The sequence below is a fragment of the Mauremys mutica genome, chromosome 11 (assembly GCF_020497125.1).
Source record: "Mauremys mutica isolate MM-2020 ecotype Southern chromosome 11, ASM2049712v1, whole genome shotgun sequence".
NCBI lineage: Eukaryota > Metazoa > Chordata > Testudines > Geoemydidae > Mauremys > Mauremys mutica.
In genome coordinates this window covers 13,163,089-13,739,804 of record NC_059082.1, presented here as the reverse complement: position 1 = coordinate 13,739,804, position 576,716 = coordinate 13,163,089, and the positions used below count along the sequence as shown (strand labels likewise).

Below are 576,716 nucleotides of genomic sequence, written 5' to 3'. Positions count from 1 at the left end.
CATCCAATAGAGCTGCATATCAGGAGGGTCCATCCTCAAATCTTGGCCTTAGCACTATGAAAGTGGGTGGGTGCAGTATTAGAAACCTAAATGAGGGGTGATAGGTCTCCCCCATCTCTCTCTCTCTCTCACACACACACACACACACACACAGAGCAAGTCTGTCTCTTTGATGGGCGACTCCATTACATGGTTAAATCCAGATGGCAGACACAACTGGAAATAAGGGTGGGATAAGTTTTGGTCTCTCATTTTTTAGCCATTTGGACTGTCTCTGGCCTCTACCCTCAGTAGCAGGTGTTTTAGCACAGCACAGAAAAATGGGCATAACACCTGACATTTTGCACAACCAACCTCTTGTGCCAGCTGAATCGTGTATATCCCCAAGGAATTCATCCCAACCGCTTAACCCACAGCTGGTCACAAGGCTGCCATTTCCTTTGCATGTCATTAAGTCCTCAAATGATGTCTGTAAATGTATTTCCACTCAGGCAGGATTAGCTATTCACATGGTCGCCACATATCCTCCCAGACTAAGCCCCTCATGCGTGAAATGCATCGTCTTCCCCTTTAGGGGGTTTACTGCCTCAGTGACCTTTATATTCTACAAAGAGGCATTTTAATCTCCCACACTACTGCTCTGCTAAGTGGTTTCTCATTTGACTGGCACCACTGAATGGTCTTTCCGTGTTGATGGGCTCTATTAAGACATTGGGAATTGGATTGAAATGCTCTCCCCTTAGCTCTTCCTCACTTTATTGTTATTTTCACTAACGATGCTCTAAGTTCAGCATGGGTTTGCTACACCATTTGAAGAGTCTAGGGACTGCCATATGGGAGGAAACTTGGAAACACAAACCCTCATTAATACAAAAGGTAATTTCCTTATGGAGAATAGGTGACTCCAGGTGATCAGAGTCTTTGCTCACCCATTGATTAATCTGTTCTTCCATCCTCAAGCTGAATCTCTGGCTGCACTCTTCTAAATCTGGTGGGAAATCTACCAAGTCCCAGAAGCCTCTCCATCCTCATTAAGGCTTTAGGTTCCATGTGAAACTGCTGCTGCAGGCAAAAGCAAATGGATAGCTAACAGGCAGAATCCACCCAGGCAATATAGTTAGTTCACTAGTTCAACTGGTAAAATCTACCATGGACACAGTTAAAACCAAGATGTTCCATGCACCATGATATTTACCTTTACCATGGTATATTTGGTATTCTCTATGCTGAGCATGGGAAAAGTGGCTGTACATGTAACTACTGCAGGTGGTAAATGTCCAGGTTTATTCAGCACCCCCGGCAGCCATGGAGATAGCCTATAAATCATGCAAGTTCTGGTTTGGTTCTTGGTATGGTTTTCCATGTGTATGTTGCAAACAGATATTACAGTTGTGAATGACTTATTTTTGATGAAAAGAATGAGAAAACAAGAAAGAACACACGTCATATCCCCATGATAGCACAGTTTGTGAGAGTTCTCTTGTAATTTATGCTGAACTGAATATAAAATGGCTATCTGTGTCTGCATATCACAAAAGAAGGCTGAGGGGAGATGTGATTGCTCTCTAGAAATATCAGAGGGATAAATACCAGGGAGGGAGAGGAGTTATTTAAGCTCAGTACCAATGTGGGCACAAGAACAAATGGATATAAACTGGCCATCAGGAAGTTTAGACTTGAAATTAGACAAAGGTTTCTAACCATCAGAGGAGTGAAGTTCTGGAACAGCCTTCCAAGGGGAGCAGTGGGGGCAAAAGACATATCTGGCTGCACGACTAAGCTTGATGCATTTAGGGAGGTGATGGTATGATGGGATAGCCTAATTCTGGCAATTAACTGATCTTTGACTATTAGCAGTAAATATGCCCAATGGCCTGTGATGGGATGTTAGATGGGGGTGGGATCTGAGTTACTACAGAGAATTCTTTCCTGGGTGCTGGCTGGTGAGTCTTGCCCACATGCTCAGGGTTTAGCTGATCACCATATTTGGGGTCGAGAAGGAATTTTCCTCCAGGGCAGATTGGCAGAGACCCTGGGGGGGTTTCACCTTCCTCTGCAGCATGGAGCACGGGTCACTTGCTGGAGGATTCTCTGCACCTTGAAGTCTTTAAACCATGATTTGAGGACTTCAATAGCTCCGACATAGGTTAGGGGTTTGATCCAGGAGTGGATGGGTGAGATTCTGTGGCCTGCGTTGTGCAGGAGGTCAGAGTAGACAATCATATTGGTCTCTTCTGACCTTAAAGTCGATGATTCTATGAAGTGTCTAACAGGATCACTGGGAAAGGGGGAAACTGCTGTTGAGACTTGCATGTCTGCCGTGTATCTGCATCCCCAGTCATTAACTTTTCAAGGAGTGTGGGTTTGAGTCACACCTGGGTTAGTTTGTTTTCTACAGACTTACCTGAGGGGGGAGGAACCCAGCAGCAGCAAGTCTGTGCAGAGCCATTGCGGCAGTACCAATAGGAGTCAGAGCATCCCCAGGCAATGCCCACTGGCAACGCTCCTAGGGAACCCCAGCCAGATTTTACAGCAGCTCTGGCTGAACCAACATGCAAGAGGATGCTAGCGCACACATTGCCCACCTTCCCTACAGGGATGCATCCCGCCCTAGAGCACACTGGCACGCCAGCTATCACATGGGGATGCAGCTTGCCTGCCTCTTCACCAGGACAAAGGTTGTACAGGGCCCTCTTTCCATCCAGACATTGAGCGTTGTGCAGGAGGTCAGAGTAGACAATCATATTGGTCCCTTCTGATCTTAAAGTCTATGACTCTATGAGAATCCTTAGCGACTCATAGGTGCAGTACACTGGAAACAGATCCATAACAGTAACATAGCTATACAACTGGTCTGATTACCTTACATGTGCAGACGGGAGAACTGGGCTGGAATATCAAGGATATTTCCTGACCATGAAACCTCCTCCAGAACTTGACATGAACCTTTTCTACTGTTCTGCTCTGTTTCTTTACCAGCACTGCTTGGCCCTGGATGGGTTTAGAAGCACTGAAATGCAAGGAGAAGGGCAGTCTACATGGTATATCCAGACCACTCAGAAGTACTAGAAATCTCATAGGAAACCCTTGGATTATGAGACCGCCAGCCTAACAGATTCACATTGATAAAATGCATGTTGGTTAGTAAGACCACTGTGACTCTGCTGTTAACTTGTTCCTCCCTCTTCCCCACAGTTGCCTGCCCACTCATCTGTTGCATCTTGTATAAATCCCATATTATGGCGCAAAGGCTGTCTTTGCCTTGGTTGTCTGAGTATGAAAGAAGATGGTCCCTCTTTGGGGTCCTCAAGCACAACAGAAAACAATACTACTATTACTATGACTAATTACTAGTCACCCAATTCTGCGAGTGCTTCTCTGCACCTGCAGGTTGAACCTTTTGAGGTCCATGAATCACCAGTTCAAATCACCAGCTCTGGAGTTGGCCACCGAGACTGTTATTGCTTCAGGAAGAAGGAAGTCTAATGACCAGGCAGCTGCCTGCAGATGATGTACTTAGACACTTGCTGACAGAGCACATGTGTAGGCGAAAGCCTGTTGGAGCCAGACATCTCCAGCTACAGGAACAAGACAAGACACTGACAAATAACTGGAGGGACTGAAAGCAAGAAGTTTTCAGAGCAGTGAGGTGGGAGCCATACAAACCTAGTCAGATTGGCACAGCCCTCGTTATAATCTATGCCAGTAATACTTAGACCTCAGTGGTTCAGAAGCCCAGTTAGCCCAATCAACATGACCCAACAGAGCCACAGTAGTGGGAATTCATTGTTTCATTTACTATAGTATTATATATCCCTATTTAAACAGTATGACAGGGGAAATATTTAGTTTATATATTATTCTCACAACCAAATGACTGACCCTAGTATTATTACTTTATCAGCCACAATTGATTAGTAACATAGTAAGAGCATCTAGATGGATTAATAATTAATTCACACAGTGTGTTAATATCATGTGCTGCAGAGAGCTGCAGGAGACCCATTAAAGAGCCACTTGCAGCTCCCGAGCCTCAGTCTGAGTATCACTGATCTATGCAATCCTTTAAGAAAGGCTTCTTTGCTGATGGGCACAGATCCAGAAAGCACCAGAGCGGGATCCATTTGCGAGGCTGACTTAGACCTTGGTGAGCCAATGGGACCCCCTTTCCATTTGCTGGAGTGTGTCCTTTAAATTTTGAAGCTCCAGCTACTCCCTTTAACTTCCCCAGCCTCTGAAATCCTTTACAATCCCAGCCCCTGAAATACCCAAAGCTTGTCTGGGCCCTGCACGTGGTCAGTTCTAATTACGAGTCTCTCTGGCCATAAGATGAAACCTATGGGACCTACTGGTGTGCATAATAACTGACTTCTGTTCATCTTCTTGCTGTCTGAATGCAGAAGCTACAGCTGGCTGCACAGAAGCAACCTGTAGCACAGTTAATAAGTAAAAGGATCAGTGCTTCTCACGTCTACAGATTTCAAATGCACCTGTCGGATGAGATTTAGCTCATTATTTCATGAACCAGCAATGGTGAATATATATGATGATACTAAGAAATAATAATAATAATATCACCATGATAATGAAAGGGGAAATGATCAAAAATGTCGGCATTATCAAAAAAAATTATGTCTTTTAACAACGAATTGTAACTAATTAGACTTTGAATAGGAAATCAAATGAAAGTGCATGAAGGCTCAATTTTCCATACAGCTGACAATCTGACCTTTTTAGGAGTGGGGAAAAAATATTTTTAATTAACATGACTAATCATTTTCCATCATTTCAAGATAATTGGCTTTGTTGAAAAACAAGCTGTTCTGGGGGGGACGCCGAGAGAAAGACAGTGGCAGCTCCATCGGCGTGTTTAACCTCTTAAAAGCTGGGGGAGTTGCTGGCTGGAAATGAAATGTCAGTTCCTTTTGTTGTATGTGGAAGAGATTTTGTGAGGAGCTGTGGATGTAGTTTTCTTTCCTCCCTTTCCAAATGGCTCAGGGAATTTCCCATGTAGGAAAAACTTTGGCTGCCTGTTAGACCTCCTTTCATTTTGCAACAGGTATCTCTAAAAAAAACAATATTGAGGAGATACCCACCTACCTGGTGAGCAACCAACAAAGACCATTTAGTGACCCTGGCTCCAAGATCTAATCCTGAAGTCCTTACTCAGTCACATCTTTCAGTCAAGCTAAATGGGAGTTTTGCTTGAGAAAGGACAGCCGGATTTGCCCCCAACTAAAGAGGAGGCAGTTGAATCTGTCCAGACAAAGAATGTTGTGGAGATTATTTCACTGCATTTGCTAGTCTAAGATGTGGGGAGCCCAAGAAGACAAGTCCCAAACTATGAGATATAGCTCCCCCCTTCTAGTAAATGGCAATGAGACTGATCTGCTGCAGGCTTTCCCTGGTAGCAGAATGTGGGCCCAACCCAGCCCCCATTCACGTCGAGGGAGATACTCCTGTTGATGTCACTGGGTATTGGACTGAATTCTAAAACAACACTGATTTTATGGCTCATTACAATGATTTGTAACACACCCTACTGCCTCCATAGTCCTACGACTGCCGAGGTGGTACCACTTCAAATGCTCTCCTACAGCATGTGTGAAACCTTATGCTTAACAATCTGTCCCACCTCGTATTTAGCATGGACACTCAGGTTACCTTATCTTTCCCAGACCTGAGAAGTGCTTTGTGGAGCTCCCAAGCTTGTCCCTCCCACCAGTAGGAGTTGGTCCAATAAAAGATCTTACCTCACCGACCTTGTCCCTCTAAAACAACAAGCAGTTTTCTAAAATGGTTCCATTTTAGCACGTGCAAAAATCACGGCTACGTGAGTTCAAGTTTGCTTTTACAACCTGCTATAAACATAAACGCAAACGTGGGCCTAAATCTTGCAAGTGACGCCACACCTGGACTCCATTTTACCCAGGCAGGGAATTGCTGACTTCACTAGGGCTCTATGTTAGGGTAGGGGTCTGACTGCGCAGTCTCCAGCAGGATAAGAGCGATGGCTCAGCCTTCAGGCTACAGGAGGGTGGCCAGCGCAGCTCCCAGTGTCACAAAGTCTAATGGATTTGACACAATTGATGCGGTTTGTTTGCTCATTGCATTTTAGTCAGCATGGACAGGAAAACCAGAGTGGTCTGGGGATTCACGAAATAGTATTTGGGTTCTCAGCATTACAGAGAATATTTAAATCCACCACATCCTCTAAAAAGAAAGAAAACATTTGAAAAAGCCTTTTCTATGTAAGAATGACACTCACAGCACCGGCAATTCCATCTACAGCTAAACCCTACCAACCAAACCCAACAATCAATCAACCGAGCAGATTTTTTACCCCAAAAGGTAGAAGCACCACAGACCTTGTGAAGACCACTAGAAACTATGCTGCTGCCTTTGATTTTACGTGGAAAGTGCCCATATACTGCAATGATGGGCGAGAGAACACCGCCCCCCCCCCCAGATGCATAGAAAAATAAGAATAAAACCTGTTTTACTGACTCACTTCAAAGCCAGGCAGTCATTTCTACTTCCAAAACAGATCCAAACTAAGTTGCACTAACGGCTAAAAGATGTGTTGTGGAGTGCTGAATTTTTGGAATTAACGAGGGAGCAATCAAACACAATTTAAAAAAAAATTAAAGATACTGCATTACAGAACACACTTTGTTCATTTAGTCAAGCAGGTGTCGTTCATTTTCAATTGCTTATGGCACCGTTTAGTAGCTTCATGGAAGTACTGTAGCGTATTGTGTTAAAAGTAATGGAGTTTGAGTAATGTGAGATCTAAGTACAGCACTCTGTTATTAAAGCTTTGTTGAGAAACGGGGAGGGAAACCAGGGTGTGTTTTTGTACGAAGACAATAGAGCCTGCAGGTAAAGCAAAGGGAGAATTATCAAGGTTCTTATTGTATAAGGTTTTATAAATTCCTGACTCCCACTCTATATAGGCCACCTTCCCTCTTCTCAACAAAACCAACATTCCAGGCCTAACTGAACCTGATGGTGTCCTTTTAACTTTGAATTCTCTGGCTTTCTTCAGCTGCTCATCATTTAAATATAGTTATTTTTTGGCATTTCATTTCCTGCAATCCCCCCCTCCTCTTTGCATTTTTATAGGTAGTTATAAACATGAATAACAACACTCGCAGTGTGAAAGGCACAATATAAAATCCAATTGCATTTGATTTCTCTTTTATTCTAACTTTAAGCCTCAGATTTATCCATGTCTCACACCATTGGACCTGTCACCTGAATTAACTAGAGACGCTTAAACTGATTGCTGCAAGGAGATAGAAGCAAGAACGTAACACAGCATTTTAAAATAAAATTTCCTAATAAGTGTTGAATCTCATTTAAATTTTATTTCCCACACACATGAGATGTGGAATAAGTCCATTGCTTAGAAGAGGGGGAGAAAAATTACCTTAATTTTGAATGATCTGTTTTGAAAATCCTGCTGAAGAGAGAAAAATATGTTGGTAAAGTACACATTAAATTCAGCTTCTTGTAGTATACGGGAGCCATTGGGAGACTGAAAATATTGTAACATGCTGGCCAATGTGTATGTGTCACTGATGACACCTACTGGGTGGAATCAGAATTGTCTAATTGCGTGTCATAGTCCCTCTCTTGCTAATAACTAGAGGAGGTTCTTCTTCAGCTCAAGGGGTGAGGCCTGTGCTTCTGGAGCAGAAGGATCTGAGTTCTACACCTAGTCTTGCTGTGAAGCTCTGAATGGCCCCAACGTGCAGCACAATAACTGCCAGCACATTCCCGGTGGTCATGGATTCATTTCAGTATGTGCAGGGTGGCTGCCTGTGTTCAGACTGACATTTGGCATATTTGTACCCTGAGCATTTTTACCATCTCCATCCCTGAATGGAATGTGGCTCATTGTGAAATCTGCTCAAGAGGTAAGAAATCTCCAACAGGGAGTGACCCTGCATGTAGTGAAATGGAACAAGTGCCAGGTTGGTTTTCAGAACAGCTGCGTTAATCACTAGCAATGCTTTGCATTTTGTTAGCACCTTTTATCCGAGCCACTAAATGAGCTTTGCAAAGATGAATGAACCAGGCCCTACAACGACTGGCAGCAATCTGTGGCTGGCACGTGTTGCTATACCACTCTGTCCTCCCATCTGTAAAATGGGGATAATAATACCTCTCTACCACCCAGTAAGTGTTAATAAATTAAGCACTTTGAGATCCTTTAATGAAAGGCTTCACAACATCGGTAAGTGCACAACACGATCATTAAAAGACATGGCACAGTAAGCACTGGGGATCAGATTATACCCGCATGGCACAGCAAGCGAGAAATCTGATCGACAGCTTGTATTACCATCGCATTGCATGGGGGGAAAAAGCTCCCCTTAAATAGATGCTTGATAAAAGAACAGAGGCAGGCAATGGATAGATTTGCTCTGTTAAGGAGGTATCCAGAGTATTTGCATTTTATAATTGTTTCTGCAAAGGATGGTGTGAGCTGAATCACAGCACAGCCCTTGTGCTCTCTCTTTTCTTCCTGTGTAGAGTGGCAGAATGTTAAATAGCTTCATTTCCATCAGGCTAAGGGTGGCAGTGTGATCTCCAATCACTCCTCTAGGGAGAATACCAAATCAAGTATCATCCCATCTCTACCCCCACCAGCAATCTCAGGACAGAAGCACCCCAGCATGCTTCTACACTTGGTGGTTATTTCTCAGAGGGAACAGGGTGGTGTATTGGAATTACAGCCAAGCTCCTCTTCTCCCCACAAAGAAAACAGAACAAAAATGATAGAACGTTGCTCCCAATTATTAATCCCACTGTGATTCTAAATGTCGTGCTATTACTGTACGCACAAAGATACTTGAAGGTTTTCTGATTTCAATTAAGATTATTATCTCCTCTGAGAGATGGTTTTTAGGAAATCTCTGTAGCTGATCTGTTCTGAAACGACATCAGCCAGTGGTAAATAGGCCTATTTGTATTATGGCTGCATTCCCCATTGGACTCCCCTCACTATCTACCAGCTTTGTCCCTCTGGGCCTGTGAGGGCTAGCGACAGAGAAGAGCACTGTAAAAAGCACCCCCACCCCTCCCCCCGAACTACATAGGAACAGCATCTCTCACAGGGACCAGACAGTCTGTGCAGATATGGCCGATCAATGGAATCTACCCCTCACTGGTCAGCCTTGCTATATGTGAGGGATAGCTCAGTGGTTTGAGCATTGGCCTGCTAAACCCAGGGTTATGAGTTCAATCCTTGAGGAGGCCACTTAGGGAGCTGGGGCAAAAATTGGTCCCGCTAGTGAAAGCAGGGGGCTGGACTCAATGACCTTTCAAGGTCCCTTCCAGTTCTAGGAGATTGGTATATCTCCAATTATTTATTGAATTATTAAATCCTTCCACTCACCACAAATGAGACTCAACCCTGGGTATAGCTTTATCCAGCAGTGACATGGAGACGCATGGCCATGGAGCCGGAGCTGAGTTAACCTGCCTCAGCTGAAAGTTGAGGGATGATTCTTGCTAGATTTCTGATCTAGCCTTTGGCACAACCGGAGAAGAAGCTGTGCCTATCCCACCAAGAATCTATCCCATGAACCTAGCGCATGCTGCACAAAGACCCTGGGTGTTTGGTGAGAAATGGATGGCTGCCTATCCAGAGAGAGGCATGGCCAATGCTCACTGTCATGCACCTCACTGCTGAGTCTTGATTTAGAGAATTCCCACCTCTTTAGCCAAACCAGTGAGTGTCCATGGGTGTACGTAGTATGGGAGACAGGCAAGGCCACCTGACCTTCATAGTTAGGGGTCAGATCAGATCTTTACACACCCACATTTCCTGGAAACAGTTGTATGGCTTCCTAGCATACCTGGAATAAACTGATCCCCAAAAAAGGACTCACAAAATTGCTCCATTTGAAGACACCAATTGGATAAAATGATGCCATTCCAAATAATGGGACCTCAAGCCATGACGTCAAAGCATAAGGTCGGACTTTCTTATCCTTGCAAATCTTGGATATTCCGAAGCCATCCATGTGCAGGGAGCCAACTATGAATGATATATCTGGCAAATGTAGGCTTAGTTCTCTTTCACATTTAATTTACTGTATCTTTTAAAGTAGCCATGGGGATGGTATTAAAGGTTTGGGGTTAGTAAATATAATCTGTAAAATTCTGACTATAAAGCAAATTTGTTAAACATGGAAATACGTGACTAAATCAAATCACATCCCAAATCTGAGCACATAGCAAACCTGAGGATAATTATAAGTTGCTGTGGGAGTTCATGCAAGTGATATTGCACTCCAAACAGTAGAGTGCGCAGCTGGAATTGCAGCCAAAGGGTCTGGTGAGATCATTAAGCACAAACCTAGAGTCACCAGAACCACCCCTACATCAACTGGAATTACAGCCCTAATTTATATGTACTCTGCTGGGCATGTTACTTAGCATGATACACTCCAGACCAATAGTGACTGAGAGCTGTGACCATCTGACAGCTGATAGGTGATAGGACCATGTGAATGGTCCGATAGTCTCACTGTAGTTCCTAGCATACAGGTTTCCCTGTTGTAAAACCACCGAAACAACCAGCCCCCTTTCCAGCAGTCCCTGCATGGAGGCCAAGAACTGAGTAGATTATGGAGACTGAACCTCTTGTATCCATAGGTGGACCTTGCAGAGCAAGGGAGATGCAGATTATCAGATGGATGTTTGCACCAAGATTCTATTTGCCCAGTGTCTCTATGCAGTCAGTCTGCAGCAGCCTCCAGGTTTGGCCAGCTGGCATCTTTCACCAGCACTGAATTCAATTATTTAAGCTTGTTTTAAATCTCAATGTAATAGGTTACAAGGCTTATGCAAACATAACCCCACCAGACTCCCACTCTGATTCACCTTTCCCTCTACTTCTGCATGTCAGCTCCCCTTTCTCCCATCTGCACCTTTGCCTTCCTCCTGGTTTCCCACCTACACAGTATGAATAATACAACCACTCATTTCCAAGAGGCTTTTTATTCATTTTGTCTCAAATGCCACTTTCTCATCAACAAGGATGAAGACACTTCTTCTTTCCAAGCCTATCGCTGGCTGCCATTTGTTATGAATGTTTTACTGAGCTTACCAGATGCATATTAAGCCTGATGCAGTCTTTCTAAATCTCAGGAACATTTAATAAACGGAGAATTAGTCTGGCTAAGTCATACCGGAGATGAATTCCTTACATTGATACAATCTCCAATGAGCACTTCACTTCATTTAATAAATGTATTTATTAAATACATAAAAGATTTGTAAATGGAGCTCTTGTCTTTCTGAACCATATTAGATTCAGCCTTATTTAACATTTATTTTCTTGAGATGAGACAATATTTGTTAGATCTCAAACACGTCATTGCATAAATCTGCCTGTCGTTTATTCAGTCTGACTCCAAATATTAAATTTCAACATTTGCTAGACCTGGGGCTCCTTGTTTAATCTACAAAGATCTCTAACAAGTGTGAAGGAAGGTTTACTAATTCAAAAATAACTATTATTGTCTCTCCGGTGGGTTTGTAAAAATCTACATAATATTTAATAAATCTGGCCTAGGATTTGCTGAAATCTATTTAACCTCTATTAAAAGCGAACAGGAATTTGTTAAAGAGCCTTGTCGGATTCATGTAAACTTTGAAAGAATATCTGACGCTAGAAAAATCCTATTAAACTGTCATGTGTGTTTTCTGTATTTCATTTTCCATCATTGCTGATTACTAATGTCTTTGTGCATAAATAGGAGGTTTCTCCTCTGTGCAGTGCCCCCTCCTCCTGCCCTGCTCACTCAGTACTCACATAATTTAGATGCTGGCAAATAAAAATTCACTACTAGAGTGGATGGCAATTTATTCCTACGTTTTAGATCACGTCTCATTGTTTCTGAACCCTTCACCAGGGTGAACTATTTATCTCTATCAATGTTATCGATCTCATTCCAAAAGGGACACTTACCAAGAGAAAAAATCATACATTACCTAAAGGGAAATAATCCTTACCCGTGTTGCTAGCTGCACACCATACCTGATTAAAACAGAAAGAATTGTAAACATCATATTCACTTATGTTATTTGTTTATTTTTGCCTCTGCCTGTTTGCTATGTGTGGAATCTCTATAGCATCAAGGGTATGGAACCACAGACGCTTAGTGAAACTAATCTAGTTAGTTTAACTTTGTACTTCTATTCAGTTTCACTTTCTGATTCTCCCCCAGTCACCCAATGGTGCTAATACTTGGGTTCCCAGCACCGGAGGGGAATCTTTAACATTGTCAAACACAAATCAAGCACACTTAGGAAGGACTGGACATTTGTATGAATGAGAAAATTCAGAGTAATAATAATAATATTTTTCAAAAAAACCCACAAGAGTTTTGGAAGAGATATAACCCTGATGCTTCACGGCACAAACCAACCCGTTACAAGTGGGGTTAGGAAGAGACTTTCCTTAGAAGCAGGTTATCCCATTAATACTTACAGCAGGATTTCTTGCATTTTTTTTCTGAAGCAATTGGTATTGGCCACTTTCAGACAGGATACTAGAATAGATGGACAGTCTGGTAATTCTACATACGAGTGCTGTAGCTGAATTTTTAAACAATCAGGACAACATTTGTATTTGTATTAGGTCTTATAAAACTCTTCCTAAAAATAAATAAATTGTGGAGGCTAAAAGTTCTCTAGAAGACTAGTATCAGAGGGGTAGCCGTGTTAATCTGGATCTGTAAAAAGTGACAAAGAGTCCTGTGGCACCTTATAGACTAACAGACGTATTGGAGCATAAGCTTTCGTGGGTGAATACCCACTTCATCAGACACAGTGGGTGCTGTGACATCAGACACCCACGAAAGCTTATGCTCCAGTACGTCTGTTAGTCTATAAGGTGCCAAGGGACTCTTTGTCCCTCTAGAAGACTGTGTCCCTTTAAGTTTTGAAAAACATTTTGGTTGCTCTTCTCCAATGAGACTAAAATCAAATCTTTGCTTCAGACTGGTCTGACCTTGGCCTAGTTAGTGAAGGACAACTGAGAATGTGTTAGGCTCTTGCCACTGGAGATGTAAGTTCGAATCCTGCTTAGGGCAAAAGTGGACATGAGTTTAATGGTCTCGCTCTAGTCCCCATTTGTCAACATCACACAATTTGTCCAGATTGACACTCTCTGCATAGGAGATGTCAGCAGTGCAATAGCAGGGAGTGCTGTTGCTCCGGATTGAGGTGCATGGGTGAGGGCTCATCAGCCGAATAGCAGGTGGCATTGCAGATCAGGGTTGAAGGAGCAGAGTGGTATGGAAGCCCAGGATTGCAATAGCCAGAAAGAGCAACAGTTCAGGATGGAGTTGCATTGGCAGAGCTGTGAGTGAGGTATCTTGAACAGCCTCTGTCTTTACTATCCCAGGTTCGAGGCAGTGCGCGCAGACTCTCACACTCACCAATATCCAGTAATAAAACATAGTGGTACTATACTATTTAACTGGGAGCTTCTCAGATACTACAGTAAGTGGTATGAGATAGATAGCGAAGATAATGTAGTAGGTTAGCACATGGTAGCTAATTGGTAGCTGTTCTGATTGCACTGAGACATAAAGGAATTGATTTATTACAGGGTTTCAAAGAAAGATTTTGCTTTCCAGCTGAGCTGCCATGCAGAGCCCGATGTGTTAAGCATTTGAGGCCTTTAATATCAAGTAAAATACATAAGTACCTATTATATTTTAGGATTTGCAGTTAAATCAGAATAGTGTCCCCGTGATTTGGGGGTTGAGATGTTCTAGGGAAATATTTATTTCTAGTGATTGTGGAGTTAACTTTTAGCAATTGCTGTCACAGATAGCACAAGCTTTGTGTATTTTGAGGTATTTTATAGTCTATTTTTCTAGAAACACAGCCCCAGTTGTTCCCCTAGTTGGCATTCTCAGTAGACAACCCATGAGGAGGAAATGCACCTGTCACTGCTAGAGATGGTCCCCTCAGGACAGGACCTAGGAACATTGGCAGACAGCTGTATGGGGAGGCTAGCACTGGCGTTATGTGCTGCATCTGTTCTGTGGGTACATCAGGACATCATTCTCCAGAGCCATCAATCCCACACCTTTCTGCTCCACTGAATTCACAGGCAAATGTGCTAGGAGACCTTCCTCACCTGTAGGCTCCCCACGGGGGTCTGATGTTTGCCTCCTGTGTCAGATCCATGGCAGTAAGTGTGAGATAGGTGATGAAAGGCGCAATAGAGCAACATTGACTGATCTGACCTGCTGCACAGAGTCCCAGAGATCAAACGTAACATGAGCGACTGACTTCTCCTGAAGCAGAGGTTGGTTAGTGCTTGAGAACGTTCCTCATTCCGTCCATCCCCTATCAATAAATTGTTACTAATTCATTTTCCAGACCTCTGGAAGCAGTTTTTCCAGGCCCATACAGTCTATTCAGAGAGTGACAAATAGGTAACGTCGAGGAAACCTGGAAGTATCACACCATTCTTATCACAGTTAATCTTCCAAGCCAGTTAATCATACAGTCCTTCCAGTTATTAAGGTCCTTTTTAATTTAGAGCGAGAGTGTGTAGTAATTAGCCTTAACCCGGTCATTGACTTGAGGGGAATATACACTCCAAGTACTTACATCCGTCTTGTACATTTCCAGAAGGGAGAGCCTTTAGCTTCATATCTCCTCTCTCATCTTCAGCTCGCAGTAGAATCAAGTAAGGTTAATACTAACCAGGCTTTCCAAGAGGGGCTTTTGCACCAAATCGAGTATGAAAATAAGAGGTTTACTCACTTCAGGTGCGATTCCCCTCTCATAATATTGGCGCAACTGCATTGATTCCTGGTTTAAATCACTGTGAGAGGAGATTCAGCCCACTAAGTATACATGGCTGCTATTTTTCCAGTCGTCCCTTTATGATCAGTGCAGTGCTATGTCTGTGTTTTTAGTAGAAGGTTTTCTCCCTCCCAGCTTCTGCTTGACCCTGCAGAGAAGTTCTAATCATTTGTCACAACCTGCTGCCATGGAAACAAATGTGATCTCATAGTTTATGCACTGCAGCTTCTAGTGAGCTTTTGTGCACTAAACCATAAGGGGTCATAGGCGGTTAGTGAGGGTGAGAGGTGACAAACACACAGGAGATGAGTGGATTTACACTAGGAGCGCATATGTTACAAGGGACATACCTGCCCAAACTCCACACATGCAATTTTCACCTACATTTGTACATACAGCTTCTGCAGCTACAGGACAAATCAGCTGATTGCACACAAACCTGGCCAGTTGGACGGTGAGCTAGCTGTTTCTCTACACAATCACACAATTTGCACATGCACTCCCACACAGGAGTGCTGGAACAATTTGTATAGTGGGGGTGCTGAGAGCCATTGAACCAAACTAAACAATCTATATCAGGGGTTCTGAAACTGGGGGGCAGGACCCTTCAGGGGGTTGTGAGATTATTCCATGGGGGGGTCGTGAGCTGTCAGCTTCCACTCCAAACCCCGCTTTGCCGCCAGCATTTATAATGGTGTTAAATATATTAAAAAGTGTTTTTAATTTATAAGGGGGTGTGGGTCGCACTCAGAGGCTTACTATGTGAAAGGGGTCACCAGTACAAAAATTTGAGAACCACTGATATATAAGATGGAAACCACTTCAAGCCAGGGGCTGCGGCCACACCTCCAGCACTCCTGGTTGCTGCACCTGTGTAAACAGTAAAGGTCAACATTATATACAGGTTTGCGTAACAACAGCCACTTGGTCCAGTGTGCTTACCCAACAGGGCCGGCTCCAGACCCCAGCGCGCCAAGCGCACGCTTGGGGCAGCGTCCCACGGGAGGGCGGCAGGCAGCTCTGGTGGACCTCCCGCAGGCATGCCTGTGGAGGGTCTGCTTGTCCCACGGCTTCGGTGGAGCATCCGCAGGCGTGCCTGCGGGAGGTCCACCATAGCCGCGGGACCAGCGGACCCTCCGCAGGCACGTCTGCAGGAGGTCCACCGGAGCCGCGGGACCGGCGACCGCCAGAGCGCCCCCCGCGGCGCGCCGCCCTGCTTGGGGTGGCGCAAATCCTAGAGCCGCCCCTGTTACCCAAGCCTCAGATATAGATGCCTGCTCAGTTTTAACTCTGTAAATGCTCTCATTTGCTTTTCATGCTGAAACGTCTACCTGGGAAGCTTGTCTTTTGGAACCTTTGTTTGTTTTGTTTGCAAAATCAGCTCTTTTAGAAACATTACAGGGAACATTATCTCACTTTGCCCCTAGGGAGTTTTGTAAAAGACAAAGGAGATGCAGCCTGGATCCTTCCTCTGACTGGATTTCCCAGTCCTGGGTGATGGTGTGTTACTACCACTCCCTCCCACCCCCTTTTCCAGTCTTCTGCCAAGTATTTGTCTGCTGTGTCAATTTTTTTCCCCATGGAAAAATGCCTGTTTAATCTTAGCAAATGCTTTTTCCACTTCAGTAGCCTCAGAATTTTCCCTAGAGAGCTGTAAGCCCTTTAAATATATTTAGGTTGCCAGGTTTCTTATGTTTTCTCTCCAGGAAACCAATTTTGTGTCTAAGCTCTTGTGAAAGGGCCAGCCTCATCATTTCTTGCACTTTGAAACCATTGAACCACACCTGCCTTCTCCTCCCTCCTGAGTCCCCTTAGGGTGTTAACACTCATTCGTAGGGTAACGTAGAGCCTAGGCCTGAGTTAAGCGTCTTATCCTCTCCAGATCTTTCATCCTGCATCCATCATGGACTGTGATAGTGTTTTATGCCGACTGTTCCCATGTGTATTGCTTTACATCAAGCTGGAGAGTCTGAACAGGGTAAATGTGTCCATAGCTGTATGCCCTTCTCCGATTCAGAAGCTCCTTGCTGTAACACTGACTGAATTTAGAAATTCTGAAAGAAAAAGGAATGCTTGGGGTTGGCTACTTGCATATTACCCAGAATTATCTTCCAGTTAAGAGCTATCTCATTTCGTTTCAGTATTGTCTGAGCTTGATCTGATGAAGAGATAGTGGCTCTCACCAGGTTTGTGGGGCCAGCCCTGATTCAATTACAACTAGAAACTGATTCCAACTTGTAAATATGTAGACAAGATTGTGTGCAGTGTTTGTTATAGAATCAGCAACTAAGTTACATAATACACAGTCTTTGGGATGGATGCAGGTCTCTCCTTCAGATGTTGGCAAGTTTATAAGCAACACAAAAGATCTTTTTGTGGTGATCTGCAGAGGTAAAAAGTTTACATTGAGAAATAGCTGGATGTTTGGGGAGTTTGCAATGGACTAGACTGTTTATCTACCGAGTTCAGAGAACAGCAATGTTCACTTTATAAAAATGGTGTTTTGTATAAGCCAACAACTCCTGGAACATGTAACTCCCTGGTTCCTAAGTTTATGAATTTGTGGGGTCAATAAGATGTGAGTATTATTTGGCTGGGCTAGTGTTTAGTGTGTTTATACCTTAAATGTTTATATAACACCTTTTATGCCAGGATCCCAAAGTTCTTTTTGAACATTATTACATAAGTCTCTCAAGGTCCTTATTACCTCAAGACAACCCATAGTAGAGCTGGTGAGGTTGAGACACAGAAAGATTTAGTGAGCAAGGATTGGAGCTGGGAATGGAACACAGGAATCCTGGCTCCCAGTCATGTGTTCTAACTACTGGAGCACACTTAAATCTGGAAAAGGGACACAGAACCCCATTGTACCTAGACTGCCTGCCACTTCTACCAAGACCATGTATCAAGCAGACACAAATTGTATTTCATTACAGCTGATCAAAATATGGAACTTCTACCCCGTGGGAAATTCCGAGATTTCAAAATCTGGTTTCATCCCAAATCAGGATGAAAAGTCAAAATTGCAGAATTTTAAATGGACAAAAAAAAAGATTACATTTTGACTTTATTGAAACATTTTGATTATACTATATTATCCAAAATATATACAAAACATAAGAGCTGGTAACAACCCAGATATCTCTTGGCAAAGTAATGCAGCAAAGCACACAATTTCCAGTAAGTTCTTGGAATGTATTGGGGACAATATTTTTGTTTCAGAAAGTAGAGAAAGTAACCATGGGAACAGCCATTTTTTACTTTATATTGACCAACAGGGAGGAATTGGTTGTGAATCTGAAGGGGGCAGGTAATTTGGGTGAAAATGATCATGAAATGATAGATTTCAAGATTCTAAGGAAAGAGTTAAAGAATCAGAATGAGGACAAGGGACTCAAAAATTCAGACTTTAGCAATATCAGAGAACTGGTAGGTAAGTTCCCATGGGAAGAAAATCTAAGGGAAAAAGGAGTTCCAGAGACCTAGCAGTTTCTTAAGAAGACTATTAAAGGCTCAACTGCAAACTACTCTGATGTGAAAGAAAGATAGGAAGAAGAGTAAGAGACCAATAGGGCTCCATCAGGAGCTCTTTAATGCCCTGAAAATCAAAAAAGAAATCTACAAAAAGTGGAAACATGGACAAATTGCTAAGGAGGAGTACAAAAGAATAACACAAGTATGCAGGCACAAAATCAGAAAGGCTCAGGTACGAAATGAGTTACAGCCAGGAAGGGACATAACAGAAAATAAAATGAGGTTCTTTAAATACATTAGGAGCAAGAGAAAGGTGAAGAAAAGTGTAGGTACTCCACTTAGCAGGGAAAGAGAGCCAATAACTGATGACATCAAGAAGACCGAGGTGTTTAATGCCTATTTTGCTTCAGTCTTCATTATAAAGGTGCATGGTGACCAGATACTCAACACAAATAATATTAACAACAATGGGGAAGGAAGACAAGCCAAAATAGAGGAAGAACTGGTTAAAGAATATTTAGATAAATTAAATGTATTCAAGTCATTAGGACCTGATGAAATGCATCCTAGGGAATTTAAGGAAACAGCTGAAGCAATCTCAGGACCTCAGTTATCTTTGAGAACTTTCAGAGGACATATGAAGTCCCAGAAGACTGGGAAAAGGTAAACATAATACCTATCTTTAAAAGGGGAAACAAAGAGGACTCAGGGAATTATGGACCAATCAGTATAACTTTGATACCAAAAGATACTGGAACAAATTATTAAACAATCAACTTGTAAGCACCTAGAGGATTATTGGATTAGAAGGAATGGATTTGTCAAGAAAAGAAATATGTTTGTCTGGAATGAATTCCTTCTTTGACAGGATCAATGGCTTAGTGGACTGAAAGGAAGCAGTAGATATAATATATCTTGATTTTAGTAAAGGTTTGTGATGCAGTCCCCCATGACACTCTCATAAGCAGACTAGGGACATGTGGTCTTGGTGAAATTACTATAAAGTGGATACACAACAGGTTGAAAGACCGTATGTATACAGTAGTTACCAATGGTTCGCTTTGAAACAGGGAAGGCATATCTAATGGAGCCCTGCAGGGGTCATTCCTGGGTCCAGTACTGTTCAATATTTTTGTTAATGCCTTGGATAATATAGTAGAGAGCAGGCTTACAAAATTAGTGGATGACACACAACCTATGAGTGGTTGCAAACACTTTGGAGGGCAGGAAGAGAAACTAAAACTTGACAAATTAGAGAATTGGTCTGAAGTCAACAAGATGAAATTCAATAAAGACAAGTGCAAAAGACTATACCTAGGAAGGAAAAATTAAATGCACAACAAAATGGGGAATAACTGGCTAGGTGGTAGTACTGCTGAAAAGTATCTGAGGGTTATAGTGGGTCACACATTGAACAGGATCCAAAAATGTGATGCAGTTGTGAAAAAGGCTAATATTATTATGGGGTTTATTAACAGGAGTGGTGTATGAGAGACACAAGAGGTAATTGTCCTGCTATACTCAGCACTGGTGAGGGCCTCACCTGGAGTACTGTGTTCAGGTCATGGTGCTACACTTTAGGGAATATGTGGATAAATTGGAGAGAGTCCAGGGAAGAGCAACACAAATGATAAAAAGTTTAGAAAACTTGACCTGTTACAAAAGGTTAAAAAACTGGGCATGTTTAGTTTTGAGAAAAGAAGACTGAGGAGGGAACCTGATAACAGTCTTCACATTTGTTAAGGGCTGCTATAAAGAGGATGGTGACCAATTGTTCTCCATGTCCACAGATGGTAGGACAAGTAGTAATGGACTTAATCTGCAGCAAGAGCGATCTAGGTTAGATATTAGGAAAAATGTTCCTAATTACCTCAACCTATAAGTATAGTTAAGTTCTGGAATGAGCTTCCAAGGGAGGATGTGGAATCCCCATCACTGAAAATGTTAAGAACAGGTTGGCCAAACACCTGCCAGGGATTGTGTAGGGGAGAGATTGGGAACCTTTGACATGCAGACCATCAGGAAAATCCGCTGGCAGGCCGGGATGGTTTGTTTACCTGCAGCGTCCGCAGGTTCGGCTGATCGCAGCTCCCACTGGCCGTGGTTCGCTGCTCCAGGCCAATGAGGGCTTCGGGAAGTGGCGGCCAGCACATCCCTCGGTCCACGCCACTTCCCGCAGCCCTCATTGGCCTGGAGCAGCAAACCGCAGCCAGTGGGAGCCGCGATTGGCCGAACCTGCAGATGCTGCAGGTAAACAAACCATTCCGGTCTGCCAGCAGATTTCCCTGATGGGCCACGTGCCAAAGGTTGCCGATCCCTGGTCTAGGGGGATTACTTGGTCCTACCTCAACACAGGGGGCTGGACTTGATGACCTCTTGAGGTCCCTTCCAGCCTTACATTTCTATGATTCTATGATACTATATTAAGGATATTGTATTATGTTACATAAAAGTTGAAACAATAACTGACTCCTTTGGGTCTGACATTGATCTGGAGCTGATGAGTGACTTTCTTGACACGAAAAGGATGATACCCTTCTCAGAACCCTTGACGCATCAGAAGGGAGTTCCTAAGGGAGCCATCTAGCCATCCAGCCTCATAAATCCTGCCAGGCAGTTTTCAGTTCATTCTCTGTAGGGCTGCTGTGCGACAACTCATGTAACTATAGTAGAAAAATAATAATAATAATCATGTTTTAACCATTGATTTGTACCCAAATTAGCTTTGTTTCCCCATGTTGTGTAAACTGCTATCATAGCATTAGCACTTCTGTGACAACAATGGCCAGACTATGTTAAAGCCTTGTGCTGGGTCCTCTGCTCTCCAGTGAGTTTTAAGCCTTTTATTACTTTTATCTTGAGGAAGGGACACTGAGGCAGGGAGTGAAAGCTCCTACTGAGAATTCATTGGGTTGCTACAGTGCTCAGTTCCTCCCGCTCTCACCCACTGAATTCATTCCCATGCCGTACACCCACCCAAGGCACAACAGTGTTGTGAGTCCCAGTGTAGACAGCCCATCAGCTGCTGCAGCCATTTTGAACACTGTATTAATTAGACTGGGGTGGAATTTTCAAACGTGTCTAAGTGACTTAGGTGCCTATATCCCATTGACTTTGAATGAGGCGCCTAAGTGCCTGAAAGTGCCATTTTTAAAAATAGGATTTTGGCTCCCAAGTTGCTCACATGCTTTTGAAAATTGTATCCCTGATCTCAGCTGGGCCTTTAATCTTTTCCAGTGTGCCCGACAGAAGCAAACAGTTGTCTCATTTTAGGCTATTATTATTCAATGTCACAAATACTTTAAAAAATAACAATAATTCCATGGGGTCTGTATGGAAATCAAGAGGAATTTTGTACTTGAATTCTCAATCCACTGTCCAGTTACCCTGACACCCTGTCCAAAGGGCCTCAGCCCCTGCACTTTAAAATGCTTATTAAAAACAAAAGAGAAAAATACAGGTGTAATTATAGCAAGAGTCCGGTTATTGGGAAACACGCAGCAAAACACAAAAATGATCAGCTTCCATGAAATCTCAATGGTGGCTGTGTAATTTAAACAGGATTCTTAAGCTTGGCAGCATCATTCTCCGTTTCTCGCTCCACTCCTGTTATTTCAGACCACAAGAAGGCCACTAGTGTTCTGCTGCCAGCCCCAATCGGCTTTGGTCAGATTTAAGAGAGAGTGGCTGTTAGAAATGAAGATTAACACTCCAGAGACAGGTGAGATTATCTTGCTGAAGGTTATTGTAGTTCGCATAAAATCAAATATAAATCTATATACACACACACTAGTATCCAGCAGATCTATAGCACAAGGGATGAATAGAAAGCGAGGGGAATTATTTAATCACAAAGACTTCTCCTATGAGTCTAAAAGTGAAGCGGTGTTCTACACAAATGGAGATGCTTAGGACAGTCATAGGAAAGGATTCGCTATTGCAGATCTTAAACTTACGAAGAAAAAGGCGTATGTATGTGTCTGTGTGAGAGAGAGGGGGCAGACATAGACACGTCTGTGAGTGTGTGAGTGCGCAGTTTTGTGTTGAATAGAACAACAAAACAGCAAAAATCCCCCAAACTGTCATCAGCTAGCAAAAACCAAAATGATTTATGATTGTATCTAATTTTATGGACGTGGGTCCAAATATTCCCATATTTGGGGTGTTTGAAATCCAGATCCAGTTTCTGTGTCCTTAACTCGTCTCTCTCTTGGGAACAGGGATATCATTTTCTGTTTTGAATATTCAAATGAATTGACTCACGCTTGGGCAGTACTTTGAGATCCTTTGATGTAAGGCACAGCATGTGTACTAAACATCAATAGTATTTTACTGGCAGTAAAGTACCACATACTTCTACATTACTAGCTAGATACCTAAGTATTAATAATCACTGCAGAGGAGCTGGAGTTGTCCAGATCTCAACTTCCTCAAAGGATGGGCAAGTTCAGATCTAGGGTTTTGATTGGCCCACTGTTGAGATGGGGTAGCGCTGAAGCTTATGTCTAAACAGCTCCAAAGCTCCAGCCCAGGATTTGGGTTAGTATCTACCTGCACAAAACTAAATTTACCTGTGTCATTCCAATTGGCTCAGTAATCTCTAATGTTATAATCACACGACCCTTCCCTGAACTGCTCCATTATTGCATGGAATCAAACGGCAGTGTCAAGGGAGCTGTAGAGAACAGAGAATACATGTCTTTTTTTCTCTAAAAGCAACACACTCCCTGTGTCTGAATTAAATGGGAAAAAGTGGTTCTCTCATCAAATCTGTTGCTGGCCTTCAAATATCTAAAATCCACATGATACAGCAAATCGGTGACTTAGGCTCTGCATGTGTTTCACGTTCCAGAGTTCTGGAAACAATGCACACCACTGTAGTTTTGCTCTCATGGTTACCGTATCTGCACATGCCTGATTAGGATTATACAATAGCTCACAGTTAACCAGGCAATATTGTGTGTGCAATAAGTAGCCAGTCACTTCTTTCTGTACCAGCCTCAGCAAAACATCAGCTGATTGTATTATTCTAATTTGGGTTGCCAGGAGCCATTGCTTTGCGCCTACCTTTGATTAGATGAAAGGCTGCATTAAACTGTGCTAATCTCCTGTGGAGAGAATAACCTTCCTGCCCATCTAAAAGGGGAGGTGTGGGAGCGCTAGAGTGGCTGAGAGATCCGATAGGGTGGACTAACTTGGAGGGTCTGGTTGCTGTGGGCTGGGAGAACCTGCACCCAGTGTAATGTCAGGGGGCACTGAGCAGCTGGGTGGGAGGGATCTTGTTTTCTTATATCCCTATGCTATCTTTCTTTAAAGTGTAGCTCTTAAACACATCGGAGTAGCCACTGCTCTGGGATGGCATTAGGAACAACCAAGTCCTTGAAATGGCCACTATACACATCACTTGAATTCACTTGATTCCAATGAAGCCCTTTTCCCTGGGTACCTCACAGCTCCCCTCCCCTCCTGCTCATTCCCCCTTCCCCACTGCTCCCCAAGGGGTGTGTGCAGCTATGTCAGCACAAGGCTGTTTTCTGTGTATCACACTTTAAACGTGAAGTGAGCCCACAGATGTCACAGTGGTGGGCCCGGTGTAAAACAGAGGCAGGCAGAGAACAGTGTGTCTGGAGAAGCCGCCCCTCTGAGACATTTCAAATGGCTGCTAGCAATACAGAATGGGACACCCTGTGCTCTCTGATGGGAACTTTATATTGGCTTGTTGTTCTCCTGAAATAAAAGTCAGGAAGAACCTGTTTGTGATTTGTGAATAGAACATCCTGATTCTCAGTCTGGCGCGGGCGCAGAGGGGCTAATTCACACCGCTGAGCACACTGCACATTCCCCTGCACCTTTCTTCATCAGTCTAGGAAACGGCTTGCACACAAGTTGAGGACTGACCACTCCAGTTCATTTTTCAGGGCCACTGACACCGATTTTTTCTTTAGTAACAACTTCAGGCAATTAGAAACCATTGTAAAATTCTTTAGTTCATAATAAGCTCCCAGAATATTAGCTTAAATATAATCTTTCTGTTCAAAACCAATAAAAGCTTTGGGCTAGCTGTTTCAGACCCACAGCAACAAGAAAATTATGTAAAGTCTTTAAGCCACAAACCCTGGTTTAAGCAGCACAATAGATAATTTGAGACTAGGGCTCAGAACCTTGCATGGTGGAGCCCATAGTCTCGGGAACATTTCTGCCATTGAATGAAGATTTGTCCCATGAATAATTATGAATTGTCTCAGATAATCATTTGAGTCATGGTACATTGATCTCATCTGTGTGAAACAAAGACATCCCTCGTCTTCTTCCCTCTGTCATATATTCTGTTAAAATACCTTGGTAGTGAATGGTGAATAATTCAGATGTGTTTATTACAACCTCTGAGAGAGAATTAGTGATAACAGAGGTGGAAATACAATAGCACTCATTTTTACCTGGCATCTAGCTTACATGGTATCACACACTACATCACAGGAACAGTCATAATGACCTAAGGACCTGACTTTCAGAGGTGCTCCCATAGGAATCTGAAGGTGAAGAGCACCTCTGATAATCAACTATATTGGAAAGACAGATTTTGGGATAGATGGGCTTCAGTTAGACCATCGCTTGATTCTTCTAGTCTTGCCCCCTGTATCAGGGACCACCTGGGCACTGGCAAAGGAGAAAGTTTTAGAAAAAGTCCAGAACTGGATTTTGGTTTGGATAAGTGTGCTATTAATAACAGAGATTGGGTTGTGTTGGGCTCACCTAGTGAAACACAGACCTTCCCCCAAAGAGATCACAGTCTAAATAGGACAGACAGACAGACAGTGGGTAGGAAAAAGGACAATGATCTCAGTTTTATAGATGGGCAACTGGGGCAGAGACAGATGAAGGCCCAGATTTTTAAAGGTGTTCCTGCACTCAGACACCTATCGAATGCACTCAGAACCCCAAAGTGGTACACTCATGGCCACTGCACTTGAGAGGAGGAGATGTAGAGTGCTGGTGGTTGAGGACTCCCTTCTGAGGAGAATGGAAGCATCCGTCTGCTGACTGACATGTGTCCCGGAAGGTTGTCTGCCTGAAGCCCACGTTCTAGACATTACAGAACAGTTGCAGAGGCCCATCCATACCTCTGATCAGTCCCCATGCTTCTCATCCACATGGGCACTAATGATACTGTCAGGTCTGACTTTGAGCAGATCAGCAGTGACTACAAGGCTCTGGGAGCTAGGGCAAAAGGGGAACAGTTCATGTTCTCATCCATCCTCTCAACTGAGGGTAAAGGCCCAGGCAGGGACATGTGCATCCTGGAGATGAATGCATGGCTGTGCAGATGGTGTCGATGGGAGGGCTTCGTTTTCCTTGACCTTGGGATGCTGTTCTGGGGAGAAGGTCTGCTGGGAAGAGATGGGGTACACCCGACCAAGAAAAGAAAGAGTATCTTTGCACACCAATTCACCAACCTGGTGAGGAGGGCTTTAAACTCGGTTCATAAGGGGCAGATGACAAAATCCCACAGGTAAGTGTAAAACAAGGTGACCTTAACAGAGGGTTAGATGTTGAGTGGGACATGGAAAATTATAATAGGGTCATAGGAAACAAGAAGGAAATCAGTGGGGGCATCTGCTCAACATCTTAGATGTCTATACACTAATGCAAGAAATATGGGGAATAAACAGGAAGAACAGGAAGTATTAGTAAATAAGCTAAACTACAACTTATTTGGCATCACAGAGACTTGGCGGGATAAGTCTCATGATTGGAAAATTGCTATAGAAGGATATTGTTTGTTCCAGCAGGATAAAAGGGGAAGAGGAATTGTAATATATATCAAGAATACATACACTTCTTCTGAAGTGCAGAAGGAGGTGGAAGACAACCAGAAGAGCATCTGGGGAAAGATAAAAGGGGTAAAAATAGGACCAATATCCTGGTAGGGATCTTCTATATACCGCCAAATCAGGAAGAGGAGATGGATGAGGCATTTCTAGAACAAATAACAGAAAGAGCCAAACCACAATACCAGGTAATAATGGGGGTCTTTAACTACCCAGATATCTTTTGGAAAAGTAAGATGGCAAAGCACAAAATTTCCAGTAAGTTCTTGGAATGTATTGGGGACAACCTTTTGGTTTCAGAAGTGGAAGAAACAATCAGGGGACAGCCAGTTTAGACTTGATTCTCATCAAGAAGGAGGAGGGGGTGAATCTGAAGGTGGAAGGCAATTTGGGTGAAATTGGTCACGAAATGATAGATTTCATGATTCTGAGGAAAGGAAGGAGCTAGAGCAGAAGAATAAAGACAATGGACTTAAAAAAAAAGCAGATTTTAACATTCTGAAAGAACTGATAGGTAGAGTCCTATGGGAAGAAAATCTAAGGGAAAAAGGAGTTCAGGAGAGCTGGCAGTTTCCCAAGAAGACAGTATTAAATGCACAACTTAAAATTCTTCTGATGTGAAAGAAAAATATGAAGAACAGTAAGGCACCAATCAGGCTCCACCAGGAGCTCTTTAATGCCCTGGAAATCAAAAAGAAATCGACCAAAAGTGGAGACATGGACAAATTGCTAAGGAGGAGTACAAAAGAATAGCATAAGCATGTAGGGACAAAATCGGAAAGGCTAAGGCACAACATGAGTTAACCTAGAAAGAGACATGAAAGGCAATAAAAAAGGGTTCTATAAATACATTAGGAGCAAGAGAAAGATGAAGGAAAGTGTAGGTACTCTGCATAGCGGGGAAGGAGAGCTAATAACTGATAACATCAAGAAGGCTGAGGTATTTAATGCCTATTTTGCGTCAGTCTTCACTAAAAAGGTTAATGGTGACCAGATACTCAATGCAAGTAATATTAACAAGCAGGGGGAAGGAACACAGGCCAAAATAGGGGAAGAACAGGTTGAAGAATATTTAGATAAGTTAAATGTATTCAAATTGGCAGGGGCTGGTGAAATTCATCCTTGAGAGCTTAAGGAACCAGCTGAAGAAATTTCAGAACTGTTAGCAATTATCTTTGAGAACTTCTGGAGTACAGGTGAGGACCCAGAAAACTGGTGAAGAGAAAGTATAGTGCCTATCTTTAAAAAGGGGAACAAAGAGGTCTCAGGGAATTATAGACCAGTCAGCCTAACTTCAATGCCTTGAAAGAAACTGGAAGATATAACAATCAATTTGTAAGTACCATATGGATAATAGGGTCATAAGGAATATCAAGCATGGATTTGTTAAGGACAAATCATGCCAAACCAACCTAATTTCCTTCTTTGGCAGGGGTACTGGTTTAGTGGGTAGGGGGAAAGCAGTAGATGTGATATATCTTGATTTTAGTAAAGGTTTTTGTCATAGTTCCTACATGACATTCTCATAAGCAAACCAGGGACATGTCATCTAGACTCAACCACTTAAAAGCTCTTAATACTGTATTTGGATGCCAAATATTGGTAGAGATAAGCAGAGAAGGCTGTAAATGAAACACATAGCAGCAGCTCTGGCTGTACTTTCTTGAAGTGGAAAGAGGAAGGTCCTTATTTTAGCAACGTGGAAACCACACATGTTTCAGGATCTTGAGTGGGCTCAGTTAACCATCCAGAAGTTCAGATCTGTATCCAAAATTCTGATTGTTTCATCCCCTTAGGTTTGCAAAATTTGGGCTGGAAATCACATGGAAACAGACCGATTCTAAAGGTCTAGGCTGGAATATCATGGAAATAGTCTTTTGCTTGTTATTTTGGCAATTAGACTCCTGGTCCAGGAAGCGCAGACGGAGCAGCAAAAATGAATAATAGTTCAATAAAATAGTGATCCAAACTTTTCTGAACGAGAATGAGATTTGCTTCCAAGTTGAGTTAAAAGCTTGGAGAAAAGCTGGAGAAAAGCTTGAGGGGGTCTCATATTTTATCCCATCCTTAACTGTTACCTCTCAGACTGGCAAAGAGGGAAATGGAGTCTGAGTTGGGAATATAGTATGGAAACAAAAAGACTGTTACTAACAGAAGCAAAGAGACTCTAAACTATCTGCATTGTGTCTCCAAAGTATCAACCTGATGTCAAAAGCACCAGGCCCCTCATTCTTAGCTCACAATGGTTTTGCATTGCTGCAGTTCCATGACTTCAGTGGAGTTACTCCTGATTTGCACCTGAGTGAGAGTCCAGTCAGGATCAAGACCTGTAACTATTTCTGAAAGGATACATTGGGCTTGATCACCAGCGCCACACAGTGTTGTGTATTTGGTTGTCATGGGTTTTGTTACTATGGCAACTGAGTTAGACTATTAAGGGATAGCTCAGCCGGCTTCAACCGGCTGAGTGAGCTCTCTGTATATCTGTAAATAAAATGGAGGTTTTGGTTAGCTGCCTGCTCTCTGGCCTCAAGTGATTGCTTCCTACACCGGCTGCCCCAAGGATATAACACTGGCGACGAGGATGGGATCCTGGTGCTGCTCCAGTAACAGAAGGAAGTAGAAGTTAAGGTAAAGAACAAACAAACAAAAAAAGCTGCTTGTTTGCACTGACTGTGAAAGTGAAACTAAAAATCATGGCTACTCTGACCAGGCCCCTGGAGCCTTTTGATGAGAATACAGAGCAGTGGCATGTGTATACTGAGCGTTTTGAGCTTTTTGGTATTGCAAATGACATTACAGAAGCGAAGAAGGTGCCAATATTCTTAACTGTTGTAGGGGCTAAAACCTACTCTCTGCTACGCAGCTTACTACACCCTGTTAAGCCTGAGACTAAATCTTACAGTGACATTGTGGAAATCCTGGGGTCTCATTTCTCCCCAAAACCACTGGTAATTGCTGAAAGATATAGGTTCCACAAAAGAGACCAAAAGGAAGATGAAACAGTTGTACAATTTGTAGCCATTTTAAAAAAGCTAGCAGAACACTGTGAATTTAAAGAGATGTTAAATGATGCCCTGCGTGGCCTCTGCAGTGAAGCTATACGGAAGTGCCTACTGACAGAGGCTCAGTTTACATTACAGAAGGCTGTTGATATTGCTGTCTCCATGGAACTGGCTACAAGGGAGGCACAATACATCGGTGTATCCCCAAGGGTGCAAAAAGTGTCACAAGAACTGACCCACAAAAAGGTGCAGAGTCAAGAATGTTACCGCTGTGGTAAGCTGGGTCACCAGGCATCAGAATGCTGGTGTAAGGACCTGGTGTGTCGACACTGTGGCAAAAAGGGACACATTGAGTATGCCTGTAAACAAAAGAAAAAGAGGCCTGTGGTCTGGCCAACAAAAAGAGGAACCTTGCATACCCTAGAGCAGACCCAGGATGATCAAGGTGACACCTCCTCACAAGAGGAAGTGCCACTGCATGTTTTGTCTTTGGCAGCGGGCTCACATGAATACTGGGTAACCCCCTTATTGGAGGGCAAACCTATACGCATGGAACTAGACACCGGTGCAGCTGTCTCGCTGGTCTCAGAGACTGTGTATAAAGAAAAGCTACAGCATCTTCCGCTTAAGGCAACAAAAACTGTTCTGAAGACGTATACAGGTGAAGCTGTGCCCATGTTGGGCACTATTGATGTTAAGGTGGAGCTCAATGGACAGGCGGCTAAATTGCCACTGTTTGTGGTGAGAAGTGACTACCCAGCCTTAATGGGTAGGTCTTGGCTTGGGAAGATTCAGCTGAACTGGGCAGAAGTGCACCGGATGACTAAAGAAGAAACCAGTCTAACCCCTATACTAAGGAAACATGCTGCTGTTTTTGGAGATGATTTGGGAAGTATGAAGGGAATCACTGTGACATTGAACATTAAACCTGGCAGTCCACCAAAATATCTGAAAGCCCGAACTGTGCCATATGCCATCAGGCCAAAAGTTGAAGCAGACCTGGAGCGCCTGGTCACCAATGGAGTCTTAATACCAGTTACCCATAGCTCATGGGCCACTCCTATCGTTCCAATCGTGAAGAAAGATGGCTCTCTCCGGATTTGCGGTGATTTTAAAGTCACTGTCAACCCAGTGTTGTGTGCAGAGCAATACCCGCTTCCCCACATCGATGACCTCTTCGCAGGCCTGGCTGGGGGACAAAAGTTCAGTAAGATTGATCTGAGTCAAGCATATTTACAGATGCACATCGATGAAAAGTCCCAAGAGCTGTTGACTATTGTGACTCATAAGGGGCTTTATCGATACTGTCGCCTACCCTTCGGAATCACATCGGCTCCCGCCCTGTTCCAGAGGGCTATGGACCAGATCTTGTGTGGCTTGTCAGGAGTTCAGTGCTATCTGGATGATATCCTGGTCACTGGAAGAAATGAAGAGGATCACTTAAAGAATTTAGAGGCTACCCTACAAAGACTGGAAGAGTATGGCCTACGAGTTCGCAAAGACAAGTGTGAATTCTTCAAGCCCTCTGTTGAATATTTGGGACACATCATCGATTCTGCAGGTCTTCATAAGGCCCCTGCAAAAGTTAAAGCTATTGTGGAGGCTCCCCCATCTCGAAATGTAAGCCAGCTGCGCTCATTTCTAGGACTACTGAACTATTATGGAAAGTTCATCTCACAGTTAGCCACACTGCTAAAACCACTTCATGAGCTCCTTGGGCAGAACAAGGCCTGGAAGTGGACTGAAGCCTGTGATGTTGCATTTAACAAAGCTAAGGATGCATTGTTAAATTCTGAAGTTCTAACGCACTTTGATCCATCCTTACCCCTGCAATTGGCCTGCGATGCTTCCCCTTATGGAGTGGGAGCGGTCGTGTCACACATTATGCCTTCGGGAGAAGAAAGACCTATTGCTTTTGCTTCACGCACTCTAAGCAAAGCAGAAACTAACTACGCCCAAATCGAACGTGAGGCATTAGGAATTGTTTTTGGAATTAGGAAGTTTCATCAGTACCTGTTTGGGCGAAAGTTTACTCTTCTTACAGACCATCGACCTCTGACATCAATTTTTGGACCCTACACAGGCATTCCCCCATTAGCTGCTAGTCGTATGCAACGTTGGGCATTGATACTTTCTGCACACACACATGAAATCAAATATCGGAAATCCACTCTGCACGGCAATGCAGATGGCCTCTCAAGGTTGCCTTTACCGGTCAAACATCAAGATAGTGCCCAAAAGGAAATCTTCTACTTTGAACAGGTAGAGAATACACCCATCACTGCTACTCAGATAAAGAAGGCAACCCGCGTTGACCCAGTATTATCCCAAGTTATGGACCTGGTGATGCATGGAAAATCTCGACAAACCTCTCCGGTCTCACCCGACCTTGTTCCCTACATGTCCAGGCGGACGGAGTTATCGGTCCAATCTGGTTGTTTGTTGTGGGGGAGGCGTGTCATTATTCCACCACCCCTGAGATCACAGATGTTAGAACAGCTACATTCCGGTCACTGTGGAATAGTGTGCATGAAGGAAATAGCACGAAGCTATTTTTGGTGGCCTAGATTGGACAGTGCTATTGAAGAGAAGGCAAAAGCTTGTATGTCATGTCAGGGTGTAAGAAATGCACCCCAGTGGGCACCCCTACACCCATGGGACTGGCCTGAAAACCCGTGGCAACGTATTCACGTTGACTTTGCTGGCCCCCTTGAAGGGAGCATGTTCTTGGTGGCAGTAGATGCCCATTCTAAATGGCCAGTAGTCTCTATAATGCAGTCCACTACTGCAGAGAGTACTATCCAAAAACTACGAGGACTCTTTAGTCGTTTTGGTCTGCCAGAACAACTTGTGAGTGACAACGGACCGCAGTTCGTCTCTCAGGAGTTTCAAAATTTTATGAAGGCAAATGGGATACACCACATCACGTCAGCACCATATCATCCGTCCACCAACGGATTAGCTGAAAGATTTGTGCAGACAATGAAAAACGCTTTGAAATCAGCAAAGGGACAACACTCCATTCAAAAGCGTCTGGATACCTTCTTACTTTCCTATAGAAACACACCTCATGCTACGACCCAGGCTTCCCCAGCCTTTCTAATGATGGGACGACAGCTGCGCACTTGCTTTGATCTGCTGAAACCTTCTGAACCCAGACAAACTGTGCAACGTCAGCAGCAATATCAAGTCATCAGACGGGCACCCAGAGCAAAAGACCGAACCTTTAGCCCAGGACAGCCAGTTTTGGCTCGGAATTATACTTCCAGAGCTAAATGGGTCCCGGCCACAGTCATCACTCAAACAGGACCTGTTTCCTATACAGTCCAGACTGCAGAGAATCTTACCTGGCGGCGACATGTAGATCAGCTGTTGCCATGTCATGCCAGTCTTCAGGACCCATCTGCAGTTGAGGGGTCTGACTTCACCCCTCCTGGTGAGACACCGAATCATGAGTCACCTGTTCCTGACTGTTCTCCTCCATTACTGCCGGCAGCTGAGATACCCCTTTGCCCTGCACGAGCTGATACCACCTCCTCACCTATTCGTGCTGCGGACCTTGAGCCCCTAGTACTTTCGGGTGCAACAACACCAGAAGTTCGCCGTAATCCACCTAGAGACAGAAGGCCTCCTCATCGGCTGGATCTTTAGTTAGGGCGAACCCACAGGTATGGGGCAAAATAATCCCCAGGGTTTAGCCGGGAATGGAGGCAGTCTACCCTCCTTCTCTAGTTTAGTGTGTGTTTTATTTAGGGGATGTTCTTATTAGGGGGGGAGGAATATGTTGTGTATTTGGTTGTCATGGGTTTTGTTACTATGGCAACTGAGTTAGACTATTAAGGGATCGCTCAGCCGGTTTCAACCGGCTGAGTGAGCTCTCTGTATATCTGTAAATAAAATGGAGGTTTTGGTTAGCTGCCTGCTCTCTGGCCTCAAGTGATTGCTTCCTACACCGGCTGCCCCAAGGATATAACACACAGCTCTTGGGGCACCGATGAACTTGCAGAGCCCTGCAGGTGTGCGCTGATGTGATGGAACAAGGTGTGATCTAATGCTAGTCCATGCAGCAGGAGATGTGCCTTGTGGAAAGAGGGTGCATACTTCACAGAGGAGCACATGGCTCCACAGCAGTGCAGGGAGTGGGATTCTGTCTTGGGTCTCCTCTCCAGAGGGCTGAGGTGAGGACTCCATGGGCTGGTCAGCCCTCAGGCATGCCCCTTCTCCAGCAAGGCTGCCTGTGTTTGGGGCAATATTGTTCATAGTGCAGCTGCTGGGTCTCTGCAGGACCCTGATCGTATGGAAAGCCCCCATGCTTGCAGTAGGCAGAAGGGAATTTTTTGGAGAGGAGGTTTTCACATGCGCTCATTGCCTCCTGGATCATGCGTTCACAAAGGAGTGAGATCATGCCTCAGCCCCATCCATTACCATGTCCCTTCTGCTCCCCACACACTCTGCAGAGCTCAGTGTGTACGGACCACATCCACTATGTGGTGGCTATGTATGTATAGCTCAAAATACTGGGCACAGCTGGGAACTTGCACCGGCAGAGATGCTGTTCAGTGCTCAGTGCTTTGCAGATCTCAACCCTCTATGCTACGGGTAGGCTCAAGCCCATATTGGGTGGAATCCCAAGCCCACTGAAGTCAACAGCAAAACTCCCAGTGGTTTCAGTGAGGCCAGGATTTCACTCATTGAGTTCTCTAGTCAATCAGCACCTTGCAGACGTTTTCTCGGAACCTGGCAAAATCAGTCCCAATGTGAAAAATGTCTCTTTGTTTTGGTCAAAGGATGATATCCTGATGTGCTGACTGCTGAAGCAGAATCAGGAGCATGGGTTCTTATAGGCAGCATATTGTCCAGAGGCTGAAAAAGAAGAGCTGCAAAAAAAAAAAAAGGCACCGAATGCTCTCTGCCCTTTACTCAATTTTATTTCATTTGTCTTAGATACCTGTTAATTAGGATAAAACCATCTAACAAGGTTCATAAGAGCAAACTGGAAAAGCATTAATGAATTCAGCATTAGTAACAGGTTTCCAAGCAACAGAACATTTTGGCTGAGTATTAACACTAGTTGCAAGGAGGTAAAAAAAAAAATCAGTCACAGGAACAACCTCAATGCCAGTGAACTAAGACTATGCCCCTTCTGGATAGAGTTGCTTTTGACAACGTCTCAAGCGTGAGATACGTTGAATAAGGTTAGGGGAGATTTTTTGTTGATTGTTTGATCTCCAATCATTTTGGAGTGAACACTCGCTATATTTTATTACTACTACAATTAATTATTAGGAATATGTGTAATACAGCTTCTGACAAGATCAGGGGCCTTGCAAGAAAACGACCCAGGTCCTATTGTGCTGAACACTGCACACATTCTCAGGGGCATACAGTCCCTGCCCCTGGAGAGCTCACAGTGTCAATTAAGATACAGTTTGGGAGCACAGCAAACCTACAGGGAAAATAGAAGGGTAAGAGGCTGAGATTATTAGGGAGGTCGAGAGTAACAATAAAAAGGATTGCGAGGTCATTGAGCTAGCTAGTGCATAACTTGATGGGTCTCAATGATTCCAAAGGCATAGCTATAGCTATAGATGAGATATAGATATTATAGAGGTACTGGTCATTGTTGGGATACGTGAAATGAGCATTTTTCTCTTGTTGGATCACTTGGGCATCAGTGCCTAAAAGGCTGCACGTGGCACTGCTGTCTGGGATCCACTGGCAGTCAGGAACTCAGGGGGAACCATTAAAGCATAGAGGCATTGTGACTCATGCCCTGGACTTCCTCCACATTGCACCAATCTCACTAACTCCGCCCTCACAACAAACAAATCAACTGCAAGAGATGGGACTGATTCATCATCGCGCATTGACTACACTGGTGATGCAAAGCACCTGCAACTACAGCTCGAAGGGCCAGTGCTCTCTGGCTGCTTTTGTGTGCCGGCGAATCTGCCCTTAAAAGTTAATCTTTCAAAAAATTATTTAAGGCTGATACCACCTATCTTGCAATCCTTAAAAATATTGCATGAAAGCGCTTTCTTTGGTTTTCTTCTCTAGTGTTCGTGTTATGAAATTTTTATAATTAAAAACAAAACACACACAAAGGAAACAAACCAAACCCCCCCACCACCACCCTAGGGAAATTCCTAAAGAAAACATTGTTTTAAAATGGAATTAAGGTTGAGAGTATGTATCAGTAATTTAAGGGCAAAAAAAAAATCACAAGGATGTTGCAATTATCCCCAAACCAAGCATTACAAACACAGGAAATTCAGGTTATGTATACTTAAAAGAAATCCTAACATACTAGGATAAGAAATATACAGTTGAGGAACCCAAATAACCTTAACTCTGCTCTATGGTGATGGCATGAGGGGAAAAATGTGGAAAAAATCTAATGTGTATTTACAAATCAGTTTAATGTAATGGGGAACCACAAATACTAAAATGCTTTGATCGTAACCTTATGGTTATTGCATATAGAGGGCAGCACTCAGGTTGCTTGGGTGCCTTGACTGTGTATTTCTTACCTTAACACATTTGGAGTTCCAGCCCTGGGACTAGAGATATTTGCCCAGTGCTGGTGGGAGACAGGATTAGAGTGGGATTTGGGTTTTGTTTATTCTGCTCCGATTTCTCCCCTTCTCTTTTTTGTTCCCTTGACCCCAGTGAACCTATCCATCTCCTGTTGTACCTCAACTCCCTTGATACTGACAATGGTGGGAAGACGCTGCATATCTTCAAAGAGTCGGCCTGCACCTCTTCCTCTGTCAATGCAAACATCAGCACTGTCTGCTCTGCTGGATATATGGCCAGAGTGGGACCTAGGATCAGGTGCATTAGACAGAATCAAGAAGATTACTGGCACTCAGATGGGTGAAGTAAAAGCCTGCGCGGGGCAGGGAAAGCAGCCATCCTGTCCGAAGCACATGTTATGGAGGCATGATAGGATTCATCATGTATCAAGCACTGCTTCCCTGGGGGGTGGGTGACTGGGCAAGAAAATGGCAGATGAAATTCAGTGTTGATAAATGCAAAGTAATGCACACTGGAAAAACAATCTCAGCTACACATACAAAACAATGGGGTCTAAATTAGCTGCTAGCACTCAAGAAAGAGATCTTGGAGGCATTGTGTTTAGCTCCCTGAAAAGAACTACTCAATGTGCAGTAACAGCCAAAAAAGTGAACAGAATGTTAGCAACTCTTAGGAAAGCGATAGAAAAGAGAGAAAATATCATAATGCCACCATACAAATCCATGGTACGCCCACACCTTGAATGCTGCCTGCAGTTCTGTTTGCCCCAGCTCAAAAAAGATACATTAGAACTAGAAAAAGTACAGGGAAGGGCAAAAAAGATTATTAGAGTATAGAACAGCTTCCATATGAGGTGAGATTTAAAAGAGATGACTAAGGGGATATGATAAAAGTCCATAAAATCGAATAGTGTAGAGCAAGTGAATAAGGAAATGTTATTTACTCCTTCACATAACACAAGAACCAGGGGGTCACCCAATGAAATTAATAGGCATCAGGTTTAAAACAAACAAAATAAAGTTACTTCTTTGCACAACATAGTAATCCTGTGGAACTCGTTGCCAGGGGATGTTGTGAAGGCCAAAAGTATAACTGGGTTAAAAAAAGAAATAGAAAAAGTTCATGGAGGATCGGTCCATCAATAGCTATTAGCCAAGATGGTCAGGGATGCAACCCCATGCTCGGCTGGCCCTAAACCTCTGACTATTAGAAGCTGGGACAGGATGACTGTGGACAAATTGCTAAACAAATTTTCCTGTTCTGTTCATTCCCTCGGAAGCATCCAGCACCAACCCCTGTCAGAAGACAAGATACTGGGCTAGATCGACCATTGGTCTGACCCAATATGGCCATTCTTATGTTACTTGTCCCCCATGTGGATCTAACTCTCCAGTCACGACAACAACCACACTTGCACCTAAACCTTCCCTCTAACAGGCTCCAAGAGAACAAGCAGCATGGCACCTGAACTGTGTTCACTATTGGCATCAATCGTCCCCTCATCAAATGTACTCTGTGTACCAATCAAGGGAAACAAGCATTGCCTGGATCCGGTTGGCAGGGCTATAATTCTCAACCTTGTGCCCACACTCTGTTGCATATTAGATTAGGCCATCATATCAGAGAGGAAGCACCTTCTGCATTGTTTGCAAACAGCAAGAGTATTAACAGTGGTGGAGAATAACAATGGTAACTAGGCAAGTGTGAGGGCCTGGGGATTCAACTGGTAAACAGCTTTCTCTGGGGTGCAGTAAAGGAAACAGAGGGACCCAGAAATTTACAGGCCTCTGCATGTAACAGTAGATGAGGCAGATCTTCCTTACAAAGTTTGATGAGACAAATTATACTTAGCCTGAAAGCTCTTTGGGACAGAGACTGTCTGTACAGCACCTAGCATAATGGGGTCCGGGTCTATGACTAGGGCTCCTAGCTGCTACCACAATACAAATAATGAATAATAATAATGGTTGACCCTTGGTGGGTGTGGTAGAAGGGGTGGCTGAGAGAGAGGCTGCAGAGATCAAATTCACATGGACATTTTGTGAATGGGTTTTGTTCACATGAGTGTTTCAGAGCACCCATATTCACATAGGAACTAGAGGATTCATGTGTGAACAAGAGGGTGGGTTATTTGGTATTTATCCTTCAAATGTTTCAGACTCCCAGCCAGGGAGCAGAAATATGACCCTGTGACTTTGATGACCCATCACAAATAATGAAGAATGAGTGGTCAAAGTGAATCATGCACAACCAACCAGCAGGCTGGGATTTATTCCCATAAACTGTATCCTTAGTAATTACCAATGGAAATGAAGTTACAGAAATTAAAAAGCTACCCAGGAATTATTCATGAACAGAAAAAGGGACAAATTCATAGCTGCTATTGTTCACACGGAATAATTCCACCAGCTCTACTAAGAGCCCAAGAGTTCAGGGCTGAGGTTGAGCCCCAGACTTTGTGTTTGATTTCGCAGGAGAAGGATGGGAGGTGCGGTGCTTTCCTCTTGCATTATGTATGCATTATACTCTCCGTTCACACGACTAGGTGGAAATGAGTAACTCCTCTGCAGATGTCTCCTTTTTTAATAGGATTAATTAATATTTCTGCCTGTGTTGAGCAGCTTATAGGAATTAAAAAATACAAGATTGTGGGCCTCAGACGTGGATTATGACTGCAAACACGGAAAAGAAAAAAGGCCTGGTGCTACTTTAACACTGACAACAAAAGTCACCCTTAGATGAATTAGCGATAAACTCCTGGGGAAGACTCCAGCTCCATATGGTGATATTTAATATCAGTCACATAGAGTCAGCCAAATCAACCCAACATCCTGCTGTATCTATGGGACCCAAGGTTCCCTATTTAGCATTCCTCCATGATGTCCATGAAACATTACAATTGTCTCTCCCGATATAAATAAATAACCCCAGTGTGCCAAATAGGGGGTGGGGACGATAAATTCTTAAGCAGCACCGGTCACAGGAGCACTACAGCAACTGAGCTGTGGCTGTGATTTAGTGCTACTAATGAGCCTAGACAGAAAGAGCCTTCTAGAGGCACAGATCAGTAGCCTCGGTCCCAGCTGACAAAAAACATGTGTTCCAAGAGGCTGCAGGAGTTTGCAGAGTCCCAGTGTCTCTGGCTCACTCATTCCTACATTAACAGTTTGTGCTCAAAGAACAACTCCGAGGAGGGATGTGCCCTTCCTCCAAACAAAGGATGGCAACTTAGCTTCAAAGTTAGGGTCTAGATCCAGAGCTGATGGGCACTAGCATTCAAGGTGTTTGGATCTGAGGGTTTTGGCTTCAGGCTGATCTCTCCTCAACTGAGGGAGGTCATTTTCTGGGAGCTGCCCTATCCTGGAGATCTGAATTTGAATCCTCCCTGTGCTATCCAATGTCACTTAGAGCATGAACCAGGCTCTTCCATCTCTGGTTATCATGCTGTTTGCTGGAATAGGTACCTAGTTGTGTTTCTATAATGTACATTTTTTACGAGGATCAGTTGTTGGCCTATCCCTTAACCCCCAACCTGGAGGATACATGGGATGCTTTTGGTCTGGTCTCCACTCTTTGATCAGTCTGGCTTGGTCAGCTATGCCAGGAGTTAAAACTCCCATGGTGTAGCTCTGGGTCCTTGGACACACAAACCATCCCACACATCAAAGTGAAGTCTCCAGGGGAGGTTCCCAGATAGATGAGCCTTTAAAGCAGTGATACTAGCGACCTCAGTGGTTCAAGAGCCAAATTAGCGATCAACGTGACCCAACAGAGCCACAGTAGTGTGAATTCATTGTTTCATTTACTAGGGTACTATATAGTCATATTTAAACAGTGTGATAGGGGAAATATTTAGTTTATATATTATTCTCAAAGCAAAATGACCGACCAAGTATTATTATTTTATCAACTACAATTGGTTAATAACAGAGTAAAAGCATCCTGATTAATTAATAACTTAGATTGGTTACTAATTAAATCACACAGTGTTTTAAAATCATGTGTTGCAAAGAGCTGCAGGAGACATGTCAAAGAGCCATTTGTGGCTCATGAGACTCATTCTGAGTATCACTGCTTTAAAGCCCGTCTATGACAAGTTGAGAGAACCTTGCCCCACTCCCCGTTTCAGAAAAGGCAGTAGGTACCACTTAGAGTGTTCCCATTTGATATTCCTCCCTGATGTTCACAGCCTAAAATAACCACCGCTGGGTGAACATCCTTGTCTTTGGAGAAGCAGCTGAAAGCCTAGAACAGTGATGGCCAGGGTAGGCTCTCAGGCATCCTGTCCCAATCAGAACTGGCTGGAATGATCTCACTGATTGATGGAGTTCCCCCCATCCCATCTCCAGTTATTGCTAAACCATCCTGGCCAGAGACGATTTACCCCCTCAGGCTCATAAAAATCCTTCCAATGGATTTATGGCCGCTGGAATGAACTGGATGAATCAATCATTTTCAGAAACGTTGCCCTGGGAAAGGCTATCCAGGTTCTCATACAAGCTCCTCCCCACCACCTCCCCCACTGCAAAATACTCAAGTGGAACCTGGTGTTATGCTATCAGCGTAGTGCTCAGGAACAAAATAGAAACACTGCCAAAGGAGCATATTTCATCTGCATTTGTTTGCCAAAGAGCGTTGCCTCCCTCCCCTAAATGTGGTTCTGATGGGAAAGCAAAGGAATACAAGCCCCTGCTCCTCTCTGTATGCATATGCAACCTGGTACATGAGGTTTATGGCAGGCTCCTGAAGGACATTTTTGTGGAAGCCCATTGCTAAAATACTGGCAGAACCTCTGATCTGAACTCTCCAAATCTCTTGAGTCTGCAACATTGGCAGAGTAATTCACAAGGACAGACTTTTCTGTGAGATTTTCAGCCCCAGCCTTGATCCCAGCTAGACTAGAAACCCATGGGAACAGCTTGTCTTGTGATCTTAAATTATTTATGCCTCAGAATGGTTGGAACCAAGCAGTGCAGAGGCAGCACTGCCCCACAAGAAAGCTTGATTCTTTTTCAGTCTCCAGTCTGGGACAAAGGTTCCAGTCAGTTTCTGTTTTATTGCCCCTATGTGCAGATGCACATACACACAAATACACACATGCACAACACACACTCACAATATTCATAACAGCAGCTTTACTTTGCCTTGCCTAAGTCAACTTCTCCTTCAGCTTAATACTACAACAAAGTCGATCAAAGTTTGTCGTCATGGCATTGATTGAGCTGTAGCAGTGTAACATCCTGAGCAGTGTGTATGTATCACCAGTGCCCTCTACTGGGTGGGGAATGTCCGACCCTTTCAACTCTATGTGGGTGACCTTCTGATGTCTGGAATCCCACAGAGCTACAAGCATTATTACTGCTACAGGTAACAGAGATTCCCAGTTAGTTCAAGGCACTGGGGCCTGTAGTTTCAGACATAACTTTGTAAGGGAGTGTGATGTTAGTAGCCAGTCATCAATTGGTTACAATAGGGCCATCAATTGGTTACAACATGGCTGTATCAAATGATAAACTAATAAAGCACTGAAAGGGAGGAGCAAGCATACAAAGGAACAGTTAGGGAAAGTGGCCAGGGAAAACTATGGAAACCTTGTGACGAAAGTCAGATAAATACATAATTGTTTCAGCAGAGGAACTACTAAAGTGCAGTCTTACTGAAAGGTAAAGGATAAAACATACACTAGGCTAAATACTGGAGTCCTCACTCAAACGCAACTTCCATTAATTGTGGCGGGGGAGGAGGGAGGGAGGAGGGAAGTTTCCAGAGTCAATAATAATGTAAATAATAAACTGCAGAGAAGAGAGGACACTTCCTGAGTTTTCATTTGCAGAGTTTCCTTAGAATTTGTCCATGAGCACAAAATGCTTTGCTGCCTCCCACCCACTCCCTGGAGTTGCAGAGCTAAGTATTCTTTTTGTCATTCATTATTAATATTATTATTCCCTTAAGCCATGGATCTTGGGGAGACCAGCAGAGGGAGTGGTCGAATTCCAGGCCCCAAAGGCTCCTGGACAGAACAGTTTCTGCAAGAGCCTGACTTCTAGGTTTTCCCTTACTGGACTGTTCCCAGAAACCCCACCTCCAAAGGAGAGTTACACAACTCAGAGTGCAAGTCAAATAAATTGTCACTCTCTCTGTATCAGCGTCTGCTAGATTCCCCTATAGGCGTTAGGGTGGTGGGAGAATCTGAAAGAAACAGCCAACTCCCTCTGTCTTTCTTCTCCCCTTCTTCCCACGCTGCAGAACCGGAAACTCATTTGTCCAACAGAGAGAGGGATTCAGCAACAGAGGAGTATGCAACGAAGATACATCCCCTTCTTCTGTACCCCTCTTGCCAGGCCTGGCTCCATGAGCTCAGGACCCCCTACGCTCAAGTTACCCGCATGAAGGACTTCAGGATCTGACTCCTAATGAGTGTAATTATGGCATGAAAGGAGAAGTGAAATGCAGTTCGTCTGGCAGATGCATCCACAGAGGCCATGATCACTGGAAGCAGTGAGCTGCACTAGTTCTGCTTTGTAGAGCCTTGAACAATGAAGCACAACATTTCCCAGTAAACACTTCATGTTTTTATTATCTGCCCTGGGCTGAGACCTTAGTCTTCACTCCCAGCGGCGGTAACACATCAAGGGAAGCCATCAAGTTGTTGCTTGTGTCTCCCTTCTGCTTCCCCCAGCACATGCTAATTGCTAACTCTCAGTAGAGTCCATATGAATGCTTTTTACTTAAGGGGAATAAAACAAACCAACCTCCCAAAGTTTTATAACAATGTTTTATCCATGTTAGCTTCAGAAATGCAAGGCTGTATATATGAAAGTTGCTTCCAATCTATGCACAAACCATTAAAAGAAAACTTTCCTGACCCCCGTCCTGGGTAGTAACTGCTCACAGCCACAATTAGCAGGGACCTTTGGCTGCCTCCATATCATTGTGTGTTTTGTTTCATTTTATGAAAAGGAATAAAAAATAAAAAATTCATCACTGATAATTTAGGAGGGAAACATACCAAATAGATGGAGCAAAAGCAGGATGAGGGCAGAGAGGGCGGTTGGTACTGTTGTCTTAAAATTGCAAGGAAGAACAAAGTTGACAAAGTACATACTTTTTTCCCGCCTCTAATCCTGGTTGATGAATAATAACTGGCATGAAATAATCAATCAGAAACATGGCCCAAACATATCCAACAAAGGAGCCTTGGTAAATCGACAGTGCCTACACAGGGCCTTTTCCAAAACCCATTGAAATTAAGTGGAGTCTTTCCTTTGTCTGCTTCGGATCAAGCCCATGCATTCCAGCTTTGGGGTTAAATGCACAATGAATACGTGTATCATTAAATCTGCTGCTTATGAGCATGCACATCAAATGCCAGGAAATTAAATGAAAGTTGAAATCCAGAAGCCGCTGATCTTTAATTTTGATATCTGTTTTTTGACAGCACCCATCACAAGCAAAGCTAATATCCCCCTTTAGTCATTAAGAATAGAAGCACTGGGCCAAAGCCTTGACTCCAACATTTCCAAACCTGAGTGACTAAAATTAGGCTCATCAATCTGGGTTTAGGCACCTAAAATAAAAGTAGCCTGATTTTCACAGGTCCCGAGGACCCACCAATCCTATTCCTTCCCTGGCCCACCTAAACTCGCCTCCTCCCCTGTGTGGACGGCTTTGTGGCATCTGGAGAAGAGGGAGATGTTGCCTTAGAAGAGGCTGCACAGAAGGAAGGGGAGCACATCGGTCGGCAGATCTGAGGTGGTGGGGTGAATCTAGGCTATTCACAGGTCTTGTGAATTGTTATCATTGAGTATCAGAGGGCTAGCCGTGTTAGTCTGGATCTGTAAAAGCAGCAAAGAATCCTGTGGCACCTTATAGACTAACAGACGTTTTAGAGCATGAGCTTTCGTGGGTGAATCCCCACTTTGTCGGATGCAAGTAGTGGAAGTTTCCAGGGGCAGGTATATATATGCAGGCAAGAAGCAAGCTAGAAATAACGAGGTTAGTTCAATCGGGGAGGATGAGGCCCTGTTCTAGCAGTTGAGGTGTGAAAACCAAGGGAGGAGAAACTGGTTCTGTAGTTGGCAAGCCATTCACAGTCTTTGTTTAATCCTGAGCTGATGGTGTCAAATTTGCAGATGAACTGAAGCTCAGTAGTTTCTCTCTGAAGTCTGGTCCTGAAGTTTTTTTTATACAAAACCTGTAGGAGAACACTTAAGCCTCCCTGGCCACACAATAGCAGATCTTAAGGTGGCCATCCTGCAGCAAAAAAACTTCAGGACCAGACTTCAGAGAGAAACTATTGAGCTTCAGTTCATCTGCAAATTTGACACCATCAGCTCAGGATTAAACAAAGACTGTGAATGGCTTGCCAACTACAAAACCAGTTTCTCCTCCCTTGATATTCACCCCTCAACTGCTAGAACAGGGCCTCATCCTCCCTGATTGATCTAACCTCGTTATCTCTAGCCTGCTTCTTTCTTGCATATATATACCTGCCCCTGGAAACTTCCACTACTTGCATCCGACGAAGTGGGTATTCACCCACGAAAGCTCATGCTCTAAAACGTCTGTTAGTCTATAAGGTGCCACAGGATTCTTTGCTGTTATTATTGAGATTGGCACAGGAGGAAGAAGTTCAGCCAAGAGTAAGGTAGCGGCATCAGCGAGATGAGCCAAGTCTGTCTAGCAAGCTCTTTGGAGGCTTAGCTTCCATTACAATCTGTCCCATCAAAAGGCAAAGAGCAGGTGAATAGAATGATGCCAAGGCTTTAGCCAACCTTGGCATGCTCTGGGAAGGCACTAAGCACCTCCTGCAGATTGCCAAGTACCACTGAGGGCCACTGAGATCCCTGAGTGTTGAAAGCACTTAGCACCCTGCAGGATCAGGCCCAGGTTTCTTCTCCAAGTCAACTCCATCACCACCTGCAAACTCATCAAAGCCTTCCCCCATTTCCTGGCTCCATGCCAGTGAAACCCAGAAGTACCTGCTGCACCTTAGTAAACCACTGTCCAGGAACCTGGTAAGGATCCAGCAACAGCTGGCTGGAGAAATGCCTTGTGTAAACCACATTTGCATTTCTAGTCTAATTCCATTTCAACTCTGCTATCGGTTTGCTTATCGGAGATGAGAGGCAACTCGGGTGTCCAGCTAGCAAGTGTGAAAAATTGAGATGGCGGTCGGGGGTAAAAGGCACCTATATAAGAAAAAGCCCCAAATATCTGGACTGTCCCTATAAAAGAGGGACGTCTGGTCACCCTAGAGCAGTGGTTCTCAACCTTTCCAGACTACTGTACCCCTTTCAGGAGTCTGATTTGTCTTGTGTACCCCAAGTTTCACCTCACTTAAAAACCACTTGTTTACAAATATCAGACATAAAAATACAAAAAAGTGTCATAGCCACTGTTACTGGCAAATGGCTGCCTTTCTCATTTGTCTATATGAAATTTCACTTTGTACTGATTTCGCTAATTCTTTTTCTGTAGCCTGTTGTAAAACTAGGCAAATATCTAGATGAGCTGAGGTACCCCCTGGGAGACCTCTGAGTACTCCCAGGGGTATGTGTACCCCTGGTTGAGAACCACTGGCCTAAAGGCAGTGGAGCAGCTTCTTCGAACCATTGTGCTCTCATGTGAAATTCCATTTGGCTCCAACCCCCAAATCTGCCACCAGCTCTCTCTCTCTCTCTCTCTCTCTGGTTCTTCCCCCACAGCCCCTCCTTCTCCATGTCCCTTTGTCTCACATCTTCATTAGCACTACAAAACAGCTCCTGGAAGTGTTTTTCCTTTTTATTAAGATGAGATCTAAACAACAGCAGCAGCAGCAAGCGACAACAAAACGTTTTTAATCTGGTGACGTTTTTAACTGTCCCTTCACGAAGGATTTAAGCTGAAGCTCAGTCCCTTTGGGATAAACTACAGCAGAACCACAAGGGAAGTAAGGAGATGCCTAGCGCAGACAGCAAGACTTGAGGACTGGGAGAAGGTGTCTTGTTTTAGGAGTGTACATTAAATCAAAGGGAAACAGCTTTGAATCCCCTACACTGTAGACGATGCAGTGGGCTCACCCTTAGCAGAGGGGCAGGGAGACCTATGTTGCTTTTCAGTGATTCTTCTGCATTTGATACCCATAGTGGTGCTGATGGGCTCCAAGTAGGTCACTCCACACCTCTTCGGTAAGAGGGAGCTTTTGAGGGTGATGATTGGAAATAAGGACTCTCCATTTAGAAACAGGATCATACTCAACAGCAGGAAGAGAGGCAGGGGATCCTGGAGGACCCAGAGGAACTCACCAAACCGGGGCAATTCACCTATCACTGCCCCGTTTTGGATCAGCCAATTAATGACACTAGGGTGGAGAGGGAAACTTGGCTCTTCATTCATGTACTTATAAAATAAATCCATCTATTTCAAAGTACCCATGGAAATGTATGTATCTGGTTGTATCCCTCTTTGGCTTGGCACGTCATTTGCTTTCTAGACTCTCAGCTCTTTGGGGCAAGGATCAGGTCGTTGTATTTGAGTGCCCAGCGCCTAGCGCTATGGGATCCGGATGCTGATTGGAGCTGCTGGATGACACTGTAGTATAAATATTAAATAACAGAACTTGTGGGATCATGGGATGTATGCGCAGCACATACCTTCTGTCTGCACCTTACCCCGCTGCCGGCCCTTCTTGTATGCTTGCTCCATTAGTGTTTTCTTGTAGTCCTGCCCAGGGTCTTCATTGTATCCACCTGTTGTCTCTCATCTTATGCCTGGAGTATCAGCTTTGGGGGGCCGAGACTCTCTCTATAATCTGTCTTTATGCAGCATCTAGCACTGTGGGGTCCTGGTCTGCAGCTGGGGTTCCCTCGGTGCTCCCGCATAACAAATAAATAGCAATACTAATAATGAAAACACATATCTATAATATAGGCAACGTACAGGACTCCTCCTGATGTCTATGCTCTCCAGAGATCAGGTTCTTGTCAGTCTCTGAAACAAGAGGAAATCATTATTTCTCCTAATACTATGAAAGAAAAGGGGCGGGGGTTAGGGGGGCCATGCCCCCATCACTTTTTACTGGCTGTAAGGGTGAGAGATGCAGGAGAGGAGGTGGAGAGGAGCGAGTGGGGGGCAGGGTCTTGAAGGGAAGAGGTGGCATGGCGGGGGGGGTTGGGGGCAGGGCAGTGTGAGAGCAGAGGCTCGGGAAGAAAGGGTGGCAGGAGGGCAGGGCCTTGGTGGAATGGGTGGGGCAAGGGCAGAGGCTTGGGGGCAATGGGCAGCATGGGGGATGGGGATTTGGGGGGAAGCAGGAGTGGGGGGGCAGGCCACAGTTCAAACACCGGTGGCCCCCCATTTTTTAGAGAGCTTCCGCTGCTCCTGATTGAGCCTGGCACCCCACTGAAGGCTGGAAACTGGGCTAGCTGGTTCATTGGTCCATTCTGGACAGCAGGAGGCCGGACAAGATGCTAGGTGGTAGATAATGTTTTCACTTCTCTGGCGTTTGCAGTCCTGGACAGTGACTAGCTGTGTAGTGAAGGATCTCCTGGCTGAGTTAACTGCACCTCAACGACTGTCTCTATTTTCTTCTGTTGTGACAGGCTGTCCTCTGCCTGAAAGAGCTGAACAGAGCGGTTGGTTGGTGGGCGGTGAAGCAGCGAGGCTGGAGTCCTTGTTCAGCTTCTTAATTAACAAGCGTTATCTTAATCACAACCCACTGAAAAATTGCCCATTCTGGTAGGGGAGGAGGTGAGATACTGGCTGAAGCAGACCAGTCGGCTGCTCTGAAGCAGGCCTGAGACAGGATACCATACCAGATGGCTTACTGGTGTGTTCTTACAGGCACAAAAATAAACCCTCAGTTGTTACAGGCCTCTCCACCGCTGAGCAGACTTGGTAGCACTCAGCTTTTATTTTCTGATAATTCAGGTGGATAATATCAATGTTTATTTTTAAGCTTTTTTCAATTTACAATTTCACAGCTGTGCAAAATTATGGGTTGTAAGATTTTTTGTCCATTTTTATCAATTTACATTTTCACAATTGCAGGAAATTATGATGGAGTGAGACAAAAGGGGGTGGGAGGAACAATTATTTAACGCCAGTAGACTTTGAGATTCATGAAGTTAAAGCTTTATACCTGTTAAAACAAAAATCGTCAACATCCGATGTCAAAATATACAAAATAAATATCCTTAAAGTAAACTCTAAGAAGTTCTCAAGCAGCATTTTTTTTAACTTTTCCTGTCTGTACATTTTGATAATTATTGATGGAAATATTTTTGGTTAGTTTGTGTGTGTATGGTGAAATCAATGTTAATCGACATTTACCAGTTAAAATCTACTTCTTCCAAGTCTAGCTATGAGTGAACTCCTGGGAGATGGGAGAGTTCAGTAGGACTGTTTATTGGCAACTAGTCCTGGCTGCTGACATCTTTAAAGTTCCTTCTGCATAAGCCACGTTCCAGGAATTTCCCCGAACAAACAGCACAAAACAGACGCACTTTGAAGTGCATCACCGAAGAGCTTCAAATGCTGCCACCAGGGATTGGCTTTGTGTTGGACCTACAAAACCAATCAGCAGAAAGGCTAATCAATGAGTAACATTAACCATTTGAGGGAGGGAGAAAACAACAACAACAACAAAATCCAGCCTACGATTCTGTTAAAAAGAACCAGTAAGATTTACCCCTCCATGTTACACTAGATGAAAAATTCACTCTGAATTGAAGTATAGATTTTGCAGATAAGTCTGTTTCTGAGAGTCTGACATTTAGAGTCTGTTATGTGCCCAGCTAAGTTTACTGCAGCTAGGAGTGATGTTCTGGAGCTAAGGCCCAGATTTGCTTCCTGTATTTTCCTGTTGATCAGTTCATTAAAGAGCCCTGTACAGTACTGGACCATGTGTTCTTCCTAGCTAGCATAGGTTTTTTTGTTTTTCTTTTTTTTAAATCAGGCACCAGTCATTGCAGTACCTCAGTGCCACAGGACACCTGTGTAGTGTCAGAATCACACAGCAGGTGCAACATACATCATTGCAAATTTGCTACTTCAGGTTGCCATAGCAAATGTATATGTCTCACTGCTGCAGGCTGTAGTCATATGGTGTACTAAATCCTCACAACTTCTCACCCCGAGTGAGTACAAAACACCTGCCTCAACCTGTCAGTTCAAAGGGAACACTGTATCATAGAAACTAGAGATGGAAAAGACGTATTAAGCCATCCGGTCTATCTGCCTGTCAAACAAAGTATTTAGGCCTCAGATTTTACCCTTTTTATATAGATAGATAGATAGATAGATAGATAGATAGATAGATAGATAGATTTAATTTTTAAATTAATTTTAGTGCTGGTGAAAGACACCAGACTGACAGCCCTGAACAGCAAAGTTCCGGACAGTTATTATTAACTATATCACAGTAGTTCTTAGAGGTGCAAGCTGAGAATGAAAACCCCACCCCTTGCACTGTGCAAACACATAGTAAGAGAAAGAACCTTCTCTAAGGAGCTTGCAATCTAAACAGGCAAGAGACACAATGTGTGAGAAAGGCAGGGTTATTATTTCTATTTTACAGATGGGTAACTGAAGCACAGAGAGAGGAAGTTTTCAAATGGAATTTGATAATTTTACGAATGGGATTATATGATGGGGTTGCCTGTGATAGCAGAGGGTTGGACTCAATGACTCAGGATGTCTCTTCCAGTCCTACAGCCAATGGTCCTATGAAATGACTTATTCAGGCTCACACAGCTGGCCAGTACAAAAGCTAGGAATAAAACCCAGGTCTCCTGGCTCCCAGTTGAGTGTTCTTTTCACTAGATTGCATTTCCTCCCAGTCGTAGCAGCTGTTCAGTGCTATTCCCATCACCAACTCCACAGAGCTGCACATGAGGACAAGCCATGGTGAAGAAAGCACAGACCTGCAGAACATGTGTCAGTTACTGTTCTACCTTTCACTTGTCAAGTCTCATCTAGATGATGAGATAATATGATTAGGTGAGTTGGGAATTATCAAGATTTATTCACCATCCATATTTTCATATCAGAGCCAGAGCCAGAGAGCGTTGGCAATCAGCGAAACGCATGTAGAGTGGCGGATTCAATTCCCTGGGCCCCATTTTTAATTCTCAAATTGAAAAATCTGATCCTTCCTTTCCCTATTCTTTCAAAATGCTTCCCATAGTACGGTTTCTCTCTTGCTCCACACTTCACTGTGGAATGACCATCCAATACCCCTTCAACACAGATGATGATAAGCCTGGTTCTTACCTCTCACTGTTATTTGGGATCCCTGTTTGTCTTCTGGAAGAAGGAGCTTGGTTAGTGATTGCAGGCCTGAATATTTGCTCAGTTACACCAGTTTTACCTGGGTCTAACTCCAGTGACTTCATGGAAGCTATTCCTATTTGAAACCAGTGTAAAGGCTTCTCCAGAGTAGGAAATCAGCACTGGTATAACCGCATCATTGTATTATTATTATTTAGCATTTATATTGTGGTAGCTTAGCAGCCAATCAGGTTAGGTCCCTAGGCCCTTTGTACTTGGCAAACACAATAAATGACAGTTGTGACGCCAGAGCAAACTCCTAATGTAGACACACTGCATCGGTGCAGCTTGCCAGGTAATTTATTGGGTAACACCTACTGGGGCAAGCTCCAGCTTACATCAGGCAGTGCCTCCATGCTGTGGTTTGTAGCTACATGGGAACAAAAAATCCTCAGTCCAGATCAGGGCTGCCCAGAGGGCGGTGGGAGGGGGCAAGTGGGGCAATTTGCCCCGGGCCCCGCAGAGGCCCCCACGAGAATATAGTATTCCATAATATTGCAACTTTTTTAATGGAAGGAGCCCCCGAAATTGCTTTGCCCCAGGCCCCCTGAATCCTCTGGGCGGCCGTGGTACAGACTGGGCCGAAGTGAGATCTGAATCTGGCCATAGGCAAATGCAGCAGCCTGTTTGTTCTCAGCTCCACACCTATGCATCCAGTTTTCCGTGTATCCATTTTTAGATTGTAAGATCTTTGGGAGAGGTACTGTCTCAAAAGTATCTGTGTATGGCGCACATACAGGCTGAGACATTAAAATCTGTTTTGCTGCAGACTTTGTTTTAGCCAGAAAACCAAAAGCAGCTTCCACTCATTTCAGAAGTGCCATGGATATTTGTCTTCTCTTTCTCTCTGTCCTGGCTACTTATGGGATGCCAATCACTGTCATAGGTCGTACCTTTTATCTGGACAATCCCCTGGAGATAAGTAGAGACATTATGTCAACATCTCATCCTAGGGTGTGAGCTGTCCCTGAAAAGGACTAGGAATTTCTGCCAGGGTGCCCCATTTTACGCCCCGTTTTTTGACTGGATGCTGCTTTCCCATTGCCTCTCCAGTGTTTCAGTTATATTCTAATGTCCCCAACCTCTCTGCTGACCTGACACATTGAGACTGTCCTAAATCCCCTCTAATCCAGGCTCTAGTCCAGGCTCTGAATAATCTAAACCCCACATTCTCAGCCTCTGATTGCACAAGGAAAATAAAAAGAAGATTTCCACTCAGACTCTACCACAGCTTCCGTTGGGGTGGGGTGGGAGGAAACTCGTCACAGCATTCATTATAAAGCACTTTCAAGTGCCCCCAAATCAGCTCTGACTATTTATCACCGCACACATGGACGCAGTATATTTAAAACAGGTTTTGCTGTCCCTAATTGCTGGTCCCCAGTGCTGTGAGCACTGCCTATCATGCTGCCCAGTATTGCCTCTTTGTTTCCTCCTACTCCTCTGTCTGTCTGTATCCACCTGCTGATTCTTTTCTTTGGTTACATCTTCACTACACGCCAGGGAGCAGGGTAGCCACAGTAGCACAGGTACTGGCAATGGAGGCACAGCTGAGCCATGCCAATACATATCCACCGGTTCCAGGTGGATTTGGCCTTGGCACAGCTCAGCCGTTCCTCCTCTACCATGGCTACACTGTTGTATATACTTGTGCTCCCTCAATGAGAGCTAGTGTGAGTATATATACACAAGCAGGGGACTCATACCCCTAGCTCATAGTGCAGACATAAGCTCGATCGTTTGATTGTAAGCTCTTTGCAACAGGGACTGTCTTTTTGTTCTGTGTTTGTAAACCACCTAGTGCAATGGGTGCTGGCCTACGATTAGGATTCCTAGCCACTACTGGAGCAATACATTAATTAATAAATACATTTCCATATCTCCATTCAATAACTGAGGCTCACGAACCTCTCCACAAGCACTGCCATTGTAATGGTCCTTCCCAGCATGGCTCCATTGGATAGTGTAAAGTAGGACTGGATGAATCAACTTCCTGGAAAGTATTGGGCATTCAACAGCTTCAGTGTCATCATGAGGTATGTTTTATATTACAAAAGCCACACGTTCCCCCATTCATTTAAAAAATGGAATCAGTGGGAGTTTCTTATACCCCATGGGAAGGTGGGAAGTGGGGGGAATACAGCCAGATGGCTAGATTTCTCTCTCTCGCTCTCATTCTCTGTCTCTCTCTCTCTCACACACACCAGTCCTAGAAGCATTTAACCACGACCAGCTGAAGTGATGCTGAACCCAACTTGTCCCTTTCTACACTGGCTGCAAAATCACAGTCAGCATCATGTGAGCGAACTCAGTCCTTAAAGATCACGTGCACATACGATAAGATATCCCAGTGAAGACAAGTTCCAAGAGTCCATCTGAGCATACACAGCCTGCAGTGTGCTCTCATCAGCAGGTTCGAGCTGATGCCGATCTGGTGCAAAGACTCAACCTACCAACGAAAAGAAAACCCCAACCATAGAATCATAGAATATCAGGGTTGGAAGGGACCTCAGGAGGTCATCTAGTCCAACCCCCTGCTCAAAGCAGGACCAAACCCAACTAAATCATCCCAGCCAGGGCTTTGTCAAGCCTGACCTTAAAAACCTCTAAGGAAGGAGATTCCACCACCTCCCTAGGTAACCCATTCCAGTTCTTCACCACCCTACAAACCCTGGACAGTGGGACAACTTCATAAACTGTTTCCAGTGAGTTCCGATTGGACATTAAAAATATACCACAGAGGAGTGAGGTGGGGTGGGGGCTATAGGGAATGGGAGGGAGGATTTGGCTACCTGCTCCATCATGGCAATCAATTTCCACCATAATAATAAAAACAAAAAGAAGTGATACCATGGCAAGGGAGTCTCATTCCCTTGCTGAAGAGGGGGCTGCTGCTCATGCTGCTGCTTTGCTGTGTAAACCATTTCATCCCAGCCAAGTGTTTACCGCTTGCATCTAGAGGGGGAAAGGTCAGGTAGTGGTGATTGGATTTGAAGCAGCGAAGCACATACATGGGCTGATTAATACAATCACAGGCACTCAGTATCCTTTCCCCTCAGTCCCCACCCTTCTTTTCACCCATCTGGAGAAGAGCAGAGCACACATGACCCAAGTTTCCACCAGAGCAAATTTCTGTCCTAAGGAGAGATTTATTTTGTCGTTTAATCCTCACATAGGAAGGAAAATAATCTCTGAAGTCGGGACAGAGGCAGGTGTTACCGGCGGTGGAGATATCCGGAGAGCACAAGGAGTCAGATTATGGGGAGGTTGCAGCACAAGTGCAGGCACAGAAAGAGAACGTATCCCATGCAGAAAGAGTCATTGGAGAAGCCGGAGTCAGAGAAACAACTATTAACAGAGTGAAAGGAGATTTATCTGGGGGAGACTAATTTGCATGGGGCCATTGGGAAAAGGTCAGTCTCCAACCAGCTACATAGGGGTTCAGACACCATGGTGATGAGTGAGGTACAAGAACATTAAGACTGAGTGAATAATGTATTTAATAAATTTAGCCTCTTTTCCTGTTCACAGACTATCCCCAGACAGAACACATTCACAGGGAAAGGCAGCTGGTGGTCCAGTGACGAAATGCAGTGGGACTCCGGAGGCCTCTATTCTATTCCTGAGATGGAAGAAAAAAAATTGCAAAATCCTCTGTTTGTTTTTGCTTTTCGACCTGTTTGTTTTAGTTATGATTGAGCTGATAAATTCCATGGCATTGTTTCTGTTGCCAGATTGGGCTGATAAATCGCACGGTATTATTTGTGTTGCCTGATTGGGCTGATAAAGCAAATGAGGTTGTTTCTGATCCCTGACTGCAAGCACGTCTAGCACAGTGTCACAGATCCACAGGTCCAGCGCTTTGGAACAGTCCCTAAGAGGACCCCCTCAGTGTAACAGACCCCCTTAGTGTCTCACTCGTTCACTAGGGTAAGCCACTCAGCTTCACCGCCTCCTTACAGCGAACCTCAGAGCATTCAGCACCCTTGCTTCACACTGTGAGCTCCCATCAAGAGGTCCACCTGAGTTGGATGCCTGAGACTTGTACACCCAAAGGGAGCAGTGCACCCCCACCTTCAGCATCCGCTGTCACGCTCAGCCAGCATTGTAAAAGCAGCAGGGTTTATTAGCTGTCTGGAACACAGTGTGGAAAGTCCTTGGTTAGCATAGAGAGCAGAAAGTTACAGGATGATCCATCTTGGTCAGCCCAGAGCCTTCTGGCCCCTTTTTTGTTCAGGAAAGTCTCCAGATACCAGCAACCCACGCTTAACAACCCCCCACCTGGCCCCTTCCTCAATCCTTTGTTCTTGGGCAAACACAGCAAGCTTCCTGCAGAGGAGTGTGCCATCCGTGGTTGTTAGTTGCTAGGTACCAAATGTCCAGGCAACTGGAGCAGCCATTGTCTTCTTGGACGCTTCATGGACCCCAGACAGCTTTGCATCAGTCACACCAGTATCTCTGAGTCTATGTAAAGAGTAAACTACCTTTTCCCACCACCTAGTTAACCATGCAGCACATAGGAGAAACTGAGGCACACACAGTATTCATACAAAACATTACAGAAAATCCCCACTCCGTCACACGCAGAGTCCAAATGTAAAATCTGGTTTCCACAAACAATCACTCAGGTGACTCTGAAATTAGCTCTCCAGGATCTTTCCGGCCAATAAAGCCCAGCCCCTCAAATGTTTGTGGAACGTGAAAACGCAAAAGGGGAGTGAAGGTAATTTGTTGAAAATTAGAATAAATATTGACAGGGGAGAAAATGCACTATGTGCATAGCTCTAATATCCATTTACTAATTTCTTGATTAAAATGAAATTGGAAACATTCTCAGCAGGTCCTTCATCTCTTGCGCATTTAATGGCAGGGATGCCGTTACACAGCAAATTATAACATTTGCTGCAGGAAATTTGATGTGTTTAAAGCCGTTTGCACAGTGAGTGCAGCTCATTCATGTTCCACTTGGCCAGACCTAACTTCCTGTGCCCAGCAGATGCAATGTGTTAAGGGGGCCCAAATATCTTCTTCCTCGCTATAGCGCCTCTAAAATGTAGATACAGGAAGTCACTGACTGAACTATAGTCATCATTGAGGTGCAATGCCCTAGCCATTCTGCAGCATCCTTGCTATACAAGTAGTGTCCTAACAAGGGCCAGAGAGGAAATGAAAAACTGAAATGATCGGGAGCCGCGGCCCCTGCAACTCCAGAGAGTGAGCGATGCCAACACAAGCGAAACAGATGGACGTGCCGACCAAAACTGCGCAGAGCCTGATTGTTTGAGATGAGCGGTTGGTCGTAACTCGGCTATGGCCAAGGTTATAGGCTTCAGACGGAAATCCTGCCTACAGCTGGGTGGGAAATGGTTTTCCCATGCTGTGAAAATTTTCAAGATTTCAGAATTTTTTTCCCTTTCTGCATCAGGATGAAACTTGGACTTTTTGAATTTTGTTGGCAATAAATCAGGAGAGAGAGAGAGACCATGAAACCTATTGCTAAAACAGGCCTCTGTACCAGGTGTCTGGAAGGTAGCTAATGTAATGCTGATTTTTAAAAAGGGCTCCAGAGGCGATCCTGGCAATTACAGGCTGCTGAGTCTAGCTTCAGTACCCGACAAATTGATAGAAACAATAGTAAAGAACAGAATTATCAGACACATAGATAAACACAATTTGTTGGGGAAGATTCAATACAGCTTTTGTAAAGGGAAGTCATGCCTCACCAATCTATTAAATTCTTTGAGGGAGTCAACAAGTATGCGGAAAAGGTGATCCAGTCGAAATAGTGTAATTGGATTTTGACGAGGTCCCTCACCAAAGGCTGTTAAGGACATTAAACAGTCATTGGATAAGAGGGAAGGTCCTCCTAGGGATCAGTAACTGGTTAAAAGATAGGAAACAAAGGGTAGGAATAAATGGTCAGTTTTCACACTAGAAAGAACAAAACAGCAGGATCCCCTAAGGCAGTGTTTCCCAAACTTGGGACACCGCTTGTGTAGGGAAAGCCCCTGGCGAGCCAGGCCGGTTTGTGTACCTGCTGTGTCCACAGGTTCGGCCGATCGCGGCTCCCACTGGCTGCAGTTCGCTGATCTAGGCCAATGGGAGCTGCGGGAAGCAGCGGCCAGCACATCCCTTGGCCTGCACTGCTTCCCACAGCTCCCATTGCCCTGGAGCAGCAAACCGCGGCTAGTGGGAGCCGCGATCGGCCGAACCTGTGGACATGGCATGTAAACAAACCGGCCCGGCCCGGCCTGCCAGGGGCTTTCCCTACACAAGCGGCGTCCCAGGTTTGGGAAACACTGCCCCAAGGATCTATAGTGGGACCTGTACTGTTCAATATGTTCATTAATGATCTGGAAAAGGGAGTGAACAGTGAAGTGGCATCGCATACAGATAATACAAAATTATTCTAAGATAGTTTAGTCCAAAGCTGACTGCAAAAAGTAACAGGAGGATCTCACAAAATTGAGTGACTGGGCAATAAAATGACAAATGAAATTCACCATTGGTAAGTGCAAAGTAATGCACACTGTAAAAAATAATCCCAACTACACATATATTATGATGGTTTCAAAATTAGCTGTTACCACTCAAGAAAGAGATTTTGGAATTATCCTGAATAGTTCTCTGAATACTGCTGTGCATTGAGGTAAAGTTGTCAAAAAGGCTAAGAGGATGTTAGAAACTATTAGGAAAGGGATAGAAAATAATACAGAAAATATCATAATGCCACCTATAAAACCATGGTGCACCCACACCTTCAGTGTGGTGTCTAGTTCTGGTTGCCCCATCTCCAAAAAGGTATAGTGGAAAAAGTTCAAAGAAGGGTAACAAAGATGATCAAGGGTATGGAATGGCTTCCATATGAGGAGAGATTAAAAAGATTAGGGCTGTCCATCTTAGAAAAGAGACAATTAAGCAGGGATATTATCGATGCCTATAAAATCATGAATAGCATGGAAAAAGTGAATAATGAAGTGTTATTTACCCTTTCCCATGATACAAAAACCAGTAATAAAAAGAGGAAGCACTTTTTCACACAACTAACATGTGGACCAGAGTCTAAACCAGCATGGCAGCTCTTATGCGAAAAAAAAGAGACTGAACCCAGACGGCCTGGTTGTTGGGAACTCATGTGGGAATTAGAACACCTAGTTCAACTCATTGCTTTGATCAGGGATTTGAACCTAAGCCTTCCATAGTCTAGGTGAGGGAACTCAACCATCAGGCTGTAGTCTAGTCTACTCAGCTGCCTTCTCTTGCTCTTGTTATGACCAGAAATTCCATCCGGCACCTGAGAAACCTTCCCAATGAAAGTTCAGTTGAAACCAACCCTTTCCAATGAAAAGTATTGAAGTTAATGGCAAAACTCCCATTGACTTCACAGGGGTCAGAATATCACTGCAGGTATTATAGGCCTGATGTTGTGAAGTGCTATCCTTCCCCTGGGAGGTGCTGAGCACCCTCTCTGTCCCCACCGAAGTTAATAGCAGTTGAGGGCGCTCACAGATTTGGGTCCTTAATGAAGAACTGATAATATTTTTTTATTATTCGGACAGCATTTTTCCTTTTTTTTTTCCTCTGTTCCTAGTCAATTGAAATAAGCTCCTGATCATGAAGTCAAGAGTCTCTTCTCAGTTCACTTTATAAATCTGTTTCAGTTAGTAAATAGTATTTAAAAAAAAAAAAGCCTTGACCTCAGCTTTAAAACACTGGCTGGGTCAATTGTCTAAGGACCAGATGGAACTCAGCTTCCAGACCCAGCTCAGATTTAATCACGCCCTGAGTTCCACACATGGTTGATCTCGCTTCTTTCTTTCTTTCCTTGCCTTCCCTCTTCACATAGCTCCCACTTATACAAAACAGGTTTGCGTAAAGCAATAAGTATTCTCTGTAAAAGGGGAAGCATTTGGCCGCATAAACATTCAGCAAGAGAGGGTCAGATTCTCAGCGGGCATAAATCATCATAGCTCCTTCGAAGTCACTGAATCACCAACAAACCTTAGGTTTCCCTTGGAGAGCTCCTACTGAAATACTGGCTGAGTTCAGCCGTGCTTAGCTTAGGAGATCTGATATCACAGGGGTTGGCTGCAGCATCCTTCAGTGTCCCCACGCCTTTCCTTTCACAGAAAGCCATATCCCATGAACCACCTCCCTAAGATGTGGGGGAGGGAGGAAAGAGGAGTAAACATCATTCAAGGTAGGTATCACCTGTTGCTATGACTACTACTAAGCTCCTGATTGGCTGGTGTTCTTTGCTACTGGCAACAATTAAAAAAATAACTTCTCATATTTACATATTTTATTGTTCTGGGTATTAACATGAAATCAGATCATTGCATAGGTAACCAGCCAGGAAAGTGAGCGGCTGCACATGGCAACAGCCAATAAAAAAAGAGATGTAAAATACACTCCTTTGGCAGGAGCCCACACCCCCCAGGCTGGCAACTCCACTGAGCCAAATGCAGAGAACTGAAGGAGGAGTTCAGTAGCAGGCCGTCTTCTCCCGCAGGAGCAGAGGCAGCTGCTGAACCCTGCGCCAACATGGCTGGGAACCACAAACCACATTATCAAAGAAGAAATATATATGAAGCAGAACAGAAGTTTGGGCCCCTTCCCACCTACTTGCTGGCTGATGTGGAGCTGCAGTGAAACATTAGAAATTGGGGAAGCTGGCAGGCGATGCTAGAGAAAGCAAGAGTGTGCATGGGATTTTAAATCTTCTGTGGTCCTGCTCCCATACAATTCAATGGTAAAACTCCCACTGATTTCAATGGAGCCCCTACTGCATGGCTGTGGGGAGCCACAGAATCTGTGTACTCTGCGCCTACTTGAATATTTTTATGCAAAAAATGTCACCCTCTGACCCCTAAATTTTCCCAGGCAAAATAACCCTGACTCACTTACAAATAAGTCTGAAATTATTCTCCAGTAACCGAGTCACTTGTAGCAACATTATTGCTGTGTTTGGGTCTATTGCTGTAGAATACTGTAGTGTTTCTTTGAACAGGGGGTATGTTCAACTGGAGAGGTGGTTGCACTATAATTATGACTGTTGCTGGGGCTGGGACACACCAAACAGCTAAGGAACCAATAGTGTGCCAGGTGTACAGCAGCTTGGAGGCAAGTGTTGAGGCTGCTTCAGATGCTAGTCTCTCTGCACTAGCCCTGGTGGGTCCTCATAACGGCGTAGACATTGGGCTAAATGAGGGGCTATTTTGCTAGGGGAAGGCTTTAAATACCCCAGGTCCAGTGTCTTAAACAGCTGTAATTCACTATTAAACAACTGGTCCAATTTGGGCCCCTGGGAGGCAGTCCGCTAGAAGTTAGGGTTCCTCAGGCCATGTGCCTAGGGTGCCTCTCCATTCCAGTCTCAGCTAGGTTTCCAAGTTGGGATCAGATACTGGTGTGTCTCATTGAGCCTCTCTGCACGGACACCTTATTCCATCTCTGTTGCTTCCCCACAAACCCTGCCCTGACCTGAATCTGGCTGCAGTGCCTGACGGTCACACCTGGTTCCACATGTGGTTTACCGGCCCCTGCTGCAGCTTTGGCTGGTGCGCTCCTCTGCATTCAGCTTCCCTGCTGCTTCGCTTGCCATGTGGCTGCCTCCTACCCAAGTGCAAGGTTACTTCCTGGGTCAGCGTCTTTCCTTAGAGTTCTGCCCCCTCCTTCTACTGTCTAGGGGAAGGGGTTGTGCCTGCATGTCACCCCTGGAGGAGGGGAGGGGTTGATGAGAATGGTAGCTTCCTGCTTAGCAAAGTCATCACAGTTATGTAAGAAGAAAAATCCCCCTAGGAGGAAAACCTGGTCCCCGATATTTAAGGCTAAGGATCAGATCCTGAACCCTGAATTTAGTGAGTTACCTCCTGGTGAATGGATCCTATGGGAGCCAGGACCAAGGCAAGAGCAAACATGCAATTTCCATCAACACAGCAAACTGGTATCATCCAGTCAGTGGCTCAGATATGGAGAGAAAAAGGTTTGACAGACAACAGCTCATCACATGCTTTTGTTTATGTTTCAACATTGAGTCAATTGCGTCCTTTCATTACGGCCCTTGGATGATTCAATTCCTGGATCAAGATATGCAAGAGGACAGAGCAAATTAGTATTTCCTGAGCTTAGATGAAGTGAGCTGGTGGAGGTTGTAGGTGAAGGGGTCATAATGTTTGGTCTTGGATAATGGGAGCAGAAATAATACTGATACTTAGTACATGCATCAGACTTTATCTCTAAGTCTCCTTTTGCACTTAGCAGTTCTTCTCCCTACTTTCTGGCAATCAAGTGAGAGACAGCAAGGATCGGAAGTGGCCATGAAGACTCAACTCCATTCTCAGCTCAAGAAGTGGGGATCCCGGCTAGCTGAAATGGTGTCTGCTGTCTGTGCTGCACCTGTACTGTGATGTATAGAGAGAATTTCACATCATTCTGATACCTTTCACCTGCATTAAATCCACAAAGAAAATGAAACGAGGAAGGTTCTTGTTTCCAAAGGAGCCCTTTAACTTAACCAGTTGTGGAGTCCATCCTTTGGACCATGGACATAGATGATGGAATGATGGATTGTTGGGTAAAGCCTGGCTGACATCAGAGAAATGACACCCCTGAGCTGAAAGAGCTACTCTCCCATGTCCTGGAACACAGGCCAGGCTCTGAGATGGAATAACATCCAAATCTGCCAGGTTGGCCTTAGCTTTAGCCGATCAGAGCTGAGAAGCAACCCAGTGGAACACTTATGCCTTGTAAGTAAAGTTTTGGGAGCAAAAGTTGATGGAGGGAAGCTGCTTGCTCAACTTGATGCAGAGCTGGGAGGTGAAAGCTGACTCAGAAGAGCATGTGAAACTGTCAGCCTGGCGCAAACACTTTCTGCTGATTGTGTCACACTCAGTTTCCTAAGTAGGAAGCTCGGGAGCTGGGCCCTATTTGCATGAATTTCACATCCCTCTCTTTGGCTGAGAACACACTCTGCTGCTCGATGGACAGCTCCTTTCTGACTCACTGCTCTAATTATATTTTACAGCTGGAATCTGGTACTTATGTCAAAGCTGATGGGTAAAAGTCTACTGAAAAGCAGCAGCTTTTTGTAGTTTTTCCCTTCATTCACTTCCATGGCTTTCCCCACGTTTTCTCCACTCCCACCTCCAGTTCAATTTTCCAGGTATTAGTAACTCTGGAGAGAGAGGTTCAGAAACTCTGTGCTGCCTCCTTTTGACTAAGGGCCATCCTCTGAATGTATTCATTTATTCTGCATTTCCAGTAGAGAGAGGAACGAGTGTGGAACTGGGGTAGTTTGTGGCTTGTCTAATTCAGTGGCATCTGCCACACACACGAGGTGGAGGCGTTTTTCCTCGTAGGCTGGTAACCACAGTGAAGCTGGTCCCTCAGCACAGAACAGAGGGGGAGGGTGTCAGGAAGCTGGTTATAGCTCCTTGGTTCTGAAGACCAGCCTTCGCCCTACACTACTGAGAGCTGTGACTGGGCTGCTCTTCATTGCATCACTGATGCAGGGTCTTTAATGCACCCTACATCAGTGGAGGAGAGCTTCGGGCACACCCTCTCCCCTCCGACATGCTCCCTCCGATACCTTACTTGCACCCTGTGTCAATGGGGATGGGGCAGGGATGCAGACCTGTATCCAGCCCAGTTACACCCAGGGGAATTGGCTACCGGGAATTTGTGGCCAAATTATGCTCAGATGGGTTGTAGCTCTCTCGAACCCCTGGCCCAATCATTCTCAGCACCAGAGCCGTGCCATACAAACAGCCTCTCAACCATCCCTGGGAGGGAGTGGTGAGCATCTCCCCCTTCTCCAGATCAGGAGGCACAGAGAGGTGAAGTGACTTGCCCAAAGCAGTGAGTGTCACAGCAGAGTTAGAGCTCAGGAATGGCTGGGCTGCCAGTCTCATCCGCATGCCACTCTCCCTCCCTCCTATGGCTTTGTTCAGCTCACTTGGTAGTGGATCTGTTCCTGGGGCCAGGTGACTCCCTGGCCATTCCCAGGTGTAAACTGCAACAGAATTTCAGCTGATACTTACAACCGGACAGATATAAGTGGGGGTGACAAGGGGGAGGGAAACTGATGCTGCAGCTGCAGGATCACAGCTTGGCTAACAGAAGGACATGATCTCTCATCTAACTGCACTAAATGACAAATTGTGTGCAGACGAGGCTGCCCCCTGGGGAGACCACAAAAGTGACTGTTTCTTATTTCCTGGAGACTGCTGACTGAAAAAGGAAGGGGGACAGGGTACATTCGAGATGCTGCTCAGGTGCTTTACAGGACTGTACAAGTAGCTATTTTCTCCATTTCCACATGAACATTTGATATAACATTATTCTTAGTCCTTAGCAAAATTAAAAGGAAAAAGGAAAGACTCAGGAGGTTGTTTGAGAGGCAAATGCAGTTTCTTTTCGCTGGTTCATTTTGGCTACTCAGGGGGATTTAAAGGTGGCTTTTATATCACTATGACATTTCCATTTTTTTAATTAAACAATTCAGCCAATTCAATACAAATTTGCTAAATATTTAGTTTGACTCAGATCTACATTTTTCAGTGAAAAACAGTTTCATTTGATAAATTTCACCCAGCTCAACTGACCAAGGCTGGATCTGAATTAATGACACAAAAGTTGGACAAATCTGTACCTCTTCATCATCTCACCATTTTCTTCTTGTTGTGCATTTGAGATAACACCATTCCTGCGGCTACTGCTAACTTCTGTTTCAGAAGTTCTCCAAAGGGAACAGATGCTGAGAAATGTAGAATTTGTCCTCTTGGTATTTTGAAAGTCGTTCATTAAATTAGATGCACATTTTCCAATTTTCTTCATTCTTTATTTCCAGGAAGTAATGCATTTTAGGTAATATGTCTTGTTAATAATGATGTCTTTAATTATTCTTATTAATATCAAAGGTGTTTTTATTTATATGGTTTTGTTATTTGCCTATTAAACTATCAGTAAAAAAAATACATAACTCCCTGAGTCAAATTAGGCCTGTACACATGCAGGCATACACCCATTTTGTACAAGGGTATGAGATTTTGGCAAAATTTTAGATATCCTGGGATATTCAGTGCCTTGAAGAAAAGGAACAAAATCTTGATAACCTCCATTATTAATGTGGAGTTTGCATATGGAGAAAGGTACCTATCCACTTTGAAGACAGAATGAGGTATAGGGAAGGCATAAAATCAGAAATTGTTTTTAGCAGATCATAAACTGTTCTCCTAAATATACTTAAGAGTCCAAGTGCTGACTCTTTGGTCCACTTTATACTCCAATGCATGTGGACGTAAGAAAGATCCTAGTTCATCTTCCAGGATTGAACATGGCGAAAACAGCCTGTGAAAATTTTGGTGAATTTTGACAATGAATTTCAGTTCAGTCTATTTGCACCTAGTTTGCAGTCACGCTTTGCGAGCATAGTATTAGTCTGGATGGTGCCAGAGATGCCAAGCGGCTACAGGGAGGGATTGATTGGAGCTTCTCCTGAAAAGGAACTGAATTAGATTGTTAGAACCCATCCTAAAATGCCTGAGATAGTCCCAGCATTCAGAGTGAGAAGCCAGAGGACAATGTTGGAATAAAATCTAAGAGTGAGTGGTTAGGATGTACATATTGTGTTGATGGGAAATAAATTGAAGGTACAACCATGGCCTAATCCACTATGGTGTTGGTTGATCCTCTTAGCCATTTTAATTGCCTTTCCCATCAGCCTAGGTGACTCTCATACAGTTATCAACATGGCTCTGTGTGACAGTCAAAAACAGGGCTACTAAAGCTCCAGCCCCAAGAGGTACTGAGCATCCACTCCCTCAATGAAAAAAGGCCCAGATTGTAATGCCAGTTTTTCCATTGCCCATTCTCTCATATATAAAATCAACCTTTTTTCCCCGACAGAAAGCATGCTGAGCTGACTGACTGTAAATCACAAAGAATACGACCACCTCTTCCATTCACAATGATGGGGAACAGCATCACTGGCTTAGATTGGCAAGAAATAAATCTTCCTTTGTTAGTGGAACTCACATTTTCCTCTCAGACCATCAATGTCTTTTTATTTACTGTTCTTAACGCAATGTTCCAGACGGGGTATTCTTTGCTTATTCTCTTCAGTCAGTAAATTCCTTCCCTCTGAGTTGAGCATGCCTCTCTAATGGAAGATCTGAAGTTATCTTCCTGGAAAGATCCAGAGGTTACAATATTTCATGAGTGTTTCTTTCTGTGCAGGGCATAGCCAAGAAGATTTTAAGTAACTTTAAGCTGATGGGTTGAGGCACTAGACATTTTCACCTGCCCTTGTCACCCTGGAGGGTGTTACCTGGCATAAGTCAGAGCTGTCCTATCTAGTGTGGATAGCCAAATAACATAAGGAATAAAATTCCCTATATGCTGCCCCTAGCTAAGCATAATGGCTATACTTACTCAGTATATTAATTAAGCCTCAAGCATATCTTTGTGAGATATTAATACCCATTTTGCAGATAAACAACAGAGAGATTAAGTAATTTGCCCAAGGCAATGGGGTAACAAATATACCCCCTACTCTAAAGTCCAAAACAACATGGGCTTATAATTCCACAGTCTGGCACCTTTCACTAGCTCCCTCCAAAAAAGAACAAAGAATAAATTGCACCTAGTGGAATTTTGGAGCTTCCTTTTGATTGTCTGCCCTGGCGTAAGCATGGTCAGTGAGTAGTAAAGGCCAGGGCAGGCTAAGCCTCCCCTGACCCAGGCCATAGCCCCGCCCATGTTGCCTTAGGATGCCCCGCCCTCTCTCCCCCTCGGCTCAGCTCCAGCTGGTGGACAGGATCTCAGGCCCGCCGGCAGCCAGGGGCAGCACTCGGACCTGGCGCTTGGGCAGGGGCGGTGGCTTGGCCGGGGCGTGTGACTGAGGTGGGCAGGCTGGAGTGTCTCCGGCCATGGGGAGGGAGAGTCTTGGGGCTCCTCCAATCACCGGGGGGGGGGCGGGCGGCAGGGCACTTGGGGCTCCGCCATGCAGGGGGTGGGGCCTTGGGCAGAGCAGAAGGGGGTTTCCGAGGGGGCTAGCCTCCCGGATGGGGGGTTCATCCAATGCCCATGGGTGTAAGGGTATCTGCTGGGGAGGTGTTGATAAATGTAAGAAATGAATGAGCTGGCAGAGTTGCTCCTAAATTACAGAACTGTGGCCTTGCTGAGCTGATTTATTGATTAAAACACTTGCTTTGTGGAAAGACTTTTTTTCATGATGCACCATCTCATTTTCAAAATAATAACAAAGCAAGGCCCCAGGGACAGGGGAGAAAATTAGAACCATTCACACATTCAAAAGTGCATCAAAATAATCACTGTTGTTTTCAAGAAGCATAGAAACACACCGAGCTATAACAGCGGCAGCACCACCAGCCAATCGACAAGCCCTCGGACATTCTAGGTTCTGCAAGAGGAAAGTGGCGAAATCAACACAAGTCACACCCTGGCAATCAATATTTCATTATCAAGCTGTTATTGTTTGAATGAGTTTCCACTTCAGATTCTTAGCAGCAGACAGTAAATCTTGCAGATGCGCAGGGCCTCTTGGATGAGAAAGCAATTTTTTGCCCCTCATCTTTCTCAGATTTGGGCTACTAGGGAAGCCTACTCCTTCCCAAGTCCTTAGGCCATACAGCATGTTACAAATCCACTTTCAATTACATCACGCTATTCCATGCTGGGAGAGTCAGAAGGATCCCGTTAATGTTTATGAGCACACGAAACACAGCAGGCTCCCCTTAAAAGGACAGGCAGGGTGCAGCTGTGACAGCTTCCGCTGTGGAAGCATTGGGCATGGCGGGCGCATGTGACTCAGGATGACAGCTCATTTTGCTTTTACACTGAGACTGGTGAGATTAGAGACGTTATCATGGAGAACCAAGCTGTGAGGTAATCACACATGGAGTAGGAGAAAAGTACAACTGACTAATGTGCGGCATACACACGAGGCCTGAAAAGCATCCAAGATGCACACAGTGTGACCCCACATCCCATTCATGAATCTCACAATATATGAATCAGTGTTGCTTAGTGGCTAGATTACCAGGCTTCTAGTCTCTGCTCAGTCACTGGTATGTTAAGTGAGCTTGGACAAGTCACGTCATTGCTCTGTGCCTCAGTTTTACCATCTGTAAAATGGGAATAATGACACTAATCTCCTTTGTAAAGCACTTTGACAGCTATTGATGAAAAGTGCTTTATTGTTATACACACTAGAAGGTGATCAAAGAAGTCACCTTGCTGTGTGCGGTTGGGTCATTTACTCTTCAAATTGCCTTAGATTTATTTTCTAAGCAAAGCTAGTTAATGCAGAGATACTAAAGTATATTCAACTATCCAATTTAAGGCTGCATGGATGGAAAGGGTTTCTTTTGGCAGAAACTGTAAGGGAAAGTGTACATAATGTGGTCGTACTTTATTAATAGTCCTCAAATATTATAAACAGTCATCTAGGGCTATATTTTAAGGATTGCATTCTAGACAAAGTATGGAGCTTGGAGTTTGACCCAGTTTCCTCCACCCCAGGATTTTAACAGATACTTCTCCACCCCACCCCACCTCCGTGGCTTCCTTGACTTTAAGATGGTTGAATAAACCATCACCCCAGGGACAGGCTCCCCTTCGAGCACACTCCCGAGTGAACTGTATGTCTGGAATGGCAAATGCATAGGATATGAATTGATCAGCCAGCCAGAGCCCAGCTGAGACATGAGCTGGGTGGTGAAGACTTCTTAAAGGGAAGGGAGCATGGGGTGACTGGGAAAAGGGGGACGGCGGGGACTGATTAAAAGAACGTTGGGTCTTGAATGTCTCTGACATTTGGATTAGTCAGGGTCCCTAGTCACTTTTCAGAGCAACAACTGTGGGGATTTACATGCCCAGACAGCTTAAAATCCTGGATGGAAAAAAACAGTTTTCCAGTTATAAAAACAAAAACGTCCTCTGATTTGCAATGTATCCCTATTTTTTATGAGTATTTTTTACTGAATGCATTTTGAAGCTCAGAACCAGGCGAGGATGTAGCCAACTCCCTGTACACCTTTGCTGTTGAACCTTATTTAAGACACCACCACCGACTGCACACTGTCTAGTTGGAAAGATGATTTAAGTGAGCTGGAATAGTTTTGTGAGCCAAGCAAAAAGCAGCCTCGGCTTTTGCAGGAGGAAAGCTCACTGCGCACACATTTCCGTCTTTGTGCCCGTTATTTATTCCCTTTGTCTTTCGACATCCAACAATCAAAGGAATTAAAAGGATTAAAAAGCATACACGCAAAAAGCGATGACTTAATACCTCAAAGCAGGTGTTATGCCAGGCGGAATGGGAGCCAAGGAAAGTGAATGCTTCAAATTAAAGCTGCAAAGCGAACATGTGGAGCAGTAACATGACAAGTGGATTGCTGGAAAAACAATAGCAATTTGGGATAAAAGCAAAACAAAATGCCCAAGTCAATTCCTTATAGACAACCCATTCTGAACCACTGCATGTTCCAGGGACATTTCACCAACGCGTGGCCTCTCACTGCGATACAGTGGCCCTTCTCTCTCGAGTCAGCGTTAAACCAATGGCCCAATATGGTGCTGGGGACACTGTGCTGCAGGGCTTGGCTTTGGGGAATTAGTTTAGTAGGCTGAACTCCTCTTGCTCCGGCGGTGCAGAATCCAATGCCCATCTCAGGACAATGCTGTGCTGCGGGAGGTATTGGGATCCTCTCCCCCAAGTCTTGGGGTCAATGAAAGATCCCATGGCTCTTTTTGCACAAATTGGGTGTGCCAGCACTAGCGTCCTAGTGACGTGATTAGTAAACAGCCATGATGTATTTCTTAGAGCGACTTGTGAGTTTTCGAAAAGATCACAAGTGGTCCAGTCAGAAATGCCCATTAGGGCTTGGGATGAGATGAGTTTATGCATCCAAGGATCGCATTAGCCCTTTTGGCCACAGTCTCACACTGGGAGCTCATGTTCAGACGATTATCCACTGATATCAGATGACAGGCATCTCATTAACAAGGCCACCCCTTTTTAATTATTGGTACAACAGTAGCTTTCATCCAGTCTTCTGGAACTTCTCCAGTGTGCCAAGATTTATTGAAAATCAACATTAGTGATCTCATCAGCCAGCTCTTTTAAAACTCTTGGATGCAAGTTATCAGGACCTGCTGACATTGGTGCTGGACTAGCCGATGCTCACATTGGTGCTGGAACTAGAGTGCTGGGGGAGTTGCCAGACCCCCTGGCTTGAAGTAGTAATAACAACCCAAATACACGGTGTCCGCCTTCAGCACCCCCACTATAAAAAGTGTTCCAGCACCGCTGCCTGCTGATATAAAAATATGTTACTTTAGTAGCTGCTGTTCACCATCTTCCCAAGATACCAGTGGAATGGAAAGAGTGTCATCATCATTATATTTTTTTCCCAAATACATGTTCAATTAATATTTCTGCCCTTTCTGCATTATTATGTTGCTGCTCGGAGGTGACATTGTGGTACTATCCAGCAGACCAAATTTTCAGGCTGCTATTGGAAAACCAGTGTCCATGCTCCTTCCTACCATGTAGTAAAGCCTGGCCCTTCAGAACTGCCCAGCAGCTCTGCTGTGGGTATCCCACCTGGAAGTCAAAGTTTAGCCAGCGAACTTTGGGACCTAGTGTTGGAAAGCCTAATGGTTCTCTGAACGAGATCATTCCTGCCCTCGCTGTGATCCAGTCATTGTCCAAAGAAAGAAAACACAGGGAGATGCAATCCAATTGCAATCCCTTAATTGCCAGTCTAATGAGTCTAGATTATGGCAGGCAGGAAGAGGCCAGCGTAATTATAACCCTCTAAACACCCTGTGGGGAGGTGCATGCTATGTATTCTTATTTAAATGGCCACAGGCGATTCCAGCTCACCTCTCTCAAAAGGGTTTCTATGCGCCTGTCCGGAAAAGGGAACAGGGCAATTTATTCATACCTTTTCCTCCTGCTGCAGCAACTAGAGTCCCCAAATAGAACAAATGAATGGATATGGCACAGAGCTCAAGGCCATATTCTTGCTGCCTAGCTGCACGCTGGCATGGAATGAATGGGAAAGAGGTTGAATAGCATTGCAGCAGTGGGCTTTTCAAGGAAAGCTTGCTGCTACTTCGCCTTCTCATCAGCAGCCTTCGACTCGTGGAGGATCATTGCCGTGAACATCCCTGAGCTGTGGCCCTCATAACACAGCTAATGTGACACGCTTTTACAGCCTGAGCAGTGCTAAGGTAACTGCCCTTCTAGGAAAGCAAGTTCAGCGGGAGGGCAGGTTGCTTGTTACCTATGAGCTATACTCCCTTGGTGGGTGTTAACATTCCCATGTTCAGGGAAATGTGCTCTGTTTCCGCTCTCTCGCTCTCTCTCCCCCCCCTTGCACATTAGCTGACAAAATTGCTTAGAGGACTCCCCTTGAACTAAGTTGCTTTGACAGATAAATAATAAAACGTTAACAATTTATTCAGCTCGGCACCAAATTAGAAGAGAAATGTCAGCCACTAAGTATTGGCTGCTTAGGCCTTAAAGTACTGTAAAAGCACCACCACCCAAACCTAATAAAGAGGCAGGAGGAAAAGGGGAAGGAAAATAGAAGGAAAGACGGCTGAAATCTGATCTAACAGAGCAGTGGTTCTCAAATGGGGGCCACCGCTTGTGTAGGGAAAGCCCCTGGCGGGCCGGGCCGGTTTGTTTACCTGCCGAGTCTGCAGTTTTGGCCTTGGTACGTGCACAGGAAACCATGCCCACACACTCAATGCTTATGACACAGGTGTTTGAACTCGCAATGACTTTAGTTTCTGTCAACCTCTATTTCAGTGGTTCTCAAAATGGGCTGTCGCTTGTTTAGGGAAAGCCTCTGGCACGTCGGGCTGGTTTGTTTACCTGCCGCGTCCGCAGGTTTGGTTGATCGCGGCTCCCACTGGCCGTGATTCACCGCTCCAGGCCAATGGGGGCTGCGGGAAGCGGCAGCCAGCAAATCCCTTGTCCCGCGCTGCTTCCAGTAGCTCCCATTGGCCTGGAGCAGCGAACCGCAGCCAGTGGGAGCCGCGATCACACGGACCTGCAGATGCAGCAGGTAAACAAACCAGCCCGACGTGCCAGAGGCTTTCCCTAAACAAGCGACAGCCCATTTTGAGAACCACTGAAATAGAGGTTGACAGAAACTAAAGTCATTGCGAGTTCAAACACCTGTGTCATAAGCATTGAGTGTGTGGGCATGGTTTCCTGTGCACGTACCAAGTTTCTGCGAAGGCACCTCGTTCCAGGGGTCAGTACTTCTGGAGTCAACACTCCAAATTTAATATTACCTTGTGCATTACTTTCCAGTGCAATTTTAATCTGCTTCAGGTTACTAATCATCTGGAAGGCAGAAACCTGCAATGGAGTGGTGACATCCTTCATCTTCTGATACACAGCTAATACAGCTGTTACTGAAGTAGCTCAGGAACTGAGAACCTCCCTTTATATCGTCGCCCCCTTCCATCCGGCTATGTTGGGAGGCACTGCACATGTCCCCACACAAAACCCAAGAGGGAGCAGCTGGGGATAGAAATGGAAGGTGCGTGAGTCAGTGTGGGGATGCGTATTTCAGATCCTTCTTGTCAGTGTACAGAGATAGGAATGATCCTCACCAGACAGGCAGCAGGGTGGACCTTTTGCTCGAGTCTTTATTTTCCTCCTGCTGCTGTTGCTATACCTTCTTACAAGACTTGTATCTTGTGCAACATAGGGTAAGTTTCATCAGATTCCAAGCACAGAGTGCCTGGAACTCTTAAAGATTAAAAATGTAGCAAACTATAAATATTTGAAATCCCCTGTAGCTGGCATATGTACTGTCTTTAAGCAGACCTTTTTGATCTGGTATCTGTTTTCCCTGTAATAGCAACGTGTTTCTTACAAGATTTTCTGTAGCAGCAGAAAACTCCATGTAGCTATGACGTGGCTCAAAGGTTTCTCATGAGTCCTGCTGCCTATTGAGCTGATAGGAAGCAGTGGTATGGCACCTCCCGGCCCCAGATGTGTCCCGTTCCATTTTTACACTTGTTTTGATGCCATCTGAGCACGTCTGTCTGGTGGGGTGGGACTAATTGTGAGCCGTGGGGTCATGTTTTGCGTCTGGGTCTAAATAAGAACTGGCCTGTAAGTGGGCAGTTCTTATTTGGTGATCACTTAGTGCTGTACAAATACGTACAATAAAAGGGAGAACATGGTCCCTACTCCACAGCTCACAATCTGTGGGACAGATTCTTCCATGCTTATCCACACCACCAGATTCTCTCTCTTGTTGAAGGCTACCTAACTCCACAACTGGTCCCACCGAAGGAAGTACATGCGCAAGGGCAGGAAATTATGGCCCGTTGAGTAATATTTTAATCCACGAGCTATTCCTTTGCTTGCAAAGGGACTCCTGAGATACTGCTCAGTGGAAATAAGGGGGGGCAGCATCTGACCCTAGATTGGATGGTCACTATAATGCTGATGCAATATACTCCGGAAGAGCAGGGACTGGAGGATCCATCTCGGTCTTGGGTTTTGTTTGAATGATTGCTGAATGGCATGGGTGAGTTACAGATGTCTCAGATTGTCGCAGATGGATTGGCAGTCACTCAAGCTGTCCCATGGTACTGGGAGTACTGCTTGTTGTCTTTCCGTATCCTGCATGCTTTCTCTAGAATCACTTCTCAGTTGGGCCTAGGGGCTAAAGTGGAGCATCCAATTAGCTGGCAATCCGATCCTTCAAGGGGCGCAAAACAGGAAAGGGCCATAAACACCATCAGGAGACATTCCCTCTTGAATTTGAGTGAATGTTGTTTGGGGGAAAGAAACATTTCTCCTATGCACTGATCTTAGGGAAAAAACAAACAGAGCTTTGTGGTGAATTAACAACATATTTATAAGCACAAGAGCAAAGCATGGCCAATCAAGAAATAGTTAAGATTAGGGCTGGTTAAAATTTTGTCATCTACAAATTTTCTCAGGGAAATATATATATTAAAAAATATTTAGTTTTCAATTAAAATATTTGGGTTTTCATAAAAAAAATAGTTTTTTTTGGTTTTGACAATTGAAAACTGAAACTTTTCTCAGGGAAAACCAATCATTTCCTGCCCAGCACTAGTTGGTTGGTGCCACAGCCTGTGAAAGTGGGTAGAATTTTGTTTTGTTAGTAAACTCAAAGTTTCAAGGGGAGCAAACAACAAAACGTGTGAATATCATCAGATGAAATCCTCTTTTGATTCTGAGTGTTGTTTGGGGGGAAAAAACATTTCTTTTATTCACTGTTCTGTAGGAAGTAAACAAACAGAGCTTTGTGGTTAATTAATTAATAAAATACTTATCACCGGATTCATTCAGTTGCCCCCCGGTGATTGTAACTCACATTACCACAGAGCAGATCCACCTGGGATGATCTCCAACCATGGCCTTTTATTGGAAACTAAACCCAGGACCTCTTACACTAAAACATGAACGACTATATCTTGAGCTAAAGGACAGGGACCTTAGCTACCAATTGAACCTCTTGTGTGGATCAGCCACAGTAGAGGAGGACAGAGACTTACAGGGTGGTAATATGGGACATGATCAAAGGCTGGGTGTCTTTCCCCCTCCTTTCCACTATATTTAACAAGATATATGTCAATGTCATCACTGTTACCTGGAAATAGGATAGAGCAGGCCCTTTGGGTCTCTTCTGATCAACTTCTTTACCTCCGTAGCTTTCGGGAAGAACATTCCCCACACTGCCCTTGCCAATGTGCCTGAGCCCTTGTTCAGAGAAGGGCCCTGCCAAGGCAGAGGTCAGGAAGCTCATTTGCTTGGCTGGAATGATCAGTGCTGAGGATGTTTATGATGCAGAGAACTCCTGCGTATTAAGAGCGGCACCAAAGACATCATCTGATTTCACATAGGTCACCAACCAGCTATCAGATGGGTACTGGCTGTGGGTCTCCCTCACTAATGAGCTGGGCCACACTGGCCCCACTTGGTGTAGAGAGAAACGGCTTTGTTATTCCATCTTCCAATGCTCTCCCAGACCATCAAATTCTCTCCTCACCTAAAAGACTCCAGTACTCAAACACTTCTTACTGGAAGCTACTGAGAAGAGACTATCTTAATACATAGCTACCTTGCCCTTTATAGCCCACAGTGATCTTATTCAGGGCCGGTGCAACCATTTAGGTGACCTAGGCTGTCGCCTAGGGCGCTGGGATTTGGGGGGCGCCATTTTCTTCGGCAGCAACCACGGCGGCTGGATCTTTGGCCGCCCCGGTCACCGCCAGCATTTAGGCGGAGGGAGCTGGGGCAGGGGAGAACGGGGAGGGCCGCCTGCAGCAAGTAAGGGGGGGTGGCACGCAGGGGAACTCCCCGCCCCACCTCACCCCTGCCCCGCCTCCTCCCCGAGCACGGCATGGCTGCTTCACTTCTCCTGCCTCCCAGGCTTGCGGTGCCTAAGCTGATTGGTGCCACAAGCCTGGGAGGCGGGAGAAGTGAAGCAGCCACAGTGTGCTCGGGGAGGAGGTGGGACAGGGGTGAGCTGCTTCACTTCTCCTGCCTCCCAGGCTTGCGGCGCCAATCAGCTTAGGCGCCGCAAGCCTGGGAGGCAGGAGAAGTGAAGCAGCTACGGCGTGCTCGGGGTGGAGGCGGAGCAGGGGTGAGCTGGGGCAGAGGGGGTGCCTCAGGGCGGAGGGTGGGGAGCTGCTGCGGTTAGGGGGGAGGGCGCAAGGTGGAAGTTTCACCTAGGGCGCGAAACATCCTTGCACTGGCCCTGATCTTATTCTATGGATAAACAGAGAACTCTCATCTCCAGGGATGAAAACCTGGTACCTTTTCACCAGTATGAAATTCCCTTCCTTTTGTATTTGTTTTAAAAGCACAGGTATCTTTAAAAGGTGATACAAAGGTATCTTTAAAAATATCTATTGGCCAGATTGGAAATGTTGTAACCTTCTAATAGTCTTGTAATCAAGAACCAATTTAGGCTCAGAGCTTGTTTGCCGTTGCAAACCCCTATTTGATGAGTGTGTTCAGCTGTCAAGGTACTTCAGGAGGTTGAGTGTTGCTAACTGTTTCTTTGGCCTTTTGAAGTACTGCAAATTGGAGCGGTATCTGAGCACATCACATCACACAGAGGCAGTTAATTGGGAGTCTGGCTTCTAGCTAATGGGCCAACATGACTGGCTGAGTAACATGTCACTCGCCCAAGACATTTGTCCCCTCCCACCAGTCTGTTCAGATTTCCAAGATAGCAACTGGAGTGAAGTGGGTCTCTGGGCAAAACATACACTATGAACTTTCCACAGATTTATTATGTGTCCAGTAGAATGTATTGCTCCTAGATTTATTGTATTATAAAGCTGGCCAACACTGATGATGTCCTGTTACTCTATATGTTGATGACAGTCATCAGGAGCTGCATTGCCAGATGTACTGGCAAGAAACCAATCATCCAATTTAGCATCCCAACACTGTGTGTTGTGCACTGCAGTGCAGTGGATAGATATTGCTGAGTAATAGCATGATGTTCCATTGTAATGTAATCAACCTACTGCTATGTCCCTGGTGACCGGAAGCTGCTTAAATCAAGACATCGAAATTCAATATTGTGGTTCATAACTATGAAACTTATTGATCCTGTCTGACCTGAGTCCTCAACCCAGCAAAGCATTTAAGCATGTGCATAACTTTAAGCACCCAAAGAGCCCCTTGAACACATGAAGCACAGTCCAGAGCTGAGCTGATAATTCATAACAAATAATTTATTTAATATATTTTCCCCCTTTGTGGAATCCCATGAACAGATCACAATTTTCTTGACTATATTTGTTGTTAGAAATGATTTTATGAAATTGTTAATGGATTCCATTTACTTTTTGGCTCACTGTTGAGCTGCTGTGGCTTAACTGTGATTAGTCACATAAGTCACATGGCATTGTTCGTGTTTCCTGATTTGCTCAAGTTACCAGCATCTCTTTTAACTGACTGGTGCAAATACTCTCAGAAAATAAATTGAATATATGCACTCCACAGGTATTCAGGCCTGTAAGCATAACATTCATCTTCTGTGAACACACTCATGATAGCCAAACTTGACTGCACAATCATTCACGGAAAGCAAAGACAAAGGCAAATGGATATGGCTGAGGTGAATTTGTTTAAAAATTAAAATTTATAGTCACAGAAAAATATTTGCAGTGTTTACACACCTGTAGTCTGTGCTGTATAAATGTACTTTTCCATGAAAGTATGGGGGCGAGAAAGGAGCTACCTGCCTCTGAGATGTGTAGATGATTGTTTGTCCTGTGATAGTGAAATCTCTTTTGTAAGGCTAACCTCTGAAGGGAGCTGATGAGAATAGAGTGAGGAGTGAAGGCTGGGAATTTGTGCCAAATGAAATGAGAGAAAAGTGAGACCATCAATTGAGAGGTGACTTCAGTGCACAGGAGTGTTACTGTAGATTCAGGGCACATTTCATATTGCAACAAAGGCAGTTGGCTACCTGACCGCCATTAAAGCCATGGAGGCTCATGAAGTAAGACCTCATGCAAGGCTTTGAAAAAACTGTCTCCCAGTTTCAAGCTGCCATAAACCTTGGAGAACAAATGTAGTCAACAGTCCAGCCTGGCAAAGGGAGATTTGAAGATCAAGGCACTAACATGCAAACACCTGCCCTGTCACCCTTTCCCTTATATTCCTTAGGCCTGTAGGATGATGTTTGGGTCATAGCAAGAGCTGACTGACAATTTTCCAATGGACTAGCTGTTCCTCGGCACAGGGGAATCTTGATTAGCAGTAGAGGGGTTATTTTACCGCTATACTTGGCACTGGTGTGACCGCTGCTGGAATCCTGTGGCCTGTTCTGATGTCCACAGTTCAAGAAGGATGTTGATAAATTGAAGAAGGTTCAGAGAAGAGCCATAAGAATGATTAAAGGATTAGATAGCATGCCTTATAGTGACAGACTAATTATTTATCTTAACAAAGAGAAGGTTAAGGGCTGACTTTAATACAGCCTATAAGTACTTACATGGGGAACAAATATTTGATAATGGGCTCTTAAATCTGCAGAGAAAGATATAACCTAATCCAAAGCCTGGAAGCTGAAGCTAGACAAATGTATACTGGAAATAAGGTGTATATTTTTAACAGTGAGAACAATTAAACCTTGGAACAGTTTACAATGGGTCATTGTGGAATCTCCATCACTGGCCGTTTTTAAGCTAAGACTGGATGCTTTTCTACAGGATCTGTTCTAGGAATTATTTTGGGGAAGCTCTGTGATCTGTGTTATATAGAAGGTCAGGCTAGGTGATGACAATGGTCCCTTCTGGCCTTGGAATCTATGAGTTCAGTCCTGTAAAGTGCTGAGTGTTCTGGCCCTAATCCAGCAAAGCACTTACAGTATGTGCTTCAATTCATCCATATTCAGGAAAGTACTTAAACATGTGCTTAGCTTTAAGCACCTGCGGATGTCCCACTGATTTCAGTGTGCTAAATGGAGATGCTTTCCTGAATCAGGAGCCTTATGCGTATACCTAACATTAAGCAAACTTTGAAATCAATGGACGCGCTTACATGCTTAAAATTAGTCACATGCTTAAGCACTTTGCTCAACTGGGGCCTTGGGCACATATTTACCTTAAAGGATGTGAGGAATCCTATTGACTCAGGTACTTAAAGGTCAGCAACTTTTACAACAAGAAGACAGATCTCTTATAGCCCTAGGGATGCACCAACCAATTCAAGCAGAATAACCGCTTGTTCCCATAAGAGAGACAAGGTGGGTGAGGTAATATGTTTTATTGGACTAACTTCTGTTGGTGAATGGTACAAACTTGCAAGCTCCTTGGAGCTCCTCTTCCGGTGTGGGGAAAGAAGCAGAGAGTCTGAGCTAAATAAAAAAAAAAGCTCAGACCCTGCTTCCTTACCCAGACCTGAAGCAGAGCTCTGTGTAGCTTGAAAGCTTGTACCATTCACCAACAGAAGCTGGTCTAATAAAACGTATTACCTCACCCACCTTGTGTCTCTTTTGGTAGCCAGGGGTCATTCTGCTTGAATTGGTGGGTGCATTCCTAGGGCTTTGAGAGATCTGTCTTGTTGTAAGCGTTGCTCACCTTTAAACACCTGAGTCAATAGGATCTGTTCCAGGAATGATTTTGGGGAAGCACCCACCTTGTCTCTGGGGCCAACGTGGCTACACTGCAAACACTTTACCATGTTAGTCTGGACAGTGCATGCAAAACCCAGGGGGGAGAAAAAGTGAAATAAAATACAATAAAAATAGAAACACATTAGCGTATTTTCATGAGACACATCTACATTTGAAAGGAAATGGGCCCTGTTCGAGTGGAACATGGAACTATACTTTGGCTTCTAGATATTGTGTATAATGGTGGATTTAGAACAACGTTATACATTTCAAGATGGTAATTTGAATGGAAACAGATGGCAACGCACAGGTTCCTGTATCTTACTAGTCATGTTCTGCCCTGTGTGTGTGTATGTGTGTGTGTGTGTATTTTGACACATTTCATGAGGGTATTTTAAATATTTTAAAGTCTTATGAAATAGATGATATCTAAACTATACATCAGGGATCAGCAACCTTTGGCCCACGGCCTGCCAGGTAAAGCCCCTGGCGGGCTGGGATGGTTTGTTTACCTGCAGCATCCGCAGGTTTGGCCAATCGCAGCTCCCATTGGCTGCGGTTTGCCGTGCCAGGCCAATGGGGGCTGCGGGAAGCGGCGCGGGCTTTCCCTGGCGGACTGCGTGCCAAAGGTTGCCAATCCCTGCTGTACAACATAGCACTGTATTTTAAACATTCACCCACATGGTAGGACCAAAAATAATAGTCTCACCATATTTCTGAAAATTGTTTAAAAAATCTTTGCCATTTATTTTTAGATGATTGGCTGGTTCTGCTGAAGAAATTTGATGTAGTGTTAAATATAATTTTTCCTTTAATGTCCTATTCATTTTTTTCCAAAATGAAACATTATATCAGTGGGTGAAAATTATATGTTTTTTTTCTTTCTAGAAGACCACCCTTTGAGAACTGCACTATAAATTCACTAGCCTGGAAGAGAGACGATAGAAAGGTTACCCATCTATCTTGCTATTTATCTGCAGCTATACTGGTATCATCTGCCTGTAGGAAAAAAAAGCCCCCTGGAGAGTACGCTAGGCTTATCATAACTGGCAGCAGGTGAAATATCAGATTGGGAAGTGATAAATAATAAATGAGCCTATCTTTTTAAATCTGATGTAGGGAAATGTTAAATGTTAATAGAAATAATGGAGAGCCTGCCTCCTGCATTTCCCCACTGGTGAACTTCAGTCAGCCTACCTCAGATAGCTTTAGCTCTGCCTCCTTCCTGACAGCAGGTTTCTGAGGGCATCAGCATTTTTGGGGGGGCTTTCCTAGGGACAGGCACAGTCTCCTACTAAATGGGGTCATTTGCTTGGGTCTGATAAATGCAACTGAGGAATGCTAAGTAACACCTCAGAAATCAGCTCATAAGAACATAAGAACGGCCATACTGCGTTAGGCCAATGGTCCATGTAACCCAGGATCTTGTCTTCCAACAGTGGCCAGTCCTAGATGCTTCAGAGGGAATGAACAGAACAGATCCTGTGCTTTGAGGAACATCAGGTGCAAGTTCTTCTGTCAATTTTTTCCCTGAGCAGTGCTTTATGCCAGGGCTTGTTGGTGCATTCAGCCTGCTGGCAGATTTCTGAAAGGCCAGGGTCTTGCTCCTATGAAATCAACACCTTCCCCATCGTTACTTAGGCAAATGACTAGCATTTGAAAGCAAGGGGCCATGGGCATGATTCATTCCATAGATATTCCCGTGGGAGAGGGATTTGGGTGCTACTGAAGAGACCAGTTAGGTCAAAGGAACATTTAATAAGATATAGAATTATTCCTAGTCATTGGGTCAAAGCCTAGGTAGGCAGTGACTGAAAGTTGTTACAATCTGCTGTCTATTTTGTGGCCCCCGTGACATAAATGAGCAGATCCCAGTCCAGTCCATGTTGGACAAGCCTCCACATCACACAAAAAGAAAACAACCCCTATGTAATTTAGAATTGAATTGGCACCTTTACTGGCAGTCTCAGTGGAGAAAATGAAGACTGAAGGCCCGATTCCAATGCCTCCTTTTCCTGCATTGAGTCCAGGAACAGAGGGGAAACACAAAGGTGGCTTTAGGCCTTCCATGTTCTGACATGTCAGGGGTCAGGTGTGCTCCAAATAGGGTGACTGGTGATAACTCCAGCCACGCTCCTCTCCCTTCCCCAACATTTCCCCCAGCAGGCCTCATGTTCTGGGGGCAGTGAGGAAGGGCAATGTAGAACATTGCAGCAGTTCATTGCCACCCAGGGAAACTTACACCAGAGGGTTCCCTACCATCTGGGTCCATCCCCCCTCTACACTGCTGCAGTGTCATAAGAGGCCAGGAAGTCCTGTCACAGAATATGCACATGGGGCATGCATCACCTTCTTGTTCCAGATCTGAGTAGAAGCAGATGGATACTTGCTGCCTGTGCTGTATCTGCTGTGAGAATTTACAGACATCTTCAGGCTTCAGGGCTGTCATGCTGGTCCCAGATTTCACCAGCATTGGATTCATTTTGACAAGTGGTCAGACAGGAAGAACATGAACCCAAGGTCTAAGGTCTTTACATAGGTATCCAGTAGCAGCAGCTCCCTGACTGAGGAAGGGGATGCAAAAGAGGTGTGTCGTAGGCTACTTGTATTACCAAAATATAACAGATGCCTTATTTACTGCTGTCATTGGGAAATGCAGTCTGACGTAATCTCTGAAGATACGTTCGTATTCCAGGCAGCAAACTACCACTTACAGGATGAAATTGTTTGCTGTTTAAACACTGCCAGTCAAGGACATTAATTGCTCTGGGTTAAATTAAACTAAATGGCACAGCAGTAGGATTCAAGGCCCAGAGGGGGGGGAAAAGGGGACGGAACAATCTTATCTCATAAATAATGAGTTCTGAAAAGAACCCTTACCGGGACAGATTAATCTGCAAAGAGCCAAGTTCAAGTCCTAGGAGTGTCCCAGTCAGCCCTGGGTAAAGCACACAACACACTGACATTTGCACAAGGAAACGTTTCAGGGAGTTCAAGCTTCCATCAAGGCATTTAATCCAAAGAGCCTATAGAATGCAAGTGGCATAGCCGAGCAAGTCTGCCTTGCTAATGCCAGATGGGGTTAAGGTGACCCAGAGAGAAGTGCAAGGAGAAAAGGAGGTGTCTTTCCCCCACTTTCAAAATCAAATGACAGTAACAGAGGATGGCACATGGAGGTGGGGGAGAGATCACAGCATTGTTCAGCATGACATATTTTGTGCCAGTTCTCTGGAAATCTCTCTCTCTCTCTTCCCCCGCCCATGCTGCATTATGTATTAACTTGCCCTGGGCCTCTGGTGCCATCTTCAAGAGCTTGTGCTCCGGCAGGGTCACGTACACTGAGTCTCTCTCATAGTCCATGTGAAGAGATATTTATTTATTCACACTTGTAAGAATATAAGCGGGCGCCGATCCCAGACTCTGGGTTCCCTTGAGATGTCTTTAAAAACACAAATCGAAACAGAATGACAGCACTAGCAGCAGACTCTGCTATCGACCTCCAGTATTAGCATTTGAGCCCTACAGCTGTTGAATTAAAGAACATCCCACCTATGCCCAGTAATGCCCCCCCGCCCAGCATCAATCTCCTCCCCAAAAAGCTCCAGGAAAAACATGACTTAACATCAGATTGGTGCTAGTTTGGATCAAGGCAGGAAGCGAGTTCTAAACCAAGAGGCCCTCTGTCTTTCCAGCGTCAGTAGAAAACTCAATATCACCCTGAAATCGACAAACAGTCCATCCACTTGGGACTCCATCTCCTGCAGCGACCACTGATGCATGTGTCCAAGGAAGACATAACTCTCCCTTAATGGCCCTGATTGTGCCACTCCATGTGGGAAGGGAATTCTTCATCCCCAGCTGGTGATCTGCTGATGAACTAAGTGTGAGGAGGAGCCATGGTCCTTCTAATTTCATCCTAGCACGTGTAAGAATGGATGCTATTATTTATGTACAGCATCCGTCAAATTCTCCCCTTGGTTACATGAAGACAGCTCACAGTGATTTCAGTGGGAGTTATGTGCATGCATGCAAAGGTTCCAAGTGTTTAATGCTTCTTTTTTTTCCAGAGTTCCTAAGCTTTGTTGCAATATCACCCTGCAGCATTGAGTACCCCGGACTAATTATATGTTGAGTAAAGAGAAGTACTAAAAGGTTGTACATATAAGGCATGATTCTCCTCCCTTTTAGATCAGCTTTACACTGGTGTAACACTATTGATTCTAATTTACCCTGGTGTAAGTGAATGAAAAATCAGGACCTCGTTGCTATAATTATTGTTGCCAATGAATGCAGCATGTACCATTTCCAGCACTTACCATGTTCCATGCTGGCCTGATGAAAACAACAGTGGCCTGTCAGTGATACATAATGTATCTCCTGCCAGTGCATTTTTAGAGCCCCTGTACCAGGGCTTGGGCCTTGAATGTTGGGGTGTTGGTCTTTAAAGTCTAGGGATTCAAGTCATCTTCTGATAATAAAGCACCTATAGCAGTTCCTAAATTATACGTTAAATAAATGCTAGTGATTATTAGTAGTGTATTTCTCGAGGTTGAACCACCGGGTACCTGCTAGCTATCCTATTCCAAACTCTGTAAACCTCAGTAGTGATGTTCTTAATAATTATTTGGCATTCATTTGTCATGCAATAATTATCCTATTAAATCTAAATTAAATCCTCCACTCAGGCACTTCATTGAAAGTGTGAACATAACAATTAAAAGAAAGAAAAGAAGATATAATTTCTTTCAAAGTTTCTTGTCATAAGAACAGATATTTTGTGGCTGGCAGCAGCAGCAGAAAGAAAGAAAGAAAATATTGAATGGGGGGGTTGCACTTCCCTCCCCCCCCAAATCTGAACCAAAATACCTATGTAAACAATAAAAATCAGTCACCTCCAGTATTTATATAGCCCCCATCATCACAGTATCTTAATAACGCACATTCTTTAGTGTATTATCCTCACAACACACCTGTAAGGTAGGGCAGTGCTGTTACCCCCATTTTACAGATGAGGAACTGAGGCACAGAGACAGTAAGTGACTCGCCCAAAGTCACACAAGAAGTCTGTGGCAGAGCAGGGAATTACATGTCCTAGGCAGAGGCGATGCGTGGGGGGAGGCATGCGGAGCCAAGGGCCCTCCCAGCAGCTGGCCTGGGTGGGGAGCAGACGGTGTGGGACCAGAGACAGTGCTCACACTGGCCGGCCACTGGGATGCTGCTCTGTGCAGCGCAGGAGCTGTTTGCGAGAGAGCCTGGTGAGTTCAAAGGGCCCCTGTAAATGAAATGCTCATATTCATGCCATTGCATAAATGTTCCCACACCTCCAGCTATTGGATGGTTTTCTTACTCTCTCACTCATGTTGATGTGATGTCGCTTTGTACATCCTCCCTCTGAGCCTACACAGAGGAAAAGAGTGTTAGCAAAATCAAACCAAAGCAAGGTGCATCTCGGAAGGATCAACAACATACAAGGGTGAGGCATCAGAGCATTGTTGTATTTGCATTGCTGCACAGTAAGGTAGATTCCATGGCATCGTAGCTATCAGACATTTACAGATATGGAGTCACTATCCCAGGCCATTTGCATCAAGAGGCATGAAGAAAGGGTTGTTTTGAGTGAGGTATACAGAGAGCTAGTTACTTTCTGACAAACTACCAAGAGAAGGAATGGATTCTCCATCTCTTGAGATCTTCAGATCAAGACTGCAGGCCTTTCTGGAAGATACCATTTAGTCAAACACAAGTTATTGGGCACAACACAGGAGTAACTGCATGAAATGCTATGTCCTGTGTTATCCAGCAGGTCACACTACATTATCCAATGGTCCGTTCGGGCCATAAAGCCTATGAATCATTCTTGGTAGGAGGTAAGGCTGTTAAAGTATCCGTCTGGCCCCCATTAATGGAGTATCTAATCACCTCATGTTCTCACAAAACAACCCCGAAGGGTGTAGGGAAGTGCTCTGATCCCTAATGTTACAGAGAGGAAACTGAGGCACAGAAAGATTAAGTAACTTGCCCAAAGTCACACAGGAAGCCTGTAGCAGCATGGGGAATTGAAACTGAATCTCCTGAGTCCCAGGCCAGCACCCTAAATCAGTGGAGCATCCTTTCTCTTTGAACTGTCCACCTGTGGACCAAAGCCTGATCCGGCAATCAGCTCCACATAGGCAGGATCCTGAGCCCACGTGACTTCATTGGCACTCAAAGTGGGCAAAAAGGTCTGCCAGCAGGGATCAGATTGCACTTTAAAGGCAGGAAGCAAACCACACTATGCAGAAGACAGATACCACTGAGGAAGGGAAATCTGAGAGAAGGGGCGAGGTATTGTAAGTGAGGCTTTCAGACCCAGCGAGAGCAGTAACGAACATGATCTCCGCAAAGCCCATTTGTAATATTCAAACACGGATTAAACTGGGAAGGCAACTCACACATTCAAAGACGTCTGCCAATAATAGACTGAGCGAAGCAGTGCAAACAAGGTCTGCTCAGGCAATCATAAGCGAATGTAATTCAAAGCAGATGAAATGAGATTTCCTGTTCATCGTGAATGGCACCCACACCCACACACAGTATATTTAGTAATGTTTTCTTTTAAGGGAATTTAGTGCCAGTGGAAGGTGCTGGATTGACAGCTCCGGGAGCTGCAGACTTCAGTTTCCATCCACAGCACAGGCAGCAGCAATCGAAATGCCCCCTTTTCCCCACTGTTGTGAGCGACGATGCCCATACAGGGGAAACTTCCCCTCAGCTCCCCCACACAGCCGTCTCCAGGGCAGAATGCAGATTTCCCAGCACCTTTCACACTACAAAGCGGGTTCGGACAGGATGCGAAGAACAGGGACATTGAAGTTGCCACTGCCATGCAGCCTGCCCAGCCTGGGGGCATGCTATTTCCAGCAGTGGACTTTACCAGAGGAAGAGGCAATAATCCGTGTAATGGACAATTGTGAAATAACCTGCCCAGAGGGGAAGTTCCTTCCTAACTTCTATCAGTAACAGCTTGGTTTATACCCTGAAGCATGAGGGTGTATAGAGAAGCCTTCAACCTGTGCTGGGTTGCAGTGACTCCTAGGGGTCAATACGCATGTGTAGATTTCTGCAGTATGCTGCATTCTGACCCTACCGCTCCAACCCCTGAACACGCTCTGCGCTAGGGTGGCCTGGATCCAGCCATACCACAGTGATGAAGTTGCGGCTTCTCTACACCAGGGCAGACCTCAGCTGCCCACCTACGGCAACTGTACGAGAGCATCACAAAAGGCCGTTAGCAGGGCTGAGGACCTGGTCCTCAGACCTATCTTTTAGGAAGATCATTACTGATAGGGGGTTCGGATTCATTTCTGCGTCTGCCTATTCAGAGCTTGTCCCATTAATCCCCTTTCTTGAGCAGCACCACAGGGTGTGCTGCTAATGGCTTGCAGGTTGCTTTTTGGCTGGTGTGAAATCTATTTAATAATTAGCTATCTAAATTAGTCCTGTTTGCACTGTAATTTTTTCTCCCCCTAAATGGCTTAATGTAGCTAGTTTTTTGTAATCATTTCTTGTCTAATTTCGCGTTATCACCACTGGAATCAAACTGATAACATTTATCTCACCTTTTTCTCCAGTTTTCCCTTATGTTTGTTGTCCCTGTTTACGTACGCTGCATTGATCACATGAGCCTTTCTAACTGTGTTACTCCGTGTGGACTTATGAATATATGGAGTGTTGTTCAATTTTCTCTTTTTTACATTTGTTACTGACTGTGACGGTTACTGACTGTAGGATTCTTCTTGGGAAGCTCAGGGACGAACAATTGTTTTATATCTTTCCTAATAACACCAACATTACTGCCTAGCTCAGTTATTTCCCAAGACCCCGGAGATCTTTTATAGCATCCTACACTGTCACTGCTGTGCTGTTAAAGCCTCACGAATGCAACAATGAATTAATAACACAGTTATACACCATAAACTATTCCCCGCTCAAATGTAACAGTAATGCTCAGCCAACACCGCCAGCCGGTGCCAGGCAATGACTTGGATGGCATCTTCTCGTGCCTCTTGCTCAGCCTGGTGTGAAGACACTTGCCAGCCTGTTTTATAAATGGAAAACAGGGGCTTAAAGTGAAGTCAGAGGCAGGCTAAGCCTCTCATTGCCCTGTTACAGCTTTTTCTTGCCATTGATACTTTGTCAGCCCATAACAAAACTTTAGTGTGCAGGCTGCTTGTAAAAATGCATATTAAATATATATATAGTTATAGATATTTATCTGTTTGACTATAGCTCCTAGAGGACCCTAGCTGAGAGAAGCTCCCCACCACACTGGTACATACACGGAACAACAGACAGTCCTTGCTCCAAAGCGTTCACAGACTAAATGGATGAAGGCAGACAAAGGATCAGAGAACGGGAATACTGTTATACCCCTGAAGAACTGTGGCAGACTAATAACTTGCCCAAGGTCACACAAGAAATCTGTGGCAAATCCTGGAATCAAACCCAGATCTTCTGAGTCCTATCCTGGAACCTGAAGCTTCTAGCTGTCTCAGCCTCAATGCTGCCCATTGCTTATTTCTGGCAGGGTGCTAAGGGAGGGTCAGCAGAGAGTTTTAATGTTAGGCAGTGGAATCAGAGTAGATACTCTGCAATGGCCTGAATTTCCCAGTCAGGGAGGGCTGTATGTTTGAACTGAACCTCTTGGAGATTGACCAGATGTGGCACAGAGTGGTGATTCAGGAACATTGGTTCCGTTTCTCTCTCATTGATATAGGGTGACCAGATATCCCAATTTCATAGGGACAGGTCCTGATTTTTGGATCTGTTTCTTATATATGCTCTTATTACCCCCACCCCCTGTCTTGATTTTTCATACTTGCTATCTGGTCACCTAGGCAGTACTGTCCTACTGAGCAGTCGAATATCAGAACAAATCCACGAGATTCACCTCCAAGGATGTCGGATGCCCCAGTCTCACCGATGATGCCCCTGTCTTGGGAGCTGCATTGCATAACATTATGTACTGAAAAAAGAGCAGAGAGTCACCTAGTGATGTGAATGACCGACAGCACTTCCCTGTTTGCCAGTTGTGGGAATGGAGCAGTGCTGCTAAAACTCAGCCAAGTCACTGCCCCTGTGTCACCAACAAATCTCCCTCGGGGCGCCCTCCTTGGTTTTGTCCAGATCTATGACCCTGCATGACCCAGCCTGCTTTAAGCCTTGGGCAAAATCAATAGCCAACAGCTGCAAAGCAAAGTGCAGGAACCAAGCCTAATATGTCCAACTAAGTTAGAGGGAATTTGGTTTTAAATTGCAGCTTGTTGACCTGATGAGCTGTAATAGCTCAGAAAGCTCTGGATCAGCTTGGCGCACACAAACATGCACGTAGCCACAGACAGTGTCATGATTTACTGACCTTCGGCACAGAACGCGTCATCTTCAGATTTACAGACTTTCAGAATTGCAGCGCCTGTTAACACGTCCTGGAGGAGCTGCTGAAATGTGCTTAGGGAGCTCAGATAAGCCTCTTGCAATGGGTAAGTGGGGAGTTTTCAGCATCAGTGTTAATGGCCCTGATCATGCCTAGGGGGTTGAGGCTCACGAATAATGGCTGAAATACATGCATAACGCCGCTGATTGTTCCTATTTATCAGAGGCACCTACAGAACAGCTTCATGTATTTAAGGTACATGCGTAGCCATTCCTATTGTGGCCATGGGGCAGAGGCTTATGCTAGACTATTGCACTGAATTCTGCGTTAGGTTATGCTTGGAAACAGACTGGTGCAGAGTGTGGCAGATTGGCTGTTAAGCAGTGCTCCTTGAGCCACTCGCGTGGGTTTCCAGGTGGAGGTTTAGGTGCTTGTTTTAACATGTAAAGCCCAAAGTGGCCTGGGACCTGACTACTTGAGAGATGCCTCCTTCCTCCACCCCCTACCGGCCTAGCTGAAATTAGAAGAGGCATTCAAGCAGGAACCCTAGTGATATAAGAGCTAGCAAGGCGTTCCCCACACAGGCCCCTTTGCCCAGCCTGTTGAATGACAGCACTCACTGCAAAGCCCATGTGTTCTCTCAGGCTTTAGAGTTGTGGGGGAAGGGTTGTGGCGGGGAGGTACTTTAACTGTTATTTCGCTGTGAGTGTGCATATGTGAGTTGTGGAGGTTGGCAGGAATATGCTACTGGGTTTGTATCATGCACATTCCTCGTAAAGGCACCCGAGCGTGGGATGGAGACCCTTAAACATTGTTTATTCGCCAAAATAAACCTCAGCTCCCATCACGTTCATGGGCTTCTCTCCAGCCATCACAGATCTTACCACGCCAACATAGAGGCTCATAAGTAACAGCTCCAGCCATGACCGTGGGGCCAAAACTCATGTAAAATGGTTCTGCTTTACCCGCAGCTCATGCATAATGGCTTTGATGGTGCCTGCAAGACTCAGGCTCTGGCACGTAGTGGAGCCGATTCTTCCCGCCCGTCAGTCTGCAGTGTGCTCCGATGAGGGCTCGAAATAACCTACCACACACAGCTTTGAGCAGCCTCTTGTTCCTAAATGAACTTGGCTCTTCCTCGCCATTCCCTAATTACTGAAGGCTCTGGTCCACATGGCAGGACTAATGGCCTGTAACACTGCAGGTTCAGAAACAAAGCCATCTTGAGCGAGAGGCGTGCAAAAATGCATTGGAAACCTCTAATGGCCAAAGCAATTTGTAAAAATCATTGCTCCCGTATGGAGAGCTCTGTGTGCCAAGATTTAGCTCGGGAGCACAACTTTTCTTGAGTGGGGGGAGTGTCCACAGAACAAGAGCTTTGCTAATAAAGCTTGGACTCGACAGGGCTGCTCTGCTCTTTTATTATTTTGTAATAATAATATCTAACAAGTTAGGGATGGGGAGACAATAGCCCTTTATGAGGTGTGTAGGGCAGTGGACTAGCTGGATCTGGCGTTGAATAGATCGTGTGATAGAGGAAAGTGACTAATTCCCAGACAATGCATCCACTGTGCAATTGTCGTTTTCACCCTGTCTCTCTCTGACCTTGTTTATCGGGCAGTGAGCGTAAGAATTTAACTGCATCTTTTTCTCATCGACTTGGAAGACACGTGGAGGGGGGTTGCTTTTTTGTTTTCTTTTTAAAAACCCCATGGAGACTTCAAGACAATTTACTGCAGTTGTTCTGAACTGACAGCTGAGGAAGTTTTGATTATGGCTCTTTAATAATTGGATATCGCTGTGGAAAAGTACCGTGTTTACCTTTCCTTTACTTGTGGCTAGCTGTTCCCAGTCATGGAATGCTTCTCTCTCTTTCTGTCTCATTTTGCCTGTAAACGTGAAGGTCATCTCAAGGTCAGATTCAGATGGAGACGATGAGAACAGATGTGACCTTGACAGCCTTGGTTTAGCAGATGGTTTCTGGATAAATTGGATTATATACTTTAATTTGTCACCTCTAGAGTATCTCTGTCCTATTTGCCAGATCGCTTTGGTGCAGCTTCTGCTCCAACTTGGTCAGACATCACACCTGGCTCTCTCACTTTACTCCCTTTGCCGACTTCATAAAAGAAAAGTTATTGAGATTCAATGGGCCTTTTCAGTGATTGGTGTGTTTTTTTTTAACTGTTTATGGAAATGTTTTGGTAACAGATTATATATTTGTTGCTCAGCAGTTTCATGAAGAAGGGCTATGATAATATAGATGGAAAAGCTACCAAGCTTCATTATCACTTCTGTCAGTCCCACCACAGCCTTTGCTGGCACTTTTTACAAGCAAAATTTTCAGTGGTCCTCAGCAGATGCAGATGTCCCCATATCTTCTAGCTCAGGGGGTTCTCAACTAGGGATCACGAGCTGTCAGCCACCACCCCAAACCCCATTTTGCCTCCAACCTTTATAATGGTGTTAAATAGGTAAATAACCTACCACACACAGCTTTAAATTAAATCTTTTAATTTAAAAGGGGAATCGCACATAGAGGCTTGCTATGTGAAAGGGGTTCCTATTAGAAAAGTTTAAGAACCACTCCTTCCAGAACACCTTCTGGGATCCACAACTGCTAGCTTTCTGCCTCCACCTACTTTCCCCCATTGTACACTAACAGTTGAGGACTGTATGCTCACCTTTGTGGAATTCATTGGCTTTACTAGAGCATCAGCAGTCTAGGAAGAAAGGCAATAATGTAGCAAAAATTAACTAGGAATGGGAGAACCACTTTGGGTAAAATTTTATGGGCATCTTTTTCCACAAGAACCTTCAATCACCTTAAATGCAAACCAGCTAGAAGTAGTACAAAAGTTCAGCTACTTAGGTTCTACAGTGACCACGAACCTCTCACTGGATGAAGAACTAAACGTTCACCTTTAAAAGGCTGCCACCACCTTTAGCAGGCTAATTAAAAGAGCCTGGAACAACTCAATGCTTATCATCAAGACCAAAATGCTAGTGTACTGAGCTTGCACCCTCAGCACTTTCATGGATGGTGGGGAAACATGGACAACTGATGCTCATCAGGAGAAAAGGGTAAAATAAAAACAAACCTAAGGATTTTCTCCTGAATTTCTGAGGCCAGATTATGCCACGCATTCATATTTATGGATGGACCATTAAACCATCTAATCTGGCCTCCTTTACAACACAGGCTATAGACCTTCATCCAGTTACTCATGTATTTAACCCAATGACTTGTGTTTGCTCAAGTGCATCTTCCAGAAAGACATCCAGTCTTGACCTAAAGACTTGAAGAGATGGATAATCCACCAGTTCCCTTGGTAATTTGTCCTAGTAGTTAATCACCCTCACGGATAAAAATGGATGGCTTAAATTGGGTAGTATTGCACTCTGAGTAGTCCCACTGAAATCCAAGAGGCTCCTTATTCAGTGTGGTACGACTCAATATGGGTAAGGGTTGCAGTGTCTGGTCACAAAACATTTGTGTAACTGTTTGGGGAAAAATCATTTTTGCTTAGCTCGCCATTTTTTGTTTTGGCTGGAACTAGATACGGAAAAACCTCAAGAAAGGCTGTTTTCATGCTATTCCTGACTTGGCTAGAACTAGGGAAGTGTCATAAATACTGCTCAGAAGCCTGTTCTGATGAATTTTCCAGCCTGCATTGTAGACTAAAATGTGGAGAAGCTTCCAAATAAGAATCCAAAACTTTTATCTGAACCAAACCACACTTCTGAATCCCATTAAGTTTTTATGAATCATCATTATTTAAATAATAATAGGCACCATAGAGAATTTTCCATTGTCAGAGTTTATAAACATTAGGGAAAGATCATTCTGGTCAGACCAATGGAGTTACATTGGGGGTGAATTTAGTCCATTAACTAATTATCCTTCAAGTGTGGCTGAAGCAAGAAAATATTACTACCCATGATCCCCTGGTAGTCCCATTATCAACATTAATTCTAAGAATGTGAAGCATTTGTATCTAAAGTCCTGATCCTGTAGTGGGATGTGCTGGCGAAGACCCTGCTGCCCATACTGAGTGCCTCTGAAGTCAATGGAATTCATCACAGGCTATTAGGTCCATTAGTGGCTATTAGCCAGGATGGGCGGGGATGGTGTCCCTAGCCTCTGTTTGCCAAAAGCTGGGAATGGGCGACAGGGGATGGATCACTTGGTGATTACCTGTTCTGTTCATTCCCTCTGGGGCACCTGGCACTGGCCACTGTCGGAAGACAGGACACTGGGCTAGATGGACCTTTGGTCTGACCCAGTATGGCCGTTCTTATGTTCTTATTGTAGGCCTGGATTATTGTGCCAAAGACTTGTAATGAGTCCAGAACCATTACATCCCATTGGGCCCACTCAATTGAAAGTCCTCATGAAATTTAATTTTAGCTGGCAAAGAGAGACAGTATGTTTGTACATATTGTAACTGGGGTGTATTCAATCTGATCCCCTGGCCATAGAAGCACATCCTCCCGTGCCTAAGAAACTAAAACATGTATCCAACAGCACGCAGTACATATCAAAACAAAAAATGTTCTGAGACACAGAAGAACAAAACAAACCTAAAGCCAATACACTCAGATTTCCTGCCCTCCAGCCAACCCCAGTCTCAGTGCTCTGTAAGCTATTTATCCAAACTTCACTTAAGCATGGGAAAGGCAGTTCATGTTTCCCTTATTCTGCCCACCCTCCTGACACTGTGCTCCACCCTTGACCTGGAGTGTCCCCTTGTACAGGTGAAAGAGAATAACTGAGTCCAATTGGTTCCGTTTTGGATGGAGTTGGTAAGAGAGTTCACCAAGTTACGGAGTGATACTCCCAACTCATTTCACATGGGTCTCCAAATAGCTATCTGATGGCCAATGCTCGTTTGCCACAACCAAAGAAATTCAGTAACAAATAATACTGGCAGTATTTAAACTCCAAACGCACATAACGTGGGAACACCACATATTTTATTCATTAGCATTGCAAATACGGAAAGCGCTGCTTTCCCCGTGATGAATCTGACTCGATATATTTTGAATACGGAAGACTGTATTCCGAATGTTGTGTCATACATACAAGTACCCACCATATTTTTAAATAGCTCAGAAAATGGCCAATTTTGGAATATTTTAAGAGTTGATTTTTGTTATTTTGCCACATGTACACAGATGTTTGATTCATTTCACAAGAATAATACATTCTCCGTATTTGTGTGTTGTACTAGCTAGATTAATGCTCTAGGTAAAAGACCTAAGGATGAGAGATTCATGGCAAAGTCCCTGGAGGGCGTTGTACTTAAGACTGGATGATTTTGTCTAATATTTTTCAGGCCTATCCAATGTCACCACTGGTTGCAAGTTGTCTCAGATAGTGCTATTATTTGGTTTATTCTTGCTGGAAACTGTTCCTCTTTAGTGGACTGAAAAACAAAATAATGAGCTTGTTTTTTTATTTCATGAGAGGACCTGTTCATTTACGTTCACTTACTGTTAAGATTTCATGGACCTTACAACTTGCACAGGTCTCCGGGGCCTATACTAGTCAATTATTAAGGCTGGCACCAAATCATGATTCTATCCCATAGTTCGTTGGTTATGATTATCAGTTCACAATGTTAGATCATTCCCTGGTTTAAGAGAATAAATGTATTTTATTCATGTCTTGTCTGAATTCAAGCTTCTCCCCTGTAGACTCCCATCCTACAGAACACAGACAGGTCGTCTTGTCTAGTGGACAAGCAGTGCTTAATTTGTGTCAAGAATTGCCACGACTCTCTAGGCTTGGCAGTTCATAGCCTTGGCACCTCTGGGCTTGCTGCACCAGTTAAGAACGTAATAGAATTGCTGGAGCCCCAGCATCTCTTTCATTACAAATTAAGCACTGTGGACAGGGCACTGGCTTGGGAGTCAGGATGCCTGGGTTCTATTTCCAATCCCATCACTGAACTGCTGTACGAGCAAGCTTGGGCAAGTCATTTCACTTTTTCTGTGCATCTGTTGTGTGATACCCCCAGATAAGACTAGTGGAACCCTCCTTCCCCACCAAACAATGAGATAAAAACCTCACATCTGCTGATAAATAGGAACATTTTGCTCTTGATCAACAAACACACAAAAAAATCTGGAAAACCTGAGTTTTTGAAGCCAGAAAACACACAAGTCAAAGCTGATGCAGTATGAGTCATGAGTGAGCTGCCTGTCTCCCTGAAAGTAATTTAGTGCTGTTAGGGTCTTAGGGCACTGCATTAGGGGGTGACTCCAATGATCACAGAAGCCAATGGAAAGACCCCCATTGACTTCAATAAGTAATGGACCAGGACCAGGGCAAATTGTGCAACTGCTTTTTTTCTGCAGTGGCCATGGGTACCACATCCTTGCTTTGCTTTGGCAATGTAAGATAGGAGTAGGAAGATTTCTGGCTAAGATCAGCTCAGCACAGACATTCCCTTTTGGTTCATCAGGTAGACATACAGCCTACAGATCACAAGGCTCCCAGTGTGAGTCTCAACCTTGCTGATGTGCAGGACACAGACACAAGTCCAAACACGAGATGGGTGACACCATCGTTTGGTAAATATACTCACAGCATCTGGCTCCCAGGTGCCAGACACAAGAGACAAACATAACCCAGGACTGGAACTGACTGGCTGCATGAATTCTACAGCTGGAGAAGAGCAAATGCCACTAGCTCAACCAAAGCAGCAAATAGAAGGGAAATAAAAGAAAACCACATTAAAGAAACTTTAAAGAGTAACATAAGAAAAATGCTTTTTCTCTGCTTGTGTAAGAAATAAATATTGCCACTTACAATGAAAAACAAGTTTCCCATTTACACTTTCCATGGATCCTTTTTTGTCAAGGTACAGTAGGAATGAAACATGGGAGCTGACGTGCTATCTTGTTGAATGCAACTATGGGTTTCCCATCGAGGGCTCTCTTGCCATCCCATTAATGGATTTCCCTTTTGCAGTTTCCTCTGTGGACGGCAACAGCCTGCTCTCTTGGCTATTTCAGAATCCAGTCAAACAAAATAACGTCTTTGCTAGAAACAAAACACATCTATCAACTAACAAACAAACAAAACGGAGGGAGGTTTCAGCTGGAGGAAAACAAATCAAGTGCAGAAGTGACAGTTGGAATCCTGCTTTCTATCGTTTGCACAATGCTGATAAGATACTGAAATACAGGATTTGTTCTGGCTTAGAGGAAGTAAAAGGTTTTATGCTAAAAGAAGAATTAGGAAAATGGATTTGCCAGAACATGAAAAATCCTTTCTTTAAGGAGCAAATATTTACCAGTTAGCCATTATGTTTCCCTGGCAAAGTGGTAGCGCTGGACGTACTAAAACCAAAACCTATTAATTTCATTCTTAGTCACGTTCAATTTCTTCAACCAGTGGCAATAAAAATGAGCAGCTGAATAGTCAGAGCTCCATGGAGATGCGGGGAAGGAAAGGAAAGACTCAAGCTCTGGAGAATGAAACCAAAAAATCCTTTGTGAATGAAAAACAGGGGCATTTATTTCAAGAGGAAAATGAATTCAAATGTGGGCGGAAGGTAAATTTATCCTAGACTGTTTTCTTGGGCTAAAGTCTGATTTCAGTGGCAATTTTTCTGAGGAAGATCTGAATAAGCACCTCAAAATTTGGAAACTGGATTATAAAGTCCTTGAGTGAAGGGTCTATGTGCCAGGTTACAGTCCCATCCATTCCAGTGTAAATTGAAAGTAACTGCACTGAAGACATTGCCTACATATATTGCTATAAGTATGCCTCATATATGTGTTGAACATTGTATGCATTTTCAGTATTATGAAATGGTCAAGTTTTTACAGTATGCAAAATATATATTTAAACATTGAAAACAGATTTTGTACATATAAAAGCTACATTATAAATCTGTGGGGCTTGAGTCACCACTGTGTTACTTCAGTGTAACTCCCTTCAAATCATTGGAGTCATGCAAGAATAAAACTGGATCAATGAAGTCCAGTATTGGGTGCTATGTTTCTTCTATATTGGTGGAGACGTGTGTACTGGGGACAGTTTCCCATTTGGTGATTCTAAAAACATGCCCAGGTAAGTAGATGGGATTTTTTTTTCAGAACACCGCAGTGGAAAACAAAACCATTATTTATTATTTGTATTATTATGAATCCAACCTTCTCTCTTAGAGGAGTGTAACAATCTTCACGGAGCACCCAAGCAATGGTGTATGGCTGCAGCTACCATGCAGAGAGCTAACTGATGCTTCTGAACATCAGTCATTTGAAGGGATGCTCTGTGGATTCTCTCTAGGTCCTAGCAGGAGCCTTGGGGATGGTGCATTTGAGGGGCTGGGAAGAACTATTTCCCTGGCTTCGTCCCAGGGAGCATTTCTTGCCTAGTGCTTTTATCTCACAAACATAATGTGCATATTTAAAATTAAATGGTTTTACTTGATAATTATTTAATAAAATAGGGATGGAGTAAGCTAATAATGGCTTGAGAAGTAACGTTTAATTTCCAAGTGTGTCCTTGGAGATGCTTCATGGAGGCAAGCCATGGCAATTACTTGCAAATTCAATGTCAGACACATTTAACTAATCCAGGATCCAGGAAAACAACGTGCATTAGCGCTAGGAAGACTGTAGGTAGTAACAATCGGATAATGAACATCACAGCGGTGAATCGACAGGCAAAAATTTGCCCAGTGCATTATGGGTCTTTTAAAAAAAGCTTTCAAACCAGTGTTTTGGGGATCACTCTTTAACTCCTGACCATTGCTGGATGTTTGATAGGGATTAGCACATGCTGGTGTGGGTATGTTGTAACATGCCATTGAGTTGCAGTGGAAGAAGAATCATTGAGCAAAGTTCAACATTCAGCATGAGCTGGGAGCAGTATTACTCTTCTTATACTTGGACTGAATGGGCCTTGGGGCAGGGACTGTCTTTTTGGTTTCTGTTTGTACAGCACCTAGCACAATGGGGTCTTGGTCCATTATTAGGATTCCTCAGTGCTATCACAGTGCAAGTAATAATACTTATACTGCACCAGCCCTGTTCAGTTTAAACTTCTATACAGATTTGTCTAACTAGAAATTAATATTGTTTACACTGGGCTCTTGTCGGTGTTTTATAAACAGATAAGAACATAAGAGTAGCTGTACTGGATCAGCCCAATGGTCCATCAAGCCCAGTACCCTGTCTTCCGATGGTGGCTGGGGCCAGATGCTTCAGAGAAAGTGAACAGAACAGGGCAATTTACGGAGTGATTCCCATTGTCCAGTCCCAGCTCCTGATAGTCAGAGGTTTAGTGACCCCTCCCAGAGCACGGGGCTGCGTCCTTGACCATCTTGGCTAATAGGCATTGATGGATCTATCCTCCATGAACTTAGCTAATTCTTTTTTGAACCCAGTTCTACTTCTGGCCTTTACAACATCCTCTGGCAATGAGCTCCGCAGGTTGACCGTGCATTGTGTGAAGACGTACTTCCTGCCTATTCGTTTCACGGGCTGACCCCTGGTTCGTGTATTATGTGAAGGGGCAATAACACTTCCTTATTCACTTTCTGCACCCTATTCTTAATTCCATAGACCTCTATCATATCTCCCCCATATGTCCCCTCGGAAGCATCTCCGAGGACACTCTTGGAAATTAAACATTACTTCTCAAGCCATTCTTAGCTTACTCCATCCCTATTTTATTACATAAATTATCAAGTAAAAACATTCTTTCCAAGCTGAACAGCCCTATTCTTTTTAGCTGCTCCTTGCATGAAAGCTGTTCCATTTTTTTGTTGCCCTTCATTGTACTTTTTCAAATTCTAATATATCTTTTTTGTATAGGGGCAACCAGAACTGCATGCAGTATTCCAGGTGTGGGTGTGCATTAGATTTATATAGTGGCATTATGATATTTTCTCTCTTATCTATCCCTTTCTTAATGGATCCTAACATTGTTAGCTTTTTTGACCTCTGTTGTACATTGATCAGATGTACTATATGGAGGGGAATATCTATGACGACTCCAAAATCTCTTTCTTGAGTGGTAACAGCTAATTTAGACGTCATCATTTTGAATGTATAGTTGGGATTATGTTTTTCAGTGTGCATTACTTTGCATTTATCAACACTGAATGTCATCTGCCATTTTGTTGCCAGTCATCCAGTTTTGTGAGATTCATTGTAACTCTTCGTAGTCTGCTTTAGACTTAACTATCTTCAGTTATTTTGTATTGTTTGCCACCTCACTGCCCTTTTTCCAGATCATTTTTGAATATGTTGAACAGGACTGGTTCCAGTACGGATCCTGGGGGGACCCTGCTATTTACCTCTCTCCACTGTGAAAACTGACCATTTATTCCTACCCTTTGTTTTCTATCTTTCAACCAGTTACTGATCCATCAAAGGACCGTCCCTCTTACTCCTTGACTCCTTACTTTGTATAAAAGCGTTTGGCGAGGGACCTTGTCAAAGGTTTTCTGAAAGTCCAAGTACACTATATTCACTGGATCACCCTTGTCCACATATCTGCTGACACCCTCAAAGAATTCTAAGACTTCAAAGATAGATAACTAGATCCAGCCATGAAAAGAGAATATACACTGGCCTGCTTGTCTGGAAAATTTCTACAGAACATTAATACTTCCACAGAACTAGGAACAGAGTGTACCATATTTACACGTGCTGGGAGTCCTGGAGTATTCCTAATGAAATAACTGTGATGTCTTTACACAGTGAGAGTCAGAATGGCAGAGTCTGGCCCTTACTGATGCTCAGCTAATGCGAGTACTGTATATGTGTCTCTATATTATGGCAGTACATTCGGGAGCAGGGGAATGGGAGTCCCCAACACACAATTTTCTTTATTGGTATTTATCTAATGCAAGGGCCAAGAAAGCCGATTGGAACTTCTCCCATCCCTCGCCTTGCCATGCAGGAAGAATTTAGTCAAATTATGCCCCGTTCCAGAACACAATTACTCTAGGTCCCTCCTCCTTTGTCCCTTTGGTTTGCCTCATTTTCTTCCTCTGTAGTGCAAAGGATGCATTACAACGTTTATGATCTGTAGCCTAACTAGTCACCCTAGTCTCAACCCCACTGGCACCCAAATACCAAATCTAAAATGCAACACCCCCTCTCTTCTGACAGCTATAATCCCCCTCCCGACACTACGCCAGTCCTACAGCATGAATCTTTCCCTTGCCCTATTTTTCCTGGATAGAGTTTTTCATTTGCTGAGAGCTTCTATGATATTAGTCAATTCATCTCCGCCCCTCAAAAGAGTGCAGTACAGCAGGAACCCGCAGTGGTGGGCACCTTGGAAATCGGATACATAGATTCTCTAACTCACAAGGAAGTTGTGAGGCTTAATCAGTTAATGTTTGTGAAACTCCTAGATGTCCTGGAGTGAAAGCAGCTAGAGAAATGCAGAGGATTATTGTTATATTCCAACGCATGAATAGGGAGAAGAAGGGAGGGTGGAGTAGTGAGGTCAAACAGCATGGTAGGCCTCAGAGATTCAGCTGCTTTAATCCACAGTTTTCCAGAACTGCACCGCCGCAATTGGCACTTGCAGAACTGAGACTTCATTCATTCCTCCGAGATCTTCCCCCCCACCACCCTTTTTTTAAATGATCTGAATAGAGCTGGAGATTTCTATAGAGCTCAGGTAATTAGTGGTGGAGGACTCTGATTATCTCTTTATACCACTCCTTGCCGTTTGACACAATTCCGCATAATAAGCCTCCTCTCGAACAATCCCAGGTCTGAGTCAGTATCTCCTCAGAGGCTGATTTATGATGTGGGGAGGAGAGCTCCAGCATTCCATCATCTGCAGACACAAGGTCCCTTTTCTTCTTCACCTCTCATTAATGCTTATCTGAGAGTGGAGGAATAATATATTGAATTAAAAGAGGAAATCCCTGTCCCTTATCACTCCTTGCCGGTAGGAACTATGGGATGGCCAAGTGCTCCTCTTCCCATTCTAATTTCCTTTTCTCTGCTTGTCTTGTTTGAATGAAAGGGAGATGAATGGTCAACAAGAAAACAAGCCCATGGATGCTAGATTGAATATTCAACTGCATTTGATTGTAATAAAACCCTATGAGTGAGGATGTTAAATAAAATTAAACAATTCCACCTCAACAGAAGGGGGAAGAAAAGACAAATTAAAAAAAACCCCAGCAACAACAAAAAAAGACTGATCAATTAAATGATGAGCATTTCATCGTGTTCACTTTTCCACATATAAATTGGTACCCAAAGAGATCATTGAGCGGAAGATGGGGGAGAAATAACCAACATAGTCAGAACGCCGAGGCTGGCAGTAGCAAAAGACCTTGGGGAACACAAGACTCTAATTAGAGAAGTCGGCCATGCGTTTCGTTATCTCTCCCTTACAATGAATGGAAATGAGCGAAGGGGTTGCAGGAACACCTTGGGATCCGGGGAAATCTGATTAGACCATATACAAATCATTTAAGCTCAGAAGAAGGTTAGCTGATAAGGGGCTGGGTTCAGAGGGAAAGGCATAATAGAACAAACCAGGATCAGAAATGACAGCTGAAGAGAGGTGGGGGGAAAAAGGCTGCAGTGCTGCTAAGCTGCTAGTATACAAGGTGTTTGGGTGTTTCTCCCCACCATTCTCAGAGCAAGTCTTCAGGACATGTTGGTAAACGTGCAAAAGCCCTTTTATCCATTAGTTCTTACAACATTGCTACCACCAGCACAGCTGCACCCTAGCAGGCAGAGCCTGCGGTACACACATTCATTTTTCTAGTATAGACAATGCCTTAGTGTCTATCACTTCTGAAAATGAATGTTCTGAGGACTTGAAGGGTGAAAGAAACTGCAAGGCACCGGAGAAAAATTCTCTCTCTTTTTTTAATATCCAGTGTGTGTTTCTGTAGTGCACTGTTCAGGATAGGTTACGTGTCCCCTTCTGTGCCTGATTCTCCAGGTGTACTACAGCTGATACTTATAGAATGTAATCCTTCAGCTCAAACAATAAAGGCTTTTGCTCTTAGCTGTGAAGGTCCCAGGTTCAATCCCCCTGGGTGACCAAGATAATAGTCATTACAATTCCACCTTCTGAATGCCTACTTGTCTTGTGATTCAGTCCACTAAAAGGCAGTTGCTGCAATGATAGGTCTGTGTTTTCTTGGGGGAAGATGGGAAAGAAGGATTCAAAACCAGATGCAAAACTACAAGTTCATATTTTGTGAGAACTCACAGGTGGTTTTTGAATTTTCAAAGTTGATCCAAGGTGGAACTGCACTGTGAAATTCCAGGCATGTCATATGTTTGCCCTAGAGAAAAAAATTGCCATTTTGCAGAGAAATAAGCATGGTCATTGCAAAAATGGTTAAAATGGCTTAAAATGCCACACATTTTAAAGAATTTGTAGAACTTGCTATGGATGGATAGAAAGACTCCACATTTTAATTAGTTTTTGCAAACATTTAAATATTTATTTCTATAGTTATATCAAACCATATAGAGAGAGTCCAAATTTGGTTCTAGCAGCCTTGACACTGTCGCTTTAATAATAAGAAGCAGTCCCTTGGTTGGTCACTAGGTGGTGTGTGACTATATATTGGAGGGGAACATTAAACTAACTCTCAACTCTCAGGGAGAGCAGTACAGAAGTTTGCTCTAGTTAGAGGAGGAGCAGTGAGAGTTCCCTCAGTTCCATCCCTTTCTATTATTCTCACCCCATGTAGTGTCCAAGGTATCAGCTAAATACCACCGCTGAGTTCTGCACAAGACAAGGAAAGTTCACATCATCTCCAGCCCATTCCACTGAGATGTAGACTAAAGAATTTCCTGGTTGGGGAGACTTCAGGGCAATGGGTCCATCAGGGATCCTAGAAAGGTCCCCTCAGTATGCACTGCTTACACAGCCCTGGAGGTAGCAGAGACAACCTAGGACCAAAGGGGAAAAGCATGGCTGGCTGCTTTCTCATTGATCCTTTGGTATCATCTGTTCCAGGGTTTAAAGACAGTAAATTTCAGGACTGAGAGACTCAGCTCAATGAAGAGTCAGAGTTGTAACCCGCTGCCTCTCCCTCACACCCCAGATCCCCCTCGCTTGCTTGCACGGTCATTCACACCCCCTCTTCAGGCTGTCACAAACCACTAGAACAGCATCGCTCAGATGTAAAACCCTCAGCCTGAGAGGGAGACAAGCAGAGAGAGATACTGAATGAGAGGCAAAACCTTATGGCACTTGGATAAGAGGAATCTGTTTCGCTAAGGGGGTGACCTGTACAAGCGCACAGAAAGAGACCAAACATTAGTGGCTGTTTTTCCTTTATCAGCTTTTTTTTGGGGGCGGGGGGGGGAGGGGAAGGCTGTGTGAGGAGGAGACACAGGGTTGTAGTGATGCCTTGATGGTGCCCAGCTACAGCCTGCACTTAGACCCCTATGGTACCACCACCCACCCACATGTTCCCTTCAGTTTGTAGCCAGATGCTTTTCAGGAAGTTTCCCTCCCCTAGTTAGCGTGTGCGCCTTAAATACACAGAATGAGAAGCAAATTAAGCAAATTGGAGAGAATTCAAAGAAGATCAAGGAGAAATGAATTATAGGCGCTGGAGGGACTGACTCATGAGGAAACATTAAAAGGACTAAATATGTCTAGCTTGGCAGAGAGATGACTAAGGGAATAATGATAAATGTCTATGAATATTTGAAGGGCATACGCGCCAAGGAGGCAGAGGGACTGTGCAGAGAGTTGTACCAGGTGGTGGAACTAGGAGCAATGGGATGGAGTCAAGAAAGGAAAACAAAAACTAAGCAGAATAGCAGGGAAAAAAAATCCCCTCCGCCCATGAAATGATTAAGCTCTGTCTCCCAGTGGAAGAGGTAGACAACCCACCATACAGGACATTTAGAGCAAGTTTGACCCAACACTCAGCCACGTACAGCACAGTAGGCTTTGGCCAGGGGAGGCAGGAGACTAGATTGAGCATAGATGGGTAATGGGAGCTCTACAAATGCCAGAGACAGATTAGAGCGAGAGAGTTTGAGACAGGAATTGAAGGAGATTGTTGCATCCAATTGAGACTGAAGGGAGAATTTGGCTCAGGAGAGTTTATTTACCTCGATTTTGGCCAGGATAACAGAGGTAATACCCCTGCTCTTGGTAGGGCCAGGTGATTCCTAATATCCAGCAGTGCTTTGAGTTTCCCCTTGCATTTGAAAGGTGTTTTGGGGGAAGGTGCCCTCACTAACAGATTGAGGTCTCCATTATGTACAGCCCAAAGGTCAATAGCGAAGGGAGATACCACCACCACTGGCACAGGAAATTTAATGTGACGGTCACAGGGAGGATGGAAGAGAGAAGTCTATTAAACTCCCGATATAACATCCAACCTAAAGCACATCAGTGCTGCTTTAAACATCATGTAAAAGTCAGAGTTATGGCATGCAGGAAAGCCCCATGGATCCTGTCAATTAATGGATGGATGGCATCTCCTAGCCCTCCCGTTCCCCACCTCCCAAGAAGGGGACTCATTATAGTGGACCCAATTCATCCTTGCCCTATGGCCTCTTTGGACTAGATAAACTGGCACAAAGGGACCACAAGACAGGATTAAGGCCTCCTATGGGCACTTCCTACACTATAGCATTTAAACGCAGCTCTAAAGCCAGCTATTGCCTTCTGCAATGCTCCCCAGGAGGACAAGCCCCTAAATAAAATGCGCTGTTAAATACAGTTCTGCACAGCAATAACATTCCTGAGCCAGCTTGAGCTTCCACATGGGGCCACTGCTTAATAAACAGATTGTTAACTTCTGGTAACAAGTAATTTCTCAAAGATCCTTGGTTAATGCTCTACCCCCACCCCTCCCCCAATGCAGCAGCTGGGTGGCTTTTCCATTTACAAACTAGCATGAGATAATCCACTGAGGCAAGTTTAGGGAAAGGAGTAGGTAACAGAGACCTCTCCTCTGCACTCATCCCACCAATGCACTTCTCAGACTCATCAACAGCACAGCAAGGAGCAGGAGACTCCTGAGGAGCTAGTCAACTGCTCCTCCCCTTCCCACACTGAGCAATAAACAACAATGACACACCCAGAACGGAATAGAAGCATTGGGTGAAATACAAGGAGCATTCACTAGTGTTTAATGGCTCATCAGCTACCATAGACTAGCACTCAGCTGGGAGACCTTCAAGAAAAAACCCCCAGGGACTGCTGGCAGTGGTGGTATGAATTCAGTAGGTGGGGCTCTTTCCTCTGAATCAGTACAGAACCCAGTGTTCCCATATGGTGTGAGGGGATACAATGCTGCTAGAACTATTGTCATTGACTAGATGTTTAACTCTAGCCTCCTAGCTCAAATCCACTGCGGATAATCTGATTTCTTTTACTACCTAAATTTCACCCAATAGCTTCAGCTGGGAAAGTGATTCATCACATACCAGCTTAACAGTGGTGCTAGAGCAAGACAGCTGCCCCATTCCACCCCAGAGTGGGCTGCATTTCAGTCACAGGGAAGTAACCCATCTTCAGTGCAAACAGCCTAAAGAGGTGGGGGATCCTGCTGTGTAGATCTGAGTTAGCATGATTCCCACTCTCCTCGTGGAAGCACTTGATGGAATGCATTATAAGTATTTGGAACTCAAACTAGAATGCTCTGGCTGCATAGGAGCAGTAAGCCTGTTTGAGGAAGCTGGCGAGGGGGGGGGATGCAGTATGCAGATTAGCTGGTGAGGAAGCAATGATTTCTAAGAGACAGCAGAGACATTTGCTTTTCTAACATCATACTTTGCATTCCTAATTCATTTCTATTGTCCTGCTACTCTCCACCAAAGCTTTGACAGGTCTCAGAGCCCAGTGCTAACTCTGTTACAAACTATTCATCTAAATTCAATTTTATCATGATATAGCTACCTGCCTTCCCTGTTTCTTGCCCCCTCAGAGCACTGACTCTACCAACAGCTCCTTGCTGTAAAACCTCCCCCATTCTAGCCTCTGCTCTTCACTTTTTATCTCTCCTTTGGGATACCCGCCCCTCTTGGGAGCCAATCAAATTGACACATCAATCAGACAGATTGACAGCAGCTTCAACCCATCTTCAATCAGGGCTGCAACAGCTGCCTCCTGCAATGCACCCTCAGTGCTACAGCCAAAGCTACCTGGACAAACCTTTTTAAAAACCTTGCTCTGGTAAAATGCTATGAGAAGAGGATTTAAAGGCAAATCTGTGTAGGGAGCATGTACCAGTGGCAGTGAGGTGCCCTTATCAAGGGGTCTTACTAAAGGCTCCAGTTGATTTGCTTATGTCACAAAAACACTACACAGTTAACCCCATTTAATTGGCACCCTGCTCAGGAAAGCCCCAAACAAATGGAAAAGCAGGGTAGGCAGCCATAACTCAAGTGCATGGGCAGAGCTAAGGTGGGATGGGGGTACGAAGACACCCTGCCAGTCCTAAGTGAGGTGCATTAGCACAGCTGGGTGTGGAGTACAAGGAGATGCTGTACATTAGGTTCAAGGTGCACTGGCAGAGTTGTGTGAGGAGCCAATGTTCCCAGTTCTTCCCTACAGTCTGCTACTTGAAGCCACTCTAATAGCACAAAATAGCTAAGCATTCAGTTTAACCAGCTTTCCAGGATTCCCCGGGAACCCTTGTAATCTTCATCAGGATTTCTAACTATTCTTTTCCCCCCAGTGCCGTGTAGTTGCCCTTTAAGCTTTCAAGCACATTTTTCTTCTGGACTGTGTACCTGTTCTTCCCCTCTCTCCTGCTAATTTTGTGGATTTGATCCAGCCCCCCAGATCCCAACAGCCCTGAGGTTTGGGTTGTTAAAAATCTGGATATGAATTTTTCAGCTTGATCTCGTCTCTAGTACTAGTGGTGCCCAGCGTTTGCAGGAGGTGACCCTGCTAGCACAAGGCCCATTCTATGTCCCCATGGCAACCAGAGCTTCATGTGCATCACAGTCTGGTTCCTGAAAGACAAGGTTATGGGCGGGACTGCCATTCCCAAAGAAACATCCAGGAGGCAGAGCGGCATGGAGGGTAGGAAGAGAGCTGGGGTGTCATTGATACAGGACACACTGTAGTGTTGCTGGTGACATCACACAGCAAGCGATTGCTTTTCAGTGAGGGGTGAACAGGCCTAGAGTGCGATGCTCTGGGTCAGATCGTATACTTGGTTGGATTAAAAATATGGCCCAGTCAGTTGTGAGTTCAAGTCTTCCCGCAGCGGTGTAAGAATCACATGCAGGGTTAGTAATTTCTGGTTGCATTTAGGGTCATCTGACGCACAAGACCCTGCAACTCCTTTTGTTCGTTGGATGTGTGCAGTCTAGCCACACATTTTATTATTATTTGTATAGTGGTTGTACCTAGGAGCTCCCATCATGTACCTGGACCCCATTGTGTTAGCCGCTGTAAAGACAGAGCAAAAAGATGGTCACTGCCCCAGTCTCCTCCTGTAGTTTATTCTCATTTTGATAAGTGAGCTACCCAAACCAAGGCAGATCGAGAGAGCCCTTGAAATGGAACAACAGCCCTGTTGGGCTTAGCTTCACCATATTCCATCACCAGGCCTTCTTGTCCCCTGCCATTCTCCATAGGGGTCATAGCCACAGATGCCAGTGGAAGAGGATGGACTGTAGTCATTCTATGTCCAAAAGTCCTTGTCACCTACTACTAGACTGGGGACTGCAGACACACAATTAGAGTATCCCTGTGGAGGGGCCCAGACTTGGCCTGACCCCACACTGCATATGGGCTCAGTTCCTGTACTGGGCTCCTCAGCCTTCAGCTCTAGAGACCAGGATGTTACCAGCTGAACTGGGCTCTATCTCACCATTAGGGGGAGTGAGACAGCAGTCTAGATGGGAGCAGTTAGTTAGCCAAGGTGCTGTAATTTAAACTCCTCAAACATTATATTGCAAGGCCAGTTGAAATATACAAGATGAAAAACCTGAGGGATATTAGCATCACCATAAGTGTTTTGCATTTTGGGATATTCCAGTCCCTTCCCGAGTGGCTTTTATCTGCCAAAGGAGATTTTCCTCTTGTTCTGTGCTGATTTACAAGAGAATTTAATGATACCAAATCTCCTAAGACAGGGGTGGCCAACCTGAGCCTGAGAAGGAGCCAGAATTTACCAATGTACATTACCAAAAAGACACAGTAATACGTCAGCAGCCCCCCATCAGTTCCCCACCCACTCCCAGCACCTCCCGCCCACTGGCAGCCCCACCGATCAGCGCCTCCCCTCCCTCCCCACACCTCCCGATCAGCTGTTTCGTGGTGTGCAGGAGGCTCTGGGGGGAAGGGTGAGGAGCAAGGGCACAACAGGCTCAGAGGAAGGGGTGGAGTGGGGGCAGGATCTGTGGCAGAGCCAGGGGTTGAGCAGTGAGCACCCCCCAGCACATTGGAAAGTTGGCACCTGTAGCTCCAGCACTGGAGTTGGTGCCTATACAAGGAGCCGCATATTAACTTCTGAAGAGCTGCATGTGGCTCCAGAGCCACAGGTTGTCCACCCCTGTCCTAAGCGCTGTAATTTGCTGGAGAGCGCACGGGTTGGGCTTGTGGTGTATTGGACACTGGAACGTTGAGATCACTTATTTCAGCTGTGCCACGGACCTTCTGCATAATGCTGTTTTCCCACCCTGGAAAGGGGCAATGAGCTTCCCTCAGAGAAGAATATTTTTCTCCCAAACATCATTTTAACGCTCCTATTCCTGGGGCTGGAACACCCTGGTTCCATTTTTCACACTAAAGGAAACTCGGAGACTAATTGGGAGAACTGTTTGTAAAGAGACTGAAATGAATCCTCCAGCCTTAGATCTTCTAGTGTTTCAAGCAAGAGGTGCCCAAGGTTGCCTAGAGATGTGTCATGGCTTTTGGGAGGCATTCCCAGTTAGGAAAGGGTGGTAGGGATGAATGGAAGCCATGTCCGCACATACATCAGAAATAACTAGAGATGAGGACTGGAAAAAGTACATCTTCTCAATGAGGACCATTAACCACCCACGTTGGAGTGAGCTATAAAGACTCTGGCTAACGGAGAGGTCAACCATCTCATGGCACATGGGGCTATGACACCTTTTGTGAAAAGCCTAGTATAAGAATGGCAGTGTGGTCCGGTGGACGAGGTCCTGGGCTGTCAGTCAGGAGCGCTTGGGTCTCATCCTAGCTCTGCTGTTGATTTGTTGTATGAACTTGCTCAAGTCACTCAACTATTTTAGGCCTCTGCTTCTTATTTTGTGGATAACAATGCTCACCTGCCTTTGCAAAGCTTTTTGAGCTTAACAGATGAAACTCTTTAGCCACGTGTTTGGTGCAGATAACAGTGCACTGCACAAAGAATGGATAGTAATACTCCTTATCTCATTGATAGGCTTATCCAGCACAGCAATCAGCTATGCAGTTTCGTGCTGGAGGAAGTACCTGAGCTCCCTTTAAGAGCCTCCATTTTGCCCCAGCTGCTATTGGATTAATATAGGCTGGAAGAGGAAAATTAACTTCAAGCCTTTGCAAAGATTGAATTGTAGAGAGCTACACAGAATGTGGTTAAGTGAAACAGGGAATCCCATTAACCTACAGAGACCTGGATTGAGTTCACCACTGAAATGGGTTTGGATGGCCTTAGACACTACTGTATGTTTGTTCATATCACCAAATCTCTGTGCCTCGCTCTCTGGCTGTGAGTTGTGTAGCAGTGTGGAATTCTCTCCACCTGTGGGTTGGCAAGGTGGAGGACTGGGACAGCTAGTAAGAGGGACTCTGTGCCTGCTTGCTTTCAAGGCTGGATCCCCATTCAGAGGTCACCAGGATGCCTGGTGTGTGCCAGGCAGGTTTTGCATGCACATGGAAATTAACAAATTTTGCTTGTAGCTGGAAAGGGCAGATAATTGGGAGGGGGAATTGGAAAAAAGCAGACGAGTCAAAAGGAAAGACATGAAAGACCCATAGCCTGCAGCCCTCATTAACAACAACAAAAAGATGATGTCCTTACATTTTAATCAAAGGCAATTATTTTATGAAATGGTATTATCATTCGAGAGCACATGAGTAGGCCCTATTATGGACTCTTCTGCACTGAGATGTCACCCCAGCTTGCTAAGAGACAAAAGTTACATTTTTTTAGGTCTTGTTGGCTTCCTCCTGCCTGTGTAATGCAAGAAAGACACACTGAGAGAGAAGGCGCACCTGGAGTAATGTTACTGGGGATCAGTAGGAAGACACGGGATTCGGCCATACAGCTGCAACCCAAATCCCAATCTCTGCCGGGCCCAGGCAGTGCATCACATTGCCTCTACGTGTCCAGCCTGCAGCATGTTAATTTTGGCCAATCATCCAGAAGTAGGGGGCACCAGATGAATAATCAATCAGCAGTGAGGAGTAGTCATGAGAGGGGCATTGAGCTAGCACTGGGAGGTGGGATGAGTCAAGGGGGCAGTCAGCAAGTGCTTGGGATGTGTGTGTGAGGTGCAGTGAAGCCAGACGGGGTGTGGGGGAGGTGAAAGTTGCAATCAGGCAGCCACTGTTATGAAGGGAAGCGGGAAGGGCAGTATGGCTGTTCATCTGGGAGGAATGGGTGGTCCATCGTTGGCCAGTTTAAATGGATCTTCCCATTCATATCAGGGCCAAGGGCTGGCTGTGTAGTTTTGGGCCCTCTGTGGCTCCATGAAAGGTGTATTATAGTCTGGGAAGCATTCCTGCCTCTAATCTCCTCCCTCACCTCCTTCCTTCCACCGAGAGTGCTGACACTGAGTTCTCAAACACCGTCCCTGCAGGAATGCCATATGCCCACTAGCTATCAGGGGATAGAAGGGGATGGATTGTGACTCCCTCACCCTAAGACCCAGAAGAAGGTTGATTGACTGGGAGGCCAGCCTGACAGTCTCCCTGGCAGTTCGTCTTTGTGGACTGTGTTTCTCTTTGAGGACGGGGCGGCTCCTGTAAAGCAAAGAGACATGGAGAAAAGGGGACAGAAAAGAGGAGAAGGGAGGAACGTGGCCCAGTTGTGCCCTGTCTCAATCTGGTGTAAATCAGGAGTAAGTCCAGTGAGATATGTGGCATGAAAGCAGCATAAAACCTGACTGAGCAAGAGCAGAATGGGGCCCCGCATGTCACACAGTAAAGAAACCCCCCTCAGGAAATGCTGTTTAATTGTTTAAATTAGTGTAAAGAGACAGAGATGGTGAAAGGAGGGAAAAGAGTTTACAAAGGCAAAGTCTCAATTAAAAAATAAAGGAACAATATGAGAATTATTAATGAAACATATTGGCTTGTTTACATAAAAGGAAGAACAAAGAGGGAATGTATTTATTTGTAGACGTAAGAGGGAATTTTATACAGATTTTTCAGGGTAGTTCCACATCCAGTGACTCAGCAACATTTACATCACAGCTTCGTGTACACTCAAATGGGGTGCTGGAAACAGGCAGGATCCAGGATTGACCTCTGCACCTCCCATGGCCCAGGTGTAGGACACACAGTGTGAGAAAGACTCCAAGTGAAAGATACGAAAGCATTTTTCATGCAGGAATCTTCAGGTACCGTGAGAGTCCTTTCTTTAGTGCAAATGTGACTGCCACCATTTTGGCCGACACACTTGGGACTAAACTGGGACACTTCAGAGCTAAAAGAAATGTTGCAGCTTCAGATGCCTTCTCAAGGGGCAGTTCCAGACACATATCCTCAGTGGATTGGACAGCACTCGGAGTCCCTGTAACATGTACTAACTGGGTGGGTGGGGGTGTTTCACAAATAACTTTTTCTATGACCTCAGCCACCTGAGTCTGCAATTGTGAGGGGACAAATTTTCAGCAATGAAAGTGAAGGGACACCACATTTGTGTAGAACAGAAGTAACTTTGGGAGCAAATGGAGAGACAGTTTTCAAAACAAGGAACGCTTGAGAGGTATGATCCAGGAAACGGCTATCAAAGCAGTCATATCCAATTCCTTCTATCTTAGTTCCTGTGATTTAGGACTTACACAGCTTATGGCTACCAGACAACTTCAAGGCTCTGGTAGAAAACACTGGAGAGTAGTGGTAGTGCAGTTCCCTTGAGCCCACTCCCAGGAGACGGGTGGCTTTGGTGTTGCAGAAGAGCACACCATGTAAATGGCTGGGCTTTGGTATGAAAGTCAAGTTTGCCTACGTTAGTAACTGCAACACTAATCAATGTGATTTTCTTTGCACACAGGCCTTTCCCTGGGTGCTTCACCTCATGTTTCTTGTTCACAGAATCTATTTCTGCAGAACTCCCTATAGCAGATGGTATTAGACATGGTCCCCCTAAGCTTTACTAAAGCTACAAGCTAATGATGATGCTTCTTTAGCTCAAGGTTCATGCTTTTAGCATGGAAGTTCCTGGGTTCAAACACCACTTTTGGCCTGGTCATTGCCAGGACTACAGACTGCCATCTCTCCATCACAAGAAGAAGTTTTCCTGGCATTGCATAACATGTTCTCTGGTCTCCCAAACCCAGGGTTGCTTATTGCCCAGAGAGCTTACTTATGATCTCTTGATGCTGAAGTCCCCAGACTCTAGTGACTCCCTTGGCCTGAGGTGCCCGTTGCACTTTGTTTGTGCACAGAATGAGATTACGTTCTAGTGATGTTATTGTCCTCTAGGAGGAGGCCTAGAAAATAATCTGGCAAAACGTATCAGTCTAACAGGAATGTAGTTGTACTCTCCCATGCGTCTGTTGGTCCATGTATTCCTAGCATCTCACCTCCAGCAGTGACAAGACTTGATACTTCAGAAGAAGGCAGATAGGAAACTGCAGGGCTGCACATGACAGTACATTCCTTCCTGGCCCCTGGTGTTTATTTGAACAGCACCTTTGAGCCATTTAAGGTTTGCCCATTGCCAGCTAATTTTGAATAGGAGTCAGTGACCTTCAGGATATGAATAGCTCCAGAGTGTCTTTGTACTTAGGGGAAGCGGGTGGGTGACACATCACCATTTATGAGCTGCAGCTATTCTCCTATTCATCACAAAGGACTTGGTCGGCCAGAATCGACGACAATTACTGAGATGTGTGCTGTGTCGCTTGTAACTGGGCCAGACAGGAGCGAGTTTCCTGGTGTGACACTGTCTCTTTCTCACTGTCTTTAGATCCTCAGCCTTTGACAGCCTTCCCTTGAATGGCATGGTGTTGCTAGGCAACATTTATAGTGCCCCTCAAGTGGGCTACTGGTTACTGCCCCATGACAACTGAGACTTTGAAGACAAATGTTTGTCAGGAGGAACAAAATAACTTTCTATCTGTTTCCCCGCCTTCTCCCCTCCTATTTGATGAGGTGAAAGATGAATCATTCTAAATGTCATGGGTCAAATTCTGCTCTCAGTGACTCTGGAGTAAAGCTGGTTGAAATCAGCCTTTGGAGGGTAAGTTCCTTGCTAGATGCCTGGGATTGGATCCTCTACATCTGGAGTGTGACTGCAGGATCTAGCTAATTTTCTTTAGTCATGCGCATTAGAGGAAGTAACTAGAGCTGGTTGAATCATGAATAAAATTTACTGGCACATAGTTTGTTCAGCCATAGACGCGAACAAATGTGTTGAATCCATTATTCTCAAATATGTTTCAACCAACTCTGGAAATAATGCTGCTAAAGCCCCTTGCGCTGAATTGAGAACCCTAATATTTAAATTCTTATTTAATTCCATCTCTTCCTCTTGTTGTTATGTTCGGCAGCGTGCTGCTGCTGCTGCTGCAGCAGCTCGTGTGCCAGAGATACAAGGTTACAAGGCTTAGACGGTTCAAAATGTTCTCTCCGCATCAGTAAAGCCAGGAAGTACAAAGCGGCTCTAGCAACTGAGAGCAGGCAGGCCAGCTGGCATCGTGGCTTCGGTGCACTCTCACCTCTTAGAGGCTGCTGGCTTAAAACCTAGCTCCAGCTTCCAGTGGAAATGCATTTGGTGATCTCATCCTAGTCCCAGGAGGGATATTTGTCCACCTCCCAAAAATCACCAGTCAATTTAATATGTTTGGCAGGCTGTGCTCTGGAGAGGTACAAGACTGGAATAGCAGACAGTGATGTTACAGGTCAGGACTGAGGTCTATTGGGAAATGCATGGATGTGAAGCCTGGACTGGAAATAACAGGATCCATGATAGATCAGGACTGAGATGCATTAACATAGCTTCATGGAGGTCCAGGACTGGAATAGCAGAGAGCACCGTGGGTCAGGATTGAGGTACATTTGTAGAGCTCCAAATGCGGCCAGCTGAAAATTTTCTGTCAAAACGTGTTTTTTTGACAGAAAAGCGGGAGTTTGGAAAGCAAAAGGTTTTGCAGATAGTGTCTGATTTCCTAAAACAACGTTTGATTTTTTTATTGAAAAACCAAAAAAATCCCACATTGAATATGTTTGGCTGAAATCCAATAACTGTGGAGCTTTGAGTAGTTTTTTCCCACCTACCCCCAAATTGGGTTTTTGGTTTCTCAGCAAAAAGTCAAACATTTCTGCCCAACCTACCCTCATTTTCCATCCAACTTTAGTTGTCCAGGTGCTCAGCACAGCTGGCCACAATGTTCTGGGCTGCTGCTCTCTGCCAGCCAACTCGACTTCCTCCTCTTCAGATGAATTTTTGCACCTTTTTCCATGCAGTCCATTATTCATTCATTCCCTTGTGAAAACTCACTTTTTCCATAAAGCCTTTCAAAAATAAACAGCCAGAAAGATAATCCCTTAAAAACATTAACCAAACTGCAGCACAATCACATGTAACCCTCTCCCTGTGGTAGAGACCAAGCTGTGGTTGGAGCATGAATCAGGCCTAGCAATTAAAGCAGATGCTGGGAAGTGGATCCAATCCTAGGGCCACAACTGGAGTCAGGAGCCAGGAGTCAGAGCCAGAACAAGGAAGTGATAGCCAGGCAATAGGTGAGAAACAAGTAGTCATACCAAGGGTCAGATCCAGAGTCTGGGTGAGGAAACTGGAGCCAGGAGCAAGTTGTAGTAGCAAGGACTGAGGAGGAACAAGCTTGAGGAACAAGGCACAAACGGGACTAGGACCAGGGCTGGTGCAGGAGAGGAGCAGCAGGAACAGAGGAGATCACAGCTGCACGCAGGAATGCACTGAGCAGCTAGAAGGATGGTGCTGCTGGGCAAACAGCCAGGAGCTGCCCTTCCTGACTAATCAGGTGATGCAGGCATTCAAGTAGCCTGCTGCAGGCCAGCACAGCAGACTGGCTCCGCTGCACGCCCCGATCACTGAGCACTAGGTGAGTATGCTCCGCGCTGTACAGAATATGGAGGAGACATGGGCCCTGCCCGATGAGGATTTTTCTCTAAGCCAGCCAGCACAGTAGAGATCCACAAAGTACTGCACGCCTAGAGAGTGGCTTTATCACACCATGCTGGTGGGGGGGGTTCTTAAATACTTACAAACCATGGTTCTGTCTGTAAGCTTCAGGGCTGACGTGTGCTACGAGCTGGAATCTGAAGGAGGAGTTGGTGGATACATAGCACAGGATGAGCCTGAGGGAGTTCCAGGGTAGCACGGAATGAAGCACAGTGATGAACGTAAGAGGATGCAAAGGGAGAGGCAAGGTGTAAGTTGGGGAGGGGGAGGGAGGAGAACAGGTGGAGATGGGGGTGGAGCAAGGTATGCAGAGAGCCTTGTAGGGGAGGATGAAGTGCTTAAACTTGGAGTCAAAGGGGAGAGAGAGTGAACAGGAGAATCTGAATTAGGTAACCGTGATCAGAGCAAAAAGCCTAATATTTGTCTGAGCTGCACTGGTGGTAGATGCACATTGTAAGCTCCTTGGGGCAAGGACCGTATCTTACTCTTTGTACGTACAATGATGAGCACATTGTCAGCCCACGTAATCATCAATAATATTCCTTGCCCATATCCTCCATGGATCTCAAATCCCTTCATAAACATTAATGATTTAAGCCCCACAATGTTTCCCCCCATGAGGAAGGTAATATTATCTCCATTTTACAGATGGGGGAATTGAGACACAGAGAGGGTAAGTGACTTGTCCAAGGCCACATAGAAAATCTGGGGCAAAGTAAGGAATGGAACCTAGGCATCCTGAATTGCAGTCCTCTAGCTGACTCACTAGACCACACATGGATAATCATGCAACTAAGTCTTTTGTTAGGGTGTACAAGATCAGAGTGGTGACAGTTCTGGCTGCCAATGAATGCACTACGGGCCAGACCTCGGTGCCCAGAGCTCGGTTAGCCAATGGGAGCAATAGTTTACTCTGACAAATCACTGGCACCTGGAATTAGTGGTTGGGCAAAAGGTACAATGCATGAGGGCTATTTCCTACTAGATTTTTCCCCTCACTGCCATTGGATGGGCTGTTGCCAGCTGATTCACCAGCTAATGAAGTTCATGGTGCCAACGTATTGACACAGATGTCATAATAGAGATGACTGACTCTTTCTTTCTTTCTTTCTTTCTTTCTTTCTTTCTTTCTATAAAACAGCAAAACAAAACAAAGCCCCGTAGCCCCGAACTACTGCATCAACAATAATATGTTGTGGATCTTCCAGAACCCGGCTCAGAATGTGAGTCTCTAGAAGGGAAAACGAAGCCCTGAGATGATACAGGTTTAACCATCACAAAGCATTCACACCATACAACATTGACCACACAATGCAGCATGGCCACTGACTCCACTGCCTTTTATGCAGGAGGGAGGACAGTAGCAGATTCGTTCTACAGCAAGGTGGGTTGTCTCTTGCTAGTGTTAATCCTGATACAAGTCTAGGGGACAAAGAGGCTGTGCAAACAGCAGTCCTCCAGTTCCCTTCTCTGCTGCTCTCCTCGTCCCCGCTCCAGATCTCCCCCTCTCCTTCCATTGCTCTCCCTTCTCTTCAGTTGCCTCACTGTCCCCTCCTTTTACCCAATCTTCCCCCTCCTTCCTCTATTCTGACGCCTTTCCCCCTGGCATTACCCTTCCTTTAACCCCTCACGTCCCTCCCTTCTTCATTTCCCCCTCTATTATTCATGCAATATTTCTAACACTCCAAACCTTGCATCTCCTCTCCTGCTGCAGACCTCGTCTACCCATCTGCGTCTCAGCTCTGTTGGAACCTGTTTGTCTGGCAGATCACCGCCAAAGCCAGGAGTCTGAACATCAGGGGTCTGATTCTGCTCTCACTCAAAGCAGCTTTAAACTTCCATTGGCTTGAGTGGTGCAGGATTGGGCCTCAAGAGAGGCCTAGCTGATAGATATCAGCCTGGGAGGGAGATTTTAAAAATTACTCTTTGCTATTTCAAACAACCAAACCCTCATGGCCACTGAACACTGTCAACATGTGCTGTTAAACTGACGACTGACTCATATCTACCGGTATTTAAAAGCAACAGCCATGCTACTTCACAAGCACCAGTATTTTACCCTTTTCTAGCACCTTTCGTCCAAGGATCTCAAAGCATTCGAGGCTCGCAACACAAAATAATTTGCACCCCTGTGCAGTGCTATTATTATCCCCATTTTACAGATGAGGAACTGAGGCACAGAGAGCTTCAGTCAGTTGCCCAAGGGAGTGGGACCTGCACCTCCCAAGTCCCAAGCTAGCACCCTAACCAGGGGCCAGCTGGCCTCTCTCTGAGTCAGAGGGGGGAAGGGCCTTGCTCAAGGACAGAGAGAACAGGAAATAGAGCCCAGAATCTCTGTGTCTGTGTCCTGTGCCCTGTGCCAGCTATGAGAAGGCAGTGGGGGCCAGGAACGGCTGTCTTCTCTCTCTCGCTGCTCAGCTCCTTGCCCGCTCGCTTCATAAATAACACACTGTCATTTTTTTCTTATTATAATTGTTATTTTCCAGAGTGCTTTAAAAGCAGGGGCCGAAGCAGCCCGAAAGCCCAATAACAAACTGCAGATAAAACGTATTAGATTTGATTTCCTCCTTTAGCTCGCTGACTTGATTCTTTTTGTTTTGATTGTTTCATTATTTATTTTTAGCCCTGACTTCAGAGGTGCTTTTTATTTAAATTTAATTTTATTTTATTTTAATTCCCCAGGCTCTGGCAGGGCGTCAGCAGGATCATTGCAGAAGTGCAAAATTCATTGTGGAGAAAGGGGAGGCTGGAGGAAACAGAGGGTTCAGTATGAGAGCTGCTCCACGCTGCATCTTTTGACTGCTTCATGTTGGGGCACGGGGGGCCGTTGAAAGTGGCTGCGAGACAAAGAAAGTCAGTAGAAGATGTTAATACACTCTTGGCAGGGGCACAAAAGAACATATTAATGGGGCTATCTGCTCGCTTCCAGTTCTCCCTCTCTTCTGGCTGTTATGGAAATATTTGGCTTGCATCTCTCTCTATCTGACAGCTTTGCTGACTCTTAAGGAATGAAAACCTCGGGGGGCTGGGAGACTTTCCACTCCTCCCTTTCTTTTCTGGTTGCTTTAAAATTCTTGGGAATAGCCAGCCACCGTGAGACAAGGCCCTTCCGACGGCGCTCCCTGTGCTAGAGTGAGGTGACGCGACTCAGCACGGCGGACAACGGTCCCATTCACTGGAGAAATACCACAGCAGAATCACAAGTGCGCGAGAATAAACAAGGCTGGAGTTAATCTAAAGTTGTTTTACACTCTGTTTTATTAAAGTCAATGCATTTCCGTTCCTCTGTGTGGAGCCTAGTAGCGCTTAATTACCATGACTCAGGGAGAATGTTAATAACAGGGAGTGCGCTGGCTGAGCTGCAATGGAGGGCCTCTCCTGACCTCTAGAGGCTGGCTATGGGAAGGAGTGACAGCTTCCTGTGAAAGTCAAAAGCTGGAGCTGTACACGAGGGGGGAAAGGAGCAGAAAGGGCCGTGTTTTTTTGTGGGAGGCTTTCAGGAGCCATTCCCTGCTGATTAGTCATGGGACCGACTTGCCATGCCTTCTGACATCACTTCCTGCCAACAAAACGCCACCCGCTCTTGTGGTGCTTTATTCTCATCTCGTTTCCTGCTCATCATCTGCCACCGATGTCTAACCACGTACTGACAATTCCTCGGTTGCTCGGTACTCGGGAAGGAGTTGGAAAGAAGCCACAGCCCAGCTTTCATTTTTGTGGCCACAATGTTCCAGGGGCAACTGATATACTTGAGACAACTCGCTGTCAGCTTTGCTGGTGCACTCCGATAGTCAGACATTTAAGTGACATCAAATGCACTGGCAAAACTGCCTCCCCTACTATGGGCCTCTGCATAATGCTGAGCACAGAATGAGGCTACTTTAGGGGAGCTGGAACAATTTTTACAATAGGGATGCTGAGAGCCATTGAACTCAACTGTAAACCCTGTATATAACAGAAACCACTTCAAGCCAGGGGGTGCTGCAGCACCCCCCACACTCCTAGTTCCAGCACCTCTGGGCTGCTTCTAGCTATCTGGCCCTATACCTATGTGGGGGACCATATTCTGCCTCATTTTACCTCTGGGCAAGTCCACTGAAGTCAATGGCATGGGTACAGAATGTATGAGTGTAACTGAGGGCAGAATTTAGCTCACAAGAGATGAATTCATCCTTGGTGTAACTCAACTGATTTTAATAGAGTTGTTTCAGGAATGAATCTGGCCCATAGTGTTTACTTCACAAAATTAACAGTGTCAGATTATCAAGAATGCTGAAAATGTTGTGATGCAGAAGGTTCTCTCCCTTACATTGGAAACCCACACAACTGACAAGTCCTGATGCTTCAGTACATTGCAATGTGCGGTGGTATGTATTCTGCGCTGCAGAAAGAGTGTGTGTATGTGGTGTGTGTCCATGATGAAGTATAAGCTGATAGTATGTGCGTAGGGGTGTGTGTGTTGTGTTGGGGGCTGTACTGTGGCATGTTTGCACTGTATTGTGGAGTTGTGCTGTAGCTTTTCTGAACATCCTGTGGCATGGGTTGTACTGTGTGTTTGTACTGAAGTGCGTGCATGGCACGCTGTGCATGCTACAAAGTGCATGCTTTGTCGTGCATATGAACATTGGATTTTGAGGTTAACTGTACTCATATCTTTCTTATTAATAAGCTCTGAAGCAATGTTATACATCCTATTATAATGTGAACACGTGTTTCACTTCCTTTGTGTCCATTCTTGTGAGCCATCCTTTTATCAAAAATCAGTATTATGTGCAACAAGCCGCATGCTGAAGCAAGCAGAACAGGACATCTGTATAGTGATAGCAGACATCATACCTAATGAATTAGCTCTGTCTAAGAAGCTCATCTTCTGAGGACCCAGGCAGCCTGTTTTATGAGCTGCATTAGAAGGAGAGATTGAGACTTGCAGAGCTGTTGTGTGCTGGCTGTAACTTTAGAAACCCGGATGCTGGAACCCCAGCAGATTAGGAAGGAGCTGTGTTTCTGACTGCAATCCAAACAGTCAACTCCCATAAGGTCCAGGTCCAGGTCACATGGCAGAAAGTCATCCAGCAACATATTGTAAAATCGCCTCAGCACACACAGGGAAGTTTCTTTGCAGGCAACATATTGAATATTGAATATGGTTCCAGGTGGTACTTTTAGCCATACAAAAAAAAAATCACTGGCAACACAGGATGCATTGGTAGTTACTCTTCTACATACCATGTGACCATTTGGAATTTCACAGAAGACAGCAGGGATGGGACTCAGAGCCTCTTGGACCAGCACAGGCTTGTGCCCTTTGAACTTAAGGAGAATCTCCATCAGCAGTGTACAGCCTGTGACACACATTTGAGCCACTGGAGGGAGCAATGCAGATGAACAACAGTCAGTTCATCACAGTGCTTAGCTACCTCCCAAAGGGTGTTGTGAGGCTTAATTCATGAAGGGCTGTTAAAGCTTGGAAATCTTTGAATGAAAGATGCTGGAGAAGTGCTAAATATTCTTCTTATCCTTGGACAGTTTTATAAGTGGTTAATTTTCCTGCATTACATTTTTATAAAGGGGGAAGATTCCATTAGCAAAGTCTGAGACTCTTCAGCATCTATATACCTGCCCTTGGAAATTTCCACTACATGCATCGGACGAAGTGGGTATTCACCCACGAAAGCTCATGCTCCAAAACGTCTGTTAGTCTATAAGGTGCCACAGGACTCTTTGCTGCTTTTACAGATCCAGACTAACATGGCTACCCCTCTGATACATAGCATCTATGTGGCTGCCACTGACTGAAGATGCCTGACAATTAGTTATAATAAATAATATAATAATTAATAATAATTAATTAATAATAAATCCCACCTTGTATTCTGTACCTTACACTTTGCAGCGTTTACTGCGCTGACTGTGACCTGAGAAACATTAGAGAGAGCAGGAGCTGCACATTCGTTGCCTGTGGTACTCTTGTACTGTTACCGATTTTTCCTTTTTTTATTATTACTTTATTATATATTAAATGTTTCCGTGACACAGGAAGAAATGGCAATTCTTGTCTCTGCAAAGCCTGGGGCGCAGAGGTGAACAGTGAATTCTAATGCATAGCAAAGAGTTAGGATCACAGAGTCAGGGCCACATTGTGCTTTTCCTAAGTTCTTCTATAATAAATGAGGAATCTCTACAAAATAAGCCTCTGCCTTTGCAGGCAATACTAGGAGAACTGAGCTATTTCCTGTTCCTGGGGCTGAAAGAGACCATGTTGAGCCAGAGATGGAACTCAGCAACACACAAGGTCTGTCTCCAGCCCATCTATCTGTGGTCTTATTATCATTTCCTCGCCAATTAGCCATCAGGCAGAATCCCCTGGCCTTCTTGAGGACTCCAAATTGGTTAGGCATCTGCATAAGGCCTACAAAGACACACAGAGCGAGCACAACTGATCACAAATATTAGAACAATTTATTTTGCCAGAATTCATTTTTAATGGAATTTTTTGTTTGTTTTTCATGAAATGGTTACACGTGTTTTCTGTTTCCTGATGACCATATATTTTTTGTTATCACTAGCCATCTGATTAAAAAACCTGAATTTAAAAAAAACACATTTTAAAAAAAAAATGAGTTAGGTTCGAACCCTTCAAAATGAAAACGATTCCTTTTTTTTTTTTTTTTTTTTTAGGAAACCATCTTTTCATTTTCTGATCCGCTCTAACAGTGAGTCTGACTGTAATCTCCCTGGGACATGAACCGTCTTTGTGTGGTATGTTTGTACAGCACCTAGCGCAAAGTAATCCTGGTCAACCACCAGGGCTCCTTGGCATTACCATAATACAGTGGTTCTCAAACTAGGGCTGCCGCTTGTGTAGGGAAAGCCCTTGGCTGGCCGGGTTGATTTGTTTACCTGCTGGGTCCACAGCTTCAGCCGTTCCAGGCCAATGGGGGCTGCGGGAAGCAGAGCGGGACAAGGGACGTGTTTTACTTCCTTTGTGTCCATTCTTGTGAGCCATCCTTTTATCAAAAATCAAAATTCAGATACATGCAGCAAAAACTTGGAGCAATAAAATGAAACAAATATCTCAACTCTGGCCAAAAATCTTCAGAAAAAGATCTTTTTCTGAGATTTTTCTAAGTCACGACAGTAAGGGAAGGAATTGGGGTGAAGGATTCTTCTCCCATACCTTAGGCACTCAAAAGACCAACCATCATGACAATCTGCATGAAGCTACAGATAACTAAATTAGAGAAAGTGATTGCACTGGTGACAATGTATAAGAATGCCCTAAATCTTCACATTGCACCATCTGGACAAGTGACTGCTCACCCCTCCCTCTCTCTCTATATATATTTTCCATAAACATAAAGTCAGTTTTCCATGCAGAACTGGAGCAACACATCTGGGAACAAAGCTGAAGCCGGCAAACGGGTAAAGAGGAGCAGTGACCCATTTGCTTATTGCTTGGTAAGTCAAAGCTCTGTTCATGCAGGGCTGCTTTCAAACTCAGCAAACACGCCGAGTGACGTTGATGGTAGCGGGAGAGCTTTGCTCTTGGTTGTTTGGTGGCTGGAAATGTAAAACCCTCCAAGAACGCTGGAGCTGCATGTCTGTCCCTCGCCGGCCCCCTCCTCTTCCACCTCTCCTTCTGCCCTCAGGGAGATTTCCCGGATCTCTTCGTCTAGCTCAGAGAAGTCCCCTTCCTGGTCAGAGCAGCTGTCAGTATTGTAATCGACATCTTCCCCACAAGGAGGTTCGTCGTCAATCTCCAAGCTGTTGGTGCTGCTGCTCCTGCCAAGGAATCATGAAAGAGACAGAATGTCAACAAAGTGAGGTGGTATTGGCTAGCGGTTAGAGCATGAGGGTAGGAGTCAGGACTCCTGCGTTCTATTCCTGGCTTTGCCAGTGTGGCATCAGGCAAGCCATATCACTTCTTTGTTCTGTTCTCCCATCTGTAAAATGAAGAGAATGATATTTACGTACCTCTTGGGACAGACACATTATTGTTATTATTGTTTATACTGCACCGTAGGCATGCCCAGTGCTTTGCAGACAGACAACATAGTGCCTGTCTTGAGGAGCTTACAAGGTTAAGTAAACCTTCTTAAGGCATGGGGGAGAAGAGACGGTATCCGGTTACAAAGAGGTTGTTGGTTTAACCATCATCCCCATCCTGTTTGTTCCATATTTCGTGTGAGACCTAATAATCCATGTGGGTTCAAGTGCTGTGACATCCTTGTATGATGCTCTGTGTAAAGATGAGTGTTATGTGGAAGAGGAGGAGTAAGCAGAAAGTAGAGGCTCCAGGGACATTGACCACAGCTATGCCAAGAACAAGGAGGGTTGCAGCACCTGAAGCTCTGTCATTTCAAAAGGGCCAGATCTTTTTTTGCAACCAGTCTTTGTGAGGCAGGGCCAAATTCAGAGGTGAGTCTAAGGGAATCCACAGACAGTCTAAGCTGGTGTCACTTACATCTTCTTCTGGCTCTCTGAAAGTATGCGTCACACCAACTGAGGCTCCCTCAAGATCCCCATAGGCTCACTTAGCAATTTGCATTCAAGAATGGTCACAACTGTTCTATGCGTACACTTGAATTCACAAAGCTCATTTCATATGTTCTGTATTTAAAATATCTGAATGAAATATTTCTGAATGAATTGTAACCACTAGACAGATGGCTGGGGGGAGAGAAAGCCTTTCCCATTGAATTCAATCTGGCCTTAGTTCTGGAAAGGGGGCCGGCTGGCTTGTGGGGGCTAGAAAACAGGATACAGTCCTTCATCTCTAGGTCAGCAGTTTCAAGCCAGCACAGGTCAGGAGACTGGATGAATCAAGGGAACTGGGACACAGTCATTTACTTCTAGGTCATTGGTTTTGATCTGACTCAGGGTAGGAGAGTGGATTGCTTTGGGGGATTGGGAAAGGAATAACAATCTTCCACACTAGGTCAGTGCTTCTAATCTATCCCAGGTTGGGAGCAATGAATGACTTGGCAGATGGACAATACACAGCTTTAATGTGTGCTCTGCTCATTTGCATGTCAGTTACCACAATACTTTCCCAGCTCTCAGCCGTCTCATCAGTTCCGGCATCTGAGGTTTTAGAACATGCTGAAGGTTTAGGGGGTTGCTGTTGGGTGTATGGATCTCTTTTCTCACTGCTCTGCACTCCAGAAAAATGTATGATTTTCCTCAATTTGAGCCTCCAGATCTTAATCGTGTATGGGCTGCTTTGCAAACAGAAACAAACACTATCTAGCAGTGCCCACTCCTTCCCTGCTGATCTTTGACTTCGCTCACTTCAGGGTTGTACTGTATAGGGATTCTCCACATGCTTAATAGGTCTGTGTAGCCTAAAAATAACTAATTGAAAAACTATGCACTTCTATAGTTTCTGGCTTTCCTTCAACCTTCCCTGAAATCTGGGTCAGAAGGAGCTCAAAAATGAAAGTGTGCATGTGATGTGGAAAAAACCCCACAACAATTGTTACACACGACTTAAAAATCATCTCAGCTTTCTGTGCAGAGGACGGCCAGAGGACTTTGATTTTTTTTTTGAAGTACACAGGAACGGCACAAATTACCCAGTCTACCATGACAGTATTCAAAAAAGAGTAAAACTCCGGGGAAATCAGACCCTTTCATTTTTAAACTATGCTGCTGCTTCTTTGTGATTGTCAAAATAAAGAAATAAAGAAATTTTTAAAAAGAAAAGAAAAAAAGACTCTGAATATTATTTATCCAGTTTCAATAAGCTTCTTGGATACACTGGAATTCAGTCACTTATGATGTAGTGATGGGACTTAGCTGCCCCCACACTGACTCAACCACCTGTGTTCTAGAGAAGAGACCCAGACTCACCTGCAGTACCTGTATATCCTCCCTCTGCGACCTATTTCTCCGTAACCTTATTATGTGTATGCACTTTTTCAGTTGATAAAAGCCCCCGTCAATATAGGCTATGGGAACTGTACAACTATCTGTATACACAACGTGCAGAGTAATACTAACAGTGAAGATCACTGCCCCAATGCGAAACCCCAGACCTTGCCATAATCACCCCCAAACCGGCAAAGGCCCGAGGAAAGAGACAGCCCTTACAACATGTTCTCATAGTCAACAGACCCAGGCTCTGGTGAACCAAAATAAAAGCAAGATCCACAGTCGATGACCTACCAATGATAATGCCTTGACAACAGCACTAGGTGTTCACATCTGGCGACTTAGCAATGGCAGCAGCAAGACAGGCCTGTTCCAAAGTCCATTTAAATCAATGGAAAGGTTCTCATAGACTGCCGCATGCTTTATCAGTCCCTATATGAGTAGCCAGGCAGTCTATCACATCAAACCAATGCACCCAAGGCCTTAGAGAAGTATGCCAATGATTTGATTTGCTCCCAGGAACAAATGTAAAATGCAGCTTTGGGATAATTGGTATAATATGCTCCTTGCAGCCCAAGCAATCGAGTGGGGCAGGCTTCTGAATTCTGCACCAGCTACTGCTTCTGAGTGGTGTTCCATGCTGTTATGTGTAGGTCCTTCCCAGTCACTCAGGTACGTGAAGGTACTGCCAGTTGCACAGATCAGCTGAGAATGAGTGCATAAGGGCATGGCGACTTGTTAGAAAGGAAATGGAGCTTGGACCAAATTCTCAATCAATTACATGAGTACTGATTTGGAGTAATTTTTCTCAGATTAGTGCAGTTGCTTCAGGTTGGTAACCAAATAGCAGTGCCTAAGGATAACTGCAGGTTCTGGGTACTTCAGAATGTACATCTTCCTGCTTTTGTTTCCTGGGAATTTTAGCGTAGGTGAAAGGAGACAAACTGACAGCCCCGGAGACTGAATTTCCCCTTCTCTAGCCACAGAGTAACTACAGCAAAGACAGCAGCAGTGATAGCTTCCCTACACTTCCATCACTGATATGTTCCAACCTAGACTTGGATAGTCCATCTCCGAGGGTCTGAGAAGTGTTCTGTCTCTGTGGGTCATTCAGTCCTTGGCTTCTTTGCTGGCCAATAAACAACTAGCACTACCTCTGGTAATAGCTATGGTGATTTGTGCACATGTTCACAAGGAAATGGACTGTTACCACCAGCTCAATTCACTAACAAATAGCAGTTAGATGGTACCAATATCTTATCACTACCCACACAAGCGATAATCACACCTGTGACATAGGAGCTGAAAAGCTCTTTGTCGCATTGCCAGCTACTGGAACTCCTTGCCGAGGAGGTTGTGAAGGCTAGGACTACAACAGGGTTTAAAAGAGAACTGGATAAATTCATGGAGGTTAAGTCCATTAATGGCTATTAGCCAGGATGGGTAAGGAATGGTGTCCCTAGCCTCTGATTGTCAGAGGGTGGAGATGGATGGCAGGAGAGAGATCACTTGATCATTACCTGTTAAATTCACTCCTTCTGGGGCACCTGGCATTGGCCACTGTCGGTAGACAGGATACTGGACTGGATGGACCTTTGGTCTGACCCAGTACAACCATTCTTATGTTTTAATGTCCCCAAACCAGCCAATTCCCCTCACATCTCTCTGCTATGCAGAATTTTCCATCCAAATAATTCACCATCTATGATAGGTGTCTTAGACCATAAACAAAGCAATACAAATGGATCAGTTCAAACAAGCAGAATAGAGGTTCTTCGAAAAGATGGCAACATGTAGCCTGCTGGGGAGAAGGTTACAATCCCACTAACGAAGGGGCCAAAATGATTAGGATGTGCCTGCTCTCCATATCACACAGCCCTGTTCCCTCAGGAGAGAGTGCAAATCGTGAGACATGGTAATGAACAACCCTGGCGGCATGTATATTAGTGCACAGAGAACTGGGTTTTTTTCCTATCCCATTTTTTTTAAGGGCTGGAAAAAGCAAGAGATGAGAGACAAATTCACCAAAGAATAATGATATTGTGTTATGGAAGGTAAACAGAAGGGAAAGCCGATGACATTACATTAGGGAACTCGAAGGCAAATATAGTTTATTAATAGCACTGAATGCTGACATGGTACAGAGGAAGCAAGGGGGTGATACAGCTACAGAGGGCGAGCCACCAGCTATTACAATGAAAACACATGCACGTGTTAGCTGGCCTACTAATTTAAAACCTATAGCCCCGTCACCTCATCTACTGCAGCCTACAGGAGCCTCAACAGCAATTTGCAACTTTATGATGTGATAAATAGAATTTCTTTGTTTTGATTTTTAATTTGCATATTTATTGAGATATGGCTTGATCTTAATTAGCTCTGCTTTTGTGTGCGTGTGTATTTGTTTATTTTCTGTGAAAAGGGAGCTTTGTGTTGCGTGAAAGAATTCTGCACGTTCAGTGATTTAACGCGGAGGGGGTGAAGGCCATCGCTTCCCTTCAAGTCAACATTCTCTGGCTTTTCGATTTTACTCTGGATTGTTTCTTTCAGTTGCCTCCCACCCTTCATTTTCAGCTGCCGCCCTCGTTACATCGCAGCTGGGCACCAAACCTCAGAAGTCAGTTGTCCTGCCAAATCCCACAAAAGAAAATATGACTTCTCATTCTTGTTGATGAAATACAGCCACACATTGTACAAGGAAGTGACAGCTGATCTATGCTCTGCAAACAATTACTCTTTACTTGCATGTATACATGCAGGCAGAAGGGGAAAAGAGAGCTCCCCAGGGCATTTCTAGGGATGTTGCAGTCACATTTTACTTTCCTGGCAGGTCACCCAGTCATCCATATTTTAACTGACTGGATCAAAAGCAAAACATGTTTTATTGTCTACTGCTGGAGAGAACTGGCTCCTTGCAGATGTCCCTTTTACTCATTTGGTGATTTTCATTTAGGTTTGCTCCCTGACATTGAGTTTGACAGGACTTTCAGAGGAATTACTCTAGTGAGTCAAAAGTAGCCTTTTTTCCTCCCAGTCAGTCACCTATGGCCTGACTAGTGGAGCAAATGGAAGTTTTTCTACTACCTTCAAAGAAGCAGGAGTTGGACCATGATGGCTAACCACCATGACCAAGAATGGAGACTAGGAGGAGGAGTAGGGTCCATTACTGATGATGATTACATTAATAGTTCCCCGTGGGGAAGTGCCAACAAACAAATAAATCTTTGCACGTCTCAAGATGCATGCAATAGCCTCTCCGTGATCATACTGCCTTTGCCCTCATCCTCCCGTATTCCCCCAAGCCTTCCCTCTGTTGTCATTTGTTCCAGTCCTGACCTACACTGCAAGCTCCTCATGGCAGGGACAAGGCCATTGTCTGCTCTGTAAGGAGCCAGGCACATCCATGACACAATATATGTCATACATACATTTAACCTAAATCTAATATAATTATTCTTCAGACTTGAGTGTGGCCATCCAAGAGCAGACTTCGGCTCTTAACATTTTCATGAAGTTTCTGTTAGGGTGTAAGTGGACACACTTGCATCCAACAGTGTCTTTAATTAAAAGACATACACTCCTGAAAGAAATACAATGCCAGAATTAGACCTTGATAGTTACTGAATCAACTCTACCCTTTGGGGCTTGACTAACAGTCTCTTATCTTCAGCCTCAGCAATTGAGTTCATTTTTAAGACCACCCCATTCCTTCCCTTTAATTTCCCTGGTTCCCCACGGATCTAGGTCAGGCTGATCCATCCATATGTCCAAGGAGGACTGTTTAAATCCTCACATCACTGAATGAGAGCGTCAGCTGGACAGCGATACAAGCTGTCTCCAGCATAGAGACCCATCTGGTTAGCCTGCTTTATTGCCATGGTGTAGATGACAATGATAGAACTCTGCCGGTTCCCATTGGATCTCCATTCCAGTGGGACACTTGTCCAGGACTTTTTACATCTTACAACACCTACTTAAAATGCTGAGCTGAGCCCTGGGCAAGCCAGGTGCCCTGGCTTTCTGCCCACTGCAGCCCATCCTGTGATAAGCACACTGTGGCCTGGGAACATAATTCCGAGCTGCCTCAAGATTCTATTTGCTGTGGCTGAGCAATGCGTGGGCTCTTTCAGAGCACAGATTTTCTGCTGCATAAAGCCAAAGGAAAGGTGCAATTCATCGTTAGGACTTGTACTAATTAGTTTTTCAGGAGTTCCCATGGTAATTGCAGCCTATAATGTTTGTAATTGATTTGGCAAGATTAAAAATGGATGCTTGGTGCACCGGTTAGATCAGTGTGGAGCATGTGAGGCTTCATCGTTTGGAGGGGAGGGGAGACTGTTCAGACTGGGGACACTATCAATACAGGGACAGCATGCAGACTCCTGGCCTACACTGTCCCCTAATGTTAATTAAGGCTCGGGAAGCATTTTATTATTACCTGTAAACACTTGCGATAGTCTTCCAAAAATGGGCCGTTTCCATCCTTCTCATGAGTGGGTACTTAGCCGGTCGCTGTCATTGGCGCAGCAGGAAAGTAGTGTCTGCAAATCTCATTACATCCCTGTTGGGATGTTAAATAGCCTTGAAAGTCAAAATGGTGATGAGAATGAAGATGAATCGGGATGAAAATTCAAACCGGGAATGAGAGAGACAGGCCAGACCAAAATCAGTTGACAAAGAAGATAATAGGTCTACTGATGAGTGAGGCAGGAAATATTAAAGGGTGAGAAAAAAGACTTGGGGGGATGACTATTTTAAAATTCTATATAATATTAAATAAAGTCCTCCCCCCCGCGCAAAGGTATATATACATTCAGGCTGCCATTCCAACTCAGAGGTTCCGGTGACTTGAGCAATACTCTTGTGTATTACGATGCCATTAGAAGCCCCTTGCAGTGGGATTACAGCTACATTCTGGACAGGAAGGGAAATAGACCAGGATATTGGGAGTGGTTTAAGAATAATGAATTTATTATTTTGCTAATGTATTTATGACACTACTTGATGACCCAGGAAGGTCACAGTGGGATTGCAACACCCACCTAAATCATTAAAGAAAAGCAAATGTTCAAATCGACATAAAATTCTCCCTTCTCACTCCCTGAGTACAGATCATTCAGATTTGGAAGCAATGGAGGGGAGAGGGAAGTGAGTTGTTAAGGGAATAATGGATAGTCCCTTCCAAGGTTCAGAGGACAGGTGCCTGACAATTCTGGTGTTTCTCCAAGCCACTGGGTCTGCAAATATAGAAATGAAGTCTCCCAATGATAGCTTTTTCCATGAGTTTTTCCAGGACTTTCTGTTTCTGATCAGCTGGATATTGCACCAGAGAAGCCTTAATTATGACCTTTCAGTGCTTCCAGTTCCTGCCCTGGCTAGACCCAGGAAGTTCAGGCGCAGCAGCAAAAATGTGAAAGAAAAAAAAAGTTAAGTGAATTTTTATGAATATAAAGAAATAGTTCAGAGTCAGAAGTCTGGAGCTTTGTTGATGTTGTTTGGCAGGGAGAGGGTTGAAGGTGTGTGTAGTTTTCCCACCCTTTCCTATCCTATTAACCTATCCTAGTTGTAACCCAATATGTTGCCATACCCATGGTCTTAAAGCTTTGAACAGGGAGATGGGTGGGAGGTGCCCAGTGTGCAGATCTCTTTACAAAGGGGAATGGCCCATTAGTGCTTTGAAGGGGAGATTCTCCTCCCTATACACATTTCCAGGAGAAATGATAAACACTAAAAGAATGAATTGCAGCAGCAAGGCGACTCCCAGCACGGCGATGGTTAACTGATATGTGTGTGCAGGAGGGAAGCTCTCTGGTCTCTAAATCACCAGCTTGCCACCAAGGTTACAGCAACTCTTCTCTGAAGGGCAGGTTTGGGGAGGAGGGAGAGAAGAATTATTCATTCACATGAAGGCCACTGGCTTGATGTTAACCAACCTTCCCTGCATGCCAAAGCTCTCCACCCTGTTCTAGGCTGATCGGACAGACCAATAAATCCACATGTATCATTCTCCACCTCTGAGACAATCCTTAAACTGGGTGGACAGAAAAGCCAAAGGCTCTGGGTTCAATCTTATGCGTGACTGTTAATTTCTTTCTCATGGAAAACAAATCTATATGTCAATGTTGTGCTAACACTGAATCTTTAACATCACTCTCTTAGCTCGAGGCCAGCAAGCATTAATAAAACAAACCGACTTGAACAGATGCAAGTCAGCCGCTGAACAAAGAGCCAAGAGGCTTGGGGCTGATCCCCACCGCTAACTCATTTTCTTTCTTTTTTTCTTCTCCGTACTCCCTCTTTTTTTTTTTTTTTTTTTTACTCCGATTACATTTCAGCACAAACACCTGAAAGACTACATCAGAGTATTTATGGGAATCGTGTTTCTCATCGTAGTGATGTGAACTTATGCTTTGCTCTGACATCACTCTTTGATATCCTCTTCCCGCTTCAGGACAGCTGGGTTGGGCGAGTTAGCTTTGAAACACAGAGGACCTGATGGCAAACTTTTGTCAGTCTGGCAACGTGCACTCGAGTGATAGCAACAGCACCACCATCAGTATGGCAGCTGAAAGGCGAACTGGAGTTCTGATTCCAGCCTGGATCTCAGTTGCCAGGATGCAACAGAGTTTGTCTCTTTCAGATGACATTGTGCTAAATCTAGATATTTAAGTTAATGGAGCTATGCCAGTTTACACCAGCTGAGGAGCTGGCCCAGTGTGCAGAATGAGAGGCCTAAACCATTTGAATGCCCAAACTCTGCTGGGGAGGTACCAACAAAAGCTTAATTTACCCATTCTGCTGCCACTGGGCCAGATTTTGAATAGTCCCTTAACTCCATGATTAGCCCTAGTGAAGTCCATATCATCAGACTCTGGCTCATCATGAACTTGTAAAAATCATCACTAAAGAAAGCATCTGGGGGATGGAGGGCAGACAAGGGGGATGTGACAGCCTGGCTTCAGCCAATCAGAAATGTACAGTGCCGTGATTTTACCCTCAGATGTTGTGCTTTCTGAGGCTGTGCTTCTGGAGTCAATGCCATTTCCAATTTGTATGGACTGAACTGCTTGCAAAAACATGAGCCGTCAACTACCCATCTGAGTTGAACGTATTTATTAAAAAATATTGGAAACCATTAAGGCATTGAATAATGCTAGGGCTTTGGAAAATACGCTTTGGAGCTTGTATCAGCTACTTTGTTACAATGTCTAGTATCAGAACAGATTCTGTTAAAAAATGATGATTATGTTCTTGATATCACCTAGTAATCATCCCGACTGGTACAGTAAGATAATTAGATTTCTCATAATTGCTGCTGGGTGCTTTTAGAAATTGAATCACTGGCAGAGTGTGTGAGGGGGAAATAAAGGAAGGTTAAGGATTTTGGCTTTGATGCTACTCTTCCCTGCTTTCTAGAATAAAGAATGAAAGTCATTCAGGTTGTTCTAGGCTAGAGAGCCTCAGCTGGTGCAAATCCATGTGGCTTCATTGTCATCGCGCTCACTGAGGATTTGGCACCATAGATTTAATTTCAAAATTCCACACACTGAACCCATAGATCTCTGAGTGGCTTAAAGGCTTTTGGGGTTTTGAAAGCTACGAGATTTAGGGCGGCCAAGACATTTGGGCTATGTCTACACTGCGGATGTTTGTCTCCAAAAGTTAGGCCACTTTAATTAAAGAGTTTTAATTAAACCGCTGCTGCATGTCCACATTCTGCTCCTTGTGTCGACAGAGTGCATCCACACTAGCAGCTCTTGCATTGACACAGAGAGCAGTGCACTGTGAGTAGCTATCCCACTGTGCCACTGGCTGCAGGATGCTTTGGGAAGGGTTTGTAATGCCTCATGGGACAGGTACAGTGTCAAGAGATGCAGGTTTCTCAATCTCATCATCCTATTAGATTGGCAGCTCCTTTTCAACTGCCCTGTGTGGGGGAAGGGGGGAGAGTGTGTGACAGGGAGTGTGTGTGTGTGTGGTGGGGAGACAGAGACAGTGTGTGTATTGGGGGAGAGTGAGTGTGTCGGCATGCTGTCTCTAAGCTCAGACAGCCACCAAAAGCAACCAGTCCTGAGGCCGGGGGAGGGGAGACACCCCCAACATCGGCCCCCACCTCCCTCCTTGACAGCACAGCGGTCTCGCTCACACAAACCCAGGCTCCTGCCGGCCTGCCTCTGTGTTCATAGTGTGGGAGAGAGCGAGAGCACTCTGTTCCCAGGGCAGAGCAGCATGCTGAGCTGTCAGAACCTCAGGGAGCCTTAAAAGGGGAGGGGTGCATGCCTGCAGGGCAGCCAAGTTCAAAACAATGAGCAGAGCAGTCACAGCGGGCATTGTGGGATACTGGGGGAGGCCAATTCTGGCAATATAACGAATAGACGTGTCTACAGTGATGCTTTGTCGTTTTAACTTTGCCACAAAAAGCGTAACGCTTCTCATCGAGGTGGTTTTGTTTAGAGGCCAAAAGTGGCATTGCAGTGTGTACACCTCCACTGTTTTGCCACCAAAAGCTGCCCTTTGCCAACAGAAGTGTGCAGTGTAGACAAGGCCTGATGGACTGAGTTTTAGAAACTGCATCTCTATTTTGTGCCCCAAGTTTTGCAGAAGCGAATAACTTCACATGCAAATATGTGCGGGTGAAACTGATGCCATGCAGATGTCTCACTACCTGATTGCACTAGCAACTAAGGCAAATGACTAAATTACATCCATTGTACCTACAAATATTTGCACTACAAATACTTGAATTGCAGGTGCAGAACAAATGGGAGGCTGCTTTGAGGCCCCTTTCAAAATCAGCTCCTTAAAGTGAGAAAAGCAGCTCTATGGATACTGATTTCTCTTTGTGAGAGAGTCTTTTCTGTGATAACCATATTTCCTCTTAAAAAGGCCTTATGTTGCCTCGGAGTTCTCAGGATGAATCCACAACAAAGCTGATAGAAATGTTGTCCCAGAAGAAATTCTATTTTATTCTGTTCTATATAGGTTCTTATACTGTGCTCATAATTGTAGTGTCTGAGCACCACCCAACAACGTATGAAACAACATGACTAATATCTAACATGTTTTGTTCTCTCATCCTCTCCCATGGGTAAGAAGTATGTACAATGGAGTGATGTGTGTGTATATATATATATATACACATACACATATATGTATATATGTGTTTGTATATATAATGAAAGTGTCTATATAATGAACACAGAATCAGAGGAACGTGCCTTGCACTGGGAGCAGAGGTGGTCAGATTTGTGATAGAAACACATGAGGTCTCTGCAATCAGAGACAACTTTAGAATTAAGGATGCAAATATTTAATTTTCAAGGATGCAAATATTTTTAATTAAAAAATGGGATCAGGCTGAAACTTCTGCCCAAGACTTGACCCTAAATATTCTCTCAAGATGTCAACCAAATCTAAACCAAACAAAACCAGAACCTTCGCTCATAATCTCAATGGATCGCAAAAGTGATTCAACCTGATTTTTTTTTTGCCCAAAATTTGAACCAAACCAAAAAAGTTGCTTAACCTTATTTTTGTGTACAGTTTTTTTGCATGCCTCTACACTTAAGCTTCTCCATACTGTTTGATGTTTGCCTGTCATTGATCACAATGGGTGAAAATCATCCCTGTGTAGAAGATTAGCACATGGGTAGAGTTCAACCTACATCCTACTTTAGTTTTCCAATTAAGCTTAAGTGGAATTTACATAGTGCATAGCTCCTCTGTACAGAGGTGAATGTCTCCCATTAGGAAGAGGAAAGAGAAAAGCAAACTATGTTGCTGCATCTGTGGAGATGGCACTACATCATAAAGAAATCAATGGCAAATGGTAAAGCATCCACTGGAGATGGCATTGCTATTTATTAATAATCTGTACATTAGAACTCCTAATTCTTGCATTTGCTGCTACTGTGAATTAAAAAATTACATTTCTCCTTTCTGGCTTTAGAGATTGTTTTTTCAGATTTTCTGTATTTACTGTGAAGTACATTACGGCTTTTTTTGAGTAGATATAATTTCTTATCATTGTTTAAAAAATATTTTCCTTGGATTATATACAGAATTGAAATTCTGCATTCCTGGGAATAAGTTTCCAGCATGTGGGAGAGAATTTTAGTGTCCATCAGTTCCTAACAGAGACAATTACTGAAAAAAAAAGGGGTAATTTCAATGTATATTTTACAAACACTATTCTTGAATTTTCACTTTATTGGGGTTTTATCAGTCATAACTTAAAATCCCAATTACATTATGCCATTAACTCTTGCTATAAAAATGGCTTACTAAACACTTACTAAAAATGCTAGCAGAATGTTAGCACAATCACAAATGAAAGGAAATTCTGAGTTAATGCAGCGGCAACACAAACTGACAGAGAACTTGAGAAGTATTCATTTAATCAAAATGGCCTATGTACTTGGATAGATGGAACTAATTAGAGCACAGCTTGTGTAGTAGTGAAACAATCATTCCATGGAGAACCACCCTGGGCGTATAATGTCACCTTCTGATTTAGAGACATGGGTGCTGAAAGGTCTGTTCTTGCTAAGGAAGTACTGAGGTGGAAAGGGGTGTCTATTTATGCATCAAGGAAAAAGGTTAGTCTTGTACTAAATTGGCATTCAAGAAAAGGTGGTTCAGTTCCTGGCTGTAGCCCAGTCAGCTGAGGTTCTCTGTTTGGGCCTCAGTTATCCATTACCATGGGAATGATACTTATTTTCTTCTACCCTTATACTGGCTTGTCTTTTTACATTGTAAATTCTTTGGGGCAGTGACAGGCTCTTCCTAGGTGTGTATACAGCGCATGGCACAATGGGACCTCAATCTAGGAAGGGGCGTCTAGGTACTACCATAAGGATAAGAATAATGTATATATAGTCACAAATGGGATTGAAGACAAGAATGGAGTGAGGCATAGGCCCTAAAGGCCCATCTCTAGGGCTCCAGCTCCAAGAGTCATGTGATTACACTTTCCTTTTTATTAAAAAAAAAATTATAGCTCTCATAATTGCGCGGAAAACCTTGAAAATGTGACCAAGCACAACCAATGCAGTGTCATCTGCCGAGTTTGCAGACAGTCTGACACAACAGCTTTGAGGGGGTGATCTGCCCCATGCATCTTGAAGAGGTGGTAACCCCAAGACCCACTGTTCTGGAGAACCTTGCCAAGACCACCCCAACAGAGGTGAGTGTGTGTGGCCCCTGCATGCTGCCACCTCTGCCTTTCTGGGGAAAAACAATTTTTGATGTCAATCTTGCTGCTCCTTATGAGAGGGTGCCCATTCCTGGTGGGTTAAGAAGGCCCCCAGACCTCCTTATGCCATGGGGGAGGAAAGGGGAGCTGCCACTACCACTCCACATAGATTGCAGGGCTGTGGTATGGGAGTCGAGCTGGGGGCAGGAAGGCTGTGCCATAGTGTGCCTAAAACCCTGGATTGCCTCAATCTGGCCTGACTGAGGACAAAATCTCCCACCAGCAAAGGAAGATTTTAGTACAGAAATTAGGAAATGTCCAGCTCCATTAGGGAAACTGGTGAATTTTCATGAGTTCACCAGAGACAGGAATGTAGGATCGGAGCCTGAGAAGTGATGGGCACCCAGGAGTTCAACTGGTATAAACAGTAGGGAGAGGGGCTCAGCCTCCCCCAGGCGGTATTTCAAAGGGAAATCCTGTAATCCTCAACAGTGATGAAAACATCTGGCTGCAGTAAAGTGAGGGGGAGAATATTCAGCCATGGAAAACCCCTTCAGTTTTGACGAACAATTTGAGATGGCCCAAGAGTGTAACGTGTTGCTCTGTAAATGTCCCATGGTATCAAAGCTAGAAATCCATTTAGGTGTTAGAAAGAGTTAGGAGTTGTGCATTCCAGTGCCACTGGAACCCAAATATCTCCTTGTTTGGAGAAACCTGAATTTCTTGGCATTTGCTTTTATGTTTATGTTTTCCTAGGTCTTCATTTCTTTCCTTTGCTTCAGGGAGCCTTTTATGGCACCCAAATAAAGTGACATCTGCTCTTCTCTTGGTGGTTTCCGTCATCAGGGAGCTGAAACACTAGGAGGGGAGCAGATCGTGAATTATTCTGGACCACAAATTGTTCCCCTAGGCATTGGCAAGCCCCAGGAAAATCATAAATACAAACACAAATAGTTGGAATGCAAATATAAATGCTAGAACTTATGCACACGCTTACAGAAGAGATATCTTTTGGGTAGATTATACCCATTCCTCGCAATCAGTACAAAGAAGAGCTGCGGCACTCCAGGCACTGGGATGGAGCCCAGGGTCTGTTTCTTTTCAGTATAAAATCATTGGTATGTGGTTTTCTCTTGGGATTCTTTTTGTTGTGTCAGTTCTGTCTTGGTGCCACATGCGCTAGCATCACCTGCAGCTGTAGCATGAAGCCTCTGGAAAGCTATGGCTGTTGCTGAGGGAGAAGGTCAGTTCTGGGTTTGTTCTGGTAGCGGTGGGGAACAGCAATACAGATTTGGAGCAGCAGAATCAGAGTGCATTTGGTTTGCCAAGCCTGTGCCGGACTTTCCCCTTTTCTGCATGGCCAACCTGCAGATAAACTATGTCAGATTTAGTGATACGTGATACAGGCAGTTCAGTATCACGGAGAAAAGCATCTCTGAGGCAAGATGGATAATCAGCTTAGCTCCAAAAGCAGCCTGTCAAGAAACACTGCCAAGGTGATTTCTAAAATCTATATTTCAGATGTTACCTTAAGCCTTAAACTTTGTTTGAAAACTTCATACATCTCTCCAGCAGCAGGCAAGCAAAATCCACTAAGATCAGCTCAGACCAGATATCAGTCTAGATGAAAAAAGTAACACACTTAATATATATGAAGTGTTGTACACACAGAAGGGACAGGAAGGATGATGTTTTATCCTGCAAGAAATCAAAGATGTTATTTCTGGGCAGTGTTATCAGGACTCTTATAGCCCATTACCTCTCACCAGCAAATGCCTTCTGAATCCCCCAAAGGACTTGCATATATAATAAAATAATAATAATCTATTTACTGTACAGAGAGCCCTTGCAGCCTGAAGGATTCCAAAGCGTTTTACAACCTGTGGGACAGATCCTGAGCTGGTATCAAATTGGCAATGCTCTACTGAAGTTAATAGAGCCACATTGATTTACACCAGTTGAGGATCCACCCACCAATGAATCTGCAGCCACCTCTACGGTAAGATGCAGCAGCTTTTTAAAAGTCGTTGCAACAGGTCATGCCATTTTAGGACAGGAAGGGAAGATTTCCATATCCAAATGAAACTGCACAGGCAAATTTAAGGGAGGCAGAATGTAATTACCTGAGTTGGAATTTGGCAAGGACACGTGCTAACACCCTTATTCTGAACTCTGAGGATATCCCTTGATTGGACAATGAGTGAGGAGTGTTGCTGCATCATCATCATCAGCAGCAGCACCATATCTATGGTGTCTTTCATGCCAGGATCTCTAGCAGTTTATAGATATTGGGTTTGATTCACTGCCTGGATTCCACTCATGGAAACTGCCTGGAGAGGGGTAACAGTGATGCAAAGCATCTTGCTTTGCTGGTAATCTGGAACTGGAGCTGCTTTACTGGTCAGTACAGAGAAAGATCACAGATGGCTGGGGAGCCGGCCAGGGCACATGACAGAAACTGGTTCAATGCATCGCTCAGGCAGCCCTTCTATGGAGCCTCACTCATGCCCTTAGGAATGGCTCTCAAAGAAGAGGACAGCAGTGGTACTGCTGCCTACCCTCCCATGGTGTGTGTACACATGCCTGAACTTCCCATGTAACTGTCTCCCTCCCACTAGTCCAGAGAATCAAGCCCATTAATTAAGTATCCCAACACCGCTGCAACATACAGGAGTATTATCCCCATTTCACACATGGAAGGTGAATCCACTAAGGCATAGAGAAGCCAAAAGACTTTTCTAAGGGCACATGACATGGCAGAACTGGAGCCAGGAGCACAGAACCCAAACCTACTGATTCCAGCCATCTGCTCGAAACACTAGGGAGCACTGCCTCCTTCCATTCCCTGAGATCCTCAGGGAGACAAGCAAGGAAGAGGAAAAAATACTTCTTGAGTAAAATGAAAGTTTTCCAAGCGGCCTCTTCCCTCACAATTTCCAAGCTCCGCTTCCCTCAGAAGTCTGGGTTGCCCTTCTCCCATGCTGTTCCCCATAGTCAGGAAACAGATAACGTTTCACTTCATACAACTGAGGCTCTTCTGTGATGGGGCCTGCTCTTTAAACTCAAACCTATCCATTTCCTCTGCTAGAGACTATGACTTTTGATATCTTCACTGTACGGGAAATGGTCCACTGATAACAAGCCCTTATTATTACAAGTTGCAACCGTGTAGATAAAAAGTTGCTGCTTAAACCCTCCCCCGCCACCAAGCCCATCTCACCTAACCTGACAGAATTTTATCACTTTCCCTGCATGTGGTGCCCAATCATCCTTGGGAGACTTCATGCCTCCTGAAAGGGACGCAATTGGCACCTACCATGCAAAGCACTTGATTCTCTCACCACCACATTAAGCATCATTACTGGAAAGAGACTGAAGAGTTCAATGCTAATTTCACATTTAATTTGGTGTTTAAAGCCATATATATATAAAATCTCTCTTTCTCCCCACAAACAGGTACTGGGCCCTAAAGGCAATATTGGTAGTGAGCGAAGAGAATAGTGTGTACAGTTGTTTCTATGAGACTTTACAGTGACACAGGTGGAATGATTTATAAAACATACAGTTAATATACTGCCTGTTACAGGAAGAGGGGAAATTGAACTGCTCGTGGTTAGAGACTGCTTTGAAGAAGTAATTATGCCGAGGGTGGTTGCTGTAGGAGATACACTGAGGTTAATTCACTTCTCCTTTCATCTCTGGAGACCTGAGTTCCAAGCCTGTTCGGGTCACAAATGGAATGAATTGAGTAGCCCATCTCTGCATCTGCCAAAGGACTTCGGTGCATGTTACAGACTCTGTGGTTCAGAATGATTGGCAGGCTCTGCTCAGGAAGGGGTGCAGGACTGTCACAGAGCAAACCCATCAGGGGCCTTAGAAGGAATGTCCCCCTCGCCCAAGCAATAAGTGCACACACTACACAGAGCACAATGTCCCTGCGACCAGCTCCCCTGAAATGAGGGTGTGTAGCCAGTGAAGGGAGGAGTTCTGAGGTGCACAGGTGACAGCAATGCTGCCAAAGCAGCTGGTGGAAATGTTACTGCGGAAAAAAGGTAACCAGTGCATGAAGCCTACGACAGTCAGCAGGGATACCGAAGAGCTGAACAATAACCATGGAGAGGAGCCCATGACAGTGAATGCCACAGTCCAGCAAACAGGAACAAGCTGGCAACATGGTAAAGCTGAAGAAATGCCAGAAAAGTGATAAGTACAAGCATGGTGTCAGTGAACAGAAGATGCCCTGGCCTCCAGCAGCACTATGAGATAGGTCGGAACATCAGCCCAGGCACTCAGGTGGAACATACTCAGAACAGTCCCAAGTCAATTTGGGCAGTATGCACAAAGCATATATGTGCACATTCCAGAAACAGGGGGACAAAGCACTCATGGAACTGTGAACACAACTTGGCCTGGTGTGTTTTAAAGAAGAACTAAAAGGCTTTGTGCACCCAAGACCTGAGTTCAATATTCAGCATTTCTCCTGCTGCCGTTGATAGTCACTAATGAACAAAATTGAAAACTAATGAACCCTTCCACTGCCAGGTGCTAGTGAAGTCATAGCAGGAGCCGGGGGTAGAGGACTTCTAAATAATTCAGAACCAGGCAGATAGCATTGGATGAAGTGACTTGGGAATGTTTCACTGGCATTCACCTCCTCACCCTATTTTAAGTTCAGACTTTGCCTGTTTTCTGTTTCTAACTTAGGGATCTTAAAATTCAATTTTCAGTTAACTTTTCCAGTTTTGCTTCAATTCCCAATGAACCTGGAGATAATTTACTTTGTAATAGAGTGGCTCTGACGTCCCTTACGTACTGTTAAAGTTGTGCATGCAGGCTCCTTATGACAAGTTTTCTGCCAGCCTTCATGTTTGTAGCTCCCTGCTATGCCACCAATGATGCATCCATCAGGACTAAAGCACTTTGAACCAGCAATAACTTGATGATTTTGCTGCAGTTACTAACATCTCTTAAATGTTTAACTGCATGATCTGATGAAGCCTATTGGCTGCTTCATTACTTTTATTTTGGATGAGGCACTGTGCAGTTTCTTAGAAGTGTGCGTCAAATATTCATAACTGGCAGGCTATCTGAAATATCTATCACTAGTATTTATTCATAGGGTTTATTTATCAGCAGTATCTATCTCTATTTACCAAGCCACAGTATTATCTGTTGCCTTATCCATCTTTCCACAGTCTATCTAACAGAATCTTTCTCTCTGTAACATCTATCCACTGTATTTGTCTGTTCAAAGTACCTTTCTATGTATACTCACAGTATCTATCTCTTTAATTCTGTCTATATATCCACTCTGTGTAATGGACTACAGCCCTCTACAGCACTTTACTATATCTCTCCATAGCATCTGACTATCCCTGCAGTCTCTCGGTCACACAGCACAATTGCTTAGCCAGGGATTTTGGATCCGAGCCTTTCCATTGCGTTTTAGCCATGTCTTGTTCCACAGTCACCAATTAATTTGTCTGTCTTGCTGGGAAGGGTAGCTACGAGAAAGGAACTCTGTGAGGGCACAAGTACTCAGGGTTAAAGTCTATTTCTAAAGCTTGAATGTCTCCTGCTGCACGTCCTGTTGAAAGGGACGGTGAGTGTACATACACTAATTGATGGAGTTAACTGCACCAAGGGGAAAAGCTGATATAGGATGGTGAATTCTTGTTTTCAAGCAGAGAAAAAAGAAGATGCAGTAGTAACTACAGTCTCTCTCTCTTATCCCTCCTTGTCTCTCTTTACTTTTTCCTCACTCCTCCTTTCCTCTCTTTCCCTACTTCCATCCCAATCCCTCCTTTTCCTGTCTAGCTCTTCCTCCCTCCATCTGTGTCTGCCCCTCTCCTTCTTCCACACACTGAATTCTCAAGATGACAAGTTAAGGTGCATCCTTATTAAAAATTCACTGCCAAATAAATATTAGAAGGAGGGGGAGAGGGGAATCCATTTAGCAACCCATGATTTACTGTGATCAGACACTGCATGAGTACACCACCACCATATGGAGTTAAACAGGTGGCCCACTTCACACCCTTATGAAGGGCTCAATGACTTTCAGCCCTTAAAGAGCCTCTGATTGGGTGAAAAAGTCCCCCGCTGGCGCTAGACTTAATAGTCTGATTGACATGGGCATGGACTTTCAGGGTTAGGGAGGAAGGGCAAGGAAAACTACCATTAATTTTGTTTTCCTCTCTACCTCTTCTCATCCAGATGAGTCATGACGAGAACTGCACAAGAGAGGCACAGGTCACCTGGAACTGATCAGAGAGCCTGTTAAAAATGTCACAAGTGTCTGGAGGAAAGAAAAAAACTACAACAAAGAAGAGCGGGGGGAAAATTCTCCCCTCCCCCACCTCTCCCTGAGTTTGGATCGTTAAGCACAGACCCCTGCAGCAGAGCTTCGTAACACTCCGTAATTTGCAGTCATGAAGTGCCAGCCTGGCTAGATGGCAGCGTAAAACATTTATAAATCAATCCTTAATGAACAGCCTCAGAGGTTTATGATCACATTTAACTGTTTAGAGCTGCTGGAGCTCATGGACGAAAGTATGAGATGGAGACGGTGAGAGAATTCAGGCTAAATAGTGTTGTTACAGAAGGGCTAAATGCCACTTTACCTGAGGGAGAACTCAAGATTGTTCCCTACAGTGTATTCTCCACTCTTGTGTTCAGTCTAGCTTAAGCAATGGGGTTTCCACCACCTCACCTGAGAGTAGGGTGACCAGATGTCCCGATTTTATAGAGACAGTCCCGATATTTGGGGCTTTGTCTTATATAGGCACCTATTACCCCCCACCCCCTGTCCTGATTTTCACACTTGCTGTCTGGGCACCCTACCTGACAGATGATTCCATAACATCTCAGAGATAGGAGATCGCTCGTGATATTCAACCGAAATCTTCCTGTGCTCCATCCCACTCCACCTTTCCTAGATGTATACCCCTCAACTGCCCCTTTAACAATCCCCATCCTTCTTTGGTGCTTGCATCCTTCACATACTTTGAGACAGTTATCATGCCACCCCACTCACCGGCGCTATCGCTTAGCCCAGTGATTCTCAAACTGGGGCCGCCGCTTGTTCAGGGAAAGTCCCTGGTGGGCCAGGCCGGTTTGTTTACCCTCTGCACCCGCAGGTCTGGCCAATTGCAGCTCCCACTGGCCGCGGTTCACCACTCCAGGCCAATGTGGGCTGCGGGAAGCGGTGTGGGCCGAGGGATGTGCTGGCTGCCCTTCCTGCAGCCCCCATTGGCCTGGAGCAGCAAACCGCAGCCAGTGGGAGCCGCGATCGGCCAAACCTGCAGACGTGGCAGGTAAACAAACCAGCCCGGCCCGCCAGGGGCTTTCCCTGCACAAGCGGCATCCCTTGTTTGAGAACCACTGGCTTAGCCAGCCTGTTCATATTTACTTTTTAAAATCTTTTCTCATAGTTCAATCCTCTTGCATCCTCAATCACTCTACTCTGAATTTCCACCCATTTGATGGCACCATTCATGACCACAGCCGAATGCAAATTAGCCCCAGGTGTGACCTGACCATTGTCATACAGAAAAAGAGCTCAGTTCTCACTGCTTGAACATAAGATGCCTTGGCATGTGCAACTCCAGTTCAGTCTTATGTTTGTGCAGTATCTAGCACAATGGGACCCTAACCCTCCTCAGACTGCTCTGTAGGCTTGGGAAAGTGGTCCAGGCGACATAGCATTTAGTCTAGGAGCCAAGAACTCTTCCTGTGTTCTAATCCCAGCACTGCTATGTGACTGTGGGCAAATCTCTGTTTCTCCTCCCCTCCTTTGTTTGTCTTCTCTATTTAGACTGGAAACTCTGCTACACCTCTCTGTGGCCCACTTTTCTCATCTCTAAAATGGGAACAATTGTACTTGCTCACCTGTTTTACAAGGGTGGTTTTGAGGATGGATTACTTAGGGCCAGATTGTGACCGGTCCTTACAGAGGAGTGGAGGACGCTCACTCCTGCACACCTCATACAGGAGCAACTCACAGCTGCAGTCTCTATGCTCAGGAGTGTGCAGAGACTGGATTCTCTATGCATCCTCAGGCCTTCGCATTGCCTCAGACTTGGTGAGCAGAGGATGCATGGTCTGCCTCAGCACCTGAGCAGGAAAATACTAATGCCCTCTAATAACAGGAATGCTGCAGCTTGTAATGGTGGCTATTGTCTCCCAAGGAAGCCAAGTGAGCAAGCCGCTGCCATGCCAAGGTCAGAGCAATAGCCATGAAAAGAAGATGATGCTGGAAAATGGTAAATGATGGGGGCTGCGGTCAGCTGTTCAAGAGGTTTCACCCACACAACTCCTCTCTGTGTTCATCTAGATCACAGAGTGAAGACAAAGCGAGCACTGATTGGAACAGGATGTGGAATCTCTCCAAAGGTAGATCATAAGGCACAATCCATCTCTTATGACTGGGCCTATATAATTTACTCATTGTGAGTGGCTGGGTTATGAGGTCTGCCATCAGTGATGAATTATATTTCTGATAAGTCATTCAAAGCTAATGAGGATCCATTATCATTAGCTGCTAAGGAAGAGTAACAGCTCATCAGGAGAGTGTGGGGGTTTCACAATTTCCAAGGAGAGAATTCTGGGCCAGCAGCCACCATGCTATTGAATCTTCTGCTTCCTTCAGGGGTTGGTGTTTAATTTGCTGGGGCAAGCTGAGGAGGAAAATGAGAAAGGGAATGTAAAAAGGAGGCAGAGAAGGAAGCGAAAGAAAAGGTAGTAACCATGTCTGATAAGGCTGTGATTAAATCAAGGTCTCACTCTAATTACACTGCATTTAAATAAACTTAGCCTAGTAAGTAATTGTAATTAAGCCACAATTAAACATGTATTTATATCACCATTTCCTTCCCTGCACAGCTGTCTGTATCTACCTCCTGTTGTTGCTGTCTACCTGCCAAAGCCTGAATCTGGCACATGGGACTCCGTGTTTTCTTGGGCTTCTCGGATGGGGGAAGGGTGGAGAAATGGGGGAGACTCCACAGGTCATCCTGATGTGATGAGATGAGGGGCTTTATGGTTCCAAGGTGGGGAAGGCTGTGACCTTTTCCTGAGTGCTGAATTGGTTGCAGGGAGATGTGGAGACATGAAGGAAGTAAAATGGACATCTCTCCTCTTCTCATAGGAGCCTGAAAACAGATTTGATGTTTTTTTTCCCTTTTCACATTTTGGCCAATATTAAAAGTGATACTAAAAAACAAATGAGCATGCAGGAGAGTGTTGCCTCGTGGCTAGAGAACGTGACTGAGAGTCAGGAGTCCTGGGTTCTATTCCTGGCTCTGCCTCCTTTTTAAGGAGGATCATTAGATTTTGATGTGCCTCAGTTTCCCCCATGGGGTTAATAATATTTACCGCCTTTACAAATGTGCTGTAAAGCATATTGAGCTCCTCAGCTGACAGGCATTAGAATAGGGCAGATGGTTTGGAAGAGACGTTAGAATTTACTTATTGAAGTCTGAAGCTAGGTTCCCATTATGAACCTGAAGGCAGTACAGGAAGGGAATGGAAAGCAGGGAAACATTGGACTGGAACAGGGGGCAGAAACTGCTGAAAGCAGAAGGTGAGCACAAATCCCAGCGAATAGCACGTGGGATAGTGAGCGTTAATGCAACTTCAGTGCCCTGCAGCCTCCCTCCCCAACAGCGATGATGGAAAATGTCTCCACTTGTACCTCTCCCATATCAGAGCTCTAATTAAGGGCTCAGAGAAATATCACCATCACCCTCATCTGTTTTGTGTTCAGCTGTCGAAAGGACACCATGCATCTCCCTGACAGCTAGTCATTACAGCCTCATATGAGCACCTCACCTTCCACCAGGAGTATTGAGCGGTCTGTTAAATACCCACACTGAGCCCCAGACTGCACATTTCTTACATCCAGGGGAGGGGAGCTGCGGAGTGTTACAGACCAGGTGACCTTGCTGCTGGGCAATTTCCCCAAGGCAAACCCCTGGGGTGGAGGAGAAGGGGACTGATGGGCTGTCTGGATCACTTTGAATTGTTACCATTTAGATCAATTTAGATGAGAGATCAGGAGAGGTTGGGGGAGTTTACCGGTATCCAAATATTGGAAAAAGAGTAAATAAAATTAAATATTTCCTTTCTGGCAGCAAGTCTATTGCATGGGGTTCCATACAGTAATATCTGCCTGTGTCTCAAAATGCACCACACAACACAGTGTGATTGTATGGCACTGCTCAAAGTGCCCCCAAGCCAATGGCTCATCAGGCTGATGCAGTTAAGGCATGTTCAGTTTCATAGCCACTAGTCCATAAGACGGTGATGTGGCCAGCATCATGTCCAGCTACCTTTACCAAAGGGACCAGGAATCCATTTTGCAGCCAGGTGAACTAGCAGTGGTCGTTCAGTGTGAGATCTTAGGAGATTTGAACCAACACCCTTCTAGATAACAGTCAAGCACGTCAACCACTCAGAATACTGCACCCTATAGTGTGCAACTCTTGAAGAAGCCCAATAATTGGCATAGCAGGGCATGCTGCAGGTCACAGTAGAGGCGCTTTGGTAGAGCTGCATGGGCAGCCCAGGACTGGAATAGTGGAGCATGCTGCAGGTAAGGACTGAGGTTCTTGGGCAGAGTAATGTGGGGGGTCAGGACTGGGTTACATTTACAAGGTTGCATGTATGAGTGTGTAGGGTTGACAGGACTGGAATAGAAGGGATGTGTTAGGTCAAGGTCAAGCTAAAAGCTCTATGGGAGACCTGTGTGTGTGTGTGATGGATCTTGCACATGACCTTCTAGATTTATACCAGCTGATTCACTGCTGAATTTTCAACAAGTCCAGTACATTTATCCTGATCTAACAGGACTTCAATCCTTCCTAATTCTCTTCTATTTATATCATACTAGAGGTCATAAGGGATTCAGGGTCCATCATTCCTTATTATAACTGTAATTGTATAGTGCGGTAAATATATATGGTGCTTTCCAACAGACCGAACACAGAAGAAAATCCCTGCTCATACTGCAAGACACAGAAAGGCCTGTGTAAATACAGGACAATGCAATATAAACAAAAGCACTTTTTGTTATAACAGCATCCGGAAGTGGCTATTAAAGCTCGCCGGGCCCCTCTGATCTGACCGTTACAGATCACAGTTTCTGCAAAGAGCAAATATTCACTCCCTCTCCCGCCCTCCCTCACACATTTTCTATTTTCCTCATGAATAACTTGTCTCAGCTAGGGCTCTACAACAGGTATTAGCGGACGAGAACAATACAGGCATCTTAAGCTTGGTTTTGTGATATGATAGTAGTCGATCTGATCTTGTGTGATTTGCCATGTCAGAGAATATAGATCCCATGTCTGCGGCTCTCAATTTCCTTCCAATCTTCCCTTTACCATACAAACCTCAGTTCCACCTCCAGAAATAGGAGACAAGAGCAATACAACTGGAGTGGCACTTATCAGAGGGAGAACTGGACGTTCTTCCCTACAACTTCTTGCTTCAGAATAACTGATTATTTCATTCACATGGGGAAGTTCAGCAATATGGTTTGCCCAACATCAATCAGTCACGATCCCCATCTTTACCTCACCCCAAATCCTTACCACATAAATCTAGGAAGAAAAAAGCTGAAGTCCACCTCACGGGGTCTTTACGGAGTCCCTGGCTTCCCTCACAAGGTTCTGTTGCTTAAGAGCTTTTTACTTAGGAGCCACAGAAAGAAAATCCATTTAGTGTAAGGCACCCAAATTGCAGCCCCAGGGCCAGTTGCTGCCCACTGAGAGCCAGACCACCTGTGACCACCTTTCACTTTGTCAAATGTTTGACATGGAGGTGCAGCTAGCGGAGGCTAATGATTCTGACATGTCAATGTCCAAGCCTGTTCTTTCTCTCTAAATGGCCCTGGGAATGCCTTGGGCATTTTGCTTGCACTGTTCGTGAATGCAGGTCTGCAAGTAATTTTGTTCAGCTATTAACGCAGATATAAGAATACAAGCAATTATTAGCCCTATGTGCATGCATCTTTTATTCCTAAACTGTAAATACATTTATTGACAAATCAGAGGTGGTCTCCAAATTCCTTGCAAGCTGCCAAGGGTGAACCTCGTTTGTTGCAAAACTTGTACACCCAGTGGTGCAAGTAGATTTTAACTCTTAACGGCATGGTACCAACCCTGCCTCTCCCCCGCCACCCCCCCCGGCACAAAAAATGTTCCGTGACTAGAGCCCTGCGCAGATACAAATTTATACCTGCGGATTCGGATATCTGTGGATAGAAATCACAGGGCTCTCCCGGGAACTGCAGCAGCAAAAGGAGCAGAACGTGGGGCCATCGCTCCCAGGAGCCAGCGCCCCACACCGGCAGCTCCCCCGGCGCGTCCGTACCGCCCCCAGCCCTGTCCTCCGGTCGGGCTGTATAGACCCCAGACAGGAGACACAGCTGCGTGGAAGAGCTGGGGGCGGGGTTGGGGGTGGCACAGCTGCATTGGAAAAGCTGCCAGTGTGGGGCGCTGGCTCCTGGGAGCAGCGGCCCCATATTCTGCTTCTTTCACCATTGCGGTTCCTAGGAGAGCCGTGCGGTTCAGCGGATACCAATTTCTATCCTCTGATATCCATGCATTCGTGCAGGGCTCTACAATTCATTCTTGAAAATGTGTCTTTCTGGTACGGCAGACCAACAATAAATGTCTTAATGGTACGGAGTACCTGACCATACCAGCTTACTTGCCACACTGTGGACACCCCAACCTACTACATACTCAGGGCCAGATTTCCAGGAGTGTGTGTGCCTTCAGTTGCTCAACTTAGTTGTGTAATTGTGTGCAAACTCACAGTAACTGCCTGTGCAAACAGCCAGTTCGACCCCTGACTGCTCACTGGGCTCATAATTGATGCAACTGGGCATGAACTCACAGGAGCTGCACCCACAATTGTGCAAACACACACTTATTAAAACCGGGCCATTCATTAATGAATACTCATACTTGCTTTGACTTTTGTTGGCTTTTGAGTCAAAACGAGCCATCAGAGAGACTGAAAACATGAATGCACAGCCCCCTTATGTTTATACTGCACCATCCTTGAATGAAAGTGTTCCAGTAAAGGGGGTTACTCACTTCCCCACCAGTCTCCCTTTGAAGTCCAATCACTTTTTTCTGCTATGGCAATTCTCATGCTCCTAGTGCTTGACCCTGTGGCACCGAGTCAAGGGGAGTTTTTTCAATTACTTGATTGGGAGAAGGACCAGGGGCCTAGACACTGTCCAGGAGGTGAGCCCCAGATATGCTCTCAGAATGCCAGGAGCAGAAGGACCTGCTGTGCATGTGAAGATGGAGGCAAAGAGGTATGAGATATGATCCTTCATCCAGGATGCAGATGAGTTCTCTGAGCAGGAAATCAAATGGAAAAAAGTTGCCTGATGCATCACATGTCATCTTTGCTGTCACTCAGATGCTTTAATTACCCTTAAATCAAGAGCAATAGCTTCCCTGGCCCTGGAATACGTGCTGTCTGTCTCCTTATACACATAATAAGGCCTACAGGGATTTCAAAGACTTTAGCCTTGCGTGTCTCATTGCTCTGATCCTTAGGTTTCTTTTTGCATAAATTAGCTGAAAATCATAGAAAGGCACAACCTTATTTTCATAAATCCCCATTCTGCTTTACCAAGCCCCTTCTGAGTCAATGAATGCCCAAGACTGCTATTTGGATTACTTTGCACAGAGTATATTTGTGTCCTGCTGCTTCTGTAGGTGATGCAACTTGTTATGTTGTTTGTGCTCCAGTCATATATAGCTACAGCAGCAGCCGCAACCTTGCCATATTTAGAATTTACATATAATGACTTGTATAGATGGGAGAACTGGTTTGGGAAAAAGTAAAATAAGCACCAATCTCAGCCCAAATTTCAAATCTAAATTAACTCCTCCTAGTGGGTTTTATGGTTTGAAAAAAATTGTGTGAGCCTTCCCACTTCTTTCCCATCTCCAACCCCACTTCAGGTACTTAAAGTAGCTTCCTTTTGCTGCTTGTCATTCAGGATGAATGTATATGCCATGATGTATCATGTCACTGCAATGAAATATCTGCATTTCAGTGACACAATGTGTTATTTAAATGACACCTCCCAATAGGATGTTGCAGGATGTGACGGGGTGCATTAGCCCCACACTGGTATTCAGGGGTTAACCCTTCTCTCTTAGCCGAGGAGGCCGCACACCCTTGGCTTTGCTGGGCATGCTCCAGCTGGAAGTAGGATATAAAAGCCAGCAGAGCAGCTCAGTCTGGGATGACTGCCAGTGGGGAAGGAGGTGTGTCACCAGGTCGGGAGCCTTGCAAGACTGAAGGGGGAGTCCACGGCACCACGACCACCACTGCCCCCACTATCACTAACGAACTCCTGCAGATCTTCACCAGAGTGGGAGTACTAACAGACCAAAGGACCAATGGAACATCCAAATTGATGGCGGAGCTGTGCTGCCTGCTAAATATCCACGCCCTCCAGACTTCAGTCTACCACCCCCAAAGGGGTGGGTTAGTGGAGTGATTTAACAGGACTCTGAAGCTGATGCTGAGAAAGTTTATGGAGGACGATCCCTGGCACTGGGACAAGTTGCTCCTCACGCTCCTCTTCGCTGTGCAAGAGGTTCCACAGGCCTCCACCGGGTTTTCCCCATTCTAACTCCTCTATGGGAGGCAGCCCAGGGGAATCCTAGACCGCCTAAGAGATACATGGGAAGAACAGGAAAGCCAGGTCAGGGGGTCTGTAAAGTACATACTATGGTTGCGAAAAGAGCTCCAAGAGCTGGGTACCATAGCACAGGAGAACCTGTTACAGGCCCAATGCGCTCAAGAGAACAAGTACAACAGGGGAATGAAGATAAGGGTCTTCGAGCCTGGAGACTAGGTCCTGGTGTTATTACCCTCCTCAGAGTCTAAGCTTCAGGCCAAGTGGCAGGGCCCCTTTGAGGTGAGCAGATGGGTTGGACCTGTCAACTATGAGATACGGATGCCAGAGTGTTGAAGAGATGCATGGGTCTACCATGTGAACCTCCTCAAGGCCTGGAAGGAACATGAGAGCCTGATGACCTATTTGGACTGGAGAAAGACTCAGATAAGCTTTGGCACTTGTCTGAATGGAACCAATGGAGGTTCCCCCATCTCTAATAGCATCAACATTCTGATTGGCCTACCACAGCGGTTATTAAAGCAGCCTTTCTTTGCTGAAGAATTGGGTTTGAACCTAGGTTAGCTCCCTAAGGAAAGTGGTCATGGTAGTCTTGAACCAGTCCCAAACAGATGTCTGTCCCCATCACAAAACCAGCGGTGTGACTTATCAGTCCCCGCTTAAGAGTGAGTCTGGAATGGACAGTGGAAAGGGCGGAAGGCCAAACTGAAGTATGCTGACAGAGTTGTGTGTATGGGCCCCAGACTGGAACAGCAAGCGGTATGTGGCATAAGGATGGAGGTGCATTAGCAGAGCCATGTGGAGAAGCTTATACATCTTCTGTGCACACACTAGTGCCTACCTCTACCTAGTAATACTATTCACCTCCCAGTTTGAGTTATAAATTAACACTCAAATTAATAAAAATAAACCACTGTCTGTCTAAGTGTTGAGAGCGGGCTAGGATGATTGACCTCACGTCTTTATCATGATAGGAGTGGTGCATAATTTCTTTAAAGCTTTGTCTTCTTGGAGCACTGATCCCCACCTCTCCAAGTGAGGGAAGGGGTGTGGGTGTGTGTACAACTTTTTCAGACTTTGGTGCCTAATGTTAGACAACTAAATTCCTGTTTGGCTTGACTCTCCCAGCACTCATAAACTCCACTGAAATCAGTAAGAGCAGCGGGAGCTCAGCACCTCTGAAACTCATGTCACTGATAAGTAGGTGTCTGAGTAAGGATTTTGGTGCCTAACTTCAGGCTCCCACCTTTGCATATTGTGGCTGTCTATTTTTTGTACAGGCTCATGCAGTAAGTACTGTATCTGTTCTCTGTCCTTGCTGTGTGTCTTAGAAGCCTCCTGTTCTCCAGCTATGATTCATTTCTGAGTAATTTCATGAAAGGCAAACAGCAGGTTTTCAGTTTCACACACTTGTCAGATATCGAAGGGCACTTCATCATTTGGAGGTGATTTTCTCCCCACTTGTTCCAGTCCCCTCCTTCCTCCCCTCTCACGCAAAACCATTGCCCCAGCGTTCTGACCCCTCAGTGCTTGCAAATCATTTTAAGTGGGGGAGAGCCAAGCCTTGGCTTTGTGCTTGATGCATTTTGTTTAAGTTGCTCGTGCTGTTCCAACATCTGTCATATCCTCCACAGCAGTGCAATCAAACTGTCAGGGTTGAGTGAAGTTTTGCTGATCCAATCTGCTCCTTCTGCGATTCTTGTCAAAAGCATCATGATAGGAAGGATACAGCTGTATGCACTTTAAACAACAGATCTTGTTTTTGCACGTTAGGGGAGCTGTTATTGTTTGTTTCTTTTAAGCTTGCAAAGAGTGCACTTTTCTCACAAAAAGTGCTCAAATATGGTTGCAATCACAAGCAACACTGCACTTTCCTGACTCTCCTGCTCTCCAAAGGCTTCTCGGTTTTACAGTTGATCTTCCCTTGTTAAGCCAAAACACGTAAATATTTCTCAATCTTACTTGTGTCTGTAATTCCACCACATATCTTTGAAGCACCCACGAGGAAGTAATTTCCTGGATCCTGCATTATCACTAATGAGGCAATTAAGACAAAGGGTAGAGGTGGGGGTGTCTTGTTTTAATAAGCTCCCTTTAGGGTACTGCACCGAAAATTGCCAGATGAATGCTAGTCACTGTTAACGATACCAAGAGAAGCACTATTGATACTAATATTACTAATCACTTCCCCTAAAAGGAGGTGATTGGCAGTCATCAGTTAAAAGGTAAGTACCTTTCATGTCACCTTACATCTTAATAACTGAAAAACTCAAGAAAAAAAAGGATTCCATTTATGCTCTGTTAATACATGGCATGTATTTTTAATCCTTTTGCCAGAATGATGCACGTTCTCTCTCCTAACTGAAGCCTTAAACTCTGACTGTGTAATGAAACCTTAGGATTTCTTCATTTAATAGAAGGAATCTGAACCCGAGGTGAATAGCGCAGCTGTGCCCAACTTCTGTGTTGGCCCTGTAGCCTATGGCTCCCCCATCAAGGCAGAAAGCCTTCTAATTACAGCAAAGTGCCAATGAAAATGGACCCTAGCATGCTACTGTGCCCCTTTTCTCTGATAGTTATATCGGCCAATGATTCCTGCAGAGACAGAAAAGCAAGGTCAGAAAGGATTTTTTTAAATGAATCAAAGCCTAAAATAATAGAATTGGATACCTAAAGGGCTATAGTGCATTTGCTTCTTCAATAATCTCCATCCCCAGCCTGCATGAAAACACGTTCCTACCAACTTTCTATGATCTGACATCACTGTTCTCCAAAGCATCCAAGCTGGTTGATGGGGTGTTTCCCCTGGGGACAAAGAAAAACACCTCAAGTGCACCTAGAGGGGAACTCCTGGCTATGTCTAGACCTATCGAAAAGGAGAAGATTGTCGTTAAAATTTCCAAATTGAATGAGTTTTAAAAAATTAATATTTTAAAACAACAGCGTTAAAAGTAATTGTTTCATTTACTGAGTCTCTGGAGCTTTAGTTCATGGTTCTGAGATTCCCAAGCCATGAGTGATGACTAAGGCTAAGATTTTGTCATGGATATTTTTAGTAAAAGTCATGGACAGGTCATGGGCAGGTCACGGACACCCATGGATTGGAGCTGCAGCAGGTTCCCCTGCTGCCCGTGGGGGCCTGGGAGTTGTGGGGATCCCCCTGTCGCTCGTGCTGGCTCAAAGCTCAGGGGCCACCCTGCCTCAGGTGGCAGGGGTACCCCACAGCTCCCTGCCCCTGTGGGAGGTGGTAAGACTCTGCAGCTCCCAGCAGTTGAGGGCTGAAATCGTGGAGGTCTTTGGAAGTCACAGAATCCATAACTTCCATGACAAAATCGTATCCTTAGTGATGACATCATTATGACAAAGTAACGTGAGAAATGCAATTCCCTGTCTGATTCACATGCTTGTACTGTACCTGACTGTTACAAGAGAAACAGAGAACCCTGAATCTAGGTCTTGGCAGGTAAAAGAGATTTTCAACTCACATTTAGAATAGCTAACACCGCAAAACAGACCTTTGGTGCTGACCTCTGGTCTAAGCCCTTTGCGAAAGAGAGTTGTGGGGTTTGCTTGAAGTGCCCTGGTGATTATGTGTGGAACTAGGATAGACCCTGAATGCTGTTTTCTCTTTCCCCTTCCTTTAGCTTACACCATACCTGCTCTGTAGCCCTTGCTTTGGCTATTAAAGCTCACAAAGCACCTCATTAGAATGACCACAATCCCTGTGCCACTGAAACAAAAGGAAGGGACAATCACGGTGGACAAGCACATTTCTAAACAGCTGTTTTAAATGACCAGAACACCCAATCCAAAGCACCAAGGGAAAAAAGCAATGGGGACTTCTCAAAGGGAAACTTGGGTGGTCCGTGAAGTGTGGAGGCAGTAGACTACTTGAACCAGGGAATGCTGCCGCAACTATTGCTGTTATACTTCCTCATGCTGCGCTAACATCTGGATCTGACTTCACTTGATACTGAAACTGGTTTTAGATCATTTCTGTGTGCTACAATAGGGTCCAGTTGGGGAGTTTTGGTAGATTTATAGGGTATTAAGTGTCAAGTAACTTGAATTATTTTCTGAGAGTTTATGTCCTTGGGGAACTTTGCCGTCTGCACATCTCTGAGTGAAAGTACTGTTGCTTTGCAGCTCTGTGCATGTGAAATGACACACATGAAGTAAAAGGTGACTTAGACCAAAAGCTGAGCATGGGATTCCTGTTGGTCACTGGGAAACAGTCTGCTAATACAAAGGACACCCACTGGTCTAGCATCAGTGAAAAAGTAGCTAAAGGAGAAGAGACAAATGGCAGCTCTGTGGGGTGACCATCCTCAGAAGAACGGCAGTGTTTATCTGAACACTGCTCAAAGTGCTGGATTCCCAGTTGGTATCTCAAGTTGAACTTTCAGCAGTGCCTATATCTTGCATTTCAAAGGAAAAGAAATTGGGAGAGAGTAATGGAAAACAGGAGCTTTTGGGTGCTGGGGGCTGGGAAATGAGAACTTTTTTTTAAGACCGGAAAAAAAGAAAATTAGATCTGAGTTGGCCAATTAGCCCAAAATTTCCCCATTCTCAAGACAAGATCTTTTCATAGGAATGCCTTGAGGGGAAGCCAATTCAATTAGTTTCCACAGCATAACTGTCAAGACCCAAAACTAGGTGGAATAATGAACTGATTAAAACCTGTAATTGCAATTCAATGGAGGAAACCATTAATCATGGAGATGGCAGCGTTCCCTGGTTTCCAGATTGTGCTGAGATGAGTTGCCAATGAAGGGACTGGTAGGAATACAAGGTTAATGTGAACTGGAGGAGTGAAGACATAACATGGTTAGAAAAATATGAGTATCCATGACTGGGCTCGGTTAGGAGGGAAATGCTCTCCAGACAATAAAATTGTGAAGCGAAATATACAGGAGTATTTTTCTTTCTTATTTTTTTATTCCTTTAATTTTCAGCAAACTGCATGTGTCTCCACAGAAAAACTGACAAGCTGAGTACAATCAAAGATACCTTGGAACCTACCCCAACCAAACCTACCCAAACCAAACTCTAATCACTTCTCTCTTTTCTCTCTTTTGATATATTGTATGTTTTGTTTTAGAGTTGGTCAAAATGCGGAATTTCTATCCTGTGAGAAATCCTGACAACTCAGCATTTCCTTTTACCATGAATGGGAATGAAGTTGAAATTTCAAAATTTCCTGCCAAAGGAAATTTCCAAAAACCGTTACACTGGAAACATGGAAACAATCTTATCAAAACATTTTGTTTCAACTTTAGTTTCAACTTTATCATTTTAAATATTATATTATAAATATACTACCTTATGTCAAAATGAAACATTTTGATAATTTCCTGTTAAAAATTTTGACAAAATCGATGCATTCCTGCAAAATGATTTGATTTTGTCAAATCGGCATTTTCCAACAGAAAACGGTTCTGTCGGAACATTTTTGACCATTCTAGTTGTTTTCTCTTCATCTCTTTTCCCTTTCCCCCACCTAACCTGTCTTCTGCAAGCTCTTCTAATCTCATCTTCACAGTGGCAACCAAAGGCAACCAATTTGGCTGTGATGTTTTCATAAGGTTTAACGTACTGCAGGATGCAGATAGCCAGCTTGCCAACTAATGGTTCCTACTGAGTCCATCAGTGCTCATACCTCTGGCTGATGTGGGCAGCTCACTGACTTCTCAGCTGCTAGGATGCTCACTATAATGAGGAAAGTTAACCCTTAATGGGGACTAGTAACCGGGAAACTCCAAACATTCCATTTGAACAAGTAACTATTTTCAACCAAAGTTTATCCAAGTCTTTGGAGACAGTTCCACCTTTCACCCAGATCTCACACAATGGACCTTCCTCTCTTCATTTCCCAGCTCTCTCCCCTTTCTGCAGTCCTTTCAACATGAATCTCTTATGTCTGAAGTCCATGAGGCCCAGAAGGTCTGTCAACCCTCTCTGCTTCTTGTTTCAAATTTCCTGTCACTCTAGGTTTCCCAGCGTGATCTGCAGGCTTCTTATGACATGAGCTCTCTGGCTGGTCAGATAGCAAAAGGTAGGGGCTAGTTCTTATTCAGAATGAATCTGCCTGCCTCTAGAAACTTTCTATAGTTTTGGTATTGTCCATTTCAAAACCTAATGTGCTAACACATGGGTGATATAATTTACAACTCTACCAACTGGGGGGATGCTCTTCCAAAAAGCAGGCAGGGCTCAAAGCACATGTGGCTGGCCAGTGAAAAGAAACAAAATGTGTCCTACCAAATAAGAGGGAATGTGACGAAATGAGGGGGAGTGAGGCAAAACTTCTTTCAGGGTAGAGAATGTTTGTCTTGGGGGCTCTGAAAAAAGAAGGCTTAATTAACGGTAACATCCTCAAAGTCGTGCATGGAAAAGACCTATGAAATCACAAGAGCGCTCCTTCAGGGCACTGTTCTCTACATTATGGTCTCCAGGCTTTACCCAGCGTAGTCTTCAATGTGTCAAGTGATTGGGCTTCCAGAGACACTAACTAATCAAGGTAGTTTATACAAAACCATTAAAATGGAGTGAGTGTTGACAGCCTTCGGGAGGAAGAGGAAAGGGACAACTGCTGATCTGGTGTTCTGTGGGATCAATCTTAAGGATTGTTCTTCTTGTGGGACCCTTTAAAGGGAAAATGGAATGGCGAGAGGAAAAACACAGCATTTTCTTTAAGCTGCTGGCTATTTTCAAATTCACTGTCCCATCCAAAACATATGATCCTGATAAAAAGATGGGCCCCCACCCTCTACTCCCCATTTAAGATATAAGAGCTGTATGCTCTCTCCACGTCTCTCTGGATGCAGCAGAACAAAAAACCAGCTTGTTACTGGAGGAGTGGAGCAGGTGCTTTTTTTGCAGAACCTACATGCTTTTGACCTCATTTTAGACATATTGAACAGCACTGCTAAGTCTCTCACTTTAAGATGGAATGAGTGCAGCACTGAATTAATGTGGCATTTTAATGGGTTTGCTTTTTACATCTGTAGCCTGGCTTCAGTTTCAAAATTTTGTTCTTTATATGTTTGTATGTATTTATTTTTAACACTAATGAGTTGGGGACAGGCTTCCCAGCAAAATAATCTCCATCAAGAAAGATGAGACCTGATTTAAAAAGCAAGAGTTGTCGGATGTGGGAGCAAGCACCATGATAGCTGGGAACCGTGGATACCTGCCTAGCTCAGAGACAGTCCAGAATGATGGAGCATTCCATAGAATTGAAGTTAGTGGAAAGGATCCTTTGTCACTGGGAAGTTGTAAAATAGAGATATGCATGCATTAGAGTCTGTTGATATTGTGGATGCCATCAGTGCTCCTTGCGGGGCAAAGTAATGCATCAAGAATCTGGACACAATGCTGAGGCTGGCCATATTCCCCGGTGAACTAGGGTGAGAATGGAGACACAGGCTCACTCCCTTCAGTCTGGAATTACCCAGCCAAGTTCTTTCACTGAATGGCATAGCCTTTTCCTCCAGTCAGCTTTGAAGGAGCACCTTTTTTAAGTGCTACATGGATTCTGAGCTCTGTTATTCCCATTAACTGAAACAGGAGACTCTAAAAAAAACCCAAAACAACCTACTGCAATTCTTCTGAATGGTCATCTTGACTCTTCCTATTCGGCGTGTGAAGGGGGTAGGGTGCAGGGTCCAGGTTGGTGAAAACTTGTGTGGAAGCCAGGATACTGTTGTGACAGTTGGGGGAGCATATCTTCGGCATTGATGGGTGAAACCGTCACCAGCAGTGACTCAGATCTCTAGCGTTCTCAGACCTTTTAACATCCTGGAGTGTTCCTCACATCCCTATTTCTGGGTCCTGAAGGACCAACCATTTTGGGAGAGCCTTTTTGGAGTGTTTGGCATTACTGTCGCTGTCTATGGGCCTTTTCTGAGTCTTTGAGCTTTGTGGTTGCTTTCTAAGAGCCTTTTTGGAGTCTTTGATATTTGCTGTTGCTTTCTCAGTGACCTCACAAGTCTGCTTAAAATCCCTAACATCTCTTTGTGTCTCCAGGAGATCACAGTGGGATACGTTTACACTTCCTTTCACTTTTGTTTTCAAGACGTTGGCCATATTTGTTGATTTATGCCCAGGAGTCAGCAACCTTTCAGAAGTGCTGTGCCGAGTCTTCATTTATTCACTCTAATTTAAGGTTTCGCGTGCCAGCAATACATTTTAATGTTTGTAGACGGTCTCTTTCTATAAGTCTATAATATATAACTAAACTATTGTTGTATGTAAAGTAAATAAGGTTTTTAAAATGTTTAAGAAGCTTCATTTAAAATTAAATTAAAATGCAGAGCCCCCTAGACCGGTGGCCAGGACCCGGGCAGTGTGAGTGCCGCTGAAAATCAGCTTGTGTGCCGCCTTAGGCACTCATGCCATAGGTTGCCTACCCCTGATTTATGCTTTGCTTTGCAGGACTGAATCCCTGCTTAAGGTGACCCCAATTGCCTCCTTGGACCTGACTGTTACTCCTCTGAGGTCCCACTCTAATGCCTGCTTGGCTCCTGCAAAATATCACTCTATGAACTGCTCCTGTTGGAACGTTTTGATGAGTTCTGCCTACAACACGTCAAATACTGTTTAGAAATCACACAGACTGGGCATGATCTTGAAGAGTGGCAGCAGCAATTGTTTCAAAGTTCTTAAGAGTTTTAAAGCTCAATGTGTCAGCCTCTCCAACTGTGTTTCCTATATCTTTAAAGACAACCAAATACCAAAACTTCTCTGAAATCAGGACCAAGGGGGACCATAGAGCTCAAGAAATTGGTATTACTACTTGGTACTTTTTACTTCTAGGTCACTAGAAGAAACCAGGCCAGGTCATTAGTGATCAAATGCCATTTCCATCTCTTGGTTCTTTGGCAGCCTATGGAAAATGAGTAGTTGATCTCCATCAAAGCCAAACTTTTAAAGAAAGGATGCCTTGAGACAGGCTCCGAAATCAGTATTTAGACATCTAAAGAAGCAGCCTAATTTCCAAAAGTGCTGAGCACCATGAAGACCTCCCTGAAGCCAATGGGAACTGCAGGTGCTCACCACCTTTGAAAGTTGTCACTTCCGTTCAGGTGCCTAAAAATGGACTTAGGAGCCTGACTCTATGCACTCAGGTTTGAAATTTTTGTCCCTAGTACCCAATGCACAAATATCCACAGGGAAAACGTGTTCACCCCACAACTTGCCTTAAATTTGATACTCTTGTTAGCAACTACTACCCAACTGCTATAATTGTTAAGAACCTATTTCAAACTATTTTACTTAAATTTATCCTTCCTTCACTTCAGGCCATTGATGTTTGTCCTACCAAATTCAGAAATTGTAAGTATTTCCTTTCCTTTATTCACATGGTTCTCTGGAAGGTGCTTATAGACTTTGATCACATCCCTATTGAGACCTCTCTTATCTAGACTACATAAATTTAGCTCCCTCAGTTTCTCCTCATACTATTTCTCTTGTCCCTCTGGGGCACTGCTTTATATATGTTTTTTTCTATTTTTTCTAAATCTCTCAGAAACTGTGGAGGACCAGACCTCCACACGATTACCATGTGTTGCAAAGCAAAACTCAGTAGCTCACAACTCCCCTGTTTTGGTTAGCTTGACAAACTATAAGCCAAATCCTCAACTGGCGTAAGATGGAGTGGCTCCACTGAACTCAATGCAGCTACACTGATATACATCAGCTGTATATAGACTCTCACAATTTCATCATATACTTTACCGAGAGCCAAAGGGAATCTGTGAAGAATCATAAATTCTGGGTTAAAAATGGGGGAAGGTTACCTGCTTGTGAGTACCCTCTGGGATAAAAGAAATACATTGAAACATAACGGAGACAGGAGGTTTGAGCATCTGTCTGCACATCATAATGCTGTATAACTGGATTATGGTGTTTGTGTCAATACGCAACATCATCAGGAACTGATGCAAACCTAACAAACAGCGATGCTGAGTCACTCATGTAGAAACGATTATGCCACATATGGCTACTTTGCTGGCAAGCTGTGGGACAGATCCAGGAAAACAGAGACTGCTTCTTGGATCTGGTGACAGCCCCCATTAAATGTCACCAAGATTTTATCTGGCTGTATGCAGGAGAATGGGTCAAGGTCTCAGGCAATGATCATGGATCAGGGATGATAGGGTTGACCTGGCCCCACTGAACACCGTCCAAATGCTTTCATTCTTAGGCACATTTAGTTCTCCTCATAAAAGGAGTCAGCAAATTTAAATCCCTTGCTATCATGTAAAATGTTTTCAGGATTTATTTCTACAGGGTAGAGAGCTGTTTAATCTCCAAAGAAGATAAAGTTTAATTCTTTCCTAAGTTTAATAACATCCATAAGCTGTTGGCAGGTTTTTGGAGTTATGCATCTTTAGCATAAACTGACAAGATTTGGACTCTCATCAGCCGTGACTGCAAATCATGGGGCCCTACAGGTTTTTCATCATTCCAGATTTATTTCCAGCATCCTTGGGGGTCTCCTGAAAATGTACCCAGAGAATACCTTGAAGATTCACAGTATTTGGGACACCGATTAAATGACTCATTGGATGTTATTGTATGTCTCATGCCCCTAGGGAATATCTAACTCTTTTCAGTATCCAAGGGTCCCTTTAGGATTTCGCTTTGGTTTTAGGGTGGTCCTGATGACTTTTGGTATTTCAGGGTGCTTTGAAGATTCCCACCATCCCAAGGAGGTGAGGTTTTCTTGTGGATTATACAACGAAACAAAAGCAAACACAATCTTAAACTGTGTTAAGAAGAGAACAGAGAATAATTCTGACATTTTTGTAAATCTATGGTGCAGCCTCAATTTGACTATATGTGTTCAGGTTTAATCATCTCAATTCAAAAAAGGCAGAGTAGAAAGAGAAGAGGTCCACTGACGAGCAACACAAAATGATTAGTGATATCGAGCTGGAGTGGAGGCAATCCATAAGAGAGAAAATTAAAAGGTCTAGGGCTATTTAGAGTGGAAAGAGGAAGAAGAAGATGTAATATGACAGAGGTCTATAGATAAGGCTAGTTGGTTGCTCCTACGTTTTTCACGCTTTCCTACAATACAAGACCAAGAGGGCACTTGGAAATAAAAGCTAACAAATTTTAAAGATATTAAAGATAATACTTTTTAATCACATCATTAGCCTGTCGAACTCTGGAATGATATTACTTACACAAACACCTTAGTAAGAGTCCAAAAAGGCTTAGACCCTTATGTGACTAAGAACAGCATTTCTGGTTACTCTAGCTAGGATAAAAAAATAACAGGGCTATCAAGCCTCATGCTTCGGGGCATAAGTTGTTCACTGTGATCAACAGCAGGCAAAGCACAGCAAGATGCTAAAGAAACAGTTCTGCCAATACAAGCTTCAGCATACCACCATTCCATAGTGCTTTTAGATACTTGTCTTGGGTTCTTGCACATCTCCCATTGCCATAGTTTCTGAACACCGAGCAATCTGTAACATATTTATCTTCACAACATCCCTGGGAAGCAGAGAAGTGTTACTATCCCCAATTAACAGATGGGGAACTGAGAAATTGAGTGACTTGCCCAGGCTCACCCAAGAAGCCTGTAGCAAAGCGAGGAACTTAACGCTGCTCTCCTGAGTCCCAAGTTACCATCCTACCACTGTACCACACATCCTCTCAGCTCTTCCTTGGAAGGAAACTACTAGAGGTGAGAAAGTAGTTCCATCCTCATGACCCAGTCAAACCTTGGCCCCTCTGCTGAGACTGTCCAGGTGGTAAGTGTGAAGGTGGTTGTTTTGTGAAGCAGACACATGTCTACCAGAAACTGGGCTGAGATCATCAACTTATTTTATATCATCTAAGGAACAGTCATCAGCTGGAAAACAGCTTTTGGTGACTACCAACTTGGGACCTGATCCTGCAGCCAACAGCTCAGAGGTGGGCTTCTGGGTCCATGCAGAGCCCTGTTGGTCAGTGGAGCTCTGTGCTAGCACAGCAATCCACTCACATACTATCCATAGCAGAATCCAAGCCTTGAGCCATATTCAGATTGGCAGAGTAGGAGGTCAGAGGCGCTCTCATCTCATTACAATTCTCTGAGCCATCTAATGCCTTGACTCATGTATATATTTTTAAATATATGCATCACTTTGTGCAGTTGGTGAGCATTTACTTACACAAGTAGTCCCTCTGACTCCAGTGGAACTATTCCCATGAGTTGCACAATCTGGCAGTCTTTTAAAATAACAAATGTACACAAGTTATAAATTTCCCCATTTGAATATGAGTCACACATATCATTTTCACAGGGTCCTGCCTATGCTGTACTTTCTGTGTCTTTTCTTTTTTATATTAGTACTGACTCAATGGATATTTAACTAACAGGGGGATTTATCAGTCCATCTCTGATGATAAGGAAACCACAGCACTCCTTTAATGTTCTCGTTTCTTCACTTCTTTTTTTTTTTAAGAGCAGTTTTAGCCCCAGATGGAAACTTAAAAGCTCCATCATGATCTTTCCTGGAGAAAAGAGTCCACTTTGAAGCCATGATATGGTGAATGCCCAGGTCATTTTGAGAATAAAACATAAAGAGACACTAAACATGAAAGTTTTATTTCCTTCTCCAATGATAAGCATATACTGAGGAAGGTTGAGTTGTTTGGTTTTGGTTTTTTTTGCTGCTCCCTTGTGGACCAAATATCTTTTAAAATGTTCACTGTTGCTGATCTTCAAGCAGTATCTTGTTTACCTTGAACTCTGAAAAGTTGCCTGCTCTAACCTATTGCTGCAACAAGACTCATTTGCTATCTCTACAAAGGAAAGAGCTATTTTTTTAATCAAATCCATTCCTTCCTTTTTGTCTTTCTTTCATCACTGCTTTTTTGCTTTAAAATTGATTTCTAATATTAAAAAAAAAAGAGTGGGTTATAAATTATCCAGGACAACACTATTCCCAAGTCATTTTACCACCGTTGGACTAACAAATGAATCCTCTTTCAGTCCGACACAACACAATTGCTAACTGAACTTAATCTTCAACCGTGTCCTTTTTTCAACATTGCATACGGCCAACTTTTCTAACTTGGTTAGTGGTGGGTGAGCAGATGGCCTAAAGGAGCTGCATCCCATACACAAGGGAAGTATTTCTCCAGAAATCCAAGGAACATGGGGTTGGGGTGGGGGTGGGAGAGGTGGAGGGGGAGGGGCGGAAGTCCAACAAAGGTTAGTGTTAGACATTCTCATTGCTGTGACAGTCACCCTGGAGCCCATACATAGTATCATTAAATAACTGCAACCCATACTCATTGGGGACCCCATTCTTAAATAAATCTTTCCTGAACCCCCTCTTCTGGCCTTCAAACAATCACCCCAAACTCTCCAAGCTCATCAGAAGCAAGTTCCCTACAGACCAGGACACAGCAACTCAAAGAGGCACCAGACCTTGCCAGAACAACAGATCAAAACCTGCAGACATATCACCGCTGCTAAAATCATCAACACCCCCCATAACACACCTTTCAATATCCCTGGGTCCTACACATGCTTATCACAACATGTGGTGTACCTTATCCGATGCACTAAATGCCCAATAACAACAATGTGGGTGAAATCAGACAATCACTACACTCTCAAATTAACTCACACTGGAAAACGATAAAAGACAAAAACACCACATCAGCTGTAGGTGAACGCTTTTCACAAAGCCATAACTCTATATCTGACCTATCCGTTCTCATCCTCAAAGGAAACCTTCACAACACTTTCAAAAGACGAACCTGGGAGCTTAATTCATAACTTTGTAGACACTAAAAGTTATGGACTTAATAGACACACTGGATATATGGTTTATGACAATAATCTATAATCCACTAACCTCCCCACCCCCATCCTGCAGCTGTTTTCCCTCTTCCTTTCCTCCCTATGTTTGGAGGGTGCTAATGGGTCACTTCCCTGGAGGTCTGTTAATGGGTCACTTCACCTTGAATGACCCCTTGAAATATGTGTTAACTACTTGTGCTAAACAATCTGTTCCACCTTGTATTTAGTTGTGTTAGGCTATGTCTACAATATCACTTATGTCAGTATAACTTATGTTGCTCAAGGGAGTGAATAAACCACCCCCCTGAGTGACATAAGCTATACTGATATAAGCACCGGTGTGGGCAGCACTGCACTGCTGCTCATTGGGGGTGGATTATGTTATATCCTTGGGGGCAGCCGGTTTAGGATGAAATCACTTGAGGCCAGACAGCAGACAGCTAACAAAACCACCATTTTATTTACAGACTCAGAGAACTCACCCAGCCGGCTGAAGCTGGCTGAGCTATCCCCTAATAATCTAACTCAGTTACCATAGGAACCAAAAACCATGACAACCAAATACACAACAGATTAATTATGTCGATGGGAGAGCTCTCTCCCGTTGACATAGAGTGGCTACACTAGAGATCTTACAGTGGTGCAGCTACATCGGTACAGCTGTGTTGCGGTAAGCTCCCTAGTGTAGACGTAGCCTTAGTTAGTCTCCCAGACCCGAACAAGAGCTCTGTGTAAGCTCGAAAGCTTGTCTCTCTCACCAACAGAAGTTGGTTCAGTAAAAGATATGACCTCACCCGCCTTGTCTCTCTAATATGCTGGGACCGACATGGCTACACCGCCACTGCATACAGTTATGACATTGTCACTCCTGCTTGGGAAAGGAATAACACAAATGCCATACTCATCAGGACAGCCAAGAGTCATGCGTGTTCCGCTTCACTTTTCAACCTGCATTATAATAAGATTATTTCCTCTGAAGATCACATTTTGAAAAAAGTAATCTGGTATTTTAAGAACTTTTTATCTAGATACAGTGCCAGTGAGCAAGCGTATCATAGGAGGCTAATTACATGGGTAGTTCTCTCCTTTATACGAGAACTTTATCCTTTAGATCTAAACAGCGGACACGCTTTCTATAGTGTCGCTCATCTGGATATATCAAAGTGCTTCACGGACACTCATTATAAGTAATTACTAGCTGGCACATGTGAATTATTCACGGATTAGTATAAGTGGAGCTTCCACTTCTTCCCCTACTTTGTTTCTCTTCTCTCTCTCCCCCTTTTCTTCTTCTTCTCCTTCTACTTGTCCCTCTTTTTCTTCCTGTCCTTTGGGAGTTAAGTGCCCACGGGCTTTTGAAAATCCCACTAGGAGCCTATCTGCATCTTTAAGCACCTATTTTTTTAAGTCTGACCCTAAATTCAGAGGCAAATCTAAAGCAGACTAAGATGATGGAAATTACATGTTCTTCCAGTCTTCTCAGTGTGCAAGTTACAGTAACATAGGTATCTTTAGACTCTCTAGAACAAATTTAGTGGTGATGTTTAAGTGGGTGTATGTTATACATCAGTAAGTGTGTATGAGTCTAACCGAATATAAACTGCACACTACTTATGTGCCGACAGGGCCAGGAGACGAAGTAAATTACAGCATCTTAGACTCCATTAAATTCACTTATGAATTTGGCTGAATGGTCAAAATCAGCCCTGCTTTAAATGGGATAAGTAGTCAATGGAGTGCCAATGCATAAAGCTGATTGAAACCTTCCCAAGATGTCATGAACACTCTGAAATAATCTTCATTCCATTAGTTTTAGAATTGGAACATTTTGGGGTTTTTTTTTGAAAATTTCTGCAGAATTTAGTATTGTATTTTTCATGTTTTCATTTAATTGCTTTAAGAATGAATCATTTTTGAAAAGAAAGTGGTTTGATTTGGATATAAAAAATGCTAATGTTAAAAAAGGAAGGAATGATGACCAACAATGCAAAGAACAAAAGGGAGGTGTGGCAACTAAACGTATGAACAAAAGAAGAAAAGCCCAATGACCAAACCCAGAAGTATGAAGAAAGGTCTAGCAGCTGGCTATGACACAAACACAAAAGGGAAATGTTCAATAACCAAACAGAAAAAAGAGGAGTGTTCTGGAGACCAACCGCAGAAAAAGGAGAAAGAAATCAGAAGTGCAATGACAAAATATATACACACACAAAAGGGAAAAAAAGAATAGATGTTCAGTAATGGAATATGCAAACAGAGAGAAAAATTATGTCCACAAACATAAACTGAACAAAAAAAAGGGCCAAAAGTGAACAAAGAAAAAGGTAAATTTTCCATGTAAATTCTCCATAGAAAATTTAAAAAACCAACACATTTTGAGAACAAAACAATTTTTTTTAGTTTGATGAAAATGTTCATTAAAAAAACAATTCCAACACACAGTTTTCTCATTTAAAAGATTTCAGCCAGCTCTAGTTATGCATCCCAATCCCAAAGGACAAAAAAATAATATATTTGTATTTGAAATGAGAACATCTTCATCTGGATCACAGGCTAACAGCAACAGAGGGGCCCATCAGCACTATAGTATAGCAACAGGAAAAGACTAGTAGGATAACATTCCAGCAGGCCTCTAATATTAGGCTAGTAGCCACTCAGTAATGATACCCAACTGAGCATTTTGGGTACTGTTTTACAGGCGCTGCATTGTTTAATATACATGAATTATCATGGGACCTTCTAAAGAATGTAATGTGTCCCATTCCACACTAGAGAGGTGGTGGCATGGGGGGACGGATGGAATTTCATTGAGAGATCCAGGGAAGGGACTTTCCCTAGTGTCTGCTAGGCTCCACAGAGCTCACTCCGTAGGGTATTTCTGTCATTTCCCATCACCTACTCTTAGGCCCTTTTCAAAGTAGAGATGCGAGGTTTGCCCCTGTGACCTTCTAACCAGATATGGGCAAAACAGAAGGTACTTGAAAGAGGCTCCTCAGTCTAGCCTTGATTTTGCAGAACTAAATTAAGAGTGGCTCGCATGTAAGTGTCATTTAACTCAAACCCCTGAGTGCATGGTGTTCAGACAAATGGTCCTGGCCTACCTCTATGTCTGAGCTAGAGACAAGAGTCCTAGTAACTGAGCCATAGATATCAATAGAACCATAACATGAAGAGACTAAAGCCAGATGGTGGGCCAAGTGAGTCCCACAGGCCCAGATATCCTCCAGACACCACTATCTTTTTAACCAAAAGGAAATGAAGAACATATATGCAAGATTCTCACACACAGGATGCCTCACCTGTAGGGACAGCAAAAGGTGTCCCCACACCCATCATTCTTCTGCTTTCTGCAATATTCACACTGGCCCAAAGTTAGGTTTCATCAATCATGCTCTCCCTCCTCAAGGAACCTACAATGCAAAATTCTGGCATTGCACTAGGACACCTGCTCCTGAGAAGTGGTAGAAAGCCCGAAGACATGGCACCATTAGAAAGAAATGGAAGCAGGTCTCTTTGTTCTGGCCTGTTGCAGCTGTGATTAGAGGGAAGTATCACTCTGTAATCAGAGCCATTAAGACCAAATGGAAGGATCAATAGGGAGCTATCAGCAATTAGCACCATTGTTATTGCCTGGCATATTTTTTATTTATTGAAGTGGGCAAGTCAAGATGCCTGAGGGATAAGAGGCCCCCAGTACATAAAGACATACAGAGGAAGAGAGAGGAGAGATGGTACTGGTGTTCATTTTGGAAATTACCTTTTTTCCCCGCATTGGATTCTAACCGCTTGGAGGCATATGGCCCTGTGTGCATTATACATCCCAAGATCATTACAAACACATCTGATTTACGGCAGGGGCCAGGTGGTACAGCAGGCTACTGTGCTAGCCTTTCACCTGTGGAGTCATGAATCAGGGCACAAGTAGAATAAGTTTGCTGGGTTTAGTTATACTGCCTAGTGGAAATTTATTTTTATACGACTAGAGCTAGTTACATTTTGGGGGGTGTTAACTACTCAAAAACTGCACTTTCAGTTGGACCAAAACTGTTTGTGAATTCAGGTCAAATTCAGAAAACTGCCCCTCCCCCCCCCAAAAAAAAGAAAAGAAAAGGGAAGAGTGGATTATTTCTGAAAAAAAGTCAAAATGTTTTGTTTGGACATTTTCTAAATGAAACTTTCTGAATTTTCATTTCAAAATTACATTTTGTTTCAAAATTTAACTAGATCTATTTTTTTTTAAAACAAAAAAGGGTCATAACACCCCAAAACTAAACACTTTTCTTTGTGTTTTTTTTTCATTTTGGTGGAAAAAAAGAAAACACTGTCATTGCAGGTTAACCCAAAACAAAACATTTTTAGGATTTTTTGGTTTGGCCACGCAACCAAACCACCAATTATTTCCCCAGCCCTCTCTAAGGCCCAGATTTGCCCACATTGGCCAAGCTGACACTCTCCAATCAGAGGTGCCTCTGAGGGGGGAATAGCGGACATTCTTGCAGGCCAGGATGAAGTTGCATTGGCAGAGCTGTTATAGGGGCAATATCCTGGAAAAACAGGGCTAGATCAAGGCCTGAGATACCTTTGCAGAGCTCTGTGAAATGGCTGGGATGAGAGTAGCTGCAAATATGCAGGCAGGAGTGAGGTGAGAAAAGAGCAGTTTGGGAGCCCAGAACTGGAATAGGAAGTTGCAGTGCAGAGCTGCGTGATGGAAACTTGCTCAGCTCTGACTGGCAACCTTCCCCTTCAGGAGCAACAGAAAAAAATCATGAAATACACCCAAACATTTCCATAGGAAAACCAATACACCTTATAATAAGCACTTATTTTCAAAATGCTGTTTTAACTATAAGACCTAACCCAGATGCTTTGAGTCCACTGGCATTCTCTGTTTCCTTGAGGCAAGATTGCTTGAAGTTTTGGAATGCATTAGTGTTCATCTGAAATTTGGCGAAGACTCTACGGGGCGGGAGATGGGATGGAATTTAAAAAGGGCTTGTATCAGTAGTTTCCACCAGGGCCTAGTGTTTTCTCTCACATACACACTCCCTCTCTTCTTCTGCAACCCTCTCTCTGTCTGTCCCTTACCTCCCAATACCTCTTTCTTCCATGTCACTTGCACATCAAGCGCAGGTCCAGTATGTAACTTTCTCCCTGAAGGGCAGTGATGTCTAGTGTGCTACGACTTACATGCTGCTGCACTAGTTCAATCACCAGAGGAAGCACTGGGCACAACCCATGTTTCAGATGTCATTGCCTGCATGTCTGCTACTTAACCCATCCAAAGAGGCTAGGCTTCACTGCCCTATGACTGAATTAACTCATGGTCAGGCAAGCACAGTATGAGGCTACTCAGTCCAGATACTGGGATCAGAAGGGCTCATTTAGGAATTGATGCTTTTGTTAGCAAAACACATAACCTTTGAGTTCTTGGGGAAATTTCAGCTCTTTCTCCTTAGCCAATAAAGGGCTTAGTGTGTACTGGCTTATAGGAATTGCAGCAGGACCCTTCATGTCAACCTCAGCTAAGTCAGATACCTTCTCCCCCTCCTCCCTTGTTTACATCCAACCACTGGAAGTCAATGATCATTGACAATGTGACATGGAGATCTACAGACATAGCAAGTCTAATATCAGCTGAACTGACAGTACTGGATCCTGGGCATCATCACAGGAGATGCAAAAGTTCCATCTGTCAATAGTTGTGCCCTTCCACTGACCTTTGGAAGACCAACCATGACTTCAGGAGCAGAAGAAATTAATCCTCGGGGTGCGGAGTTGCCAAATCCTTTAGTCTCTCAGTCTTCTTTTCTGGCAGGCTGTTTGCTACATGTGGCCAACTAATTAGAAACCTTTTAGATGTGTTTATGTAGCAAACAGCTAAAGCTTAAGGAATTAGCAGGCAGGTTTTTTTCTGATAGAAACAGAGATCTCACTTCTTCTTCAATACCTGAAGGGCCACATACTGGACATTTCTCACCAGTTGCACAGTTGCCTTTTCCAGTTTTGTTTGCAAAAGGCTCTTGACATTTCTGCTATTGCTGGGGAAAACATTTGGAATGTCACATTTTTCTACTGTGAGCATCCAACTACATCCATGGCTTTCTCCTAGGGAACCACATCTGTAGCAGAGGTCTGACAACCTCCAAAATGTGTATCTGCAGCAAACTTCTGATCATCTCAGAGGGCCAGGGACTCAGTGTGATAGGGAAGGCTGAAGCGAGTCGCATTCCAGCAATCCTGGGCTGGTAGAATAGGAATTAGGAGCTCACTCTAGCTGACTGAAGTTAGAGAAACTCTCTGTCCAGAATCTGGCCAACCCCAGGATCAAGGAATACAGAAAGGACTTTTAGAGCGACCATTTCTTCCCTCTATCCTTATCTGCACTGGGCATGATATTGGCACAGCTGAGAAACACGTGCATGTCTGACGTCCTTAGAGAACGCTCACTTCATTAGCCTCTGAGTCTGAGACAGCTGACAATTGCCAATTACTAGCAAATGTGGACACTGGTCTGCTTAAAACCAGCCAGCGACCCATCAAATCATTTTTCATAGGCCAGCAAAATGCCCTCTAATAACTGTTACCCGGGGTTCTTTCAACCCAAAGCTCTTGGTAACTTTTCTCTGTGCGAGGAGGTGTCAGGAAATAAATCAGGGGATGCACGGCCGTCCGACCGATAGATGGCTGGCACAAACAGGGCAACACAAGAGTGCTTTCACTTCAAGCTAAACTTTACTTAGTCTCAAGCACTTACACATGACCACAACAAGTTAGTAAAACACTCCCAACTCTTGATAATTACCAAAGCTGAGTGTGGTTTTGAGTGACACAGCGGCAGCCCGTCTGCCGCTGGGGAACACAAGGTGCATCCGGAGGGAGACGCCAGTCCTGCAATGAGTCCCCAAACAAGTCCCCTTATTTATACATTAGTAATAGAATGACATGTCCCTTAAAGAAACCTTGTTAAGTAAGCAGTTTCAAGCAAGAGGTTCCTTCTGATTATTGATTAACTAGGTGTGGGTTTTTCCAGAACTTGCAGCCTTGAGACCTCAATAGACATTCCTGGGGCATATCCTACTCTTTTAAAATGCATGTATCAGCAACTTCAACCCAGTTCTTATCAGGAAGGACGCGGGGTCAAGCTGCCCTTTCGGTGGCACCCTAAACCCCCCTCCCCTCCTGCCTTGGTCAAGCTGAGACTTGCTTTTAACAGCTTGCTGACTAGGCTGTCTTTAACAATAAGCCATAGTGGTTTCAGGCACTTTACTGGTTTGCCAAAGTCTCCCCGTACATAATGGTACATTAGAACCTCAGAGTTACGAACACCAGAGTTATGAACTGACCAGTCCAACCACACACCTCATTTGGAACCAGAAGTACACAATCAAACAGCAGCAGAGACAACAAAAATACAGTACAGTACTTGTGTTAAACATAAGCTACTCCAGTAAAAGGAAAGCAGGATTTTTCTTCTGCATAGAAAAGTTCCAAAGCTGTATTTCGTTAACGTTCAGATATAAACTTTTGCAAGGAAAACCATAACGTTTTGTTCAGAGTTACGAACTTTTCAGAGTTACGAACAACCTCCATTTCCAAGATGTTTGTAACTCTAAGGTTCTACTGCATTTGGTTACTGTGAAACTGGGCTGAAGCTGAAATGGTGACCTAGAGAAGAAAGATCTCAATTCCCATTCCCAATGCTCTGCACCATCCTGTGTCCCATAATTGATCCTGCAAGGTGCTGAGCACCCTCACTCCCCCATTGACTTCCAAGGATGAGGCACTGGAAGAGCCAGCAGGAACAATCTGAACACGGATTTGGCAATGGGAGAAAATGCAGAGCGAGAGAAAACTCCAAGAAACCTGCTGGAAACAAAATGAAAACAACAAACCACACTCCAGCTCCGTCTATGCAGTTGGTGATATTAATAAACCATGTCATCTTCTCATTCTCTCAAATTACAGTGTCACCCAGACACTTGGATGCAATAACAGCCTCTTTATGTGATATATATTAGGGTTAAAAATAATCCTTAATGGCAAGATCCATGCCTGAGTGCCCTCTCCCAAAATATGCCATGCCTGAAACATTGGCACAAAGTGATGAAAACCTGGCTCAGCCCTTCAGTGTACTGTACTTGAAAAGGCTGCCACTATTGGTTAAATGGGCCATACAGTTTGTTGGTTGGATCCTTAGCTTAAAAGAGGCAAAATACCCCTGAGTTTCAGAATGGCTTGTTTCTTCATTAGAGGCCATTAAACCTGTCACTGTAGTTGTAGCAATATGAGGCCTGTAACTAATGCCTCCACCGGGCCCACAGGAGCCACAGCGAAGATCTGTGCTTTAGCGTTACTACCCCTGCTGCCAGAGGAGCGATTATCTTGTCATTCAAGCACTTCCTTCTCTGAGGAGGAGATAGAGAGGCAGTTAAGTTATCCAGAGACTGCCTAAAATACATATTTTTGAAAGGGAACTGCGAGGTGATGGATTATGGGAAACTGCCAAAACAGGCACCACCGCCATTAAAGCTGACTGGGGCCTGATTGCAGTTTTGCATAGAATAGGGGCACTTTTGAAGAGGTGTAATTTAAAGGCTCATTGCTTGCTTCCTACCTGGCATTGTGAGAGCAGGAAAAAATGCTGGAGTCTAGTCTATTTGCAATCAGCTGTTTGTGTTCTACTACAGAATAGTCTACAAAACCTCATAAAATACGAGGTAATGAAAACGCTTGGCTTATTCTGAATTGCTTTAAAGTGATCAGCCAGTGACTGGAAAACTAGAGACAGAATTGATGGAATAGTCTCTGATATTTGCTTTATGTAACTCCCTCTCAAGTTGGAAGCCTGCATTTTGTTCCACTCACATTTCCTGGGAGAATTATTGGCTTTCTTAGGCATTTCCCTGTCACTTATTCTCCATCTTGGGTTGCTACTGCTGGCATGTTCATGCCTTGCAATGCAGGATCCCAATAAACGAAAGTCTGGATTAAGAGGACAAAGATCACTTTCTTCCAGCATGAGTTACAAGCTTCAACAAACCGCTTTCATTTCCATAATGCCTCTTGTTTCTGGCCCAGCTCTATTTCTTAGCAGCAAACTCACTCAGACACTGCAACTAGGACTGGCAGAGCATGGAGTTTGTCTTCTTAACCTTGACCTTGGTTTTATTCAGATCCAGAGGGAGGGCTGAATAGCTGATTTTGACTTCATGAGTTTTCACATGCGAAGGCCAGCTGGAAACCCGACTTTATTTTAACAAATCATTTTGTGGTAAGAATGGAAAATGTTCTTTGCCCTTGAAAATGCAAACTCCTACCAGTTTTGTTGATAAGAATATTTTTCTGCGCAGCTCTGGTTAATGGGACGCACAACTTTTATCTTGACATCTGAGCCAACTTCCCCATATCATTGCCAGAGAACATCCCTTTGACTCTACCTCCTTTCTTTATACTACAGCAGGTACTGGCAACCTTTGGTACACAACCCGCCAGAGAAAGCCTCTGGCAGGCCGGGACGGTTTGTTTACCTGCAGCATCCACAGGTTCAGCTGATCGCGGCTCCCACTGGCTGCGGTTCGCTGCTTCAGGCCAATGGGGGCTGCTGGAAGTGGCGCAGGCTGAGGGATGTGCTGGCTGCCACTTCCCGCAGCCCCCATCGGCCTGGGACGGCAAACCGCAGCCAGTGGGAGCTGCGATTGCAGGGCCGTCCCTAGTTATTCTGGGGCCCTATGCAGCCCCTTCCCCACGGGGGGGGCAGGCCTCCATGCAGGGGGGGGCAGGGCTGGCTAGGAGGACAGGGGGGAACCATCCCCTAGCACTCACCAGCAGCGCGGCTGAGGCCAGGCTGCTGCACTCCCGCCACCAGTGAGTGCTGGCCCAGTCCTGCTGCACTCCTTAGGGGAGCGGGGGTGGGGGTGGGATGGAGCAGGGGCGGGAAGAGGTGGGGAAGGGGCAGGGCTGGGGCAGAGCAGGGGCAAGAAGAGGCGGGGAAGAAGCGGGGTGGGGTGGAGCAGGGATGGGGGGGCCTGGGAAAGAGGCAGAGCAGGGGCTGGAGCAGCACCCCAAATTTCCTGGTGCCCTGCGCAGCTGCGTACTTTGCGTATGGGTAAGGACGGCCCTGTGCAATCGGCCGAACCTGTGGACGCTGCAGGTAAACAAACCGGCCCAGGCCACCAGCGGCTTTCCCTGGCGGGCCGCATGCCAAAGGTTGCCGATCCCTGTACTACAGGGATCAACTATGTCACTAGGTTCCATCGGTTTTACTCAGCTCCTTTCATCCTACCTTTGTTTATGTCCTTGTTTCATCGATCCTTGTATGAGTCCTTCTTTCACTGCTATTGTGCACGTCAAGCGGAAAGCTATACACCTTAGATAACGACCCTTGGCCCCACACACACAGACATCAGTGTCCTCAGCAGGGTAAAGCATGGCACCCTTCAGCACCTAAATCACCATCTTCTACCATTTCAGATAAAAATGAAAATCTTATAGCAGGCTGTTAGAGTCACTGGGAGCAGCCCTTAGAAAGAGCCATTGCCATAAGACAAGGTATTTCACTTGCCTGTGCACAGTGGTTCTTCTGCCATGGAAACTGTGTATATAAAGTCAGGTGAGTCCAAAACCAAACCCCCGGAACTGACCACTCCTAAATTTTGGGAATGTTTGGAATCCACTTTTAGATACTGTCTGAGTATCCCACAACCCTGAGGAAACTCCTAAGATCCTGTCCCAGTATGCACTGGGCTCAGTACAAAGCCTCAGATGGATTCTCTAGGGAGGGCTACTCTTTTCTGACCAGGAGTCTGGGGGGGATGCCACCAGAGCTTTATATGCTTGCACCATAAAGAGCGTACCAGGCCTGGCATCAGTCTGAGCACAGAGGTCTAGATTGCGTGGGCCACAGAGTCTGAATTCCCCTCCTCTAACACCTAGAGGTGGCCCCTCCAAGTCGATATTGAGAGGCCATGGCATGGGGCACAGTGGGGGAGCTTGTCCTGTCACTGTTCTTGCTGTACCTATCTCGTGAATATAAAGAGGCTTTCAGTTTCCAGGCCTGTCAATCTGATACCTCCTGCCAGCATGAAATTCGCAATCAATCATACAGGAAAGGGGCAAAAAAGGCATTTTTTATTCTTTTTCTCTGAGCTCTGGACCTTTCGAACGTTGCAGGAGGTGACTGGCTTCCACGTAGAAAGAGATACAGAATACATGTATTTTAAGGGAGAAATGAAGAAAAAAAATCTAAAAATACAGCATGGCTGGAATCACAGGAGTCCCACAGAGGCAGAATAGAACATGCATCTAAGGAGATCACTTGAAGGAGAAGGGGTGGGAGAATAAAAGTAATTTTATATGGAGGAAAATCTTTCTTCCCTTAAAACAATCTGAAAGGCCAGGAACTATAGAGAAAACCAGGCAATTTCACAGCCATTCCTGTGGGAGATAGCTGTTTTCCAGAGTCTCCTAATTAATTATACATACTATTGAAGAGATGTAACACAGCTTCAAATAATAATAATAATAAAAAAGACAGAGAAGGAGAGGGAAGACAAAATGGTTTTGTTAATCCAAGTTAGAGCTAATTTCAATTTAATCAGAAGCTGACAGGCAAATGGTATGCTCTGGCACTTGTCACAGTTAGCAGATATGTCCCCACTGTCTTTAACTGATAAAACATTTCACTGCTGACCTTCAGGGTGAGGAGAACATTTCTTTAGACACCACCTAAGCGCAGTTTCAACAGATCCCAGTCCTTATCCATGGCCATTGCCCCTTAAGCCTAAACAAATGGGGCTCGTGTGTCTAAATCCCCTTACACACCCATATCTTTTTTTACAAGGGGAATATTGAGCCTTCAAACTCTGCAAAGACCAACTCCCAGCTGATACCAGCTCAGGCTCACCTGAGGCAAAGGGTGGCTTTTGACTCACCTTGTAGGGATGCTTATGGGCCAGATTCTTAGTTGGTGAAAACAGTGTTAGCTCCATTTAAGTCACACTGTTTTAGACCAATTGAGGCTTTCACCTTCACCCACACACCATAAGATTCCTGGTTCGAGGCTCAGGGTAATGTTGGATTCATAAAAAAGCAAGTCCAGCCCTTGGATGTTTAATTCTGCCACTTGTTTAGGTCTGGCCTGCAGCTAGAATTTATTTATTGTGTTTATTGGATTTCTCCAATATGTTGCAAAAGCAAAAATAAAATTAAACAGCAGATTTTCCCAACAACCAAGAGAACTAAGCTTCCTCACACAGAGCTCACCCCATGAAACCCCTCTCACACATAGATGCCCTTTGCCCAGAAGGTCAATATACCAAGGCTATTTCAGACCATAGTTGGGAACTTTTTCCATAGCCGAGGACCCCTCTGAAGAATGTCTTCCACAGGATCTCTCTCTATTAAATGAACAGGAATCCAGCACAAAAGCCTCTGGTAATCATCATACTAATAGCAGTGTGGCATGAGGAGAGATGCTGTCTCTCCAGCAGGAAGGTCTCAAACCACAGGTCAAAATCAATGCCTTAAACACACTAAGAGGGAGCCAATGCAGCTCACGGAGCACACTGCCAAATACATGGATGGCCACATTCTGTACCAACTTGAGTTTCTGGATTGACTTCATTCGTAGCCCCACTGAAAGTGCATTGCTGCAATCTAGTCTGGATCATTGCAGCGAGGTCTGCATCCTAAAGTCATGCTCAAAATCTCCTGGAGCGCACGCCTGGACACTGCTGCTATATGATCATTGCACAGCAGCCAAGGATCCAACTACCCTGTCAACAGGGCCATCCCTAGACATTTTGGGGCCCTACGCACCTCCTCCGCGAGGCGGGGGGGAGGGGGCGTTCCTGGGCCTCTGCGGGGGGAGGGAGGAAGGCGCCTAGCTCAGGGGGGCAGGTGGAGTGGGGGCGGGGCTGGGGTGGGAAGAGGCGGGTCTTGGGCGGAGCAGGGGCAGGGGCTTTGGGGAAGAGGAAGAACGGGTCAGGAGCAGCTTTCCTGGCTCACTCAGCCGGCCGGTGGATCGGGCTGGCCGCTGGAGCAGCATGCAGCTGCGTAGAGCACCAGGAGATTTGGGGCAATTTGGTGCCCCAAAGTTCCTGTGCCCTATGCAGCTGCATAGTTTGTGTATGGGTAAGGACGGCCCTGCCTGTCAGATAGTGCAGCTGAGTTTTAAGTAGCAGATAAACACCCTCAATCAAAGAGGGAGATGCCAGCTCACTATATCGTTTAATGGTTGCTTCCACTATCACTTGCCTGCATCAGCTCATTCTTATCTCGTCCCAATCTGCCTTTAGGAGCAATCTGGGGGCAGGTTGTCTCATAACTGCCAACTACAGTTTCTTGCACACTTTTATCTTCATTCCTTTCTCTTTTGCTCACTCAGTGATTGTGAGTGTATTGCCGTTAAAGTCTATAGGATGGACTGTGTCTACCTGGTGTGCCAGTTGTGTCACATCACACCCACTCAGATGTACAAGGGCTTGCCTGGAAAACATCTAACAAGGGTTATTCCTCTTTCTGCCAACGCTCCTGCTGAGTGAATTACTGGCTTTAATTTTATCAATGGGAGCACAGTGTGTTCCCCACAGTTCCCCATCAGTCCAAGCTCTAACATGCACTGCAGGACATTTCTGTTGAGTCATACTGTACATGGCATGGTATATTTTTCACTAAAGGAAGACAAAGAAAATAAGTACATTGCATTATATCTAAACAGCAATGTTGTCCTGTCTCGTTTCCTCCAGCAAATCAATATGCCTGTCACTTACAGGGCTGGTTAGAAGCATAAAAGGATTGTATGGAACAAGAGGGAAGAATGAATCTACAGCCACAAAGAAGGAATCCAAGATGCCTTGGTGACTGAGATGAAAGGCTTTGGAGGTTAATGGAGGAGAGGACAAAAGTCAGTCTCAAGGTGGGGAATCTCAGGGCTCCATTACGGAGACAAGGGTCAATCTTTACAAAGACTGAAAAAGCAACTGGTAACAGGAATCAAACAAGGACTATAGGAGAGAGAGCGAAGAGAAGCCCAAGGAACGGGTCCTATTCCACATAAGAACGGCCATACTGGGTCAGATCAAAGATCTATCTAGCCCAGTATCCTGTCTTCCGACAGTGGCGAATGCCAGGTGCCCCAGAGGGAATGAACAGAACAGGTAATCATCAAGTGATCCATCTCCTGTCACCCGTTCCCAGCTTCTGGAACAATTCTAAGGTGTGTGATCACTGTGGATTCCTGCAACGTGCTCTACAACTGCAAAACTGGGGGGATGGAGCAATCAGGATCCATCCCTGCTGTGCACATGCAGAAGAGCTATTTTTGTTTCTGCTTTGAGAACTGGGCTTTTCATGCCGAGAACAAAAACAAAAACAACAAAGAATATAAGACATATTTGATCTTTAAAAATTCTAATTCCTTTTAGAAATGACCTCAGTGGAACACAGACTTGTTCAGTTGGCAGAGGCCATTTCCTGCTTTCGCCCACTGCAATTTGATGGAATATACAGTGGGGCATATAGTCCTATTCAGGAATTAGAGTGTAAACTCTGCTGCCACTAACTCAGTCAGGATGTGCTCATTAGTCCCTCCTCCTGCATCAAGGCAGGAATTCTAGTGGAGTATCTACTCCCTCCAATTGCATTAGGGTGGGAGCTCTAAGGAGGTACATCGGTCCTTATTGTTGCTGGCAGTAACAGCCTTAAGAAAGTTTAAGAAAAAGCCTAGTGTAGATAGAGCTTGTGGGGTTCCTTTGTGTAGTAGCCTGAGAAATTGCAAGGTTGATTTTTTTCTTTTTCCCTGGCCGCCACTGGGTTTCACTGTCTGCGAGTCAGAAACATTGTCTGCTGTGTCCGTAAGCAGATTTCCTTCATGCCTTGCCAATCCCACCATTCAGAGACTTACACCTGTCTTAGTTTGCACATGATGCTGAGGACAGGTCAGTTAGAGCAGGAAAGTTTTCTGTGGGTATGTCTACACTACCCTCCGGATCGGCAGGCAGCGATCGATCCAGTGGGGATCGATTTATCGCATCTAGTCTAGATGCGATAAATCTACCCCCGAGAGCTCTCCATCGACTCCTGTACTCCAGCGCCATGAGAGGCACAGGCGGAGTTGACGGGAGAGTGACAGCAGTCGACTCACCACGGTGAAGACACCACAGTAAGTTGATCTAAGTACGTCGACTTCAGCTACGTTATTCACATAGCTGAAGTTGCGCATCTTAGATCGACCTCACCCCACCCACCCCCAGTGTAGACCGGGGCTCTGTGTCTAGATGGAAAATGTGGGGCAGGCTATTGTTGCAAAACTGAAATATCAACGTAAAGAACATCCTGCACATTGACGGGCCAAACACAAATACAACTGGGCTTCTCTCAGCCAAAATCAAGGTATAAGGCCTGGGTGGTTTCCACCCAGGAGAAAGTGAAGTCTGAAAAACAACCCACCCCCACCATTGCCTACAGCACTTCCCTCTTATAATGTGTGTTGGAGGAGCAGGGGAATTCACTAACTCCCCACAGCTGACCCAGCACTATATATTCACAGCAGGCTCCTTCCTCACTCCAGATCGAGAGGGTTTAACCCCTGCTTTACTGAACAAGGGCCCCAGACCCTGTCATACTGCTCCACTGAATCCCAATTTGGGCTTACACCCTTAAAACCTACTTTACACACACCGGCTTTTCACCTTCATTTCTGAAGCTGCACCATGGTTCCCTCATGGCTTAGAACAGGGATCAGCAACCTTTGACATGCAGCCCGCCAGGGTAAGTCCCCTGGTGGGCCGGGCCAGTTTGTTTACCTGCTGCGTCCGCAGGATCAGCCGATCATGGCTCCCACTGGCCGCGGTTCGCTGCTCCAGGCCAATGGGGGCTGCGGGAAGTGGCGCGGACCGAGGGATGTGCCGGCTGCCACTTCCCACAGTCCCCATTGGGCTGGAGTGGTGAATTGCGGCCAGTGGGAGCCGTGATCGGCCGAACCTGCGGACGCGGCAGGTAAACAAACCGGCCGGGCCTGCCACAGGCTTTCCCTGGTGAGCCATGTGCCAAAGGTTGCCGATCCCTGGCTTAGAACATGTCAGAAGGGTTTGTTGCTTTTGCTGCCAATGCATGCAAGCATTACCTCTTGCCCCCATGGGCTGGCTGATTCCCTGACAGCTGGGTCATGAGTCTCATCTCCTCAATGCACACAGCTAATGCTCCATACCTGATGAAGAGCTCAGTTATTGCAGTATTGCCTTTCAAATACTGGCCTATCTAATAGTGACTGTGTGATGTGGAGACTGGACTGAGTCCACGAGCCATTCTTCCACACTACTCTCTGCCTGGGCTGACTCAGTTACCCCATCCTCATGGGGCAAAGGGGCTTGGGGATGAGGGGGAGAGAAAGGCCCTCCTCAGAATATCCATGGTGCTGGGGGCCTCTTCAGCTCACACACAATGATCCCACTGGGAGCCCAGTCCCCAGCACAGTAGTATATAGGCGGCAGGCCAGGGGTGTCATGAGGGAAGGAGAGACTGAGCTAAGGATGGGAGGGATCATGGCCAAAATACACTGCCCTGTAGCTACCCTCTGCTTCCTAGAGGGCATGAGAAGCAGAGGATAAGTTAGAGCAGCGCTGAGGCTATTCTAATGCTAGAGGCTAGGTAGGGCCCTAGCTGCCCCAGAATTCAGGGAAGGCAAAGATGGTGTAAAGCCACTTTAAAAAAAAATAAAAAAATAATTGGAGATATACCAATCTCCTAGAACTGGAAGGGACCTTGAAAGGTCATTGAATCCAGCCCCCTGCCTTCACTAGCAAGACCAAGTACTGATTTTTGCCCCAGATCCTTAAGTGGCCTCCTCAAGGATTGAACTCACAACCCTGGGTTTAGCAGGCCAATGCTCAAACCACTGAGCTATCCCTCCCCCCTCTCCACTGAGCACAAAGGCGAAGTTATGAATTGGGCCCCCTGTGACCAAGAAGCTGTCAGGACTGGGAACAGCTCGTCTAGCAGCAGCTGATAAAAGCTGGGTGCGTGCACTCAGCATATCCCCTCGTTTTATGTTCCTTTTTCAGTTCACTGAAGCAAAAAAGCATCAGGGACATGCGATGCAGGCGCATTTTGATCATTCTGTTCCATATTTCTCTCATTGTCTGACAAGCGAGACACTGCTTCTTAAAATGGATTTTCTATTTTTCAGCCCCGCTCCCCGTTTCACACTGGGTTTTGCAAATACCACACTGTAAGTAGTTAATGTATTGTCAAGTTCTAGCAAATGCTCTGATAAAAGAGTCTCCGAATTCTATAGAAGAAAAGAAGGAAAAAGAGAAGCAGTAACTTGTACACAGTTGTCAAACTATGCCCTCAAAGTGCCTAACTTCCTCCTGAGGAATAACTAGACTCCGTTAAGAAGACACTTGAATCTGTGACTTTCAGCAGGAAAGTGATGCTGCTAAGGTGTGTCTTAGGCATGGAATCTTAGGCTCTGATCCTGTCAGATAAGAGAAGAAGGGCTGAGCCTGGTCAGTGCTGAGATAGGAGACTGCCAAGGAAAACTTGTAGAGGTACAAGAAGTGGGATTAGTGACATGCCTCCTGCTGAATAAGGACTGAGCCAGTCCTTTGGCATCATGGAATGAGGATTGAATAATCCTTTTGAATTATGGAGTGAGGACTGAACCAATCCTGTAGCACAGGGTGGATCAGACATAAAACTGATAAAGATTCAGATTAAAGATTTCAAAGTTATGTTTCCAAGGGGTAGATATGTTTACCAGGTCCCCTGTCAAAATTCCAACTTGAGTAATTATATCCTGCGTAGCAGAATTCCCACTGCATTTCAACTGAATCAGTTTATACCTCACTGCTTCTCATTAGAAGTTGGTCCGTCGTGTTGCTGAGCACTGTTAGGCAGCTGATGTGTTCTAGCCAGAGGTGGCTGCACTGATCTTCGGTGATGGACACAATGATTAATTTTATATATATGGAGTAAAGAATGTAAAGATGTTGTGGTTATAAAGGCTTAATCCACAGGAGTTAGAGGTGGGTGCAATACTTACAAGCTGCAAAGCCACAAGTGAATTAGGCAGATAATCGTACACGAATACTGGTAAAAAGTTTTATACTATATCACACTGTTAATTGAGTCTGTAGATACCACAGATGCTACAGAAAAAAATAAAGAAGTTACAGTTTTATTAACTGTACTGGAACTCATTTTTGTATTTTTCCTGTTTTGCCACTAAAGCTATGTTAGAATGGCAGCTATGGGAAGCGGCTCAGAGACTTGGACTGTAACTTGGACATAGCCATAACAGAGAGAGATTGGTGTGCAAAGGGCAGGTGAAGTGGTTAAAGGTGCATGGAAATTCATCACATGGCCCTGCAAGTTATCACATGGACATCACCTCATATACGTATACACCAGAGGTAGGCAACCTATGGCACACGTGCCAAAGGCGGCACGTGAGCTGATTTTCAGTGGCACTCACACTGCCCAGGTCCTGGCCACCAGTCCAGGGGGCTCTGCATTTTAATTTAATTTTAAATGAAGCTTTTTAAACATTTTAAAAATCTTATTTACTTCACATACAACAGTAGTTTAGTTATATATTACAGTCTTATAGAAAGAGACCTTCTAAAAACGTTAAAATTTATTACTGGCACGCAAAACCTTAAATTAGAGTGAATAAATGAAGACTTGGCACCCTACTTCTGAAAGGTTGCCGACCCCTGGTATACACACACAGTATAAAACTGTGTATGAGTGTGTATCAAAGTAGTTATCCATTTCTATTTCTATATATACACACATCTATACATAGTCTTTTAAAGTGATATTAGTGCCCTGAGATGAAATCCTGATCCCACTCAAATAAACGGCAATGCTCCCATTGACTTCATCGGGGCCAGGATTTCACCCCTGAAGTCTGAACTATTTTTCTTCAGTTCCAGGTAAAGTACAGGCAGCGCAAGTGGACGTTTTAATGCGACCTCTGCAAAGAAGTCTCAACCCTTCTTGGGGACTATCGCTCTAGGAATGAGAGAGGAGTTTCGTCACCATGGCACATTCAGTCATGGGTCTCCCTGTAAAAAAGTCTTACAACAACAATAGTCCACACCTGTTAGTTACCTGCAAATCTCTCTGAAAATAACAAAAAGGGTATTTTATGCCATTTCTATTTGTATTCATTTTTAACTAGACTTCATTTAAATCCCTTTCAGCCAGAAAAAGGTTGCAAAATACAGTTTGATACATAAAGGTGATAGAGTTATGGAGCTCTATGCTGCAAATACATTACTACAGTTTTTCCCAAACTTGGGACGCCGCTTGTGTAGGGAAAGCCCCTGGCGGGCTGGGCCGGTTTGTTTACCTGCCGCGTCCAGAGATCCAGCCAATCGCAACTCCCACTGGCCGTGGTTCGCCGCTCCAGGCCAATGGGAGCTGCTTTAAGTGGCGGCCAGTATGTCCCTCGGCCCACGCCACTTCCCGCAGCTTCCATTGGCCTGGAGCAGTGAACCGTGGCCAGTGGGAGCCGCGATCGGCCAAATCTGCAGACGCGTCAGGTAAACAAACTGGCCCAGCCCGATGGGGGCTTTCCCTAAACAAGTGGCATCCCAAGTTTGGCAAACACTGCATTAGTAACTTAAAAGGATTCACACATGTAAATATTGCAGGATTGGACCTATCATGGCTACTTCAGATACAGTGAGACAAGAATTCTGCTTTCAAATTCACAGATACAATTCCATTAATTTCAATGGGAGTTGCACCCAAGTAACTGAGAGCAGAATTCAGCCCATAGCCCTGACTCCACAGCAAAGAAATGGGGAAAATAAAAGTCCATGTAAAATAAACAAACTATATGTTTGCATGAATCATTTTATTAAAAACCTACACATGAATACAATCAATCAGCTCAATGTAAAGGCCAGACCATCCTTATCTCAATCAACCATGCGCACAATGAATTTTACAGTGTGCACATATACTTCAAATCAGTAACTATTGCAAGAAAAATAAAGGAAGACTTTTGGACGTTTTTGAGGTGTAAGCCCCCTTTTTCTGCCACAAGATGAGACTGCCAACAAGGGAGTGGAGTCAGTTAGTAGAGGTGGTAGCAACTGTGGTGAGAGGTTTTGTGATGCGGACACCAGTGTATGGACTGGATTGACACATAACAGCTCCATACACATGGCTCACCCATCAGCAATGAGATGCTGAATATTATCAGTAAATTCCCACCCAGGATGGATCAGAAGAAGTGACCTTTAACATGAAAACCTCAAATCAATCTCTGCTCCCTTTTGCAGAGATCAGATAGCAACGGCAGATTGTGCAAACAGCCATTACATTTACAAAACAAGATACAAAGGCATTGGGCTATTATTAAATCATGTGTATTTTTTTATTTGTCAGAGGGGAGAGAGATGGCTTCCCAGGCTATTGTCACTTCTCTCCCCACTAGGTACATTTCTATTCCAAAGAGAGAGCGAGTGAGAAAAAGCAGCAGATGCATCGTTCAGCCTCGTGTTTCCATAACGTCCACTGATATTTCACCCCATCTGTGGTTTTTTCGCTGCATTTAGAAAGTCATTGAAAAATGTTAATGGTCTGGTGGCAAAGCAGCGTTTGGGAATGACGAATGAGCTGGCGGCGGATCGAGGGTGTGCAGCTAATGATTTCCTACAAGTGCTGATTAAATATCGTCCTCACTTGCCACCTAATTCTCTCCATTGCTGATTTATGGGGAAAACCACTACGCAAGGTGCCTGCCGTTGTATTAGTCAGTAACAATTTAGCAGAGCAAGAGGCTTTTTCAGAGCTTCTAATTTTCTTCTTATGAAGAAAAAGAGTGAAAAAATATTAAATTGTCTTTGTTTAAATAATAATAATAAAAATAAAAGTAACTGGGAATAAGTCAAAATAGCCTAATACAAATACAAAGGACGGGGAGGGAACTAATCTCATCACTCAGGATCCTGTTTATGATAGGATCATTACTTCATAGAAATCATTATCCTTTTCCAGGCACAGGAGAAGATGAGCACAAGTTCCTATAAGTGGAAACCGTCTTGTGCTATTTCAGTAGGTTTAAAAATAGCCCAACACCTCATTTTTTCTAATGCCGTGGCGCCTGCCACTAGCCTCTTTCCAGTAAAAGTTACAGGTTTCGAGACAGCTCTTGAAAAATTAGGACAAAAGGGGTCTGGGAGATTTTGGCTTTTTGTTTTTTTTAATGAGTTTTACAAAGTCAGGCCCCAATTCTGCAAAGAGAAATGTGTGACTAGAACCCTGCACCTGTGCAGAGCCCCGCAGAAGTCAGCACTGGGCTCCATACATGAGCGGGAGTTCAGCAGTACAATTCCTTGTGAGGGGTCTGACCTTGAAGATGTGCAATTGTCCTGTTGTTGATTTCAGTGAGGCCAGGAATTGGCATCTGAATACTAGTCAGTTTCCAGCACTGCATTACTAGATTAGCCAACAAAGTTGGGGCAGAAACTGTCTTTTTGCCAGTGTTTGTACAGTTCCTCGTGCAATGTTGTCCTGGTCCAGGACTAAGCTTCCTAGGTGCTATGGTAATACACATAATAATAGTTACTAACATCAACAGCACAGCAGAGGAAGGTTAAATTGGGCTGTGCCTTACTTAATTTGACAATAGGAAGAGCATGGCTTGTAACTGCACAGTGATTTTTATTCTGAAACAATAATCAATGATTGGCACTCAACCATTGCATGACTGGGACTCTCCAAACGCATGATAAGACTGCAGACAAAATTGTGGTTTATGTAAAAGTCAATTTAGTGCTAGCAACAGCCCTGGAGAGTGAAGCTCTCAGTTTATCCACATAGTAGGAACAGCATGGAAGGCAGCTGGGAAACTTGCTCCAACCAACGAAACTAATGTGCCTCAACTTGACCCCCTAGGAATATATCTAAGGCTGGGTAGGCAGTTTGGTCACTCTGCCTTTTCTGTCTTTTGTTTTCTGAGCTGAGACTGCTAACAAGAAGGCATATCATTACAGCTGCTTAACATATGGTAAGTTCTTGTTCATGAACCAGTTGGGGGGAAAACATCCCAAAAATATGGGATGAAAATGCTCCAAAATTCTGATTTTTGAATGAGCAAGTAAGGAAACCAAAATTTTTCTGGTTTTCAGTTTTTTGGTATTTTTTTCTCCTTTTCACTCTGCTTTTTCACTCCCCTTTTTGGTGGCAAAATGGGGAAAAAAATAGCAAAAAGGGGAAGGGATAGAGAGGGAAAACCAAACATTTCAGTTTTAAAGTTTTCAGAATTGATAAAAAAATCTAAATATTAAAAAAAATCTGTGAAAATATTCTTTTTTTTAAAAAAAAAAGGACATTTTTTATAAAAAACGTTTGAACTCGTGATAGTCTTGCTATCCATATAACTGTCTTCTAGATACTAATGATGGCTGCTTATAGAACTAGATTGAGAAAGAGTGGGAGAAAGACCACCAAATAGCCATTAGATGGGAGCAATTCCAGTCATGTATCCAAGCCGGGGTGGATTCAAACAGTTATAAAGATGCATATTTAATTACCAGGCTTGTGACCTATCCATTTTCACAAAAAAAATCAGTTTAAAAGAACAGTTCCTTACCCTGCAGTAACTAGGGCTCTTTGAGATGTTGTAGTCAGAGTGAATCCCATTGTAGGTGTGGCCTGTACTGTACCTCATGAGCGTGAGCTCAGAATCTTGTCTGAACAGCAATGGCTATTGGGCCTGCGCATGTGTCTCTTCGTGGTGCTGTGTGAGGGCATACAGGGTGGAGCACCCACAACTTTCCCTCAGTTCCCTTGCAGTTCAAAGCCTGTGTTGGCTAAGAACTCCAAAAGCAGCAAAGGAGGGCAGCTCATGGGATCCACGCTGATTGGAATATCTTGAACAACTGTTACAATAAGGCAAATAACCATTCTTCCCTCTTCAAGCATGTGTCAGGGTGGATCCCGCTGTAGGTGACTGGCAAGCAATAGCCTCTCAGGATGGTGAGACTGAGGGTATGTCTTCACTACCCGCCGTATCGGGGGGTAGCAATCGATTTCTCGGGGATCGATATATTGCGTCTCATCTAGACGCGATATATCGATCCCCGAACGCGCTCATGTCGACTCCGTAACTCCACCAACCCGAACGGCGGTAGCGGAGTCGACATGGGGAGCCGCGGACATCGATCCCGCGCCGTGAGGACAGTAGGTAATTCGATATAAGATACTTCGACTTCAGCTACGTTATTCACGTAGCTGAAGTTGCGTATCTTATATCGATTTTCCTCCATAGTGTAGACCTGCCCTGAGGAGTATCGGGTGCATCAGCTGAATAGAAATTGGAATACTTGGCATCTGATCTAGCAGCTAAGTCCAGGGCATAGTGCTGGACTAATGAGAAATGGTTGTTCCATGTAGCTACCTTGTAGATTTCAATTATTGGCACATTTGAGAAGCAGGCCGAGGCTTAGACTCTGGTGGAGTGAGCCTTGATAATCAGTGAGAAAGTTACACCAGCCAGCTGGTAAAACAATGCAATACATTATGTTATCCATTTAGATAGTCTTTATGATGAAATAGTCTGACCTTTTGAGTAATCAGCTATAGCTATGAATAGACAGGGTGACAGTTTGAAATATTTAGTCCTGTCATTGTAATACCAAAGTGCACTTGATACATCTAGAGCACAAAGCTGCTTCTTCCCTTGTGTAGAATGTGGTTTTGGGAAGAACACAGGTAAATTAGTAGATGGGTTTAAGTGGATCTCCAAAACCATCCTGGGGATGAACCTCGAATGAAGTGTCAGTACCATGCTGTCCTCATGGAACAATGTGACGGGGGTTCAGTCATGAGATCTTGAAGCTCACTCCCTCTTCTGGTGGAGGTGTAGCCATCAGAAAAACCTTCTTACGGATCAGATGGTGGATAGAGCTTTTGGTACTACGCCAACATAAATAATAAATAACAATAGCGATGGGCCAGATCTTCAATTGGTGTAAATTGGTATAACTTCATTGACTTCCACATACTATGCTGATTTACACTGACTGAGGATCTGGCTCGATAATTCTACATGATTCAGCTCTGATTTAGAGCTAGAATTGCAGCTTTGGTAAGAGCTGTCGGAGACGACCAGTGACAAAACCAAGGGCAGAATTTCTCTGATTTCCCACCTGAGATATAGTAAATGTTTCTATTTTAATTTTAAACTGGCAGAAAAAAAAACGGGCCCAGCCTTTCTCTCCAGTAACAGCAGCCAAAAAGCATTAGATCATTTCTCCCCAGCATTATTTTTTCCTTCTTCTTCCCCGTTTTTTTAATCCTTCCATGTAACAGATACCAACATCAGAGTTCATCTTTCTGCAGAAATATTTTCCTGTCTGCTCTTTCTTCCCCAGACAGATATTCTGATGATGCAATTTCCCAGGCCATCACTTTGGAACAAAAAGATTTTGATAAATCTCAAATTGCAAAGTTGTCCATCCCCCTCATTCTCTCTGGCTCGTGCATTTGGAATGTACTACAGAGAAATGAAATCCAAAGAGGTGAGGGGAGACAGAGACAGAGTGTGATTTGAACAATGAAAAGGGCAGAGCTGGATTTCTCTAGAGCTCAGAAATTCATGTTGACCAAAAGGTCACTATGGCATTCGAGGAAAATAAAAGTTTTAAGAGGAAGGCAACAAAGGAACCACTTTGCCCAGGGATACTAACACTATTAGAAGACATTCAACTGAACACACATATTGAAATAAAAGGTGCCGATATGTTTTATATTAGAAGAATCAGTGACATTCAGTGGGTGCAGTTAACTCAAGGAATGGATGTTTATATTTATAGTAATGCGTCTCATTCTGTATTGACATAGCATCCATACCAATGAGGCCCTGATCCTAATTGGGGACCACTATGCACAATAATAAATAAAATAGTAATAATAATAATGATGATCATAATAAATAATAAAGTGGATGTTTGAGCAACTGCAAATAATGTATATTTATGTGGCTCAATTAGCAGTTCTCCCGCTCTGCATCAGGAGACTGTGTACAAGATTAATGCCAGGATGCCAGGACTTAGCTTCACAGTACAGCACTATGGGTCTAATCCTGCTGCCTCTGAAATCAACAGCATAGTTCAAGCTGACTTCAGTGAAGGCAGGGTTGTGCCATCAGGAAATAGTGCTTCACTGTTAATGTTTCCTTGGGCTACATTAGGGAGCCTCTTTTGCCCCATTGCTGTGAATGTGAAATTCAAGATCTGCCATCCATGCTGAAAAGGGGTGTAGACAATCCTAGAGTCCTGGAAAAACTCTGTTAATAAAACAGGTTTCGATGTTCAGGAGGAGTGACACAAGCGCCCCCAACTGAATAATTTAAAAGTGGATGGGACAAATCACCGGAGAGCAATCCTGCATCAACAGGGACTATGGATAGGGTAGCCTAAGAGGTCTTGAGTCTTGCCCATTTATGAGTTATGATTGTCAAAGCCAATGTGTAAATTGTAGCTGAGTGCATAAAGGTTCCCATGTTTGCTTAGATAGCCGAGATATCCCTTGTATCTATTTCATTACCATGTGAAGTGCCTTGAGATCTCGTGGCACAGCATATCAGGGCCCAGACAGCTGGGAAGTGACAAATGAACACTAGTTTATACTTACAACTAGTGTCTTATTAGAACACATTTCAAATATATGTCTGTTTTGCTTCATCACTCCAGCATGCGGCACACAGACTGTCAACACTGGTTCAAACCAGATTGCTAAGTTGTAAAACTGAAAACCTGGAGTGGTAGAGAATACAAACATTAATTGAGCTGAAATCAAGACTCTATGTAAACCATGGACTAGATTTATAATCACAGTAACTGCTTCACTACGTCTGAGCATTTACGACACTGCATACATTCTAGTAGGTCCAATAAGAAATATTGAGCTACTACTTTACTAACACCTGTGATTCCATCTCAGTAAGCAGAAGATGCATTCAAATAGTCAGTATTGCCTAGGTTTGGAGTCCTAGGGTAAACTGAAAAATGGTCTTAGAATATTTTGGCCCACTAAATCCTTCCTCAGCCAACATTTCCATGAGGTACTGCAATTACACTGATTATTACACCCCGGCTTTTCCATGACAAGTACTCAGTAATTCTACCATACTCACAGGTAACTGTCGATCATGTATTTACATGAATCACCAGCAGGGTATTAATTAAAGGTAATTATTGCAACTGGAAATTTTCTAAAGAATGAGACAGTCTGGGGCATTGCTGGTCAGGTCTGAGGGGCATTGACAGGTGTGTAGGGAGCCCAGGACTGGAACAGTGGAGGTGCTGCAAGTCAGTAGTGGGGTGCGCGGACAGCTCTCCAGCAAAAGATCCCAACATACCGCCTTACACTCTGCCTTAGTCCAGCCTTTCTGTTCTAGGAAAGATGGATACTACACATTCAAATGTTACATATATACCCATCTATGTTTATACACTATATGGATGTAACTGAAACAGATTTTTCTTCTCCCAAAACACTGAGTGGCCCATCTTTCCTGCTTTATTAAAATCCAGAGCAGCTAGGCTTTGATCGTGTGGCTTTTGAGAAAGGAGCTGCTTAAAGTTTCAGATCAGCTTTGTACAGTGCCAAGTGAGCTTACAATGATGAAGCTGAGCTCAGATGGACAGCACCCTCTGCTGCTCATTCATGGGAGAGGACAGACCGTTCAGTGACAGTGTGCTCAACACTTGGGTATGTTCTGGCGTAGGTATGCAGGGCTTTAGCCATGCCACCCGCACAAGGTTCAGACACTGTACCAATGTGTGGTCTGAACCCACAGCTGCCCATGTTGTAACAGACTTGGGAATTGTGTATGTGTAAGAGAGAAGGGGTTGGGAGTGGGGAGTCACTGAAAATCCTCATTTGTTTCAAGAAAGAGGGAAACTAGTTGGATAACGAGGCATTTTTTCCTTCGGTAATTCAGGTGCAAACCGTGTGTCTTTCCCTACATGGGTACCTGGAATCCTCTTCTTCAGCAGCCATTAGCACACCCTGTGCCTAACATTGCCTAAGGCGTAACTGCCTGGAGGGGTTATAAATGGAGCCTTCCAGCTCTAGGTAACTAGTTATAATCCAGCCCAGGTTGATGGTGACTGCGAATAATTAACAGTAATGCACAGAGCACTTTGCAACACTTTGCAGATATGACCTAATTAGTTCTCCTAGCACCCCGTGGGGTGGGTCAGTAATTATTATTCCCATTTTACAAACAGGGGAACCAATACAAAGAGAGGCAAAGGATCAACTTTCTCAAACTTAGGCACCTGGAGACAAATGCAAGAATTGTGGTTCCCGCTCATTGGAACTGGGGACAGCTCAGCCCCAAAACCCATTCTGTTTTTAAATTATTGCCATTTGGTGGCTTCAGAGCCATTCCACACATAAAAAACTAGCATCACACTGATCAGCACCCTTGTTGGCCATCTCAAAGGAGAAGCCTAGAATTCAGTGGACATCAGAGAATCAATTCTCATATAACCTGCAGAATTGACCTCTCCAGATCATGTTTGGAAGGGGAAAGGCAGCATGGGAAAGCGTGGGAGGTGGGGCTTCCCTGTAATGCCCCCTTCAGGGACAAGTGTGGTACTGTAGGTGCTCCCATCCATGTACTTCTCTTAGTTCTCTGTATTGTCAGTGCTCAGAAAAAAACAAAAATAAGGCCTAGGATGGACTGCTAAAGACAAAGTAATCTAACCCTGAAATTAATGGAAAGAGATACAAACATTTCTGGAATAGTATTGATGATGATGAGGAGGAGGAGGAGCAGGATGCAGTAGAATCCAGCTGCCCAAATAAGGACTGGAACCTCATTGTGCTAGGTGCTGTACAAACACTCCCTTGAAGTCTAACAATCTAAGACTAAAAAACACCAAGGCTTACTTGAACCTCTGTTGGGGGGATATGTGCAAGGGAAGTCCAGCACTGATTGAGAGTGATGCAGTTACACGCTGGGACTGGCAACTACTTGTATTGTGACCTCATTCTCTCTCCTACACTAAGCAAGTTTGGACTGGATGAGGAGCCTTCAGCAAAGAACAAGATATTGCCAGGAAGTAGTGTTGGTGACTAGCAGAAGGTGCTCTTCCCTGTGCACCCGATCTCACTCAATACCCCAGCCTGGGGCTGTCTCAGACATAATGTAAAATCAAGGTCTTGATGATCCTCAGCCCTTTTTCCAAGAAGAAGATTTGTTAAATTTGGCAGACTGGCTTAATTCCAGTTAAGATGATTACATTTTGCCTACATACAACCCCACTGCAGTTCCAACTGGGGTTATTCTTCCTTTCTCCTGTTAATAAAACTTGATGTTGTTATTGCTGATGTAGAATGGTGGCTGGATTCCACCCCGGAATCGTTGCATTTCAGCAGGGAATGCACAATCCCTTAGAATGCCATGAGTAAAGCCCTGTGGGATTCTCTGTAATAAAAGGAGCTATATAAATCTCAAGTTATTGCTATTATTACGTTCTCCTGCATTATCCATAAACTAAATGGCTAGGTAAGTTGATTTTCAGGCTGCTTTTCATTATTTGCTGAACAAAGCTACCTGAAAGTTCCTGACTATTACTTATATAAAATTTAATTTGGTGTCTAATAGACCCCAGCATCTAAAGCAGGCAGTACTCTATAATCAACATAAAGAGACTTGTATTTACTAGGTAGTGATTGGGGACTCTCATGGACATTGTGGTTTGCTGAACCTCTCAGATTATTTATTCTGGTTTTGTAAAGTTCCTATAACTCACTTTAATTCACCAACCTTTTCTTCCTCTGTAATTTAAACTCACATGCCCAGGTCCTGTCCCCGTCTCCAGCTGCTTTGTATTCCAGGGGGAAATCCACTAAGAGCATCAGGCCATTGTAGCAACTATTTGATGGCCCCTTTGGAACGCTCATATGGAGGGGGCACATTGCAGAGAAAGGGTGTGTGCACCCAGGCTATAGCTATGCCTCTCCAATCCTTGGCCATTGGTAGCTGACACAAAGTTAGGTAGCTCTGAGGCCACTCTAGTTTACACCAGGAGCCAGCCTGACCCATTCCTCCCTGTATATTTTCCACTGGACTTGCTTCTCAATCCCACCTCTTTGTTCCTTTTCTCAAAGCCTGGGATGTGAACCCCCCTAAAAAAAAACAAGTCAAACTTTGGAACCTCAGGTGTTTGAGTGTTTCTAGTGATGAGCAATACTTTAGGAGAGATGCTAAGAGAGCAACAGTTCAGTTTCCTGAAGGCTGTAGTACTTTGGTCTAATTCCAGTTGCTGAGCTTGCTGTGAGGGTGGCTGGGTTATGTTGGTGGCCAGTGATATACTGCAGGTCAGATTAGACGATCTGGTGATCCCTTCTAGCTTAAAAATGCTATGGCTCTATAACACCAGGAAAGATCAGATCTCCACTGTTTCTAACCCTGCCATGGCCAAGTCTATGGCAGAAACATATGACAGGGCCACTGCATACAGATGCTCGAGCCAGATCAATGGGAGTTTCCCAGTGTGGGATCAGATTACCAGGGAGTCAACACTTGGCTTCTGCCAGACCGTGGGTAGTCATCCTTTCCCAGCTGTGCCAGGCCTGGCCTACATGCTCTTTCTCTACAATTTGACTTAAGGAAAGCACAATCAGCATTGTCATGGGGGCAGGGGTTCTATCTGGCTCCTGGTGAAAAAGGGGTTAATCTCTACATGGCTTCTGCTCCCCATGCAGAGATGATCAGGGGAAAGGCTAGAAGAATTACTGCTGCAGAGACAGTTTACTTTCGGAAGGTTGGGATCCCCACTCTAGGGTCACGGGACCTTGTTGAACCCCAAGCTGGAGAGTTTTCCTGTTTACCTTCTGGCCATTCACTGTACATGTGTCTAACCCCTCAGGGAAAGACCTTGCTGACTTCATCTAGCCTTTTCCACTGAGTCATTCCACCATCTTGTAATCCCCCACAAGGTTTCTGAGCACATCCTGGAAGTTGGCAGAGCTGTGTGAATAACCTAGAAAGAACCCTGCCAATCCTCCCTATGTGCTCACATACCCTGGCGAAGGGTACCGCAGGACAGCATAGACAGACAGACAGGCAAATGGCAGCCCTTTCGTAGGAACCTATTTAAATGACTCAGGTTATGTTACACTTGGAGCTGGGTGTGTGATTCCCAGCTCAAGAAGACATACTCCTGCTTGCTTTGATCGAGCTAACATGCTAAGAATAGAGCGTAGCCACAGCAGCATGGACAATGGGAGGGGCTAGCCACCCCAAGTACATACCCATCTGAGATCCTACGCACATACTCATGGTGGCTACCCCTTCCACTGTTCATACCACCATGGCTACATTCAACTTGATCAGAGCTAACACAGGTACATCTTCTTGAGCTGTGAATCACACCGTCTGCTCCAAGTGTAGACATATCCCTAGTGTTGGAACAGGTTTGTTATACCCTGGCGTTGTAGGCGCTTATAGCCTTTGTCACTAACTCTGACCATGAAAGAAACACACTAGCCCATGCTCACTCTGCAATGGGCCATTCTAGAGTTCAATTACAGACTTAGGTCAGGTATTTATCTATTTATTGACTGAATAGCTAGTGATCCAGCCCATGCAAGCTCACTAATTAATTTTCATAATTAGCTGCTACCTCTTTAAAGTTTGCTTTACCTTTACAGCTATATATCTCCCTGAACAGTACACAGGCGCTGACTGTAGCAAGCTTTCGGGGTAAAAGGAGCAGTTTAAAAGCCTTATCTGGACTAACCAGCTGGAAACATAGACACTATCGGAAACTGTAAACCTTCCCCTTAATGGGACACTAAATTATGTGTTACTTCAACCCTTTTTGTCATGGAGGTGACCGTAAACTTTTGTATTACACAACACTGGAAACATTCACCTTTTCGCTCCATGGGCCTTGGATCACTGTACAGTTGAGTAATTAGAAGACAGTAGTCCCCTGCCTCAGCCCTGGGCCAGCTGATATCCAGTTGGTTAGAGGATTTCAGCTCTTTGTACCAGGAAGCTCCCCATATCTGAATGGGAGAAGCTTGAGTCCTTAAGCAGCAGGAGATTCTGAGCCAAAAGTGGAAGGTTGCCACAGTGTGCAGGGAGCCACTTACCAATATCTTTGAGGGATACATACTAAATGCTATGTAGGTGTTACAGTGGCAGGGGACTCCACAGAGATGCAAGTACATAAGGGGCCTTCGGGGTGTAAACAGAGCCAGGTGGATGGAGAACAGAATGCACAATATTAACCACCTCTGTTTGGGGTTTCCTAGCGTGAACCTGAAAAGTCTGAGCAATGAGTGAAGCGGCACCAAAACTGACTCAATAATTAAAGTGATATGGAAGTTGAGGAGATCATTATCTATCTCTCTATCCTTCCTACATAAGCAGTGGTGATATCCATGTAATAAGTCTCAGAGACATTGCATTTATTATGCACCTCTGGCCCTCCTCACCTGTAGTCTGCCCACTAATCCATCTCTGCCAAGACTAGTTCCAACGTTCCAAACCCATGGAGCTTCAAACTGTTGTCACTTTCTGTTAAAATCATCAACCTGCCACAGATATGTCTCCTTTTTTAATCCTACATGTAAAATATTCCTATTGAAATGACCGTAGTTAAGTCCAGAATGGGTAAGTCAATTATCTCAACCCGTTGAGGGAGGCTACTCCTGCCCTACAGAGTCTGTCAACATAGCTATGCTAGCAGAGCTCCCTAGTGTAGATCCAGGGTACACTGACAGAAGGAAGAGTTCTGCCCGTATAGAAGTGGTTCTCAAACTTTGGTATTGGTGACCCCTTTCACATAGCAAGTCTCTGAGTGCGACCCCCCTTATAAATTAAAACACGTTTTAATATATTTAACACCATTATAAATGCTGGAGGAAAAGCGGGGTGTGGGGTAGAGGCTGACAGCTCGCGACTCCCTGTAATAACCTCGGGGCCCCCTGAGAGGTCCCGACCTCCAGTTTGAGAACCCTTGCCGTATAGGAGCACCACCTCCCCAGATGGCATTAGTGATGCTGACAGAAGCCCTCTTCTTTTGGCATAGCTGTTTCTACACTGGGGGGGTTTGTCAGCCAAGCTATGTCACTAGGGTGTGAGGGTTTTTTTTACAGCCCAGACAGATAGCAATGCTGGTATTTTAAATGTAGACTAGCCCCTAGAAATAGGAGCTTTATATCACTGGAAAAGGGAGAGTCCCAGATGTCCACCGTGACAGGCTGCACTTGTTTCTAGCCCTGGAAGGGCTCAAGAATGGAGACTTTAAAGCTATGACACTCATATAGAAAAGCTATTTTGGGGAATCTTTAAAGGGTTTATTAATTGTAATTTTCTCTATCTCACTATCCTGTACAAGTTGGACCCTTGGTGACCAAACCACCTGTGTTTGCATTTAACATGATGGTCAGTTTTACTGGCGCCTGTGAGAGTTGACTTTAATAACTCTCCCAGGCCTTTGCCACATATGACAAAGCAGCCATCATAAAAGCAAAAGTCCCTGACACTTCAGCTATTTGAGCTATTACTTCAAGCAATGTAGGGTCTATAACACTAAGAGGAGGAAGTTCTGATTCTATCCCGGGTGCCATATACATATTGGTCACTTCATTACCCCCGACTCTGAAGCAATGAATCCCATCCCCTTCTCCAAAATAAGCCCAGCAGTGTAGGTACAGTCCCAGACCACGGAGACACTGCACTGAGCCTGGTCCACACTGGGGCCAGGTGTAGTGCTGCCTTTCTGCTCTTCTGGCTCAGCCTTGGTGAGTAAATGCTGCATCGAAGTGGTAGGAACATCACCCCGACAGGTCTCATGTCAGGCCTAGCAATCTGGTAGGGCCAGGACTTGAAGCAAAACTCTGTGTATACCCATGGAGTGGTGAGATTTATCCCTTGTTCCGGGAAGTCAAGCAGATCAAGTGGGGTTAAATGGCATCATTTCAGCCCTCACTGCTTCTCACCCCAGCTCTATTTTGTTGTGGTTTTTTCCCCCTATCTCTAACACTGGTGTGTTTTTCCTTTTAGCCTGTTGATCTACCTAAGAGGCTGTTTTGCAAGGGAGTTTTAATCTAATTAGAAGCCAAGGTACAATAGCTTCATTTCAGAAAAAGATCAGCATCAATAGGATCAGAGTGTGAGCAAAATGCACAGCTGGAGAAGTGCTCGATTAAGCAGAAGAGTTCTGGGCAACATGAATGCAGGCGGAATCTCTGCCTTTGCTTCTGTTTTCATGCTTTTGTTATTCTTCCTTTAAAAGTGCTATCTCCCTTTGCGTCCAGTGGCGAAGAATGGCACAGAGGAGAGAAAAAGGCCTTGTGCCTTATTTTTATTATTCTTTAATAAAAACACTAGATGATGGAAACCATAAAGCTTGAGCAAAGCTGATGCCAACAAGATGCATCTAGTGTTTGCGGCTTCCCTAGTGAAAGATGTATTCAGTGGCTCTTAACAATTTCTTCTCCTCATGCTTTTCCTGGGGGAAAAAAAAGCCTTTTCGATGTTTCTTTCTCTTTTTATTTCCTTGCTTGAAGGAGAGGACTGAAAAAGCCAAAATGGATAGTAGGCCTAAGAGAATGAATCCTTCAGGTGTGTCTGCTTTAGTTCGTGCACCAGCCCTTCATCTTTAAAGATGTGTAGAAAGTGCCACATGCATCCTTCAGACCCTTATCAAGGACATATTGAACTCAACAAGGGGGGAGGGATAGCTCAGTGGTGTGAGCATTGGCCTGTTTAAACCCAAGGTTGTGAGTTCAATCCTTGAGGGGGCCATTTAGGGAACTGGGGCAAAAATCTGTCTGGGGATTGGTCCTGCCTTGAATAGGGGGTTGGACTAGATGACCTCCTGAGGTCCCTTCCAACCCTGATATTCTATGATTCTCACTTGCCTTCACTGGGAGATGGGCCAAACCCTACATGCTGGTTTAAACACAAACTTGTGTCCTTAACTGAATCAGTTTCCTAAAACCTCTTTCATGATTTCAGTGCAGGTTTGTGTGTGAGCACTCTCCTTTTGAACTAAAAGAGGCTGAAGTCAACTCACTAAGATGGGTAACAAACCAACTTTAGCTAAATTGACTTTAGCCACTTTTATTCAGAACTAAGAGTGGCCATACACAGACTTGTGCTGAAATGACTAAATGAGAGAGACAAGGTGGGTGAGGTAATATCTTGTATTGGACCAACTTCCGTACCTCAAGACAGTTTAATGGATGGGTGATGGAATACCTAGAGACAGTTTAATGGATTGGTGGTGGTTGTTGAAGTTGTTGTGGGTTTTACCTCACTCCTTTCATCTCTCTTTTTGCAAGTTTGTGTGCAGACATTCTTATACAGGCCTATCTGGGTCCGAAGTCTGACTAGATGGATCCTTCTGGCCTTAAAAAAATCTATGAATCTATGTACATGAGTTCCAGTGGTTCCATTTTGAAAACTCATAAATGTGAGTATTGTGTTCTTCCCACTTTTGTAAGGCCGTTGGTCCCAGGCTACCAGCTTACAGAAAGTGTCCAACTTCACTGGTATCTCCCTTGCAACTCCCACCTCATAAAATGCCCCTCGCTATAACAAGAATAACTAAGGACAAATAATTTGTTCTGCAAGTTTTGCCTCCTTTCTTGTTGGTGAACAATCCATGAATAGATTGTGTGTCTCTCCAATGGTTTTGTTATGCACTAGTAGGGCACAGTGTATGTTTCTGTTTCTTTCCCAGAGGAGTTTAATTTTCAGAACTGAGAATACGTGTGATTACAAGTTCTGCATTTGCTTTCCAGGAATATTCTGGAATCTGCGCTTCCAGTTCCCTGTTACTCTGAAATTCCCTATGTGAAAATGAATTTCAGAGGCAATTTTTCTTTTTTATGATTAAATTCTCCTCCAGCTAGAATCTTGGTGGAAAGTCAGCACAAAAGGAATAAGATCACGATCAAAGCAAATTTGTGAAAGTTCTAACTCATATTTGCAGGAAATGTTTTGCACTGTTTGCCTAGATCTAGTCATGATAGTCACAAAAAGAGTGTATCCGACATCAAGCAGGCAATGCCAATTATGGGGATTTAAGAAAAGGAAAGGCAGTGGTATATTCTGTAGCCTGTTTCCATTATGCCAAAAGTTATGGCGCATATAACACATAAGATTGGAAGAACTAATTAACACCACTGAATTTTGGTGCAACTATCAGAAATAAAAACTCAGGAGTGATTCTGTTACACAAGCAAAATCATTACTCTTCAAGAACTGACAGGGAAACACTGTGCACAGATGCTATTGTTTTATATTGGTGATAATATAGGAGGCAGAAAATAGCCAGTTTGGTAGCAAGACATGGTGCTGGATTTAGAGGTGAAAAAAATATCTTTTGACTTTTAAAGTGAGCAAATTGGATCAGGGCATTATTGACAAAGATTGAAAATGACACCAGGCAAGGTAATCTTTACTGTCACTTTTCTGAACTATAACTGTATTTTAATGGTAGGGGTAAAAGTCAAGCAGAATTCAATGTAATAACCAGGACTCTATAAAGATCAGCAGTGTTCTGGCAGTGTCTTGGGTTTATCTGAGTGAGCCAGGTAATATTTTCTACTCTCTTTTCCAACCTAATCTCCTCTTTGATATGTATTACTGAACACGCATTGGAAGAGCTTGGAGTCCCATGATATGGAGAGAGTGGAGGGAAAAGAACAACCAAGTGCCATAGCAGCATCAGAGAGTCTGCATGAAAAAAAAGGCCATCGACGTGGGATAAAGAAGGCAACAGAACACTGAGACAAACATTCTGGAGCTTCAGAATCAAATTCTCAGGGAACCTCCAAAAAAAGAAATCAGCCGCAGAGCTTGTGAGCAGCTGTTTGGGTGTTCAGAGAATTCGTTTGCACATGCAACAGCACATGTCTGTAAGCAAAATCAGGCTTGCATGTGAATGCAGATTCTTGAACACATGATTATTTAGTCTGAGCACAATGGTGGACTTACTGTTTCTTATTACCATTGCCTTTTTTCTTTACTCTTAAATGTGTGAGAAACAGACAGAGTGTGAAAAACTGATGTATAAGTTATGTCCATCGCCCAGAGTCCTGATGTGCAGAACCCCCTGTGCTTCCAGCCTTGGGCTGACACACACACGAAATGAACACACTTCAGTGTGAACTTGGAGCCTGATTGCGACTCTAATCCTGAGTCCACAAACAACTCGGCCAATGAACTTCACGCCTTACCTGCATTACCTCCTTGCTTTTCCAATCCTACTCCAGTTCTGCTGATGCACCTCATTTTCAAATTCTGCGTCCCCCCACCCCACCCCTGCCCCATGCTATTCCAGTCCTGGGCTCCCATACAGTTCTGCCACTGTTATGTAAAATATACAGTGATGGGAACCATAAAGGTACAGCTATGAATACTAGAGGTACAGCAGTCATGTGAAATGAAACAAGTCATTTTCCCAGAGCATTTGAAGTACCTTCCGATTTAAGAACAGTAATTCCAAACCTCACATTACACTTGATACCCAGTTTGAACCCAAAGTAAATGGGTAAAGCTTAGTCAAATTATTGTGAAGGCACAAGGAGTGATGGCAGGGAGAGAATAAGAAACTCACGACAAAGCTTTTCTTTCTTTTTTTCTTTCTTTCTTTTTCTTCCTTCCTTCCTTCCTTGAAACTGTTGCCCACAGTCTCTTTCCTACTGTTATTCTTTGCTTTGGCAACACATTGACCGTACAAATGTGTCTGCTGCTTTCCTGGAGAATAAGATCCCAGGAAAATTACTCGTCTTTCTTTCCAGTTATCTTTTCCTGCCTCTTAACATTCAGCTAACAGGCTGCATCTCAGAAATAATTATTATTCTCCAGATTGAAGTCAGGACTTCAGAGCATGTTTCATGCCAAAAAAAGAAGAAGAAGAAGAAGAAGAAGATAGAAAACATGATTAGAGACAAATATGCTGAAAAATAAAATATGAAAGGATTGAAATCTCCTTGTTCGGAACTGCAGTCTTTTATCCTATGTTTCTGAGGTCTGATCCAAAGATCACTGAAGTCAATAGCGACAAAGGATCCTGTGGCACCTTATAGACTAACAGACGTATTGGAGTATAAGCTTTCGTGAGTGAATACCCACTTCGTCAGGTGGCCAGCACATCCCTAGGCCAGCACTGCTTCCCGCAGCCCCCATTGGCCTGGGATGGCGAACCGCGGCCAGTGGGAGCTGCGATCGGCTGAACCTGTGGACGCTGCAGGTAAACAAATCATTCCAGCCCGCCAGTGGCTTTCCCTGGCGGGCCTGTGCCAAAGGTTGCCGATCCCTGCAATAGAGCTTTGTATTCAACGAGCTTTGGATCAGACCCCGATGAAGTTATCTTCCTAGTCTTCACATGGGTGTAGATATGATTCAACAGGTGACTTTTCCACCTCCTCATTCAGATACTTAACAATTGGTGTTTCGAGGTGGTTGGAATTCCTATTATTTCTCATTTGTATTACAGTCGCATGTACCCTGTACATACACATAATAAAGAGCCACTCCCTGCCCCAAAGACCTTACAATGAAAGAAACAACACAAATGGTAGAATAAAGTATATAGTTTTATCCCCATTTTAATGGGGAACCAAGACACAGCGATTTAGGGCTTGAGTCTTATTCAGAAAGAAGGAAAACTGATACTCTGGGGGACAATTGAGAGACCTGTACATTCCTCTCAGCCAGTCCTCTGTGCCCTTCCTAAGGTGCTCACCCCACCCTTTGGGAAACACTCCTAGTGTTTGAGCAAGTTAGGGTCAAGAACGAGGACAGGATAATGTCCAGCTCTGACTGACAATATCGCAACACTCCCAAAGTTCCCTCGACTGAAACACAAACTAATATTATTGTTAATGACTGATATATAAATATCATTACTAGTGAACAGCAAATAATTCATTAGACAACATTTTCCTGTTTTCCTGTTTGCCAATTCCCAGGGAGCCAGTTTTGTAATTCTCAGATATGGATAGTTCACATATCATCAAGATTCAAACTCTGAAACTGGGGCTGTGTTGGCTAATTATACGTCATGTGATGGTTTCCATGCCTTGACTATTTTTCCCATATAACTAAACGCTGTCCCATTTCCTCTCTAGCATACTATTTCTTTGGCCTAACTGGGTCAAATACTCAAGGTGCTGAGGATCTGGAGCTTCCATTGTCGTTAATGAGAATTGCAGGTGCTCCACACCTTTCAAGATCTGACCACCATTAAGCTGCTATATGATGGAAGGGTGCTATATAAAATAGGGGTGGCCCAAACTGTTAGGTATAGAAGACCTGATCCTGTCAGATGCTGAACTCCATAGGACACATTAGCTTTGATGAGAATTGAGACATTCAAAAACATGCTGAGCTGCTCAGCCCTGGGCTTGAAGTTTCACTCCAGGGTGCTGCACTACAGTGTCCTCTACTGTATAAACATGTCTGTGGTACTCAGCAAGTACTTCTCTTTGTGCTGCAGAACATCACATGAACAGTTTTGGTCCAGGCTACAGGACTCAGAAGTAAAATGCATGTAAATACTGTTATGGCACACTCCGGTATTTCCCTCCCCTCCATTTCTCCTCTTTTGTTGCCAGGTTGCTGCTTATACCTTCTGCCTATCTCCCTCTGCTATTTCCCAAGCCCAAATAAGATTGGTTGTTATTTTTCATTGATGTCTGTATTGCCATATAAAACTGCACATTGTGCTTTCTACCCTATAGGATGCTCATTTTTTTTAGCAAGCTATAAATCAGAATGAGCGGGAAGTGACAGCGATTAGAGGAGAGACAGATCCTACAATGACCAGCTACTGATTGCAATCTTCAGCTAATAAACACTGCTGACAATAATAAGAACAAACCCCCACACACTTATATGCACTCAGACACACATTCACAAAAAGCCCTCACCCCCCAACAATAAAATGTAATAGATTAATGTGGGTGTTTGAAGAGCCCTTTGAACAACTACTGGTACAACAGTCATGAGAATGTCCTTCAACATCAGGCCCAACTGGCTAGCAGTACAGAAGCTTGGGAATGGGATAGCAGGGGTGTTGCAGGTCAGGACTGAGTTGGTTTACAAGAGTCGTGTGTGTGTGTGTGTTGTGTGTGCTCCAGTCCACAGCAACAGGGGATACCACAGATCAGGGAGAGGGGTGAATTGGCAGGGCTGGACAAGGGCTCAGGACTGAAACAACAGCTGCTGCAAGACAGGATTGAAGTATAATAGAACCATGTAGGGTTTTAGGACAGGGATAGCATGGGGTCCTTGTCAGTGCCAGCGTGCACTGGCTGATCTGGGATTTGGGGGGGGGGGGGAACCTTGAATAAAACCTGCCCATGCTGCCTGCTATGCTATGGGTCCCTACTTTTCACAAACACACTCCCCCGCACAAAATGCTCATAAAAGATTGAACGGAAAGGAATTAGGGACAAGCTTTCATTGATGAGCTGTTAGAGAGAGATCGATTAATGACTGTCTGTGCACAATGCATCAGCAACAACCGGCATTGGCAGGGCTGCTATCAGTGAATATTAGTTAAGAACAGTACAGATGCAAGAGACCACCTTTAGCAGAGCTGATTAGTGAATGACAATGGGCCGGGAGAAGCGAGTTTCCCTACAGCAGGCTGAGCTGGGTTCTGGCTGAGCCTGAGAGCCCTTTCCCTCATTGCTCCCACTTAATCTCCCTCTCTCTAAATCCCTCACCAGTCTTTGTTTCCCTTCAGCCACTTGTAAGGCCTCTTTGTTGTGACTGAAAGAAGGAAACAGCGGATGTGTTAACTCACTTTATTAAGAGCCAATGGAAGGAGCTGTTCTTCTGCCTGCACAATTTATATGGTCTACGCTCTCAAAGGTCCTGATCCAAAGTCCACTGAAATCAATGGGAGTCTTTCCACTGACTTGCATCAGGCTCATAGGGCATGCAGAGTTGCTAGTCACACTCTTGTGAGGACTTTATAGCTCATTGAACTAGACGGGCACAAACTCTGGAGTGGACCTTAGAGTTCATGGAACCAGAGTTCCCACCTTTCCCGGCCATTCTATACGTTCCGGTAGGATTGTTAAAAAGTGTTATTAAACCGTGTCTGGACAGAAAAGGTTAGACTCAAAGAATGAAGGGGAGAGGAGATTACAGCCATAGACTATGTCTTCACTGCCAAAAAAGGTGTGCTTTGATAGCAAGACAGCTATCTCGCTGTAAAATCACAGTGGAGACAAGGGGCTGTCGTTTTTACCTCAAGGAGATCGCAGATCAGGGGCATGGTGTTGATTTTGACTAACTACACTGAGATAAAAACCACCTGTGTCTGGTTTTCATCGAGACAGCTAACTCAAGTTAGCCATGTTGCTGTAAAAACAATGAAGGCTTACTGGCATAGCGAGTGAGGGGATATGCTGTCTGTATGCAGGAGGACAGGTAGATGTAGTGTAGCTACTTCATATCTCCTAGAAATGGTATTGTTGCCACTGAGAGATTGCTTCTCGTATATTACAGCTCCCATGCTGTTTTGTTAAAACCATCAAAGGCCACCCTGCATAGCATCTGACATGCGAGAGAATACTTTCAATTCTTTGGTTCTTGCCTCTTGCAACATAGGAAAACACCCTTTCTGCATTAGCCTTCCACCCACAGGCAAGAGTGTAACAGGGTTGGTGCAACCCAATAATTCGAAAGTCAGAGGTTGAGAGTCTCACTAATCAGCCTGACGATTTTGGAGGGCAGTAGGTATTTACTGAAGATGAAAGATGCCCATTGGAACACTTGACTTCACTCAAACAACCTTGAAATTTGAATACCCAGACAGTCCTAAGTGGTGAATATGGAGCTCAAAATGTTTCTGAGTGTGGTTTGATTGCATTCATGCTGGGAAATATTGAAAAGCGAGGGCAGGAAAAGGGTACCTCTGAGAGCAGGGGGCCTTTCGCTGAAGGATTTGCTCTTGTTTCCACTGGTACTTACCTTTGGCTTATTAGTCCATTAAAAATGTATTATAAAATACATTCCCCTCCAGATTCATCACCAGCTCTATTGTGTTGCAGTGTGTTAGTTTGCTATAGTTCACACCCTGCTACACAGGATCACTTTACACTCGAAACATGGTGACACCGATCAGCAACAGAGTCTGCGTAGCACTGCTACAGCACATTCAATGCCAGGATCCTGCACAAGTGAGATCTTTAATTTTGTTCTACGCTCCCATCACCATAACATCTGGGTAAATAACAAAGATGGAGGGATTTATCTTCCACACCACAAGTGCTGCATAACAGCACTGAAGCACGAGGTAAAACATGATCAGGGCAGGGAGTGCATAAGAATCTAATCCCGCTTTACTGCATGGCTGCCAAAATATTCCTGCCTGCTAGCTGGAGTGAGGCTCAAGAGGGAAGAATGTAGCTAAGTGTCTCATTAGCATGATGAGGCTCACACTTAAACCTACATCTCCTCAGAAACACACTCTGACTTGCCTGCGCCCTCACCTATTTCTTACCTTATAGGAATGAGGGAGCATGGAGGGAGCCTGACAAATACAACCTGGAGGACAATATGCTTTGCCTTATTTTTATCTGCATTAGCTTCCACTCCCCCTTGCAAAGGACAAAACAACCTTACACACCCTGCTGCTCCCCACACCAGGATTCGCAAGATCAAGGCTTCAAACACAGTGGAAAGAGCCCCCATCCTTGAGTTAGCCCCACCAATCCTGGCTTGGTGATGCAAATGGGGAAGGAACCACTTTTGTTGTCAGGTACGTAGTGGTAGACATTGCTAGCTGTGGTGCCAATTCTACCAGCCTTTTTGGCATATCACTACTGCCAGATAAATCCAGGACTGGAGAGAAACCCACTGGAGTTGGGGAACAGAACTGCGTGCCCCCAGAGCAGCCCATACCAATCCTGACTTCAGCAGTTATCTCGGTGGAAACTCTCTTTCTGAACTTTGGCAAGAGCCTAATTAATGAGTTAATTCCCTGTTAATCTATTCTCTTCTTTGTGTCTGTTTCATGATTAATTTAGTTCCAGTGAATTTCCTTTACTGACTGCAGAGTAGAAACACATTTCCTATCCTATTAATCTCCACTTTTGACCCACCTGCTGGGAGCTAAATGGAGGCGAATTCATCCATGCATTCTGTTCCAAAGCCATTACAGCACACAGGGCATTTCTATGGGAGAGAAGTGGGCTTGAGGAGGTTTCCCATGAATACTTGCACTCCCAGGCTTCACTTGTAGAATCACAAACTTCTTCTAAAGACACTGCAAATAGCATCTCAAGCAGAAGAGATGACTGCAATACTAGGACCTTCCACTGGAGTTTAGCTATCATATCTCCCTGTCCATTTAAAGACAGTATGTGTCATGGTAAATGCACAAAGAATAATTGAGCTCTGAATTATACATCCTAAAAGAGGCTTACAGGATGATATAGACTCTGGTGTTGTAGTGACCTCAGCTGGATTAAAAATGTGTCAAGCCTTCCAAAGGGATATATCTCTACAAGCAGATTCATTTGTCAACCAGTCACTTGTGTATGCAGGCCATGATAATGACAGTTCTCTCTCCTGTACACATGGCCAGCCTCTTTCTGCCATCTCCCAAAATCTTTTAGGTTAAAAAAAAAAGATAGCAACTCCACCCCAGTGCCTGGAGAGCTGGGAAAAGGAAAGAAGGGTAACAGCACTCACATTCAAGGTCGCTTGCCCACTGGAAAGGACATTGAAACAGGCTATCCAAGAGATGTGGGAGTTCCCTAACAAGTTCACTCTTCCAAATTCAAATGATATTTTCTGGCCAACCAACGAACCAAGTTCTGATTGTGGGAGTAGGGAGAATCTCCCTTTGATCCCAGGCTTTCCACCCCCTTCTAAGACACAGATGAACTAGCCTACTTGAGAGAGGGTTTTTGAAGGTCAGAGGAGGATCTTCCTTAGCAAAGTGCACTATGGAGTCTTTCAAAAGAAGTACATGAGCAAGTACACACTGTCTCCTTTCCTACTCCATGAACCTGGAATTGACACGGATTAATTCACTTTATCATATCGTGCGCTGTAGAGATGCGAGCGGTGGTTTCGCTAGATGTCCCTGGACACAAGCTGCATGAATGTCACTTGGCATAATCTCCTCTTACTGTTTCAATGGAATACAATAGTCTCCACTTGCTGTCCCAAATTCTTGTGTAATGCTGTCCTGTGCTGCTATGTTCCTCCACAGAAAAGACTGCACTTCAGCAATGCGTGAAATGATTCATATCCATCTATGTGTGGGCGCACGTGTATATACACACACACACATAAATCCTGAGAGGTTCTGAGCATCTGCTGTGAACTCCCAACTCCATTTAAGGCTCCCCTTGAAGTCAGTGGCAAAACTCCCATTGAGATCAATAGGACAAATCCAGGCCCGTTGACTTCTGCAGGGAACTCCAGATGCTGCTCTAGATTTAGCTAATCCTTTGCAGAGTTTGGATCTGCTATTCTGTGAAGTGCTGAGTACCTCTTATGAGCACTTTCATCTCCTATGGCTCTTTGAAACACTTTGGAATCCTTTGGGCTCTATGTAAATATTCTCAGGACTTATCCTTCATTCTAGAATTAGTTTGGGGGGATGCTGCCTGCTTCTGCAAATATAGGATCTGGTCTTAGGTGGTATAAACTCCTGTAATTCCAATTAAATCAATGGACCTATGCCAATTTACATTAGCGGGGGATCTGGCCCATTGTTCTGAAGCCAGCAGGACAGCATAGTGCTGTTGCAAACTGGGTAGGGGTGCCTGTCAGTGACAAAGAGGTAAGATTAAAGCTGTGTCCTGACATCTGAGGTGATATCCTTTCCATGAAGCAGGCCCAGGTCTTCGGCTTTCACCAGAGTGTTGGGTCTTTATGGCTCCCTTAAATGCTTCCAGAATCATTTTCCTTAACTTCATTTGGGGGGTAGAAAAATGACCTTGACTCACATCAGAATGACTCCATTCTCCCTCCCGCCTTCCACCACATTTAAAAACAAAAAGAAACTTGGTCTTGTTTCCCCCTCCCTCCCACCTTTCTGGTGAAAGTGACTCTCCCTCTGCCTTGAAAAATGCTGGAATAGAAACCTTGTTGCAGAAAAAGTCATCGTGCGCTTTTCAAGGCAAAAAAAAAAAATCAAACAGCACTGTGAGTAGTGGTATGCAAATGAGGAAGAAGGTGGCAGTAAGGCTGACATCTTCTTAACAATGCTAAACTGTTAATAAGCACCTGGAATAAATTTTGGGAATGAGCACAAGGCTGCAGCCTTATAATTCTGGATCCTGATATTGGCTAGGCTGTTCTTTTCCTCTGGGCTTGACATTTGCTAATGTTTCGATTGTCTAAAGGCTGCAATCTGTGTCGGTAACTTTCTATGGTATGCACCACTTGGGACAGCTTACGATTGGGAAAGACTCTATCTTGTCTAGGATTCCTCCCCAGGTCCAGGCATCCCAACACCCCTACCACAGGGAAATAATAAAAAAAAAACAGAAACAAAATCTGTCAGGGATTTCTATGTGACATCCAAGTTAGAATAGGGATGCCAGTGATTAGCATCGCAGGCCCTGCAGCTGATGGCACAGTGTGGCAAGGGCATTTTTAATGAGAGATCAAGGACACTGCTTGCTGTTTGTGTGGTGACTTGTTTAAACAGTGTTAACAGCCGTCTTCTTAGCACCCAACCCAGCATCTCATGAGGGAGACAGGAAAGAGAGGCCGGCACAACAAGGCACTGGAGATTTCTATGCAAACAGGTACCCTGCTTTCATGGCTAGTCCCTTCATACCTACAGGGGAAAACATCCCTGAAGGTTCAATAAGCATCTTTTTCTACTGTTTTTTCCCACTTGCTGGCTGTTCAAGGATATGTTGTATGTGTATGGAGGTGCCTGAAATGAGAAGTGGGAAAAGTGATGCTTTGAAGTTGGAAGATCCTCTGAAGGATCCTGGCTCATTATCCCCTGCCAAATGAATTCTTGCTCACATGCCATGGCATTCAGCTTCTGAAAAGTTTTTGGAGCTAGTGAAAGCTGTGCGATTGCAGAGTCTGCAGAACCTTGATGCCAGTGAGGATCACCTCTTCATCGGTCAAGACCATGGACACGGCTGAAACTGGCAAAGAGAATTAGGATCTATAGACAGACAGATGCTGAAGAGAACATTCTCAGCTTTGCTGGCTCTTCCAATGCTGAGTCAGGCATGACTAGACTTTCCCAGTACAGCCAGTAAACAGCCTGACAGAAACATGGGTTGCAGGTTCAGCTTTCAATCCCCACTCTCCAGGGCCCTGCATCTGCTGCAATACAAGGTCTGATCCTGCACAAGGAGGTACAGAGTAAGTGCCAGGTGAAAGTAAGAGATGAACAGGAGCCCGGTTCTGTGCCTTCTCATCACTCTTCCCAGAAGTGGCAGTGAAGCCTACACCAGGAGCACTCAGCTAAATACCTAAGCCCATTTTTTCAGACATCTCCATTTGGCACCCACACTCCCTATTTTTAACCCTATGATCTTGAGAACAAGGAAGCAGGCAGGTAGGGGTTGTGAGACTCACTCCTGTCCAGTGTGCAGGCTAACTTACTTGTGCCTATGCACAGCTGCCGCTCACACTTGTGATGGAGCATCACAACATTTGCTCTCCGCTGTGCACTGCACAATAGCTGAAAGGTTCAAGGCCTTACCCACTAAGTGGTTCTTTTTATTGACAATGGCAGTGGCCATAGCTCTACTGGAGGTAGTGGCAGCATTGACTGCAGACTGGAGAGCGGTCCTGGCTATCAGTTTGCCTTCATCTATCAGAGCTTGAAAATGAGGTCTGTCCTGTGGCAGAAAGCTGTCAGTAAAGACCGCAAACTTGGCATAGATCAGGAAATCATATATAGCCATTAGCGCCTGGTAATTGGCTATCCTGAACTGGAGGCTGGAATGTGAGAAGACCTTTCTCCCCAACAGATCCAGGTGCTTTCCCTTGTTATCAGCAGGAGCAGACTGGGGATGTTACTGTTTAGCCATTTCAGAAGCAGCATGGATGGTAAGAAATAAAAATTCTGCTCCTTTGGCTGGCATGTAATAATGCTTCTCTGCCCCTTTGGTGGTAGGAGCGCAGGTGGCAGGGGGGCACCAAACTGTCCTAGCTGGCTCCAGCATAGCCTCATTAATGGGGAGAGCTACTCTGATGGGACTGGATGTGTGGCGGATGTCCAAGAGTTTGTGGTGGGAGTCCTGGATCTCCTTTAGAGGAATCTGAAGCTTTCCAGCAACTCTACGGAGAAAGTCCTGGGACTGTCTGAAGTCATCCAGGGAGAGAGGCAGTAGGGGAGGGGAGAAGGAGATGTAATAGTCCCCGCTTTGTCCGGGGATGACAATGGCAGGCTTGCTGGTTCCAATGGAACCCCTGGATCTGCAGCAAAATGCTCCTCCTCCTCCTCTTCCGGATCCGGGGGCAGATCTGAGTGTCCTCTTACAGAGGAGGAATGGGATGACTCCCTGGAAGAGCGGATGAACTCTGCAGGAGGGTACTGGTCCCACATCTGCCAATATGGCCAGTAGGAGGGGTCGGTAGGTGTTTGTGGGGGCTCCCATGGCATGGGGTACCAGTGGCTCTGGGTTAGATGAAGCGGAGATTGGTCCCAAACCGGTGCTGGTCTTCTGAGTGGTGGAGGACACATAGGATAGGGAAAGAAAGGTTCAATAGGTGGCTCAGAATCTCCAAATGAAGAGAAGGCTGACTCCAGTTCCAGTGGCGGCACCATCAGTGCCATTGGAGGGGAGACGTATTCTGCATATGCAATGGGTGACAAACTCCTTCCAATGGTTGATTCCCTCAGAGGTGATATCATCCCCCTGGAAATGGAGGGCCCCAATGGAGGAAGGGAGAATGAAAATGTCCTGTGGGGCAGCGATGGAATCAGATATCCCCAGTGTGAGAGGGGTTCTGTTAGTTGGAGCCACCAGAGCCAACAAGGAAGATGGTATCTGGAGTTGACAGTGATTGGACTTTGTTGGTGCCAATGGATCCTGCAGTTTGGAAGGAGCTGAGGATGACAGTACCAATGGAACATGGTCCAATACTGATGGAGCCCAATGCTTATGGTCTTTCTTGTCGTGACTCTGGGATTTAGGACATACTAAGTCCCCATGGGGCTGAACTGATGGCTTTGTTCAGATCTGAATCTGACTTCTTTGAAGTGGATTTGGAGGAAGACTTAATATCATGCTTATAAGACTGCTTTCTGGCTTCCCAACAAGACCCCACCGTGGGGTCTGAGGGGTTAGATTCTCCCGTACCAGAGTCGGCCATCACAGCAGGAGGTGGCCTCTTTGCTGAATCAGGCTGACATATGGGGAGAGGTGAATGTGTCCCGATTGGAGCCTCATGGCTTTCTCCCTGAGGTATTTGCAGATACAAAGTTCCCACCCTTCTCAGATACAGCTTGGGAACAATCAGCCCATATACTACACCTTGCCACTGCTTCCCCAAAGCAGTGCAGGCAGTGCTGGTGGTCATCACAGACCGAGAAGGACCATGGGCACAGAGTTTGAAGCCAGGAGTCCTGGGCATAGTCCGGTACCCAAATGGGACATGGGGGGGATGTCCCCTGAGACTAATCTAAAACTAAAAGAGCTAAAAAACACTAAACTGTAAAACTATTAACACTATTAAGACTGTTAAAATAGTTAAACTATTTACAAACTAGATAATTCTTCTTTTGTAGAATGAAGCTGAAGCTGTGGAAACTGGAGGTTCCAACCTGGACCATGCTGTGGTGAGAAGGAACTGGAGAGATGGTTGGTCCACCCCACCCTTTATCACCTCAGTTGGAGGCATAAGGTGAACCAGAGCACATGCATGGACCAACGGACACTACTTTCAAATTTGCCAGCTCCAGATGCATGGTGTGCATGCACAACCAACAGTGGAATGTGACAGGGACCATCACTCGAAAAAGAATATCCACAGTTTCATTATTAAGATTATTTTGAAAGTTTATAAACCCTCATGTTTCTGGGTATTAACAAATCACTGACTAACAGAGGATAAGAAGAAATTTCCCACAGGAGCAGGTAATTCTACAGCTGTCCACTATGGCAATTTCTTGTACCTTCCTGTGCGGCCTCTGGTACTGATCACTGTCAGAGATAAGGACTCTACACCAGATGAACCACTGCACTGATTTGCTATGGCAATCCCCATTCTTATGATTCACTTATTCACAGCTGAAAAATAATAATCAAGTGTGAGAATGAGAAATAAGATTAAATGCTAGGGAAGGCCTGACAAGATAAATCCAGACGCCAATGCTTTACACAAATTGTTGAGTGCCCCCTGCAGTTAAACAGAGGACAAAGCAACACAGTGTAATTTTAAATAAGGTTTACTCACACTTGGACCTGAAATGGTCTTCTGTCTTTTAAAGAGATGTGGATACTTTACTGAGGATGTTATAGTACTGCCTCTTTAGAGAAAATCCCAAACCCATATAAGACACCACAGTGATGGGTGTAATATAAACATTTGTTAGATAGGCTGGACAGATGAAACAGACAGATAAGACAGACAAATAGATACAGAAGCAATGCTCAGTATTCTCCCCTCATTCCTTATGACTCAGGATATTGGCCTGCAAGCAGAATCTGTCTTTTCCTGGCATTCAACTGCTTCTATTGCTTATTCCTCCTCTGAAGCCCATAGCCCCACACTGTGACTCACACCAAGGCAGGGATTTAAGGCAGTAACACTCTGTTAACACTTAAGGGGAAGCTGTTATGGTCTAATAGGTGTATAATGTGCATTAGATAAAGCCACTGATTATGCATGTTAAAAATGGTTTAAGCACATATTTGAAAGGCTGACCATAAAACAGCCATCTGTTGCTTTAAGATTTCAATTTAGCCTTCCAGGAATTAAGTTTTTATCAGTGTAAATTCAAGAGCTCTAAGTGGAATGAATGGAATCAGGAATGGAGGATGCAGCTGTGTAGCAGTGAATTCTCATTGCAGTAGGATGGATATCGAGGCTTGTGCATCCCCCAGTAGCCGTAATGGGAAAGGGCTGCCTCCTTCTTTCCTGCACTGTCCTGACAATGGGCTCACACTCTGACTTGTTCGTTTTTTCAGCACCCATGTGCCGGACAGTTCTGCACTCTCACTAATAAGTGGGTCTATCACCAAAGGGGAGGAGGGGTCCTATGCAAAAAGGATTGGGTGATGGGGGATGTTAGAGCATAAAACAAAGTGTTTTCTCATCTAGTAAGTAAGGCCAGGTATCATTTCACTCTTCAATGTCCTGCAGTCCTGATTGGCAGTCACCACTACTATTCCAGTTTCAGGTCCTTCCACAGACTTCTGCCAATGCACCTCAGCCTGCATCATCCTCTACCATGTGACTCTTAGCCCCACCCTCCACCACACACAGCTGTGCCGACACACCTCAGTCGTGTCCTGCAGCACTGCCATTCTAGTCCAGGGTCCCTCCCACACAGCTCTGCCAATGCACTTTGATGCTGATGCTCTCGGACCTCCCTGGACTAGAGAGCCACATTCATGATGGATTGTTCAGTACTACAGATTGGCTTGGGCCACAAAGTGAAGCTCCTCATCTGAATCTAGAGCCAAGCTTTACACAGGCTCCAACTACTTGGATCTACAGTTTTGATTTGAGCCCATTTCTACTGGGATGCAGAGAAATAAAAACTAGAACACAAGACTAACATGCTCATTTCACTTGTGCCTTTCCATCCCTGCTGTGCTATCTCCACTCCAGCCCAACTCTTTGTGCCAATGTTAAATTTAAACCAATTTATCCTAATAAATCCAGAGGACCATAAGTATTTCCAGTGGGTGTGTGAGCCAGCTTACATGTGTACATCTGTGTGCGCTCATATGCGTGTGTATGCATGTGCCGGGCAATGAACAACCTGCTCATATTTCTTCCCTGTCTCAGGCTCTCTCTCTCTAGCACGTCTCTCCCTTAACAATCTCTAGAGTGGCAGCAAGAGTCAGGGTCTGTGTGTGAGTCAGAGTCACAATACACTGAGCAGTTGGCGCCTCTGACAGAATATACAATACAGCCGAGATGTCAGCAGAGGTGGCTTCGGAGTGCTTTAAAATGCTGTTTCAATGCCAGCTTTCAACTCCAAATATGAAACATTGTTCACCCACTCCCTTTCCTTCCAGGCAATAACCTCCTTTAGATGCAACTCACCAGCTTAAATTATGAATCTCTCTTTCTTTCTCCTTCCTTTGATCACCTACTCTCTCATTTGCCCTGCTAGGCTCTCTTGATTCCCCCTTCTTGCCCCCCACTAATTACCCATGTAGCAGTAGTCTATTGTCACCAAGGCACCAGTGGCTTAGTCATCCTCACATTTGCATGCCAGGCACCACCCCAAAAGGGGCTGCAGTGAGCTGATCCCCCTGAAAGCAGGCTTACGGTCTACCTGTGAGTATCATAACAGCAGAGCTCTTTGGTGCACCCTTAAGCTTGTCGTCTGCATAACTTGCATAGATTGCATCCTTTTGGTCCCGGGAAAGATCGGGCCCCGGGATACTGTCTTCACAGGACACTAGGAAGTATTTTCATGGATGAAGTGTAGGGCTAGAAGGAGCCGACACTCCCATGGGCCTTGATTATTATCAGGGTAAGTGTATGCACTGCTGCTGCTGCTGCTGCTGCACAGGAAGAGAGTGGGAGGATCTGATGCCACTGACAGACTGGGGAGAGATTATGAGCCACATGGCCTGGCACTTTGGCTTTATGCATTCTTTGGATTCTTCTCTGTTTGCTGCCTAGGGCTGGCTCATCTGACATTGGGCTCATGGCCTGAGCCCTGGTGCTGGCAATCCTGCATGCTGAAATGTCTCAAATCCAGATCAGAATGTTGTGCCTTGGTCCCATCTCTAGTGTTCCATGTTTACCTCTTGAGCCCACAGAGGACTGGGGAATACTCGGACTCTTAACCAATCTAATTTTCTCTTACATGATTGTCTTTCCTGGAGACTCCATTGAGACTTAAGGATAAATTAAAGGTCACCCTGTATGACAACGACAATAAACAGAACCACTTACTAGGGGGTATGGAGGATAAGTTCTCGGATTTCACAGAAATGTGCTTTCTTCTGAGGGGATGGGAGTGTGTTTCCTCTCAGAACTTTCCTGTCTAGACACCCCCTCACCGCAGCGTTTCTTCTGCTCACAGGGGAACTATTCCAATACACGCCAGTGTGACGACTCTGCCAATCCCCTAACTACTACATGCCTCTGGGGTCCATCTTGGAATCCAGGCACCTCCACTTTCAACTGCACCCCATGCAAACTAATGTGCACCAAGACCTTGTGGTCTGTTGCTGGTTGTTAGCCATGCTGCTCACCATGTCCAATCAGCCAGAATATGCCAACCTTGCAAAACCCAGGAGGATTTCCCTCTCCTTTCCACGCATCCACTGTTCACCATTACACCTTCCCCTGAGTAACAGCTGAAAAGAAAGGGCACAGACGATCACAAGCATAGTACTGATAAAGTGGTGTCCTGACTCCTACAACACTGCAAGGGTATAATAGTCCATCTAGTCTGCGATGTCAATTCTTGCTGCACCAGAAAACACCAATGGTCAAAATAAACTGGTCTCATGCCTCCTGCTCCGCCAGCAATGGTAGACAGATAGACCACCTAGTCCTTTACCCTGCTTCCTTCCACAACAGAAGAGAAAAATGGTATGTTTGGTCTGAAATACCACCGCCTGCTGCACTGGAATACACCAATGGCCCATTTAGCTCGTTATGCCTCATCATTCCGCATTGGAAAAGACCACCCATTCTGTTCCATCTAAAGTGCTATCCTAGCTTAGGAAGGATGCTTCAGAAGATAGCGTATATCCCCCATAATGCACTTCACTGGGTAATACTCCTTCACGAGAGAGACATCGTCCTGACTCCTGTAGCAATCATCTTTTATTTATCTGCCTAAGTACTTATATGGTCGCTAAGGGTGTGATATCTCATCTGATGCCCTAAAGCACGAGGGTCCAGAGCTTTAGTCATTGTTACACTAGTTAGTGCAGACACAGATACAAGTGATAGATATGAAAATGTCTAATAACAGATAAGATCCTACCAATATGCCTCACAGCAGGCCCACCGCAGAAAAGGTGATGTGGAGCCCATATGTCTGCTGGAAATATCTGAGTTCATTATCTGTAGCCCAGTCAAGTCTGTACACATGGGTAATTTGAACAACCTCATCAAGAGACATCAGCAAGCAATGCTTCCGTGTGAGTTTGATGTTCCCAGCTTTGATTTCTTCCATTTCCTTCCTTTTTGTTGTTAGATGTTATTTGATAAATTAACCACCTCTCAGGCAGGTGTGTAGGGTCTGAACACTCCCTGGCACGTCTGGGGCTGCTGTTTGATAACGATCACTGAGAGCACACAGCTCGCAGGTTATTTCCTAATCTAAAAAATCAATAGGATTATATGAAAATGAGCAAGGGGAGGAAGACAGGGATAATGTTAATGAAAAGCTGCTGTATTACAATGGCCCACCAGTGGAAGCCTACGTGAAGTATGCTGGAATATCAAATGTATTAATTACAGGCAGTGCTGCTTGGCTGACCTTCCAAAGAAGTCAATGGCCCCGGACTCTTGTAATACAAAAAAAAGTATGTTGCCATTTACAGGGTGATCGGGGGAAGGGATGGCAGGAAAGAGGTGCAGCTTCTCATTTCAAATTGCATTGCCATACAATAACCCAGGGTGTAAGCTTGCTCCCCTGGATGCCAGGAACCGGCAGTGTGGCAGATCAAGCGTCTTCAGATCCAATAGGTAAGGCCCTACCAAATTCACAGTCCATTTTGGCCAATTTCACAGTCGTGAGATTTTAAAAATCGTAAATTTCATGATTTCAGCTATTTAAATCTGAAATTTCACGGGGCTGTAATTGTAGGGGTCCTGACCCAAAAAGGAGTCGAAAGGTTATTGTCGGGGTGGGGGGGAGGGGGTTGCGGTACTGCTACCCTTACTTCTGCACTGCTGCCGGCGGCTGTGCTGCCTTCAGAGCTGGGCAGCTGGAGAGTGCCAGCTACTGGCCGGGAGCCCAGCTCTGAAGGCAGAGCCACTGCCAGTATCAGTGCAGAAGTGAGGACGGCATGGCCTGGTATTGCCACCCTTCTAGGCTGCTGCCTGCAGAGCTGGGCCCTCAGTCAGCTGCCGCCACTCTCCGGCCATCCAGCTCTGAAGGCAGCAGTGCAGAAGTAAGAGTGGCATGGTATGGTATTGCCACCCTTACTTCCGCACTGCTGCTGGCGGGGCGCTGCCTTCAGAGCTGGGTGCCCGGCTAACTGCTGCCACTCTCCAGCTGCCCAGATCTGAAGGCTGTGCATAAGTAAGGGAGGCAATACCCATTTGGGTCAGGACCCCCAATTTGAGAAACACTTGTCTCCCCTGTGAAATCTGTATAGTATAGGGTAAAAGCACACAAAGGACCAGATTTCACAGTTCATGACGCGTTTTTCATGGCTGTGAATTTGGTAGGGCCCTACCCATAAGGCAAGAGTGTATTACTCTCCTGTTGGGGAGGCAAGTCAATGGAGAGTGATACATGGCCCTAAGGGGCAGGGGGCCTTTCCTGTGCTTCCAGCCATAGCTGGCCAGCGTAGTGAGGGACCAGCTCAGAGCACATATTCAGATCAACTCACATGGCAAAGATACTGTGCCAGTATATTTAAATAAGAAACTGCTCTTCACAACAAATTCTGCACCAGCTACATGGCACAGCATTTCACGCTGAATTTAATTAAAGCTACTGGCAATTGTATAGCACTCATCGACCCAACATCTGAGCAATGAAGGGAAACGTCTCTGTTTACAGAGATGTTCAGAGGATGGGAGGGGTCTGAATGCATTTAGCCACAGTGGAATTTGTCCAAAAAAGCAGAGTCAAGAAACTAGTCTCATGAAAAGTGCAATAGTGTCTTTCATGCCACTGAATGGTCAGGACCTTAGCTGTATGTCTCAGTCAAAAGATGGCACCTCCACCAGCAGCCCCTATCATCATGCTGATGCACTGGTTCAGGACAGGTCAAAGGACAGAGCTCTACCTACTAAATCACAAATAGCTTACCACAGCGCCCTGGAGGGTGGGGAGATGCAGAGGCAGGTGTTTGTTCTCCCAGCATAACTTGGCCCACCCTTGGCTAGGATGTGGGAGCTGAGAAAATCACAGCTGGAAGTGGACCAGGGGCAGGTGCCGTTATTAAGCTTTCTGTTTGCCATTAACAGCAGAAATAGGAGTGTTTGCCCTTCGGGGTGGGAGTTACAGCTGTTCCCTGGCAGAAAGGTAAGAGACAATGGAGGAACATGAGATGAATCATGGCTGACTCATCAAAAAGGCTCAGTGACACTGCAAATGCCAGCCTCAGCATAGTAGAGGTGTCTCACAAAAATAACTCAGCATGCCTGCTGTACATACAAACTTGCAAACATGAGCTGGAGGGAGGAGGGGAAGGGAAGGGAGACCAGCCCCATCCATCCAGAGTGGAGGGAAGGTGAAGGTGGAAAATTGTAACGGGTTTCTTTTCCTCTCCTGAACTTGCTGCCCATAGTCACAATTCCCATCCTCTTTTTGGCCATGACAAATGTAAAGCTACTCGGAGAGTGTTGACTAAAACCTAATCGCTTTTACGGCAAATGAGGCATGAAACCTATTGTCAAAAAAACATGATGTCCGAAACATGTGTCGGCACTTCATCTTCCCAGCTGGGAGCTCCTGAAGCTCTGAGCTAACTACAGGGCACAGGGAGAGTCTGGAAAGGCACAGAGCTGCTACGTGGTTTTGTGCCACGCAAGGTGGGAATCATTGTGTTGGGGGTAATCATTGGCTACCCTAACAGGGCAACTATCCAGCTGATTTGTGCTCCTGATGGCAGAGGTGCGAGGGATGGGGGGGGAGGATTCAGTACCATGTATTTACAAGGCACTTGCTTTGTATTAATTCTGCCATTACATGGGACTTACCCTTATCTACTCTGCTACTGCATATGAATTACTCCACTGAATCTCCCAAAGCTCAAGCTTTAGGGCATAAGCTGATCACACATACACAGCGCCAAATCTCAAGGCTCTTACTCAATTTTTCCTTAGTCCTTAATCAGGTATAACACACAGGGACTTCAGTTGAAGGTTTTTCTGAGGAAGGACTGAGTAAAGCCTGAGTAAAGAACCCTGGAGTTAGTATGGAAAGCTCACAGGGTAAACACTACCCCATTACACAGTGCAATATCTTCTACAGATGGCCCATGTAATACACCAAACTATTGACTAGGGCCCAGGGAGAGGCAACCTTTGGCACGCAGCCCATCAGGGAAAGCCCCTGGCAGGCTGGGACGGTTTGTTTACCTGCAGTGTCTGCAGGTTCAGCCAACTGCAGCTCCCACTGGCCACGATTCACTGTTCCAGGCCAATGGGGGCTGCGTGAAGCGGCGGCCAGTACATCCCTCGGCCCATGCTGCTTCCCACAGCCCCCATTGGCCTGGAATGGCAACCCAGGGCCAGTGGGAGCTGCCATCAGCTGAACCTGCAGACGCTGCAGGTAAGCAAACCGTCCCAGCCTGCCAGGGGCTTTCCCTGACAGGCCGCGTGCCAAAGGTTGCTGATCCCTGGATGAGGCCAAGCATAGCTTCTTTCCACCTTTTTCTGAAGCACCACTCATTGGCTACCAAGAAGGCACTACATTGGATGCAAAGGACCACCGGCCTAATCTGGTGCAACAAATCCCACATTCATATGGCAACCTTCCATCAGAAAACTTGGTTACTGGACTGCTATGGTTTGTTCCAATTTACTGACCACTGATTCTGACAGAGCTGGATCAAGTGCACAAAAACAGTCTATTCCCTCCCAGTCATCCCCTTCCCAGCAGTGGGGAAAGAAAGAAACCACTCAGAGAAGGGGAGGATTACAAGACATGTATAGATATAAGCCCTGACAGGTGGAAATGTTTGCTGTCGGGGGCTGACATGCCAAGTCAATGCCAAGCACACCAGACACCCAGGGCAAAGGCAAACATGTGCAGGAGACAAACTGCAGGGATTTAAAAAATAAAAGAAATGGACAGAGACATCTGTGAGAACTAGAAGATCTGACTCCACTAACTGGGACCTACAAGAGTTTCACATGAGTCATTTAGTTAATTAAGTCTGGGATTGAACTATACCCAGTGCTGGATTAATTTCTCGTTTCATGGTTTGCCCTGTCATCCTGAGTACAGTGGTGATGAATGCTTTAGGCATGTGTATACAGGAGACAGACTAGATTAAGTTAGACAGACAGACAGACACATAGATAGATAGATTTCATGTATGTACCTCTTTGATGTGCCACTTCTGAGGGAACAGAACCCAAACTCAGTTGTGTCTAACTCCTTTGGTACCAGTAGTCTCACCTGACCTTCATTACCCCAGAGCTACACTAAAGTCAAAGGAATCACACCAGTAACTCTGATGAAAGTTGGTGCAAGTGCAACCAGAGGCGAGCCCAGAATAAATAAGGGGCTTTGTACTGGAACATAAAATGTAACAGTCTGGTAATGGAATTAGTTTGTAACTCACCAGTTGCTAACGAGTCTGTGCTGAGTGCTGTCATAATGGCTCTATGCTCCTTTCCAGCTCTTTGCAACAAATTCAGCAGACACAGCCCCTGAATAATCCATCCTGGGTTTTATGCAAGACCCAGAGCTAAAACACAACAGTTTGGAATTGCTTAGCTACTCCACACAGACCATCAGAAAAGCAAGGGCTATTAAATGAAGGCTGCTAATCCTTTTCCTTAACCCTGAGTCTTAGTCCAGTGTTTCTAGTGACACAGATGTAACCCCTGGGTCACTGAATGGCCAGTCATATCAGTTACAGGTATAGCCCTATACATGTGAGTGTGCATTCAGGTGTGCATGGATGAATATATGCAAATTTAGGACTTGATGGAGGAACCATCCCTCATGCATGTGAATAAGTGCCCACCATTGTGAGTACGGGTTGTTGCACAATCAGGTGTTTATTTCTCATTTGGGGTGTATTTATCTCCTTATAGAGGGTGTAATAGTGTGTAGTTCTCACATATCCTCTTTTGACATGTCACAAAATTGGGTAGACTCATTTTGAATTTTTATCTAGTTCAGTGTTTCCCAAACTTGGGATGCTGCTTGTCTAGGGAAAGCCCCTGGTGGGCCAGGCCAGTTTGTTTACCTGCTGTGTCCGCAGGTCCGGCCGATCGCGGCTCCCACTGGCCGCGGTTCGCTGCTCCAGGCCAAAGGGAGCTGCTGGAAGAGGCAGCCAGTATGTCCCTCGGCCTGCACCGCTTCCAGCAGCTCCCATTGGCCTGGAGCAGTGAATCACGGCCAGTGGGAGCTGCGATCGGCCGAACCTGTGGATGCGGCAGGTAAACAAACCGGCCCAGCCCAGTTTGGGAAACACTGGTCCAGTTCTAGTGAAAATAAAAGGCCAGGAATAAAACCCTTGTCTTTAAAAACATGAAGGTAAAAAAAAATTGTCAAGGAACAAATTTGGAACAAAAATCTTCATTCAGCTCAGGGGACAATTTCATCTTATTGGCAGCAAAAAGTTGTGTGTCAAAGAAAATGAGTTGTTTTCACCAAGGTTTGAATCCATCGGTTCCCAAAGATGCTTGAAAATTCTCCAGTGTCACAGGTGCAAACTGTTTCAACAGAAATCACCAGGCAGTGCTGTTACACATATGTTTACAAGTTCTTTTGTTAGTGTGGAAGCAGCGCACAGTTTTTGGAGACATGCTGTGTTGTTGTTCCTTTTGTGATGTAGTTTCCTTTTGGGAAAGCTGTCACAAATAGCCGGAGAGTTTGCTGCCTGCTTTGCTCTTGCTACCTCCAGTCATTTCTTGGGACAGAGTTGCTTCCTGGGAATTGGGCTCTGGTGTTGGTCCTGAGATTTCTGGAAGAGGGGTTTGGCTAGGTTCCATTTGTAACTGCGCCTGCTCCAGGATTGGTGTATATAGAATAAATAAAAGAAGCTGCACTCAAACAATACCCGGACTCTACCTGGCTGATTTCTCCTCCAATGGGAAACCAATCTGCAAGGCCTCAAAATCTACTACCACTTGGCAAAAGGGGCAAAAATACTTTGGGTAGTTTCACTCCACCTTACTTATACTCTCAGTAGCAGAGAGTATAACAGACCGCAGAATATAACACACCTTTGTTGTAATCAAAAAACAATGACAGCATAGGTATTAAACCACCAAAACTTTACTCTCTTGCAAGCCCAAAAGCATACATATACACTAGCAAATTTCATAGCTGCAATTTTCTGTTAGTGCAACTGCACTGTTAATAGCAACACTGAAAACACTAGTTGAGGTAGGACTCCCATGTTCTTACCACTGTCATCTAACCCTGCACTGCGTAAGACTGGAGTACAGGAGCAGTTAAAAACCTGCACCCTGTCTTCACTGCAGCTTCCCCCATTGTTACTACTACTACTGAAGCTGCTCTGGTGGGAAATCATTCCTGAATACTTTGCTAGTGTATATCAGACCTAGGAAGAGCTATTTTCCTGTCTGTAGACAATGTGCATTCTGCACACTGCATTTTTACACTCCTTCCAGTAGAGTTCCTACTCATATTCTGGAGTGCATGAGGCAGGTCTCTCAACTAAAGTCACATCAACTCTGCAGTTGAATTTTGATGTGCTGAACTGAAATCACTACATTGCAAAACCATTTCCATTTGATCATTTATAAAGAACTTTATATGTTATCAAACTTCCTGTTTCATGTGTTCCTGCTCCACATTCCCACAACAAGCGCTTCCAGTAGCATATCACTGGGTGGAATTCAAAATTCAGTGACTTACCTGATTTGCAAACACATGTTTAGCAAACAATTCCAGTTGTTCTGCCCACCCAAGCCCAAAGATAGTTCCTGTGAGTACTTGCAGGTGTCACTCTGCCTAACACTCTCAGCCAGTGACATTACATCACTAGATGATGGTGACAAACTAATTAATGCCAGGCAAATTTCAAAGGGACTGCTGGTTCCACTTGGGTAGACACCTAACAGTTCATGTCCTTATCCTACATGGATTTAGATTTCTGTGTTATGGGAATCTTGCAAGATCAGTTGAAATTTTTAGTATAACTTATTTTAAACTCACGGACTCATAGACTTTAAGGCCAGGAGGGGCCATCATGATCATCTAGTCCGACCCCAACTGCACATGGCTAAAAAAGAAACAACTGTGTGTGAATAAGTATGCTTCCTATTATTTTGGTACACCCAGTTCCATTCTCATCCAAGACTGTAAAGGGCTGAGGTGAATGAACATCACAATAAAACCAAGCAAATAAAATAACAGAATTTTAAATCTTTTCATCTCAAAAAGATTCCACTTAATTGTAGGCAAAAAGGCCAGGATCAGTTCTGGCCGAACCAGTTCCACCTGACCTACTGGCTTTATTTCATTGCCCAGCTTCAGTAGGTGTTTGGATTTTTTTCCTCCCCGTTTGAGAAGTTATTGTATCTCAAAGGCTTATGCAGCTCCAGTTCCAAAGTCAGGGTTTGATTAATGCCTGGAATCTGTCTGTCTGGCCAGGCTTGAGCGGTTCTCTCTAATGACACGCTGATTGCTTGTCGGAGGGCTGTTCGCGGCACAGTCAGTGTTTGGGATACATAGTAATTGCTTCATGTTCACATGTACAAGTGAGCATGACTAATCCAAAGGAGCATCTCTATTTTTTAGACTTTTTCATTCCTCCCTCCATAAACATTAAAAATGATGAACAAGGTTGTAAATACGGTCTCCAGCATGGAGAACAGGTGGTACTAATGGCAGTTAAGTATCCCTGAAGGGAAAGACTGGAAATCCACTATAAATTACTGGGGTATTTCTGCTACACAACTTGCCTTTTTCACTGGTGAGAGCGAAAGAATCTGTTGACGAAAGACCCGTAGGGGTAGCGTTGACTCGTATCAGTCACTGGGTTTTCTTTTTCCATCACTTTTTGAAAAACATTAGTTTGATCCATGCACATGTCACTGGCAAGTGAGAATGGTGATGCTGCATAGAAATCTCCCTATCTCCTCAGACACCTGAGTTTATGTTCTTTGTACTCTGACATACATCCACGTCAAACTCTCCTCTCACTTACACTGAAGCAACCCCGCTGACATCGAGTGCAATGGAATTGCACCCAAGATAGTCAGAGCAGAATTTAGCACTTTAAGAAGAGAAGCTTCTCCAGAATAATCAGTAGGGTCAAGGTTTCACTGTGTGGGTCACAACCCACAAGCTAACTCTCTAAGAGTGTCCAATTCTTTGAGGTGCGGAGTTGTGAGCTTTTTGCCCCTTCCAGAATCAAGCCTAGAATTTCTAATGCTGGCTGACATGCTCCTTTCTGAATTTGCAGTATACTCAGTCCCTTCCCTGCAGCTCGCAGAGAATTATTTCCTTGTGGGAGACTCTTCAGGGAGCCTTTTATTGGTGATGGAAACAGATTCTGATGGGGAGAGTGTCCCTTCCTCGAACAGCTAGGAAGAGGATTTGTGAGACCCACCCCAGACAGAGAATCCTTCGGGGCGATGCCACTACGATGAATGGAACAGAAGGGAAAGTGAGTGGAAAGTCTGAGAGGACCATCTCCTTCTCTACCTGATTTACCCAGTCGGAAGGGTGCAGGTCAGGGCAGCACTGCTAACCTCACGGACTGCTGCCTCCACCATGGGTTTCTTTAGGAATTAGTTGTCTCCTCATTAATAATGAGCATCTCAGCCTGTGGCTGAGGCTGGTGCTGTAAATGTGGAACTAAGACTATTCCCAGCCAACACCCCTCCTGAGGAGGACTCTCTAGTAATGCTCTCACTCTGACCTTTGTGCCCAACGCTCTGCAATCTCCTCCTCCGGATCCAGCAGGGCTGCTGCCTGAGCCATCAGCTTCTTGCTGCAGGGCAAGGACTTGAGCTGCAGGATGAGCAGTCCCAGGCAGAACTTGGCTCCCATTTCCTCCAGCTCTCGCGTTCCAACCTGCAGGCCCTGTCGGTAAAAAACAGAAGCCTAGAGTGATGAGTCTGGAATCACTCAGCTCAGGGTAGAAGAGTCACCATCTCATATAGGCTACCGCTCTCTGGAGTATTCCTCCGGGTAGGAAAGTCTAGAGGCAGGACAATGAAAGGAACCAGACAACACTCCAAAATGTTGAACCCACGTGCTCACTCCATTGGTGAAAGATTGCAAACACCTATTTTTACTTTGCACTTGCTCCATATACATTTTTTTGTGTGCAGCAAGATTTACAGTCATTAACAGGGTCTCCTGTAGTGGGGAAACTAAGGCAGAAAGTTCAAAGGACTTGTCTAAGGCTGCAGAGTGAGTCACTGTAAGACAAGTATCAGACTTCATGTGTTCCTGGCTCCACGCCCAGCCCTGCACTCAAAACATTAGACCACACTTCCTCTCTGTTAAAGCAAGAGTTGTCTCCTTGAGCCATGGGAAGGCAAATGGGCTGTGCCACTGTAAGCTGTCAGCAGTGGCAGAGATAAAAAGGAAGGAGGGGGAAAAGATCTTTAACAAGTTATGAATAGTTTACAAAAATCAATAACAAAGTAATTACAAAATAACAAACACCTCTGAGGAGCTTCCCCTTCTACTAAACACTGGTGTCTCCCTGGCAGAGGCAGGCTGAGGTTGCAAACTGTGGAGCTGGATTTTCAACACCCCAAAATTCAGGGGAGTCCTGCCTGTTATGAAATATGGGGATGTGGTTCCTGGTTTGGATTGCAAACCTCTGCAAAGTCTGGGAGGCTCTGGATCTGATTTGGTAAGCAGTGCAGATCAGGGTTTGAGTTAGACCCATCTCTAATCTGGTACCTTGTCAAGTCTCTCTGACTTTGAACAAGGTGGAACGGCTCCTCTTGCGCAACCCTAGCTGATGGTCCAGTATCAAAGGAGTCCTGGTCAAGCTTGCATATAGAGGCCAATTCACAAAGGTTTTCCATGGTACATCTCTGATGCTTAGTAAGGCACATGCTGAAGTACCTGGCTGAGTCAGGGCCTAAATAGGGTCTCATGGATTCAAAGACTTTAAGGCCCGAAAGGCCCATCATGATTATTTAGTCTGACCTCCTGCATATTTTAGGTCACGGAACCTCACCCACTCACTCCTGTAATAGGCCCATAATCTCTGGCTGAATTACTGAAGTTCTCAAATTTTGACTTCAAGATTTCAAGTTACAGAGAATACACCATTTATTTTAGTTCAAACCAGCAAGAGACCTGTACCCAATGCTGCAGAGGAAAAGGAACCCCCACCCGCCCAGGTCTGTCAATCTGATCTGGGGGAAAATTCCTTCCCCACCCCAAATAAAGCAGTCAGTTAGATGCTGAGCAGGTGGGCGAGACCCGCCAGCCAGACACCTGGGAAAGAATTCTCTGTAGTAACTCAGACTCGTGGCCAGCACATGCCTCAGCCTGCGCTGCTTCCCACAGCCCCCATTGGCCTGGGATGGCGAACCGCAGGCAGTGGGACCTGCGATCGGCCAAACCTGCGCATGCAGCAGGTAAACAAACTGGCCCAGCCCACTAGGGGCTTTCCCTGAAGGGCCACGTGTCAAAGGTCGCCGATCCCTGCCATGTGCCATTGTCGGCAATGTCATCATACCATCCCTCCATAAATTTATCAAGCTCAGTCTTAAAACAAGTTAGACTTTTTTGTCTCCACTACTCCCCTGGGAAAGCCAATGATCCAGCTCGAACTAGAATTGACTCATATTAACCCTTAACTGAACCATTCAGATGACTCTCCCCTTCCCCACGTCTTGTATTTTTTATTTTAAAAGGCATCTTTGTGCTTACAGCTCTCAGGGAGGCTGTCACGAGTGTCCCAATCCAACCAGAAGCAGAAAAGGCCAGAAGCCTCACAAGAAAGCCAGTTCCGGTGACATTTCCATTGCAGCTTTATGGGTCTAAATGGACTGTAATGCTTGAATACGGTATGCAAACTTTTAGGTCCTGATCCCAGAAGAAACCAAATGCTGAACCATTTCTAGATATTTTGTTTGTTTGTTTCCCTCAAAAAATGTGCAACAACTAAAATGAAACAAATCAGGGGCCTGATTCTCCTGCTGCATGTAATTCTTAATGAAACCAATGGGAGTTCCATGTATGCTGTGTAAGGGCTGGACAGAATGAAGCCCAGATATACAAGAGTGAGAAAGTGTCTGTAAACTCCCCCTCAACTTTGGCATTTATTGACTCCACCCGGGGAGGGGGAGCAGAATCAATCACTGAACATTTGCTGTTTCTGCCAGTATCAATCCTAGGGGTCTCCTTAGCACAAAACCTCTCTGTAGCCCCCCCACCTCTGATATGAGCTACCAAAGATCGTTTCCTTAGTAACGGTCAAAAGCCCCCACTTACATTCCCGAGAACAGCTGTGTGCATGGTGTGAGCTCCTTTCCAATACGGCCTTTATTTCTGGGCTTGGATGTTTACTACGTATTATTACTGAACGTCTTAGGGGTAACAAAGCCACGAAAGTTCCATTAATCCATTAGAGGAGGCAGAGCTCTGATCTCATGGGCTTTCTCCCTGTATAGACTCTGTCAGATTTGTAAAGCACTTCAGGGCCCTGGGGGACTGAGCAGCCCTCAGTAAGTGCGAGCTGTGATTATTTCTGAGCTAAGAGTGCCTGCTAGATGGAAGTAAGGAGAGATTTCTCACATAAACTACTGCACTTCTTGCAAACACTTCTGCCAAGTTTGTCAGGCCCACAAGGCCAGTCAGGACTATGAGAAAACCACCACTTATGGTTTGGCAGGTACAGTATGTGCAAAGGTCACTTGGGATTAAAGCTGCCCTGGCAAATGCAGCTTTTCATGGTAAAAACATTGAAATTCTTGCTCCTTCCTTCTGAGACAAAACTACAAATTTGCAATTATTATCATCGTCAATAATAAAATAAAATAATACAGCACTCAAAAATACACCAGGCACAAGAGACAAAGAAAAAGAAGAAATACCTGCCCGACTGAAATAAAGCGGTAATGTAACATGCAAAGACAAAGCAGCCTGTGCACTGAGAGTCTGATAAGCTGGGTTCCACTCCCCATTCTCCCAGTAACCTGCTATAAAACCTTGGGCAAATCTCTTAGACAGTAAACTCTTCAGGGTAGGGACTAAATGTGTAGGTATAATGAGCTATGGCAGGAATTGGCAACCTTTGGCATGCAGCTCATGAGGGAAATCCGCTGGCAGGTCAGGACGGTTTGTTTACCTGCAGCATCCGCAGGTTTAGCCGATCACAGCTCCCACTGGCCATGGTTCGCCATTCCAGGCCAATGGGAGCTGCAGGAAGGGCAGCCAGCACATTCCTCAGCCCGCGCCGCTTCCCGCAGCCCCCATTGGCCTGGAACCGTGATCCATGGCCAGTGGGAGCTGCAATCGGCCAAACCTGAGGACGCTGCAGGTAAACAAATCATCCAGGCCCACCGGTGGAGTTCCCTGACAGGCCGCGTGCCAAAGGTTGCCGATCCCTGCAATAGAGCTTTGCATTCAATGGCAATACAAATCATTTATAATAGTAAGAAACCAGAGAGATAAGGCACAGGAAACAAAGGTTATAAACACAAGGCAGTGATAGTGCTTGGTGCCTCTGAACAAGTTTTTAAATGTATTATTTATTTTATTCTAAAATAATTTTTGACAGTTTTTTATTATGTCCAAGTAAAAAGGACGGAGGTGCCTGGCTCAAGCAGAGAGAGCAGAAGCAGAAATCTGACATTTATACAGTGACAAGGGCTTCTCTCAGGTGCAGAATACACAGAGAACATCTTGAGGCTTCCTCTGGGGTGTATCACAAGGCCCTGCTTCCAAGATCAAGGCAACACACTAAATACTTATCAATCCCAGAGATGCCAAGCAGCGACTGTGCTAAAGCTCTGCCTGTGGCTTTATGATTCCCCAGAGTTTTATTCAGGATATGAAGAGGCCTTAAGAAACTATGAGCGGAGAAATAATAATAATAAAACTGTAATATACCTGAGAAACATCAGGCGGTAATTGCTCATGCACTGAAGTTAGCTGCCGTACCATAGTCCCATATTGCTTTGATATCAGACAGCTCAGGAGTAACAGCTGGAAATCTCAGCTAGAGGATTACTTGTTAACACACTTTATTCACTTCAAACACAGAGAGACTTTTATTTTTTAACTCAGCTAGATCACATAATTCTCTCTCTCACTCTCCCCTCCCTCCCCTTCCAACCCCACCCACTGCTGAAAGGGTGTGCCATGACTACAGTAGGAAGTAGAGGTGTTGACAGAACTGAGATATAAAACTAATGTCCTTGATGGCTCCTGCCAGCAGTGCCAGGAACTGCTGAGGTAGATCTCTGCATCCATACACATACCTGGTGTATGAAATGCAGAAGGCAGAGGAAGAATGCAAAAGAAGTGCCTGGGTCTGGTAAGTGGCTGGTAGGAGACACTGGCCATACTGCACTGAAATGCACTGGCTGAGGACCCAGTGACAGAATGTGGTCTGGTTACCACAGCATTACAGGTTAGTGAACTAGGCAACCATGTCTCGCTGCATTTTTGTTCAAGGTGTCCTTCAGGCTGGGTCTTCCAAGACCTTACCTTTCTAGTACACAGCACTGAGCCTCCTCAGACTTCCTAGGTTCACATGGTCCTTTGTCAGCATGCTGCCTTCTGCAGATACCCTGTTATGGGATGACAGGGGAGCTGTCTCTTGGCCATTGTGGGGCAGAGGGGAGCTGCACATGTTTTGCCAACCACAGACACTTGTGATTCCTTGACTCTCTCTTCCAAATTCTCATATCATTGTAGAAAGCTGCACTGAGGCCCCACCTGAGATTCAATTTTAAGCTTTTGGGCCACTTTTCTTATATAAGAACACACAACATCTAGAAATCTATGCAGTTGACCAGAGGTAGAGTAGATCTTAGCTATCACGAGAGGCTGAAAAGCTTAGTCATGTTTCTATGGACCAGTTCAGCCCCTGCTGAAACTGTGAGCTGGGGTGTCAGTTAATGCTTGAAGTCAGGGTGGGCCTTCTGAGGCAGACGTGTCCAGTAGGAACTGGACTGGGAGCCAGCAACACGTACTGTCTCACAATCAGAGGGGAATTTGGGGCAGGAGGACAGTAAGTACTTGAGCCACAATCTGGCCAGGACACGACTATGATAACTGGTATCTCCAAACCAGAGCTGGTCGAGTAATTCATGGTAAATAATGCTTGTTAATATTCAGCATTGCTGTATCCACAGATAAATGTTTCCGTCATTAGACAAACTGCCCTCACAATGCTTCGCAGGATTAATGATATAGCTACGGTGCTGGAGGCAAAAAGGCAGCATTAAACACTCCCATAGCTGCAAGCAACATGGCTTCGCCATGTTCACCTGACGACACAGAGGATTGCAGGACCTTGTGATTTAAACTGGAGATGACTTAGCATAGGAAAACTAAAGGTGCAGCAAAATTAAAAGCCAAAAGACATGCATACCCATAGGTAGACTAGAGAGTTTAGGGAAAATGACTGCTCCCTGAGTTGAAAAAAGGGACCTTTGGTGGGCAATAATGCCTGAAGATGTTCTCTCCTACTATCTGCCACTTCTTCAACCCTTGGGGCAACAGCTTTCAGTCACCTGAAAACTCACCTGCAGTCAATATATATACACACACACACACACACACACAGAGTATTCTCTGCATCTCAATGGCTTTACACATGCACAGTGGTTATGCCCTGAGGCTGGGTATAAATAAATTGACAGTCTGGTTTCCCACTAATTCCATCAGTGAGTTCTCAGTCAGAATACTAATAGAAACCATCTGAAGGCTGCAGTGGATAAGCTAGAGAGCTGAATGAAACATTCAGTGTCTGATGTCTCCTGCCTTAATGTTAGCCTGGACTATGCCTGAACATTGCTGTCTCTCCACACACACACATAGCCCCAGCCCAAATGAAAACACACAGGCACACACCTGTAGAAACCTGGTGCTTATAGACTGGGTGGTAGTGAGGAGAAAGCTAAGTTTTCTCATGTGCCACAGTCCCTGAAATAGCTACAATAGTGTATTTAATAGCAGGGACATCATGCAAAATGGAAGAAATTACAGACAAAGCAATGAGTTTGGGCCAAAAGACTTCAAGGATAAATATGTAGATTAAGTGAGCAGGAAGGGGCAATGACGCAGGGAAAAGGTGTGCAAGAGAGGATCAAAGTAATTTCTAGAATGAAAGATGAGAGGAGGATGGGGGGGCAGACAGAAGAGAGGAGGATGGGAGATATGGAAAAGAGGACTGGAGGCTGCTGGGGCCAGTGGTGGTCAATACAGAAGAATGGAAGCAAGGAGAAAACTCATGAAACCTATCTGACTAGCCTGTTGTTATAGGAGTTTGCCATTGTTATCTTGGACATTGGCCACAAAGTGAAGTAACATCACTGCCTGTTTCTCTAGGATTGAACCTTATGGTCGTTACTCAGGCAAAGTTCCTACAAAGTCAATGGGAGTACTGCCTGTGTCACGGCTGAGCAAGGACATCAGGATTTGGCCAGTAGCTATTGTGACAGGGATGGCTACAAGAGAATGGTCGAAGGTAGATACATTAGCTCCAGGCTAAGTAGGTCCCTTTTCCTTGGGTAAGATAACAGGGACTATTCCAGAACACTCAGGAACTTTCTAGAACTAATTAAGCCAGGCAGGTTAATTAGGGCACCTATAGCCAATTGGTAAGTTACTAGAATTAATTAAGGCTAATCAGGACACCTGGTATAAAAAGGCTCTCACTCCAGTTAGTGAAATGTGCGTAAGGATCTGGGAGTGAGAGGATGAGCTGCTGGAGGACTGAGTAGTACAAGCATTATCAGACACCAGGAGAAAGGTCCTGCGGTGAGGACAAAGTAGGTGTTGGGAGGAGGCCATGGGGAAGTAGCCCAGGGAGTTGTAGCTGTTGTACAACTGTACCAGGAGGCACTCTAGACAGCTGCAGACCATACGGCCCTGGGCTGGAACCCGGGGTAGAGGGCGAGCTCGGGTTCCCCTCAAAACCTCCCAACTCCTGATCCAACACAGGAAGATCTCGGAGGCTAGCAAAATCCACCAATAAGCGCAGGACCCACCAAGGTAGAGGGGGAACTTTGTCACACTACATAAAGAGACAGAGACAGAGACAGACATGAAGGGCATTGGGGGGTGATTTTGTTCGGAGTCATTTTTCTGTGATGAAATGAATGCTTCCCTAGTTAAACACACATGTACTTTACAGCCAGGATTGCTCAGGAAGTGGAGAGAGGAAGGCAAACAAGGAGGGACAACCCCTTCCCCTTGGATCCACCTGGGGAGTTGTCTTCTAAATCTGTTCAGCGGCACGCTGGGAATTCAGTAGGGGACGATATTTTAGCCAAACATTAAGCAAGTTGAATTTTGAATTCTCCAGACTTACTGGGGAAAATGCTAAACTAAGATTGCCTGGCATCACTTCCTCCTCCACTCCTCTACACCCACTGGCTATTTGCCCCGTTTTCTCATCCCCACAATCTCTCCACAGCAGACTTGCTCCCGGAGCCCTCCATGCTCCTCTCCAACCTTCCCGCCTTCCCCAAATTTTCCTCTCCTTATTCTCCTTTCTCTCCTCCTCCCTCAATATCCTTCATCTTTCCTTCCTTCACCTACTCCCAGGTAGCACCCTGCCCTCACTGCCCTGATACATGAGAACCAACTAGTGAACAACACAGAACCAATATTACCTTCTCCAACTGTAAATGACCATGTTGCTTCGATGGTTCACTCTCTCTTCCTCTGTCTGTTTCTTGTCCTTAGGCTGTAAACTCTTCAGGACAGGGATGTAGGTCCTGATTCACCATCGCCCTACATCTTGTGCCATCATTTGCATCTCCTTGCAATGGGTATAAAATGCTACTACTCTGAGCCAGTAGCATTATACACCCACTTGTCACTACTGTAAATGACTGCACCTGGTGCAGGGCAATGGAAAGCCAGGCTCTACAAGGGCCCTTCTTGATAAGGGCCAGGAAGAAGTAGGTTTCTATATGAGGAAGATTCCCAAAATGTAGATCTTTTCAAATGCTCACTAAGGAGAGGAAAGACAGAGAAGAATAGAGAGGAGGAAATACTCCCCTTGGAGGGAACAGTCTTTAGAGTTGAGATGGTACCACTCCCTGGGAGCTCTCACCTTCCAGCAGAGGTAAGCAATGCATTGGTTCGCTTTTCCATTCATTTAAATACCACGTATCATGCCAATGAACTGTTTTTAGGATGTGTGTTTTGGTCGATCAACTGCTTTGGATGGCACCTGTACTAACACTAACATATTATGTTAGTGTTAGTCCACACACACCCTGAACAGTCCTTCACCCCGTCTCACTTTGTCTCTCCCGTAAGCAGCTGCTCTGTTTCCTAAGTAGTGGAGCGGATTGAATGGGTGCTATGCCAGGCCAAAACTGAGTACTCTGTAGGAGTTTGCATTGTTTCAATCTGACAGTGCCTGAAGCGGCATCAAGCTCCTATTTGATTCTGATTGCCATAGACATTTCCAGCAGAAGGAAGTTTCCTCTGTACACGTTGGCTGGTTAACTTTGTGGTACTATTTGCACAGAGCAGTCTGTTTCTCCGTATGCTCAGAAAGAGGGGAGGTGAAGCGACAGTGCTTCTACCCTTTGTAGTGAGACTTGGAGGGAAAGTCTTCAAAAATTAATGTGAACAAATAGTTGGACATTTCCAGTGTGTTCTTAAAGAAAAAACCCTGCCAAATCAGGACCCCTGTGCTTCTCAGGTTCATATACGTCGGCCTATCTAGTTCAGGGGTCGGCAACCTCTGGCATGCGGCTCGCCAGGGTAAGCACCTGTTTGAGCCAGGTTTGTTTATCTGCCGCGTCGGCAGGTTCGGCCGATTGCGGCTTCCACTGGCCACAGTTCGCCATCTCAGGCCAATAAACAAACTGGCCTGGCCCACCAAGGTGCTTACCCTGGCGAGCCACGTGCCAGAGGTTGCTGACGCCTGATCTAGTTACTTCTGCAGACCCCGTCACTGTAGTCAGTGAACGCCTCACAAACACTAATGAATTTATCCTTATGCTGAGGCAGAGAAGAATTCTTATTTTACAGATGAGAACTGAGACGCAGCAAGGGAAGTCTATGACAGAGCCTGGCACTGAATTCAGGTCTCCTACATTCCAGCCCAGTGCCTTATCCAAAAGACCATCCTTCCTCCCCATGGATCCCATATAAGTACTAGGCAAACTAGTATTACCCCTGCATGTGGAGACTGGGAAATTCATAGGTATTCATATGGGCCCCATTACAATATTATCTGAGCACTTCATACAATCTTTAATGTATTTATCTTCAAAGCACCCCGGTGCGGTAGGACAGGACTATTATCCATGTGTCAATAACTTTAGCGTACATCAGAATAACCAGACCAATAGTCCATGTAGTCCAATCTCCTGTCTAGAGCTTCTGAGGAAGATGTAAAATGTACCTAACTCCACAATATTACACCATGGGAGTGAAATATCTTCTTGACCCCAGATGGGGATCACTATATACCTTGAAACATAAGGTCCTTGTAATTTTATTCCAGCTAATGTAAGTGCAGATGCTACTTTTATTCATAAATCTCTAATCCTTTTTGTTAATCTTAATAAACTAGTTGTCTTTATAATGCCATCCACTGCTGGGTTCCACAGGTTAATTATTCCATGGAGTGCCCTCTTATCCTTGTATTATATTATAAGGTAAAGCATAGCACCTGCAAGGCCTTCTACATGCCACTTAATCTCATTGCAATAACAGTCCACAATACCTTTCAGCACAGGGTCTCAAAGGACTTTACAAACAGTAACTGGTGATGTCTCACAACCCTCCTCTCAGGTGTTTACTATTATCCTCATTTTATAGGTCAGGTATATGAGACATGGAGAAGGAAAGCTGCTTGCCCAAGGTTACACAGCAAGTAAGGTGCTCCTGGGAATAAAACCCAAGAGTCATGACTCCTGTTCTAAACCCTAGAACTACACCAGAGGGTTGTAAAAGTTATTATTCTACTAACCCAGGGACTGAGGGGAGGACTTGTGCCACCCCTATCTGTGGCCTGCAGGAGCTGGTTCACGCTCTGGCACAAGCCAGGGAGGCTCATGAATGCCGTAAGCTGCATTCATGCTACCATAGCCCCTCGGCAGTGAGGAATCAGCATGGTACAGGTCCATCCCAGGACACACACTTCCTCCTACTTGCTCCGGCCTGGCAACAGTCTGCCTCCAGCTTCCCTCAGCACCTCCCTTGTCCCCGGTGCTTCTGCAGAGATGGGACAGAACAAGTGGAATTGGCTCAGCACTGGGTGGGGGTGTTCTGTGTCAGGGAATTCTGGGGAGCCCCCCTGTGCCAACTACACTAGTGCAAAGCATGCAGAGCACAGTGACAAATCCCCCCAGGCAGGGCTCAGGGTTACTTCCACACACTGTAAAGCCCTTTTCCATATTGTCCTTTACTCTTTCCCTTTTCAAGCTACACAGTCCTAATTTTCCTAATCTCTCCTCATACGGAAGCTCCTTCCGGGCCACTAAACATTTTCATTTGCCTTCGTTGGACCTTCTTTAGCTCTGCTTTGTCTTTTTCCAGATGAACTAATCCAGTCCAAACCTAGTATTCTAGGAGAGGCAGTAACATTAATGTCCATAACGGCATTATAATATTTGCTGTGTTATTCCTATCCCTCTCTTCATATAGTCTGGTATCTAATTCACTTTTTTTTATTGCTGCTGCTGCTACACACTGAGCAGACATCTTCATCTAGCTTTCTAGGTGACGGCTACTTATTTTTCCTCAGTGATTACAACTAATTCAAAACCCATCCACATGTCCGGGTGCTTTAAATTGGCCCTTCTAATGTGCCTTTGTCTACATTTCATCAGCCATCATATTATTCAATTTCATCATTTCTTTAGGGCCTTACAATCTTCCCCACTACTTTATAATTCAGTAGCAGCAGCAGCAGCAAATTTTGCTACCTCATTCTCCTCTCCATCATCTGGGTCATTAATAAGTATATTGACCAGCACCAGTCCTAGCACTAATACTTGGGGTCACCTCACTTTTAACCTCTTACCATGCTAAGAATTGCCCATTTATTCCTACTTTTTATTCCTCTCTTTTAACTAGGTTGGAATACATGAAAGTTCCTTTACCTCTCACCTCAGGGTTTCCAAATTTCCTTAATAGTCTTTTGCAAGGGGCTATATCAAAAGCCTTATGAAAGTCTAATTACATTTCAGTCACCACTTCTCTTTCAGCCACTGAGTTCCTTGCCGCTTTCAAGGAATCAAAATTCACCTCACAGACTATTGCCTTGTCCCTATGTTATTATACTCACCTGAAACTCTGTCTTCAATGGTTTTCTCAGCCCCTGAAGTAAGTCTATAAATGCCAAGAATCACACTTAGCACCTTGTTAAACAAGGTTATGATACTGACTGCCACCTAGTCCTCTGGCTGTTTGTAATGATAAATTGCATATTTTTGTTAGTAGCTCTGCTCCTTTGTTCATTAGTTCCCTCAGAATTCCTAGAGGAATGTCATCTGGTCCTGATCGTTAACAGTGATGGCTTGAGTGTAAAATAACATATGCAGGCAGCACACAAACCTTTGCTCCTGCCATATAATTTTGCCAGTGCGACCTAATTCACAGCACTCCCTGCTATTCCAGCCCTGCTTCCCTACCAGCTCTGCCAACTTACTTGAGTCCTGAGCTGTTTCTTCAGATGTAACTGAATTTTAGCCCTCAACATCCCATGCCATTCCAGTCTGCCACCTGCTCTGCCATAGCATCTCAACCCTGACACATAAATTCCCTTTCTATTCCAATCCTGCACCCTCTCCCTGGAGCTATACCAGTATAAAATCAGTTTGGACCTGCACATGTTTCCCATAGTCCATTCCTGAGCCTCCAATATATTCTGCTAATGTACCTCAATCCAGAGTTCCCCATCCTGCTGGCAGCTACTGGCAATCATGCCAAACTCTGTGATGATTTTGAAAAGTGCACAAGCACTCAGAGAAGATTAGACTGAGACCTTCTCAACACAATTTCACAAATTAATTTAAAATACAATCTGAACACAGTTCTCCAAGTGTGTGGAGCTACCTAAAGCTCTAACTCTCAGCCACTGATTACGTCCTTCATTACTTTAAACGTTCACGCATCACAAGTCTATCTCCTACCCTGATGCAATACCCAAAGAGCCACCTCGTCCTTTCCTCCTGAATTATGTATGACTGCTCAGCCTGCAACACAAACACTAATATTGCTTGGTCTTCTTCAATTTACACTATCAAAGCTAACTTCCCCATCTATTGCTCACAACAGACTAAGGTTCAGTATCAAGAAGCTACTATGACTGCAATCTATTGTACTAGTGCATCTGAAACAACAAAGGACACATTCATTTTCCACGCAAAAGGCAGGTGGCAAAACCAAAATCATCAACACCCCAGCTCAGAACAGAAAGAAAAGAGACCTATAGCAGAATGGGCTTCTCCCAATCTTTCTAGAAGCTGGATGGAATCACAAGCAAGGAGTGTGTGGTGTTGTCTTCTCACAGGTTTCGGAATTGTTGTGCAGACTCCCATTCATCCCTCTTGCTGCTTGTCATGTTTAACAGAAAAACAAGAATAACAGTGGAGATCTTTTTTCCCTTTCAACTTCTTCCTCATGCCAAGTACAACTGCGCTTGCAATCTAGAGCATGGTTTGGAAGGGCTCTCACGCTGGATGAAAATTCACTTCTGTAGAAGGTAATTCATACCAAAAGCATCCTACAGACCACCTGATGGAGAGCGGTCCATACAGTGACCAGATTATAGGGAGAAATTTTTGAAGATGGTGATAACTGGGAGACTCAAGAAGTGGGTGTGACGGTGCACCCCATAAGGCTTTATGAAGATATGCTTATTAATGTATATATGACATAACTGGAATACGTGTTATGCTGCATATGCCATGTAACCTATCTCTGCAAAGGTTACGATCTACTGAATCTATTCATCCTATTTATATGCATGTGTCATTTCTGTATTTGAAGTTATGAATATTGGCTGTGTACTGGCTTGATTTCTAAGTAGTGTTAGTAAGGCATTTGGTCAGCTTCTTGAGAAAGGAATGTGCAAATTAAGTGCCCAATCAAGAAACACTTAAAGGACAATGAATCTTGGAAAGCTTCAATCCACATAAGAAGTCTATCTGAGGACTTTCAGGGTAACATGTAAACAATGGCTGCTGCCTGTAAAAACTCAGTCATGCATGGACATGTGACTTGCCCATGTGACTCCAAAACTCCATCTTGGAGCTGGACTTTGCATAGGAAAGAGGAGGGGGTCTCCATCTACAAGAGAAAGTCTATTTAAACCCCTGGGAAACCCCTCTATTTTGTTTTCAGCTGGCTCAAGAGATAGCCCCTCCACCCCCAAGGATACCTGAGAGAAACTGGAACAAAGGACAGTAACTACAGGGGGTGTTAGTGATTGCTGGACCCAGACAAGACGGAGACAAGTCTGTAAAAGGAAGCTTACTGGAACACCACTGAGGGTGAGATTTTGTCTGTATTCAGTTTTCTTACTGTATTAGACTCAGACTTGTGTGTTTTATTTTATTTTGCTTGGTAATTCACTTTGTTCTGTCTGTTACTACTTGGAACCACTTAAATCCTACTTTCTGTATTTAATAAAAATCACTTTTTACTTATTAATTAACCCAGAGTATGTATGAATACGTGGAGGTGGGGGGGCAAACAGCTGTGCATATCCAGGAGCGGCGCCAGGGTTTCTGGCACCCTAGGCAGAATTTGGGGGGTGGCATTTTGTGCGCTCCCCATGGGGCGCACGGGAGCTTCCGGTTCCGCTCCCGTCGCACCGCCGAAGAAGGACCCTCCGCCGAAATGCCGCAGGCGACAACAGCAGTCATTGAGCTGCTCAATTGTCTGCCGCTGTTTTCCGCGGCACATCAGCAGAAGGTCCTTCTTCAGCGGCGCGACAGGAGCGGAACCGGAAGCTCCCATGAGCCCCATGGGGACCGCACAAAATGCCGCCCCCGAATCCTGGTGCCCTAGGCAACCGCCTAGGGTCGCCTAATGGAAGCGCTGGCCTTGTGCATATCTCTCTATCAGTGTTATAGAGGGCAAACAATTTATGAGTTTACTCTGTATAAGCTTTATACAAGGTAAAATTGATTTATTTGGGGTTTGGACCTCATTGGGAGTTGGGCACCTGAGTGTTAAAGACAGGAACACTTCTTAAATTGCTTTCAGTTAAGTCTGCAGCTTTGAGGCATGTGGTTCAGACCTTGGGTATGTGTTGGAGCAGACTGGCGTGTCTGGCTCAGCAAGACAGGGTGCTGGAGTCCCAAGCTGGCAGGGAAAGCAGAGGCAGAAGTAGTCTTGGCACATCAGTTGGCAGTCCCAAGGGGATTTCTGTGATCCAACCCATCACAGTGGGATTCTGACCATTTCACTGGGGGGCTTAGGTAGAAGGCATACTTCTAGATGGGAGATGGGATTAGTAGAGTCAAGGAGCCAGGGCTGCAGATGAGAAGAATGGAGCTGAATAGAATCTGCTGCTCTCTAGGGTTTATGAAATGGAATTTTGTAGCTCTTGGGGCCGAATTCACCACTGCCCTGCACCTCGTGTGATGCAAAGTGGGTACAAAATGCTGCTGTTCTGACCCCTCAGCCTTTAACAACCACACATCCCTCCCTTTGCTCTGGTGTAAATGGCTAGACAATGTGCCAGGCCACAGTAACCCAGACCCCAGGCATCAAAACCCAGTGAATTGAGAGAGGCGGGGACAGGTATGTGTACCTGGTAGCATGGGCTGCCTTCTGAGAGTCCTAAACATCTCTCCCCTGCCCCCCCCCCGCCCCCCGTGCAACAACAGAGCTAATTTTGACTTCATTAGGAGTCTTGTTACATGCTACAGAGCTGAAATTGCTGACCTACTTTGGGTTAGTGGTGCACCAGCACTGAGGCCCCCCTACTACCAACTAAAATCAAGACTCAAGAACCAATCTGGGACTGCACTGACCAAGGTCAGAAACTGTGGGTGGGGTGACTGTTGGGTTGCTGGACTTAAGACCCCGAGGGGAAAAGGACACTGCAAAACTTACTTGGGAGTGGGTCTTTTGCTCATAGTTTGTGTTATGAATCCTGTTTGTGGTATTTCCCCAACATAATGCCTCATTGTTTCCCTCCTTTATTGAAAGGCTTTTGCTACACTCAACTCTGTGCTTGCGAGAGGGGAAGTACTGCCTCTTAGAGGCGCCCAGTGGGGTGGTATGTAATTGTCCCAGGTCACTGGGTGGGGGCTTAAGCCGGTTTTGCATTGCGTTATTGAAACGGAACCCCTAAAACCCGGCCCTTCTTGCTGCCAACTCTGATGGGCAGAAGGGTTACATAAGGAACAGACCAAGGAACAGGAAAAGATGGAGCAACAGGTGAGAAAGAAACATGCCTTGCAACAATAAACCACAAGCCAATGTGTCTTTGAAGACCGACTGACTATTCCTAATAAACTAGGTAAAACAAATGGAAGTAGAGCCATCGCTGACTCCAGATGACACACTTCCTGGATTTCATATCCAGTGCAATTACTATACTATCAAGGACATTTGCATGAACACAAGCTACTTCTTCCTTAGAAGTCCATTTCAACCTGCTGCTTATTCTTTTCCCCTAGAGCTCTAATCCTCTGTTAGTGACATCGCAATCATTCCCACAGCAATTGAGTGTTATGTCTTGCAAAGAGGATTACTGTTTCAGGTTGGGAAGCTGAAGGGACTCAGGAGGAACAAAGGACCAGCTTTTGTGCAAATGTCTTTGGTAACAGAAAACAAGGAGAGAGAGAAATGCAGAACTACATGACATATGATCAGATCTCCTGCTTCCAAGAGGCATCAGATGCTCTTTAAGTTCATAACAACTGATGTTTCCCAGAGAGATTTACAGCGGAGTGTTGGGAAAACTAGCAACAGGTGGTGCCCCCCACCCTGTTTTTTCTTCTTTGACAAACTAGCAACATTTTCAAAATGAAATATCACAGACAAATAAAAAAGCTCCTCATGCATAACTCCATCCTTCTGGCACAGGATTCAATGAGGGGGAACACCACTGAAAAGAGTTGCACATGTTTCTGAATGTCAAACAACTGGTTTCAACCTTCGCCTGTGGCGGCGGCTCTGAAATCCATAGAACAAAGAGTTAAAAAAAAAAGAGACCTTTGTTTTGCCTCTTTTTCTCCCTCCAAGAACATAATTCAGCATGCTCTCCACAGAAAAATTTGCATGGGATTACCCACAATACACTGCATTATGGTAATACACTTCAACCCCTCATGCATATTAGACTGACAGTGTTAAAAATCTGTCAAAGGAAAAATAAATGATACAGCAAAATGATGATGTAAGACAAGACGATAAACATTCAGCACTTTTGTAATCTGCCAAAATGCACTCTGAAATTGGTCTGGGGAAAGAGAACAAGGGGAGTGTGAGCTCGGAAGAGCTTAAGGGAATGTTCCCAACTCAAGCAGAAAACAATTCCTGACTGATGTGCAGACACAATCACATGAAGACTGAAAACACAACAAAGCAGAACCAAAAGCTGGAGAGGAAACAAGGTAAGTTTTTCCCCCTTTTCTTTGATTTCCTACTGTGCAGTGACCTAGAGGGAATCTATCTGCTCACTTTTCCATGGATGGATCACCAGGCTTCAACACACACAAATTCACTCACCTCCTTCTCTCACCCTGGTGGATTTAGACACGATCTCTGGAGCACTAGAATCCAGCCCCATTCTTCAGAAGACGCCATCCAGTATCTGGGAGCATGAAACATGGGGTTCCAAGGACCCATCAGCCTCAGAGTAGGTGAAGCAGCTCACATAACAGGTCTTTCTCTTTGCCTTAATCATAGGTTGGTGCTCATCTCCCCCAGCCTAAGAGCAGGCATAGGGAGCATGAAGACAGTAGCATTTTCAAGCCATTTGGCCTTGCACCTTTCCATATAGGAAGCCACAGGAAAGTGCTACCAAGATACACCTACCAATGATCAAGGGTGTGGGCAGCAGTAAAAGAGTCCATCTAGAGGGGCATATTTAGGGAAACAGGTGAAAATGGGATGATTCCTGGCCCCGTCTGATTTAACCCATCCCTGCTCTCTCGCACACACGCACTCTCTCTCTTTCTAACACCTGTTTGCTTTTCAGTTTGCAAGACAAAAACAAAATAAAGGGAGGCGGATTCCACCCTTTAAAAAGTTGGCCTATGGGATAGGGAGTTCAGGTCCTGCAGCATTGAAAGCACCATGGGACATAAAGGATCATTTCCTCGATAGGGTAAATCTACTCTACAAACAAATGGAAAACTCCCAGCCCCCAAACCAACTCATATCACTATTGATTTCCATGCAGCCAAAACACCAGGCGCATCTTCTGAAATACCTAACCAAGAGAGGAGCCTGCTCTTGGTGTCAGATGATGGGTTTCTTAGCTGGCTATTGGAGGACAAGAGCTGGGCTCTTTTCTGGAAGGACCTGACATAAACAAGGGCAAGGATAGAAAGCAAGGGACACTTCCCATATGCATGGTGCCGGCTCAGGAGGAGGGATGCAGAGGAGAGTGGTGCTTTCTTCACAGCTCTTCTCCTCTTTTTCTCTCTGTGCCCAGTCACTGAACAATGAATGAAACAAGGAATCGGGGCAGATTATATTTGCTGAGGCGGAGCTGGAAAGCTTAGTGTTGTAATTAATCAGGACAACCCCATCAGCCAGCTCTTGACCTTTATTCCTATCCTAATAACAGCACCTTCCCCTGCGTCTTTCATCCCACAACATACCATCTTTTACAAACACCTTAGAGGAAGCACACAACTAGCTCCTGGGAGGCAGGGGAGCATTACTGCAAATGAGGTCACACAAAGGGGGAGTGACCAAGGTAAGGTCAGTAGGAGAGCTGGGAATAGGACCCTGGAGTCCTTTCTTTGTCAACCACCCCACTAATACTATTGGAAGTTGTAGCATTAGGGGCCGTTCCTCTGGAGTGCTGGGGTGCTTTTCTTATCTCATAGGAGTCGCCGGAAGTAACAGCTGAGTTTCAAGAAAAATTCAAGGGGTACCTTATAAAAAAAAAGGAGGCTATACTATTGTAATAATCCCAAGGCTCTCTCCAGCGAGACCCAGAACTGTCTTCTCTAGAACTCCCCCCTCCCCCTCAGCAACACCACTATGAGACTCAGTCAGAGAAAACGACAGGCAGCTTAGGAGAGCAAGATTGCTTCTAGCCCCAAAGCTGCCACCCTCCCTCTCCCTTTGTGCCTACCCTGAGACCTCCTCCCACACAGAACTACATTCCATCCCCACTCCCCTCTGAGCCCGGAGTCCCTCTGCGTTCCTATATACTCCTGCACCACAGTTATTTCCAGCTGCTCACCTGCCTCCCATGGGACTGCCAGCCCCAGAGGGCTTTGTGCACCACTTCCGCTGTGAGTGAGAGGATCAAAGCCTTCTGGGGTGCTGCTGACAGGCAGAATGCAAACTGTGGTGCAGGCACTGCGAGGCAGGTAGACAATTGATGGAATTTGAACAGGCTCAGGAGCCCTAGGTACAGCAGTAGGGCTGCAGCAGGGCAGGCAATTGGTAGAATACAAATACATTTAGCAGCTCAAGGGATAACGATGGGGCAGAGAGCAGTGGAAGTGTCCGAAGGTGGTAACCTCTGTCAGGACAGTTGTTATTACAGCAACTGAGCACCTGGATCTTTTTTTTTCCTCTCCAAAAAGAGGAAGCTCAGGGCATTTTCCTGAGAAGGCCTGGAAGAGAACGTGGGGCAGTGGCTTAGGTTAGTACACTAGCTTCTAGCTGCAGGGACGCTGGGTTAGAAGAATTTAACAACTTACAGTGTGCAAGGAGCTTTAAATTAATGCATTATCATAGAATCATAGACTTTAAGGTCAGAAGGGACCATTATGATCATCTAGTCTGACCTCCTGCACAACACAGGCTGCAGAATCTCACCCACCCACTCCTGTATCAAACCCCTAACCTATGTCTGTGCCATTGAAGTCCCCAAATCATGGTTTAAAGACGTCAAGGTGCAGAGAATCTTCCAGCAAGTGACCCGTGCCCCACGCTGCAGAGGAAGGTGAAAAACCCCAAGGGCCTCTGCCAATCTGCCCTAGAGGAAAATTCTTTCCTGACCCCAAATATGGTGATCAGCTAAACCCTGAGCAGGTGGGCAAGACTCACCAGCCAGACACCCAGGAAAGAATTCTCTGGAGTAACTCAGATCCCACCCCATCTGACATCCCATCACAGGCCATTGGGCATATTTACTGCTAATAGTCAAACACCAATTAATTGCCAAAATTAGGCTATCCCATTATACCAGTGTTTCCCAAACTTGGGATGCCGCTTGTACAGGGAAAGCCCCTGGCGGGCCGGGCCAGTTTGTTTACCTGCCGCGTCCGCAGGTCTGGCCTATCGTAGCTCCCACTGGCCGTGGTTCGCCGCTCCAGGCCAATGGGAGCTGCTGGAAGCAGGGGCCAGTACATCCCTCGGCCTGTGCCACTTCCAGCAGCTCCCATTGGCCTGGAGCAGCGAACCGCGACCAGTGGGAGCCGCGACCGGCCAGACCTGCGGATGCGGCAGGTAAACAAACCGGCCTGGCCCGCCAGGGGCTTTCTCTACACAAGAGGCATCCCAAGTTTGGGAAACACTGGATTATACCATCCCCTCCATAAACTTATCAAGCTCAGTCTTGAAGCCAGATATGTCTTTTGCCTCCACTGCTCCTCTTGAAAGGCTGTTCCAGAACTTCATTCCTCGGATGGTTAGAAACCTTCATCTAATTTCAAGTCTAAACTTCCTGATGGCCAGTTTATATCTATTTGTTCTTGTGTCCACATTGGTACTGAACTTAAATAATTCCTCTACCTCCCTGGTATTTATCCCTCTGATATATTTATAGAGAGCAATCATATCTCTCCTCAGCCTTCTTTTGGTTAGGTTAAACAAGCCAAGCTCTTTGAGTCTCCTTTCATAAGACAGGTTTTCCATTCCTCGGATCATCCTAGTAGACCTACTCTGTACCTGTTCCAGTTTGAATTCATCCTTTTTAAACATGGAGACCAGAACTGCACATAGTATTCCAGATGAGGTCTCACCAGTGCCTTGTATAAGGGTACTAACACCTCCTTATCGCTACTGGAAATACCTCGCCTGATGCATCCCAAGACCGCATTAGCTTTTTTCACGGCCAAATCACATTGGCGGCTCATAGTCATCCTATGATCAACCAATACCCCAAGGTCCTTCTCCTCCTCTGTTACTTCCAACTGGTCTGTTCCCATATTATAACAATAATTCTTGTTATTAATCCCTAAATGCATGACCTTGCACTTTTCACTATTAAATTTCATCCTATTACTATTATTCCAGTTTACAAGGTCATCTAGATCTTCCTGTATGATATCCCAGTCCTTCTCTGTATTGGCAATACCTCCCAACTTTGTGTCATCCGCAAACTTTATTAGCCCATTCCCACTTTTTGTGCCAAGGTAAGTGATAAAAAGATTAAATAAGATTGGTCCCAAAACTGATCCCTGAGGAACTCCACTAGTAACTTCCCTCCAGCCTGACAGTTCACCTTTCAGTACGACCCGTTGTAGTCTCCCCTTTAACCAGTTCCCTATCCACCTTTCAATTTTCATATTGATCCCCATCTTTTCCAATTTAGATGCAATATTAAGGTAAACAACTGGCAACTTTATTGAGCATATCCAGCTGGAATAGAGGTCTGTACAGAACTGAGTAACATTCCCAAATATCCCATCCCAAGCATGAATAGAATCCTATGTGAAGTCTGGGCTAGATTCTTCAGGGCTGATTCTTCTTCAGCTGTTCCAAAGTCCTGCTGTGCAACACAGAAAGAGCTTATCTTTGGACATGATATGAAATGAGTTTGGTGGGTCTTAGCCTACTGCCAGTACAGACTTTGACCATAGGGATGCAGCTTCTAACATTTTCTAGTGTGTGGATGACAGTTTATCAACACTCATGCTTGGCTCCCTGGATGTTGTCATAGGTTCCTGGAGTTTGCATGGTGGTATCAAGATGCTATCCCATCACAGCTGGATGATCACATGAGGCTATTCACATGGGACGCAGGGTAGACAGTATGAAGATTGGTGCTTTCCCATAAAAATCAGGGCAGGTGTTGGTGACACTAGTGACCTAATCAGGATTGACAAGGTCTCCAGAGATACGAGGACAGGTCGCTTGTTAACATCTCCATTTCCCTTCTCGTCCTCCACCACCATCCTTTGTCCTAACATCAGAACAGACATCCCTAAATGCTGTCAGAGCCCCAGATGTGCAGTGGTGCCGGATGCTCATTAAGCCCAATATACTTCTCTGCAGCTGTTGACAGTACTCAAAGCGACAGCATGATTTTCATGGGTAGTCTCCTACACAAGAGGTCAAATTCAGAGGTGAATCTAAGAGATCTTGAGAGAGACTAAACTGGCAAAAATCACACCTTCCTCCAGCCCCACCCTTGTGACAGTTACACTAGCTCAGAATTCCCTCTAGACTCCCTTAGACCCGCTTACTTACACTCACTTGGACTCACACCCATTTGCCAACAGATAATTATCACAGTCCCCTCCTTACACATCACCTCTGAATTTGGCCCAAAGATATTTCCCAGCCCTAAGATTTCAGACTCCGGGGACCAAATCCATCCTATATGTAATACCTCCGTGGAGGTCAATGGAGTTACTTCACACCAGAATCCGGCTCACTAAGTGGTTTCCCCGCCCTCTCCTCAGTTATAATCGACAAAGGGTGACTCTAGTGACAGAAGCTATTTCTGGGCTTTTATGGGTAGTTCCTATATTTGGAGAGTGGGGGAAGGAATGGTCCCCAGGGGAGAAAATGTTAGAGACGTGGTTCAAGAAATATCATTTCCTGCCAAGGGCTTCTGCGTGTTCTGAAAATGAACCCTCTGAAAAGACAAAAGGATCCATTAGCTGCTATTAGCAGGAGTCACGTCTGGGAGGATCAAGGGGAGCATGAGGGGGAGGTGGAAAGTTCCCAGTCTCAAAATAACAATTGCCCTCACCGTCCCTGCTCCAGTGCCACGCCCACATGCTCGGCCAATGTATGCCTCTCTCATTGCCCAGCAGAAACGCTCCTGCTCCTTAGTGGCAAAATAACTGTGAGCCTTAAAGAGACAGAGCAAGGTGGGATTTCACAGCAGCTTCCAGCTTCTCACATTAGACGCTCTCTCATTCGGAATGCCTGCCATGTACACCCACCCCAGAACACATACACATGCCAACACATGAAGTACACTCACATAGACACATAGCTAAGTACACACCCCCAACGCACACACACACAATCACACCAAATCCACTTAGACACATTTCTAAATATATAAACACCCCAACACACACACACACACTTCTAATACACGCTCATATACACACATATCCAAACACACATGCATCTCCATACACATTTTCAGACAGCCAAAATCTCAGCATATCCGTGTGTCAGACAGACTTAAGTGCTCTGATTCACATCCATATGCACCTTGTCTTTCAGCAGTATAGAGGCCCACTTAAAGAGAGGGAGTGTGTGCATCTGTCTGTTTCACACAGAGAGACGTGCACAGACCCATACACCGACAGATCGTTCATATGGTGCACTTGCACCAACAACTGCAGTGCTTTACACGCACAAACACCTCAGTGCCTTAATGCATCCCAACAGCACATCCATGCTAACACTCTCAAAACATGTGATTCACTGAAGAATGGGAGTCACAGATAGACCAGATATCTGTGTCAATTATAACCCATGCACAAGGTGTTCTTACATTAACACAATCATAATTAGTGTTGGTAATTAGAGTTATAACAGGAGGGTACTATCCAGGAGCCCAAAGCAAATCTCTCCTTTTGGAAGTGAATTCGTTATGCCCAGTAACTAAGCAAATGCCGTATTTGTCAGCCCCCAATAAATACTGAGGAGATAGCAAAGGATTGCTTTTCTATTTCCTGAGCATTTGCTTCAGTATAACATGGATTTATTCAGCAAGGAGATGGGAAGAGAACAATAAAAATGACTAAATGGAAACATAAAAATTAAACCCTTTTACACAGAGCCAGGCTGCAGCAGCTCTACCCGCCAGCCCCTTCCAGATTCCTAATGAAAACAAACAATGATTTGCAAATGATTTGGAAAATAGATACCTCATTCTTTTCTCTTTGCTTGTGTGCATGTGAATGTGGAGCTCAAGACAGTGAGGGATTAATAGCACCGGCTACAGTCATGCATTGCACAAAGCTCTGCAGCACCTCCTGCTACTCCATTACACGCACACAGCTCAAGCAATATCCCTCAATCCTGCTCCGCAGCACCCTGCTATTCTAGACCTGGCCCCTCCTTCCCCAGCTCTGCCAAAGCCTCTGAATGAATCCTGACCTACAGCAGCCCCTGCTGTCCAAATGATGGGCTCCACCCCAAAGCTCTGTCAATGCACCTCAGTCGTCTCTTGCAGCACCCAGTTAATCCAATCCATAATTTGTCATGGAGTTCAAAGGTCTGACAACGTACCACTGTCCTGATCTATATCACCCACTGTTATTCCAGACCCAGACTGCTACACACGGCTCTGCCAGTGACCCTCCATCCCAACCTGCAGCACTCCTCATTATTTCATTCCTCAGTTTCCTTTCCCCCTGCATCCAAAGTCATGCCAAAGCACCCCAGTCCTGAACTAGTGCTAAACCCAAGAACAGAAACATTTAGCATCTGCAAACATTTGAATACAGTTCTGCTTGCACATTCTTCACCCCCACACTCTTTAGCCCCTCGAAGGTACAAGGGATTATGTACAGTCCGCAAGGACATTCTTTCACTTTGGACTTTCAGAACCAAAATTCTAACAGGCTTCCTAACTGGGTCTATGATATCTGTGGGCAAGTCCATCTGTATGTTCAAAACAGGTGATGGTGGAGACAAATAATGTGTTTGCACAGGCAGTTACACTACTTGCATGTGGAATTATCCATTTAGTGCCCACTAATGCTGGGGTTTGGCCTTCACAAAAGGTTACTTTTCCCACCAATATTGATGCCAAATCCTATGTAGATTGGTGCCCTGTAAATACCATAGATCAGTGTTTCCCAAACTTGGGATGCCGCTTGTGTAGGAAAAGCCCCTGGTGGGCCGGGTTTGTTTACCTGCCGCGTCCACAGGTCCAGCCTATCGCGGCTCCCACTGGCCGCGGTTCACTGCTCCAGGCCAATGGGAGCTGCTGGAACCGCCTGGAGCAGCGAACCGCAGCTAGTGGGAGCCTCGATCGGCCAAACCTGTGGACGTAGCAGGTAAACAAACCGGCCCGGCCCGCCAGGGGCTTTTCCTACACAAGCGGCGTCCCAAGTTTGGGAAACTCTGATTGATAGATAAACTATTTATCTGTCTTACTGTGGGCCCAGTGAGGAAGTGAAAATGTGGCGCTCAAGCACCACAGAAGACTGAAAACCCTCAATATTGTTTTCTTTTCAAATCAGAGAGAGAGAATTTGTTGGGTTGTGCCACATCTTTGAAGCTGTCACACAGTAATATTCTATTTAAAATTACTTTGGAGAATGTGTGGAGAAATCAGACCATCTCAGAGAGAAGGACCTGAATTCTGGATTTGGGGGTCTTGGAAACTCTGTGTTGAAGGCTCAAGTTCTCCTGGATGACGTGTGCCATGGTGGAGCCTCCAGAGCAGCTGTGACACCCTGTGGTCAGTTTGGTTTATTCCTGCTGTGTGTTCTCCAATGAATTCCCCGGGTCTGTCTAGAGGGAGTGGGGGCGTGTATTGGATAAAGTTCTTCCAGGACTGAAATGCCCACTAGACACCTCTTATGAAAGAAATCCCCTTTCCAAGCCCTACCCAACTCGTGCTACCCACCAGGGATCCAACATAGCAATCACCCTGACCTTAGATTTCATCTGGGCGATAGCGAAAGCCCATTTCCAGTCATCAGAAAGGCCATAACAAGTGCTCAGCAATCAGGTTATTCTCCTTCCAGGGCAGCTCTTCCAAAGCCTGTTCCAGGCAGATTCAAAAATCCACTTTGGGCTCTTTCCTCCCATCGGCTCCAAGTAGACAAGGAAATGTCTTTTAGGTTTTCCCCCGTCTAAATGCTGAGCCCAGCAACCACAGCAGAACCCACAGAAGATGGCAATCTTGTCCCACCAATCGAGAGCACCCCAAGATGTGTCAGTCAATATTCGGTGGGCCGGGCTCGTTTGTTTACCTGCCGCATCTGCAGGTCCGGCCAATCGCGGATCCCACTGGCCGCAGTTCGCTGCTCCAGGCCAATGGGAGCTGCAGGAAGCGGCGCGGGCCAAAAGGATGTACTGGCCGCCACTTCCAGCAGCTCCCATTGGCCTGGAGCAGCGAACCGCAGCCAGTGAGAGCCGCGATTGGCCGGACCTGCGGACGCGGCAGGTAAACAAACCGGCCCGGCCCACCAGGGGCTTTCCCTACACAAGTGGTGACCCCAGTTTGAGAAACCCTGCCTTAGATGAAAAGTCACCCAGGCCTGAAATGACCCTGAGCCAGGGACACCCAGAGGGGGGGGCAAGTGGGGCAATTTGCCCCAGGCCCCCACGAGAGTTTTTCGGGGGCCCTGGAGCGGGGTCCTTCACTCGTTTCAGGGGCCCCGGAAAACTCTTGCGGGGCCCAGGCCCCCGGAGCTTCTTCCGCTCTGGGTCTTTGGCAGCAATTCAGCAGTGGGGGGTCCTTCCACCCCGGGACCCGCCACCGAAGTGCCCGAAGACCTGTGGCGGGGCGTCCTTCCGCCCCGGGATCTGCCGCCGAAGTGCCGGGTCTTCGGCGGCAATTCAGCAGCGGGGGGCCCCCATTGCCGAAGACCCCAGACCCCCTGAATCCTCTGGGAGGCCCTGGCCTGAGCCCAGTGCAAGAATCAGATATTTCAAAAACAAATGTGCAGAACCCTAGCAGAAAGAAGAGAAGAAATTGCATCATGCTATGTAGTAACCTGCCACCGAATCAGGAATGGACAATAATGCCAAAAGGATACAGGGGATCAAATCCCAAATGGGACACAGAACCTGTCCTTGGAGGGGCATGCCTGCCCCTGAAAGAGAAGCGATGAGTCTGCCTTTCGATTTCATTTTGGCAACACTTGTATAGCTTGTAACACCAATAAAGTCTTGTTGAATTGAACTGGATGGGTGAGGAGGCTGCCTTCCCCTGCCTGTCTGAGCAGAGACAAGAGAGGAGGCAAGAAGAGGCCTCAGTATGCAAAACCTAGTCACCCATCTCCTCCCCGCTCCCTGCACACAGGTGCACACACACACACACACACACACACACACACACACACACACACACACACACACACACGCAAGCACTTGACAGTGCAGTGTCAGGACTGAGGACTTGCAGCTGCACCTCCCCAGTTACTGGGTACCCTAGGAGCACAGCTGAGCCACAGCAGGGCCACCTGATTTACCACTGAGCCTGATTGGCCTAGGAAGTCAGCAAGCCTGCTCTTAACCCAGCAGCAACAACTGATCTCTGGCTGCTCAATAATTATGCTCGCAGCTGCGATCGCTCCTGTGCCTACCTTGCTCCAGTTCTGCTCCTGCCTTGTTCCCAGCCATGCTCGTGTCCTGTCCCTGTCTGCTCCAGACCTGCTTCCTTACTGAATTCCTGACTCTGACCCCTGGGCTTTGGTTACTGGCTTCAGGACTCCAAATACTAGAACCGATTCCCGCTCCAACCACTAGGCCTGGCCCGGTTGGTGACGTGCTGTGTGGTGCAGTGCACTCCGGCAGATGACAGTATTGTACAGTACCTTCCACTCTAATTAGCTGCAAATGGAAAAGAGGCTGATGGTCGTATTCCCCCCAGCTCTGCATTTGCTAAAAGGTCACCAAGAAAGTATGATTTTTTTCCCAGTGAACAGAGATATCCACAGCTAATCAAATCTGAACTTTATCATTACCCGGTGCCCTTCTTTCCTATTTCCATTTAGAAATTATCTCCCTTCCCCAGCACACATTTATGCAGATACCACACACATATGCATGTGCAGACTGCATACACCCACACCCATATGCCCTGTTACACACGCTCACATGTGTGCACCTTATGCGTATAGATGTCTATATAACTATATATACAAACCACCTACCTTTAATGCTGCACAAACACAACAGCCTTACACACACCCTTGTACACACACAAACCTTCCTACCGGCACACCTTCATGCACTCACACAAGTACTCTCGCCTGCACAGTTGTACAGGTGGACACTCAGATGCATACACATCCCCTTATACACAGACACTGACATGCATACCCGCTGCCTTATACACATACACACTCATGTGGAGCCATATCCTTAAAAGTAATCAGACAGCCACAGCCACACCCTTACTCACCCCCGCCTTCCAGAAAAGAAGGAGCCTAGGATCAATAACCACTTACAGCCCTTCAATCCAACACTGTCCACTTCATTCTTCCCTCTTTATGGTGACAGACAAGCTGACTACAGATGGGGGGCATCAGTATGCAGGGGAGGTGAGGTGGACACTGTGTTAGCATAAAAAACAGACAGATGCCACAGAGTCCAGCGGAGTCTGGCACTGCAGTCCTGCGATCAAGTGAGCAGAGCCCCCTCTGCCCCAGGAGCCCTCTGGTTTATTCACAGAACACCAACGCCACTGCACCGAACAAGGCAGGGCAATTACACAGGCCGTTTCCCCTCAGGCAGCAGAACTGGGCCTGGGATGGAGGGGACAAGCAGACAGTTTCCCTACCTCTGTGCAAAGATCTTGCACACGTAGGTTGTAGACATGTGATTCGTTCAGTTCTGCATAAAAGTGACCTGATTTCATATCACGAAGACTATGTGGCAAGAAACCAAATATACTTCAGACACCTCTCCATTCTCCCTGGGCTGGTTTTTAAAGTCGTCAGTGTGCTTTATTGCCATTGTAACTAGTAATGAAAATGTAGTGCTCATTGTCCCTGCCAATGCACCTCAAATCTGCCTTGCACCTTCCGGTATTTCAGCTCTGGGGTCAACCCAGATCTCTGCCAATGCACCTCAGTTCTGACCTGCAGCACCCCCCACCCCCCGCTATTCCACTCCCAGGCTGCCCCCTCTCCAGCTGTGATGATGCACCTCAGATCCCAGCCCACAGCGCCTCCTGCTATTCCAGTCTTGCACACTCCTCCATCCAATTTTGCCAGTGCAGCTGAATCTTGACCTGCAGCATGCCTCATTCTTTCAATCTTGGGCCCGCCACACAGAGCTCTGCCCGTGAACTTCAATAATGCCCTGCCAACACATCCAGTTATTTCAAGCGTGAACCTGTCCTGGGCAGAGACTAACAATAATATAAATAACATTGTGTCAAGTATCAGAGGGGTAGCCGTGTTAGTCTGGTTCTGTAGAAGCAGCAAAGAATCCTGTGGCACCTTACAGACTAACAGACGTTTTGCAGCATGAGCTTTCGTGGGTGAATACCCACTTCTTAATATATGTATTGATTGTCTTTCTATCTAGCTAGCTCATTTTGCCAAAGGAGCAAATTTTGCATTAATCATGAGGGGACACATTTTTAAAGCTGACTTTTACTATCAATCCCCAGCACAAACCCTCCCCTCATGTACATAAATCACAGACCTTCTTGTGTATCTGTGAGTTTTGCATGTGCACATGCAGTTTCATAGACTGCCTGGAAATCTGGTCTACACGCATGCATAAAGCTCATCAGCTATGTCAGAAGGGCTCGAGGAAAGAAAATGGCATGTGCGCATTACTTTGCTCATAAAAAACTCCAGCACTCTCACTCTTGGACAGGCTTCCTGGCTTGGTCAGAGAAATGACCTTTCTGTTGGTCTGTCACAGCAGACCTGGGTTCGCTCTCAGCTCCTGTATACTTCACTCCCCATTCCAAGCAAGAAGAAATGGCTGCTTTGAAAGGTCACCATGAAATCAGTGTCCAGCTGTAGGCTCTGAAATCCATATGGTCGTCAGATTGCAATAAGGAACATCAGTTCCATCAAATTGCCTCTTTGCCGCTTCCCAATCTCAGGGATCATTTTAACAATTCAAGTTAGGAAATCCACTCTAGGTTGCTGTTCACCTGGCCACCGGGCCATTTTGCTAGGGTGCAAACATCACATATGGTGTGCCATGTTGCTTGTAAGGCCCAAGAAAAAACAGCCAAGGAAGGAAACATAGGATGAGCTCAAAGAGACAATCGATCGGAAAAAAGGAATGAGAAAGTAAACACACTAGGAAGTTCCAGATTCTCTCTTCTAAGTTTGTCTTTATGTTCAGCTAGCATTTCAAACCAAATGCTCTCCTTGCTCAGCTTTCATTTATCCTATAAGATGAAATCATTTTATAAACCACTGGCTTCCCCTCCAAATGAGAACAAACCTCGTCGGCTGCAGCCCGCTGAATGTCAGCCTTTAAAAAAAAAATCCTCCACTTAAATGTAAATTGGCTTTCTGATTAGATTGCTTTCAAAAAACCCAGCAGAAAAGGCTATTGCAAATCAGACAAAGTTCCTTGGGCTCCCATCCCTGGCTGCACATGGCAGAAGCTTTCTCAGTGTCACTATCATCATCTTCTTCACCCCAAGGAGCTCCACTTTCATTTTTTCTTGTTTATTTTCTTAAATCATTGGTGTGATTTTCCTTTCAAGGTCAGTTTTTAATCCCAGCCCCCAAAGGGAAATTTCTGCCCCAGCCGACATGTGAAGAAAGGTCGAGGGCTTGGCAGTGCTTTGAATTCCTCATATGGAAGGTGCTCTATAAGTGCTAATGATGATGATTATTATTATTATTACTCCAACAGAAAATTGTAAAGGGGACTGGGCCTTGGGGGCATGCGTGATCCACAGTGTGTCTGTTCTGGACATGGGCCCATGAAAAGTGGCAGCTATAGTCACAGAGCACATGACTAGCAGGAAACCTGTGAGCTCCAGGTACAAGGGTTCCCACCTCTGGAGCAGGCACAGCAGAGAGGAGAGAGCCAAGCTCAGGGAAGCCCAAGTGTGTGGGGCGTCTCTCCACAGCAGCCAGGAAGAGCTATGAAAGGGGGAGGTGCTGGGGAAATCAGGCACTCCAAAGTTAGGAAATGCCAGAATTAAGGCTGCCTGTGGAATCTCCTCCGCTCAGGCCCCTTGTGCTCGTGTTGTGATAATCTTTCATTACATGATCACATATTTTTTCCACGGGGCCCCTGTGTTATTCAGTGCCCAGGATGGATGGTGCGCGGGGGATGAATCGGGGTTGTGTAGTGTCTATAGGATCCCTGCCTCGATTGTTGCAGAAGTTAGAAGGTGTGTGGCGAAAGAGGCAGGGAACTGCAGTAGGAGAAAGGATGGTCTCATAGCTAATGCAGCTGAATGCTGCCTTTGAGGGTAGGAATTTATTGCCTCTGCCCCAGAGTTCCTTGCAGAAGTGCGGAACACGCATAGCTTCGATTAAAATCAATGGGAGCAGTGCTTTGAAACTACATAAGGTTGTACATAATGCTAACTACTCTGAAAAATCAAGTCCTAAGTGTTTCAAATTAAGCACCCAAAATTAGTGGATATTTTTTACTTGAATCGTTCTGTGCCTCAGATCCTCATTTGTAAAACAGGAATAATACCCCCTCATCTCATTGAAATGTTGTTAAAATTAAATTAATTAATGTTTTTGAAACATTATGGTGATGAGGACCACAGAAAAACCCATAAGAAAATTAATATTTCTGTCTTCAGAGCAGGGTGCGATAAATAAAGAATGGGTTTACACAATGAACAATGAGGAGAAAACAAAATATTGAATAGCTGTTCATTCAGTGAGAACCATCCATTCTGTGCACTGAATGAGGCAGGGAAATATAGGACGTGAGCATGTAACTAAAGACCTCACAATAACGCATAAGAACAAGGGGGCTAAATTAAGATTACATGGGCAAGCTTAATTCTGGCATTTCCTAACGTTTAAGTCATTGACTTTGCCACCTTCCTAAAGTTCTTTTAATATATTTCCTTGTGTGTAATTTAAAAAGAAACAGACAGGAAGGATGCATCTGTCAGAAGACCCAGCTCAATAAAATAAGATAGTAGGGAAGAAGTTTCTTCGACAGACTTGACAGTGCCTACATGGAAAGAGCGGCTGGGGATTTAACCCAAAGGAGAAACCATGCCCCATAAATGCCCCTGAATCAGGCACCAGCTCCCCCCAACTTTCTGATCAGAAGTCATGTGAAATAGGATCTCTCTCTCCCTTTCTCTCTCTAGCATTTCCTTCCCTTTTGCTTAAGTTGGGAGAAAGCTGGAGCTGGAGAAAGCTGTTAAGACTGACATCAGCGAAAGTTATCACAAATTCCACTGTGCCTCAGTTATGTTCTGGGTGGACCTGCTTTCATGAGGGGACAGAGAGGAGCTCAGTATCCATGCAGGAGAGAATTGAGGAGGGACCTACATTGCTAGTGTCCTTGCCCATCTGCTCTTCAGCTAGAGCATTTTCATCTCCACCACTGTCAGTGCAGCCTGCATCATCCATGCGAACGTTCAGGGGGAAGGAAAACTATTTCTGATTTCCCTCACGTTTTTCTTTTAAGCAAAGGTACCAGTTCTACGGAAGGGAAGAAATGGTGATTTTGCTAAAATGGTGACTGTTCACACAGCAGAATCATGATGGAGAATTTTGAGGTGTTTTTGCTGACAAGAGAAACATCCATCAGCAGAAACAATGATCTTTCACCTCAGATCTAATCCAGAAACATCCTTGAGAACTCCAGGTTTACTAACACAGAGAAAATGCTGGCAATTTAGTACCCCGGTCTGGCTGTACAGGCTAGGAGCAAAAATAAAAGTTAACTGCATGGCATACGCCAACCTGTGGAATTCACTGCTGCAGGGGGCCACAAGGTCAACCCTCTGAAAGGATTATAAAAGGGCAGGATCATTGCACAGCCACTAACAATGCCTGTAATGTATTAGTCCACAATTGTGATAGTGATGATCAAGCCTCACACTGAAGGGCACAAAGTGGATGGGAAGGACAGGAAGGATTATTCCCCTCCCATGTCTTATCATAATTAATGAGTTACCTTATGGACAGTATTGATTCTTCTGAACCATCAGGTATTTGACCCCTGGAGGAAGCAGGATACTTGGATAGATGCACTAGTGGTGTGATCCAGCCTGGCAAATTCTAAGATCCCTAAGAGGAGGGGAATCAATCCTCTCAGAAAATCTTATGTAGGAAATGCTTTGAAATTTAGCGACAAAGAGTCCTGTGGCACCTTATAGACTAACAGAAGTATTGGAGCATAAGCTTTCGTGGGTGAATATCCACTTCGTCAGACGCATGCGTCTGACGAAGTGCGTATATGCGTCTGACGAAGTGAGTATTCACCCACGAAAGCTTATGCTCCAATGCTTCTGTTAGTCTATAAGGTGCCACAGGACTCTTTGTTGCTTTTTACAGATCCAGACTAACACGGCTACCCCTCTGATATTTGAAATTTAGATCCCTCTAAAATCCAGGCAGAGTGAAACACGAATGCTGTTCCTTTAGTCCCTGCTTTCGCCACCTCACCATTCTTATTTCCCATGCCTGAGGAGTTCATGATTAGAATATGAGCTTCATCAAAGGGCAATTTTCAGCTGCCAAATAGATTTGTACAATAAATCCACACGGGGCCAGATTAATGAGCAAGAGAGACGTCAGAAATCAAAAAGCTAGCTGCGGTAATTCCACAGGAAACTTGAAAGGATGATGTGAAATGATATTTGGACATTTAAAGGGACACTATCAAAATAAAGCAGTTAATTTTTCCATTAGAATTAATTTGTCCCCTCTCTGTGCCTTACACCTTCCCAATAGTCTCTCCTAAGTAGAACGCAAACCCAATGACATTCAAGGTCATGCCATTCAAACCAATCTAGTAGGCTTGAAAACAATTTCACTCACATAAATAATATATATGCACGCACACACAGACACGTTACTTGTGTTACTACTAACACATTGCATTAGTAAAACGGAAGTAATATTTAAAATATAAATTACTTCATTTATGCTGTTGGTTTCCCATTTGTTCTAACACTCTGGACAGTGAAATTAGATTGAATTAGTTAGTTTCTCATTTGGGGCCAAATTCTGCCCTCAGTTACACCCAGACAAGCCTAATGAGTCAATGGTAGTCAGTTTCACTTTCTGTTTTTTAGGTGCTAGCACAATTCTGATGAGTCTGGTCTTGCAGCACTGCAGGGAAACATTTTTAAATCTAAGAGCAGAGGATAATGTTCTTTCTTCATGTGCATGCTAAGTTTCTTCTACTCAATCATGTCAGTGTGACCATTTATTGATTTTGTATGACTGCACATGCAAATGTTGGTTATGAGTAATTAATAATCCCCCCTGAACTCCTGTCCTATTCCCCAGCAAAACACAACCGCTGTTCTCCTAATTCACAGATTTACTCTTCCACAGAGCCATGAATGCATTTCCTCCTGGATCTTCTGCTTTAAGTGATCCCTTTTATGCAAGAAACCAGGATTCCCTGCACATACTCTTACTCTTCTGGGGATGTAGCATCCTAATGCTTAGTGCTCTACAGTGCTGCAGAAGGTACCTGGATTTGCTCTTTAACTCCTGGTCTCTCATACTTGCAAGGTTGGGAGATTGGGTGCTAAGTCCCTAGATGGAAAGGAACCTTTTGTTTTGATTAATAAACTGTGGCCCTTCTTGTTCCATATCAGTAGAATGTATTAAACATCAGCACTGCTGACTCCCTTCAGCCTCTCTCCATGTCCACCTCTCTCTTTCTACTACCTTCTAGGCAGGGTCGGCTTTAGGCCGATTCCCCCAAATCAGGCCCTGTGCCTAAGAGGGCCCCGCACCCTAAAAAAGAATGCCTAACTTAGGTGCCTTATTAATTTTTACTCACTTGGCGGCGCTTCGGGTCTTCGGCGGCACTTCGGCAGCAGGTCCTTCACTTGCTCCGGGTCTTTGGCGGCATTTCGGCAGTGGGTCCTTCAGTGCCGCAGAAGACCCGGAGCAAAGACCCAGAGCGCCGCTGGGTGAGTCATCCGTGCCGGGGTCCCGTCGAAACTATTCGAATCGGGCCCCGCACTTCCTAAAGCCAGCCCTGCTTCTAGGGATCCAGTCCCATGCTCTGCTCTAAGTCCATCTCTGATGCATTCTTGGCAGAGGCCAGCTTGTCATGTCAAAAGGCGGAATAGCCCTTGCAGTAAATGACCAGCTAGGGCAGGAAGGAGGAGCCTGAGGGAGGAGGCCCTTAGAGCAGTGTTTCCCAAACTTGGGATGCTGCTTGTGTAAGGAAAGCCCCTGGCAGGCCAGGCCAGTTTGTTTACCTCCCGCATCCGCAGGTTTGGCTGATCGCGGCTCCCACTGGCTGCGGTTCGCTGCTCCAGGCCAATGGGAGCTGCTGGAAGCAGCGTGGGCCGAGGAACGTACTGGCTCGCTTCCAACAGCTCCCATTGGCCTGGAGTGGCGAACCACGGCCAATGGGAGCCGCGATCGGCTGAACCTGAGGATGCAGCAGGTAAACAAACCGCCCCGGCCTGCCAGGGGCTTTCCCTACACAAGCGGCGGCCCCAGTTTGGGAAACACTGCCTTACAGTGATGCAAAGACATTATTGTTTAACATACCTTTCAAAAGGAGGGAAGCCCTAATATCAGTTATTCCTAAACCAGGAAGAGAGGTCACACTATGGTCCAATTACAGGCCAATTTCACTTTTAATAGTGATGGCAAATGATAGCAAAATTTCTGGTGATGAGACTGGTGAAAGTTTGGGGTACTTTCCTACACCCAAATCAAGTCACGTTTGTCAGAGCCCATCATGGCTCTGACAGCCCTTGACAACTTGTTCATGTTACAGGAATGAAATATGATAACCCTGATCCACAATGCGTATTAGCCTTACATGCCCAAAGCCTTTCGATAGAGAGGGCTGGCCATATACATTTGATACCCTTCAAAAATTTGGATTTGGACCCATACTTAGTTCTTGGATCCAACTGTGATATTCTCACCAAGCCTCTCTGAAAAAACAATATGACCTCGGATATGTTCAGCTTATTCTGGAGCACTAGGCAAGGGTGCCTGTTGTCTCCACCACCCTTTGATTTGGCTCTTGAGCCCCTGGCAACAACAATCCAGATATCTGAGGCACACAACTTGGTTCCATGGAGTATTAATTGATGTTATTATATACAGACGATGCCCCTTCATCTATCTCCAAATCAGAAACCACTATTCCAGCCCTCCTATCACTAATTCAAAAATATAGAACAACGTCTTATATAAAATAAATTGGGAAAAATTGGAACTATTGGAAATCTCCTGGTTGTCATGTAGTGGGGCTTTCTCTTAATAGAATTTTCATAGGCAAATGATGCAATGAACTACCTAGGTATAAAAGTACCAAGAAACACTAACAAACTAGTAAAGATAAATATAGATCCTGTACTCTCTCAAATAACTAGTGATACAAATAGGTGGCATCCTCTCTCCCTGAGCCTGTGCAGAAGGGTTAATAAAAATAAAAAAGAATATTCTGCCTACGCTTCTCTATATTCTAAGTGATCTACCTGTGTTAGTGTCTTTCTGTGCAACCTTGGTCAATGCTCATGACTATCACTTAAAAACCTCCAGTTCCATGCAGCACAGGCGGTGTGTGGGCTCACAAACCTACAGAATTACTATTATCCCTTTTACCATGTCACTGATGTCAAACTGGTTCCAGCATGCTACAAACCGTATGCCCACATGGGTAGAAACGGAACAGATGTTAATACATCCAATTCCCCCTGCGGGTCTACTCGGTGCCTCTTTTTGTCTGATGGAGAAAAGTAAGGTGAAGTCAGTGGTGGCTGCATGCAAGGTCTGAACTATCCTAGCTAAGAGGTACCAATTTCATCCTCACTGTCATGCAAAATCACCTATCTGGGGTAACCCAGACTTGCAAATTAGGGGGGGAACCTATAATTTGGAACAACTGGCTGAGCCAGGTCATCACATGATTTCCTAATGAGTCTAGGATGTGAGCTTTGTCTCTTTTCTAACACTAAAGCAACACGCCCTCATTGGAGTGGCAGTATTTACAAGTGACATTTGCTAATGTATCAGTTTGGTCCAGATGCCCTTAGACTACCAGAGAGCTACTGGGAATCTTGGAAATGCTTCATAAACTCCCCAGGCCCGTGTCCACTATCGATGCTTTGGTAGTAAAGAGGAACTCCATTGGTCTGGAGTTCTTTGTGAAAGTGTGGGAAAGGGAGTCAGTGCTTGCCTCCAGTAACCAAACCTCAGGTGAAAATTATATCCTAGGTTATGTACCTACTGTGCTGGGTTTAACTTCGCCACAACGACTTTGGTTTGTGAGGGCCACTATGATGACCAAGTGTATGATTTTATGAAAATGGAGGAGCAGGCTTATGCCCAGAGCAGATCAATAGCATTCAGACCTGTCTGAGTTAGCAGCGCCAGAAATAATAGCTTATCAGCATAAACGGCAATTATATGAATTTGAAGAAATTTGGGCTCTGTTTATTCATACATTTGGATAAAGAATGCTGAGATACTTCAGATAATGCCAAACTTCCATTCCTCCTGTCCTCTCCACTTTTCCCCTCCCTCTTCCTGTACCAGCCCTCACTCTTTTCTGCCTATTTGTACGTGTCTTTTTTGTTTTGTTATCCCCATTTTAATATGTAATGTCTGCACAATAGTGCCAGCTTTTGTATTGTCTAGTCTTGTAGCTTTGACAAGGTGTAAGGGTGCATAATTGCATATCTGTATTTGCAATCCCTGGGAAACGGGCAGTAGTTGGTAAGATATACAAGTTGTAAGTCGTTTAGCTTTTTGTATTTTTTATTGTTTGTTTCGATGTGAAAATTAGCCCCCAAAAATCACAAAAAAAATCAATTCAAAAGAAAATCTTCTAGGATTCAGGGGCAGGAAGGAGCGGAGGCAATGCCCCTCTCCCACCTCTCTGCCCACAAGAGGCTCACTGTGTCCTGCAGCCTAATGCCCACTAGCAAACAGTAACAGCATTTACTGGACAAAGAGGAGCAGAAGGTTGAAGGGATTTGCTGGACTGAGAGCCCAGAGGTTGATTCCAAAAGAGGAGGGGCTGACGGCAGTGCTGTGAGAGCTGTTCCAATCAGCGTGGGGGAGAGTGCTGCTTCATTATTCTGAATACAGCCAAGCATGCTGGAACCCCAGCAGCACTGGAGGCTTCCCAGCTCCGCGGATTCAGATCTATTGTGATCTCATCCCTGTAGTCATTGTTTATTGTGCTGTAATTTAACCATATGGTGGGAGATTCATTCTCTAGTTTGGGGCCGGTCGAGACCTAAGAACACATCAGCAGAGGAGCCGAAGGAACTGATTTAAGATGTGCCGCTCCCACTGAAGGGGTCTTTGCTGGGTCAGGCCTTTTGCTTAGCAAGCAAGGGGAGCAGAGGTCCTGAGATTACACTTAATGAGAGCTTTGAAGTTGGCTCCAAAAGGCAGAGCCAGCGGCGTTTGTATCTCTTTGTGGTTCAGGACCATTGTTTTCCCTTTTCGTAACATATTTCTACCCAGGAAAGCCAGGCTGAGATGCAGCACCCACTTCTCAGCCAAGCCCTGATTTGTATCCTATTTACCAGCTTGACTGATTAAGTAGAAGAGGCACAGAAAGGTCAAGTGGCTGACCTGAGGTCCCACAATGGGTCCTGGCTAGGATCCAGCAGGCTGCTGCCTTCCAGGCTTTTGTCTGACTCTGTACTTCAGACACTGTCCTCCTCACTCCACCCACATTTATGATGTGCATCTTTATTCTAAAGGAGCAGGAAACTGGAAGGCTGGGGTGTATTGCATAAAATGACATGAGAACCTCTTCCCTCTCACCCCACTTCCTTGGGCTTTACATCTAGGTTAGTTTCTAGGATTGCTTTATACTCTCTCTGACTTTAGACTGTGTTTTGCCATTGCAGACGCATACTCTGAACTTGGATCCATTTGGTAACCTCATTTTACTTTGTATTACCCCAGGGTAGTGCAGTAATCAAGGAGACGGTAATTCACTTCTCCCCATCTTAGGTATTAGTGGAGTATAAACATTCATTGTCAATCCTCACAACAGAGCACCTTCATTCATGCTGAATGCCGACCTTACACACATTGCACCGTGTAACCCCCACATCTCCTGGGTGTGGTGTTCTGTCCCATTTAGTGGCACCGAGAGAGTTAAATGAGTCTGTTCGACAGCCTTAGCTAAGAACCAGTTGGCTTTTAGCTTCTGCTGTAGAGGCTCATGAACGAAGCTCCAGAGGTCCCAGGTTCGATCCCGCCCACCGACGACCGGGGTCCGTCAGCATTACAACTGCATAAAGGGGAAGAGAGAGACTCTGGCCAAAGGAGCTTACAAGCTACATTAGTTTTTTATAGGAACCACCCTTTAAAAACATTTAGTTTGGAACAGAGAGGGAGGGTTCTGCAAACCCAGTAATGTCTAGACCTCAAGTGCTACTGATCAACATCCTGGACCCTGACCTTCTTTTCCCAGTGCTATGTCACAATGTGAGCAGAAAGCCCTGTCCTCTTATGTACCAATTGCCCTCTTTGGATGAAATTCATTCCGTCCTAGCACATAGCCTGAGTAGTTGGACTAGCAGGGGCCCAGTGGAATTCAGCCCCATGAAAACCTAGAGACAGGCTGTGGGGGTGAATGCAGCCTCTCCTCAGCTGTTATTGCATCTTGTGGGTTGGAATGGCAGCCACCGGCCATCTGCAAAACCCACACACACTGCTGTCCTGCGTGCCTGCTGCATCTGTTCAGGTGCTGTCATTCCAGTGAAGAGACATCGTTTCGAAGACAGCCAACAAATGCTACGGCTACTGCTGCGCAACGCTCAACAAAGAAGCATCTGATATTGTATCTGTTCCCTGTCATTTGTGTTTGTTCCAAAACCTGTGGTGACCTTTGCTGCTTCCTTGGGGACCTGGGTTCACATGTTCAGTTTATGGGAAGAGAGCACTTGGCAAGCACTTCATTTATGAAGCCCCACAATTCTTCTTTGAGGCAGGTTCAGAGTAAATAGGAATTCACTTCCTTTACCAGTAAAATACAGTCACTCCTGCAGTAAAACACATGAGTTCTTACACCAACTGTAGCAACGCTACAAAAGAGTATAGGGTAGGTTATGAGGAGCACTCCCATATCCAACTGAAAGTGCAGAAGGAATGCTGCAGGTAGACTATAATTATCCAAACTGGAATTTGGCCAGGACTACATACAGGACTACACAGGACTAGTCCACTGTTATAACTAGGGCCATGTGGTATTTAGAACCACAAATGGTCAGCAGTTTTATATCCCATCCTCGCCTCAGCATCTTCACTAACTCTAACTCCTGACCTTAGCAGGAAGCCAATGTTAGTACTGACTCAGAGGAAAGAATTCCATCATAGGATCAGCACCACCTGAAGCCATGCCCTGATCCTCATCTTGCTTTGTGGAATCTAAGAGGGTCACAGCACACAGTAACATAGCAACAAGCCAACGAGAATTGAATGCAGTGGTTTCAGCCTAATCATTATGCTACTTGTCAATATCAGAAACCACAGTTTGGCCATCATTTGATGATGACTGCACATCTCAGCTCTGTAAAGCCTGATCACTCCATACAGGGATGCAGCATCTCAGGACTCAGCTGCACTGGCAGAGGGGAGCGTGGAACTGGAACACCAGAGGATGACAGACATTGGGAGTGAAGTACACTGGTTAATTGTTGTGGGTAGCCCAGGACAGGAGTATGTTGCAGCTTATATTTAAGCAGAGTGGTAGTGCGGTGTATGGGAAGCATGCCCGGAGCCTACCCACACTGTACTTGGATCTAATCAGAGCCATCTATCCCTCAGTTTGATGACCACTAAATCCACTCACTGGGACCTCCTCTTCACACAGTTTTTCCCATGCTGTTTAACTGAATATGGATTACTGGCACCATTTCTGGTAGTGCATGACTAAGGATAAAACCTAGTGTCTCTCCCAGATATTTGGTCATCAGTCAGGGACCTAGCATTGGGGTTCCCATTCCCTTCCATACAATCATCCAGAGACATATCTAGTCCTTGTGCACTGATTGCCTGAAGACCTTGCCCTGACCTTCCTCATGCACAGATCTTAGAGCACAGGAATGTCTCTGCAGCATCTTCCTAAAACTATAGGTCCATATTCATCCTGGCTGTAACTCCACTGAAGTCAACGAATGAAATCAGGAATGAATTTCACTCAATGTCTCAGAGGAAATAAACTAAATAAAACAAAACAGGACAGGTTTTCAATGACTCAAATGTAGTTTAAAATAAATATCCTCAGTCTTGATTCAAATTTGAATCAACAGTTTCCTTTTGTTTACATAAATGTCTAGAACTTTTAAGCATGTCATGTTTTTGGGACACTGCCACAAAGAGAGATTCAAATAGTTTTGCCCCGTGTTTTCTGACAGTTCTAATTTTTTATTCTATTTATTTCTTGAGTATGTTGGGGGAGGGAGGGAAAGGAAGACTAAAATGCCATCCTTCTCTTTTAGGTATCATTCTACTCCACCCACAGTAGCACTGAGCTCAAACACAATGGTACATCCCCCAGTCCCCCAGCGCTTGAATCTTTCAACGCAGGAACAGGAAGCAGATGGATCGAGTGACAGCTGAATTCCACCACAGCAGGTGCCAAGGGAGGACTTTCTCCAAAATACATTTCAAGGAGGCATCCCTGGGACACTTCAACAGATGGGCCACTGCTTGGCAGTTGACAGGCAACTACCCCCTGTACTAACTTCCCGGAAGAAATCAGAAATATTTGGCACCCCTGGGAAAATGACCATTTGTTCTCACAGTGGCAAACTCACAAGAAGAGCACTGCTGTTTTCAGGTTCATTCAAAGAACGGTTAGGCTTGGAGGGGGCATCTAAGGTTGACGGTGCAAGTTCAAAATCACGGGGGATGGGGCAGAGTGTTCTCAGCACAAGGCCTTGGATGGTGGAATACACTAATGTCAGAGATCACTATTGTGCACGGAAGGTGCAATGTAATGCAAGACATCTTTTTTCTGTGAGCCTTCTCCTAAAATAGATGCAGGGGAAACCTGGAAGAAACACACCATCCAATTATGATATCTCCTAAATAAGAAGTTGTTATCTGCAGAGGGGTTGATAGCAGAAGGGTGGGGGGAGGAATATGGAGAGTCTTATTTCTTTGTCTTGAAATATACAGACTTTTAAATTAATGGTGCTCAGACACAACAGTGGTGAGCATCTTAGAAGTACGTCTAGTAAATATCACTGAATTGTGGACTATGAAGAAACCATTTAAGCCCTATGTGGTTTGGGTCATGACTCATAGTGACATCTCTCCTTGTTCACCAATATGGGAGTTGAGACCTTCCAGGATACTCCCACTGGCTATTCCCACATCTCCTGGGGTTGTTGAGGTCATGACAATCTCTGTGGAATCCCACAGCTCTGGGATTTGCTTCTCCTATTGGTAAGAAAGAACCCCATAGTTAGCAGACCTTCAAGGTCTAGCTGCTTACTAAGGCTTTTCCCTGTAGAGGGTGTAATTTTTTAGTTGACATTTTGGCAGTTTAAGTTTCAAAGATGCCTCTGAGTCCCTCATACTTACTATTAGGGCTGTTGATTAATTGTAGTTAACTCATAGGATTAACTCAACAAAATTAATCGTGATTAATTACAGTTTTAATCGCATTGTATACCAATTGAAATTTATGAACTATTTTTGGATGTGTTTCTACATTTTCAAATATATTGATTTAAATTACAAGACAGAATACAAAGTGTACAGTGCTCACTTTATGTTACTATTTTTATTACAAATATTTGCACTGTAAAAACTACAAACAAAAGAAATAGTATTTTTCAATTCACTTCATACAAGTACTATAATGTAATCTCTTTATCGTGAAAGTGCAATTTACAAATGTAGATTTCTTGTTACATAACTGCACTCAAACACAAAACAGTGTAAAACTTTAGAGCTTCCAAGTCCACTCAGTCCTACTTCTTGTTCAGCCAGTCAGTCAGACAAACAAGTTTGTTTACATTTGCAGGAGATAATGCTGCCTGCTTCTTGGTTACAGTGTCACCTGAAAGTGAAAATAGACATTCACATGGCACTGTTGTATCTGGCGTTGCAAGATATTTACGTGCTAGATTCGCTAAAGTTTCATATGTCCCATCGTGCTTCAACCACCATGCCAGAGGACATGCGTCCATGCTGCTGACAGACTGATGCATGTTTACTTTCATCATCTGAGTCAGATGCCACCAGCAGAAGGTTGATTTTCTCCTTTGGTGGTTCAGGTTCTATAGTTACCTCATCGGAGTGTTGCTTTTTTAAGACTTCTGAAAGCATGCTCCACACCTCATCCCTCTCAGATTTTGGAAGGTAATTTAGATTCTTAAACTTTGGGTTGAGTGCTGTAGCTATCTTTAGAAATCTCACATTGGTACCTTCTTTGCATTTTATCAAATCTGCAGTGTGAGTCGAACAACATATGCTGGGTCAGCACCCGAGGCTGCTATAATATGAAATACATGGCAGAATGAGGGTAAAACAGAGCAGGAGACATATTATTCTCCCCCAAGGAGTTCAGTCAAAATATAATTAACATATTATTTTTTAACGAGCGTCATTAGCATGGAAGCATGTCTTCTGGAATGGGAGCCGAAGCATGAAGGGGCATACAAATGTTTAGCATATCTCGCATGTAAATACCTTGCAATGCTGACTACCAAAATAAGAAGCCAGCAGCATTATCTCCTGTAAATGTAAACAAACTTGTTTGTCTGACTGACTGGCTGAACAAGAAGTAGGACTGAGTGGACTTGTAAAGTTTTACATTGTTTTGTTTTTGAGTGCAGGTTTTTTTATACATAATTCTACATTTCTAAGTTCAACTTTCATGATAAAGAGATTGCACTAAAATACTTGTATGAGGTGCATTGAAAAATACTATTTTTTGTTTTTTACAGCACAAATATTTGTAATAAAAATTAATATAAAGTAATCATTGTACACTTTGTATTCTGTGTTGTAATTAAAATCAATCTATGTGAAAATGTCAAAAAATATTTAAATTCATGGTATTCTATTACTGTTTAACTGTGCGATTAATCGTGCCACTAATCACGATTAAATTTTTTAATCGCTTGACAGCCCTACTTTCTACAAATACAGGCTTTGGGAGACAAAAGCAAACTGTGATATGAACAGTCACAGACAGAGCTGTGTGAACATTGCCAACATTTTCCACAAAATGTACATTTGAATTTTTAAAAATTTCAAGCCCATTCTCTTTGCACCCATTCCCACAGATACTGAGCAAAGGCATTTAGTTGCTGAAACAACATTTTTTGGCAAATATTGCAGAATACTGGCAAAAAGAGGATTTCAAATGAATAAATCCGGTTTCTGCACCCAGAAGCCTAAAGTAATGTCCATCCTATCAGGGAACCAAAACAAAACCATGTGACCTATTGAAGCAACTCAAATTATGAATATCAAATACCTGTAACAATCAGACCAAGAATTGCTCACAGAAATTATGCAGTGAGTAATTTGAAATAACGGGTACACTTTGGGAGCTGCCAACAGATGACCCACAAAGAAAAGAAAAAGGCAACATTCACTGAACAAATTATTCATTATGAATCATTTGGCTAGCTCTGGTCATAAAAAAGCAGAAACAAGGAGAATCGTCATGAAAGAAGTCCCTCTCTGAGGGAGGGGCAGAACTGCTCATCATGATGCTCTTCCTATAACTCTGCCACATTCACCAGCATGGTACTTTCTTAAAACATTTCAGATGACACAAGTCACAGAAAAGGCTGTCCAGGCCTCTGATCGGGAAGCCCTGGTGCCGGTGCCAGCCGCACAGCAGTGGCAAGGAGCAGCAGCGCAGGCTGCCCCACTGCCTATTGACGTTTGGCCCGGCAGTCCCTCCATCGTGATGGGGGAAGGGCCAAGGGGCCAAACCTGTGTGAATGGCGGTCACTGAAGTTTGGCCTCACAGGCCCCTCGCCCATCATGAAGGCGGGGCAGTAGGGCCAACCCTGAGTGTTCAGGGGGTGGCCAGTGCTGCTTCTCCTCGCCACAGCCACAAGGCCGGCTCCTGAAGCAGACCAGCGAAAGCTCAGGTTGCCCCTCCTCAGCATGAACTGGGCCCTAGGCACGTGCCACGGTTGCTTATGCCTTAATTCAGCCCTGCCAATGGCACACACCATGCACGGCTCCTGGTTGCCATTTGTAACTTCTGAAGACTCCCAGGGTTTAACCAAGGTATGCTGAGCTTTCCAGTTGCTTTTACTTTTTTCAAATTATTGTAGCCTGATTCTATATTGGCCAGCACCCTGGGTAGTTATTTACAACAGTGCAAAGCGAGGGAAAACCACTACTATTCTGATTCAGTGGCCTTTAACACCCACTTTGCGCCAGTGTAAATGACTCCACCCAGTGCAGAGAAGTGGAGAATCAGGATCAGAGTCTTTTAAACCCCTTTTTACCCTAAAACGTTCCTCGCAGCTCACCCACCATACTTGGCTTCATGACTTCACCCAGTGAGCTGAGCAACTAACATTATTATAGTGAAAGACTGTGTGATGGAAATGTTGGGTCTTTGATGGATTTTAGCTTTGACAGAGAGCTTTTGAAGGATTGTCGACAAAGTCTCGAGCACTTGTCTGTTAGCACTCTGCCTGATACTGCTATCCTTGTACCCAAAGTCGTCCGGGAAGTGGTGGTTATTCCCTCTTCCACTCAAGTCTGATGAGAAAGTCAGGACTGTTCAATTTCTCCAAGTTAGAAGCATTAGATTGGGAAACAAAAACTGTTTCCCTCTCCACTCCCAAAGGCTCTCTTCAAAGAACGATCTATATCACCAGTAAAATCCACTTCAAAGGGCACTGTCAAGGTATCTGTAATCATTTTACAACTCATTTGTGTTACTCCCTGTTGTTTATAATAAGCCCTTTGTAGCATGAGGCTAAAATCTATTTCCTTACTGATTTATTTCCTCCATCATGTACACATGCCGGGCAAAATTCTGTACCAGCATTGCATGATACTGAAAGCATGGTGCAGTACAGAATGGTAAGCCAAGGTGTAGCATGGGATGGAGCTGAAAAATACAGGGCAGTATACGAATTGAACAGTAGTATGATACAGTAGGGTACTGAATAATATAATGCAGGACAGGTGCAGAAAAGGGCTACTAGCATGATCAGAGGAATGGAGAACATATCTGATGAGAGGAGACTAAAGGAGACTAAACACTACCACTTATGTCAGTACAATTTATGTTGTTCAGGGGTGTGAGCAATGTAAGTTACACCGACCTAAGCGCCAGTGTGGACAGCGCTATGTTGGTGGGAGAGCTTCTCCCACCTACATAGCTATCTCCTCTTGCTGAGGTGGTTTTATTATGCCGATGGGAGAACTCTCTCCCGCTGGCAGAGCGTCTTCACCAGACGTGCTACAGCTGCGCCACTGCAGTGTTTCTAGCATAGACTAGCCCTAAGGCTACATCTATGTTGCACACCTCTTGTGGAGACATGTAGCATATGAGGATATGTCTTGTGGTGACATGTAGACACTGTGTCCTCACTATGGTGTGTAGCTACACATGTCAGTGAAAGCTCTGGCAGGGTGGAGGCAGAGGAGAAAGGCTCAGCAGTGGTCAACTGCCGGAACCCTTCCCCACTGCAACTGAGAGCTATGTGGAGTTACCAGAGCTTTCCCCACCTCAGGAAAAGACTCCAGCGAGGGGAGGAGGGAGGCTCCAGCAGCTCCCTGGAGCAGGGAAAGACTCCAGCAGCAGGAAGGCAGTGGGACACTATGCTGATAAAAATAGCAGTGCAGAAGAGGAGGCACTGCTTGAGCATGTAGAGAGCCCTGGAGGGTACATACCCATAGGATTCAGGAGTTTCTTTACTTGTCTAAACAGTGCCTCACTGCTATTTATACCCATGCTTAGGGGCGCGCGCAGTATATTCTACATGCTGCCGAAAGGAGCATGCAGTATAGACTTACTTTAAGAGCTTGGCTTGTTTAGCCTAGCAAAATGAAGGGTTAGCAGGGATATGGTTGCTCTCTATAAATACACCACAGGGCTGAAAACTAGGGATGGAGAAGCATTATTTAAGCTAAAGAACAATGCTGGCTCAAGAATGAATGAGTATAAACTGACTATGAGTAAATTTAGGCTGGAAATTAGTAGAAAGTTTCCAAACATCAGAAAAGTGTGATTCTATGACCGCTTTCCAATAGAAGTGGGGCAAACAACCTTATTAATTTTAACATGGAGCTTAATAAATTTATGAACATGATTATCTAAGAGCACTGCCTGCAATAGCAGAGGACTGGACACAGTGACCTAGGAAGTCCCTTCCAGTCCTATGTACAGCATGGTATGGAACGGACTAACCCAGTATGGTACAGTACAGTACTAAATATTCTCCAGTATGGTATGGCATGGAACAGAATAGGATGGTATAATAAATTGTGATATGATACTATATGGCATGGTATTGAATAGCCTGGTACTGGATGGTCATGGCAAAGTTATATTATATATAAGGGCAGGAAATGAAACCCAGGAGAAACTTGTGTAAGTATCAAAAGAGAGCTCACTGGAGACTAAATTAGTCAGAATGGGTAAAATTTCTTTAAAAGGTGCCACACAGAATTCATTTTCACACAAACAAAAGATGGTCTCAACAAACTGAATATCTGACAGGTTGTTGCAATAAAACCCATCTTGTGGGCTGGAAGAGTGTTTGATTTAGTCCACCAGCTCACCAAATACTCAGCCTCACAGAGGCAATGAACTTGTGAGCTTCTTCAATTTTCTGATTGTTTTTCTCTTTCGACCATAGGGTTTCTAAAGAGGTAGGAGTGGGAGGGAAAATTCCCCACTGAAATCCATTACTCCTTTTTTTAGCAACACTTTACGATAGAGACACAGTTCCTGTAAGACTCCATCAGGCAATCTAGATGGAATGAGAATGAGTTGGGGTTTGGCTTTTTCTTCATCTTCCTTAGGTTGAATAAAATCTCAGATAAGATCAATAGTTTCTTTGGTTTTATGTTTCTCTTCCTTAAGGGCGACTGGTTTACTGTATTTCCATTGATCACAGAGACAGAGAGATTCAACAGAGATAAACCATCTTTTATATTCCCAGCCTTTTGAAGTCAAATGACTTTTAAATGAGGTTGGGGTCACTCTTGATTCTTATTAGAATATCACAAGTGCCAAACACCTTTCTTATTTTTGACACAATGAACAATTTCTAAAATGGGGGGTTGTAAATTTCAATGCAAGCCAGGCAACATTCCCTGAAAACTCTTTCTGGCTAGACTCACCAGTACCAGGAAGTACTGGGTTTTATTTTAATTCAGCCCTCCTCCACATTGATGTCATAGGACACACCTACCACTGACATGCAGCTTAGGGCAGCTTTTTTTAATGGCATCTAGAAGGGCTTTTTTGTTCTTGCCCAATCCTTTATTAACTCCCTAGTAGCTTTCTATGTAACTACACAGACTAAGTCAGTGGGAACGGTGGGCAAACAGATTAGTTGCATGAACAAGGAGAGCAGAATGTGTTGCCCTATTGTTTGCAACAGGGAAGGAAGCATGGGTTATTTCTTAGATGGGGAGACTGGCAGCCAAAAACTTACTGATATGGCCACAGGCAAGTGTCTTCAGTCATCTGAGCCTCAGTTTCCCTCTTGGTAAAATGGGGTGGGGGGAGACTTAGTTGCTGTTTGTAAAGTGCATTAAGAAGCTATATAAGTAAAAGCATTAAAAACAAAATCAAAGGGCCTGTTTGTCCAGGTGAGTTTATGGATATAATTGTAGGGGGGTGCTGTCATATGGTTTAAAAAACAGATTCTAATTATAATCAAATGTGAATGCAAAACTGCAGATACTGTCAACTGAGAGCAGCGGTCACAGGATGAAGAGATCTAACTGACAGATTACACCCACAAATCAGGTACCTCTCTAAATTGTGTCATTTTCATACACGGGAGCTGGAGGTTCCAAAACTGCAGCCCCAGAACCAGTATCTAAATTGCGGCCTCTCGAAAAATGTGGCCCTATAAAAATGATTTATACCCAAGAGCTTCAGGACTATCAGGTTCTAATGAGAGAGTCTTTGGTGGGTGGGACTTGGGTATTACATGGAACTATGCAATGGAATCTTTGGCTTACCATGTTGAGAATATTCTCCTAGGAACCCAAATCCAAAAGAACAAAAACAAGTAGTACCCTAGTTAAAGATTCCTAAATAGAAGGGGAAATCTCCTATTGATATCAATTATTGGAAGGTAATAGCTTATGATCTTTTATGCAGCTCCAAAATAAATGTCAGCGTAAGAAATGATACATCATTTCAATTCTAACCAATCAGGCACTTAGTGTACTGAGGGAGAAATGACTGGAACTACTTTAAAGCTGCCTTAACCTGAGAAACTGCAAAAATATTTATATTCGTATGATGGAAGGAAGAAATGCCCCCGTGGGCATATTTAAGAGTCCTCTGTCTTTGGGATAAATGGTAATGATAAACAAAAAATGGAAAGATGACCTTAGAATAATAACCTCATAATCCAACTGGGACTGAGCTTTCCAACATACAGAAATCATTTGCAATATGTTCAGAACGGAAATTTCTATCCTGCTTTATAGCTCATAGACTTCCTTACGGGTCACAAAAAACGTAGATTTGATTCCCTCTCCTGCAACAGGCGCCCACATGTAAAATTACTCCGATTCCCCTGCTGGCTGCCTACAATTCTGCTTAGTTGCTCAGTGATGAGTGTGAGGACAATGGGAAAAAAAACAGAGGGAAAAATAGAGATGCATTTCATATGCTTCAAAGGATGGTAAAAGAAAGTCCAGGTCCTGCCACACAGGGTATTTCTGTATATCCCTTAAGACCTCCAAAATAGAGAAGAGGCATTAAGAAAACAACAGAAATGCACTGAAGCTATTCCCTGAATAAAGCATTTATACAGGACTTTTCACATTACTGTTCTACCACCTTAAGTTGTGATCATATCAGACCTCACAAACTAAGCAGTGTTGGGTCAAGGACTACCTAGGTGATACAGCTGATATGCATAGTGATTCAGTGGATAATGATCCTGAGTCTGATACTCCAGCATGGTGCTAGGGCACACTGTATTGCTAGAGGTATTTGGGTGAAATCCTGGTCCCACTGAAATCAATAGGAGTTTTGGCATCCTGGAGTCAGGATTCCAACCATTGTCTTTCTGGATAAAATGTAGGACGAAAATTCTGCTCTCTGGTGCTCATTAAAAATCCATTAGCTCTTTTCTCAGGAGAAGGAGGTATCAGTTGTGCTGCTCTGGCCAATCTGGGTAATTATATTCTCTTTCCTAAAATTCTCTCTGCAATTATTTCTTCACTTCCTGCCCTGGACTTTTATATGTTTACGTACTGGTAAAGCAGCTGCTGAGTTCCTCCTGGCTACACTTAACTGGAGGGCAAAGTGATTAGTGTATACGGTTTGCAAAATCCTTGAGATCCTTTGCTCAGAGAGTAATTTGCAATGTATTAATTACTAATTTATTTATTTATAGTATCTTGAAGGACCTTTAGGACCCCTAATTGCTTTATTAAAACTCTGAGTAGAGGGGCGCTGACTCTCTATTTGTTTTGGGAGAGGAAGAATTCACCATTTGACACTGAACAGAGAGCTCAGATCAGCAGAGTATAATTACTGGGGTTAATAACCTTACTCTTGTTAAAAATACCACAAGATTTTTAACAGCCACAAGTAGTCAGAGCATGTGTGTCTCATTCAAAACACATAGCACCTCCAACACAAGTACCTCCTTCACGCCGTTTGGGACTACAGTCAGTATTGACTTAGAAAGAAAAGTCTCCCTACTGAATCAGTAACACTACTTCCTCTGGTATAGCACTCATTTGAGCCCCATGTTGCGAGATTAGAGCAAAACAGGTTCAGAGAGAAGGGCACCCCTGACTGACCCAACCCCACCACTTCCTGCCAGACCATCAGCAAGCTGCAGTTTTCTTGAGGTATCCCAGAGGAAATATCTTTATAAGACCAAGCCCTGGGTATTCGCATGGGCCTGACATGATCAGGAGGAGTTCACTACAGTGTGTCTAATGCTAAACAAAAATATCTCCATGTGTGTCAAGAACACGTCCGGTGTTCTCATTTGCATAGCATTACCCAGAATGCTCTTTCATCTTACAGCTATTCAATAGTGGATGCTGGATGTCTGTGCTTTAGGAACAAACTCAAAGGTTGCACGTTTTGCTTTGGATGCAGAGAGTTTCTTCAGCAAGTACAAAGAGTCATTACAGACTGGCAGGGAAAACAGTTGGTGTTCCCTGAGTTAGGGAGGCTCACAGTAAACTAAAACAATCAGCCCATCAGCTTCCCTTGACAGAGCCCACTGTCTCAGGGTCTTTTATTTAGACGACACCTGCAGGGTGTAAGCACAGAGCAAGCAGCGGAGTATACATTTCTCCCTCTAGCTGTGGGTGTCATTAATAATATAGTTGAGAATGTCTCGTGATTTATATGATGGCTTTATTTCCCACTGGTTTGGTAGGAATCTCTTGCCAACAATAGAATTATAATACATAGCACAGAGATGTCAAATCATTCCAATCACATCATGCTAACCACTGGCGCCACAGCGCCTGACTCAGAATTCCATTACACCAGTCTCATGCCGCGAATGGAGTTATGCAGGCTTACAACTGCTGGAAATGGAGCTTCATATCAGGTCGCAAAGTTTAATAAGGAGAGGCAGCATACATCTCTCTGGAACACCTGATTGCCCTTAATATAGCTTCTGTAGGACAGAGTAAATTTGGTTTAGTTAAATTAGAACCAAGGAAACATTTATTGTGTGAAAGGAGAACCAGGCCCACTTACAGCAGTTTTACACCACTGTAACTCCACAGCCTTCACGGAACAAGTCCTGATTTACACTAGGGTAAATGAGAAAAATCAGGCCTTGTCTCCTTCACTGCAAAATAGGAGATACACTATGACTATTGTATCACTGTAGACAGCAGACTGAGGTCTGATGGGACTATTATAGTACAAACTTGGAGGCAATTCTACTCTCAGGAGCAGTGGCAACAAATTATAGCAAAATGTTTCAGAGTTCATTCCACTGAAGGGCTCAGGAAAGCAAAGGCTCCTGAGCAGTAAAACAGTACCCCACCATTACACAACTGCTCATCCCTGCACTGCAAGTCTAAGTGAGAGAAGAGAGGATAAGAATGGGCTCCCAGACATAGGTACTCACCTTGTAGAGCCCATGGCTGCAGCCACAGTAGGTGTTCTCCATCGTGTAGCTCCTCAACACACCAATCTCCCGCCACACTACTACCCGTGCTGTCGATTCACGTGACTTCTCCACCAGGAAGCTACAGCTGCTCATGACAAATGCAGGTGCCACTTTATCCAGGATTTTTGGGAGGGTCTGCAAAAAAAGAATCAAACAAGAATAAGAACATGAATTAGATAGAGAGAGTTGCACGCTATTTGATTTTATGAAAGTATGTTGATGAGTGTGAACATAATATAACTAAAATATGCTTCATGCAGAAGGTCTCTTGTAAGGTATCATTACAAAGCTTATAATCTACTGAGTGTGGTCATCCTATTTGTATAAATGTAGCACTCTTGTATCAGAAACTAGAAATATGAAATATAACTCTGAGGGCCTATTGTAATTATGCAAAGTGGGGGCCATTAATGGTGGTTTGAAATCTTGATGGCTCCCATCAACCAGGACAATTGACTGTAGATGGCTCTGTTTTACTTGTAAGTCTTCCTGTATACGTGTGTGCTGGCAAGTGGGTAATGAAGTCTTACAGTGACATGTGATCACGTCACCTGAACTGGAATCGATCTTTAACCAGGTGCTTTTCCACTGAGAAGAAGAGGGTGGGAAACCAGAGAGGGACAAAGGATTCCCGCCTTATGCAAAAGATATATACGTGGGTGAAACAGAAAAAAGGGGGTGGCAGTCATGAGAAATCCCCTAACTACCACCTCAGCTGGAACAAGGACTGTACCGGGGAAAGGATTGTGCCCAGACTTGGAAGGTGTCCAGTCTGTGAAAGAAACCTACTGAAACATCTCTGAGAGTGAGATTTTATCTGTATGTAGGTTTTATTACTGTACTAGGCTTAGACATGTGTGTTTTATTTTATTTTGCTTGGTAATTCACTTTGTTCTGTCTGCTGCTACTTGGAACCACTTAAATCCTACTTTCTTTATTTAATAAAATCACTTTTTACTTATTAATTAACCCAGAGTATGTATTACTATCTGGGAGGGGGCAAACAGATGTGTATATCTCTCTATCAGTGTTATAGAGGGTGAATAATTTATGAATGGATTTAATTGGGGTTTGAACCCCATTGGGAGTTGGGCATCTGAGTGTTAAAGACAGATACACTTCTTAAGTTGCTTTCAATTAAGTCTGTAGATTTGGGGCATGTGGTTCAGACACTGGGTCTGTGTTGGAGCAGACTGGCGTGTCTGGCTCAACAAGACAGGGTGCTGGAGTCCCAAGCTGGCAGGGAAAGCAGAGGCAAAAGTAGTCTCATCTGAGTGTTAAAGACAGGAACACTTCTTAACCTGCTTTCAATTAACCCTACAGCTGTTAGGGGACGTGGTTCAGACCTGGGTCTGGGTTTCAGCAGGCTAGCGGGTCAGGCTCAAATCAGGCAGGGCACTGAAGTCCCAAGCTGGGACGGTAGGGAAAGCTGAGGCAGAAGCAGTCTTGGCACATCAGCTGGCAGCCCCAAGCGGCTTTCTGTGATCCAACCCGTCACAGAGAGCTACATAGTTATTATTTACAGAGCACCAGTAGATCTGAGCAAAATGCAGAATTTCCATCCCTTGGGAAATTTCAAAATTTAATTGTTCGTCTTTGTCTCAAATGGGGAACAAAAGTTGAAATATTGAATTTGAAGATTTTCGATTGAAATGAAACATTTTGACATTCATGAATCAAAAGGCTGAGTTTCTGTTTCTTGAACTGACCTGAAATACTTCATCTGATAGCCTGATGTGCCAGGCTCCCCTCTGAGCCACGTTCCCTGGATGGCTACATCTCCCATGATGCACCATGCAGCTCGGCTACAGGAGAGTGTGTTGCATCATGAGAAATATAATTCTTCAGGGATCCCCGCCCATATGAGAAAATGGGGGCCTGAACTACAGATCCCATGAGGTAATGTGCCATAAAAACATACATGTAATGGGTTCATTGACTTCAATGGGAGTTGCACTTGGCTAGAATTGGACCTTTGGATATGTATACATTTCCTCCCCCTGCCCAAAATAAAGAGCGTTGGACCATCAAATTAGAAATTATGGGCCAAATTCTATGCTAATGTAAATGAGCACCATTTACACCATGAGTGTATTTGGCCCATACAATATTAAAATAAAGGGTGCATTTTCTTTGCCTGTATAACTGTCGCCACCTTAAACCGTTGAATTGAACAGATTCCTACAGTGGGCTCTCTCCACTGATGCCATTTACTTTTCATTGTGTTCAGTTTGGGTGGTGAAATCTTATCAGTCCATTTCCCCTTCTGTTTAGAAGTCAGTTTTACTGTCCAATTCTGAACTATTATAGCTCAGTCTTATTGGCCTTGGGTTCACAACACTGAGTAGGGGAATATTTGGCTTAACTGGAATTGAAAAAAAAAAGACTTATTAGGTTTTCTAAAACACGTTTAGAGAAACTATAAACTTTTGGCCTAACTATTTGGATTATATCTTCGTTAACATTACATCTGTACATACAACCATCACCACCACCAACCAACAACCACAGATCCAGACCCAGGCTCACAGACCCAGGCTCTGAGACTCGCTGCCATGGGATCCTGCTTGCTGCGTAGACATACCCATGAGTGCTGTTTGCCATGCAGCAATGTCACAAGAAATCCAGGTTTCAGAAGGGTAGCTGTGTTAATCTGTATCAGCAAAAACAACCAGGAGTCCTTGTGGCACCTTAGAGATTAACAAATTTATTTGGGCATAAGCTTTCGTGGGCTAAACCACACCACATTAGATGCACAGAGTGGAAAATACAGTAGGGAGATATAAATACACAGCATATGGAAAGATGGGTGTTGCCTTACCAAGTGGCGGGGGGGGGAGGGGGCAGTGCTAAAATGCTAATTCAATTAAGGTGGAAGTGGGCTACTCTCAACAGTTGACAAGAAGGGAGGAAAAATCACTTTTGTAGTGCTAATGAGTTCAGTGTAATCAAGGTGGCCCATTTCAAAACAGTTGACAAGAAGGTGTGAGTATCAGCAGGGGGAAATTAGTTGTTGTAGTGACCCATCCACTCCTAGTCTTTATTCAGGCCTAATTTAATGGTGTCCAGGTTGCAAATTAATTCCAGTTCTGCAGTTTCTCATTGGAGTCTGTTTTGGAAGTTTTTTTTTTAAGAATTGCCACTTTTAAGCCTGTTATTGAGTGTCCAGTGAGACTGAAGTGTTCCCCTACTGGTTTTTTAATGTTATAATTCTTGATGTCAGATTTGTGTCCATTTATTCTTTTGCACAGAGACTGTCCAATTTGGCCAATGTACATGGCAGAGGGGCATTGCTGGCACATGATGGCATATATCACATTGGTAGATGTGCAGGTGAACGAGCGCCTAATGGTGTGGCTGATATGGTTAGGTCCTATGATGATGTCCCTTGAATAGATATGCGGACAAAGTTGGCACCGGGGTTTGTTGCAGGGTTTGGTTCCTGGGTTAGTGATTTTGTTTGTGTGGTGTGTAGTTGCTGGTGAGTATTTGCTTCAGGTTTGAGGGCTGTCTGTAAGCGAGGACTAGCCTGTCTCCCAAGGTCTGTGAGAGTGAGTGATCGTCCTTCAAGATAGGTTGTAGATCCTTGATGATGCACTGGAGAGGTTTTAGTTGGGGGCTGTAGGTGATGGCTAGTGGCATTCTGTTACTTTCTTTGTTGGGCCTGTCCTGTAGTAGCTGACTTCTGGGTACCCTTCTAGCTCTGTCAATCTGTTTCTTCACTTCACCAGGTGGGTATTGTAGTTTTAAGAATGCTTGATAGAGATCCTGTATGTGTTTGTCTTTTCTCTGAGGGATTGGAGCAAATGCGGTTGCATCTTAGAGCCTGTGATGTGTTCTGGATGAAAGCTGGAGGCATGTAGGTAATTACAGCGGTCAGTAGGTTTCCAGTATAGGGTGGTGTTTATGTGACCATCGCTTATTTGCACTGTAGTGTCTAGGAAGTGGATCTCTTGTGTGGATTGATCCAGGCTGAGGTTGATGGTGGAGTGAAAATTGTTGAAATACTGGTGGAATTCTTCAAGGGCCTCCTTCCCATGGGTCCAGATGATGAAGATGTCATCAATGTAGCGCAAGTACAGTAGGGGCGTTAGGGGACGAGAGCAGAGGAAGCTTTGTTCTAAGTCAGCCATAAAAATGTTGGCATACTGTGGGGCCATGCAGGTACCCATTGCAGAAATCCAGTCTCTTCTTTGTACCTCACTGTCTCTACTGCTTGTCTAGCCTTGGGGCGTGCATAGCTCCATCAAATCAATGCTCAGTCCCACTACCCGCTAGCTTCTCTACACGAGAGCTGGGCAAGATTTTTTCAGCCAACAGTAAATTTGCCGAAAAACACCTTTTTCAGGGCACCCAACCTATCAGCTAATAGTTTCATGTGAAAAAACCTGAAAACAAAAATGTTGGAAATGTCAAAACAATTCATGTTATTTCTAAATGAACCATTTCGACGTTTCATTTTGAATTGCCATTCAACACAGTTCATTTGACCCAAATGAACTTTTCATTTTCTTGTTTTGTTGAGAAATTAAAAACTTTAGTTTCCGTTTGAAGTACACAGAATTTATTGATTCGGTTACAGAACCAAAAAAATAAAGGATTTGCTCGGCTCCACATACCCGATCCTAGTGTGGATGTAAGCCTAGCTTTCTAGAATTCTAGAAGGGGAATCCAGTGTTGGGGAACATTTAGATTTACTTTTCCGTGAAACCTTAAGTGAATTAAGCATCCAAATTCCACTGGCTTTTAATGGGATTTGGGCACCTAACTCGCTTATTCTGCTTTGAAAAGCCAAACCTCACTGTCTTATCCTGCAGCCACATGCCAATCTCTCTGATTTAGCAGAATAACTTCCTGTATGATACCATCTAAGGGACTTATGAACACCTATCATCTGGGGAATAGACATGCAGGCTGTGGACTGGAGAATGCCTCTGCAGCACATTCTTGGATGGCAGCGGAGGCTTGCACTGGATTGATTAATTGCAGATTCCAGACAAACTCCAGATGCCTGAAGGTGAGGTTTGAATTTTGCTTGTATATCTGTTGATTCTCCCCAGCCTTCTCAAGCTTCTGAAATCCAAACAGAACCCAACTTCAAAAGTTGTGCTGACTATGAGCACTCTCTCTCCTCCACTTGTGAAACAGGGAGATTTGGCTAAGGTCGGTCTTGCAAGGAGTGCTGGAGCCAGAGGTGAAAGTAAGCCAGTAGAGTCCAGTACAGCATACACAGCTGATACACAGCCGACCGTACCAGCAGGGGGCAGCTTCCCCAGGCCAACAATTTAAAAGTGCCCTGGGCTGCCAGAGCCCTGCTGCCGGAACTATGGGGTAGTGGCAGCCAGGAGCCCTGGGGCTCTGGCAACAATTTAAATGGCCCAGGGCTCCCGGCAGCGGCCAGAGCCCCTTGCCCTTTAAATCACTGCCAGAGCCTCGGGGCTCCTGGCTGCTGCTACCGTTACCATGGGCTCTGGTGCCAATTTAAAGGGCCCGGGGCTCCGGCTGCAGTAGCAACAGTAGGGAGCCCTGGCCCTTTAAATCACTGTCAGATCCCTGGGGCTCCCGGCCGCTGCTGCTACCCCAGGGCTCCTGCAGCGATTTAAAGAACCCAGGGAAGCTGCCCCCCAGGGTAGCGGCAGTGGCCAGTGTTATATCCTTGGGGCAGCCGGTGTAGGAAGCAATCACTTGAGGCCAGAGAGCAGACAGCTAACCAAAACCTCCATTTTATTTACAGATACAGAGAGCTCACTCAGACGGTTGAAACCGGCTGAGCTATCCCTTAATAGTCTAACTCAGTTGCCATAGTAACAAAACCCATGACAACCAAATACACAACAGCCAGGAGCCCTTGGACTCTGGCAGTGATTTAAAGGGCCTGGGAATTTCAAGAGTCCGTCCCCTGAGTCCCCCCATACCTTGCTCAGGACCCCGTCCCTGCATACCGGTAAGTCCCTTAAGTTACTTTCACTCCTGGATGGAGCACTTTCCTCCTGGGAAAGTATAGTCCTTGGACGATGCCTGAAGATGAATGAGGAAGATGTGGTAATCTAAAGGAAGGGAGGGAGTTGCAGATTGTCTTGGAGAGGTGCAAGTCATACAACAGTGTAGCGCTATACAAGAACATTTTAACCTCTTCTGTGCCAGATCGCACTAATCTGTGCCTCTTAAACCAGTTTAGGACTACATCTTAGGTTTTGTAAAAATTTATTTTTAAAACTATAATTAGAGATAATTTCATCTCAGATGGGGAAAACAGACACAGGGTGGTGAAGTGACTTGCCTAAAGTCACACAAATCCAGCAGCGTTGGGAATAGAACCCATTAGATCTGTATACCAGTCTCCTATTTTAACCACTAGACAACTCTCCTTCCCTAATACAAACAGAATTATTTTCAAGACACTTTTAAAAAGTTTCATTGAAAATGGGGGATTTTTAACTATTACTCATTCCCTTTAACTGTCAGAAACTACAAACCAACAGCCAGATGCTGGTGCCTGAGAACCAGACAGCGAGGCTAACTAAACACAGAGCAAAAATAATTTAGTCTAGTTTCACTTTCTAACAGGAATGAAATAGAAATGGGAAACAAATGGTCTGTTAAAGAGAGTAGGAGTTTCCAATGGGTTCTATTTTAAGAATCCTGTCACAGGAAAAACACTGAAGGAAACTGTAATATTACCGAATCAGATTTATTGGGACACCGCAAGTACCAAGTCCAGCATACACAGGCAGGACTGAACATCCTGCTAAAACCCCAGGTCACAACAACAACAACAAAACATACAAGACAACAACTTAATACTAAGATAAAGCTATAGCATCATCTACTCATGTAGGTGCTCTCTACACTAAACATTATATTATTTAAAAATACAGGGTCAAATAAGTTCAATGCTACATTACTCCAGTTTGACACCTGTGTAACTCCATGGTTTCAATGAAGCCATGCTGGGGTAAAACTGAAGTAGCATAGTGGTGAATCAGGCTCTTGATTTTTATTTTGACATGGTGCTTTTAACAATAAGGCAATTGAATTCAACATGGCAACATGACCTGTGGCCTTTTACCATTATTATATGGTACATCAAGGGTTATATCATGAATGATGTTATGCATGCGTGTAGTTTACTCACACAAAAAAAGGTAGCTGCCCAGGTAGGAAACTATTAGTGGCCATCGATTAGGGGGCATGTTCATTCAGATGATACTTCTGCTAATATTCGGTGCATCTAGATTTTAGAGATGGGTCCAGCCTCCCAGGACTGCATTCCAGGCTCTGGACTCTGGGGAAGTTCAGACTCAGCTCCAAACTTTGTAGATTGAGCCCATTCCTAATCATAGAAATGTAAGACTGGAAGGGACCTCAAGTGATCACCTCTTGCAGCCCCCTGCACTGTGATGTGACCAGGGACACCTAGACCAGCCCTGACAGGTGTTTATCCAACCTGTTTTGAAAAACCTGTAATGATGGAGATTCCACAACCTCCATCGGAAGCCTATTCCAGACCTTAACTACCCTTATAGTTAGAAAGATTTTCCTAATATCTAACCTAAAATCTCTCTTGCTGCAGATTAAACATGATTTCTTGCCCTACTTTCAGTAGACATGGAGAGCAATCTAGCACCATCCTCTTTATAACAGCCCTTAACATATTTGAAGACTGTTATTAGGTCTCTCCTCGGTCTTTTTTCAAGACTAAATATGCCCAGGTTTTTTAACCTTTCCTCAGAGATCAGATTTATCATTTTTGTTGCTTTCCTCTGGACTCTCCAATTTGTCTGTATCTTTCTTAAAGTGTCATGCCCACAACTGGACACAGTACTCCACCTGAGGCCTCATCAGTGCTGAAGAGAGCAGGACAATTCCCTCTTGTGTCTTACATACAACACTCCTGTTAATACACCCCAGAATTATATTGGCCTTTTTTGCAACTGCAGCACATAGTTGACTCCTATTCAATTTGTGATCACTATAACCCTCAGATCTTTTTCGGCAGCACTACTCCTCAGTTATGCAGCCAGTTTTTCCCCATTCTGTAGCTATGCATTTGATTTTTTCTTCCTACTTTGCACCTGTCTTTACTACATTTCATCTTGTTGATTTCAGATCATTTTCCAACATCATTTTGAATTCAAAATCCTGTCCCCCAAATTTCTAGCAACCATTCCCAGTTTGATGTCATCTTCAAATTATATAAGCATACTCTCCACTCCATTATCCAAATCATTCATGAAAATACTAAATCTTACCAGACCTAGGCCAGACCCTTGTGGGATCCCACTAGATATCAATGGTTTGCTGTCAAACTATAACAACTCTGAGTACGGTCTTAAGAATGAATTGTGTGTGTGCATGTGTGCACAGTATGTGTGTACTGTAATGTGAAGTCTCACCCTGTAGCCAACATCTTCTGTGACAACTGCTGTGTTGACGGTGCAGCCTGCCTGCCACAAGGTTTCCTTGATGCTGCAGCCATAGAGGAACACGTTCTTCTTCTGAGAGTGGCCATGATAGTCGCAGAATACCTGGAGATCAGAAAAAGGAACAACATTGACCATAAAACAGGAAGGATTCTAGCCCTTTAAATGGCAACGTGCAACAGTAGTGGGTTGACCAATTGCTAAAAAAACACCCATTTTTCAGAACTTCTCAGAGGCTCTCAGGCTATGGGGCATGCCCATAATGAACGCCAAACCCTGTTGATCAATTGTGATCAGACTTCCCAGGCTTTACCAGTCCACCTGATCCTGGAGGATTCAGAGAAGAGAGGGAGGTTTTGTTGCTCTGTTTGAAACACAAAGAATTGTGTCCCACCCACTGCCATCCATGGCAGTTCAGGATCCTACATGCATCTTATGATTCAATCAAAGGGAAGTTTGTCAAATTGCTTTTACTTCTAAACTTCAGTATTATCCTCTTGAGATCTAAAACCTGCACCCTACCAGGCAATCAATCTTCATTTCTTTACGTTTGAAATCTGTACTATATAATTTGCAGAAAAACACATCCATGCTATTACACTAGTAGTTATTGCATATTGTTATGACATTGTATGTATCCCCCTAAAGCAAAGCACAATACGTGACCTATTTTACATAGTCTAATCAATCAGTCTAATCCATCTCTTTAGCATCAGTCTTCGGGTAGCTAGGCGTTAAGCATATTCCCACTTTCAGTGGAATTTTAGATTGCCTTTATAAGCACATATCAAGTCCTCTACAAATGAAAATCAGGGTTTATTGACCTACGAGATAAATATTGACCCAGGCCTTGCAGAATAATCAATCTTGATGCTCGGTGAGATATGCATTGCTGTTGTATATATTCTCCATGTCTTCATCAGAAATACTGGAAAATCCAATAAGGAAAGGAATTTCAAAAGAAGAGCAATTGTTCTTTTTAAGCCAACATTCTAAATTGTCAGAAGATAGTGCTCCAGCAAAGTTTTATTCACTTTTGATAAGCCAACTGGAAAGCAAAGAGGAGCATCCAGATACCACTAGAAGAGAAACTTTAGAATAGACAGGCAGACAGACAGAAGCAGGAAGACTGAGGAAGAAATAAGCAGTGGATACAATCACAGTGGATGATGTTTTGCCATTGACTTCAAGGGGCCAAGATTTCACCCAGTATATTTATCTACCTGATCATTTATTTACCTTTGGCCCTTTAGAGACAATTAAATTTTACTGAATTTAACTGTAGCCATTCAGGATGCAATTATTTGCACACCAGGTTCTGTCAGCTATGCCAGCCAGTCCAGCTTCGACTGCCCACATCTGCTTCTCTCACGAGCACCTCCGCACTTCCTCCCATGCATGATAAAAACTCCACATCAAACTTCATAAACTCACCACCTCATCCTCTTTCAATTTCTACTTAACACCAAGTTCTGCCACAAAGCTTACAAGTTGCTACCTCCGGCACTGATTAGTTAAGCAGCAAGCTGCAACTTCTGATTTCCAGGTAAACTATTTATCTAACCCTCACCAATATCGTTGTTTCATCCAATTGCCGCCTCCTGTTTAACACCTAGATTGTAAGCTCTCTGGGGCACAGACTGTCTTTGTTACATATCTGTACAGCACCTACCTTAATAGGGCCCCCATCCTTGATGAGGATTGCTTGGCTCCACTGGAATGGATTATTACTATTATTATTATTGGTTGGTTCTGTTTCATAACCATGTCTGTCTGAGGGGCAGGGGGGTAGATTTTTCCAGTGCAAGTTCCCAGTGTAGACAAGCCCTAAAAAAGTAGGCATGTCCTGGACAAAGGGTGACCAGACAGCAAGTGTGAAAAATCGGGACAAGGGGTGGGGGGTAATAGGAGCCTATATAAGAAAAAGACCCCAAAATCGGGACATCTGGTCACTCTACCTGGACATGTGAATCTAGAAGCATATTCTCAGATCCATAATGAAATAGCAATAGTGCTGACACCTGGTGCACACAGGTACAATAGCAGGGAATTAAGTAAAAGGATCATTCCCCCAGTTTATAATGCGGACAATGCATGGAACAACCGAGCACACTACTATCAGGGTGGAAGTAGCTGTGTGCCTGTTATGTCTCATCACAGGTATGTTTTCAGGATTTAACAATATGGCAAACAAAGACAAAATGTTAATACCTACCCCCCATTAGAGTTTTATGCAGCTGTCCCTGCTATGTCAACCAGGCCACCAAACCCACACCACCCGGTAGCGCTGCTGATCCCATCACCCTCAACCAGATCTCCAACACTTCCTTCTTCCAGCATCCAGCACTAGACGACTTTGTTACTATTTCTCATAAGGTGGTGTCCAGGGGACCGAGTCATTACTAAACTCCATTGTACTAAACTATAGGGAGACATGGAACTACTCCTATATTTAATGGCTTTGCTGCATCAGGGCCAGAGTATTCAGCGCCTCGCAGGATTGAGCCCTATGGCAACATGCAACCTACAAAGAGAAGGCAATGAGGATACAAATAAAACATGCAATTTTTACACACAGTATGACTGGGATTTTCAAAGGAGCCTAGTTCAGTAGGAGTTGGGGACCTAATTCTCATAGGCCCCTGAATGGGGGCCTTCCCCCTAGCAGTCTGGTGCAGCACTTGCTATTGCATCTCTGCCTCAGTTTCTGAGAGCGGGGATTTTAATAAGTCCAGTGAGGCTTGTATATTGAACAGCATCCCTTCAAGGGTCTAGTTTACTTTACTCCAAAGGCAGAACATCACACAAAGAGTCCGTATCTCTCTGTAATTGGACGGAGAAGCGGCTGAGTCAGCCTTAGTGTGTCAACCCCAGTTATGCCCAAGGTCCCTTACCAGTGAGGCCTTCATGAGCCAGGACACTCTTCTGGAGCCAGGGACTTCTTGTGACTAGCTGGGGAAGGGTCTCTCCTCTTGGGCCAAAGTCCCCCCAGAGACCAAATCGTGACAATCCTTCCTCAGGACAGCATATCATTCCTTTTTTCCTAGGGCTTCTGCTGTTGCCTGGTGAATTCTTTCCTGGGAGCCAGGTTTCTCTGAGACTCAGCATTCATAGTCCCTGCCTTCTGGAAATGCTCCTACCCGGGAGCATTCTTCCTTGATTTCCTTTGCTGGTGAACCCTTCACCACCTTCCCCCTGAGAAGCCTTTACCATAGGAACCTTCTCTTCCTACATCTTGGGAATTATTCTCTCCCCTAGGAGTCTCTGTTCCCCTAGAAGACACCCCAGGATCAGCTTCCTTTTATCTTGGCCAGGTGCTTCCCTGCCTAATTAACTGCCTCTCAGTAACTCAATGAGTTGACCAATCCCAGGTGAACCTGGAATTGCCTTATTCTCCCTTGTGAAGCCTGTCAGAGGTAGGCCCCTGGCCCCATCAAAGGGCCAGCTACCCTCTGACAGCCCCTTCAAATAGCCCAGCCTTGCACACATTGGGGGTGGTGGGTTAATATGTAAATATGCATGAACCACACCCAGCTGCCCTCAACCAGCCCCTAATTATCTGGCTAATTAAATGTAGTGTCCCAGGTAACAACTTACATGGGCGGTCTGTTAGCCAAAGCTTGCTCATGTCCTGTCCATTCCCTGATTCTGCTGCCTACAGAACTCCATTGCTTGCACCTACGCTCGCCTGTCCTCAGAGTGTTGTGCCCTCATTCCTGACACATGGAGATCAGCTTGCTTCCCAGCAGTGAGTCCACTGCATTATTTACACCATTTTCACTAGATGATGAAGGCAAGGAGAGGACTGTGAGCACTGCGAAATCAGATGCAGATCCACAAACAGCAGCATTTCCAATTAAACAAACCCAGTTTTGCACAGACCCTGGACACACAGCCCGCTCAGATTGCGCACATATTTTGCAGAGCTATACGTAACCCATGCACTGTGAAGTAACTCCATCTGCAATGTTTTCAATTACCCTAAAATGGCCCCATCCAAATGGCTGCATTTACTACTTCTTTTAATAACAGAGAGACACTTTTCCAGCTAGTTTTTCATCTAAGCTATCAGCGACATTCAGTCATAGTTTAGGTTAACCACGGGTACTATGTGGAATTTATTCCTATGAATATTAAAGAGGATTTTATAGTTTCCATCCTATTTTGAGGCAGAACTCCAAGCTCAATTGGATATCAATTACCTGCATATTACTAACATGCAAAAGGCTCGTACATTATCTGCTTAAAATATTATTTTACATATTAGAAAGCACTGAGGGATATGGAGCTAGTCAGACAACAACATTGCCTGAGTGGTGCTAGCCCTATAATTTTGCATCTAGAGAATCCCACAGATGAATCCTAATTGGTAGGGCTGAAATGGGCCTGCTAGGTGATCCACTCCCACCCACCTGCATCAGTGCAAGATTATCATCTACACTGATTGCTGTGGGACTGTCTGCAGTATCTGCCCATGGAGCCTTATCCCCTTCAGTTGCCATTAGCTTCCAATGGCAACAGGGTCAGTATCACTGTAGCTATTTATGGGCAGTTCCGTTTGAAAGTTGTACAGAAGGCATTGAAAACTTGTTTTCATTTTGATTAAACTCACTTCGTTGTGTGATTTCCACAGGTTTTTTTCCCCGCCTATGTCCCTGTGACTTTACAACATTTCCCTATCACCCCCTGATGGTCCCACCTTTTCTATCACAGGGGTGTCCTTCTTGGTTCAGCCAACATAGAAGCCAGGTGCTGGACTCTGTAGCCTGATAGCAGAGCTCTAACTGAGGCATCTAGGAGTGGACAGAGAATGAACCTGGGAGTATGAGGCAACCAGCCTCTGCTCTAGCTAGGACAGTGTAACTCATGCCACACAATCAGACTCCAAAACGTGTCATCCTTTTCACCCCTCAAGAAATTATTCAAATCCAAGGTAAGAATTGACAGCATACTCACTTTTGCCAACTCTCACACTTTTATCACAAGTCTCACCATATTTTTATTATGACCCTGGCTGCCAGAGTCAAGCTATTCCCTGCAACTCTCAGCTTTCATTAAAAAAAGAAAGAGAGAGAGAGAGAGAGAAAAAGAAAAGTTTCTAGCCCTCATGGCCCCAGAGAAAATCTTGAAAATGTGACACCAGAGGCAAATAAAAAGACAATCTCTAAATATTATCATGGCTGGGGGGGCCTGACTCATCGCACTTGGGTTGGCAATACTCAATCAATTTTAGGCAGAGCCCAGTGGCTTCAAAGAATGATAAAGGCTCAGATTGTGGCTTTAAGACATTTGGTGGTAGGAGCCATGAAGCAGCAGAGCTAGAAGGAGAGGGAAGAATTATGTCTTACTCCTCCGTAAATCCTTCTGGGGCTCAGAAAGGAGCCAAAGCACTGCAGCATCTCTGCCTCCTGCCAATCCTTTCTCACTGCCCTACCTTCATCCCAGCCCGCCCACCCTGGGCACTCTCCCATTCAGGTCTCTGGCAGTAGGCTCATAGGGAGAGTCAGGTGGCAGCACAGTACAGCTGGGCAGAATACAGAAACCAAGTTTCACAACAGTTTCACAGATGGCTTTTTTCAAAAGGGGCCAATTCTTTGTTGTTCTTCAAAACTTTTCCACAGGGAAAACTTATCCAATTTTTTGGTAAACATTTTCAAAGGTCGGAATTCTCAAAGTGATTTTTTTTCTATCTCCCAAGTTTTGGTTTTGATGTTGAAACCCCCCTGCCTTGTGATTAAAAGACCAATGAAAATTGTCAATTTTTTTTAAAAGGAAAATTAAAACAAAAAATGTTAAATAAGCAATTTTGTCAAAAAATGAAAAATATCGAGAAAATCGAAAAGAGACAAGGTGGGTGAGGTAATAGCTTTTATTGGACCGACTTCTGTTGTGGGAAGGGACAAGCTTTTGAATGCCATGGAGCATTTCTTCAGGTCTGGGGAAGGTAACCAGAGTGTCTGAGCTAAATACAAGTTGGGACAGATTGTTAGGCATAAGGGGTTCAGATATGCTGTAGGAGAGCACTTAAAATAAGTGGGCTACTGAGGGTTTGCCGGCAGCGGAGTGTATCACAAATTGTTGTAATGAGCCATAAAACCAGTGTTTCTCTTTAGTCCATGGTTTTTAGTGTCTAGCATTATTAAGTTCCCAAACTCATCTTTTGAAGGTGTGCAGATTCCTGAGAGGAGGAGAACTGAGCGGTCAGATATAGAGCAACTGCTTTGTAAAGTGTTCATCCAATCTGTCCCAACTTGTATTTAGCTCTGACACTCTGGTTTCCTTCCCCAGACCTGAAGAAAGGCTCTGTGAAGCTCGAAAGCTTGTCCCTTCCACTGACAGAAGTTGGTCCAATAAAATATATTACCTAGCCTACCTTCTCTCTCCTCTATCCTGGGACCAACATGGCTGCATTGACACTGCAAACAACAAGAGAAAATCAAAACCATTTTCACAAAAAGATCATTTTTCATTTATATATTTGAATAATGTTGAGTAGCTCTATAGCTGAGCTCCTTCAGGGCAGTGTGAGGCCTTGCACAGGGCACGCTGAGACAATGATGCTGTGATGCCAGTGTGGTGTTTACTGCTCAGACTCCAGTGCCATTTGTTGTTATTATTTCTAAGCCTCAGCTGAGACCAGAACCACATTGGACAAACACACAGTAAGAAACAATACCTGCCCTGAGGTGCTTACCACCTAAAGAGCCAAGACAGGCACAGAGCAGGAGAAAGGAAGTATTATTATCTCCATCTAATGGATGGAAAACCAAGGCCCAGAGAGATTATGTGCCAGATTTTTAAAGGTCTTTAAGCCCTAACTCCCATTGAAAACACTAGGAGTTAGGGGCCCATATGTTTTTGAAATCTGGCCCTATATGACTTGTCAAGGTCACACACTGTTTTTGTAGCAGAGATAGGAACTGAACTCGAGTGCTAGTCTTCTACTTTAGCCATAAAACCATCCTTCCTCTGAAACGACACATGGTGAGTGCTGAGCCTGAGGGCTCTTGGAGGCTAACGTGAGGAGTCAGGGTCCTGCCCTAGAAGGAGCCCATCAGACCTTGTCATAACTGTATAGATGAAGGGGCTGGTTTAGGAGTGTGAGTCCCAGGTTTTCAATACCTAGATTTTTTGGTTGAACCTCCTCTGGAGTTGACTCAATCCTACATCAAATTAGTAAGGGTCTTTCACATGAGACTTAAATGCCAACATCCTATCCCCACTGCATGGACATTAAAATCCAGAGGGACTTTTCCTTAGAGATGGCGTTTGCCTTGGCTTCCTTGTTACACATTTGTCCTTCCATCTGTTTGCCAATCTCCTCTTGAGAAGGGGTTGCATTCCAATGGGATTTGTGTGTTTATAGGTTCTGAAGTGCTTTGAGATTCTTTGGGACTGAAGGTTCTAATCACTTAAAATACAAAATACTGTAGCAAATTCATGCCCAGCTTGGATGCCACAGCTGTCTGAACACAAGGGGACACTCGAACTTCACGGTGACAGAATGGATACAGTGCAGATCCTGTTGCTTCAAAACCACAGGACCATGCCACTGGGCTAACATAAAATCTCCCATTGCTGTTAGCAATAGATGGCTTTTGACACACAGCTGAGTTATTCTAATTCCACACAGAAGAGAGCAGAGAAGACACACACCAGGCTGCTCTTTATTCTAGTGAGAGTCCCCTTGCTGAAGAAGGAAGGGAAAGACGCAGTTCGCATACTGCTTTCTACTGGAAAAGCAGTTGCCAATTAAACTGGCCTGGTCTGAAAGGCTATTAGCTTTAAAGCTCTGTCCCTTTCTCCTTCAAGATATCATGCCCTGCTTTGAAGAAACTGCCCACAGATCACCGACATAAATGAGACCAAATTGCTCCATAGAAATCGTTTGGCTATCAGCTAACTTGGCTCCATAGCTTACTTTCAGAGCAGGGAAAGGTATTTTTGAATGTATGTAAACTAAAATCAATGTGCTCTTCAAAGAGAGAGAAAAATCAGTTTACCAATAGCCTGTCATACTTCAGGCCCAGAGCAAGAGAGAAGATGGAATCAATAGCCTCTCCTAACTCAAGAATACTAACAGCTTGCAGTGCATATGGGCGCAACCTCAGGATCCAGATACCACATTGATGGGCACGGGATAAAAACAGAGATTAGAGAGAAGAAGAAAGGATAGATAGATAAACTATAGTTGAAAAAGATTGGGAATGAGAATGAAAAAGTATATTAGATTAGATTAGATTAGATTAAGATAGCCCATGCAACGCCACACCACCGAAAATGATTGCGAGCTAACTCAAAAGTGAGCTTCTAGGGCCTGCGTGTCCTTCAGCTCTCCCAGGTGTCAATGTCTCCAGCTGCTGAGCTCCAGCACTCTCGCCTATGTTGGAAAGCCAGGGAGTTTCATTGTCAGGATGACTGCAGACTTTTTCATCTCTACCTGCTGTTAGACTGTGAGCCTCCTCCGTTGGACTCCGCTCATGAAGCACAAGGGAAATCTTCCACCCTGTAACTCTCCCTGCTCATCAGGTTGTTTGTGCCCATCCATCAGGCTCTTGCAGACTGAAGATCATTCTGGAATTTGCATTAGATCTGTTTGGTAGTATTTGAACCATTTTGCACTTTTTCCTCAAGGTCTTGGACCCATCTCCACATTCTTCTGGTCAGTGACCCTGGGCAGAGTGAAAACTTCTCCCAGACCCACAGAGGACCAGGAATCCTTTTGGGCTGCAGCTGTCTCATGAGTTTTTGCCACCCGCAGAAAAGGAATTCTTTTTTTCTCAAAAGTAAAAACACAAATTTTCACCAAAATGGCTTGACTGACAAATGTGCAGAAAAGGAATTCCACCGTGCAAAATAATTAGACTATTCCCAGAGGCCAAGGGACCCATCAATTGGATTTAAGTCTGGTGATTGGCATATTAAGCTTTAAAAAAATCAATGCAAAATCCTCACGCATGAACTAGCTTGAGTACCTCAACCACAGGAGAGGAGGAACCAGGGACGAGCTGGGCAAAATTTTTTGGACTAACCTTTTTAAAATAAATCTGAAATAATACAAATGTGTTGACATTTTCTAAGCAAAATGTTTAGATTTTTCAGTTTGAAACGTCTTTTTGTTTCAAATTTTACTGCAGTTTTATTTATTTATTTATTTAATTAATTTTTTTTAAAAAGGTTAAAAAACTGAAACATTTTGTTCGACCCATGATATAAAAGTTCAGTTCAGCCACTGATCTGAAAAATCAATCATTAGCACATCTCTACCAGGGACTTTAGAAAATCAGGCACTTACACTAGGGCAGTGTTTCCCAAGCTTGGGGCGCCGCTTGTGTACGGAAAGCCCCTGGCGGGCCGGGCCGGTTTGTTTACCTGCCACGTCCACAGGTCCAGCCAATCGCGGCTCCCACTGGCCACGGTTCACTGCTCCGGGCCAACGGGAGCTACTGGAAGCGGCGGCCAGTACATCCCTCAGCCCACGCCGCTTCCAGCAGCTCCCATTGGCCTGGAGCAGTGAACCGCGGCCAGTGAGAGCCGCGATTGGCTGGACCTGCAGACGCGTCAGGTAAACAAACCGGCCCGGCCCGCCAGGGGCTTTCCCTACACAAGTGGTGTCCCAAGTTTGGGAAACACTGCACTAGGGCATGCCATTCATTGTCATGCCAAAATGCACCTGTAGTTACCATGATTGCATATGCAAATACTCAGTTAGATGATTAACCAGGGATACACATGTGCAGTGCAATTGTGGGGATTGTGTTTTTCCAGCTTGCTAAAGTCAGGAACTATACTCCTCTACGAAGTCATCACAAGGGAGTTTCTCAACTCATCTACATAGCTCTTTGTAGAGATAAGGCTTGGGAAGAGCTGCTTAAGTCTCTGGTTAACAGATGAGTTTTGAGCTAACAATACCTTTCCAGCGACCCAAAGCTACTGGCTAGTTGTTAACTATGAAACATCCTGCTCCCATTGAAGTGAATGGCAAAAATGATCATTGACTTCAGTGGGAGCAGGATGAGCCATTTGGCCCTGATTCAGCCGGGGCTGGCTCTACAGTTTTCGCCGCCCCAAGCAGCGCGCCGAATTGCCGCCCCAGGCTGTGGGGGCAGTTCGTGTGCCCTGAGGATGGCAGGCGCGTTTCCGCAGGGACGGCAATTCGGCAGCAGCTTCTAATGTTTAGCTGAAGCCGCCCCGGACAGCTAAACATAGAAGCTGCTGCCGAATTGCCCTCACCGCAGAAATGCGCCTGCCGCCCTAAGGGCACACGGACTGCCCCCGCCACCCGGGGCGGCAATTCAGCGTGCTGCTTGGGGGCAAAACAACAGGGACTGCCGCCCCTTGCAGACTGCCGCCCCAAGCACCAGCTTGGAATGCTGGTGCCTAGAGCCGGCCCTGGATTCAGCAAAGCACTGAAACCAATGGGACTTAAACTTGTGCATAAAATTATGCACATGATAAAATGATGTATTGAAACAGGGACTAAATCAGATGAGGTATGTAAAAGATGACAGTGTGGCTGACGACACTGACTGGGCTGAATATCCAGTATCAGACTAGGCAGGTGGAAGATGACGTAGTGGCCCATTCCACGACTTTAAGAACATAAGAACATAAGAAAGGCTGTACCGGGTCAGACCAAAGGTCCATCTAGCCCAGTATCTGTCTACCGACAGTGGCCAATGCCAGGTGCCCCAGAGGGAGTGAACCTAACAGGCAATGATCAAGTGATCTCTCTCCTGCCATCCATCTCCATCCTCTGACGAACAGAGGCTAGGGACACCAGTCTCACAGACTTTGTTACTCTGTGAGCAACATTTAGTATTCAGCTGTTTCTCAGCTGCCTTTCAGATGGTCCCAGCTGGAAACCAGAGCATGCTGCCATGCTTATGGCTAATTAGTGTTTATTTATATTTTTAAACAAGCCTTCCACTTGTCATATGTTCACATAAATCTTTTCCTTTTCCACTAGGGGCTATTGGAGCACAAGCCGAAATCCTTGGTTTACTCGTCACAAGCCTAGTCTGAGTGCCGGTCTGGTGGAGGTTTCTTCTCCACTCCTTGCTGTGTTTCATGCTGAGGGCTTTCAGCCAACGGGGAGAAGAAGAGACTCCCTTCCCAAGACAGAGAAGCACAGAAGTTCGTTCCCTTTTGAAGCTGGTTACTGTGCTGCCATGAGATCTTTGCAAACTCTCTCCCTGCTCCACCAGCAATGGTCTGCAGATAATACTTTGCACCGATCTAGCACTTTTCATCTGAAGACTCAAAGAGCTTTATGAAAAGTGGGCATTGTAATCCCCATTTTACAAAGGAGAACACTTTGCCCAGAGGGGCGAGGTTATTTGCCCAACATCACTCAGGGAACCAGTTGCATGCTCAGAAATCAGATCAAGATCTCCTGACTCGCAGTCCCCTGCTTTAAATACTGCACTAAGATGCCTGTCTTCACAGCAACCACTGCAGGAACCCTCTAAAATACTTAGGGGATCCCAAGTTGGTACAAAGTGGCATCCTGTCATCAGGAAATTTGTTACTTCAGTGCTCTGCTATCCCAGATAGCATAGATTTTGGGGACAGAACTTCCAGAAACTACATCCCAACTTCTAGCTCTCCTAACCTTAATTCCCACCCCCCAAGCCAGTGTACTCTCCAGACTGGGCAAGGGCATCAGAACATAGGGTTGTTGGTTAGAAGGGCTGATAGGCAGTAAAATATCCCACTGAAGTGATGGTCTCCAAGATCTTCCCCCCTTCCCGAGTAATGTAGCACTGGAATGTTTCCAGATCTCCCCAGACCCCTTCTCTCTCCTGAACTGTGTAGCACAGGAGTCTTTTGGGAAGGCTCAACAAATGAGCATTGCAGGGGTATTAATACAAGGGAAGACAGAAATGACTCACCAGTGGAGCCCGTCCAACATTGCACAGGTAGTAGAGGAGGCCTTTGGTGTGGTAAATGGTTGGATGGAGCTGGCAGCTGGGAGCCAGCCACTGTCTATTCAGGTCATCCCCACTCAAGGAGCACCGGTGGCTGGAATCACAGAACAAAACACACCCCAATTAAACTAACAAAACAACTCCGTGGTTTCAAAATGTCTGCTGTTTCTGGATAGTCCCTGTACTAGGACAGGCTTGGCTTGTGAGACTAATTCATAGATATATATCTAGGTTTCAGAGATGGGCCTGAATGAATTAAAACTCCACAGAAGCTTATTTTAGAGGGTTCTGCAAAGTATTAATTATCAATTTCCTTTCCCTGCAGGGCCTGCTCAGTTAGATTCTAGGTAACCAATGCAGTTTTGATTTACACGCGCACTCTCATTAAACAGGACTAAGACTCTTATTTTAAACTCTCTAAAACATTGCTAAAGTCTGATGTCACATATAGAATCCATCATGGTCTCTGGAGGTATAAAGGGTGGGTTTTCCAAAACCAACATGGGGCATAGGAATGCCCAATCATCAGTCATTATTATTTGAACTGGAAAATCAGTCAGGCCCTGTTGAAAATCTATAGGCACCTGCATGAGATGAGCAGAATATCTCATGCATGGTTTCTCCAGTCATGAGAAATGCAACCATCTCAAACACATATCAAGAACCAATAAGATCTTTATGCTATACAGCACTGTTATAAAAAACAATTGGCTTTAGTGGGAATTTGATGTCACTGTAAGGGCTGAGTAAAACCTAAGTAAGGACTTTGGGTTTAGACTAAAGAGACTTTTACCTTACCTCAGTCGAACTCTCTTCTCTGGTTCTGTTTCACTGGCTAATATACTGTGCTAGATATTTGATTGCATGGAGGGGAATTTGCATATTTTAGGGCAATTATGCATATCTGAGTGATCTCCTTTATAGTGACTTTGTTTAAGTTCCAAGCAACCTCACTCTACGCAAAGGCTTCATTCTAACTGGGATTGCAATTCGCAAATTGTGATGCATTGATAAAGTTTAGGCCCTCCATTAGACCTGCATTCATGATAAGATCTACCACATTCAAATCAACCACATCTACTGTAGAAGACTTACTGTTAGCTTAGTAAACTAGAGCTGGAGTGTGCTCGAAGGTATATATTCTAAACATCACATGGAATTTCAGCCACACAACTCTGTCTGACTTTCACAGGAGATACCATGTTCCACCATTTCTCCCACTACACTGAATGTTCCAGCCCTCTAACAACACAGTATGTAGAAACACACTACCATCATGTGTGTATGAATGAGATTTCATAATCCACAGGCAAGACTTTACACTGTTAAAGTTCACCGGTTAGGTTGCGTTGCACACACCTTCAGTGCTTGATGGAAAATGTTTGGAGGGAAGAGGCTCCAAAGTCTGTTCAGAGCCTGTGGAGAGGAGCAGAAGCAATGGAAGTCTGACAGCAGGAAGAGGGTATAGAAATAGTAGAATCCACAGAGAATGTTATATTTATACACACACACAATGTAGAAAAACAAGGCTCTGATGCCACCTTGGGGTTTCTGGTGACATCACAACATCCATTCCAGTTTTCCTGCTGTTGTCACCTAAATTCCCCTTTCCCTTGAATTCACAGTTCCCTTGCTACTCATTCTGCAATTTGCAAAACATTTGCAATAGCTAACACCCTGGAAGCCAGAATTTGCTGGTGTGATAACTGCTGCTGAAAAACTTCTAGCTCAAAACTTGGCAATCTACTGTAATGTTTATTTGTGGCCTTTCACATAAAGTTAACCCAAGCCTCACCTTTCCTCATTTTCTCTACAGTGGCAGTTCTGCTAAGAGGAACAACCATACTTTCCCCCTAGAGGCTTAATGCATTGCTAGCAGGTTACCTCTGAAGAGTGATATCACCATGCAAAAGTCACCGGTTGCACGGCATGGCACTCACTCAATTTGCAGGTGACTGTGGAAAAATAAGATCCAGATTCTTCCTTGAGTGGCATGTCCTGTCCATGGGAGGACATGCCACTCAGTTCTACTTAAGTCAATGAGTAGAACTGATAAAAAAAAATAGAATTTCCATCCCATAGGAAACAGCAATATTTTGGACATTTATTTTTATTCCGAATCCACATGAAAATCTAAATATTAATATTTTTCACAGAATGCCAAAAGAAATTGAATTTCGAAATACTGAAATATATTGTTTCAAATTTTTCAGTCTAAACAAAATGTTTCAAAGTTCCCAAAGAGAAACCTTTCATTTCAGGTTGGGTCAACAATAATCTGTGTTTGCCTGAGCTCCCATAGTCTCTTCCTCTAGCTGAGCCACCATGGTGCATGAAGGGAATCCCATGAACATAGTGCATCATGGGAGATAAAGTCCAACAAGCAGAGCCCAGCTCATAAGGAACAAGTGGATCATGATACAATTGAACTACTACTCCCAGGAGGGAAAGAAGCTGCTCAAGCAGTTGCAGAGATTAATGTCAAACCACCTCTACACTAATATTTTGTTTCAATTTTTCTGTCAGAAAACATTCTGCAAAATTGACATTTTTCTTACAGAAAATTTCAGTTGAATGGAAATAACATTTTCTATTGAAAGAAAAAAACATTTCTATGAAAAACTCCCAATCACTTCTATCAGTGGGAGCGGCTCGCCAAATCCAAGGAGAGAATGTAACAAAACCACAGAATTTAGTAGCTTTTGCCATGGAATCTGATCCCACTGTGACTCAGAGTACACAGGGCCTTGTTTGTAATATATTGCTTAAGCTGTTTGATTGTGTGGAGCAGACTTTGTATATTTCAGTTCAAATATACAGCTCCGAGCTAACCCTCCTGCAGTGAATTCCTTTTAGTTCAGAATATCCTTACATCCTTGCGAAGGTTTCACTCTCACCAAGATTGCAACTCACAAATTGTGTTGCATTGATACAAGTCAGGGCTTTTCTTAGATCTGAGTTCAAGATTATCTGAGCTCAGCAAATTTACAACCCACCTGGTGAATCCAGAAGCCCTTGTTCAGTACAATTGTTCTCAGTGGATAGCATGTGCCTCCACGGTAGTTAGTTACAAAGTGATAGTTATGCCATGAGTGTGTAAAACAACACATTGCCAACCAATAAAGGCCTGTGCATGGGGACAGGAGTGGGACAGTGGAATTCAGTCTCCTCTTTTCAATCATTACTATCTTTTCTCTTTTAAACCATCTTTAAATATTAGCACTATTGCCTGTCAGTCCATAGTAACTGCCTTTGGGTTGCTGCAAAGCTTTAATTAAATTATGACACGTTGATTCTTTTTTTCCATTAAAGCATGTTTACTTCAGTGACTGCTTCATGCCATCCCTCTTCCCTATTTTCTTCCTTTCTTCTCTCCCTCTCCTACTACCAATGACATTTGTCCCTTATGCTCGGCAGCCAAGGGTGAAGGTAAAATATTAAGCTGATCTCAAGTACTGATAACAAATAAAAGGAGTGGGAAGTCAAGACTGGCTTTTGTGTGTTTGCCAGGATTCAATGAAATCCGCTTCTCAGATCAAAGGCATTCGTTACCTTGCATCTCCAAGCTACTAGATTTGCTGTAAATGCTTTGTGTCTTCTTCCCTTAGCAAGAGTCCTTGCCACCTTGGCTAGGACAAGCTGGAACTTAACAGAAACAATGAAAGCATTTGCCGCTGAAAGATTTCCAACATGAGAAAAAAAAAAAGTCTGTTCTCTGTGTCTTTGTACAGGTTAGCTGTAATTCAGCTATTTGTTAGTTTCAATCAGATGTGTTATCCATACATTAAATCCTTGGTAAACACACTTTTGTTCTTCACAAACCTGATGCTATGCGATGCATTGGCTTTAGATCCATGTTCTTTTAGCTCTTCTATGTTTAAACACTGGGCAATCTCTATGGTCTAGAGCAGTGCTTCTCAGCCTGCACTGCTTCCTGCAGCCCCCACTGGCCTGGAGTGGCAAACAGCGGCCAGTGGGAGCCGTGATCAGCCAAACCCGCGGACGGGGCAGGTAAACAAACCAGCCCGGACCACCAGGGGCTTTCCCCAAACAAGTGGCGGACCAGCTTTGAGAAGCACTGGTCTAGAGAGAGCCATTGAATAAGGGGCAGTGCGTAGCTGCCAGAAGGCGCTGTGGGAAAGAAGACAATCTCAGAGGCACCATTTCTCCTTTCCTCCCCCTTGTGATAATTGTGTCCTCATGCCATTGATGAAGGAAAAAAACCACTCCTCACCCTCCCCAATGGGCAATGGGGCTGTAAGAGGAGTAGGGGTATCTATGTGACTCATGAGAAAGCACAGGTGAAAATTTATACAACAGAGGCTATGGAGGCATTTGAAGACAAGAGATCCTCTGGTTCCTACTATGAAGGTGTCTGTGAATGGATATAAGGCATAATGCAAAGGTGTTTGCGCAATGACACATAACATGAGAAAGCTTCCAGTAGCCACAACTTCCTACGAAGACAATCATGGCTGCTCTCTCAGATATGCTTTGCCTCGACATAGTGCTGAGTTAGCTCTTGTTTCCTTGATAAATAAGAAAAGGGCAGGTGCCATGGGAAAAGGTGGATCTGAACAAGTTCATTCTCCATCCTCACAACACACCAATCATAGGGTCTGTTCTTGGGCAGCGATTCCAGATTTTGTTCTTTAGGCATCCCAGAAATGTTCAAGCAGATGAGCAGCCAGAAAAATGAAACCAGGGAATAGGAAGTGACATGGCCACAGGTGCAAAACCTACTCATGCTGACCTCAAGAGCAGCAAGTTTTGAGGAATGAGGTCCTACCTGGGGGCCATAAAGACCCTACCTTCTTGGTAATACGTTTAGAAATCAACATGGCCCTACCATGGCTACCTACCTACGTATGCTGATGGGCAATCACAGAAATTAAAGTATGATCAAACCTTCTTCTACACACCCCATATGCAGAGGTACTTAATGTCTACTGTACTGGTTTAAACCATCTTTCTCTTTGAGAAAGCCATTAAGCACCTTGGCTTCTAACTGCAGTGCATTCTGGCTGGATGGGGAGATTCACTTAATGATTACCTGTTCTGTTCATTCCCTCTGGGGGACCTGGCATTGGCCACTGTCGGAAGACAGGACACTGGGCTAGATGGACCTTTGGTCTGACCCAGTATGGCCATTATTATGTTCTTATGAAAGACAGAGAGATACACAGGCTCCACTCCAAAACTCACTGAAGTCCTTCCACTGACACTAATAGGCCTTTGGATCAGGCCTATTGATAGAAAGGGAGAGACAGAGAAAGAAATGGAGAAGGAGAGAGGTAAAGAGAAAGGAAGAGAGGAAAAGAAAAAAAATACAGAGAGAGTGCGATATAAATAGAGACACGAAGGAAAGAGACACATGGGGATAAACAAAAAGTGAAAGAGATTAAATGGGTGAGAGAAGAAGAAATGGAGAGGGAGAGAGAAACAAGTCACTTTTTAAAGAGAAAATGTTGCTGCGATTTCAAGATAAAATGACTCAAAATCTCCTGTCCATTACAGATAACTGGAAAGACAGGGCCCAGTATATCGAGTGAATGATGTCAGGACCGATAATAACAACACCTGGGGCACAGTGAGCTATAAAATCTAAAGGGATACATTGTGTTTGATATTTAGAAAGCAGCAACACCATTCATTGCACATCCTAATAACAGAAGGCAGTGCTGATACAGGGTAAGAATCTCTATAAAGGGAAGTAGATGCACATAAAAAGCAGAATGCCTTTGAGCAGCATGGGACAGCCTCAACCAGGCACAGCATCTTGGGCTTTATAAATAACTACTGCCAAGAAGGAAGAACAAAAACAGAACCTGCATTATGGTGGTTTGGTGTTGTTGCTGTGAATGGTCAGAACAGGGAAAATAGGAATCCATAATTTTGTTTGACAGATTTCCATGTTGTGTTTCCAGTGAGACAGATCCCAAGAAATCGGAGGAAAGGGGCATCTCCAGTAAGACTGTTGCTCATGATCTTGAGGAATACGTTAGAAGGACATGGATTTTCTTTCGCTCTAATTCCCAGTCCTCCCTTTAAGTCTCCACACGAGGAAGAGCCCAACTGTCTTCAACATTTGTGCATCCGCATTGTGATGCTCGTCACTGCAACGATGCTGTGTCGTGGTGGTGCAATGAGATGTCACTTAGCAGAATGCAACAGCCCCAATTAACTTCAGGGCTCTTTCATTATCCTGCAAGACTGGAAGTGGGACTGGGCTGAGGAAACCAGGACGAATCCTCATATTTCAGGATTGGCACACCCTTCTAGTCTCTAGGATTATGTCTACACGGCAATTAAAAAACAGAGGCTGGCCCTCACCAGCTGACTCAGGCTCACGGGGGTCCAGCTGTGGGGCTGTTTAATTGCAGTGTAAACATCCTGGCTCAGGCTGCAACCCCTGGCTCAAGGACCCTGCAAAGCAGGAGGGTCCCAGAGCTTGGGCTGCAGCTCGAGCTGGAATGTCTACACTGCAATTAAACAGCCCTGCAGCCCAAGCCCCCTGAGTCTGAGTCATCTGGTGTGGGCCATCCACAGGTGTCCAATTGCAGTGTAGACAGACCCTCAGAGGGCTGTTGTATGTGCATCTGAGCACTCACATAGAGCAGGGGAGGTGATTAATTATACAATTCACCTTGATCTCTGTGCCTTTAATTCACAGAATAGCGAGGAAAAAAATGAATGTTTATATTGAAAGTAATTTATTGCTGTCATGGGTCTACCCTCACTTAAAACTGGGGGGTTTCAAGGTGAGGACCCGCATGCCACCATGTCAAAGGTCTCACCCCCACTTGGAACTGTTGGGCTCCAATGTGGGGACCTGACTTGGTTTCCCTCTAAACTAAAATCCTAGTTTAGATCTAGTAAGCTGCCACCACTCAATTAGGAAATGTGAATTGAGACACAGTCCTTCCCCAAAATCCTAGGGAATTCCAAGAGCCCCAAATCCATGGAGTTCTTACACCCAGGAGAAATAAACCATTCCCCCCTGCTTCCTCCCCCCTCCCTTTTCCTAGGAGAGAGAGATACCTTGATTCAAACTCCTTGAATCAAACCCAGGAGAACTGTCTCTTCCCCCCTCCCCTTCCCCTGAATTTCCACAGAAGAAGGAATTAACCAAGTCCAAAGAAAAGAAAAGAATTTATTAAGAGAACAAAAAGAAAATACAGAATCTCTATGAGCCCAAGCTGGACACTCATAGGGTATAACCTTATCAATCTCTGGAGAGAATCCCCTCTCCCCCTTTCTTTCTCAGTGAAAGCAAAGTAACAGCAAACAGGAATAAAGCATTTCCTTTAGCAAACACACAATTGCAAATATAGAAATCAAATCATAAGACTAATTCGCCTTTCTAATTAATACTCACTATTAATTAGTAGAAACTACTCCAGGAGAACTTGGAGACATGACTGGTCTCGTTTAGATTCAAAAGAGTTCTCACAAAGAACACAGACAAAGGCTTCCCTCCACAGAGATTTGAAATTATCTCATCTCTGATTGGTCCTTTGGTCAGGTGGTCACCAGGTACTACATGTTAACCCTTTCCAGGGAAAAGAGACCTTAACCCTGATCTGTTTATTTATGACAAGTGCAGAACTATATTAAATGACGCGCAGCAGAGTATGTGGTTATCAGGTATTTGGGTGTGTTTTGGTAGGTCCAGAATGGGGTGACAACTGATTGGATGTGCTTTGAGGTTCCTGTGTCCCATGAATGTGAGGGGGGAACCTTTCTGTTCAAAGACTTGACAGCTTGACCGGGGAGTTCCTGCTGTGCTCTGGGCCATCACTGTATAATACTGCATTATTTCTTTCCATAGGGGAAACCATCCTTCCAGCCAAGTAGGTGGGCTGATTACAGCTCCTTATGGAACCCATCAGTGCTGCACTTGGGCTAGTGAGGGGGCTTCACTGGAGTGAGCCATTGGGTGACCCCCCTCCGGCTAGTCCAAGGAGTACAGAAGGTGATGCTCTCAGTTTGCCAAGAGATATCAATGTGCATTAGGTTGTATGAAATGAAACACAGATGAAAAGCCTCAGGGCATGAATGGAGACACCGCTGAATGAATCCCTTCCATTCATCATTATTGCAGCTAGCAATTCACCAGTAACCATTCACTTTCCTTCCAACTCAAAGAAACGTGAGTAATAAAATGTCCATACATCATCATGGCAAAAAGAAGCCAGTTGGCTAGTCATTTCAGCACTGCTAAAGCAGCAGGGAAATGCACTGCAGAGACAGACAGAGGTGTGTTGTGGGGTGTCACAGCAGATAATAGAGAGGCAGCTAACAATGATGCTACAAGGATGACTCATTTCTCACTCAGGACAAACAACTCTGAGTGTGGGCTCAGAGTACTGCCTGGAAACATAGCTGGCAAAATAGACATTGTGCTCAAAAGACATAAGAAGTGGAATACGGGAGTCACCATACTGCAACAAGTCCAGAGTTCTGTTTCTTACAGTGACCAATGAAAGATATTTCAGGGAAGGGCAAAACCCCTCTTTCTCACACCCTACAATACAGCTGATAGACCTATGCAGGTGGAAAGAGGACCTGTTCCTGACTTTGTCTGATCTTCAGTTGTACCACGAAGCTCCAGGACTGACAGCCCTTCTCATTGTTATCCTAGCTTGAGAAAGTGCCCAGGTTATTCTGGGGGCAAGCTGGACCTTCAGAGTAGGCCTCCCATCACATCTTCAGCTTGCATTGGCTTTAATAGGGCTAGCATGGCAACACACAGTGCAGGGTAACTTTTGGCACACGGCCCGTCAGGGAACTCCGCTGGCGGGCCGGGACGGTTTGTTTACCTGCAGCGTCTGCAGATTTGGCCAATTGCAGCTCCCACTGTTCACCACTCGAGGCCATTGGGGGCTGCGGGAAGGGCGGCCAGCACATCCCTTGGCCCGTGCCACTTCCCACCACCCCCATTGGCCTGGGACAGGGAACCGCGGCCAGTGGGAGCTGCGATCTGCCGAACCTGCGGACGCTGCAGGTAAACAAACCATCCCGGCCCACCAGGGCTTACCCTGATGGGCCATGTGCCAAAGGTTGCCGATCCCTGACATGATGCGATGTCCAATTAGTGCCAACTGAGAGGAGGAGTCAGAAAATTGGATAACCTTTACTTATGAAATACAACAGGAACCGTAGGAAGGTCAGGCATTTTCTTCTTCCTTTCTGTTTTCAGCATTACATTTTCTTGAGGAAATCAGTGAATTCCAGTGCTGAAAAAGGTGGCAGATTTCAGCACTCCTAGTTTAGGCAGCCACTGTACCAGATGCCCACACACAGCTAAACAAACACACCTCCAACCTGGCCCTCAGCACCCTTTTCTATGTTATGGCTTAGATCCTTCACAGTTCTAACCAATGTACTTAAGTCCTTACCTGCGGGATTCCCTGTTATTCTAAACTGCAGCTCTCCCTATAAGTGCACTAATGTATCTCAATCCTCACTTGCAGTTACCCTGTTATTCCACTCCTGGGAGCACCACCTACAGCTCTGCAATGTCCCTTAAACCGACTTGCAGCATACCCTACTGTCAGGCCTGCTTTTATAATGATCAACAATCATACTCACTTTCATAGTTGTTTAGGGACTAGGACTAACACTAAGGAAATAGGTGATGAAACCAAAGGCTGGAAAGTGAATGTAACTTCTCAATACTCCTCAGTATTCTCTAGTTCCTCTGCCGGCAACCATCAATAGTCTAAGAGGAAACCCCAGTTTATCTTAGTTGCAATGGACAGCTAAGGGATTCACACAGAGTGCAGAGTTTCTGTTGCTTCTAGGCTGGTTATGAGACTGACCTCCTGTTCCATGCTGGTGTACTGCTAGGCCTTTAGGATGAAGATTTTCTGTGCTCCCTTCTCATCGGTATTACATGACACGTGAACAAATCTGTACTTATCTTCCTGAATGGCAATTGTGCCATCTGGCTGCCAACCGTTTAATGATGCCATTGAAGGTCTCCTTCCCAGTTGGGGTGGCAGCAGCAGCACGATTTTACCCTTTCGGCACACACTAATGAATTCACGATGCATAATGCTTCCTCTTGGGCAAATGCTTTTCTAAAGCAGCACTCTGCCAGCTTCCACTTGCCTCCTTACAACTAAGCACTGCCACTAATTAGCTTAATGAGCCTTCAGTGTTTCATCTTCTACATCTGACTGATTTTGTCACAATGGACAATCCTTTCTTCTTAAGATAAATGATACAGAATCTGTGCTCCTTCAGCTTGGTACATGTAACAGTGTCAATGTCCTTGTTCAGCTCCTTCTATTATGACCCCTCCTTTGGACTTGATGGACACATTTTATTAAGTCAGATTTTGTTACAAACCAGTTAGGGACACAGAATGAGATCTGCTTCTCCCCCAGCTAATATTAGCAAGGTCATAATCAAATGAGGCAACAGTACGGATGATTTGATTGGCTAAAAAGGCGAGTTGACAGTATTAATACAGACTAGTAATGTTACATCATAGTCCCACGCAAATGTCACAAGATTTGTCCATCAAACTCACATTTATTTCACTGAATGATGGACAACAGCCTTGAGCATTAAACACTGTGGGGCTGATTCATGCATTGGGCTCAACACCTTGGGCAAAGAATTTGCAAATCATTACCGAATCCAAGTGGTAAGGTGTTACATCCGCTGAGCACTCACTGTCCAGGGGTGAAAATGAGAATACAAGGTGTAGGGTAATGGTGAAACAAGCTCCATACATGCATCTCTTGTACTTCCCATGCAGCTGAACTGCTACACAAAACCCACCACTGATAATAACTGGACATTGCACTTCTCTACTGCCTCTCCTCTCAGGGTCGCAAAGTGCTTATTGTATCATGACTGAAAAAGCCTTACAACAAAGTGTTTGATGAAAACTGCTTTTTGACAGAAAACTAGATTTGCGAGAAAACTTTTTTTTCATAAAAAGTGTCTGCTTTCTGCAGAAATTTCTGACTTTTTACTGAGAAACAGTTAAACACCTGTAACCAAAATAATTTTTTATTTTTGGCCAACCCCTTCAATGCCCCACCCCCAAAAATTTCAGTTGAAAAACAAACACAAAACAATTGATTTGGAAATGCTGCCATGATACATCATGGGAGTTGTAGGTAAGGTGCTTCATGCTCCAATTTTCTCTGAACTGAGTTCCTGACTGGGTTACATCTCCCATGATACATCACACAGTCAGAGACTCCTATGATCATGGCTCAGCAGGAGAGGAGATAGGGGTGCACCATCACAGATGTAGCCTGGTTCGGGAGCCCAGCCCACAGAGGAGAATGCGGGGCATGAGGCATCTGAACTACAACTCCCATGAGGCATTATGGTGGCATTTCTGAATAGAAATGTTTGGGTTTAAACCAAATGTTTTCAGCTGAAAGTTTTCAGTTCTTACCCATTGCTGTTGAACCAAGGACAGGTTCTGACTGGTGTTGACACATGTATATGTTGAGATATTCTGGCCCTGTGGTTTAGTGGTAGCACATCTTTAGAGGTCTGAGATTGAGCTTTGTGGTTCCCAGTAGCTGCTGAGAGAGCTTTGTTTCCTTTCCAGTGACCTGTGAAATGCCCCAAGGAGGATTAATGATCAGGTACTCCAGAGGGAGTCATGCCTCTGGGGCTTCTTGGCTGGTTTGAAATTTTTGGTCGAGTGAAACGAGATCTCAGCAGAGCTGTCATCAAATCCTTTTTTTTTTTTACATGGACTTTAGAGTGTAGCCCTTTTCCTTTGATCTCCTTTATACCTTTGCTTGTTCACCTTTGATGGACTGTTTTGCTCTTCTTTGTTATTTAGTGTGGACTAGGAATTAAATTAGGGGTCTAGGACTCACAGTTCTTAGGATTTATCTACATGCAGAACTTAAACTGATTTAACCAACAGGTTTTAAAATCAACTCAGTTAAATTGGTACAACCCTATGTATGGACAAATTAGCTTAAGCCTGTTAGGAATCATGTAAAGGTAAATGGATATAAACCAGCTATAAATCAGTTTAAGAGTATCCACATAGGAGTTTGCACAGGTTTAAGTAAATCTGTTTAAAAACACAATCCGGGTGGAACCTGTACAACTCTGTGCTCCCTGGTCTTAGGTTCTGTTCCTGGTTTTATGACTGACTGACTTTTGAACCCTGTGTGTGTCATTTGATCTCTCACTACAGCCATCTGTAAAACTGGGTTTTGCTTGCCTGTCTTCCATGGGGGTTAGAGAGACAAGTTGGGTGAAGTAATATCTTTTACTGGACCAATTTCTCTTGGTAAGAGAGACAAGCTTTCGAGCTCAAGAGGAAGAGCTTTGTGTGGCTTGAAAGCTTGTCTCTCTCACCAACAGTAGTTGGTCCAATAAAAGATATTACCTCACCCACCTTGTCTCTCTAATATCCTGGGACCAACACGGCTACAGCTACACTACATATTCCATGAGGGTTATAAGTAGATCTGGTTGGAACATGTTTTTGGGGTTTTTTCATGGAAAATTTTAACTTTTCAGTGAAAAACTGAAAACTTTCAGCTGAAAACATTTGGTTTAAACCCAAACATTTCTATTCAGAAATGCCACCATAATGCCTCATGGGAGTTGTAGTTCGGATGCCTCATGCCCCCATTCTCCTCTGTGGGCTGGGCTCCCGAACCAGGCTACATCTGTGATGGTGCACCCCAATCTCCTCTCCTGCTGAGCCATGATCATAGGAGTCTCTGACTGTGTGATGTATCATGGGAGATGTAACCCAGTCAGGAACTCAGTTCAGAGAAAATTGGAGCATGAAGCACCTTACCTACAACTCCCATGATGTACTATGGCAGCATTTCTCAATAGGTGCCCCAAGGGTTTGCACTGCAATCTGACTGAAAGTGTCAGTGGGTTACGAGAGATGCCATCCCACAACAGAGCAGGGCAGTGAACTGGGACTGAAAACAGTAAACAGAGCAGAGAGAGACCAGGAAGGAGGAGGAGACAGAAGTGGGAGAAGCTAAAGTCACCACTTGTCAACTGGGTAAGCCCAGTCATGCACTGTGATAACTTTATCAGTAGTATCACCCCAAGTCATCAAATTCATCCCCTTCTCAAAACTTTTGCTGGCAACTACTCTGGATTAGGTAGCAGAATAGAAATGACCTAACAGAGGGAGAGCCAACCTTTGTCCAGCCCAGGGGTATATTGTCAACTTGCAGGCCAGATGCTGCTCTGGAACATGGGATGCTGGGACGAGAAAGTTACTCACCTTGTGCAGTAACATAAGTTCTTCAAGATGTGTATTCCTGTGGGTGCTCCACTTCAGGTGTTCGTGCACCCCTGCGCTCATACTCAGAGACTTTTGGTAGCAGTGCCCGGTTGGGTCACATATGCATGGTCCCCATCTCATGCAGCTTCAGGCAGTTAACTGATGCTGTGCGACCAACGCCCCCTCTGTTCCTTCTCTACTGCAGAGACTGAGTAAGAAACTCCAAAGTAGAGGGGAGGAGGGAGAGTAGTGGAGCACCCACATGGACACACATCTCGAAGAACCTACATTACTGCACAAGGTAAGTAACTTTCTCTTCTTACTTGAGTGCTGTCCCTGTGGATGCTCCACTTTAGGTGACTTCAGAGCAGTGCCCTCAGGTGGAAGGAGGGAGCTTCGGAGTTGAAGTCATGACAGATGACAGTACAGAGAGTCCGAACAAGGTATCAGATGTTGCCTGTTGCTCTAATGCATCATGCTGTGTAAAGGTATGGGCTGAGGCCAGGTAGCAGCTCCACAAATGTCCATGATTGGTACATTGTTCAGGAAAGCAGTGGAGGCTGATGGGGCTCTGGTGGAATGCATGTGAATCCTCTTGGGGGGGTTGGCCGTCACACTGATGAGAACATAGTTTCAGGCAATCAGAGATCCACTTGGAGAATCCTTGTTTAGATATGGCACTCCCTTTGGAACAGTCTGGGTGATTTACAAAATGGCCTTGTTCTGTCTATGTAAAAGGCCAATGCCCTCCGTACATCAAGAGTATGAAGCGCAAACTGCATTCTATATGTGTGAGGTTTGGGGTAGAATGTTGGTAGGTAAATGGGTTGGTTAAGGTGGAAAACTGAGACAACTTTCACTAAAAACTTGAGGTGTGGTCTTTAAAAAAGGCTGTGTATGGAGGATCTGCCAGGAGGGTCCCCAGCTCTCCTACACGTCTGGCAGATGTAATTGCCATGAGGAATGCCACTTTCACGGAAAGCTGTAGTAATGAGCATGTCACCATGGGTTCAAATGGGGAATGGGTGAGGGCCCGAAGGACCAGGCTGAGGTCCCATGGTGTAGTAGACTCACATAGTTCTGGGTAAATGTTGTTGAGTCCTTTGAGGAAACATTGGTTAGCAGGTGAGCAAAGATAGAATGTTGATTCACCTTGGAGTGAAAGGCTGTGATGGCGGATATGTGAACTTTTATTGAACTCATGGAGAGGCCTGACCTTTTAAGCTCTAATAGGTCATCTAATATTGAGGGCAATGAGGTATCAATGCCCATAAGTCAAATCAGATGCCTTCTCAAATCAGGAATAGCAGTGGTTTGATTCTGTTATATTTTTGCTGGTCAGTTATCCAGCTTAGTACTGGAGTGAAAAAAGGGTCTCCGTTCTTCCCAATGAGATGTATGTGGGGCTGTGATGTGATTTATAGCAGAATTAGCCACTGGCTGACATATGGGAAGACACAGTACACTACCCCTGTAAGTAAATTATAGCTCTGACAAGGCAGCATTAACTGAAATATGCTGAGTGGTAGCCTACAAAATAAAATGAAACAATGAAGTGCATCATTTGCCCACTCTCTTCCTCTGCAAGGGAGGCAGGGAGACTGCATAAAGAAAGCAGAAGAACCAAGTTTTGCTCCAGGCTGGGAATGGGGTTTTCCATCCGCCATTATGTGAAATCAATATTATAATGGTGGTTAGCTTAGTGCTAATATCTATAGTGTCACTGGAAATTCTCGTTCCCAGACTGGTGTGTGCTTTACTGAAGCAAATCCCATTTGCTAACCTCACATAGCATACACAGGCTCTTTGAGTGGCAAATACTCTCTCACTACAGAGAAATAATACTTTCCTGCAGTTTACTGGGTAAAACCAGGCTAGTAATTCTACATAGCAATCCTGGTTTGTTAATATTGCTCCGGTCCAGCAGGGGATTTCCACCTCTGCAGGGTGAATTCCACTGAATAACCATGAGTTCCAGAAAAAACATGTTTTTCTTTTCTTTTTTTCCAACAGACTTTCTTTTGTGGGAGAAAAGCAATATCAAAGAATCAGGCCTGTGTGTAACAGAGCCTATGAACCAGAAAACAGAAACGGCTATGGGGCAATTCTGTTCTATGTGACATCAACAGATGTTACAGATGCATAATGGAAAGCAAATTTGAGATGTATGTATTTTCCATTCAGTTCAATACTTTTTTCTATGTGAACCCCTTGCTAGTACTGGATAACTTCTATGGAGACAGTGTTATTCCAGTTGCTAACAAATAGGATACTAATATTACATACATAAACCCCATCATCACTCCTTGATGGACAACTGTAGCCGAGAGGTTAAGGACTGAGTGGGCCAAGGAGACTACACTTCCCTCACAACCCTGGGTGCAGAGCCCCATGTCTGAGGAGAGCCATGCTAGCTGTCATAGATTCATGTCTGTACATGTGATGCTACCACACTGCCAGGGCTGTGCCCATCATATGGATAACTGGAGGACCTCAGTTTCCAGGGCTGTCAATGGGGAACCTCTCACCAGTACATTCATTTCAAACGATACTTAATTAATTAAAACAACTGTTAAACCCTCACCACAGAAGTAAAGAGACAGCAGTTCTACATTCTGTAACTTCAAGCAAATTGAACTAATAGACCATCCACTCGCATGGCCCAAAGCTTTCAGTGTGTTGTCAGAGCTGAGACACCAGGAGTTGGCTGGGAGCTGCTGGAAGGGCATTCAGGAGATTGATCTGCAAGTGAGTAGAACCAACAGCTGGGGATAAACCAAAAAGTTTGGGTAATGCTTGAGGTAGGGATAGGCAACCTATGGCACGTGTGCCGAAGGTGGCACGCGAGCTGATTTTCAGTGGCTCTGCATTTTAATTTAATTTTAAATGAAGCTTCTTAAACATTTAAAACATTTACTTTACATACAACAATAGTTTAGTTATATATTATAGACTTATAGAAAGAGATCTTCTAAAACGTTAAAATGCATTACTGGCACGCAAAACCTGAAATTAGAGTGACTACATGAAGACTCGGCCCACCACTTCTGAAAGGCTGCTGACCCCTGCACTAAGCTTTCTTTCCTTTGTTTGCTTCCTCCCCCCCCACACACACATGCACTGGGAGGCTCTCGACCTCGACTGAATGCTAATTCTGATACTAAAAAATGACAACAAATTGCACTTACATAACTGCTCATCCAAGCACAGCATCTCTGGGCACTTCACAATAGTAAAGTTAAACGAAGCATTCAGTACACATTTATTAAAACAAAGTATCCGCTAGAGAAACCTGATGGGTTTGTAGAGCTCTGCAAAACATTTGTAATAAATAAAATTTCATGAACAGGCAAAATCATTGCAAACCTGAAACTTGAATCCCCCAAAGGGCTCCCAGCCATAGCACAAACCTCAGCTGAGGTTTGAGAAAGCTTGTGCCAAAGTGCTGAGTGAAGCCAGGGCTGAGATTCCCAGGCCAGGAAGATATTTATGGTTCCTGATAGGAACCACTAGAAACTCAGTGGCACTGAATGGCTTATGCCGGAAACCAGGCCAAACTCGGTGATTTTGGCAGTCTTGCTTTGGATTTTGGGTTTCAAAAATTCAAAACAGAACTACGGCAATGTGATCTCATGCAAATGGAAGCAAAAATAAGAAAATGGTTCACAGAGGCCTGTCTGAGCAAAACTCAGCTGGTTTTGCACAATTATTGGCACCAATTTTCAAACCAGGTCCCTAAAGTTATTTAAATACTTAAATCAGTGGCCTGATTTTTCAAAGTACTGAGTTATCCAGCAGCTGCCACTAAAGTTCAGTGAATGCTTCAGGTGGTCAGAACCTTTGAAAATCAGACCACTCTTATCTAGCTGCTTAAAAATGGACTTTGGACCCTAACCCTATGCACCCAGGTGTGAACATTTTGGCTCTCATCTTTACACTGTCGTAAAGTGAACCAGGGAACCGTTACCTGAATTGTGGAGAGAATTGTGGCAGAGTTCCAAAGGGCAGGAGCACAGCCTGTGGGCCAAAGGTTCTCCAGATATGAAAGGTATATAATTCAGGAGACATGTATCAGAAGAGAAAGGATGGTGTGTGTGTTGTGATCAATGGTGACAGGTTCAAGGAGATTTTGAAAAAAGACTGGTGATCTGCATAGTCACAAGAACAAGGAATCTGAAAATCCTGCAGATGAGAATCACTGTCCTACTCTGCTCTCTTAAAAAGTTTAGGTGCAGGGCTAGTCTTGAAGAGCTTCATGGGACTATCTTACCAAACAGAGCCAGATAAATGCCACCTGTTAGAGGGGTCTAGGACCCCTCTATCTTGCAGGAATTTTTTCATCAAAACAAAATTCAAAAGCTGTATGGAAAATAAAGTTAATGAACATTTTCACAAACTTTTCCAGCCACTTCTACAAGACCTCTAGCTTACACCTCTGAGAAAATAGCAAAATCAGAAGAACTATTTGGTACAACTCAGAAAAAAGTTAAGGGCCTACAACAGGGCATGATCCTTTCCTGCCCTCAAGCACCACATAGGACACTCAGACTCTACCAGTTAGGTACCCACACTGTGCAGGGTATTTAAGTTCCCTCCACCAACACCTCTACAGTTTCATGCAGCAATACTATTTCCAGAACCCCTTGTATTATCATCCCTTTTCCCAGGGCCCAAGAGGCGAAGATATCTCCTTTCCTTGAGATCACACTCACACTGAGCTCTGCTCCTCCCCCTTGCATTTCTTGCCTGTACCTTTTTATCAGTCCTCAGCTGATGGGCTAATTAATCCTTTACCCAGCCTGATGAGCTAATTACTTTCCATTCCTCAATCAGTCTTCTGGAGAAACTAATTAATGCCAGAGTGATCAGAGCGCTGGCACCTGTGGAGGGTGAGGACCCCACACCCCTGGCCCCAATGGGCCAGCCTGTATTCCACCTTGGTCCCACGGCCTGCCAGGGATATCAGCTGGCAGCTCCTTCATGGGGCCGTGAGCACAGGTGTGTACCTGGTGCGGTTCACCCCCTTTCCCCAACACCTGCCCCTTCTGCAGTGTCAGGGAGAACCCTGGAACACGTCTACCTAGAGCGCGCCAGGTTTCAGCCCCTTTTCTGGCTCCTCCAGAATCTTCTCCTCAGGTTCTGGCTGCACTTTTCCCTGCAACTCCTGATTTATGCACACCCTGTCCATGGCCCCATGCAGTCATGATACCTCTTCATCAACCTCCTCCTGGCACTCGCCAAAGTGGCCATCTATAAAACCAGGAGGAGGATACTGGATGGGAGGTGCACTGCAACTGTGGGGCCTATTTCCGTTCCTCCCTTGGTTCATGTATCCTGGCAGAGTTCATCTGGGCCACATCCGCTGGCTCCCTACACACCTTCAAGGAGCAGCAGGCACTGTCCGGGTTCTCTGCTCAGTGTCCCCTTCTGGATCGCTGATTTTGAACCTGTGACCCTCACTCCTGTCCCTGTTTTTCTCATTGGTTGTCTCCAGTAATTGCTTGAGCCCTGAGTTCAATTGCTCTTCCCAGGACTTCAGTAAGTGCTAGCTCTTAACACTCTGTCCCAGGTCCAAATTGTCATGCTCCCTTATGTACAGGTTTTGGGGCAAGGGGAGGAGTGCACACACAGCCTCTCCACCACAACCTGAAAGCCCTACACAAGGACTAGCCATGGTTGTAGTCTCATCACTCACAGGGCCAGCTCTTCAGTGGGTGTAATTTGGCATGGCTCCATTGAATTCAATGTACACCAGCTGAGGATCTGGCTCACAGTACTGAATCCCAGTGAAGCTGTGTGGCACTATCTGCCTTTACTCAGATCAGTGACTAAAGGCCACAATTGGCCCCCTCTAGAACACTCTTTCTAGGCTGTAAACTCCTTGGACAGGGGATGTACTTATTTGTGTCCTGAGAGAGCCAGACTCATTGAAACACTTAAATACAGAAATAAAGAATGGTAATGCTGCAAGCAGGCACGGGCACGGGATCTTGTGCCACATGGCTCAGAGGAGATGTTGTGTAAACCTCTGCACTCACTACAGCAAGGATACTTTCAGAAAGTAAAGCATCCAAAGAGAAGGCAGTCTTCACACACTGCTGGTGATGAAAAGCGGCAATGGTTGCTACCTAATTGTGTTACTTTCAACAGAGCTGTATCCGTATTGTCTCCAGAAATGTAAAAATGGCATGCAGGGGGAGATATGGAAGAGTGAAGCTCTCATGGCTCAGAGAAATACCCCTGTTGCCATATGAAACAACTGCTCCCCAGAAACGACTCTGTTGCCTGACTGGAATTACAACAATGCTTAAAAGGGGAGGTAGGTGAGACCCTGGGGACATCTCCTACCATATAACACAGAAGGCTTTCTCCTTTTATATATCTTTAGGATTCTGTGCCCTTCCACATACCCTGTTCCCTAAAGACTTCAAAGACATTAAAGACTAGAGCTGAGCAAATAATCGATTTTTCAGATCTGGGACTGAATTGAAAAATCCCCTCCCCCCCAAAAAAAATTTGGTTAGATTTGAACCAAAATCATTTAAAAAAATAATGGGCTCAAACACTCAAAAATGTTTGAATTGGCCAAAATGTTTCAGGTGGACTCAAAGGAATTCTTTTTTTTTTTTTAGAGAGAGATTTTTGTTTTGACTCACCCATATTCTGGTATTTTTCCCCATTGCTGTGTGTAGGTGTGTGTTTTAATTAACCAAATTTGAACTCAAAACACTCTTTCAAAATGAAAAGTTGAAACAAACAAGACAAAATAAAATGTTTTCAAATGGATACAAAATAAATGTTTCAGCTTCCTCAGTTTTTTGGCTGAAGCTATGCATCCACCCAAAAACATAAATAGTTTCAGAGAACCCCCAAATGTGTTTTTCAACAAAAAAAAATCTATTTATCAAAAAAAATTTGCTCAGCTCTATTAAAAATCTAATTGTACAATTTTTATTCAGATAGGTAGGTTCATTAAAGTAGTCAGAATAAAATCAATATGACAATTCAAGTAAGTAATTCTCAACTATGTGAATAAAGCAGCAAAGAATCCTGTGGCACCTTATAGACTAACAGACGTTTTGCAGCATGAGCTTTCGTGGGTGAATACCCACTTCTTCGGATGCAAGTGGTGGTGTCTAGGAAGTGGACCTCCCGTGTAGATTGGTCCAGGCTGAGGTTGATGGAGGGGTGGAAGCTGTTGAAATCGTGGTGGAATTTTTCCAGAGTCTCCTTCCCATGGGTCCAGATGATGAAGATGTCATCGATGTAGCGTAGGTAGAGAAGGGGCGTGAGTGGACGGGCGCTGAGGAAGCGTTGTTCCAGGTCGGCCATAAAAATATTGGCATATTGTGGGGCCATACGGGTGCCCATAGCGGGAAGGAGACTCTGGAAAAATTCCACCACGATTTCAACAGCTTCCACCCCTCCATCAACCTCAGCCTGGACCAATCTACACGGGAGGTCCACTTCCTAGACACCACGGTGCAAATAAGTGATGGTCACATCAACACCACCCTATACCGAAAACCTACCGACCGCTATGCCTACCTTCATGCCTCCAGCTTCCATCCCGGACACACCACAAGATCCATTGTCTACAGCCAAGCACTGAGGTACAACCGTATCTGCTCTAACCCCGCAGACAGAGACCAACACCTAGAAAATCTCCACCAAGCATTCTCAAGACTACAGTACCCACACGAGGAAATAAGGAAACAGATCAACAGAGCCAGACGTGTACCCAGAAGCCTCCTACTGGAAGACAAACCCAAGAAAGAAACCAACAGGACTCCACTGGCCATCACATACAGTCCCCAGCTAAAACCCCTACAACGCATCATCAGGGATCTACAACCCATCCTGGACAATGATCCCACACTTTCACAGGCCTTGGGTGGCAGACCAGTTCTCGCCCACAGACAACCTGCCAACCTGAAGCATATTCTCACCAGCAACTGCACACCGCACCATAGTAACTCTAGCTCAGGAACCAATCCATGCAACAAACCTCGATGCCAACTCTGCCCACATATCTACACCAGCAACACCATCACAGGACCAAACCAGATCAGCCACAACATCACCAGTTCATTCACCTGCACTTCCACCAATGTAATATATGCCATCATATGCCAGCAATGCCCCTCTGCTATGTACATCGGCCAAACTGGACAGTCTCTAAGGAAAAGGATAAATGGACACAAATCAGACATTAGGAATGGCAATATACAAAAACCTGTAGGAGAACACTTCAACCTCCCTGGCCACACAATAGCAGATCTTAAGGTGGCCATCCTACAGCAAAAAAACTTTAGGACCAGACTTCAAAGAGAAACTGCTGAGCTCCAGTTCATCTGCAAATTTGACACCATCAGCTCAGGACTAAACAAAGACTGTGAATGGCTTGCCAATTACAGAACCAGTTTCTCCTCCCTTGGTTTTCACACCTCAACTGCTAGAACAGGGCCTCATCCACCCTGATTGATCTAACCTCGTTATCTCTAGCTTGCTTCTTGCTTGCTTATATATACCTGCCCCAGGAAATTTCCACCACTTGCATCCGAAGAAGTGGGTATTCACCCACGAAAGCTCATGCTGCAAAACGTCTGTTAGTCTATAAGGTGCCACAGGATTCTTTGCTGCTTCTACAGAACCAGACTAACACGGCTACCCCTCTGATATGTGAATAAAGGTGGCACAATAAAGACCAAAGGATTTAAACCAGCCTTTTCCAAAATATTCCAATACTTTTGAAATCCTCGCAGCTGAAGAATATTTCATTTCATTGCAAATTCCTGGAAATGACCTAATTTCCTGCAGAAAAAATAAATAAAGCCACATTCTCTTGAAATTAATACAATGGTGTAGTTGAACTAGGTCTTTTCTCACTTACAGTGGTCCTATTTTCAAGCAAAAGCCACAAAAAATATCAATATTCTGAGCTAAGGAATTCTAAACTTTGGTTGAACAAAAATCAATAGTCACATCAAAACATGAGTACGTTCTAATTTTCACACAATTCAATGGATAACTGGCTATTTTATTAATGTTTCATGAGAAGTGAGATATCCCTGAATGGAACTGCTCTGTGAGCGTGTGCATGCACATCAAATGTCTTTAAAATGCTTTAGTAGTTTTTCAAAGCAGTACGTTTTAAGCCAGTCTTCCTGTCTGACTCACCCTTTTCCATCTTCTTCACCAATTTCCTGCTTACACACTCATTGCTTTCCCTAAATGTGGGGGAAACATAAAGGAGTGAGAAGGAGGTAAGGGACTGATTTTTTTTTTTACCCTGCCAGAACAACAGCAGGAGCGAGCTCTCTTGCTGACAAAATAAAACCACCCTCAATGAGGGGCGGTCACTTTGCCAGCAGGAGAGCGTCTCCCAGCGACAAAGCATTGTTCACACCAGCGCTTTTTGTCGGTAAAACTTTTGTCAGTCAGGGGGGTGTTTTTTTCAAATCCCCAACCGACAAAAGTTTTACCAAGGAAAGTGAAATGTAGACACAGCGTAACTTGAAAACTCATCTCTCTCAACAACAGAAGTTGGTCCAATAAAAGATATTATCTCACCTGCCTATTTGGTTTGGTGGCAGTTCTGAAAATCTAAAAAAAACTGGGTCAAACCGAATCTGAAGTTTTTTTGAATTTTTGGTGAATCAAAAAAAAGTCATTTTAGATCTGTTCCAAAGTGGAGATTCAAACCTGGATTTCCCACATCACAGGTGAGTGCCTCAACCACTGGGTTAAAGGCTACAATAAAAGTAGATGGTAGAGCCATTACCACTTCCTCCCCTTTGTCAGGTCGACTGAAACTGTATTTTTTTGTTGAACAAAGTATTCATTTGAATAATTTTGTCCAGCTTTCATAAGGGATTAATCTGGGTTCTAAGTGCTCCCCACTTCTCTTCCTCCCCAATATAGGCAGCATAAATTCATGGTCACATTTTCCATTTAGTTCATTAGTGCATCTTCTTGCTTAGCTTAATACCTTCCCTTCTGTATTAGAAATAAATATAAAGAAGTTAGAAGTCACTTGTTGCCCAGTGGACACCTACATAACCAACAACTTCAGCTCAGTTATAACACTTTGCCTGTAGCCCTGAGTATAAATTTGATCGGGTTGGAAAACTGTCTGTTTGCCCCTCCACCTGCCAAAAAAATGAACATAAATTTTAAACAAATTAATATTTTCCTAGAGAACAGAACATTTTCCATTTTTTTCTTTTGTTTTTGGCAACCAAAAACCAAAAAAATTTTACCAATCTGGCAAACATTTTGGTTTAACTGAATTTTTTTGCCCCAAAGGCTGAAATTTTACTTTTTGATTGCCAAAAAACTGGAATAAATATTTCTGAGGTTCATTTTTTTTCAACTAAAATCCTCAAAAAAAAATATTGAAAATTGTCATTTCCCAAGGAAATCTCAATTCTGATGAAAAACTATCCTTTGTCTAAAAAATATTTGATATGAAACATTTTGATGAGCTTTAAGTCCCACAATATTTCTGCAATGTAGACAAGAATTATTATCCTCATTTTACAGATGGGGAAAGTAAGACAGAGGGTTTAATGACTTGTCTGAGTATGTGGCAGAAGCATGAATAGACTCTCAGATTCATGCCTTAACAATAAGACCATTCTATCTAAAAGGAAGAGGAATGTGGCTAAGGAAGCCAATTCCAATGATCTCAGGGTTTTCCAATGAGTTTTCAAGCCACAGATATATCAAGGCCAAATTCCTACAATGACCAACACCAAATTCTACAGAGGAAGGTGTAAAGCTCTCAGAGTAATTCATGAAGTCAACTTTGCAATGTCATAAACTGGGAGGGAAAGGGTTACTTCCTGACCATCAGAGACTTATGCCATGATGCATGTTTTCATCTATTCCTTAGCATGCAGGCCACAAGCTAGATATGGCAAAAACCACCCACTTCTCATGATGGCTGTTGCCAGGGTTCCAATGGAAGTTGATATGGAGTCTGCAAGGGCTGCTTTGGTTTTGTTTATATATTTATTTCTCCAGCTCAGGGAGCAGTTTTGTTGGTGTGAAATGGTTTCTCATTAAATTGTGGCACTGAATATATTTCTTAATCGAGCAAAATCCGAGCTGCAATTAGGAACCTAGGGTTTGGACATTTTATCGTTTTTTGTATATACAGGCAATTCTAGTGCTGGCTATGGCAGGCTGCAGCTAGTCCCCCATCAGCACCCAGCTGTTGCTTAGCTAGGGTGACCAGACGTCCCAATAAAATCGGGACCGTCCCGATATGTAGGTGTTTGTCCCGCGGCCTGACCGATCTTTGGTCGGGACGCAATTTGTCCCGATATTTCGCTCCACTGGCAGCACTCGGCTTTTTTTTTTTTTTTTTGCTCCCCCGCCCCAGGTGTCCAGATATTTTCTCCCTCTTGGCGAGGGTTTGCTCTGTCATTGCTCAGTTCAGCCGGGTGAACAGGACTTGCTCAGATGAAAACAACAAACAGAATTTTTATATAATCACATGATGTGCGATTATTAACTTCCTAAACACTAGGTTTTAGACAGCCCCCGAGTCAACTGGAAAGAAAACAAGAACATTTGGAAGGGAAATAAAATCTCATGATTCAGGGTTTAAATTAATTTCTCACTATTAAGAATTAGGATGATACCTCCATGGAGAGCAGGTTATCTCACATCTGCTAACTATGGGGTTTCTTGCATCTTCCCCTGAAGCATCTGGTGCTGGTCACTGTTAGAGATTATATATATATATATATTGTGATCACAGGGTGTGATCGCAGCTCAAGCAGACATATCTGAGTCAGCTTCAATCTAGTTAGCTCTGATCCTGGAGTAGTCAAGCTGCAGCAGAATGAGCTGTACAAGCCCGCTCAGAACTCTGGGTAATTACTCAAGGAGTAGCCGGCACAGAAGCGTGTGCTGCCACAGCATCGCTGTTCCAAGCCCTGAGCTAGGTTGATTAAAGCTCAAATATGTCTCCTTGAGCTATAAACTCATCTGGTAATTACTGTATAGAAATACCCAGAGACAGAATACTGCACTATGTGGCCCAAAGATCTGATCCAGTATGGCAATTCTTACATCCTTATGTTCCAACACAACTCATGCTCTCCTTAAAGTGAGAGTTTCACACCAGTAGATACTTTCAAGTATATCAAGCTTCCAAATGAAAAGAGACAAACTCTGATCTCAATCACAGTGGAGTAAAACTGGGGCAACACCATTAAATGTATCAGTGCAGTTAAAGTGGATTTGCTCCAGCGTAACTGAGATAAAGTTGGGTGAAATTTTTCATGCTAAACCTTTTTCTGCTGACAAATGCAGATTCATTGACCTAAACCAGTGTTTCCCAAACTTGGGTCGCCGCTTCTGTAGGGAAAGCCCCTGGCGGGCCGGGCCGGTGTGTTTACCTGCCCCGTCCGCAGGTCCAGCCAATCGCAGCTCCTAGTGGTCGCGTTCACTGCTCCAGGCCAATGGAAGCTGCTGGAAGTGGCGTGGGCCGAGGGACATACTGGAGCAACAAACAGTGGGAGCCACGATCGGCCGGACCTGCGGACGAGGCTGGTAAACACACCGGCCCAGCCCGCCAGGGGCTTTCCCTACACAAGCGGCATCCCAAGTTTCGGAAACACTGACCTAAACAATTTCCTAATTCGGATCAATCTGCAGACTGTTTTGGTTGGAAAATACAGACAAACCCCACCCCCCAGAAATGTTGAAACAGTTCATTTCAGTATTTCCCCAACCAAAACATTTTGCTTTTTATTTCTGAAGTATGTTTTGTTTCAAAATTTCCCTCAATTTTATATTTTTTTAAATGTAGCATTTTAAAAACCTCAGACTAGAAACAACATATTTCGTTTCAATCAAAATGTTTCATCAACACAAAATAAAAGTTTTTCGACATTTCATTTCACCAAAAGACTTGAAACATTTTCAGTTTGGGTCAACCTGAAGCAAAGTTTAAAAAAAAAATTCAGACCTACACCCGAACTCAATATTCAGTTATTTGAACAACCCTACACTCATCAGAATGTGCCCCATTATATGTTTCTTTCTCAGTTTTTCTAGTTATTCATGGTATTTGAATGATAAGGACTATCTGTTTTCTGGCCCTATCCCCACTTCATCTTCCTTGGCCTCACAGTGAATCAGTCTGGCAATTTTGGGGCAAAAATAACTATAGTATCTAGCTACCCAATACAAAATCTTTAACCCTCATACTCTAAACCAGGGGTCCCGAATGCATCTAAATGCGCCCGCGTCCTGGCGGGCAGTGGAGCACCCGCTGAAATGCCGCCGAATTTCTGCGGCGTTTCGGCGGCGACGCCTCTTGATGACATCACTTGTCGGCAGCAAGTGACATCATCGAGAGGCGTCGCCCCCGAAACGCTGCAGAAATTCGGCGGCAACGCCTCTCGATGATGCCACTTGCCGCCGACAAGTGAGGTCATCAAGAGGCGTCGCCGCCGAAATTTGGCGGCATTTCGGCGGGTGCTCCACCACTGCCAGGGTCTTTTGTCTGGCGCCCACCAGACGTAAAGGTTGGAGACTACTGCTCTAAACCCCTGGTTCTCAAATGTATTTGATTGTGTGTCCTCCCGCCCCTTCTTTGTGTCTGTAGTGGTTTATGCCCTGCCTCCAGGCACCCGGCCAGCAGTAACCGCTCTCTGGCTGCACAGCTCTGAAAGCAAAGTGGAGAGCAGCGACTGCTGGCCAAGTAGCACCGCTGTCAGTAGCAGCAAAGAAGTAAGGGTAGCATGGTATGGTATTGCCACCGTTACTTCTGCACTACTGCTTGCAGCAGTGCTGCCTTCAGGGCTCAGCACCCAGACAGCAGCCACTGCTCTCTGGCCACCCAGCTCTGAATGTGCGCAGTGAGAGTTTTTTCCTCTAAAGCTTCTCATGCCTCCCCAGATCACACTCCATGCCCCCCAGGGGGGTGCACCCCCAGTTTGAGAACCTCTGCTCTAAACTGCAACCTGGGATACTTACTGTGTTGTAGTAGTTCCACAAGGCAAGTTAGTGCATCTCCTGGTCTTCTTGCCACTTAAGCCGTAGCTTGGGTTGTTTGTTTGGTGCACTGCCATTTGCTAGGAGTTTGCGTGTGACCTGGTCTGCAGTCACATTGTAGAAGAAGTTTAATTAACTGGTTAGTGCTCTGAAACTATCACATGGCACATTTGGGACCCCTTGGGACCATTCTGCCCGTTCAGGACTGCTGGAGGACACCACACTCCAGCCCTCCTCACCACTGCTGGCCCCTGCCAACAACACAATGTGGATATTAGGGGGGGAGCTGGTGAATTCCCCTATGCCCAGGTAATTTTCAGCTGCCCCTTTTGGGCAACTTTAACTCTTCCCTTTGCTGCTGGGGCAGGACAAAGGAGACTTAGCCTGGCTACTGATCCTTGCTGATGGTGTATAAAGGGCAGTGTAAGCAAGGAGGAACGAGGGTCAGGCACTAATTACTAGGGTTAGAATATCCGCCTAATGCCCCCACTTAGTCTAAAGGGATGCCCTTTTATTGCCCCACTCATGAGAAGGATCTAACTGCGTCCAGCTCATTTAAACAGCGTCATCAGGATATGTGTACAAATCCACACACTCTGAACCTGATCGCTGCAGGATTCCTTCCCAACTCCTTCTGTTCTTCCTACCCGGTCCTCCACGCACTATCTGTCATGGTGCAGAGCAGGTTGTCTAACAGTTCCTCACACAGTTCAGTGACAGGTTACATCACTGCTTCAATTACAATGCCTCAGGGGGTCTTCCTTTCTTGTAAGTTCTCTTTGCCAACTTCCACTTCCACAATTTGCCTAGTGCATTATCATAGAATATCAGGGTTGGAAGGGACCTCAGGAGGTCATCTAGTCCAAGCCCCTGCTCAAAACAGGACCAATCCCCAACTAAATCCCCAAATCCCTCTCTCAAGGATTGAACTCACAACCCTGGGTTAGCAGGCCAACATTCAAACCACTGAGTTATCTGGAACCATCTGCCCTCTCAGCTGAAATGTTATTTGGAGAAATGACGACTCCAGAGCAGGTTCCAGGGTAAATTAATTGGCATCTCTTACAAATTCTGCTAATAATTTTATATTCTTCTCACAGATACCATCTCCAGGAAAGCCAGGCCACCTGCCCATTGAAGACAGTGGGCTCTTTACTGATATCCTAGTATTGATAGTTGGGGAGATTGTCCTTGAGAAAGGAAATGTGGGCCCAGCAGCAATTTGGGAGAAGCTCTTGGAATGCTGAAATACTAGGAGCTGATTCAACTAAAGCATCTGTCCTGGAGGTCAGTAAATCTTCCCAAACTGAGAAACAACAGCAATAAAGCTCAGGAGAGATAGGTGAACATATTTTTATTTCTTTTCCTTTCCAGAGCCTTAAAAGGAGGAACCACTTCCCTGGGAATCCTGATTCAGCAAATTGAGTTGAAGTTGACTTGAAAACATGTTTCCCATCCTTGCTTAGAGACGTTCGTGTCAACTTTACCCTCGGAATAATATTTACGTTCACTGCTCAGGATTTCATTGAATGCAAAATTCCTGTAATGACTGATTTGACATACTTCCTTAAGAGTATTCAGAAAAGTGAATGGTTTGATCTTATTTTGGTTTTTTATTTTGTTTTATTTTTCCATTGTACTTGAAAGTATCTCCTCAGAGATTTTTGGAACTGCTCCTGTTGTGTTTGCTTCTTGGCTGTCCAGCTGTCCTCAGGTTCTAGCTATTTATCTATCTGCTTTGTATGTAAGTGTGTCTTTCTCTGTCTCTTTCTCTTACAGTTCCTGCAGTTCCTAGTGCTTCCCTGCAATTACAGTCTGTCAATTACACAGGTTTGCTTGCTTGAGGGAATGCAAAGTGTGTTTCCTCTTTTGGCAGCTGCTTAAGCCAGATGTTATACTGGCAGGTTCTGATTGGCTGATAGATGAAGCAGAATGCTTCTTCTTAGGAAGGAAGAGTAAAGTAAGATACACATTAAAGATCAGATTCTGTTCTCAGTTACACCAGTGTAAGTGCAGAGTAACTCCAATGACTTTGGATTTGCAGCAGTGGAACAGAAAGCAGAATCCGGCTCTAAACGAGGGTGGCCTCTAACCAAATTGACCTTCAAGCTGAAAAGTGTAGAGATGTTTCACAGAGTATTACTCAGAAGGCCAGCTGGGATCCTATTTATTGATTCCCATAACACAGGAACAAGAGAATGCACAATGACATGAAAATGCATCTAATTTTAAAAAGACACAAGGAAATGTTTTTAATGGATAGAATCATTAACCTACAGAATTTGCAGCTTCAGGACATTCATAGTCAGAGATTTTAAGGCCAGAAAACACTGATGTTATCATTATATTATTGAGTGCAAGTTTTTTTTTTTTTTAACTATTTGTATTAATGAGTAGCCAATATAATTAAGTTATCTATGATAAAAATTACAAGGATTCTCAATTCTCACATCTCAAGGCAAAAAATGATTTCAATAGATGAATAAAAAAAATATTTCTTCCTCACTACCAACTCCAGTCAAAATGGAATAGTGTTGTCCATGAAGTGCAGGATTGAGGGGAAAACTGCTGTCATGTCAGCCTCTGAGGCTGGCATTGGCCAATGTCGGAGACAGGATACTAGTAGAGATGGATAGATGGATCTTTGGCTTTCTTGGAGAGGACAGTTATAATGTGATATTTATCCAGAGTTAGTCAACTATATTTTTCTACCTTTGTTTTGACCCAGGGATCGGCAACCTTTGGCACACGGCCCGCCAGGGCCGGGCGGGTTTGTTTACCTGTTGCGTCCACAGATTCGGCCGATCGCAGCTCCCACTAGCCGCGGTTCACCACTCCAGGCCAATGGGGGCTGGGGAAGTGGCGTGGGCCGAGGGTGCTTATCCTGGTGGGCCACGTGCCAAAGGTTGCCGATCCCTGTTTTCACCATTAACTATATGCACACATCTCAGTTAAAATTTATCTGCATTCTACAACTGCAGAAAGTCCCAGGGAAAATACACAAACCACATCACTCAAACATGTCACATGACCAAACAATGCTAGTTTAATCATATAGCTCTTATCGTCCACACATCAAAAAAAAAGATGTTGACAAATGGGAAAGGGTTCACACACAAAAAGAGCTGTGAGAATTAGTTGAGATCTGGAAAACATGTCTTACAGTGAGAGACTAAAGATGGTCAATGTATTTAGTTTATCCAAGAGAACATTAAAAGGTGACTTCATCGTGGTCTTCAAGTACCTATATGGGGAAGACATTTCTGACAGTGAATGGGTCTTTAAATTAGCAGAAAAAGGCATTATGAGATCCAGTGGTTGGAAGCTGAAGCTAGACTAATTCAGGTTTGGTCTATGCTACCACTTATGTCGGTATAACATATGTCACCCAGGGGTGGGAATAAGCCACCCTCCTGAGCAACCTAAGTTACACAGACCTGTGCAACGGTGTGAACAGCACTATGCCAGAGGGAGAGCTTCTCCTGCTGAGATAGTTGCCACCTCTCACAGAGGTGGATTTATCATGCCGACGGGAGAGCTCTCTCCAATCAACATAGAGCATTTTCACCAGATGCGTTATAGTGGTGTAGCTGCACTGGTGAAGCTGTGCCTCTGTAGGACTTCCAGTGTAGACTAACCCTCAGACTAGAAATGAAAGGCGCATTTTTAACAATGAGGGTAGTTAACCATTGGAATAACTTATCTATACATGTGGTGGATCCTCCATCATTTGAAGTCTTTTAAAACAAGACTGGATATCTTTCTAAAAGACATGCTATGGTTCATACAGAAGTTATGGGCTTCATGAAGGAATTATTTGGTGAGGTCCTCTGTTTCAGAAGCTTACTCTAGCTGATCATAATGATCCCTTCTGGCCTGAAAATGTATGAACCTATTAATCAGACTACATGAAACGGTCAACTTGACTGTGAAGTTTGCAGGAAAGAGATAATAAGCCAGTAAAACTGAAAAATATAGAAACACGATATGTTAAAGATGGAGAAAACCATTGCTCCACCAAATCTATACTACTCGTGGCTGGTTAACTTATCTATCAGCTACATACACCTGGACATAACATGAGATGAATTATTACCTATCACAGAAACTAGAAATGAGAAAGTCCTATTAGATCATCCAGGTAAACATCAGTCTTTTCCTTTCAAGTATATGCATTACCATGCCTTTGGCAGAATATTTCCAGTGTTCAATAACCCTCTGGGAAAGAAAGCTATTCTGATATCCCACCTTAACCTTTCCTTCTTTAACCTCCAGACCTGACCACCCATAACAGCATCCTTCTTCCTGGATCCCGAATAGAAGCAACAGGAAGCATTACAAACAGCTGCACACAGACACAATGTTTTATTCATATAATACCACTTTGGGGAAAAAAAGAAGCCTCCTGCACATGATATTTTTATCTAAATAAAACGCACAGAGTATTAAATGATTTCAAGTTATTTTCCTATCATGCTGAGGCACCTTTTTCCTTGTCGGGATGATGGCAACAAATGCAGATGCTGTGAGTAGAACCGCAGAGATGTTTACAGTGAGTTGTGGAATCCAGGATCCCTTCCTTGTATCCCGCAGACAAATGGAGCATTAGTAACATGATTTTTTAAATGACTAAAATGAACCCAATCTGTCTTCCCCACTTCACTTAGCCAAATGAGTTTCAAGAAGGAGAAACAAAGAAATCTGCTCCCATTTTCAAGATTGATAATTCTTCTCTTCTAGTTCCTTTTCCCCCATCTGTTTTGAACAATATGCCGTTAATATCGTAATCACTGAATTATTAGCTAAAGAATTTACAAACCCTGCTCATTATTTTTTGGTGATGAAGGGAAACTGCCATGGAAATAAAAGCTACAGCTTGGAAGATATAAACTCAGGAACATTATTAATGGGATTTTTGCTTTTTTCAGAGCTGAGCAGAGTCTAAGCTACACTAAAGATGCTCTCAATGCTGGTAATGAGACCATTTAACGTTCATTATTATTCAGTATAACGCAGCTGGTTCCAAATAACACACAGGAAAAAAAATATAAGGTGAGAGCATAGACCAACAGGGGCCAATTGAATGTTGTTTGGCTGGTCCTATGGAATATGAATGGATGGAACACTTTACTAACCAATGGAAGACATATCCAGGCAGGGCCGCCCAGAGTATTCAGGGGGCCTGGGGTCTTCGGCGGCGGGGGGCCCCCGCTTCGGCGGTGGGGGGTCCTTCTGCTCAGGGACCCGCCGCCGAAGTGCCCCGAAGACCCACGGCGGGGGCCCCCTGCCGCTGAATTACCGCTGAAGCGGGACCCGCCGCCGAAGTGCAGCCGGGTCTTCGGCAGTAATTCGGCGGCGGGGGGGTCCTTCCCCCCTGGAGCGGAAGGACCCGCCGTCGCCGAAGACCCGGAATGGAAGAAGCTCTGGGAGCCCTGGCCCCGTGAGAGTTTTCCGGAGCCGCCGGAGCGAGTGAAGGACCCCGCTCCAGTGGCCCCGAAAAACTCTTGTGGGGGCCCCTGCGGGTCCCGGGGCCTGGAGCAAATTGCCCCACTTGCCCCCCTCCTCTGGGTGGCCCTGTATCCAGGCAGGATCTCAGGGCAGGGTTGGTGGTTAATTGCACTAACTTTTAACCCCTGCAGACAGAGGAGGTATCTGCAGGTGAAGGCTGAGGTGTATTGTCAGAGCACTCTGTGGTTGGGCAAAGAATGGAATAGCAAAAGATGCTGCAGGTCAGGACTGAAATTCACTGGCAGAGATAGAGTATGGGGGACTGGGCTAGAACCAAAATGGCAGATCTTTTGTAGTTTGAGACTGAGCTGAGCACATTGACAGAGCTGGAGTCAGGGTACCTAATCTGCCTACACCTGTCTCTAGCCACTGCTACAGGTCCCTAACATTCATGAGTTCCAGAATGACTACTAAGCCTTAGGAAGCAAAGCTATACACTGGGATTTCTAGGTCTGTCTACAGAGAACACTGCAGAAACTTAAATACTTGTTCCATCTGCTCAGTAGGAGCCAGACTCTTTACACTGCAACATTTTGTTATAACCTCCATGAACCTTATCTGGTGAAATCAACCATCTTCATACTGGTTCTTTTTTAATGGGGAGCATCATTAGGTACAGGGCCGAGTGATCTCCACAATTTATAACATAGGACTTTGAAGTCGCCATAGTCCTTGATCTATGCTTCACTGCACAAGAACTTTGTGAGGTTTTCCCCCCCAAAGGATTGAGAAAGAACGAAAGAAAGAACGAAAGAGCAGCAAGCTTCTGCAGCAAAATAAGAATGACAGAGAAAGAAAAAAGACAGAAATGCAGAGAAAGAGACAGAGAGAGAGGGAGCATGAAAGTGAAAGACACAGAGATTCTGAACTGAACAAAAATGAGGATCTAAATCCCAATTTGGCTGCATGGGGAGGAAGCCTGTGTTTCTCAGAAGCAAAGACTAAACACCCAGACTAATAGGGAAACTATTTACATTTTTTATTCACATAACTGATAAGATGTACAAGGAGAAAAAAGTCAAAAAAGGCCCCTGGAGGGTTTCCCAGGGTTGTTTTTGCCACTGTTAATTTAGGCATAAATATCGAGAACTTTGCCTAAAGCGTCTTCATTAGCTCCCCTGCTGAGACAGTAAACAGAGGAATTAGTTATTTTAGGGCCAGACACTGGAAAAGATGTTAATAAAATAAATTGACCAGTTTCCCATGCATGAGAAATCTCAAACATGATGGCTTCAGCTGATAGTCTCTGCAGTAAATCCAGACAGCACTGGGTAAGTGTCTGTCTGCAGTATTGGAGAAAATGCCACAATCACACTCACTTAACAAATGAAAAAGATGAGAAAAGAAGCACTCTCTTCCTGCCACTCTGCACTGCTCATCTGCCTCTCTTTGTCTTCAGCAAAGAGACACAAGGAGTGATAACAGTATCCTTTATTTATAGAATACTCCTCACTCCCAAGGATCCAAAAGCATTTTATGAACCACATTCTATAATATAGATATACACATCCGTACAGGGAATGAAGATGTCACTGTTCTGGAGTCCAGGACTTGTTATATTAAGTCCTTATACCCATCCAAAGAGCAATTTGAGTTTAAGGCACTTAAAGACCAGACAGCTCAAGAACAACTAAGACTACAAAAAATGCTGGGTCCCAGTGGCAAGCTGAGGTTACCAGCCTTTCAGTGGTGATATACGACATTCAATTCCAGCCCTGCAAGGTTGTAGGATACTGGATTCACTTTGCCCACTAATGACGTGCAGCTATTTCTGGGTTAGAACATGATCCACAGCAACATCACTCCATAGTTTAGGACAGGAAGTGAAGGATGTTGCATCCAATTGAAAATAAAGCTCTAATTCAGGGAATGAAACTGGAATTTGACTACATCATCAAGGTTAACCACTCACTTGTGCAAAAAACAGATACCTCTGGACTTTTAATGGGCAGAGATGGTCATGGCCTACCTTCTATGTCTCAGCCAAATGACTGCACTTCCAGAGCACAGGCCTTTCTCTAGCACTAACCTGAGTACCACATTGACCCAGAGCAGACTGGGTCCCATAAAAAGTGAGAGATTTTGTTGGATGTGTCAGGGGGCGGGGGGAGCCATTGCTGTTTGATTTCCTTGTTTAAATGCACCAAATCATAAAGAAAATAATATCAAAGAACATGCTTTGCAATGTATTTTTTGAGAAAACTGACACACTTTCCTGCTGTTCCTTTCACCTGTCTTCGCACCACCAACATAAAAGGATGTTAGCGATTTGCATGTCTTATGGGAAATATTTGATGCCTGTAAACTGTAATATCGTGGGAACACTCCCTCCATACACCTGACTGGGCTTTTGAGCAACCAAAGCAGAAATTGCCTTGTGATGATCCATCCCAGGTTTTGCACTGAGCCCAGTTCACGTTGGCTCATGACTTTGGGAGTTTAGTGAGTGCTGGGTGGGTATGCATGCAGGGCAGAGAGGATCAATAGAGCTCATATTTGGACAAAATATTCACCTTTGTTACATCAGGTCTGATGAGATGTCTTGAGTCCAAAGCCTTTTGGGCACGTCTTGCCTTGCCCAGGCCCTAGCTCAGATACTGTTGTCGGAATACAACACCAGAGCTTTAGTGAGTTCAAACACTCAGCTGAGTGGAAGTGTGACAGAAGCATATTTAGTAGACGAAGAGATGGTAAGAGGAGAAAAGGGAGACATACACTGAGGTAGTGCAGGATTGAAACTAGACTGAAGTCCATCAGAAGCTAATGTTCTGACAGGTTAGGGGATGCTGGTTCATTCTTGCTGCCTCTACCATTCGTTGTGCACCTGGAATTTCGTTTCCCATTGATTTACTTGCTCATTTTCCCTTCCAGATTGACACGTTTCGTTTTTTTGTTTTACCCCCAGATTTCCTCGCCCCATGGTTCTTCTGTTCCTAGCACCTCTCCTCTCTGAACTCTGAAGGGTCTCCTTCTCCATGAGCTCAGCTGAAGGCGTTTGCGAAATTGGCTGCTTTGATCAGAAATATGTGACTGGAAGGCAGATAATAGTCTGGCTCTCCACACCTGATCCCTCAATGAGGGGTCACTGATGGGGGTCAACTGCTGATATAAGTGTCTCATCATATGAGGAATTTGTGAAGAAAAAGCCACGCTGCCTAATATAGTGGAACAGAGTGAAGAGGGTGGAAGGAAAGGGCTGAGTTGTCTCTATATCTCTTTGTTGGTTTGTGTTTAATGAATTTCATGCTGGTGGAAGCTGCCAGATCGACAGCCCTAGAGCCTGAAGTTTTCTGTTTAACCACAGAACAGATGAAGCTCAGGCAGCTGCAATGCAACCTTCCAGCCACACCAATGTGCCTTAGTGTTGATCTGGAGGGCCTCACTGCTAGAATTTTAGACCTCATCGGCCCATTCAGTTCTGAACTCTGATTAAATTACCGACAAGAAAAGCAATTTCTGCCCATTGTGATGGTGGTTTTGCTGACTGAGTCTTGCACACTGTAAAATGGACCCTGAATCCATTTCACATGGGCCAAACGCTCACCAACTGGCCTTAACTTTCAGCACTGCTGATCAGAATCAGTAACCAGAAGGTGACATTTGCTATACCATGCTGGCTATTAGTGCACGCACATATGCACATTTCTTAAGGAAAATCAGAGCCAGGCTGGATGAGTCCTGAGATTACTGGAGTCAGATCTCTATTCTCTATCCAAGCTACACAGCTGTTGAGAATCCAATAATTCAGTGCAGGAAGGCAGCAAAAGTATTGCCATTGTGGTGCTGGGAAGAAGGGCAGATTAAACCAGATTCACGGGAACACATCTCCATTTTGTGTTGCTCTGAGGCCTCCTCTTGTCTCCCCTCCAAACAACCATGGGTGTATGAATAATTATGAGTAAAGATTAGAAAGCTATAAGTATAGGTCGTTTGACTAAAAGAGGACATAGGAGAGGATGGGGAAGGGACAGGGAGAGTGTCAGGAAAAGCGTCCTGACAGGGAGATGTGTTAGGCCAGTGTTTCCCAAACTTGGGATGCTGCTTGTGTAGGGAAAGCCCCTGGCGGGCCGGGCCGGTTTGTTTACCTGCCGCGTCCTCAGGTCCGTCCGATCGCAGCTCCCACTGGCCGTGGTTCGCTGCTCTAGGCCAATGGGAGCTGCTGGAAGCAGCGGCCAGTACGTCCCTCAGCCCACCCCCGCCTCCAGCAGCTCCCATTGGCCTGGAGCAGCAAACCACGGCCAGTAGGAGCCGCATTTGGCCGGACCTGTGGACGTGGCAGGTAAACAAACCGGCCCGGCCTGCCAGAGGTTTTCCCTACACAAGCAGCATCCCAAGTTTGAGAAACACCGTGTTAGACTATGGAATACTCGCCCAGCATTTTTTTACTTTCATAGCTAGATTGGACAAAATGCTAGAAAATTACCTGTAGAGAGCAGCCTGTGTTGGGTCCTGGGAGACTAGGCTAGGTTAAAAGTACATGCCCTGCCCTGGAGAGCTGACTGACTTAATAGCTATTTTTCATCACCAACATCTATCATTCTTTTCTTGATAAAATAAGTCCCATCCCTGCACCGTGTTTGCCCATTCCCTGCATGCTCTATCTGCATCAAGGCTCCATAATAATGGGAAAAGGATGGAAACATTTAATAGCATAAATCCAAGCACTTTCCCTCTTGGACTACACAGATGTACCCAGTTCAATGAAAGACTGGGGAGGATGAAGGAAGAAGAGGATGGGGACAGTAAGTGGGTAGAACTGTGCCTTTCATTCCAGAACTCCAAGCCAGGCAAAATTCACCTGGCCTCATTTTGAGTAAGAAACTCAATATTGAGGAGTTCAACAAACTTTCAAATGACCCCAGAGCCAACTTCAAGAGAACCTGGGACTAGTTTATAGGGTTGATGTAATCCAGGCATAACACAGAGGATTCAACCAGGTTTCACTCCGCACTTTTAGGTACAAAACTCAAGGGACATCAAATCCCATGTGAATATGAACTTTTCAGTTCTCCTACTCTACTGTGAATAGGGCTGATCTTATTTATAGCCTGTGGCGGCTGTTTGTGTGGTCGCTCCCCTTCTTAGTTACTCTCTCGCCCCTGCCTTCTCTGCGTTCGAAGGAAGCCAGCATGATGGATAACAGAAGTCCTTTGACATATTGTGTCATTTATCACACAACAGCCTCAATCCCACTAACAGGGCCTTCTCCATATGTCACTGTCGGCTCCTGCACCGCCCCAATGCATCAAAAAGAAATGCTTGAATCTGAAGCACTGTAATTCCTAAGTCACAGCTCGTCGTAGGTTTGCAGCTATCAAGTTCTCTTCTATCTGTGCACTTGTTTATTTAATTTTCACCTTGTCTTACACTCACATTCAATGAGCTTGTCAACGAGGCCAGGACAGGAAGAAATCAGTGAAAAGTCACAAGGGCTGGAGGAGAGAGAGATTAAAAATTACTGAACTAATTCCTCTGAGAATCAAATGGGGCATCTCAGAAGGGAGCCAGAGAACGCAGCCCACAAACATCATCACTAGCCATGGTCTAATTACAGGCAGCCTCACCGCATCACACCTCTGTGCCAGCCTGACATAGAGAGGGTTCTATTATGGGCTGATGGTGGAACAGCTTGGAGACTGTGCAGATAAGCTTCCTGAAGTACTGCAAGTTTATTTCAACTATCCAAACCTCTGAAGTCTGCAAAACCAGGCTGAGAATCATATGAGAGACAAGATTCTCTTTCCAGCTTCTGGTTGGACAAGAATTACCAGGAAGCTGGCTTTATTGCAGTATTTTGGCAATTCTGCTCCCAGCTGTAACTTAAAAATGCAACTAAGAGAGGACTGCTTGGGCCTAGTTCTGCTTTCAGTTACACCAATCGTACTTCACCAAAGTCACTATGTTGCGTGTCCTTCAGGTTAGCACAGATGAGAATCAAAGTGTGGCCTGTTTGGGATCTACACACAACAGCCCTAATCAGTGTGCCGGTGCAGAGCCTGACTCCAACAAGCTGGTGTTGGTTAGGAGTCTCTGTCTGCAATACTGCACTTATTATGCTTGTCTGAGGGTATGTCTACCCTGCCAAACAGGATGGATAACAACTGATTATTTTTAATCAAAAATTTGATTTTTTTACTTTGTCCATTTTTTTATTTGAATTAAATACAGGTTTATTTAAAAATAAGCCTATTGAAAATTAAGGTTAAAATTGTCAACTTACATTAAGGCCTAAACTTATTATAATCTATGAAAATCATTTAAATTAAATAGAAAACAAAGTAAGCAGCACATGTTTGCTGCCAAGTCTGAAAGGAAGTCAAACCACTGAACTGGTGGAAGTCACCAGATAAGCCCCTGGAACCAGAGTATGATAAAGTGTTAAACCAGCTTCTGACAGCAGTAGCCTCCTCTGCAAATGCCGAGAGAATATTTTCTTCATTTCAGTTTATTCAGCTAGTTCAGTTCAATGACTAGTTTATTCACAATTAAGAAATCAATTGGGCATTAAAAAAGCCAGTAAGCTTTTTTCCTTCTTGCAACCTTGGAATGAATTTAAAAATTTTATTAAGATGTTTAAAAAAAAAGTGAACGGTACAGAGTTTAAGCATAGAAGTTTCTGGTTATCAGGGATACTAGGTGTGAGATCTACTTAGTTTAAAATCATGAAATACATGGTGACTAGAAACCATCAGTTCAAGTCATTAGCTACAGAGAACTTTTCTTTTGTGGAATAAATCACTTAGTTTTAAATGTAAAACGTTTTGAGAAACTTTTTTATGTATTTGGGATTTTTACGGTATTTTTGTATTTAATACAAAAAATTAAAATGCTGTTTTTATGCATTTTAATTGAATTTCAGTTTCTATTCAAAGAGACTTTGAAGCGACTCACGAGTAAAAGATTAATCATTTAGTAAATAAGAAATGCATCAGTCACCATCTTCTAACATAATACAAAATGTAAAAATTAAGAATCTGAATAAATGGAAGTTAAGCTACATAATTGCTTAAATAAATGTGTATAGATATAGTGTAGCAAAATGATGCATCAAATTTAGTGTAGAGGCTACATTTAGTTGCAAATCAACCTGTTTTAATGGTTACCAACTAATAAGAATCTATCTTTTCTTAGGAAAACAACTAAAAGGTGCAAATGCAAAACATGATTAAAATTGATGATTTAAAACAAGGGCTCTTGCTTGCTGATTTATATCATAATTAAAATGAGTGATTTAAATCACTTAGATTTAAATCAGTTCACCCTGGTGCAACAAAAGGTGTGTTCTCAAGTCAGGTTAACTAACTCTAGTTAAAATGGCAGCAAAGACATGGCAGCTCAGCTTTTAACTCAGGTTAGAACCTCAGCTTCACCCCCCAGACTCCCCTATAGGCTTTAATGCAAGAGGCAACCCAAGTTAAAAGCCAAGTTACTATGCCTTCACTGTTGTTTTCAATCCAAGTTAGCTACCCTGAGTTAAGAACACACCATTTTTTTGCAATGTAGACATACCCAGAGTCACAAGAATGTCAAGAATTTGCTCATTGCACATGCACTGATTTGCTTGCTTGCTACACTGTGACCCAACTGGATGCAAACTGGCAGAGAGTACTGGGGCATTTAGGTGTAGAGTGATCCCCTGGATTCACCAAAAGAACGTCACATAAGGTCTCTAACGAAAGCCTGTGTCACATTGGTCATCTTAATCTTTGTGAGATGTATGTACAGAAAATATGTGGAGAGCTCTTTATATTTATATACACGCACACACTCAAAATTATGTTCTCTAGGTCAGTAGTTAAAAGCAGGTCATTCAAAGGTAGCATCCTGAGACAAACTTCTATCAAAGGTCTGTTCTGGTATAGTTGTGGGTGCAAAGAGACACCCAGGCATCCTTCATCTAGAAAGTAAACTGACAGCAGGTTTGCTTCATGAACGAGGGATCTCACAGCCAGGCTTGGTTGAAAATACTGGGAAGAACATTGGATAAGAAACGTTTTTAGACAGGAGGATAACTTGTTAGTTAAGTTGAAGCTCTAGAATGGGTGTTATGATTTTGTTTTGTATGTAACCATATGTTCCCATCTCTCACACTGGTTTTCATTTGAATCTCCATCCCTTCTTAAATACATTTCTTTTTGTTTTATAACTGAACTCAAGTGCTGTTTATAATAGAGAAACTGTGGTGTAAGGTAAAACTGGAGTATACTTCCTTTGGAAACAGAGGATCTGGAATTTCTGTGGGTATCCAGCAAACGGGCTGGATACCAGAGTGGGATACTGTGAAGTGACTCAGAGGCTGAGGTGCATCTATTGTTGACCTGTAAGGCAAAGGCAGGGTTGGTGTAGCTCAAAGAAGAATGCTTGAGTGGCTGACAGGCTGGCTGTGTTAAGGAGCTAACACCCAGCTAGTACAGGTAAGACTCCCTCACGCTGGAAGCAATGGTAACAAGATGACTCTCATCCCTGAGTGCCCCGAGCAGCATCACATACACCACGCAGCCTCTTCCTCTTCCAAATGAGGAAAAGGAAAGTGCCCTAACTCCCACAGCCCTGGCTCTTGGACCTTTCCCCTGACACTGCATTTAGAATCCCCCCTTTGCATGACTCGTTCAGAGCCCCAAGGTCTGCCCAGTATGCATGGAGCACCCAGCGCCTGCATCCCTCTGCGGAGCATTCCTCCTACTTCTCACAGCCCACACTTTAGACCTTGATGGCCTTGAACAGTCACAGAACAAATAAAGTGCAGCATCTACCGCCAACCAGGTGAGGCTGCCACATTGCCCATTGTTCTGTGCCCACGAGTTATCCCTAGAAGAGCCAAGTTTATAGCCTCTGTTGATGTTTTCACAGCATTTTACATGGATTCCCAGCAGTATTACAGACCCAAACTTATATGAGCCATTTCATGGACTCATTTCTTACTTGTTAGCATTTTCAAAGTTGGACAGATTTCCGTATTACTTTAAATCACTCAAAGTAGAACTGTGTTAAGTTCCAAGAATTGAAATGCCTTTTGGATCACAAGAAGTGATATTTAAAGTATGATTTGCTACTTTATTATGTCATTATCATGAAAGTACGTACACAGCATTTCCATTTCATAAAAGTATAAAATAGCTGCTAAGGAATCACAGGAAAATTACAGCTGGAAAATTAGTCAATAAACCTTTATTATTCTACTCCTTTACACTATTATGAAGAACATAAAAGCTGCCACACTGGGTCAGACCAATGGCCCATCTAGCCCAGTATCCTCTCTCCGATAGTTGCCAGTACCAGAGCATCAAGGGAAGTGCATAGAACAGGGATCCACCTCCGTCTGCCTCTCCCAGCAATCAGAGGTTTAAGGTCACACAAGCATGGGGTTACATTCCTGACCATCTTGGGGGGAGGGATAGCTCAGTGGTTTGAGCATTAGCCTGCTAAACCCAGGGTTGTGAGTTCAATCCTTAAGGGGGCCAGTTAGGGATCTGGGGCAAAAATTGGTCCTGCTAGTGAAGGCAGGGGACCAGACTCAATGACCTTGCAAGGTCCCTTCCAGCTCTAGGAGATGGGATATCTCCAATTATTTATTTATTTTAATAACCATTGATGGACCTATCCTCCATGAACTTACCTAGTTTTTTTTTTTAACCCAATTATACTTTTGGCCATCACAGCATCCCATGGCAATGAGTTCCACAGGTTAATTAATATGGAAGAACTTAAAATTAATTTCTTCCTAGACAAAGATTTACTGACAAAACTTCACAGCTTTGTGGTGCTGGCTCATACTAGTCCTCTTCATAGTTGGACCTTCCTGTCCATGGGGGTTCAAACAGGATGGTGTATCTCCAGGGCTGGGCCTAAGGTGTCTTTTTAAAATGTTCATTTCTACTGCAAGCTTTAGCATACTCTGTGCCACAGTGCAGCAGTTTAGCATCAGTAAGAATGGTCTGTCAACTATAGGTCAGGTTGGTTCTCTTTGTAGCCTCTGCTGAGGATTTGCAAAGGGTGCTTTATGCAGGGACGCTGAAGAAAGATACAAGTGACATTAGCTGGCTAGTCTCCAGAGAGTCTGCAGGCCAAGTCACTAACAAGCCCTTCATTGGCTTGAGTAGCCTCTATTTATAACTCTCTCTCTGAGGCTGTCAAACTGGAGCTCTGAGACAGCAATATCATTTCCGCTTTCCTTTGTAGTTGCTCCAAGTTTGGCATTGAAATGAAGGTTGTCTGTATGTATGCAGGCAAAGAGGGCAGTTTAGAATGACAACTCAGCTAGAGGCATATCACAGTCTTCATTCAGACTCCTAGGCCACTGGGTTGACATGTGACTGGCAAGGCCAGTGACCTAAATAATTATTTGCCAGAGACATTAGCTTACATTAAAGAAACAAGCATGAGAGAAAAAAAGAAAATACATGCAGTGAGATAGAACAGCTCATATTTCTTGGATTGCTAGACCAGATACCTTGGGTGTGCCTGTCAAATAGAAATTTCAGAACAAATCCATCCAATTTCATAAATACATGAAGGCAACATGTTGTCAGAAGAGTCCACAACAAACGCAATCACATTTGTGTGCCTAATCTGCACAAGCAATTCCCTCCTTTGTGAGCACAACCACAGAAAATTAACGCAAAAATGGCCACCTAGACGTCTAACATGCAACTAGGGTAATTGTGCTTGCAAATGTACACACTTTTTTCAAGCACATCCCTTCAATTATGAAAATATGGACCAAAATGTATGATACTACAGCAATTATATTTTAGATGTCTATGCACACAGAACACTGTCTCAATTGGACCATATTTATGGCTAGCCTCAAAACAAACTCCTGGTATTTTTTATCACAATAAAGCTCAAGAAGGGTTAGCGGCTAAAGAATTGCACATATACCTCAGTTAGTTCATGCAAATCAGGTGCATACCAGATGTGCATACAATCTGGTGCGTGCTAACATATGCACAGTTTTTGTGGGACAGAATCAGACGTTACCACTGAAAATATATTCTCCATAACATTACTTCGTAATATGAAATCTGAGTACATTTTCAAACCCATTGCATGGATTTTTCAGAGATGGTCAAAATGATTAGAGAAGCATATGGAGACATAGGGCCTTTGATTGGATTCAGATTATTTTCCTGAGTTTCTGGTGCACGTTTCACTATCCAACTCACAAAATCTGCTTTTTACCTATTTTGTTTCAGCTTAAAACCAACAGTTGCACTAGCTCAGCCCAGAGAGGCAACTGGTAAGTATTCATGTGGGCTGCAAAAAAGTTACCATATTCCACCTCAGAGGTGGATGCATTTCAGAACTTTGCTAATTGAAACCTGCATATATACACAATAAATAATGCTTGCACAGCACTCTGTGATCCTTTGGATTGACAGGTGCCATATAAAAATAGCTATTATTAATAAATATATAGGATCAGATCTGACACATTCCTTCTAGTACAGGGGAATGTATGCATACAGACAAAGCTTGATCTTTGCAAATACTAGCCATGAGCCGGACTTCTGTCTTACTAAGAGACCGTGTAATGGAGGGATGTACTCAGTTCAGATAATTTCTGCTACTTACAGCAACATGTGCTTTTTCTTAATATTCTCCTTTTTATTTACATACAGCATTGTGAGCATGAAAGCTCACAGACGTTGATAAAGACTATTTGATTTTGTAAAGAACATATGCTAGATGGGATTACATGCTGCTCAAATCTGTAGGAAGCGAGATGGAGAAATCACGCTGTTCAAGAGTGCCCTCACGTGCCATTTAGGGAAAGAGGCAAGTATTAATGGGACTTAAAAGAATCGGGTGGAACAGCTCATCAACACTCATCTCATGATGATCTAGAATTAATGTATGTAAAAAAGGGTTTGGCATGATCTTCCCCAAACATGATGCCATTTCAGAGCAAAACCTCTTTTAATAATAAGTAAGTTTTATGGGGAGAAAACAAAATCAGTCTCAAAGTTATCCAAACTCCTAGATTTCCCAGTTCGACCTATCTGCTATGCACAACTTTAGAGCATAAAGTCTTGGGGGCAGGAGGAGTCTCTATTTTCATGCATTGTTCATGTGAAGCACAGAGCATACTATTGGCATTAAAATAACCACCAGAGTAATAATAGTGATGTTGCTCTTTAAAATGTTCTTTTAAAATTGGGTATGTGAATTTTATGTGCATGAAATTGTGGGAGAGATGGCAATAGACGGAAAAAGGAATAGTGCAGGATCCTGATGGAATGTAGCACCAGTTCTGGTCCCCAGGCACAACTCTGCCAGTATACCTCAATCTTGACCAACAGTACGTCCCATCTATTCCAGCCCTGGTGTCTACGTACAATTCTCCTAATGCAGCACCTTCTGCTATTCCAGTCCTGTGCTCCCCAGACACCTCAGCCAATGCCCCTCCCCCTGACCTGCAGCACCACTGGCTACAATTGCTAATCCAATCCTGGGGTGTGGGGCAGCATACACAAAGCAAAATGCATCTCAGTCCTCACCTGCAACTTCTCCTACTATTCCGGAATTGAAGGCCTCTACACAGCTCAGCCATCATAACTCAGTCCCGATCTGCATTATCCAATGTTATATCCACCTGAGCGGAGAATTCATTGCTAACTAGGACACGTTGCTTAGTGGTAGACCAATGTCTATTAGAGATTTTGATGAGTGAGACCACCACTTTCCTTTTCATGTGTCACTGCAGACAGGATTTGAATGTCCTCTGATAGTTCTCCGCAGAGGTGACTGATTAGTGCAGCAAAACACTTCGCCACCTCAGCTTCTTTTTCTCCTTCACATATCTTACCTGTATTAAAATAGTTTATGATTATTCAGCTGCGGAATGTCTTGCATTCTCTTATGTACCATAACCACTACGGAGACACAGAAAAATCCACACTGCTTTCTTTACCTTGGTCTTCTGATTTTAACAATGTCTATTAATTATTAGAAGACAAAAAAAATGAATATGGGACTGTTATTTTATAACAAGGACATTTTCACTAGCCGCAGAAGGCAATATTGCCTGAAGAGTCAGTTCCTACTTCTCACCTTGCTTATAAGTACTGTTCAAAGGGAAAAAGAGTTCCCTGGAAGCTCTGGCACTTTCTTCTCCAGCAGGAGTTGAGCTACTGAACTTCCAATCATGGGAAGTAAAGCTAAACAAAATATCTATTGCAAATCCTGCACCTGGATCTACACAGGTGCATCTTTGCACCCATAAGGAGCCCCATGGTGGCTTAATAATGGCATGCAAGGAAGGAAAAGATGAAAAGATTGGAAAAGAAATAGATAAATAAATAAAAAGTTAAAGAAAACAAAATGTTAAAGGAAGAAGAAAACTATTATGTGAAAGGTCTGACTGGATTATGGCAATCTATTGTATTATTTATTATATTTGTTGATATATTTTAATATATTATTTAGTACAGTAAGATGTTATTTGATAATCATTTATTATTCTTAGATGCTTCAGGTGTGTACAGTGGCCTTCGGACAGCTAAAAGCCATCAGTCCAAATCCCTGCCTTGTGATCTGAGGAGATGTTTACAATCCGGACTGTACTATTTACTCTTCTTCTTCTCCCGTTGTGCTCTGTTTCCCCGGGTAATGCAGGTGGGAAGATCCTATACATTGTAGTACAATGCTTACCCATTTTATAAAATTTCATTGTATTCCCTAGGCAGTTCCTCGGACTGGTTCCAAAAGCCTATAGAAAAGTTGTTTATATTTAATTCTACGGGGATTTAGAGTAATTTCTACAGAATGCTATTGGTTTCCTCCCTATTATTCCTATTTTATTATTTATGTTACCGTAGCTTTCAGAGGTCCCAATCAGGATTGGGATCTCACCATGCTAGATGCTGGACAAACAGAGAGGGACATGGTTCCCATTCCATAGAACTTTGCTATAAGGGCCTATCTATGCTGCACCATTACAGCAGCTCCCCATCTTTCCTTTTCCCACTCCATTCTGCTTCCCAGCTCAGCCTTGCGACATATCTTTACAGGAATTCCTCCACTTCCCCCCACCAAGGCTCAGACCTGCTCTGCAGCATTACAACTGCACCTCCATGTATCTTCCTTCTTGCAGCACTGCCAGTTAAAAAACGCTGCTGTTTGCTGATTTCACCTCACCTCAGTTATTCCCACACTGATTCGCTTTATTTCATGTTTTAATTCTTGCTGTTTGTTTGGAACACTTATCTATTTCTTTAAATTAGACTCTTTGCTAAAATAGTGGTAGCAACATTTGCCCGTATAATTATAACAATTGCATATGGAATCATGCTCACGGTATGTACTTTGATCTCTAGGTGATCACTTGCATGCGCATTTTTGCAGAGCAATTTTCAGCCTATGACTGTAGCATGTTTTGCAGAAAAGTCTCCCTCACCACAGACAGTGTTTTAGTTTGTGAATTTTTTTCCCCCTTTTTTGTTTTACCTTACATAGGGCTCTTTACTCTTCTCCATCTCAGCATTTTGCCAGCCTCCAATCTGATAGATCCCCAAAGAGGAAGGAGGAGGGAAGAGAGAGATGTAATATCTAAAGAACACATAAGTAAAAAAAAAACAAACCCACAACAGAGCCAACCCTTTGCAGAATTCATCCAGCTCTGGACTGGGATAACTATAGGCCAGTAATTCTTCTCTCGCTCTCTCTCTCTCTATTTTTTTTTTTACAGTGTACATGTAAATCCCAGCGCATATATTACAACAAATGATGTGTTTTAATACTTAAAAGGAACTGAATAGTCCTATAAAACTGGAAATGTCACAATGAACTCTAGGGATGCCCAAGTTTCGAAGTGATAGAAATATTGCTTAATTTATGACACAATGTAATATAGTAAGATGTATTATGAAAGACAATAACCTTTCAGTCCCTTGCAATTTCAGCTTTCTGGGTAGCGGGGATATCGTAGTCAAGTCATGGACGTTCCTCATCACATCTATTAAAGTTAAGTTTTTGCAGTTTCATTTTTGTGGACTTTCTTTCTCCTGTCCAATGAATAAATGATTCCAGCTCCAGAACTGTGGCTAGGCACTGGCATGGACTTTGACATGCGACTTGGAATGGCGAGGGGTGACCAATAGCTGCCAGTCATCTCATGAGCTACTATGTCATTGACTATTCTCCAAGAGAACCTAACAGGCTAGGCTCTGAAGGATGCCAGCTATTTGCCCCAGTGTCTGAGAAGATCTGCCACACTCCGTTAAATGAACTACAATGCACAGGCCAGTGTCAATGACTATGATGAGTAGTGCAGTGATTCATCTAGGGGCAGATGGGTAGACCCAGCAGTCACAAGAGAGTGAGAAAGGAAACATGATTTTTTTTTTATACAATGCTTTGATTTTCAGTGTCATTTGCCTCCGATAGATCTTTCATTGTGGCCGTCTGGGTGGCTGTTTGATTAGATGAATGAAGATATAGGAGTCAGGGAAGTTTTTTTCTCATCCTTAGATAGGGTGGGCAATATTTAAATATCAGATCAGGGCAACAAATACTCTGATCCATCATGACTGATGGGACACAGCGATATGCAAATATGGCTGCATTAGCACTGTCAACTAGAACTGGATGGAGTAAAATTAGAACTACTAGTGAAGAAATTCTGGCCTCCAAGATCAACTGGTATGTCCAGGGACTTGTGCTGCTGCATGGAAGCCTAGCAGACAAATAACTGATTACGCTACTCTACTGTGCAATGATTTGGACCACAACAGCAACATACAAAACATGGCTGAGATACAGTGAACTGGATATAGGAACTGTGACCTACAGAGGCCTACATGAATATCTAAAAGGGGTTATCTGGCCTGAGCGGCCAGTTGTGGTGATTTCTACTGCCCAAAATGCCCTAGATTCCCTGAGCTCCAATTCACTTGTGCCAGTTATTGTTGCTGTTTGTTACTGATACAGCAGCATCGATGTGCATAGTGCTTTACAGATACACACAGCTAACTATGGTCTTACTTCCTGCCCCAAATAGTGAACAGTCTAACCTGGGGGGATACAAAGCAAACAGTTCAAGGCACAATCAGGAAAGGGGCAGCAGACAGTCATAGCTGATCATTGATGGGAGGCCCAAAGAATCAGGATAGGAATGAGGTGCTTTGAAAGAGGACAGTATGACAAAAGGTGATTTTCAGTGGCACTCTCAATACCCAGGTCCTGGCCACCGGTCCAGGGGACTTTGCATTTTAATTTAATTTAATTTTAAATGAAGTTTCTTAAACATTTTTAAAACCTTATTTACTTTACATACAACAATAGTTTAGTTATATATTATAGACTTATAGAAAGAGATCTTCTAAAAACGTTACAATGTATTACCGGCACGCGAAACCTTAAATTAGAGTGAATAAATGAAGACTCAGCACACCACTTCTGAAAGGTTGCCAACCCCTGGTCTAGGCTGACCTTCTGTATAGCACTGGCCACAGAACTTTCCCCAAATAATTCCTAGAGCAGATCTTTTAGAAAAACATCCAATCCTGATTTAAAATGATCAGCAATGGAGAAACCACCACAACCCTTGGTAAATTGATCCAATGGTTAATTACCCTCATTGTCAAAAATGTACACCCTACTTCCTGTCTGAATTTGTCTAGCTTCAACTTCCAGCCATTGGATTGTGTTATACCTTTCTCTGCTAGATTGAAGAGCCCATTATCAAATATTTGTTCCCCATGTAGATACTGACAGATTGTCACCCCTTAATCGCTCTCTTTGTTAAGCTAAATAGACTGAGCTCTTCGAGTGTATCACTCTAAGGCCTGGTCTACACTACGCGTTTAAACCGATTTTAGCAGCGTTAAACCGATTTAACCTGCACCCGTCCACACAACGAGGCCCTTTATATCGATATAAAGGGCTCTTTAAACCGGTTATTGTACTCCTCCCCGACGAGAGGAGTAGCGCTGAAATCGGTATTACCATATCGGATTAGGGTTAGTGTGGCCGCAAATCGACAGTATTGGCCTCCGGGCGGTATCCCACAGTGCACCATTGTGACTGCTCTGGACAGCAATCTGAACTCGGATGCACTGGCCAGGTAGACAGGAAAAGCCCCGCGAACTTTTGAATTTAATTTCCTGTTTGCCCAGCGTGGAGCTCTGATCAGCACAGGTGGCGATGCAGTCCCAAATCCAAAAAGAGCTCCAGCATGGACCGTATGGGAGATACTGGATCTGATCACTGTATGGGGAGGCAAATCTGTTCTATCACAGCTCCGTTACAGAAGACGAAATGACAAAGCACTTGAAAAAATCTCCAGAGGCCACAGCAGGGACTCAGCACAGTACTGCATGACAAGCGTAACGGAAAGCCAAAGAATCAAATGGACGCTCATGGAGGGAGGGAGGGGGTACTGAGGACTCCAGCTATCCCACAGTCCCCGCAGTCTCCGAAAAGCATTTGCATTCTTGGCTGGGCTCCAAGTGCCTGAAGGGTCAAAACCATTTTCCCAGATGTTTCAGGGTGTATGTCATCAATTTACACCCTTCACCCCCCCCCGAAAGAAAAGGGAAAAAATCGTTTCTCGCCTTTTTTCAATGTCACCCTATGTCTACTGCATGCCGCTGGTAGACGGGGTGCTGGAGAGAGGGACCTAGACAAATTAGAGGATTGGGCCAAAAGAAATATGATGAGGTTCAACAAGGACAAGTGCAGAGTCCTGCACTTAGGACGGAAGAATCCCATGCACTGCTACAGACTAGGGACCAAATGGCTGGGCAGCAGTTCTGCAGAAAAGGACCTAGGGGTTACGGTGGACAAAAAGCTGAATATGAGTCAACAGTGTGCCCTTGTTGCCAAGAAGGCTAATGGCATTTTGGGTTGTATATGTAGGGGCATTTCCAGCAGATCGAGGGACGCGATCATTCCCCTCTATTCGGCACTGGTGAGGCCTCATTTGGAGTGCTGTGTCCAGTTTTGGGCCCCACACTACAAGAGGGATGTGGATAGGTTGGAGAGAGACCAGCGGAGGGCAACAAAAATGATTGGGGGGCTGGAGCACATGACTTATGAGGAGAGGCTGAGGGAACTGAGATTGTTTAGCCTGCAGAGGAGAAGAATGAGGGGGGATTTGATAGCTGCTTTCAACTACCTGAAAAGGGGTTCCAAAGAGGATGGATCTAGACTGTTCTCAGTGGTAGAAGATGACAGAACAAGGAGTAATGGTCTCGGGTTGCAGAGGGGGAGGTTTAGGTTGGGCATTAGGAAAAACTTTTTCACTGGTAGGGTGGTGAAGAACTGGAATGGGTTACCTAGGGAGGTGGTGGAATCTCCTTCCTTAGAGGTTTTTAAGGTCAGGCTTGACAAAGCACTGGCTGGGATGATTTAGTTGGGTTTGGTCCTGCTTTGAGCAGGGGGTTGGACTAGATGACCTCCTGAGGTCCCTTCCAGCCCTGAGATTCTATGATTCTATGATCCTCTCCCCGGTGGCAGAGGGTACAGTACAGAAGGACTGGTATCCGATCTCGTCATCAGACCGTGAGTGCTCCTGGCTGGCCTCAGGTGAGGCTGGCCGGGGGCGCCTGGGTAAAAATAGGAATGATTCCCGGTCATTCCCAGTAGATGGTACAGAACGGCTGATAACCGTCCTCATCATAGCTACTGGGGGCTGAGCTTCATCAGCCCCCTCCCTTTCATGTGTAAAGAAAAGCTTCTGTACTGCCTGGACTATCATAGCAGCGAGATGCTGGGCTCCTCTCCCCCACACCGCTTAATGTCCTGCCTGGACTATCATAGCAGCTGGAGGCTGCCTTCCCCTCATTTTATCTCACTAACAAGTCACTGTTTCTTATTCCTGCATTCTTTATTACTTCATGACACAAATGGGGGGGACACTGCCATGGTAGCCCAGGAAGGTTGGGGAAGGAGGGAAGCAATGGGTGGGGTTGTTGCAGGGGCACCCCCTGTGAATGGCATGCAGCTCATCATTTCTGCGGGGTCTGACATGGAGCAGCTGTGCTCTCTGGTTCTCTGATATTCTAGGCAGGACTGATTCTATTTTTAGATACCATAAAGGAGGGACTGACTTGAGGAGTCATTCCCATTTTTGTCTTTGCGCCCCCGGCCGACCTCAGCCAGGGGCACCCATGACAGCAGCAGACAGTACAGAACGACAGATAACCGTCATCTCATTGCCAATTTACAATGGCAGCAGACAGTACAGAACGACTGATAACCGTCTCTGCTATCATGCAAAAGCAAATGAATGCTGCTGTGTAGTGCTGCTGTATCGCCTCTGTCAGCGGCATCCAGTACACATACGGTGACTGTGACAAAAGGCAAAACAGGCTCCATGGTTGCCATGCTATGGCGTCTGCCAGGGCAATCCAGGGAAAAAGGGCGCAAAATGATTGTCTGCTGTTGCTTTCCCAGAGGAAGGAATGACTGACGACATTTACCCAGAACCACCCGCGACAATGATTTTTGCCCCATCAGGCACTGGGATCTCAACCCAGAATTCCAAGGGGGGGGGGAGACTGCGGGAACTATGAGATAGCTACAGAATAGCTACCCACAGTGCAACGCTCCAGAAATCGACGCTAGCCTCGGACCATGGACGCACACCGCCGAATTAATGTGCTTAGTGTGGCCACGTGCACTCGACTTTATACAATCTGTTTTACAAAACCGGTTTATGTAAAATCGGAATAATCCCATAGTGTAGACGTACCCTAAGGCAGTGTTTCTCAAACTTCGGACGCCGCTTGTGTAGGGAAAGCCCCTGGCGGGCTGGGCCGGCTTGTTTACCTGCCGCGTCCGCAGGTCCAGCTGATCGCGGCTCCCACTGGCCGCGGTTCACCATTCTTGGCCAATGGGAGCTGCAGGAAGCGGCGTGGGCTGAGGGACGTACTGGCCGCCACTTCCAGCAGCTCCCATTGGCCTGGAGCAGTGAACCACAGCCAGTGGGAGCCGCAATCGGCCAGACCTGTGGACGCGGCAGGTAAACAAACCGGCCCGGCCTGCCAGGGGCTTTCCCTACACAAGCAGTGTCCCAAGTTTGGGAAACACTGCTCCAAGGCATGTTTTCTAATCCTTTAATCACTCTTATGGCTCTTCTCTGAACCTTCACCAATTTCTCAACATCCTTCTTGAATTGTGGGCCTGAGAACCAGACACGGGATTCCAGCACCGGTCACAGCAATGCCAAATACAGAGGTAAAATAACCTCTTTACACTGTAATAATAGATGAATAATGACAGTAATGATATTTTTCAATTTACTCTTTAGAGCTAAGACGTTACAACTGTGTGCACCAGTCTCGTAGCTCCCAGAACTGTCTTCCAAGTAGCATGGAAACCAGACTGTAAATTACTGTCAGTCAGAACTATGGGCACTGAAGTACAGCAAAATATTGTCCTTCTGAGATCATGGAATACAGCCCAATCTTCTTTCTTCACCTCATCCTACTGATGGTAACCTGAAGGTACTTCCCATTTTACAAGTTAATACCATACCTTAGGCTGAACAAACTCCAAGCATTTAGTAGTCCTGGAAACTGTTATTACTGAGCTCACAGGAGTCAATGGCCACACTATTTACCAAGTACTTTGCAGCTTCAGAGAGCTTTACAAACATTGTGACAGCCTTGGCTGTAAGCCAGTGCAAGTCTATTGAAACAAAAGGAGAGGCACTTGCTCACATGTGGTCTTAATTTGGCCCATTAACTAATTAGTCCTCACTACCTACTGTATGTTTATTTAGCACCACTGTACAGAAGGGGAAACTGAGGCAGAGAGGTTTAGTGATCTGTCCAAGAGCAGAGAAAGAAGGTCAGTTTCAGAAGAGGCATTAGAACACAATTGTTCTGGCTCTCAGTCCCATGAGCTCCTGGAAAAAAATCCCTCAAATCCTGGAAGTTCACAACATTAGAAAAGAAAAGGAAGAATGGCCAAGTCCCCAAAACCTCAGTGACTTAGGCTAGGTCTACACTTGGGAGGGGGGAGTTGACCTAAGATACGCAACTTCAGCTACACAAATAGCGTAGCTAAAGTCGGCGTATCTTAGGTTGATTTACCTGGCCGTGAGGACGGCGGCGAGTCGACTGGTGCCACACCCCCATCGACTCTGCTTCCGCCTCTCACCACGGTGGAGTTCCGGAGTCGATGGCAGAGCGATCGGGTATCGATTTTATCACGTCTACACTAGACACGATAAATCAATCCCCGACAGATCAATCACTACTTGCCGATCTGGCGGGTAGTGTAGACGTACCTTAAAGGAAACAAAAGCACCAGGCAATAAAACCAACTGCTGATGTGTGACTGGTGCAGATACATAGACAAGCTACTGTTTAAAGACACAGGCACACAAATACATTAGGTGAGGGTATATTACAACAGCAACAACAACTGGCTGCTAATTAGTCACAATCCCCCTCGATAGAGTATCACCAGAGTGGCAGAGAACATCTCACGGAAATTAAATTTTTTAAAAACCATGCTGCAATCACTCCCCTGACAGCCCCTTCCTTCATCTCCCCTCTTGGCTTTTTATTTATTGTAATTACTTTAGTAATAAGATTTGTTTCCTTGTTATTATATATATTACTGTTCACAGCAACCACAACAAAAATAATAGCCAGGAAGAGTTATGTTCCTTATTTATCTCCTTGGCCGTTACTGGGTTGCCAGGAAAGGGAAGAAGAGTGCTTGGGGGAGGGAAGCATCAGGAAAAGCAGTAAATAGAGAGGAAAGCATATTCCTGAGAAGCAAAGATGTATGGGAACACACTGACGGAGGAGGAAACACTGGTAATAAGCAAATAAAGCTAATAACTCAAGAGGCAAGGCGGTGCCAGCAGATAAACAACAGAATAAATAACATGTTGCTGGATGTACAGGTAGAAGGCAGTATCATGGCTGTAGTATCTTCGGCCCAAAGCCATTGGCTGCAAAGGGAGAATTACTTGTGAGGTGCTGTGGGTGGACTGTGACCTCAGCACAGTGCAAAGGGATAGGTTTAAGCTGAGCTGCTTCCCATGGCTTGCTGGCTATCGCTCCAAACAAACAGGCCTCTACCGGTGATCTAACGGGGAATCCCTCTTAGCTGTCAATAGCAGTAACAGGGTCCATTTCACTCCACAGGAGATCAGCAAGCTGCCCTCAAATCCCTACTCCACCAGGGGAGCTGGCGCTGGCTGATACAGTCACCTAAAATGGGGGGGAACAGGACGGAAGGGGGCAGGGCCAGTCTGCCTAGGAAATACATTGATTCAGTGCCTCTCCTGAGCAGCCTCCACTGGAGGAGAGCCCATGGAGCTCTAGGTGGTCTTTAAAGCTGTCCTCTCTTGGTAGAACCCCTGGGGAATGACAGCAGGGATATCATTACCCATGCCAAGTCTCCCCTCCGCAGGGTGACTCTAGCCTACAGAGTTTATATCTGCTTTTCATGCCTCCAACCAAGTCACTGTATCACAGATATTTTCCATGTTGGACACTTTCCCCTTAGCAGGGGACAGTGGTGAATATGTACACAACCTAACACATGACTTAGTTCTCCCGCAAATGAGCACATTAATCCATACTCTCAAATACTTAAGATAGCCTCCTGCTATACCAGCATATCTGTATCATCATCTATACTAGTTCCTCTATGGCAAAATTCTCTCTTGGATCTGATACACCTTGGCTTGCAAAGGCGTTTAGCACAACTTTTGCTGGCTTGGACAGCATAAAAACCTTGGCTGTGCCAATTTAAATGCTTGTTTCCCTGGGATGGTTTGGGGGATGGCGTCATATGGTAAGTGGCAAAGTGCACGGGGAAAATAATCCTGTTGTATGCTCCCTCCTTCTTCCCCTACCTGGGGATCTTCTTCATGATACAAGAGAAACCCTCTCACTGTACCAATTAATGACATTACTCTAAACAGCCCCTTGTGATCCAGCACTACAGAAGCCTAGCGGCTCCCCCAACCCATATGCCATCACGCACCCACTGACACTCATGCACATGTAACATAGATGGACCAAGTGCTGGGAGCCTTCAGAGTATATTTGCAGAGCACGTCACCCATTTGCTCACACAATATTTTATTAAGGGAAATAAATTCCTCTTCAATTCCCCTGCCAGAAGAGGAGGCAGTGTTGGGGGAAGAGGGGAGATGTTCTTCTGTTATCCTCTTCTGAGCACCCTGCTATTAAATCAAGGGGCAGGCTCTGAAAGGAAGGGTAGAAACCCCATCATTTGGGATATTTAGAGACCCAGAAAATGTGCAGTAGGGAACAGTCCTGCACTGGCCCTGGGATGTGACCTAACAAAAAAGGTAGAGAGGGAAAAGCCCTATGATTATCAAGGATTTTAAACCCTACCACTTTAGCTTCAGTGAAATATTCCGAGAAGAGTCATAACTTAGCTGGGATGGAGAAAGCTGCCTGAATAAAATAGGACCCAACCAATAATGACACCCTCAGTTAAAGCAGACCTCAACTGAACCTATAACTATAGGCTGTGAAATGCTAGATCAGCATTTATGGTTCGGTTTGTCTGGGTTTTTTAAAACAGAGAAAGGACGATCTGTGGCTAAAACCTAAAAGAGCAAATCAGGACTCCTGGGCCCTATTCCTACCTCTGCCACTGACTTACTCTGTGACCTGGAAGAAATCACTTAACTTCTCCATGTCTCAGTTTTGCTACCATTAAAATGGGAGATAACACTTCCTGGCTTACACAGCTGGGAGGGCTAACTCATCTGTATAATGCTTTGTGTTCCTAAAATGGACGATGTCACAGAAAGACCAAGTGCTCACGTACTTCTTTGATTCAAGCCCTGGAGAGGAGAACACTGGGAAAGAGAGGGGCAGGTGGAAGAGAACAGAGACGGGTAGTACAAAAGGAGGAAAGGAAAAGAAAGAAGAGGATGGCACCGTTGGAGATTGGCGGGGACTGGCCACACACTGGTAATACTAGTCACATCACCCAGGCAGGGCTCTGTGAGTGGCAGAGATGGGAAGGAGAAACAAGGAGATAAAACATGCCCAAAGAATCCACAGGCTGTTTGGTGTGGAGTATTTTTTAAAACAAGTGCATTTCCCTGAGAGCTCCCACCCATAGCTTGAGCTATGATCCTGCAACGCTGAATCATTTTTAATTTAATGCTTCTGGGAAGTGGGGAGGAAAAAACCCATCAAGCATAGGCACAGTTCGCAAGCACTGGGTATTAGCATTTGGCAGCATTTATTATAGCTGTTTATGGTGATATAAATTAGGTTTATACTGATATAATTAATAACCCTAAATTTAGGTATAATAAATAGCAATATTTATCCAGAACTGCAGTGTCTGGAGAAGCCCAACAAGAACACAAAATGCTGACTACTACTTTGTGAGTGTGAGTGAGTGTGTGAAGGTTGTGAGTGAGTGAGAGAGTGAGTGTGTGTGTAAGGGAAGCAGGTGTGTGCGAGTGCACATGAGTTGTGTGCGGGGGCTATTTACCGGAGTATCACAAGCGTAGATGCAAGATTTCATACGGTCATACAAGGATGTCAACATAGTGTGCAACTGTATGTCAGCACGTGTGTCCGTGGGAGGGAGCTTGTGAGTGGCTTTGCCACTGCACATAAACGCATGTGTAAATGTGTGTGTAAATGGAATTCTATGTACCAGTCCCCTGTCTGCGTCTCTTGGTCAGAAAGGCTCCATTTGTGCTGTCATAATTAAGTCTATTCCAATTTCCCTTGAAGACCCTGATTCAGGGCGTATTGCACAGCTCTGACTGTAATAAATCTAGTTTGAGGCTACAGCACAGATTTCAGCTCGAGTGACAGATGAAAGTGTTTTTTTAAGCAATTTTGAAAAGTTGCAGCCAGCCTATTTTAAGTTACATAACCCTAAATCTAGCATGGTTCTTGCCTGGTTTTCTGTGGGAGTGTTGCTTGTTGCCTTTGAACAAGTCACACCACAGCAAACTATTTAAAACATCAGAGGGGTAGCCGTGTTAGTCTGGTTCTGTAGAAGCAGCAAAGAATCCTGTGGCACCTTATAGACTAACAGACGTTTTGCAGCATGAGCTTTCGTGGGTGAATACCCACTTCTTCAGATGCAAGAAGTGGGTATTCACCCACGAAAGCTCATGCTGCAAAACGTCTGTTAGTCTATAAGGTGCCACAGGATTCTTATTTAAAACATGGAAGTTAGGCAGTTTTGAAGAGAGAATATACCAAGTCTCCAAGCACATCTACACAATTTTCATCCAGAGATCTGAAATGCTTTCCAGAGGTGAGAGAGCGTAAATTATCCTCATTTTAGGGGGGAGGAAGCTAAAGCACAGAGAGGTCACACAGCAAGTCAGTGGGAGAGCCACGAATAAAACCCAGGTCTCCAGACCCAGATTGTACAATAAAGGGGGTACACTGCCTGCCTGCAAGATCACTCTCTGCTAACCAGTTCAAGATGGCTGCCACTGCAGAATGAGTCTCACACACTGTGCTCTCGCTCTCTGTCAAATAAGAGTCTTTATATTGGTTCTTTATTTCTTTGTTTCATTTTTAGCTAAAAAAAATTTTTTTTAAAAGCCATTCAGACTGCTCCCTGCCCATGGAAATATACAATCCCCACCTCTTGACTAGAGCTGGGAGAGGCACTGATAAGGAATGTCTAATACTTTACTTAACATATATAACAAAATTAATCAGATCTGTCATTTGATTGGCTACATGCCTGGCTGCTGTTCTCTGGGAAAGGGTATAGGACCAGTGCATTCAGTCAAAACACAACAACAATCACACTGTGATGCTCACAATTTCTTTTGGGTTTGAACAAAGCCAAGTTCAGCTGTGATGACTGTTGGTGAGCTATGTTTTTATATGAAAAGCACCCCCCCCACACACACACACTTCATTTACAGTCAGTTCCAGAGCTGTGATTCCTTCCATTGCTGAAGGATGGGGATAGATTGTAAAAGCAGTGAAAGAAATGAAGAGCTGGGGAGGTCGGGGCGGGAGGAGAGATGTTTCCCATCTCGGCCGTGTGCTGCTGGAGTGTAATCACATTACTGCACTCATGTCTGCGTTAGAGAAATATTTGCCACGTGTAACTTTCAGATCACATTAGCCAAAGCAAACAGCGAGGCCCTGCATGTCTTGTTACTGCACGAGGCTTCGGGAGTGTGATCGTGCAGTGCCCTGCTGGGATGAGAGTGCTCTTCCGTTGGGCTGGGTACGGCGGGGAGCCACGGGGGTGACAGGGCTGCTAGCAGGAGCCCTTTGTAAATGCCACGCACTGGCATCCATCTCCATGACTGGCGGTGAAGTATTATGCATGCTCTGGCACCAAGGGAAGATGGGGGGAGGAGGAGCTTCAAAGCACTGCCAACAAAGAAAAATTAATCCTCTCTTAAATAAGGAAAGATGCTGAGATAGGGGGACTAGAGCAGCATTAATCCACGGCACAAAGTGTGGGGGGGAGGGAGAGATTGATAGAAGTCTGTGCTTCCAAAGGGGAGAGATTTGCAATCACTCTGCTCATTAAAAAGCCACAGCCAGGCAGGGATGCTCAAGGTAACCATCTCAATCAAACTGCCCTGGCTGGCTCCTCTAAGAGCCTTCCAAAGAGAAGAGGAGGGCATTATTTCCTCCTGACCCTTTGGGCATGGGGCTGGGAGGGGAGGCAATGAGATGTGTGTGGTGGGGGAATCCTGGCCCAGGAGAGGCAGGGAGTAGGACAGGGATCAGTAGCCTTTGGCACGCGGCCCATCAGGGAAAGCCCCTGGTGGGCCAGGATGGTTTGTTTACCTGCCACATCCCCAGGTTTGGCCAATCGCAGCTCCCACTGGCTGCGGTTCGCTGCTCCAGGCCAACGGGAGCTGCGGGAAGGGCAGCCAGCATATCCCTCGGCCTGTGCTGCTTCCAGGGAGCGGGCACTGGACTGGGAGTCAGGGTTCTAGTCCCACCTCTACCACTAACCTGTGTGACCCTGGGAAAGTCACTTTATTGCTGTACCTTTGTTTCTCCCCTTACACTTTGACTGCCTTGTCTATTTAAACTGTGAGCCGTTTGGGGCAGATACCACTTCTGAGTATGTACATGTGCAAGGCTTAACACCATCGGGCCCTGAATTCAGTCAGAGCCTCTGTGCATGACTGTAATACAAGTTAATAACAATCCCAGTACATGGCTCCCTTGACTCATTTATGGCTCCCGAGTGGAGGCCAACACAGAAGTATCTCACTGGTGTGAAAACTGGAGGTTTTGAGATCATTTGCCTCTCCAGCTATTATTTCTGATGGAATTATGAGAAAGGAGCGAGCCTGGAGGGGGGATATCTCACCATAGCAGAGAGGGCTCACAAGTGTGAAGCCACGTTAAGACACAAGTGAGATGTCTTCCTGCCCCCTAACACTGGCATCTCCATTCTCTCACTGTGTAATAAATTGGAAGCTACAAAAGCAGGTGGATGGATAGAGTTAGGCACTTATCTATCGTCTTCCACCTCAAGATCTCAAAGGATGTTACACACTTTAATTAAGCCTCACAACATAATTATAAAGGGTGTCACCAGGAATGGGGGGATGAAATTAAGAGATGGGAAAAATATACACTAAGTATCAGAAACCCTTCCTGTGCGTGCTATAGTATGTGTTAGGTTGTGGAATAGTCAATGTAACATTTGAAACTAGACCAGGTAAAACACTCGTAAATGTACCATGGGCAGCAATCCTGCCTTTGCAGGGAGATGGACTAGATATAGGTCTTTTCCATCTCTAACATGTCTGATTATCCCCATTTTACAGCTGGGAAAACAGAGGCACAAAAAGGCAAACCGAGGGCTTGCTTAGATGAACGGTTAGTGTGAAGCAAGCTGGGTGTAGATCTACAGCACACTAGCCTGCCATGCACTAACCGGACTTGCGGACCCTGCTACTACACACTAGAAGTTCCCTACTGTGCACGCGCACTTATCTACCCCCATTCCAAGGTAGAGGAGATCAAAGGACAGCAGGGAACCTCTAGTGCGTGGCAGGCTAGGGTGCCATTGATTTGCACCCCACCTTGCCATGCGCTAACTGGTCATCTAGACAAGCCTTGACTTGCCCAGGCCATGCAGTCAATGGCAGAGCCAGGAATAGAACCAGGATCTCCTGGTTCATCTCTCAAGCAAGAGGTGCTCCCGTCACCCGAGTCAGGGTTGAGCTCCTCTGCGCCTGGTGAGGCGGAGTTCCTCCTGGGTGTCATGAGCACAGAAGTGGCACTTCATCAAAGTGTCGTGCAGAGTTCAGTCCTCCCCGCTGAGGTCTCACCCTTAAAGAGTCACCTCCTGAATGCTTGAGAAAGAAAGGTCAGTCTTTCCCTCCTGTCCCCCATCTGCTGGAGATTTTAAGTACAGTGAAAGGGAGGCAGGGGGAACAAAAAAATCCATCCACCTTCCATTTGCCTTTGCTGCCTGGAAGGATTAGGGCATTCAATGCCCACAGAGACCTAGAACACTCAGGGGTTATGTCTTTTTCCATCACATGGAGCTGCCAAGCTGCTGTTGCAACAGCTTCCTTGGAGGTGAAATATCATGAATGACATGATTGTGACAGGCTGGGGAATATCAAAGCAACCTCCAGCATCTGCCCACTGAAGCTTTTGCACCAACTCAGAATGAATTAATTTGGGAAGTTTGATAAAGTTCTGTTCAGTTTCTCTCACTGTTTTTCATTTTCTGCTACTGTCTCTGCACCCGTGGGTCTCATCCAGCCTGTACCAAAATCAGAAGGGTCCACATGCCACAAGGAAGGGTGTTCCCAGAAGATCAGAACACAGTTTTACACTCAAGAAGTCTGAAGGAGCAGCCAGACTTCTGAGTGCTTGTCTGAACCGATTTCCCAGACTTTTGAGATTAGCCTATTATAACAAACTGTGGCCATGCACACACATGAACTATGGTCACCAGTGAGGATCAAAAACTTAACACCTTCAGCACCAAAAATGGAAGCCCCTACACCTGGTCAAAAGGAGTAACTCCTCTAGCTGTAACCAGCAGGTAGTTATAATTGCTGAGGCCTGTCACCAGGGGGAGACACGATCACCCTAAAAAAAGACAGTGAATCTATTATAGTACCACTACCAAATACCCATTGCAAGTGGGCAAACTCCATGTTCAGAAGCATTTGGGGTTTCCCCAAATATCACACAAGCCCATCTCATCTAGCCCAGTTCTCTCCAACTCACTGGCTACCCTGTATTTCAGGTTTCTATGTCAGAAGCAGGATAGTGCTTTCTTCAGTTCAGTCCAGAGAGCGAGGGAGGGAGCGACCATGTGTGCACGTCTTGGGGTGGAAAAGGAGGGGGCATGCAAATTAGACTCCAAGAGTATGTCTGCCCAGTAAAAGCCGTGTACAACTAGCCTACCTGAGCTCCCTTGAATCCAGCTAGCAAGGGTAATAGCAGCGAAGACCATGCAGCATGGGCACTGCAGCACAGGTAATACAAGCCCAGCAGACACCCAGGGTACGTACTCAGCTCACTATCCACCCTGAAGTCCTCCCGGCACGGTCTTCACTTCTATTGTCACCCAGGCTAGCTCAGGTAGGTGAGCCCACGCACAGCTTTTGCTGTGCAGACATCCCCCAAGGGAATCCAGAGCAGATCAGCATTCCCTAGGCCCAGGAGGACTCAAAATCCATCAAGAAATGTGAGTGGGGAGATGAAGGGAGCGCCACTGGGTGGAAGTATTTAAATGAAAACACAAAGGTAAAATAGATCTGTAGTCCTCTTCCCCCGTCTCAGGCTATGCAAAACATCAATTAAAGCAAGTTATTCCCAAGCACTGCTGTCTTGCAGGTGACGTCTGCACTGAATGATTTAGCAGGGACAGATGGATTTCTGTTTAGCCAGCTAGAGCCAAGTTAGACCGCGTGCTTGTGGCAGAGCTCTGCCCTGGCAGCTGAGGGCTATTATTGCTCCTCACAGTTCACAGTTGTGAAATCAGACACCAAACAAGTGACTATTGTGTGGCTATATGTGATTAACACAGGAATGCCAGGATCCATACGAAGGATGTTCTCCTGACCAACAGCTCCCAAAGATAAGGCTTGCTGCCCAGACTGAGGTAAAGTTTCCCATATAGGTCCAGGGAAGGCTTCTCAGACAGCCCCAGGGTAAACAAAGGTTGTCACAACTTACTTGCCATTGATGACTCCATCTGGATTGAGCATGGGGATGATTTTGAAAATGAAACATTTCCTCAGGAGGTCGGCAATGGGGTCACCACTCACAAGGAACTCCACGGTCCCCTTCATTACCCAGCTGGCATTGCTCTCCCCAGGGTGAACACGCGCCACGAGCACCACATAGGGACGATTGCCTATAAAACAGAAAATAAAACGTAGACAGGACGTTGTTTTGCATTTTCATCTTTGTGGGTGGCATTTTGCCTTTTAATCCCTGGAGAGAATAATTTGACAATAAGCCAACAGGGAGGCAGTGTTCCCTTGGTTTTGACATTTTCCTAACTCTAAAGGTCATATTTTCATACTGGCTTTCAAATTTGCACACGTGATTTTGCACATAGAACCACACCATCCCTGAATTTGCCTGCACAGACAACTGCATGCACAGCGATAGGGTTTTCTGCATGAAACTGCAGCTTCAGATTTCAAGGCCATTTATGAAAGTTTGACCCTGTAAGTTAATGACAAATTGCACTGATGCTTAAAGGTGACAGAACAGGATTTCATTTGCTAAGGGCCCACTTCACCTTGTGTTTCTCCTTGAGCAGCTCATAACATTCCAAGCCCCTAAGCATCTACCTGCCCTTAGGGTTTGGGCCTGAGATGCAAAGTATTAGCACTGCTGGGGGAATCAAACCCATTGGTGTTACAACTGTGCAAGTGACTTTGCACAGAATAAAGGAATAATAGAGATATAGCTTTTATCTAGGCAGGCTGCAAAGAGGACAGTCTCTGAGGTCAACCATCACTACATACTCACTTAAAGTAAGAGAGATTATTTCTCTGATTTAAGTAAATATAGGTGGTGCAACTAGTGACACATATAGTTACTATTGCCTGACACATTCAATTATAAGACACTGTTTTCAGTTGCTTATAACTTTGCCAAACTAATTGCTGGGGTTGAAATTTTCAGTGCCAGGTGTCTGAAATATTTTGGGAAATTTCAGCTAAAAATATTGTTTTGCCTTTGTTAAAAAAAAATCTTACAACTATTGCATTGAGAAACTCTAGCACCTTCATGCTTTAGTGAAGGGAGTTGAAACTCGACAGGCGTTAGAGAGAGTCACCATTATATCAGGGATGTGTCTTTTGCTGTTCCTGTGAAAAATGTCTAAACTTGGCCAAGTTATAAGCCTCTGAAAAATCTCAGTTTGCACATTCCATCTTCACTAAGCATGCTCCATGCTCCATGGAGGGAGGGACAGGATCTGGGAATGGGGATGATCGGTATTGGGATGGAGGAGAAGAGTACAGGACAGAGGATGTGGGCAAGAACTGGGGACAAAAGTGAAAGAAGAATTATTTTGCTTAAAAATAATATTGTTTTGAGTATTCACAATGTTGAGCACGACTTTGAGTATTTTGGTTTTGTGCAAACCAGCCTTTGTTAGTGTCACACCAATGCAAGATGATTTTGTCCAGCTCCTTCAGATCATTTCTGACATATGTAACATTATTTTGCTGTACCTATATTGCTCAAGGGGACCCTGATTGACAAGCCTTTGGGGCAGTACCAAGTAGAAACTGTGGCCCCTGCAAAAGGAATCAGCTGCACTTTACTGTGTAAGCAATAATATTGTAAATAAATACTGAGTTAACAAATGATAATACTTTGCCCTCCTATAGCGTCTCCTGAGGATCCTAATGTCACCTGTGGATTTCTAACCACTTTACAAACATTTATGGATTAATCCTCATAATGTCCATGTTCAAAAAAAATAGGTATAGTAAAGAGAGGGCTAGTAACTTGCCTGACAAAACAAGACTGTGGCAGAGATGGGAACAGAATTCAGATTTCTCATTTCCTACTCATTTGCATCAACCCATAGACCATGCTTCTTCTTGACAACTGCATATGCAGTTCTTTAGTTATTCCTCATTGTAAGTGTCTGGGCTACAGACTCAGATCTAGAGTTAATTTCTCTTTCTTTCTTTTCTTTCTCTTTCCTCCCCAGCCCCCTCTCCTCCTGCCAACGACTAAGCTGTACCTGTGATCTGAGAACTCACACAGAGCTGCCGTATCATGAGTCCAGTAAAGCAACGTGAACTGGAACTCAATTTCCCAGTAGCCTTATATTAGTTCCACGTTGTTCGCATACTATGACTTGCTGTGGGTTACACTGATCAAAATACAGAAAATGCCTTGAGCATTTAAAAACTGCAAGAAAGGATCACCCTGGCCTTTGCAAAGCCACTAGCAGCATTTTGCCAGTCTCAGAGGGTGAGGCTTCTATTCTGTTACAGCCTCTATGGCGTCTGTCTGTAGCACTTTAAAGTAGCAACAAGCAAAAACTTCAGCCTTTGCAAAGACATCAGCTGCATTTTCCCATTTCCAGACATTTTCTTCTCTCCCCCATCACCATGATTTAGTGCTGTTTTTCAGTCTCACTGCTGAGTTAAACTTATGAGACTGTGCAGTTGTACTGGGGAATGGGGCTCCTGAGAACTCTGAATGGACAACAGCTGTAAATAGCACAAAGCAAAATAAAATGTGTTCTCTTTTGCAATTGATGACTACAGCTTTAACAACTCTTATCTCGTCTCTGCGTGGGAGCAAGTGCAGCATGTTAATTGAGAGGCCTTGTTCCAGCATATGTATTTCTGCCATCAGCCAAAAGGAAAACCGAGAGCAGGGTCAGCGTGCTAGCCACAAAAGCCCAGGAAGGTTTTGCCATAATTTTGCCAGTGATGTAAGAGGCCTGAATCCTGCTCACCTCACAGGGTGATCCGAGAGCCCCCTTGTCTCAGCTGGACCATATGCTATAAAAGAGGCCGGAGCATGTCCAGAACTTATTTCCAGAGACCCAGCGGAGGTTATTTGAGTTTTTTTTCCACTTGCCTGGGTTCTGCACCCTATGAGGACTCCTGCAAGGTGCTGAGTGACCGCATCCCTCACTGAAGACAATGGGTTGTTGAAGGCATTCAGCACCTTGCAAGACTGGGTCCATGGGTTCTAGCAAATTCGGGGGGGGGGTTCTTCTCCTGGCTTCACACATGGATGCTATGGAAATTTATCAGCTAACAGTAGATATATGGTATGGCTGGGGTGGAACACATGACCTCTGGCTCCAAATAGAGAGGCCTCTGGTACATCAACTGAAGCCTCCTTTCAAAACACGCAGACCCTACAGAACGAGTTCCTTACACGTGAGCAGCTCTGACATTCAATCCATAGGAGAGTTGCAATACAGGTGCATGCCAGCCAGCGTGCTGCATGCTACTGGAGACCTTGTTAGCACATGCTCCCTCCCTACGAGCAGTCACTGATAAATCCCATGCAGGATTGTTGTGCTTCCCTGGATTTCACCCTGCAGGAAGACTAATGACACGCAGTAAATAGAACAAAGAGCTGATGATACACTCATAAAACTCCCTTCCACTGAAATATTCCAGAAACATAGATTTAGTTCTGTGGTAAGCAGGAGGCTAGGAGTGAGCTGATCTTGTACTTTAAACCACTCAGCCACTTATCTGCATTAATATTGCTTCAGTAAAGGTGATGAATGTTATTGCTCATGAAAGTGCTGGACAGCGGCTCTGGCCAATCATGCTAAGCATAGACAGGCCTGATGTGAATTTTTTGGACACACATCAACAAATACAGCTCAGTCCTGACCTCCAACTCCCCCTGCTATTGCAGTGCTGGCTCCATAGCGAGTTCTGCAGAAGCACCACATTCCTGACTCGATTCACCCCTTGCTATGCCACTACTGGGCTACACACACAGCAAGGCCTGTGCACCTGACACCTGTCCTGCTTCTCTTTCTGCTGTTCCAGTCTGGAGTGTCTCCTAATTGTCAGTGGTGCCCAATTGCACGTGGTTTCATGACATGCACAGTCACTCGGGATCTCTTTCTCACATGGGTCCTTCAAGGCTAAAATTTGAGACCAGATATAAAAAGTATTAGACCAGTTCTTAGCTAGAATCCTTGCTGAATTCTGGGGAAGCTGCCAGAAAGCTCGGGTTAGCCATTTATCTTTGCAAAGCCCACATGGCATATAACCTTCTCTGGGAATGTAAATAATAAAAAGAGAAAGCACAGGAACCTTTTCATGCTACATAAAGCCTCATCCAACTGATCACGTCTTGTTACACTGTGTTACATTTCAACATGCCCAGAATACAACGCGGCGCCAATAGACGCCAAGAATCCTGAGGTGAAGGATTAAAGAGACACCAACACCTCCTGGGAAACTTTGAAAAATGGCCTTTGAAGTAAGAATTCTGCTAACATATCACACATTCCCCATCTCTCTTTCTCTTCCCTTCATTCATTATGACTCTGGGTATTTGCATGAAAACGGGGGCTGTGTGTCTTCGATGCAGCTTGCCTGCACCTGCTGCTTAATCTTATACCTGTTGTCAGGCTCCTCTGGCTATGACATCATCAAGGCTTGATGCAAAGGCAATTCTGATGTTGCTGAAGATTATGACAGCAAATGGGGGAGCTAGCAACAGAGGCAGAGAGAAACGTGAGGGACCAACAAAATCCCATTGTCTCTCAGAATAAAGAACATGTGAGGGGGAGTTCAGCACAGTTCCAGATGGGCCTGATCCAGGTGGAGATTCTGAGCTCCTCAAATTCCAGGGTTCTTTGGATCTCACTCTGCCCATTGTAAAGATAAGCCGTATTGACCCAATATAGGACTGGGATTTTCAAGGGAGCCTATAGAGGTTACATATCCTAAGCCTGCTGAGTTCAGAGTATATGGGTTTGGAGTCTCCCCATCTGCTAACAAACACACACACACACACTCTCTCTCTCTCCCCTTGGAAATTCAGGGCTGGACAACCCAAGTTTTTCTTTCATGCCTGCCCCAAAGCATGATAGGGATTTATTTTGTGCAACACTGTTAATACACACGCATTCAGCAACCCAAAGCCTGACAGCTACACTGAGCCAGACAGCAGACATTGTGAGGCAGACACAACAAGGCTCCAAGAACACTGTATGGGATGAATATATAAAAGCAGCTGGCCGTGAGGCCACCGATTACAGATATCACAGGAGACATGAGACATTGATAGAGTTGTCAGTCTCTTTCAGTTGCCGCAAGACCTGGTAATCTCCTTCCCATTCCATCTGTTCCATCCCTGCATTATTCAGAACATGTGTTTTTTAAAGTACATAATACATGTATTATTATTGTTCCAAATGGCAATAAGGGAACATTACAAGTGTAAATTGTCTCGGCCATGAACCGCCTGTTCTCTACTTTCATACCCTGGTGGGGGTGTTTCAGGCTCCAGGTTGCTTGGCAACCTCCTTTTGTGCGTGTGTCATTTGAATTCATTCACCTTTGAATCCGAGATGTTCAGAGATGATTGGCCAGTCAGAACACAGGCACACGCTGCTCAGGCTGGGTGCAGCTTGACACGGTGCCACTGCTGGTCTTTACACTCGGGGAGCTGTCAAATATGGTTTTAGATCTATTCTGAGGCATTTGAAAGCCGTGGGAAGAAGTTGCCATGCATTATTTCTCCATGGACATGACACCTTGCCTACAGAGCATGGAGGGTGGCTTGCCACAGCATCCCCTTTTCCTCCTTCCCCCAGTCTCTATGCTGCTGTTAGCACTAACACTGATCTCACAGATTGCCCTTCCAACAGATTATCTAGTTGGCTGATGTAGCTGGCACTGGGTTAGGGTTAAAGGAATATGAGTATCTATCATTCATAGCTCAATTTCGACGCACACCATAGCCTGAATTTGTTCTAAAGACAGTAGGCAATTGGAGATGTTCTCAAGTATTTTGTACTGCAAATCACCGATTTTCATTGTGTGTGTTTTGAAAGTCAGGCCTTGGGATGAGAGCAACAAAGGTTGCCTTGTTGTATTGAGGCAATCTGAGGCATGGCAGGTAGAAGGGGGATGAAGGTGCTATTGCTTTGTAGGATTGCCACCTCTTAGGTACAATAAAAACAAGACATCTGGGATGATCCTGAAACCACAAACGGGACAGCTGGCATTGTGTATGGAGTACCTTTACAGATGTCCCAGGACAGCTACCTCCATACAGGGATGATCCTGCAAAAACCTGGACAAGTGACAACCGTCGTTCCTGGAGGGGTACATTTGTGAATGAGTCCTGCTGTGATGGAACCGGACACTCAGGTTTCAACTAAGTATTACAGTTAGTGGGAGCCAGGAAGAGCAGGGGTCATTTAAGCAAGAGCACAGTCAAAGTGTATCTCCCAGATGGGACTAGTCTGAATGCTGACCCTGGGCTGTGGGACCACAACTCCCCCGAGCTCTCTCACATTTCTCCCAGGCCTGGGTACCTGGTGTGTTAAGTCCGGTGCAGAGGTCCAAAGAGAATTGCTAAATCCATGGGCAGATTTCCCCAAGAAAAAGATTTCACCTGAAATGAATCAGGCAGGAGAAAAAGGCTGAGAAAGTTTCCTTTGTCATAAAACATTCTCCCCTGGCAATCTATAATGATAGGGAAAGGAGAAACTGATAATTTATGTGACGGTGTAATGGGTGACATATGATACTTTATAAAAAATGAACCTGAGAGAGACAGAACTTTAATAAGTCTCCAACTCCAAAATGGTAATATTGCAACCTATTCCACCAACATTTCATGCTGCTTACTCACTGTTCATACACAGAGGTACCTGTAGTTACCTAATTTGCAGTGCAGACTTCAACCAGCTAAGGGAAAAGGCTTGGCAATCCTCCAGTGATTTCTCTGGCGAGTCACACATGCAAGGGACCAAACGCGCCATTGGCCTATTACAATGTACTTCCATTGACTTCCATGGAGTTGTGCCTGCTTATGCCAGCAGTGAATTTGCCCCAAGGACTTTCTCTGAACTCAGGGCCATATACTCCCCTCAGTCTACAGCTACCAACCCCACTGACTTCTTTCCATGTATAAAAGGTAACATGTGGCCCAATGGGAGAGACTGCAGATGGGGTCAATGCAGATAGGGTCCCCCAGGGTATTCACCGGGAATTGCAAATTGCTGTTCATACTGTGTGCAATGCTCCGACTGGTGCCTGGGGCTTTTCTGCCTCTGAAAAACACAGTTCCTCCCCAGTGCAATACCCAGTTTCCTGTGCTGACACTGCTTGCTCTCTGAGCATAACAGCAAGGAGGAAGAAGAATTGCTTAGAGTGCTACACAGGGGTGAAATCGGGGTTAATGGGATGAAACTTAGCAAAGGAATATTTAGGCTGAATATCAGTGAGATCTGTTAGGCTGAGGAAGAGACTCTGCTAGGGAGTGGTAGAAGCTCAGGTACATCTAGATTGCCCAAACACCAGAAGCTATTTTGTACAGAACACTCCTATGCTGCCCAGTGGCGAGAGAGGTGTCTTAACACGTGTTTCCTTCACTAATTTATATGGACCTATTCCTGAAGTCCTTACTCAGGCAAAACTCCCAGAGAGTCTGGACAAGTGAAGAATGGGGAAAAACCTGAATAAGGACCTCAGGCTTTAGCCCAATCATTCTATAACAGCAAGTTAAAATCAAGTTGGATCCCACCAGATTAGATCTCTAGCTTCTACTTTCCAGGGGTGACATGAAGAATGGAGCATGGGGTAGTGTTCCAATCAGAGCTGGGAATAAGCAGCATCAGATACAGCAGGAAGACATGATACCCAGGGAAACAACCAACCATTTATAAAGGAGAAGAATTCAATTTGTTATCTGAAGGGATGGCTCTGAAGCCAGGAGTGCACTCTGGTCTCAGATATTGCCTCTATGGAAGGGAGATCCATTTCCTGCTGAATCCCACCTACAGTAAGGAAATGCTCATTCTTAAACATATGCCGCATCTTTAAAAGAGGCACAGCACCACCTCTGCCTCTGATCTGAGATCCTCCCGAGGGGATGAGTTTTAACAAACAAAAAATTATGAGGCAGCAGCGCAATCGGTCTCCCATTATCAGAGGGATAAAATATCAATTTTTATCAAGAGATAAAGCATCACAGATTGGCTCTGATAGGAAAAAAATAAATTCCTGGTCTCCACTTGATTTGATTTTTATCACTCTTTTGCCCTAGAAATGTTCTGTCAGGGAATGTTTAAAACAAATGTTCATTCATCCCACACTAACCAAACTGGAAGGGTTTCTGCCTGTATCCGTACATGTACGTGCAAGATACAGAAAAAGAGAAAGAGAGAGGGAAGAAAGGGCAGATAGTAAAAAAGAGAGGGGGGGGAATCTTTGAACAGCAGCTTCTAACACCTCACAGAAGCAAAGCCATCACAGCAAAGGCCTTTCATAGGTTCATCTCCTTGGTGTTACGATTGCACTCACTCCTGGAACATTGCTGTCCCAGTCTGATCCTAGTCTTTAAAATAGTCTCCCCCATAGGTGAGCAGAGACTAAACGTTCCTCATATTCCACCTAATAGAGTTTGAAAAGGTAGAACCATCTCCACCTTTCAGTAATGAAGCTTGCCTTGATGGCTCAATAGAGAGCTCCAGATATCACTGAGCAAGGTAAGGGAGCAACCAATGGGGTCTTCTGTCCTTGGGCAGAGGGCTGGGTTGCTTCATGGGAATGAAGCTGTTGTTGGCCCAGGGAAGGAAGTGAACGTCTGCCATAAAGTACCTCATCCTCTAGTGGACTATGCTGCAAGGAGCAGGGAGGGGGATTAGGAGGAGACTCTGAATAGAGGGTGAAATTCCAGCACCCTAATGGGGCAGCTACAATATCCTAAGCTTCTGCTCCAGCAAGGGGCAATCTCACCCATAAATGACATTGTTCTGTACATGGTTTTGAGTTGATGCAAATAAGAACAGTGAGGTATAGAGCAGACTGCAAAGGGTGGCTACATTTTTCTGTGATGCTTAGGACTAGTTACATCAGTGGGTGATCTGTGTTGTTAGTGATTGTTATCCATTTGGAATTCATTTTTTATGTAGCAATCTGAACACGTCTCTTCAAAGAACAGCTCTCTCCAAGTTCCATCTGAGCAACCAACATGCAAAGAAGTGCCTGAATGTTGCTTTCTGTGGCACCAAACTAAGGCTTCCAGGTATAGTTTAGAGTGATTCTGGATTGTAGCCTCACCTATTATCAATGTGCCTAAACTTAAGGTGGTATCTTGAGGCGGGAGAGTGGGGGATGTTGGAGATCTTCGTATATGGGAAAGTCTGGGTTTGTTATCACACAGCCATATTCTCGTCTTCTCAGCAGCTGAATACTGTGTGCCAGTACGGGTTTGTAGCATACATACAAAACTTGTCACTGTGCAATTGAACACTATTATGAGAATTGTCAGAGGGGTGCTGAAGTCAACAGCAAGTCTAGTTTCCGACATATCTTACCATGAAAAGCATAATAATAATACAAGAATATGACCATACAATAATGAACCCAGACTTGCCCATCTATAAAGATCTCCCAGATGTCAACTTAACTCAAGGAACCCTTTCCAGTTAGTGACCAAAGCTCTTCAAACTCCAGGACTGCAACCAAAAGACAAGTAGCAAAGGCTGTGAAAATAGAAGAGTCAACAATCAAGACCTGATTATGGATCCTACAAACCAAACCCCTTGCTTCACCATGCCATATAAGATATGGATCAGTGTGAGCATATCAGAACCTCATGTGGGCATTGTAATTACCTAGTACATGAATGGAAAATGAAGGATAGTCCTATATGCTAATGTGGAGAAGACATCCAAACCATGGAACACCTAGTGAACTGCACTTCTCTAAAAAATTTTCCCCAGTGGGACAGCTTTGAATCATTCCATGTCACTGGATGCCAGAGAGTGGATGACAAACTTGGACATCAACTTTTATGTTGCTTTTCAAGTTGTCATATGAAAGAAGAGGAGCACATCTATGCACTGGTGTCGTTTATGGCTGGAGTCCCAGGGTACCTTCTTTGGGATGAGAGTGGTGTATGTGGTGTTAGAAGGGAGGTAGTTTCTGGGATGAGCTTCAGAATTGATGAGTGAGTGCAGATGCTACCCAAAAAGGCAGGTTCTTTAACTTTGCTTATTCAAGGGTTTTCCTGAATTTATAGCTTTTGACCACTCTAGCAATACTTGGTTAATGAGCCCTGCATTATACACACAGCTGGGAACCATGCCCATCAGTTCCTTCATTCATGCTGCTGTATAAATGTGCAGACGTGCACACACAATGAAATATCAATTTCCCTATGACTTTGTCAGGAAGGTAACACTTCAGAGAAGCTGCATAGCACATAAAATACACCTCTGTTCTTCTTCCTCTAATGATTAAATATGCAGCAAATGGCTCTTTGGTTCCTGGAACCAGCTAAATAGGACATCTGAGAAGAGGCCGGATGGAGTACAATGAACTGTTATGTTTCTTCCTAAAGCATCTGACATTACAGTAACAGAGATAACCACCACCAGGATTCTCAACCTTCATGCTTCAGGGCAGCAACTCACCTCCAGCTGGGGTCAGGAAGAATTTTTTCAAGGTGCTCTAAGAGTGCAGAGCAAGGCATGCTGTGAGGGGTTTATGCCATCCTACACCAGCCACTATTGGAGGCAAGATACCAGAGTAGATGGACCCTTAGTCTGTTCTGGAAGGGCAATTCATCTGTTCTTACAAACCAAGTGCCAGGAAAGTTTAAGGAAGGATTGCTCTCTTTCTGAAAAGTATTGCACAAGTGCATTAACAAGACCAAGGAAACCCTGAGTGGAGCAGACAAGCTATTATGACAGCAACCATGTGACAATCCCACAGAGAAGAGGAGGGAACTAGGTTTGCTATAAAGTTCACATATCACCTACTGTTCCCCCTTTTCTTCCACCCACAGCATCTTCTTGGAAGAGAAGAGCACAGACAGTGTACCAGAGTGACATTTCCAGCATTCATTGACTATGGTTTCCCAAATTATTTTCAAGTTATTTATTTTTTAAAAATCAGTCCTGGCTGGAAGATTCTATTTGTCAAATAATGTGGCGATGCGAGCAATGGCTGCTGTTCAGCTTAAATTTCTGGCATCTTTAGTGCATCCATCGGCTCAGTGGAGCTGACTACGGTGCCACGCTTCGCTGATGGGATCCCAGCGCCTTCCTGCATCTTTAACTCACATTTCACTGGCAGAACTTTGAAGATTTCCAACAAATGCTGCCAAAGGACCTGTCACTCTGCATGGCCTAAGAAGAGCTAGCGCTGGTTCCCACCTATTTGCCTTGGAGGTTCACTGGCCCTTAAGTCATTATTGCATTGCATTTGCAGCCACTTCATCTTCAGGTCTGTAAACTATCAAAATGCTTTTAAATTATATAACATGTATTTAAATAAGACGATCCTTGTCAATCAGTGTCATGACAGGCTGATGACTAGCACTTTATGCTATGACTTATTTCCCCAGAAAGCTTTTTATGCCAGTACCTTGTTTGCAAGGGATAAGGTGACATCCATTTTTTAACTGTTTAAAGAGTTAGATTGACAAGGTGGGTGAGCTAATATCTTTTATCAGACCCACTTCTGTTGGTGGTTCAGATAAAACTTTCAAGCTTCACAGAGCTAATCAGAGTGTCTGAGCTAAATACAAGTTGGGTCAGACTGTTAAGCATAAGGGGTTCAAACATTCTGTAGGAGACCAATTAAAATGAAGTGAGCAATTAAGGGTTAGCAGGCAGTATGGTGTGTGACAATTTGTTGTAATGAGCCATAAAACCAGTATCTCTGTTTAGAGTAATGATAAAAACCATATACCGTTAAACGAAAAACTCCTTGCCTACCATTCTAACACCTTCAAATATTAAAATGGAAAGAAGTTTGAAAGTTTAATGCACTTTACTTAGGTTGTTTGTTTGCTCTATGCATTTCACTCAGCTTGGATGATGAAAGCAAGCTAGTCAGTTTCTCAGTTCATAGTCCAGTTTCACTTTCAGGTTCTCATGCATTAGCTATTGGAATAACTTTTGGGGCATATTGGCAGGGTACATTTTAGGAAGTTTGTGCGAGAGCTTCCCTGTGCCTATAGGACTTCAGTTTCCATGAATGCAGAAAATATGAGCTGTTTGGTGGTAAATAGGCTGTTTCCCCTCGCTGGGCACAATTTTTAATTGCAAGTTGTGCCTAGGCAGATGAAATTAAAAGCTAGTAAATAAGTTAGTGGGATCTGCATGGCAAGGGATATTCAAACTGGGGAGAAAACTGGTTGAGGATCGAGGAAGTGGGTCTTGTAGTAGGGAAGAGACACATCCACCAGAGCTTGTGTTCATTAGCAAAGCAATCTGGTCAATAATTCAATCCATCTGAATGAGAGTTTTGCTTTATTAAGCACATCTCTACAAATGTGTGTACATGCCAGCTCATGGCACAGCATACTGTGCTGCATGTGCACATAAGGGTGGACGCGGGTACGTTGCATCTTTGATGGTCTGGGAGTAGCAAACATGAGGCACAATGAAAATGGAGAAGCAGTCAGATGTATCACGCAGCCCGAATGCTGGAGACAACATGCACCCAAAGAATGCAGCTTATGAGATCCCAGAATTCCATAGACACCCTCTTGCTCACTTATTCACCGGCTGCTCTCATTTCTTTCCTCAGTCTGAAGCCCAATTCCTGAGTCAGATTGTGCTTCATCGTGACCTCCTGGCTGTTGATTTTCTTGCCCTTTTAAAATGTTTGACAAAGGTGCCACAGAAAGAGTTTGGCATCTGGAAGCTGTGACAGATACGACATGACCTGATTTATGAAACATAGCTAAACAGCTAGGGCTGCCAAAGGCCAGGATTTACACAACTGTGTTCCTAGAGTGGCCTTCAATTCCAACTCTCCTACCCTGCTGCAATACAAATTCCCTATTGAGTTATGGAGCGACCTGCAGTAGCCTGAGACACTGATTTATCAGGGCAGACTTCGTGCCAGTGTTGTGAAAATAGCAGCCTGCCTCCTGCTAGCCACAGGGAAAGGAATGGCAAAGAGCCTGATTCTCCGCAAACCTGGACCTTGGTAGCCTTTGCACAGAAGGCTACCACACTGAGAGGGTAGCGTTTTCCCCCACTTTGCACAGATGCAAGTGACAACTCAAGAGGAAAGGCAGGGAAGGATCAAGTCCTAGACGTTTTTGACACCCTGAATATTATCCACATCATTATCTTTGCAATATTCCAAATGCTTCACTCAGGCATTTCCATTTTTGCTCTCCTATGGGAGGACACTTTTACCCTTCTTTCCACCTGTTCCTTCACATCCACCTGGTGGTTGCAGGACCACCAAGGTACTTCTATACCTTTCTATCCTCCCTTGGATGAAGAACCCCTTCTCCCATCCATACGCCCCCTCCTTTCTCTGTCACCTCCTTCCCAGTTCAGCCTCTGGCCTTCTGCTGCTTTTTCTCCTCTCGCCCACTCAGATTCCTGGTGCCTATTAGCATCCACCTATATATCTAGACATTTATACTGCGCTCAACACCATAGGACCTGGGTGCCTCGCAAATGGCCTAGATCAGTGGTTCTCAAACTTTTTTTTTCCCACGGACCACTTAAAAATTGCTTAGGGTCTCAGCGGACCACTTAATGGTCTTTCCAAATGTTTTCTCTACCCTTAGCTATCTATTGTAAAGAGCTTTGGATAAAGCACTATATAAAAAAAACTTTATTATTAACTTTTTTGGTTCTACAAATAAAAGCACACAATTCGTATTTTAATATCAGTAGCCTTACCTTTCTAATGTGATAGATGTGCCCTCTTTCCCCCGCCGTGGCAGACCCCGAGCTGGGGCTGGGAAGGAGAGGGGTATCTCCCCCACCACAGCAGCCACACAGCTGAGGCTGGGATGGAGGGCCATTTCTCCCTGGCAGCCGCAGCCCTTCACATTCCAAATTCCCCCCACCCACGCTTCTCATCCCAATTCCCCTTCCCACCCACCCCAAGGTCCAGGCACCTAATTAGGTGGGTGGCCCTTCATTCTCTCATGTGCGGCTGCCCAGCTGCACACCTTAGAGGGAACTATCCGCGGACCACCTGAACGGAGCTCGCAGACCACTGGTCGTCCGCAGACCACAATTTGAGAACCTCTGGCCTAGATGTCATTTCTGGAGTCCTGTCAGTGTTGTTATGATGCAGTTGGTGACTAACTCCATCTATCCACCCCATCGCTGCAACATCTGAACACCTCACAGACATTTATGAATGTATCCTCAGAGCACCTGTAAGGTAAGGAAACACTGAGACACAGAGAAATTGAATAGATACAGGGAGTCAGGGGTGAGCTGAGAACTGAGCACCAATCTCCTGAGTGCCAGGTCCAGTGTCTTATCCACAAGACCATCCTTTTTCCACAGCTTACAAGCTGGGGTCTGAATTTCTACCTGGCCAATGACTTAATGCTTGTCTACACTGCCCCACAGACTACAGGGGCATGCGCCAAAGTGCTGCACTGTGCCTCCCCTGTGAGATGCCAGGGAGCCAACTAAAGGTGTCCTAGCATTAATGTAATCTTCTTCCAACAGGACTACATTAATGTGAACTAAGAACCTTTTAGTGCATACCCACAACGCCCACATGGGGGAGCTACAGCACACCACTTTGGTGTGCACAGCTGTTCACACCCCCATCCTCCAAACTGTGGGGCAATGTAGATATAGCCTGAGGGGCTCCATCCTTATTTTAAAAGGATACTGCACCTCAGTATCCTTCAGCAACCATTAAACAGCACTGCAGTATTTCTAACATAACTTAAGTGTGCTAGACCATTGCTATTGACTGGAGCAGTGTCAGTTTTCGTTTTTTACAGGAGCAGACTTGGAAAGCTTCCTACTTGCACGGACACACAATCAAACCCCGTTACTCGTTTGTGCACTGAAACCCACACACCCAGTTTATCACACGCACCTCCACAAGGTGCCACAATCCTGAGACCTGCATCCACCCTTGCCCATTACAATTGTTTTGGGCACCAAAACTTGGAGAGTAGGAGAGAAGCCTCAAGATAAGAGTTAGAGGAGAAGGTGTGAGGCCAGGGGGAGAGGAGAAAGGTTTCAGACTTCTTGTAAAGATCATAGACCGGGGAAGGGAACTGAAGATGGAAGAGAGGCAACCTCATCATCACACCTTCTCATGCTTTCACCCCAAGACATACACACCTTTGTCACGCACAACCGACCCTCCACCCAGACTCTCAAACTCATACCCCTTCACACACTCACCTGTCCACACACCCACTGATCTTTAGCAAAAGGTAGGACATCTTTGCTCTGGCTAACTCAATGCCTGGGGTTCAAGGAGCTTGAGCAGCACCAGGACTAACCTGGCAACCCCTGACATCAGCTCGTTCACTGAGTTCAGTGAAAACAGAAGAGAAAGGCTTGTAAAAGGAATTACAAAGAGGCAGGGAACTTACCTTTTTCCCCATAGCTAAGTAGCACGACAATTGCGACTGATAGAGCAAATTAAATTCTAAATGCACTGGTGATTTGATAGATATCATTTTACTACGTGTTACTGAGAAAATGCCTTCTTTGGGAAGCAGAGTTAAGATCCGGAACAAGGCCTGCCAGTTCTGGGACCTGATTCAATTATGTGGAGTTTATTCACAAAGTTAAGGAGAGGGAAGGGAGAACACAATGATTCGGAGGTACAGTGTCCCTTTAAAAAAATACAAAGCTAACCATAGCAAAAGCAAATGCTTAAGAGTGTTGCAGGTGGGGGGGGGGGGGAAGCAGGTAGCTGATGGCCTGAAAGGAAACACTTACATAGAATTGTTCCCTTGTGGGAAGGGGAGGAATGGAGTGGTAACTTGAAATGACAGATGTTAGTCTTTTTGCTACTACTCTTAACTCTGAAGGTCACTCTAGTCTGGGAGCTGAGAAATGGGATACAGAGCCTTTCAGCTCATGCATGAGACCTTGAATCAAGTCCCAGCCAACAGAAATGGATTCCTGTGTGCATCAAAGAGCGGCATGGTGGATCTTTTGGAGTGACTTGGGAGTCTGAATCCAGTTCCTAGTGCATATCCACTTCGCAACATCCAGCACAGCATTTGGTTTCCATGCTGATAATCAGGAGAAAGACCAAGACCTGAACATGGAAATTAACGCCTCTCTCACCTACAGAGATCACTGTTCCTGCATCAGAGACAAAGGGATGAGCTCAGAGAACTTCCAAGTGTCTCATTTTGATGTAGATGAGGACAAACCTGCCTCTTTTGCAAAGCTCCGTTTCAATTAAGTTATCCAGTGGTTTTAGTCCTATTTTTGTTTATAAGTTCTCATAACTGCTGTATAACTGCTACTGCTTAGTTGCTAACTAATTCCGGTTTCTGAGAATGCATCCCTTACTCACAAGAAACCTCAGTGGTTTATGAGCAAATGTCAGTCAGTGGGGTGTTTGCAAAATGTTCACCTCAACTATCTGTTGTATATTATTCCTGGTATGCAATTAGCCAGCTAAGTCACATGGGAAAAGTCCTGCTCTCTAATTGGATAACTGAAACTTTTAAATGAAACAGAAAGGGTCTGATCCTGCACAGCTCCCGCAACTCTTATTGAAATGGAGTTGCAGTTTGGAGATAGACACTCCAGGCCACAAAAGGATTTAGGGGTCAAACTGCCACTTTAGGCTCCTACAGCCCAAATTTAGAAGTCTCTACATGCCTATGTTTCTGTCGGTAAAACCCCTTAGGTGCCTAAAAGCCTGCTGCTGGGCCTGGACACAACCATCCAGGTGCCTAGCTCATGCCCCAGCTGTGTCCTCCTTGCCTACCTCGCCTGTAGGGCTCGATCAATTCTCGGCTTGGTCCCTGTACGAACCAAAGGAGGAGACGCCTCTTTTACAATTTTTAACCCAGCTACGTGATATTCCGGGAGGCGGGGGTCTCCCTCAATCTCTCCTTCTGAAGCTGTTTCCCTTTGTATAAATAGTCATTGGAACAAGGACTTGAGTCTCCCACATCTGAGGTGAGTTCCCTAACCACTGAGCTAGAGAGTCATTTCACTCTGGCCTAATGACTGCTTATTTATACAAAGGGGAACATCTTCTATTGAGAAAGCCCCGCTCCAGAGTAGCCCATTGGTTAGGGCACTCACTCGAGAGGGTGAGATGGGGGTTCAAATCCTTGTTCCGCATAAGGCAGAGAGGGGAAGTTATCCCAGGCCTCCCTCTTTCTGGGATGGTGCTCTAACCACTGGACTAAAAGTTATAAGGGGAAGGGGAAGTTCCCCTCCCCACCCAAGAAAGGGCGTAGAGGTGCCCAAGTCCAGGCCAGGGCTTATGCCTGTGAATCCTGAGGGGAAGGAGAAGCCTTCCTCCGACCAGGAGTTAGTCACCTAAGTCCGTTTGGAAAGGTGCCGTTTAGGCTATACCCCTCTTTGTGGTGTGTCCTATTGGCTCTCTTAGATGATTTCCTGTTCAGTTTGCTGGGTTTTGTGGATCCCATTCTTAGGCACCCAACTCTCCCCATGCATTGGACAGGGAGCCCTGGCACCTAACTCGGGGCTGTGGATTCTATTAGGTGGAAGGGTGAGTAAACATTAGTCGTTGCAACACTGAGTCTCAGTCCCCTTTGTGGATCTAGCCCCAAGGGCTCAGCACTTTAGACCCAGCTCAGAAACAGGAGAATAATAAATGCAAATACTGAATAGCGAATACACTTGTTCTCCTGTGATCACCCTTAATATTGTGCATATAGAGCATTCAAAAGGAAAGGCCATCCTCCAAAGCTACACATGGACAAAGTCCTAAATAACTCGTAAGAGCTATGACCATAGCTGAACCAAACAGCAGTTCGTAATTCCAACACATGTGCAATAACACGGTTCTACACCACTCAACCAGCTCCTCTCATTAGTGATCCTGGGCTGGCTAGCTCAGCCTGGATAAGACAGTAATGCATAAGCTGTAACATCAAATCTAGAAACTGAGGACTGTCTTTTCCAACCGGCCATTGAGTCCTCTGTTATCAAACCCTTTAAGGCTCCAAGAGGAGTTCCGATTACCTAAATGAGGCTATAGAAGGCGATTTTTCAAAGATGGGGAAGCACCAGGAAACTCCCCAATCCAGAAAAGGATGAAGAGTCAACAAGTCTAGCTCTCAGAGAGAGTGGGAACACTTTGTATTGCTCTTAGTCTTTAACAGCTTCCTGTCTATCTCACAAACTCCAAGCAATACTATTTATAGAGGGCCTGTCTGCCTGTCTATGCAGGTACTATTACGGCTCCCATCATTGTAAAATCTGAGCACCTTCCAGTCATTAAAGAATTGATCTTCCCAATACCAGAATGCAGGCTGGACAGATCAGCTGTTCTCTATACAGCATCAGGCTTTTCCTCTGGCCTTCTGTTACAGGTAATCAGCAGACAATGATCCTCTCCTCAGGGCATAGCTTCAAAAGGCTGGGGTTTTGCATAACTGGAGCTGGGGAATTTGCATTAACTTCTCCCTAGGGATTCCCCAGGAAATCCTCTTAACGCTTATTGTCCCAAAAGTCCAGATTTGCCTGGCACCTTTTCAATATGGTCTTTGAAACTCCCAAGTCTTACATCTGTCATATCCTCCCCGCTAGAGAAGTTACATACAATCCTGGCCTACAATGATACAGAAACTTAATACACTAAGGTCATTGCAGGAAATTGTCATATCTGTCACAACACTCACGCTAGCTCTCATCCAGCTAGCATGCTAAAAATAGTAGTGTAGCCGTGGTAGCATCGGCTGCAGTGAGCAGTGGCATGGACTACTTGCCCTGAATACATACCCATAGGGTTGGGGCAGGGGTTGCACTGGGAGCAGCCAGCCTGTGCCGCTGCCTATGCTGCCATGGCTACTCTACTATTTTTAGCATGTTAGCCTGATGAGAGCTAGCGCAAGTATGTCTACTCAAGCTGGCAGTCGCACCCTTAGCTCCAAGAGTAGACAAAACCGAAGAAACTTGCCCAAGGTCACACAGGGAGTCTGTGGCAGAGAAAGAAGCAGAACCCAGGTATCACGTATCCCTAAGTCCTCTTAAACACAAGACTATGTCATTGTAATCTCTAGGAGATTTGTATGCCACTTAGTACAATGGGGTCTTGATCCCTGACTGTGGCTCCTGGTGCTTACCATAATCTCTCTCTCACACCAAATTGTCTTTGCAGACATAGGGAATAGCACAGTGTAGCCATTCATTCCTTTCCATGGCTTGCTCCTCCATTATGACCACGTCCTTGTGCATGACATCCCACCATCTAGTCAGTGGCCAGCCCCTAGTTTGGACTGACCTTGGTGGTACTTGCATTATTGGCATCCTAGCATCTGTTCATCTTCAGCAGTGTCTCCGCTGTTGTAATCTTTTCTCTTGCAGCAAGACCTGAACCCTGATTTCACATCCTACTCTCCTTTAACTTCATTTGTCTTAAAATCATTTCACTTTACACCTGTCATCTTTCTACCGCCTCCAGCCTTCTGATGTCTGCTTCATTTAATGCAGCTGCTTCCAGACCACAGAGTGATACTCTTAGTCCACTGGTTTGATACATTTTTACTTTGGTACCAAACAATGTTTTAATCAGTTCATAATTTTGTCAGTTGGCACATCTCCTTTTAACCTCACCCTTGATGGCACTGATAAAACTTCCTAGGTTCAGATAAGATTTGACTTGTTCTGCGACTTCACTGCTGTTACATTTCAACACTTTATCTACTGTCCATTTTCCAAGATGCAACCGCTTTGTCGTCTTGGCATTTATTGTAAGCCCGGATTGACTACACCAATTTACCAAGGCAGTGAAGAGTATCATCTTTAATTCAAATGTGTCTGCCAGTTGTACAATGTCATCTGCATAAGATACGGAGCTTAACTCTAGACCATCCAATGTCACACCCGACAACTTGTTGAAGAACACGATGAAAAGTGACAGTGACTTCATGCCCCGGCCTTACACCAGTCTTTGACTTGAACCAGTTGCTTAATTTTCCACCAATGCTTATGGCACTGCAGGAGTCTTTGTATGTTGCTTTTATAGTTGCAATTATCTTCTCTGGAATGTCATATGAGTTTGTTACTTTCCAGAATGCTTCCCTCCAAACTGAATGAAATGGCTTTACAACGTCGATGAAAACAGCAAACATCTTTAACTCACATTCTCATGACCATAATACAAATAATAATAATAGAAAGGAGCTTTTGCAGGGGGGAAATAAAAGGGAGAAAAAGTTTATGAACATGCTGGAGGAACATCCCTCCCACAACAAACTTGACAGTTTATTAGAACATAAGCTTTAGCCATCACCCCACTTTTTACCTGCTCTGCCCTTCCATTCCCCTCCACATGCTCAAGGATAATTTACTTGAGTGGGATAATAACGTATTAAGACCTGACAAATGCCCAGTGGGTAAGATTTGCAGTGGAAAGGTGGTGCTATGACTAGAACAGAGGGGGGAGTAACCACTGAACCAGAGACAGAAACGGCTTTCAACGGCAGAAAAGGCCTTCACTGGGTTTTAACAACAGCCAGCATAGATTGAGTCACTCCACACTGGAAACTTGCCAGCTACACTGTGCGCCATTTTATGAAGAAAGCTTACCCTGCCAGCTGTCCTGCTGTGACTATTCTTCCCTGACCGCCTTTCCCCCACTAGCAGGCGCCCAAGAGGGCATAGAACCCACCAGGAACGGAAGAGGATTGGTTCCTGTGACAGCACAGCATTCAATTCCATTTTAGCCACGGGGTGAGAAAGCTTTCTTCACTTGCCTTGGAGATGGTAGACAAAGATGGAGGAGGTAGAAACAAAGACAGAGAGGCGGTCAGGAAAACTAGTCAGTACATCAACTATTCCTCCCAGCAGCAGGCCTATGATTCTATGATAAACCAAACAGGCAAACCAGGTCCCTTGCCCTGACTCAGGGTTGCCTACGGTAGCCTGTCTGCTCCCTGCAGATCTCTCTCTCCATTGAACTGTTTGTTGGCCTTTTATCTCAGGCCCAGGTGGCCTGCAGGCTATCATCTGATCCCCAGCCTCAGACCCTATCACCTGGGAGGCAGCTAACTAGTCACAGCTGAGGGCTATGCCCAACTCCCTTAAAGGGACAGCCCAACCTCTGGCAGTTTGGTATTCTGCCTCCAGAAGCAGCCAACACCTTGTATTTCAGAGGAAGCATAAACCTCCCTAATAATGCACCTGGCCAATTGAGCAATGCTGTAACAGGTGGAAGGAATTTCTCCCTGACCTCTGTTTTGTCAGTTTACACCGTAGGGCATGGCCTTTGATTATTCCAATATTAGCAAGCAGGTTATTATTGCTCATGAAATTATTCAGCCTCTGCAATCAAGCCAGCCCTAATGGATGCCCTCCCTTGCTAAGCCTGCCTTTGTCACAGGAAGAGTAGATTTAGCTCAAGCCTCTATGGCTAATTTATACAGAACCACATTGACCTTTTAGAGTGTGCCCCACAGCACCACGAGGGACTGGAATTTACTGCCAGACATGGGAAATGTGTTGCTCAGTGAAATAAAGGCTTTTTCAGGCTGTGATTGGAGCTTAATACCAGAAACCTAGTAGCAGCTCAATGCTCATTTACCATTTGAGAAAGGAAAGGCAGCTTGGAGGTTCTCCTGGGCTATCTTTCATAGCTCTACCAAACAGATGGGTGATTGGAAGTGCAGCATGCATAGCTTATTCTGAAGCCTCTCTGAGGGAGGGGAGATGGGTTTTCTCTCACCCCTCCCCGCTCCTCCCAAGAAAAGGAAGAGTTTGGGTAACCAATCAGTGCCATCCAGGCCTGCAGTGTGTCCAGGGCAGTGCTTTTCAAGACAGGTGTGTTGCAGAGAGCAGGCTGTAAATTTCCCCAGCAGTGTGAGTAATGCACATTGAACTCCACTGGACCTATTTCAGTTTCATTCATAATTTTTAATGATTTATAACACACTTATAAGTAGCGCCCTGGAGCCTCTGAGGCACTTAGGATGAGAGCTTACATTGTGGAAAGAAAGCAAAAAACCAATAATAATAAGTTATATGGTGTTTTACATCTTCAAGACAATTAATTAACCTGACGGAAAAGGCTCAGAGATTTTTGGAAACCCCAGAGTCTGCATAGCATTAAGGAGGTACCACCAATATCCTGACCTAAGAAGGCACCACCAGTACACAGTGCCAGAGAGAACCACCAATATCCAAACCCTTGAAAATAAAATGCACGGTCTCCAGAAAGGAAACAGAAAGGTTTTTGCACAATATGCAAAAGGTAGAAGTCCCTCAGGACCACAAGCTTCAACGGGAAAGTAGAGGCAGACTGCAGAAGGACAGCCACTATAATACACAAACATCTTACCTCATGTTGGCAGTTGTGTCTGCTAAAGTGTCCTGTAATACAACATATGCACCTTTTCAATCAGCAAAGAAATTCCACTGGTTCCACCTACTCCAGGGCCTATTTGTCAGGCAGCTCCAGATCCTAGCTCACTTTCCTCCCTGCATTGCTGGCTGCCTTGACTAATTGGATTCGGTGTTTTAATATGCATTTTGCTGGCTGCAGTCTCACGGCTGTACAGGCTGAGTCAGCTCCCCACCCCCACAAGGCACTGGGATTCAAAGAGCAGCCGATGCATTATGGAAAACTTCAGTGAGCTTTGCAAGCAGCTCTGCTTCTCTCTCTCAAATTTCTGTTCTACTCCACCAGCCTGCTTCTCTATTGCTGATGATGTTTGCATTCAAGCAGGAATATAGCTTTTTAAGAATTTGCCTGCTTCTTCTGAAAGCAACAAACCATGCTTTGGAGCATTGCAATGGGCTGCTGTGGAGATGACTGGGATGTCACCCGCAGAGGACTGGGACTGGAGATGTGCATAACGAGGAACTTCCTGAGACATTTTGAACAAATTTTGCCAAATTCCATTTTGGGTCCTCTTTGCACCCCTGCCCTCAGCTTTACGTGTTTGATGAACTAGCTATTTGTGCAAAGAAACTTCAGGCTCTGAATTCTGTAACAACTTGGGATGAGCCCCAGTTTTATGCAGAAACGGGCTCTTTTTCACTAAGGGCATCTGCATGAAAACTGGATTGCGGTTTTCACAACAGCTTGTCTCTTCCTGTCATCCAAAGCCAGGGGACTCTGTAGTGTCCAAAGGAAGGATTACAGTTTCCTGCCACTGGCACCAGTGTCGTTAGGAGTAACTCCAATGAACAATGGAATTATAGCTGTTCAAAATCCAGTATAAGGCCCAAAATTGTTATGGAAAAGTAGGAAGACAAACAACTTTTCTTTTTCCAGGCAAATATCTTCAGAAATAAAGAATGAAGAAAGAGAGGAAAGAGATGAAGGGTGGAAGCAGAACACATTCACTAAAAATACATTTCTAAAGAAATTTAGTGGTGGTGAAAGGTTCTGAAAAACTATAATGATAAGGACCCCATGTAAATACTTCGACAGCTAGACTGACAATTAGTCCTGGAAACAGAAATTCTTTGTTTCCCTACAGACCTAGTGCAACATGGACAAAGCGTCTTGCCAGTGGACCCCACCCCTGACTTAGGAGGGACCACCTCTGGGGGTGAGGGAAGCATTCACTCTCTATTCAGTCTGTGGTCTCTCTCCTGAACTGCAACATAGGGTGTCGGTAGTTGTAGTGGTTTCAGTGACATGGACTCATGTCCACTAGGCACTAGATTATCAGCACATTCCACCATTGGCCATCGAACTTCCTGAAGGAATTTCTGGAAATGGGATTGTTTTCAGTGTAAACATTAGGCATATGGAATGGAAGAGTGCAGTGGCGTTGGCGGTACTGAATGTATTTGTGGTAGATGAGGTCTAGTGCACAGATGTCATTAGCAGGATGACAGATGTTCTGAGAATTGTTACTATTTCAGAGTAGCATAGCACTGTGCCCTCGAGTTTGAGCTCCAGCAGGACTTCTACAGCCAACTCCTCCAGCCACTGGAAAGATCGTCGCTAACACAAGCAGGTGTTCTGCCTCTCTCTATTAATGCTGTTGGATTAGACGCTATTTGAGGAGCACATTTCCTTTTGGGGTGGGCTAACCCCAGCAAAGCTGTGATCTGATTTGATCCCTGTTTTCTTAGGAGACACGTCATCTCCAGCTTTGAAAAAGTTATTCAAAAGAAATGCGCACCAGCCTTTCATAATTAACATGCAGCGCCGGTTTCCACGCAGAGAGCGGGCACAGTTATAATAACTTGGAGTCAATAATTCATAAACTATAATGCATTATTAATCAATTATCGAGGCCTGAATTACATTTAACGAGATTAAACTGATTGGAGCGCTAAGCTGTTTGAATCATATTGATTTAATCAATGTGCTTAATTAAACTGTGTACATTTTCCACACAATCATTATTTCCCAGTATCCTGTACAAATGGTCTCTTTGCTATTCTTCACTCAGAAATTCTTCTTGAAAATTAGTTGAACATTAGTACTTAAAGGTAAAGTGTCTTGTTTTCTTTTTATTTAAAAAAAATCAAACTAGATAATATGCCATCTAACTAGCTTGTGTTCGCACATAAGGAAGTGCACCAATGTTGATCACAAAGATGTGTAGATATCACAATGAGGCTGAATTCTAAGAAGAAGTCAAGTAAGCACATTTTACCAGGGAAACAGTACGGGCTGAGGGATGTACTGGCCGCTGCTTCCAGCGGCTCCCATTGGCCTGGAGCAGCGAACCGCGGCCAGTTGGAGCCGCAGCCGGCCGGACCTGTGGACGGGGCAGGTAAACAAACCAGCCCGGCCTGCCAGAGGCTTTCCCTACACAAGTGGCATCCCAAGTTTGGGAAACACTGATCTAGCCCAATATCTTGTCTTCTGACAGTGGCCAATGCCAGGGCAATTCTCAAGTGATCCATCCCCTGACATCTAGTCCCAACATCTGGCAGTCAAGGTATGTCTACACAGCAAAGAAACATCCATGGCTGGGCCCTGCCAACTGACTTGGGGTCACAGGGCTCAGGCTGCAGGGCTGTTTCATTGTTATGTAGACTTCCAGCCTGGAGCCCGACCTCTGGGACCTTTGCAGGGTCCTAGAACCTGGATGTCAGAGCAAGCCCAGAAGTCTACACAGCAAATAAACAGCCCCACATCCCAAGCCCTGGAAGCCCAAGTCAGCTGGCAGGGGCCAGCCAAAGGTTTTTCTTTGCTATATAGACATACCATCAGAGGCTTAGGGATACCCAGAGCATGAGTTTGCATCCAGGACCAACTCGGCTAACAGCTATTAGTGGACCTATTCTCCAGGAAAATGTTTTGATTTTATCGAATCAAAGCATTTCGATTGACCCAAAACAAATTTTGTTTCAAGGGAATTTTTTTTTTCATTCCGCTCTGGAAAGGAAAAAAACCCAAAATGCACAAAATCTTGCTCCTGTCCCATTCTGACAATGAGCCAATTAAATCCACTGGAAGAAAGGCTCGGCTCCCTCCACACAACACAACCTAAGCTGCCATGAATTCATCAGCCTCCTTAAGTTTCTAGGTTTTAATTTAGTCATCTGTTCCGGTGACAAGGCACTGATGTGTTTGCTCTAGTTTACAGAGGAAAGTTTCATCATTACCTGGGTGTAACTGAATGGATCTTTTGATTATAGATCTTCAGATGGCTAATCCAGCCATTCATTCTGCTATTTACCATAACTTCCAGTGGCCCGTAGGGGCTAATCAGCTAGGATCTCACCCAGGCATTCCTTCATGAAGTCACTGGGTCCTACTGACAGTAACACGCCTGACAAATACGATTTCAGCTTTGCTTGGAAAAACAACTCATTTGAACCAGAAGCTCTCACTGGTAGATTATGGCAGTTACTGTGTGTATGTCCATTTCCCAAGGCTTCTTCAGATACATGTTTCCTGTAAAGGGACTCTTTGAGATTATTAGTTTCCTTCCTAGCATTACTTATCACCAAGTGAAAAACAGAGAAAGAAATAGTGGAGAAAAAAAATCACTCCAGCATATCTCCTGTGTATGAATGTCTCTGACCTGTATATTATATGCTCCGACCTGGGGCAGAATGTCCACCCTGCAATGTTTAGCAGGCTACTTTGAGCCCCACTAGCACAAGTCTGTCTATGGGGCTGGGAGGCATGCTCCCAGCTGCATTGTAGACATACCCTGGGTCTTTCTGAATCTCACTTTCCCATCTGAAAATTGGGAATAATATTTCCTTGCCTCACAGGGATGTTATGATAAATGCATTAACGCCTGCCAGGTGCTCAGTTACTATGGGGATGAGGGTCACACAAGTAACTAGACAGACAGATGCACCATCCTTGTTGAAAATCCTGGACACCTGATAGCAATGCATCAGCAAGTCCATTGTCTGCCCCCACTTCAGCCTGGCACAGGGCATCTCCAACAGCTTTCATGTGCCTGATGAGCTCCACGCCTGACAGGTTGCTTGGCAGATCGAATGTGTAATGCTATGGGCTCAGAATATGCAAAGTAGCAGGTACCATGGGTGCATACTGTGCTCCCGCTATTGGGTAGAGGACCGTTTTCTTCATTTGGGGTGGTAACTTAGGGCCAAACCTGAGAAGAGCAGAGCACCTGAAACTTCACTGGGAGATGCAGCAGCTCAGCACCTCTCAGGATTTGGCCCTTTGCTGTTCTTGCTGCTGCTTCTTTCACTTGAGAATTTCCCCACCACCACCACCACCACTCTCCCACCCCACAGGAGACCCTCTTCCTCCCTCCATCCAGTAAGGTGAAAGACTAGGGTCGGAAGAGCTGGGATCAAAGACTCCAAAGGGGAGATGCTCTCACAACCATTATATTTCTTCCCCTCCATGCCGTTAATTTTAAAACCACTCAGAAGTGACAATCTCAAACCCACGGCAGGTGCAGTGCAGTGGCTCATCGCACCCATGGGAGCTTGCAGAAACCTGCTTTTTTATACTATTCTAAGAACTGCTACTGTCTTCCAAGGAAAAGCTTTTAGCATAATTTGGCAGGCTGAGTCTGCACAGAACAACTCTCTGTGAGAGGCAAAAAAGGGGGGTGGAAGGGGGAAGGAGTAGAAGAAGGAGAGGAGCGAGACAAAGAATCCTCCTGCTCTTTGAATGAGCATCCCACATGCTGGCAGCATGGGGGACAAGTGGTTTTCTTTTTGTCAGAAGGCAAGCAGGGGCCTTACCGCTGGGGTAAGGGGCAAAGACGCCATAACCCAGGGGATGCTCGGCCTCCAGAGAGAGGAAAGGGTTACGAATGGCAAAGCCAAAGGGACCCAAAGCACAGCACTTTGCCCCTGCCACCCAGCGTCCTGTGGTTTCCTTAAAATCAAACTTGTCCAGCCTCTGCTGTCTTTCTACTCTAATATGTCGGGAATAATAATAATACAAGGGAAAACCAGCATGACAGCAAAAGCAGGCAACAGGGAGGTGGCAAAGGTAACTGTGCTGAAATTGAACCTTGAGGCCCTCGTAATCTGAGCAGGAGGTGGAAGACCTGGTCTAACCCCCCTCCCCCCCCCCCCCCACAACTCCCTCTTCCTTCAACATGCTGCGAATGTGCAACTTCTAGGAACGTGCACGGCTCGTGCTTCTCATTAACAAGCTGCACATTAATAAATGTAACTCAGACAAATGTAACCATCCTTGGACCACATTAATCAAAAGCCTGACAAGACTGATCTAAAGAGCTGAGCGAGGAAAATAAAGCATAGCCAACACAGAGGGTGTCGTGCACTGATTTTCCATATCTCCCCGCCCTCCGCCCACCTACCAGTATTCCTTGTGTTCAGAGTAACTCCTCCCCACCAAATCTATTCTTCCATACAGATGCCTCTGTCCCTCCCAGCACTCTGCTATGCTTGCCCAGTGCACCCTTGTGACGCAATCTCTGTCTTCCCCACCCCCTGTGTCTCTAATAAAGAAAACAGAAAAGGCTTATAGGGATTAAAGCAAGATCAAGCCCAACAATTACTCAGCTCTGAAAAACTGTATGTTATCTATGTTGTTGCTGAAAAATCTCTCAAGAAAAAAAATATATGAGGAGAAAACAAATTTGAAAGGCAAATAAAACCACTAAGGCTTCTTGGAGACATGAAGAGCCCAGAGCCCTAGAAAGGCAAAGGACAAAGTCCATCAACAACTTCTAGTCATTCCTCCCTGGGTTGACTCATCCCAGGATGCGGCTCCACATCACCTCCTGAGCTGGAATGTATGTTTGCCGGGTCCGCACCTAGTAATGGAAGTTATTCCCATGAAGTCTTCTCCCTTGGGTCTTGCAGGATTCAGCTCTTTGTACATTTGCTTTTGTTGGGCTGGGTTGTTAGCATGGCAAAACAGTGAAAAATATTGGATTTTTAGCATCAGCCAAACTACCTCAGAGTAGGGAGGGCTTCTCACACAAGCCAAGTAGACTGAGGATCAACTGCTGATCAAAGCAACACAAAGCAGCAAAAATTAAGCTCAGTGCACCCCCCAAAAGCCATTGTTAACCAAGCTGCTTAAATGAAATAAACACATACATGATAATTCAGGCTTGCCTGGAGGGAGCCTATGGCACAAAACACAGTTTGATGTTTTTCTGCTCTTTCATTAGATAAAACAAATATTTTCTATCACATAACACTGTCATTATTGCCATTCATACAGTATGCTATAGGTGCCCATGACATACAAAAAAAATAAGACAGTCCTGCCCCCACTATCCCTGCCCCAAACAGCTTCCAAATGAGTTCAGAGGATACTATTTTGATAGTTCAATCAGTCCATTACTAGAGTTGAGTGAGATTTTTCAGCCAAATTTTTTTCAGTGGAAAATGACGGTACTGAAATGCTTCGTGAATGTATGTCATATCAGATTGCTCATTTTGAAAAGAAAACAAAACAAAAATTCAGAAAAAAAATCAGAACTGTTTGGTTTGACATTTTTGCAATGTTGTTACACTGGAAGGTGTTAATGGCTGCCATCATGCATGTCCTTCAGCTGTAGACAATCACACATCTCATGAAAGCTGATGCCTGTGCTAGATCACCCTTCATTTAGGCTAAATGGAAGCCACAATTAAATTCTCCTCTATGTAGCGATAACTGGACACAACAGGAAGCCACCACCCAATGCACTAGGCCACATGGGAAAGCCTGAGCAGAGGAAAGCTGTATGATTGGAGGGGTTTCCCTGGGACTGATTGTAAATGCAGGGACTATGAGATTGACAAGCTGTGGACATCTGTGTGTGAGAGTTGCAGAAAGCAAGAGGAGAAGTTGTGAGCATGGCCCTGAGAGGGAGCTGAGGGACAGAGTTTCTTGAGGCACAGGACTGGCTAGAAAGGCAGGCTTGGAAACTGTGATCAAGGAAACTGACTGCAGTGTTTTTCTACTATATTCAGGGAAACAGGACTTCATGTTCCCTCCTTGTCAGGGCCGGCTCCAGACCCTAGCGCGCCAAGCGCGTGCTTGGGGCAGCGTGCCGCGGGAGGACGGCAGGCGGCTCCAGTGGACCTCCCGCAGACATGCCTGCGGAGGGTCCGCTGGTCCCGCGGCTTCGGTGGAGCATCCGCAGGCACATCTGCAGGAGGTCCACCGGAGCCGCGGGACCAGGGACCGCCAGAGCGCCCCCGCGGCGTGCCGCCTTGCTTGGGGCAGCGCAATTCCTAGAGCCGCCCCTGCTCCTTGTAAATAAATAGGATTGCACCAAATAAATTCCTGACTCATACGGAGTAGCAGCCAATTGCTTGAACCACAGTGGCAGCAATAAAAATAACAGCCATGCCAACGATCAAGTTCTCTCCCTCTTCGCTAATGCCTCCAGCTTATAAAGCTGTTTAATTGCAAGGTTGAACTTGGCAAGACTGTGGGTTTGCTTGAAAATTTCACCCTGAAATGCTCATTCATGATCAGAAATGGTGATAATTCTACAGCAAATACTCCCTACATGAAAACTGATTGGCACTTTACGACAGGAAAATGTAATTACACTGTAATGTCAATGTAACTACAGTCACTCTGTTAGAAACTGGAACCAAAGTGGAATCCATAACTTTCATCAGCCCTAGAAAGGGAACAAAGCAGAAAGGCAAAATTCTCCAGTCCACATAGTAGTACTCAATGCTAATATTTTTGTGGTCCCTTTATGTTTGGATCTAATGTTGATGTCAGTGGGATTCCCACACACATATATTACTGCGCATAGCTGATAGGGTTCAAATTCAGAAACCAAAACCTCCATAGAATTGTATTGCTGGATATCTCAGTGATGTAAAGATGTACATGTCTGTTGCACATTTCCTCCCCAAAAGATCCCAAAGCAATTTATGAAGTTCAAAAATCTTACATAGGAATTCTTTACCCACTGTAGCCACCTCTGGGGTGCAACATAGCAGCTTAAATATTTAATAGTATGTAGCATGCAAACACTACTCCATGGGTTAGCACTAACAGTGAGGACGAATGCTGTGTCCAACTGAATCTAAGGTGAGCATCTATGGAGACAGAGTAGAATTACAAGAGTTGGAATTTGGCCGAGGGAAGTGCAGTTTACACCCCTCTTTCTTATGAAAAGTGACATAGGCTCTCTGAGGCTCAGAAGTAGCCAATACCTTAGTCATAGATCTTAGGTAGGTACTTACGGAACTGCTCTAGGTCATCACTACTTTTAGACTCTGGCATAGCAGTGATGGTGAGCAGTGGGCATGGGTTTCCTCCCAGAGTCTGGCACAGTGTCTGCTGCCTGTAGTAGACCTTCTTGGGGTTCCTGGTTTCTTCCAGGATGTCAAGGTGGGACTGAGAAAGAAGCAAGGAACCAGCTTTACAAATGAGCTCATAGTGTTTGAAAACTCATAATATTTCGGTCTCAGGCATCTAAACTGTGCCCTCACCTTAGAATCTGGGTGGTCATTTCCTCTGTTATTACCCACTCCTTTACCCTCTTCTTTCTTTTGTCAGTTAGAACTGCCTCCCTCAAGATGTTTGATGTGAATGCCCTAATAAATTCATTACAATATGGACACCTGTCCCACAGGGAACGCGGCTAAAACCCATCAACTCAGTTCACACAGGACACCCAGCAGCCACCAGATGGTAACAGTTTTTGGTATCTACCAATTTAGGCTAAATTTCAGCCAGTGACCTAGACACAAAAGACTCCAAATCTTATCTCCAGGCCTTTGATCCATCTGTTGATTGCACCCCAATCATCCAGTGTTTAGTTGAACAAATGCAGTTGGATACCTATGATGATCTACTTCATAAACGAATTTACTATATAGAGTAAATGCAATTATTATACCTATTTAAATTATCTTGCACAGATATAGAGGATTTATTACAATCAATTTCTTATATGCTATGGTAACCAATGCAACTTAGTGGAACCATTGCTACCATAGATACCACACAACAGACTGTTGAATTATAGCTTCACGTCCAAACATTTAACATATCAAATTTTTTAGAAATGAATTACTTCTCATCAAGTACACTTGATTACTACTGGTTGAAAAGCAATGCACTAGCGAGTGCATCCATTGAAAATGAAGTTCCTCTGTATATATGCTGTAAATATGTCTGCAATTATTAAAAATATATGGTATTATTAGAAATGTTCTCAAATCACTAACTCCACATAGAAGTTTATCATCTTCCCAAATGCCCTTGGATTACTAATCACATTTACTTTATTACTCGTCTGTAGGAAAAGACATATTTCACCCACAGACACATGCTCTAAAATAAAACCTACTGGTGCACAGACCTGAGTTAGAATTTGTTCATCATGCAAATTACAGTAGTATAATAATCTTCCAAAGGGAAATGTGCAAGTCCCATCACTCACGTCATTTTAAATTAGCTTGGTCAAAGTTTCTCTGGAGAATATATTGTAGGCAGCAATCCTACTTTGGCCACCAGCTGGACATAATTATCAGCTCTCTTCCACCTCTAACACTCAATCTCCAAACCCTGAAGTCCTTCACTCAGTTTTAATTTTTTCAATCCTTGCCGAGGCAAAATTCTCATCGACTTCAAGGAGCATTTTACCTGAGTAAGCAGTGAGTAAGGAATGAGTAAACACTTCAGGATTTAGCCCTGTGAATCTAAGAACAACAACATCCTTTCATCTCGCTTCTATTCATTCAGGCGAGATACTCAGGGATTCCCACAGGGTACAAACTCTCAAAGCCTCGCATGCCCACATACCAACAAAAGGAATCAATACATACTGAAATCATGACTAGGTACTGTACTTCAGTAATAAAGAATTCAGTAGGCCTCCCAACCCTCGGTCTCCCAGTCCCCTACTCTCCTGCTGGCTGCAGCACACACCTGCCTTTGTATTAACTGCTTAAGTATATGCCATGTTCAACTTCTGGAGCTCTCTCTGCGTTCCACATTAGCTCATGGAAGTAATTGGGTCCCAGGGGCCTGGTGCAGATAGGCTTGCACGCATGTTTTGGACAGCCAGGGCTTGACCTGAGAGATCTGAGGTACTGAATCCACCTTTTCTGAACATCTGTAGTGGGATGCGAAGCAGTCAACTACGTGTTGTGGTTTGGAATGGGAATGAACCTAACATGGACTACATTACCATGCTGGGCTAGTCACACACAGATACATGGCTTGTGTTACATAAGAAAGGAGGTTTTGTTTTCACTGATGATTTGCTTCTCCATTCTTGTGCAAGGGCAAAATGGTACATTTAATAAGGTTTGAACTTTAGAAATAGTCAACAGGGGGCGCAAAATAGCTCCATCCATCCATCAATTGCCCATAGAAACAGGGATTGGGTAGAAGGCATTAATGGCAAGACAATTAAAGGAGGAAGAGGCAGCCTGAACGTCCAGTATCTTTTGGAAAGGTTTCTCTCTCACGCTTAATGGTGAAGTGAAGTGCTGCCTGGGATCCTCTATTTTCCCCCTTTATTCTTCTCTTCTTTAGAAGCTTCACTCGGGGATCTCCCACCAGTATGGTTCAGAAGGTGAGCTGGATACAGCTTTCCCCAGACCTCCCAACATTATTCACCCACTTGCCAATGAAAGGCTCTAGGAAGCCATGTGAGTGAATCCCTCCCGCCCCAGAGGGCAAACATTAACATCCATTTCAACGCAGTTTTGGGACAGTAAAGCCTTATGCTTTGGGTCGGTTTGTTGTTCCACGCATACACTGGGAGCGTCTAACTGGGGCAGAGTGCACAGCCGACAGAGTAAATCTGAAACAGGTCCTGCACCTCAGTATTGCACAGTGCAGCTCTGCCAACAGCGAGTCATTACATGATGGTTGAAAAGGATTAGCCACATAGGAGAAGCAGTCAGCCTTTTCTTCCTAGCTTGCCATTAGCCCAGACCAGCCCACACTCTAAGGATGGGATGCTGGACATGTTTGGGTTGGCTGGTAAATACTAAAAAAAAAAATTCGGCCTTTAATGCAGCCTGCTCCATGCAATTAACACTCATGGGTATCCTTCAACTCCTTCCTGATCTCCAGAGTGGTCAGGGACTGTTGTGGACAAGGCAATGAAAGCATTATGAAAAATAGCTAGCATCCTGTGAGCAGTGCTACAAAGGGTAACACATGTGCCATATAAAATACTACTCATAATCAAGATCGCTCCCCTCCCTTGTTCCCATCAGTCTCCTCCTGGGACAGGCCAACATTACCATCAGTGCAGAGTAAGTGTAGGGGTAATGGTAGGCCAGGTAGCAGACATCTTCCCCATGAGGGAACATGACGGTGAAGGTGAGCGTATAGTAGGATTTCCTTCGTGAGCCTCCCGCTGCGGCTGCACTACGGCGGTAATGGTTTCTAGAGGAAGAGAAAGAGAGGGAGTAGATGGTAGTCAGCTTTTGGGTCCTCATCTTGTGTGCTCATGCAAGAACTGAACCATCGGAGAGATCTCATCCAACCTGAATGAGCTGTGGTGGAGCTCCAACCTCAACTGTGCATGGTGCAAACTCTAAGTGGGCCAAATTCAGATGCAGCTGACCCAGTTCCGTGACAGACTCAATGCAGTATGCAACACAGTGCCACTGAACAGTCTCCACCATACAGCTAAGAGGGCCATGTTACAGCAGGTAGGTGAGAGGGTGCAGGGAAGCAGCAGATATGGAGACACAGGGAACACAGTGACGGTTAGTGCCAGCATGCACAGCTGGATTCAAGCAAGTTACTTGGAATCCAACAGTCAGAGCGGGCCAGGGGGGAGCAGTGAGTTAGAGGCAGAGCAGCTGCTGGCAGCACTGGGCATAGTTTGACCCTGCCGGTCCTGTGCCTGCAGGGCAAGGCTACCTTGTGGGAAGATAACAGTCCATCTAGTGTGGGGAGGTGGAGCCAGCAGGGGATGGGTGGATGGGAAGAGGCTGTCTAAGAGTACTTGAAGATTTTGGACGAGTAGAAATTGTAGATGTAAGGGTCCAGTCAGTGCACTGTAAGGAAGGTGGAACTGGAACAGCACATAAAAGGATAGGGGGAAAGTGAGGTGAAGGGACATGGGCAAAATACTCCATATGCCACCAAAGGCTTAACTTCGGATTGAGCAGAGAAGGGAGCTGGGATTGAGAGGAGTCAACACCTGAGGAAGCAGAGATGACCTCATGCAGACTTGCAACTCATCGGCCAGCCCAATCACCCCCACCAGATCCCTCCCTTTCAGTAACTAGAGCACCTGAGTCTTCAAGACTCCACTAATCTCCCTTCAAATTTTGAGCACAACCTCCCTTGCAGGGGATTAACTCTAATAAAGATGTGTCTTCTGGATGAGAAGGAACATTTTCCTGCAGCACAGATGAAGAGCCAATTCATGCACTTTAGAGAGAAATATCATGGCAAATTGCACCCAGAAGTATATTTCAAACAATATTTTTCCCACATTGCACCAATTATGCTGTTGCCAAACCTTCTGATTCTGAAGGACTGTGAGGCTTTTTGACAAATGTTATCATCAATGTTGCATTAAAATGCAAAATAGTGGAGGAGAGCAAAAGATGCAATTTCAGCTCCTGAAATTTACAATACCAGTTTAGTTTTCTGTTGTTTTTATTCAAAGGGGTGAAGAGAGGAGATAATTATTCTTCTCAAATCCTCCAGAATAATCAGCTCTTCGTCACAAGAAACACACAGCACAAGAGCACGTTTCTTTTCAAAGCATGTGAATTTCGTGGTTACGAACACGTGAGGTGAATGGGACTGGCTGGAATCACACAGGCAGCATTCCTGCCTTCCTGGCACAGTGAAAAGGCAATGATTTAATGCTCAGCTGACACCCACACCCATACGTTTCTCTCTGTTATTTGCAAACAAAAAACAGGTAATAAATAATTTTAAATATTAGAGTGAAATCCTGACTCAGTTCCAAGTCAATGGATTTGATTTCAGTGGGGCCAGGATTTCACCCCCATTTTCTTAAAAATCAAGACAACAACATACCACCTTCTCTTCCAGTGAATCTGGATAATGGGGGGGGGCAGAGTCAGGAGCCATCTCTTGTGTGATTTACATGGTTAGGACGTATCCTCCAGATCTCTATTCTATTCATTTTTACTTTCACGGTCACAATAACCTCAGACTCAAGATGCTGTCACAAGCCCTGAGATTTTCTGAGACAGTCCTGAGACATCCCCTGCAGGTCACTGGTGAGAGGTGAGATGGGTGTGGCATGCTGGGTGCTATCCAGTATTCTGCCATACAGTTCTGCCAATGCATTTCCAGTCTGAAGCTAATGCTCCAGTCCTGAGTTTCCCCACCACCAACTCCCATAGCTCTACCAATGCAGCTCAGTCCTGACCTCTTAGTATCCTATTAGTCCATCACCACCACACAGCTCTGACACTAGTGGAATCCTGGCATTCAGCTATTCCAGTTCTGATGACCCTCGGGGCTGATCTGCAGCACCCACTCCTATACCAGCAAAGGGCCTCCCCTGAACAGGGATCTCTAATCCGTCCTCTTTCAAATCACGTCTCAAAACTCATCTCTACTCCAATGCCTACAGCCAACAACCTAGTGACAATGGCAAGTCTACATGGCTAGTGACCCCCGGGGGGTTTATTCATCATTACTGATTCATAAAAAAAGTAACCTCGGCATGCAGCTTGCTGACACATCCCTGTGTTCCTATTGCTGATAGTCATGGCTTCCTGCACACCCACCCGTTATGTCCTGGCCTTACTTAGCTTGTAAATACCTTGGGGTTAGAACTGTCTCTCTCTGTATAATTGTACAGCACCCAGGACAATCCGGGTTGGGGTCCCCGAACACTGCTAGAATACAAACAATAAATAATAATCTTACTAAATTATGCCAAAATGTGTGTGATATTAGGATGGGTCACGTGACAAGTCCACTAAATATATTTTCACATTTGATCTGTCTGATCCCCCGAGGTGGAAAAGATCACGCATTCACCCACAGCAACCTCTGGTCCCCGCAACCTCCTTTATCCTCTCTTCCCAAAATGTGCCCAAAGCTCTGCACTCTTTCCAGAAGCTAAGCAACTGGTTCTTAGAAAGGATATGCAAGACCCAGTGATGGCTTTATCGGCATGAAAGCTACATCTGCTGTGCCTTTGAGTCACTTTATAATAGTCAAATCATAAAGCTTGCTGCTGTCCTTCAAATCTACTGTGTACCAAGCAGTTTACCTCTAACAGCAGCTACTGCAAGTTAATTAACAATTATAATAATACTTATCACTTACTGTGTAAAGCACTTGTCATGTTCAAAGCCCTTTGCCAACATTAGTTAATAAAACCTCACAAACTCCTTATCTGCTAGCATTCTTTGGGAACCTACAAGGTAGATAAATCAGTATAATTTTCCTCATATTACAAGTGGGGAACCGAGACAGAGAGGTGAAGAGACTTGCCCAAAGCCATGGAGTGAGTCAGCTGCAGAGCTGAGACAAGAACTCAGGAGTTCAAAGGCTCCAAGCCAGGCAGCAGCCGTGTGACTCACTCAAATGGCCTTTTGACTTCCTTAACCACCTGCAGCATTTGACCAATAGCATTGCTGGCATTGGGAAAAGTGACAAATGGAATATGGTGGGGTATCAGCTTAGACTAAAGTAGTAGAGGAAAATTCATATATACCGTAACTTTAGACCCACTGGAAATGGGGCCTAATATAAAGATGAAATATTTACCCTCTCTCTATTCTGTCCCTCCCCAAAGGACCCCCTTTGTCCTGCTACCTTTTAACCCCATTGGGATCTAACCATGTTTTTCTCCCCACATGAACCTATTCTTAGGCTTCCAGTGTGGTAGGTGTATGTGACACACACTCTTTTAGCAAACGCAGAGAGCAGAGGGTGCCTGAGTCTATATGGTAGGGTATGGTGGAAAAAACTAACAAAAACCAGACAGCAGGAGATGGCTGGTATTATTAGGTCTGGTAAATGGTGGCTGGAGGGAACACAATGCAGTGTAGCTCCCTTTCCAAGGACCAGACCCTGTGTGGGTGTTCTAATTTTTGAGTCTCTACTTAGAATCTGTTGAAAGCAGCAGTGCCCCCTAGTGACTGAAAGAAACTATTCTTGTGGTCAAATGGCTAGTAGGGCCCATGCCCACCTTCCACCGCATCAATGTCTTAACTTTGGCTAGCCAAGACCACCCTTAGGACTGAAAGGGGAGATGCCATTCCATACCATATTTAAGCATTGACTTCTCTCCTGGAAACTAACAAGACCAGGTAGCACTGACTGTGATGGTAATTTTTATAGTGCGAACACAGGGTCCCTGGAAAGAGAGGTGAAACCCTCTCTCTGACATCACAAAGGCCCCCAAAACACCTAGCAGATGGGAATGAATAAGTGATTAGTGACCCAGGTAGGATTCCAACTGGTGGGCTAGAGACAAACTGCTTCATACCCCATTACCAACCCTCTGAGGCACCCGAGGCCCAGAAAAGTTGCGGTTTAAACAATGAGCTGAAAACAAACTCTGGAACTGAATGCCCAAGTGCATTCTCACCAATTCAATATGCTGACATTTTCCTTAAATAATTTGCTGGAAAGGAATATTATTTTGTGTGTTAACATAAACAGCTGCCAAGACGACAAGTGAATTAGACAATCTTATAATAACTGTGACTATTTATCATGGGTATATCCTGGCACTTCACCCAGGGAAGCAATAAAACAGAGCAGCCGTGTCACGGAGATTCCTTTTGACAGCTGAGTTGCTAATATTCTCCATAACATAAAATCTCTCTCAAGAGATGTATGGGAAAGGTATATAATGGCAGAGCAGTGCTATGACATCCATCTTCATGAGTGAGCTCTCCCATCTCCCCTCACCAGTGAAGATGAATGTCAGGAGAGATCGGACGGCATGTATTACACAGACAACCCATGTATGCACCTCTCCTCCCGCTGTCCTTCAGCTCAGAGGCTGCTTTAGATCTGAGCTGTGGAAGATGAGAAATGATGGGAATTTGTGGGTGAGTGGGCATGTTAACCACACCGAGTTTCCCCTTACTTATGCATTCAAGGTCTGGGGTCACAGCTAACCTTCCTCCAGGCAAAGAGAGTTGGTTGAGGCTTCCTCCAGAACCCATCACCAGCACAAGCAAAGCGCTGGGGGAGGATACAGAGTTCTTCCACCAAAACACACTGAGCATGCTGTCTTCACAGTGCTCCCATCTTCAACCGGCTTGGGGAACCACAGACCCTGATTGCTCCAAGATGTAACTATTTTCTGCCTACAGACTGGTATGCTACAAGCTCCAATAATTGGGGAGTTGCTCTGTCATTGGTGAAAGAACAAGAGGTGTGTGTTACCTAGAAAGAACAACAGATTGATAGATGGCAATATAAAAATATATTGACTTATAACTGAATGTACAATTGAAAGACACTGCATACTCCAAAACAAAACAATCCTATGCTAATGTCTCCACCGTATCCCGGTCCAGGATATGATTAAGAATTTAATTGTACATTCATGGCTTAACTTTACCAGTCAGCTGTTATTGAATCACCACACAATAACTGCCTTGTTCATGACATTAGGAGCCATTACTATCAGAATCAGCACATAAGCATTGCATGTCCTGCATCTGCTGGTGCCTATTCTGCCTGCACCCATGAGCCCATGCACAGAAGCCAAAGGCTACAGGATTAGTGCAGCATCTAACACAATGGGGTCCCCACTCTTGGTTGGCCCTTAGTCACTACCATAGAAAACATGATTACTAATAAAAATGAAGGTATGTGGGGGCCAGCTGTCCATCAGTAGCACATAAGCTTCTGAGGGGACAGTCTCAGGAGGAGTGGAGGTTAGCTGGACAAAGATGAGTGTGGGGACATTATTTGGGCAAGGTAAATGGTTATTTGAGTTGTTACTGACAAGACACCCATTAGAGGCAAGAGAACCATGACCCTTGACCCCCAAGCAAGCTTTATTTAGGGAGTTTGGGTTTGTTTTCACAGAGAACTAGAAGGTTTTTTTACTCCTGTCATGACAAAAGTTTGGGGCTCTGTGTTTCTCCTGCAAAGCGATAACATCACAGTAAATGCACCCGGCTTGAGGATTGATTGTGATGTCAGGCATGCGAGTGAGAACAATGATGTTTAACCCTCTAGGCCAAATGTACAAACAACAGCAAAAGCAAAACAAAACCCAGTTTATTTTGCAAGGAGAAATGCATTAATTCTACCTGGGGTTCTACAAGCCCCTAAACCACATGGCCATGTGTGGATGAGATTGCCCTTTACTGTGATGCATGTGGTCCACTAGCAGAGAGTGAAATGGAACACAGGTTCATTTGAACAAGTGAAACTTCATTAAACCCCGTGCACTGCTCTGTCCATGTGGCTGAATTCCTTCCAGCCGAACTCCCTGCATTCCTGGTTTCCCATCAATAACAGTCCCTCCAGGGAACATGGGCTCTCTTCCTCCAGTTCTACTGATCATGACACATCTTCCCTATTTTACAAACATTTTAATATAAACATTAAAAAGCAATAATTGATGCCCAGACCACCACCCCATGTCCCTTTGTCCAGAGGTTGCAATAGGGTTGCCAATTTCAGTTGGACGTACTCCTGGGGGTTTCATCACATGATATGATCTTTAATTAAAGTTTAATCTTTAATTCCTGGAGACCTCGGGACAATCCTGGAGGGATGACAACTCTAGGTTGCTAGCCTAAAGCAGAGTTGGACATAGTCTTGGTCTCCTTAACGGATGACCACAATGGGAGTGACTTATCCCTGTCTCCCTATCTAGAAAACCATCTCTCTGTGGAGTCTCCTTCCTTCATGTGGGGTTGACCTCTGGATGGTTCTCTGTCTCTCTTTTCTGTGACTCTCTCTCTGTAGGTTCTATATAGATTTTGTGTCTGCTCGTTTGTTAAGCGTCTTCTGGCCCTTCAGATCACTTCTTTCTTGCATAATCACCTCATATGAGCTGGGTGCCAGTGCAACCCTCACTACACCTTTAGTCTACTCCTTCTGGAGACTCTCTAAAGGCTGGATCCTCACAGGAGTACCTGTCTTCAAGGCAGGTAGGTCCTTGGTTGACCTGTTGTAATCTAGCGCCTGCTTTCTCTGATCGTTGGCCCTGTTTTTCCTACTGATGATGCAGAGTGTGAAGGCAATGCCACAGACCCAGTGAGCATGGCTCAGGGTGCAGACATGTCTGCCACCCTCAGGTAGAACTCCAAATTCATAGGTGAAGTGAGCGAAGCCACTCCCTGCTCAAGCCTTCACTGTGTGCCTGTGGGATCATTTTCATATGCCATCCTACTCTGGGAAAACTAATTTCCCTCTCATGCCAACACAGCACCAGGTGGTCACTGGGGCCAAGGTTAGCGGGTACAACTCATGCAGATTTAAAAAGGGTCTGTACTTGCTCAAGACGGGACTGAGTTTCACCCATATAGTACATTAATTTCTGGAGAAAATGTGGCAGTGACGGGAGAAGTAGAGCAGGGTGCTCTGTCCTCTGTGCTGACTACCACTCTGAAACACCCAGATTAATCTATCTGAAATCACAACTCACCCTTTGGCAAGGAGAATGGGTGACTAAAACTCTGTTAACCCTGTGTGTGCTGCATTCAATTTGGCAAACCAATGATACAAGCTGGGGATGGAAAAGAAAAACAGGTAGGCTGCCCAGTCCACCTCTCTGCCAATCACTGGAGTAGGGGCTTAAAACTATTTGGGTACCACTCCTTTGTGCTTCTGTGTACACATGAAGAGGGCTTCATGTTGTCACCATGGGGTTCCCCCTTCCTCCCTTCTCCACTACCACTTTACTCCAGAAGAGAGAATTCTGAATGTATCCTCTCTCTCCCCTGCATACCAACTAACAGGGTCTCGCTCACATCCAATCCCTGCTGTCGGAAGTGCAGAACGCAGCAGGCTGGCATAAATTTATTGTGTGTGAGAAATAGGGCACTGGCAGCTGAAGGTTAATGACATGAATACGGTTAGCAGGAGGGGAAGGGAAGCCAAAAGGAATGCACCAATGAAACACTTACTTGTAGTAACAGATATCAGAGCCCACCCGAATCCAGTGAGGCCTGCCTTGGAGAGCTTCCTTCACTGAATACATTACCGGCTGCATGCCTACATAAAACAAAGGCAGTTTCAGGTGATATGACTTCCTTTGCATGAATATGCATGCTCTTTGCAGCTCTTTTACCAAAAGCAGATACACTTTTCCCCCATCCCATACTTGATTTCAAAGCAGCCAACTCTCCATAGAAAATTATGGAGAGGGGAAGCCAGGTACAGGGAAATGAGTAGTAAATGGACCAGCCCTACTGGCTTTTCCAAGGTGAGAGATTCCAAGCAACTCTGCTTATGCAGGGACTGAGGAAGGGAAAGAGGAGGAAAAGAAGAACATAAGAATCAGTACACTGGACAGACCAATGGTCTGGTTAGACAACTATCCTGTCCCCTGTCCCACTGGAATACATCAATAGTCAGTCTAGTAGTCTGGAAACCAACCTTCTGCCATAATGGAAGCAACCAATGGATGCTGCATCTAGCGTAATACTTTTTGCTAACCTCAGCTACTATTGGATGCTTCATAAGAAGGTATTAAACCTCCCATAAGAACATACAGAGCTGGGTGCCCTAAAAATGCTTATAACAATAATATCCCTCGTTGGGCTGTCTGATACCTGGGGGCAACTTCTTCCTGACCTGCACCATGTTATCACCTTATGCCCTGAAGAGAAACTATGCAAACATTATCCACAGTTGCATGAGTCCAGCTCCTTTGCAGGAAGATTTTTATTCACTGAGACATTTGCTCTACATGGGTCCCCCGTTTTACACTTAGGGGAAGCTTCTTGTCCTCATCTTTGACAATCTCCATAGCGCCTTGCCCATCTATTTCTTTCCCTTCCTCTCTTTGTGCTGCCTTTGTCTCCTTCATCCAGTCCAATCTACTGCCTTTCTTTAGGCTGCTCGTTACATCTAGTCCATGATTCCGATGTGTGTTAATATCTAAGATATATAGGATACTCCTTGGTGTCATTAATGCAGGGGGATTACTTGCGTCACACCAAAAAAAGGGTTATAAAATCACAGCATTTTGCCCCTCCCTTTGGATTTCTTTGGTGTAACTCATCAGCACTTAAACAGCTGTGGAGTACATCTCTAAGCAGACCCAGGATTGTCCCATACCTTGACAGGAAGGTAACACTGAAAGAACTTCAAATACAAACTCAATCACATCACGGCTTAACCTTTCAATTTTTCCTTCATGTATCCACGTGGGAGCTGGAACAATTTTTACAGTGGGGGTGCTGAGAGCCATTGAACCAAACTGTAAACCCTGCATATAATGGAATCCACTTCAAGCCAGGGGGTGCTGCAGCACCCTCAGCACCCCTAGTTCCAGCACCTATATGTATCCATGCAGTGCTTCTGCATGGACCAGCTAACAGAGGGGACACCATAGTGAATCATGGGAGATATATACCTATCCAGGAGACTGGCCTTTCAAAGACAATGAGGACATGAGGTACCAGAACTACAACTCCTATGAGGCACCACAGCATCACAGCAGGACATAGTTTAATATTAAACTATCTCCAAACAAAACTTTACCATTCACTTAGACAAACCAAAGTATTTTGTTTCCGTTTCCTCAATGGAAAAGTCTAGTTTTTGACCACACTGTTCAGTTTTTTGACAAAAATTCAACATTTTCTATGGGGAATGAAATCCATTTTCTAACCAGCTCTGCTGCTGACTACAACTGCTCCTTGAGACGTTCTTTCACCAATATGAAATTACACAGCACCATCTACCTGACAGGGAGATCAGAAGGACAGCCACAGAACACAGCCAACCCATGTTATAGCACATTGTCACCCATACCACTTTTGCACAGGAGCAGGACTTGAAACTTCCAGCTCAGTGAGGTGAACAGTAGCATTTTCTCATATATGGAAGTATATGTCATACATGCTGCTAACAGTGCTATGGGCCTCACTCCATCCAGATAGCTAGAGTTTCAATGCATTTTCAATGCATCAAAAGCAACGGACAAGAATTTCCCCAACATGCAGTCACACACAGACCACACAATAGCTGGCCCGGGGGCTTGCCTCCTAACAATGGATATTATTTTCACATTTTTCTTCCAAATATATTTTAATTGCACATTTTAAAATTGGATTCCTGTACACTGAAAGCTCACAAAAGTGAGGGGCTAATAAGTGCTGGCTACGATCAGAGAAGCAAATGCCGAAGAACCTTCCACCAGTAAGGGCCTGAGTCTACCCTATTGACACTACCCCATAGGGTATATCACTGAGAGCTACTCTATAGGTTTCAAGAGGTACCATATCAACGTCTGACATCCCCTTTGCCACTCCTCCTCAGTGTACTTCACTTTCAGGCCATTGAGAGAATTACCTAGTCATGCCAAACTGTTTGGTGATTCAGGAAAGTGGAATAGCACGACAATACAAATTCATTTTCATTTGTGAGCTATTTCAGTACTTGAACTCTGGTCCTTAGGGCAAATGATTTATAATGAACTGCACCACTCACCAGGCATTCTTGCAACTGTAACAGCAAGCCATTCTCAGGGCAGGTCTACACCTAAAAGGCTGCATCTGCGCTGCTGTAGCACATTAATGAAGACGCTCTATGCCAACAGGAAAGCTCTCCTGTCGGCACAGTTAATCCACCTCCGCAAAAGGCAGTAGCTATGTCAGCGGGAGAAGCTCTGGTCATTATAGGTCGGTAAAACTATGTCCCTCAGGGGTGTGCATTTTTCACACCTCTGAGCAACGTAGATATACTGAAGTAATGCTGTAGCGTAGACCTGCCCTAAGTCTCTTTGCTATTTGTTGTGGGTACACTGCTCCTGAGGTAGATCCCTTGTTGATTTGTGCAGATGTAACCACAAGGCTGTAGAGGGAAGTAGTGTTTGACATTGTGCACTTATTAAAGATTCTGGGCCAGATCCTCAGCTGGTGTAAATTAACATAGCTTCATGGAAAGCAATGGTTGGTGCTAATGCCAAACTATGCCAACTGAGGATTTGACACACAGTCTGTATGTAAAAAAAACAATTTCTCTTCTAAAATGGGCATTGAAAGCTCTGATTTGCCTGCCTGTTTTATGGCATCACATCCTTCCTCCTGAACCACAGATTGCAACTGGAGCTCAAAAATAGAGACAGAATCTTTTATTATTAATGTTGGCAGAAACCTCAGAAGGTCTGGATGTGGATTTTAATTTCTCAATAAGCCTCCTAAACTGTGGATGCTTATTTGAAGATTAGCCAAATTTATTCAAACCTTATGAGATTTCTCCACTTCTGCACCGCTCATTCAGTCCAAATAGATCCTCCTCCTTTCCCCCACAGTCCCATTTTTAAATATCCCAGTCTCCAAACTCCTGCTCTTCAATTCCAAATCCCTCCTCCCATCCCTATGTGCCCTTGAGGAGACAGAGAGAGAACTCCTTTTGAGGCCTTGTAGTGACCCCTTCTGGCTGATTTCAAAGCAGCTGCTGTGCACCAAAGAGGGACCCCACCTAGCTCTACTAATTCAGAAGGTGGACCTAGCAGTAGAGGATGAGATGACAGGAGACCTTAGCTGCTAGGAAATTGGTAGTAGGAGTGGAGGGTGGGAATGGAACCCATATTAATTATGCGGATGGGAAGGAGAGAAAGGAAGAGGAGTAAGAAGGTATTATACTCTGAAAGGCCCCAGGTTCACCCCCCTGCTCCACGGTTCAGAAGGCACCTTATGACTAAGTAAACAAGCCATGATCTATGGATCTCTAACAGACACAAGAAGGTTGAAGCCCCCATGGAATCAATAGTGTAGCCCTGTGCATGGGCGGGAACCCCAGCCCACCCGAAGGCTCATACCGTAATTAAACTGGCTGTTGACCTTCTCGCAGTTGATGATGTTAAAGCGGTAGGGAATGGCTGGCTTCATGGCGCTGACCTCAAAGTAAAACCACTGGTGGTGCTGGACGGTGTTCACATCGGTGTTCATAATCAAATCATACTCAAATCTGGAGAGCAAGGCGTGAGATGGTGTCACCATGGGCCAGGCAGATTGACAGGGTGGGCTATAACGAACCCACGGCTGCAGCTGCCTCATACAAACACTACGGCTGTCAGCCACTGGCGACAATGGGAGGGGGTGCCACTGAGACCACCAATGGCAGGTGGAGCCACAGGATGCTATCAAAGCCAATACTAGCCGAGCATGCCATCACATTCGTGTCCTACCCTAGCACAGTGTCATGTCTTTTCACACCTTGGTTTCTCACTTCCTTTAACTTCACACCACCTAATACCTGTGATTCATAAGCTCTGCTCCTCTTGCTGACTGTTTTAAAGTCCATGGTGCTTCACCTTTTCACACAGTAGATATTACAAGTGTGGCCGGATAGGACACAGCCACTGCTGGGACCTAAGCTACTTACTTGCGCACTTGGATGGCTTTGCGGAGGTTTCCTGATTCAAACTTGGAGTAGAATCTCAGGCAGTCTGGAGCATCTGTGCTTGAGGGGCTGGAGCAAAACACAGAAATGTGTCTACTACCAAAAATTACCTTAAGGAACAGTAACCGCTCCAATATAATTTATTTAGACTTACAAACAGAAGACATTTAAGAGCAGCTATGGCCCAGCCATTCAGCTCAAAGCAGCAGCCTTTATGGGGTAATTCTAAATCCCACTTTCTACCCCCTCTCGATTTTCCTGTCTCCAGGAACAGATCCATACACTCCTCAATCTCAGTTAGGTTCTTTGTTCCAATCACCTTCCCCATTAACTTATTCCACAGGTTTATTATCCTTTGTGTGAAGTGGCTCTGGCCAAGTTCTCTGTTTACTCCTCCCATTTTTACCTTTTGCCCCCCTATATTTTGGAGCCTTTAAATTCATCTTGAGCAATTTTAAAATTCTCTCTCCTTCTTCTTCAAACCCCCGCCAGGTCACTTCAAACTCTCCTGTGTTCCTAAGAGGACAGTCTCAGACCCATTAACCCTTTCCTCAGAATGTACTTGCTTCAGATTTGAGATCCTCTCCATTGCTCTGCGCTGTCTCTTCTCAAGGACAATAATGATTTGCCAGGAAATGATGCCCAGCCTGGGTCAGAGTACCCAAGATGGGTCTCACAGCTGCCTTACTGCACAACACCATGGAACCACCCCTTTTAGTTTCAGGTTCCATTGCTCTGCTAAAACTACCCAGTATCTGGTTTTCTTTTCCTACTGCTGCTGTGCACTGGGCTGGTAGTTTCAGAGACCCTTCCACAATAGCTTGCAGATCCTTTCCCTCAGCCATGTGCTGAGAGACATTGGGAAGGAGTGTTTACCTCACACTTGCCCCAAAAAGTTAATGTGGATAGAAGAGGGGGCTAATTAACCCAACAAGTAACAGCTGAGGGGAATCAGGTGGCTAACTAATCCCCTGAGTGAGGGAGGGAGCCAAGCCGAAGGGGAACAAGCTGGGCTGGGATTTATAAACACAGGAAATTGGAAGCTGAGGCGGCTGCTGAGAAAAAGGTTACTGTCATTCCCTGGGAGGAGTGTTTGAAGGCTGAAGAAAAACGTAGCCTGTATTTGCTCCCTGGGAGGAGGGAATGGTGACAAACCTCAGGGGAGGTGGAGTGCCAGATGGTAAGGAAAGGGCTCAGGGAAAGGCAGCAAGGTCCAAGAGGGAGCAGACCTTGACTGCTGGCTAGAGGGCCCGAGCCAGAACCCAGAGTAGAGGGCAGGCCCAGGTTTCCCTGCCAGCCACTGAGGGAGTGAATGGGAAGGCCAGGATGCCTAGGAGGCTGAAGGAAGACTTTGGTACTCTGGAAGGGGAAAATGCGTATTGTAACCTGGCCGGAGGGCTGAGTCATGAAGAGGCAGCAGCAGCTCACTGAGCAAGAGAAGAGCTGCTGCAGACCCAGTGAGAGAGGCAGAGAGACAGCATGCAACTGCAAGAAGGGACATCGACCTCACAACGCTAATCCCCAGAATGGCCATGAGGAGGCGCCATCCTGGCAGTGAGTGGCGCACCTTGTCACAAAACCTTGTTCCTTACACTGGATCCTATCTACCAGTCTAATGTTTTGTACATTTGTCTAAGTTGAATCAAATGCACCATCTGCTGGCCTAGTCACCTAATCTATTACTGATAGTAACAGTAGTGCCCTCAGTCACGTACACTACAAGGAAGACTTACCTGCGCCCATCTAAGTCAAAGACAACTCTGTCTATCACATCATCTGGCTCGATTAGACGACGAACATCCTCAAATATTTTGGCCCTGGAAAAGAAAAACAAATTGTGAGTCTGTCTGCAGCCATAGGCAGACACATACCTCTGTCTTGGAGGATCCTTGCTGAGGAAGTGAACTGAGGCTTATGATATTCTTTCCAGGGGGTTGGAAAGAATTATACACCTGTTCTAACTAAACAAAAATATCCCTTAGCACTTTTTGCTGTTCACCAGTTTGGCTTTTGCATGACTCTCATGACTGGAAGACACCTTCAGAGTTAAATGACTTGTCATTCACATTCTGTAGGATTTATCTCCATTTCTTCTCATTCAGTCTCAGTGAATGAGTCATGTACACCTAGCAATGGAGAATTTGTCACAAGGGATCAGACTATTGGTCTATCTATTACAGACTCCTGGCTCCAACAGTGGTGAATGAGCCCATCCAACCCCCCGAGTAATGACCAGTTGTACGATGCCATATGTGTTCTCGAGATTTCCTTCCTGACCTTTGCAGCAATCAACTTAAACACTGAAGCATGACATGATTATCCCTGTCTTCGCTGTATAGTTACATATGTTATTATGGTCATAAATGTGGGGCTTTTAGAACATTAGTGTAGGGAAGAGGTGAGAGAATGACGGCCTCTGTGAATAAGATTCCAGGCATTTAGCTGCAACAGGAAGAGTTCCCATCTCTATAGAGCACAGAGGTTTAAAATAGCTCAGAAACTTATGGCCTTGGTAAATGCCATGTTATTAGTATCATTCAGTCCTAGAGCTTAGTTCAAGAGACAACAGAATCACCCAGCCTGTTTGCGGTTTGGTAAGCATTGCTTGTGCTACTAAGAACAAATGCCCTCTAAAGGAATTGCAGAGGGACACGCATGGGGCAGGACAGGGGAGGGTAGTCCTGAGACGAATCCCCTCTCCCAACACAGTTCCCCCCACACTCCAACACACAATGGATCCTCCTCAGTTGAACACAAGAACATAAGAATGGCCCTATTGGGTCAGACCAAAGGTCCATCTAACTCAATATCCTGTCTTCTGACAGTGAGCAGTGCCAAGTGCCCCAGAGTGAATGAACAGAACAGGTAATCATCAAGTGATCCATCCCCTATCGTTCATTCCCAGTTTCTGGCAAACAGAGGCTAGGGACACCATTCCTTACCCATCCTGGCTAATAGCCATTGGCGGACCTATCCTCCATGAATTTATCTAGTTCTTTTTGAACCCTGTTATGGTCTTGGCCTTCACAACATCCTCTGGCAAAGAGTTCCACAGGTGTGAAGAAATATTTCCTTTTATTTGTTTGAAACCTGCTGCCTATTAATTTTATTTGGTGACCCCTAGTTCTTGTGTTATGAGAAGTAATAAACACTTCCTTATCTACTGTAACCCTTTGGGGTTTAAAAAGCATGGCCCCTTTAAATCTTTTTCCTAGGGGGGAGAGGGAGCAGTAAAAAAAGGAGGGAAACTCGGGGGTGTGGCTCTGGCGCTCTGGGGGAGAGAAGGGCTGCAGCCCGCAGGCTCTCACAAAGTGAAGCAGCAAAGAACCTGCCTGAAGCCTGGGAAGAACAGGGCGGCGGATTGGGGACCCCCAAGGACAGAAGCCAGGAGGAGCTGGCTCAGTGTCTGCCCTTCCAGACTGTGCTACCACGGGCCTGTGGGATCTTGGTTTGGCTGCAACCCTGTTCTACTGCTCCCCCTATATTTCCCCTTGTTGTTTTTCTCCTCTCATCCCTCTGTAAATAAATATCTCCCTTTGTTATATCCATTGTACTTTTCCTGTGGGTGTGTGTGTTCACTCTGGGGGGGTTGGAACAGGTGCCCCTGGGGTGGAAGGAATTTCTCCTGCTGCATTCCTGCGTGTGCCTTCTCTTGGCCAGAGCTGCCTGCAGAGCAGACTCCATCTTGGCCACGAGGGCGCTAAAGTTACACTACTTTCTTACAATGTAAATGAGGTAAGAGCATTAATGTTAATGGCCAGGTGCACAATGCCTTCCATGGGAGGATCCCAACACACTTCACGATTATTTAATTGCTTTAGCAGGGGAGGCAGAGAAGTATTTATTCACTTTTACCTTCCAGATAAGGAAAGTGGAGAGGTGACATGATTTGGTCACTGGCAGAGGCAGGAATTAGGCCTCCTAATTCCCCATCTGTGCCAAGAAAATCTTAGATGCCAGTGTCTTCAACCTCAAGAGAAAAATCTGAATAGTATAAGCCTATAGCTGAGTTTCCCTTCTTGTAATAATTCATTGTGTAGGTCTCTGTGAGGACTGCAGAGACCTATGAAACTTGACAAGAAGTGATGATCAACACCCATCAAAAGCCAGGCAGTAAGACATGAGAGTCCCCAGTACTACAAGAAATGAGTCCCTATTCGCCCAGTTGCGGACAGTTACCTCTGGGATGACAATAAAGCAGAATCACCTTTGAACTCCATATTTCCGCTCCAGCAGGGACTGGTAATAAGGAGGGGGCCGGTGGCCCCAAAAATCAGGGAACGCCAAGACCCTATAGTCCGGAATGGACTTGGTGCTTCCAGCCCTGGCCATGTAGAAGTGGGGGCTGTGGAATGGGATATCCCCTTGGTGTCTCTCCAGAAGCTTTGTCACTGTGTTGGAGGCTCCCACTCCACCCACAGGGCTGGGACCGAAGCAGCTCGCACAGTGAGTGTGAAATGTTCTTGTGTCCCACGAGGCTTCTTTTAGGGGAGGATGCAGAGTGGGTGCATGGCTCCTGCATAGATCTTCTCTTTCACCAAGAGCATCTGCATCTTGGACTGATTCTCCCATCACTTGCTTTTCAAGGGCTGCAGCCCCAGTGCATTTATCCTTCTTTGCCCAGCTCTGCACTGGAGTCTTGAACGCCGTTTCCTCTGGTTCTGGCCCCATGGCACTTTGGTCCCTGTGTCTGCAACGCTGCTGCTTCATGAAAGCAGCATTTGGAATGACTGGGGGGTGAGTGCCTGGCAGGCTCCCAGGCATATCCTCAGAGCCCTTCTCATCTTCAGACCCTGTTTCCAGCTCCTTTAGATTTAAAGAATAAAAGAAAGAAAAGAAATAAAGACAGATGGTGTCTCCTTCCAGAAGGAAATAGAAGAAAGAAAAGGGAAAACATTTAATTTACAGGCCTCTTAAAAATCTACTCTCCTCAGTGACCCAAAGAGATAGAAACCCACAACCCACCTGCCAGCATTCCTATTCCCGCAAGCTGATCTCTCATCAGTTCCCAGAAGCTAAACAAGGTCAGGCTGGATCAGCTGCTGGCTGGGTAACCTCCAAGCAAAACCTGGAGCATTACAGGAAATTGCATGAGACAAAGTGATGCGCTTCTCTTTGAACTGATGCAATGGGGCGAGTCTGCCAGCATGATGCAATGGGGCGAGTCTGCCAGGCAAAGTTCTGCCATTCCTAAGTACAGGACTGCAATGTTAATCCAAGTTCCTGGCCACTTGCAGTCATTACAAATACCACCGCATTCTGTATGCTAGGAGACGCATGAACCTTGGTGTCTTGTTTAAATTTTAAAAATTATATTCTGCCTCCCTAAATTCCTCTGCCTCTAGTACTGAGTACAATATTCTTCTTCACTTCCTGTCCCAAACTGTAAAACAGCTGGGTTGATCTACCCCAGAACTGTCTGCATTTTAAGCAGTGGCAATGTAAGCTTCCCCATCACTGTGCTTCAACCCTGATCTTGACTAACCAGCGCTAGGGTAGATAAACCAGTTTAATCTCCATGTTCCATTTGGTTCTTGGCATCTCCGTTGAAACTGCCAACAAGGATACAACTTAATGTCCATTAGTGGATGTGGATTTTTTCTCAAGTGGATATTTAATTATTTAGCCACTTGGCCCTAGTCAACTGAGACCCAGCCTTTTCGTTAAATGCCACCAAACAGCTCTCAGATGTTAACACCTTTCACCCACTACCAGCTGGGGCTGCAGTCAATCCAATGAGCTCCAGATGCGTCTACATTTTGGATCCTCTGATACCAGTGCTCCCCTTTGCAGTATGTCTTTCTACCCACCTTCTCTCAGTCAGCACCTCCAGTACTGCACATCCCTACATGCGTTCACAGATAAAGGAAGCCACAATGCTTATCCTACCTGGAAAGTAAGGGAAAGTTCAGGACACATTGCCTCATACTGCTCAAGCTCCTCCTCTGGCCTGTCAAGACCTGGCTTTGAGCTCAGTTTGTTCACATCTGTCTCCAAATCATCATCCTTCAAAAGTCAAAGTAGGAAAAGAAATAAATTAAAGGTGCTATCGACCCATTTGGGACTGTGCCTGAGTTGATAGTTATAAAATGATACATTACATCCTGCCTTTCATCTAGGAATCTCTAAGCACCTGACACACGTAAAGTAAACCAGCCACCCCTGACAACTAGAAGAGAGCAATTACATTCATTTTTATGGAAGGGCAAACTGAGGCACAAAAGGTTAGGTCACCTGCCCACAGCCATAGAACGATCCATTGGCAAGTAACTCAGAAGTCCAGGACAAGATTTTCAAAAGTGAGTAGTGGGCTTGGGTGCCTCACTATTCAAGTGCCCAAGCTGAGAAACCTTATAGGGGCCTGATTTTCAGAAAGTGCTGAGACCCACCCTCTGAAAATCATGCTCATTTAAAGGTGTCTCAACTTGGCCACCCAAAAATTGTGGCACCCAAAGCCACTAGCCAGTCTCCTGAGTATCCAGGATGTGCTGAGGTAACCGGGAGATATACTGCCTCAGGTGTTGAATGAAGGAGTGAGAAAATACCTTTGATTCAGAGACCCACAATCAAACATTTTAGATTTAACAAGAAAATCCCACAGTACATCACAGGAAAAATGAGTGTTGTTGATTACCAGCAAAATTAGCATCTTCTAGTGTCCTGCCTCTTCACACCAAGATTGCCTTGGTCCCCACTGCTGCTCATCAGGGCCCCCTCTCTCTGCCTTCGAAACCCAAATCCCCATCCCTCTACTACACACATCACTGAACCCTCAAGCACCGATTTCTCATCTGTTACTTTATTTATATCTTTCTACACTGTTGATAAATAGCTTTTAATCTCTTGACCAATCCATCATCTGTTCATTTTTTAAAAAAACTTTTGTGTTTGCAGTTATCTATAAAGCAAGGACAAGGAGCATGCCTGAAACTTTCACATCCAAAGGCAACTGTGCATTGACACGCATTCCATCCATATCAGATACAAGAGTCAAAGACATGCAGTGTCGAGTGTTTAGTCATCGCATAAGAGAATGGGAAGGGGGGGTTGGGTGGCTAAATGGCATTGATGAATGGCTGTGACATGACAGCATTATTCAAATAATTCAGCATGCAATTAGCAAGCATTCACCACCAAACCACAGCAAAGAAGCAATTTGCTCTTGATAATAACTTCAGAAATGATTCTATTTATCAACAAGCTCCCATGAACACCAGGGTGTCAACAGCAGTTCAGACCCTGAGCCACAGCAGTACTGAAAGGCTGGGCTGTTTCTACAAAGTGTTACTAGTGTTGATTTGAGGCAGTGGTTGGGACTGGTTGACATGAGAGTCAGCAGTGAGTGATGGAGGTTTGCTGGGCTCTTGAAGATTGGTTTGGAGGGATTGACAGTTTGGAGAATTATGTGGGATCTGTAGGGGTGGGTTTTAATGATTTGGGGGGAGGGGATGGGCTCCGTGACAGGACTGGATGATCGACTGGTATGGGGACTCCGGTTTTGGTAGAGCTGATCAAATAGGTAAAGAGAGGATTCACAAATATTTTCACCAATAAAAGTGGTGTGCTAAGTTCACTATGATTAGTATTAGCCATTATTCACGAATATTTGGACACCCGCCAGGTAGCTGTGAAAAAGGTTTTGAATCACAAAAGTATCAGGAAATTGAGCACAAATGATTCTTTGCACAAAAATTTGGACTGAAAGTTCACTATTCATTCTCCATCATCGATCTGTGTAAAAGTTCAGCCAGAAGGCGGGGTAGCATGAGATTTATGAGACCAATCATACGAGACCAATAAATAAAACTCATATTCAAAGCAAAGTGTTGGCAAATACCCAATAAATTAAAAACTGTTCACAACTAGTCGGTGAATCCTTATGAATAATGAACATAATTACAGATTTTAGGATGTGTTTGGGAATGAATACTAAACAAAAAAGGGCTAAATTGGCAAAGAACATTATTTCTAATGAACAGTTTGGCCAGTTTTCAGATGAAAATAAATAGTCACTAAAGGGCAGGTTAGCACACTGAGCCCATTTGTTTTCTTTTCTTTTTGTCATTTAGGTGACATATTAATGTTCAGGTAGGCAGAGCAGGCAAACTGTGAAAAGTACACTCAACTCACGTCTAAATTGCATCAGATCACATGGCATTTGTGCCCTTTTGAATTTGATTACCACAAACATTTGTAGGAACAAGGTTTTGTTTGCAAAGATGTTTGAGAGGGCGAAAACTCATTCATGCTAGAATGTGTTTGTACAAAGATACATTTTCACAGCAGAAACATCTGCATGTGTAAGCAGGGTCTGAATGAACTCTCCTCTGACAGCTAGTTTGGGAGGGGGAGAGACTTCAGGAGCAAACTGAATATACATGAATACACTACTCTGCGTAGGTATCTAACAGACAGGAGTTGTGTTGCTCCAAGTGATCAGCTTTGGCTGGTGTTGGGTTACAAATCAAGCCATCAGGTGGTCGAGGGACATCTACATAGAACACATCACCGGACATCGGCAATACCAGGAGAGATGAGCTGGAGTGCCGATGAGAAGTGCTGTCGGGAAAGTAACTGAAATACTTCCCTGATGGATTGTATTTTCTAAATGGACAACCTACCCTAAATGCTCAATTACTGAGGGACAATCTTCACTCATTGCTATATTTACTTTCCACAACCAACTCTGTATAATGTTTCATGAGTGATGTACCTGAATACTTGGATGCTAATATCTAAACTGTGTTCTTAAAAGTATTCACCTAAATTTAGCTTTGCTGATTATGCACGATATGTATCGTATGACTTAAAACAAACTTTGTATTTGTGGATAATCTAAGCACTATACCCAGATGTACAGACACTCTTTTCTTAACCTATTATATAATTTTTTAATATTGAATGCGGGGTAGTGAAATGTTATTATCAATGTTATCTTCATTGTACGACTAAAGGGGAGTAGAACTGTGCTGAGCTTGTCCCATTTGAGGGGTCACCCTCAGCTGAAAGGAACTCGCTAAGCCAGGGGCTCAAATGCCAGACCCCTGTGAAAGTAAGAGGGGTGGGGACAGGTTTCCCAGTGAGGAGGTGTGGACTTTCCCTAAGGGGCCCTGATCTAGTTTAACCTGTTTCTCCCCACTGTTCAAAGGAGCTTTTTGTTATGTTAAAGTGCTCAAATGAGAGCTGAAATCGCTTGTGGTGGGGAAGTGTTTCTGCCAAGCCTGCCAAGAGCTGAAAATCATTAAGAGACTGACCTACAGAGGTCAAAGCAGAGAGGCGGGTAGCAGTAGAAGGTGACTGACAGTCGGCCGGCAAGCCAGGCAGCGAGGAACCGCGGCTCATGGACCGGCCGGCAGAGAGGAACCATGGCTGGAGGGCCGACCAGCAGAGAGGAACCATGGCTGGAGGGGCGGCCAGCCAGAGAAAGTGCTCAAATGGTGGTGCAAGCAAGGTGCCTTCTTCCCTGGGTTGCAGGTGAACTCACACAGATGCACCTCTGAACTCTGGGTCCTCACTGACCAAGGACAACCACTGTGAGTGGGGTATGGTGAGGGAGCACTCTGGGTTGGGTGTCCTGCTCACAATATTATGATTATGAATCCTGCTTGTGGCATTTTCCCTAATTAATGTCGGGTGACTTCCCTCCTTTCATTAAAAGTTTCTTTTCTACACTCAGACTCTGTGTTTGCGAGTGGGGAAGTGTTGCCTCTCAGAGGCACCCAGGGGTATTGTGTAATTTTCCCAGGTTACTGGGTGGGGGCTTGAGCCAGTTCTGTGCTGTATTGTTGAAAAGGAACCTCTAGTTATTGAGCCTAGCCCTGGTTGCTGCTGGCTCCACCTGGCAGAAGGGTTACAAATGCATCCTTGATTTGTGCCTTTCATAGCAGGGTGTGGCAGGGAGAGAGAGTGAGGAGAGAAAGCAAACAATGTTCTGAATAATTAGTTAAATTATTTTTTCATGAGCAGGAACAGGTAAAAGAAAGTGGCTAAGAGGGGGTGCTCCAGCTGTAGCTTAAAGAAGCCAAGCTGTTTTAAAGACTGGCGCCCAGGTACATAGCCAAAATATCCTGCTATTGTTGTCTTCAAGAATTAGTAACAAAGCAAGAATACACATTACATTTTTCAACCTAACCAGTGTCCCTTAAGTAATTGTCACAAAATGTCACATGTTTTTTTTAGAAATTGGGGGGGAGGGATAGCTCAATGGTTTGAGCATTGGCCTGCTAAACCCAGGATTTTGAGTTCAATCCTTGAGGGGGCCATTTAGGGATCGGGGGCAAAAATCTGTCTGGGGATTGGTCCTGCTTTGAGCAGGGGGTTGGACTAGACCTCCTGAGGTCCCTTCCAATTCTGATATTCTATGATTCTATGTTAGTATTAGAGCTAAGTAGGTCTAATATTTATTTAATTTTCTTTCTTTCTTTATATAGGAATTAGAAATTGCTATCTGACAGGAGCACTCTATCTAAGTTACTATTTGAAAAACAAAGAGTTTTCAGGTGCCCAAGTAGCCTCTGGAATCACGGTTAAAATTGCCCCCAATCTGAAATGGCGGCCCTGCCTATCAGCGCTCCAAATCAGAAGAAAGAAAAAAAAAAACCTTCCCTTCACAGAACATGGAGGGTTTTAAAGGAAGCTGTGGCTCATATACCTACTTCCTCTTTATGCTCCAGATCCTCATTATCTAGGTCTTTTTCCACCTCTTCCTCACCATCATCTTCACAGTCATCTGCAAAAGTAGAAAAGAGGTGAAGCGGGTGGCCTCCATCATAACATCCTTCTCCCTACCCCTCCCCAAAAAGGCAGGCCATTCTCATGTGCAGCACACATGCCTTGTCCCTAATAACCACCACAAAGCTGAATGTAAGACTTAGAATAAAGATCAGATCCCATGTGTTCCATCAGATACAGCTGCATATGGGACCTAGGGCTTCCACCTTTGTTCTCCTGGATGAAATCACAGCATTTCGACACTTTGACACTCACCATCACGATGTGGCACTATGTTCTGTTACAAAGCAATGTGATGACTTTATGCTTCACTGCAAAGATATTATAGGATGCTGTTAATCTATACATCTACCTGAGGATTTTAGTCTGACCCCCATTACTGGTGTATCTGAGCGCCTTCCATGTAAAAGTCAATAGCAATAATGAAGTCCCTAGTGGACTTTACGGCATCTCTGGCTCTTCTCCCTTTTGGGGGTAAAAATTCTCTTGGGTATGGATTGTATTGCTTGATTTATCTTTGCTGGAGGTGGGGTAGGCAAGAAGGGTGGTGAGTTTTATTCTTGCTATGGTATGTCCTGCATGCCTAGACTACAAGAAGCAGGAGCATCCAGAGGAAATCAGAAATGCCCCATGAAAATCAAGGAAAGTCCTGAAGATCAATACCTTCTAAAGAGGTGAGGCAGGTATCTGGAGGTATAGAGTAGAAGCTCCACAATCTTTGCTGAAAATGTTTGCACAGATTAAATAGTAGTCAGAGTTTTGTTTGGGCTGTACCATAATGGTGCTGGTTTGGAGTGTGAAGGCTGGCAGCAGGAGGCAGCTGTGCACAAGGCCATATGTGTTTCATTCTTGGGCATGCCTCTTATATGTATGCTGCTCACCTGCCTGGGCAAACAGCCTGCTGGCCTGCAAGTGCTCACAACCTCCATTCACGTAGCATAGCCACAGACGGATTATTTCAGAAGGAAAAAAGGCTGCTGGTTGACAGCATCAATTTACTGAAAAAGTTGCAAGGAAGGACGCGTGTACACATATGTACACACACACACACACACACCCTCCCTTCCCAGTTGCCATGAAGAAACAGTAGTTCCAGCCTTTGCCAAGGCCATTCCTTCTGGTCACTTTAAAGCCATAAGGATTATTTCACTACCCCTCCCCTTCACTATCTCACTCCTCCATTCTCCACACAGCACCTGCTGGCCTTGACAGAAACACCTGGAGTGAGGGATTCAGACCCAGTTCTATAGCATGACAGTCTGAGCCATCTTGCAAGTTTTAAATGCAAAGCTCAGGACTGGATTTCTCTCTACCCGGGCCCCCCACCTTCCATTCTCCCCATCAGTCCCTGTCTCCCCCCGCCCCACACACACACACATTCTCTCTTCAGTCAGCAATTTACCTTCAGGCTCTGCACGGGGAGGTTCGGAGCTGACACTCCCAGGAAGAGAGAAGGAATAGGAGCTGTGTACTGTAGCCAAAGGCAGAGGCCCCTTGGGGTAGCACTTCCTCAGGATCTGGGCCACTATAGTTACTATAGGATCCAGGGGCTTGCTATCCAGGCAATCCTAGGCAGTAATGAAGGTGAATATTCAGTGATGTTTGCCATTCAGAAGCATCCTTCCTCTTGCACAGATCCACCAGACATTAAAATAGATGCTTCCCTGAAAGCCTTAAAAAGCAGCATTTGAATAATAGTCAGCTAGTTCTGCGTCAACCCCTTATATTTCCTGTGTTTCTCTTTCATCCTTTTCCTTCCTTATCACATTAGGGAAGTCTACATGGGAGCACAGCATCTTGGTTTTTCAATAGTTTATCTGCTTCTACAGCTCATTCACCATCTGCTGATACATCCATCTAAAGGGCACAGGGTCCCCTAGCACCACTCAGAGGAACTGGGGTCAGTACTGTCTCAGAGAAAAAAGAGCACCTGCTACTGAGTTATCCATACACCTCCCTACAGCTAGCCGGCCGGAAACCCAATAGGTACAGCTAGCGTGGGGCAAAATTCTTCAGCTGGAGCTTTTAGGGGGGCATGAAATTCTGATTCAGCGACCAAAACATTTTGTGAATTCGTGTCAGTTTCACCGAACTGATCATTTAAAACAAATGCCAAAAAGTCTAAATGTTTCGAGAACTTTTCATTCAGAAATTTCCTTCAAATTTAAAAATATTTTTTTAAAAAGGTCTAAATCCAAATTAAATGGTTCATTTAACCAGAAATGAATTTTTCTTCACTTTTCGACTTTCTGAAAATTGCGATACTTTTTATTGTCAGTTCACCTTTTTATTTATTTATTTATTTATTTTTAAGACTTGCCAGCAAGCTGGAAGGCTACATAAAACACAGTCCCCTTCAGCACTGCACTGTGGCTCAATACTGATTCAGAAGGGACAGCACTTCCTACTTAGCCACCCATGTCATCCCTGAGCCAGAGTGTGATGAGTAAGGCACAATTATGTCATGGAGGTTGCAGAATCCGTGACTTCTATTGACCTCCGTGACATTTTCTGCCCTGGGGCTGGAGATTCCAGCCAGCCTTGTCCTCACATCTCCCAGCCCCCAACCTGGCGGGGGCACCCTGCAGCTGCCCAGCCATGGCAGCCGGCAGATCCCCTGCATCTGCCCAGCTGCAGCAGGGCGGCCAGTGGACCCCTTGCATCTGCCCAGCTGTAACGGGGACTCCCCACAGCTGCCGCCATGGCCAGAGGCTGGGGGTCTCTACAGCTACCAGCTGTCCAGGGCGAGAGGACCCTGCAGCAGCCCAGTCCCAGGGGGACCCCAGAGCTCCCACACACCACATTGGTGGGGGACCCAGGAGTCCTGGCAGCAGTGGGTGCTGAATCCACCTACCCCTTTTGTCAGGGATATTTTTAGTGAAAATCAGGGACAGGTCACGGGCTGCCGTGAATTTTTGTTTATTTCCCATGACCTGTCCATGACTTTTACTAAAAATATCCGTGACAAAAACGTAGCCTTAGTGATAAGCCATCAGAAGCAACCACCTGCAGGTCTAGTAACAGGCCCTGCGTCATTCAGCAAGGGTTTAGTCAATCCACAGGCAAGAACCCACACCCAGGTGATCCCACCTCAGGTACATAGGCTCCTAAGGGAAACAACCTCTCCATTCTGCTCAGCATCACTACCTGGCCAGGAACACTCCCGTTGCCAATAGTTTCATCAGACCGCCCTTGCTCCAGCTCCAGCCTATTTGTGCCTGTTTCCACGCTAGCCTGCCCCTGTTCCAACCTGCATCTGCTTCTGCCTCAGCCGGGCACGCAATGGTTCTGACATATCCCGCGCAGGAGCAGCTTCCTAGATCTCCATTAGTTTTTTCCCCATGAGTGCATGCGAGCGCGCACACACACACACACACACACACACACACCCCACAGATTTCCAGCCTGAAGGACTTCTTTTAAATTAAGGAAAAGAAGACAAGCAAGAATAAAAAGGGAAGTCTCCTTGGGAGGGTGCAATAGGTGAGTACCTCTTCTGTCATAAGGACAGCAGCTCTGAGAACAAAATGGTTGCTGCCTCTGCACAAAGGTGGCGTTCTTAGAAATTTATATGTGCAATACAGAGAAAACAAAGGAATCGTCGTTTCGTAGCTACAGAGCATATATACACACCACAGCCTCCTCAGGGGAGAAGAGGACTGCAAAGCTAATATAGCTATCATCTGTCTAGCTAGCTTCTTATGCTGTACCATGCCTGCTAGCATAGTAGCTGAGTGTCTGTATCCTTGGTGACTTGGGACTGAGCCCTCACACACCAGAATATCAGTAGAAGTCATAGAAAGCACCATAAAGGCACCAATACATGAAAGAGCAACATCAAAATGATCTTTTATTACCATTCAGAATGTTTACACCCTCTCAGTAGACACTGAAAATGGAACAATCCAGAAGACAGAATAAATGGTTAGTGCCACGGGCTGAGCATCCCACAGTAGGAAATATGGAGGGCTGGGGCTATTCAGCTAGTTCAGCAGGGTGATTGGTGAACAAACTGAAGTGCTTTGTAATACGCAATAAAAGGAAAATGGCTGTATTTTATACCAGCTCTTGTTCCACTTCCGCCTGTATGAATGAAGGGCATTATAAGAGTCTGCGGAATTAGTCAGGATTCCTATGGGGAGGCTAGAAACATTATCTAAGCTTACCTGCTTACAAGACTCAGCTACAAGAATCTAAGTATGTGTTTCTAGATCTCTGGCTGTTAGGAATACGAGTGGGAGAAAAGACCATTCTGAAATCAGCTCTGAGGAAGGGAAGAGCAAAGGCCTAGAAGAACTGGTTTCTATTCACAGCTTTGCCTCTGACTCACTGTCTAATACTGGGCAAGTCACTCAGCTTCTCTGTGTCTCAATTTCCTTATCAGTAAGAGACACTTAACTACCTTGCAGCTATTTTTGTGAGCCTACGTTCACTGATGTTTGTAAATGCTTTGAGATCCTCACATGATGTGGTCTGTCAGTGTGCAAAGAACTCTTTGTGAAGCACAGCGCAACATCAAATATGAGTCCTCTGGATCCAGTCCAAAGGTGGGGATTAAAGCACATAGCATACGGAGCTAATGCTAGCAAAGGAGTAAGGTGAAGCTAAAGTTGCTGAAGACATGCAACTTAGTAGGGTGGCATCTGTCTGCAGGGTGTGTTCTCACGTATGCGCAAACAGTGGTGTGAGAGTAAAGTTGCTGTAGCTGTGTGTGTTGTGTGCACACGCGCTTTGTGGTGGAGTGCTGCAGATAAGGGAACAAACTCAATTCTTAGTTCAGAAATCCAAAGTAGAGTTGATCTGAACTCAACTCATCTGTGCTTTAGTCTCTGCACTCCGTGTATTTGAGAGTTATTTGATGCCAGTACAGGAAAGGTTGAGACTATAACAATATTAACTGAGAGGAGAGGCTAAGGCACAGGGACTGAGGAGATACCAGCTGAGCCTAAACAAAGAAATCAGATGTGCAATAATAAAGAAGCAGAGAGGGTGCTGCATGCAACCGTCTCCTGCACACTCTTGAGGGGCAGAGAACATTCTCTCGTCTCACTGCAACCTGCATGCCTCCCAGGCCTGCGAGCCTCTGTCTGAGACCTCGGCTAGATTAGGCCAATAGGTCGTATTTAAAGATGTGTTCGCTAGCATGTTTTAACCAGCACATTTAAACATGTGCATAGAAAGAGTTTAACACTAGAGCTGGGTGGAGAAAAGAATTTCAGTTTCATGGAGACTTGTAATATTTCAACATTTGTTTCCATTCTGATTCAAACAAAAACCCACTTTTTTTAATTCATCACAGAAGAGACTGGAGCCCCTTTTCTGGGGCAGGCTATCTGATGGGTTGCCACAGAGCAGGGGACCCGAGAAGCCCAGGCTGCTGAAGCACCATGCGTCAGGATTCCCAAGGCTTCCAGGTTCTCGGCTTCCTGTCAGCACGCCAGATGGGCTGCTGAGGATCCAAGGTGATTGAGGGAAGCAGGCAGGTTTCTGATGGAAAACTACCTGACAGGCAGGGTTCCATATGAGTCTTTCCTGGGTTCTGTTGGAACATCGTCAAAATCAAATTGTCTCAAAATGTTTCAGTTTCAAGTAACACATAAGCAAATACAGCTAATTCCAATGAAAGAACATTTTATCAGAATTTTTCCAATCAGATCAATTTAACATCTTTAACAGGGCCGGCTCCAGACCTCAGCACGCCAAGCGTGCCGGGAGGGTGGCAGGCGGCTCTGGCGGACTTCCCACAGGCGTGCCTGTGGAGAGTCCGCTCGTCCCGCGGCTCATCCGCAGGCACACCTGCGGGAGGTCCACCAGAACCACGGGACCGGCGACCTGCAGAGCACCCCCCGCGGCGTGCCACTGTGCTTGGGGCAGCAAAATCGCTAGAGCCGCCCCTGATCTTTAAAACCAGGTTAGCTGGTCGCAGGATGAATCACCACCAACTAATACATTTGTAAAGGGTTTAAAACACCATCTAGACAGGGACTCTCAGTAGATTCTGTCTCTCAGAGCAGGGAGGTCTCTTACTGCAGCCAGCACACTCTCCCTGGATCTCTTTATTATAAGGATGCTGAAGAGTCCCAGCAGCGGCAGCACACACTCATCTGTGGTTTCTAGTTGTGAGTGGGGAATTGGGCGGGATCCTCACAGGGTTGTACCTTTCCTCCAGGCGGTTGGGAGAACATCATTTGATCTCTCAGGGAGACAATGTAAGACCGAAAATGTACTTTTTAGGGGTCAGGGTATGTGATATTTTGGACTTATTAACCTTGGTGATTTCCTTGCCAACAGATCTCCCATGGCATGTGATAGAGAAAGCAAACTGGAACCCCCTGAAGCTGTCATTTCTGCTCCACTTCTGACCTTTGGAAGGATTAGCATCCTCACTCTTCACGGGATTCTTGGTGTGTCGTATCTTGTTTATTCACCCAAGGTGACCCAGTTTTTGCACTTTTCAGGGTGCTGCTCCCAGGCTGAGCTATCAGGAGACATTAGCTCAGAAGGCACCATGGACTGGTAAAGGCTTATAAAGGCAATAAGCCATGATCAGCTGTCACACACATTGCCCTCACACAGCTGCCACCGTTCATCACGTGCATTGGGGACTTACTGTTCACCTGATCGAAACCTTGTTACATCTGATCCCCTAGTCCAGGGATCGGCAACCTTTGGCACGCGGCCCATCAGGAAAATCCGCTGGTTGCCTGGGCCAGTTTGTTTACCTGCAGTCCGCAGGTTCGGCCGATCGCAGCTCCCACTGGCCACAGTTTGCCATTCCAAGCCAATGGGGGCTGCAGGAAGCAGCGCGGGCCGAGAGATGTGCTGCCTGCTGCTTCCCGCAGCCCCCATTGGCCTGGAACAGCGAACTGCGGCCAGTGGGAGCCGCGATCAGCAGAACCCGCAGACGCTACATGTAAACAAAGCGTCCCGGCCCGCCAGGGGCTTTCCCTGATGGGCCGTGCGCCAAAAGTTGCTGATCCCTGCCCTAGCCCCACCTGAAGCAGTGGCCAATTCCTCAGGCACCAGAGGAAGGCCGTCCCATTAGGATGATGTCCCACCCGTGAGATGCTGCAACAGCTCAGCCACAGGGAGAGGCTGTGAAGCATCTTGGGAAATGCAAGCTAGCCAGGGAGTAGGGTACATAGGAAGAACAGGGGCTTGTGGGACCTGGACCTACAATTCCCATGAGGCCCTGCAGAGGCACAGACAGACGAAGATTATCATTAAAGATGAAATGTTTCAACATTTCTGAACTGAATTTTTTTAATGTATTTATTTTTAAATTTTTTTGAAAAATTTTAACGTTTTGAATTTTTGTCCTGATTTGGGACAAAAAAAAATAGTCAAAGTATCACAATTTTCTACAGGACGGAAATTCCATTTTTCAATCAGCTCCACTTAAAACATAAGAAAAATTCTACATTGCAAGGGCAGAACAATCCAGAAGCAGCTGCTGAGCTGGCCCCAGCTCGCATTTACCTGTGCAGTGGTGAAGAGGATCTCCATGCCACGAGCACTGAGGAAAGTCTCCCTGGCAGACTGGATGTTGGTGATGTGTTTGAGGCAGAGCAGGAGACCCCTGCGGACGTGGATGTACCTATTGGAGGCATCGCAGCGGTGCCAGTCCTGGTACAGCCTGAGCAGTTCACACAAGTAGCCTCTGTTGACCGCTCGTCGGCTGTTAGACTCTGAAACCAAAGGAGAATGGCTGAGTTGCAATCTTCCCCCCCACGCACACACACTAGCACTGATTGATCATTGTCATACATATGCACAATGCTTACACACTCACATGCACACACTTGCACATCCATTTGGTCTTGTGCACACAATCACAGACATGTTTATTAACTTGATTTTAATAATTTGCATGTGTGACCTTAATTGTTATTTGTTAAGCATAGAGCATGTGCTTGGCATAGCACTAAGCAAAGCAAAAACTAAAGACAATTCCTGCAATGAGATGCTTGGCACAAGCAGGAGATGCTGGATTGACAGCCCTGGAGACTGGATTGACAGCCCTACGAGTGGAGCACAGGGCAGCAGCAGTTGTGGCTGCCTCCATCTGACCCACCGCACCCATTATGTTCCTCAAAATGAATATGGAAGAGGGTGGAGCCATTGAGGGGGGAAAAGAGAGATGCAATATGATTGGTTGGGAGAGGGTCATGTGATCCTCATAAAGTAGTATGGATCCAAAGGAGACTGACAGACAGTGGGCAACAAAGCCAATCACCTTTCAGTCACATGACCTTGCCCCAGACAATGAGGTTGTGTTTGGCTACTGAAAGGTGTGATGCATGCTCACACATCCCTTTGTAATGAAATCACTGCACAACAGAGATTATAAAATCACAGCCCCTTCTGCCATTTCAGGACCACCAATCCAATCAATCATAAATCAGGCTCAAAAGATCGTGATTTTTTTTTTTAAACACCACGTTTGGTTTCTTTTTCTTTGCCCTCTGGTTTCTGAGCCTTTTGTGTGTGCTCAGGTCACATTTTCAAGCTTTACTCCAAAACCATAAAAGGTTTAAAAGTTCTTTACAAAATTGCAAGACTCGCAATAAAATCACAAAAGCTAGCAACACTGCCATTTAACATTTCTGAAGCGCCTTTTCTCTGCGTTCCTTGCCCTGCACCAGCGTGTGCGAGTACAGGCAAGCTCCAGGTTGTTCTTTCTCCTTTAAACCAGTCCTTGAGAATGAATGTATTTTTCCTGGCTGGTCCACCACATGCCTCATTCAGAAGCTGCCAGGAGCATGCTCATCAACCCACAGGGCCAGGAAACATGTGTTGGGCCCCCTGAATCCCAATTACTGTATGCAGTTTGCAACAGAAAGCTCTTGGTGTGGGTTTTCCAGGGTAGTGGGCTCCAATCCATTGCTGTTTCATAAAAAGAGAACCAGAACCACTCACACCTGGAGCATTAAAGTCATCAGTAGGGATTTACAGGTGGAAGAGGAAGAAGGGAACCCGAGATTAAGGAGGAGAGACAAAGGCCGTGAGACTGGGGCCAAGGGAGGTCAGCAACCAGGAGAGAATGGGGAGTCACTGTGGCAGGTCTAGGCATTGCAGGTGAAGGGCAGACAGCAAACCTCCGCCTCAGTGATGGGGAGGAGGAGGGGATGTTGGGAGGGATGGAGGAAGGACCCTGTGGCAAGTCTTCTCTATCTGTTCTTTGGAAACATCACACAGAGATCTTGCACAAAGAGGGGAGGATTGGTGGGAGCAAAGACCTCCGCACAAAGCTCTGCCAATATACTTCAGTCCTGACCTGCAGCATCTCCTGTCATTCCATTTCTGGGAAGCCCCCCGGAGGTCTGCCAATGCAATCCTCACCTGCAACCCCATTGCTATACCAGTCCAGGGCTACCACATTAATCTGCTGAAGCACCTCAAGCTTGATCTGCCGTCTCTGTTATTCCCTTCCTAGGTCCTTCAGGCAGCTCTGCCACTGCACCTCAATCCAGGCCTGCAGCAGCCTCTGCTGTCTTACTTCTTGGCCTCCACACAGCTCTGACAATATATCTCATGTTTTCAGCTCTGGCAATTGTGAGTGTGTATGAGACCACAGACGTGTTACTCCTCTGACCTTCACTCAGTATTGGTGTGCACGCGCATGCTAGAAAACGTCAATTGCTTGAGAATCCCTTATCAGTCCCAATGGTTTGATTCACGATTTCCTGTTAATCCGCCGCCAGATGTCATGTTTGCTAACCTGCAGGATGACTAACCCCTCAAATCAGTCAATCTTCCATGAAGAATTGCTTAGGGAGTTCTGCCAAAGTATATACACATGACAAGAGGCAGAGCAGAGTTGGGGAGCTTGGGCTGGGGGCAGCCTGAATCAGACTCAAGGTGGCCTCCTGCCTTGTACAGAGGCTAATGAAATAGGAATGGAGCCAGAGCCACACCATTTAGCACTCCAATCCATTTGTCAGGACCCATGGGGCGTAATGGCAGTGAAAAGGGCTGGGAGTGGAGTTAGTTAGAAATTTCAACCAAAGTAAAATTCCTGTAAAATACTTTTCGAAGATTTTTTCCCCCATTTTTTCAACCAGCTCTAGCTGGGAGTCAGGACGCCTGGCTTCCGTTCCTGACTCTGGCAGTGCCTCGCACGTATGGCCTTGTGCAAGTCGCTTGATCACTCTGTGCCTCAGTTTCCAATCCTCCCATTGTGCATTATGGATAAAAAGCACTACACAGTCTAAGAGCTGAGGATATTTATTATTTATTTCTCTTAGGTTTCCTGTAGCACTTATCAATGTAGCATCTAAACATTGGCATCATGAATTAAAGTAGGGAAGTCTGTTCTAGAGGAAAGGAAGGTTACTAGGACAGGACAGGAGGGAATCATTCTGTGTCCATACCCGCAACACCTTGATTACAAGAGATGAGAATTACTGGTGAGGAACCAAAATGCTGTTGTCTCATTGAGATATTCAGTTTGGTTGGTTCTTCTGGACCATCCCATCAACCTCTCCTGTTCTCCTCCCATTGGCAGGTCTCTCTCATTCTATTCTTCCATTCCTTTTTCAGTTTTATAGTCAGCAAAGCAGAGAAAGAGCAAAAAAGGAGGAATGCCAAAATCTCCAGAAGGCAGGAAGGAAAACAGAAACCTCCCCACCTGTCTCTTATCTGTTGGTCTCTCCATCTACGTGATGCACCTGTCTGTGAATGTCTGTATTTTGGCTAAAATACAGATGGTGGGTATGAGTCACAGAGATACAAGCAGGCCTGTGCACATTTGTAGGCAGCAAGAAGTCAGATCCTCCTGGAGTGGATTTGCATATCCTGTGTGGTAGATGGTAGAATACCCTTTGCCTCTCAACCTTTTTGCTGTTGGTCCTGCACTGTGCTACAGGTTTCCACTAATATTCCATTGCAGTCAATGGATAATGAGGACATATTTGGGCCACGCTTCTCTGCCTGGACACACTGAGTGAGCTTGATCGCTCAACAGGCATGCCTTGCCTGGATGTCCCCAGCATATCTGGTACATTCATCCTGGAGGTTCCACAGTGGTTAAAGATGCATCTAAAGCCAGGAGCTCACACAAAAGAAAAGTCTCCAGTTTCAAGGGAACCCTGGCTTGTTCACTGCGTGGCAGGTGGGGGACCCCAAAACAGGGTGTGAGGATAGCAGATAAACGTCATCAGTCAGCCGTCATTATGGCTCAGGGCTCTTGCTGTTTCTGGGGATGCTCCTGAAGCCTTTCCTTTTCACCCCTGCCCCCTCTGAAGCTGCACACATGGGACCACTGGAGATCAGCTGGCTTATACAATCACATAACTGGATTACAGTCAACCTGAAATATGAGGAGCAAGCCACTGCTTATCAGGGAGAACAAAGAGATGTTTGTGTCTAGCTATTTAAATCTCTTTGGTAGTCTCTTTGTTGAACTGAGTCAGCCAATTCATTATGCCAAGGACATGGTTTGAAGCTAAGATGCTCTGCTAAATTAACCCTGCAGTCTCCAAGAGCCTGGAAGGGGTAAGAAGACCTTCTGTTCCCTGCTACGTACTAGTGATGGCTCCTGAGAAATACTGGGTATAAGGCAACCTCTAAAAGGAAGAGCCACTGGGAGCCCATTCCTGCTCCAGAGATACATCAGGTTTCCCTATAGGAACTGGATCAAGTCTCCTGAAAGACGGTCCAAGCCCTCCAGTGAACAATAGGATGAGCCTAGATCTAGGGGTCTCAGTGGTTTCAGCAAGAAGCTGATGTGGGTTCCCTGCTAAGGTGACTCCAGGGCCCGGCTCCACCACTGTTTGGGGTCAGGTCTCTCCCCCGGGTCCACCTGTCACCCCCGCGCGCCTCCCCCGAGTGTCTCCCGGTCCCCACTTGCTGCCCCGTGCACCTTCCGCCGGGCCCCGGGCGCCCCTGCCTCAAGCCCGTGGCTGCCCCCTGCAGCTCCGCCCCGCATTCTGCTCTGCTGACTCCCGGCATCAACTGCTGCCGCTGGGTCCTAGTGCCCCCATCCACTAGAGGCAGGGCAGGCTGCCCTGACCTTGACCTTCCACCTTGGACCTTTCCCTTTTCTGGTGGGACCCTCCACCAGCACAGCCCCTCCACCCCTCACCCACAGTCACCACTCCTGCCTCACGCTGGGCAAGGGGCAGCCCCATCCCGCACCCACGATGAGGCTACAGTGGGGGGCAGCAGCAGGGGAGGACGCGCACATGTGATGGCAGCCCTCCCCTTCCCCCAACACCCACCTCAGGGGAGGCAAGGGGGCTTCCTGGACCTGAAAGGGGCCCTAGAAGCACCTGTAGTGACAGTGGTGCAAGGTGAGTGTGTGTGTGTGCTGCTGGGGGGAAGAAGGGGGCCATCCCCCAGAGCTCGCTGCTGCTATCGGGGAGAGTCCTCCTCTCTGGCCCCGGCCCCAACCCCAGGGCAGCCTGCCTGCACTCCAGCCCCGCCCCACCCAGAGCCCCCACTCCAGCCAGAGCCCTCACCCCCCCACCCCAACCCTCTGCCCTAGCCCTGAGCCGCTCCCACACCCCAAACCCTTCATTCCCAGCCCCAGCCAGAGCCCTCATCCCACCACACCCTAACCCTCTGCCCTAGCCCTGAGCTGCTCCCACACCCCAAACCCTTCATTCCCAGCCCCAGCCAGAGCCTTCATCCCACCACACCCTAACCCTCTGCCCTAGCCCTGAGCCGCTCCCACACCCCAAACCCTTCATTCCCAGCCCCAGCCAGAGCCCTCATCCCACCACACCCTAACCCTCTGCCCTAGCCCTGAGCTGCTCCCACACCCCAAACCCTTCATTCCCAGCCCCAGCCAGAGCCCTCATCCCCCTGCACCCTAATCCTCTGCCCCAGCCCTGATCCCACTCCTGCGTCCCCTGATGTTGGCCAAGATGGTATCTCACACAAAGATATAGCATAACATGAGAACCCTCCACTAACTGGCCATTGTTGCATCATCAACATGTGAAGATTAAGAAAGGCAAACCAATGCCACACTAAGCTACAGAACTATCCCCAATGGGAATCAAATCTTTAAAAGTTGAAAAAGTTGAATTTTTCTCCCATATGTTTCATTTTCTTAGTACTTTGTGTTCTTGCATGGAAGCCAAAGTGTTGAAATTCCATGAGAAATACTGTTTGCACAAAATTTCCAATCCAGTTTTTCAGACTAAAGGTAATAATTGGAGATATACCAATCTCCTAGAACTGGAAGGGACCTTGAAAGGTCATTGAGTCCAGCCCCCTGCCTTCACTAGCAATTTTTGCCCCAGATCCCTAAGTGGCCTCCTCAAGGATTGAACTCACAACTGTGGGTTTAACAGGCCAATGCTCAAACCACTGAGCTATCCCTCCCCCCAAAGTGGTCTGGAGAATTCAGATAAGGATCCAGAAATTTGAAGGACTTTTCCAAACTCCATCTCTGAACTTTCTGAAGTCCACCCATCACTGGGGACACAAACACTGTCCTTCCATCAGGATAAGCATGCCTCATTTGCCAATGCATCACTAATAGAGACACAAACAAAATGATGCAATATCTCAACTCCATTATTTCATCCTTCAGGACAAAATACAGAGGGGTGCTGAGCTGTCCATGTGGGAGTTGAAACCATCCTTCCACTCTGGGACAGTAGATACATCTGCATTGAGAACCGTCTGAGAGAAGAACAATCTTGTGGAGTAGAAATGAAAGAGAGATCCATTCCCACCCTTCCTTTCCCCCCGCACCCTACCCAGTTACACTGAATGACTATGCTCTGAAGAAGAGACAAGATACAGCCCCAAAACTGGAACTGGGATTATAAACATCCTGAAGTTCAGAGGGGAAAGGGGAGGATCGGTGGTTTTGCTTCACACTGTTATAAAGGTGGGGCCATCACTTGCAAAACTGAGATCCAGTTTCTAATTTTGACCCGTCCACAAAATATGGGCAGTTCTGATGCACACCCATCCCTGATGGGCAGGCTATGAAATGTTTGCTTGATAGAACTCCCCTCTTCTCTTCCTTGGGGAGCCTACGTGTCCCATTGAGGAACTAGTCTGTGTGGGAGGGAATCACACTGGATATTTTATCCCACTGGGCACACAATCCTCATGCCTTTATGAAAGGAAGAGTGTGAGTGGTTAAATAAAGGAGGAGGGGAGGACCAAGGAAGGAGAAGTATGGCTGGGAGGAAATAGGGAAATAGGTAAGGCAAGAGGATAAGGAGAGAGGAAAGGGGGAGGGGTGAAAAGGTCATTTGCAATAACTGCTGCCTGCACCAGAGAATCCTCTTGATAAAAGAGACATACTCAGGAGGTCACCGCAGCCTGTCTCTTTAAATTGCTCATTACAATTTCACCAAGCAAGCAATGCAACAAGGTCTCTGTCTGTTTCCCTAGCCCTCTCCCTTCAATAACCGCTGAGCAAATGCCTCCGAGATTGGCTCCAGCTAATTTCCTTAAAGACACGCAAACTGCTAACACTGGGAAGTACAGATAGTCGGGTATAACAAATATGACCAAAATTAGATTAAAATAACCTGCTGATAAACAAATTACTCACCAAAAATAAATATTGGATTAAGCACAGATGGGACCTGGAATAGCTATAATAACAGTGCCATCATGTGGTGCTGGGGTGAAGCAGTTGGCTTGTGTCATGGGGTGGGGGACGAGAGGAATGTTCAGAATTACCCAATTTAACCCTACAGATCCAAACAGGCAGCTGCGTAAGCCTGTTTCTTTAGCTTGACTGTTTCCCCCACCCTCAAAACATTGCATTGTGTTATTTTATTTTTGGCATGAATTCAGGGCTGACAAAAGCAAAAGATCCCACAGGATGGAGTCACACACAGCACAGCTTCCCTTCCCCCCCGTCCTCCCTCCCCCACACTTGCCACTCTGCCAATGCACTCAGGAGCCAGGAGGTCAGAGTTCTGTCTCCACCTCTCCCACTGGCTTGCTGCATGATTATGGGCAAGATGCTTTGCCGCATTGTGCCTCAGTTTCTCCATCTGTACAAGAGGGGCGATACTCACCTCACCAGGGGTTGGGAGGTTTAGTTCATTAATTTTGTGAAGGGCATTGACATACTCAGACACAAGTCCTTACAGAAGAATTATTGATGCTCCTGTATCACTCAGCCTCCCAACTACTGTTATTTGCTAACATCCAACAATATGGCTGAGCCCGTAAAAGACCCAAATAAAAGAAGGGCACTGCTCTGCAGCGCTTACAGTCTAGAAGGCAGACAGTCAGAGGAGATGCATGCAAAAAAACAGAGGAAGGAGCCAATATGGGATTTGTGTTTGCTTATTCTGTCTGGACACTGCAGAGGTAGTGAATCATATGGAGGCATCAGAATGAGAAGACAGTGGGAGCCTGGCACACAGCGGTTAGGAGATCATTCTGTGCACAAGGGAGCTGCTCAGAAGAAAGCATGAAGGCAGGTGTGGGGGAAGGAAATGAAGGCGATGTCAAGACGAGAGTCATGGGTAGAGAGAATGACACGCTAAGAAATGAGATACAAGTTCAGTGTTTCTCAAACAGGGGTCACCGCTTCTGTAGGGAAAGCCCATGGCGGGCCGGGCCGGTGTGTTTACCTACCCAGTCCACAGGTCCGGCCAATCGCAGCTCCCACTGGCCGCAGATCACTGATCCGGGCCAATGGGAGCTGCTGGAAGCGACGCAGGCTGAGGGACTTACTGGCTGCCACTTCCAGCAGCTTCCATTGGCCCAGAACAGCAAACCGCGGCCAGTGGGAGCTGCAATCGGCCGGACCTGAGGACGGGGCAGGTAAACACACCAGCCCGGCCTGCCAGGGGCTTTCCCTACAGAAGCGGCGACCCCTGTTTAAGAAACCCTGTCCAAGATGTAGGCCAGTGTGGAGCAGTGCAGCAGCTGGTGGCAAAGGCAAGACATTTAAAGTCAATGCAGTGAGCAAGGGAAGCTAGTGGAGAGATGCCAGTGTTGCCAACTCTCAGGATTTTTCCATGAGTCTTCCAGTATTTGGTATTCCCCTTAAAGCCCTAACTCTTGGAGTCAGGAGATTATAGAAGAATCTCAACTTTCACATTTAAAAAAAAGTAAATGTGTAACCCTCAGGATTGCAGAATAAAATATGAAAATGTGCTGTGAGTGCCACCTAAAGGCTTAAAAACCAGAAGGCAAATTAAAAGTACCCACTTTTTGGTATGTTTAACATTATGATTTTTAAGCCAATCTCATGATTTTCTGGGGCCTGACTCATGATTTTTGAATGTTTGACATTGGCAATACTGAGATTCCAAGAGCAGAGTGAGATGGTCTTAATATCAGGGAAGGAAAAATCTATTTCGTACATATAATCTACAATCCTAATTATAAGAGGATATAGTCGTTATTGCAGCATTAGAAATGACACACGCTTCTGAGCCTACATTAATAGTCATCCATATGTCTATAATTCCTTTCCATTCACATTTTCAAGAAGAAAAGCATCAGGCTCCCTCTGGCCATGTTCTGGGGCTGCAGGTCTTTTCTTCTCAGCTGTGGATGAAGCACCAAATTTCAAGAAACACACATTGGCTGCCTGAGTAGCATCCTTTATGGGAGCCCTGGGCAGGTTTGAGCAGGGATATGGTTATGAAAATAACAAGCAGAATGGCCTCACCTCCAACATCCCTCAGGCTGAGGGTGTCCCTTTGCAAACACCTTGGAGAAACATGGTCCTGTTCATGAGGTATGTGAAGGGGACCATGTGCTGCAGGAGAGGTGGTAATGATCAATGATCTCCAGACCTGTGAGCAGGTGTTCCCCATGAGATATCCCAGCAGCCTATTCACTGGCAAACCTGGTACTTTCACTTCTAAGATAGCTACCAATCAAGGTAGTTTCCCAGCTCCAGACAGACTGGTAATTTCCTCATAATCTGCTGCCTTCAGTGGCTCCCAGACAGATCTTGTTCCCTCACCTACTTCCCCAACAGCTCCCCAGTATTAAGAAGCTGCAGGTGAGCAGTTCCCATCAGTGTCTGTTTGGACAGAGAGAGGCGAGATTTCATCCACAGATCAAAGCTTACAGGTAGCCCTTTCCTCGGCAGCTGGCCAAAGTATCAGTGAAGACTAGAGGAATCTTGAGGGGCAGGGAGATTATCACCATGAAAACATTAGGGAGAGGTATTGCCATCTGCCTGCTCCTATTAAAACTACAGGGGATTATTTCTCCTTCTGACTTCCTGCCAAAAGCAGAAGAGGGGCTCCTGGCCTAAGAGATCCTTGCAAAGATGATCAGTGTAGCCAGAGGCAGAGCAACATCCCAGCTGGAGACACTGAGTGCAACCCTGAAGGTGGACCACCAAGAATGGATGCATTCTTGACCTCTCTGTTTTCTGGGTGATCTCATCCTCATTCCTAGCAAGATCAAGTCTCACTGCAGCAGCACAAGCAGATCACTTTTCAAGGCCCTGATGAGGCTCAGAATAACTCAAGTGCTGATGCACACCTCAATTTAATTGTTGCAGCTAGCACCAGGGTTTCCATCTCCCATTCAGCTCCAAGTCCACAGCTTTCAACGTCTGTGAGGTCCACCACATTTGATTTTAGCCTGTGTCTTCACAAGCAATTCTCACACACAACAATGCCTAATGCTTGTAGACATTTAGTGTCTTTGGAGGCTACTAGAAGAAAGTAAGAGTGAGAAGAAACCCAAATCATGTTCTGGACCAGTGATCCTCTAACTGTGGACCACTGATGAACCACAGAGCCGCTGCTGGTGGCTTGGGCAGAGCTAGCTGATCACATGATGCTGGCTCAGCCGCCTTGGTTCCAGTTATATCACATTTTTAAAAAACATCTAAAACTCCCCCCCTTATTTTCCTAATGTCACTTTTCGACTAAGTGGTTGCTGTAGTTACCACATCAACACTGTGCAATTGCAAATAGGGTGGGTGATTGTCCTGGAACAGAAAGCCTGGTCCCATCAACACCACTGAGACAGCAGAATCTCCCTTCACAGCCCCAGGTGCTGACCATAAAGCAGGAGTGCCGCAGAAAGGCTTGTACTGCCAGCTGAGCTTTCCACTCTCCCTGCAGCTCCCCTCCTCTCTGTGAATTCCTCCCTCTCTAAATGCTAATTTTGCTTTTAAGTTGAAGGCAGCTCTGGAGTGGCCCCATCGCCCGCTTATTAAGATTTAGTATCTGAACCAGAAGGTGTTTCCTTGTTGCAATAATGTGACCTTTAAATCTAGGCAGCAAGGTTAATACCGGAGCATTATTTGAGAATTCATCACTTGAGCCGGTGCGACTCAGACATGATCCCATTGCAGCGTGCTCATTTAAGTACTGCTTCCAGGCCTACAATTTTTCACAAATGCATTTATTCCTAATGCTCACGAAAAGGACAGAGAAGAGAAAGAGCAAAGGGGGCGGGGAGGAGGGGGAAGAGAGAGAGAGAGAGAGGACAATACGCCGTTGTGATTTATTGGAGAGGAGATTGTCTGCAATAGTAGAGCACTCTTTCTTAATCAAAGCTTTATTAAATCCTGGTAATAAAAAGCTAAGTGTTTTTGGATGAGATAAAGGCAGAAAAGGGTAACGCGTTCACTTCAAGAATATTCAGGCCAGGAGTACATGCAAGGGGACCCACGCTAAAAGAGCCCTAACCCCCACGAACCAGACACTGCCAGTGTTAGCTACTCCCTGCCAGAGCTTGGCAATCTCTAAGTACCGGGGCTAACTTTAAGATCTGCAAGGCTTCAAGCACAAGTGGAGACCTGAGATGCTAGCCAGGGAAGAATAAAGTAAAAGTGGTGTCATTATGACAGTCTGCAGAATTCTTCTAAGCCCTTCCCAAAAAATCAGAACAAGTGGCCACCCTGGTCATTTCACTTAAGGAGCTTGCACCTTTATGTGTAGGTTATGATTTCCCACCTGCATCATCTCAGAGACACAGAGAGAAACATGGCAAGACATACAATAAATACTACATACTATCCCCTCCAATTTCTCAACACAGATTGCTTTTGTCTATTGCAGGGATCGGCAATCTCTGGCACACGGCTCGTCAGGGAAAGCCGCTGGCGGGCCGGGACGGTTTGTTTACCTGCAGTGTCCGCAGGTTCGGATGATCGCAGCTCCCACTGGCCACGGTTCGCCGTTCCCGGCCATTGGGATCTGCAGGAAGTGGCGCGGGCCAAGGGATGTGCTGGCCGCTGTTTCCGGCAGCCCCCATTGACCGGGGACGGCAAACCGTGGCCAGTGAGAGCTGCAATCGGCCGAACATGTGGATGCTGCAGGTAAACAAACCATCCTGGTCCACAAGTGGCTTTCCCTGATGGGCCGTGTGCCAAAGGCTGCCGACCCCTGGTCTATTGCATTTCAAAGGTGTGGGGGGGTGGGCACATTGAGTTGGAGAAGAATGTATCCATTCCTAATGGGACGTCTATCCAGGTGCACAGCACAGACAGGTATGACAGTAAGAATATAAAGAGAAGGCGCTTACTTGATTTCAGCAAAGCTGCTAGAACCTCAATGGCAGCCCTGGGGGGAGAAAAACAATGGAGAAATATCATCAATTTCTTCAATAATTGTTTTTAACCTTGGTCTTCCCAGTCTCTGGGTCAGATCCCCAGTTGGTATAAATTAGCAGGACATCACTCACATTGATGGAGCTACACTTAGTAACAGCAGCTGAGGATCAGGCCCTCCGTGTTTGATTCAGTTATCCAAGAAGACCAGCGTTAGCCCTCTAGGCTTAACATTACGTTGATCTGTACTGACCATTAAAAATAAACAAACACCCACATATCAAAAGAAATGAGACAAGTCTTCAGTCTTTGAACTGTTTCCCTTCAGCCCTCCGTCTGCATCACAGACTCAGAACAAATCCAGACCAGACACAGGGATATATTTCTGCCACCTGGGTCATCAGACACATGTACATCATAAGACGTGTCAGCTCCAGGGTTCTGGCCAAATTCCAACTCAAGACATTTCATTTTGCCAAACTAAACATTCCCCCTCTAGCATCAATTTAAAAAGAAAAGCAGCCTCTCCCTTTATCATCATCAATCACTAGTATTACAGTAGCCACAGCTGAGATCAGGGCCTCAACCTGGCAGGCACTGAAAAAAACATATTAAGAGACAACCCCTGCCCCAAAGTGTTTACCATCTAGATAGACAAGGTAGGTGGATATGAAGTGACTTGCACAAGGTCACACAGCTCAATCTGTGGCAGAGCTGGGACTAAAACCCAGGCCTCCCACGTCCCAGATGAGTGCCCTATCCACTAGACAACACTGCCTCTTGATTCTTTCCCTGCTAGAAATTGCTGTAACTTTGCTGTAGCAGAACAGCTGCAGCATCTTACCCAGAGACAGCTGTATTTCAGAGGGTGAGCAATCCCACGCTGCTCAGGATTCTATAGGCAACAGATACAAAATTGTAACAAAATATACTTGTAAAACCAAGAACTTTGACAAAGGGCCTTTTACACTCTGACAGTGGCTGAGGGGTCTTGACACTGACCTTTATGCCTCACTAGGCGCCAGCAGTGAAACTGCATGCTCAGATGTGTGTTCTTGCTCAGCTAAATAAATACAGGTGGAAGAGAGAGATGGAGTCAGATGCTCCTGATCTTTCCCTTTAACTGTTTCCCTCTCCTTAGGAAAACAATGAAATACGCATACATACAGTGCACTGCACAAAGGGCTAAATGTGCCGATGTAGTCAAACCAAGCTCCCTGCAACTGCCCCAAACCCACATGGGGAGTGCATGAAAACATCCATCAGTCCTCTCATGTCCCCACATCACTGCCCTGTCTCTGACCTTCCATCACTGCCGAAGCTCCCAGCTGCTAGCCTTTGACAGCTCGATAATTCAAAAGAAAGAATGGGTCATTTCACCTAAGAGTGTCACTGATAGGAGAGCAATCACGTGCTAGATTCACAATGCAGACATGCCAGAATGGATTAAACTTCTATCGGAGTTTACTCTCCACTGGGAAACCCAAATCCCACCCACTTCTTACCCTCCCCGATTGCTGTGTCTTCTTCCTAGCAATGACTTTGGCTTGCCTTCGCTAAAATACAACTTTACCAACATGCACTGGCTCCTCTTCACAGGGAAATACCATCTAGTGCGTTCCACCGGCTCTTGCTGGGCTGACAGTGCTTTAGGAGAAGGGAGAAAGCGAATAGCTAGGGAGTCTCGTAAGGGTTCAGAACCAGATGCTCTTTAGTGCCCAGGTGAGCTATGTGAGGAGACTGAACAATTCACTGACCCAGCGGCTGCCAGGTCAAAGCAGGTCATTGGGTCTGGATTTAAATAGGAGCTGGATCAATTTGTGCCCACTCTGAAATCCACGCTAAGGACAATCAAATGCTTCAGTGTGTCACTCATTTCATATCGCAGTGACATGGCTGGTGGGTATATGCACCTCTGCTCTCAAATGGATGGAATCAGAGCAACTTCTCTGTGTGGCATAGGCCCCATACAGCTAGCAGCAGAAGAGATTCTCCTATATCAGCCTGTGCTTTTGGAGCAGGAGGACTAGAGTTCCAGCCCCACTGTTGCTGTGAAGTTCTGCATGCCGAATGCATGTCGGATAACTACATCTATAAAGCCCTTCATGCCCACAGATTCATTACAATATAATCTCTTTATAAACAAATCCCCAAATAAATCATATTAACTTCCACACTGAGCCAATTATCCTGCAGCAGGAAATAAATATTTTATTTTCACCAAACTACTACTTATTTTGTGTCCACTCAACAGCTGAGAAGATGAAAGCTTCCAGAACCGACTCCTGCCAGCACCTGACGTTCCAGGCCAATTTCCCTCACAAACCTACCCCTCTCAGAATTAATCTGTCAGACACACAAACAGCAAACAGGGCAAAAAAAGTCAATGTGGCAGCATTTCAGCAACTAAGGTCTCACCAATTAAAAAGCAGGAGAGTCATAATCATTTCTGCAGGAATTAGACAACAGCCGGTCAGCTGATGGAAGGGGTTCAGTCAGGGCCGGTGCAAGGATATTTCGCACCCTAGGCAAAACTTCCACCTTGCGCCCCCCTGAAGTGCCCCCCTTGCGGCACCTCTCCACCCTCCACCCTGAGGCCCCCCCCCCGCCCCAGCTCACCCCTGCTCCGTGCATGAGCACGAGCACCCCGAGCACGCCGTGGCTGCTTCACTTCTCACGCCTCCCAGGCTTGCAGCACCAGTCATCTTAGGCGCCGCAAGCCTGGGAGGTGGGAGAAGTGAAGCAGCCACGGCGTGCTCAGGGAGGAGGCAGGGCAGGGGTGAGCTGGAGCGGGGAGTTCCCCTGCATGCCGCCTCCCCCCTTACTTGCTGCAGGAAGCCCTCCCCGCACTCCCCTGCCCCAGCTCCCTCCACCTAAATGCCGGCAGTGACCGGGGCGGCCGAAGATCCAGCCGCCGCAGTCTCTGCCGAAGAAAATGGCACCCCCCAAATCCCAGTGTCCTAAGCGACCGCCTAGGTCGCCTAAATGGTTGCACCGGCCCTGTGTTCAGTATGACATGCAACCATTCAGTGTGTTAGACTGCCGCCCGCTGGAATGGGCTGTACTGCACACACCGATTACTTAGCCTTTCCCCCAGATTTTCAATTAGGGACTAGGAAAACAACTTCCAAGCAAATCTCAACCTAGCTCAAACCATCATCCAGAACTCAGATCCAAATATGAGTCATTAATGGGGTTTGACATTACGTGTATACATATATTGGGCACTGGCCTCTGCATTTCCTGGGTGATTCCTGAACCAGACACCAAAGCCCCGAATATCATGAGAAAGGCTGTGCCTGCCGTGTTTCTGGCTCCATCCGGTGGATCCAAGAGGTTGGGGTCGTTCCAATGGGCATTGGATGCACTTATGCACTTTTGGGGCCTTATCTAAAATGAAGTATTGAACATTCACAAGGAACCTGCACAGACATACGCCACTGCCATGTCAGAGGGGGACCAGCTAAAGGGGGGCACGGGACTGCCCCACATGACCCTCCACGCTCCTTTTAGCTAAGATGCTTGTATGGCTGCCATCACAGTAGCATCCGGTTCCTCACAATATTTTATGCGTTTATCCTCCCAATACCCTTTCGGGGCAGGGCAGTTCTACTTTCCCTGTTTTATACATAGGCAACTGAGGTATAGAGCAGTGGTTCTCAAACTAGGGTCGTCGCTTGTTCAAGGAAAGCCCCTGGCAGGCCGGACCGGTTTGTTTACCTGCCGTGTCTGCAAGTTCGGCCAATCGCAGCTCCCCCTGGCCGTGGTTCACCGCTCCAGGCCAATGGGGGTTGCGGGAAGCAGCGGCCAGTACGTCCCTCAGCCCGCGCTGCTTCCTGCAGCTCTCATCGGCCTGGAGCAGCGAACCGCGGCCAGTGGGAGCCACAATCGGCCAGACCTGCAGACGTGGAAGGTAAACAAACTGTCCCAGCCCGCCAGGGGCTTTCCCTGAACAAGCGGCAGCCCTAGTTTGAGAACCACTGGTGTAGAGAAACTAAGTGATTTACCCACGGTCACAGAGGAAGTCTGTGGCAGAGCAGGGATTTGAACCTGGGTCTCCTGAGTTCCAGGCTGGCACCCTAAGCAGGCCCAAATTCAGCTGGTACCTGGAGGCGTGTGACTGTAATTATACTTGAGTAGAATGAAACGTACCAATTTCCATTCTGAAAATACCACAATCTATCAAAAGGATTTTAGAAAATGAAATATATAGTCTGTTGTGTGTCATATAGCATCTACTTTACAGGTATTCCATATAGGATCACACATTTTAAATTTAGGTACAACACAAGCAAAGTGAAGAAAAGACATTTGGAAAATAAAGATATTGGGCCAGATCCTCAGCTGGTGTTATTTCAGCTCAGATAAATTGAAGTCAATGGAGCTACATTGATTTATGCTAGTGGGGGATCAGGTGCAGTATTTCCCATGAGGCTTTAAACCAGTAAAAGAGACAGAGAGTCTTTGAGCTGATGGCTGGTGAAGCCTCCACAGAATATAATCAATATCTGGGGCTCTGAACAAATTCAAACACCCAAAACATTCTAAGGGGAAAGAAATAAACACAACCTAAAGTTGTATAGAGGAGGGAGGGAAGGAGATTGAGTGAGGGAGAGGACAAGCTGACTGATGCACCGAGAGAACTTTAGCAAGCAAGACAACCAGTGTTGGTAGCGCACAGTCACCTAGTAACACCATATGGTAAACCAACAGCCCCTTTTCTGGCATCAGAAGAAGTAATGAGATGAAAAACCTGAGACAAGGGAAATGAAGGGATAATGAAAAATAAACCGTGCATGAGCAAGAGAACAAAAAAGACAGAAACAGGAGGGAAAGGCTGCAAAGCTCAAGAAAGATGAAGCCGTGAGCATATGCTACACCAGAGAACTTGATAGCGTGCCCAGTGCAAAACTTTACATTTGTCTCAGGAAAGAACAGATTTAAAAAAAAAAAAAGCCTTACAGACCTGCCCAGATGTTGTTGACTAATTCTCTGCTCTTTGCAGTAATAAATCACTAAGATCATACACTGGAATTTAAAAAACAACCCTGCCAAAGGGGGCTCATTTATACCTTTCAGTAAAAAACGTATAAATAAAGTTGCCCTATCTTAAAAGGCATAATAATAAATGCTGTACTGTAAGCAGAAAACGTTAAAAAAAATCCCCTCAATGGCTTCAGAGACAGCCACTCTGAAGAATAAAGGGCTTTGAAGTGCTTCCAAATCAGCAGGTTTGATAACAGGGCATGAGCACAACTAAAACAGATAGACAAATGCTTCTTGCAAATTCAGTGTGTAGGAACCATAAACAACAACAAAGAAAAATTCCCCTGTTTTCTAAGCCAAATAAAAATTGGATTATCCAGCACAACTGGACACCCCAGAAGATGAACAATAAGAAAAGAAGTCCTATTTCTAGGTCACCCATGTAGATCCAAGCCACCACATTGGCATTGGCTGGAAGTTGCTGCAAAGATGCAGCCGTCTAGGGGAAGGAGCAAAGTACTGGGAGCTTGACCGGCCTGCATCCATCACTAACTGACTGTGTGACTTTGGGCAAGCTGTTGATTAAGTCTGAGCCTCAGTCCCTCTATCTTTAAAGTAGAGATAATTCATCTGCACTTCAGACCAGTGTCATAGGTACAGGGGAAAATGAAACAAACCCCTTTCGGTGCCTCTTGAGCACAACCTTGACTACCTGCACCTCACTCTGGGTGGAACCACATGGTCCACCCTCTCTTCAACTGACTTTCTGGGCCGCAGCTCCCTAGTTCACCAACTGTGTTAATGCCACAGGCCCAGCTCGGTTTGGCATCTTTAAGGACTTTCACTCTGGCAACCTGTGACTAGCGTAGGGTTGCCAACTTTGGTTGGACGAATTCCTGGAGATACCATCACATAATATAATCTTTAATTAAAGATTAATCTTTCAGTTCTGGAGGGCTGGCAACCCTAGACCAGCGAGGTGGTTAAAATGACACAACAGCAGCTTCTTCAAAACAAAGTGTTATGTATTCATGTGTGGGAAGCACACAGAGTGAAGGGTAAAAGGGTAAAAATAATAATAATAATAATAATAAAGGTCTAATGCATAGTTCCCTCTACCCAATCCTTAAACTTTCCTTGCAAGCTTTGGTACGTTTCAGTTATCTCCATCTCTGGGTTGTGAGAAGCAGAGTCCTCTGCTGCTGTTTCTGCTTTTCTCTGTCTCCTTGCCAGTCCATCAGCTTTTGCTTTTGCTGACACTCTGACCTCTCTCTCAACTTCCACCCTTTTTTAGGCCTGGGGTTCCTCTAATATCTGATATCCTCCTTTTGATCCTAGCTTAAGCCTTGATAAGAAACCATTCTGAGCCTGAGTCAAGCCAGGTAGGGTATCCCCCATAAACAGCTTCCCTGCTGTTTTCTCAAGGACTCTTAGTTATCTGTGTCATTGTTTTATCATTCCTGTTTGGCTCCCTTAAAATCCCCTTTTGATCTAACTCCATAGCAAGTAACCCATCATAACCAAACACAGAAGGATGAAATTGATATTTGTACAGCACTTTGAAAATGAAAAGTGAAACTATGTGAAGGCTATTTGATGGCTTGGGTGAAATGAGTTGAAAGGTCATAGTCCAGTTCTACTGGGTAGGTGTCCACATCTCAGAACCACCTTACAACTGGCCTGAGACAGCAGGGAGGCCAAAGATTGGATAGGCAGGGAACTACCCAAGAGAGCTCTGCAAATCCAACTCCTACAGCTTTAATTGCTCACTTGACCACCTCTTCCATGGACGTCTTTGCACTTTTCCCATGGTTGCACATGGGACACCCACCTCAAACTAGTGCATAAAGCCTCTACCCTTTGGTTGGTCAAATGCCTCTTCCAGAGTCCCTTCTGCCATGATGCCTAGAGAAGACTGCACCTGACAATGGCTAAGTAGGAGATTCCTAGGCTTTATTGAAGAAAAATAAAGGTGATTGGCAACCATGAAGTTCTGCACATAGCTAGCATACGGCATGATCTTATCATGGCCCATCTCCTGTTCTCCCCCCCTCTATTCCTATTGCTCATTACACTCACTTGGGCCCTTTGGGTGCTGCCACAAACAATTTTCTGACTCGAAGCACATTTCCCAGAGCAGCGAAGGGAATAAACTACACTCAAGCTATACATATTGTCAGGCTGTATTTTATCTTCAACCCTAGGGACTCATGCTTCACTCTCGGGGTTTATATAGTCAGCAGAGCATCCTGCTAAAAATATAGTTTCACAGTTGACAGCTAAGGGTCATTTAGATACGTAGCGCTTAGCTACTAGGGTCACTAAGACACCATGGTGACAGTGTACGAGGAGACTTTGGCAAACCAGTAAAGTGCCTAAAACCACTAGAGCTTATTGTTAAAGGCGGCCTAGTCAGCAGGCTGTAAATTGGCCATTCAGCAATCTCAGCTTGACCAAGGCAGGGGGGGAGGGGGTTTTGGGTGCCACAGCAAGGGCAGCTTGACCCCGCGTCCTTCCTGATAAGAATTGTGTTGAAGTTGCTGAAACATGCATTTTAAAAGAGCAGGATGTACCCTCAGGAATGTCTGTTGGGGTCTCAAGACTGCAAACCCTGGAAAGATCCACACCTGGTTAATCAATAATCAGAAGGAACCTCTTGCTGGATCATTGAAATTGCTTTCTTAATAAGGTTTCTTTAAGGGACACGTCATTCTGTTACTAATGTATAAATAAGGGGAAAAAGCTTGAGATAGTTGGACTCGTTTGGGGACTCTTTTGGACTCTCCCTCTGGATACATCTTGCGGTCCCCACTGGCAGACGGAAGATTTGGCCACTGGAAGCCTGCCGCTGTGTCACTGGAAAGCCACACCCAGCTTTGGTAATTATCAAGGGTTGGGGGTGTTTTACTAATCTTGTTGCGGACGTGTATAAGTGCTTGAGACTAAGTAAAGTTTAGCTTTAAGTGAAAGCACTCTTGTGTTGTCCTGTTTGTGCAGCCATCTATCGGTTGGACGGCTGTGCTTCCCCTGATTTATTTCCTGACACCTCCTCGCACAGAGTAAGTTACCAAGAGCTTTGGGTTGAAAGAACCCCGGGTAACAACAGGTGCGTTGTACAAGAGGTAGAGCTCATCTGAGATAAATGCTTTGAATAATCATTTCCTTAGTGGCCCAACAATACCGAGCATAAACGTGCAGGCACTTGCATAAAGATTTGGTTTAAAGATTTAAAAACAGTGATTTATGGATCCTGAAAATGTGGTTGAGGAAGGCCACAGCTGCTGTTGGCATTTTCATGCCAATGCTAGTCCAAGACTGACACATAAACACCCATCATCATGATCTCTTTAATTCCAGCCTGCTTACAGTTTGCAATAACCCCCTCGACATCAACAGGTGGCACTCCAGCTGTTCTGCACAGATGTGGTTTTGGTGGAATGCTGAAGGATAGCAAAGATGCCCTGAACATTAATCTCTCTTCCCACTCTACCAGCAAGTTCTTTGCTAATGTTTGCTTTAGTTCCAGCTACCAGGATTTTTTTTTTAAAGGGAGCCCTATATTTCATCCAAAAAAATCATATCTTTTCTGTGACTCTAGCCATTCTGCTGGATGTAATTAGCGAACAAGAGATCCCACATACAAATAAGTGATACAGAAATTACGCCTATTTAAAGAATAATATTTCTCTGCAGCTTTATGGGTTTTGACAATCAGAGAGAAAAGGATGAAGACAGAAGATAGATGGAGGCCAAGTCACCGCTAACAGCACAGAGCACCCATTGCTGCCAAAAATATACTGGGCCCCTGCTCTTTAAATGCCTTAAGCGGACATCAAGCCCAATTCTTCTCTCACTTACATCATGGTGAACTAAAGTCACTAAATGTTTTCTAAAAGATATTCCCTGGCTCAAGCAGCAGTTATGGGCGTGATGCAGATGTCACTAAGAGAGGATCTCTGTCCTGTGCGATGCAGGAGGTCAAACTAGATAATCAAAACAGTTCCTTCGGCCGTAAACCTATGAACTACACCCGTGTAAAACCAATGCCAGAGAAGAATGAGAGCCAGAAAGCAGGGATTAAACTGATGCTCATTCTGTCTCATCCCCCATGTCTCCCAATACAAATCCTGCCTCTCACCCACCCCTCACTGAGGCATTTTATGGTGCCGCGATGAGTTTGGTTTTGGCAGAAAAGAAGAATCACTGCGCTTTAAAAAGGGCTGCTGCAAAGAGTCCCAGCTTAAGCATCTCTCTCTGTCTCTTTCATATCCACATAATCCGACTACACCTGTGTGTGTGGTACAAAGCATGAGGGAATCAGGTGGTCTCTGAGCCATCCAACCCCTTAGCCTCCAGGATACAGCTCTCATCAGAGACTGATTTTACTCATTGCCAAGGACATACATTTTAATTCATGTGCAAACAAAGCACCAGTGGCTCTTTTTCAGAGGAGCGTGTGGATTGGACACAGACTTCTCTTAGGGGAGAGTCTGATGATAGAGAATCTCCAGGTTATAGTCAGGAGCAGAGGAATGAGAAGTATAATGTAAGGGCCGGATCAGATGATAAACAGTCACATAAAAAAGAATCTGGCACATCAGAAAAAGGCAGGCTAATAAACAGGGACAAGTTTTTAAAGTGCTTGTACACAAATGCCAGAAGTCTAAATAATAGGATGGGTGAACTAGAGTGCCTTGTGATAAAGGAGGATATAGATATAATAGGCATCACAGAAACCTGGTGGACTGAGAGCAATCAATGGGACACAATCATTCCGGGGTACAAAATATATCGGAAGGACAGAACAGGCCGTGCAGGGGGAGGAGTGGCACTATATGTTAAAGAAAGTGTAGATTCAAATGAAGTAAAAATCTTAAGCGAATCCACAGGTTCCATAGAGTCTCTATGGATAGAAATTTCATGCTCTAGTAAAAATATAACAGTAGGGATCTATTATCGACCACCTGACCAGGACAGTAATAGTGATGATGAAATGCTAAGGGAAATTAGAGAGGCTATCAAAATTAAGAACCCAATAATAGTGGGGAATTTCAATTATCCCCATATTGACTGGGAACATTTCACTTCAGGACGAAATGCAGAGATAAAATTTCTCGATACTTTAAATGACTGCTTCATGGAGCAGCTGGTACGGGAACCCACAAGGGGAGAGGCGACTCTAGATTTAATCCTGAGTGGAGTGCACGAGCTGGTCCAAGAGGTAACTGTAGCAGGACCGCTTGGAAATAGTGACCATAATACAATAGCATTCAACATCCCTGTGGTGGGAAGAACATCTCAACTGCCCAACACTGTGGTCTTTAATTTCAAAAGGGGGAACTATACAAAAATGAGAGGGTTAGTTAGACAAAAGTTAAAAGGTACAGTGACTAAAGTGAAATCCCTGCAAGTTGCGTGGGCCCTTTTTAAAGACACCATAATAGAGGCCCAACTTCAATGTATACCCCAAATTAAGAAAAACAGTAAAAGAACTAAAAAAGAGCCACCGTGGCTTAACAACCATGTAAAAGAAGCAGTGAGAGATAAAAAGACTTCCTTTAAAAAGTGGAAGTCAAATCCTAGTGAGGCAAATAGAAAGGAGCACAAACACTGCCAACTTAAGTGCAAGAGTGTAATAAGAAAAGCCAAAGAGGAGTTTGAAGAACGGCTAGCCAAAAACTCCAAAGGTAATAACAAAATGTTTTTTAAGTACATCAGAAGCAGGAAGCCTGCTAAACAACCAGTGGGGCCCCTTGACGATCAAAATTCAAAAGGAGCGCTTAAAGATGATAAAGTCATTGCGGAGAAACTAAATGGATTCTTTGCTTCAGTCTTCATGGCTGAGGATGTTAGGGAGATTCCCAAACCTGAGCTGGCTTTTGTAGGTGACAAATCTGAGGAACTGTCACAGATTGAAGTGTCACTAGAGGAGGTTTTGGAATTAATTGATAAACTCAACATTAACAAGTCACCGGGACCAGATGGCATTCTCCCAAGAGTTCTGAAAGAACTCAAATGTGAAGTTGCGGAACTATTAACTAAGGTTTGTAACCTGTCCTTTAAATCGGCTTCGGTACCCAATGACTGGAAGTTAGCTAATGTAATGCCGATATTTAAAAAGGGCTCTAGGGGTGATCCCGGCAATTACAGACCGGTAAGTCTAACGTCGGTACCGGGCAAATTAGTTGAAACAATAGTAAAGAATAAAATTGTCAGACACATAGAAAAACAAACTCTTGAGCAATAGTCAACATGGTTTCTGTAAAGGGAAATCGTGTCTTACTAATCTATTAGAGTTCTTTGAAGAGGTCAACAAACATGTGGACAAGGGGGATCCGGTGGACATAGTGTACTTAGATTTCCAAAAAGCCTTTGACAAGGTCCCTCACCAAAGGCTCTTACGTAAATTAAGCTGTCATGGGATAAAAGGAAAGGTCCTTTCATGGATTGAGAACTGGTTAAAGGACAGGGAACAAAGGGTAGGAATTAATGGTAAATTCTCAGAATGGAGAGGGGTAACTAGTGGTGTTCCCCAAGGGTCAGTCCTAGGACCAATCCTATTCAATTTATTCATAAATGATCTGGAGAAGGGGGTAAACAGTGAGGTGGCAAAGTTTGCAGCTGATACTAAACTGCTCAAGATAGTTAAGACAAAAGCAGATTGTGAAGAACTTCAAAAAGATCTCACAAAACTAAGTGATTGGGCAACAAAATGGCAAATGAAATTTAATGTGGATAAATGTAAAGTAATGCACATTGGAAAAAATAACCCCAACTATACATACAACATGATGGGGGCTAATTTAGCTACAACGAGTCAGGAGAAAGATCTTGGAGTTATCGTGGATAGTTCTCTGAAGATGTCCACGCAGTGTGCAGAGGCGGTCAAAAAAGCAAACAGGATGTTAGGAATCATTAAAAAGGGGATAGAGAATAAGACTGAGAATATATTATTGCCCTTATATAAATCCATGGTACGCCCACATCTCGAATACTGTGTACAGTGTACTCCTCACCTCAAAAAAGATATTCTAGCACTAGAAAAGGTTCAGAAAAGAGCAACTAAAATGATTAGGGGTTTAGAGAGGGTACCATGTGAGGAAAGATTAAAGAGGCTAGGACTCTTCAGTTTGGAAAAGAGAAGACTAAGGGGGGACATGATAGAGGTATATAAAATCATGAGTGATGTTGAGAAAGTGGATAAGGAAAAGTTATTTACTTATTCCCATAATACAAGAACTAGGGGTCACCAGATGAAATTAATAGGCAGCAGGTTTAAAACAAATAAAAGGAAGTTCTTCTTCACGCAGCACACAGTCAACTTGTGGAACTCCTTACCTGAGGAGGTTGTGAAGGCTAGGACTATAACAATGTTTAAAAGGGGACTGGATAAATTCATGGTGGCTAAGTCCATAAATGGCTATTAGCCAGGATGGGTAAGAATGGTGTCCCTAGCCTCTGTTCGTCAGAGGATGGAGATGGATGGCAGGAGAGAGATCACTTGATCATTGCCTGTTAGGTTCACTCCCTCAGGGGCACCTGGCATTGGCCACTGTCGGTAGACAGATACTGGGCTAGATGGACCTCTGGTCTGACCCGGTACGGCCTTTCTTATGTTCTTCTGTTATGTTCTTATGTTCTTTTTCAGGGCAGCGCAGAGGTAGCACCACCTCTGGAGGCTGAAATCACATCCCAGAAAGATAATTTCCATCTTATCAACTCCCTCTCCAGGATCAGGTGTCACCAGTATGGCTGAGGCAGGCTGTGACACCTTGTCACTCACATCAAGATGGAAGGGCTGGAAGAATCACAATCAAATAGAATTCTTAACAGATTAATTACCCACAGCGGCTTCAGTCTGACCATATGAGAACCCAATTTCCCCACCCAAACGGCATGCATGGAGAGGCTGAAAGAGAGGCATTGATGTTATCCCTAATAGACCTATAAAGGCAGGGAATAGGAATGCTCTTCTTAGGTTGGTGTGTTAACATATCATCATACAACCATATGCAAACAAAGCCAGTGCAGCATGTTGGCATAATGTGGGCCCAAATCATCCAATATGTAATTAAAATGTGTCAATCAAGGGGGTTTGATCTGACTCTTTCCCCCTGGAGACCCGCCTTTCAATCCCATTTAAGTCACCAGTGGAAATGAGTCTGGTGGTTTCTCAGCCAAGTCCTTAGCTGATACTTATTCACATCACATCAGAGTACTAGGACCGGCAGCCTATGCTCAGGAGGACCCCCCCGCCCCAGACTGGCAGACATAAAAAATGTTGTGCTGCACATCAAGACTGAGGTGAATCAGCAAAGTGATATGGGAGAAGAGATCTAGCCCCATTTGTGCCTGCATTATGCTTACTTCTAGCCAGTTCTCTGATTCACACTTCTATGAGGACTAAACCCACTCAAAGCAATACAAGAAAAGCAGACAATTCATTTGCCAAGTAAAACCAATATATTGTGTCACTGACTCAGCTGAAGAGCATGTCTGAGGCCTGGTCTACACTGGTGGGGGGTGCAGGGGTTGATCTAAGTTACGCAACTTCAGCTACGTGAATAATGTAGCTGAAGTCGACATACTTAGATCTACTTACCACGGTGTCTTCACTGCAGCAAGTCAATGGCTGACGCTCTCCCGTCAACTCTGCCTGCACTTCTCACCCTGGTGGAGTACCGGAGTCAACGGGAGAGTGCTCGGCGGTCGATTGATCACGTCTAGACTAGATGCGATAAATCAACCCCCTGCTGGATTGAACACTGCCCGTCGATCCAGTGGGTAATGTAGACAAGCCCTTAGAGACCTATGCCAAATCCCTGTAACCACAGGTTCAAATCTTGGCAGAGACAGACTCAGCCTTCTGAGGAGGATAAATTGATTTCCTGGAACTTTGCAACATGGGAGCCTTTCAGACTTGTCCTTAAAAGACAAAGTGCTCTCTGAGGATACCTAGAGCCTGGCACTTAAAACCAGCCACCCAAACTGCACTCGCAAAGTTTTGCCCACAAGTAATTGCAAATGCATAGTTTTGGGGGTGCAGTTAATTGTGGGCAAAATGATAGCAACTAGATATCCAGCTATAACTAGCTGTGCCAGCAAACCAGGTAACAGGGCTTCTAAATGTCATTATTTATGCCATGTTGTTGTAGGCAGGTAGGTCCCAGGATATTAGAGAGACAAGGTGAGTGAGGTAATATCTTTTATTGGACCAACTGCTGTTGGTGAGAGAGACAAGCTTTTGAGCTACACAGAGCTCTGCTTCAGGTCTGGGAAAGGTACTCAGAATGTCACAGCTAAATACAAGGTGGAACAGATTGTTTAGCATAAGTAGTTAATACATATTTCAATGGACCATTCAAAGTGAAGTGGCCCATTAACACTGCTCCAGTAATAGGGGGGAAAGGAAAAGGGTGGGGGAAGCAGCGGGGAAAGGGAAGTTAATGGGTTACAGATTGTTGTAAGAAGCCATAAATCCAGTGTCTCTGTTCAGTCCATGATTTTTAGTGTCTAGCAAAGTAATGAATTTAAGCTCCCAGGCATTAATGCCCCAATAACAACTAAATGGGTGAAACTAGACAATGACTACACTCTCGAATGAACTCACACAGGAAAATGATAAAAGACAAAAACACCACATCACCTGTGGGTGAACACTTTTCACAAAGTGATCGCTCTATATCTGACCTATCAGTCCTCATCTGCAAACGAAACCTGAACAGCGCTTTCAAAAGAGGAGTTTGAGAATGTAAATTCATAACTTTTCTAGACACCAAAAGTTATGGACTGAGTAGAGACACTGTTGTATTAAGCCATAAATCCAATCTATAAGCAATGAACAACCCCCTCCAACTGCCTCCCGCCCCATGACAGGAGGGGTGTTAACGGGTTACTTTAACTTGGATGCTCCCTTGAAATGCGTGTTAACTACTTATTCTAAACAAATCTGTTCTACCTTGTATTTAGCTGTGACACTCTGAATACATTTCCCAGACCCAAAGAAGAGCTCTGTGTAAGCTTGAAAGCTTGTCTTTCTCCCCAACAGAAGTTAGTCCAATAAAAATATTACCTCGCCCACCTTATTTATGCCTATAGTCATTTATGAGTACAAAATGGGAGGCAGGTTTCAACGTAATCAAGGTCCATAGCCAAAGCTCTCCTTCTCTTCCTACAGCATAACTCATTGACTAGCACCTTCCATCCCAGAGATGGCAGCATTTCCAAGGCACTGTATGTTGATAAAGTACTTTGGGATGCTCCAAAGATGTAAAATATTATTCACTAAAAAGTATCCTTTACTGGATGTGACAAGGCTGCAGTCACGGATGGGAGATATGGCTTTGATTTCAGTCATACCTGCAATGTATGTTTAAAAAGAAATGTTAAAAGAACTATTTTTAAAAAAAATCTTTAAAAATTAATAGCTATGGAAAGAATTTGATATGTGAAGATGCAACACTGAGATGGGGGTGGGGGGGAATACGGTACAGGGCCCTTGCTCCTGGAAATGGAGTTAATTTGTGTAAGCCTTTCTCTGATGACACTCTGGTTGTCTCAAAAGAAAGAAAAAGACAACTGATTGATACTGGAACTGAAAGGCAAAAATGTTTGTTCTTTTTAATCTAATGGAATCATGAAAAAAATGTTGCCATTTTACTAGTCTCAGATACATCAGTTTAATAGCTTTATATAGTACTTCACTTTCCCCTCTGGTTCTGTTCAGATGAAGCCCATCTATAAAGTCCAGCCAAAGGAAAATCTTCAAGATAATGATTTAAAGAGGAGAACTAGCTTGCAGGCCTTTCTAGAACACACCACTGCAGCTGGTGGTCACATGCAAACATGGCTAATAGAGGGTATGTCTCAGGAATGTTCATCACTCTGAAATATTCGTAACTCTAAAAACACTACTATTGTTCTTTCAGAAGTTTACAGCTGAACATTGACTTAATACATCTTAAAAACTTTACTATGCAGAAGAAAAATACTACTTTCCCTTTATTTTTAGTAGTAGTTTATGTTTAAGACAGTACTGTACTGTACCATATTTGCTTTTTTTGGGAGGGGAGAGGGGGGTCTCTGCTACTGCCTGATTGTGTACATCGGTTCCAAATGTGGTGTGTGGTTGACTGCTCAGTTTGTAATTCTGGTATTCATAATCCTGAGGTTCTACTGTACTGCAGTTAAAAGCCCACAGATGACCAGTGCCAGGTGACTTGGGCTAATGGGCTGTTTAACTGCAGTGCAGCACACCTTCATGCTCAGGCTGCAGCCTGAGCTCTGGGACCCTTCCACTGCCCAGGATCCTAGAGCCCGGGCTCCAGCCCGAGCCCAAACATCTACGTGACAAAAACAGCCCCGCAACCCAAGCCCAAGCCAACTGGCCACAGGTTTTTAATTGCAGTATAGACATACTCAGGATCACTTTCCCTGTACTGCATGAAGAAATGTGTGCAAACACGTGATGCAATCCTCCAGTTTACACACTTCAACCCTGAATTTCTGAGTGGACACTGGGGTCCAACTGTGCAGGTCTGACTGGGGCATTAGGGCCGCAGTGAGACTCCGTAAAAGCCTCCAAATCACTGTTTAACTGCAAGTGGGGCACATGCATTGGCTGCAGCTGGTAACAATGCAGGAAGCATCATTATGACCAGTGCACACACATTTGCATTAGGGAGTAATTGGAAAGATTAATAACAGTACAGTGCTTTTCATCTGTATATATCAAAGCCCTGCACAAAAGGAGGTAAGTAATATTATCCCCATTTTACAGATGAGGATTATGCAATTTATACATGTTATATACACTGACATTGAATGTGGGTTGATATTAAAGCTGGTTGGAAAGTTTTCATCTAAATGAAATTTCAACACAAAAATGGGGAGGAAAATTTGTGGAAATTGTCAGTCCCAACCCTCCACCCCTGACTTTGCCACTGCCTTAATGTGTAGCCTTAGGCAGATCAAGAATTTCCATTGTACTTCCCTGTGTGTATGTGCCTGCCTCACTAGGGTGAAGCTATAAACTTAATTAATTAGTGTTGATAAATCACAGATTGAGATCAGTGGATGAAGGTGGTAGAGAAATGCTAAGTATTTCTATTTTACAGATGCATTTTGGGCACCAAAGTTATTTAGGTGCCAAAAAATGCAGATGGGTGCCTAGTGGGATTTTCAAAAACTCCTATGCCCCTGAGGGGCCTAATTACTTTTAAACATCTGGTCTATAGTGTCTCAGCAAGAGGGAGACTCCATTTTGGCCCACGTGGTAAAATGATGCCTATGTTCTATAGGAGGGTCTCAGACAACATCCTGCAGGATGCGCTAACAGCTATTTTGACCATCAGGCAGGCAATCACTTTTAGCTGCAGGGCAGAGAAGTGGGGAAACAGCCCCATCACAGGCATGGTAGGAAACACATCTCCAATATAAAGCAAAGTCTATTTCTCTTGGCAATTGAATCTACCTGCTCATTTCTCCATTTCTCCATGCACCTTGCTGAAAGTTGGCTCTTCAAAGTGTCAGTGCAGAGCATGAACATGAAAGAAATATTATCACTCTAGATTGGGGTGGTGGGGGGGAGTTCATACCTCTTCAGAGCCTGAGCCAAATCTTAACAGATAGTTAGTCCCACAGACACCTCGCCTTTCATCCTGACCTCCCTCCTCCCATTTGAAACATATAAAGTCCCTTTGGCATCAACAGCAAATGCTTACATGGGAAAAGGAATGTTAGGAAAACGTTTTAAGCTCCTTTTAATTCAATTTAGCAGATGTAAAAAAATTAGACACCACCTCCCTGTTCTCTGCAGACCACTGTCGAGTGATGCAGAGACCACAGTTTGGGATCTATTGGACTTGAAGTCTAGGAAAGAGGTTTTAATAGTAAGTGCAGGGGCAGTGGAACAGATGCCCTAAGAAATTCATCACCACTTGGGAGAATGAAGACTGGGTCAGGGAAGACGCCAGTGGGGATGATGCAGGCAGGTGTCCTGCACAAACAAATCTGATATTTCTCTAGCACCACAATGGGACAGTTAGTCCTGCAATCAGAGAGAAGAGTGCTCCCTATTAACTCACCAAAGCCACTTCCTGAATTAATCAAAATGAGTCAAATTCTTCTCAGGTATGCCAGTACAACTCTCTGGGAATCAGCTGTTGGGTCAGATCTCAACAGCTATGTAGCACCAGGCCTGATCAGTACTGTATTTGGATGGGAGATTTAGAAGGAAAATTATTAATTCAGAACTCAGCAAATATCAAGCCAAGCTCTCATCTTGGTTACACTGCACAGTTGCCACTTGAGGTTAGTGGGGTCACAGTGGCATAACTGAGGGGACATTTTTGGCCAGTATTTGCAGAAACCTAAGTTATAACTTATGAATTGTGTGTGTGTGTGTATATATTATTTTTATTTTTTCTTGGAGAGCTCCCAACCAACCCACCCAAACTCTGGTCAGTATGTAAGAACAAACTAGATAACAGCCCATGGTGGCAGGGTCTAGCTGCAGATATAAAAATAAACAGATAGAGCTAAAAGGAGCTCAGTCAAAATCTAAATGTTATCAGGCTGGTTCAACCATGTGCCCTTGTTTTTCTGCACAGAACGATTTGGAAAGCAGCAAAAGTTGGCACGACTGCAGACTTGAAGGCGTGATTTTAAACAACCTCCCCCACACACACAAAATCAACAGACCACCACTCCCAACAAGATAGTGGGAGTTGAACCCAGCTGGCATTGTCATGTTATTGGAGTGTATGTCATATGGCTTGCGCAAAGTCCAAACAACATTGTTCCATTTAACAGGAGGGGAAAGCTCAGTGCATAAGCCAAAATCATCTGATGATTTTATCTGACTTCCTAAATGGTCCAGCTATTGCTGCAGCCTGCTGTAAAGCCCAATCTCTGAGCCATGACAGTTTCAAGGTTTACACTTCACAAATAGAGGGAGGCTTCATTGCCAAAGTTGCTGCCTCTGCCATATTTGGAGTCAGTGAAGAACTGGTCTTCCTCACCAGCCACTTCCTCAAAGTTTTCACGTTCTCCTCCATGTGTTCCAGTCCACTTTTCTGAACACACCCTAGGGCCGCACAGCTACAGGGTTATTTACAGGTTTTGTTCTCATAGCTGCCATCCTGAGTGTTGCCCTGCAGATAATGCTGCTAAGAAGAGTACTGACAGCATTATCAAGCCATGGACCCGTACTGTGTCTACAGCAGCACCCATCAGAAAACCCTCTTCTTCACATACCTTACCACATTTCACGTAGACTTGGGCTGAACATTGCTGTGCTTAAGCTGCTCTTTTATTCAACACTCCCTTCCCATCCCCAGTCATCAGACTAACTATGCAAACAATGTTGGGAGCCGGGCCTCAGGTCAACCACTGAGTGCTGGGGACTATTCTTCAGTCATGGCTTCCAGAAGTGAGCCAGTCATACTTATTAGTCCACTGTATACATGAAACCAAAGAGCATATCTGCACCAGAGAAATGCTCTCATAAGTACCCACCGTTGCTAACCCTTGTTCAGCTCCACCAACGCCAACAGCATGAGGATTCCTAGTGTAAATGGGCTGCTGCTGAGGACTTTGACACACTGTCACATTACTGTTTGTGTACAAAATAATACAGTGTTTGAAACTGGTGGTGGCAGCTGAAGTCCTAGTCACACTTGCTCTGCCAGGCAGAGCTGAACAGACATAGCTGCACTGGGAAGTTCTTTAGGAACATTTCCTAGTGTAAAAAGGATCTGCCTTAATTGAATAACTGTGGGATCTTATTGCTATAACTATTCCCTCTGATCATCCCCGCCCTATCACGTGTTGATACCCTTATCTGTATTCGGACTGTAAGCTCTTTGTGGCAGGGACTATGCTTTCCTTTGCTCTGTGAAGCACCTGGCACACTTTGGTGTCATACCAATAAAAATCCAAAATCCATACAATCAATATCTCTAGCCTGGGAGCAGACTACTGGACCAACATGGATGTGCTGACATCCAAGTGTGTGGTCTGAGTTTTATCTGCTCACGCTTTTCCCGCCCCTTATCAGGAAACGCATGTCATCATACAGCTCAGCACTCTCCGAGGGAGATTCTTCCTTAGTCTCGTTGACACATGGGAATGGAGCCAAGCAAAGAGGCAGGGAGAATGCTTGCTTATCTCCTCCATGGCGAGAATTCAGATAGGGTTCACATAGAAACTTCCTCCATCCAGTCACAACCCCCTGCGGATGGGGCGGAGTGGAGGGGGGTTTGCTCAGTTAGGTCATAAACAAAACAAAGGGCTGACAGCCTATGGTTTCCTTTGGTGCAAGTGCCGCAGCAGCTATAGCTAGCGGACAGTCTGGCTTCCCATACAACTCTTGCTAATCAATATTTCTGCTTTCCTGGAGCTTTGCTGTTGACCCCTTTCTCATACACATACAAGGTCGTGTGAGCACATCACCCCACCCTCGCTTGCTCCTTCCACAATCCAGTTCAAAGGATGCCCTTCCTGTGCATAAAGCAGCAGCCGTTCATAGATTTCTACTGACTGCCACATGGATCATCTCTGTCTCTACCTGCTCAGATGCCCCCTCTCCCCCACCATAGTATCTGAGAGCCTCAAATGTTAATGGATTTTTCCTCACTGCACCCCTGTGGGGTAGGAAGCATCATTACCCCATGTGTAAAAAGGAAGAACTGACACACAGAGAGACTAAGGGTCCAGTTTTCAAAAGGACTCAACACATCAGATGCTGGGGGTTCTTTTGAAAATCACGCCCTTATTTTGGTTCCAAAATGGGCTCTAAGATATTTGGGAAACCAGGCCCATTTGTGTGTGCTGAGCCCCTGGCTCCATGTGATTTGTCCAAGGTCACACAGCAAATTTGTGGTACAATCAGAAACTGAGCCTACGCCTTCCACATCCCAAACCAGTGCTGTAACCATACAACCATCCTTTCTCAACTGACACCAGACTCTTGACTTCCACTTCTTACAATGGGAGAGCCATCTCCTCCGCTGCTCCACCTCATCCACAATCCATCTATTTTCAGAAATTATCCAGAGGCTATTTTCTCCTTTCACTATGAAGTACCTCCTGACCCCTCTCCCTACTGATAATTAGTACATCACCCTATTGCTTACGTATTATCTAACTCGGGGAAGCACTCTGGTATTCAGCTTGCATGAAAGATCCTATATGAAATAGAGTTGAATATCTCATTAGACTGGGCAAATAATGTCTGTGGTTGGATGGAAGATATGCCTGAAAAGACATCATGCAAGGTCAACGGGGAATTACAACAGCTATAGCCATTGGGTGTGAAAGTCAAGACACGGGGAATAGCAAGACCTTGCCCTGATGCCATCTTTTCAAACATAACCCAATAGGCCAGCGAAGGGGATGATATAATGGGAAAGCAAAGAAATTCCTTGACTAGGAAGCATCAGATCTTTCTAACCCCAACCATTCAATTTCTGGAATAGAAATGAAATGGCCATTGATCTCCGTGAGCTAAATCAACAATGATCTTATCTCCTCTGGAATAATACTACTGATGAAGTGAGTTAACTTGTTCTTTCCCATCCCTTTTTATAGAAATTAAGTTAAATGTGGAAGTGGATTTCTATCTGTTTGTCAAATATTGTATACAATGGTTTTTGAGAGCTGTTTAACTGTGGTAATTGCATAACACTTGCTTGCATCCGAAGAAGTGGGTATTCCGAAGAAGTGGGTATTCACCCACGAAAGCTCATGCTGCAAAACTTCTGTTAGTCTATAAGGTGCCACAGGATTCTTTGCTGCTTCTGCATAACACTTGTGGCTACCAATAGATGGCACCAGGCTTTCTGTACAAATTTATTTGCTCCTGCCATCTGGAACAACTTTCCTGTGCAGTATTTCTCTCAGCCTCATTGACTCTCCATCTATTTCCAAATCTCATCAGAAAGAATCTCTTTTCTCCCTTGACTCTGCCTCTTAATTTTTCAATTTCTCTCTCCTTCTGTTATTAACAGTACATGGCCAATAACAGATAATTCTTCAGTGTAACTATATTTGCAAAGCATTTCTATTTCTGAGCTAGCACTGATATGAAATAAGATTTTATTACTTATTATTAAGGCAGGTTATTCAGGGAAGCAATGTAGGCTGTACAAGAAGAACCTAGGATGAGGAACTGCATAAACAAAGTCTCCTCTGGCTCAGACCTCATTTGTCCTATTACAAGGACTCATTACATGACATTCAAATGCTGCATTTTATTTACTTATCCCAATGATGTACTCATCTCTGTTCCATGTCATCTAAGATATTAACCAAAATGAATAGCCACTTGGTATAAAGGAGAATCTTGAATGGACCATTTTTCCCTCTTCTGTTGACATCTTCCATCCCTCTCCATCCAAACAATATCTACCAGTTTATTTAGTAGGATGTTCTAGACTAAATCCCATGTCAATCAGACCTGGAAAGAAAGCATGTAATTCTGCCAGTGACATAGTCCAGGAGACATTTTTCAGCCCCTCCTCTGAGTTTTCAACATGGGTCAAGTAGCCAAATAGCAACTTCCAAATAAGTGGGAATTAACCAGTGATTAATTCTGATCACATTCCAGCAGAATTATGTGTTAGCCTCCAATTAAATACCCAAACAGCTCAACATGATTAACAAGAAATCACAGACCAACAAGAGGAATTAAGGATGATTCGCCTCCAATCTCCTATCAAAACCCATTGCCAGATAAAACTCATGCATAAAGCTGTCAGCTGGCTATTCCTCACAACACATCAGTCATGGCAGCCGCTGTATCAGGTTGCCGAGGAGCTAATCAGCATGTCAGTGTGCTGAGTTCATTTCTCATGCTCAAAATATTGGCTGGTGGTGGCCAGAGAGAGGTGGGGCAGACATGTGCTTCCCCCTTCTGTTCAACCAGAGCACTGAAATTTCAGAACAACTGGGAAATGGAGTGTGCTACAAATGTACACAGGAGTCAGCCAGCGATAGAACATAGCTCCTATGATTAGCAGAGTTAAAGGATGGGGAGCTCAAACTGCTTTCACTAGGTCAAGTGGCCAAAGCATCTCCTCCAATGGTTGGGTGCCTTTCATGTATCTTTCCATTAGTTGTAACAAAAGCTTTGCCCCAAGAGCTCGGGAATAATTCCAGTACTGTCGTCAATTCTTTCTGCTCTACCTGAATGACCCGCATCTTTTCTCCTTATATCCAAAGTGGACATTGATCTGATGCCACTATGATGTCTCCTTTCCTTATTAAAGTAGGCACCCAATCACTTTTTAACCAGGTCATCCTTCAGGAGAACGCAACATCACCGCTTTATCTTGTCTTAAGAAGTGTGCTTTGAGAAGGGATGTGGGAGGCTGCTTGGAGCAGAAGAGGGGAAAACCAAAGTCACTGTGATGTGTGCAAGTAAAATATCTCTTATAGAAAAGTACTGTTCTGTGTCTATTTCAAGACTATTGTGAAGCCACCATCAGTGTTTGCACTTCTATGTCTCAGCACTTCATGTGTTTCAATCCCATTGTGACATTCTTTGATGGTCAGTCACACATGCGAGATCACTGAACACAAACCCAATAGAGTGACTTGCAGGCTTTTGGTTTGTGATTTTAATTTCTGTTCACAGCATCACATTGGGAGTTCATGCTTCAGCTGACTAGCCATCATGACCCCCAAATCTTTTTCATGACCCCCAAATCATTTTCAGTCACTGCTTCCCAGTAGAGAGCCCCATCCTGTAACTATGGCCTACATTATTTTTTCCTAGATGCATACATTTACATTTAGCCTATTAAAAAGCATATTGTTTACTTGCAACCAGTTTACCAAACTATTCAAATCACCTGAGAATCTGATTTCCATGACTCAAGAAGTGACTGAATCAGTTCTCTTTGTGATGGTACCTTCCATAAGGCTTTATGGAAATATGCATATGAATGTGTATATAAGATAACTAGAATGTGTTTTATACTTCATATGCCATGTAACATATCTCTGTAAAGGTTATGATCTATTGGATCTATTAATCCTATTTGTATGCATGTACCATTTTTATATTCGAAGTTATGAATATTGGCTGCATACTTGTTTGATTCTAAGTAGGCTGTAGTGAAGCAGTTGGTCGGGTTCCTGAGAAAAGACTATTCTCAGTAAGTGCCCAATCCAGAAACACAAGCCAACAATGAACTTGGAGACACCAATACACATCTGGGCTTTTCCAGGAATGTGGCTTGGCTGGTAAGGAACTCAGTCATGCATGAACATGTGACTTCAAAACTCCATCTTGGAGCTGGACTTTGCATAGGAGAGGGGAGGGGGTCTCCACCCACAAAAATAAAGTCTATTTAAGCCCGTGGGAGGCCACTCCATTTGGTCTTCAGCTGGCTAAAGAGGGAGCCTCTCCACCCCCCAGGATACTTGAAAGAAAGTGGAACAAAGGACAGTGTGCAAGGGGTGTGAGTGATTGCTGGACCCAGGCTAAAAGAAGATCAGTCTGTAAAAGGGAGCATTCTGGAACTGGTGAAGATCTTATCTGTATTCAGTTTGATTAGACATAGATTTGCACATTTTATTTTATTTTGCTTGGTGACTTACTTTGTTCTGTCTGTTACTACTTGGAACCACTTAAATCCTACTTTCTGTATTTAATCAAATCACTTTTTACTTATTAATTAACTCAGAGTATGTAACCTGAGGGAGCAAACAGCTGTGCATCTCTCTCTATCAGTGTTATAGAGGGCGATCAATTCATGATTTTACCCTGCATAAGCTTTATACAGGGTAAAACGGATTTATTTGGGTTTAGACTCCATTGGGAGTTGAGCATCTGAGTGTTAAAGACTCTGTGAGCTGCTTTCAGGTAAATCTGCGGCTTTGGGGCAAGTAATTCAGACCCTGGGTCTTTGTTGGAGCAGACAGGAGTATCTGGCTCAGCAAGACAGGGTGCTGGAGCTGGCAGGGAAGGCAGAAGTAGAAGTAGTCTTGGCACATCGGGTGGCAGCCTCCAGGGGGGGTTCTGTGATCCAACCCATCATATCTTAAGAAGTTCTGGCTACAAAGCTCCAGTGAAGGTTTTCCACTTCTCTCACATTCTGACATGAGTTACTTTCTGGCACCACAGTATTGCCAACCCCAAGCTTTCAAAAACCAGGTGTCAGCCCCCAAAGAGTCTTAAGATTTTTTTTTTATTTTTTTTTTAAATTTGTCTTCTGATTTTTGAGCTTTCTTGGGGGAAGGCATCACATTTTCAAGCCTTCCTCAGCAATCATGAGGGCTGGGATGCTTTCATTTAAAAAAAAGACCAAAAAAAACAAACGGAAAGTGAGATTCTCAGAAACGTTTATAGGAGCTAAAAATCACAAGAGTTGGCAAAAATAGCAATGGGCAAATACTACTCAAAGAATTTTTATAAGTCAAATGTTCAACTGAATTAGCTTTGGCAGGGCTGGCCACTATGCAAGTGCCCCCTCATGGCCTAAGATACCTCTGCTGTGCTGTTTTCCCCTTCAATAAACTCCACCCTGTCTCTTTCAGTCTCACGTCTTCCTAAGAGTCTGGGCTACTTAGGTACATTTGGCATCATCTTTTACCGTTTGCTAGGACACTAGTCCTTCCACCATGGAAGAAGCCCACATAATTTTGACAGAAAATGAGAACCACTCTTCAGGGTTTAAAAAATCCTATAAAATTTAACAGAGAATTCTCTCTGCCATAGAACTCTACAAGATGGATAAGAAAGTCTATTGAAAGGGCTTCAGTTTCACTTAAATTCAGTGGAGCCTTATCAAAGTTCTATAGAACCCTGTGGATGTTTGTTGAATTCTATAAGACTTTTTCATAAAGTTTTGCCTTTTCTTCCCAATATGGCTACTTTTGGGTAGACCCACACAATCATGGCATAACAATGTAAGTACCTTACACACCCAGCTGAGACCAACAATGTCCATGAGTTACAGTCTAAGGGGGAATTAAAGCCACTTGGTATATACCCTGGTAGAGGTCAGTTGGGGCATGGAAGAGCCTGTGTCTAAATAACTCATGGCTTTGCCACTGTGAAAAATAAATAGCACTATGTATCTTGTTTCCACATCTTTGCTGGCTTAATAAATAGCTCTGATCCTGGGGCTCTACAGGCCGGACTCTTAAAATGACCTTGGTGCTTGGTGCCTGAGCTAGTAGAATCAGAGTACATCCATGAGAGAGGACATAGTAACTGGAGTGGATGTATTTTCCATTATGCATTCCTGGCAGCTGATCAAAAAGTAAAGGTAACATCAGCCCCCGGGGGATGCCAGCTGTTCCTTCCTCCCAGCAGCAGGGCAAATCCTGGTGGCATGTAGCTATAAAACTGAACGAAAATGTCAAGGGCAGGGAAAAGGGGAGGATCAGAGGCTTGTTTGGAATGTGACAGTGAGGAAAACCTCCCCAAATAGCCCAGGTTACCCCCTTTGTCTCTCTTCAGGTTCCAAACAGGAGCTGGAAAGAAACCCAAAAACAAACCTACACTCTCTTGCTCAGCTAGCTCTACCATAGGAAACTACTCTCCCTCTGCCTCGCCAGAGATTTCTAGTTACAGCTGACCAGAAAACAGAACATTTTCACACTCTTTCCCCACACCCACACACCCTCCAGTTTCTGATTAAATGTAAAGATGCCGGAGATTTTCAGACCATCATTGTCTCTGGAGTCTCTTAGAGCTGAGGGAAAAGGGAATCTCCAACCCTCCTTGCACTTTGGAGTTCCAATGCTAGACTCTAAATCCACACCAGTAGTCTCTGAGAGGACTGCCCATGGCCCAGTAAACCAAGTCTCTGCTTCTCTGTGGAACAGAAGTGAGAGCAAAACCTTCAAATGGGCTGGAAACAGGTGCAGCCTCTCTCTCTTCTGAACAAGAGGAAAATAAAGCCTTTCAACAAGCTGTGAACAAACATACTATTTAAACCAAAACAGGTTTATGCCAAAGTTAGTAGCATTTCCTCTAGTGAAGAGCAATCTGCCTCCAGTCCAGCCATGGAGATGCTCAGCCACTCCTATCTCCTTGCTCTTAAAATGTAATTCGAAGTATGTGCTCCAGGCTGGCCCCCTGGGAGGCTAAAAGGCTTCTGCTGATTCAGGTCCTGCTGGTTAACCTGTGTCTGGCCACAAGGGCCAAGGGCTGGAGCATGGGGATTGCTCCTTCCAGGACTCAGATGCCACATTCACCTGTCATCATAGGATGACTACAACTCCCACAAGGCACCACGGCAGCTCAGGCAGACACAGATAGAATGAAACATTTTGATTAGGCTCAATCCAAACCAAACCCAAATGCTTGGGTTTGATTTTTCCAACAGAAAAATGACAACATTTCAGCCAAAATCAAAACTGTTTTCCATCAAAAAACACTGACGGAAAAGTTCACAACCAGCATTAGTGAGCAGGATAAAGGGAAACAAGATGAAAGTATTGCTGATGACGAACTCAAATCATTGCTGTCAGAAAGAAATGCACTGTTTATTAGCAGGTCCTCAGCTTGCCCTTCTTCTCCTAAAGTGAAGTCTCAGCCCACTTCATAGTGCACCTCACAAAAACCACCTGTATGTATATATTATTGTGAGCAGCTTTCAGCAGAGAGCTAGTAACTAAACAGGGCCATCGAGACTGAACTCCCCATGAAGCCCAGGTAAGTAGAGGACAAAGGAGGAAGGTTTCATTGCCTCCTTCTGTGCCTTATCTGTGCAGTGGGTAAATAGAGGAGTTCAGTTTCCAGGCCAGCTTTCACTGATACAAAATTCACTAGCCGTGCTCCATCATACTGAACTGATATGAGTTCAAGTGCTATTACACTCACATTCGGAGCTAGAAAGTGCAGAGTTAGACAATCGTGCTACTATAACTAACACTATTCTAATCACAGGCAGCAATTCCATAGGAAGGACAGGGGATGGGAAGGGAGGAGAATTTGCCTACTCAGTTAAGTACAGGCATTGTCACATTAATCACTTCCAATTGCTACAGTATCTGAGCCCAGGCGCTCTGGAGTGAACATATTTTGGGTCCCGCAGCTTCATGTTAACCAATTCCCCAGTGAACCCGAGTCTTGAAGACAATGCAAGGCCTGAGAGGAATCTTGGAGGGGGCTCGGACAGCCTAGGAAAGTAGGAGACAGTATTCTCAGAGTGGGTGGTATCAGAACCACTCCGCAGGGAATGTCCTGCACTCCTCCCAGGCTCAAAGGGAGGCTCCATGGAGATTACAGAAGCCGCAAAGCCGCTCCAGGTATTTAGCACACTATTGGAAGGCCGAAAATGCAGCCACAGCAGAAGTTAATTGAGTCCCACTAACAAGGCAGCTGCAGGAAGCTGTACATCTGTCGGGCCCGCTTGGTCTTAAGAACCAAGCAGCTAGCAAAGCAAGCAATTCAGCCAGATTCCAGAAAGCCTGACAGATGTAGGACGAGGAGCAATGTGTGCCGTGGTTACACTGTATTTAAAGAATGACAGCGTCATGAGTCAAGGTGTAAGCTGATCACCTCAGGTGGTGGGAAGTGATTCAAATCACTGCACTATGAAAAGTGTATAATTGGCCAGGTGCATTATTGTGAGATTTGGGCTGGTTGTTCTGTCACCTTCTCCTAGAATACCAGGTATTGGCCCTTGACAGGGACAGTACGCTGGCCCTGACTGACCAATGGTCTCATTCAGCATGGTCAACTGATGACCCAGTTGGTTCGGCAAGTATCAGAGTTCCAAGACCATGCACGTCCATCTGCTCTTCCTCCCTTCTAGACTTTTCGGCCTATAACTAGTGCCCAGCATGTACCCACCCTACCTGCCAACCACAGGGCCACTAACAGCACCCACACAAGGGCCACCCCCTCCCTCTAGTGCCACAGACTCTCCTGTCTGCCTCTCTATCGTCCGTGACCCTTGCTGAGACCCTTTCCGAGGCTGGAGCACCCACAGGAAAAAAAATAGTGGGTGTTCAGCACCCACCGGCAGTCCTGCCGATCAGCTCCTTCCCCTCCCTCCCAGTGCCACCCGCCTCTTGCTTTCAACGGCATGCAGGAGGTGCTGCGGTGAGGGGATGGAGGAAGGGCGGGGCACACTTGGGGGAAAGGGTGGGGTGGGAAGAAGCAGGGCGGGGTGGGGCCTTGGGGGAAGGGCTCGAATGGAGGCAGGGCCTGAAGTGGTTAGGAGGTTGAGCACCTGTGAGAGTGAGTGAACACCGTGTGTTCAACAAGCAAGTATTGGAGCATGTGTCTTTGTGTGCGAGTTGTGTACACCGGGTACTATGTGAGCAAGCACATGGCTGTGTGAGCTGTGCACACTGGGCACTGCACAGACTTGTATACTGAATATTGCACAAGCAAGCTCATGACTGCGTGCCTGGCTGTGTGAGCTGTGAGTATAGGGCACTGCACAGACATGCATAGTAGCAGCCTGCGTTCTTTCTCTATTGTTTGTAGCAGGCTGGGCAGGTGCAAAGCCGTTGGTGTTTGTTATCCTCACCCATGTACTCCTTCCCCATTACAGGCGTGCAGGCCTCATAAATCTTACCCTGAGAACTGGCTGGGGACAGGGCCCGAGCAGACAGCTGCATGGCTAATTTTAGTGGCAAGCTGGAGAAGCAGAGCAGGTTTAGTCTCTATAGAAAAAAGTCACTTTGAAACAACATTTGCCATGTGCTTAAAAATAGACCCAAACATTAGGATTTTATGGGAGGTGGCAGGGGTCCCAGCCCATTAAAAGTCCCACATTGGGCCAATCACAACTCTCCATCTGAGACGGGCTGGGCAAAGCTCTGCTTTAAGACAAATCACTGCATCTTTCAGGTCAAGTGGAGCAGAACCCTGCTGCAGAGTGACACAAAGGGCTTGTTACCATCAGTTGCTGAGAGGGGCTGTCTCCACCTTACGCCTCACCACACTGGGGAGAGAGGGACTGATGCTGGGACCTGAACTCCATTCCCCAGCATGGCAGTGTGATGCATCAGGAATCCCCAGGGCCCAGTGGCAATTCGCTGAATGTTTTTGTACCTCTAAACATGTTCATTTCACGTTTGCCGTGAAGTTGTGTCAGTTCTGATTTCATTTTCTTTACAAGTGGCACCAGCCTTTCGGTTCCAGACACCCCTAGAACTTTAGAAACATTTGGCTCCAGGTCTGGCTCTGACCAGTGCAGCTTGTTCTAGCTCTGATCTAAACCTGTTCATCCATCTGTATATTTGGCATTTTAACTACACTCGGACAGACCCAAATAGACTCCCTTGTAGCTGCTGCCTACCTGACTGTCCTGGCGTGTTTCTTGGTGTAAGGAGTGATGACTTTGAAAAGCAGCTCCATGGTGCCATTAATGCCCAGTTTGGTTCCTGCAGAGACTGTGACAACAAAAGAGACAGGGGGTTAAATCCAGAGCAGTAAGCTTGGGTTGCTGGAGTAACAGGTGGAGCGGTGAAGAGAGGAGGAGCTGCTGGGATTATTAGCAGATTCTCTGGGCTTCCAAATGGGTCTCTTTGACCATTTTACAGATGTAGGAACTGAGGCACATAGAGATCAAAGGTCACAGAATGACTCACAGGCAGATTCAAGACTAGAACCCCATTCTCCTAACTCTCAGCCCTGTGCTCATTCAAGTAGCTCACAGTTGCCTCGTCATTTGCAGAAGAGGTTGCACTCTCTAGAGACAGGTTAGGGTTAAATGGGGCCAACCAATCCACTCACAATTTCCAGGCGCAATTCCATGCACGTGGAATATCTCCATGGGGCTTGGAGTGAGATAGGAGAGAAGGATTTCTTTCCTTTCTGCACTAACCCCGTTTTTTTTTTCTGCTCTTGGGATAGGTACTTCAGAGTGCAGATGGAGCCCCTCCTCAGCCACCGCTATCTTTAATTCTTCCCTTGGCAATGCTGTTAACTTTTGCAGGCAGAAGTGGCGTGTCGGGGAAAGGGCTGCACAGAAATTGGCTGCTTGGCTTTAAAGCTAACAGTCCATCATCAAACCTCCAACCTCACACGGAGAGGGGAGAGCAGGGGAGGTTCAGGGGCTCGAGGGCGTGAAGCTAATAATGGGGGCTCTCTAGGTGAGCAGGGAGGGCATACAGCCCAAAAACAGGTAAGTGCTTTGAAAAAGGACAGATTATTGTCCTAACAGGGGGAAAGAATGAGAAATCAACATCCCCATTGGCAGCCAGCGGGAGTCTTGGATGCCTGCCCAAGGCTGGGGTTTTTGGCTGCTTTGTAAGTAACTATCCCCCACTGGTCAGAAAGCTGCCAAAGGGCCCATCAGCGTATGCGGGTCTCAGCCAACTCATCCTGCTGATGGAGAGTCTTGGAAGGCTCCCTGGCTACTTTCACAATAGCAAACTATTCATTGGGACAGTGCAGCGTACAAGGCTGCTTAAACGCCGCTCCCTGCAGATTGGGGGGCACGCTGCACACAGGGCTGACAGCCCACGCTGGGAAAGGAGCAACCCAGGACAATAAGCAGCTACAGTGAGATCTTAATGAGGCCAGGCTGGCTGCTTAGACTCCTACCCCCAAGGAGCCTTCAGGGTGTTATATGCTCCTGGGTTCTCTACTGCTCCAGTCAATTAGATGACTTGGAGGGAGGGAAATTCTCCAGTTCTTCACCACATCAGTAAAAGCCTCGGCCTATCCCAGAACAACGCCTATGTCCTGGCTGTGTGCAGATGTGGCACTGAACTAACAGATCCAGTGCTGCATGGGGTGAAGGAGGTAGGACGTTGTGAGGCACTGGGGTGGGGTTCACCAGGGGAGGTTGTGCAGATCCTAAGGATTAGGCCTATACGGCACAGCACAGTAATGAATTCCCCCTCAGGCCCTTGGTGGGACATAGGAACTCAGTGACAGGAGAGATTTTGAAAGATTTTGACTATGAAATTGGGGGGGCAGTGGCAACTGGGAACAAAACTTTTGCATTTTTGCACCAGCTTCTTATAGAGATGCTTAGGTACTATTGCAGTGGGAGCTTAGGGTCACTTTAGTGAACTAGAGAGTGTGTTTTCAGGGCTCAAGGTCCTGACACTAACGGAAAGGGTTAAAGGCCACGGTGCAATGGGCTAATGTCTCTGAATTGGGATGCAGGTGCACTTAATGAGAGCAGAGGGAGTGTGGAAAGCGGCTCAGTGTGGGAGGCAGCTCTGGGTGAACCTGCAGCTCTGTAACCCAAATTAAGACACATTTCAACTGCTGTCTCTATTACACTCACCCTTTCAAATGCTGCTTATCTCAGGCAGAGGGACTGAATGCTGGGAGCTGGCTGCCTGCCTGAGAAGGCCCATAGCGTAAGGCCAGCTCCTGTGTAAATACAAGACCTAGAGGGCTGCCAGCCAGTAATGTTAAATCTTAGGAGGAAAGATTTGGAAAGCTGGATGTGTACAGCTTGGCCAGCCAGTGAGGGGAGAGGGGAATATGACAACCATCTAGAGTTATCTGCAGGGTGGGGAAGTAGCCAGGAGGGAGAGGAAGTGGTTAGGTGATGCAAAGGGATGCAACAGGATGAAAGTGAGCAAAGGAAAATTTGTACTGCCTCTCAGAAAATGTTTTCCCCTGGGGAAATATCTGAATGCACAGTGGTCTTTTGAGGGATGAGCTAGGAATCCCAATTCTTGAGTCACTGAAAACTGGAGAATACAAGAGGGAGGATGGCTCGGTGGGTATGGCTCTAGCCAGGGACTCAGAAGGTCAGGGTTCAGTCCGTCACATACTTCCTGTGTGACCTTGAATAACTCATTTGTCTTTGGGTGCCTCAGGGTACGTCTACACTTACCTGCCGGTTCGACGCGGAGAGTTCGACTTTTTGGAGTTCGAACTATCGCGTCTGATCTAGACGCGATAGTTCGAACTCCGGAAGCGCCGCGGTCGACTCCGGTACTCCACCTCGGCAGAAGGAGTTGGCGGAGTCGACGGGGGAGCCGCGGAGTTTGACCCTGCCGCGTGTGGACGGGTGAGTTGTTCGAATTAGGGTACTTCGAATTCAGCTACGCTATTCACGTAGCTGAATTTGCGTACCCTAATTCAAACCCCCTTCTTAGTGTAGACCAGGCCTCAGTTACCACTCTGCACAATGGGGATAATAGTACTTTCCTAACTCACAGGGGTGTTGTGAGCATAAATGCATTAATAATTCTGAAGAGGATAGTATTAGGGGCCATGTGAGAGCCTAAGACATCTAGAATGGATTGAAGGGAAGGATCCTGCATCATCTGGACTAAAAGTTTTTTTATTTTTTTTACATGGCTGTTTTCTATCTTCTATAGTCTTTGGGTGAGTAAGTTCACTGAATCTTACAGTGGAAGATCCCTCTGAGAGTTACCTTTCTATGAGAGCATACCAAGAACTATGTTAGCTGTTGCATATTCCTATCTGTTATCAATAGGCTTGCTTATAGATGCACATCTCTGTAGCAGAGGGACCATTAGCTTCCATTGTAGCAACTGCAGAAGGAGCTCAGACTCTCACTGGCATGATAAATGGAAAGGAGCACTTACCACTAGAGGCGTAAACCCGCAGGACCCAGAGACAGTGGATGAGATTCAGGTGGTGAGTCAGATTTTTCCTTGCCAAGCTCAGTGTCACATCAATTGCCTCCAGTTTCTGCACTTTCAGCCCAAACTTCCTGTCTGTGAAAGCAAACAGGAACGAAAGGATGGTAAATAAAGAGTAGCTTTCACAGTGACACAAATGCTGCATGCTGTGGTGTAATCATGCCAAATCCTTCAACAGGAGTTTTATAGGAAAATCTCAAAGCATTTACAAACAGCATTTATTACTAAGGCCTCACAATACCCCAGTGAGGGAAATCAGTATTCTCCCCCTCACTTTTACAAATAGGTAAGATGAGGTACAGAGGAGGCTGGTGACTTGCCTGGTGTCACATTTTTCACATGCAAAGAACAGCCATGTAATTTCAGTTTCAATGACCTATTTTAAGTTAAGGGAAACAAGACAGAACTAAAGTAAAGTCTCCACAAGAAAGAGCTATGTGGGTGCAGCTCCTCTATAACATGCTGCCTCAAAGCTCTGTCTCACAAAACGGCAGCTGTTTTTGCAGATAGCCAATTGCCAGAAATGTAGAGGCGCAGGATATAGAAAACAAAATCATAAAAATGGTAGAGCTTCCCAGATAACTCACATCCTAGCTGTGCTGCAAACACTGAACAACAATCTCTCTGATGATAGAGACACAGCAGCAAGTGAAATATGGTTTTGAATGTGTTATTGGGATACAAGAAGCAAGTCACAAGAGAAAGAGCCTTTGTAAGTGACCATGTTTTGTATGGGAATCACTTACTACCCAGCTGGGTGTTATCAGTGACACAAAATGCTGTTCAGGAGCTCAGAATAAACTCCATTATAGAATCTCTCTGACCTGGATCTCCATCAGCTGTGTTTATAGTCTTAGTACAAACTTCTAGCCACTAGGGGGTGAAACCATTATGAGGTCTTACAACACTCTGTCCCACCCCTGAATCACCAAGCCAGCATTCAGTGCAATGTGTCCTGACTTGTTAAAAGACTCGCAGATTCCAGTACTGACCTTTACTGTGACCTTTGGAGCCTTCTGCTCCTCCCTCCCCCATCCTTTAAGTAATAATGGCACAGCAATACCTCTTTGGCCTACTTTAGCCAGCAGGCGAAGCAGAGGTAAAAGGATGCTGTAGTCTGGCTGGGCTGTCTGTGCAGCGTTCATCAGAGCCTGCAACAAAGCTTCACTCCCCCCTTTGCTGATCATGTAGTGAATTCGTCGGTCTGTTCCTAAGGGCAGAAAATTAAAAAGGAGGGAGAGTCAATAACTTTCCTGTCGCAGAGCTTTAAACATAGCAATAAGTGAACATTATATGAGTCAGAGGATGCTTAGCAGACCTAAAGAAGCCCGCTACATGACCCTTCTCTGGTGTTTTCTTGCTCAGACCATTATAAATATAAGGGCATTTGCAATATGTACATCTGGACTTGGATTGCAAACACCCCCCAGAGTTTGGAGGTGTGGTTCAGGCCCATCTCTGCTCTATATCAAAACCATGTGTGATACTGCTTCTTTCTCCAGCTGCCATTATCTATATAAGCCACCACCTGGTGAAGCTTTCAGTGTGCATTGAAATGGGCTGGAGAAGAATCAGCAGAGACACTGACAGATTTCAAAGGAGTGCACTGTTCCATGATCTTTCCCTAGATATTGTAAGTTAAATAAGTGAAGGGAAAGAGTTTCAGCAGTGCCTAACATAGGGGAATGAATCCTAGGAAAGCTTAGTTTGTCAGCCTCCAAACAAATAAGGTCTCCAGAGAAACCAAGTGCTAACCCTCTGGGTACTACTGTGTCAACAGCTCATAATCCAGAGGCATCTTTGGCCAGCTGTGAAGTTTTCTACTGGAAACCCAGGCTGGGAATATTGTGGAAGCAGTACATTCAGTCCCTGGGGGGCTCATATCATCCACAGTGAATCCATCTAGCTGATTGAAGAATGATATAGACTCCAACACAGTGTCACAGCTGCGGTTATGATGTCTCTGATGTGTTGGAGTTGGGAGGAGGGGGAGAGTGTAAAGTAGGAGCATATGAGGCTTGCACTAGGGATGTAAAAACTACACAGAGAGAGAGAGAGCCCTGTATTTTGGCAACTAGAGTTAGTTGGAAAAATTTCAACTAAAAGGAAATTTTGATGAAAAATTGAGGTTAAATGCTCTGCTGGCAACTTATTTTCCCTTCATGTGGCCTGGACACCTTGAAGAATCATCTTCACTGTGAACATGCAGATAGAGGAGACTTTGAAAATAATGTAGTCTCTAGGGTGGGTGGGGGGGTGTTGGATTACTACACCCGTGGAGAAGATTTCATACCACTGAAGTGAAGCTGAGTAGAAGCTGTTCATTCCCCTGACAATTCCAAGTACTTTTTCTTTCTGAGGGGAAATCCGCTACAGAATCAAATTGCTGCAACCCAGGAGGCTGTCTCCTGCTCATAGCTCACGGCTCTCTCTTTCCAATGGGCCTGGTGACTGAACGTTTCCAGCGTTCAGCTCCCTGGGAAGGTTAAAACATCTTGAGAAGCAGTTAAATTAATGGCCACCTTTGAAAACCATGGGAACATTTTTCCCCTCTTTCACCATGTGATAAAATTATATAGTGGGGAGGGGAGAGGTTGAGCAAGGGAACCCCCCTCCCCCATCTTCCATATAAACAGGAGGAAAAGCTGAAGGGCTATTCCCACAAACTAGGCAGAACTGATCTACCAAACACTGACAGAGATATGTGGCTGTATGCTCTGTGCCCTGTTTTAGTCCCACCCATCTTCACTCCACAAGACAGGAAGGATGGTTCAGTGGCAGGGGTATTAACTGGGACTCAAGAGACTCAGATTCAATTCCCAGCTCCACCCCAGATGTCCTGTATGACAAGGCAAGTCACTTAGTCTCTGTGTCTCAGTTCCCCATCAGTAAAATGGGGATAATAGCACTGCCATGTCTCATGGGGTGTTAGGATTGTAAAGACATTTCATATGTCATGAGGTACTCAGAGTCTAAAACCAAGAGGACCATATAAGTACCTAAAATGAGACATTAAGGCATCAGTACTTACCGATAGACAGTAGGTCTGTGAGAATGCTGAGAATGTTGAGGATCACATCCTTGTCACGGGAGCTCTGCAAGAGGAACACAAATGCCCATCTTGATGGATGAACTCAATATAGTGAGGCAAGCAGTCTACTTTTCAAGACATTCAATGCTGTGCAGGGCTAGATTAAAGAGCAGAAGTCTCTGGGGACCAGAGTCATTACTGTCCCACTTGGATAATGGGTCCTCCTAGACCCATATGGGCAATGAGTGTGGGTGGCCCAAGGCGATTAATGGATTTTAATGGCCACCTGGTGTCATATTACTCATACCACATAAAAAGTGGTGTTTAAGACATGGGGGATAACAATGGGAAAGAAGAAATCATCGAGAAATCTCTTCATTTGAGCCAGCCTGACCAACGCTACTTTACATATTTCCTTACTGCTTTAATGTTATTCGGTTTATACACCCTTTCACTGCATTGCCTGGGCTGACATCATCCCCAACACACAACTTAATTTAGCACAAACATTGAACCAGAGTCTGCAGTGGATTAACAACAGTTTTGACAGAGGAGAAAAAAATGCAGGAAGAGGTGAAATATGGAACAACTTTGATCGCTATCTAACGCCTTGTATCCAAGTGTTTTGGGATTAGCCAGCCCCGAGGTTCCATCATTTGCTGATGATGGAGTTGAGGTTGTATGTTGTTTTTCTAAACTTCATTTCTTCTTTTCAGCTTGGTCTGGCCAGCTCTTCCTTTTTCAATCTGCACCTACCATTCTGAAAGTGGCAAAGGAGACGTACTACACAAACACAAAAAATAGGGGTTTGGGGTACTCTGCAGCAAGGGCACCTCTTACAATCACTCGGTGTCCCAATCTCATCTCTTTTAAATGTTGCTTTGTACCCTATAATGGAATTTCCAAAGCCTGGCAACCACAGCAACAGAGCAGACAGGAATTTTCACAAGACAAGAGATTCTCTAGGCATATTTTTAATGAAGACTAAGTTACCGTTAGCCAGTGTAGATCATGCAGATTCCAAATGTATAGTGGATCCAAATCAAATCTTGTACTTAAGGGAATGAGATAAATTCAGCTGTACTTGGGGAGAGGGAAACCAGTGTTTAGGCCAGATGTGGGCAAACTACGGCCCACGGGGCAGACCGTCCTGTCCGGCACCTGAGCTCCCGGACAGGGAGCCTAGTCCCCAGCCCCTCCCCCACAGCCATGTCGCCGCAGGGACCGCGCTCTGGACCGCCGCTCCCACTGGGCAGCGTGGGGAGCGCAGCTGGTTCTGGCCAGGTGTTGCGGCTGCGAGTTCCTGCTGCTGGTAAGGGAGTAACAGAGTGCGGGGTCCTGGGGGCAGTCAGGGAGGAGCGGGAGGTTGGATGGGGTGGAGGTTCTGGGGGGGTGGTCAGGGGATGGGGAACAGGAAGGGTTGGGAATAGGAGTCCCAGAGGGCCTGTCAGGGGGTGGGGATGTGGATAGGGGTCCGGAGGGCAGTCAGGGGACAGGGAGCAGGGGGGGTTGGACAAGGGGGTGGAATCCCGGGGGGCAGTTAGGGGAGGGTGGTCAGGGGACAGGGAGTAGAGGGCAGTTGGATAGGGGTTGGGAGTCCTTGAGGGGAGCTGTCAGGAGGCGAGGTGTGGATAGGGGTCGAGGCAGTCAGGGGACAGGGGATCCGCAATTGGCCGGACCTGCGGACGGGGCAGGTAAACAAACCGGCCCGGCCCGCCAGGGGCTTTCCCTACACAAGCGGCAACCCCAGTTTGAGAAACACTGATGTAGAGACTGTCCAGTTTGGCCAATGTACATGGCAGAGGGGCATTGCTGGCACATGATGGCATATATCACATTAGTAGATGTGCAGGTGAATGAGCCCCTGATGGTATGGCTGATGTGGTTGGGTCCTCTGAACAACCCAAGGTACAACAGTTTTTCTTGAAGTTCCCCCGGGTTTGTTTTTGAGGTTGGGTCCAAATTCACAGTATTGGCTCCATGAGCCACTCAGAAAAATGTCTGCAGAATCCCAGCACAATTCTGCAAATTGTTCTGTCTAGGTGACATAAGCTTAGATCATATGCTTCTCTTGCTAATTTCTTTTTTTCACTAGGGCTCAATCATGTGAGACACTATATCCCTTCAACACTCACTGATCTTAAAAGGAAAGAAAAGAGGCCAGTATCCAATTCACAGCAGGTGCTCACAACCTTGCAGGATTGGCCCTTTTTGTCCTGACTTTCAGGGGTGATGAACACCCACAAACTCATGGGCTCCAACTAGTGATGCGATTCTCAGCACCTTTGAAAAAAATCACTGTCCTCGCTGGTTTTTTTCTTGCTGTCTCTCAGTATCCCTTTATCTTGTAGGTGAATGGATTTCACATTTAGGTTTCAGCAGTGAAGTCTTCATTGATTAATGCTCCTATTACACTGGGTTGTTTATTTTAGCTGATTGGATTGCAAGTTTCCTAAGCCATTAACACAAATAGTGATGACACAAGGTATCTTCTGAGTTGCTCTGTGCTTTATCGAGGGACTCAAATGGACAAGGAACGCAAGGGGCATGAGGAAGCGAACTTAAAAATGTTAAAATTTGAGCCAGCAGAAACTGCCACACATTCTCTGAACATTTATCCTGAATATTTAAATACAAAATTTACTCGGACTATGTCTATGATCCTTGTATTTGCTTGACATCAATGCTCTAGTGATGGAGTTTGCTGGCAGGTGTGTTTGTGTAAGCAATGGATGACAAACTGGTCCCAACAAAGTCACCTATTGACCTGAGCTGTTAGCCAAAAATTCAGAATCTTAAAGGTCATTGCAATTAGGAGGAGAAATTGCTGGGAGTCAGGTGTTTCTTTGATTCAATTTTGCTTATTTACAAAGAATGTCCTGTTTCCCGGAACGCAGGAGGAATCAAACAGCAGAAGATAGTGGCTTTGCTCACAGGTCCAAGACTCCTTCAGCTGGCATCCCAACCCAAAGCCACCCGCCTCGAAGCTTCTTTCAGGGCCATACAATGCACTTCCGGTCTATGTCTCCTTGACTATGTCTCTCTCTCGCTACTCCTTCAGTCACACACATAAAACAGTTCCACCAATCCAAGCCCTAGGCCCTGCATTTGAAACCATTTGGGCTACATGATTCAGCGTCTAGTCAAGCTTTTTCATGCACCAGTGTTTTGGGTGCTACTGCTATCCTTTCAGCCACTTTACAATGACTTCTTCACATTTATCCTGAATGCAAGGCGCCAGCCAACCAGGCCATAACAACAATGGTTAACCAAATCCAAAACCATAGCAAAACACCCCTTGACTTCGCTGGTGCCAGGATTGCAACCAGTGAGTACTGGAGAATATTTGTGAAAAGCAAATTTTGAATTCATAATCGTGAGTGTAAGAAACTGATGTCAAAAAGTTATGTTTATGCAATAAGAAAACAAACTGTCATGTGATTTCTGTGTCCAATGGAGGCTGCAAAAATTTTGTATATTTAGGCTGAGATTTTCAAAGCTGTCAAAGACTTAATTCCCATTAAAATAAATTAAATTTAATTAATTAGTACTTGCCACAAGCTGTTTGCGAATGAAGTACCCACAAAGAATTCATTCAAAGAAAAATACTTAGCAAATAATTTTAAGTAACAAATACAATTGAGAAAAACACAATCTGTGCCAAGACCATAAAAGATACATAGAATAAATTATTCAGTGCTAATTACTTGCCCAGTTCTGGGTAAAATAAAGATTTTTTTTAAAGTAATATTTGATGGCACAGGAAGGATTCAGATACAGAAAAAAGACAAAAGGACAATTTCTCTTGTTAAATTTTTCCCATTCCTCCTGCGGCATTTATAGATATCTGCTATAACATATACACAAAATAACCCTCTCCATGAAGGGTTTTACAACAGAATTTTGGGTTTAAGCCAAATTGTCACCCACTGACAACAGTATCTAGCTGTGCTTCATGACATGCAGTTGTATGAGGACTAAACTTAAAAAATACAAAACATGTATAATCCAAACTACCCAGCAATATTCTTATGTCTGCCCAGAGTTCCTCATCTTGGTTTCTGTTCAGCACAGCCTCATCTGTCCCTCTGAACTGCGAGTAGAACACAGTTAAACTCAGCTGTACTTAATCAGCTCCCAGTTGGTAGTGCCCCCCCACCCCGAGCTTCATCTGACATGAGTTTGGGAATTAACCTCTGAAACTCTCTGGCTTTGGTTAGGTTGGCAGAGGTACGCCACTTGGCCAGGATTCAGGAGGGCATCAGAAATACCCCATCAAACAGCCATTGATATAGGAACAATGATAAAAGATCAGCTAGTGACATCAGCTTCATAGGGCAAATCCTATGAGTCTGGTAGTCCAAGCTGCACCTGGAGAAGAAGCCAGGGATGGCTGGGACCTAACTGCTGATGGCACCCAGCTGAGGAGGAAGAGGCAGGGCCTATAAAGCCAGGAAGCTGGAAATAGATGGGGCAGCAGTCACTTGCTGGGAAGAGGGAGGAGGGTTTGGAGCTGGTTTACTCATAGAAAGGGAGGAAACCAGAAACTGTAGGAAGCAGTCCAGGGAAGGAGCAGTGAGGGCTGAGACAGTAAAGCCCAGAATTGCTGGTTGAGAGTCCTGGACTGGAACCCGGAGTAGTGGGCAGCCCTAGGTTCCCCTACTGAACTTGCAGTGCTGAAGAAGACTGTCTGAGACTGTGCAGGAGGATTTTGGGTAAACCCCCCAGAAGGGAAACCACACAGTGACCCGGCCAAAGGGCCGAGTCGCCAGAGGAGACTTTGGTTCCTGAGCAAGAGGGGCTGCAGGGCGAGATGACAGAAGAGGCATGATTGGGGCGGGGCATGCACAGCTAATCCCCAAGACAGCCAGGAGAAGACACCACCAGCAGTGAGCAAACCTGGTGACAGGCCTATTTAAAGATGCTAAGGTGAGGCGCTGGCTGCTTGAATATCTTTAAACCTCCAAGAAAGGTGGCCACAGCTGTGGAGAATCACATAGTCCTCAAATTGTACATTGTGTATCTAAGGGGGCCTTCCTCGAACAGGAAAAGTGTCTGACAAGTTCTTGCTCCAGTTCCCAAATCTTGGAACTAATACCCTCTCGCTTCCAAATGCTTCTCTTAGGCACCACTTAGACCAGCATTCTGCTTAAGTATGCCCCACCACTCTCCATTCCCACTAGAGCTAACTACCAAGCAAGGTGCTATTCATCATCCCAAAAGAAGCAGCTGTAAATTTATACCATGTATATAGCATATGGTGGTGAAAAGGTCTCATCTCTGTGTCCAACTGAAACTCGGTGTGTTTGGTTCACAGCATCCAGGAACCTGAAGCTCTGGTTTCCTCTCAATTGTTTGCCACTGAATGTGATAACTTGCAAGAGTCTCCCAAAAACACACCAGATCACCACTGAATATGATGACTAGACTCCATTCAAGATCAATGGGGGGTGGGCTGTCCAGACAATTGGACAGAAGCCATTACATCAAAGTGATCTTCTCTGTGGCTTCTGCTATTGCTTTACTTCTGCTCATTGGAAGTAATGAATGCAGGAGACTATAAGATAGAACTGATCTAAACCCAATTGCAAAGTCCAAACCCAGATCTGAATATCCTCAAAATCTGGGGGTGTTCAGATGTAGCATTTTAGTCTGGACTCATCTCTAACCAAAATTACTTTTACAAAAGCGAACAATATGGGACTGGTGGAAATCACATGTGTCTAGGAATATGCTATGTGCCCAAGGAAACTTACAGTATAAAATACAATTGATTGCACTAATATATCACTTTTCACCTGAAAATCACAAAGCCCTTCACACACAGTAGCCTCACAACATCATGAAGTAGTCACTTTGAGACATTACCCCCATTTTACAGATGGGGAAAGGAAGGTGAAGCAAAAGCCCCACAGTGAATTAGTTGCAAAGCCAGGAAGAGGGCCCAGATATCAGTTGCAATAAGATCTGGTGAAAGACATTTGTGTGGTGAAGGAATTACTAACTTAGTCAAACACATGCATCTGTCTCATTAGCAGGATTATGGATCACTGCGTTTTCCTATTGCTCTTTAAGTACTAATAAAACACAAAGTGTTTATTGTGTTTGAGCAAGGACTTCCTCCTTTGAACCCATCTTCTCCTCCCACCTAGCTAGGAAGTCATGGAGAGGAACGTCATATCCTAAAAGAATCCACGTGACAGTGCCCTGTGACATGAGCAAAGACGTATCATTCATTTATTAATATGATTCATTATGGGCCTGATTCTGCCACCCTCACGCATGTTGCGTAGAACCTTATCCTCCAAGAGGCTCAGTGGCTTCAGTGGAACTCCTCGGAAAGTAAAAGCATGAGTAAGGATAGTAGAATCCGGCCCTTGTTTATGGAGAATGACATTCATCCCTGCATACAAGTATTATTCACCACTGAATCCATCAACATAAGATGTAAGTGGTGCACAGACCTTGACCTGGCTTTCTACATAGGGGTGAATTTCAAAAAGGTGTACAAGTATTTTAAATAACTTCATTGCAAGGCTGCATACTAGGGTAATTCTGCAGGCTGTCAGGGAAGAGAGGCATTTATTCAAATATAGATAGCTGCAGCAATTAGGACCTGATGGCCTGCAATTTCCTGGATCCTGTTTTTTCCTCCTTTTTATAAACAGATATGTCCTTTTGTAAAAATTCCTCCTGACACTAGGTTCCTTTGTGTCACTTCCTCCTTCTATTACTAATGCATATCTAATAGAGCAATTATTGTATTATGCAGAACTGGTTGTATATAACCTTAAAATGCTTCTATCAAATTGGAAATGTTTTTTAAAAAAAATCAAGAAACTTTGAGATAAATCAAAACACCTGATATTTTGCAAGAGGCTTTTAGACTTTTCTTTAATGTTCCCTCAGTAATTAGTACCACAGATGATTTCCTCTCAGGGTTAATCTCCTATTTCACAATAAGTTGCTTGTGATATTTAGGGACTATGGCCGGATTGAATGTTATCATCATTCACGTCTTCCTTTTTTTAATCTGTTTTCTACATTTATGCAGAATTAGCTTTGTTTAATGCCATTATTCTGTCATCGCTCTTTCATAATAAGGTTTTTATATGGCTTTAGAGATTCTTGCATAATGATTCCTCTATGTATGTTAACTCCTACTGTTTATTTGTATTTATTTGATTTATACTTGTGCTGTTACTGTATTTTTAATTATAAAATAACTACAGGATTTTAAAAAACAACTATTGGATTCAAACATTAAGCCTTCACATGACACAGCTGGGAACTAAGTTTAATAATGACATAGGAAAACCAGCAATATGGCTGTTGATTTTTATGGCGATGATGAAAAAGCAGCAGGACAAATGCTACAATCTGCATTCAGGAGACTTTTTATAGCGGTCACTCCAGGGAATATGCAGCCTTCCAAAAAAAGTAGATTTGTGAATTAAAGAAGTCTTTGCCAGATATAGTATTTGTCAGAGTCCAAATGGTCTCCAGGATCCATTAAGATTTCCAGGTGTACTTGTTAATAAAACCATAGCCTCTGAGATAACAGCAGTCTCTAGGATGGGACATTTTTAGTCCTCTGGAAATGCCCCACAGCAAGTGCAGGCATGTGCTAGTGGAAATAAGCTAGCCATAATAAAAAGAAGCAAAGAATCCTGTGGCACCTTATAGACTAACAGACGTTTGGGAGCATGAGCTTTCGTGGGTGAATACTTGCATCCGACGAAGTGGGGATTCACCCACGAAAGCTCATGCTCCCAAACGTCTGTTAGTCTATAAGGTGCCACAGGTTTATTTGCTGCTTTTACAGATCCAGACTAACACGGCTACCCCTCTGATACATAATAAAAAGAGATGATGCAGTCACTGCAAGGCCTACTCCTCTGTGCTCCTGCTCAGATGAGGCAGGGTCAAGGCACAACTACACCCTTTCTCAATCAATATTATAATGGTGCTGGCCCAGTTTGTGGTTGATGGGACAGCAGAAAACTACGTCAGTATGGTAATACTCCCTTGCTACACAATAATCTGCTTATCCTTTGCATGCTAGAGCAGTGAGGAGTAAGGAATATCCTAATAAAGTTTCACACCCATTCATTTCAATTGCTGTGGTGCCCCTCCCTCTGCACTTACCTAGCCCAGTGTCATTGTTGCTTTGTGCGACAACAATGGCAATGCTTTGACTCAGTCAACACTAGCTGCTAAACTGTTTAACACTTCCCGAGGCAGAAGTAGTGGAGACAAATTGCTGCCAACTGTCAGCAACATGTCATTTTCCTAGTGTAGACAGACCCTGAGAATGACTAGTCTAATTTTCCTGTCCAACCTGAGTGAGGAAAAAAACCCAACAAAACCAAACATCATCAATACATGAAAGGCATTACCATCCCATGGCCTGAAAACTAAGTCTCATTGACTTTAAGGTCAGAAGGACTATTATGATCGTCTAGTCCAGGGGTCGGCAACCTTTCAGAAGTGGTGTGCCGAATGTTCATTTATTCACTCTAATTTAAGGTTTTGCGTGCCAGTAATGCATTTTAACGTTTTTAGAAGGTCTCTTTCTATAAGTCTATAATATATAACTAAACTATTGTTGTATGTAAAGTAAATAAGGTTTTTAAATGTTTAAGAAGCTTCATTTAAAATGAAATTAAAATGCAGCGCTCCCTGGACCGGTGGCCAGGACCCGGGCAGTCTGACTGCCACTGAAAATCAGCTTGCGTGCCGCCTTCGGCACCCGTGCCATAGGTTGCCTACCCCTGGTCTAGTCTGATCTCCTATACGTTATAGACCACGGACCCTCATGTACTCCTGAACTAGGCCCCGAACCTTTCCACATCATAATGAAGAATAAATTATATTTTGAAATTGTTAATTATCTAACTTGTTAGGACTAGTAATACAGGAAGGGACAATATCTACTATGTTGTTTCATCTAGATTTTGGCAATATCCCTTTGAAAATCAAAACATGTCTCCCTTAAAAGGAAGCCAAGTTGTTGAAGGGTCTGATCTGGACACTTAGCTTTGAGACCACACTATAACAATGCCTTTAAAAAAAATCTGTGACTCATGCACAAGATATACAGCAACAGAAAGCGGATTCCTCCATGTAAAAGGAAGAAGGATTTTTTTTTCCAGCCATGGATATGCCAGGTTGGCTGCTCACAATAAGCACATTTGACCTCAACCTGAGCATGTCTGGTCAGCTGACATTTTATTAGCCCCGTGTAAGTGAATGAGATCATCACTGAGCTTACACTGTGGGCAAATGTGACAGGAGTTAAACTTAGAAACGCCAGCTTGCTGTCCTAGTTGACATGCCTCCAGGATGAGACCTCTGGGTCTTGTGGTTCCAGGGGAACAGCAAAGTAAGAAATGGAAGCCAGAAGCCAGGCGAAGAAGCCACACACCCTAGCCTGCTAGCCTCACCCTCTGCAGGAGCACTGCACTGCTTCTGCATTTAAGGCCTTCTGTACCCACAGGAAACTGAGGGGCAGCATTGGCCCAATAGGTACAGACCTAAAAAGGCAATGAGCACAACATCAATTTACATGCTCTGATTGAATTCAGAGTTCACTGGGCTGAGGATTTACACATGCTCCTATAACATGTGTGGGTACCTGACAAGGGAACAGAAGCTGAACTGTGCATCCATCAACTTCTGAGGAATCATTGCAAAAAGAGATGTTGGGTATGTGCTGGTCTTGGCCCAGTCTATGGCGGCTATTGATAGTTTCTTCCTAGCCACAGTGTTGCAGGCCACAGTGGTCCACAATGTAATGCAGTTTCAGCAGTGAGAAGGAAAATGTGATCCTTGTGAAGAGAGGGAACTATTTGCAGATTCCAGAAGCCATTTATTTTTCAGCCAATCAGGTCAAACAGCAAGGTAGGGACAACCAACATCTCTCTGCCCTAGCTCTGAGCAAATGCAGTCTGGTCTGGTCTCAGAGAGGCAGGTCCATATTCTAGTGAAAAATGGGTAGTGGCTTTTGGCTAATGCTAAAAACTGGTCCCTGCCTGGGCAGAACTTACCATTTATATGGAGAGACCACCACAAAGGCAAAGTATTATTCTCTCCCATTTTATCTGTTCCCACCTAGAATTATAAATGGGCATGTCCAGTAGGGGTCACTGTCCTGAACACTTTATCATGACAAGACCAGGGACAGTCTTGCCAGTTTCAGCTAGGGACATGGCCATCCCTTTTGTTCAGCCAAGCACTGACAGCCTCCGATTCAGATAACCACTCTCCAGAGCTTACACTTAAATTTCCTTTCCACAGTGGACACCTTCAGAACAACCTGCTAGGCAAATTTTTCCTTTTTAAAGCATGCGTCATGTTAATGCCTCTCTTCCACCAGCTGTCCTCGGAAAGCCTTTCCATTATTGGGGAGACAAGCATCCAAAACCCATTTGAGGGGAGATTGTCCCAGACAAACGTAGATCAGGGCACATACATTCCTTATTTTCCATCTGAAGCACTGATGCTCACTCTTGGAACTTAGCTTGAGGCAAGGACACTCTCAAAACATGAGAACTCCCACAAAGGGGAATTCTACCCAAAAGATAAATTTTGGGAGGGTAGCTCTCCTCTCCCCAACCCGCTCCAGCAACTATCCCCATTTGGATATATGATGCTAGCTTCTGCCTGGAGGAGCAGGGTCAGTTTGTTCCTGTGACTTCAGCAGCTCAGCATTTTAATCACAAGAAAAGGTCAGGTAGACGGACCATTGCCCCTTCTCTCCTCCATCTGCAGTGTGGGGAGTGGGGGCATTCAGTATGCCAGACAAGCTGCTTAATGGAAATCTCTCTCTCATGTTTCCCAGGTTAATTGTGAAGGAGAGGAAGGGATATAGCTTTATCTTCGTCATCCTACTACTACTACTGCTTTACCCTTCTAGAGTGAATTCTATGCAAAGATTTCAACGCATTTTTTCGACATTGAGCCAATCTCACACATGCTGGGAGTGGGGCTGATAAAAGTTACTTATCAATAGGATTTAGGGTGACAGTCCAGATCCTTTTTATGAACTAAAGCTTCCAAGCTCCCAGCAAGGTAGATCAGTGCCATCCCCATTCGTTGTCCAGAGGCGGAAGCGAAGGCACACAGGTTAAACAAGTTACAGCAGGATGAATAGAGAGACAAGGCAGGTGAGGTAATATCTTTTATTGGACCAACTTCTGTCTCTGACAGACCTGAGAACGAATCCCAGGTCATATGATCTGCCTCTCAGTCCCAGGCTTAAGCCACGAAAACAGCCTGGCCCTCATTGTTCCAAGGATGAGAAAATAACAGCAAGCCTGGGTCCAGTAAAAAAAGGTGGGGTGAGATTTACCTCCACTTACGGTCAAATTTGCATTGGGCTCAGTTGAGAACCAGCATCAGTTCTGAAAACTGCATTGACAATTAATGGCTATGAAAGATCTCTCACGGTAACTGATTGCAGTAAAACACAGCACTAAAGCAGCCTCCAGAGGGTTGGTGTTTTAGAAAAAAAAACCACACACATTTTGCTGTCAAAGTATCCCTCTCTTGGAAGGGGAGAACATACCAAGAGCAATTATTTCCCTGCAGGACCCTCCCATGTCAGGATTGCCCAATTTTTAAATGATATTCATCATAAAAGTTTTGCTACCCTCATTAATTCCACTTCAACCTACAGCACCTCTTGAAAAAACAAGCTGCATTCTTCCTAGAGAATAGTCTGTGATGATTAAAAACAGCCACATTGCTCTTCAAACCCCCTGAAGGATGAAGGGTTAGCTTTGCCCTCTGAATTTCCTCTCAGGCAGATGCAATTCTATGAATCAATAGCAGGTCTGGAAATGAACAAACCCATTGTTTGGCAGTGCCCTTGTGCAGCAGATTCTCCATTATGTCATTCATTCTCTGTCCTCTTTGGAAAACATGAAGGAGGAGTTAAATGCACCTTATTATAAAACCCAAGAACAAATCCTTGGCTTCCAAGGACACCTTAATTGCCATAAAAGATGGTGACTCTCTAAAAGTAGTCCAGAGTAGAGGAATGAGGAGCTGCAGAGAACTAGGGTGACTAGTTTTCCCATATCTTAAGGGGCATCCTTCATTGCACTGGACCTTTAGCATCAAAGCTATAGTTGGACAAACAAGGATCCCCCTGCCCCCCTCCCCCCTAATGGGGGAGGGATAGCTCAGTGGTTTGAGCATTGCCCTTCTAAACCCAGGGTTGTGAGTTCAATCCTTAAGGAGGCCACTTAGGGATCTGGGGCAAAAATTGGTCCTGCTAGTGAAGGCAGGGGGCTGGACTCAATGACCTTTCAAGGTCCCTTCCAGTTCTCAGAGATTGGTATATCTCCAATTATTGCCTATTACACCCTGCTCACATAGAGATGAGAAATAAGCCCATTCTGCAAAATTCAAACCTGGATCCAGACTTCCCCAAAGTTCTGGTTCATTTGATATTCTGGTTCAGCCCCTTGTAAAGATGGGTTCAGCCTCAAAGATCAGAAAAAAAAATATGGAGCCAAATTTCCCAAATGTTGAGTATTTGGGTCCATGGTCTTGATTCAAGCTCATCTCCAGTAACTATACTCTCCCACAGAATAAGAGCACAGTTTTGCACCTAATTTACACACACACATTTACCAGGGCTGCAGGCACAGTTAAACCATGTATACACAATTGCATTGATTATGTGGGCAAATTAGTGTGTAATTGCCCGAGCAGTTGTGTGGCACATACCTCCCCCTGGCCATCCGCATTCACACCCTCTGGGTTAGACTTGGTTTTCATGGCAAGAAGGAGATATAACTCAATTCACATCCCCCCTCATCCCTCTCCACTGGAGGGAGCGATGTGTCTGTCATGCAAGATGGCTTTGGTCCATCGCTGGGAGCTTTGCTCCACAGCCCATCTGGCTCTTTGTGTAAACAGGTGCACATAGACTATCCATGAGACACACACTTATTAGGAGAAGAGGGATAGGCAGCAGGGAATTTTTTTGTCTCCTGCCCTGGTGAGAAGAATGCAGTCAGGGGGATAGAGTCTGGCACGCTGCCCAGGTCCTAAGGCAACTCCTAGGCAAGTGAATACAGCACAGGATTTTAGGCTGGGATTTTAAAAAGGAGCCTAAAGACTGTGAGGTCCCTTAACCCCACACACCAACACCTACACCCAGAGGAAGGGATGTCTCTCCTCTAGGTCAGTGGTTCTCAAACTAGGGCCGCCGTTTGTTCAGGGAAAGCCCCTGGCAGGCCGGGCCAGTTTGTTTACCTGCCACATCCGCTGGTCCGGCTGATCGTGGCTCCCACTGGCCACGGTTCACCGCTCCAGGCCAATGGGGGCTGCGGGAAGCGGCACGGGCCAAGGGATGTGCTGGCCACTCTTCCTGCAGCCCCCATTGGCCTGGAGTAGCAAACCACGGCCAGTGGGAGCCACGATCGGCCGGACCTGCGGACACTGCAGGTAAACAAACCGGCCTACACAAGCGGTGGCCCTAGTTTGAGAACCACTGCTTTAGGTTACATCTGTGAAACTCTTCTCAAGTCAGCAGGTTCCCCCCAGAGTTAGCTATGACCTGCTAACAGTTTTAAAACATGGCTGCCTTTGTTTGCACTAGGTACTAAGTGGTGTTTAACTATTAAAACTTGTCCATTAACATTTTCTAACACTGCCCATATCCCCAGTGTAGACAAAGCCAATGGGGCTGGACCAGTGTAAATGACAGGGGAGTCTGGCTAAAGAGTCATAAAAAATGCCAACAAAATATTGCCAAACAAACCAAATATGGTCACATTATATATAAATGGAGGCAAGATAGGTCTACGCAGTCACATATTGTTTTGTATGGTGTTTTATCTATCCTAAGATGCTTCACAGAGTTAAATGATAAGCAACGTCTGTGGGGAAGAGAAAATACAAAGCAGAGGGAAGGGATAAATTAGATGTTTTCAGATGACATATGACAATGGAGCTGATGTGATAGATAAATACATATATTTATACAGGGCACCTACATATAAATATGCATCACTGTTCTATGCTTCCAGGCAGATTTCATGTGCATTTTTATACTATATACTGGTTGAAAAGTCAAGCACTGAAAAGTTCGGCAGTGCTAGAATTAAGGTTGTCCATGCAACTTTAATCCAGCCCCCTTGTGTATCTGCATTATGATACATTCTTTTCCACAGGACTCCTGTCTCATTCCGTGCACAGGATGGACGGTGCTCATTGAATGAGTAAGCTCTTCAATATTTCATTTTTTCCTCATTGTTCACTGCGTGCTCCATGCAGTATTCATTGTACAACATCCAAACCTGGCACTCAATACAGGGATTATTAATGTAGTCCTGTGCTTCTCAATGGTGCTTTCCTGGTAATATCTTAGATCTTTACAAACAATAATGAACTGATCTCACAACACCCGTGTGAGTTGAGATGCTATCATTATCCCCATTTTACATGTGGGGAACTGAGACACAGAGACTAGAGCCAAAAGTGTCAGATAATTTCGGGTGACCAACTCAAGAAGCATAGGGCCTAATTTTTCAGAGAACTTAGCATGTGAAGAGCACAGCTCCTATTGACCGCAGATGCAGTTGTGAACTCTCAGGAGGTCTGCAAATTTAACTGCAGGCGGCTCAGATTAAACAAGCAGAAAATGTGGAATGCACCATTAGTGACCACTGGTGAAAAGTCTGATATAATTGACTTGCCTTGAATCCCGTAGGAACTCCATGGCAGAGGAAAGGACAGACTAATTCTACCGGGCAGCATTCATCTACCTTAACCACAAGATCGTCCTCTCTCTTCTTGCAATCCACTGCCCCCTTGACAACACACCTTCCCCCTTCTGCAACAAATGAGACAGGAAGTCTGAAAGACAACCGCCTTTTAACCATACAGTCCTAATTCATTCCCAAAGCACAGTCCATCCTATGCACTGAATGAGGAAGGGGTCCTGTGGAAAAAAAAGTATTTGATCACATAAATTGAAGACTGTATCATAACGCTTATGCACAAGGGGGGCTGAATTAAGGTTGCATTATATAATTATAGCACTCTGTAACTTCTGAGTGCTTGACTTTTCAAGTTTAACATTCTTTTAAGGTAGTTGGGTTTTTAAACATAAATTTCTTAAATAAGTGTTTAAAAAATACAGAAATTGAACAAACAAAAATGTAATCACGTGGAGCAATATTGACCCTATGTCACCCCACACCACACATACCCATCATCAGCAGGGTTGGGAATCTTTAAACCCACAACACAGTCTTTAACCACTCAAGCTAATGGAGTTACTGGTAGCAGTAGAAGATTATCTCCTCCTACATGGCTCTGCCACTATAAAGGGGATGGAGCTATATAGTTTGCCAGTGGGTTTCACACCTATAAATAGTTTAATTCTGGGGTCTTACAGAACTATTCTCCAGAAGTTACAAACCCTTCTGTCTGTTGCCACCTACTCCCTCATCCAACTTCTTCTTGTCCCTGTCTCCTCCTGCACAGTTCCTGCCTCTGTCGAGTCCCCTTCTGCTTCTCCCCACCCCAGGCTTCTGTTCATCCCTCTGCCCCACAACTGCCTGACTCTGCCCCCAGCTTCTGCAAACCTGTCTCCTGCTCCCCCAACTCAGCTGCTACTCATCTCCACTCTCCCTCTCATCATGCCCCCTCCCCTCTTGATCTTCTGCCTCCTCTGCTCCTGTCTATCACCACCATCCCTGCCCCCTTAGACAGCTATCCTCCCTCGTTCCCTCAGAGCTCCTATCCAGTCCCTCCTCTCGGCAGGTTTCCCCCACACACACACACGCCATTCCTCACCACTCGGCATTGGAGTCTCTCCCATACCCTGGGTTTCCTGCCAGTATTGAGTATTGACAGCACAGGAGAGAATCTCCCTGTTCTTCAGTTCTGGTAGCTGGTGCCAGAGCGGCCGGCAGCAGCTGAGAGAAGCAATTGCAGGAAAAGTCCTTCTCAGCCCTGAGGTGGCATAGAATGAGTTGCTCAGCCCAGTTTTAGTTTCTGCTGCTGTGACCCCACTCCAGGTAGACTTCGCACCACTAAGGTCCTGCACCCTAGGCACTGGGGTCAGAGGGAATCCTCCACCAATCTAATATCAGACATTTCCAGAGGATCTGGGAAGGATCTGGCATTAACATAGGACTGCAAGTGAAGCCAGCTGGGTGTATGGAGAGAAGTTCTGGCCCTGCTGAAGTCATTGGGAGTTAATAGACCAAACCTTTCTCCTGCAGAGTCTAGTGTTCCATACTGGGTAGCAGGAGATGCAGGTCTGAGTACCTGTTCTCAGGGCCTTGTTCTGCAGACTGGCAGGAATGTGGGGCTGCTGCCAGCACTCTCTGCCCCAGCAGGAGATGGAGAGTCTCTGTTAGCAGCCCCTATAATTGAATAAGGAGTTGTATTGAATTACAGGCTCCATAAAGTCCGACCCAGTCCTCCTTTGATAGCGGAGACCAGGACTTGTGCCCTTGAAGGCTGAGATGGGTGATTAAAATGGGGAATGTCCTCAGACCTGTCTGGGAGAAATAATTTCTTTTTCCCCCTCAATTAAACTATGAAGTGAACGTCTGTGATTAGAGAAGCATAGAAATTAGCGAATGAACCCACTTATTGGAGCACCCATCCTTTCCCAGTTCCCGTGAGCCTATTCTCATGTGCTCCATCTGCTCTAATGTTAAATGCTCTGATGCTGGGGGATTGCTTTGGGGGAATGGAAAGGCTGCGCCCCACTTTAGGTACAACAAGCTGGGAAATATTCAGGGCCCAAGCTTGCAAATCTGCACAATAAATGGCATCTGCTTTTGAGCTCTGCTTTTCCTTTCCTCTGAGGATGCTCAATGCATCTTGCCTGAGAGGCCTGGCTCTCTTCCCAAACACATAGATCAGCGGTGGGCAACCCGCAGCCCAGCAGGGTAATCTGATTGCGGGCTGCAAGACGTTTTGTTGATGCTGACCGTCCACAGGCATGGCCCTTCGCAGCTCTCAGTGCCTGCGGTTCACCGTTCCCGGACACTGGGAGCTGCAGGGGGCCGTGCCTGCAGACGGTCAATGTCAGCAAAATGTCTCACGGCCCACAATCGGATTACCCTGATGGGCCACATGCGGCCCGTGGGACTCAGGTTGGCCACCACTGACATAGATCCAAACCCTGAGCTCCTGCAGTTTCCACTGAAGATAGTAGGAGTTGCAGCTGCTCGGGTCTTCTCAGGACTTAGCCCATATTTTGTACAAACCCCAGCAACCCCCATGCTTTTCCAACTGGATAAGTGCAAGGTGGATGCAACGGAGACAAAAGTATTCTGCAAAATACATTCATATTCTTTGTCACTAAAGCGGCAAAGATCTTCCCACTCGACTTAAGGAAAACAATAGAATTGGCTGGTCAGCCTTCCAGCAAAGCATCTCTAAAAAGCCTGGCCCAAAGGAGTAGGGAGGTTCAAGTGTTCAGTTAGTGGATCCTGTATCTGTTTCCTGCTGGGCATCAGTGTCATTTAGACAGGAATCCATCCACCTTGACATGTGTCCCACTGATATGTAAAATTTTCACTCCTTTCCTTTTTAAGTGTGGGAGTCATGAACGTTGCGATCCAGCACAGTGGGAGAGCGTTCAAGCCCAGAGATCTGCCAACAGCCCCAGCAATTGCCAGCTAAGCAGAAACTGTACACAGGGGCTGCGGCCTTGGGAGACACGTTAGCACAGTTCCCATCTGGTTTGAGAGTGGGCAGGCAATCTGGGACACCTCATGTGACATCCTGAACTGTAACCTAAGCAGAGTCTCACTGCTGGGCCTAACAAGGAGGGAAGAGACTGGAAAAGAGGCATCACTTCCTTTCTTGATAACTGGACTATAAGAAAGGGAGAGGAGAAGGGGCATGGCATGGGACTGTCACAGCCTTGAAGACGGAAGCAGAACCATTTGCTGCCCCAGTCAGTTCTCCATAGCAACTCCCCAGTCCCGAGACCTCTATAAACCCCATGAGGTTCAATGGTTAGAGACATTGAGATACTTCCCTAATTGCACTGAGGTGACTTTTTGAAGAGCCCAGTGTAAGCACACATCCTCACTTCTAACACACCCCATTGTGTCCAGATGCAGCACCGCAGGGGACTTAGCCTCTCACATCCTCACGGGTGGCCACTTCCTTGGCTCCCCAATAGCCAGTCCCAGTCGGTGTCTTCTCCCAACTCCTTCTCTGGTTCTTCTATATCACCACCCTCCAGCCAAGTCACATAACAGCTCACTCCCTTTTTAGGGTATCTAAAGGTCCAACTTAAAGTTCACAAGCCACATCCAAACATAGTTCTTCAGCCCCTCAGGCTTGACTGAAATCCTCTGCTTCCTGGCCCCTGTAGACATTCTCTTGCACCACTTCTTCCCCAGCAGGATTCCCCCACTGCTTCCCTTCACGTAGAACTCCAGCAGTTTCTCTCTGAGGAATCTCCCAGCACCTTGTAGGCCTTAAGTCAAGGCTCCCCCACAAGACCCTACTCTGCTCCCTGTGGGTGCTTCAGTCTGACTTCCTCAGGCTCTTTCTAAAGAGAAACACCACCACCTCCTTCTTCTCTCCAGTTCTATTCAAGTAGTGCTTCCCTGCTTCACCACTGCAGTTGGAGTCAGTCTTTCTAATTAAGGCCCATTATACCCCGCTGGGGTAACTATTTAGCCCTTCTGTTGCCAGCTTATCAGTGAGGCTGAAGGGTTGCTGTCAAGTCATGGGCAAGGCTGAGCCCAGCTTGCCGCAAAGGGTAATGGAGTCTGGGGCAGCGTCAAATGAAGAGAAGGTTCCCTCAGGAGTCTGGAGCAGTGTCAGATGAAGAGAGGGTTCCCTCAGGCTGGGGGTAATGGAGTCTGGGGCAGTGTCAAATGAAGAGAGGGTTCCCTCAGGAGTCTGGGGCAGTGTCAGATGAAGAGAAGTTTCCCTCAGGCTGTGGGTAATGGAGTCTGGGGCAGTGTCAGATGAAGAGAAGGTTCCCTCAGGCTGGAGGTAAGGATGTCTGTGGCCAGTACCAGATGCAGAAAGAGCTCCCTTTACTGGGGAGAGAGAGCGGTAGGGCTCCCTCATTCAAGCTGAAGCAAATAGAGCCTGTGTCAGTGTGGGAAGGTGAGAGGGTTCATTCCATCTGAGATTAATAAAGTCAGGAGCTGGTGTTGGAAGGGGAAAAGGCTCCCTGGGTCTGCAATTAATGAAGTCTGCCCTAGTGCTAGACAGTGGAAAGCGCCCAAATTCTTGGAATGTTTGTGAAAAAGGCAGTTTTACGGTATAAAACAACCAGAACAATACACAGTGACTAAAACCTCCTGCAGAACTGCTTGCTGTACGTAACGAGCAATGTTTTTAGTGCCCACTAAAAGAACAGAAACAGATATTGACAATTCAGCAGGATACAAAAACAAAGAGACTACTGTGTGGGAGCTGTTGTAGAAAATAACTAAGTGCAGAGAGATACCATCAAGAAATGCAAACATCAACACAAGACATCATTTCTCAGCTGAGTGCTGCCAAAGCAGAGCAAATATTTACAGCTATTTTAAGTTCCAGCAATGGTCTTTTTATCACTGGATTCTTGGAACAGTGCTCGGTGATGGCATCATTGAGTTACACTGGGGGTCATTCCTGGGAGAAAATCAGAATGCCCAGGTATTGCAAAGCTTTTCATCAGCTTATTAGGGTTGTCTTACAGCATGAAATCACAGAATCATGGAAATGCAGGGCTGCAAGGGACCTTGAGAGGTCATCTTGTCTTGCACTTACTCCCTGCATTTAGGCAGGAACAAATGTAGCTGGACCATCCCAGAGAGGTGTTTGTCTAACCTGGGATCAGCAACCTTTGGCACGCGGCCCATCAGGGAAAGACCCTGGAGGGCCGGGCCGGTTTGTTTACCTGCCGCGTCCACAGGTTTGGCCGATCGTAGCTCCCACAGGCCACAGTTCACCGTCCCAGGCCAACGGGGACTGCGGGAAGCGGCAGCCAGCACATTCCTTGGCCCGTGATGCTTCCCGCAGCCCCCATTGGCCAGGAGCAGTGAACTGCGGCCAGTGAGAGCCGTGATTGGCCAAACTTGTGGACGCAGCAAGTAAACAAACCAGCCTGGCCTGCCAGGGGCTTTCCCTGGCGAGCCACGTGCCAAAGGTTGCCGATCCCTGGTCTAACCTATTCTTAAAAACCTCTAATGATGGGGATTCCACAACTTCATTTGGAAGCCTATTCCAGTTCTAATATATCCTTATAGTTAGAAAGTCTTGTCCTATCTTCAGTGGACATGGAGAACAGTTGATCACCATCCTCTTTACAACAACCCTTAACATATTTGAACACTTATCAGTTTCCCCCTCAGTCTTCGTTTCTCAACACTAAACATGTCCAGTTTTTTAAGCCTTTCCTCGTAGGTCGAGTTTTCTATACCTTTTATCATTTTTGTTACTCTCCTGTGGACTCTCCAGTTTGTCCATATCTTTCTTAAAGTGTGGCATCCAGAACTGGACATAGTACTGCAGCTGAGGCCTCACCAGTGCCAAGCAGAGTAGGACAATTACTTCACATCTCTTACATACAATACTCCTGTTAATACACCCTAGAATGATAGAAGCCTTTTTAGCAAAAGCATCACATTGTTGACTCATATTCCATTTATGATCCACTATCAGCCCAAGATCCTTTTCAGCAATATTACTGCATAGCCAGTTATTCCCCATTTTGTAACTCTGACTTTAATTTTTCCTTCCTAAATGAAGTACTTTGCACTTGTCTTTATTGACTTTCATCTTGTTCATTTCAGACCAATTCTCCAGTTTATCAAGATCTCTTTGCATTCTAATCCTATCCTCGAAAGTGCTTGCAACCCCTCCCAGCTTGGGGTCATCCACAAGTTTTATAAACATAATCTCCACTCCATTACCCAAGTCATTAATGAAAAATATTGAATAGTACCCGACTAAGACAGACCCCTGTGGGATCCCATTAGATACACCCTCCCATTTTGACAGGGAACCCTGGATGACTACTCTTTGAGTACAGTCTTTCAACCAATTGTGCATCCACCTTATAGTAATTTCATCTAGACCACATATCGCTTTTTTGCTTATGAGAATGGCATGTAGGACTGTATCAAAAGCCTTACTAAAAATCAAGATACATCATGTTTGCAGCTTCCCTCATCCCCTAGGCCAGTAAACCTGTCAAAGAAGGAAACTAGGTTGTTTTGGCATGCTTTGTTCTTGACGAATCCATGTTGGCTATTACTTATATAACCCTATTATCCTCTAAATGCTTACAGATTAATTCCTGAATAATTTGTTCCAATATCTGACCAGGTACTGAAGTTAGGCTGAGTGGGTTATAATTGTCCAGGTCCTCTTTTTCCCCACTTTTAAAGATAGGTACAAAGTTTACCCTTCTGTACTCCTCTCGTCCTCATCTGTCCTCCATGAGGTCTCAAAGACAATTGCTAATGGTTCCAATATTGCTTCAGTGGGTTCCTAAGGTGAATTTTATCCGGCCTTGCAAAATTAAAAACATATAGTTTATCTAAATATTCTTTTAACTGCTTCTTCTCCATTATGGCTTGTGCTCCTTCCCCCTTGTTAATATTAATTGTGTTAAATATCTGGTCCCAGTTTACCTTTTTAATGAAGACTGACGCAAAATAAGTATTAAACACCTCAGCCTTCTTAATGTTGTCTGTTATTAGCTCTTCTTTCCTGCTAAGTAAGGGATTTACACTTTCCTTCATCTTTCTCTTGTTCCTAATGTATCTATAGAATCTCTTCTTATTGTCTTTTATGTCCCTTGCTAGGTGTAACTCATTTTGTGTCTTGGCCTTTTTGATGTGTCCTTACATGTTCGTCCTAATCTTTGGTATTCATCCTTAGCAATTTGTCCATGTTAACAATTTTTGTAAGATTCCTTTTTGGTTTTTATGTCATTAAAGAGCTGCTGATGGAGCCATATTGGCCTCTTATTATTATTCCTACCTTTCCTTCACATTGGGATAGTTTGCTGTTGCACTTTTAATATTGTCTCTTTGAGAAACTGCCAGCTCTCTTGAACTCCTTTTTTCCTTAGATTTTCTTCCCATGGAGCCTTACCTACCAGTTCTCTGAGTTTGTTAAAGCCTGTTTGTTGAAGTCCATTGTCCTTATGCTGCTGCTGCTGCTCTTATTTAGAATCATGAAGTCTATCGTTTAATGATTGTTTTCACCCCAGTTGCCTTCCACCTTCACAGTTGCAACCATTTTCTCGTTGTGAGTCAGAATAAAGTCTAAAATGCCTGCCCGCCGCCATTATTTCCTCCACCCACCCCTAATGCCAAAATGAGGCGTGACTGTAACAAGACAGTACTTTGTTTTTGTACGTGAGTTTAGTACTCTTGGAGCTAAGAACCAAAAGCACTGTTTGAGTTTGGGTTATTGTGGGCAGGTGCTGTGCTAGTTTTCCATTCACACAGCTCTGCCATTCTCTTTAGTCCTGATCCACAGCATCCTCTGCTATGCCAGTCCTGGGCCCATACCCAGCTCTGCCAGAGAACTTCAATGCTGACCTCTAGCAATACCTTTGTTTTTAATCCTGGACTCTCACTCTCTTCACTTATACCCTTCAATCCTGAGAGAAGACGTTGAGAATGTTAGGACAGTGTCCTTTAGAGCAGTGGTTCCCAAACATGGGACGCCGCTTGTGTAAGGAAAGCCCCTGGCGGGCTGGGCCAGTTTGTTTACTTGCTGCATCTGCAGGTCTGGCTGATCACGGCTCCCACTGGCCATGGTTCGCTACTCTAGGCCAATGGGAGCTGCTGGAAGGGGTGCAGGCCGAGCAGGGGCGGCTCTAGGTATTTTGCCGCCCCAAGCATGGCAGGCAGGCTGCCTTCGGCAGCTTGCCTGCGGGAGGTCCCCGGTCCCGCGGATTCGGCGGCACGCCTGCGGGAGGTCCGCTGAAGCCGCGGGACCAGTAGACCCTCCGCAGGCATGCCGCTGAAGGCAGCCTGCCTGCTGCCCTTGCGGCGACTGGCAGAGCACCCCCCGTGGCTTGCCGCCCCAAGCACGCGCTTGGCATGCTGGTGCCTGGAGCTGCCCCTGAGGCCGAGGGACACGGCCTTTCCCTACATAAGCGGCATCCCAAGTTTGGGAAACACTGCTTTAGAGAGAATACCAGTCAGAAGGGACATAAGAGCAGTACACAAAAGAGTGAATGTGATATGGAAAGTAAATTGGGTGCTTCTATTTACACTTCTTCATAATAAAAGAATGATGGGATATCTAATGGAATTAAAAGGCAGAAAACTGAGAAAAGATTTTTAAATACAATACATGATTAACCTATGGAACTCTTTGCCACAAGATAGCAAGATGAGACATTGATGTGTTTTATCAAAATATTCATAGTTATATCATCTTGGATAACAAATGTCAACCCCCCACATGGCAGTGTAAATGGCAACCATTAGATGGTAGGGTTTTATACCCTCCTCGGAACATGTGACTCTGCTCACTGTCAGGGAAATGATGCTGGAATAGATAAACCATTGGTCTGAGCCCATAAGGAAATTTCCATGTTTTTAATACAGCACCCTTGCTATTCTAGTTCTGGGACTTGTCTTGGTGTGGGTTTCTGACACACACAATTAACAATGGCAATCTACTTCACAGGTTGCTATTGCCTTCAAAGGTGTTGGGATGTGAGTGAAACAGACTGTTTACCTGCATCTCATGCATGCTTATGTCTCTTGTTGGGCCGTGACTTGCTTCTACTCAGCTATATACTTTGGAAGTCAGAGAATCACAAAAAGATTTGGGTGCCTTGGAATTTTAAAAACTCTGAAAAACAATTTTTTGGCAGAATTTTGTCTAATGAAGCACAAACTCCCACCTGCCCCTAATGCCAAAATGTGGATGTTTTAGGTTCAGTCACTGCACCTATACTGTGTTTGTAAAAAAACACAGGCTCCCCTGGCCACAGCATGCAACAGGAATGGCCATGGAGCACTCTGTCCACCTGGGTGGGAGATTTTATCATGCAAATGGCACAACATCACACAAATATGAGAGCACGGGGCTGTGAGGTCGAAGATGTGTGTGTGCCTCAGTTGGGAACTGAACCTTGGAGCCTGACCACAAATGCTAGAAAAAGACGCTCCAAGTCTGCGGCTCCTTACAGTTGCAGGGAGCTGTCTGTGTGGGACACACTCAGCTACTGATGATCCTGGGTGAGGATCTCACAAGAACTCCCCCCCTCTGCTCTTTTGAACTCTCTTCTATTAGGTACATGCAGATGACACCAAAGCCTGTCTGAAGAGTCTCTGCTGTACTGTCCTTAGGAATTTGCACAGCCAGGTCTCTCTGTATGGAGGAGCACAGTATGGACTTGCCCATCTCAGAAAGATCTGCTGTTGCCTTCCCAGCCTGACTCATAAGCTCACAGCACTGACCGGTCCCATTCATTGCAAAACCAGGCTCTTTCTATCCTTGCTGCATGCTGGCAGATCCAGGGTCTGAGACGCTGCACTCAGACTGGGCTCAGTGATTAATCACCAGAGTTAATCTCTGAAGAGTGAAACTTCAGTTTGTAAAAGCTTTCAGGGGGAGGGAGATGCAGTGCAGGACTCCTGTTCTCTGATGCCTTTGAGACAAGCCAGCAGGGAGCTCATCAGCAACCTCAGCCCTGCAAGTCATTGCTTGTCGATTACAAAGGAAACCAGCCCAAGTGTCTGTCCCCTTAGCTCAAGCTCCTCTTACCTGGAGGCTGGAGAGAAGGAGCTGCAAGCCACTGGCTTCTTGTTCTGCCATGCTGATCCCCACTCACACTCTCTGCCTCTCAGCGGCAGACACAATGCAGCTGGAACACAGAGCTGCCAAATTGCCTTGCCGTGGCCCCCGTCCTGTTTAAGAAACGAAGACGCTAAACACAGATCCCAGAGACAGGCATGCTGCTACCATTAATAATCACAGCAATGCAACCCTAGACCTCAGCGGGAGAGATAAATGTACCCCCAACCCGCCCCCACCCACCTCCAGACACACACTGTGACGGGGAGATTAATTCCTAGATAAAGAATCCCAGGGATTAAGCAAAGGGCTCAGAAAAGGTCTGGGTGTTGAGTGTGTGGCAGGGGGAGTCAGGAGGGTGGCAATGACAACAGGAGAAAGGAGGAGAGCCACGAACCTCACAGGAGCCTGGGGAGAAACGAGGGAGAGCTGTAGCCCTGGCTTCCTGACAGACGTTCCCAGCTGACCCGCTGATCAGTTCCAGAAGGCCCTAAGTGGATGCTTGTCTGTCTCTGTCCTAATGAAATTGGAGACACACATACACAGAGATACACTCAGCATTAGCTAGTGCTGACAATGAACTGCAATGTAAGGATGGCAGAAGGGACAGGGAGAATGGAATCAGAGGACCCTCCCTAACGTTCTAGGCTCGCTCGCCTGACCACTTATCCAGTACATCCAACAGCTGAGGGCACAGAACGTGGTAAACCTCAAAAATTCAGTGGAACAAGTGAACCCTGAGCATCTAGATCAAACTGATGGAATCACTATGAGGACTGGTTGGTTCTTTAAATGGTCAAACTCTTCTTCATATATTACACACACACACACAGGGCTGCCCAGAGGATTCAGGGGGCCTGGGGCAAAGCGGGGGAGCGGACGTAAAAAAGGCGCCACCCGCTGCGGCGCCTGTACTCACCGGGCGGAGCTCCTAGGCAGTGGCGGCGGGTCCTTCACTCACTCCGAGTCTTCAGCAGCACTGAAGGACCCGCCGCCGAAGTGCCGCCGAAGACCCGGAGCGAGTGAAGGGTCTACCGACAAAGTGCTGCCAAAGACCCAGACCAACATGGGGTGAGTAGCAAGGGAAGGGATTCTCGGCCAGGGCACTCAGGGCCCCTGCAGGGCCTGGGGCAAATTGCCCCACCTGTCCCCTCCTCTGGGCGGCCCTGCGCACACAACAACAATGTTGAGAAAACATTAAGGTTGCAAAATCAAGCAGTCAAACGGTAGGAAATGCCAGAATTAAGGTTGCCTTTGCAACTTTAATATAGCACCCTTGTGCACCACATGTATGATGATAGTCTTTAATTACATGAGCACATTCTTCTTCCCCCACCCCGATCCCTCCCTCATTTAGTGCACAAGATGGACCTAATCAGGTCCAGCAAGTTTCTACTGAGCAAGTGCAAACTTTGATTTTTCAAAGGCTTATAATTTGGCCAAATTTGGGCACTTTTCCATGTGGATGACTTTGGCACATCCCTGATGCAAAGGCGACTATCCTGCTGAATTTCAAATCCCTTCTCCAAAGCATGGGGGCACTAGAACTTCTTAAAGAAAAGGACACCAGAAATTATTAGCCTGGGCAAAACCACATATTTTCTCCTAACCTCATTCTCGGAAACAGCTCAACACTTTTGGCTAAAAATTTCCAGAATAATTCAGAATGAAGCAGACAGGCTGAATGGAAAATTTCATCCCAAACAGTCAAATCTGTCAAAGTTATAAACTACTGAATACAGGTTCTTATAATGAAAAAGATCAGACAATTTTAATAATATGCAGTGCTACCAGTGTCACCGTGTGTGTATGTGTGTGTGTTCCATATAAACTCTTTGATCAATATAAAGGATGGAAAGATCCTCACCACCCTACACTTGCCAGAATGCAAACCATACTTTTCTTGATATGAAAGAAGACCTTTGGTTAACATGTCCCCTCTCCCTCATTAGGTTTTATATGGATTCTGACTGACCAGGCTCCACCCATAAGTGCAAAGGATAAAAAAAGCTGTCACAAGATTGCCAGCCAGATCTGGGCTTTCCTTTGGGTATGTTTAGAGAAGTGTCTAGACTTCAGGGTTCTGCCTGCTAACTGAAACTCACACATTTCAAGATGTACCCACTGCTAATGTATTGCCTTGTGTGTGTGCTCTTTTGATCCCTGGTATTTATACAAGTTCCTGGCATTTCACTTAGATAAGTTTGGTCTGCAGGAGATTCTGCTCTTTATTTAATTTAGAACTGTTCAAGGGGAGAGGAGTATGTGTATTACCATGATGACTGATACCAATAACCGATATTGTTACTATTTATTAAGCAAGCACAACAGGCACTTTGTCAATTTGTGAAAATGCATCCTGGGCTATTTTGCAACCCAGAACTGTTACTCCCTGTGACATTTTCTTTATATGCCCAAGTTTTGCATCAAAACATGCAAGCATTCTTGTTCTCTTATGTTTAACTGCAAAAATTAATCTTTGTCAGCACAAAATGCAAAATTTTGCTTTCTTGAATGTCTGGAGGTTCTCACTAAAAACTGGGCCAATTCCTGGGGGTGCAAAACTACAAACTTTCTCAGATTTCACTCCAAAATGGGAACTTTTTTTTTGCAAATGTGCAATGTAATCAAAAACGTCAAATGCTGAAGTTTGCAAATTTCAGTTCAAATACTTGACATGCCTCCTGGTATTTATTTAGCCAGATTTGCTTCAGCTCAAATACTGAAACATTAATGCACTATTTATATTTTCAGTGCATTGATTCACAGTCCTCTTTATTTGTGTAACTTTTGTAACATTGGGTCTGATTCACTTTCTGGTGTGCAAATGCTACTGAAGTGCAATCTGAGGGTGCAAATTGTGAATTGAATCTTAATTGGAATTATATCAATGAATTTAATCCCATACTACTTAGCGAAAAAGAATTCTGGACTTTCTGCCCCCAAACCCAAGTCCCCTGCCATTGATACTAAAGGGAAATATCTATTAGTTACTATCATATTAGGGTTCTTCTCCTTTGTGGGCTTCCTTCACCTAGAAGTCCTTCCCCATGGTTCAATGCCTCATCGGTTCTGATGTGCCATCCAGCAGAGGGCAGAAATGATACATACACTGTGAACCAGTATGATACACCTCTACCTCGATATAACACTGTCCTCGGGAGCCAAAAAATCTTACTGCGTTATAGGTGAAACCGCATTATATTAAACTTGCTTTGATAGACCAGAGTGCGCAGCCCCACCCCACCCCCTCACCCCGAGCACTGCTTTACCGCGTTATATCCGAATTCCTGTTATATCGGGTCGCGTTATATCGAGGTAGAGGTGTACATGGGAAGAACAGTAAAATGGGGAGAGATCCTAGGGGAACTGCAAACCCTTCCCCCAATTTAAATGTTTAGGAAACATTTCCTTATGTTGTTAATGATCTGTATATTAGAAGTGGGTTGGAAATTTTTAGTCAAAACATCTTTCCATCAGAAAATGCCATCCCAACAAATGAACAATTTTGGTGAAATTATCTTGATTTTGGTGAAATTTCTCATGAAAACAAATTTTCCTGAAACAAAACAAATTTCATTTTGGAAAATTTCATTTTGAAGAAAACTGAAATTTTGTTTCAAAATGAAATGTGCATTTCAAAATGCATTTGATTTTATGGGCATTGTGATATTATTTTTATTTCATGACATGTCAGTAGTAGTAGGGGTGCATAATATGACATGTCAGAGGATGACATAATAAAATGGTCCATTTTATTTTATTAAACAATTAAGGATGGCGGGTTCTTAGTAGAGACTTCTACAAAAAACATTTTTCGAAAACTTAGGACATTCGCTGACAAAAAACTTAGTTACTGAAGAGTTAAGGCTGCCTGGTGGTATCTCAAGTCCTCCAAAATATCCAGGTCAGCAAAACTCAAACCTCTGAAAACCAGAAAATACAGAGTTAAGAACACACCAACGCGAGCTTAAGTGCCCTCTTCAGAGACAGCCTAATATGCCAATGACAGACCTACTCGAAGTCTGCCTTTGCAAATAGCACAGAATATTCAGGGAATAGAGCATGTGACCACTGAATGACCGTCTGAGGCCATCTCTTTTGCTAAGGCAAAACTTGTGTCTAGGTGAGCTTACAGTCCCCACTTCATCCCTCCCTTATGCAATCCCTTAATACTTACACACAGGAACCCATCTAATACTATGCATTCACTTACCCATCATTAAGCCCACATACTACTCTCACATCCCTCCTCGTTGCTGACAATTCCCAGGGCAAAAAGACCCCTCCACACCGCTAATGACACAACCTACAGAACTCAGCACCGAAGAAAAGCATACTGGATCTCTCAAAGTGCAAAAGCATCTCTTTCTTTTATGTGGGCAGTGGGGAACAGGGCTGGAGCCGTGGATTTAATCCAGGCCTGCAAAACTCGTAAAGCGGCGAGGGCCATATTACTCCAAAGAAAAGAGCTGCGGGCCGAAACCCCCCGGCCAGGGCCAGCTCCAGAGCCCAGCGCGGCAAGCACGCACGTGGGGTGGCCCTTTCCCGGGGGGGCGGCAGGCTGGGCCGGCGGACCTGCCGCAGTCATGCCTGCGGGAGGTCCACCGGAGCCCCGGGACGACCGGACCTGCCGCAGGCATGACTGCGGAGGGGGCGCTCATCCCGCGGCTCCAGTGGACCTCCCGCAGGCATGACTGCGGATGGTTCGCTGGTCCCGCGGCTCGGCTGGACCTCCCGCAGGCATGCCTGCGGCAGCTCAAGCGGAGCCGCCGGACCTGCGAACCGTCCGCAGCCGCGGGAGGTCCAGCCGAGCCGCGCGACCAGCGGACCCTCCACAGTCATGCCCGCGGGAGGTCCGCTGCTCCCGCGGCTCCGGGGCACCTCCCGCGCATGACTGCTTGGGGCGGCCAAAAAGGTAGAGCCGCCCCTGCCCCCGGCCCCACTGAAACACCCCCCCAGCGCCACCCAGCCCCCCGAAACACATCCCCCAACCCAGCACCACCCAACCCCATGGAAACAACCCCCCCTCTCCAGTGCCGCCCGCCCCATAGAAACAAACCCTCCTTCCCCAGCGCCGCCCCACTGAAACAGCTGTGGGCCGAAAAGGAAGGTTTTGGGGGGACAGGGGGGATACTTTATTAAGAATTTTTCAATTAAAGCCAACAATCAATTATTTATTTATTTTTATGAATCATCCCCCCATGAACTAAGCGGAGGGGAAAGGGGGGCAGTGTGAAGGGATTGGATGTGACTGTCCAGGGAGTCCGGGAAGGGGGCAGTGTGATGGGGCCAGGAAGGTGGAAGGTCCCTGGACCAAGGAAGGGGGCAGCAGTTGGGGCAGGGCAGGTGCAACACACACACACACACACACACACACACACACACACACACATCTCCTCCGGGGATTTCCTGGCTGCCCACAGACAGTTCAACACCCCACACCTCCAATCACTACAGAGGCCGCCCTGGGACCAACCAGCACAGTAGCCGCCCTGCCCCCAACCGAAGTGGGGGGCTTGGGTGGAGTCTCAGTCCAGTCTCCCCTTCCCCTCCCCCTGCCGAGCTGCAGCTCGAGCCCAGGCCAGGCGCCCCTCCCCTCGCTCCCCACTTACCGGCTCTGCCTTGTGCCCAGCACTTCCCGCCTCAGCGGGCCCCGGAAGTGACGCACCCGCTGTACGCCAGGCGGGGGGAGCGGGAGACGGAGACACGTGCGGTTGGAGCACGGCGCGCGCACGGGGCTGTGAGGCGCCTTCCCTCCCCCCCCCCCAGGCAGGGGGCGAACCCAGCAGCCCCACCCCGCCGCTTGCCCACGGGCCGCACAGTGAGCCCACGCGGGCTGCAGCCGCATGTTGTGCAGGCCTGATTTAATCCTACCATGGGTTACAGTGTGATGGATTGGCTGAGCTGTGAGAGCACCAAGGCCTGGAATGGGTGTGGGTCCTGCAGTTAGCTGGAAGGAGCATTGATAGAGCCATGTGGGTGCTCATGGCAGGAAAAGCAGAGTCCTGTGTAGTAAGACTGAAGCACATTGGCTGTGTGAAGACCTAAGACTGGAATGGCAGGGGTGCTGCCACTGGTATTGGAAAGGTGAAATGGCAGAGTTCTACCCGTGTGGTGACTGTGCTCTACCAGCCTGCACTGTATTCCACTCCTTTCATTTCTATTGATCCCTCACTTCCCCAAGCACAAAGATTTACACACGTCATCCTAAAAAAATGTACTTAGACATTGCAGATCCTAAAGGAATCAGTCTCCGAGAATTATCACATCTGTCAATTGACTCCCAGGACCAGACTTTGGAGCTTTGTCTCACATCAGTGGGGCCAATAAAATCTAATAACAGAACTTTGTGTAAGAAATGAGGGAGAAGCAGCGTCCTCAGATGGACTGGAAAGAAATTCAAAAACATTTTTATGAGCACTGCTAGCACATCGTGTCTTAGAATGATTAATCCATCAATGGAAAATGACTTAAGGGCTAATTAAAGGCAGCTTAAAGAAGCTGTTTTGCATTGTCTCTCGTTCTGTTCCTAGTGACAATGGTACCTGTCAGCTGAGCTGTGTGAAACTGCTGCATGAATTTTCAAAAGAAAATGAGAAGTGATGTATAAGAGCAGATCAATGGCCCAAGTAGCCTGGCGGGTCCCATCTCCTACTGCACCACATAAAAAATGGCACAGTAGCTGATTTCCTACTTCCTGATGTACTACTTCCCTCTTGACTTGTGTAAATTTGATTTTAAACATTAACTTTAATAATTTTTTTTAATCCGTTCTTAGAAAAGACCAGTGATATTCATCGTCCAGTATCCCATCATCCACCGGAGGTGCAGTTCAGAAAAACACTTAAGCACACATTTAGCTTTCATGTCAATGGAACTTAAGTAAGTGCTTAGAGTGAAGCACATGCTTAAGTGTTTGCTGAACCGGGGACATAAAAACAGATTGATGAATGGTCTAAATAGTCCAATATCAATCTGATCTTCATGAAATGCAGAAACAGAACAAGGATCCATCTAGTGTGTCACCTTTGATTTCAGTGGAATTACTCCTGATTTACCCCAGAATAAGAGAAGAATCAGGAGATACAAAGAGTAAATGAGAAGTACATGGAGTTTAATAAATTATTCCCTCCAAAGTTCTGCCTGAGCTGGGATAAATGATTTGGAAAAGCTCCATATTTAAAACACCTGATTATCTGTCCAAGTTTCATGTGCATTAAGTAGATGCACCCACTTCCCATGTCAGAGTTATGTGTATCCAAGATAAGAATGAGGATATTATTTCTTTTTCCTCCAAACTTTTTTCATGACATACACTTTGTTTTCATTGTCTTCCTAACAAGTGTTGTGGGTAATATGTAAAGTAAAATGAAAAGAAAATCCGTTCACCCAGCTCGGGCTCTATTCCTTTGCTTTCTCCTGCTAGAAACTGCTACCACACTGGAGTGGTGAAAGGATTCAAATGAAAATGAAATCGCTCCCAGGTGAAAATGAGATGTTGATGGAAGTGGGTTCTGCTGCCACCACAAGGGAAAATTAACATCTTCTGGCTTTGAAACAGACACACTCTGGGTTTCTGGTGTTACTACTATTTAATAATAAGCTGTTACTGTATCAAGTATCAGTCTGGGCTGGAGAAATCTGGCTTAGCCTAGAGTTGTTTCCCATTAGAGGTCACTATAACATCTGCCTTGCAGCGTGTTGTTGCTGTATTATTATGCTCTGTGGAGCAGTCACTGGGGGGATATATTATATGGTTCATCTTTATGAGGTCTTCATACTGGCTGGCAAAGCTCTGTGAGAGCGCAGGACTGGCACAGCAGGTCAGGACTGCAATGCATTGGCAAGGCTGTGTAGGGACGCAGCACTGGGAGATCAGGGGTATTTTTGTACAGAACCTCTGTCTCATATGCCTGGCTCTGATCTGTTTTCCCCAGTGATGCTATCAGTCCCTTGTTTTGCTGATCATCAAATTCACACTTTTTAAAAACAAATGTTAAGAGACTTGAAAAAAGAGACCTCATTTTGCCTCCCATCAAGAGACTTACTAACCCAGAGATCCCAGGACAGCAAGTAGGACGATAATAACTGATTCTGCATATGACACCTGCCTAGACTCTCAAAACTTTCACATGGTCCCTCCAGTCTCTGAATCCCTTTTGGAATAGATATATGGCAATATGTTGGAAAATTACAGTGTGAGCTGCTTATGAGAGCACTCAGAAACTTTGCTTTCCCACTGAAAGAGGTATGTAGGCTCACCCCTACCAGACACTGAGGAGAAAAGCACTGGTTAGATTGCACTCCATAGTATTTATTTAAAATAAACATTTTTGTCAAGAATAATGTATGCTTCCTCTACCTTGACAGTTTGTCAAATGATTCTGCAATATGTTTGGTTATGATCATGTTCCCCTCTGGTTTATGATACGCCTGCCTTATAAAAACACAGATCTTAGACTGAAATAGATTTATTTAACCGCTTGACTGCTGTCAGATGTTCCCAGAATGCCTCAAATACATACAGGGCGATAATACCTGCTCTGTTTAATCCTGCATGTGCATGAAAGTAGGGTGACCAGATGTCCCAACAAAATCGGGACTGTCCCAATATTTAGGCGTTTGTTAGTATTAGGCAAACCGATGTTTGGTCGGGACGCAATTTGTCCCCATATTTCGCGGCACTCCCCCACCCCTTTTTTTTTTTGCTCCGCCAGCGATCCCCCCCTTGTGTCCCAATATTTTCTTCCTCTCATCTGGTTACCCCTTATATGAAAGTCATACACACCAATCGTGCTACCGACTGGTCCAGGTACATTCAATGAATGCTTCAGATACATTCAGGTAGGCAAAGAGTCCCGTGGCACCTTATAGACTAACAAACGTATTGAAGCATGAGCTTTCGTGGGTGAATACCCACTTCATCGGATGCATGTAGGGTGCACCTACAGCAGTAATCTCATTGGGGGCTGTGAGACATTTTGCTGATGTTGACCGTCCGTAGGCACAGCCCTCTCCCTCCCCCCGCAGCTCCCAGTAGCTGCTGTTCACCATTCCTGGCCAATAGGATCTGCGGGAAGCAGCAGCCAGCACGTCCCTGCAGCTCCCATTGGCTGGGAATGGCGAACCATGGTCACTGAGAGCTGCTGGGGCCAGTGCCTGTGGTTGGTCAATGTCAGCAAAATGTCTCGTGGCCCGCAATCAGCTTACCCTGATGGGCCGCATATGGCCTGTGGCCTGCTGGTTGCCCACCACTGACCTACAGTGTTGTTGAATGCTGTTCATCCCAGTACAACTCATCTGTTGCACTGCTGCATACTCTAGCTGCATCCAGGTGGGAGGCACTTGCTGTGCTGCTGAATTCTCTGGATATCTGTGGGTAGAACCCACATGCTGTGGGGATGAACATTGCACTTATATCCTAATATTCCATGATTTCAACAGTAGGTGCAATGGTGGAGCAGCAATGAAATACTGTAGTTACAAAACAAAGGGATTCCTTGTTCCTCCTTTTATGGCTCTCTAAATGTTTCTAACATGAATGTCAACCATCCCCTTTTCTTTCAGTAAATCATAGCAATATTTTTCATATGCTTAGACAACTATCGGAATTCTTCTGCCCTTAATCTCCAGTCCCTTGCACCTTGTGTCATCAATTGCATCTGTGCAAAGTGCAAAATGCTACCATTCCAATTGAGTTGTGTTTTGCACAGGTGTAAATGTCAACATAAAATGCAAGACACTGAGGAATCAGGTTAATTGAGTGTTTTAGGAAATGGACCACATTCTGGCCAGACAAACGTCATGCATGTAACTCTGACTTGCCCATTAACAGGAAGAGATTGCATTGCGTCTGCTTTTCAGTACTATCAGGTTTTTTTTAACCACACGGATAGATGCACATACATTATGCATAGAAGGAACATAAAAACTAGGTCTGAAAGGTGAGAAATGTGGGAAAAGGAGAGCAAGAACTCAAGCTGAACAGGCAAGACATTAAGGTGCATTATGGGTGTTCGCAGCTTTCTCTGACGGATATGGTATTGACCACCATCAGGGACCAAATAGTGACTAGATCATGGAATGTCAGCCTGTTGTGAATGATATTTTGATCCAGGCACATTCAGGTTAGCAGCCTGTCCTCCTTCCTATTGTTCTTCAGTGATTGCAGTAGGAAAGAAAATGAATGAATTATGCTGGTTTTGTTCCTGTTTACTACAGAAGGTAAAACTGTATCCCTAGGATGTTCTTGAATTACAAGGGTACAAACACACGCATGCTCTCTCTGTCTCTCTATCAGTGAGCAAGGATATGGGTTAGTGCAGAGGGGACTGGCTTAGATTTATCATTGAGGCTGGAGACATTAGTCCTTTTCATGTATTCATGTTTAGTATTAGGCAGAGTAGCTTATCAGAGAAAGTGGCTGAAGGGACCCTTTGAGGAAATTAGAGATAAGGAACCTCCAGGGAAATAGGGAACCACTTTAGGTCACTAGATACCTAATTTTGGCCATCACTGGTAACAAAGCCTGCTCACTGTCCTCAAGCACTTTAACCAATCCAGTTTAACACTCCACCAATGCAAGGCCTTTGGAGTTCAACAACTGTGTCTCTTTTTTATAGCATTTGCCTTGGCTAGCTGGGTGCACCTCCCACAAGTCAATCCTGAGTGCCCTTGCCTACCTACTTGGTGTATCACAAGCCATGGAAGTGCCTGCTCCCTGCCCTGGTGTAATGGGATGTTTCCAATGAAATCCAAGAGGATTAGAGGATCTTCCTCCTTCGCCATGTGGTGTGAGGCAGGAAATGGGGATGATGATGATGCTTTTGATGCACTCTCCATGAACTCTCACTCTGCCCCATATCTCTGTAGCCCTTCCAAGGACAACAAAGCATTCCTTTGAAGCAGATAAATCTTCTCATGTCTGCTGCTGGGTCCCACTAGCCTGGATTTCTATAAAGACATCCTGAAGCCTACAATGTATTCTTCAGGCCTGGTGGAAATTCAGGATGCAAGCTCAGAACTGGCTAAGGCTGAAGCTGAACGTCAGTTTATGACCTACTAAATTCAGCAGTTCTAGATATGCTGAGGAAGGGGACAGCGTCTCTGAGGACGGTGTAGGAAATGCAGTGGGTGGCCAGGTATTAATCATAACGAACCCTTAAAATTCCACCCATCCTGAATGGAGGAAGTGTTCTTGTGCAAACAGGAACTCAGTCTCATCCAGTGGAATTCACATTGCAGGTAATGAGCTCTTCTTCAGGACCAGGGGAAAATTTTTAGGTTGAAGGATTGTACTTGCCCACATTCTGGCTTAACTGAGTGGAAACACAGAACGTTCCCAGAGCTTTGGCTTTGGAAACAATACATGAGGATCTCCTAGAATGATGTGTCCTGACTTTCATCTGCTCTTCATTTCTCGGAATTACATTCCCCATCTTGGTCCAGCTATTGTGCAGAAAAGTGGCTTCTTGAAAACACTCTGGATGCTGTCCAAAAGAACTAGCCTGTTCTTCCGCTTATGCTAACACATTAAATACAGTAACTAGAGTCACACTAAATAATAGGGACTTTCACCTCCTATTTCCACCTCCAAGAATCCACTTCTCTTGACTTCATTAATTTGATCCCTGAACTCCCTTTCTGAGTGGATTGAGGCATCTCTCAGAGTCTGCAGAAGAAAACTGATCTGACACAATTTAATACAAATTCTTGTGTCAAAGTGCAGCCCTTTGGAAAATTCTGTATGTAAGAAAACTGCTCTTAGAAAAGTAGTGATTCAATTCCATTTTCATAAAAAAAATCCATCAAAGAATATGAATAATGCTTAGCATTTGCATAGCACTTGACATTTGCAAAACACTGTGTAAACCTTAATCAAATGATCCACACAACTTGCTCTCCATGGGTTAGGTAAGTATTATTATCCCCAGCCTACACCTGGGGAGACTGAGGCAGAGATATTAAGTGACTTGCTGAAGAACACACAGAAAGTCAATGACAGAGCCAGGAATAGAAGTCAGCGGTTCTTCATTCTCAGCATTCTATTTCATGCTGGCTCACAAACTCAGTGAAATCTCAGGAGAGCTCTCAGTGGTAGCTGCAGTTGGAAGACATAAGAAATCAGTTCCTTCATTTCACTTCTGGGTTTTCCTCACTAGAATTAAAGAGACTGTTGCTGATCATGTATTTGTCCAATTTTTAGTGAGCCTGTCTTAATTTATGATGAATATTCACATCCCTTTGTCCTTTAGGGACAGATTTGTAGCCAGCCATCATTTTTTAACACACCTGACTGAATATGAAGTTGTGAGGGCAGGTTAACTAGACCCAGTGCTTTGGACCCCCTGGAAGTATTTGATTGAGATTTACCATAAAATGAAGTGCCTAAATAGAGAATGGTCCAAGGAGAGGAAGATCTAACTGCCCTTAGGCCAGCTGAGGTCAGGAATATCTCTTAAGGCATGCTGTCTACTTCCATTAGGGAAGAGCATGGAGATCGCCATCTCATATCTGAATTCATCTGGCAAGAAACTTGGGAAGTGTGTGCGGCAGGTCTGTCAGAAAGTCCTGGCCCTGGCAATGCTAAACTCAGGCTGTGCAATGCTGCCTCCTCGGGGTGATAGAGATGGAAGCTCTGTTTGTGTTGAGTGATAAAGGATATGGAGAGGTCTGTGTTTCTGACTATCCTGAATTCTATCCCCGGGACTTCATGGAGTAGAGTTGATGACTTTATGTAGGTACTGTGGCTTAACTACAGCCTCCCCAAGTCCTAGGTGCAAGTCAAGGAACATGAATGACCAATGGCTCTGCAGTGAAGGAATAGGGATAGGAATACACCCGCAGGGAGAAAAGTCTGAAATGAGGCTCTCCTCTCTCCCCCGCCCCACATTGCCAGTGGCTGTTACTCTGCTCTACTCATTGCCTTGAGGCACAAGGACCCACTGATCTATTCACTTGTGCTGGGGGTGGTTGGAGAAGGGGCTGGCATGGTCCAGTACCTACTCCCCCTCCCACCTCCATTAGAAAAAATGCCTGTGCTAGCTCTTTATAAAGAAAGTCTTCATTTCATTAAAATTTAATTATTGGTTTAATTAAAATGGGAGTGCAGCGGTCTGAGATGTGTACATTTTTTTATGGCTGAAGGAGATTGTAAAGTCCTCATTCATTTCACATTGTAGTTTCTGAGACAAATTGGGCTGCCTTTTTTATAGACCAATTCTCGGGGCGGCTTTGAAATGGATCCCAGAGCCATTCATACAGATTAATTCAAGCAGTGAATCAGATCCTGCTCATTGGCTGCCTTTAAGGACATAGAGCAGATGCACTAGGTGCCCTGTGGAAGGGGTCTGAGCGCTGATAGGACTCTCTGAATTAATAATTAATCCTTAGCCAGGCTTTTTTTTTTTTTTAAGTTTTGCTTTATTTTATTTACATTGCAAAGTGAAGTTAGTCCTGGTGAAAGACATCAAGCTGACAGCCCCAGAGACTCTGCTATGCTCAGGGAAAGGTAGAGACCGGGAAAACTTCCCCCACACTGTCCTTCCAATACGCCTATGTCCTGACCTGACTGCACTTCCTCTAGGGTTGTGGAAGCAGTTCTGTCTCCAAGGCCTGTTCCATGTCTGGCTTCCCTGTTGAGGCTGCCAGCATGGGGGAAATTAGTGCCACAGGTGAAAGTGGGTTTGGTGATAGAAACACCTCCACCTGTAGGAAACCAGGCTGAGACACAGACACCTCAGCTCATTTCACATGGGAACCATAGCTATTAGATGGGAATGGTAGATAGGCCTTGAGCCAGACTGGATTTGACTGGGGTGTGAGGTGTGAAGTTCTGTAGTCTCTTGCAATCCCCGAACCAGTCAGTCATGGATCTTTCTGTATCATCCACTTTCCTCTTTGTGCCAGTGAAACAATAAAAGGGGAGAGTGCCAATGTCCAGCACTTTGGAGATGCTAGTTCCATTCAGCAATGTGGTCCACACAATCCATTAGATGATCAACACCTCTGGGATCCCCGCATTGGCCCATGAGAGCCTCTTCGCCTTGGGAGAAGTAAATGCAGTCTGTGGCCCTTTCGTGATGTTGACACCTAGATACTACAATGATTGGTACACCTCTACCCCGATATAACGCTGTCCTCAGGAGCCAAAAAATCTTACCACGTTATAGGTGAAACTGCGTTATATCGAACTTGCTTTGATCCACCAGAGTGCACAGCCCTGCCCCCCACGCCCCGCCCAGTGATGAGCTGCCAAATTTTTAACAACCGGTTCCCTCCTCCCTCCAAAATTTTAACAACGGGTTCCCTCCTTCCCCCCCCTCCGGGGGGGGGTTGTACCCCATCCAACCCCTCATGTTCCTTGACACACACACTCCGAGACCCCTGACCCATCCCCCCTTCCCTGTCCCCTGACTGCCCCTTGCCGCCACCCAACCCCTCCTCTCATTCTCAATGGCCCCCCAGAACCCCTACCCCATACAACTACCCCTTCTCTCTGTCCCTGAGTGCCCCCACCACCTCATCCAACCCTGCTCTTTCCTGACTGCTCCCCGGGACCCTGCACCCATTCAATCCCCCTGTTCCCTGCCCTCTGACTGCCCTGACCCCTATCCACCCCCCCACAACCCACCCCCTCCCTGCCCCCTTACCACACTGCCTGGGGACCGGGTCCACTCTGCCAGGACCACGACCGGCGCCGCGGGGCCCAACTCCCCGAGCCCGGCTGGACCAGAGCAGGCACCGCTCGGCAGCAGCCGCTCGGCCCGACTCCCCGGGCTGGCACCGGGGCCGAGCCGCTCGGCCCGACTCCCCGGGCCGGCACCAGGGCCGAGCCGCTCAGCCCGACTCCCCAGGCCGGCACCGGGGCCCAGCCGCTCGGCCCGACTCCCCGGGCCGGCACCGGGGCCCAGCCGCTCGGCCCGACTCCCCGGGCCGGCACCGGGGCCGAGCCACTCGGCCCGACTCCCCGGGCCGGCACCGGGGCCCAGCCGCTCGGCCCGACTCCCCGGGCCGGCACCGGGGCCCAGCCGCTCGGCCCGACTCCCCGGGCCGGCACCGGGGCCCAGCCGCTCGGCCCGACTCCCCGGGCCGGCACCGGGGCCGAGCCGCTCAGCGGCAGCCGCGGGGCCCGACTCCCCGGGCCGGCACCGGGGCCGAGCCGCTCGGCGGCAGCCGCGGGGCCCGACTCCCCAGGCCGGCACCGGGGCTGAGCCGCTCGGCGGCAGCCGCTCGGCCCGACTCCCCGGGCCGGCACCGGGGCTGAGCCGCTCGGCGGCAGCCGCGGGGCCCGACTCCCCGGGCCGGCGCTGGGCTGGAGGGAGCCGCGGTCTGGGACCGGGAGCTGCTGAGCCAGCCGCACCTCCCCTCCCCCTCCACGCCCCAGCTTACCTGCCTCCATGCTGCTTGTTCAGGCTTCCCGCAAACATCTGATTCGCGGGAAGCAGGGGAGGGGGAGGAGAAGGGGGCAGAGCAGGAGAGGAGCGGGAAGTGAGTTTGGGCCCAAACTTTTGTTAAATTTAGCAGCCCTTAACAACCGGTTCTAAAATGGCTGCTAAATTTAACAACGGGTTCGCGCGAACCCGTGCGAACCGGCTGCAGCTCACCCCTGGCCCCGCCCCCCGAGTGCTGCTTTACCGCGTTATATCCAAATTTGTGTTATATCGGGTCGCATTATATCGGGGTAGAGGTGTACCTCAGAAATATAGTCCCTAGATAGCTAGATAGACATCTCATGCCAGGGGTTCAAAACCTATGAGCTGTAGAACACAAAGCAAAGCTGCCACAGGAAGCAGGAAGGGTTTTGAGGACTGAAAGAGGAGCAAATATTTTTTAATCTAGTAATTCCAGGTGAATTTATGCTGTCTCCTTTATTTGCAATCAGATCCTAGACAACCATCTCTATGGGGTTCTGTGATCTTCAGATTACAGCTCTAACACCACAGTCCAGAGAAAGGGAAGTGAAACAGACTTTCAGATGAGAGAGTGACCCTCCAGACCTTGATGTGAACACCTACACTGACCTTCTGTCATCCTTCCACTTCCAGCCACCGACACCAAAAGGTAGGTGGAGGCAGAGTGCAGGGCTGGAGAAAGGGCATGCCGTGTTCAAAGTCAGTTACACCTCTGCGGTTCCACTTGGAATCTTTAATTTTCAGGCATGCTGTATACACTTTTTACAGCACAGGTGTGTATGTGTGTGTGTGTGTGAGAGAGAGAGAGAGAGAGAGAGAACCTGCATGTTGACCTTTTAGTGAGTGACTTGGCCATCACCTTTTAATGTGGAAATTTTAGATTGGCAGTGGCCTGATTTTCAGAGCTCCCACTGACTTCAGCCCTTTGTAAAATCAGATGCTCTGTGCTTATGCTACAGCATATCCTTCTTGTAAAGGAAATAAAGACTCCTGCATTCTGTTCCTCTCTCTTCCTCTCACTCACTCTGCGGCCTTGGATTAGCAATATCAGCTCCCTGTGCCTTTGTTTCCCATCCGGAACGCTGACTTACGTCACAAGGGAGTTATGAAGCTTGGCCACTTTGCACTCCTCGGATGAAAGGGGCCCTGTAAGTGCAAACCTAATTATATATTACTGAGGAATGTGGCTACAATAAAAAGTATCCATTACCCATTGTCTAGCTGCAGTATTTGTGTTTATGTCAGCAGTTAAAAATCATTGATCAGCTATAATCAGAGAACAAAGGGAAGACTCTGATCTGAGCAAAGAAAACCATCACATATACCCATCACAGCCTGAGTGAGCAAACTGCTGCAAACATCCCCGACAGCTCATTCATGGAGGAAGATCCAGGCTGCAGAAAACTTCTTTGCCTCTGCTTTCCTCGTGTCCAGCAGACTAGCCACTAGCACTCGGGGAAGTGACCTGAGAGCCGAAAATCTTGCAGTGATACTCCTGCTGCAAGACTAATCGCTGCCTTGCCTCCTTTGTCCCGGGAGAGCTGTCAGACTTCCGAGCTGCAGGTAGCCACCCACTGTGGTGAGCTGCTGTGCCAAGCCTCCCCAACTACTTTTCAAAGTCAGATAAAGCCTCTGTGTATTGTTGTGTGTGACGGCAGCACAGCTCAGTGGGTTTCTCCAAACACATAGACCAAAGTCTTTGAAGGGAGGCCTGTTTTGTTTCATTGGATCGGGGAGCAGAGCAGTTAGTGAACAACCGGCATTGTGAAGTTATAACCTAGATGGGATCGATCTATTGATCTATCTACCTTAATTTTAAGATGCCTCTCACCTTGGTATCTGACCACCTGACCATTGCACTTCATGCTCTTTCTCCAAAACAGACCCACCTTTAGATTATCGAGCAATATTTTTTAATATGTATAGGAGGAGGGAATGAAGGTGCAAGTTACATGCATGGAGGGGGAAGAGTGCTGTGGGGAAATGAACTGTCTCTCCTAGAATGATCTCTGTGTTTCTATGCAGTGCCTTTCATACTCAAGGATGCCAATGTCCTTTATATTTGTTTGTATAGGAGTGGTTCACACACTGCTGAAATGCAGCTGCCTCTGGAGTGGAACACAGAAGTACCTAGTGCAGAGAAACACTACACAAAAAGTTTTAGGGCAGAAAGTGAAGGAAAAGTGAATTGAAATCACAGAGGGAAATGTAAGTAGACAGAATGTAAATATCCACATTCAGATTTGATGCCCTGCTTATCTCATAAGGACTGACAATATCACAGCCAGTGAACATAAGAATGGCCATACTGGGTCAGAGCAAAGGTCCATCTAGCCCAGTATCCTGTCTTCTGACAGTGACCAAGGCCAAGTGCCCCAGAGGGAATGAACAGAACAGGTAATCATCAAGTGATCCATCCCCTGTTGCCCATTCCCAGCTTCTGGCAAACAGAGGCTAGGGACACCATCCCCGCCCATCCTGGCTAATAGCCATTGATGGACCTATCCTCCATGAATTTATCTAGTTCTTTTTTGAACCCTGTTATAGTCTTGGCTTTCACAACATTCTCCATCAAGGAGTTCCACAGGTTGACTGTGTGTTGTGTGAAAAAATCCTTCCTTTTGTTTGTTTTATACCTGCTGCCTATTAATTTCATTTGGTGACCCCTGTTCTTGTGTTATGAGAGGAAATAAATAACATTTCTTTATTTACTTTCTTCACACCAGTCATGATTTTATGAGACCTCAATCATAATCCCCCTTAGTCATCTCTTTAAGCTGAAAAGTCCCAGTCTTATTAATCTCTCCTCATATGGCAGCCATTCCATACCTCTAATCATTTTGTTGCCCTTTTCTGCACTTTTTCCAATTGCAATAGAACTTTTTTGAGATGGGGTGACCATATCTGCACGCAGTATTCAAGTGTGGGCATACCATGGATTTATATAGAGGCAATATGACATTTTCTGCCTTATTATCTATCCCTTTCTTAATGATTCCCAACATTCTGTTTGCTTTTTTGACTGTTGCTACACATTGAGTGGATATTTTCAGAGAACTATACAACAATGACTCCAAGGTCTCTTTCTTGAGTTGTAACAGCTAATTTAGACCCCATCATTTTATATGTAGAGTTGGGATTATGTTTTCCACTGTGCATTACTTTGCATTTATCAACATTGAATTTCATCTGCCATTTTGTTGCCCAGTCACCCAGTTTTGAGAGCTCCTTTTGTAGCTCTTTGCAGTTTGCCTGGGACTTAACTATCTTGAGTAGTTTTGTATCATCTGAAAATTTTGCCACCTCACTGTTTACCCCTTTTTCCAGATCATTAATGAATATGTTGAATAGGACTGGTCCCAGTACAGACCCCTGGGGGACACCACTATTTATCTTTCTCCATTCTGAAAACTGACCATTTATTCCTATCCTCTGTTTCCTATGTTTTTACAAGTTACCAATCCATGAGAGGACCTTCCCTCTTATCCTGTGGCAGCTTACTTTGCTTAAGAGTCTTTGGTGAGGGACCGTGTCAAAGGCTTTCTGAAAATCTAAATACACTATATCCACTGGATCCCCCTTGGTGGTATAGGCTATGTCTACTCTAATGCCTGTATACATGTCCATGCATGTGGTTGTGCCATATTCCCCCTAGATACAGGAAAGAGGCAGTGAAAAATCATCGGGCCAGGTTATATGTCGTTTTCCAATTACAATGAGCATAGTAAATCCAGGGAGCTGTTTAGAGCCCCCTGATGCTCTGTCCAGCTCTGGATACAGATTAGAGCAGCCTATTGGTGCCTTCTGCTGGTTGGAGATGTCTGGAGTGCATCATGTTCCCAACCCTTCATTTCCCTCCCTTCCCCTTGCCACCCCTAATATGCACCCTGCTCAATGGACTGTGGGGAGGGTGGCATAGGGTCAGTCATCTAAGTAGCATAAAGGGAGCAGAGCAGAACAAGAATCTGCCCCAACATCTCTGTAAGCTGTTCCGGGGCTTAGTTCTAAGTACCAGAGCTTGAGTCTAATCAGTTGGCAGCCTTAGGAGATGTGAGCCAATATCCCTCTCAATCAAGTTGGAGAAGCGAGAGAGCCTCTTAACGTTACCATTTCTATGTGCTAGAGTGGATGCTTCCTTTTGCTATGCTGCTGCCTGCCACCGTACCTGGTGGGACTTGTCAAAGAATTTCTGCCAAAACTGTTTTATGATGGAAAATTGTTTATTTGGTTTTTTTGTCAAATGTCTGCTTTAGGTGGAAAATTTCAATTTCTGTCAAAAAATAAATACAACAAACCAAAAATATTTTGATTCTGCTATTCTGCCAGGGTGCCTCATGGGAATTATAGTTTAGTTTCCTCTTGTCCCCGTTCTCTTCTTTGGGTAGGGCTTCTTGACTACATCTCTGATGATACAACACAGTCAATGATGCCCAGGATGCAACCATCTCTCCTCAGTGAAATAGTGGTGCATTATGGGAGATGTAGTCCAGCCATGGGTTCCAGCCCATAGAAAAGAGCATGAGGCACCCAAGCTGCAACTCCCATGATTCACCCTAGCAGCATTGAAATATTTTGGTTTTTTTATTTTTTTGCCTAAAGAAAGTCAAAATTTTTCAGCCTGGTTGACTACCCACTAAAGCTCACTTTCAGATTCTCTCTCAGCCAGCAGTTTACAGCCACACTGAGATTTGGGCTGTCCCTTCTGAGGTACAAAAAATGGGATATCTAGGATGAATCTGAGACCATAAATCTGGATAGCTTGCAGTGTGTACTGAGCACTCTTACAGATCTCTCAAATCAGCTACCTCAAAAGAGGGGTAATCCTGGGAAAACCTGGCCAGGTGGCAACCCTAACTGGGATCACTACGTCTTAAAACTGTCCTTAAGCACATCAAGTTAGAAAAAGGAAGAGACATCCTAAGAATGAGAGAATCAACCACAGGCCACAGAGCTAAACATTGTGCAAAAGGAGTGGAACTTCTGTAAGACCTGGTAGGTATATTGTAGGGCTAAGAAACAGGGCTGGGCCAAAATCCCCTCTCAGTTACAATGGTGCAACCTCATAAACTTTGGATGAGTGAAATCAGTGATTAGAGGTGTTCAGATGCTATGGTGAAGGGGAACACTCAGATACCTAGATGTGTAGAGAAATAAGGAGAATGTGAGTGGAGACTCCGGGCTTCTATTCCTGGGTCTGCCACTGAATTACTGGATACGTCCATGGGCAAGTCCATTAACTGCTCTGCACCTTGGTTTCCCGGTCTGTTGCCCATACTAAACCACCTCAGAAAACATTGTGAGTCCTGTGTCCATAAGCTGATTTGAGGGCTGTAGATCAAAGATGTTATAGAAGTGCAAATCATTAGAATATATGAATGGTCATACTGGGGCAGACCAAAGGTCCATATAGCCCAGTATCCTGTCTCTGACAATGGCCAGTGCCCAATGCTTCAGAGAGAATGAACATGACAGGGCAATTTTGTGTGGTCCATCCCCTGTCATCCAATCCTAGCATGTGGCAGTTGGAAATTTAGGAACACTCAGAGCATGGGATTGCATCCCTGACCATCTTGGATAACAGTCATTGATGGACCTAGCCATGAAAAATATCTAATTCTTGTAAGAATCCAGTTATACTTTTGGCCTTCACAATGTCCCACGACAACAAGCTTCACAGGTTGATTGTGGATTGTGCGAAGAAGTACTTCCTTTTGTTTGTTTTAAATGTTCTGCCTATTAATTTCATTGGGTGACCTCAAATTCTTGTGTTATATGAAGGGGTAAATAAAACTTTGCTATTCACTTTCTCCACACCATTCATGATTGTATAGACTTCTATCTGTAAAATCATGAAAAGTGTGAGAAAATGAATAGGCAAGAGTTATTTACCCCTTCACATAACACAAGAACTAGGGTACTGGATGAAAGTGGTATTGCTTAGTGAGTTTATGCATGCAAGTGAAAGATAGGTCTCTGAGACCAATCAAGGAGGAAGCCGGGGACAAGGGAAGCTATAGGGTGGATTTGGACCGAGCTATCTAGAACACTGCCTGTGACTGGTTATGAAGAGTTAAAAGTGTAATTTTTTAAAAAATTAAATAGAGCAGTTTGATAACATCCCCTCTCTGGAAATCAGAGTTTGTGGGAGAGCAGGGAGTGATGGAATGATGGAGCAGGGAGTGATAAGCAGGACTTATTTAGTCTGCAGAAAAGAAGAGTGAGGGGGGATTTGATAGCAGCCTTCAACTACCTGAAGGGGGGTTCCAAAGAGGATGGAGCTCGGCTATGCTCAGTGGTGGCAGATGACAGAACAAGAAGCAATGGTCTCAAGTGGCAGTGGGGGAGGTCTAGATTGGATATTAGGAAACACTACTAGGAGGGTGGTGAAGCACTGGACTGGGTTACCTAGGGAGGTGGTGGAATCTCCTTCGTTAGATGTTTTTAAGGTCAGGCTTGACAAAGCCCTGGCTGGGATGATTTAGTTGGGGTTGGTCCTGCTTTGAGCAGGGGATTGGACTAGATGACCTCCTGAGGTCTCTTCCAACCCTGATATTCTATGACTTTATGTTTCTATGTGAAAGGCAGAGGGGATGGTACAGGTCAGAATTGGAGGTAATAAGATGTTGTGGTGTTATTTCTTATCATAGGTAGTAATATTATGATACAGTATTTCCATGGTGTCCCCCTTTTACATGTCTACACCTCCTTAAATGGGGACCGCCTGTCTCTTCTAGTTACTTTCCAGCATGCACCTCCCTTCCCTAGAACCAAAGGCAGTGATCAGATCAAAGTCAATTTCATGTTCTCTTCACTTTGGTCTTTGACGTTCGGATGACTCATTTCCACATAAAGAGGTGACATTTTCTTCTCAAATTCATGGAAGGGTCGCCAGTTGCCACATTAAAGGGAAAAACTACAATGAAGTGATTTTCTAATCATTGCATCAGATTACAAAGGAATGTAAATCACTGAGCAGTGTTTCTGTTGAAAGAGAGTGAAGCTATGTCATGTAGTTCTAAAAGGTGGTTTGAAATTTCACATTATGCACACACACACACACACACGCAAAGACAACCACGATCTGTCTGTGTGTGTGTAAGCATATCACAGACACAGACACACACACAAATGCTGCATGCATGCACGCACACACACAGAGTGTGGTTGTCTTTGCAAATGCCTTGGCAAATACTTACTGTTACTGAATAGGGGTCACTATGCCAAGTATTAGAAGGAAGGTAGTTCCTGTGATTATGTGCAAGCCAGGGACCTACATTCAGTCCCCTGCTTCTCCCATGCAGCCTTGAGCAAGCCACTTGTTTTAGGGAATGTCTATACTGTAAAGAAAAACCCGCAGCCCTGAGTCTCAGAACCTGAATCAATTGACTCAGACTCATGGGGTTCCGGCTGCAGAGCTAAAACTAGCAGTGTAGATGTTCCTACTCAGGCTGGAGCCTGGGCTCTGAAAACCCAGCGAGGGGTGGGAGGTCTCAGAGTCCAGGCTCCAGCCTGAGCAAGAATGTCTACACTGCTATTTTTAGCCCCACAGCCCAAGCCCCACAAGCCTGACTCAATTGACCTAGGCTCTGAGTCTTGCCACGTACCCTTGGTCTCCCTGTGTCTCAGTTCTCCTTCTGTAAAATGGGGATACTATCATTCCCTACCTCACAGGGGTGTGTGAGGAGAAATCCATTAAAGAATCTGAGGTGCTCCAATATTACGGTAATGTGGGCCAGAGGAGTACCATAGCTGCAATACCCCCATAATGTTATTTATCTGAAAAGGCAAACTAGTGGAGATGTTAATGGCAAAATAGTGCAGATTTTAATGGCACCCACTGGTGTGTCTGTGTGTTGTGTGTGTGTGTGTCTGTGAATCTGTGATTTGCTTATACACACAAACACATCTCTGCGCACACCCACCTCTAAAGGCGTATATAGACAATGATCTATTGTTGTTAATACAGATTTGTTCTGCCAGATTATGACCAGCCTAACACGGTTGCACAGAGCGTATGCCTTCACCCCTACCACCTGTGTGACTGCATTAGTGCTCCCTGGATCATGGCTGCTGCATGGGGGGAGAGCAGGTGATGCATGCCTAGTACTCCCCCCTGCACAGGTGGTTGGAAAATGAGCACAGCCTTGGCTCTGTTTCCTCCCTCCCCACTTCTCCCTCTCCCCTTTCCTCCCTCCTGCCCCCCCGCCCCCCGGTGGAGCTGAGCCAGCACAAGAGGGTCCAGTAAACCAAAGCTTGCTGGGAAGCAAGGGGAGAGCAGGGAAGGATTTGTGTCCCTCCAGGGCACTGAATGAGAGCTCAGCCTAGCCCTAAGGTGTTAGGGCAGGGGCACGGTCTGCAGCTTTCTTCTACTGCAGATCAAGCACATGACTGGTGTCTCGATTTTGTCTTGGTGATTCTTGGAGCTCATCTCTGAAAAGTGCATTTAAAATCCTGCTTCTGAGGCAGGACTATAAAAATAAGAGGTTAGGTGTGAGGCCCACTGAAGTCATTGGGAGTCTTTCCATTGACTCCAGTGGGCGCTAGATCAGACCTCTTGTGCTTCCAAAGCTACTCCAACGCCAAAAAAGCAAGTGCAGATGTGACCAGCTCTCCGCTGGCAGGAAGCCAAATCCCAGTAAGGAAAAAACTGGAGCCCATAATCATTTTATGATTCTAATTTAACTTTTACGAACATGTTTCGAGCTCCCCTAGTCAGACTCTGGTATTGATCTTTCCAGTACTGTTAACTCATAACTAGACCATATTTGAAGACATAAACTTTAAGAGGGACAATAAAAAAGAGACAGATGACATTGGCTGTGCTCCTCTCAGCATGAGGAGTGAGATGCATAAATCCTGCTGGGTTCAGGTGAAGTTATACAAGTGGAGATTAACTCGTGGCTGTGTCGGTTTCTGAGGCACCAAGCACCCGTTATATCATTCTCCATTTCTAAATAGAAAGTGGAGCAATGCTGGGGGGCAAATTCAGGGTTGTGTCGGCAGGGGCGGGTCTAGCCATTTCGCCGCCCCAAGCACGGCGGCACACCGCGGGGGGTGCTCTGCCGGTCGCCGGTCCCGCAGCTCCGGTGGACCTCCCGCAGGCGTGCCTGCGGATGCTCCACCGAAGCCATGGGACCAGCGGACCCTCCGCAGGCACGTCTGCCGGAGGTCCACCGGAGCCACCTGCCGCCCTCCCGGCGACCGGCAGAGTGCCCCCCGCGGCATGCCACCCCAAGCACACGCTTGGCGTGCTGGGCCTGGAGCCGCCCCTGCGTGTCGGTGGCCAGTATGGGCCAGTACTCAGACTGGAAAAAAAGGGATGTAAAGTCGCTAATCTCCCACTCCCACCTGCCTTTATTCTGGAGATGGGGCCAAGCTGCATCCCAGAAGTGGATTCAGATCCAAATTCTCTCAGAGCGCCATACGTCTCAGATTTGAAGTGCTCATTCGGGTCCATTACAGAGGCTGATCTAAGCAGAGAGACTTGGATCTTGTGCATGGTCTCATTCTGAACAGAGAACACTCACCCTGAGTTAGTGCCTAGGGCGGGATGTGTTCTGGCTATGCTGTACCGACAATGTGCCTGGCTCTACAGCTTGGTTTATATTTCCGGTTGATGAATAACTTGACAAGTCTGAAAAGGCAACGTTTGAGGGCTTTTTTCTCTCCGCAGGAAAAATACAAAAAGGGCTGCTCTTCAGCCTCCAGCTGTTTGAGGAAGAAAGGAAGATGAAAATCAGCAGCTTGTATTTATTAAATTGACCCTAATCCATTGAACCGAGGTTGGGGCCGGGGTGGTGGAGAGGTGGCTGCTTGAGAGTTGGGTGACACATGTGGCGCTTTTATTTTGAAGGAGTCCCATTGTGATTCACTTGGAGCTTGGTGTTAGAAATCTCAAAGCAAAACTTATTCAGGAGCTCTGAGTTTTACCTTGAGTTTGAGTAAAAACTAGAGACAGACCCAGGTACGCTATACAGTTCAGGCTTGGATCTGGGACTGAACTTTCCCCAAGCTAACTGCAGCTGGATTTGCTGTGCTTGTTCAGACCACACAAAACCATGTGCGGCTGTGAATTTCACATGCATCAGTTTCACATTATTTCAGGGCAAATCCATAAAGCAGCCAAAGTTCATTTGAAAGTTTCATGAACTGCGGCAAGCCCTTTTGCTGAACAGAGTCTGTTGGTCTCACATTAGAATTTTTAACAATACCCAAAAGTAGGTGACTTTTGTGTAGCTTTGGGTTTTGTTTAAAACATTAAGAGCAGCACCGTTCTCTTGCTATGCAGTGAGAAGCTGCTGTCTTTGATCCCTTTGATGCTAAGGGGGTTATATGTGTAAATTGCCCTGAGCATTGGGAGGATGGATTACACCCCTGGGCCCTGCATCCATACCTCTGAGTGGCTCACTGACTCTGTCTATCCATCACTACCATGATCTCCCCTGCCACTTGACATTAAAACATAAAAATGTGTTTTCAAAAATATAAAAAGGCATTCTGAGGACAAGTTGTAGGGAGCTCAGAGAAGATCGACAAATGATTAGGGAGCTGAAAGGAGTGTGATTTATGAGGAAAGATTACAATGGCTAAAAATACCCAGCATGGCTAATCAATGCTAATGGGGGGAACATAATAATAGTCTTCAGATATCAGAAGGGGTGTTGTAAATACCAGTGATGGAGAGAAATTATTTAGAGTGGTCCCAGGATAACTAGGAGGAATAGGATTAAATTAATAAAAAGCAAATATGGGCCAGGTATCAGGAAACTCCTCCTGAAAGTTAAATAAGCACCCTGGTGGGCCGGGCCGGTTTGTTTACCTGCCGCGTCTGCAGGTTTGGCAGATTGCGGCTCCCAGTGTCCATGGTTCGCCGCTCCAGGCCAATGGGGGCGGCGGAAAGCTGCAGCCAGCACATCCCTCAGCCCGCGCCGCTTCCCGCCACCCCCATTGGCCTGGGACGGCAAACCTGCAGACGCGGCAGGTAAACAAACCGGCCTGGCCTGCCAGGGTTCTTACCCTGGTGAGCCACGTGCCAAAGGTTGACAACCCCTGGTCTAGACAGCAGTTAAACACTCGCAGCTGGCCCAGGTCAGCAGACACATGCTTGCAAGGCTCAGGCTGTGGGGCTGTAAAATTGCGGTGTAGACATTCGTGTTCAGGCTAGAGCCTGAGGTCTGGGACCCTGTGAGGGAAGAGGGCTCCAGCCGAAGCCCTAATGTCTACACAGCAATTTTTAGTTCTGCATCCCAATCCCCCGAGCCCAAGTCAGCTGATCCAGGTCAGACACGGCCATGCCATGGGTCTTTTATCCAGTGTAGATGTATCCTCTGACATAGTGCTTCCACCCCTTGGCTATGGCAAGCTATTGTTTGGGGCATTTAAACTTATAGACAGGAGAAGCAACTATCAAATCTTCCTGAACTGGAAGGATGGGGAGAGGTGGATAAACTAGATGACCTCATTTCTATTTCTAATGTCTGTGATGCTATGATATATAAAGTCAGTGGGCCAGATTTAGACCTGTTGTAAGTAATATGGCTCCATTTCCTTAAGTGGAGTCATACCATGTACACCAGGTCTGGATTTATCCCTGCTAATTCTGCTACCAAAATATAAGGCCAAATTTTTAGCTTGCCTGTAGCCACCCTCCAAGTTTGCATGCACATTTTTGCACATGTAACATTGCATCCACAAAAAGGGGGTTCGTATCCAATTTTCACACACAAACAGTCATTTGCACTTAAGCATGACTGTTCGATGCAACCTGTCTGTCTGTGTGTCTGTCAGGTTTTTCTATGTAGCTGGACACTTTTGCAGGTGCAATCTAGTGCACAATGATTTTTCACACTTGTTGTCTGGTCACCCTAATCGGATTCACTCCTCCAATGCCATGGATACATCAGTGAGTCTTTCCAAGGAATAGTGGGTGCTTTATGGATTGATGTCAGAAGCTGGGACTGGACGACAGGGGATGGATCACTCAAGAATTGCCTTGTTCTGTTTATTCTCTCTGAAGCAACTGGCACCGTGTCGGAAGACAGGATACTCGGCTAGATGGGCCATTGGTCTGACCCAATATAGCCTTTCTTATGTTCTTATTTATTTCCACAGTGTTAGTTGATCATCATTTAGAAAGAGCTTTTTCTGCCTATATATATCTTCTTTGCACACACAGTTACATGCCTGTCTTTTCTGGAAATCTGGCACCAGATTTTAACATCAGTGTATATCCAGAATAATTCCATGTAAATCAGCAGCATTCTAGTGGCAGTGAGAATAGAATTGTCCAAAAGTCCTCAATGCAAACTCCTGGAGCCAGGAAGGCTTAAAACTAAAAGGGTGAAGTGACCAAAATCATGTGGCTCTAAACTATAAGCCTACTTGTGCATGCACAGTGTAGGGGGTGGAGTCACAAAGCACAGGGGCACAGAAAGAGGGGTCTTAAACCCACTAATGTTTTTAAGGTCCTTCAGCTAGAATGATCTATTACATGTTGCCTTTGCCGCTGCTGCTGCTTGCAGCCTTTGACACTTCGATACTCTAAACAGCTGCTACCCAGAAGCAGCTTTAATCAGCGCTTCAGTTCCACACATGGGCCCTTCATACTCTGTTTATCTAGGAGTCTTCTCAGTGCTCAGAGTCTGGAAATCATAAGGAGTCTGTTGCATTTTATTTACATTGCAACTGTATTAATTTTATTTCCTAGGACAGCTGTTTTAGACCATTTCACTCTCCACTGGAAGCAAGAGAAGGATTGAAATGAAGGTTGTAAATCGCTGTGCAAGGTGCACAGCAAAGTCTAATGTAATGGGTAGCATGTTTTATGAATGTTGCAACATTTAGTGTGTATTTTAAGCCACCATTGATTTGTATTAAAGAAGGCACTTTTATTACAAGTGCACAATGCCAACAAAAAAAAATATTATGTCCCCCCGCCGCCGCCGCCGCCGCCGCCCCAGTGTGAATTCTAGTTAATTTTCTGTAGGTGGTTGAGAAAGTGGGAGGCAGATCCTGTAGCTGGAGCCAGGCTTAGTGCCAGAAATTGTTGTCTGAGCTTCCTCCCTTGCAGTTCAATCCTAAGGTATTGACAGAGGTTGTTCCATTGTATGGAGCAGTGTGCACTGGATAGGGGCTAAGAAAACCAACCTTTCTCTTGCAGCCTATTAAATCTCTGACTGATTAGCTCAAGCTCTTATCTAATGAATATTTAGAGGAAGGGGAAGAAAACCCAGCACTGACAAGCTAAAGCCTTGTGATTTGTGTGCATGTAGCTCAAAGGCATGTGTGAGGCCAGAGACTGGAAGTAAAGTGGAATCCTGCAAGTGTTCTACACTCAGTGACTGATTTCAGAGTAGCAGCCATGTTAGTCTGTATCTGACTGGATACTTGGTTAGAGCCAAGTTTTATCAAGTCAGCCTGTAACCACCCCATCTGTCCCCTTGCCCCTGGGGTCTAGGCTGGTCACACAGAAAGTCTCTCGCCACCCAATAAGGTTGATGCCTCCTGAACACCCCACCATAGCAATGAGATGTGAAATTACATTGTCTCTGTCATTCTCATGGGACAATGATCTTGCATGGGAACCAGTGAGCAAACCCCCTTCTTTAAATGACTGTCCTTCCCTTCCCAAAAGGCTTGCCAGGGAAGCTGGTATTTTCTGAGATGAACCTTTCCCGTGCAGATAGGCAGAGTGCATTCTGAGAGTGAGCCATTTATCCCCACACCAACAAACTCTCCACCGGAAGCTGGGCACATTTTCCCCACTGGGTTTCAGGCTCTGACCATTTTTAGTCTTTCATTAGACTTTGTAATTATCCTCCTGCAATCAGCCCTTTAGACACTGTAATCAGCCCTGGCAATCAAACACCTACCTCTGGCCGAGATAATTAATGGGGAGACTCAAGAGACAACATTGTCATTTTTTTAAAAAAGGAAAAAAGCTCATCTCTTCCCTCACCTTCTGAGGTAGCTCATGAGGCCAGGGAAATTATCTGATTGCTGGCTCAGGCCTTCAGAGGCCTTTAACTGGCTGAGACTCAGTCCAAACCTGGATTTAAGGGGCATGTGGGTAGCAAGGGATGTGAAGTGCTAGGACTCAACATGTCTGACCTTTGGAGCCTGTTATGTTCTTTCTCTATGTGCGTCTGAAGCTTCTGTGGGACAGATCAGGGAACTCGGCTCACACCTGAAATTTACCCTGACTCAAGCAAGTGGCATGGAGCAGCCCAGCTTGGTCTACATGGAGCAGTTCAGATGAAAGAGGGCTCCATGTCTGCTACCCTAAGGGCTGAAGTGAAAGAGCAGCTCTGCATCCAAAGCAATGAGGTCTGCATCATGCTCTCAGCTACTGTACGGTACTCGGGGTGAAAAGGAGACAAGGGAGGTTTCCACACCACCCGTCTGCTGCACAGAGTGAGAGCCACTCTGGGATGTAGAATAAAGAAAAGACTGAAAGGTGCCATTTTCGGAAGGTGGGGATTACACAGGGAAAGGTGACATTAAAAAAGCTGTCGTAGCATCACAAACCCTTGTGCTGAATTGAGCAGCCTGACTCTAAAGATTTCCATTCAGATTCAAAAGCTTTATGGGCATGACAAGCTACCTAAGTGTTGCCAAATATCTACAAGACAGTAGCACAGAGTATCCATCAGGCGAATCGGTGCATAGCTTTGCAGTAGTGCCTGGAGTTGGATCCCCTGTGTCTGTTTAGCATTGTAGCCCATTTCTGATTTGGTGGCAGGTTATTTCAAGAGCTTGATGCTATTTCCTGACATTCCTTTCCTTTCTTCTAGAGTTATGCAGAGATTTTCTTCCTCCCTTCGGATGGCAAGTCTTTGAGCACTTGAGAAATAATTTTGCCCAGGCTCCTTGGTGTATCCAATGACGGCGAACGAACTCTCCATTTCTGTCCCAACAGCTGCACAGTCATTCTTCTCCGGCTGTCCACTACTCTTGTGTGTCAACCCACTCTGTATATCTGGTATAGCTATGTGAGTAAAGCCAGTGAGAAAAGGAAAAGGCCTCACAACATAGTGGGTGTGAATACAGGGCCAGAAATCTTAAAACTTTCTCTGTTTATGAGAGTTAATCAGGTGCTCCTTGTCAGCAAAGCAGCCCTCGGTAGATTGATGAGACCCGCCCAAGTGAGCTGAGGAACAGATACACTGGAGTTCAGTATTGCAACAGATTCCCTGCCGCTTTGGTGCTATTTTTGGAAGTCTAATTTTGTTGCCTCTCAAGAAGGGGGCAGAAGAAGGCAGATGAGACCAGACTTGTACGTATTAAGTGAATGATTGATTAATTGAAAGATATTTCTGCTAGCGGTTACTTCAACACCATGTGTGCTTGTTTCCAAAGACATGTGTCTATTGGATATCACTCGTCAGAAAGACTAAGTGGCTCATGCGCATTCATCTCCTCACTCCAGGGCTCCAGCAGCTGCTACCAGCACTACAAGAATGATGCCAAAGAACCCAGGGAATGCAGTGAGGCACTGGACTGCCCAACTCTTCCTTTCCGTCTGGAGGCCTGGGTTCATAGGAAAAGCTTACACGTAGTTTGTGTTGCCCAGACTATTATTATTATTATGTATTATTTATATTGCTGTAGTGCCTAGGAATCCCAGACATGGACCAGAACCCCATCGTGGTAGGTCCTGTAAAAACACAGAACAAGACCAGTGCCTGTCCCAAAGAGCTCACAGGCTAAGTAGTTTCCATTTTAACCATGCTAGTCTCACCAGGCTTGTCTCCATTTTATCCATGTAGCAAGATGGATGCAATTCAGCACCACTGGCAGTTTTTCTGCTTGAAGTCCCCCAGCTGGAATAGGTGGGAGGCGGCTGAAAGGTACATGGTAAACTTTCTGCTGAATTCCATCCAGGCCAGGCATTGAACTCAGCAAGGGTCCTCTATGTGAAATCATCTCAATACAGGGAGTCAACTTTGAAAAGAAAAGATTTGTTCCTTGTGTTTCAAATATATCATTAGTTCTGCTTATTGACCCATTAAGTATCAGTCTATATCTTTTAACAGTCAAGATACAGTAGAATGCTGTGGGTGATATTTCCAGTGTGACATTCTGGTGAGACGGAAATAGCTAAGCCGTCCAGCCCCAGAGTGAGGCAGGCAGTGTAACAAGGTTATAACGTAAAGTACTGAGCAATTAGCTGGGAGATTTACCTCCCTGTCTTAAAAGCATTTTTATTACTTAATCAATCACCAGCAATTTATAAACAAGGCTGGGGTTTTACAGGGAGCCATAAATCTGTCTTATTTGCTTCCCAGATAGAGCAGGAAAAACAGACCCAAGGTTCCAGAAGAGATTTGGTCAATTAGAAGGGAAAAGGGTAACTCGAAAGAAGAGAAATAATTTCTCAACGGGAGGAAGCAGCCTTGGGAGAGGAGATGGAGCAGCCGGCTGTCCGTTTGTCTCTAGATCCTCAGTTACTCCCAGCGGCTTAAAATGGAATTATTAAATTTAACTTTAAATTATAAACTCTTTGGGGCAGGGCCTCTGACTTTGTGCGTGTCACAATGGGGCTGGACTGCAGCATCTGGGTGCTAGTACAATACCAATGTTAAATAAAATATAATCATAACAAAACCATCCTCAGAGTAAGCATCCCACATTCCAGATTGCAGCGCTGCTGATACACTGCCAAAACAGGTAAAGATGGGGACCCTATTAGATATAGCTAGGATATCAGCTGCATCCAACAGGGTCTTTGGAAGTTATAGCAATGGCTAACAGAGAGTGTACCACCTGGACAGACACACTAGCAAGGGGTACAAGAATATGCACCATTGCGCACACGCCTCCACTCTGCCCAGAGAGTTGCATATTGCTTGCATAAACCCCATCGGACCTAAGAACAGCCCTTTTGCATCCACACACAAGAGCCATGCCAGGCATTTGATAAGCATTGGTTGTCCTGGTTTGAGGTTTCTGGCTTAGCACATGCTGAATCAGTGCTTGCTGTCAATGACAGTTTCTACCTAGTATGGTCAGGAAGGCACAGGTTTGGCAGCTGGCCTGGTTCAGCTGGTCCTCTCCATCTGACTTTGTAGTCCCTTATCTTTGAAAACCACTCCAACCCCTTTACTTTAAGCAAAACTGCTGGCCACTCTGGGGCTGGTGCCTCAGTCCCTATGCACTGATACACTCATGGGTTTAAGTCATGCTGTGTGGAGAAGTGCCAAAACAATCCTGTCCCAATAGGCTGCATGGGAAAGCTGGGATATTACTCACATCATGCAATAGACAGTTCTACGAGGCTTATCTCACTTTGTGTAGTTGCACTTACTGATCTAACAGGTCTTTTTCCCCCTTGTAACATCGATGAGCCTATGGCTCCTGGGTTTGATTCTTTGCTGTCCTGCACCTTGCACTGACATTTACACCAGGAAAAGCAGGTGTAAAATGCCACTGGCTCAGGGTGTATTTGTACACCCACTTTGCACAATGACTACACAAGAGGCAGGTCAGTGAACACAATTATATGTGGCTCATTTACACATCATCCGACTGTTTTCAATCATCCAGTGTTCTGAGGCCAGCCAGGATGATAGATGGATTTTGCACACATATCTGCTCATGTTCCCACACAAACACAAGTGAATGCACATGCACTCCACACTCGAGCCATCTCACAGTCCCAGTCAAGTTAATTTATTCCAGCTAAAGACTGATTGTGATGCAAAATGCTCGTCTGGTCTTGTTTTGCTTCCAATACAATAGAATCAGCTCGGTGGTGGGTCACGGCTGGAGGAATTCAGTTCAGAAAACCTGCTCGTGGAGAACTGGTTCCATTTGTTATTTGCAATAACCGTGGCAGCGCTCACAAATTTTGAAAAGGGCAGTGAGATTAAAGAGCTCTACCTGGGATGCCCATAGACGGGTCGGCTCCGTGCAGCTGTCATGGAAAATATAACTTCATTTGCATGAGTCATTTTCCCCTATGAGGGAGCCTGCATATGTCATGGCAGCAATGTTCTTTCACTGGGACTCCCTTCCAATTAATCACACGACTGCCAAACAACTGCTGATCAACATCCAAGCATCAAACTTTGCACGCACATGTAAATGTGCTAGAAAATAGCCTGTCGTGATGGGGAGTGTCAGCCTGGGGTCTTGCTGATTTGGCCTGTGACTATCCCCTCATTGTAATGTCCTGGAATGATCTTTTCTGTGTGCCTCATCTGGGCTTTGAAACAACCAAAGTAGACCAGCCCCCTTAAGACTCCATCCCCAGGCCCTGCAGTGCTAGAACCTGTGCAAACACACAGGAAGGCACAGTTCCTGCCCTCGACCTGGTTTAGCGCTTGTAAAGGTTTTTTAAAGGTTAAAAAGAAGTGATCAAAAAGTTGGGGAAAAGGCTGAAAGAAGGGGACCCGCTGGGGGAAAATAGGAATACATTTGAAAACGTGCAAAATAGTTTTAAAAACTGGGTGCAAAAATAAAAGAGTTTGGGGGGGAAATGGAGAGAAAGCAAATTAAAAGAAAATAAAACTAAAAGGGGCAGAGAGAGGATAATTTCAGTCCCAGAAGTGGAGGGGGAGGGATTCTTGAATCCATTCATCAACCGTGTGTTGGGGAGTGGGCAGGGTGACTTGTGCTATCCGTTTTCCCAGGTCAAGCAGCGGAACATAGATGATGCTCCCAACGCTGATGCAAACACCTCCCCGCTGTACTCCTATGAGAGCCATCTCACACCTTCTAGCTTAAGAAGCAGAGCAGAGATCCTCACCATTACAGCTGGCAACAATATCTCTCCAAGTTGGGTGGCCACAGAAGAGCGATGTGGCTCCCAACCTTAAGCCAAGTGTCTCATAGGAAGGATGGCCCTGTGGGTGAGGCACTGGATTGGGACTCAAGAGACGGGGCTCACTTTCCAGTTCCGCCATAGACTTCCTTGCGTTTACTCATCTACTTACCCTGTCTCTATTCCCATCTGTACAATGGGGATAACAGCACTTCTCTACCACACCAAGGTGTTGTGAGGGTAAATCCATGAATGATTGTGAGGTGCTCAAATAGGCCAGTGATGGGGCCTGAAGCTGGACAGAACTTATTTCTGCAATGGTCATGGAAGGGCATTCCTAAACCCGGGTCTCTAGTATCACCAAACCAACGAGCACTGTCATTTTGAGGGTAACTCTTTCAAGTTATAGATATCTATGAAGGGAGGCTGCCGAGCCTTCAGGGTTGTTATGTGAACGAAATATGTACTGCACAGTTACTACACACAAGGTTTTCACATTTTCAAGACCTAATAGGAACAAATGTGTAATTGCATAGTTCACTGATTTAACAACTCTTAGCGTTTTTGATGAACAGCCCCTTTATATTTTCAATTCATAGACTTTTACAGCAAATAATGAAGGTCAGAAATTCATTGGTTTGTGTCTGGGAACTTGCCGGATGAAGATGCACCTTTGCATTGAGTCATGGGCATCTTGTGTACATGGGAGGTAAAAAAAAACCTGATCCCCAAGGTAAAAGCAATTACAGGGTTATGCATACAGAGCAGACAATGGGTATCATAAAACAGAAATAAAAGATAATAATAATTGATTTTAAAAGGGGGAAATGTCCCATGTTGTCCTTTTCACCCTAATAGCTGTGATACAGGGACACAAATAATAGATGTACATTATCTGTTAAGGTAAATATAATATGGATACACAATTACCATCCCATCACACCACACTTTCACCAGGGGAATGACCATGCCTTACTGCTCAGCACCAGAACTGCATGGATGGTTCCATCATATTCTGGCACTTATTATTAACATTGACACTAGAACAAATGGCTGTAAACTGGCCATAAACAAGTTTTGCCTTGAAATTAGATGAAGGTTTCTAACCATCAGAAGAGTGAAGTTCTGGAACAGCCTTCCAAAGGAAGCAGTGGGGCAAAAACCTAACTGGCTTCAAGACTGATACATTTATGGAGGGGATGGTATGCTGAGACTGCCTACAACGGCATGTAGCCCATCTGTGACTGCTAGTAGCAAATATCCCTCATGGCCAGCGATGGGATACTAGATAGGGAGGGCTCAGAGTTATTACAGAGAATTATTTCCAAGGTGTCTAGCTGTTGGGTCTTGCTGAAGTGCTCAGGGTCCAACTGACCCCTATATTAGTGATTGGGAAGGAATTTTCCCCTGGGTCAAATTGGCAGAAACCCTGGAGGGGGGGTGTTCTTCCTCTGCAGCATGGGGCACGGGTCACTTGCAGGTTTAAACTAGAGTAAATGGTGGATTCTCTGTAACTTAAAATATTTAAACCATGATTCAAGGACTTCAGTGATTCAGCCAGAGGTTAGGGGCCTCTAACAGGAGTGGGTGAGCAAGGTTCTGTGGCCTGCAATGTGCAGGAGGTCAGACTAGATGATCATGATGGTTCCTTCTGGCCTTAAAGTCTATAAGTCTATGAGAAGAGAAAACCCCTGCCCCATCAAAACATAGAGTCCACGAAGTGCACCACACACCCCATTAAAGTCAGCAGGCATTCAGTGCTTCTTGGGATAATGCCTTAAATCAGATATAGGCAAAGCAGTGCGGACATATGGAATTCTCCAGATTAAAACTTGCTGTGAGATTGTAGCAGGTTGTTCAGCTATTTTGAGGTACCCCGCCATTTCTGTAGGGTGAGGTGTTGAAATTTAACAGAGTGGATGAGAAGACATAGCTGGTGAGTATCAACATGCATGTTCTGTTGCACCCCTCATGGATGAAGACAAAGCAGTGTGTCAGGAGGATGCTGTGTCCTGAATGCCTCAGAAATCAGAATGATACCACATATTACACTAAAGATCCAGATCCATTCTACTCAGTGTGGAAATGTGTGTAATTACTCCATGGAGTTTCCTTAAGACCCTACTAAAGCACCCTGGTTGTTTAGCTCCAGAACAAGTCCCATGACCACCAGCCCTGGGAATCAATGGGCAATGCTCAAAATGGTTTGCATTCAAATCACTGCAGATAACCATCACAAAATGTGGATATTTATCAGAAGCTTATATGAGCTGTTTGAACCTCTGAAATAAGCAAAAACCAGGCTGACATTTGCACGAAAACAAACTTTCTCGTGAGATTTCCATGACCTCTGCTTCAAGTCTCAGTTTAAATACACTGTAAGGAGAACAGCCTATCTCATGGTAGTTTGGCATTCCTTGTTGTAGTTGTTTGTTCCAATTCTGGGTGAAAACTGGAAGTGAAAATCACTTCTCCAAATATAGACTCATAGACTTTAAGGTCAGAAGGGACCATTATGATCATCTAGTCTGATCTCCTGCACAACGCAGGCCATACAATCTCACCCATCCACTTCTATAACAAACCCCTAACCTATGTCTGAGTTATTGAAGTCCTCAAATTGTGGTTTGAAGACCTCAAGCTGCAGAGAATCTTCCAGCAAGTGACCCATGCCCCATGCTGCAGAGGAAGGCGAAAAACCTCCAGGGCCTCAGCCAATCTGCCCTGGAGGAAAATTCCTTCCCGACCCCAGATATGGCGATCAGTTAAACCCTGAGCATGTGGGCAAGACTCACCAGCCAGCACCCAGGAAAGAATTCTCTGTAGTAACTCAGATCCCATCCCATCTAACATCCCATCCCAGACCACTGGGCATACTTACCTGCTGATAATTTGGCAATTGATCTTTGATTAATTGCCAAAATTAGGCTATCCCATCATAACACCCCTTCCATAAACTTATCAAGCTTGGTCTTAAAGCCAGATATGTCTTTTGCCCCCACTACTCCCCTTGGAAGGCTGTTCCAGAACTTCACTCCTCTAATGGTTTGTCTGGGATTTTGTGAAGATTCAGGGGTCTGTTTCATGCATGCAACCTGGTCCCCACATCTCTAGCCATCAGTACCACTTGCTGCATGGTTGGGTCAGCACAAAGGAGCTTATTATCAAGGTGACTGAGCACCTGCAGCTCTCATTGATTATCTGGAATTTTAGGTGCTCAGATCCTCTGAAAGTCAGGACCCAAATCCCTTCAGAACAGTCATACGTAAGTTTTGCTGGAGAAACTCAGTTTCAAAGGGGAGTTTCTTTGACAGCTTTGACAGCGTCTCTGTTGATGAGTGGAGATGATCATGCAGCAACGGGACAAAACTATCATGGAATATTGTTTTATTTCTATGGAGTGTTGTACTTAGGGAATTCTACAATGGTTTATAAAGCCAGTCTCACAATACCCAGGGTCTGATTCCCCTCTCTCTCACACCAGTGTAAATCAGGATCAATTCCAGTAAAGGAAAGCCCATGTTTGGGTGCTTTGCTGAATCAGGGTCTAACACTGTGCTTGGGTCAGCGTAAGACCATGTCGGTGCAATGGCTGTATACGCACACGCTCCAGCAATTATGTGCTCAGGAATAGCTCACGTGTGGCAAGAGACATTGGAACCTACGTTACTGAGAGAGGGAGCATCACTGAAGAAGGATGCTGTCCCTTACCGTGAGGCCTACAAAAAAACAGACTGTAAGGTCTTTGGGGCAGGGACCATGTTTTTATTCAGTGTTTGTACAGCACCTAGCACAATGGGGTCCTGGTCTATGGCTGGGTCTCCTGCGTGCTACTGCCGTACAGATAAAGAAGATATCAAATGCTCTAGGGGCTAGGACTGCCACTGAACACCAGACAAGCAAAATGAACTTCAGTTTAACTCTGTATCCTCTAATGCTGCATGACATCTATTGGCCTCCCGTTACTATCACCTATTCCGTACCGACACAGACTCATGCATGGCTCCTCTTTCTCCAAGAGGTTTCAACTAGCGACTCCTTCAAAGCACAGAAGGTCCATGTTAGGCGCTGCTGCTAAGCAACTCTGCTGATCGGTGTGTGTCTCCAGATTGCAGGCCTTTCATTTTACTTCTGCAGAGGCTCAACAACTAAGCTTTTCATTTATTTCATATCCCCTAGCTCGGTGGCTTCTTCACAAGCTTCATAAATCAGATTGCATCAGATTTACAACGTTTTTATATTGTAAACAGATCATTTGTATCTATATTTCCTTCCCTTTCCAGTCCTGTAGTCCCCAAATTCCCCTCTCAGGCCATGTGCCCCCATTCAGTCTCTTTGGCATGATGAAATATAAATAATTTTCAAATCCACTCCCGTCATTTGTACAAGGTGAAGGCAATCGATACATGTGACTAATGTTGCTAACTACAAATGCAGCAATGCAGCTGTTGAACTAAACTAACCCATTTCTAAGCAGTTTTTATTGTAATGTAATTATTACAAGGATACATTTCCATGGACAAAAATATTAAATACAAGGGGCTTGATTCACCAGTATGGCCAGAATTTTCAAAAGAGCTCTGCTTGCATTTAGGTGCCAAAATAAATTACTGGCTTTTCAAAAGAGCTCAGTACCTAGGGTTTTAAAAATTCCACCAAATCCCACTAAAAGTCCAACAAAACTCTGAACCCAGAGTTTCTACCAACCTATATAACAGGGATCAGAGGGGTAGCCGTGTAAGTCTGGATCTGTAAAAACAGCAAAGAGTCCTGTGGCACCTTATAGACTAACAGACATATTGGAGCATGAGCTTTCGTGGATGCATACCCACTTCGTCTCTGCTATCTATAACAGGGGTGGGCAAACTTTTTGGTCCGAGGGCCACATTGGGGTTGCAAAACTGTATGGAGGGCTGGGAAGGGAAGGCTGTGCCTCCCCAAAAAGCCTGGCCCCCACCCCCTATCTGCCCCCTCCCACTTCCCACCCCCCTCAGAACTCCTGACCCATCCAGCCCCCCTGCTCCCTGTCCCCTGACTGCCCCCAGGGCCGGCTCCAGATCCCAGCGCGCCAAGCGCGTGCTTGGGGCGGCATGCCATGGGGGGTGCTCTGCCTGTCGCCAGGAGGGCGGCAGGTGGCTCCGGTGGACCTCCCGCAGGCATGCCTGCGGATGCTCCACCGGAGCCGCGGGACCAGCGGACCCTCCGCAGGCACGCCTGCAGGAGGTCCACCGGAGCTGCTGTGCTTGGGGCGGTGAAATTGCTAGAGCTTCCCCTGACTGCCCCAACTCCTATCCACACCCCCACCTCCTGACAGGCCCCCTGGGACTCCCACGCTTATCCAACTCCCCCTGCTCCCTGTCCCCTGATCGCCCTCCTCCCAGAACCTCTGCCCCCTCCAACCACCGCCTGCTCCCTGTCCCCTGACTGCCCCCCAGGACTCCCCGCCCCTTATCCAACCCCCCGGTCCCTTTACCATGCCGCTCAGAGCAGCATGTCTGGCAGCCGCGCAGCCCGGCCAGAGCATGGCTGCGGGGGAGGGAGGACAGCAGGGGACAGGCAGGGGGCTAGCCTCCCCGGACAGGAGCTCAAGGGCCAGGCAGGATGTGGCCCGCGGGCCGTAGTTTGCCCACCTCTGCTATATAAGAACATACATTCCCTTTAAACTATGCAACATAATCAGATAGAGGGACAGTTACATGATAGTTTGCAATATCTGGGGTTGAGACTTTAAGTTCTGAATGTGTAAAAATATGAAACGTAAAAAATATTTTGTGTGACTTTTATTCCATAATTCTTATGTTATGCTAGAAACACACGAGGGCCATGGTGTGGCGACATCACACAATCTTGTGGGTTTTTTCACGCAACACACTGTCAACCTCTGGAATTCCTTGCCAGAGGGTGTTGTAAAGGCCAATACTATAATGGGGTTCAAAAGGGAGCTAGATAGATTCATGGATGATAGATCCATCAATGGCTATTAGCCAGGATGGGCAGGAATGGTGTCCCTAGCCTCTGTATGCCAGAAGCTGGGAATGGGTGACAGGGGATGGATCACTTGATGATAACCTGTCTGTTCATTCCCTTTGGGGCACCTGACATTGGTCACTGTCAGAGGACAGGATACTGGGCTTGATGGACCTTTGGTCTGACCCAGTAGGGCCGTTCTTATGTTCTTATGTTTGGTGAGGCTATAGATGGAAATCAGCTCAAAGGCCAATCATTTCACTTTGCAAATGTTCCCCATAACTCCATTGGCTCAGTGTTTCCGCAGGCGAGGGTCAATAGGATAAGCAAGCAAATGAACTCCATTGCACTCCTTTCTGAATTCTCTCCATGCCTAGGCTGCATTAGGTGATCCTGTCTCTCTGCGGTTCACATGGTACTACACTGAAGATGGTGGAAAACAGGAAAAACCAAATAGCAAAAAACTGTGAAGTCATTTTGAATTTTTTCATAAAAATGTCTATCAAAAGTTTTCAGCTTTGACTTTTTTTCATGTTTCTTGGGGTGGGGTTCAATTTTCCATACTCCTCAACCCACTTTTTCTTCCTTTCCCTTTTTTTCTCATTTTGTCACAGAAAAAAGGCGAGAAAAGGGGGGGAAGGATGAGAGGGAGAAAAACAATAAACCTAAAAACCAAAGAGAAGCTAATTTCTGTTTTCCAATTTCATCAAAAAAGTAACATTTCATCAGCAAATTGACCAACTCCATGGTAAACAATTATTAATAAATAATATGGACTCTCTGGTAGCTGATCTTGCAGTTCTGCCCTTACTTTGAATACATCTGAGACCTGTGACACTGTAAAATAGTCTCCCAAGCTTGTTCATTTAAAACTAGACTGCACAAAGCAACAGAACACACACCTACCAGGAAATTCTTCATGTCCTGCAGTGTTACTCCATGGAATCCACCCTGCGGAATGCAGTGCTTGATGGAGGTAACTTGCACTGGCAGGAGTATGGACTGAATCACCTAATGGATATTTGCCATCTCTTCTGCTATGGTTCCCTGACCCACAAAAAGATTTTACGTTTGTGGTGCTGCTGTGTAAGTCTGGGCTCAGTCCTCTTCTGCACCCTGTCTCCCCTGGGCACCGCAAAGGTGAGGGGCCACAAAGGGGATGGAAGTTGTTCCCCAAACCTGAGGCCAGTTAGAGCCAGCAGCTGCTGTAAACTACACCTCAGTCGCAAAGATCCCCAAAGGACCATCTGCTAGCCAGGGACTGCCAGGGTACAGCTGCTCCGGCCAGGCCTCCACCCATTCCTGACACACTCCCTAGGCTAGGGTCTGGGAGGAAGATGGCATAGAGTCCATTCCAGGAGGTATGCCAGCTGGCCGTTCAAGCCAACTATATGAACCCTTTGTGCCAAAGGATATAATTATACATAGTCCCAGCTCTCCATCCAAGGATAGAAAGCCAGGCAAAGACACCAAATGTTGGGTGATTAAATGCAGAAATGTTCCATCACTTACTGCCTCTTTTAATACCTGGTACCTAGAAGGACATTGTGTTCCACATACCTGCTATCACAGGGAGAAATTACATTGGCAGAGGCAGATTTCCAAAGATGGACATTCACAGTTGCACACACATACTTCAGCACACTGCTAATAAATTTTGTCAGGTGCCTGTTGTACTTGTGGAAATCTGCACGTACACCTGGCTAGTTAGGCATCCAGATGCCCAAAGGCTAGCACAAATACCTAGTGTGCATGCACATACTGAATATCATCACCCAGAGGATAGCTGCGTGCATCTTTGAGAATCTTTGGTATCTAATGTCATGTTACCTTCCACTCCATTATTGTCAGCCACGAACTGCTAGGGGGCTTGCTCAGGTGAGCAGCATTTCCAAGGCCTTTGTTGACTAGTTTAAAATGAGCTCCACTTTGGCAATATTAAATATCTGGGAAGGTCATCAGTAGGAACATGCTACACCCAACGTCATGGACCTTCCCAGATAGATCTATTCCCTTCACCCATCTAGATCTACTTCTTCTCTTGTCCTCTTCATCCCCCCACAGTTTCAGAGCAAGAGCCCTACTTCTTCTTTGTATCTCCTGCCATCTGTAATGAACAGTCTCTTGTATCTCTCCGCCTCATCAACTCTCCATTTCTTTTCAATTCTCATTTTAAAATGTATATTTCCTGTTCTCCCTTGACTCTACCTCTTAATTTGACTCATCCTCGGCGATCAATCTTCTAACTGCTTAAATTTATTCACCATACAATGTCTTTACGACCACTGTTTTCTGTAATTTATGCCATATATTGTCTGGCATTAATTTAATTCTAGAAAATGTTTTGTGATCCAGCTTACATAAAAGGTGCTTTACAGTAAAAGTTTTATTGTACGCTATGGACAAAATCTGCATAGTCTTTATCACAGCATCTTGCTGCATCTTGAATGTCAATTCCAGTTTATCAACATCCTTCTTGGAATTCATGGAGACATTTTATTGGAATTGGTTTCATAACTAACCTGATAAAGCAATTTGTTCTTGTGAAAGAAAGAAAGAAAGAAAGAAGTGTTAATCTCTTCCAGTGCTCTGGTTTCTTCAACCATCATGGCAGTTCCCTTAACATTGCCATGTAAGATGGGCCAGAAAGGCCCCACACTGGCAATGAAGGGATTAAGATATGCCTGTGGATCCATCTGCTACCTGCAAAAGAGGCAGCCAATGTCAGACATGGAGAAAAGGGGGAGAACTAGCCTCTGACAGAGCTCAGCTTCTCTTGATGGGAGAGAAGCCTGGCTACAGCCCTGAGAGAGAGAGAGCTAGCCAGCTGGATCACCCCCCCTAGAAGAGGAGACCAGACCCCAGGGGGAAACCCCAATAGAAGGGTGGGGCTTCACTGAAGGTTTGAGGGACAACCCTGTTTTTGAGTTGCGTTTGTTTTGTTCCAGAGGTCCATCTTTGTACCTCTGAAACTTAGTGGCCCAGAAGTAGAACTGAAGGATGCTTTGGCCGGAAGGACCTCTGGACCTCACAGAAGCAGAGACACACCAGCAGAGACCCACAGTTGGGTGAGTTGTGCCCTGAATGACAACACAGAGTAGCTGCCCCAGCAACATGGTTATACCATGATTATTTTATTTTCTTGTTTGGGTCTGATTTGTGCTTAAATTCGTATCTTCTGGGTACAGAGCAGGGGCTCTACAGAATGATATATGTAGAACTATCATTTTTCTCTACTTGTTTGTATCTCTGCTCTAAAATTGTCCAAAACTGAGGAACTGGAGAGAGAATGAGATAAAGGAGTCTGTTACTTTGGGGTCACCGTGTGGCCTGAGTCAATACAGATAGAATAGCTCTATTTTCTGGTGGCTGTCGTGACTCATACCAGGTGTTTTGGTAATTCTCTTGTCTCTGTTTGGTGACCAGGTGTATGTATCTCTAATTCCACCAACACAATCAAAGCCAGCAAAGAAGCCAAGGATTAAATGGACCATGGAGCCTGAACTCCCCTTGATCCCTGGAGTTTGTCTCTCCAAAGGAATGTTGAGAAACACTGGTTGGGGGCTGTGTGTGAAAGAAGCTTCTTCTGCTGGCATTGGTGCAGACCTTTTTGTTGCAATAAGGAGTTGGTTTTAGAGAATGACCCAAAGCCATGAAGTGTAGATCCAGATCTGGATTCGAAGTTCCCCACAGTCTGGGTGTAGGGTTCTGATCCTTAGTAAGATCATCCTAAAGCAAACACCAGCAGAGCTGAACTAAGCTACCTAGATGATATATTGATGAACATGGGATGGAGGCATTTGTGAATGGACAGCTTTGTACCTGGCAAGCTGCAGATTTTAACTACAATGGTCCTTTATTCTGCACTGTATTTGGGCACCAGCATAAACTGTTGTATCGACTGAGGTTAAGCAGCAAACATTCTGGAGATAGCAGGCATGTTTCTCCAGGGCTCTCAGGGCCCATCTAAAGAAGCCTCACATTCTCCTTTACATTTTAAGACCCAGATGTGAACAACTGCAAATGATACTCTGAATGCTAAACCTAGACTAATACAATTTATCACATGCTGACAGGTTTCAGTTCCATGAATGAGCCTCCCAGCAGGTCCTTTGACATCTCCCTACTCTAGCTCATGTGAACTGAGCGGAAAAGGTCTTTGTGAATAGCAGGGTGAAGTCAGTCGCTTGTCTCACTGTACAGACTAATACATCTCCCCATTCCCTTTAGGATTAACCAAGTTCAGATGAGCACAACAGTCCCTCTTCCTTTCAGATACAAGTAACTTCTATTGGCATATCCTGCTGGGAGAGACTCAGACCCCCATGCCAGGGGGTTAAGTTGTGTATCTTGCTCTTTTCTTTATGGCAGTAATATGTCTGGTGCCCCGCACGAACATAAATCCTACCTTGTGGAACAACGGCCATATTGCAGTAATAGCACATTTGTTAGGCCCTATGCCCAAAGCATGGCAAGCTACAGTGGTTCTGTTTATTCTCAACAATGCATAATTCCTTAGCAACATCACCCACCACAAAGTTTGTTCTCTCAGTTCTCTCCCTCCCAATGCCTTACGCTTTAGATTCATGGCTCCATGAATAGCTTGAGTCTGCACATGAATGTGTAATTTCAGGTATTTTGTAAATCTTTTTCACTCCAGGGATTGGGATTGCTACCTAGCCAGGATGGGAAAACATATACCCATGAACAGACGATTTAGCAAAATAACTGTAAGCGTCAGTTATGCCTGAACAAAGAACTGCAAATGGCCCTATAATGTGCTTTATACTCTCTTCTTGCCTAAGATTGCACGGCAGGTTATTTACAATTCAGAATTCACATATCCCTGCATCCGTAAATGTCTTTCTTTCTCACTTTCTTCCTGATTAAGTGGCAGAGCCTAATCTCAGCCCAGTCCCCACAGTCACAGCAAACACAAATCTTCCCAGAGATAACCAAAATAGCTCTTTTATTTATTTTTATTCTTTTGCAAATGCAGTTATTTACATATTAAAGTGGTTATTAGGGGAGAAAAGTCACTGATGCAAATTTGACATTCAGATGTCAGCTCCTCCATAAATAAGGTCAGCTATGATGAGGACACGTTAGTCTCCAATTATAGGTCTCTTAATGCTTAAATAATGCTGAGTGCGACATCTGCCATCAGTACACAGGCTCATAAAAAGATGCTCACCACTGTCACCCGGGTTGAAATTTGCTCCTCTTGCTGTCTCATGGCTTTTTGGCTAGTACAAGATTCATATGCTGACCTGTAAGCCTTCCAGATCAGCAGGGGCAGATGGCTGGGTTCTACAGGGCAGCCTCCTTGATCAGAGTATGCCCACTGTCACCTTCCCCCTCCGTGAACACCCCTCCCATTGCTAAGAAACAAGTGGCCTAATTTTCTGAACTAAGGCGAACCTGGCTTGGGTTACAGAATGGTCGCTGCCACCTATCACTCAGTCCTAATGGAAAAAGCATCTTGTCTGTTTCCAAACAAGACACCAGCCACTAATGTGGGGAGGCATTCTCCTTGGCCATCGTCGCGAGCTGGAGTGATAGATGATATTGTATCCGAGAGGCTTAGCATGGCAAAGGGGACTGAAATAGTCACTACTGGAGCCTGGCTGTGGTCCCAGTGTTTGACCTCGTGCTATATTTTCTCTGTCAAATAGCTCCTTGCATAGCTGTACGTTTCCTATTACATAACACTGGTATCCAGAGCTAATTGATGACTCCTTTTTAACTTCTCTCAGGTATCGGACAGATAAACTGCTTCTATCATTATATGGTACCACCAAGGCGAGGTGTAGGGTGACAGGGGCTTAGGAGAAGAGCCCAGGGCCTACTGCCAACTGCCTCTGGGATTTTTTATGTGTGCCTCTTGCTTGCTCGGTAATACTTTCACCCCCCGTAAATCTCTGCTTGCAGCAAATTGTCACGTCTTGCTTTCTTATGGTATAGCACAATGTCATCTTCCCTTTCAATGGCAGCTCCCCCAGTCTGGACCTAGTAGCTGTAGCTACAAACAGAAAGTGAAAGAAGGCTATTAGGATTTGAGGAGGCAGGGCAGCCACTGGCTGGGACATGGAATAGAGATTCGGGAGACCTGTGGTCTATTGCCACTGACCTGCGAGGTGACCCATTTGTGTCTTACAAACGGGGATGTTCACAGCCATCTTTACAAAGCGCTTTGCGATCTATAGCTGAAAAGTGCTATACGAAAGCGAAGTATTAATATTAGGCTGAATGCAATAGCCAGGTTCTGAGATCAGGACACCCAAGTGAAAAAGAGCCCTTAGAAAGTTGACATGGAGAGACACAGGTTACACTCACGGTCATCATAGGGAAGGATGGTCTGCTTTTTTGTAATATGGTACTGCCCACAAAGATCCTCTCAGGCTCAACCTCTTTAGTCTCCTTTTGAGTCTCTCTTAGTGGTTGTCACAAATTCCCCTCCTGTGCCAGTTCGTGGAGAGGTACAGCAGACTGGTCCCTACTGAGATGGGATTTTTCCCCCCATGTGGCTGCAAGATGTTGCACTAAGCTCAGAGCAAAGTCTATGGTGTGAGGTCTGCAAAGCTCTACACATGGGCCATCACTGCAAGCTGTTCTCCAACTCTAACCTCCTGGTAATAGCAGCGAAAGAACAGAAATAGGAAGAGCAAACAGAGGGCAAAATAAAGGCAAGAGTTGTATGGAAAACAGACCGGTGGGATGAGAGCTTCGCTGCTGAATCCGGGTATTTGCACTAAGTACTTCTAAAGCTTTATTTATGAAAAGAGAAAAAAAAGCTCCAGCGTTAGATCAATCTTTGGACCAGCTTTAAAGCAGCAGCACAGCTGTGAAAGCTAGCAATCCACTATTTCAATGACAGACCTTCTGCCCTTTTACTGTCCTTGCCAATGAGAAGTTTGCTGAGAGAGAGGGATCACAGGAGAGAGATGAGAGAGGTCTGGGTATGGGAGGAGCAGCTGAGGCAGAGGGAAGCAAAACAATTTCTTCCTTTAAGAGGCATCCATGGAGTATAAAACTTGCAGCTACTATCATCTTCCCTATCCGTAAGTGCTACATATCACAGGAAGTGTCTCCTTCAACACAGCAGCCTAAAAGGCAACAAGAGATCTCAAAATGCAACTGGGTACAACAAAAGGGAGATCCTCAAATTAGATCCTGAGCTTAATTTACCTCTGTCTTATGGAAACAGCTATCAGCCATGCCTCCACTCAGACCTCTAGTCCCCAGAGTGGTGCTCACTCTCTGGCTATGAGGAAAAGGAATGGAGATTGGGTTCTTCCAAGTCTGAACGCTTCAGTCTGAATAGGCAAGCACCATCCTTTCTTCAAAAGTGTCACCTCTTCAATATGCAGGAAAGAAGCAAGACGTGGCTAGCGAGGTAGCTGAAATGCCTTCTTCCTCTCTTTCTCACTGCTCACCTGCTTGCTTTTGTACAGTGCAGATGACACAGTCTCTCAATTTGCTCACAATCTAGGCTAGGCAGACAGCTAAGTTAAGATGAGCAATATAGCAGACAATAGTGCAGACTTGCTATGAGGTGGGTTTTTTTTTTAACCCTCCTAATGTCCTGGTATCTATCTGACTCCAACGCCCACAAAAATGTAAATACAAATTTCTGTGCCAAACCTGTCCTTCTTCCAACATTAAGTATTCTCAAACCAGGATGAGGTCAGTCCACACCGGTTTTATCATCCGGCCTCTTGTGGTTTTCGTGTAGCAAAAGAAGTCACTAAAAAGGTAGTGGTTCAGTTAGACCTTTCAAGCTTAGTCAATGAAAGTACTACATCTCCAAGTTCTTTGGCAGTCTCTTGGACCCTGAACACATAAAAAAAATTAAATCAAACATAATAGGCAAACCACTGCCTCTTCTTTCTTTACATATTCGCAAACTACAATGAGACCAGCTGTTAGCATTGGTTTTGTTGGCGTCTCTGTTGCTGTTTTAGTATAGCGAAAAAAAGTCACTCAAACCATACTGGGGTCAATCAGACCCTCAATTAATTCATAGACTCATAGACTTTAAGGACAGAAGGGACCATTATGATCATCTAGTCTGACCTCCTGCACAACGCAGGCCACAGAATCTCACCCATCCACTCCTGTATCAAACCTAATTATTCAGGCAGTCGAGAAGTAGATTGTTTTTAGTTTGAGGGAGCAGTTGTGATACCATTATTTGAATCTTTCAGTATTGTTTTTATCACCAGCGTTTCAGCGGGTTTTGGTTTTCAAAAAAATGCACCCAAAGGGTCCTGGGGATCTGTGACCCCACGATAACTTTGTTCTCATGTATCATCACAATCTAGCAAATTGAGTTTCTTTGAAGATAACACTGTCAGACTGATTTTCTGGGAAGCTTGCACTTGCTAGGAAGAGTTTCTGAGGAAACCGCAATTGTCAGATACATTTGCTGATAGATGCCGTTGCTGAGGTAAAGACCCCCTGTTGCTGGGGCAAAGACATGCATTGCACATGCACATTGCATGTCTGAATGCATATGTTGTTTGGATGTTGTTGAATCACACATGGCACAGTAAATCTTTGAGTAGGAGATGGGTGTTTCCCAGGGACCTAGAGACAGAAATGGCGAAACTCCTGATGCAGGATAGGACCAATTTTGCAGCCTTGCCTCAGGGCCCTAGGGAAACAGTGTCCAGTGTGCTTGGCACTGACCCATAGACTAAGGAAAGGGGAAAATGTGCTAGAAAACAAGACAGAAGAACACATAAAAATATGCAAAGTGTAAAAACTTTGTATGTGCAGAACACACGTCACCTGTTTGCTCCATTTGTCCAAAGTAACAGGCCATTTATTGCCACTTTGCTGTGTTTGCTCCCTTTGTCTGGTTGCTGTTTCTATCTATTGTCATAGTCTAAACATGGGGTCAGTTCGACCCCCAGCACTTGTATAGTGTGTAGCTTTTAAAAAAAAAAAATGTTTGAGCCTGGGGTCAGTTAGACCCCAACACAAGTACTGTGCAGTGTGTTTCTGAACCGAGGGAAGTTTAATTTGTCCATAGTTTTATAGTTCACTGGTTACAATAAAATGCATCCCACGTGGTTTTTTCCAATTTTGACACACCAGAGGTTTCCAAGACCGTGATACAGAAATATCTGGGTGATTTTTGGTGCAATGCAAGGGTGAAGTGAGCTATCTCTGAGCTTTATGGTATGGAAGGAGGGTGTTGTAAGGTTTTTAGAGTGGTTCAAGGCTCTCCACTGAATGCAAAGTCTAGTAGTTCATGGGCTCTGTCTTGATATTCAGAGTTGTTCATGGCAGTGGCCCTCACTGCCTGAGAGAGCATTACTCCCTCCATGATCATGAATCAAAGTTGCAGTTGTCAAGTCAAAAGGTGGCCAAAACTTGGGCTAGTGATGGCTAGGAAAGGATCGATTTCAGAGATCCAGTCATGATTTAGAGATCTCTTTTAGAGATGCTGGGCACATTAATCCAGGGACCTGAGGCATCTTCCTCGTAACCCACTTCTGGGCTTTCAAACAGCTCTGCCAATGCACACCCATCCTGCCTTGCAGCCACTGCTGCCATTGCAGTCCTTCCTCACCCCGCTCCCCCAGCTGTACCAACTCACATCAATCCTGCTCTGCAGCACCACTGCTATTCCAACTGGGGACTCCCCACAGCTCTGCCAGTGCATGTTATACATTTGTCCCATAGTATCTTCTGCTATTCCAGTCCTGGGCCGTTCTTAAAAAGAGAGTTCCAGTCATGCAAAACAATGTGTTGGCTTTAGGATATGGACAACTAGGGAATCCAAAGCATGTTCTCGGGTCACACCAGGAACTGGCTAAAGACATTAGCTAGTTTCATCCATTCATAATCTGCCTGTAAACAGCTGTATCTCAGGGGACCTTACACATCTGTCTATACCTCGGGCCTTGTTTACAGGGGAAGACTATGGCCTTCATGACTAGGCCATGAAATGTCTAAACTCCCAATATTACTTGAGATGTCATATGTCGTGTTCCTTTAAATAAAGATGATGCTATTGGACCCCTCCAGGTGAGGTTACTTCCAGTGATCATGAGGTCTGGAGAAGTCTTCCTCAAACCACAGTGGTTCACAGCTATGTGCGTCTCAGACTCCTTCCTGGTGGACAGCTGTCCTCCTCACAAACAACAGAGCAATTAATGAAACCTTTGTTGGCGGTTTCAGCAGAAAGGCCAAGCATTATGATTTATTTATATTACCAGAGTGCCTAGCAGCGCTAGTCATGGACCAGAACCCCACTGGGCTAATCACTGTACGAACACAGAACAAAGGAACTGACAATCTAAGCATAAGACAAGAGACAACAGGTGGCTCCAGATCAACGGGGAGCCCAAGGAAATAATGAGACAACACGGGTTTGCAGGGTAAGCAGTGGTCTCAGCACACCAGCTGCCCAACTGTTGTCAAGCTTTTTGTAGCTTGACAGAAAAGGAGAGTTTTGAGGAGGGATGTGAAGATAGCTTTGTGGATGTTGACAAGAATAATATAATAATTGGAGATATACCTATCTCCTAGAACTGGAAAGGACCTTGAAAGGTCATCAAGTCCAGCCCCCTGCCTTCACTAGCAGAACCAAGTAGTGACTTTTACCCCAGATCCCTAAGTGGCCCCCTCAAGGATTGAATTCACAACCCTGGGTTTAGCAGGCCAATGTTCAAACCACCGAGCTATCCCTCCTCCCAAAGAAGTGCCTGCCAAGCATCAGGGGCAGCATGGGAGACAGCGTGAAGGTGGGTTTTTTGAATATTAGGTATTGAATAACTCATGAAAACTTTTCCTTTGCTCCTAGAGATGATCCCCTCTAGTCACAGTTAAGGCTCTCTAGGGGGATGGGGTGGAGCAAGCTTGCACTGTTTCTAGCTATGATATATTTTCCCTGTAGACCAGCGATCCCCAAATGTTTGAGGGTCATGGCCCCTTTACCCTTGTCCGTGCCCTCCTGCCCCTCCTGGAGCCGGGGCCGGGAGTGGTGCCGCAGCTCCAGGGGATGGGGGGTAGGAACACGGACAGGGGTAAGGGCTGATGGGGGTGGGTCTGGGGCCAGAAGCCAGGGGTGGAGGCGGGAGCGGAGCAACAGCCAGGCTGGCAGCCAGGTGCGGCTCTGCTCCCGGCTTTACTCCCAGCCTTGACGCCGGGGCCAGGAGCCGCACCTGGGCCCTGCTGTGCCCTCCCCCCGGGATGTTCCTCAATGCCCTATGCTCTGGGGACCTCTGCCATAGACAGACAGACAAATAGATAGACAGACAGAGGACTTCAGTCTCCAAGACCTTTCTCCAGCACGACTAAAATCACTTAAAATTATTTTTAAATGTAACCCCATGTCCCAAAAAAAAAAAAAGAACTTCAACAGCATACAAACAATAAATCAACATGACTCATTCTCAGACAGTGAAGGGAGATGCTGGAGGTTGTGTATGAATTGAAAATCTCTTGTTTTATTCCAGCAACTTTCATTTTACCAAGAATTCACAAGTACAAAAGGAGCCATTAACAACTTTTTGATCACAAGTTCTGTATTAAATGTATCCCAGAGCATGGGGGAAAGTCAGTCATACAATGCTAATGTATATTCTCCACAACGCCCCCAATATATAATAAGGCTTGCCTACTGCTCTGATAACTGACTTATTTTAGTATGCAAGGTGCTGAGCGCTGTGTGTGCCTTAAAATTGCCTGAGTGCAATTATTGTATTGATTTGATGTGGCATTAGCTCTGTGTTTAAGGTGGTTTATGTTTTTTAATTTGCAATTAAATAAAATGATGTCTATTCCCTAAGACGGCTGACAGTTGTTTATACTCTGCAGTGGTTGATGAAGCAAACTTTTATTTGGCTTCATAAAACACGCTTGTTCAGCAGCTCTGAAGTATAGTAGCTCGATCTCTCAGCGAGGTTTCTAACCCAGCAAAAGATAAAACTAAACTCCAATCTATTTTAAAATGGACCAAGCAACAACGGCAGCATTGCAATGGGACTATAATGAAGTAAGTGAGGGAGCAATATTGTACTATTGATAAAAGTAATGGTGAAACTATCTTACATTTCTATAGCTCCTTTCATGCTGAAGGATTAAAAAGTGCTTCAGAGATTGTGTACACACACACACACACACATACAGAAGTCGTTTCATTTAACCACCCCCACCAATACCACTTATATCCAGTCACCTCTGGGAGGGAATGTAGTAGCTGTTAACAGCACACAGGGCACAACAGGCTTGCTACAGCACCATGACTCAGATTACTCCATTGTCTGAGTCTAATCGAATAACCCTTTCAAAAAGCTTGCTACTGCGAGAGGTTGTGCTGTGCAGCATAGAAGCAGGCGTCTGTTCATGCTTCTAGGCTTCCCGAATAAATCAGAGGTGTAAGATGGGAGGGGAGAATGGAACAATAAGATCAGAACCCACACAGCTTTTCTCCTTTGAGAATTTGCACTGTTGCATTTACATTTTGGTGTGAGTGAAGCGATAGTGAAAGGTGGCCTTGAGACAGAGCTCTAGATGTTGAAATCCTCTCCCTGCAGAGCATGTATCAGACAGGAAGAGGAAGAACCAGCCTTTCTCACACACAGCATTAGAACCACCTCACCACTATGCCTCACTCCTTATCTCAAGGGACCACCTCTAAAAGTGGAAAGTTCCGGTCCTCCTCCTCTGCCGGCACTTCCAACAAGGAAGGAGGTTTAATACCATCTGTGGTGCCACAAAATCTAGGGTCTGGTCCAATTCACATTGAAGTCAATGGGAGACTTTCCACCAGCTTCAGTGGGTTTTGGATTAGGTCCCCCATTCTATACAAAGAAAGTATATGTTTGCCAATACATCAATGCTACACAGATAGACTTGGTGGCTTTCAGCCCTTATTCAGCTGGTATTCTGGATTGGAGGCTTAAAGTTATCAGGGACTTATTTAGTACAGTAAATGCTCCAAGTACAGATAAAGCAAGGCCTTGCTGATCAGTTTCCACTGGGCATAACCCCAAGGCTAGAAGTTCCAAGTTAAATGATTGATGTCTTTCAGTTACTGTCTCAATTCCAGAGATCTCTTCTCTCATGAATGTGGAATGCAAGAATACAGAACACTATAAGGGTTGGGTGTCTCAAAATTATGTATAATGTGTCTCTCTAGCCCGGGATTGACCTCCAGAAATTCCATAGATTCTGTGCTATCCATTCATCATCCTAAATTGAATCCTTGTGTCTATTGTCCCATTTGAAACATGTTTATTACTGGATGACATACCACAGTGTGCATACCAGTGGGAAGCATTTCTGTGTCACCTTGGGCTCTTTCTGAGGGGAGTTAGGTAGAACATTTTCTATTGTTAAATTTTTTAGTGAGTTTGTTTTGATTGTGTTGGTGCCCATTTTGCAATTGCTTTCCACAGTACGTTAGCAAACAAATATAGGAGTAGGAATATTCCTAAAGCAAGTATTGTAGAATATTCTCCACAAGTGGATTTTGAATTTGTTGTGATGAGTATTCACTCCAGAAACCTGACTTTGTTAGGATGGATCATCCAGTGAAGAACTGGTATATACCGTGTGAGTGCTATGTCTAATCCAAACAACCTAAACAGTAAATTATGAATATCAAAACAATATTCACTGCAAATGTTCACAAGCAACCCAGAGGCTGAAATATATTTGCACTGAACATTTATGGAATAATCACCATCAGTGAGCTGATTTATGAAATTCAGTCAGTTTGTAGATCATTCATGATCAAGAGAAAGAACTGAATTAAATATATTTTTTCTATTGTGAGTTATTCACTCAGCACTAGCTGTGCTGTGATTTTCATATATACATAGATTTTAAAGTCAGAAGGGACCATTAGATTATCTAGTCAGACTTTCTGTATAACACAGCTGAGGATGGAGAATTTCACCTATGAACTCTAAATAAAAGCCCAGTCATTCTGCCACCTAGAGGTGCATGAAGAAACATGTCATTAACTTCATCAAGGCTGGAGCCTTTTGCAATCACTGCATCATGCAACATCACCATGAAATGTCTTCATATTACCACCAAAAAATTCATCATGTTGTGATGCCGTCCCTTCTTGATGCCATGATGCACAGTGTTATCACATCATAATGCAATGTCATGATGTGATAATTTTGCACAACCCCAGAAGCAATTTTGGAGGCAGCTGAATTGACATGCAAGCCCTGCTTGCAAGACACAAGGTCATCTTTCTGACAACTAATGCCACCCATGGAAGAATGATGAAAACATATCAACTGGAAACAGTGATAGAGACAAAGTTAGTGGCATCCAGAAGCCAAGAGAGAGACAAAGGTCTTAATAGTGATGGTCAAGTCTTCCATGTTTAAAGCATTCTGAAGACTAACTGCCCAAACCTGAATTCCTTGTTTGCCCCAAGCTCTCACTGATTTCATGAGGAATTTGGAGTGCACATGGAAATCAGCTTTGGGACTTAATGCTGGGATATGCAATAATACATAGCAAGAGATTTAGAAAGCTAAGCTTCTCTTGGCTCATAGACTTTATATAGAGCCCTTCTTCCACATCTAAATTGATTCCATTCCTAATAAGAACCACTTCTACTAGTTATTCATTGCAATATTATAACTGTATCACAGATTTTAGAGAGACCCATTTTCCAAATCTTTCATACAGCACACGGTTTTAAAGACATTTACATTGAAAGTATCAAGTGGTTTAAACCCACAATTTAGGTTTGGGATATATATTAAAAAAGCAGTTTTACAAAACCTAACTTGAAGAGAAATTACGCACAACATCCATAAATATTGCAGTAAGGGCTGATGTTCTTTGCCCATGCTCCCACTCAGTAGTCAGGAAGGTTCCAGCTGAGATTGCCAACAAGGGGGCAATTAATACCAGCTCTGATGAGGCTTTTTATGATATGGGCATGTGCCCACTAGGAACTGAACAGAAAACCCCTAATGCGCTTACCAAAGAGCCATCAGAATGTAACAACTTTTGCTCACTATCAACCTGATCTGGATTTTGAACTGATGACCTAGAGATGAAAATGTCTCCAGATATTTACTTTAAATCATTATCTCTCATTTCCAGTTCCTTGAGCCTTCCAACATGTGGACTGGTGAATGGCCTCCTTTCAATTCCACTTTCATGATATTTTGAGCCGTGAAAGTCCAGAGAAGACATCTTGGCACTGAGGCTAAAGGGAGGGACAAATTATGTTCTTATGTTCTTAAAGTTTGGGTCCACATTTTCAAAAGTAGCCTTTGATTTTTTGATGCCCCTTTTGAGCCTAATTATCAGATTCCATTGAAGCCCAACCCTAAATATGTCCTCTCATTCTGCATCACCACATGAGCCAGAACATACACTGAGGTCATTCCCTTTCCCCATCTCACATGATGGTAACCAAGGTGACTCTCCCAAGGAAATCATGGCCAATACCCCATGAAAACCTCCCATTATCACATCTCTAATGCAGATATCAACGCTCTCTCCTTGGGAACATCCATTCCTTGTGCTCATCACAGGGGGCCATTCCATTGGGATATAGCATTTAGAAAGGAAACATGAAACAGTCTCTGGGGCATATAGAATGAGACCAACTTCCAGGCTAATGGAGACCCAACTTTTATCACTGTTTTGTTTGCACTCATCAAGGAGGGCTTGTACTTGGATTGTCACTGTCATAAACAGCCGCCTCCAAATGTGAGCCAAGCCCAGATCCCACAGCTTTAGGAATAGGGCATGATGAAGGCACCTCAGACACAAACCCCTCCTCCTCCATGAGACCATTAGAGTCAGGTCCTTCTATGGCCCGGCAGATTTAGCCCCTTGCAGTGAGGGCTGATATAAATATAAATATATTGGTGCGGCATGCCCCAGGGATGCCAGCTAATATTCTGTTACCCTACTGCTCTTTGCACATTATTCAGTTTCAGGACTTAGAGTAGCTCATCATCCACTGACACTGAGAGGCTGCTCAGCGCACAGCCAAGCTGATGCTATTTTGATGGTGTTCTTCTCAAAACGGAGGACTTCTGTTCAGCATCCATGCTGTGTCTACTATACCCCAGTCTTCCTGACCATTCGTTGAGCCATTAGTCCGCAAAATGCCAGGTTTCTCTTCCTATTAAACGGGGGGACATACTTGAGTAGAGCGATAAATTAGATTCTGAGAGAAAGGGAAAGGGAAGCTAATGAAAGGGCAGCCAAGTGAGGGGTGCGGAGACAGTAATAAGGAACCCGCTTTGTTCCCATTGGACAGAGCTCACAGCTACAGCACACCACTCTGTTCCTTCTCCTTCTGTGCTGTGCTTCATCGCATGCCACAAGCATGTATGCGAATGGGGAGTTCTTATTTGCTTTGCTTGTTCCTCCTTCAGCACCTGTTGGCTTTGCAGAATTCGCTGTTAACCCTTTTGTCAAGCAAGAAAGAGGAGGAAAACCAAACCAAAACCATTTATCTCATTTATGCCCCAGCTTGAAGCATGTCCTTGGAAAGGACAGGAATAAAGGCTCAAATCTATTCCCACTGCAGTCACTGGGTGTTTTCCCTTTCACTGTCGTGACCGCAGGTGTGGACTCTGAGGCTATGTCTACACTGCAGTGAGAAGTATGGGTTGGCAGTATGGGTTGGCATACCCTTGCTATCTTTAATCTAACTAGCATGACTAAAAATAGCCGTGAAGAAACGGCAGCATAGGTTTCAGTGCAGGCTAATAATATGAGTACATACCCAGGGTCCCAGATGGGCTTGTACAGCCCACCCTGACACCCTTGATGCTGCATCTTCACTGCTATTTTGAAATGTGCTAGCTAGATTAAAGCTAGCACAGGTATGGCTACCCGAGCTGCAATCACACCTTCAATTGCAGTGTAGACATACCCTAAAAGAGAAGACATGGCAGTTATAGAACAAAGGAACTATACAGTGAATATGAACCTACGGATCCTCTTCTCTTCTATTCCAAGAACAAAGGGAGCATTTGATGAAAGTGAAATATAGATAATTTAGGAACAAATAAGAATGTTTTAATTTCTAACTGTGCAATCATCCTGTGGAATTAGCAGCCACAACAGATTAACAAGTTAAATAGTTTGTACAGATTCAAAAAGGATTAGATAGCTTCGTGCACATGAATAATACTTCCAGTGACATGCCCCACAGCAAAAGGTTATATGGGGAAATCAAGCCTTGTGCTTTAAGCCCAGAGCATCAGCTGATCTAGCCGAGGAAGGGAGGAGGAATTTGGAGGAATGTCTCCAAATCCTGATGCAGCAGAATGGTATTAACTGAGGCCTCATAGAGGAATGATGTGTGTACACAAGGCACTACTGAATCTCATCTACCATGACTGCTTTTCTCTTCTCCCCCAAGCAACGACAGCATATGATCTCCCAGAAGTCTCCTGCTGCAGGCCTCAAATCTCAGCAAAACCGGTCAAATCTACCAATCAGTTTCAGTAATTTAACATGTGTTTAAATCCCAATTCAGAATGAAAAGTTGAAATAGCAAAATTTTTAATGAACTGAAGTTCTGAAAATTTCAATTTGGAAATGTCAAAATGAAACATTTCAACATTTTGTGTTTCCTTTTGATTTTTTTCAACAAAAATATTTCAGTTATCCATTTCACTTTTGGGATTTTCAGGGGGCTTTTTCCTTGTATTACCTTTACCCCTTTCTTTCCATTGGACAAAGGGAAGAAAGTTAGACCTGTGTGATAAAGATGGGATGATTTCTCCTTTTCTGACTGGAAAAAGTTGGAAAACAGTAAAACAGTGAAAAGGTGTGAAAAGTAAGAGGTTGCTCCAGTTTTCCACTCTAAAATTTGCTTTCTTGAACCTATGTATCCCACTTCCATAACTTTTAGGGTTTCCTACAACGGGAATATGAATCTAACAATCCCTTGAAGTCAGTGGTGCCCACAGCTGTATGCACCTTATGCATGGTGCACACCATTGGCAGGGGCAGGACTGCCCGGCTCCAGGGCTGCAAAAGGAGAGGTTTGCCATGGGCCAGGACCCAAAACCCCCAGCCTGGAGCTGTCTGGCACTAACTGACATATGGCTTGAGAATGCCACCCACTCAAGCCCTCTGAGGAACAAGACAGGCCAGGCTGCTTTGTTATTATTGAAATGCTCAGGCCCAAGCCCTGGCTTTCAACCACGCAGAAGAGTGGATGCCGAGACTTCCTTCGGGGTCTGACAGACCGCTTCCCTCTCCCTTACCCAAGGAAGAAGGCCCGGCCTCTTGAGGGCCATGGAAGGATTTTCTTTTTGTTTGGACGTCTTTATAATAATATAATTAAACTGTAGATTTTAATAGACGTTCGGAGCCTATATACCTTTGAGGATCCGGGCCTCAGCTCCTAAATCTTTTCCTTTCATAGAATCAGGGCCATCCCTAGCTATTCTGGGGCCCTATGCACTGTGGCAGGTCTCCATGGGGGGGGAGGAAGGCTGGCCCCAGGCCTCCACTGGGGTGGAGGAGGCTGGTTTGGGGGATGGGGAAAACTACCCCCCAGCACTCACCGGTGGCATGATTGGGGCCGGGCCACTGTACTTCCCACCACCGGTGAATGCAGGCCCAGCCCTGCTGCACTCCTCAGCAGAGTGGGGGCAGGGCTGGGGTGGGAAGAGGCAGGGTGGGGTGGAGCAGGGGCGGGGGCTTTGGGGAAGGGGTAGAGTGGAGGTGGGGCTGGGGTGAAGCAGGGGCAGGAGGAGGCAGAGCAGGGGCTGGAGCAGCACGCAGCTGTGCAGGACACCAGGAAATGCAGTGCCCCAAATTTCCCGGTGCCCTACGCAGCTGCGTACTTTGCGTATGGGTAAGGACGGCCCTGCATAGAATGTAAACATTTCCGTCAATATGAATTAGTGATGTAACGAGTAAGACTGACTAAGAATATGTAATACGGGGAACAAGCACTTAATAATGGGCTCTTCAATCCAACAGAGAAAAGTATAACAGGATCCAATGGCTGGAAGTTGAAGCTAGGTGTAAATTTTAAACAGTGAGAGTAATGAACCACTGGAACAATTTACCGACAATTGTGGTGGATTCTCCATCGCTGCAATTTTTAAATCACAACTGGATGTTTTTCTAAAAGATCTGTCCTAGGAATTAGTTTGGGGAAGTTCGAGGGTCTGTGTTATACAGGAGGTCAGACTAGATGATCACAGTCGTCCCTTTTGGCCTTGGAATCTGTGAAGAGGATGGGGGAGAGGGAAGGAAATAGTACATGACGTTTAAGACAAGAATATTCCTTTTTTATAGAACTTGTGTGTCAGCAAGGGGTAGCTTTGATATTTTTGGTAGGTCCAACCAATATTGTGTGTGTGTGAGAGAGAGAGAGAGAGAGAGAGAGAGCGCGAGAGAAAGATCTTTCTCTCACACAGAAGGATTTAAAGTTAATAGACAAACATTCCGTGGTTCATCTCCCATCTGATTGTAAACAATTTGAAAGCAGGCTATATTTTGACCTTATTGTTTCTTCCTTTTGAGGCAGAAACCTCCAAATAGTGCTTTTGGTTCTAAGGGTCCCTGGGTTTGTCACTAAGGCTCCAGTTTTGGCTCAAAATGGTGGAGTTTGTCGCATGAAATTTAAGCCATTTTGAGTCAAAATTTCTGCTGCTATCTAAACCTGATTCAATAAAATGGGAAGGAGTATGTGCAATACCTAGTGCGAACACTAGAGGGAGCTTAGAGACATTCAGGAGGACAATGGGAGGCAAGAGACACTAGCGTGGAGATACTACATTTGTGGGTTTGCTTGAATAATGTTTCCAGTTTAAACCTGATGCCTTGACTCACTTATTTACTTCAGAAGGAAATCAGTGGTTTTGGCTACATGTGAACTTGAACTGGAAAATAGCTCCCTTATCGATTTGGATCTGACCAGGAACCAAAACAATGGGGAAGGACTCACATCCACAATTCAAAGGGGCTCAGATTTGTGGATCCAGTTTGTCTCATCTCTGATTAAAATGCAGCATATTTATCTCTTCACACAGAGAAAGTGAAATGCCTGGTCTGACTTCCATCCCATCTTATGATTGGAAGAAACATGATATATTGGGAGCAAAACTTCCAGACACAATGCTGCTGAAAGTTTCTTCTTCCGAGTATAGAAAAAATCCACAAAACTTGATATCAGTTAGTATTTAAGTTTATAAAAGGTCTCTTGTTGTCATGTGAGTGAACTTCAAGTATTAAAACCCTGTGTAGAGGTGCAGATATGTCCTGCTTACTCATCCTGGCAGCTAGATCAGGCTGGACTCATTAGCTTCAACTTAGAACTCTAAAAGCCTGAGAAGTCTCTATCTAAGATGAGAGAGAGCTAGAGCAAGGGACAGGATGTCCTACAGGGAGAAACCAGCATGGCACCACCTGTGGGAGAGACAGGCTTTCATGCTATCTGAGCTATAAAAGTCTGCTTGATGGCCATCCATCAATCTATGTGAAATGAGCTGGTGGGTTTCAGTCCAAGTATTAGATCTCAGAAACTACTACACTCATTTTCACCCATGCTGCCAGTCCCAGCAAGGAAGCCAAAGGGTTGAATGAGTCATAGAGACAGATCCCTCTGCACTTCTAGGTAACATCCCTCCATGTCAGGCATGACACACGCTGATGATCCAGCACTGGGGAGTGGGGCAATTTGCGCCGTCACTGCCCGACCTGTACTCAGTGTAGCTTAACATTAGGCATCAATTTCTAGCGCTGTCAATGGGGCATCTTTCATCTCCCCTTTGCTTTCTTCTACTCTCAGCTGGCCTCTGTTTCTTTGTGGCCCCTCCCTATTCCTAGTGAGAGACCATTGGTGCTCCCCCCTCCTTCAGAGATCAAACCACCTATCACCTTTCCCCAGCATTAATTTCACTCAGTTTTTTCCTTTAAGTGTGCAATATCCCAGAGTGCACTGTAAACAGCAGCTAAATATGTTTGAAATAGCAGGAAAGTGGGTCACTTCTGCAGCGCTCTGTATGTCGTGAGGCCCTGGGAGCACTTGCGGCAATGTGCTGTGTCTGTAACAAATCTCCACTGTCGTCTTTCTCTATTCTCTGGGGGATTAGGCGGAGGGGTATTTTTCTTCCTCAGGTTTTATGCCAGCACTGAACCTGAACTGCAAACCTGAGCTTGACTGGGCTTTAATGCACTTCCTACATGGCATGGCCACTGAATGTCTACTTCCCGGGAGCAGCCATGCTCCAAGGGGATAGAAAGTGCTTTAATCCTAGGTAACCCATTTAGATTGGAAGGGTTGGCTGAAGAACTCATTATAAACCTCATCTAGCACTGCTGCCCCTATCAGTGGGAGACCAAGGAGCGGCTATCCATCTTCTTGGCTCCAGTTAATAAAGACTGGAGAATGCTACCCAGATACCAGCCAGACTATCGACTCACTCGCTACAGGGCTCAAGCAGGGGCTAGTTCACACTAACAGGCTGCCCAGCAAGTGTATCCGTTGTGGAGCAGAAGTCAATAGAAAAGGCTAAATCCATCTACTGGTGAAACTCCATCCATGTGGGAGCTTTGCAGCAATCTGTCAAGAGACACCAGAAACAAATAAACTAAGCAAAGGGTATTTCATAGATCATGGAAGGAGGGCAAGAACTTGCATTACCTTCTCCCCTCAGGAGTCCTGAATTCAAATCAGGCCCCTCAGATGTTATTTTGCCATATCACAAATCCACACTATGATTAAGCACAGCTCAGTTTGTAGCAATGTGTGCACAGAAGAGCCAGAGGACTCGAGGACCAGAGGGTGGTGAAAGGCGGGAGGGAGGGAGGTACACTGGGAGCACGAAGCTGGAATAAAAGGGCATTCTGCAGGTGAGGATTGAGAGGCATTGGCACAGCTGTGTATAGGGACCTGGAGTGGAATAGCAGGTAACTCTGCAGGTCAGGTTTGAAATCTATTGGCAGAGTTGTGGTGGTGGTTTGTGGGTTTGCACATCAGCAAAGTTGTGTGGTGCTGAATGCTATCAACATCTGCCTTCCATGAGCAAAAAGTCACCAAATACACCTCAAAACTAATACTTGTAGATAATATATATATGAGAGAGAGATGAGCTGTTTGGATATTTTACACTTAAAAGAAGAATCCAAGCAGCCACTCTGAATATTCTGATTATTTCAGGGGTTCTGGAGCCGTGGAGGAACTGAGATTTATTCCATGGTGTTTGCCCAATGCTTCCTCAGCAGAAACAAGCTTCACGGGGCACTGAACACTCACACTAAATCTGCCAAGGCCTATTTTCCGCCAGCTGCCTGGTAATTGCACTAGGGGCTGAGTTTAATATCCTTAAAATCCCATCTCTTCACACTGAAAAACCCACGGTACAAAAGATGTGGCGGGTTATTTAGTCTCAGATTACCAACTTGGCATGAGAAACTCCAAGCGCCAGCTTCCCTTGACCTCTGGTGCTGTGCAAATCCCTGTTCCGCTCCCAGGGACAGAGTCAGCGTTCCCATTACTCGGAATAGCTGTCCCTCCTCCTTCTTCTTTACTCGCAGCTTCGAGCTCCAGATGTGGAGCGCCCTTCTGTGTCAGTTACACTGTGTTTGGCTGTGAAGCTTTTCTCTCCTCTTCATTGGCCTGGATTGTGTTTCCCCAGCATATTACTGTTTGTCTCACTCCGCTTTAGGGTGCTCGGTAGGGCTCCTTGCACCCTTGAACGCTGGGAAGGTTTGGACCATGATCTGAACTTCACAGCTGGTCCCATCTCCATAAGGAGTCAAACCAAAGCCCCACATCTCAGTACCCCCACGCACTAGGAAAGCTTGCACCCAGTTCTGAACTTTTCAGCATGGGCCTGTGACTGTTTGCGACAAAAATCAGCGTTTTACTACTCACACAAAGACACACAAAAAACCATGAACCAGAAAAGGACTGTGGGGACTGCAAGAAGCACTGGCTTAACTAACTGGTGGTGGGGTTTGTACTGTGGGCAATTTATCCTGTAAGAACTAGACTGAGACCCACCAACCCTTTCCTATGAATTCATGGGCAGATAGGGTGACCAGACAGCAAGTGTGAAAAATCAGGACAGGGAGTGGGGGATAATAGGAGCCTATATAAGAAAAAGACCCAAAAATCGGGACTGTCCCTATAAAATCAGAGCTTCTGGTCACCCTATGGGCAGAAGAGATGAAGCCCAACCTCAGCTTGCTGCGTTCAAAGACTCTATTTCCCAGAATAGGCTCTACGCACCCACCCACCAGGGACTTACTGAGGTCAAGGGGAGTCTTTCTGTTGACTATGGCGTGCTTTGGATCGGGCCTATAGATACAGACCAGCCCCCACTAGCCCCTCTCACTCATAAACTCACACAAAACCTTCACAAAAATCCTCATACGCCCTAAATCAAGCTATTTACTCTGGCAGTTTGCTGGCTGGGGAGGAAAAAGAGAGAGAGGTGTGTTGTTTGTATTTCTATTTTTCCATACTTGGGGTCACTCAGTTACTCTGGTGATGGTCACTGTGTTAGAACCCAGCTAGGGAGACAGATTTCACATAGGTCATTCAATGGCTGTCAGATAGTAGGAATGGTTGTCAACCTGGGCAGCCTTTGAACCAGTGATTTGGAGAGTCCAAATCCCAACCTCCTGAACTTTCCATTCCCCCCAAAATTGGCCCATTTTGATTCTGGGTCACTAGCACCACTAATAAGATCCGGGTGGATTCGTTTTACCAGCTAAGACTTGTTTAGCCAGAGAGTCATGTGGTGGTGTTTTCCCTGCTCCCCAAGGCTTATTCACAGAGATGGGCAATGCAGTGGATCAAAGGCAGATTAATATAAAATATCTGAGATCCAAGCCTTGTGGTCCAAGAGGAACAAAGGTCAAGACAAAGCAGCAAGCAGCACACGACTGGGCTGGGATGGCTGCCTTATGAAAGGAAACTCAAGAAGGCAGGAGACTATACTGCATATGGATGAGCTGGGAAGGAGAGTCCATCATTGGGGGGATGGACTGGTGTGGGAGGAGGAGTTGGGGGTGGGAGGAAAAATAAAAAGTTGAGGGGGAGGAGGGCTGAATCCCCAAAACTGCCTCTCTGTCCACCCCTGGTCTGGACAGATTGTGAACTAACACAAACCGGCATCCCACACTCCTATCATTCCACACACAGATCCTTTGGGAGGTTCAGAAAAGTCCCAATAACTTTTCACACATTATACTTAAAGCTCAGGTCTACCTCAGCCCTTCTAGACTCAGGCGACACACAGAAGCAGGAGACCTGAAGCACTGGGCTATTCCCATGAGTGCTGAAGAGGCAGGGGGAAGACTAGGCGAATGTGGAAACAATACAGGTAAGTAGCTAGATTTTCAGGTCTTTATCCTCCTGGCTGCCCTCCTCTCTATTTGTTGATGCTGATCTGCCTCTGTGTCTCACCCACCATAAGGTGCAGATGCGGTGAATGCAGACCCCAGACAAATCTTTTTTAAGAGAGACCTATGGGGAAATCTTAAGTTGAGGCAATCATGATACAAGCTTTTCTGATGAATAAGTCAGCAGACAGATTCAGATCTATTAATTCACTGCAATTCAACAGCTTGTTATTCTTTGCAGTGCGGGCCCCCTGGGTTTTCCCCACGCCAAAGCACATCACCCTGCACAGAACTACATTACTCACCAGCTGCTGCTCTGCATACACTAAGGTCTCTTTTCCATTAAGCAAAGATCAAGAGGACAAACGTGTATTAATACTGGAGAGAGCTGCCTGGAACATTGTTGGCTGACATATTGCCATGCCGGATGCTGGTCCAGGCTATTGCCTTGCTATGCAAGGAGTGGATCAGAGCTGCAATCCTGCAGAGACCTCTGCATGAGAGCTTATCTTTAGAGATACCCCAGGCTGCCTGAACGCACTCCGTTCACAACCCTAAGGGCATGTCTCTGCCCCACTGAAATCAAAGGGAGCTTTGCCACTAAATTCAAGAAGAGCAGGTGACCCACATTTTTCAGCTTCCTTCCCAGCTACCACAAATAATGGACCATGTTCAGCCTTGGACACCACTTTGTTGAAGCCAATGGACTTGCACCTTCTTACGCAGGGGTTGAAGTTAGCTCAGTAGCTATTGGGATACTCCACTTTTCTGCCTACCCCCCATGCACAAATTAATGGTGCTCCTGCCCCAATGCCATTTGCCCAGCTGGGAAAATTGCTATCAAATCACAATACAGCCGCAGCTGAAATTCTGATGCCAAGATCCAATGTGGTACCCATGGTATCAAATCCCCAGATGGGGGGAAATCCTCATTGTCGATTGCTGGGCTGGCATTACTTGATGGTAAAAGAGGACAAAGGCAGTCTTCTTTAGTCACTATGCACATCTGGCTACAGCTGTTTCACCAGTCCCTGTGCACATTTAAGACAGATGTTTCACCAGAGGGTCACTGTTCTGCACGCCTGATTTAGCCAGATGGTTTGCTCCCTGAACAACTCCATTCGTTTCCTACCGTTGAGGTTGGCCAATGTATTTCTGACAGTGAGGTTTCCGTGAGATGTTTGTGTGCAGAGAGATACGTGGCTTATAATACAACATTGAGCCTTGGCATGACTTACTGCTAGTGATGGCCTCTGGGAGACTCCTTTCCCAATCGTGAAAATTCATCTTTTTCGCAACATGCTGGCATCTGCTTCTAGCCCATGGCCCAAGTGGACAATTTGCTCCCAATACCGCTCTCTGCTATTTGTGAGCAAAAGGACTCAAGTGGGGCAGTATTTCTGTATCCCTTGCAAGTGCCCCAAACCTAAAGCTCAAGGGGGCACTTTGAGAGCTGATGCTTGGGGAAAAAAGACCAGTTACAATAAATTATTATGCAAAACATTGGATGGGCTCATAGGGGAATAGCATCTCTTTAGCCCACAGCCAGTTATGCACAGATTGCTATGTGAAACCGTCCAGAAAAATCCAGCCACTGTGGGTGCAAGAGCCTGCTCCGCTGCAGCTCTTACCATCTAGAACTGTCTCCTCGTGCCTCCCCATCACATTGACTTTGTCCTCTTTTCAGATCTCAGCTGAGGATCCATCCTTCCCTCCTTACCTTTGCCTCTTAATTTCTCTCTCCCTCTCCGGTTATTTATGACTCAGCCCTATAAAGCACGCAGAGATGCTGAGGTGCAATTTGTATAGAGGAGGGTATAAGAAACAGGAGTTGTAACAAGCTGTATTTTATCAGACAGCCTTGTGGGATTTACTGTGAGGGAGGGTCTTGGTGAATATGATGGAGGAGCAGCAACCATATAATTCCACTTTAGGAAAGAAAATTAGCATCTACAACTCCCCACCAGAACAGCAGGTCAGTTTTCCCAAGGAAGAGAAGCTGGATGGTCTAGGAGTTAGGGCACTAGCTGAGGACTTGGAAGAGCTAAGTTTGAGCCCTGGTTCTGCCACACACTCCGTGCGTGACCTCAGGTAAGTAACTTAGCCTCTCTGTGCCTCAGTTCCCCTCTGTTCAATGGGGATTATAGCACTGCCTTACCTCAGGGGGGAACAATTCATTAAGGTGTGTGAGGCGCTCAATTACAAGGGTAAGTGGGGCCAGATAAGTTCTAGATGTGCTCATACACCAGTGAGAGGCACAATCCTAGACTCTCATTAGATCTAGATAATAAACTGTCCAGTGCAAAGGAAGCACTGCTGGAAACCTGTCCCTTTGTGAGTAAGCTAAATATATCCCAGCAAAAATATTCCTTTTTTCTGTACAGTGGAACTTCCTAGCATAGTTTGTGTGTGCATCATAACACCTAATACAACCTTGAACATGGGACAATCGGCACAAAAACACAAGTCTGTGCTATATGAGATAAAGGAGAAATTTCAGTAGCCAGCAGCATTAGTAGGCTGTTATCCTCCACAGGGACTAGCAGCTAGAGGGGATAATGACACACCTTTGACAAGTGTATTATGTGTGTTTGCTATGCAGAATTCCTGTAGCAGATCTGTGCATAGAGAAAATCCAGTATACAAGAAAGAGATCTGCAATGTGAGGACAATGAAAGAGGAGAATTTTGGCCTTAAAGTGGAAAATGGATGGAAAGCTGCCCCGCTCCTCATACTGGCGATCAAACATAAGCTTTTTCAAAATATGTTTTTCGTCTGGTTTATGTTCTAGAGTCTAGCATGTTTCTAAATGGTGGTGAATTCAGCTTCTCTCCAGACATCAGACCTTACGACAGATGGGAACAAAGGAGGCTAGATTGTATAGCACCGTTCCTTTTTATGACTTCTTTTTTATTAGGTTTTGAAATATATGCATTACAACAAAAGCATTTAGTTAAAGTAAAACAGTAGTTAGTGTTAAAATAGGCCATAAAACATGCTGTAAGGCTCACATTTCGTTTAAGGTTTAATAAACATACAGGCAATGCTAAGCTTTGGAGGGTTTTCTATTAATATGAAATATAATTTATTCTTTGTCAAGGGAGTATTCTTCACTGAGTGTTTCAGAACCTATCACTACCCATCAAAAGCAAGACATGTCCCAAGTTTTTGTTTTCAAAAGACACAGTTAAGTAGTTTAATATGATACATTTTAAAAAAAGAATAAAAACGGTTGCACAAAATCTTCAGTAACTTGAATAGAACTGCTATGAAATATACTTTAAAAAAACCTGCACACACACACACACACACACACACACACTTCCCCCATTCTCTGAGGCATTTAAATATTCACCTGCAGTGATGAAGACCCAAATAGAAAAGTTTTGTGATGGGGCATGAAGAGCAGAAAATAAATTTGACTAGAAACGGAATCTGACACAGACTAGCCTATTTCACGGTCCAAGCTAAGTGAAATGCCTAGCGTAAAGGAACATGGTGATAAATAAATCCGAGTTTTAAAATGATTTTAGTTTGATTACTTTAAGGAAGGATTTTGTTTATTATTTTATTCTAGATGCCATCACTTTAACATTCAAATTGTGAGGTCTAATTCTCAGAGTGCCTTCTTAATCTTAGTGCATGTGGAAAATGTGCTCTTGCCACCCATGTGCACACACAGACCTTGCATCTGAGTGCACAGATCAGCATTTGGGAACTAACTATCTGATTTACAGACCCGCAAATTCAGTTTACTCAGGTGAATCAGGTGTGCATATACTTGTCTGCATATATAAATGTTGAGTCTGCACATGCACAAATCGACCCTTTTGGACTATGCCCAACAAATCTAATCCATGCACTATTATAGCTGGGGAGACAGAGGAACAAAATAGCAGGGGCTTCCTCCTTTGTTAAGCCGCATGCAGACTGCGCAGCACGTAGGCTTTAACATCAGGACCAACATTCTTATTATGCAAACTTATTGTCACGACCAACTTCTCACCGAGCATTAACGAGGTTTGAAAGCTACCATTAAGCATGTCATTTTGACCTCAGATTGAAACCTATGTACTTTTATTAATTAGTGGATGTATATAAATGCAGCATTTGCTGCCATTAACTAGATTATTGGGTTATGGAAAAAATGTATGTAATGGAAAGGCAGCAGTTCTGGTCTTTTTCTAACCTTGGTGAGCAGTTTACAGGCATCCGTATATCCCTTGAAAGATCCTCCCCTCCCTCAAAAAAAAACCAAAAAACACCTGCAGTTTCAGAGAGAAGGGCACAGCTGATTCTTGACCTTTGACTTCAGCTTAAAGGCTCCACCTACATCACTGATCACCTTCTCCTTCCCATGACTTTGTCCCCCCCACACCGCTCTTGCTGCCACCTATGTCTGGAACAACTTCCTGCTTCTAAAAGGCACAAAGAGAGAGAAGGAGACAACAGGATCCGTTTAGAAGAGCGGACTTGGTGGATCACAGGCAGGAGCCAGGGACATAGGAGGAAACAAGCAGTGATGTAGGCAGGGATTTGAAGGAGCTTCACCTGCATGTGGAAATAGAGGAAAGAAGCCAGCGGAGGGATCTGAGGAGATGGTACATGTGGTCAGAGAAGTTGACGCCGTGAAAGCATCCTTTCTTCTCATGTCGCAGTGCTTCCATTCACAGGGACAGATCCTCAGTTGCTGTAAACTGGAGTAGTACCTCTGAAGTCAAGAAAGTGATGAGAATCTTTTTTATATATTGAGCCCCTGATTTTCACCTCATTTCATCTGAGAGACCATCTCACTCCCCAGGGCACACTGCCATAATTGTGGTCAGTGGAGCCACTTAGGTGAGATCGCCCTCAGTATGAGAGCGAAGGGGTGGCTGGCAGGGCTTGCTTCATAAGAACTCTATGGCTGTAGAATCCCCTCCTGCCCCTGGTCCAAAATAGCTTGATTTATTGACTTCCAGGGCAGGCTGCCGAGCCCATCTGCTTCACCTGGCCTTTCCAGAGCAGGAGGGGGATTTGAAGATGAATAGGGGTATTACCATTTAATGTTGAGCCACTGTTGGAGAGGGGGCATAAGCTGATTAAACTGTATTTGGTGTGTACTTGTAAATAATTGGCAGGGCACTCAGAGCTTGTGCATGGGCGATTTTTACTGTTCACACACCGAAAGGAAATAAAGACATAACATAAAGACATCTCGAGGGTGGAGTATATTGGATCTGCCAGTGGACACAATCTGAAGAATATCAAACCCAGGTAGCAAGAGACACTCTTGCTTAGAGTTAACAGTATGCTGAAATGCTGCTATCTAAGAGAATCAGCACAAAAACACACGTCTGTGCCATATGAGATAAAGGAGAAACTCCAGTAGCCAGCGACATCAGTAGGCTGTTATCTTCCTTTGGGCTATTTCAGCTCCCTCCTTCCCACCCCTCCTTTCCTGTGAGAAGAGTGCAGGCTCCTGAGGGGAGGGTGAGAGAGCTCTGCCTGCTTCTTGCAGCAGTTCTGATTGGCTGCTTACACCCCAGGAGGTCGGGGTGCAAGTGGGGACAGCAGCCAATCAGAGAGCCCCTCCCTCCCCACCAGGCAGGGCTTACATGTACACCATCCAGCAACCCAGCCTGAGTTGTAGAAATTTGTCTTTGTTAGGACTGCTTCCACTTTCGACCAGGTGTGCCATAGGCCTTAGTCCCTTCCCCTAACACAGTACCTTGCAAAGCTGGGCTGAATCCCTACACAAGGATTCATGCTGAATCACATATTTGTGTTCCAATGTCAAACACACTTTGTCAATTTCTTTGGCAGGCCAGTTTTCCCCGACATCATTTGCCTTAAATTGGACATCAGTGCAGGAGGACGGAGAGATTGGTAGAGTTTAAGGCCAGAAAGGACATTAGATCATCTAGTCTGACCTCCAAGTCGCTACATTTCACCCAGTTATGGAGCCCAACAGCTTAGGTTTGACTTAAGCATACCTTCCAGAAAGCTATCCGGACTTGACTGGACGGCATCAAGCTGGAAAATCCACCACTTCCCTGGGTAGTACTGCTATAGTTGTGTCTAATTTCTAATTAGAATTTGTCTAGCTTCAGCTTCCAGCTCTTGGTTCTTCTCTCCCACACCTTTCTCTGCTAAATTAAATAGCCTTTTAGTACCCGCCATTTTCTGCCCATGCAGGTATTTACACACTGTAATCAAGTCACCTCTCAGTCTCCTTTGTTCTTTGAAGCTGGCACTGTAGGGCATTTTCTCCAGCCCTCGAATCACTGTTGTGGGTCTTTTCTTTCCCCTCTCCAATTTTTCAACATCCCTTTTTAAATGTGGACACCAGAACTGGATGCAGGATTCTTGTTTCAGTCTTGCCAGTGACACATAGAGGTAAAATCAGCTCCCGCCTTCTATTTGCCATTCCCTGTTTATACATGCATGGACCGTTTTAGCCATTGTGGCCACAGCATCGCACTGGGAGCTCATGGCCAGGTGCTTGTCCACTATGACTCATAAACTTTAATGCCAGAAGGGACCATCATGACCCCTGAATCTTTTTCAGAGTCACGGCTCTCCAGGCTATAGTCCCCCATTCTGTTTCTGGACATATCGTTTTGCCTTTAACTGTACTAAAAAGGGATGATACAGACCCAGACAAGAGAGGGGTGACAGATTGGGAAAATAGGGAGTGGTGGGGAGACACATCACAGCTCACTGGGGGTGAGTCATAGTACAGATGAGGGACAATTGATTGGATGTTACAGCAGTTGAGCTTTGAAGCAAGATGCATCGTTCCTGACTCATTCAGGGCTCTGTCTCAGGGGGAACTTGGCATGTTCACAGGCATCAGACAGGACTGACAATCTTCCCTCTCCCATGATCTACAATCTCTGTAACTCCAAGTGAGACCCAGGCCAGCTGTTCTGGAGTTGTCAAGCCCAAATGTCGAAATCCAAACAAAGAGAAACATAGGCTTCTCCCTGCCCAGGATTCGGGAGGGTTTAGAAAATGCAAACACCCTAAATGCACACATGCTTAAACCAACACTCTGAATCACTTTTCTACTGAATGTATATTGTTAATTAGAATGCTGACATCTTCCTGACTACAGGCCAAAAACGAATGCATAAGAGGATATATGCACTCTCAGTGCATGGATATTTATGCCTGCCTACATGCAGTCTCCAAACTAGATCTACAAGTCCTTCACACACCCCTGAACAGAATTCAGTTGTCAAAAAGAAAACAGACTAAGAAAGTATTTTGGATTTCCTCTGATACCCGTTTAATTCTTGGTTATTTTTCCCTGACACATGCAGCCCGCTGGTGCCAATTATGTAGGTTATATTTCTGCCAGCTTTGCTGTGATATTGTCTTTAATAATTCATATGAACATGCTTAATATGCTTATGTGATGCTGTGTGTGTATGTGCGTGTTGTCTCTTTCCCATTTTAGAGGCCAGCTAGGCATGGAAATCCTTTATATGATGCTTCAGCTGGGAGATGAAGTTGTCATTGCAAGTTTAATGAAGAAGGAGAGATTTAACCCGGAGAGAGAGCCCTCAGTAATATGATTTGCTTTAAATACCCATGTCGAGAAAGGTGTAATTTCTTGGCAGGGTGAACAGAAATTTCAGTCAAGCATATTTGGGTCCATTGAACCAAACTCCTGCTTTGTGAGTTCCAGCAGAGCAGACAAGAACAGTATGTACAGCGGAAAAAACACCTATGAATGACTGACATTTGTCTCAGGGGAGGCTTCGGAAGGGTATGTCTGATAGCCAGCTGGCCTAGTGGTCAGGCAGTGGCTTCACCTTTCTTTTCAGTCTGTCCATCCTGGAGGGGGCTGTGCCAGATCAGATGTAGCAGACTCCATCTCTCCTGTGTGCCCCTCTTCCCCCCTTGGGATTCTGTAACAACAGCAAGGAGGGGGAGCAAAGGGGGGTGTCCCAGGCCCTCCCACTCTATCAGGTCCCAACTCAGGGCTCTAAAGTGGTGTAGTGGTGTCTGGACCACTCTGGTCCATGCCAAGTTACACTCCCCACCAGTTGCTTCCTACCTGGCGGTGGCTCTGCATTTGGGGCTGGTCAGAGTCTTAGAAGTACCTGTTTTGTCTGTCAAGTGACAATGCCTCATTCTTCGGGGACTCTCCTGGGTTCTTGGCTCCAAAAGGTGAGAAATATGAATCATTGCTCCCAGAGTGGCTTTACCAAGGCTGCAGTCAATCTGCCCACAGCTCCAGGTGTCAGCCTCACTTCCTGGTGCAGCTTGTGACCCCTAGCTCACTCTCACTGGTCTGCCAGTCCACCTGGAGCAGCTGTTGAGGGGCAGGGCCTCCCTGGCCCAGTACTGCTCCATGCCTCTGGTTTAGCACGGGGTTTGTAAACCCCATCACAGTATGATGCACATTTCAAACTGAGTCCAAGGAGGTAACACAATGAAAATGGGAATGCTCGCACCTCAGTGGCAACCACCTCTGGGGTAGAACGCAGCAGCCTTTAAACAGCACACAGTACCACAACGTAACAGTTCAAGGGAGAAAGTGAAGACTGTTGTATCTACTAGAAATTGAAGAGGGGGAGGTAGGTAAGTAGAAATTAATTGCCTGAATTGGAATATGACCAGAACAGCAGAGTTAACACCCCTGCTTTTACATAAAGAGCACTGTAGAAGCAGCAAAGAATCCTGTGGCACCTTATAGACTAACAGACGTTTTGCAGCATGAGCTTTCGTGGGTGAATACCCACTTCTTCGGATGCAAGTCCGAAGAAGTGGGTATTCACTCACGAAAGCTCATGCTGCAAAACATCTGTTAGTCTATAAGGTGCCACAGGATTCTTTGCTGCTTCTACAGAACCAGACTAACACGGCTACCCCTCTGATAAAGAGCACTGAGATCTTTAATAACCCCAAGTCATCAGGACCCTGCTTTTACATCTTAACCTAAAGACAGCACCTCCGGCAGCACAGCATCCCCAACAAAATGCCAGGTCACAGGTTTGGCACTGACTTCCAGAGAAGAATGCCCCATACCGAGTCATCAGCCACACCTCGGGAAGCACACTGGCGTTTTCTTGGGTCTCTCCTACTGAGGCCCCCTGAGCTGTCAAGATCTAAGACAGTAACCGCCCAAGATGGCGGCAGCAGACCCAGCAACATTCACACCATCCACTCAACGTGCCATGAGTGTGCTAGGAAATCAAAATGAAACGTGTATTTAGGGACCCAAAGAATCAAGTTGCCAAACAAGGGACTCAGCCCTGCAACGTCCCTTCCTTGCCTCTTATCTTGGTGGCCTCACAAACTGGCAGAACTGGGACTCAGAATTCACCATCTCTGTCTTTTCCCTCTCTCTCTTCATCCATCCAGGGGCCCCCCCGGGGGGGGGAAGTGGGGCAATTTGCCCCAGGCCCCGGGCCCCACAGGGGCCCCCACAGGAATACAGTATTCTATAGTATTGCAACTTTTTTTTATGGAAGAGGCCCCTGAAATTGCTTTGCCCCAGGCCCCCTGAATCCTCCGGGTGGCTCTGCATCCATCCTAGGAGTTATTTTTAGACTTTTTCTCTGAGCTGACTGGTAAGGAGCCAGTAATTCCATCAGGTTGTGGCCAGCCAGGCTGCCACGAAACCATCCAGTGGTCATTTCAAAAGAGGTAAAGAAAAGACACTATCCAAAAAAGCTTCCTTGACAAGAGAGATTTGGGGGTAAGAACAGGCATGGATGGGCATCAGATAAAAATTAAATGCCATATATTATATGGCTGGCGATAAAATCCTTGATATGCTCCTACTTCACCTCCAGTGTATTTGATTCTTCTCTGATGCACAACTTTACTCTCACAAAGGATCCCATTCATGGCAGAAGAAGAGTGAGAAAGGGATTCTTTTGTCTTCAGAAAGAAGCCGTCTCTGCTTTTGAACTACTTCACTCGACACCGATAAAAAAGACCTTTCATCCACCTTTAAGTGTATCCATTTTAAGATAGAGTCAGTCAGCTTTTCAAACTTAACATAACTCAATCAAAACTGAGTTGGCCTTGGAAACTGCACACAACCAGGAATTGAGCTAAAATCTGGATGAGGGAAAAAATGTGGGAAAAGTTCTCCAACTCTTTAAATATCCCTCGTAGGAAGAGTTCAGTTTCCTCCCTCACCCTAACCCTTTTTCGGACTGAGTGAGGAGGGAAAGACAATGCAGTGTGGCTAATCATTTAGGGCTCGGCTATTTGGGGACATGCAAGAAAGTTAATCCAAATTAACTAATGGTGTGATATGAAGTGGGCTAGTTAAATCACATTAAACCCCTGTGTGAACAACCTCATCAGAATTAAAGTAGCCTTAATTCAGTTTGGCTTTATTCACTTCCAAAGTGAATTAAATTCCACTGAATTAAGGCTACTTTAATTCTGAATAACAGCATTCACATAGGGATTCAACGAGGTTTAACAAATCCACTTTAAAAGTTCATTTGGATTAATTTTCCTGAGTGCCCCTGTTTAGACAAGCTATCAGACTAGTGCTATCAGGGAGAGACTACACAAACCCTCACTCATATGAGTAGCTCTGATACAAGGAGTCTCATTTATTTCAATGGGACAACTTACATGAGTAAGGACTAATGGTGAAAGGCGTTGGATATCAAATGGGGTCAAAGACTTCTGTTTGCCCCAGATCAGGACAGTGAGAGTATAAATTGTCCTGAAAGGACCCCAAAATAAAGAAATCAGTTCTAGGATGAAAGCAGAGTTTGGCCTCTGTGTCCACTTGGTCTTTGGCCTATTAGTTGAGAAATGTCAATGGTGCAAATTCAAATGATGTGTTTTTGGGGCACGGAAATTGTCAAGTAGAAACTGGACTGGAGCCCCAACCCCTTTTACATAGGCTACCAAACAGCAATTCAAAGGATCCAGGATGCTTCCAACTTGATCACAGATAAAGGAGGCCTGATTCTTCTCTGACTCCGGTTTTATACCAGTTTAGGGGTAGCAGTTTCTATGGAGTTTCTCCTGATTTACATTAACATGAGAGGAGAATAAGGATCACGAAGTCTTTGCACTGCTACTACGTCCCATATTCCAACACTGATCTCCTGGGACATCCACTCCCCACAGCACCGCACCACAAACCAAATTCATCCTGATCTCTTTTCTCTTTTGAAGTGAGTATTTTATAGCAAAGAGAGGAGAAGTCCTACAGGCACGAATAGCAACTGAGTTGCACATACACAATATCAGATTATGAGTACAATAGTGTAGGATATCTCATTTCATAAAGTCATTTCTTGATGGTCCTCTGGAGAGACTGTAGCAAAGTTATGTCCCACATGTTCACTTGGAGGGTTTGGAGATATTGCTGCTGCAGGTGGCTGCTGCTTTCAGCCCTCAATGAGTCTTCTGAGCCCAGCAGCTTCTTTCCTTAAGAAAGGCAACTATTTGTATTTTTAGTGATAGAGAAACTTCTTCAGAGTTCAAGCCCTGGTTTCATTTCAGATTCCTCTGGAGTTTACACTTGACAGGGTTGGAGATAATAATGTAGCTAAAGCCAGTGAGTTAGCTTGTGTTTTTCTGGGGTGTGTGGTCTATTCGTTTACTAGAGCCGTGGTTCCCAAATTATGGTCTGTGGGGGAAACTAGAAGGCATGGCTTCTTATCCAATGCTACAGCCAATAGACCATTCTACGGCCAAGAGATCCTTTCCTCTGGCAATCTGACAGTTGCATTTCAGTCAAAGGAGGCTCCCAAGCTGCAATGACCACTGCAGCTTAAATCTACTGAACTCATACGATGGACATAATTGCAAGAAGGGGACAAATTCATAGATGGTGTAAGCAGGGGCAGCTTCTAGTAACTTCCCATGTACATCAGGTTGAATTTAGCACACGGATTTTAATGTGTTGGCTGTAGCCTGCTTTCATGTGGAGAGAGCTGTCACCAGAGAAAACCAGAGGGGTAGAAGTTATATCAGATTTTGCGGGGTTGTAGTCTCTCCTGTCCCAGTTTGGCCACTTAGAAAGATCCAATTTGGGGAGATACCTGAGGGATGAAGTTTGAACTCTAAGTCAAAGACAGCTTCTTGGTGTCTATTAGTCAAATGAACCTAAATGCCAGCTAATCAGTTTGGGCCCATCTGTGATTGAACTCAACCGTAGTAAACAGCCAGACAGCAAGATGACTGATGCATTAGCAGCTACTGCCATCTAGCGGTAGATCAAAACAGCTATCTACATAAATGTAACTAAAACTATTCAACAGCGTGAGGAAGGAAAGCAATATAACTATGGGCCATTTCCTCAGCCCTCTTAAGCCAGCTTTGCGCTGCTCTGATGGTGCAAAGTGGACTTAAATGGACTGCTGAGAATTCCTGTAGTGCAGAGAAATCCACCAGTGGTGGAAAACTGGCTTGGCCAACTCATTCCAGGCCCCTTCACAGCATCCGGCACCCAGCAGAGGGGGTGTGGCTGAGGAAAATGTGGTATACCCTTGCACATTAGTGATCCCCAGCTTTCAGAACTGCCCTTTGGGGGGCATCGATGCAGTGCAACGTAGCACATCCTGAAGCTGCGCTATTCTCACACTCTTTGGGGCCCAGCCGCCCAAAGATCAGAGAGCAAGGACGGCAGTAAGCCACCTTTGCAGCATTCCCGCCTGGGCTGCACAGGCTGTCAAACGGTCAGTTCCGGGAATCTGACCGGTTGTATCTCACTCCATAGTATTGATGGATTGGCTGAGAGAACAGAACCTGGGAGTGTAATTTGTTCACTTTGGATTCTAATGTCAGTACCAATGAGACAAAGATGATGACTGATTAACATTGCACCCTTGAGACCTCAATCAGTATCAGGCCCTCAGTGTGTCAGGTGCTGTTCAAACACATTTAAAGACAGAGTGTCTGCCCCTCAGCACTTACAATCAGTGGGCCCCATCCTGCAAAACCTTACACATTATGCACTGTGAGGCGTCCCGTTGAAGTCCATGAGACTTCTCGCAGTGCGTAACATTAAGCATACGAATAAGTCTTTGCAGGATTGGGGCCAAAAAAGACTAACATGCTAGGTCTTTTGCTTTTGCTTTCTGTAACACAACAGAATTTCCCTTATTTTTCAGCGTTTTCACTGAGTGGAGCTGAGTTAAGTAATGTCGTGGTATTTTAAGTTTCACACATTGACTGGTTTGCAAATTTTCACTTGTTCCTACTGGTTATTATCAATGCTTTACATATATACCATGCCCAAGGAGTTTTGCAAGCATTAATTAATTCTCATAATACCCTTGTGAACTAGTAAGTATGAGTAAGCACCAATGGGTAAATTGAGACTCACAGAGATTAAGTGATGTAGCCAAAGTCATGCAATGAGCCAGTAGCAAAGTGAATACCCACCAGTCTTGACTCCCAGACCCTTTCCATAATCACTCGATACATTCCCTTCTATTCTCCTTAATACTCCAGACCAAATTTTGTCATCAATGATATCCATGCAACTTCATTAAAGCCAGTGGGATTACATGGCTGTACGTGAAGACAGTTTTTGGCCAGCTAAATCGCTACAGCATTTGTGTGTCTCTTTTTATAGACTGTTTAGCTGCAATTACCCTTCAGTTCCAAGCCAAATGCACAACTGATAAAAGCCACTCTGGGTAACATCCATCAATATGACAACAGTTTTCAACATTAAAAAGTTTTTAAAATGTGTGTTCAAGTCTTCTACTAAAAAGATCTGCACCAGGCTGCTATCTCCATAGGGCTTAGGTTTTCTGGGAGGATCCTCTCCGCTTTGGTCTCGAAGAACTGAAATATTGCTTCCTTTCAAAAGACTCTTCAGGCCTTAGTAAGTTGATTCACTTTCTATATCTGAATGTTACAGCTGCCACCTTGCTGTATCCAACTTCCCAATCACACAATCGTCTTGAGCATCTCCCCTGTCATCTTTCTGTAGGCTCTTCGTCTCCTCTCCGATTTTCATTCACTTATGGACAAATTCAACCTTACTTTAAGCTAGGCAAAAATCCATCATCTTCAACAGAGTGGAGCCTGCTTACATCAGGGTGAATTTGACCTGTGATCTACTACATAATGTTGACTGACAAGTCCTTCCCACCTTCCCTACACATTGGGTGAAATCCTGACCTCATTGAAGTCAATAGCAAAACTTCCATTGACTTCAAAGGGGCAGGATCCAACCCACTGAATTTGACATGTCCTTAGGTCATGGATGTAGATTGCCAGGGTTGCTGTGATCTGCTTACATATCTATAACTGAGGCAGAGGGATAGCTCAGTGGTTTGATCATTGGCCGGCTAAACCCTGGGTTGTGAGCTCAGCCCTTCAGGGGACCACTTAGGGAACTGGAGCAAAATCAGTACTTGGTCCTGCTAATGAAGGCAGGGGAGTGGACTCAATGACCTTGCAGGGTCCCTTCCAGCTCTATGCAATAGGTATATCTCCATATATTATTATAGTCTCATCCAATATCTGTCCTGGCTTCTGTCCTGCTGTGCAGAGAGACAATGGGGACAGATTATGTTCCTGCATCACTTTTAATTCAAGTCATTCCAATTTCTTCTTCTTTAGAAAGGCCTCATTCCCAAACACGCAGCTTCTTCAGGATGTGTGCAATTGTCCCTGGGGAAAACTTGCCGCACTCACAGCTCTCCCTATGAAGAACCCGGATGGGCTTTCTGTAGGTGCATTGGTGGTTTCTGTAGGTACAGGGGTTCATTTCAATGATTCCTCTATTCTTACAGTCCGGACATCAGTCTGGGAACACTCCAGGGACAAAGTCACTAGGTAAAGGTGAGATCACATAAAAAAGGGAGTCTTTTGAATTCCCTGTGTCCTTCCACAATAAGGAAAGTTAGCCTGAGACGGTACAAAATACCCAGGTCAGCTGTTCTGAGATTTACTGCCCCCGTCCCCAAGCCATCAGATAAATGGAGCGTATTCCTGAAAACCCTAAGGATGACACATAGTTATCTCGATGTTGTATTCCGATCAGTCTGACAGCAGAGATATCATGCTTTACTTAGGCCTTCTGCACTCGGCATGTGACAAATATGAAGAGGTGCATGGAGGAGAAAAGGAGAGAATGCTGCTCTACTGGTCAAAAGACCCCTCTGAACCCCTTTGTATAACCTAGCAGAGGGAGCATGCATGGAAACCTAAATGAGCCTGAGGAATATTCATATGCTGGTAATGTACCATGACTACTGCCTCCCAGCTCCAGATAAGTTGAATTAATAAACTGCCTTTCATTGGTGACACCTCAGCATGAATTTTGCATTAGGCTCAATTCAGTAAAGTTCACAACTGACACGGTTCCCTTTATGACGATCCTTTTCAATTGTTTTTTGTGCTGGGATGTCATAAAGATGTTTGAGTTGCTTCTGGCAGGAAGCTGTCTTTTATCTTGAGAAAGAGCTTTTGTAACCCACTCATGCCTACAGCGCTCTTGAATTAAGCTGAAGGCAAAGCTCCTAGTCTGTTTACACTATTAACAAGGCAGGCATTTTTTCATGTCAATGAAATCTCAACGCTAGGCTTGTCACAGTGGAAAATTTCAGTGGTGGCGGGTGCGGGGAGATTAATGAAGGGAGCAGACATGATGTGATAACATCAGTGGACACCTTGTGGAGTTATTAATACAATGATTGTGGATCACCTCTGCCAGTTAGAACTCAGGAGGCACTTGCCGAGTTTATCAGTCCATGAATCTTCCCTCCTAAATTGATAAGCAGGTGCCAGAGCTGAGCAGTGTCCAGATTGTACAGAGAGAGATAAAAGCATCTCCAGATAGATAGACAGTCCGACTATAAGATGTGTTTATCTCCTCATAATCACGATGTTAACTATATCAGTCAGTCAGACATCTCCCTCTGTTGGTATCTAATCAGGACAAGGCTCGTCTGAACGATAGATTTGGATTAAGTTTAGGTAAAGATTTGGGCTTTGAGTTTTGGGCTGAGCCCAGGGCATCCCTGGGGTTTGGAATTTCACTGCATTCAACCTGTTCTGGCAAGACTTTGGCCAACATGGTGGAAATCTTAGGAGGTCAGCTGTTCTTCTGAGATTTACTACCCCCCCTCCCCAAGCCATCAGATAAATGGAGTGTATTCCTGAAAACCCTTGTGTAGCCCCATTGAAATCAGACATATACTGTACCAGCCAGAAAATATGAATAATAATATCCCTTTCTCCCACCTTTTGTCTGTTATATCTGCTTAGATGGGGAACTCTTCAGAGCAGGACTGTCTCTATGCATATGTACATGGCCTAGCATAATGGGGCCCTGATCTCAGTTAGGTACACACCCACATGTTGAGATTTTCAAAACAGGCCATGGGATTTAGACACATATTATCTATTAAAAGTAATGGTCTAAACCCCTAATCTCCTTTGAAAATCTCCGTATATGAATACTGTGCATAATGGTATGGTAGGCAGATTTCATCAGGATGAATTTTGGATGACTTCATCGTTGCTCGAGTGACAAAGGTACTAGTGGGTTATGCAGCTCATCCCAAATGAGCCATCAAAGCC

The 576,716-nt window shown here is 45.0% G+C and overlaps 1 protein-coding gene across 3 annotated transcripts; it reads right to left on the bottom strand.

Moving 5' to 3' along the window:
* Positions 1 to 119,356: 119,356 nt before the first annotated feature.
* On the bottom strand, positions 119,357 to 495,738 carry AGBL1 (AGBL carboxypeptidase 1). 3 transcript variants are annotated; one of them, XM_044981250.1, is made up of 23 exons: positions 495,681 to 495,738; positions 470,937 to 471,000; positions 468,969 to 469,115; positions 467,849 to 467,980; positions 464,623 to 464,716; positions 434,338 to 434,375; positions 422,377 to 422,585; positions 416,300 to 416,465; positions 414,822 to 414,895; positions 410,056 to 410,172; positions 408,374 to 408,972; positions 405,900 to 405,983; positions 404,149 to 404,235; positions 403,583 to 403,731; positions 399,717 to 399,804; positions 391,899 to 392,043; positions 388,875 to 389,028; positions 358,349 to 358,529; positions 295,409 to 295,538; positions 283,488 to 283,619; positions 275,050 to 275,226; positions 223,360 to 223,523; positions 119,357 to 120,660 (listed from the first exon to the last, which is right to left on the bottom strand). In XM_044981250.1, exons 1-23 carry the CDS (start codon positions 495,729 to 495,731, stop codon positions 120,354 to 120,356), a joined length of 3,489 nt encoding a protein of 1,162 aa, XP_044837185.1. In that variant the 5' UTR covers positions 495,732 to 495,738; the 3' UTR covers positions 119,357 to 120,353. The 3 variants fall into 3 exon arrangements, with proteins under 3 accessions (XP_044837185.1, XP_044837186.1, XP_044837188.1); XM_044981251.1 differs by lacking the exons at positions 388,875 to 389,028; positions 391,899 to 392,043; positions 399,717 to 399,804; XM_044981253.1 differs by lacking the exons at positions 434,338 to 434,375; positions 468,969 to 469,115; positions 470,937 to 471,000; positions 495,681 to 495,738.
* Positions 495,739 to 576,716: the final 80,978 nt, after the last annotated feature.

Excerpts from the sequence above, each read along its gene's own strand:
- AGBL1 (XM_044981250.1), bottom strand. The coding sequence starts at position 495,731 with ATGGCAGAACAAGAAGCCAGTGGCTTGCAGCTCCTTCTCTCCAGCCTC. Across the intron at positions 422,586-434,337 it reads AGCAGCTTTGCTGAAATCAA|AGTCTAACAGCCGACGAGCG; the intron begins GTAAGCGCCTTC and ends CTTTGGTTTCAG. Across the intron at positions 392,044-399,716 it reads TCTGATATCTGTTACTACAA|AAACCATTACCGCCGTAGTG; the intron begins GTAAGTGTTTCA and ends CTCTTCCTCTAG.